This window comes from Pongo pygmaeus, chromosome 10 (assembly GCF_028885625.2).
Source record: "Pongo pygmaeus isolate AG05252 chromosome 10, NHGRI_mPonPyg2-v2.0_pri, whole genome shotgun sequence".
Taxonomy (NCBI): domain Eukaryota; kingdom Metazoa; phylum Chordata; class Mammalia; order Primates; family Hominidae; genus Pongo; species Pongo pygmaeus.
This window is the reverse complement of record NC_072383.2, coordinates 118715592-119282150: the sequence shown is the minus strand read 5'-3', so window position 1 is coordinate 119282150 and position 566559 is coordinate 118715592. Positions and strand designations below refer to the sequence as shown.

At 48.1% G+C, this 566559-nt stretch overlaps 15 protein-coding genes, 1 long non-coding RNA gene, 4 other non-coding genes and 3 pseudogenes across 43 annotated transcripts; 14 read left to right on the top strand and 9 right to left on the bottom strand.

Annotated features, from left to right (window-relative positions):
* The first annotated feature begins 1836 nt into the window (after positions 1-1836).
* On the top strand, positions 1837-29981 carry COQ5 (coenzyme Q5, methyltransferase). The gene is made up of 7 exons (XM_054444630.2): positions 1837-2873; positions 10863-11012; positions 16457-16678; positions 23113-23219; positions 28287-28375; positions 29177-29288; positions 29373-29981. Exons 1-7 carry the CDS (start codon positions 2672-2674, stop codon positions 29472-29474), a joined length of 984 nt encoding a protein of 327 aa, XP_054300605.1. The 5' UTR covers positions 1837-2671; the 3' UTR covers positions 29475-29981.
* On the top strand, positions 9321-10855 carry LOC129010429 (large ribosomal subunit protein eL29-like; annotated as a pseudogene).
* A 4792-nt stretch (positions 29982-34773) lies between the features above and the next one.
* Positions 34774-37205, bottom strand: DYNLL1 (dynein light chain LC8-type 1). Of its 2 annotated transcripts, none has more exons than XM_054444628.2 (3): positions 37045-37205; positions 36705-36842; positions 34774-35194 (listed from the first exon to the last, which is right to left on the bottom strand). In XM_054444628.2, exons 2-3 carry the CDS (start codon positions 36834-36836, stop codon positions 35057-35059), a joined length of 270 nt encoding a protein of 89 aa, XP_054300603.1. In that variant the 5' UTR covers positions 36837-36842; positions 37045-37205; the 3' UTR covers positions 34774-35056. The 2 variants fall into 2 exon arrangements, with proteins under 2 accessions (XP_054300603.1, XP_054300604.1); XM_054444629.2 differs by having other exon boundaries at positions 36705-36856; positions 37045-37197.
* Positions 37206-63733: 26528 nt separating this feature from the next.
* SRSF9 (serine and arginine rich splicing factor 9) lies at positions 63734-72728 on the top strand. Of its 2 annotated transcripts, none has more exons than XM_054444624.2 (4): positions 63734-63984; positions 68602-68762; positions 70273-70445; positions 72231-72728. In XM_054444624.2, exons 1-4 carry the CDS (start codon positions 63797-63799, stop codon positions 72372-72374), a joined length of 666 nt encoding a protein of 221 aa, XP_054300599.1. In that variant the 5' UTR covers positions 63734-63796; the 3' UTR covers positions 72375-72728. The 2 variants fall into 2 exon arrangements, with proteins under 2 accessions (XP_054300599.1, XP_063502853.1); XM_063646783.1 differs by having other exon boundaries at positions 63797-63984; positions 70288-70445.
* A 98-nt stretch (positions 72729-72826) lies between these two features.
* Positions 72827-87643, bottom strand: GATC (glutamyl-tRNA amidotransferase subunit C). Its single transcript, XM_054444626.2, has 4 exons — positions 87522-87643; positions 87254-87426; positions 76935-77038; positions 72827-74513 (listed from the first exon to the last, which is right to left on the bottom strand). Exons 1-4 carry the CDS (start codon positions 87600-87602, stop codon positions 74461-74463), a joined length of 411 nt encoding a protein of 136 aa, XP_054300601.1. The 5' UTR covers positions 87603-87643; the 3' UTR covers positions 72827-74460.
* TRIAP1 (TP53 regulated inhibitor of apoptosis 1) lies at positions 87616-90124 on the top strand. The gene is made up of 2 exons (XM_054444627.2): positions 87616-87857; positions 89127-90124. Exons 1-2 carry the CDS (start codon positions 87666-87668, stop codon positions 89208-89210), a joined length of 276 nt encoding a protein of 91 aa, XP_054300602.1. The 5' UTR covers positions 87616-87665; the 3' UTR covers positions 89211-90124.
* A 3459-nt stretch (positions 90125-93583) lies between these two features.
* Positions 93584-96269, bottom strand: LOC129010587 (cytochrome c oxidase subunit 6A1, mitochondrial). Its single transcript, XM_054445037.2, has 3 exons — positions 96118-96269; positions 95826-95968; positions 93584-93860 (listed from the first exon to the last, which is right to left on the bottom strand). Exons 1-3 carry the CDS (start codon positions 96218-96220, stop codon positions 93777-93779), a joined length of 330 nt encoding a protein of 109 aa, XP_054301012.1. The 5' UTR covers positions 96221-96269; the 3' UTR covers positions 93584-93776.
* A 76889-nt stretch (positions 96270-173158) lies between these two features.
* Positions 173159-176137, bottom strand: LOC129010072 (small ribosomal subunit protein eS27-like; annotated as a pseudogene).
* A 1887-nt stretch (positions 176138-178024) lies between these two features.
* On the top strand, positions 178025-207336 carry MSI1 (musashi RNA binding protein 1). Of its 9 annotated transcripts, none has more exons than XM_063646770.1 (15): positions 178025-178221; positions 178381-178421; positions 178982-179063; positions 179163-179247; positions 182497-182538; positions 184111-184203; positions 188204-188252; positions 189394-189476; positions 190269-190386; positions 193573-193653; positions 195595-195651; positions 199469-199537; positions 200661-200848; positions 201352-201414; positions 207318-207336. In XM_063646770.1, exons 1-14 carry the CDS (start codon positions 178163-178165, stop codon positions 201391-201393), a joined length of 1089 nt encoding a protein of 362 aa, XP_063502840.1. In that variant the 5' UTR covers positions 178025-178162; the 3' UTR covers positions 201394-201414; positions 207318-207336. The 9 variants fall into 9 exon arrangements, with proteins under 9 accessions (XP_063502840.1, XP_063502841.1, XP_063502839.1 ...); XM_063646771.1 differs by lacking the exon at positions 207318-207336 and adding an exon at positions 203881-205843 and having other exon boundaries at positions 200694-200848; XM_063646769.1 differs by lacking the exon at positions 207318-207336 and adding an exon at positions 203881-205843.
* Positions 207337-219183: 11847 nt separating this feature from the next.
* On the top strand, positions 219184-225076 carry PLA2G1B (phospholipase A2 group IB). Its single transcript, XM_054443800.1, has 4 exons — positions 219184-219316; positions 221146-221305; positions 222120-222247; positions 224874-225076. The coding sequence occupies exons 1-4, from the start codon at positions 219283-219285 to the stop codon at positions 224996-224998; spliced, it is 447 nt and encodes a 148-aa protein (XP_054299775.1). The 5' UTR covers positions 219184-219282; the 3' UTR covers positions 224999-225076.
* Positions 225077-241078: 16002 nt separating this feature from the next.
* On the bottom strand, positions 241079-265659 carry SIRT4 (sirtuin 4). Of its 8 annotated transcripts, none has more exons than XR_008492809.2 (5): positions 265029-265659; positions 255553-255777; positions 246642-246936; positions 246296-246508; positions 241079-241524 (listed from the first exon to the last, which is right to left on the bottom strand). XR_008492809.2 is itself a non-coding variant. In XM_063646781.1 (4 exons), exons 2-4 carry the CDS (start codon positions 255597-255599, stop codon positions 246356-246358), a joined length of 768 nt encoding a protein of 255 aa, XP_063502851.1. In that variant the 5' UTR covers positions 255600-255747; positions 256943-257014; the 3' UTR covers positions 245114-246355. The 8 variants fall into 8 exon arrangements, 5 of the variants coding, with proteins under 5 accessions (XP_063502851.1, XP_054298711.1, XP_054298713.1 ...); XR_008492807.2 differs by having other exon boundaries at positions 241085-241524; positions 255280-255777; positions 265029-265638; XR_010122717.1 differs by lacking the exon at positions 265029-265659 and adding an exon at positions 256943-257001 and having other exon boundaries at positions 241086-241524; positions 255280-255777.
* Positions 246052-246155, top strand: LOC129010997 (U6 spliceosomal RNA). Its single transcript, XR_008493144.1, has one exon. It is a non-coding gene; the product is annotated as a U6 spliceosomal RNA (small nuclear RNA).
* On the top strand, positions 264794-264934 carry LOC129011127 (U4 spliceosomal RNA). The gene has a single exon (XR_008493240.1). It is a non-coding gene; the product is annotated as a U4 spliceosomal RNA (small nuclear RNA).
* Positions 265660-265916: 257 nt separating the features above from the next.
* On the top strand, positions 265917-266057 carry LOC129011126 (U4 spliceosomal RNA). Its single transcript, XR_008493239.1, has one exon. It is a non-coding gene; the product is annotated as a U4 spliceosomal RNA (small nuclear RNA).
* An 8543-nt stretch (positions 266058-274600) lies between these two features.
* LOC129009573 (nucleoside diphosphate kinase B-like) lies at positions 274601-275248 on the bottom strand. Its single transcript, XM_054442732.2, has one exon. The coding sequence runs from the start codon at positions 275191-275193 to the stop codon at positions 274735-274737; it is 459 nt and encodes a 152-aa protein (XP_054298707.1). The 5' UTR covers positions 275194-275248; the 3' UTR covers positions 274601-274734.
* A 13966-nt stretch (positions 275249-289214) lies between these two features.
* On the top strand, positions 289215-345985 carry PXN (paxillin). 4 transcript variants are annotated; one of them, XM_054442730.2, is made up of 15 exons: positions 289235-289387; positions 332140-332366; positions 332683-332798; positions 333517-333653; positions 333766-333967; positions 334759-334894; positions 336429-337316; positions 339350-339625; positions 339885-340193; positions 340806-340907; positions 341196-341366; positions 341471-341644; positions 342204-342285; positions 342431-342579; positions 343839-345985. In XM_054442730.2, the coding sequence occupies exons 1-15, from the start codon at positions 289375-289377 to the stop codon at positions 344103-344105; spliced, it is 3249 nt and encodes a 1082-aa protein (XP_054298705.1). In that variant the 5' UTR covers positions 289235-289374; the 3' UTR covers positions 344106-345985. The 4 variants fall into 4 exon arrangements, with proteins under 4 accessions (XP_054298703.1, XP_054298702.1, XP_054298705.1 ...); XM_054442727.2 differs by lacking the exons at positions 336429-337316; positions 339350-339625; positions 339885-340193 and having other exon boundaries at positions 289216-289387; XM_063646780.1 differs by lacking the exons at positions 339350-339625; positions 339885-340193; positions 340806-340907.
* On the bottom strand, positions 340735-355363 carry LOC129009574 (uncharacterized). The gene is made up of 4 exons (XR_010122716.1): positions 354795-355363; positions 349625-349792; positions 346499-346594; positions 340735-342829 (listed from the first exon to the last, which is right to left on the bottom strand). It is a non-coding gene; the product is annotated as an uncharacterized LOC129009574 (long non-coding RNA).
* Positions 354826-359558, top strand: RPLP0 (ribosomal protein lateral stalk subunit P0). Its single transcript, XM_054442731.1, has 8 exons — positions 354826-355132; positions 355380-355481; positions 356763-356938; positions 357036-357123; positions 357241-357387; positions 357502-357687; positions 358802-358942; positions 359326-359558. Exons 2-8 carry the CDS (start codon positions 355428-355430, stop codon positions 359485-359487), a joined length of 954 nt encoding a protein of 317 aa, XP_054298706.1. The 5' UTR covers positions 354826-355132; positions 355380-355427; the 3' UTR covers positions 359488-359558.
* Positions 359559-361371: 1813 nt separating this feature from the next.
* GCN1 (GCN1 activator of EIF2AK4) lies at positions 361372-428508 on the top strand. Its single transcript, XM_054442452.2, has 58 exons — positions 361372-361496; positions 365326-365428; positions 370924-370987; positions 371567-371698; positions 372134-372242; positions 376808-376906; positions 376999-377133; positions 378007-378075; positions 378204-378312; positions 379539-379613; positions 379882-380010; positions 380540-380590; positions 381570-381668; positions 381915-382088; positions 385368-385520; positions 387360-387452; positions 391352-391427; positions 391578-391737; positions 392808-392997; positions 393096-393220; positions 394010-394188; positions 394486-394579; positions 395803-395916; positions 396035-396233; positions 397447-397602; positions 398032-398213; positions 399058-399138; positions 399446-399589; positions 400331-400458; positions 400621-400810; positions 401011-401081; positions 402151-402316; positions 402655-402849; positions 404404-404650; positions 405747-405868; positions 406070-406184; positions 407447-407626; positions 408520-408740; positions 410478-410546; positions 410747-410885; positions 410973-411169; positions 411360-411502; positions 412869-412986; positions 413100-413315; positions 414791-414955; positions 416961-417122; positions 417402-417494; positions 417772-417915; positions 418002-418271; positions 418497-418610; positions 419081-419311; positions 421074-421267; positions 421395-421509; positions 423769-423865; positions 424458-424606; positions 425018-425125; positions 426283-426501; positions 427806-428508. The coding sequence occupies exons 1-58, from the start codon at positions 361479-361481 to the stop codon at positions 427929-427931; spliced, it is 8016 nt and encodes a 2671-aa protein (XP_054298427.1). The 5' UTR covers positions 361372-361478; the 3' UTR covers positions 427932-428508.
* A 10226-nt stretch (positions 428509-438734) lies between these two features.
* Positions 438735-460116, top strand: RAB35 (RAB35, member RAS oncogene family). 2 transcript variants are annotated; one of them, XM_054442453.2, is made up of 6 exons: positions 438735-439047; positions 447202-447252; positions 451326-451449; positions 456058-456182; positions 456279-456403; positions 457839-460116. In XM_054442453.2, the coding sequence occupies exons 1-6, from the start codon at positions 438996-438998 to the stop codon at positions 457965-457967; spliced, it is 606 nt and encodes a 201-aa protein (XP_054298428.1). In that variant the 5' UTR covers positions 438735-438995; the 3' UTR covers positions 457968-460116. The 2 variants fall into 2 exon arrangements, with proteins under 2 accessions (XP_054298428.1, XP_054298430.1); XM_054442455.2 differs by lacking the exon at positions 456279-456403 and having other exon boundaries at positions 457839-457945.
* On the top strand, positions 457967-460116 carry LOC129009491 (uncharacterized; annotated as a pseudogene).
* A 598-nt stretch (positions 460117-460714) lies between these two features.
* Positions 460715-563771, bottom strand: BICDL1 (BICD family like cargo adaptor 1). 3 transcript variants are annotated; one of them, XM_054444069.1, is made up of 11 exons: positions 563130-563771; positions 554690-554905; positions 493032-493148; positions 489976-490122; positions 483059-483238; positions 482127-482345; positions 480276-480419; positions 473830-473960; positions 465110-465230; positions 464159-464216; positions 462113-462193 (listed from the first exon to the last, which is right to left on the bottom strand). In XM_054444069.1, exons 1-10 carry the CDS (start codon positions 563556-563558, stop codon positions 464160-464162), a joined length of 1761 nt encoding a protein of 586 aa, XP_054300044.1. In that variant the 5' UTR covers positions 563559-563771; the 3' UTR covers positions 462113-462193; position 464159. The 3 variants fall into 3 exon arrangements, with proteins under 3 accessions (XP_054300043.1, XP_054300045.1, XP_054300044.1); XM_054444068.2 differs by lacking the exon at positions 464159-464216 and having other exon boundaries at positions 460715-462193; XM_054444070.1 differs by lacking the exons at positions 464159-464216; positions 480276-480419 and having other exon boundaries at positions 460715-462193.
* Positions 506018-506116, bottom strand: LOC129011103 (small nucleolar RNA U13). Its single transcript, XR_008493226.1, has one exon. It is a non-coding gene; the product is annotated as a small nucleolar RNA U13 (small nucleolar RNA).
* Positions 563772-566559: the final 2788 nt, after the last annotated feature.

Below are 566559 nucleotides of genomic sequence, written 5' to 3'. Positions count from 1 at the left end.
GGCCACTGCACTCCAGCTTGGGTGACAGAGCGAGACTCTGTCTCAAACAAAAAAAAAAAAAGGAAAATCATGTATGTGGCCAGGCAAGGTGGCTCAATCCCAACATTCTGGGAGGCTGAGGCAGGAGGATCACTTGATGTTAGGAGTTTGAGACCAGCTTGAACAACATAGTGAAACCCATTCTCTACTAAAAATTAAAAAACAAAAAACAAAAACATATGGTTTACAGATACAGACACTAAGACTTTGGGAATCATACCACACCTATTTGTACTTTGGAAAATTACAAATGATTCCCTTCCAACCATAGTAGTTTGAGATTCAAAAGATCACACAGACATGCTATTAAGGAAATGACCAGGGCCAGGTGCGGTGGCTCACGCCTATAATCCCAGCACTTTTGGAGATTGAGGTAGGCAGATTGCCCAAGCCCAGGAGTTCAAGACTATTCAGGGCAACATGGCAAAACTCTGTCTCAACAAAAAATACAAAAATCAGCCCGGTGTGGTGGTGCACACCTGTAGTCCCAGCTATTCAGGAGGTTGGGGTGGGAGGATGGCTTGAGCCTGGGAGGGTGAGAAGTGAGCTATGATTGTGCCACTGCACTCCACCCTGGGTGACAAAGTGAGATCCTGTTTCAAAATAAAGAATGAATGAATAAATAAGTAAATAAGACCAGCCTGGCCAAAATGGTGAAACCCCATCTCTACTGAAAATACAAAAATTAGCGCCGGGCGTGGTGGCTCAGCACTTTGGGAGGCTAAGGCAGGTGGATTACCTGAAGTCAGGAGTTCATGACCAGCCTGGCCAATATAGCGAAACCCCGTCTCTACTAAAAATACAAAAATTAGCCTGGCATGGTGGCACATGCCTGTAATCCCAGCTACTAGGGAGGCTGAGGCAGGACGATCGCTTGAACCCAGGAGACAGAGGTTGCAGTGAGCAGAGGTCGTGCCACTGCACTCCAGTCTGGGCAACAGAGCAAGACGCCACCTCAAAAAAAAAAAAATGCCTTCCAACAGTCCTTGTCCTATTTCACTTTTTACAGGTTTTCCTCCACAAATCATATGAAATAAGAGAACAGTGAAATACTGTTGGTCTGGATACTTAATCTGATGTGCAGAAGGAACAGCCCTAAATCCTGAGATCCATTCTTTTATATAACTAAATATGGAAGATATAAGATTCTTTGATGAGACTTTATTAATTTATTTATTTATTTATTTTTGAGACGGAGTCTGGCTCTGTCACCCAGGCTTGAGTGCAGTGGTGCAATCTCAGCTCACTGCAACCTGTGACTCCTGGGTTGAAGTGATTATCCTTCTTCAACCTCCTGAATAGCTGGGACTACAGGTGTGCACCACCATGCCTGGCTGATTTTTGTATTTTAGTAGAGACAGGGTTTCTCCATGTTAGCCATGCTGGTCTCGAACTTCTGATCTCATGCAATCCGCCCGCCTCAGGCTCCCAAAGTGTTGGGATTACAGGCGTGAGCCACCGCACCCAGCCACTTAATTTCTTTTAACAAAGACATGAGAATTATGAATACATGGATGAATCATTTCGCCCTTGTATCATTCCTTTTTTTTTTTTCTCATCACTATACCAACAAGGACCTTCTACCATTCTTAAAATAAAAGAGAAAGAAACAGAAATCCCAGCGCAGTACTTCCCAAACGAAAGCGGTTAGGTGTCCATCTGTCAGGCTATATTAAACCAGGAAGAGAATTTTCATTTCAAAATAGTTTCTTCTATTGGCGCTTTCTCCTCGTGAAATATTTACAGGAAACATACATTTAAAATGGAATGAAAGCAGAAACATACAGTAATCCAAGCAAAACTCAACAACGTCCGTTCTTTATTTTGCACAAGACGGTCTACATTACCCTTGCCATTAAAAAAAGACTGAAAATCTGGGGCTGAAGTAAAACACCCATGACATGCCACCTGGAGCTAGGAATGTAGCTTTGGGTCAGCAGGAGACCAAGTGTTAGTGGTGGTTCTGGCTTGCTAAGTGGATACCAGAGCTTTCGTTCCCATTTATGAGCTTCCTAGGTTCATAAAACGGACAGAACAAAGAAGTCTGTCCTATGTTTATTTTTCAGAGTAGTCTAGAATGTTTCTCAAGAATGGTCTGCAAATCTTTTGCATGAGAATCGCCAGAGAAATTTGTTTAAATAGAGATTAAAGAGATATAGGTCAGATCAAAATCTCTGGTAGTTGGGGACCCAGGAATCTTCATTTTAAAACTTAAACCAAGTGATTCTTACACTCAACAAAGTGTGCAGGAATTGGCCCCGTGATTTTGGCTTTTTAACCACATCATGTCTCAATTTCCCTCTTCTGCACAAGACAACAAGAGTTCCTGGATATCTTGCGAGTTAGTACTCTTCTGCCTAGCCGGATTCAGAGACATGGCCGCTAAGAGGTGACCCGGGGCTCCCCTGAGGTCCCCTCATTCCTGGTGAATTGTAAATTCAATTTGAGAAGAGAGAGAGGAAGGGATTTCCGATACTTAAAGACCACCCTTTGGATACTAGAGATTATGCCCGCACAACTGTGTATCAGATTTCAGGGCGCGTTCGGCTAATAATGTTGCCGGCCAGCCGCCGTCGTTCGTCGAGTGACGCAACAAGGCGTACTCTCTGGCCCTTGTCACTCGACTACCAAGATGGCGGCCCCCAGGAGCTGCGCCCTATGGAGCTATTGCGGTCGTGGGTGGTCGTGGGCGATGCGGGGCTGCCAGCTCCTCGGGCTTCGTAGCTCTTGGCCCGGGGCCCCACTAAGTGCTCGGCTCTTGTCCCAAGAGAAGCGGGCAACGGAAACGCACTTCGGGTTTGAGACTGTGTCGGAAGAAGAGAAGGGAGGCAAAGGTGAAAGGGGCGAGAGGGCGGATGGGAGGGATCTGACCGTCCGTGGTCTGGTTTCTTCTGGCCAGTTAGGGTTGATTTAACATCCAGCTAGTTCCAGTGTTGTTGTCTGTGCAGTTATCTTTTTTTTTTTTTTTTTTTTTGAGACAGAATTTCGCTCTTGTTGCCCACGCTGGAGTGCAATGGTCCGATCTTGGCTCACTGCAACCTCCGCCTCCCGGATTCAAGCGATTCTCCTGCCTCAGCTTCCCGAGTAGCTGGGATTACAGGCCCCCGCCACCACGCCCGGCTAACTTTTTTGTATTCTTACTAGAGATGGGGTTTCACCAGGCTGGTCTCGAACTCCTGACCTCATGTGATTCGCCTGCCTCGGCCTCCCAAAGTGCTGGGATTACAGGTGTGAGCCACCGCGCCCAGCCAGACGCCCCCTTTTTAAAAGCACAATACTGATGACTAAATCCCATCAACTGAGCATTTGTGATGTGCCAGGCAACGTACAGATATTATTTTCAGTTCTCATTTTCAACATTCCAGTAGTGGGTATTGTTATTACCATATTACACGTGAGGAAATTGAGACTTAAAGGTTAAGCAAGAAGTTGCCCAGTTGAACATATCTAGTAAGTGGCGGAACCAGTATTCAAACCCAGTTTAATCTGAGTCTGAAGCCCCCGTTCTTTACCTCTAGAGAAAAATAGGGTTTTTTGTTTTGTTTTTATTTATTCATTTGTTTATTCTGAGACGGAGTTTCGCTCTTGTTGCCCAGGCTGGAGTGCAATGGCGCAATCTGGGCTCACTGCAACCTCAGCCTCCTGGGTTCAAGCGATCCTCCTGCCTCAGCCTCCGGAGTAGCTGGGATTAAGGCATGCGTCACCATGTCTGACTAATTTCGTATTTTTAGTAGAGACGGGGTTTCTCCACGTTGGTCAGGCTGGTCTCGAACTCCGGACCTCAGGTGATCCACCCGCCTTAGCCTTCCAAAGTGCCTGGATTACAGATGTGAGCCACCGCCCCAGCCTGAGAAAGAAAGAAAGAGAGAAAGAAAAGAGAGAGAGAGAGAAGAGAAAGAAAGAAAAGAGAAAAGAAAAGAGGGAAGGAAGGAGAGAAACTATCTTCTGTGTGCCTCAGCTTCCAAATTGGCCAAGTAGAACTAATAGTAACCCTTCTTCTCTTGGAGTTCTTGTGAGTATCAAAATACTTGATACATGAAAGCACTTTAAACAGTCTCTGGCATTTAGTAATTGTTCAATAATGTTAGATATTGTTGAGCAGTTTCTTTTTGTCAGCACTGTGCCACAGGCATAGGAAAGGAAAAGGAGTGTTTTAAAACTCTACTAGTACTATTTATAATGATGAAGGAATTGGCCCATTTTACAGATATGTAAGGTGAGGCTCTGAGATGTTTCTTTACTGAGTCACCCAGGAAATAAGAAAAAGTGCCCACAGTGGAATTTCCCATCCCCTTAAAGTCTACCCGCCTCAACCTTGCTAATACATAGCTCTATTTTAACACTTTGAATATCGAATTCAAATTATTATTTGTTTCACAGGATTGAATGCCCAGAAAGCCAGGACAGTGGCTCATTCGTTCCTATTTCCTCAGTGCTTGATACACATTAGGAACTTGATAATTGCTTATGGACTGAAATAAGTGGAGCCAAGTACGATAATACCAAGTATTTCATTTTATTTTATTTTTTACTTTTAAGACTAGTCAAGTGCAGTAGCAAGCACTTATTAAGGTTCTGAAACTTTCTAAAATACTTAACATTAATTCTTATAAATAAAACTGTAAGATAAGAACTATTAGCCCAGTTTTCTTTGAAATGGGAGTCTCTCTCTGTCGCCCAGCCTGGAGTCCAGTGGCTTGATCTCGGCTCACTGCAACCACCGCCTCCCAGGTTCAAGCGATTCTCCTATCTCAGCCTCCCGAGTAGCTGGGATTATAGGCGTCTGCCACTGTGCCCTGCTAATTTTTGTACTTTTAGTAGAGACGGGGTTTCTTTTTTTTTTTTTTCCTTTGAGACGGAGTCTCTCTCTGTCACCCAGGCTGGAAGGCAGTGGTGCAATCTCGGCTCACTGCAAGCTCCGCCTCCTGGCTTCACGCCATTCTCCTGCCTCAGCCTCCCGAGTAGCTGGGACTACAGGCGCCCGCCACCACGCCCGGCTAATTTTTTGTATTTTTTTTTTAGTACAGACAGGGTTTCACCATGTTAGCCAGGATGGTCTGGATCTCCTGACCTCGTGATCCACCCGCCTCGGCCTCCCAAAGTGCTGGGATTACAGGCGTGAGCCACCGCGCCTGCCATAGCCCAGTTTTATAAGTGAAGAAAATGTGAGGCCGGGCACGGTGGCTCACGCCTGTAATCCCAGCACTTTGGAAGGCTGAGGTGGGTGGATCACCTGAGGTCGAGAGTTCCAGACCAGCCTGACCAACATGGAGAAACTCCGTCTCTACTGAAAATACAAAATTAGCCCGGCATGGTGGTGCATGCCTGTATTCCCAGCTACTGAGGAGGCTGAAGCAGGAGAATCCCTTGAACCTGGGAGGTGGAGGTTTTGGTGAGCCCAGATTGCGCCATTGCACTCCAGCCTGGGCAACAAGAGTGAAACTCCTCTCAAAAAAAAGAAAATGTGAAACAAATACATTAAATCACTTGCCCAAGATTCTGCTAATAAGTGGCAGAACTGAGATTTGAATTCAGGTGGGTTACTTCCAAAGTGTGTGCTCTTACGCAGTAATTAGTATAATTATAATAATAGTGTAATAATAATAATGCCTAACTTCTGTTTTGTGTTTTACAATGTATAATCAACATTTCACACTGGCAAGCAAGGAAGAAGTTAACTACTAAACTAAATATGAATTCCAGATTGGGGACTGAGATTGCAGTACAGACAGTCCTTGCTGTGCACAGTAATGCAAGACTGTGAAAATGTGCAAGCTGAAGTCATACACAAAGACCTTAATCAATGGGAAAAATTATAATTGTTTTATGACCTTTAAAAATTATCAACCATCAAAAACCCTGTCAGTTATAAATGTATAATGAAATGGAAAAATATATACTAAAGTTGATATTTATTTACAGCCAGGCGCGATGGTTCACACCTGTAATCCCAGCACTTTGGGAGGCCGAGGTAGGCACTCGAAGTCAGGAGTTTGAGACCAGCCTGGCCAACATGGTGAAACCTCATCTCTACTAAAAATACAAAAAAAAATTAGCCAAGCATGGTGGTGCATGCCTGTAATCACAGCTAATCAGGAGGCTGAGGCAGGCGAATTGCTTGAAGCTGGGAGGTGGAGATTGCAGTGAGCTGAGATTGTGCCACTGCACACTAGCCTGGGCGACAGAGTGAGACTGTCTCAAAAAAAAAAAGAAAAAAAAACTTCTAATAAAAAATTAGAAACCTTGAGAATTAAATTCTTTTATTTCCTTGTAAAAAAATTGCCAAGAGTAGGCCAGGCGCAGTGGCTCACACCTGTAATCCCAGCACTTTGGGAGGCCAAGGCGGGCGGATCATGAGGAAGAGATTGAGACCATCCTGGCTAACACGGTGAAACCCCGTCTCTACTAAAAATACAAAAAAATTAGCCAGGCACTGTGGCGGGCGCCTGTAGTCCCAGCTACTCCGGAGGCTGAGGCAGGAGAATGGCGTGAACCCGAGAGGCGGAGCTTGCAGTGAGCCGAGATCCTGCCACTACACTCCAGCCTGGGCGACAGAGCAAGACTCCGTCTCAAAAAAAAAAAAAAAAAAAAAAAATTGCCAAGAGTAGTTTGAACACTATTTGCCACCTTCTTGTCATATGAAATATCTTTTCTATGCCTTGGCAAATTGCCATATTTCTAAGTTTTTATCTACTAGTATTTTATCCTTTGTGCTTTCAATGTTATGAAATACCTCCAAGAACTCCTTTAATGTGGAAGTTTTTGCTGGCATCACTTCTTCTGGGACACCTTCAACCTTTTTGTCACAGCTCCATTTCTTGTTCATGTTGGTAAGTTCATCTTCCTGCAGTTCCTCTGGCTGTATGTCTAGAGTCTCTCCAGTGGCAGCAGTGTCAATATTCCCCCAGTCATCTATTTCTCCTATAACTCCACTGATACTCAATTTGAATTTCACTTCCAGCATTATCAGCATTTTCATTTTTGTTGCTCAATTCCCTCTTTCATTTATCCAGTTAAATGCCACATGTGTTTTATCACTGAAAGATAAGGAGGCAATACAAGTACATGCTTTACTGTCCGTGAACTGAGTAACTGATGCAGTGACCAGTAACCTAAAGTCTGGGAAAGAAGTGCGTGATTGGTTGCTGATCATGCTGTGTATCTGTTATTTACATAGTGATTTGTAGACTAAAGAATCTATTTTATGTAATTACTCACATTTAATATACCATTGTACTTGAATTGTGGCGTTGGGGGACTGGTGTTGTTTAGATAAACCACAGTAACTGAAATTCATGTATATTGGAACATGCAAAGCCAGGACTATTTGCTTATTTATTTATTTATTTTTATGTATTTATTTTTTTTGAGACGGAGTCTCACTCTGTCGCCCAGGCTGGAGTGCGGTGGCACGATCTCGGCTCACTGTAAGCTCCACCTCCCAGGTTCACGCCATTCTCCTGCCTCAGCCTCCCGAGTAGCCGGGACTACAGGCACCCGCCACCACGCCCGGCTAGTTTTTTTGTATTTTTAGTAGAGACGGGGTTTCACCGTGTTAGCCAGGATGGTCTCGATCTCCTGACCTCATGATCCCCCTGCCTCAGCCTCCCAAAGTGCTGGGATTATAGGCGTGAGCCACCGCGCCCGGCCTTGTTTGTTTATTTTTGAGACAAGGTCTCACTATGCTGCCCAGGCTGGGGTACAATGGCTATTCAGAGGCACAATCATAGCACACTGCAGCCTTGAACTCCTGGGTTCAAGCAGTCCTCTCCCATTAGCCCCCCGAGTAGCTGGCACTCCAGGTGTGTGCCACCATGCCAGCAAGGACTATTTATACTGAGTGAGGTTAGCCTTAGTGTCCCCCAGACACCCCAAAAGATGCTCAAAAGAGCAGGCTGGGCGTGGTGGCTCACGCCTGTAATCCCAGTACTTTGGGAGGCTGAGGTGGGCAGATCATGAGGTCAGCAGTTTGAGACCAGCTGGCCAACATGGTGAAACCCCATCTCTACTAAAAATACAAAAATTAGCCAGGCATGGTGGCAAGTGCCTGTAATCGCAGCTATTCGGGAGGCTGAGGCAGGAGAATCACTTGAACCTAGGAGGAGGAGGTTGCAGTGAGCCGAAATTGCGCCACTGTACCCCAGCCTGGGCGACAGAGCTAGACTCCATCTCAAAATAAAAAGTCCGGGCACAGTGGTTCACACCTGTGATCCCAACACTTTGGGAAGCTAAGGCGGGCAGATCTGAGGTTCAGAGGTTACAGTGAGCCAAGATCATGCCACTGCACTGCAGCCTGGGTGACAGAGCAAGACTCCGTCCCAAAGAAAATTAAAAGAAAAAAAAAGGAAAGAGCGCACTTGGAAATCCGAAGGTTGAGAATAGGCATTGAAGTTTGAGTTAAAGGCGGGCTCTGTAGTCTGATTCAGCAGAAGAGAGTCATGTTTTCAATCTGTGCAGCACATTTCATCTGAGGAACTCAAAGCATCTCCTCTTCATTATCCAATTCAGCCTTCTGGCAGGGAGATAGGGAGCTGGCACTGATATAGCTGTCTTACGGGCAGAGAAAGTGAGGTGAAAAACAGTTAAATGTAACTTTAAGGCTGGGTGCGGTGGCTCACGCCTGTAATCCCAGCACTTTGGGAGGCCGAGGCGTGCGGATCACGAGCTCAGGAGATCGAGACTGTCCTGGCTAGCATGGTGAAACCCCGTCTCTACTAAAAATACAAAAAATTGGCTGGGCGTGGTGGCGGGCGCCTGTAGTCCCAGCTACTCGGGAGGCTGAGGCAGGGTGTGAACCCGGGAGGCGGAGCTTGCAGTGAGCCGAGATTGGGCCACTGCACTCCAGCCTGGGCGACAGAGCGAGACTCCATCTCAAAAAAAAAAAAAAAAAAATGTAACTTTAAAGGGAACACTTCTGAGAGTCTTGGATAGTAGACTGTTTCTCTCTTTAGCTATCCCAGATTCCACAGTCTGTGTTGATCCTATGGAGAAGACTCATGAGAGCCCTCTAAATTGTGACTTAGCCCTGATTCACAGCTTGGCATCTAGGTGCCCGCCAAATTGTACCTGAGGTTCTTCTCAGTGATACAGGCAGACATGAGCTGAGGTCTTTCCATCCGTTAATCATGCATCTTTCATCTTTATTTTGAAACAGAGTCTCTCTCCGTCGCCCAGGCTGGAATGCAGTGGTCCAATTTCAGCTCACTGCAACCTCTACCTTCCAGGTTCAAGTGATTCTCCTGCCCAAACCACCTGAGTAGCTGGGATTACAGGTGTGCGCAACCATGCCCAGCTAATTTTTGTGTTTTTACTAGAGACAGGGTTTTGCCATGTTGGCCAGGCTAGCCTTGAACTCCTGGCCTCAAGTGAACCACCCACCTCAGACTCCCAAAGTGCTGGGATTACAGGCAAGAGCCACTGTGCCCTGTATGCATACTTCTAATGGATCTTGTCTTTTATTATAATAACCATGAGAAAAATTCCAATTTCCCCCACCCTATCCTTTAAGAAACAGAAACATCTATTTAGTACCAGGTATATGGATGGCATTATTACAAAGTAGTAGTCCTAAGTAATAATAATTAAAACAGCAGAAAAGAGGTTGATTTCTTCCATGAAGTACATTTAAGCCTCTTATTAAAGAGGTAATGTGATGCCATCCACGACTTAGGAGCAGCAGCGGGGAGCAGGCTGCGGAGAGGACCAGTGCAGACATGGCCAAGTCTAAGAACCACACCACACACAGCCAGTCCCGAAATGGCACAGAAATGGTATCAAGAAACCCCGATCACAGAGATATGAATCTTTTTTTTTTTTTTTTTTCTTTGAGACGGAGTCTCGCTCTGTGGCCCAGGCTGGAGTGCAGTAGCGCGATCTCGGCTCACTGCAAGCTCCGCCTCCCGGGTTCACGCCATTCTCCTGCCTCAGCCTCTCGAGTAGCTGGGACCACAGGCGCCTGCCACCATGCCGGCTAATTTTTTGTATTTTTAGTAGAGACGGGGTTTCACCATGTTAGCCAGGATGGTCTCGATCTCCTCACCTCGTGATCTGCCTGTCTCAGCCTCCCAAAGTGCTGGGATTACAGGCATGAGCCACCGCGCCCGGCTGATAAGAATCTTTCTTTCTTTTTTTTTTTTTTTTTTGATAAGAATCTCTTAAGGGAGTGGACCCCAAGTTTCTGAGGAATATGCGCTTTGCCAAGAAGCACAACAAGAAGGGCCTAAAAAGATGCAGGCCAACAGTGCCAAGGCCATGAGTGCACGTGCTGAGGCTATCAAGGCCCTTGTAAAGCCCAAGGAGGTTAAGCCCAAGATCCCAAAGGGTGTCAGCCCCAAGCTCAATCCACTTGCCTACATTGCCCACCCCAGGCTTGGGAAGTGTGCTTGTGCCTGCATTGCCAAGGGGCTCAAGCTATGTCGGTCGAAGGCCAAGGCCAAAGATCAAACCAAGGCCCAGGCTGCAGCTCCAGCTTCAGTTCCAGCTTAGGCTCCCAAAGGTGCCCAGACACCTACGAAGGCTTCAGAGTAGATATCTCTGTCTGCCAACGTGAGGACGGAAGGACTGGTCCGACCCCCCTGGACTGCCATCTGCATGGGGCTGGGGTCCTCCTGTGCTATTTGTACAAATAAATCTGAGGCAGGAAAAAAAATAAATCAATAAAGAGGTAATGTTAAGGTGTAGATTTGAGCATCAAGCATTACGACTTAGTTTCACCTTGCAAAGACAGGCCATTTCAGGGGAAAAAAGCTTCCTCCTTTTTTGTTTAGGATTTTTCTAAGGGAATACTGTTAATAGCACTATTGTGTGTGTTTCTCCCATGTCAGTCTATCAGGTGTTTGAAAGTGTGGCTAAGAAGTATGATGTGATGAATGATATGATGAGTCTTGGTATCCATCGTGTTTGGAAGGATTTGCTGCTCTGGAAGATGCGCCCACTTCCTGGGACCCAGCTGCTTGATGTTGCCGGAGGCACAGGTAATGTCGAGTTTGGTATCCTTCACTACCATTGAGCATGTTTTACAGAAATTAGTCTCTCTTGTAATGAGCTAGCTCACCTAACACTAGGCGGAAGATGGTGATTGAAAATCAGCATACTTGTAACTTCTGAGAAGGGCATGCACTTATCTTTTTGACTGAATATCAATCAAAAGCATAGAATAACACTTTTGTGCCTGTCACTATTTTTTTTTTTGAGATGGAGTCTCACTCTGTCGCCCAGGCTGGCGTGCAGTGTCTCAATCTCAGCTCATTGCAACCTCTGCCTCCCAGGCTCAAGCAATTCTCCTGCCTCAGCCTCCTGAGTAGCTGGGACTACAGGCGCACTCCACCAAGCCCAGCTAATATTTTGTATTTTAGTAGAGACGGGGTTTCACTGTGTTTCCCAGGCTGGTCTTGAACTCGTGAGCTCAGGCAGTCTGCCTGCCTCGGCCTCCCAAAGTGCTAGGATTACAGGCGTGAGCCACCGCGCCTGGCCGGTGCCTGTCTGCCTGTCACATTTCCTTTTTTTTTTTTTTTTTTTTTGAGATAGAGTCTTGCTCTTCTCCCAGACTGCAGTGCAGCGGTGCAGTCTCGGCTCCACTGCAACCTCCACCTCCCGGGTTCAAGCAATTCTCTGCCTCAGCCTCCTGAGTAGCTGGGATTACAGGCATGCGCCACCGCGCCTGGCTAATTTTTGTATTGCTAGTAGAGACAGGGTTCCACCATCTTGGCCAGGCTGGTCTTGAACTCCTGACCTCATGATACACCCGCCTCGGCCTCCCAAGGTGCTGGGATTACAGGTGTGAGCCACTGTGCCCAGCTGCCTGTCACATTTCTAAAATACACAGATTGGCTGGCCGCAGTGGCTCACACCTGTACTCCCAGCATTTTGGGAGGCCAAGGTGGGTGCATTGCCTAAGGTCAGGAGTTCAAGACCAGCCTGGCCAACATGGTGAAAACCCATCTCTACTAAAAATACAAAAAAAACGCCAGTGTGGTGGCTGGTGCCTGTAATCCCAGCTACTTGGGAGGCTGAGGCAGGAGAATTTCTTGAACTGGGGAGGTGGAAGGTTGCAGTGAGCTGAGATCATACCATTACACTCCAGCCTGGGCAACAGAGCAAGATTCCGTCTCAAAAAAAAAAACAGGATTACGAAGGAAAATGTTGAATTTTTGACCAGTGACATTTCACCATCTAAATGACTGTTTTATCTTCTGCTTAACCTTTAACCCCCTTTTCCTCTTTTTTAGGGGATGGGAGAAGCCTTTTATCACTTTATGTAAGTTTTCTAGGCTGCCTTTTCTGCTTGATTTGCTATCACATCAAATATCAAAAGTTTGTGCACAGTCCTTTGTTACTTCTTGTACACTGAGCATTTGGAGAGAAAAATGTCATGATTTTACACAATGCATCTTGGTGATGTCATTGTACATGTTAAATTACATTAGAGGCTGGACGTGGTGGCTCACACCTGTAATCGTAGCACTTTGGGAGGATCACCTGAGGTTAGGAGTTCAAGACCAGTCTGGCTAACATGGTGAAACCCCGTCTCTACTAAAAATACAAAACTCAGCTGGGCGATGGTGGGGCGTGGTGGCTCATGCCTGTAATCCCAGCACTTTGGGAGCCCAAGGCGGTCGGATCATGAGGTCAAGAGATTGAGACCATCCTGGCCAACATGGTGAAACCCCGTCTCTACTAAAAATACGAAAATTGGCCGGTTGTGGTGGAACGCGCCTGTAATCCCAGATACTCAGGAGGCTGAGGCAGGAGAATTGCTTGAACCCAGGAGGCCGAGGTTGCAGTGAGCTGAGATCAAGCCACCACACTCCAGCCTGGGCGACAGAGTGAGACTCCATCTCAAAAAAAAAAAATTAAAAATAAAATAAAATAAAATAAAATAATAAATAGCCGGCGAGGTGGCGGGCGTCCGTAATTCCAGCTATTCAGGAGGCTGAGGCAGGAGAATCACTGGAACCCAGGAGGCAGAGGTTGCAGTGAGCCGAGATTGTGCCATTGCTCTCCAGCCTGGGCTACAGAGCAAGACTCTGTCTCAAACAATAATAATAAATAAATACATAAAATTACATTGGAATAATATAAAATATAATGTAATAATTTGATAGTAATGATAGAGTAATGTATAATAATAAATTACAATAGAATAACCTCTATACTTGAAACATATTTATCTGTAGCTATGTTGGTGTGATCCTCTCCCCAAATGGAAGCTCAGAGGGCAAGAAGACACCTTGCTCTGTAGAGGGTAATTTAGCAGAATCTACCAAAATCTAAAATGCATATAAGCCTAGGATCCCACTTTTTTTTTTTTTTTTTTTTGAGTCCGAGTCTCGTTTTTGTTGCCCAGGCTGAAGTACAGTGGCGCGATTTCGGCTCACCACAACCTCCGCCTCCTAGGTTCAAGCGATTTTCCTGCCTCAGCCTCCTAAGTAGCTGGGACTACAGGCATGTGCCACCACACCCAGCTGATTTTGTATTTTTAGTAGAGATGGGGTTTCTCCATGTTGGTCAGGCTGGTCTTGAACTCCCAACCTCAGGTGATACACCCACCTCAGCCTCCCAAAGTGCTGGGATTATAGGCATGAGCCATCATGCCTGGCGGATCCCACATTTTCAATTCTTTTTTTTTGAGATGGAGTCTTGCTCTGTTGCCCAGGCTGGAGTGCAATGGCATGATCTCGGCACACTGCAACCTCCGCCTCCTGGGTTAAAGTGATTCTCATGCCTTGGCCTCCCAAGTAGCTGGGATTACTAGGCACCCACAATCATGCCTGGCTGATTTTGTGTATTTTTAGTAGAGACAAGGTTTTACTATATTGGCCAGGCTGGCCTCAAATTCCTGACCTAAGGTGATCCACCCACCTTGGCCTCCCAAAGTGTTGAGATTACAGGCCTGACCCACTCTGCCTGGCCTCACATTTTCAATTCTATGTAGCCTAAAGAAAAACTTCCACAAAGATTTAGTCACAAATACGCTCATTGCATCACATTTAATAGTAATTAAAAATTGGAAATAACCTATTTCTTCCCAATAAGGACATGGCTTTAAATTAAGGTATATTCAGTCTATGAAATATTGTGTATCTATTTAAAACAATAAGGAAAACTTACAAGTATTGATGGAAAGGTTGCAAGGACATATTAAGTGGGAAGAATAAGAAAACACGTGGTATAACAATGTGTACAATATCCCTGTTTATGTTTTTAAATTTTGTTATATGCATACCTATAAATGTATTGAAATATCGTGCTCGCTTCAGTAGCGCATATACTAAATTTGAAATGATACAGAGAAGATGCGCAAAATAATTAATATATTGAAATATATGGCTGAGCACGTTGGCTCACGCCTGTAATCCCAGCATTTGGGAGGCCGAGGCATGTGGATCACGAGGTCAGGAGTTTCAGACTAGCCTGACTAATGTGGTGAAACCCTGTCTCTACTAAAAATACAAAAATTAGCTGGGCCTGGTGGCACACGCCTGTAATCCCAGCTACTCAGGAGGCTGAGGCAGGAGAATTGCTTTAATCTGGGAGGCGGAGGTTGCAGTGAGCTGAGATCGTGCTACTGCACTCTAGCCTGGGAACAGAGTGAGCCTCCGTCTCAGGAAAAAAAAAAAAGATATAAAAAATGACTGCAGAATGACTGGAGAATACCTAATTGGTTAGACATATGGGAGAAACAAGGATATATTTCTTGGAAATAGTGTAGGAAAAACAAAGACAAGGAAACAGCTTTTTTTTTTTTTTTGGAAACAGTCTTGCACTTTCGCCCAGGCTGGAGTGTAGAGACGTCGTCTCGGCTTACTGCAACCTCCACCCCCAGGGCTCAAGTAATCTTCCCATCTCAGCCTCCCAAATAGCTAGGAATACAGGCATGTGCCCCACACCTGGCTAATTTTTGTAATTTTTTTCGTAGAGACTGAGTTTCACCATGTTACCCAGGCTGGTCTCAAACCTCTGGGCTCAAGCAATCTGCCTACCTCAGCCTCCTGAAGCCTGAAGTGCTGGAATCACAGGCGTGAGCCACCGAGCCCAGCTGGAAACAGCATTATAAGAAAGGAAATATAGGGCCAGGCGCAATGGCTCATGCCTGTAATCCCAGCAATTTGGAAGGCCTAGGCGAGTGGATCACCTGAGGTCAAGAGTTTGAGACCAGCCTGACCAACATGATGAAACCCCATCTCTACTAAAAATACAAAATTAGCCAGGTTTGGTGGCACATGCCTGTGATCCCAGCTACTTGGGAGGCTGAGGCAGGAGAATCACTTGAACCTGGGAGGCAGAGGTTGCAGTGAGCTGTGATCACGCCATTGCACTCCAGCCTGGGCAACAAGAGCAGAAACTCCATCTCAAAAAAAAAAAAAAAGAAAGAAAGAAAAGGAAATATAGAAAAGAGAGGAAAAAAGAAAGGAAATAGGATTCCAGAAAGCACTGGATTTGTCCTGAACAATATTTACCAGGTCACAGATTATAAACACTTGATTTTCAGTTTTTTTTTTTTTTTTTTTTTTTTTAGAGATGGAGTCTCACTCTGTTGCCCAGGTTGGAGTGTAATGGCGCAATCTCAGCTCACTGCAAGCTCTGCCTCCTGGGTTCATGCCATTCTCCTGCCTCAGCCTCCCAAGTAGCTGGGACTACAGGTGCCCACCACCACGCCCTGCTAATTTTTTTTTTTTTTTTGTATTTTTTAGTAGAGACGGGGTTTCATTGTGTTAGCCGGGATGGTCTCGATCTCCTGACCTTGTGATCCACCTGCCTTGGCCTCCCAAAGTGCTGGGATTACAGGCGTGAGCCACCGCACCCGGCCTCAGTTTTTATTTTATTTATTTATTTATTTATTTATTTATTTATTTATTTTGAGACGGAATTTTGCTTTTGTCACCCAGGCTAGAGTGCAATGGCGCTATCTCAGCCCACTGCAACATCCGTTTCCCAGGTTCAAGCTATTCTCCTGCCCCAGCCTCCCGAGTAGCTGGGATTACAGGCGGCTGCCACCACACCTGGCTAATTTTTGTATTTTTAGTAGAGATGGGGTTTCACCATGTTGGCCAGGCTGGTCTCAGACTCCTGACCTCAGGTGATCCACCAGTCTCAGCCTTCCAAAGTACTGAGATTGCAAGCGTGAGCCCAGCCCAATTTCTTTAATTAAAAAAAAAGTTAGTGTTGAAATGAGTAGAAACTTCCACGTTCACACACTTAGCTATGATTGTGCCTCTGCACTCCAGCCAGGGTGGTGGAGTGAGACCCTGTCTCTAACAAAAAGAAGAAAGGACTTGGCTTTCAGCCACACTGTGTCCAGTTAGCTAACACAGGTACTCCTGTGCCTCTGTTACCCCTTTGGGTTTTAGGAAATGCTGTTTCTTCCTTTTTTATTTTTGTTTTAGTCTGCATCTTTCCTCATGTTGGCTTCCCACAGGTGACATTGCATTCCGGTTCCTTAATTATGTTCAGTCCCAGCATCAGAGAAAACAGAAGAGGCAGTTGAGGGCCCAACAAAATTTATCCTGGGAAGAAATTGCCAAAGAGTACCAGAATGAAGAAGATTCCTTGGGCGGGTCTCGTGTCGTGGTGTGTGACATCAACAAGGAGATGCTAAAGGTTGGAAAGCAGAAAGCCTTGGCTCAAGGATACAGAGCTGGTGAGTCCTGCAGAAGGCAGACACAGGGGAAGTGTTTGTGTCTTTATAGAATGAGGTAGAATATGTAAAATATTGAAATGCTTTATCTTTTGCTTTCAGAAACTTACAGGTGGGCAGGTTGAAGATGATTTGCATGGCTGAATCTAGTTTGTGTGCTGTTATATGCATTATTTATGCATAGCAGCCCATTGAATGAGCTTACCCAGCCCTATGTGACTGGGATCACTAGATCCCAAATAAGTCAAGAATCTTACCCAAGTCACAGAACTTCTCAGTGGCAGATCCCAAACTGGAGTTGAATCTTCAGCTCTCAGCTCTCAGACCCTGAGACAGAAGTTTTGCTGTCATTTCCCAGCAGCTTCAGGATGAACTCGGTGTATCATTCCCATTCTTGAACCATTCCATTCTCCTGTCCATACTAGGATAGTTTGATTGCTGTGCAACTGGACCTCTCATCTCCTGTAAAGAAAGAACTTCTGGCTGGGCCCATGGCTCACACCTATAATCTCAGAACTTTGGGAGGCCACGATGGGAGGATTACTTGAGCCCAAGAGTTCCAGGCTGCAATGAGCTATGATTGCATCTCTGCACTCCAGCCTGAGTGACAGAGCGAGACCCTGTCTCTAAAGAAATTTTAAAAATAAAAAAAGAAATAACTTGCCCTTCAGCCACAAGGAGTGCAGTTAGCTAGCGTACTCCACCTATTAGCACCATCAGCCTCTGCCTCAGCTTCCAAGGGAGGCCAGGCTCTTTTGTGGCAGCCCCTAGCCAATGGCTGAACACTGTGGGACTACTAGGGCCTGGATATTTTCCAAGCAAGACTCTTTAACAGCCAGCCTTTGTTCCAGAGGTCCCTATTGGGTAGGCTGAGCCTTTGTCAGATCTGCATTAAGGTCTAAAGGCTTTTCTTGCTCAGTCTTTCTTCCTCTCCCTTTGTCTTCTCTGTGTTTCCCCTGCCACACACACAAAAAATTATTATACTCCTTGGTCCATCTCAGCATGTTTCTCAGAGGACCCAACTGATATACTCAAAGAAACACTCGTGAACAGTACTCCTTACGCTTCCCCACTGTGGTAAATACGAACAGCAGATAGGCAGATGACTGCATGTGTATCTCTGTGAGATTACTGCAAGCTCAAAATGGGTGATTTGTGTGCTAGCTTAAAAATGTAGATTGTGGCAGCGAGGTGGCTCATGCCTGTAATCCCAGCACTTTGGAAGGCCAAGGGTGAAGGATCGCTTGAAGCCAGGAGTTCAAGACCAGCCTAGGCGACATAGTGAGACTCTGTCACTACAAAAAATTTAAGTTAGCCAAGTGTGGTGGTACACACCTGTAGTAACAGCTACTTGGGAGGCTGAAGCAGGAGGATCACTTGAGTCCAGAAGGTCCAGACTGCAGTGAGCCATGATCATGCCACTGCACTCCAGCCTGGGCAACAGAGTAAGACCTTGTCTCAAAAAAAAGCAAATGTGGCCAGGCGTGGTGGCTCACGCCTGTAATCCCAGCACTTTGGGAGGCCGATGGGGGTGGATCACCTGAGGTCTGGAGTTCAAGACCAGCCTGACCAATATGGAGAAACCCTGTCTCTACTAAAAACACAAAACCAGCTGGGTGTGGTGGCGCATGCCTGTAATCCCAGCTATCTGGGAGGCTGAGGCAGGAGAATTGCTTGAACCTGGAAGGTGGAGGTTGTGGTGAGCCAAGATCGTGCCATTGCACTCTGGCCTAGGCAACAAGAGATAAACTCCATCCTGGCAACTGCACCCTGTTGGCCCAGTTTTTATTGTTGTTGTTGTTGTTGTTTCTGAGACAGAGTCTTGCCCTGTTGCCCAGGATGGAGTACAGTGGCAGGATGGAGTACAGTGGCACGATCTCGGGTCACTACAACCTCTGCCTCCCAGGTTCAAGCAATTCTTGTGCCTCAGCCTCCCGAGTAGCTGGGATTACAGCTGCGCAGCACCATACCCAGCTAATTTTTTTGTATTTTTAGTAGAGACAGGGTTTCACTATGTTGGCCAGGCTGGTCTCGAACTCCTGGCCTCATGTGATCTGCCCACCCCTGCCCCCCAAAGTGTTGGGATTACAGGTGTGAGCCACTGCGCCCCGCCCAGCTTTGCAGAGCCGCTATTCTGCCCTCTTCCATGCTGGCCAGGGACCACAGATGGCCACTGTGAGGGGCAGTGGTATATAACAAAGAACGTCCCTCAGGTCAACATCAGCATTTCTCTCCTCCTCCCCCACCATGAGTGTCTATGGTCATTTTAGCTCAAATCTTCCTCCTCTTCCTCCTCCCACCGTCAGAAGGAGCTGCCTAGACGAACTGCAGCCCACTTGGCCCCCAAGCTGAAGGGCTCCTTTGTTAACCATCAATACTGGTCAGAAGGCAGACAGTCGCTAGTGTTTTTAGACAAAGGCACTATGTTTCCTTACTCCTACTGACAAACATGTTTCCCTTCTCTCTGGTACTTAGCCATAAAGAATGGAAAACAAAGATATTGAAATGATAGGCAGTGTTCCATTTCTGGAATCATCTCTTCCATTGCATAGCCTGCCCTTCGAGCTCTCCTAAGCACCAAGACAAATGCATCTGCGTAGGAATTAAGTGCCCCATAGTACAGTTTTATCTTTCCTCCTTGTTTTATCAATCTCCAATAATCATACCTTTGCAAAAACATCATGAAAAGTAGAAACTGAGTAGGAGGACCCTAGAAATTATTTAATAAATATAAAAGTTAATGTGTGGTCAGGCGCAGTGGCTTACGCCTGTAATCCCAACACTTTGGGAGGCTGAGGCAGGCAGATCACCTGAGGTCAAAAGTTTGAGAACAGCCTGGTCAACATGGTGAAACCTTGTCTCTACTAAAAATACAAAAATTAGCCAGGTGTGGTAGTGCACGCCTGTAATCCCAGCTACTCAGGAGGCTGAGGCATGAGAATCTCTTGAACCCACGAGGTGAACGTCACACCACTACACTCCAGATTGGGTGACAGAGCGAGGCTCTGTCTCAAAAAAAAAAAAGTTAATGTGTAACTTAACTACTTTTTTTTTTTTTTTTTTGAGATGGAGTCTCGCTCTGTCGCCCAGGCTGGAGTGCAGTGGTGCAATCTCGGCTCACTGCAAGCTCCGCCTCCCGGGTTCATGCCATTCTCTTGCCTCAGCCTCCCCAGCAGCTGGGACTACAGGCACATGCCACCACGCCCGGCTAATTTTTGTATTTTTAGTAGAGACGGGGTTTCTCTGTGTTAGCCAGGATGGTCTCGATCTCCTGACCTTGTGATCTGCCCGCCTCAGCCTCCCAAAGTGCTGGGATTACAGGTGTGAGTCACCGCACCAAGCCCTTAACTACTTTTTTTTAATGTATAGCATGGTTATGTGTTTTATTTATATTTTTTAAGTAGCACTTTCCTTCCCAAATGGAAGATCTTAGGGGCAGGAGCTTTAAAATGTATATATATTTGGCTGGGTGCCATGGCTCACACCTGTAATCCCAGCACTTTGGGAGGCCGAGGCAGGTGGATCACCTGAGGTCAGGAGTTCGAGAACAGCCTGGTCAACATGGTGAAACCCTATCTCTACTAAAAATACAAAAAAAATTAGCCAGGTAAGTAGCTAGGATTATAGGTGTATGCCACCATGTCTGGCTAATTTTTGTATTTTTAGTAGAGATAGGGTTTTGCCATGCTGGCCAGGCTACTCTCAAACTCTTGGCCTCAAGTGGTCTGCCCTCTTCGGCCTCCCAAAGTGCTGGGATTGCAGGTGTGGGCTATCGCGCCTGGCCTGGAAAAGTATTAAGAAGAAAGTAAATGTTAACCATAATTCCAACATTCAGAGTTGCCCGTCAATATGGTAATGTTTCCTTCCTTTTTCCTAATTATTCCCTTTTTAGAAAGTTGAGAACATCCTATATATACAATTTATTTATTTATTTGTTTATTTATTTATTTATTTATTTTTGAGACGGAGTCCTGCTTTGTCGCCCAGGCTAGAGTGCAGTGGCGCGATCTCGGCTCCCTGCAACCTCCGCCTCCCAGTTCAAGCGATTCCCCTGCCTCAGCCTCCCAAGTAGCTGAGATTGCAGGCACCCTGCACCAAGCCCAGCTAATTTTTGTATTTTTAGTAGAGAGGGGGTTTCACCATCTTGGTCAGGCTGGTCTCGAACTCCTGACCTCGTGATCCACCTGCCTTGGCCTCGCAAAGTGCTGGGATTACAGGCATGAGCTACCGCGCCCAGCCTACAATTTAGTAATCTGCTTTAATTTACTGTTGTATCAAAAGATTTTTCCATGTCATTAGAAATTCCTTGAAATCATTATTTTTATTTTATTTTATTTTATTTTTTTGAGACAGAGTCTTGCTCTGTTGCCCAGGCTGGAGTGCAGTGGCGCAATCTCGACTCTCTGCAGGCTCCACCTCCCAGGTTCACACCATTCTCCTGCCTCAGCCTCCCGATTATCTGGGACTACAGGCGCCCACCACCACGCCTGGCTAATTTTTTGTATTTTTAGTAGAGACAGGGTTTCACCGTGTTAGCCCAGATGGTCTTGATCTCCTGACCTCGTGGTCCGCCCACCTCGGTCTCCCAAAGTGCTGGGATTACAGGCGTGAGCCACCACACCTGGCCGAAATCATTATTTTTTATGCTATTCTTCCATATGGATGTTTCATGATTCATATAACCAATAAACAATTGATAATTCTTTTTTTCCCCAGTGTTTTGCATATAGCACAACTTTGTGACATTCTTATTTGTAATTTTTGCATGGATTCATTCGTTTACTGACTGTATAACCTTAGTCAAGTGTTTAAACTCTAATAACTACTTCAAACTAGGAGGTGATATGCCATAGCTATTGAAAACATAGGCTCTGAGTTCCAGTCCATCTGTGTGACCTTGGGCAAGCAACCTTTCTCTTTTTGCTTTTTATTTTTTCGAGATATGGTCTTGCTGTGTTACCCAGGCTGGTCTTGAACTCCTGGGCTCAAGCTCTCCTCCCGCCTCAGCCTCCTGAGTCTCTGGGATTACAGGTGCATGCCAACCTGCTCAGCTCAGACTTTAAACCTTTCTGATGTTCACTTTGCTGACCTGAAACATGAGGATAATGGTAGTAACTCTCTCACAGTTGGTATGAGGATATATTAAGATAATCTATCTAAAGATGTACATAAAATAACACAGACCCTGCCACTTGATAAGGGCCCTCTAAGCAGTAGCTGTAATGATGATGTCAATGTCCTTTCCCTAAAAATCAAATCACTGGGTCAAAAGGTATACTTTTTTTTTTTTTTTTTTTTTTTTTTGAGACGGAGTCTCGCTCTGTCACCCAGGCTGGAGTGCAGTGGCGCAATCTCAGCTCACTGCAACCTCCACCTCCCGAATTCAAGCAATTCTCCTGCCTCAGCCTCCCCAGTAGCTGGGACTACAGGTGCATGCCACCACGCCTGGCTAATTTTTTGTATTTTTAGTAGAGACAGGGTTTCACCATGTTTCGATCTCCTGACCTCGTGATCTGCCTCCCTCAGCTTCCCAAAATGCTGGGATTACAGGTGTGAGCCACCGCACCTGGCCAGGTATCCTTATTTTTAAGGCCTTTGTTAGATACTGCTAATTTGCTTTCCAGAAAGGTTATTTTCATTTACCTTCCTCTATACAGTCTTCTTTTTGTATTTTACATCTTATTCACTGTAGGTTGTATAATGTTAAAGTCCAATCAAGATTCTTGGAGGACACAGCCACCCTGATAGGGGCCTCTGGTGATCTCTGAATCTCAGACCTGGACACGCTGATGCTCTATGATTCCAATAAAACCAGTAAAACTCTGCTAAATTCTGTACTGAGAGTAACTCAGTTAATACTTGTAGTAACCCTATAAAGTAGGCACTAGTTTTTAACTCCATTTTACAGACGAGGAAACAGACAAAGTAGTTTATTCAAGAATACACAGGCCAGGCACAGTGGCTCACATCTGTAATTCCAGCACTTTGGGAGGCCGAGGCGGGAGGATTGCTTGAGCCCAGGAGTTTGAGACCAGCCTGGGCAAGATGATGAGACCTCGTCTCTACAGAAGAAATTTTAAAAAATTAGCTGGGCAGGGTGGTGTGTGCCTATAGTCCCAACTACTGGGGATGCTAAGGCAGGAGGATCCTTTGAGTCCAGGAGTTTGAGGATGCAGTGAGCTGTGTGCCACTGTACTCCAGCCTGGGTGAGAAAGCAAGACCTCCCCATGTCTAAAAAAAATAATAATGATTGATTAAAAATATAAAAGGAAAAATATGTATATATAAGGAATATGGTGAAGCTGGGATTAGAATCCAGGCAGCCTAACCACCCAGGACTTGGGCTCTCCAGCTCAATGCTCTACATGAAATGAATTCACTGGGGGCAGGAAAAACAGCTACCCAGACTGAGACCTGGAACTCACTTTCTCTTTCAGGACTTGCATGGGTATTAGGAGATGCTGAAGAACTGCCCTTTGATGATGACAAGTTTGATATTTACACCATTGCCTTTGGGATCCGGAATGTCACACACATTGATCAGGTATGAATGGCTGCATCCTCAGCTTGTATGACTCTCAGGAAATTACCTCTGTTGTAGAGCTACAGTGAGTGAGGAAAGAAGGAGAGTTTTATTTTTTGAGATGGGAACTTGCTATGTTGCCCAGGCTAGTCTCAAACTCCTGGGCTCAAGCAGTCCTTCCACATGTGCCTCCCAAGTAGCTGGGATTACGGGAACCCACCACCACACCCAGGGATGGGGAGGGGGGGAGGGAGGCGGGGGAGAGAGAGAGAGAGAGAGAGAGAGAGAGAGAAAGAGATGTATTAATCTTAAAAAAAATTTAAAAAATTATGTTTAAGGGCCTGGCGCTTGTGTGGAATGCCTGTTTGAAGTTTAGGGTCCTCGATCCTTTAAGTTGACAAATTTTCTAGTCACAAAATTGGGAAAGACTGAAACCACAGAGCTGATCTCCATAGAAGTCTGTCTTACTTGGATTGGTATTCACATATTTGGGATTTAGTCTTGCTCTGGCCTTTTGTGTATTTCCTCATACTTGTGAAGCTGCCTGACCCTGTGAATTTGCAGAAAATCAGAGACATGTCAGAGGCTGACAAAGACAAGGGCCCTCAAACACTGTTTTGACAAAAGATAGCTGGATTCATGGCTTTTCTACAGGAAAAGGGGAACATTCAGCTCTTAATCTGATGGAGCTCTTCTTTGTTCCTACTTTATTTTTTGTAGAGATGGAGTTTCGCCATGTTGCCCAGGTTGGTCTCGAACTCCTGAGCTCAAGTGATCCTCCCACCTCAGCCTCCCAAAATGCTGGGATTACAGGCTTGAGCCACCATGCCTGACCAATATTCCTACTTTAATATTCTGTTCAAAACACTTGAAGACCATGTGCAAAGCAAAGAGTTTCATTTCAGTAACATGGTTTCTGGTTGCCTGGGTCCTTTGGTTAAGTGGTAAGTTCTTTATGCTGTTCATCAGCTTGGTTTGCATCACCTTTCCTATGTCAGTAGCCAGTTTATTATTTCGTTGAATGAAAACTTTTTTTTTTTTTTGAGACAGAGTCTCGCTCTGTTGCCAGGCTGGAGTGCAATGGCACGATCTTGGCTCACTACAACCTCCGTCTCCTGGGTTCAAGCAATTCTCCTGCGTCAGCCTCCCAAGTAGCTGGGACTACATGTGTGTGCCACCACGCCCAGCTAATTTTTGTATTTATCAGTAGAGACAGTGTTTCACCATGTTGGCCAGGATGGTCTCTATCTCTTGACCTCATGATCCTCCCGCCTCAGCCTCCCAAAGTGCTGGGATTACAGGCGTAAGCCACCACGCCTGGGGAAAAAAATTTTTTTAATAGGTTCAAAGTTCAAAACATACAAAAGGTTATATGTGACAGTCTCCCTCCCATCCTTGCCTCCTCTCCCATTCAGTGCTTCTCCCTTCAGACTGTCACCAGCTTCTTGTGTATCTTTGTCAAGATGTTTTCTGAATTGGTTATGATTCACATAACTAATAACCAATTGATATTTCTTTTTTTCCCATGTTTTGCATGTAGCACAACTTTGTGACATCCTTATTTGTAATTTTTGCATGGATTCGATCATTTATTTACTGACTAACCTTAGACAAGTGTTTGTGATGTTTTGTGCCAAGGTGTATATACTATTTTCTTTCTTTTTTCTTTTTTTTGTTTGGAGATGGACTCTTACTGTGTCACCCAGGCTGGAGTACAGTAACGTGATCTTGGCTCACTGCAACCAGTTGAGAGTTCAACCTCAGCTGGTCTTGAACTCTTTGGAGGCCTCCAGGCTGGCCTCCCAACTCTTTGGGAGGCCGAGGTGGGCAGATCACGAGGTAAGGAGATCAAGACCATCCTGGCCAACATGGTGAGACCCCGTCTCTACTAAAAATACAAAAATTAGCTGGGCGTGGCGGCATGAACCTGTAGTCCCAGCTACTCGGGAGGCTGAGTTGGGAAAATCCCTTGAACCCAGGAGGCAGAGGCTGCAGTGAGCCAAGATCGCACCACTGCACTCCAGCCTGGGCGACAGAGTGAGACTCCACCTCAAAAATAAATAAATAGATAGATGGATAGAATAAAAGTAAACAAGTATTTCTTGGAGATTTTTCCTTGTAAGTACATAAACAGCACTGGCTCTTTTTATTTTTTTATTTTATTATTATTATTATTTTTTGAGACAGAGTCTCACTCTGTCACCCAGGCTGGAGTGCAGTGGAGAGATCTGGGCTCACTGAAACCTCCGCCTCCTGGGTTCAAGTGATTCTCCTGCCTCAGCCTCCCAAGTAGCTGGGGTTACAGGCATGTGCCACCATGCCCAACTAATTTTGTGTTTTTAGTAGAGACAGAGTTTCTCCATGTTGGTCAGGCTGGTCTCGAACTCCCGACCTCAGGTGATCCACCCGCCTCAGCCTACCAAAGTGCTGGGATTACAGGTGTGAGCCACCGCACCTGGCACTTTTTAAAATAGTTGAATAGAGGCCGGGCGTGGTGGCTCACACCTGTAATCCCAGCACTTTGGGAGGCCGAGGCGGGTGGATCATGAGGTCAGGAGTTCGAGACCAGTCTGACCAACATGGTGAAAACCCCGTCTCTACTAAAAATACAAAAATTAGCTGGGCGTGGTGGCGTGTGCCTATAGTCCCAGATACTTGGGAGGCTGAGAGAGGAGAATCACTTGAACCCGGGAGACAGAGGTTGCGGTGAGTTGAGATCGCACCACTGCACTTCAGCCTGGGCAACAGAATGAGACTCCGTCTCAAAAAAAAAAAAAAAAAAAAGTTGAATAGATTCCATTTATATTTATATTTCATAATTTAGTCTCTTATTAATCGTTAAAGATGCTTCTAATCTTGTGCTATTCAAACACTTGTCTTTTGACAAGTGTTTGAACAGCAAATTTTAAAATGACTTCATTTCATAAAATAGAACGTGTTGGGCATGGTAGCTCACGCCTTTAATCCCAGCACTTTGGGAGGCCGAGGCGGGCGGATCAGTTGAGGTCAGGAGTTTGAGACCAGCCTGGCCAACATGGTGAAACCCTGTCTATACTAAAAATACAAAAATTAGCCAGGCATGGTGGTGGGCATCTGTAATCCCAGCTACTTGGGAGGCTGAGACAGGAGAATTGCTCGAACCCGGGAGGTGGAGGTTGCAGTGAGCCGAGATTGTGCCACTGCACTCCAGCCTGGGCGACAGAGCAAGACTCTGTCTCAAAAAAATAAATAAATAAATAAAAATAGAATGCATCCCAATGAGTTGAGCAGAAGACATTGGCTTTATAGACACAGAAAGACTGAAGAAAGCAGAGAAGCAAAGAACAAAGAGTGTATTATTTATCCTTTCAAAACTACTTTTCTTGAAAGGCTGTGATAGGGAGGCAGAATAATAAAAAAAATAGGCTGGGCGTGGTGGCCCAAGTCTGTAATCCTAGCACTTTGGGAGGCCGAGGTGGAATGATCACCTGAAGTCTCTAGTTCAAGACCAGCCTGGCCAACATGGCGAAACTCCATCTCTACTAAAAATGCAAAAATTAGCCGGGTGTGGTGGCATGTGCCTGTAATCCCAGCAACATGGGAGGCTGAGGCAGGAGAATCACTTGAACCGAGGAGGCAGAGGTTGCAGTGAGCTGAGATCGTGCCAGTGCACTCCAGACTGGGTGACAGAGCGAGACTCCGTCTCAAAAAAAAAAAAAAAAATTTAAACAGGAGTGTTGGAGAAATTGACTGTATCTCTTTCTTCTGATCTCTCAGAAGGTCAGCTGGCAACTTAGTTTCGGTTTGGTGACGTGGAACTATGGAGTCACAAGTTGGGTGACTCCATTTTGATGCTTAGTCTGGTCTGTTGGAACCTAGTGCAGAAACAATCCAAAACAATGGCTTCCTATACTTTTTATTTAAAAGTGAATAACCGGCCAGGCATGGTGGCTCACACCTGTAATCCTAGCACCTTGTGAGGCCGAGGCGAGTGGATCACTTCAGGCCAGGAGTTCGAGACTGGCCTGGCCAACATGGTGAAACCCTGTCTCTACTAAAAATACAGAATTAGTTGGGCGTGGTGATGCATGCCTGTAATCCCAGCTTGAGAGTCTGCCTTGGGAGTCTGAGGCAAGAGAATCGTTTGAAGCCAGGAGGCGGAGGTTGCAGTGAGCCAAGATCATGCCATTGCACTCTAGCCTGGGCAACAAGAGCGAAACTCTGTCTCAAAAAAACAAACAAATAGGCTGGGTGCGGTGGCTCACGCCTGCAATCCCAGCACATTGGGAGGCCGAGGCTGGCAGACCACCTGATGCTGGGAGTTCGAGACCAGCCTGACCAACATGGAGAAACACTGTCTCTACTAAAAATACAAAATTAGCCGGGCGTGGTGGTACATGCCTGTAATCCTAGCTACTCGGGAGGCTGAGGCAGGAAAATCGCTTCAACCTGAGAGGTGGAGGTTGTGGTGAACCGAGATCGTGCCATTGCACTCCAGCCTGGGCAACAAGAGCGAAATTCCACCTCAAAAACAAACAAACAAAAAATTAGCAGGGCGTGGTGGCAGGCACCTATAGTTCAGCTACTCGGGAAGCTGAGGCAGGAGAATCACTTGAACCTGGGAGGCAGAGGTTGCAGTGAGCTGAGATCACACCACTGCACTCCAGTCTGGGCGACAGAGCAAGACTTCATTGCAAAAAATAAAAATAAAAAATAAAATAAATAAAAGTGAATAACCCACGTACATGTCATTCCCACAGTAGAATCATTTCTGTAAGATAGATTCCTTGAAGTAAAATTGAACAGAGAGGATATCCATTGTGATTTTGATAGGTAACTCTAAACTTACCCTTCATGCAATTGTACCAATCTGTAGTCAGTTTAGATTACCCCAACTAACTTTGTCTAGTCACTGGCAGCAGAATGCCTATAGCATTTGGGATACATAGGGTTACTGCTGCTGTTACAGCTTCCCAAGTGAGAACAAACAAGAGGTTTGTGGGCCATGACAACTTTTTTAATGCCTACAGAAGCTAAAGCTGTCTTGGCCTCATGGAATTGAGTGAGGTCTACTGAGGAGTGTGTCCTGTTGTTCATTGTCTTGCTCAGGCACTCCAGGAAGCTCATCGGGTGCTGAAACCAGGAGGACGGTTTCTCTGTCTGGAATTTAGCCAAGTGAACAATCCCCTCATATCCAGGTTGGCATTGTTAGTAGGGCTTTATCTTCATTGTATAGCCAAGGTTTCCCACCCCGAAATGGATTGAAAATAGCCGTAAGCTATAAGCATGAACTTTGTAGTTCAGAGTACCAGAGGTCAGCCAGTTCTGAATGACAATACCTAGGCCACAAGAGTCTCAAACCAGACCCAAGTTGGCTTACATATGTATATTAAGAAATTGACTTAGAAGCCCCTATTTAAAAATCAGGAAATGCCTGGTCCAATGGTAGTGGGTTATCAGAACTTATTAGTGGCACTAACGTTGCTACTCAACTCTCCATTGATAAATTTGACTGGCTTAAAAAAAAAATCAGGAAATTTGGGCCAAGTGCAGTGGCTCATGCTTGTAATCCCAGCACTTTGGGAGGCTGAGGCGGGAGGATCACTTGAGGCCAGGAGTTCAAGACCAGCCTGGGCAACACAGTGAGACCCTATCTCTAAAAAAAAAAAAAATTTAAATCAGGAAATTTTACATAAAAATCTGAATTTCCAGCTTCACTTGAGAAATCAGATACATGGAAGCCCTGGGTAGGCCCATCTCCCCACATGCCACAGGGAGGGCTGAGTAGTAACTGTCCCTTCTCCACTTCATAATATTTCCTAACTGTACCTGTCAGCACTTCTACTGGTCTTGTACCTGACCCACTTAATTCAGGTTCTTGCTTGATCCCTATAGGCATTTGAGTTTGTGACCCCAGGTTTAGTCCTTCTTTCTTCTTATCTAGGGAAGAAGTGAGGGGCATGTTCTAATCTTCGTCTTTTACCTTTTTGTTTGCTTAGGCTTTATGATCTATATAGCTTCCAGGTCATCCCTGTCCTGGGAGAGGTCATCGCTGGAGACTGGAAGTCCTATCAGTACCTTGTAGAGAGTATCCGAAGGTTTCCGTCTCAGGTATGAAATTTCTATAGCTTTAAACAAAGGCCCTACAGTGATATCCAGGCTACCCAGGCTGTATCATCTTTCCTTGTGTTTTAGGAAGAGTTCAAGGAGATGATAGAAGATGCAGGCTTCCACAAGGTGACTTACGAAAGTCTAACATCAGGCATTGTGGCCATTCATTCTGGCTTCAAACTTTAATTCCTTTCCTATCATGGAGCATGAACCAGTCACATCCTGTTGAAAGCCTGGAACTGAAGGAGAATCTGGCAAATGAGACAGCAGCAGAGCATCTCCTCTTAAGGATACGTGCCTTGGACTCATGTTTGAATCGAACAGTCTCAAAGTGGAAGAACAATTCTTGTCACTTTTTTACAGCTTTCCTTGGAGCTGCTTCAGTCCGTCTCCCAGAGAGGCATTTGGTCTGTTATCTTTGCTCAACTGCTAATTTCTCTTGGCTGTAGGGTGTGTGGTTAAGGTACAACCACCCCTAAAGCTCAGTTTTGAAGTGAGTGTATTTATAGCTTCTCTGCTGGTGCTGCCTTCTAGAGGGATAATAGATCATTTGAACCCAATGATGATTTTTAACCAGAAAATTTAATTGTACCTGAATCAACCTTTCAGCCTAGGACGAAGTCTAGGCCCAAGTCAGAGTACTAATGATCATGAGAATTGTGTGCTGAACCAGTAAACGAGTTTACCTTTTGATGGTACTTGTCATTTTTTCTTGAAGGGGTAAGGAAAATACATTTTTCTTTTACTTTTTTTTTTTCGAGACGGAGTTTTCCTCTGTCACCTAGGCTGGAGTGCAGTGGCGCAATCTCTGCTCACTGTAACCTCCACCTTGAACTCCACCTGGGTTCAAGCAGTTCTCCTGCCTCAGCCTCCCAAGTAGCTGGGATTACAGGTGTGTGCCACCACGCCCGGCTAATTTTTTTGTATTTTTAGTAGGTAAGAGATTTCACCATGTTGGCCGCGCCTGGCCAGAAAATATATTTTTCATCATTCTTTCAGTCCTCTTCCATAAAAAGCTACTATGTAGGTTGGGTGCAGTGGCTCATGCCTGTAATCCCAGCACTTGCGCAGGCCGAGGCAGGCGTATCACGAGGTCAGGAGTTTGAGACCAGCCTGGCCAGCATGGTGAAATCCTGTCTCCACTAAAAATACAAAAAATTAGCTGGGCATGATGGTGTGCACCTGTAATCCCAGCTACTCGGGAGGCTGAGGCAGGTGAATCACTTGAACCCAGGAGGCAGAGATTGCAGTGAGCCAAGATCGTGCCACTGCACTCCATCCTGGGTTATAGAGGGAGACTCTGTCTCAAAAAAAAAAAAAAAAAAAGAAAACTTTTCATTAAGTCCTTGTTGGAAAATAAATGTACCAGCAAAATCTTGCTTTCATGTCTTATATAGGGAGCTTTTTTGTAAGATTACACTTGTTTTATAGCAAAAAAAAAAAAAGTTTGAAAACGATGTAAGCTAACCTTCAGTACTCAGAGATGGAGCTGAGCAGACTTCTTGTCTCCTTGTTATAGTCTACTGTTGTCTTTCTTTTTTATTTTTTGTCATTTTCTTTTTTTTTTTTTTGAGACAGAGTCTCACTCTGTCGCCCAGGCTGGAGTGCAGTGGCGCGATCTCGGCTCACTGCAAGCTCCGCCTCCCGGGTTCATGCCACTCTCCTGCCTCAGCCTCCCGAGTAGCTGGGACTACAGGCGCCCACCACTGCGCCCAGCTAATTTTTTTGTATTTTTAGTAGAGACGGGGTTTCACCGTGGTCTCGATCTCCTGACCCCGTGACCTGCCCGCCTCGGCCTCCCAAAGTGCTGGGATTACAGGCGTGAGCCACCGCGCCCAGCCTTGTCATTTTCTAAACTTCTCCCTGAATACAGTCCACTGTTTGATCTTAAAATGAGGCCATAAATTTTTTTAAGAGACAGGGTCTCGCTCTGTCACTCGAGCTGGAGTGCAGTGACCTGATCATAGCCCACTACAGCCTAAACTCCTGGGCTCAAGCAGTCCTTCCACCTCAGCCTCTTAAATAGCTGGGTCTACAGGCATACGCCATAGTGCCTGGTTAATTTTTTAATTTGTAATTTTTTTTTTTTTTTTTTTTTGGAGACCGAGTCTCCCTCTGTCACCTAGGCTGGAGTGCAGTGGCGTGATCTCGGCTCACTGCAACCTCCGCCTCCCAGGTTCAAGCAATTCTCCTGCCTCAGCCTTCCAAGTAGCTGGGATTACAGGTATCTACCATCATGCCCGGCTAATTTTTGTATTTTTAGTAGAAACAAGGTTTCACCATGTTGGCCAGGCTGGTCTCGATATCCTGACATCAGGCGATCCGCCCACCTCAAGCCTCCCAATGTGTTGGGATTACAGGTGTGAGCCACCATACCTGGCTGCCATAATTTTTTTTTCTTAATAGAGGCAGGGTCTCCCTGTGTTGCCCAGGCTGCTCTCGTACTCCTGGGCTCCCACCTTGGCCTCCCAAGGTGCTGGGACATGAGGCACTGCACCCAGCCATAAATATTTTGAGTGTGGATGAATCTTAAGGTTTTAAAGAGGCCTTGCTAAGGAATTGCAGAAATTGGCCCGGCACAGTGGCCTATGCCTGTAATCCCAGCACTTTGGGAGGCCAAGGAGGGCAGATTGCTTGAATCCAGGAGTTCGAGACCAGCCTGGGCAACATGGCAAAATCCCATCTCTACAAAAAATAAAAAATTAGTCAGGTGGGGTGGTACATACCTGTGGTCCCAGCTATTTGGAAGGCTGAGGTGGGAGGATCATCTGAGCCCGGGAGGCGGAGGTTGCAGTGAGTTGAGATCACGCCACTGCACTCTAGCTTTGGTGACAGAGCTAGACCCTGTCTCAAAAATAAATTGCAGAAATCAGTCTGTGACTTGGCTAACAGTTTGTGGATAACATAGTTCAAAGGTATGTGAAAAGGTTTCAGATACGCTGCTTCCTGACCCAGCACAGTAAGGATCATTTACGTGCCTTCACTTACAAGATCTTGCCCTGTCACTGAAAAGCTTCCAGATAGAGCTAGCTATATACAACTCTCTCAAAGAACAGCAGCTAAGAACATTTGATAAATGCTTAGAAAAACTTAGCTTACATTTTCTTTTCAGCCAGCTGGAGCCTATTGGCTTTTGAAATTAACAGGAAGGAACAGGCACTAGAAGGAGCTTCATAAACCATCAACCCAGTCTTATCTCCATAGCAACATGGTTTTCTCACATCTGAATAAAAAAACAAAAAAGCTGCCAACTTGACAGTAAATATGGGACAGATCAAATTCAACTACAACTCCCAATGTCTAGCTATCAGTCTTGAATCAGCTTTTGGGTCTGTAGCTAGAGACAGATCATCCGTTTGGAGTAGGGCTTACTGGACAAGCTAAAGCTTTGGAGGCCAAATTCCTTGTGGGCTTCCAATAGAAATATAGCCAGGTCACTAAAGAGGGAAAAGGGATAGAAAAAATATGAATTAGGCCAGGTGCAGTGGCTCACGCCTGTAATCCCAGCACTTTGGGAGGCTGAGGTGGGCAGATCACGAGGTCAGGAGATCGAGACCATCCTAACACGGTGAAACCCTGTCTATACTAAAAGTACAAAAAAAATTAGCCTTGCGTGGTGGTGGGCACCTGTAGTCCCAGCTACTCGGGAGGCTGAGGAAGAAGAATGGCGTGAACCTGGGAGGCGGAGCTTTCAGTGAGCCGAGATCGCGCCACTGCACTCCAGCCTGGGCGACAGCGAGACTCTGTCTCAAAAAAAAAAAAAAAAAAAGAAAGAAAAAATATGAATTAAACCGGGTGTGGTGGCTCGTACCTGTAATCCCAACACCTTGGGAGGATTGCTTGAGCCCAGGAATTCAAGACCAGCCTGGGCAACACAGGAAGACTCCAGCTCTACAAAAAATTCAAAAGTTAGCTGGGCATGTTGGCATGTACTTGTGGTCCCAGTTACTTTGGAGGCTGAGGTGGCAGGATCACTTGGGCCCAGGAGGTCGAAGCTGCAGTGGGCTATGATCACACAACTGCACTCCAGCCTGGGCAACAGGAGACCTTGTCTCAAAAAAAAAGAAAGTTAGAAAAAAGGAACATTTTCAGTCTGTTTATGTAAATACAAACATAAAATTACCCCAATTGCAGTCTCCTGTTTATTCCACAGTACCTCATCCTTTTTTGCAGACAGCAGGGAAAAAACTGGCACAATAGTCAAAATTGCCAGGCTTGGTGGCTCACGCCTGTAATCCCAGCACTTTGGGAGGCAGAGGTGGGCAGATTACCTGAGGTCAGGAGTTCGAGACTAGCCTGATCAATATGGTGAAACCCCATCTCTACTAAGACTACAAAATTAGCTAGGCATGGTGGCACATGCCTGTAATCCCAGCTACTTGGGAAGCTGAGGCAGGAGACTTGCTTGAACCCGGGAGGCAGAGGTTGCAGTGAGCTGAGATCGCGCCATTGCACTCCAGCTTGGGCAACAAGAGCGAAACTCTGTCTCAAAAAAGTCAAAATCTTGCACCTCTACCCTGAAACACTTCCAATCCTAAAGTAGCACAACTTTGCTAGGATTCTTAAAACCACACATTCTGAAGAAAAATAAACTTCCAAATGTTACTGACCTAATTCTACTCTTACAATGGGAATTATCACCCATCAATTCCAATCTATCGCCCCCTTCTGTGTAGCAGTCGCCTAGCTGCTTAGAAATCCCAATGGCATCTTAGAGATCCATGGGAAAACATAGGCAAACTAGAAGTCAGGACCCTTCTTGCAGTTTCCCAAAATGGGTGTGGGTTGTTCCAGCCTATCTTATTTCCTTTCCACCTACAAGTCTGCCATATTTGCTTTTCTACGACTGCAGTCCTCTTAAAATTGATAGCAGGAAACCTTTGATAGCTACTTGTCCCCAGCTTTAATTGGGTCTTTTCAGGAAAAGGCATCAATTCACACTTGTTTCTGACCACAGCGAAGCGCAGCACAGCAGGCTGATGAAGTCTTTGCAGGAATTCACATTATTAGAAGAGCATGAAAACTGCTGCTCAGAAACATTTACTTTCCCCTAAGGCCACCTTCTTTCTAGGCAGGGGAGGGGGCTAGACAAGGGTCCTGGAATCCATTTCATTATCCCAACTTTGTTTTGAGCTTATTTCCATTTTATAGCCATAGAAAGCTTCAAGTACTACTACACATCCATCACCACCACCTGAGGCCAAAGGCCCAGAACATTCTATAGCACTGTCTTAACAAATATCCTTAAACACTGATTTTTTTCAGATTAGGACTAAAGATTTAATTTGAATGTTTCTTTACCATGCACTGCATTTCTCAACATGCACAACAGTTGCAGGATGGGTGAGAACATGACTAAAGAGTACTGAAATACCCCACAGAAACTTAACTTCTGTAAGGATGGACTCATCCCCACCAACCTGGACATCTAATCAAGTGACCGCCTTCAACGCTGTTATTTGAACAAATTGTATTCACACACATACACATCTGCAACAGATTTATTTTTTAAAGGAATGGATTTTGAGAGAAAACAACGTGGGCGGAAGTATGGAATAGAAAATAAATACAAATGTAGGCTATTCTGCTAATTGTTTTATAACCACAACAAACTAGTACAGAGAATGCCCTGTACAAAACACAACAAAGGTTCAAACATCGAGGTGTTCCCTTAGCAAGGCTGAAAATTTCAGTCTCTGGTATTTGGAATTTAGGCTGCAGTCCTTGTTTTTGGATGGATCACTGGGTGTGTGGCATAGTCCATGCTTTTAACCAGATTTGAACAGAAGAATGGCCACTTGGCCCAGGTAGAAGTAGATGAAGTGTTTGGTTTCATGTGTCACGTAACTACCGAAGTTCCTCCCCACGATGCAATGCCAGGTGGGATTGTACTTCTTGTCAAATTCCTGGGAAAGACAAAAGAACAGAACTAGAATTTTAATTACCAGAGGTCAGTGTTTGCCTCTTGGATAAGCCAGAGCCTGTAGGGGCAGAAAGGAAGAACGTCAGCATCTGCAAATTCTTAGAATGAAAGAATGTTCCCCAGCTCCAAGCCGCCTACATAGTACATTAATACAAACATACTTGCAGTCTGAGCGAAGATGGGAATGGAGGCTGAGGAGGTCAAAGGATGAAAGGTCAGCCTTAAAGACAGGGTGCTTTGTTATTATGGTAATTACACCTTCATACCTTCTATAATATTGACAGACGGTGACATCAACAGGTGTAGTTTATCATGTTCTGTGTAGAGAACTAAATTACCCTACTGTATTTGCCATGCCCCCAATTCCAAGAAAACAGCAAAAAATTAGCCCATCCCATTCCTCATCACAAAGATCTTAACTGCACCCCTGCAACACAAGACTTTTCCAATAGGACAAAACTTCAAACAGCATTGTATACCAAATGATTGCGGATCAAAATTAAATTTACAGGGACACAATACTGAAGCACTCCACTGTTGCTGTAAAAAATGCTGGAAACAGAATCTGTCAACTGGCCAAATTTTATCCTTTATTATTATCCAAACAGCCGTCCTCTTCACATCTATCCGGATGATGCTAATCTACTACCCTGTCCACTAGGTTAACAAGTTGTAGGAACAACTCTTCGCCATTTCTCCCACCCTAAGAGGTACTGGAGAGTAGAATGCCTGTGGGGGGCATTGGGTGGCAACGGTAATCTTTCTCTGCAAAATTCTTACTAGTATTTGTGGAGCGTCACACAAGATTTAGCTACTCTAATTGCACGCAGTGCGAAAACCTCTTCTAAAGCTATGAAGGGGAGTAACGCTCTTGCAAGCTAGACGCACGACTGCTGCGTTTGTCAAAAAAGGCATTTATTTCTGTTCCATCTGAAGTCTTTCATCTTCCCATTCTCGACTGGAACCCTCCCACGGCTTAGGCTGCCAGCTTTCTTCCCTTCCAGCAAACACTGCTCGAGAAGTTGGCAGTCCTGCCGGCTTTCTAGACTGCCATTTACCAAGCCCCCACCCCAGCCCCCAGCCCCGCCACCACCCACCTTCCCTCAACTCCCCACTGGAAGGCTGGCAAGATCTCCTCCCGGCCCGGCTTGGAAACACCCACGCAGCTCCCCCCTCCGGAACACCCAGATGGATCCTCGGCGCAGGAACCACACAGAAGGGGGAACCGCTGCTCCCTGATCTTAGATACCGTTGCTAGGTGGCGCTTTCCCCCCGCGGAGCTGGGTAATTAAAAAAAAAAAAAAACTTCGGACGCCGGGGGTCTGGTCTTCTCCACAGGAGTGCAAAATGCATCTGCGTCCTTTCTGGAAGCTTCTACGCCCCAAGCCGCCAGCGGTGTTCCCGGGACCTGTCAGGCGCCCTTGGGAAAGCAGGATCGGGGGGAAGGAACCCCCTGCTCCCGGCTGCGTATCAGCCCCCGCGCCCATCCTCACCTTCTTGATATGAGCCGCAATGTCCTTCTCTATGTTGTATTTCTCCAGCGCCTGAGTAGCGCACTCCACCGAGTCCTGTTGCATCTCTTCCGACATGTCCGCATTTTTGATCACGGCCTTTCGGTCGCACATGGTTACCTAGTGGGCAAGGCCTGGGGTAAGGGGTTGAGGAGTTGGGCCGCGCCCCCCAGGCACTAACTGCCCCCACCCCGACCGGCGCCACCACGGGACGACGCCCCCCACCCCACTTCTCAGGAAGCGCGGGCTACGCGGCGGGCTAAGTCCGGAGTGGGGCGAAATAAGGCAGCGAGGACACCCCCTGGTCCCCCGAGTTTCTCACCGTGGAGAAGGGGGCTGGCCGACTGCAACGGTCTCCTGGGGGAGGTGCTAGCACAGCTCAAACCCAGCTACAGCTACCGTCGCTACCGAAGCCGTGGCGCATCTAAGCAGCCCCACGCCAGCCGCCGCCGCCTAGTGCTCAGGCCCCGCCCTGCTCCCGCCGGCCCCGCCCCTCGCTGCGCAACCCTATTGGCTTGACGCAGCCCACGGCATTCTTCCATTGGTCCATGGACTCCATGGTTCCCTCAGGATCTTTCTCCTGCATTTTGTTGCAGACCACAATGCACCGCTCACGGCGTCGGTTGCCCGGGCAATGGGCCCCACGCGGCGAGGCCCACACACCCAGAAGGTGGAGCCCCGGCCCGGTTACGAGGACCACCCAGCTGTCTGGAGAGGTAGGAAGGGAGCTTATGCCGGGGCCAAGGGAAGTGATTCTAAATTCACGGAGGTTGTCCCAGGGTGTGTTCTCGAACAACAGTCTCTAGAAGTTGGTGGCCATCCCTGCCCCCACCCCCCCACCACGACAGGTCGCATGATCTCGCACCCCAGGTTAGCAGGATTACGACAGAGGTGGCCTCTCCCTTTACCGAAAGGGTATCTCTGAAGCAGGGCCGGCTTTGTGGGTAAACCAGCAGTGCAGTCTCACAGGAGGGACCCTTACGTTTTCATTTTGCACTGGGCCCCATTTGTAGTCGGTTCTGCTCTGAAATATTTAGGAGAGGGCATCCTCAGGATTGAGGGAAGGCTTCAAGGAGGGAGGGTGTTTCCTTATGAATTAAGGGATTATCCCCAAGAGTGGGGTCTCTGCCAAGCAATGCGGACATCCTTTAAGGGGGTGGGGATGGGGATCCGGGTGGATTTGGGAGTGTTGAGCCCCGGGGTTTTTGTCCAGGGTGAGGCTTCTTGCTGAGCAAGAAGTCTTTTCTGTGTGGGAGAGATTCTTGGTTGGGATTTATCTCTGAGGAGGAGGTATCCTAATGGACGAACAAGCGGCCGTTAGAGAGATGACGTCCCCTCTGGCTTAGGGAGGAGACACGAAGTGGTTAAAAAAGCAAGATCTATGGGGAGTTGAGGGACAAGTCAGATCTGGATTTAAATCCCAGCACTGTCATTTACTAGCTATTTGAATGTCTTCTTTAAGTAAAGGAGTACTAAGTGTAGAAGGAAACCAGTTCATATGCTTGTTAGCAGTATTAAACATTTGAAGTTCTCTCAGCACAATGTGAGGCACATAGTAAATGATCAATGAATCTTATCAATAATTGTCAGTTTATACAACTATCCCAAAGGCCACAGCAAGGTTTTGAACAACCAGCTCTGAAATGCCTATAATGTATTTTTTGAACCTCCATAAATAAGTTATCAGGTTAATCATGTATCTGGAAGCCGCCTATTTACATTTCTACATTTTCCTCTGACCACCTACTCTCATTACTCCTTAAAACAATTTGTGGCTGGGCATGGTGGCTCACACCTGTAATCCCAGCACTTTGAGAAGCCGAGTCGAGGGAATCGCTTGAGCTCAGTAGTTGGAGACCAGCCTGGGCAATATGGCCAAACCCCATCTCAAAAAATAAAAATAAAACAATTTGAGCAGAGGCACACAACTCCAGAAAGAAAAAGATGGGAATAGGCCGGGTGCGGTGGCTCACGCCTATAATCCCAGCACTTTGGGAGGCTGAGGCGGGTGGATGACCTGAGGTAAGGAGTTTGAGACCAGCCTGACCAACATGGAGAAACCCCATCTCTACTAAAAATACAAAATTAGCTGGGCATGGTGGCCCGTGCCTGTAATCCCACCTACTCAGGAGGCTGAGGCAGGAGAATCACTTGAACCCGGGAGGCAGAGTCTGTAGTGAGCCGAGATCGCGCCATTGCACTCCAGCCTGGGCAACTCCGTCTCAAAAAAAAAAGGAAAAAAATGGCAATAATTAGAACCTCTTCAGGTTCAACATATGCATATCAATTAAATCAACAGCTTTTTCCAGTTCCATGTTTCTAATGATGAGATTCAGGGTTTGAGGAGTTATAATATTACTATAGTACCTCTCTTGAGGAAGAAATAGGTTGACAACAAGTGAGGACCCTGGAAATGCAGATGACACTAAAGTAAAGCCACGGTGACTCCACTAAGTAGAGACCCCAGGGAAATTTCCTAAATCATCCTCATGATTTTTTTCCATATCTACACTACACTACCTCTATTATTATTTATTTAATTTTTACTATAATAATACTATCATTATAATATAATAATGTAATTGTTCATTAATAATACCATACATAGCCAGGCGTGGTGGCTCACGCCTGTAATCCCAGCACTTTGGGAGGCCGAGGCAGGCGGATCACGAGGTCAGGAGATCAAGACCATCCTGGCTAACATGGTGAAACCCCGTCTCTACTAAAAATACAAAAAAAAAAAAAAAAAAAAATTAGCTGGGCGTGGTGGTGGGCGCCTGTAGTCCCAGCTAGTCGGGAGGCTGAGGCAGGAGAATGGCGTGAACCCCAGAGGCTGAGCTTGCAGTGAGCCAAGATCGCACCACTACACTCCAGCCTGGGAGACAGAGCGAGACTCTCTCAAAAAAAAAAATAAATAAAAAATAATACTGTATATATTCTTTAATAATTTTCTTTGAACTCCCTTTATTTTTTAAATAAGTATAGTTTTTATTTTATTTTATTTTTTTGAGATGGAGTCTCACTCTGTTGCCCAGACTGGAGTGCAGTGGCGCGATCTGGGTTCAAGCGATTCTTCTGCCTTGGCTTCCTGAGTAGCTGGGATACAGGTGCACACCACCATGCCCGGCTAATTTTTCTATTTTTGTAGAGACAGGGTCTTGCCATGTTGGCCAGGCTGGTCTTGAACTCCTGAGCTCAAGTGATCCGCCTGCCTTGGCCTCCCTAAGTTTTGGGATTACAGGCGTGAGCCATCGCACCTGGCCTAATAAGTATGCTTTTAAAAGACAAATTTATATCAGTACCATAAATGGAAAGCCAGTCTCATTGGCCATAAATAGAAGGTAACTATAAAATATAAATATTAGAATATAAAACATTTGTTTTTGCATTGTTAAACTGATCTTGGACACTATGAGTGATATGTGTCCTGCACTTGGAAAATGCTACCCTCGAGGAGGGTTCTTAAATGGGGTCCATGGCCGGATTGCAAAGGTTTTCCAAGCCCTCTGGAATTGTGCACAAAAACGTATGTAGTGCTTACAGGCATTTTTCCAAAGAGAGGATCCTTAGCTTCCATCAGATTCACAAAGGGATTCAGAACCTAAGGAGGATTAAAAAAAAAAAAAAATGTTCTACAATAACCCAAACTCCTAGAATAAATGTGAGATTCCTTTGCCAGGTCCCCCTGAAGTGACCCATATGGGGTTCTGTAGCATCACACATTTTGGCAACTTACTATATCTACTCCTGCCTGATAAACTTGCTTAAAAATCCTTCTAAGCCTGAAAACCTGCATTTTTCATTCTTGCCACAGGAAATTATAACTAGGGGTTAACGTTTCTGAGAGCACGGGCTTTGGACTCAACCTAAGCTATGAGCTCCTTCAAGTTAGTTAACCTCTCCAAGGTACAGGTTCCTGATTGTTATTTTTTATTTTTATTTATTTATTTTTTTGAGACGGACTCTTGCTGTGTCACCCAGGCTGGAGTGCAGTAGTGCGATCTCAGCTCACTGCAACCTCCCCCTCCCAGGTTCAAGTGATTCTCCTGCCTCAGCCTCCCGAGTAGCTGGGATTACAGGCATTTGCCACTACACCTGGCTAATTTTTGTATTTTTAGTAGAGACAGGGTTTCACCATGTTGGCCAGGCTGGTCTCGAACTCCAGACTTCAGGTGATCCACCCACCTTGTAGGTTCCTGATTTTTAAATGGAGATCACATCTTCGTTATAGGTTGGTGGCAGGGATTATATTAAATAATGCATCTAGAGACCTAGCCACGGTATAATAAATAGTAGCTATTGCCACTGTATATTGAGACCTTACCATGTGCCAGACATTTAGACACATTATCTCATTGGCTTCTCATAACAATTCTATAAGGTAAGAACCGTTCGTCTCTTTATTATACAGATGAAGAAAATGAGGTTCATAGAGACGAAGTCCCTTGCCTAAAGTCAGTGACAGAAAGTGACAGAGCTGGGATGTGAATCCTGGTCTCACTCCACAGTCCCACATGGTAGATGGAACCTCTGAGCAACACCTAAACAAAGGAAGCTGATGCCTCCGAACAGAGTGATGTCCCTGGAAACACTAAGCATCCTCGGCCCCTGGCGGGAGCTCCCTAAATATGTGTTGGATAGATGGATGGATAGATGGATGGATGGATGGATGGATGGAAGAAAGGATGGATAGTTCAGAGTACTTCAGCCTTGATTCCTCCGCAACAGACACCTCAAACTTGACCCTACATTGGTCCTTGGCCATCATGATCTTCCTTGGACAGAATCACCTTTCAACTCCGGTCATCAGACTTTCCCAGGACCCTCAGAAAGCCCTTCAGAGTTTTACTCACAGGCAGGCTGAGGGATTCCTTGCGGGATCTGCAGCTCTCCTCACCTCAACCACAAGTAGGACTGTGGCCTGTGCCTCACTACTGCCCCAGGATCACTCTGTTCCCAGCCCAGTCCAGCAATCACTTGTCTAGCTTTCTGGGACCTTGAGTACTTTCTTGAACCATCAGTCCTGTGACCACCCTAGCAGCTCTAACTCTCCCTTATCTGAAAGGAAGTGTGAGGTGACCTTGCAGGTCCCAGAGTTGATTGAAGACCCCATCCAGAAAGAAGGCACCCTGTGGGAGAGAATGCAAGGCCTAGGTCTGAATCCGGAAGCTTCCACCCCATGGAGAAGGGCTGGCACCAGCCTGGGGCTGGCAGTGGAGCTGAGCTTTGGAGCCAAGGACTGTACTGCAGTGCAGGGAGAGTGAGGCCAGAAAGGCTGAGACAACGCAGGGAAAGAAAACCTCCCTTCTGGCTAATAGTCAAGCACCGCCTGAGTGGACCAACACTCTCCTGTCCACAGGGGCAGCAGATGAAGACACATCCAGAGAGGACTAACAGGCCCCCTCAGCTCCCAGTCAGAGGGCAGAGCAACACAGAACAGACATTAAAGGAACAGACTTTGAGGCCAGGCAGCCTTGGGTGTGCATCTGTCCCTACTAAGCCATGTGACATTAAGCAAGTGAGTCCACCTCTCTGAGCCTCAGGTTCCTCATCTGTAAAGTGAGGATTATAAGAGTTCTTGTTTCTCAGGGACAATGTGAGGATTAAGTGAGATGATACATATAGAGAATGTAGTGCAGTACTGGGCACATGGCAAAGATCATTGATGCTAGCTACCGCTTATCATTAGTGTTCCTGTAGACCAGGACTTCTCAACCTTGGCACTAGTCACCTTTTGGGCCAGAAAGTTTTTGTTGTTGTTGTTGTGGGGAGCTGTCCTATGCATTTGAGGATGTTTAACAGCACCCCTGGCCTCTACCCACTAGATGCCAATCATACCACACCCCCAGTTTCAACAACCAAAAATGTCTGCAGATGGTGCCGAATGTCTTCTGGAGGGTGAAATCACTCCCCAGCAGTTGAAAAGCACCACCCTAAACAATCTGGACTGAATTTGAATGTCACAGATCCCAAGCTCACAGCTCCATGTAAAGGCCACAAGGCAGGCAGGCCTACTTGCAGATGAAGGAACGGAAAGAGCAACAATTACAGATCAAGCAGCTAGCTCCAGTGTAGACTAAGAGGCGGGATCTGTAGTCTGCTCTAGGAGCTAACAAGGCCTCTGTGACTCAGTAGGTGACCTCAGTGTCACTCTTTAATTATACGCAAAGTGGTCTTGCGTTAACTCTTAATTATTCTAGGGCTCCAAACAAGAAAATAGGTAGTTGCTATCTGATTTCTGGCATCAAGATCCTGATTCATTGACTGGGAGAAAATCTGACTCTCCAAAACTCTTTCAGAGTTCATTTAGCCCTTCATTTATGACTCTGGGGAGATTTCTGAGCGAGAGCTAGGTGTCAGGCCCTGTTCCAGGTGCTGGAGATGCACAAGAGAAGAAAATAGGCAAAGTTCCCTCTTTATGGAACTTATAGCAGGAGAATAAAGATAAAAAGAAGCAAAAATATTTATCCCTGATAAGGGCAATGGATAAAAATAAAGTAGAATAGGCCAGGCACGGTGGCTTATGCCTGTAATCCTAGCACTTTGGGAGGCCAAGGCGGGCACATTGCCTGAGCTCAGGAGTTTGGGACCAGCCTGGGCAACACAGTGAAACCCCGTCTCTACTAAAATACAAAAAATTAGCTGGGCATGGCAGCGTGCACCTGTAGTCCCAGCTACTTGGGCGACTGAGGCAGGAGAATTGCTTGAACGTGGGAGGCAGAGGTTGCAGTGAGCTGAGATCGCGCCACTGCACTCCAGTCTGGGTGACAGAGTGAGACTCCACCTCAAAAAAATTTAAAAAAGTAGACTAAGAGAACCAAGCATCACTGGGTGAGGGGTCTTGTTTTAAAGAGTTTTCTAGGAAGACCTCTCTGAGAAGGTACCATTTGAGCCAAGACTTGATGACCCGGCTCCTGCATGAGGATGGAATGTGGGGAAGCTGATGGGAGCAGTGAGAGAGGTGGGAGCAGTTAGAGGCTATTGCAGCAGTCCAGGTAAGAAGGAATGGTGGCTTGGACAAGGAGGTGGTAGCAGAGATGGGGCAGAGATGGCCAGATTCCAGGTGTATTCTGAAGGTAGAGCTGACAGATTTGCTGAGGAACTGGATGCAGAATAGGAGGGAACCAGAGGCAGTCAAGGATGACTCCAGACTCGTGAGCTGAACAATGAGAAGAATAGATTGAGATGGGGAAGTCTGGCAGAGGAAACAAGAATTTCTGCTTTGGCCATGTTAAGTTTGAGATGCCTATTAGATATTCCAAGTGGAGATGTCAAATATGCAGTTGGATATATGAGTTCTGGGAAGAGGGCCAGCCTTGAGCTATAATTTGGAGAGTCATCAGCTTATAGGTGACATTTAAAGCAATGGGACTGGATGAGATCACCACTGAGGGCGGAGTACGTGTAGATGGAAGTAATGCTTATTCAGCTAGCAATATTCTCTGAGCATTTACTATGGGCCAGGCCCGGAGCTAGGTGCTAGGTACAGAGATGGACTTCCTTTGGCACCTGCCCCAGAGAAGCTCTATTACTTACTTAATTTTCCTGCCTAAGTGCTTTGGCCATGTAGAGGATGAGCCTTGAGTTCCTACCCTGCCTCTTAGTCACTTAGTCCTTTTTTTTCTCTTTTTTCTTTTTTTGAGACAGAGTTTCGTTCTTGTTGCCCAGGCTGGAGTGCAATGGCATGATCTTGGCTCACCACAGCCTCCGCCTCCTGGGTTCAAGCAATTCTCCTGTCTCAGCCTCCTGAGTAGGTGGGATTACCGGCATGCACCACCACACTGGGCTAATTTTTTCTGTTTTTAGTAGACATGGGGTTTCTCCATGTTGGTCAGGCTGGTCTTGAACTCCCAACCTCAGGTGATCCACCCGCCTCGGCCTCCCAAAGTGTTGGGATTACAGGCGTGAGCCACCGCACCCTGCATCATTTTTTCAGCAGACATTTGTTGAGCACCTGCTTGATACAAGGCCCCCATCTAGGCACAAGGGACATGAAAGGAAGCAAGTTAGACACAGTTCCTATCCTCTTGGAGTTTACATTTTATGTATGGAGACAGACATTGAACAGGATGCACACAGGATCACAGGATGTGACAGATGCAGTGGAGGAGAAAGATAGGCTGGTGTGAGAGCTGTTAATGGGGGCTCTGCTCTAGCCTGGGAGGCAAGGAAGGCTTTTCCAGGAGTCACATTAGACGAACAATCTATACAAGCAGGGAACTAGGCTGGGGGAAGTGCAGGGAGCTTTTTAGGTGGAAAGAACAGCATGTTCAAAGGCCTGAAGCTGGAAGGAGGCTGGCTGACTTGGCTCCAGAGAAGCAGTTGGGGGAGTGTGGGAGAGACAAGACAGGGAGTAGGGGTGGGGAGCAGCCAGACCTTTGGAGTCTTGTAAGCCTGGTTAAGACACGTGGACTGTATTCTGCGGCCACCAGTGGCTCTGTTGAGGTGGGAAATTAAAGAAAAATAAAATTAAAAAGAAAGAGAAATAAGTTTTTCTGTATTAGGCTGACTTGTCCCAGAAGCAGCAATAGGCACAGGCCAGACCCAGGAAAATTCTTGATAATATTATCTAATGTGCTCCGGAGATTCTCCCAGTACTCCCTCAACATAGGGAGAAGAAAAACAAAATTTCCTTTGTTTTATGGAATGAGTTTATAGGTTCCTATTCTCTGTAACTAGTAACTTCAAGTATTGTTTTATCTAAGCAGTAGAGTGAAGGTCATGAGCCTCTAAGCTGGCCTGAGTTACGGCCACCTGGCCGCCATAGTGAAGGTTATGGGATAAGCCTGTGCCTGGGCAAACCTAGATAACGGACATCTGGGTTGCTTGGCAACGGTCATGTGCAATCCTGAGTTTGTCCTGCCTCTATATCCCTGCTTTCATGCCACTGTAAGCTTGCTTCAAGCTAGCCCACCCCCTTTTGTGAAGTGTGTATAAAAGTCAAGTGCTGTCTTTCTTCTGGGCCCAGTCTTTTGGACGTTGAGTCAGCTGGGCCTGAGTGCACTCAATAAATGATTCTCCTGTTTTAGATTGAGACCATCCTGACTAACACAGTGAAACCCCGTCTCTTCTAAAAATACAAAAACAAAATTAGCCAGGCGTGGTGGCGGGCAACTGTAATCTCAGCACTTTGGGAGGCCAAGGTGGGCGGATCATGAGGTTAGGAGATCGAGACCATCCTGGCTAACATGGTGAAACCCCGTCTCTACTAAAAATACAAAAACAAAATTAGCCGGGCGTGGTGGTGGGCACCTGTAGTCCCAGCTACTCGGGAGGCTGAGGCAGGAGAATGGCGTGAACCCAGTAAATACTGCACATGTGTAGTGAGCCGAGATCATGCCACTGCACTCCAGCCTGGGCGACAGAGCAAGACTCCGTTTGAAAAAAAAAAAAAAAGGCCGGGCCGGTGGCTTATGCCTGTAATCTCAGCACTTTGGGAGGCTGAGGTGGGTGGATCACGAGGTCAGGAGATCGAGACCATCCTGGCTAACACAGTGAAACCCTGTCTCTACTAAAAATACAAAAAATTAGCCGGGTGTGGTGGCGGGCGCCTGTAGTCCCAGCTACTAGGGAGGCTGAAGCAGGACAATGGTGTGAACCCAGGAGGCGGAGCTTGCAGTGAGCCGAGATGGCGCCACTGCACTCCTGCCTGGGTGACAGAGCGAGACTGCGTCTCAAAAACAACAAAAAAAAAGATTCTCCTGTTTTAACCTGAGGTCTCTCATCCTCCTGAATCCCACAACACTGAAAGGTAGTGGGTTCATATGATCAGAGGGCCGCTGAGGTGGGCAGGTTAGTGGGGCAGCCAGGACGCCAGTGAGGAAGTTATTGATTGTTGCCTCTTTGCTTCAGGCTCTTGGTGTCTCCATTTTAAACATCTGTTTGCACTCCATGTGCAGTGGCTCATGCCTATAATCCTAGCGCTTTGGGAGGCTAAGGCAGGAGGATGGCTTACCCAGGAGATGGAGACCAGCCTGGGCAATATAGCAAGACCCTATCTCTACAAAAAAATAAAATAAAAAATTAGCTAGTATAGTGGGGTGTGCCGGTAGTTCCAGCTATTCAGGAGGCTACAGCGGGAGGATTGCTTGAGCCCAAGAGTTCAAGGCTGCAGTGAGCTATGATTGCACCACTGCACTCCAGCCTGGGCAACAGAGCGAGACCCTGACTCAAAAACAAAAACGGAAACATCTGTTTGCAAAGCCCTGGTTCTCTCGAGACAAAGAGGGGAATGCAAAGAAGTTGTTTTTCTCTCTCTGTAAGAGCAGAGCCCTTGGTACCCCCAAACTTATCATCTGAGGATCACAAAGCCAGAGCTTAAGGCTGTACATAAAAATCTGTTTCTTCCAGGAGCCACTTCCCCCAAGAAACTCCAAAGGTATTATTTCATTAGCAGGGTGCCAGGTGGTTTTGGCCAGGGCCTCTGCAACTCTTTTCTCTGTGACCATTTTCCATTTCGGCTCATATAAATCAACCTACCTGAATTTATGGGTCCTTTACTGCAAAGCTATAAAGTAAAATAATGTAATTAGTGCAGCCAGCTGCAGCTGTTCTCAAACTCAATGTCACAGCCATTACACATGTGAAATATTTACAGGGGTTTTAATCAGTTTTCTTTCCTGACACCCATTTTTTATTAAAAATTACAAAAATAATAAATGCACATGGTAGAAGATACGGAAGAACACAAGGAATAAATTATAAATGTTAACTGTACAGAGATAACCATTGTCAATATTTTGTCTTAAATACATCCAGTCTACGCATAAATACATATTCATATCATATAGTACCTATCACACTGTATGTATCTTTTTTTTTTTAATTTTGAGACAAGGTCTTACTCTGTCAAATAGGCTAGGGTGTAGTGGTGCGATCGTACCTCACTACAGCCTCAAACTCCCAGGCTCAAGGGATCCGACTGCCCCTCCCTCCCAAGTAGCTGGGATCACAGGTGCACACCACCACACCTGGCTAATTTTTTTGATTTTTAATAAAAATGAGGTATCACTATGTTGCCCAGACTGGTCTCGAACTCCTGGGCTCAAGCAGTCCTCCCACCTTGGCCTCCAAAAGTGCTGGTATTATAGGCATGAGCCACTGAACCTGGCCAATGTATCATTTTTGTTACCTGCTTTTCTTAATCCCAGCACTTTGGGAGGCCGAGGCAGGTGGATCACGAGGTCGGGATTTCAAGACCAGCCTGGCCAAGATGTTAAAACCCCGTCTCTACTAAAAATACAAAAATTGGCTGGGTGTGGTGGTGGGCGCCTGTAATCTCAGCTACTTGGGAGGGTGAGGCAGAGAATTGCTTGAACCCAGGAGGCGGAGGTTGCAGTGAGCCGAGATCGTGCCACTGCACTCCAGCCTGGGCAACAGAGCAAGACCCCCATCTCAAACAAACAAACAAAAAAAATCCTTCTACAACATAACTATTTACTTATGTATTTTTAAAGATGGAGTCCCACTCTCACCCAGGCTGGAGTACAGTGGTGCAATCCTAGCTCACTGCAGCCTCAAACTCCTGGGCTCAAGCAGGCATCCTGCCTTCACCTCCCAAAGTGCTGGGATTACAAGCGTGAGCTACTGCACCCAGCCCAATTTTAATAGCTTCTTAATAGTCTATGTGGCCAGGGGCAGTGGCTCACGCCTGTAATCCCAGCACTTTGGGAGGCTGAGGTGGTTGGATCACTTGCGGTCAGAAGTTTGAGACCAGCCTGGCCAATATGGTGAAACCCCATCTCTACTAAAAATATAAAAAATTAGCCAGGTGTAGTGTTGCGTGCCTGTAGTCCCAGCTACTTGGGAGGCTGAGGCAGGAGAATCGCTTGAACCCAGGAAGCAAAGCGGAGGTTGCAGTGATCTGAGATTGCGCTATTGCACTCCAGCCTGGGTGTCACAGTGAGACTCTGTCTCAAAAAAAAAAAAAAAAAAAGTCCGTGCATAACTTCTTGAAACAATCACTTATCAGTGGACACTTAAGTTGCTTTCAGTTTTTCAGTATTGTGACAGTGCTTTGTTCTGATGAATATCTTTCAAAGATAAAAATAATATTTTTAATTCTACTTTCAGAAGTAATAGGTACTCATTGTATAAAAGTGAAACACTAGAAATTTAGAATCTGAAAAAGAAAGTTCCTTTGTAAGATCTGTAATCTTACAACTCAAAGATAATGTTAAAATTTGATTTTCTCCCTGCATATAACAGGCTTTTATCCTTTTTACCAAAATGGGATGATTCTGAGTTCCCTGTCACAATATATAAATCTACTTTATTCCTTTCATAAACTTCCATACATTTCCACCACCTGTCCCCACCCGCCCACCCACATCTGTATACACACATTCTGCCTCCCTTGCCGTTACCCTGTGTGAACTGTTCATGCTCCTATCTAAGGCCATCTCCCTGGCACTGGGTCCATCTCCTCTCATTCCTGTGATTGTCTCTTCTCCCTCTCCTGCATTATTGGTTTCCCCTGTCTACTGGATTATTCCCACCAGCATGCAAACATGCTGTCATACTCTTTTAAAAATGCTTCCCTTGCCTACACATTCTCCTGTAGCTACCACCCCATCTCGGCTTTCCTCCAAGAGTTGTCTGTACTCCCTGTCCCTGATTCCTCACCTCCCATTCTCTCTTTAATCCACTGCACCGAGACAGCTCAAATGTGGTGGTCACCGGTGACCACCATGCTGCTAAACACAGTGGCCAATTCTCAGTGCCCTTCATGGCCATACTTGTCACAGTTGCTCTCTTCCTCTGGGTCCTCCCTTTGCTTCCAGGACCACACGCTCTCTTAGCTGTCCTCCCATCTCACTGGCTGCTCCACCTCGGGCTCCTCTGTTTGTTTCCCCTTTTCTCCATGACATCTGAAGGAAGAAGTGACCCAGGCATTCTCTATTGGGCTACTTCTCTATTTAAACTCCCCCCCATGGGAGTCTCCATTTTCATGGCTTTAAATTTCATGGCTCACAACTCTCAAATTTGTATTTTCACCCCAAACTTTGCCCCTGAATGCCCATCCCATATCTCTAAGTCCTATTCGAAATAGCTCTAGGATGTCTAACAGGCATCTGTCTCAAATGTAACACATCCACAACAGACCTGTTCTACTCCCAAACCTGCCTGCTTATCCTGCAGGCTTCCTCATCACTGTAAATAGCCACTGCATTCTTCCAGGTGCTCAGGAGAGAGATCTAGAAGTTTTCCTTGACTTGTGTATGTTCCTCACACCTCACATCTAATCCATCAACAAATTCTTTAAGCTCAATCTTGAAAATATATCTCACCACCTTCGCTCTTCTTCTGACCTTTTTTTTTTTTTGAAACAGAGCTTCTCTCTGTCATCCAGGCTGGAGTACAGTAGCACAATCTCAGCTCACTGCAGCCTCCACCTCCCGAGTTCAAGCAATTCTCCTGCCTCAGCCTCCCTTGTAGCTGGGGTTACAGGTGTGCAACACCACACCCAGATAATTTTTGTATTTTTAGTAGAGACGGGGTTTCACCACGTTGGTCAGGCTGGTCTCAAACTCCTGACCTCGTGATCCACCCGCCTCAGCCTCCCAAAGTGCTGGGATTACAGGCGTGAGCCACTGTGCCTGGCCTTTTTTTTTTCTTTAAGAGATGAGGTCTTGCTCTGTTTTCCAGGCTGGATCCTGGGCTTGAGGGATCCTCCTGCCTCAGCCTCTCGAGTAGCTGGGACCACAGGCACGAGCCACCATGCCTGGCTAAATTTTTACTTTTTTGTAGAGATGGAGGTCTCGCCATCTTGCCCAGGCTGGTCTTGAACTCATGGACTCAAGCAATCCTCCTGCCTCGGCCTCCCAAAGCCAATGTCTGGCCTGGGCTGTCTATTCTGTCTCACTGCTCTATGTGTTTATCTTTTTGCTGATACCACCCTACTTTGAATACTGTAACTTTATAGTGAGTCTTGAAGTTGGGTAATGTGAGTATGTGAGTCCTCTGACTATTTTTTTTTTCAGAATTGTTTTGGCTAATCTAGTACCTTTGCCTTTCTCTGTAAAAAAATTGTTTTGGCTAGGCCGGGCATGGTGGCTCACGCCTGTAATCCCAGCGCTTTGGGAGGCCGAGGCAGGCAGATCACAAGGTCAGGAGATTGAAACCATCTTGGCTAACACTGTGAAACCCCATCTCCACTAAAAATACAAAAAATTAGCCAGGCATGGTGGCGGGCACCTGTACTCCCAGCTACCTGGGAGGCTGAGGCAGGAGAATGGCGTGAACCTGGGAGGTGGAGCTTGCAGTGAGCCGAGATGGTGCCACTGCACTACAGCCTGGGTGATAGAGTGTGACTCCGTCTCAAAAAAAAAAAAAAAAAAAAAATTGTTTTGGCAAATCTAGTACCTTTGCCTTTCTATGTTGCCCAGGCTGGAGTGCATTGGCTACTCACAGGCATGATCATGGTGTATTATAACCTCAAACTCCTGGCCTCCAGCGATCTTCCTGTCTCAGCTCCCCAAGTAGCTCCCCAGTGTGCAACTGAGACTACAGGTGCAGAACACAGTGCCCTGGCTTCTTTGTAAATTTTAGAATCAGTTTGTAAACAGTGTCTGGGAGGAAAAACTTTTTATCTACCCTCAGGTTTAGTCTTTGGGGGCCTGTGAATTAAACAGACTAAAGATATATTAACAAGAGAAGGCCAAGCGTGGTGGCTTACACCCATAATCCCAACACTTTAGGAGGCTGAGGCAGGAGGATCACTTGAGTCCAGGAGGTCGAGGCTGCAGTGGGCTAGCATCATGCCACTGCACTGCCCCATGGGCAACAGAGCGAGACCCCTGTCTCTAAAATAAACAAAAAGAAGACAAAATTTAATCGTTTATTTTATTAACATACATATGGGAGTTCACCAGAAAGAGTTCCACATTATTAGAGATGGGAACTTTCAGCTCCTTCCCCCAACCTCCAGGGAGGGGAGTGGGGCTAGAGACTGGGTTCCAAACACTCTTGAACAGGAGGTTCCGAAAGTCTGGAATGATGAATACATTGATGTGCTGGGAGGGTGGTGCACCTAGAGAGGACATGGAAGCTCTGTTCCCACTTCCTCCTGCTGTGCCCCGCCCCATGCCTTGCCCTATGCATCGCTTCCATTTGGCTGATCCTAGTTGTATCCTTTATAATAAACTGGAAAATGTAAATAAGATGCTGTCCTGAGTTCTGTGAGTCACTCTAGTAAATTATTGAACCTGAAGGGGGAGAGTGGGAACCTCTGAATTTGTAGTAGGCCCAACAAAAATGTGGATAGCTGGGGCATCTCATTTGTGCAGGCATCTAAAGTGGGGGTGGTCTTGCGGGACTCAGTCCTTAACTTTTGTTCAGGGTCTGTGCTAACTCTGGGTAGTTAGTGTCAGAACTGAATAGAATTTTCAGAGGTCCAGTTGATCTCAGAGAATTGAACAATTGATGTGGAAAAATGACACGTATCTGGTGCCAGAGATAAAGACCACACCACACATTTGGTGTCAGAAATAGTGTCAAAGATAAGACATCACAGGAAGTCACTGGTATTAGCACAGTGTTATACATACAGACTTCAATAAATATAAGAATCATGAACTACAAATAGGAAAAAAGAAATTAAGAAATATGTGGGCCGGGCATGGTGGCTCATGCCTGTAATCCCAGTACTTTGGGAGGCCAAGGTGGGTGGATCACAACGTCAGGAGATCGAGACCATCCTGGCTAACACAGTGAAACCCCATCTCTACTAAAAATGCAAAAAATTAGCTGGGCGCAGTGGCAGGCGCCTGTAGTCCCAGCTACTCGGGAGGCTGAGGCAGGAGAATGACGTGAACCCGGGAAGCGGAGCTTGCAGTGAGCCGAGATCGAGCCACTGGACTCCAGCCTGGGCAACAGAGCGAGACTCCATCTCAAAACAAAAAAAAAAAAAGAAAAATGCTTTGAGGTGGAACAAAAGGCGTAATGGGAGACAACAAGGCCTTTCAGAGGTATAAACTCAAAGGAAAGTTCTAGATTGGGTCACACAGGTCTGGGCCCCTTACTAAGTCAAGGACCTGAAGGCGGAGGAGAGCTTGGCCAGGCAAAGACTCGGGAGGCAGAGGTGGAGGGAGCAAAACAGTGTCCAGGGAGAGGAGCTAGCCCATGCAAAGACCTGGAGGAAGGAAAGGGATACAGGCTTCCAGACAGCAGATCCCAGAGAAGCTGCCAGGAGTAGCAGGAGAGGAGGAAAAGCTGCTGCAGGCACATCCTGAAGGCCAAGGCGAGGGTGTGGAGATGGTGTTGTCTCTAGGGGGCAGACACTTTGTCCCCTCTGCTGTGTCCCTAGCGTCTAGCACAGTACACACTGTAGATGTCAGTATCTTAGAGATCTTTTCATATCCACACATATGAATGTGGTATTTTTAATGTTTGCATAGTATTCAGAACTAGAACTGTACATTTCCTGCTTAACCAGCCCCCTCTGGATGCAGATTGAGGTCCCCTCTAATTTTGGGGGACTCATAGGTTTTAATAAACATCCTCACATTTTGAATTCCGCTCCCTCTGAGCCCCATCTTCCTCACACGAGGAGGGATGATTGGATTTTTGCTTTGTCCCCTTCTGCTGTCCGTCTTCCAAACAAGCGTCCTTTTGCTATTCACAGCTCTCCTTTGGACACTGTGAGACCATACTCCCCTCAAGGCCCCTTCCCCCAGACTGATCATGCCACCCCTTTACAATCAACCTATTCAGGGATATACAATAAACATTTGTATGGTAAAGGCAACTCATACTGATTGCCAGTGAACATCTGAAATACTTAGGACTGACATGTGTAATCTAACCCAGCCAGGCTCTGATTTACATTAGGGCATCTCACTGTAAGTAGCTTGTGGCTCTAGTGCAAGGAAGAACAGCCCTCACCTCCACCCCATGCTCTAACTGTGCTGAACTATTAGCTTCCTGAAAGCCCCAAGCTTGCCTCTGTCCTCCCAGCTTTCTTTGCAGTGCTTTCTTTCTGTCTGGAATGCTCTTCTTCTCTCATTTCCCTGCCTAGCACCATCTGGTTCTTCAGGTCTCAGTTTAGAAGAGCCACTCCCTCCAGGAAGTCTTCTTCCTGAACACTCCCCTCCAGCCTGGGTTAAGCGCTGCAGGAGTGCCCTGAATTTCTTGTAGCACATATCTCATTTTGTTATAATTGCCTTTTTAAATTTTATTATTATTATTATTATTATTATTATTATTATTATTTTGGAGACGGAGTTTCACTCTTGTTGCCCAGGCTGGATGGTGTGTGATCTCAGCTCACCACAACCTCCGCCTCCTGGGTTCAAGTGATTCCTCTGTCTCAGCCTCCTGAGTAGCTGGGATTACAGGCATGTGCCACCATGCCCGTCTAATTTTTTGTATTTTTAGTAGAGACGGGGTTTCTCCATGTTGGTCTCGAACTCCTGACCTCAGGTGATCTGCCCGCCTCAGCCTCTCAAAGTGCTGGGATTACAGGCGTGAACCACCGTGCCCGGCCTATTACTATTATTTTTTAGATGGAGTCTTGTTGTGTCACCCAGGCTGCTGTGCAGTGGTGTGTTCTTGACTCACTGCAACCTCTGCTTCCCGGGTTCGAGCGATTCTCCTGCCTCAGCCTCCCGAGTAGCTGGGATTACAGGCGCCTGCCACCATGCCCAGCTAATTTTTGTATTTTTAGTAGAGACACAGTTTCACAGCCCGGTGCGGTGGCTCATGCCTGTAATCCCAGCACTTTGGGAGGCTGAGGCAGGTGGATCACCTGAGGTCAGGAGTTTGAGACCAGCCTAACCAACATGGAGAAACCCCATCTCTACTAAAAATACAAAATTAGCTGGGTGTGGTGGCGGGCGCCTGTAATCCCATCTACTCAGGAGGCTGGGGCAGGAGAATTGCTTGAACCCAGGAGGTAGAGGTTGCAGTGAGCAAGATCGTGCCATTGCACTCCGACCTGGGTGACAGATTGAGACTCCATCTCATAAAAAAGAAAAGAAAAGAAAACAGATATGGTTTCACCATGTTGGCCAGGCTGGTCTCGAACTCCTGACCTCAAGTGATCTGCCCACCTCAGCCTCCCTAAGTGCTAGGATTACAGGCATGAGCCACTGTGCCCAGCCTGTAATTGCCTTTTTATTTTTTAGGTCAGGCATGGTGGCTTAACGCCTGTAATACTAGCACTTTGGGAGGCTGAGGCAGGAGGATCACTTGAGCTCAGGAGTTTGAGACGAGCCTAGGCAATGTAGTGAGACCCTGTCTCTATTTAAAAAAAAAAAAAAAATTGGGGCCAGGCATGGTGGCTCATGCCTGTAATCCCAGCACTTTGGGAGGTCGAGGCGGGCGGATCACCTGCGGTAGGGAGTTCAAGACCAGCCTGACCAACATGGAGAAACCTCGTCTCTACTAAAAATACAAAATTATCCGGGTGTGGTGGCGCATGCCTGTAATCCCAGCTACTCAGGAAGCTGAGGCAGGAGAATCACTTGAACCTGGGGGTGGAGGTTGCGGTGAGCCAAGATCGTGCCATTGCACTCTAGCCTGGGCAACAAGAGTGAAACTCCTTCTCAAAAGAAAAAAAAAAAAACAACTTTTGGCCGGGTGCAGTGGCTCAAGCCTGTAATCCCAGCACTTTGGGAGGCCGACATGGGCAGATCACCTGAGGCTAGGAGTTCAAGACCAGCCTGGCCAACATGGCTTAACCCTGCCCCTACTAAAAATACAAAAAAAATTAGCCAGGCATGGTGGTGCATGCCTGTAATCTCAGCTACTGAGGCAAGAGAATCACTTGAACCCAGGAGGCAGAGGCTGCAGTGAGCTGACATCGCACCATTGCACTCCAGCCTGGGCAACAAGAGCGAAACTCTGTCTCAGAAAAAAAATATGTATTTTTTTTACTTTATTTTTCAGAGATGGGGTCTTGCTCTGTCACCCAGGCTGGAGTACAGTGGCGAGACCCTAGCTCAAAGCAGCCTCCAACTCCTGGCCTCAAGCCATCCTCCCACTTCTACCTCCAGAGTAGCTGGGACTGCAGGCGCACACCATCACACCCGGCTTTTTTTTTTATTTTTTTATTTTTATTTATTTATTTTTTTTGTAGAGACGGGGTCTGCTAGGTTTCCTAGGCTGGTCTGGAACTCCTGGGCTCAAGTGAGTTCCCAGAGTGCTGGGATTACAGGCATGAGCCACCACGCCTGGCTGTAATTGCCTTTTTAGTTGTCTGTGAATGGTGTGAGGGCAGGGTTGAGTCTTACTGTTGTATCCCGATCACCAGTGCCCAGCACAGAGCCAGGCTCAGTGTTCTATGGCTCAATAAATGTGGGTTGAATACATGAACAAATGTTGAGCAGACAAGGAGTGAAGGCACCACCAAAGTCCCAGATGCCATGTACATAACCCTGGGCTCTTAAAGCTGGGGTCCAAGCATAGCACCAGATAAAAATACCTGCTCTTGGCCGGGCGTGGTAACTCACACCTGTAATACCAGGACTTTGGGAAGCCAAGACAGGTGGATCACTTGAGGTCAGGAGTTCGAGACCAGCCTGGCCAACATGGTGAAACCCCATCTCTACTAAAAATACAAAATTATCCGAGTGTGGTGGCAGGCGCCTGTAATCCCAGTTAATTGGGAAGTTGAGGCAGGAGAATCGCTTGAACCTAGGAGGCAGAGGTTGCAGTGAGCCAAGATCGTGCCACTGCACTCCAGCCTGGGCAACAGAGCGAGACTCCGTCTCAAAAAAAAAAAAAAAAAAAAAAAAAGGCCGGGCGCGGTGGCTCATGCCTGTAATCCCAGCACTTTGGGAGGCCGAGGCGGGCGGACCACCTGAGGTTGGGAGTTCGAGACCAGCCTGACCAACATGGAGAAATCCCATCTCTACTAAAAAATACAGAATTAGCCAGGTGTGGTGGTGCATGCCTGTAATCCCAGCTACTTGGGAGGCTGAGGCAGGAAAATCGCTTGAACCTGGGAGGCGGAGGTTGCAGTGAGCCGAGATCGCACCACTGTACTCCAGCCTGGGTGACAAGAGCGAAACTCTGTCTCAAAAAACAAACAAACAAAAAACCCCAAAAACCTGCTGTCCTTCTAGCACCTTCAAGGAGTGTGTCACAACAAGACAGACTAGCAGCCCACGAGAAGGATGGAATTACAAAAGAAACTGGTCCCCAGCTGCCTAGCAAGGAATGTCTGTCAATGTGACATTCACAGAAGCCCTGCACATGTGCTGGCTGAGGGGGAGAGCCAGCCTCAGGCAGACAGAAGGAAGTTCAGCCACTGGGCATGTGTTAGCATGGGGGGATGTGTAGCCTAGAAGCTTCCTGGCTTTCAGTTATTTTTTTTTTTTAACTTAAAAAAAAAAAAAAAGAACTCCAGATAATTCCCATACTTGTTTTTTACCTTTAAGGAATGTATTTGCCTTGGAGGTGCCATTACTGAATTATATTGACACAGTTCATTAAAAATCTGCTTAGTATAAAACTGACTTGGGTCTAAAAAAATTAGGATTCTACTAAATAAATGCATCCTTTTTTGTTGCATTGAAAAACATTCTTAGCACTGTTATTAATCTTTTCACACCCCCCACCCTTTGCTTGTGTTTCTGATTTACTTTGCTGTGAAAAAAGTTTTCAAGGTTTGTTACAGTGGAAAACGTTTTGGAAAAAGTTCTGGGTTGAGGGTAAGGAATTTAGAGCTTAGGAAATGAAATTTGGTGACCGATGAGCTCATTTACCATTTTATACCTCAGTTCCACTTTTCTGGAGCTAGAGCAACTCTTCTTTATATACTAGTTAATAACATCAACAGGTGTTTACTAAGCACTTACTATGTGCCAGTACCGTAGGGCTGTAAAGGGAAGTGATTGGTCTCAGTGATTCTTGGCCTTTTTTGGGGGAAGGTGGGGGTACAACTTATAGACCTTTGAGAATGATAAACTCCTATGCTATCTTGTATGGTAGCCACTAGCCACATTTTGCTATTACAATTAAAATTAATTATCGTTAAATATAATTTAAAAAGTTGGTTTCTCAGTTGCAGTAGCCACATTTTAAGTGCTCAATAGCTACATGTAACCAATGGCTACCATATAGAACTCAAATATAGAATGTTTTCATCATCCTAGAAAGTTCTGTGGGACAGTGCTACATGGAGATTCTCCCCAGAATAAAAACACTTTTCTGCCCACATACAATATTTTGCATACAACTGTTACAACTTTGCAGGATCAGGGTCAGGAGGTGGAGGTTGAGGGGGCAGGGAGGCAGGAGTTCACTGATCCCAGAAGCCCATTAATCCAAGAAAAGGAAGCCCTGATATAAAAAGCTGTTTGAAGACTCCATCTCAGAATTTAACAAGTTAGTAAAAATAAAGCAACCAAGCTGCTACAAATACAGTATGTTCACTTGAAGTAACTTCATATAAAATCAAGCCCTGGTGTTCCCACCTGTTTGGGCATATTCAAAGAAAACACCAGTTCATTATCTAAAAGTTAGTGAAAAATAATGTTAAAGATTTTTTGCAATCTCTGAAAAAAACACCAGAGGGGAATTATATTCACAATATACTGCAAATCTTGAATTATCTTTCCCATTTTTCTCTTCTCATCCTCCCACACTTGACACTTGCTTTCCTAAAGCTCACCCCCAATTCCAAACTCTCTTCCAAACCTCCTAGTTCTGCTGCTGTTTCTCTCCTTCCTCCCCTGCATGGCTCAGTTCTTCATTACGTAGCTTTCCAGAATATGTTTTATTCTACTCCATCACACAAGTACAGTGGTAGAGAATGACAGAGAAGGCTCCCAGGGTGCTGTGACCAGGAACACGTTTCCCAGTGACTCATTCCATAGCTCTCCTGCCAGGAGGGACCAGTTCCTCATTTTCTCGGATGGTCTACTCCTCCATCACTTCCTCTCTGCCCACTGATACCTAGGGCCAAGGTCTGGGAGGAGCTCATGACTGAGCCTGACACAGAGGAAAATATTTTGCTGGGATGCCAGAGGGGACTGATGTCACAGAGAAAAGGAGAAAACCAGATGGGCAGGTTTGCAGCATGTTTTCTGCCTGGCATTGTTGGTTTTTTGTTTGTTTTAAATTTTTATTTCAATAGGTTTTTGGGGAACAGGTGGTATTTGGTTATACGGATAAGTTCTTTAAGTTCTTTAGTGGTGATTTCTGAGATTTTCATGCACTCATCACCCAAGCTGTTGTTGGTTTTGGGACTTTTTTTTTTTTTTTTGATGTTGTTTTTTTCAGTTGGGCACTGCCCTACACTCTGGTGGAGAATAAATGGCTTGCTGTGGGAACTGCATTAATTCTTAATAGTCTGCCAACATCAAAGGCTTCTTTTCAGTTTGGTGAAAAGAAGGACAAGCTCATTTCTGTAACAGGATCTCACTCTGTCGCCCAGGCTGGAGTGCAGTGGTGCAATATCGGCTCAGTGCAACCTCTGCCTCCTGGGCTTAAGTGATTCTCCCACCTCAGCCTCCCAAGTAGCTAGGACTATGGGTGTGTGCCACCATGCCCAGCTAATTTTTGTATTTTTTGTAGAGACGGGGTTTTGACGTGTTGCCCAGGCTGGTGGTGCCTCAACTCCATCTCTCTTCTTCCCTGCTTGAACTCCTTGCCCCAGTCACACTAGTAGGGATTTTCCCTGGTCTGCCACTCTCTCTCCTATTTGGGTGATTTCTCATGGTGTCCTTTTTTATGTTTTGAGACAGAGTCTCACTCTGTTGCCCAGGCTGGAGTGCAGTGGTGCAATCATGGCTAACTACAGCTTCAACCTCCCAGGCTCAAGCAATCCTCCCACCTCAGCCTCTTAAGTAGCTGGGACTGTCAGGCACCATGGCTAATGCCTATAATCCCAGCACTTTGGGAGGCCAAGATGGGCAGATCACTTGAGCTCAAGAGTTCGAGATCAAGTAGCTGAGACCACAGGTGCACATTACCATGCCTAGATAATTTTTTAATTTTTTTTTTTTTTTTGAGACAGAGTCTTGGTGTTGACCAGGCTGGAGTTCAGTGGCGCAATCTCGGCTCACTGCAACCTCTGCCTCCCAGGTTCAAGCAATTCTCCTGCCTCAGCCTCCCAAGTAGCTGGGATTACAGGTGTGCGTCACCACCCCCGACAAATTTTTGTGTTTTTAGTGAAGATGAGGTTTTGCCATGTTGACCAGGCTGGTCTCGAACTCCTGACTTCAAGTGATCCGCCCACCTTGACCTCCCTAAAGTGCTGGGATTACAGGCATGAGCCACTAGGCCTGGCAATTTTTAAATTTTTTGTAGAGATAGGGGTCTCACTACATTGCCTAGGCTGGTCTCAAACTCCTGGACTCAAGCCATCCTCCTGCCTCAGCCTCCCAAAGTGCTGGGATTACTGCCACTGCACCCAGCAGTCATGCCTTGCTTTTTGTCTGAAATGCCCTTCCCTCTTCCCCCTGGTTAACTCCTACTGGTTCTTCAAGACTCTATCTAAACATCTCCTCCCAGAAGCCTTCCTTAGAATCTCTAAGACTGTGGTAGGTGGCCCTCCATTGCAGTCTCAAGCAGCTTATCCTTATCACAACTGTACTCTACATGACCGAATAGCAACCTATATACACAACTCAAGGACAGAGCTGTATTATTACATGCCCTGGGCCTCATACAGGACCTAAATCATAAATAATGTTGAATATCTAGATGAACAAAAAGTTTAAAAGGTGTCCCTGCCTAGAGTCTCTGGCCTTAGCAGAGAATGGAACCTATGAACCCTTTGAGCATGTAGTCATAATTGTGGTCTCATTTGTGTTCTAACCTGCAAAGGTCAGTACAGGAATAAAGGGGGTTTCATGGATGATCATAAATGCCTCCTAATGATTTAGCTGTGCTCTGTCTAATCCAAGAAGCCTGTACTAACCACATCCCTATATTTTCTGCTGGGTAACTGAACTCCTTTGGAGATTGTATGCTGCAGGACTTTGCACAATTAAAGCTGAATTATTATTATTTGCAAGCAGTTTTCCACCTACAGTCCTATTGAGTCACTTAGCTGACTCTATTTCTCTCTCCCTAGGAGACTGCCCAATTGTCTCCAACAGCACTTTTTTTTCCTTTTTTGTCTTTCCAGGCAACACTCACATAGGAGTGGTAGGACTCAGAGAATGGTATTAATACACCTAAGCACACCACCCAAAATGAGGAGGCATCTGGACTTTTGGATGCCTATAGGATATGTAAGCTCCTATAAGGCTGCATACTTAGACTCGAGATCATATTTGGCCAGGGCTCTTTCCTGCTTGTCTAGAGAACAGCTAGATGCTTTACATAATCCAGAATACAACAGACAGTTATAATGGTTTTATTTTAGGAATCATTTATTGTGTTTTATTGCAATTATAAAAGTAGTGCATGCTAATTACAATTTGAGAAATACAGAAAAGCATAAATAAAAACATAGAAATCACTGCCATCAAGAGATATCTCCACAACATTTGGAAAGCTTTTTCTTTCTATTTTTTTTTGTTACAAGCAGCAAATACACTACATATGTGTATACATTAAACACCACTTTCAATTCACTTTAACTGTAAATTAGTGTGACTTTAATATCTCTGTCATATTAAAAACATGACTTAATAATTGTGTAACATTCAAAGTTGTTAATGTGTTGAGCCACTCCCTTATTATCAAGTTTAATTTTTTAATTGCACAGAATGCAATGATAAATATACGCATGTAATTTATTATGAGAATCTCTTGCTTATTTCCATCTGATAAAAATCCTACAAGCAGCTGGGCGCGGTGGCTCACGCCTGTAAATCCCAGCACTTTGGGAGGCTGAGGCGGGCGGATCATGAGGTCAGGAGATTGAGATCATCCTGGCTAACACAGTGAAACCCTGTCTCTACTAAAAATATTTAAAAATTAGCTGGGCGTGGTGGCAGGCACCTGTAGTCCTAGCTACTCGGGAGGCTGAGGCAGGAGAATGGCATGAACCTGGGAGGCGGAGCTTGCAGTGAGCCGAGATCACGCCACTGCACTCCAGCCTGGGTGACAGTGTGAGACTCTGTCTCAAAACAAACAAACAAATAAAAAATCCTACAAGCAGAATTACAAGATCGAAGGGTATGTGTATATTATGAAAGCCTGATGTATACTATCAACTTGTATTCCAAAAAAGATATACACTCAGTAGTATATGTGGGTGTCTAATTTTTGGTTTGTTTTGATTTTAAAACGCTCAGATGGTATAATGAGAAATCAACTACCTTCTGATTAAATGTTTGGTTTTAGTCCCTTTTTTTGTTTGTTTGTTTTTGTTTTGTCTTGTTTTTGAGACAGAGTCTCCCTCTGTCACCCAGGCTGGAGGAGTGCAGTGGCACAATCTCGGCTCACTGCAACCTCTGCCTCCCAGATTCAAGCGATTCTCGTGCCTCATCCTCCCAAGCAGCTGGGACTACAGGCGTGCCACCAAGCCTGGCTAATTTTTTTTTTTTTTTTTTGTATTTTTAGTAGAGATGGGGGGTTGGTCTTGCCATGTTGGCCAGGCTGGTCTTGAACCCCTGGCCTCAAGTGATCCACCCACCTCAGCCTCCTAAAGTGCTGGGATTAGAGGCATGAGCCACCACGCCCAGCCAGGTTTCATTTTTAATATGAAAAATCTTTATTTATTTTTGAGACAGTCTCACTCTGTCACCCAGGCTGAAGTGCAGTGGCATGATCTCGGCTCACTGCAACCTCCGCCTCCCGGGCTCAAGCAATTCTCCTGCCTCAGCCTCCCGCGTAACTGGGATTATAGGAACACGCCACCACGCCCAGCTAATTTTTGTATTTTCAGTAGAAACGGGGTTTCCCATGTTGCCCAGGCTAGTCTCGATCTCCTGACCTCAAGTGATCCGCCCGCCTTGGCCTCTCAAAGTATTGGGATTACAGGCGTGAGCCACCGCACCCAGCCTGAAAAATCTTTAGATTAGGAGTATTCCAGCCGGGCGCCGGGCTGAAGCCGGTAATCCAACACTTTGGGAGGCCAAGGCTGGAGGATCGCTTGGGCCCAGGAGTTCGAGACCAGCCTCTCTACAAAAAATAGAAAATAAACTAGCTGGACGCAGCGCAGACCCCTCACGGCGCCCCGAGGTGGGAGGATCACCTGAGTCCAGCGAGATCGAGACTGCAGTGAGCCGTGTTCGCGCCATTGCACTCCAGCCTGAGCAACAGAGTAAGACCCTGTATCAAAAACAAAAAGTCTTCTGGTGCAAGGCCTCACTGTAAGGTCCCTGGGTTCAATGCTCCGCGTTCTGGGATGTGAATGTGGAAAAGTAAGTGCCAAGGTGGGTGTCTACCTGAGCTCCGTCAGGACTCGGTACTTAGGATGCGAGCATGGCTCTGGGTTCCATTCCTGACCCCTCTGTGGCCTCAGTCTCCTCCCGGGAGAGGATGAAAAGCACAAGTCGGATGCACTCTATAGTGATCGCTGTGATAGTCATGAGTCTTACTCCCTCGACTCCGACAAACTCAAGGCCAAGCTATGGAGTCCATCTCATGCTGACATCGTCAGTTCTGAGCAACTGTAAAATGGGGACAGGGTGGCCCGGGGGCCTACTGACCTGAGGCTGGGGGCCGCGACAGCCCAGCCGCTGGGGGCTCCTTGCGGCCGCTGCGGGGTCAGCCTGCGGTCTCCGCCTGACTCCAGCTCTCCTGCGCCCCGCAGGCCCTGGGCGCTACCCACGTCAGTGAGTGCTCACAAGTCTGTGAGGTAGGCGGCGCCACAGAGAGAAACTGAGGCGCGGGAGCCCAAGTCACCTGTCCAGTGCCTCAGCCGAGCGCGAACCGCGCTCGGGGGTGACATCCACACGGCCCGGCCCCAGGCTCTCCCTGTCAGCGTCCGAACGCCCTTCGCACCTCCAGGGGGCGCCGGTCTGCGCGCACGCGCAATGGTCGCAGCCGCGTTCCCTTTAAGAGGACTCCTTTTGCCTCCGCCGACCCCTTCGCTTCCGCTCCGCGTTCCCACAATGCAGTGCGGCTGAGCGCCTCGGAGCCCGCGGGGACGCTGCGGGGGGACCCGTGCTGAGGCGGCGGCGGCGGCGACGTGGGCTGCGGCGGGCCCGCGGCGTCGGGCGGTGCGGATGTCGGGCTGGGCGGACGAGCGCGGCGGCGAGGGCGACGGGCGCATCTACGTGGGGAACCTTCCGACCGACGTGCGCGAGAAGGACTTGGAGGACCTGTTCTACAAGTACGGCCGCATCCGCGAGATCGAGCTCAAGAACCGGCACGGCCTCGTGCCCTTCGCCTTCGTGCGCTTCGAGGACCCCCGGTGAGGCCCCCGCGCCCCTGCCCTCTCCCCCTCGGTGCCTGAGGCCCCCGCCTTCCCTGCTGTCCCCTCCCCCAGGACTCCCCTCCCCCCGGCCTCCCCTCCCCCCGCCTCCGCGCAGACCCCTCACGGCGCCCCCTCACGGGTGGAGGATGAGGCAGCCTCTCCTCGCAGGCCCGGGCCGTCTTTCGCGCCGTCGTCACTTCCTTTATTTTTATTATTCCAATATTTTACTTAGAAACCCAAAAGCTGAGCCTTTGGAGGACCCAAGCCCGCCTGCACCGGCCTCGGGGGGTCCAAATGAGTGAGCCCTGTCCGCCTCCTGCCTGCGGCAGCACAGTGGGGGAAAGCGGCCCCGGGGCAGCGCGGGGGTCGCCGTTCGCCCTTCCCGCCCGCCTCTCCCCCGGCCGGTGCTCGCCGTGGCTGGAGAGCAAGCTGCAGGGTCGCGGATGCCGCTGGAGGTCGTGGAGGGGTCTCTGGTGGAACAGCTCGCCGTTCGCGCGCCCCGCCCCGCAGGCCAGGGCCCGGGCTTTGTAAAGGGATCACGGATTCGGGAAAACTTCTAAAACAGCCGGAGTGGGGCTCTGATTTCACTTCCCTCCTTTAATGAGGGAGGCTTGGCAAGATGCTAAAGGTTCCAGGGCTTTGGAAACTCTAGATTCCTAACCCGGCTCTAAGGAGTGCTTGTGATTTTGCAAACAGCATCGGCCCTCAGGCCGGAAAAAGCCCAGGAACTTTCAAAACTGTGGTTGGTGGTGGTTAGCAGCTGCGGCGCTGACCTGGTCACTCCACTCCGGCCAAATAAGAGCCCGCACCCTGTTTTCCTAGCATCATTTGCTCCCGGGGAACGCGGAATGTTCGTAGGGTGTCCGTCCTACCTGGGGTGGACGTACTGATAGGGCAAGGAGAGCATCTGAGGAAGGGCAGGCAGGAAGCACCGCGAGGCTTTGATGGCTGAAGAGTGGACTCTGACAGCTCATCCCTAGTATCTCCTCATTTGCCTCAAAACCGGAACTGGGCATTTTTACCCCTAAGCCGGAGAAGGCTATGCCTCGCTTATTTAGTAACCGTGCCATTGTGGTTTTTCAACAGTTGCTATCGGTCAGGTGCCATGGTGTGTATTTAGCTTTTTTGTTTCCTTCTTATTTTTTTAGATTGATAAAATAGGGGGTTTCACCATGTTGCCCAGGCTGGTCTCGAACTCCTGAGCTCAGGTGATTCTCCCGTCTCAGCGGATCAAATTGTTAGGATTACAGGCGTGAGCAACCCGCCCAGCCTGTATTGAGTATTTTTAACAATTTATGAGGTGTAGGTACTTTTTTTTTTTTTGAGACGGGTCTTCTCTCTTGTTGCCCAGGCTGGAGTGCACAGTTGCTATCGGTCAGGTGCCATGGTGTGTATTTAGCTTTTTTCTTTCCTTCTTATTTTTTTAGGTTGATAAAATAGGGGGTTTCACCATGTTGCCCAGGCTGGTCTCGAACTCCTGAGCTCAGGTGATTCTCCCGTCTCAGCGGATCAAATTGTTAGGATTACAGGCGTGAGCAACCCGCCCAGCCTGTATTGAGTATTTTTAACAATTTATGAGGTGTAGGTACTATTTTTTTTTTTTTTTTTTTTGAGACGGGTCTTCTCTCTTGTTGCCCAGGCTGCAGTGCAGTGGCGCAATCTCGGCCCACCGCAACCTCCGCCTCCTGGGTTCAAGCGATTCTCGTGCCTCAGCCTCCTGAGTAGCTGGGATTATAGGCATGCGCCACCATGCCTGGCTAATTTTTTTGTATTTTTAGTAGAGACGGAGTTTCTGCTTGTTGGTCAGGCTGGTCTCGAACTCCCGACCTGAGGTCATCCGCCCGCCTCAGCCTCCCAAAGTGCTGGGATTACAGGCGTGAGCCATCTCACCCGGCCTGTATGGTTAGCCAGATTTTACAGATCAGGATATTGATAATTTAGAGTTACTGATAAAAGAGAAAGCTAGTGGCAATCCCAGCACTTTAGGAGGCGAGGTGGGCGGATCACAAGGTCAAGAGATCGAGACCATCCTGGCCAACATGGTGAAACCCCGTCTCTACTAAAAATACAAAAATGAGCTGGGCGTGGTGGCGCGCGCCTGTAGTCCCAGTTACTCAGGAGGCTGAGGCAGGAGAATCGCTTGAACCCGGGAGGCGGAGGTTGCAGTGAGCCGAGATGGCACCACTACATTCCAGCCTGGTGACAGAGCAAGACTCCATCTCAAAAAAAAAAAAAAAAGAAAAAAAGCTCGTAAGGGATCGAGGGATTTGTTTTTTTTTTATTTTTCTTTATTTTTTTGAGACGGAGTTTTGCTCTTGTTGCCCAGGCTGGAGTGCGATGTCACTGTCTCCGCTCACTGCAACCTCGGCCTCCCAGGTTCGATCGATTCTTCTGCCTCAGCTTCCCAATAGCTGGGATTACAGGCGCCCGCCATCATGCCTGGCTGATTTTTCTATGTTCAGCAGAGACGGGGTTTCTCCATGTTGGCCAGGTTTGTCTTGAACTAACCTCAAGTGATCACCCACCTCAGCCTCCCAAAATGCTGAGATTACAGGCCTGAGCCACCACGCCAGGCCGGCATCAATGGATTTGAACTCCCTCTTCTGTTTTTTGAATGCAAACTTACTATATGATACACTACATTGTCATCTTCCCTCATTCCTTTCATAATAGAAAAACTATCTTTTGGTGTCACTAGATGTGAAGATTCAAGCAAAGCATTTCATGTAGTATTTTATTTAACCATTATAATAACCCTGTGAGATAGGCATACTATTCACATTGGAGATGTAAAAACTTGATTAAACACTTACCCAGAGATGACTACTAGTAATTTGCAGAATAATGATTTGAATGCAGGCTAATTTTATTTATTTATTGTATTTATTGAGATGGAGTCTTGCTCTGTCGTGCAGGCTGGAGTGTAGTGGCATAGTCTCAGCTCACTGCAACCTTCGCCTCCTGGGTTCAAGAGATTCCCGTGCCTCAGCCTCCTGAGTAGCTGCGATTACAGCTGCGCACTGCCATGCCCAGCTAATTTTTATCTTTTTAGTAGAGACGAGGGGTTTCACCATGTTGCCCAGACTGGTCTCAAGCTGCTAACCTCAAGTGATCCATCTGCCTCCGCCTCCCAAAGTGCTGGGATTACAGGCATGTACCACAGCGCCTGGCCTGAATGCTGGCCAGTTTTTATTCAGTCTGTTTTGACCTCCTAGCAGTTCTGCCTCTCCCAGTCTGCATTTTACGTAGTCAAGGTTGCACTGGATATGGTCCTTGTTGCTTTTAGTTGTAAAATCTTACAAATGATTATGTGCCTGTGACACTGAACAATGCCTTCATTAGCACATTCAGCTCCTGTTGTCCACCCATGCTCCAAGGTCACACTTTCTACCATCCAATACTGGAGAATCAACGTGGCATTCCTGACTCTCCTAGAGTCCTAGGAAAGACTTAAAGTAATTTTATTGAATATTTATCTCTTTTGGCAAAATTGTATCCAAAGAATGTTTTTCGACAAAAATAGTTCTCCAAACTATGCTGAAAAGGTACTTAGAGTTCCAAGGCCAGGCAGAGTGGCTTATGCCTGTAATCCTAGCACTTTGGGAGACTGAGGGGAAGGATCGCCTGAGCCCAGGAGTTCAAGACCAGGCTGGCCAACATAGGGAGACCTGTGTTCAAGACCAGCTAAATCCAAAAATTAGCTGGGTGCAGTGGTACATGCCTGTGGCCCTAGCTATTCAGGAGGCTGAGGTGGGAGGATTGCTTGAGCCCAAGAGTTAGAAGCTGCTGTGAGTTATGCTCCAGCCACTGCACTCAGCCTTGGTGACAGAGCAAGACCCCGTTTCAAAAAAAAAAAAAAGTTCGACATTCATCCCAAAACACTCATTTGTATTTTTCTTTTGTCCTTTGAGTCTTATTTATTTTTTTAAAAGACCGGGTCTCACTATATTACCCAGGCTAGCCTTGACCTGGGCTCAAACATCACGCCCAGCTACTTTATTTACCCTCAAATACTCTCCTATCCAACTGGCTACTTTTTTTTTTTTTTCTTTTTTTTGAGACAGGGTCTCTGTCACCCAGGCTGGAGTACAGTAGTGTGATCTCGACTCTGCACTCCCATCTCAGCCTCTCGAGTAGTTGGGACTACAGGCGTGCAACACCATGCCTGGCTAACCACCTACTTTTTATTTCCATAGACTTTATGGCACTAGGTAGGCCTTGTAGAAAATATTAAGGGGTTAGCATGTGGTGTGCTTTTTGAGAAAATGCTCACCAAGGTTAGAAAAACACTGGTGGTTTATTGGCAAAATCAATAATCTGTCAGCAGTTGATTCTTTTTTTTTTATCTGAATTAGCCCTCTTATAAGTAATCTGTTTGCTCATTCATTATAATTTCATACCTCTAAAACTGTGTATGACAGCTGTAAAGGTTAATTCCAGTATCATGAAACGTCTCCAAACCAAAGCAGTAGTGCTTCAGGATCCTGATTTGTGTGTTTTTTTCTTCACTCTAGGTTTCTCTTTTATGCTTATTACTCATGCCCCTCACTTGGAAAGTCACTTGGCCTCCTGAACAGCACTAACTCCAAATGTTTTTTTGTTTTTTTTTTTTAGAGATGCAGAGGATGCTATTTATGGAAGAAATGGTTATGATTATGGCCAGTGTCGGCTTCGTGTGGAGTTCCCCAGGACTTATGGAGGTCGGGGTGGGTGGCCCCGTGGTGGGAGGAATGGGCCTCCTACAAGAAGATCTGATTTCCGAGTTCTTGTTTCAGGTATGTTCCTTTCAAACAGAATGAGATGATACATGTAAAATACTTAACACAGAGTCTGTCTTCCAAGAAATGATAGTTGTTATTCTTCAGTGCATGGGACACGGGGGCTTTCTTTTCAATAGCCTGTGTGAAGCCTTGCCCTGGATTGCCAATGAGGCAAGTATCCTGCAAATGAAATTGTGTTGGGAGTGCAGCCTTGGAAGAACATAACCATATTTCTTGTAAAGGAGTTTTCTAGTGGTGAGAAGGAAAGATGATGGGAAAACTCCTTGAGCTACAATTCTAAAGATGCTTCTTTTGGAATATACTTGGCATCAGACATGGTAGAAAGGCATTCAAGGAGCCAGATTTGAACAACTTACCCAGACTTGGATCCTGAAGAAGATCAGATTTTGTGGTGGTTTTAGAATTAAAATATTTTTTAAAACCCCGTAACTTAAGAGTCTTAGAGATTTTATTGGAAAGTATAGACTATTTCTGTCTAGTGTTTATAAGCGATGAAATGCTAAACTGGGAGGTTTATCTATCTTCAAAATATTAACACACTGGAAAGACGTGGGGACTTCTGCATATTGCATGGGAGTTTTAGGGCCCTGGTGGAATGAAATAAATCGAGGAGCCTGGCACCTTTTTAAGATGTGAATGTCACACAATCACAGCATACTCCCATGTGCTTAAGAGTGATACTCTCAGTATCTGCCTATCTTGTGTCCCTTTGTAATTTTTTAACCCCAGAACTCTATTCCCTCCTTCAGGATGTCATACATTATCTTTTTTTCTCTCCATGCTGCTCTGAAATCCTGCTTAGAAAACTATTAGGAAATGGCTGCAGTCCTGAGCTGTGAGCGGTAAACACAGCCTTTGAGAGCAGGAGCACATTTCCCTTTCATGACATCAGGTAGGGTTGTATGACTCCCGACTAGTTTTAGCATCTGAGTCTTACCTTCCCCCCCACTGTATTGAAGAATGTTGGTGATCTTTTAAGAGGTACTCTGTATAGCTTGTCATTCACACCTACAAGAAAACAAACTTTAGATTTTTTGTTGTTGTGTTGTTATCTTCAGCTACTCTTTGGTTATTTCATTGTCTGGTTTCAAAATTCCCATGTCCTGTGAAACCCTGTCAAGCAATAAACAATTGGTACTGTTAAATTTCATAATGGAAAAAAATTGGAACTCAAAGTATTAGGAGTTTGGCATTGATTTTAAAGGACAAAGAAAGAAGCTATGAATTCTCAAAGATACTAAACCTGTAATGGGATGGACTTCTTGCTCTGTTGAAAAGGCCTGGTCTCTGGAAGATGAACTTAAAACCAGCTTCTCAAGGTGGTTTATTTACCACACATACTTCAGTGCTCTTTTCTGATTTCATGTCCCTTATCAAGGTTTATGATTTGGGGACCCTCAGGATTTAAGTGATCATGGAGAAGGGACCATAGGTATTGCTGGCTCTTAGCAGGGCAGTTAACATAGCTGAAGGATGTGGGCTTTCTTATGTTCTCCATGCCTAGGACTTCCTCCGTCAGGCAGCTGGCAGGACCTGAAGGATCACATGCGAGAAGCTGGGGATGTCTGTTATGCTGATGTGCAGAAGGATGGAGTGGGGATGGTTGAGTATCTCAGAAAAGAAGACATGGAATATGCCCTGCGTAAACTGGATGACACCAAATTCCGCTCTCATGAGGTGGGTCCTTGCCTTCTGGTGAGGAGCTTGTACTCAAATCATTCCATTTGAACCTGACCTAGCAGAGGTAGCAAGAGGCCATGCCATTTGGTAACCTCACAGTACCATAAAAGATCTATCTTAGGTGGACAAAGCCATGGAATTTGCTATGCCTAAGTCCTTCAGGGTCATAGCTGAAAGAAGTATGCATTCATGGTATGTTTGTTTTTTAATATGCTTTATTCTGCATATTAGTATCACATGACACAGTTTGGTCATGGTATTTGTAACCTGGAGAGAATACTAGTGCAGTCGGTCTTGATACCACCCCATTCACAACCAGGTTAAATGGCAGTATCCCTCTCTGAACTCAGCTACCCTTCCTGTGGGTCTAGGCTGAGCTCTACAGGCCAGCCTCTTCATCTCAGCCCTTCTAGGTCCTGCTGTCAGGGCTGAGCTGTCACTTCATTTTTTCCCAGAGTAGTGCAGCATCCTCTCTGAAACCTGAGCTATCATGACATTTTCTTTTTTAATTTTATAATTTTTATATTTCTCTAATTTTTGATTTTAGAGACAGAGTCTCATTACCCAGGCTGACCTTGATCTCCTGGGCCCAAGCAGTCCTCCCACCTCAGCCTCTCCAGTAGTTGGGACTGCAGGCATGCACCACTGTGCCAGGCTAAACCGTAACATTTTCTTGTGGTTGATTACCTCACCCTTGAGACTCAGTAGTTCTTGATGTCTTTCCTTGTAGGAAAGCAGCTGCTGTTTTGGATCTCAGTTTGATTGAAGTGGTGACTATCCCTTTGGTACCATTGAGACCAGAAACCAGACCACCAATTGGACATTGTTTTTTTCTGGTTATCCTGTCCTGCCTTACTATGAGATTTACGGATGTTTGGGGACACAGGTCTCTGGGCTCATTTCTTTTTCTGAGGATTCATATAATTCCCTAGTTTTTGGCTTAGAGGTTGGTCCTTCCCTGGTTTAATGATGCTTTTGTTCAGACTGTCCTCTAGGACTTGAATTTGGAGCAGAAACAGAACAGCACCTGATCCTCAGTTATACTGCAAAGCAGGGCCTCAGAAAGGGTAACTCCAATTACTGACTTTCACCTAAGGTGAAAAAGCATCCAGCTTCTTTCCCCTTGGCATCTTTGGATCTTCTGAGAATGGTGGCTGAAGGCAGAGGGCCTGGGGACAAGCCAGCCTGGACATGACTCCTCTGCTGCTTATTAATTCCTTACCTGAACTACTCTTGGAACCTCGATTCCTTCATGGGCAAAATGGTCACATAATAGCACCATCACAAGACTTGCCAGGAATCTAGAGCAAGAGGATAACATCTAAAGCATCTAGCTTAGGTCCTTACACCTGGAAGGTATTAAATACAGGCTAGCTCCTTCCATAGATGCCCATCCAAAGATGCATAAATGAGGTGGCAGGGGATTAAACTATATGACCTCTGAGATCCTTTCCAGTTCTTAGTTTTGAGGGGGGTCAATGGCAGTAATTCAGATATATTGTTTTATCATAGTTAATTGAGTATCAACATGTCAAATTGGCATTTATTGTGTTACCTTGGGCAAATGATATAACTTAAGTCTTCATTTTCTTTATTCTTGAAATGGGATAGTAAGAGTACCTACCTCATAATGTTATGAAGGTTTAATGAGATAGCCTCATGCCAGGCAGAGTACACAGTAAGTGCTCAATACTTAACTATTACTGTTAGATGTTGGTTTGCTTATTCTTCTGGCTCTGATTTTTTTCCCCTTTACTCTTTTTGTTTTTGTTTGCATTTCAGGGTGAAACTTCCTACATCCGAGTTTATCCTGAGAGAAGCACCAGCTATGGCTACTCACGGTCTCGGTCTGGGTCAAGGGGCCGTGACTCTCCATACCAAAGCAGGGGTTCCCCACACTACTTCTCTCCTTTCAGGCCCTACTGAGACAGGTGATGGGAATTTTTCCTTTATTTTTTAGGTTAACTGAGCTGCTTTGTGCTCAGAATCTACATTCCAGATTGAGGATTTAGTGTCTTAGGAAATTTTTTTAATTTTTTTTTTTTTAAAAGAAGAAAAAAAAACTACATAATTTCTACCAGGGCCATATTAGCAGTGAAACATTTTAAACTGCAGAAATTGTGGTTTTGGTTCAGAAACAAGTTGTATATTTTTCACCCCTGATTATGGGAAAAAAATCAGTTCTGTCTTTGTGGGTTGCTCTACTATGGAGATCAACAGTTACTGTGACTGAGTCGGCCCATTCTGTTTAGAAATATATTTTAAACGTTTAGTAATTGACATGTGTGGTTGTCCTTGATTAAGTTCACAGATTTCACCAAATGGGCACACTAATTTAAAAAATCACTGAATTGTAGTCATAACTTGTACCCAGTTAGTAAGGAGCAGGAGTAGATAACTTTATTTATATGGGGATAGACAGTCGCTCTGATGTTGGTTTGAGAACGTAAACTCCAAGAGCAGGTTCTGGGTTCTCTTTTAATTCAAGGCCAAGCTTGTAAATTAGGCTGCCTTAAAGAAAAAAGCATTGCAGGTAGAGGAAGGGAATGGGAAAAAATAAACACACGGTGGCTTTTGCCTGTGATCCCAGCCCTTTGGGAGGCCAAGGCATGCCAGAGGATCCCTTGAGGCCAGGAGTTCACGACCAGATAGGCAACATAGCAAGACCCCATCTCTACTTAAAAAAAAAAAATTAACTGGACGTGGTGATGCACATATATAGTCCCAGTTACTTAGGAGGCTGAGGTGGGAGGATCACTTGAGCCCAGGAGTTGGAGGCTGCAGTGATCTGTGATCACACCACTGCACTCCAGCCTGGGTGACAGAGCGAGACCCCTGTCTCAGAAAACTCAAAAAATGAGCAGCAGCGTAAATATTATTGGGAAATTCTTAGCCAAAACCAACTTTGGCAGTTTGGTTAGAGGAAAAACTCTCTCTGATTCTATCTTTTTTTTTTTTTTTTTTTTTTTTTTTGAGACTTGCTGTGTCGCCCAGGCTGGAGTGCAGTGGTGCGATCTCGGTTTACTGCAAGCCCCGCCTCCCGGGTTCACGCCATTCTCCTGCCTCAGCCTCCTGAGTAGCTGGGACCACAGGCGCCCGCCACTATGCCTGGCTAATTTTTTGTATTTTTAGTAGAGATGGGATTTCACCGCATTAGCCAGGATGGTCTCGATCTCCTGACCTCGTGATCTGCCCGTCTCAGCCTCTCAAAGTGCTGGGATTACAGGAGTGAGCCACCGCACCCGGCCCACTTTTATCCCTAAATAAGTTTCATTTATCCTTGGTATCTGAGCTTTATCTTGGACTCATCTCAATTTAATAATCATTTTGGGGGTGGAGAGGGCTCCTTTGGCCCAGGCCCAGGGCTAATTTTAGGATAAGTTATCTTTTCAGAAAGAGAAACACTAGGTATGACTAATATCCCTTTGGCATATAATCAATCACTTTGTGGGATGGCAGATAGTTCTAGGTTAGGACTTCCCAAGCTCTAGTCTACTTTCAGCACTCTTCAGACCTTAGTAGGAAGTTAGCCCTTTTCTAGGAAGAAAGTGGGAGCCCAGGAACAAATTCAGGTATGCTCGGTAAAGATAGGGCTGCTCAAATCAATGCAAATGGTAACTAAAAATGACAGCCAAGGTTGTCACATAGTGATCAAGATGCTCTGTCTACCAGTTACGTAGATAGAAAAGTTCACTTTCATGCAGTTGGTATGGTCCTTTGGGGGGAGTTAAAGGCAGATAAATAAAGTCTTCCATACTGAACAGGCCTGTTAAGTGAATTCCTTGGAAGCTGACTTTTGCTTTTCTTTCACCTCAGCATCAGGAATTCATTGCCTTGTTGGGGCCAGATCTTTCTCAATTCTGTCTTCAGAAGAATCTGTTATTAAGAAATGTTTAAGCATCCATTTTTTCAGGTGACTGAAAAAAGCAGGAACATTAGTGTTCACAGGAAGAAAATACTGTCATTATGCTTCCACATGTTCACAGAGTACCCCCTTTCCAGAATGAGCTACTCAGCTGTGTAGGAATGGCTCTTTTTCATCCAGCTTTGGCAAAGAGATATTACCTGTTTGAAAATAACAACAGAGAATGTTATAGCTGAGCCTGCCACCCAGCTGGCTCTACTGAGCTAACTGATCACTACTTTCTCATGGAAAATATGGAAGTAATGTAGCTACTGTCCTGTTTTCCTAACTGGGAGTATCTGAAAGAATCAGTTCTAAGTGTAGCCAAATTCACCTTTTTCAGTAAGGAGTATACAGGTTGATTAGCCACTGATATGCAGATAGGAGTAGAAGGAAAGACTGACCATGAACTCAGGTGGTCCCAAAAAGCAAAGTCTGAAGTAAGGTTCTGTGTGGGAGATAGCATGTCTGATCAAAAGATATGTCTGCTGGAGCCACAACTATCAGGCTCTGAGATGGAGAGTCTCCTTTCTCTCCACAGTTAACAGGTGGTTTAGTGGATTGGAGGCATGATTAAGAGTTTAGCTCACGGCTGGGTGCGGTGGCTCACACCTGTAACCCCAGCACTCTGGGAGGCCGAAGCGGGCGATCACGAGGTTGAGAGAGAGACCATCCTGGCTAACACAGTGAAACCCTGTCTCTATTAAAAATACAAAAAATTAGCCAGGCGTTGTGGTGGGTGCCTGTAGTCCTAGCTACTTGGGAGGCTGAGGCAGAAGAATGGCGTGAACCTGGGAGGCGGAGCTTGCAGTGAGCCGAGATCACGCCAGTGCACTCCAGCTTGGGCAACAGAGCAAGACTCCGTCTCAAAACAAACAAAAAAAAGTTTAGCTCACAAAATTTCTAGCTTTCTTTCCCATCCTTGCATCAACCAGAGCCTGCCTTTAACTGACACCTTGAGCTGACCAGGGCCAATGTCTTCTGTGGAGTCTGCTCAGAATGATTCTCCCTCAGGGGATATCCTGAACTGGAAGTTGGCACTTAGCAGGCTACCTGACTGCTTTTGGCTAGTCCCACTCCCAGATGCCCAGAGGGGTAGTACAACAGCTCCGAGTACTCACCTACCTGCAGAGGAGATAAAAACAGTCAACCTATCCAAGGTTCTGGATTTTACTGTCAGCCCAGAGTAATTTTAAAGGTTCTATTTAAAATATTTACAGTAGGTAGATGATGCAGATCTCTATACCAGCTCTTATAAACTGATGGCTCACAGACTGCACCTGGCTTGCAGATGTGTTTTATTTGGCTTGGATGGTATTTTGTTTTTTAAATTTTGAATTGGTTGCCAGCACTTAAAATTTAATATTGGCAGGGTGCAGTGGCTCACCCCTGTAATCCCAGCACTTTGGGAGGCTGAGGCGGGTAGATCACGAGTTCAAGACTAGCCTGGCCAAGATGGTGAAATCCTGTCTCTACTAAAAATACAAAAAAATTAGCCAGGCATGGTGGCAGGCACCTGTAATCCCAGCTACTCGGCAGGCTGAGGCAGAGAATTGCTTGAACCTGGGAGGCAGAGGTTGCAGTGAGTCAAGATTGCACTCCAGCCTGGGTGACCCAGCGAGACTCCGTCTCAAAAAAAAAAAAAAAAAAAAAAAATTTTAAGAAATATCACACAAAATGCCAGGTATCCAGGTTCTCTGGAGAAATGAGTTTACATTCCTGCCTGGCACCACTGATAGGGTAGCAGCCACGCTCCTCCTGCTTTGAATGGGCACAGACTGAGGGCAGACCCTAATGGCGTTTGAATCATGTCATAGAGAGGCAAAGATGTGACAGAAACATCTGGGCTAAGGCCACACATGATAACTAAGTTGTCACAATAAGATTCGTTTTGGGAGGCCGAGGTGGGTGGATCACCTGAGGTCGGGAGATCGAGACCATCCTGGCTAACACAGTGAAACCCTGTCTCTACTAAAAATACAAAAAATTAGCCAGGCGTAGTGGTGCATGCCAGTAATCCCAGCTACTGGGGAGCCTGAGGCAGGAGAATCGCTTGAACCCGGGAGGTGGAGGTTGCGGTGGGCCGAGATTGCACCATTGCACTCCAGCCTGGGCAACAAGAGCGAAACTCCGTCTCAAAAAAAAAAAAAAAAGGATTCTTTTAGGAAAGGACTGTTTTTTTGTGGTATCCAGCCCAAAGCTACACCTAACAAATATTTATTCATGGTATGAATACTAGAAAGTTGGAGTCGATTACAGGATCTGGCACAGTCTTAACTGTGGCTTTGAGAAACACTGAATGCCACCTCCCCCTTTAGGCAGATCTTGAGCTCCAGATTTCCACCTACTTTAAACCCCCCGCATGCCCCCAATCCTGTTTTGCTTATTCCTGTTACTAACTCCCCCTAGAGGTGAGTATGACCCTGGACCCTACTGCCACCTTAATGCCACCATCCCACCATCTGTATGCACTTTATCCTTTTCAAAGTGCCTTCACATAGCATCTTTGGTCCTCACACTTCCTGCTTCATTCCTAAGGTTACTGTGAGACTATCTGTTAAACCATTCTGGGCAGCACGTACCTGGGGGGGCCACAAAATACTCCTCCACAACGCGATGGGAATTTTGTAGTAATTCATCAGCGCAGTTGCCTTCTACCACATTGTCGGATCTCAGGTATAGACATCTACAAAACCCAGAAGCTCAAGGTTACCCTCTCAGAGAAGGGGGCTTTTAGGGGATGGTGGAGAGGGGCAAGAAGGAGAGAACAAGGAAGCGGTATATTCTTGAGTTAATGGGCACTGTTCAAAGATAGAGAAGCTGGGATCAACAGTATAGACCAAATAACAGCCTACAGTTTATAGATTGACCGAACAACCCTGAGAAGTAAGTGTTAATTACTTCTTTGGATTGATTTAACAAATAGTTTTTGATGATTATATGGGCAACTGTCTTTTGGTGGGGACAGGTAAAAGCAATTACAAAACAATATTTTAAATCTAACAGAAGCTAGTACAGCCTGCCAAAGGGTAGAAAGGGTACCTAGTCCAGCCTGGGTGAGTAGCACATCCTCAGAATAGCTGATGTCACTGTTCAAGGATGGGCAAGAAATAGCTGGATTGGGGGATGAAGGTATGAGAAATGGACTTCCTGGCAGGTATAGCAGCATGAGTCTCAAAGCAATAGAGCCGAGAGCTCAGAGATTCAGAGAAGGACAGGGAGTTTAGCAGGCTGGGGTGTGGTCTACTGGGGTGGAAGATGAAGCTGGAAAGCTAAGCAGAGATGGGGAAGCAAACTTGCCACAAGAGTAACTTAAGGATGTTGGCTGCTAAGTAACAACTGGGATCTCAGCCCAATCTGGTACACCTAAAATGAATGCTTTTTCCACCACAGCCACTTTGGTGGATGTGCCTGCCCTTGAGCAAGATGTGCCACAAATGGCTCAAGAATCTCCCAGTGTTCTGTGGGACCTAGTGACTTTACCAAAGCCTTCAGATGGCAAACCGGTAAAAAACACACAGGAGCTTGAACATACGCATGAGGCTTCACTGTTGTTTCAAGGTGTAAAAGTGTGTAAGCCTGCTTCCAGATACGTGGACTAAAAAAAAAAGCAGTCCGTTAAATCACTGATATGGTATTCGGTAGTAGCCACGCTCCTCCTTTGAGTGGGCACAGACTGAGGGCAGACTCTAATGGCATTTGAGTCATGTTAGAGAGGGACAAAGATGTGACAGGTACGTCTGGGCTAAGGCTGCACATAAGAACTAAGTTGTCAGCTGGGCGCAGTGGCTCACGCCTGTAATCCCAGCACTTTGGGAGGCCGAGGTGGGCGGATCACGAGGTCAGGAAATCGAGACCATCCTGGCTAACACAGTGAAACCCCATCTCTACTAAAAATACAAAAAAATTAGCTGGGCGTGGTGGTGGGCGCCTGTAGTCCCAGCTACTTGGGAGGCTGAGGCAGGAGAATGGCGTGAACCCGGAAGGCGGAGCTTGCAGTGAGCCGAGATCGTGCCACTGCACTCCAGCCTGGGAGACAGAGCAAGACTCCGCCTCAAAAAAAAGAACTAAGTTGTCACAATAAGATTATTTTAGGAAAGGACTAGTTGTTTTTTTATGGCACCCAGCCGAAAGCTAGACACAAGAAATATTTACTCATGGTATGAATATTAGAAAGTTGAAGTCTGTTATAGGACCTGGCACGTTCTTAACTGTGTGGCCTTGAACAAGTATAATCTTTTCAGACATTAAATTTCTTGGGGGGGTGGGGTGGGGGAGAAAGGCCAGGTGCAGTGGCTCCTGCATGTAATCCCAGCACTTCGGGAGGCTAAGGCGGGTGGATCACCTGAATTCAGGAGATCCATGGGCAACATGGGGAACATGGGGAAACCACATCTCTACTAAAAATACAAAAATTAGCCAAGCATGGTGGTACGCACGTGTAATTCCAGCTACTCAGGAGGCTGAGGCAGGAGAATCGCCTGAACCCAGGAGGTGGAGGTTGCAGTGAGCTGAGAAAGCACCACTGCACTCCAGCCTGGGCAACAGAGCAAGAAGAAAAAAAAAAAAAGGCCAGGCACAGTGGCTCAAGCCTGTAATCCCAGCACTTTGGGAGGCCAAAGCGGGTAGATCACCTAAGGTCAGGAGTTCGAGACCATCCAATATGGTGAAATCATGTCTACTAAAAATATAAAAGTTAGCTGGGCATGGTGGTGCATGCCTGTAATCCCAGCTACCTGGGAGGCTGAGACACAAGAATCAGTTGAATGTGGGAAGCAGAGTTTGTAGTGAGCGGAGGATCACACCATTGCACTCCAACCTGGGTGACAGAGTGAGACAGTGTCTCTCACACACACACACACAAGAGTTGTACTAGATTTTTTTTTTTTTTTTGGTAATAACACAAGGACTGTGTATTCATTTAAGAAAACTTGGGAGAACAAAAGTACAATAAAAATCATAATTATACCATTCAAAGGTAACCCTTGGACTTTCTGAAGTTTATAGTTTCTGTTGGACAGTATTAAAAAATGGCTAAGAGGCCGGGCGCGGTGGCTCATGCCTGTAATCCCAGCACTTTGGGAGACTGAAGCGGGCGGATCACGAGGTCAGGAGATCAAGACCATCCTGGCTGACAGGGTGAAACCCCGTCTCCACTAAAAATACAAAAAAAAGTTAGCTGGGCGTGGTGGCGGGGGCCTGTAGCAAGAGGCTGAGGCGGGGAATGGCGTGAACCCTGGAGGTGGAGCTTGCAGTGAGCGGAGATCATGTTACTGCACTCCAGCCTGGGCAACAGAGCGAGACTGTCTCAAAAAGGCTAAGAGCTTAGGCTCTCGAGTCACAGCTGAATTCAGATCCCATTGCTACACATTACTTATCCTCTCTATATTTTAGTTTCCTTGTTTGTTGAATGCTTCATAGGATTTCTGGGAAGATTAAATGAAATATTAAAAAACAAGATCTGATAATGCTGAGCCGGCATTCACGGCAGTAAGAGAGGGCTCTGAGTAGCACCTGCTCCTTTCAGAAAGCCTTAGTGCACCCCAGTACATCTCAGTCCCTACCACTCATTCAAAGTCTGTGCACTCCTGATGAGGCATAACCTGCTTAGCATTTAAAGGTTTGGGAAGACTCTGTACTACCGCCAACAGGTGGTTAAATGCTACTGCTTCCCCAAGAGTAGATCTAATAGCAACTAATTTATTTACTCATCAAGTAATCAAGTTTCGTAATTAAGTTTCCTGCGTAACTGAAATTTCCAGGAAAACAAAATTCACCCCTTTACATACCTTTCTATTTATGTATGTATGTACATACATACATTTCTATTTAGTTATTGGTTATGATGGAGTTGTTCCTAAAATAGACACATTTTCTGGGGTTGGTTTTTTGGTTTTTTTTTTTTTACTTTTTTTTTTTTTTGAGACAGGGTCTTGCTGTGTTGCCTAGGCTGGTCTCAAACTTCTGGGCTCAAGTGATCCTCCCACCTTAGCTTCCCAAGCAGCTGGGATTACAGGTGTGCACCACCATGCCTAGCTTTATTAATTACAGGCTCCTGAACCCATGGTCTCTGTGACAGTGGTACACAGCAAGCATACCTCTCACTTGGTGAGCTGCTTCACTTTGTTGGACCTCAGAATTGTATAAAACACCAAATAGGACCAGATGAGCTTTTCAGATCAATTACAGATTGACTAAACTTCTACCTCACCACCTGTCTTTCCCAATCAGGGTTCTGTAAGATAAGTTAGCCTACATACCCCAAGACACCCATTCTGATGATAAATTAACTTATCTCCTATGTGTTTGAGCTAACATTTGTCATATACTGTCCTTGGGAGAACTGAAAAAAAGTCACTTGAATCTTTCTGTGTTCTGGTTTGGCTGAGGAACCCTGGTTGAGAAAGACTTCAGTTGTAAACTAGAAGTCCCTGCTGGTTCAAACTCAGGAACAATAACTTAAGTAACTGTGGGAAATGCTGCTACGGTGGCATTGGAAAGTGCTGTGGCAACAGGGAGGACAAAGTGGCTCCATTTGTGATTCTGTCAGCCCTTGGACTCACTGATGGGACAGTTCTCCCACTGCTTTTCTTTCTTTGAGCTTCTTTCCTGCTATCTGGCTAGAAGGAATAGCTTCTTGTGGACCCCTCTACTTCCATCTAAAAGCCTTTTCCCTTCCTCCTACTTTATTTCTAGTTTGATGCAGACTGGAATGGGGGCTAATTAACTTGGTTAAAAGTTCTGAGCCAGGCAAGGTGGCTCACATCTATATTCCCAACACTTCAGGAGGCCAAAGGGGGTGAATTGCTTGAGCCCAGGAGTTCAAGACCAGCCTAGGAAACATGGTGAGACCTCATCTCCCCTAAAAAATACAAAAGTTAGCCAGGGGTGGTGGCGTGTGTCTACAGTCTCAGCTACTTCAGAGGCTGAGGTGGGAGGATCACTTGAGTTCAGGAGGTGGAGGCTGCAGTGAGCCAAGATTGCGCCACTGCACTGCAGCCTGGGCAACAGAATGAGAAAAAAAAAGTTCTGGATTCAGGTCAGGCATGATGGCTCACGCCTATAATCCCAACACTTTGGGAGGCCGAGGCAGGAGGATCACGAGCCCAGGAGTTCGAGACCAGCTTGGGCAACACAGCAAGATCCTGTCTCCACCAAAAAAAAAATAATAATAATAAAGAAAAAAATTAGCTGGCCATAGGGGTGCACACCTGTAGTCCCAGCTACTTGAGAGGCCGAGACAGGAGGATGGCTTGAGCCTAAGAGTTTGAAGTTTTTGGTTCATAAGACTATGAGGGACATTTAAGTATTTGGCTGCAGAGTTGCTGTCAACTCATTCTCTGGATTTCAGATGAAAGAGAATAAAGTTCCTAGGAATCGACTTCAGCTGGCATATCTTAGAACAGTATTTAGCAGCAGAAGCTCTGAGTTCCAAATCCTCTGCTTATTACCTGTGAAACTTTGGGCACATTATATAACCTTTCTGAACCTCAGTTTTTTCCATCTATAAAACAGATAACTTGTATTGACCTTCCAGGACTGCATGTGAAAATTGAAATAATTTAGGCCGGGCACAGTGGCTCATGCCTGCAATCCCAGCACTTTGGGAGGCCAAGGCGGGTGGATCACCTGAGGTCAGGAGTTCAAGAGCAGCCTGATCAATATGGTGAAGCCCCGTCTCTACTAAAAATACAAAAATTGGCTGGGCGTGGTGCCGGGCACCTGTAGTCCCAGCTACTTGGGAGGCAGAGACAGGAGAACTGCTTCGACCTGGGAGGCAGAAGTTGCAGTGAGCTGAGATCGTGCTACTGCATCCAGCCTGGATGACAGAGTGAGACTTTGGCTCAAAAAAAAAAAAAAGAATTTATATAATTTATTAGCCGCTGGCACGTAAGCACACTACTGTCTTTAGCTCAAACCAAATGACATGTTATTAGTGTGCAAAGAGGTTTCTATTAGCCAGCCAAGGCATTTTTGTTTGTTTGTTTGTTTTTTTGAGATGGAGTCTTGCTCTGTCGCCCAGACTGGAGTGCAGTGGCATGATCTCGGCTCACTGCAACCTCTGCTCCCCGGGTTCAAGCAGTTCTCCTGTCTCAGCCTCCCAAACAGCTGGGACTACAGGAGTGCGCCACCATGCCCGGCTAATTTTTGTATTTGTAGTAGAGAAGGAGTTTCACCATATTGGTCAGGCTGGTCTCGAACTCCTGACCTCAGGTGATCCACCTGCCTCAGCCTCCCAAAGTGCTGGGATTACAGGCATGAACCACCACGCCCGGCCTTGTTTTATATTTTTTAAGACAGAGTCTCACTCTGTCACCCAGGCTAGAGTGCAGTGGTTCCATCTCGGCTCACTGCAACTTCTGCCGCCCTGGTTCAACCGATTCTCCTGCCTTAGCCTCCCGAGTAGCTGGGATTACAGGCGCCTGCCCCCTTGCCTGGCTAATTTTGTATTTTTAGTACAGATGGGGTTTCACCATCTTGGCCAGGCTGGTCTTCAACTCCTGACCCCATGATCCAACCACCTCAGCCTCCCAAAGTGCTGGAATTACAGGTGTGAGCCACCGCGCCCAGTCTAACTTTTTTTTTTTTTTTTTGAGATGGAGTCTTGCTCTGTCGCCTAGGCTGGAGTGCAGTGCCGTGATCTCGGCTCACTGCACCCTCTGCCTCCTGAGTTCAAGCAATTCTCCTGCCTCAGCCTTCAGAGTAGCTGGGATTACAGGCATGCACCACCATGCCCGGCAAATTTTTGTATTTTTTAAGTAGAGACAGGGTTTTGCCATGTTGGCCAGGCTGGTCTCGAACTCCTGACCTAAAGTGATCTGCCTGCCTCGGCCTCCCAAAATGCTGGGATTACAGGAGTGAGCCATCATGCCCGGCCAAGTCAGGGCTTTTATAGCTAAGATGCCTACTACCTAAAACATTTAAGCAACTTGGGCTCCTGCAAAGAAGGATGGTGAGAATGGCCATTATGCCATCAACTAGGTGGTGACCCAAGAGTACACCATGAATATTCACAAGTGTATCCATGGAGTGGGCTTCCAGAAGTGTGCCCCTCAGGCTCTTAGAGACCGGAAATTTGCAATAAAGGAGATAGAAAACTCCAGATATGTGCATTGATACCAGGCTCAACAAAGCTGTCTGGGCCAAAGTAGTAAGGAATGTCCATACTGTGTCTGTGTGCAGTGGATGGTCCAGAAAACATAATGAGGTTAGAAATTCACCAAACAAGCTCTATACTTTGGTTATATACTTGTTTCCACTTTCACAAATCTACAGTCAGTGTGGATGGGAACTAACTGCTGATCATCAAATACATCAAATAAAGTTATAAAAACTACAAAAAATAAATAAAAGGTTTAATACTTGTCTTCACTTTACATTCTGTGTTCAAAGCACTAAAGTCCTACAAATGTCACGTTAAAATGATTAATGGGAATCGTTAACCCAAACTGGTTTCCAAATTTATGAAAAACAGTACAGATCACTGAATACCAGGTTGAGATGCTAGCTACTGGATCCAAATTCCTCGTCATCTTTTTTCACCTTTTCCCTTATTAATAATGGTTATATTTCTTTATATTTACCCTCTACCATTTACCCTCTAGATAACTTGGGAAATTCTAATGACTCTGTGCTTCTAGTCCCTCCTTTCCTAGAGATATTAATAAAGAACACTGGGACCGGGCACGGTGGGTCACGCCTGTAATCCCAGCACTTTGGGAGGCCAAGGTGGGCAGATCACCTGAGGTCGGGAGTTTGAGACCAGCCTGACCAACATGGAGAAACCCTGTCTCTACTAAAAATACAAAATTAGCCAGGCTTGGTGGCGCATGCCTGTAATCCCAGCTACTTGGGAGGCTGAGGCAGGAGAATCGCTTGAACCTGGGAGGCAGAGGCTGTGGTGAGCTGAGATCGCGCCACTGCACTCCAGCCTGGGCAACAAGAGCAAAACTCTGTCTCAAAAACAAAAAAAAACAAAAAAACATTCATTAAACATTTACTGTGGCCGGGCACGGCAGCTCACGCCTGTATTCCCAGCACTTTGGGAGGCCCAGGCAGGCAGATCACCTGAGGTCAGGAGTTCAAGACGAGCCTTGCCAACATGGTGAAACCCCTCTCTACTAAAAATACAAAAATTAACCAGGCATGGTGGTGCATGCCTGTAATCCCGGGTGCTCAGGAGGCTGAGGCAAGAGAATCTCAAACCCAGGAGGCAGAGGTTGCAGTGAGCCGAGATCACACCACTGCACTCCAGCGTGGGCAACAGAGTGAGACTCCATCTCAAAAACAAAACAAAACAAAACACATTTACTGAATACTCAGTGCCAACCACTGAGAACATGATAAGGAAAAACACAAGCTGTGGAAGGTGGGTGAGCAGGAGAGGGTCAGAGACTCAAGACATCCCTTAAATAGGTGTATAAACGCATGTATAAATCAGCCCTTTGGGATATCACGAGAGCCACAGGTAGAGAACCTAAGTATAGCCAGGTGCTATATATACAGGCTCACGCCTGTAATCCCAGCACTTTGGGAGGCTGAGGCGGGCGGATCACGAGATCAGGAGTTCGAGACCAGCCTGGGTACGGTGAAACCCCGTCTCTACTAAAAATACAAAAAATTAGCCAGGCATGGTAGTGGGCACCTGTAGGACCCAGCTACTCGGGAGGCTGAGGCAGGAGAATGGCATGAACCCAGGAGGTGGAGCTTGCAGTGAGCCGAGATCGCGCCACTGCACTCCAGCCTCAGCGACAGAGCGAGACTCTGTCTCAATTAAAAAAAAAAAAAAAAAAAAAAAGAACCTAAGTATAAAAGAATGAAGACTTGTGGATCACGCCTATAATCCCAGCACTTTGGGAGGCCGAGGCGGGTGGATTGCGAGGTCAAGAGTTCGAGACCAGCCTGGCCAACATGGTGAAACCCCATCTCTACTAAAAATACAAAAATCAGCTGGGCGTGGTGGCAGGCGCCTGTAGTCCTAGTTACTCGGGAGGCTGAGGCAAGAGAATCATTCGAAACTGGAAGGTGGAAGTTGCAGTGAGCTGAGAATGCACCACTGTACTCCAGCCTGGGTGGAAGAGTGAAACTCCGTCTCAAACAAACAAAAAAGGGAATGGACTTTTTTGGCCAGTGCAGTGGCTCATACCTGTAATCCCAGCACTTTGGGAGGCTAAAATGGGCGGATCACTTGAGGCCAGGGGTTCGAGACCAGCCTGGTCAACATGGTGAAACCTGTCTCTACTAAAAATACAAAAATTAGCTGAGTGTGGTGGCGGGTGCCTGTAATCCCAGCTACTCTGGAGGCTGAGGCACAAAAATCACTTGAACCTGGAGGGTGGAGGTTGCAGTGAGCCAAGATCATGCCACTGCACTCCAGCCTGGGTGATGGGGCAGGACTCCACCTCCAAAAAAAAAAAAAAAACTTTCTTGAAGTGGGAGGCTGAGGCAGGAGGATTGCTTGAGACCAGGAGTTTGAGACCAGACGGGGAAACATGGCAAGACCCTGTTTCTACAAAAATTTAAGTATTAGCCAGGTGTGGTGGTGCACACCTATAGTCCCAGCTATTTGGGAGGCTGAGGCAGGAGGATCTCCTGAGTCTAGAAGTTTGCAACCAGCCTGGGCAACATAGTGAGACCCCGTCCCAAAGGAAAAAGAAAATTGCAAAGTAGAGAAGACATTTGAAAGAATCAAACACGGCCAGGCACTGTGGCTCATGCCTGTAATCCCAGTACTTTAGGAGGCTGAGATGGGTGGATCACCTTTGCTCAGGAGTCGAGACAAGCCTGGGGAACATGGCAAAATCCTGTCTCTATCAAAAATACAAAAAATTAGCCAGGCCTGGTGGCACACGCCTGTGGTCCTATGCTTGGGAGGCTGAGGTGGGAGGCTCTCTTGAGCCTGGGAGGCGGAGGTTACAATGAGCTGAGATCATGCCACTGCACTCTAACCTGGGTGATAGAGTGAGACTCCATCTCAAAAACAAAATAAAAATTCGAGGAAGGAATACAACAGTAACCACATAATGAGCTCACATTTTAATAGAGATATAACAAATGAACAAAAATCCATTAAAATGTTAGGGAAAAAACCCAATAGGATGACTTACTAACTAGAAGGGGAGAAGGGATTTGGAGTGGTTAGGAGAGCCCTTTCTGAGAAGATAAGCTGAGACCTGTGCCAAGAGGGAGGCAGCCATGCAAATACTGAGAGGCAGGAAAAAAACGAAGGGCCAGTGCAAAGATCTAGAGAGGAAAAGAACTTGTCTTGCTGGAGAAGAAGTCAAGGTAGCCAAGGAAGGTACCGAGAAGAGTACGTTGGAGTGAGTAGGCAGGGACTCTATGGAGTAGGGCTTTAAAGGTGATGATTAGGCCAGGCGCGGTGGCTCACGCCTGTAATCCCAGCACTTTGGGAGGCCGAGGCGGGTGGATCATGGTCAGGAGTTCAAGACCAACCTGGCCAAGATGGTGAAACCTCGTCTCTACTAAAAATACAAAAAAAATTAGCCGGGCGTGGTGGCAGTCGCCTGTAATCCCAGCTACTTGGGAGGCTGAGGCAGAGAATTGTTTGAACACGGGAGGCAGAGGTTGCAGTGAGCCGAGATCGAGCCACTGCACTCCAGCCTGGGCAACACAGCGAGGCTCCGTCTCAAAAAAAAAAAAAAAAAAAGGCAATGATTAGCAGTTCGGGTTTTGTTTCCACTTACACTAGGAGGACACGAGCGAGAGCATCAGTAATGAACAAGGGGAAGAGTGAAGCCACTGACTCGCGAGGTGACGGTGGGCAAGTTCCTCAATCTCGCTAACACTCTTTAACCCCCTGGAAAACTGTTCGCTAATCGTCACATTAAACGGCTGCGAACGGGCCACGGTCAAGGCTTCGGGGCTGCAGCCGCGAGTTTACCTGTCCTCCAGGACCGACTCCATGGGCTCCACCCCGTCGGTGTCCACGGCGCGTAGCCGGTCGGCGAAGGCGATAGCTTTCTCCAGTCGCGCCACTGCCTCGCGGCTGCCGAAGTCCACAAGCGCTAGACGCTCCAGGTGCTCGATCACCTCGGCTGTGATCCGGCCACTGCCCTGGAGGAGGGATGAGGCGGGGAGTGTGGGTCACCGGCGCTCCGAAGTGCCTCTCGGCTTGCTCCGCCACCCGCCTAGGTGGCCCTGGCCTTTACCTGAGGATCGGCCTTGGAGGTGAAGCCCTGGCGCACGCCCAGAGGGGCCCGAAGACCGAGCCACACCAACCGCGACCACATTTCTTCCTTCCTTGGCCCCCAAAGTGCGCCCGCGCGTAACGCCGAGCGACGCGCCTAAGAGTGATGACATCAGAGTGCGCCGTCGTCGCCGCCGCCACCACTGTCGCCATGAACAGTGTGGGGGAGGCATGCACGGACATGAAGCGCGAGTACGACCAGTGCTTCAATCGCTGGTTCGCCGAGAAGTTTCTCAAGGGGGACAGCTCCGGGGACCCGTGCACCGACCTCTTCAAGCGCTACCAGCAGTGTGTTCAGGTGAGTCCTCCCGCCTCTGTTCCCAGGCCCCGCATTCTCCGCGCTGTGTCCCACCACACTCATCGTATTTTACGGGGATTGGCACTGGACTGGAAGGGTGGAGAAAAGTCGCAGTGAGGCCAGTGGCAGGAGCTCGCTCCCCTACCATCACCACCGAGGCCACTTGGGTGTCTCTCCGAATGACAAATATTGGGGCAGTGCTTTTCAAGAAGCACAGTCACATCCTTTGGTTCATTTGGTGTTCATCCTAAACTGGCAAGGTGGGCATAGTTACTCATATTTTATACATAAAAAACTAACACCCAGAAATAGGAAGTGATTAATCCAAGTTCACTAGCATCAGGTTGCCTTGATTCTTTCGCAGGTGGTGCACTTTTCCACTATTACTGCTGGGGTCTGGGCGGGGTTATACTTCAGACTTCAGACTGGAGAGTCACATTTTTTTGTTGTTATAAACCCTTCGTTAGCCTGTTTATCTCTCTTGACCAGTCCCCCCAGCTGCAGCCAGGAAATGTTTATTCTGGCCCAATGGATGTGGAACTGCTTTGAATTGTAAGAACAGCACTGGGCAAAGCACTTCCAATAAGTTAACCCAACACATCCTCACGGCAGTTCCCCGAGGTAGTTGCTGTCTTCATCCCATTTACAGTTGGTCACATAGCCAGTAAGTCCTGGAACCCAGATTTGAACCTAAGTCTTTCACTAACACAAAGTGATGATTATTTTTCAAATTTCACTTAATTTTAACGGTTCCCTCACAACTCCTTTTCCAGTTTCCCTCAGGTCTTACGCTTGATTTATTCATTATGGTACTTCTGGTTTTTATTTATTTTTGAGGCAGAATCTTACTCTGTCTCCCAGCCTGGAGTGCAATGGCACGATCTCAGCTCACTGCAACCTCTGCCTCCCAGGTTCAAGCTATTCTCATGCCTCAGCCACCAGAGTAGCTGGGATTACCGGCATGCGCCACCATGCTCAGCTAATTTTTGTATTTTTAGTATAAACAGGGTCTCGCCATGTTGGCCAGGTTGGTCTCTAACTTCTGGCCTCAAGTGATCCACCTGCCTTGGTCTCCCAAAATGCTGCAATTATAGGCGTGAGCCACCACACCCGACCGGTACTTGTTTTTTAAAAAGTATGTGGTTTGAATCATGGTTATAAGTCTTTATAATCAGCTTGATTTTAGTTTTGTACTGTCATATTTTATTTACAAAGCTTGCAACTTAAGCTTCATGTAGGTCTTTATAATGTGTTTTCTCCTCCTACCAGAAAGCAATAAAGGAGAAAGAGATTCCTATTGAAGGACTGGAGTTCATGGGCCATGGCAAAGAAAAGCCTGAAAATTCTTCTTGACCTTGACAGTCACCTTGAAGGATTTCGCAAGTCCAGAAATTGAGGACTCTGGATTTTTGTCAACTAACTCTGTGAACATAGCCATCAGATTTGATGAGGAACTTAGGAGAGAGGAGTTTTATTTCCTCCTTCGATGCTTTCCTCTCCGTTGTAAAAGATGAACTCTTTGAGATGATTTCTCACCTGTTGTGGCATCTTACAGGAACTCAGTGTGCTAAAATGGAACAATTTTTTGAGATTATGGTTGCAATACTTGGCGTGGAATCAGCTTTACATAAATATACCTTGTATGCAAACGATGAGAAACTAGTCAGGACGAGCAGAGCTGCCTGACCTCTTGATTTCTGCTGTGAAAGACATTATATACACTGTACTGGGGTCATTGTTCATGAAAGCAATTGGTTAGGACCTCTTTTTTTCCTCTCAGGGAACTAATGCTCTGAAAAGGGATCTGGGCACAACAGTTTCAGTGAGTGCTTTTGAGCACACTTTTATTTTTATGTAGTAACTAATGGTTAAGATTGCTGGTGGCCTAGATTAGCAAAGAGGAAGACAGCTTTTAACACAGTTCCCTGCCTTCACAAGAGGTGTCAGATTAAGATGTGAAAGCTGCAAGAATGTTGCAGTGAATACCATTTCAGAGCTCTCAGTGTGTAGTTCAGGAATTAAGATACTTGGAATAGCTGTGGAGGAAGAACCTAAATTGCAAAGATCTGCTATTGCCAGCTCTCAACCCAAGTCAGTGAATTGTCAACCTGCATATCCTAAAAATGTCAAAATGCTGCATCTGGTTAAATGTGGGGGTTGGGGGGGAAGCTGAAGGTGCTCGCTTCATTTGCCTTGTTTACTCATCCTGCCCTGTAATGTCTGTAATCCTGAACATGGAATAAATTGTAACATTTAGTTTCTATCATTATTTGCCTCTGGAACTCAGTGCATTTTATGGAACTATTACCCTGTTATCCTACAAACCTCATATATACAGTGGGGAGAGTTTTGTGTTTTGTAACTTAAAAGTGAAGAAAAAGTGACTTGTCTAAGCTAGATGGTACAGTATGGCAATCAGAAACCTCACATTTTTTTTTTTGAGATAGTCTGGCTCTGTCACCCAGGCTGGGGTGCAGTAGCGCAATCTCAGCTTACTGCAAACTCCACCTCCTGGGTTCCAATGATTCTCCTGCCTCAGTCTCCCCAGTAGCTGGGATTACAGGCATGCACTACAATGCCCAGCTAATTTTTGTATTTTTAGTAGAGATGGGGTTTCACCATGTTGGCTGGTCTTGAACTCTTGACCTCAGGTGATCTGCCAGTCTCGACCTCCCAAAGTGCTGAGATTACAGGCGTGAGCCACTGAACCCAGCCAAAACCTCACTGATTTCTAAAATTTCCACAATAGGCTATACAAATACACTATGGTACCAAAAAAGGATCAGGAGAGCACTTACATACCTCAGAATGTCACGTAATCCCCACAATTAATTGAGTAATTTGGTTTTATTATATGCCCAAAGAAGTATGAAACTTGAATTACAGGCCAGGTATGGTGGCTCATACTTTGGGAAACTGAGATGGGCGGATCACTTGAGCTCAGGAATTCGAGACCAGCCGGGGCAACATGGCGAAACCCCGTCTCTACAAAAAAATTAGCTGGGTATGGTGGTGTGTGCCTGTAGTCCCAGCTACTCTAAAGGCTGAGGTGGGAGAATCACCCGAGCCTGGGAGGTGGAGACTGCAGTGAGCTGCGATTGCACCACTGCACTCCAGGCTGGGTGACAGAGCAAGACCCTGTCTGAAAAATAAACCAAGAAACTTGATTTATAGAAGGCCCTAATTCTATTGTCTTTTCTCCACTTTACCAATTGCTACATCATATTTAATGTGACTTGTACTTAATGTCATTTCAAAACATTTTTCATTTATATTTTATGACTGGCTAGGGTCCATTATCCAAGGATTATAAAAGATGTTTGGAACCCAGCCAAGGGAAGCCAGGCAGCAAGCTGAAGTATAATGCATCTGTCCTAAACTCAGACTGGCCACAACCAAAACAGCTCTATAGGGACTCAGAAGTGCAGGCCATTATATCACAAAATGGCAAAGATAAAATGAGATTCTCTACTCCGTACTGTATATGCCTTACTTTTGCATTACCAGTTTAATGTAATATAATATGAAATACCTTGTTGCCTCTTGAACCTTACCACAAAAGTGTTCCTTTGAGCCTTAAGAATAAACCAGCTGGCTGGGCGCGGTGGCTCACGCCAGTAATCCCAGCACTTTGGGAGACTGAGGTGGGCAGATCACCTGAGGCTGGGAGTTTGAGACTAGCCTGACCAACATGGAGAAACCCCATCTTTACTTAAAATACAAAAAAATAGCCAGGTGTGGTGGCACATGCCTGTAATCCCAGCTACTCAGGAGGGTGAGGCAGGAGAATTGCTTGAACCTGGGAGGTGGAGGTTGTCGTGAGCCAAGATCAGGCCATTGCACTCCAGCCTGGGCAACAAAAGCGAAACTCTGTCTCAAAAAATAAAATAAAATAAACCAGCTCTGGCCAGGCACAGTGGCTCAGACCTGTAATCCTAGCACTTTGGGAGGCTGAGGTGGGCAGATCACCTGTGGTTAGGAGTTCAAGACCAGCCTGGCCAACATGTGAAACCTTGTCTCTACTAAAAACACAAAAAAATTAGCCAGGCGTGGTGGTGCGTGCCTGTAGTCCCAGCTATTCGGGAGGCTGAGGCAGGAGAATCGCTTCAACCTGGGAGAAGGTTGCAGTGAACTGAGATCATGCCACTGCACTATAGCCTGGGCAACAGAGTGAGACTCCGTCTCAAAAAAAATAAAAAAGGTTTTTTTTTTTTTTTTGAGACGGAGTCTCACTCTGTCTCCAGGCTGGAGTGCAGTGGAGCGATCTGAGCTCACTGCAACCTCCGCTTCCTGGGACGACAGGTGCGTGCCACCACGCCCAGCTAATTTCTGTATTTTCAGTAGAGACGAGGTTTCACCATGTTGTCCAGGATGGTCTTGATCTCTTGACCTCACGATCTGCCCGCCTTGGCCTCCCAAAGTGCTGGAATTACAGGTGTGAGTCACCGCACCCGGCCAAAATAAAGGTTTTAAATTTTGATTGCAATTAATTGCCCTCTCAGAGTGGTTTTGTAACTACTACTACTACTACCATTTACTATCCATTAAAACAGGATAGTTTTAATTCCAGAGAAAAGCCAGTAAGCAGAAATGAGTCACACTCCCTTTGTTTCTCTTAAGATTTCTGACCCTAACAGCCCTGAAGGAGATTACCTCAAAGTAAGAACTTGACACATTCGAGGCCAGGCGCGGTGGCTCACGCCTGTAATCCCAGCACTTTGGGAGGCCGAGGCGGGTGGATCACGAGGTCAGGAGATCGAGACCATCCTGGCTAACACAGTGAAACCCTGTCTCTACTGAAAATACAAAAAATTAGCCAGGCGTGGTGGCGGGTGCCTGTAGTCCCAGCTACTCGAGAGGCTGAGGCAGGAGAATGGCGTGAATCTGGGAGGCAGAGCTTGCAGTGAGTGGAGATCGCACCACTGCACTCCAGCCTGGGCGACAGAGAGAGACTCCGTCTCAAAAAAAAAACAAAAAAACAAAAAAAAAAAACTTGACACGTTCAAGAAAATTATGACTACAGGGAAGATTCTGCAGTAAATGCTAGTGGAATGGGACAGGAAAAAGATGAGACCCAGATCAAGCACTTCCTCTTGAGAAATACAGATACCTCTTTCAGGTGTAAATTGCAGCTGTTCTACTAGCCATTCAATGTCTTTGATATCTCAGGCCCGTCAAGGACCAATGTTTTGTTTTTTGAGACAGAGTCTCACTCTGTTGCCCAGGCTGGAGTGCAGTGGCACGATCTGGGCTCACTGCAACCTCCACCTCCCGGGTTCAAGCGTCCACACCCAGCTATAGGAGTGCGCCACCATACCCAACTAATTTTTGTATTTTTAGTAGAGACAGGATTTCATCATGTTGGCCCAGCTGGTCTCGAACTCCTGACCTCAGGTGATCCACCAGCCTAAGCCTCCCAAAGTGCTGGGATTACAGGCATGAGCCACCGCACCTGACCAAGGACTAATCTTGATGCTTAATTAGCACCACTCCACTTGGTCCCTTTACCCACATCAGGCACAATAAACCAAGAGGGGCTGTTATAAACACTTATTCAGCAGGCTGAATTGGACCTGTAACACTAAACAGCAGCCTACACCTTCACTGTGAAAACAGAAATAACTAATGCCAATTTCTTTTCAACTTGGACACTCACTTGAAGCTCAAATGCTAATTTCTGAGAAAAAACACAACCAAAGAAAGTAACTCTCAGCTCATGACCAATCTAAGTTTAAGTTATTTATTTAAGCCATCTCCCGCCACAAGCAAAGGGATGGGAGACCAGTATACCAGTCATCATTTGATACAAGTAAAGAATGTGAGCTTAAGGTCCCATATACTTTTTCTGGTCCATGTGCAGAGTAATGGTCCAAACCAGCGCTGTAGTCCCTGGTGCCCGGGTAGTGGTCCAGATTCTCTTTATTCATCTTCGTAGCCAGTTGGAAGTGGATTCACACGAGGGTTATGGAATAGAGTATGGTTACCATCTCCCCAGGGAAACGGCTGTGGAGTGAAGATGTCAGTTAGATAATTCCAGAAAATAATTCAGAAAGAACACTGTCATGAACTGCTTATAACAGGGTGACAGATCATATATAAAAACAAAATAGAAATTAGTCCTTTATCTACTGGTGTAGTTCAACCTTCCCATTATTTAAGGAGATCTTATAACTACCAGGGGAGCCCTTAAAGTTATCCTGGCTACAGGACAGTTTTAATTCCAGAAACAAATATGGATGGCAGAAAATGCAAGCTCAAGGTAGTTACTCATAATCCTCTCCCTAGTAACTAGTATATCCACTGCTGTGTTTATGAAAGTGTAATCCTCAAATCACCTGTATCAAAATGGTGGCAGTGAGTATTAGGGGAGGGAGATGCTTAATTAAATGCAGATTTCTGGCACCATCCCAGACTTCAAACAATATCTGGGCTGGGAAACTGCAGCCCACCCTCAATTATCTTGCCTATTACCTTTTAAAAGCATTACTTTAGGGCAACGGTCTCCAACCCAGGGTGATTTTGCCCCTCCAGGGGACACTGGGTAGTATCGGGAGACATTGTGATGGGGGCGGGGGAGGGGGAAGCGGGAGCGGGGTTGCGCAGGTACTACTGCCACCTAGTGGGTACAGGCCAAGGATATGGCTAAACATTTCACAATGCACAGGATAGCCCCCCAACAAGAATTACCCAGCCCCAAATATCAACAGTGCTGAGGTTGAGAAACCTCTACTGTTTGGCTTCTAATTCCACTGTACAAGGGTGGGAGTGCCGCTGAAAGACTCAAAAAATTCAAGAGTCTAGGTTAAGTTTCTACAAGGCCAGTCCTATATGGGCTAGGTTATGTAATAATAATAATAATAATAAAAAGGCCAGTCCTATATGGGCTAAGTTATGTAATAATAATAATAATAATAATAATTTTTTTCTCGACCTTTTGGCTAAGACCAAGTATATTATTACTATTTTTTTTTTTTTTTGAGACGGAGTTTCACTCCTGTTGCCCAGGCTGCAGTGCAATGGCTGGATCTTGGCTCACTGCAACCTCCTCCTCCTGGATTCTCCCAACGCAGCCTCCCGAGTAGCTGGGATTACAGGCGCCCGCCACCACGCCCGGCTATTTTTTGTACTTTTAGTAGAGACAGTGTTTCGCCATGTTGACCAGGCTGGTCTTGAACTCCTGACCTCAGGTGATCCACTCGCCTTGGCCTCCCAAAGTGCTGGGATTACAGGCGTGAGCCACTGCTCATGGCCAGTATCGAAGAATCAGAATAAGCCCTGGTTAAAGATACAGCAAACAGAGGCCACATCATTGTAATATATTTACATCAACAGCCAATGATAAAACAGTCGAGAAAATAAGGTATTGGTGGGGAATAGAGAAAGCTGTCAGTCTCTTCATTATGCAACTAGTAGCTGCCAGATGCCCATGTTTTGTTGTTGTTGTTTTGTTTTGAGACCAGAGTCTCGCTCTGTTGCCCAGGCTGGAGTGCAGTGGCACGATCTCAGCTCACTGCAAACTCCGCCTCCTAGGTTCAAGGGATTCTCCTGCTTCAGCCTCCCATGTAGCTGGGTTCGCTTATGCGAACCACCTTCAGACTTTGCCACTCTAATTGGATTTCCCAAACCTCCAGGCTTTACACAATGGACACCTGTTTCAGAACTGTCTCAGAAATTAAAAAAAAAAAAAAAAAAAAAAAAAAAAACCTGTCTCAGAAGGCAGGAGGTAGGATGAATCGGAGAAAAGGTAAACTAAAGGGCACTTATTGTATGACCTTGAAGAAGAAAATTGAAACGTAATCCCAAGTGTCAGTTGTCCTTCCACAAAATGGAAGAAAATACATTTTCTGTTTGTGAGGATAAACAAGCTGTACACGCCTGGCACCCATGCCTTCAGAGAATGAAGAACTTGCACTAAGGCACACATAACGAAAAGAGAACGGACGCTTGAAGAGATGTGCAAGGGCGTACCTTGGTCCTGATGCGGAGATGGGGGTAGGCGATGAACTCGGGTCTCTCGTGCTCTCCGTGGCGCGACTTCAAGTACACATTCAGCATGCTGACTGCCACCCCGGGGAGCGCGACTAAGAACGTGAGGGTCTTCCACATGCGAACTGCGGAGAAGCCACAAACGTTCAGCGCCGGTATGGGGCGGGCCCGGGTCTCACTTTCCCTCCCGCAAGGCCTCGGGCCAAGGTCACAGTCCCTCCCTGTCTCGCCCGAGTGGGGCTGAGGCCCGACCCGTCGACCCCGGCCCCAGTACCAGAGCCCTCTTCGCCATGGGCGCCACTCGACATAGGCCGCCCCAGCTGTGGGCGGGACCGACCCAGCAGCCGAGAAACCGAGGACACACCAACTGCCGCCATTTTTGATTTGGACTGCCGCAGCGCCGGAAGCGGAAGTGGAAAATTGGCTCTGGGGGCGGTACTACAACCTCCAAAGGAAGTTACTATTGGGTACCGCCCTCCCACTGGCATTAACCTGAGCACTATCATCCGGGACGACAGAGTCCTTGTCAAAATCCTCGGCATCTCGGGCAAGAGAGAGCATGCGCTCTGCACCTCCCTTCAGGCTTTACCGTTTCTTTCGTGCGCATGCGTATGCCCTCCGGTCTCCCTACCGTCCCCACCTGGGCGAGGCGGAAGCTCAAGAGAGGTTTGTGCAGGGTTCCCTGGTACCTGGAATCGTTCCCTTCATTGGAGTCCATGGACGGGCATCTGGAGGTTCTGATCCCAGACCGCCCTATCTAAAATTCCGTTCCCCTTCCTCGCCATCCTCTGACTGCGTTTTCTCATGGCACATAACACTGCACCTTCGTCGTTATATTATTATTTTGTCTGTCTCCCCCACTAGAATATAAAGTCTGTGATACCAAGAGTTTGGCACTGCAGCATTCTCAGAATAATCTGGGAATGGTGTAATTTGGAATCATACCTGGCACATACCAGATACTTGATATAAATTTGCTGAATGAATGGATGAATGAATGAATAGCAACAGAAAGTATAAAGAGCACTGAAATTGGTGCCAGCAGATCTGGATCCTAATCCTGACTCAACAATCTCATCTTTTTTTTTTTTTTTTTTTAGACGGAGTTTCACTCTTGTTGCTTAGGCTGGAGTGCAGTGGCGCAATCTCGGCTCACTGCAACCTCTGCATCCCAGGTTCAAGCAGTTCTCCTGCCTCAGCCTCCTGAGTAGCTGGGATTACAGGCGTGCATCACCACGCCCAGCCAATTTTTTTTGTATTTTTAGTAGAGACGGTGTTTCACCATGTTAGCCAGGCTGGTCTCAAACTCTTGACCTCAGGTGATCTGTCTGCTTCGGCCTCCCAAAATAGTGGGATGACAGGCATAAGCCACCGTGCCCGGCCAACATTCTCATCTTTTTACCTCTGGTCACACTGGCTTTCTCTTCCTTGAAATTGTGGAAACAAAAATTGACATCTGGCCGGGAGTGGTGGTTCACGCCTGTAATCCCAGCACTTTGGGATGCCGAGACTGGTGGATCACTTGACGTCAGAAGTTCAAGACCAGCCTGGCCAACATGGTGAAACCCCAACTCTACTAAAAATACAAAAATGCCCTGGGCATGGTGGTGCACACCTGTAATCCCAGCTACCCAGGTGGCTGAGGCACAAGAATCGCTTGAACCCGGGAGGGCAAGTTGCAGTGAGCTGAGATCATGCCACTGCACTCCAGCCTGGGAGACAAAAAAAAAAAAAAATTGACATCTGTTAAATTTTGTCTACAAAATTCTTTCCTCCTTACCCCCTTCTTTCTTCCTTCGACTTGTCTAAAAGCAGCTTTAAAAATAAAACTTAAAAAAAAAATATGACATAAAATGACAGTAAACTTTTTTTTTTTTTTTTTGAAACAGAATCTTGCGCTGTTGCCAGGCTGGAGTGCAGTGGCGCGATCTCAGCTCACTGCAACCTCCGCCTCCCGGGTTCAAGTGATTCCCCTGCCTCAGCCTCCTGAGTAGCTGGGATTACAGGCACACACGACCATGCCTGGCTAATTTTTTTTTTTTTGTACTTTGGTAGAGACTTTCACCATATTGGCCAGGATGGTCTCCATCTCCTGACCTTGTGATCTGTCTTCCTCGGCCTCCCAAAGTGCTGGGATTACAGGCATGAGCCACCATGCCGGCCTCTTTTTTTTTTTTCAATAGGCTCCTTTGAGAATGTAAATGAGGACCAATATGGTGGCTCATGGCTGTAATCCCAACACTTTGAGAGGCCGAGGCGGACAGATTGCTTGAGCTTGAGAGTTTGAGACCAGCCTGGGCAACAAAGCTTTTTCCTTTATTAGAAAAAAAAAGAATCTAATGAACGCTTTGAACACTTTCCTCTAAAAACACACCTATGTGTAAACACACAGTATAGCAGACATTGTTGGGAGAATAGGTGATCATAAAATATATTTGGAAACCCCCTAAGCATCTTTGTGTCTCAGATCAAGAGCTCCTGGGGGCTGCATGTAGTGGCTCATGCCTGTAATCCCAGCACTTTGGGAGTCCGAGGTGGGTGGATCACCTGAGGTCAGGAGTTCAAGACCAGCCTGACCAACATAGTGAAACCCCATCTCTACTAAAAATACAAAATTAGCCAGGCATGGTGGTACATGCCTGTAATCCCAGCTACTTGGGAGGCTGATGCAGGAGAATCGCTTGAACCCAGGAGGTGGAGGTTGCAGTGAGCTGAGATCACACCATTGCACTCCAATCTGGGCAACAAGAGTTGAACTCCCATCTCAAAACGAAAAAAAAAGGCCGGCGCTGTGGCTCATGCCTGTAATCCCAGCACTTTGGGAGGCGGAGACAGGTGGATCACTTGAGGTCAGGAGTTCGAGACCAGCCTGGCCAACATGGTGAAACCCCGTCTCCACTAAAAATACAAAAATTATTTGGCATCGTGGCGCAAGCCTGTAGTCCCAGCTACATGGGAGGCTGAAGCAAGAGAATCCCTTGAACCTAGGAGGCGGAGTTTGCAGTGAGCTGAGATCGTGCCATTGCACTCCAGCCTGGGCGACACAGCGAGACTCTGGTCTCAAAACAACAACAACAACAAAGTCCTGGGTAGGAGAACAAACAGGGACTCTAGTGTGAGAAGACTGGGCTCACATCTTGTTCCCTTACAGCCTGTGTGGCCTTGGGCAGGTTAGCTGAAACCGATGCCTTAAGGTTATGCAGTTTCATGAAGACAAAACCTTAGGATCATATTACTAGAGCTTTACAACCTGATTTAGCATGAAATCTTTCTCGAGTAGCCTAAGTTTTTATACTTCATGGTGCAATCAAGATAATCAAATCTGTCAAACAAGTCCTCAAACACAGCCAAAGGGTATATGAGGCCCCACACTGGGGCCATACAAAGGGTCTAAGCTAGCCGGGCTTGCTTGTAGTCCTAGCTACTTGAGAGGCTGAGGCCAGAGGATCCGTTAAGCCCAGGAGTTCAAGTCCAGCCTGGGCAACATAGCAAGACACCATCTATAAAAAAAAAAAGAAAAAGAAAGTGTTCAAGACAGGGATCAGGAACTCCTGGCTTCAAATCTCTGGTTTGCCACCAGCTATGCTTCCTCTTCTCTACAATAGGAATGTAATAATGTAATATGCATTTATTCATTCCTTTGTATAACAAATTTTTTTTTTTGAGATGGAGTCTTGCTCTGTCACCCAAGCTGGAGTGCGGTGGCACAATCTTGGCTCACTGCAACCTCCACCTCCTGGGTTCAAGCAATTCTCCTGCCTCAGCCTCCCGAGTAGCTGGGATTACAGGCATGCGCCACCATATGCGGCTAATTTTTGTATTTTTTAGTAGAGATGGGGCTTCACCACGTTGGCCAGGCTGGTCTCAAACTCCTGACCTCAAGTGATCCACCTGCCTCGGCCTCCCCAAGTGCTGGGATTACAAGCATGAGCCACTGCACCCAGCCTACAACAAATATTTATTAAAACCCAGCTCCACCTTGGGAAGTTACTCAGTCTCCATCTCTGTTAATGTAGGTTCATTTAATAAATAATAAGGTGGCTACTATGTGTTAAGTGTGTACACTAGTCGATAGAACTATAAGCTCCCTCTCTCTCATGCAGCGTACAGTCTAGTGGTGGAGACAGAATTAAATGAAAAATTCCCAATTCCTGGAATACGTTAAGAAATTAAAGAAATGTTCATTTTTTCATAGGGCTTTCATACACCTTGCAGGGTAGCCCTTCTTTTTTTTTTTGTTTTTTGTTTTTGGTTTTTGGTTTTTTTTTTTTAGACGGAGTCTCACTCTGTTGCCCAGGTTGGAGTGCAGTGGCATGATCTTGGCTCACTGCAACCTCTGCTTCCCAGGTTCAAGTGATTCTCCTGCCTCAGCCTCCCAAGTAGCTGGGACTACAGGCGCGTGTCACCACGGCTGGCTAATTTTTGTATTTTTAGTAGAGATGGGATTTCACCATGTTGCCCAGGTTGGTCTTGAACTCCTGACCTCAAGTGATCCGCCCACCTTTGGCCTCCCAAAGTGCTGGGATTACAGGCATAAGCCACCGCGTCCGGCCACAGTAGAACAGCCCTTCTACGTAAAGATTCTGTCTGCCATGTACTTGACATTATGTATATACGGCACATACAGAAGCATGATAGCTATGATTTTTTTTTTTGCTTTTGTTTTCTTTAGAGATGGGGTCTTGCTATGTTGCCCAGGCTGGAGTGCAGCAGCTATTCACAGGCAGGATCCCCCTACTGATCAGCAGAGGAGTTTGACGTGCTCTGTTTCTGACATGGGCCAGTTCACCCCTTCTTAGGCAACCAGGTGGCCCCTCACTCCCCAGAGGTCACCATATTGATGCCAAGCTTAGTGCAGACACCCAATCAGCATAGTGCACTATAGCTCAGGACTGCCAGACTTAAGTGATCCTCCTGCCTCAGCCTCCCAAGTAGCTGGGACCACAGGTGCACACCACCACACCCAGTGATAGCTACAATGTTATTGCCAGGTATGCTCAGCATTTGCAAAGCTTTGTGTGACTGAAGTTAGACAGCTCAGGAAACCAAAATCATTAATACAAAGAATATCTGAAGAATATCTAATATTTATTGAGCACTTATTTTGTGTCCATATCTGTGGTAAGCACTTTACATAAATTGTTTTCCCTACCTCTAAATGACCACTCCTTAAGTCAGGTCAAGCACTCTAGAATCATCTTTGACTTTCTCTCTCTCTCTCTCTCTGTCTCTATCTCTCTCTCACCTCCTCGCCCCCCCCCCCACACACACACTTCATATCCAATCCATCAACAACAAATCTTGCAGTTATTCCGACATATCTAGCATCTGACCACTTTACCACTTTTTTTTTAGACAGGGTCTTGCTCTGCCACCCAGGCTGGAGTGCAGTGGTGTGATCACAGCTCATTGCAGCCTCAGCTTCCTGGGCTCAAGCGATCCCACTCACCTCAGCTTCCCCTGTAGCTGGGACTACAGGTGTGCACCACAACGCCCAGCTAATATTTTAATTTTTTTGTAGAGACAGGGTCTTACTTTGTTGTCCAGGCTGGTCTCAAACTCCTTGGCTCAAGTGATCCTCTTACCTCAGCCTCCCAAAATGCTGGAATTACAGGAAGGGGCCACAAAGCCCAGCATCTGACCACTTCTTACCATTTACATTACCAATTGGTAGAGCTACCAATTTGGTCAAAGTTATTCTCATCTGTTACCTGGACAATTTCTTTTTTTTTTGAGACGGAGTCTTACTCTGTCATCCAGGCTGCAGTGCAGTGGTGCAATCTCAGCTCACTGCAACCTCCGCCTCCCGGGTTCAAGCGATTCTCATGCCTCAGCCTCCCAAGTAGCTGGGATTACAGACCTGCACTACCACACCGGCTAATTTTTGTATTTTTAGTAGAGATGGGGTTTCGCCATGTTGGCCAGGCTGTCTCGAACTCCTGAGCTCAAAGTGATCTGCCCGCCTCGGCCTCCCAAAGTGCTGGAATTACAGATGTGTCAACATCTTTAATTCATTCAGTTAGGGTCTCAACTGAGTCCTTGGGCTGGTGCCACAACAGTGGCCCCCATGGAACACCCAGTCCAGAGGGAAAGACTGACAGGTAACCAGGTTATAACAACCAGCGTGATGAGCTCTACAACGTGAAGGCAGGAAGTCATGGGCCTTGGTGTCAAGTTCAAGTCTCAGATCTGCTGCTTAGCTATGTAATCATGAAAAAGTGCAGTTACCTCTTAGAGCCTCATGTGGGAATTGCAATTATGACAAGGACGTTATAGGATACAGATATTAGCTAACATTAATTAAGCACTTACTATGTAATGGGCCCTTCACATGTATTAATTTAGTCATTACAAAACAACACTCCTATGAGGTGGATGCTATTCTTATCTCTACTTTATGGAGAAGGAAAGTGAGGCACAAAATGGTTAAGTCATTTGCCTGTTCCACAGCCCTTTAAGTGATAGAGTCAGAATTTTTTTTTCTTGCCTTGTCACCCAGGCTGGAGCACAGTGGTGCAGTTATGATTCACTGCAGCCTTGAACTCCAGGGCTCAGGTGATCCTCCCACCTCAGCATCCCGAGTAGTTAGGACTACAAGTGCACACCACCTCATCCAGCTAATTTTTTTTTTTTTAGAGATGGGGTCTTGCTATGTTGCTCAGGCTGATCTCAAACTCCTAAGTTTAAGCGATCCTCCCACCTCAGCCTCTCAAAGTTCTGGAATTACAGGTGTCGGCCACTGTTCCTGACCCAGAGCCAGAATTTAAATCTAGAAGTCTGGCCCCAAAGCCTCCATGTTTAACCACTCTGAGATACTGCACTCTTAGCACAGTGCCTGGCACAAAATGAGTGCTCAATAATTGTTAACTGTTAGAATTGTCTTGATCTAGTCCGGGTGCAGTGGCTCATGCCTGTAATCCCAGCACTTTGGGAGGCTGAGGCGGGTGGATCACCTGAGGTCAGGAGTCCGAGACCAGCCTGGCCAACGTGGTGAAACCCTGTCTCTACTAAAAATACAAAAATTAGCAGGGCGTGATGGCGGGCACCTGTAATCCCAGCTATTTGGAAGGCTGAGGCAGGAGAATCGCTTGAACCTGGGAGGCGGAGGTTGCAGTGGGCAGAGATCGCGCCATTGCACTCCAGCCTGGGTGACAAGAACGAAACTCTGTCTTAAAAAAAAAAAAAAAAAAAAAAAAAAGAATTATCTTGATCTGTTGAAACAAAACTACTTCAAGTTGGAACTAGTCTTAAATTTTTTGACCATTAAAAAAAAAAACAGAATTGTCTTGATCGAGGTGGTACAGGGTCAATGGAAGCAGATCAAAATGGCATTTGGCTTTGGAGGGGCAGTCAGTCCAGTCTATCTGCCCTCCTGTAGGATATGACATCTAAGTCACCTACCCTCAAATAAATGAGTGAGTCAGAGACAAGTTTGGGCTGGGATGGAAAGAGTTTTCCAGAAAGATATCTTTCCAAAAGATACCACCAGAGAGGCTGGGTGCAGTGGCTCGTGACTGTAATCCCAGCACTTTGGGAGGCCAAGGCAGGCGGATCACCTGAGGTTAGGAGTTCGAGACCAGCCTGGCCAACATGACAAAACCCCGTCTCTACTAAAAATACAAAAATTAGCTGGGCGTGGTGACACACACCTGTAATCCCAGCTACTTGGGAAGCTGAGGCATGAGAATAGCTTGAACCCAGGAGGTGGAGGTTGCAGTGAGACGTGATTGCACTACTGCACTCCAACCTGGGCAACAGAGAGAGACTCTGTCAAAAAAAAAAAAAAAAAAAAAAGGCCAGGTGCTGTGACTCACACCTGTAATCCCAGCACTTTGGGAGGCTGAGGCGGGTGGATCACCTGAGGTCAGGAGTTCTAGACCAGCCTGGCCAACATGGTAAAACCCCGTCTCTACTAAAAATACAAAAAAAAAAAAAAAAAAAATTAGCCAGGCGTGGTGGCAGACATCTGTAATCCCAACTACTTGGGAGGCTGAGGCAGGAGAATTGCTTGACCTGGGAGGCAGAGGTTGCAGTGAGCCAAGATCACGCCATTGCACTCCAGCCTGGACGACAAGAGTGAAACACCGTCTTAAAAAAAAATTAGCCAGGTGTGGTGGCAGGCACCTATAATCCCAGCTACCTGGGAGTCTGAAGCACAAGAATCACTTGAACCTGGGAGGCGGAGGTTGCAGTGAGCCAAGATCCAGCCTGGGCGACAGAGCCAGACTCCATCTCAAAAAAAAAAAATAGATTTCTGACTGAAGTGCACCTAGAGGTTTGCATATAAGGCTGGGTGTGAGAGTTGGTTTCCTTGCAGTGGGAGGGGGCAGTCCAGCTGGGGTAGGCTGAATAGTGTAGCTGTGCAGGTTAGAACACTGGGTTTAGACCTTGAGCCACCCAGGTTTGAGCCTTGGCCCTAGCCCTTCCTGCTAGGAAGACCTAGAGCAATCTGCTTTACTCTGAGCCTTTCTTTCTTCATTTATAAATGGGGCTAATAACTGGATCTTCCAGAGATGTTGTGAACTTAAATGTGTCCATGTAGATAGAAAGCCTGACACATGGGGGCAGGGGTGCACAGTGATAGCTATTACTTATTTCTGTGTTCCTACCCCCACCTCTCAACCTTCTGCCGAGCTAGATTGTCAGCTTTGGAGGGCAGACCCCCAGTATCATCTATCTCTGTGACCCCATAGAATTTGGTGCCCAGTTATTTTTCCTTACTGGGCCCTGTTGATGCTCATACACTCGTCTACACCTGAGGTTCTGTTTAGGCCAGCCCCACATGGTTCCCCACCTCTGTCTGCACACATCACAGTCGGTTCTCACCTCTTCCAGGAAGCCTTTCCTGGTTATATCCTGACCTTGGCCTCTGGTCCCCCAGTGATGTTCAGCTCACTGTACCTCGTATGATGACTACTCCACTTCCTCATTCCACTTCAGGCCCCAGGAGACCCCCTAACCTTTTTTTTTTTTTTTTTTAGGACAGAGTCTTGCTCTGTCACCCAGGCTATAGTGTAGTGACACAATCTAGACTCACTGCAACCTCCGCCTCCCGGGTTCAAGCAATTCTCCTGCCTCAGCCTTCTGAGTAGCTGGAATTACAGGCATCTGCCACCACGCCCGGCTAATTTTTGTATTTTTAGTAGAGATGGGGTTTCACCATGTTGGCCAGGCTGGTCTTGTACTCCTGACCTCAGGTGATCTGCCCACCTCGGCCTCCCAAAGTGCTGGGATTACAGGCGTGAGCCACCGCGCCCAGCCAGGAGACCCCTTTTTTTTCGGATTCCTCTAAATTCTCTCAAAGCCTGGCGCAGGCCAGGCATAACAAAATGGTTAATAACTCAGGTTCTCAGACAAAGCTGGATTTAAGTCCACCTCTGGCTGGGTGAGGTGGCTCACACCTATAATCCCAGCACTTTGGGAGGCTGAGATAGGAGGATCACTTGAGCCCTGGAGTTCAAGACCAACCTAGGCAACATGGCGAACCCCTATCTCTACAAAAAATACAGAAATTAGCTGGGCATGGTGGTGCCTGCCTGTAATCTCAGCTACTTGCGAGGCTGAGGTGGAGGATTGCTTGAGTCCAGGAAGTAGAGGTTGCAGTGAGCCAAGATCATGCCACTGCACTCCATCCTGGGCAACAGAGTGAGAACCTATCTTTTTTTTTTTTTTTTGAGATGGAGTCTCACTCTGTCACCCAGGCTGGGGTGCAGTGGCACAATCTCAGCTCACTGCAACCTCCGCCTCCCTGGTTCACACGATTCTCCTGCCTCAGCCTCCCGAGTGGCTGGGATTACAGGCACCCGCCAACTTGCCTCGCTAATTTTTGTATTTTTAGTAGAGATGAGGTTTCACCATCTTGGCCAGGCTGGTCTCGAACTCCTGACCTCGTGATCCACCTGCTTCAGCCTCCCAGAGTGCTGGGATTACAGGCGTGAGCCACCACACCTGGCCAAAACCCTATCTTAAAATATAAAAATAAATCCAGGTTCTGCTGCTATTGCTGGATAAGCAATTTTATGCTTCAGTTTCTTCATCTGCAGAATGAGGAAAATAATAGTACCTACTATTTTGGGAGAACTGAACATGATGATGTGTGTAAAGCACTTAGCACTTTCCTCAACCTATAGCAGTGATTTGTGTTATATTATTATTAATAATCCACTATTACATTAAGTTTAAAACAAAGCAGATATATTGTATGTGAAAAGGTGGTATATTGGAATGTATTGCTATTGGTCCCTCTTACATTATATCTCAATAAAGCTGCTAAAAACAAGAAAGCAGGCTACAAAATATTAAATGTATACTTCTATTTTTGTAAAACACACAGGACAATTCTGTAAGGGCTATACTCACATGTTGACAGAAGTTATGTCTGGGCTTTAAATTTTCTACCATGAACGTATAGTACTTGTATTATAAAAACAAAAGCTTTCATCAAAAAGCAGATTATAAAGTTGCTATAGGCTAGGCGTGGTGGCTCAAGCCTGTACTCAGAACATTTTGGGAGGCTGAGGCAGGAGGATTGCTTGATTCCAGGACTTTAAGACCAGCCTGGGCAACATACGGAGATCCCATCTCTATTTAAAAAAAAAAAAAAGTTTTTTCTTGCATTACTGTAAAGAAATTTTAAAAAGGTCAGGGGTGGTGACCCACGCCTGGAATCCCAGCACTTTAGGAGGCCGAGGTGGGTGGATCACCTGAGGTCAGGAGCTCGAGACCAGCCTGTGACCAATATGATGAAACCCTGTCTCTACTAAAAATACAAAAATTGGCCAGGCGCGGTGGCTCACGCCTGTAGTCCCAGCACTTTGGGAGGCCGAGGCAGGTGGATCATGAGGTCAGGAGATGAGACCATCCTGGCTAACACGGTGAAACCCCGTCTCTACTGAAAATACAAAAAAATTAGCCCGGCGTGGTGGCGGGCGCCTGTAGTCCCAGCTACTCGGTAGGCTGAGAAGAATCGCTTGAGCCCGGCAGGTGGAGGTTGCAGTGAGCCGAGATTGCGCCATTGCACTCCAGCCTGGGCAACAACAGCGAAACTCCGTCTCAAAAAAAAAAAGTTTTAATAGTCGCTAGCAGCACTTCCGTTGCTGGTATTAGTTCCATTAGATTGTAAGCCACATGAGGGCAGGGACCCCTTCTGCCTGGAGCAGAAAAGGCGCTCAGTGAACATTTACAGCAAAGCCACCGGGTGGGGCGACTCTGAAACCCGCGTCTGCAGTACCGCTATCGCCCAGTGGGTGGCAGGCTCCGCATGTGCGGGCGCCGCCCACGAGCCTGGCCAGAGGAGTCACGCCCGCCACCTTATACGTGGCTGTCTGGTCTCAGGATCCTTGAAGGAGGAGGGGAGGTGGAGCTTGTGTGAGCGCTGGAGAGGACCCGTCCTGGGCCTCAAGGACTCCTTTTTTTTTTTTTTTTTTAAATAATTTTTTTAGAGACAGGGTCTCTGTCGCCCAGGCTGGAGTTCAGTGGCGCCAGGTTAGTGCTCGCTTTGAGAGAAAGACCTCGGCCAGGCGCAGAGTGGCTCATGCCTGTAATCCAGCACTTTGGGAGGCCGAGGCGGGCGGATCACCTGACGTCAGGAGTTCAAGACCAGCCTGGCCAACATGGCGAAACCCTGTCTCTACTAAAAATACAAAAATTAAACGGGCTTGGTGGCACATGCCTGTAATCCCAGCTACTCGGGAGGTTGAGGCAGGAGAATCGTGTGAACCCGGGAGGCAGAGGTTGCAGTGAGCCAATATCACAACACTGCACTCCAACCTAGGCGACAGAAAGAGATTCCGTATCAAAAAATAAAAGAAAGGGACAGACCTCAGCTGTGACGAATTCCACATCCCTTCCTTTGACCCACTCCTGTGTGTCAAGCTGAGCCCATATTTTTTTCTTAGTAATTATTTCAGTTTTGAATAGCTAATACATCCACATGGTTCAAATAAAAAAAAATAAAGATAGGCCAGGCATGCTGGCTAACGCTTGTCATCCCAGCACATTGGCAGGCCAAGGCGGGAGGGTAGCTTGAGCTCAGGAGACCCCATCTCTACAAATAAAGTAAGTTAGCCAGACGTGGTGGTGCATGCCTGTAGTCCCAGCTACTAAAGAGGCTGAGACAGGAGGATTGCTTGAACCCAAGAGGTCGAGGCTGCCACGCATCCCTGTACTCCAGCCTGGGTGGACAGAGTGAGACCCTGTCTCTAAAATATATGCATACATACTTAAAAAAAAAAAAAAAAAAGATAAGGCCAGGTGAAGTGGCTCACGTCTATACTCCCAACACTTTGAGGGCCAAAGTGGACAGATCAGTTGAGCCAGGAGTTCAAGACCAGCCGGGGCAACATGGTGAAACCCCATCTCTATGAAAAATACAAAAATTAGCTGGGCATGGTGGTGTGTCGCTGTAGTGCCAGCTACTTCAGAGGCTGAGGTGGGAGGATTCCTTGAGCACAGGAGGTTGAGTCTTCAGTGAGCCATGATCACACCATGGCACTCCAGCCTGAGTGACAGAGCGAGACCTCATCTCAAAAAAATAGATAAAGAATGAAAAGGCTCCCCCCTCCTGTCCTCCAGCCACTCCAGTTTCATTCCCCAGAAGGTTACCACACTAGAGATTTCTGACATGGTCTGCTAGAGATATTCTATGCATAGATGAGCATCTATTTTACTGACTCTCACAAACTCACCACTAATTTTGATTTTTCTTTTGAGGCAGAGTCTCACTCTCGCCCAGGCTGGAGTGCAGTGGTGAGCCGTGATCGCATCACTTCACTCCAGCCTCAACCTCCTGAGCTCAAGCGATCCTCCCACTCTAACATCCCAAGTAGCTGGGACTACAGGTGCATGCCACCATGCCCAGCTAAGTTTTGTGTTTTTTTGAGGCGGAGTTTTGCTCTTTCGCCCAGGCTGGGGTGAAATGGCGTGATCTGGGCTCACTGCAACCTCTGCCTCCCGGGTTCAAGCGATTCTCCTGCCTCAGCCTCGTGAGTAGCTGGGATTACAGGCGCCCACCACCATGCCCAGCTAATTTTTGTATTTTTAGTAGAGACCGGGTTTCACCATGTTGCCCAGGCTGTTTTCAAACTCCTGAATTCAAGTGATCCTCCTGCCTCAGCTTCCCAAAGTGTTGGGATTACAAGTGTGAGCCAGGGTGCCTGGCCAGGAGATCTTTCTAAAGTATAATCTGCCTATCCCACCATCACTGTTTGAAACCCTGTTGCCCCCAGGACAGAACTCACACTACTTACTCTGACCTCCAAAGTGCTAATGGATATGATCGCTGCCTATCTCCACCATTATCCCTAGGGACACCACATCCATCCTCGGAGCTAGGCTTCCTTCTGTTTCTGAAATGTGCCAAGCCCCTTCCAACCTCAGGACCTTCGCTTAGGCGGTTCCCTGTTGCAGGACTGCTCTTCCCCCTCCCCCATTAACTTCTAAGTCACCTGGAAAAAGCTTCACGAGAGCAGGGACCTTGTCTGTCTTGCTGACTCCTATATCCCAACACCAAACACAGTACCTGACACAAACAAAGTGCTTAATTTTTTTTTTTTTTTCCTGAGATAGAGTCTCACTCTGTCACCCAGGCTGGAGTGCAGTGGCCCGATCTTGGCTCACTGCAATCTCTGTCTCCTGAGTTCAAGCAATTCTCCTGCCTCAGCCTCCCTAGTAGCTGGGATTACAGGCATGTGCCGCCACACCCAGCTTTATACATATATATATGTATCATCAAAAATATATATATACACACACACACACATGCATATACACACAAGTCAATTCTGCTTCTTTAAATTTTGACACAATGTCTGGACTCTCACAGTGCAATATGAATTATGAATTCTGTTTTTATCTAGCAGATTCATGTGCTCCACAGCTATTTTCTAAACTCCACCCAGGCAATCACCACAGTCCTGTCTGCATTTCCCACGACAGTCTGCACAGTAATAACAAACACTAATTGTTCTTAACTTTTTTTTTAAGCCAGGCGTGGTGGCTCACGCCTGTAATTCCAGCACTTTCAGAGGCTGAGGTGAAAGGATTGCTTGAACCCAGGTGTTCAAGACCAGCCTGGGCAACAAAGTGAGACTCCCATCTCTACAAAAAACAAAAAAATTAGCAGGGCGTGGTGGTGAGTGCCTATAAACCCAGCTACTCAGTGGGAGGTTGAGGTGGGAGGATAATTTGAGCCCAGGAGGTCAAAGCTGCAGTGAGCACCACTGCACTCCAACCTGGGGGACAGAGTGAGACCCTGTCTCAAAAAATAAATCATTTTGGCCGGGTGCAGTGGCTCATGCCTGTAATCCCAGCATGAGATTACCTGAGGCGGGTGGATCACCTGAGGTCAGGAGTTCGACCTCAGGTTCGACCAGCCTGACCAATGTGGAAAAACCCCGTCTCTACTAAAAATACAAAATTAGCAGGGCGTGGTGGCACATGCCTGTAATCCCAGCTACTAGGGAGGCTGAGGCAGGAGAATTGCTTGAACCTGGGAGGCGAAGGTTGAGATGAGCTGAGATCGTGCCATTGCACTCCAGCCTGGGCAACAAAAGCGAAACTCCATCTCAAATAATAATAACAATAATAATTTATTATTTTAAAAAATTCTTTTTATTTATTTTTTTTGAGATGGAGTCTCGCTCTGTCACCCAGGCTGGAGTGCAATGGTGTGATCTCTGCTAAAAATACAAAAATTAGCTGGGTGTGCGGGGCGCGGTGGCTCACGCCTGTAATCCCAGCACTTTGGGAGGCTGAGATGGGCGGATCACGAGGTCAGGAGATCGAGACCATCCTGGCTAACATGGTGAAACCTCGTCTCTACTAAAAATACAAAAAATTAGCCGGGCGTGGTGGCGGGCGCCTGTAGTCCCAGCTACTCGGCGGGCTGAGGCAGGAGAATGGCGTGAACCTGGGAGGCAGAGCTTGCAGTGAGCTGAGATGGCACCACTGCACTCTAGTCTGGGCGACAGAGCGAGACTCTGTCTCAAAAATAAAATAAAAATAAAAATAAAAATAAAAAATTAGCCCAGTGTGTTGGCACGTGCCTGTAGTCCCAGCTACTTGGGAGGCTGAGGCAGGAGAATTGCTTGAACCCGGGAGGTGGAGGTTGCAGTGAGCCGAGATCACGCCGTACCACTGCACTCCAGCCTGGGAGACAGAGTGAGACTCTGTTTCAAAAACAAACAAAAAATAGATTATAAATTCCACAAGAGCATTTAGCTTATTTAGCTTGTCTTTGTTGTTGTTGTATCCCCAACACTTTGCACAGTTTTGGGTACATAACTGATAAAATGACAACATTTAACATTTTCTGAGGTCTCACTGTGCATCGGGTGCTCTTCTAAAGATTTCATAAAAGGCTGGGGGCAGTGGCTCACACCTGTAATTCCAGCATTTTGGGAGGCTGAGGTGGGTGAATCACTTGAGCTTAGGAGTTCAAGATCAGCCTGGGCAATGTGGCAAAACCTCCTATCAAAAAAATTAGCACGGAATGGTGGTGTGAGCCTGTAGTTCCAGCTACTTGGGAGGTTGAGGTGGGCGGGAGGGTCACTTGAGCCCAGCAGGCAGAGGCTGCAGTGATCTTAGATCCTAAGAAGATTTCATAAGAAAATTCAAGGGTGGGAGTTGAGAGGAGGATAAGCAATTAGTTAATGGGTACAATGTATGTTACTTGGGCCATGGATACCCTAAATGCCCTGCCTTGAGCACTAGGTAACCTATGGAAGTAACAAAATTACACATGCACCCCATAAACTTCTACAAATAAAAAACATGGGCGAAGCCAGGTGGCTCACACCTGTAATCCCAACACTTTGAGAGGCCAAAGTGGGAGGATTGCTTGAGGCCAGGAGTTCGAGACCAGCCTGGGTGACACAGATCAAGCCCCTATCTCTACAAAAATAAAAGACATGGCCAAGCGCGGTGGCTCACACTTGTAATCCCAGCACTTTAGGAGACTGAAGCGGGTGGATCACTTTAGGTCAGGAGTTCGAGACCAGCCTGGCCAACGTGGTGAAATCCCGTTTCTACCAAAAATACAAAAATTAGCTGGGTGTGGTGGCGGACACCTGTAATCCGAGCTACTCAGGAGGCTGAGGCAAGAGAATCGCTTGAACCTGGGAGGTGGAGGTTGCAGTGAGCCAAGATCACGCCACTGCATTCCATCCTGGGCAACAGAGCGAGACTCCACCTCAAAAAAAAATTAAAAAATTAAAAAATTAAAAATAAAAAAATAAAAGACATGCTGGGCACAGTGGCTCACGCCCGTAATCCCAGCACTTTGGGAGGCTGAGGCGGGCAGATCATGAGGTCAGGAGATCAAGACCATCCTGGCTAACACAGTGAAACCCCGTCTCTACTAAAAATACAAAAAATTAGCCAGGTGTGGTGGCATGCACCTGTAGTCCCAGCTGCTCAGGAGGCTGAGGCAGGAGAATGGCATGAACTGGGGAAGCAGAGGTTGCAGTGAGCTGAGATCATGCCACTGCACTCAAGCCTAGGCAACAGAGTGAGACCCTGTCTCAAATAAATAAATAAATATAAATAAATTAATAAATAAAAGACATTAGCTAGGCATGGTGATACATGCCTGTGGTCCCAGCTACTCAGGAGGCTGAGGTGGGAGGATCGCTTGAGCCGAGTTCAAAGCTGCAGTGAGCTATGTTCATGCCACTGCACTCCAGCTGGGCAACAGAGCGAGACCCTGTTTCAAACACACACAGATACAGACACACACACACAGTACATATATATATATATAAATAAAAATTTAAAAATATATAATTATATATATTATATATAAATAAAAATATATATAATTATATATCATATATAAATAAATATATAATTATATATTATATATAAATAAAAAATATAATTATATTATATATTTCTTTTTTGTAAATGAAAATTTCTTTAACTCACACAAAAAAATTAATAAATAAGAAAATTAATTCTGTTTTCAAAATAACTCTCTGGCAGTAGTAAGTACTATTATTAGCCTCCTTCGCCAGAGTATGAGATCGCAGCATCAGAAAATTAAGTAACACGTATCCAAGGACAGATAATTAGAAAGCAGCCATGTCAGGACTGAATGAAGGCTGGCCAGGGCCAGGGCCAGGGTTCTACTACCCGCTCCTCAGCAATGGTGGCCATGAAGGTTATTTCGAGAGGGATGAGATCCTGAGATTCCTCTGAATTAGCAGGTGTTCTCTGGGTCCCATTACAAAGGAATCCTCCACTTACTTAAATGTCACCATTTACACCATTTACTGCCAGGTCACTAAGGACTCCAGATAGAAGGACTTAGTTCAAACAAACAAAGGCTTAGCATTGACAATGGAGGTGAAAACAGTATCCAGATCAGAGGTTGATTGGGACTTCTACCCATCACTAGTTGGCTGTTAAGAGGCCTTTAACACTTAGGAGACCCCTCCCTCGCTCCTGGCCAGCCCTGATTCTCTTGAACACCCATTCTCTTCACCCAAGTTGTGACACAGTCTTCACTTATATCTGGGTGTTGGAAAACATGGTCCTCCTCAGCAAAGTCACCTGGATTCCTCAGGCTGAGTCAGGGCTTCTTTCACCTTCCGCAAACTCCTGGGAGCGTCATCTGCTATGCTAGATTACTATATCCCCTCCACCCACCTGGCTGTCAGCTCCTTAGCGGCAAGGACTGTGGCCTCTACATTGCTGTGTCTCTTCCCCCTTCTCGTTGATTTGTTCACTCCTACTCACCCCTCAGGTCTCATCTCAAAAGGTCACCTCTGGTTGGGCCTGGTGGCTCATGCCCGTAATCCCAGCACTTTGGGAGGCTGAGGCAGGAGGATCACTTGAGCCCAGGCGTTCTAAACTAGCTTGGGCAACGTGGCGAGACCCTGTCTCAAAAAAAAAAAAAAAAAAAAAAAAAAAAGGGTTACCTCCTCCTGAAAGCCTTCCCTTCCCTGGCAACCCCCATAATCCCTATAGAAAATGTTCCTTGGCCAGACACGGTGGCTCACACCTGTAATCCCAGCACTTTGGGAGGTCAATCATTTGAGGTCAGGAGAGATCAAGACCAGCCTGACCAACATGGTGAAACCTGGGCTCTACTAAAAATACAAACATTAGCTGTGTGTGGTGGCGCCCGCCTGTAATCCTAGCTTACTGCGGGGGTGAGGCATGAGACTCATTTGAACCCAGGAGGTGGAGGTTGCAGTGAGCCAAGATTGTGCCACTGCACTCCAGCCTGGGTGACAGAGCGAGACTCTGTTTCAAAAAACAAACAAACAAAAAAAGAAAAAAGCAAACATTTCTTGCTGTGTGATGAATTTTTGCTTGTCGAGGTCGCCTCAGCCCCAACCCAGGGGTTCCCGCACTTCGTGTTTATAAGGCATCTGGGAAGCTTGTAAGATGCAGATTCCTGGGCTCCAACCACAGAGCATCCGACTCTGTGGGACTAGAACAGGGCCCAAGACTCTGCACTGCAATAGCTCACATCTGAATCTGGTGGAGAGGAACAATAAAATAAATGTGACTGGCCGGGTACGGTGGCTCACGCCTGTAATTTCAGCACTTTGGGAGGCAGAGGTGGGAGTATTGCTTGAGCCCAGAAGTTCGAGAGCAACCTGGGCCACATAGTAAGACCCCATCTCTACAAAAAAAAGAAAAAAAAAATTGAAAAAAATTATCCGGGCATGGTGATGTGTACCTGTAGTCCTAGCTACTCACGAGGCTGAGGTGGGAGGATCGCTTAAGCCCAGGAGTTCAAGGCTGCATTAAGCTATGATTACGCCATTGCACTCCAGCTTGGGCAACAGAGTAAGATTCTGTCTGTATAAATAAATAAATAATAAATAAGTGGGGCTGCTTGAGGGCAGGGACCATGATCCTCATGAGCCCGCATCAACCAGTCTGTGCCTGGCACATAGGAGGTGCTCATACATGATTTCTGAATGAATACTTAAATTAATGAATGGTTGTCAGTGTTATGATACACTCTTCAAATACAGCAACTTGGGCCGGGAGTGGTGGCTCACGCCTATAATCCCAGCACTTTGGGAGGCCAAGGCAGGAGGATCACTTGAGGTCAGCAGCTCAAGATCAGCCTGGCCAACGTGGTGAAACCCCGTCTCTACTAAAAACACAAAAATTAGCTGGGCATGGTGGCAGGTGCCCGTAATCCCAGCTACTCAGGGGACTGAAGCAAGAGAATCACTTGAACCTGGGAGGCGGAGGTTGCAGTGAGCTGAGATGGTGCTACTGCACTCCAGCCTGGGCGACAGCATGTAAGACTCCATCTCAAAAAAAAAAAGAAAAGAAAAGAAAAAACAACTTGAGTTTGCCCTTGAAAGAGCCCCATGGCCCCATGGGCCAGGCACGGTGGCTCACTCCTGTAATCCCAGCACTTTGGGTGGCTGACCTGAGGTCAGGAGCTCAAGACCAGCCTGGCCAACGTAGTGAAACCCCCGTCTCTACTAAAAATAGAAAAATTATCCAGACATGTGGTGCGCGCCTGTATTCTCAGCCACTTGGGAGGCTGAGGCAGAAGAATTGCTTGAATCCAGGGGGCAGAGGTTGCAGTGAGCCGAGATCGCGCCACTGCACTCCAGCCTGGGTGACAGAGGGAGACTCCGTCAAAAAAAAAAAAGAAAAAAGAAAGTAAGAAACGAAACGAAACGAAACATAACGAAATGAAAAGAAGGAAGGAAGGAAAGAGAAGGGAAGGAAGGTAGAAAGGAGAAGGAGAAGGAGAAGGAGAAGGGGAAGGGGAAGGGGAAAAGGAAGGGGAAGGGGAGGGGGAGGGGGGAGAGGGGAGGGAGAGAGGGAGGGAGGGAAGGAAGGAATGGCGGGCCCCATGGAGGTCCTACTCTTCTGTAAGGGAGGTGGGGTAGTGCTGGGGCTCTGGTGTCCGCAGTGCTAAATTGGAAACCGTGGACTTCACTTTTAGGCTGTGCAACATGAGCAAGTCATTTAGCCTCTCTAAGCCTCAGTTTTCTCATCTGCAAAATGGAGATGATAATAACCATGCCTGCGTCATAGGGCTGTAAAGAGATGACAAGAGATATAAAGAGATGACAAGGGCTGTAAAGAGATAAAGCTTTTAGCACAGTGCCTGACCCAGAGCCAATATCCCAAAACTTCTGGATCCTATTATTATTACTATTATCATTATTACAACTATTAACACCAGGGCTGGAAGGGATCTCAGATCCTCAAATTCAGGGGCTCCCTACATAGGGTTCAGTGGATCATCTCCTCCCAAGGGATCCACAGTAGGGGTTCAGGAGGGTGGTCTATGTGCATCTGGAAATAGAGTACAATACCGTGTCTGCTCATTTTCCTAAGGATGAGAAACTTAGCTGTCAACAAGTAAAAAATGGGGAAACTGAGTCCAGAGAGGGCAAAGGGGTCTTGCTCCAAGTTTCTCCCTTTATTCACTCATTTATTCATTCACTTTTTTTTTTTTTTGGTTGTTGTTGGTTTTTTGTTTTGTTTTGTTTTGTTTTGTTTTGTTTGAGACGGAGTCTCGCTGTGTCTCCCAGGCTGAAGTGCAGTGGTGTGATCTCGGCTCACTGCAAGCTCCACCTCCTGGGTTCATGCCATTCTCCTGCCTCAACCTCCCGAGTAGCTGGGACTACAGGCGCCCGCCACAACACCCGGCTAATTTTTTTTTTTTTTTTGTATTTTTAGTAGAGACGGGGTTTCACCATGTTAGCCAGGATGGTCTTGATCTCCTGAACTCACGATCCGCCCACCTCAGCCTCCTAAAGTGCTGGGATTACAGGCGTGAGCCACCGTGTTGTTGCTGAGATGGAGTTTCGCTCTTGTTGCCCAGGCTGGAGTGCAATGGTGACATCTTGGCTCACTGCAACCTCTGCCTCCCAGATTCAAGAAATTCTCCTGCCTTAGCCTCCCGAGTAGCTGGGATTAGAGGCATGCACCACCATGCCCTGCTAATTTTGTGTTTTTAGTAGAGACGGGGTTTCACTATCTTGGCCAGACTGGTCTTGAACTCCTGACTTCGTGACCCACCTGCCTTCGCCTCCCAAAGTGCTGAGATTACAGGTGTGAGCCACCGTGCCTGGCCTCCTTCACTTCTTATTTCTTCAACCCAGCACCAAATCTTTCCCCAGGGCCTACATTGGCCCAGGATCACAGATGAACCAGACATGGTCAACTTCTTAGTCTCTACTCCTTACCTCCTTCCCCCGCCCCAGGGGATCTTCCTCCACAAAGGGTAGAGTTTAGTGTTTTCATTATAGTTCCTTTGTCAACACCATGCCCTGGGGCTAATTAGGCACTTCATCAAGTAACTCTAAATTCTTGCCCCAGTTGAAAGTCTTACTTACCTCTACTTGGAACCTTCATTTCTCCTCTCTGGGCCTCAGTTTCCCAACCTATAGAAAAGGGGTAATCAAGCCTTCTGCCTGGAGTTGCGAGAATTAAATAAAATAGAATTGAAAGTGCTTTATAAGCTGCAAAGTGTGGTGCCAATATTAGTATTATGGTCTGGAGAGAGAGGAAATCAAAACTGATAAATAATTGAGAACTGCACAATCTCCTCTCTCTCTCTTTTTTTTTTTTTTCTGGACAGAGTCCTGCTCTGTTGCCCAGGCTGGAGTGCAGTGGCACGATCTCAGCTCACTGCTGCCTCCGCCTCCTGGGTTCAAGCAATTCTCCTGTCTTAGCCCCTCAAGTAGCTGGGATTACAGGTGCCCGCCACCGTGCCCAGCTAATTTTTGTATTTTTTAGTAAAGACAGAGTTTCGCCATGTTGGCCAGGCTGGTCTTGAACTCCTGACCTTAGGTGATCCGCCTGCCTCGGCCTCTCAAAGTGCTGGGATTACAGGCGTGAGCCACGGCTCCCGGTAGTTTATTTTTTGAGACAGAGTCTGGCTGTGTTGCCCAGGCTGGAGAGCAGTGGCAGATCTTGGTTCACTGCAACCTCCGCCTCCCAGGTTCAAGCAATTCTCCTGTCTCAGCATCCCGAGTAGCTGGGATTACAGGTGCCCGCCACCATGCCCGGCCAAGTTTTGTATTTTTAGTAGAGATGAGGTTTCACTATGTTGGTCAGGCTGGTCTCAAACTCCTGACCTCAGGTGATCCGCCTGCCTCGGCCTCCCAAAATGGTGGGATTACAGGTGTGAGCCACTGCACACATTCTCACCAAACTTTTGACATAGGGCCAAAGGCTTGCCTTTGAGCCTGATCCAGGTCTAGTGCTTCGTTTTTCCCCACGTCTTTTTTGCATGAACCACTCCCCTGAATTCTAGTTTGGTCTTCTTAGAAGTTGATGTAGGCTAGAAGTGGTGGCTTACATCTGTAATCCCAACAGTTTGGGAGACTGAGGCAAGAGGATGCTTCAGTCCAGGTCACTGCACTCCAGCCTGGGCGATAGAGTGAGACTCCGTCTCAAAAAAAAAAAAAAAGAAAGAAAAAATGTTGATGTAGAACTGTAGAACTGAAGGCCTTGGTTGCCCAGATTTTTAGAATTCCATCTCTGTCCCCACCCAATAGTCTTTTGTTGTCTAGGCCATACCTAACCCAACTACCTTTCTTTCACCCAGTTGTTTGTGACAAAAGTCTATTTTTGGCTTATACTATATGTATCATGGGTCAGCTGGGGCTTTGTCCACGTTTCTTTTCTTTTCTTTTCTTTTTTAGAGACAGGGTCTCACTCTGTTGCCCTGGCTGGTCTTAAGCTCCTCAGTTCAAGCTATCCTCCTGCCTCAGCCTTCCAAAGTGCTGGGATTACAGGCATGAGCCACCACACCCAGCCCCGTGTTTCTTTTCTTTTTTCTTTTTATTTATTTATGTTTTAAATCTTCCTTCCTTCCTTCCTTCCTCCCTCCCTCCCTCCCTTCCTCCCTCCCTCTCTCTCATTCTCTCTTTCTTTCTTTCGTCTTGCTCTGTTGCCCAGGCTGGAGTGCAGTGGTGCAATCTCAGTTCACTGCAACCTCTGCCTTCTGGGTTCAGGTGATTCTCGTGCCTCAGCCTCCCTAGTAGCTGCGATTACAAACATATGCCACCACGCCCAGCTATTTTTTTTGGATTTTTAGTAGAGATGGGGTTTCACCATGTTGGCCAGGTTGGTCTCAAACTCCTGACCTCAGGTGATGCACCCACCTCAGCCTCCCAAAGTGCTGGGATTGCAGGCATGAACCACCGCACCTGTCTTCTTTTCTTTTCAATTAAGCTTTATTGGCCAGGCATGGTGGCTCATGCCTGTAATCCTAGCACTTTGGGAGGCCGAGGCAGGAGGATTGCTTGAGCCTGAGAGGTCAAGATCAGCCTGGGAAACATAGTGAGACCCACGTCTCTACAAAAAATACAAAAATTAGCCAGGCATGGTGGTGCACCCCTGTAGTCTCAGCTACTCGGAAGGTGGAGGCAGGAGGATCGCAGGAGCTCAGGAGGTCAATGCTGAATAAGCCATGATTGCACCACTGCCTTCAGCCTGGACAACAGAGTGAGATCCTGTCTTTTTTTTTTTGAGAGGGAGTCTCGCTCTGTGGCTGAGGCTTGAGTGCAGTGGCGCGATCTTGGCTCACTGCAAGCTCCGCCTCCCGGGTTCACGCCATTCTCCTGCCTCATCCTCCCGAGTAGCTGGGACTACAGGCGCCCGCCACCACGCCTGACTAATTTTGTTTTTGTATTTTTAGTAGAGACGGGGTTTCACCGTGTTAGCCAGGATGGTCTCGATCTCCTTGGGATCCGCCCGCCTCGGCCTCCCAGAGTGCTGGGATTACAGGCGTGAGCCACCGTGCCTGGCCGAGACCCTGCCTTAATAAACAAACAAGCAAACAAAAACTATTTTTTGGAGCAGTGTTAGGTTCACAGCAATATTAAGCAGAAGGTACAGAGATTTCCCATATATCTCTCTCCTCTCCAGACACAGGCACAGCTTCCCCCATTATCAACGTACCCTACATGAGTGGTGTTTTGTTTGTTTTTGAGACAGAGTTCTGCTCCTGTTGCCCAGGCTGGAGTGCAGTGGCGTGATCTCGGCTCACCGCAACCTCCGACTCCCGGGTTTAAGCGATTCTCCTGCCTCAGCCTCACAAGTAGCTGGGACTACAGGCACGTGCCACCACACTCAGCTAATTTTTATATTTTTTCTTTTTTTGTTTTTTGAGACAGAGTTTCGCTCTTGTCTCCCAGGCTAGAGTGCAATGGCGCGATCTCAGCTCCCTGAAACCTCTGCCTCCCAGGTTCAAGCAATTCTCCTGCCTCAGCCTCCCGAGTATCTGGGGTTATAGGCGCTCGAACTTCTGACCTCAGGTGATCCACCTGCCTCAGCCTCCTAAAGTGCTGGGACTATAGGTATGAGCCACCGAGCCCAGCCTGTATTTTTAGTAGAGGCAGAGTTTCACCATTTTGGCCAGGATGGTCTCTATCTTCTGACCTCATGATCCGCCCTCATCGGCCTCTCAAAGTGTTGGGATTACAGGCGTGAGCCACCGCGCCTAGCTATGGCTCACTCTTGATGCTGCACATTCTATGGGTTTGGACAGATGTATAATTATATGTACCAACTAACTTTCTAGAGTCTTTCCAAAGCATTCAACTGCATTCATAGAAACATCCATCTTCTTTTCCCACTCGTATTTCATCAGTTTGTCCTATATAATTATAAGATTTAATTACAAGAGTAACCGATGGCCGGGTGCAGTGGCTCATGCCTGTAATCCCAGCGCTTTGGGAGGCCGAGGCAGGCAGATTACTTGAAGTCAGGAGTTCGAGACCAGCCTGGCCAACATGGTGAAACATTGTCTCTACTAAAAATACAAAAATTAGCCAGGCGTGGTGGTATGTGCCTGTAATCCCAGCTACTCCGGAGGCTGAGGCACAAGAATCGCTTGAAGCTGGGAGGTGAAGGTTGCAGCGAGCTGAGATTATGCCACTGTACTCCACCCTGGGCAACGGAGTGAGACTCCGTCTCAAAAAAAAGAGTAACAGATAGGAGAACCAACCCCCCTGACTCATGGTCACATCTTCACTCAACAGGAGTTAGTGGCTTGTCACACTAGAAATGAACCCACCAGCTGCTGTGGGCCTCACATTGTTCTAGATTTTATAGTAGGCAAAGCGAGCATTTGTTAATCTAGTGAGCCAATTCCAGGGATTTTTTTTTTTTTTTTTTGGTAGAGACGGGGTCTTGCCAAGTTGCCCAGGCTGCTTCTGAGTTCCTGGCCTCAAGCAGTCCTCCTGCCTTGGCCTCTCAAGTCGCTGGGATTACAGGAATGAGCCACCATGTCTGGCCTCCCATGAATTTTTAATCCAGTGAGTTGGTTAATCCAGAAAGCTTTCCCTATACAACCATAAACAAAAAGTATAACAAAAAGTGATCTCTCTGGAGTAATTGAAGTGACCAGGGTTGATTCTGTCCTTTTTACTCGTTTATATTTTCCAGCTTTTTGCACCTTTAATGTGGATGAAAGTTGGGATGTGTGTGTGTGTGTTTTTTTTTTTTTTTTTTTGAAGACTTAATTAAGACTATAGGGTCATATATGCCTAGGGCTAAATGAACTATACTAGACTTCAAATTCCTTGAATCGAGCGTATTGTAAAAGGCTGGACTTGACATAACATGCCTAATTGGGATAATGACAGTGGAAAAATCTTGGTATTAGGCAGTGTTTCTCAAAGTGTGCCCCAGGACCGGCAGCAGCAACATCGCCTGGGAACTTGCTAGAAATGCAAATTCTTGGGAGCCGCCCCAGAACTGCTGCATCAGATCCTTTGGGTGGGGCTCAGAGATCTGTGTTTGAACAAGCCCTCCAAAGGATTCTGGTGTTCCCTCAAATTAACAGATGGGTAACCTCACAGGCTTACCACTCAAAGGCTGTGTGATCTCAGACAAGTCACTGCACCTCTCTGAACCTATATCTTCTTTGATAAGAATAATAGCAGACCTACCTTACAGAATGATTGTGAAGGTTAAATTAAATGATATGTGTAGTCACAGTGCCTGACACACAGAAGACACTCGCTAAATGTTAGGAAAGCTAATATTATTTTTAAGAATTCATGAGTGGCAGCTCTAATTAGGATGAAAAACATTGGAGTGGGGTGTAGTAGCTCACACCTGTAATCCCAGCACTTTGAGAGACTGAGGTGGGAGGATCACTTGAGTCCAGGAGTTGAAGACCAGTCTGGGGAATATAGTGAAACTCCTGTCTCCACAAAAAATTTTAAATTAGCTGGATGTGGTAGTATGTGCCTGTAGTTCCAGCTACTCAGGAGGCTGAGCTGGGAGGATGGCTTGAGCTTAGGAGATTGAAGCTATAGTGAGCTGTGCCACTATACTCCAGCTTGGGTAACTGAGTGAGACTTTGTCTTAAAGGAAAAAAAAAAGGAAGAAAGAAAAACATTTGGGAGAAAAGAGGAAAAGATGTTAGGGAGTTTAAAATATTTCTGGCAGGGAACAGTGGCTCATGCCTGTAATCACAGCACTCTGGGAGGCCTGAGGCAGGAGGATTGCTTGAGTCCAGGAGTTCAAGACCAGCCTGGGCAACATAGTAGGACCCCATCTCTATAAAAATAAATAAATACCTATAATCCCAGTACTTTGGGAGGCTGAGGCGGGCGAATCACTTGAGGTCAGGAGTTCAAGTCCAGCCTGGCCAACATTGGGAAACCCCGTCTCTACTAAAAATATAAAAATTACCCGGGTGTGGTGGTGGGCACCTGTAATCCCAGCTACTCGGGAGGCTGAGACAGGAGAATCACTTGAACCCGGAAAGTGGAGGCTGCAGTGAGCCGAGATCGCACCACTGCACTCCAGCCTGGGCAACAGAGTGAGACTCAGTCTCTAAATAAATAAATAAATAAAACACAAATTATTTCTGACTAGGTACTTTGACCTCATTGTGTACCTTTACCCTCTGAATAAACATGTAAAAGTAGAAGCAGGTATTGTTATATTCCCTGCCCATTTCACAGATATGGAGACTGAGGGTTGGTGGGTCTGAATGATAGCGAAGAAGTAACAGAGCTGGAACCTAACCATATCCATGTGCTCCACCTCACAGCCTCAAACAGATGCAGGCAGATTGCCCACTCACCAGAGCCTCACCCCTTCCCCAAACCGTCTGCCCTCTGATTGTTTTCTTGGGGCTGTAGAAGTCAGGCCTTTCAGCTCATCTGTACTGCACAGGGATTTCTCCACTGGCCGGTTTCTGCTGCCTGAGACCCTTGCCCAGCCCCAGCCAACACCAGCATGATTCACTTTCTGTTTTTTTGAGATGGAGTTTCGCTCTTGTTGCCCAGGCTGGAGTGCAGTGACGTAATCTCGGCTCACTGCAACCTCTGCCTCCCAGGTTCAAGGAATTCTCCTACCTCAGCCTCCCAAATAGCTGGGACTACAGGCGTGCACCACCACACCTGGCTAATTTTGGTACTTTTAGTAGAGACAGGGTTTCGCCATGTTGTCCAGGCTGGTCTTGAACTCCTGACCTCAGGTGATCCACCCTCTTCGGCCTCCCAAAGTGCTGGGATTACAGGCGTGAGCCACCGCGCTCAGCCATGATTCACATTTGAACCTGAGACCAGAACTCATAAATGCATTAATTCATTAACTTCTCAAACATTCTACATGCTATGGGATAGGTACTGGGGGTACAGGGAGGAGCAAAATGGACATGGGCCCTACCGCAAAGAACCTGAATATTCACGTGGAGTATTTCCCATCGCTTTCTAGGCCTAGCCTTGATTTCTGCTGAACCCGGGCCAAGGCAGAGGCACAGGTGCCTCCACAGAGCAGAACCAGACAAATATTGTACACTATAGTCAGTGCAGGGATGGGAACACAACCTGTCTCTGTGAGAGGCCAGAAGAGGCCCTTGATCAGTCTGCAGGTGGAAGGGAATCCATGAAGACTTCCTGGAGGTGGTGACTTCTGAGGCTGATTGGGAGGTGTTTGCCATAGTGTTTCATCATTTTCTCATTTTATAGATGGCAAAATGAGTCCAGAGAGAAAGACTTAGCCCATGTATTCTATCAATTGAGCAAACATTTCCCTAATATCTACATTCCCCATTATTGAACCCTGAGTCTGGGGATACAAAGGTGAATAAGGTAACAGGCCTGCTAGAGGAAATGGTATAGAGAGGCCCCAAGTAACCAGGATACCTCACCAATCACTGCCCATTGGCCTCTGTTTTTTTGTATGTATTTTATTTTATTATTATTATTTTGTAAATTTTGAGACAGGGTCTCACTCCGTTGTCCAGGCTGGAGTGCAGTGGTGGAAACATAACTCACTGCAGCCTCAATTCCCTAGCCTCAAGCAATCCTCCCATCTCAGCCTCCCCACTAGCAAGGACTACAGGCACATGCCACTGTGCCCAGTTAATTTTTTTTTTTTTTTTTTTTTTTTAGAGATAGGATCTTGCCATGTTGCCCATGCTGGTCTTGAACTCCTGAGCTCAAGAGATCCTCCCACCTCGGCTTCCAAAGTGCTGGGATTACAGACATGAGCCACCACACCTGGCCTATTTTATTTTACCTTTTTAAAAGTCAGGATGGGCCGGGCACGGTGGCTCACACCTGTAATCCCAGTACCCTGGGAGGCCGAGGCAGGTGAATCACCTGAGGTCAGGAGATTGAGACCAGCCTGCCCAAGATGGCAAAACCCCATCTCTACTAAAAAATACAAAAATTAGCTGGGCATGGTGGCGCACACCTATAGTCCCAGCTACTCAGGAGGCTGAGGTAGGAGAATTGCTTGAACTTGGGAGGTGGAGGTTGTAGTGAGCTGAGACCGTGCCACTGTAGTCTAGCCTGGGCAACAGAGCGAGACTCTTTCTCAAAACTAACTAAATAAATAAAATTAAAAATGATAAAAGTCATGGTTATTGCAGTATACATACAGTAAAATTCTCCCTTTTTAGTACATATGTGGCAAATGCATAGTCCTGTAATCATCATCACAATCAAGACACAAAGACACAGGTCATCATTTGAATCTTTTTTTTTTTTTAGTCAGAACCTTGCTCTTTCACCAAGGCTGGAGTGCAGTGGCGTGATCTTGGCTCACTGCAACCTCTGCTTCCCAGGTTCAAGCAATTATCCTGCCTCAGCCTCCGGAGTAGCTGGGACCACAGGCACGCACCACCACGCTCAGCTAATTTTTGTATTTTTAGTGGAGACGGGGTTTCACCATGTTGGCCAGGCTGGTCTCAAACTACTGACCTCAGGTGATCTGCCCGCCTCAGCCTCCCAAAGTGCCGGGATTATAGGTGTAAGCCACCGCGCCCGGCCCATCATTTGAATCCTATGTTCATCCCACTTCCTGAGTCCAAGCCTTCCCCTTAATTCACTGTGTTATCTTGGGCAACTCTTGCCCTCTTTGAACCTCAGTTTCTTCATCTTTAAAATGGGAACCATAAAACCACCCTTACAGGATTGCTGTGAGGATGATTGCCTGGCACAAAGTAAGCGCTCAATTAACATCAGCTTTTATTCACACTCCTTCCCTTTTCTAGCCCTTTCAAACTCCCCCTCTCCCTCTGGTCTCTCTCCCTCTGGGTCTGTCTCTCTCTCTCACAGACACACACACACACACACACTCCCTCTGGGACACACACACACACTCTGGGACACACACACACACACTCCCTCTGGGGGACACACACACACACACTCCCTCTGGGGGACACACACACACACTCCCTCTGGGGGACACACACACACACACACACACACACATTTTGAAGCCTCTTGTTTCTCAGAGAGGTTTTATTTATAGGCTGCGCCTCATTGTGGATGTGAAAAGGAGAAAGCCCAGGCCCTCCGTAGACCTTTCATGTGTAAATCAGCCCGGGCCTGGAGCACGGGGTCACCAGGAGGAGGATTTCACTCTTAATTACTCCTAGAGAAAGCGGGCGGGAAGGAGGCCTCTTTGGGAGCCCAGGGCCTCGCCTGGCGCCAGGCCCCTCGCTCCCCAGGCTGGGGAGCGCTGGCTCTCCAGGGCCCGGATCAGGCTAGAGCTGGGGCCAACGCTTCCTGGGTCTGGCCTTGATTTCTGCTGAACCTGAGCCAAGGCAGAGGCGCAGGTGCCTCCAGGGAGCTGGGCCCCAAGTAGGTTTCTTTGAGGGCAAGTTGTTTGGACACAGAAAGAGGGCACACAGCTTGACAGGGTTGGAGGTAGCAAGGGCGATCTGCTGAAGTGCCAGGCAGGGGTAATTAAACAAAATTTTTAAGGTTTTAAAATTCATTTCTGATGTAAACATAGAACACTCTATTATAGAAAAATGTTTGAAAAGATTCCTATCCAGGCCTTTAACATTGTTTATTTCGAGGGGTAAGTTTGTTTGTTTATTTATTTTTTAGACGGAGTCTCACTCTGTCATCCAGGCTGGAGTGCAGTGGTGCAATTTTGGCTCCCTGCAACCTCCGCCTCCCGGGTTCAAGTGATTCTCGTGCCCTTCGCCTCCCGAATAGCTGGGATTACAGGTGCATGCCACCATGCCTGGCTAATTTTTGTATTTTTAGTAGAGAGGGGGTTTCACCCTGTTGGCCAGGCTGGTCTCACCTCAGGTGTTCCGCCCACCTCGGCCTCCCAAAGTGCTGGGATTAGAGGTGTGAGCTACCGTGCCTGGCCAGGGGGTAAGTTTAGAGGTAAGAAAGGGACATTATTAACATTTTTATACTTTTTTTTATTTTTTAACTTATTACAATGACTATGTATTGCTTTTTAATTAAAAAGCACAAGGTTATTTTTCATAGTATCCATGGTACTGTTTTCTGATTACAGAAAAGAAATTAATATTTGATATAAGACATGGAGAAAATAGAGTATAAAAACTATCTGTGGCTCCATGAAAGAATATCATTTTTTTCTTCCTTGATTCTGCATTAAAGGAAATCAAAGAAAAACACTTTTAATATTTAAGTATATGGCCATAGATGATATATTTCTTGGCTAAGTAGTTCATTTTTATTTTATGTTCATTTTGCATACTTACACCGCACAAACACTTTGGGTACAACTTAACACACTGACGTTTTCTTTTTTCTTTCTTTTATTCTTTTTATTTATTTATTTATTTTGAGTTGGAGTGCAGTGGTGTGACCTTGGCTCACTGCAACCTCTGCCTCCTGGGTTCAAGCAATTCTCCTGCCTCAACCTCCTGAGTAGCTGGGATTACAAGCACGCGCCACAACACCTGGCTAATTTTTGTATTTTTAGTAGAGACCGGGTTTCACCATGTTGGCCAGGCTGGTCTCAAACTCCTGACCTGGTGATCCACCCGCCTCGGCCTGCCAAAGTGCTGGGATCACAGGCATGAGCCACCACGTCCGGCCTCACACTGAGGTTTTCTTCTTCCATTCATCTTTTCTCTTCTTGTGCTTTATATACAGTCGTCATTCAGTGTCCCTAGGGGATTAGTTCTGGGACCTCCCTCAGATACCAAAATCCACAGATGTTCAAGTCTCTGATATAAAATGGCATAGTATTTGCATATTATCTATGCATACCCTCCTGTATACTCTAAGTCATTTCTAGATTACTTATGATCCCTAATACAATGTCAATGCCCGGTAAATCATTGTTATACTGTGTTTTTTAGGGAATAACGATATGGAAAAAAGTCTGTCTATGTTCAATACAGATGCAGAGTTCTTTTTCCAAATATTTTCCATCCGAGGTTGGTGGAGTCCAGGGATGTGGAATGAATAAATACAGAGGACCACCTATATATATTTATATTACTGGATGGCATTATTTTGAAATATGAAATACACAAGCCCTTGGGGTCCAGCAATTCCACATCTAAAATTCTATTCACGTGAGTAGGAGTAGGTAAATAGTAGAAACAAATTTGTTCATTTTGAAGGTGTTTATAAAAGCAAAGGCTAGCAACAACCTTGATGGTCATCAGTAGGAAATTAGGTAAGTAAATCATCACATAACTTTACAGTGAAATGTTTTGTAGTCATTATAAGAGTATATCAGCTGGGCGCGGTGGCTCAGGCCTGTAATCCCAGCACTTTGGGAAGCTGAGGCGGGTGGATCACGAGGTCAGGAGTTCGAGACCAGCCTAGCCAATATGGTGAAACCCTGCTTCTACTAAAAATACAAAAATTAGCCAGGCGTGGTGGTGTGCACCTGTAATCCCAGCTACTTGGGAGGCTGAGGCAGGAGAATCACTCGAACCCAGGAGGCAGAGGTTGCAGTGAGCCAAGATCATGCCACTGCATTCCAGCCTGGGTGACAGAGCAAGTCTCCATCTCAAAAAAAAAAAAAAAAAAAAAAGACAGAAAGAAAGAAAAAGAAAAAAAGAGTATATCAGGACAGGTGCAGTGACTCACGCCTGTAATCCCAGCCATTTGGGAGGCTGAGGCAGGTGTATCACTTGAGGCCAGGAGTTGGAGACCAGCCTGGCCAACATAGTGAAACCCTATCTCTACTAAAAATACAAAAATTAGCCGGGCATGGTGGCCCTGACCCATAATCCCCAGTTACTCGGAAGGCTGAGGCATGCGAATTGCTTGAATCTGGGAGGCAGAGGTTGCAGTGAGCCAAGATCATGTCACTGCATTCCAACCTGGGTGACAGTGAGACTCTGTCTCAAAAAAAAAAAAAAAAAAAGAGTATATCATACACGCAAAGATATCCAAAAATCTGTACTATAGTAAATAACTAAGCAAGTTCCAAAATCATTCGGATTGTGTGATTCTATATCTATTTTTGTTTTATTTTGTTTGAGACGGTCTCACTCTGTTGCCCAGGCTAGAGTGCAATGGCGTGATTATACCTCACTGCAGCCTCGACCTCTTGGGCTCAAGTGATCCTCCCGTCTCAGCCTCCCAAGTAGCCTATATCTATTTTTAAAAATATAATAGTCATATCTAGGTATAGAAGCATGGAACATTTTTGGAAGGATATACATGAAATTGGTAACAGTTACATTTAGGGAAGGAGTCTAAGGGGTAAATAACTTTTACTTTTTCATCTTATACCTTTGTGTACCGATGCATTTTTTCTTTTTTCTTTTAATGTGAGCATATGTTACATTTGTACTTTTTAAAAACTAGCTAATAGAAATGTTGTTTAGGGCTGGATGCAGTGGCTCACGCCTGTAATCCCTACACTTTGGGAGGCTGAGGCGGGTGGATCACTTGAGGTCAGGAGTTCGAGACAAGACTGGCCAACATGGTGAAACTCTATCTCTACTAAAAATGCAAAAATTAGCCGGAGGTGGTGGCAGGCACCTGTCATCCCAGCTGCTTGGGAGGCTGAGGCAGGAGAATCGTTTGAATCTGGGAGGCAGAGGTTGCAGTGAGCAGAGATCATGCCACTGCACACCAGCCTGGGTGACAGAGCAAGACTCTGTCTCAAAAACAAAACAAAACGAAAGAAATGTGGCTTTGCTATGTATAATTCTAATATATATTTATTAAAGAAAATACAGGCCGGGTGCGGTGGCTCACACCTGTAATCCCAGCACTTTGGGAGGCTGAAGTGGGTGGATCACAAGATCAAGAGATTGAGACCATCCTGGCCAACATGGTGAAACCCTGTCTCTACTAAAAATACAAAAATTAGCCGGGCGTGGTGGTGCGCACCTATAGTCCCAGCTACTCAGGAGGCTGAGGCAGGAGAATCACTTGAACTTTGGAGGTGGAGGTTGCAGTGAGCTGAGATCTCGCTACTGCACTCCAGCTTGGCAACAGAGCAAGACTCTGTCTCAAAAAAAAAAAAAAAAAAAAAAAAATACAATGTCCATTAAATAAACACAAAGTTTCTTAAAGAAATAGTGTTGATTAAATAAAATATAATCCCCCATATTATTCAACGCAACCATGTTAACATTTTAATTTATTTCCTTCTAGTTTTCTCTCTCTATATATATTTATACATTTTTAATATTTTACACATTTTTTTTTTGAGACGGAGTTTTGCTCTGTTGCCTAGGCTGGAGTGCAGCGGCGCAATCTCAGCTCACTGCAACCTCTGCCTCCTGGGTTCAAGCGATTCTCTTACCTCAACCTCCGGAGCAGCTGGGACTACAGGCACACGCCACCATGCCCAACTAAGTTTTGTGTTTTTAGTAGAGACGGAGTTTCACTATATTGGCTAGGCTGGTCTCGAACTCCTGACCTCGTGATCCACCCACCTTGGCCTCTCAAAGTGCTGAGATTACGAGAGTCAGCCACCGCACCAGGCCTTTTTTTTTTTTTTTTTTTTTTTGAGACAAAGTCTTGCTCTGTCACCCAGGCTGGAGTGCAGTGGCATGATCTTGGCTCACCACAACCTCTTCCTCCCGGGTTCAAGCAGTTCTCTTGCCTCAGCCTCCCAAGTAGCTGGGACTATAGGCACACACCACCATGCCCGGCTAATTTTTATATTTTTAGTAGAGACGGGGGTTTCACCATGTTGGCCAGGCTGGTCTCGAACTCCTGACCTCAAGTGATCCAGCTGCCTTGGCCTCCCAAAGTGCTGGGATTACAGGTATGAGCCACACCATGTCTGGCAATATTTTACAAAAAAAAAATTTTTTTTTAACAAATAGAGAGGGGGTCTCGCCCTGTTGACCAGGATGGTCTCAAACTCTGGGCCTCAAGCATGCCTCCCATCTTGGCCTCCCAAAGTTCTGGGATTATAGACATGAGCCAGCCACTGAGCCTGGCCTGAAAATATATATACATATATATATGTGTGTATATACATACATATATACACACATATAATACACACATATATGTGTATATATATACATATATATTTTTGTATTTTAGTAGAGTCGGGGTTTCACCATGTTGACCAGGCTGGTCACAAACTCCTGACCTAAGGTGATCTGCCTGCCTTGGCCTCCCAAAATGCTGGGATTACAGGCGTGAGCCACCGCGCCAGGCCTAAATATATTTTTTAACTTAAAAATATACAAATGAAAAAACATACACAAAGGACATATCTGTAAAAAAATTAAAATAAAAAATTAATACCACTCAAACCTTATTGTTCAGAAATAACCACTGTTGGCCGGGAGTGATGGCTCATGCCTGTAATCCCAGCACTTTGGGAGGCCGAGGCAGGAAGATGGCTTAAGCTTAGGAGTTTGGGACCAGCCTGGCCAACATGGTGAAACCCTGACTCTACAAAAAATACTAAAAATTAGTCGGGCGCGATGGTGCACACTTGTAGTCCCAGCTACTTGGGAGGCTGAGGCAGGAAAATCGCTTGAGCCCGGGGGCAGAGGTTACAGTGAGCCGAGTTCATCCCACTGCACTCCAGCGTGGGTGACAGAGCGAGACTCTGTCTCAAAAAAAAAAAAAAAAAGAAAAAGAAAAAGAAATAACTACTGTTTACATTTAAGAATATAAACTAAATCTTCTGCAGAGCTTTCTTTGTGAAGATGATTTTAGTCTTTTTTACACCATTCCTTCTATATGTGTAAATTTTTGTTTTGCTTATCTTCATTCGATATTTCTATATGCTTCTTCATGTTTTTATAAACAACTTATAAATATAATTTTAATAGTTATAAAATATCTCAGCAATAAACAATCCTTTCTTTAAACATTCTCCGTTAATGAACCACTAAGTTGTTTCCAAGTTTTTGTGATTATAAACAAATCAAATGAACATTTTATACTTAAATTTTTTTCTGTGTGTCAAATAACATCTTTATGTCTCAGCAGTGGAGTTACTGGGCTAAAGGATATACCCATTTTCAAGGGTCTTAAAAACTGCTGTCAGCCAGGCGCAGAGGCTCACACCTGTAATCCTAGCACTTTGGGAGGCTCAGGTGGCAGGATCACTTAAGGTCAGGAGTTCAAAACCATCCTGGCGAACATGGTGAAAACCCATGTCTACTAAAAATACAAAAAAAATTAGCCGGGCATGGTGGCAGGCGCCTGTAATCCCAGCTACTTGGAAGGCTGAGACAGGAGAATGGCTTGAACCTGGGAGGCGGAGTTTGCTGTGAGCCACTGCACTCCAGCCTGGGTGACAGAGCAAGACTCCATCTCAAAAAAAAAAAAAAAAAAAAGAAAAGAAAGAAAGAAAACAACAACAACAACAAAAACTACTGTCAAATTATTTCTCAAAAGTGTTACACTTCTGGCCGGGAGTGGTGGCTCATGCCTGTAATCCCAGCACTTTGGGAGGCTGAGGCGGACAGATCGCTTAAGCCCAGGAGTTCAAGACCAGCCTGGCTAACAAGATGAAACCCTGTTTCTAGAAAAAAATACAAAAATTAGCCGGGCACAATGGTACGCACCTGTAGTCCCAGCTACTCGGGAGGCTGAGGCAGGAGAATCTCTTAAACCTGGGAGGTGGAGATTGCAGTTAGCAGAGATTGTGTCACTGCACTGCAGCCTGGGCGACAGAGGGACTCTGTCTCAAAAATAAATAAATAAATAAATAAATAAATAAATAAAAATAAGTGTTACACTTTTTTACATCTCCATGCACAGTGCATGAAACATCCTGTACATTTAATTATGTATGAAGGGCCCATGCATTGTGGAGGGGGAGAAAAGATGGGAAGGGAAGGGGTTCTGCTTGGCAAAATTGGGTGGAAACACCTGGAATTTAAATATATATCTTTATAAATATACATCTTTAGGTCTGGCTCGCAAATGTAATCCCTTTGGGAGGCCAAGGAAGAAGAAATGCTTGAGGCCAGGAGTTCAAGACCAGCCTGGGCAACATAGCAAGACCCCCATCTCTACAACAAATTTTAAAATTAGCCGGGCGTGGTGGTGTGCACCTGTAGTCCCAGCTACTCAGGAGGCTGAGACTCGAGGATCGCTTGAACCCAGGAATTTGAGGCCACAGTGAGCTATGGTGATGCCACTGCACTCCATCTAGCCTGTGCAACAGGGCGATAACTGGTTTTCAAATAAATATCTACATAAACAAACACCTCTGCCTGTTTGCTGCTAGTTCTCCCTTTTCCTTCCTTTTCTCTTTTTTTTTTTTTTTTTTTTTTGAGACGGAGTCTCACTCTGTCACCAGGCTGGAGTGCAGTGGTACGATCTTGGCTCACTGCAACCTCCGCCTCCCGGGTTCAAGCAATTCTCCTGCCTCAGCCTTCTGAGTAGCTGGGACTACAGGCAAGCACCACCACGCCCAGCTAATTTTTGTATTTTTAGTAGAGACGGGTTTCACCATGTTGGCCAGAATGGTCTTGATCTCTTGACCTCGTTATCTGCCCACCTTGGCCTCCCAAAGTGCTGGGATTATAGGCATGAGCCACCGTGCCCGTCCTTCCTTCCTTTTCTCTAACATTGCAACAATGACCACCAATCATTGAGCATTTACTTCGTGCCTGGCACTGTGCTTTACACTTTACATGCACTATCTCATTTATTCCTCACAAAAACCCTATAAGGTTGGTGGTTTTATCACCCCCACTTTACAGATGAGGAAACTGAGGCTTAAAGTGGTAAGTGTCTTCATGCACACATATGTGTATTGCAACACTATTCACAATAGCAAAGACTTGGAGCCATCCCAAATGCCCATCAATAATAGACTGGATAAAGAAAATGTGGCATATGTACACCATGGAATACTATGCAGCCATAAAAAAGGATGAGTTTACGTCCTTTGCAGGGGCATGGATGAAGCTGGAAACCATCATTCTCAGCAAACCAACACAGGAACAGAAAACCAAACACCACATGTTCTCACTCATAAGTGGGAGTTGAACAATGAGAATACATGGACACAGGGAGGGGGACATCACAAACTGGGGCCTGTCGGGGCGTGGGGGGCTAGGGGAGGGATAGCATTAGAAGAAATACATAATTTAGATGACAGGTTGATGGGTGCAGCAAACCACCGTGGTACATGTGTACCTGTGTAACAAACCTGCACGTTCTGCACATGTATCCCAGAACTTAAAGTATAATAATAATAAGAAAAAAGTGGTATGTATCTTTTCCAAGGTTATGTAGCTGGTCAGTGGTGCAGCTGAGCTTAGAACCAGGCAATCCAATTCCCTTTGCCCGATTTTACATGATCAAACTCTCCTTTACAGGTAGAAAAATAAGGCCTGGAAAAGTGATGTGACTTGCCCAAAGTCAGGGAAAGAGGCCAGCCCAGATTGCTGGATTCTTTCCACTGTGTTCCATTGTCTGGTTGCAGGATGCTGATCTAAGGAGTTGGGACCTTAAGAACTTCAAAACACAGCCACAGAAAATCTTCCCATAGGGCTTTTGGGTTACAACAAGATTCAGAGCCTCTCAGAACCACAGCCCCAGCAGTGCATCTCCCCTTCATGGCTGGGTGCTGTCTGTCCATCTTAAAAAAAGGAAATAAGGGCAGGGAGCAGTGGCTCACGCCTGTAATCCCAGCACTTTGGGAGGCCGAGGCGGGCGGATCACAAGGTCAAGAGATCAAGACCATCCTGGCCAACATGATGAAACCCCGTCTCTACTAAAAATACAAAAATTAGCCGGGTGTGGTGGCACCCGCCTGTAGTCCCAGCTACTCGGGAGGCTGAAGCAGGAGAATCGCTTGAACCCAGGAGACAGAGGTTACAGTGAGCCAAGATCACGCCACTGCACTCCAACCTGGCGACAGAGCGAGACTCTGTCTCGGGAAAAAAAAAAAAAAAGGAAATAACAATTAAGCACTCACATGCCCAGACAGGGAGGAAGTCGGGCAACCCCAGTGCATGTTCAGCCACGGCCAGTCTATGGTGAAGACCATGAAGCATTGAAAGCAACAGAAAAGAGGTGAGAGAAGGGAAGGAAAATACCTGAAGAAGGAGAGAATACTGGGGAAAGGCTGTAAAAAACGCAGTGGAGAGAGAGGTGATGCCCCGAAGAAGGGAACTGGGAATTGGCTGGCCCCCAAACGTGAAAGAGGGCCAAATGCCCTGCCCTGAGTTCCCACTCTATTTTTATTTCTTTATTTATTTTTTGAGATGGAGTCTCACTCTGTTGCCCAGGTTGGAGTACAGTGGTGCGATCTCAGCTCACTGCAACCTCCACCTCCTGTACTCAAGCAATCCCCCCACCTCAGCCTCCTGAGTAACTGAGACTACTGGTGTACACCACCACACCTGGCTAATTTTTCTATTTTTTTTATAGATGGGGTTTTGCTATGTTGCCCAGGCTGGTCTCAAAATCCTGGGCTCAAGTGATCCACCTGCGTTGGCCTCCCAAAGTACTGGGATTACAGGCATGAGCCACCTTGCCTGACCACATCACTTATTGTTATTATTCAAAGAATGTGCTAAATGAAATACTGAGGTTTGAACAAGGTACCCCGAAATACAGAAGCAAGAGCAAACAACTTGGTGTCAGGCCCAAGTCAGGGAAAGTTCAGGTTCCTGTTCCTTGATTTGCTGTTTTCAGGGGTCTTTGTTTGGAGTTCAGAGATGAGAGGAGGAAAAACGCCCCCACCACCCACCAGCTGTGTAATTTAAGGGGTCCAGCCCTGATGCCACTTTAGAATCCATGCATTCCTCTAGCTGCTGGAGGTGCTGGTTGCTGATAGCTCACAGCTGAGTCCATCTGTGGCTTGGCCACACTGAAGGGAGTCATCACTCTGAGGTCATGTCCCCTTCCCAGTGCAGCTCATATCCTTGGCCTGTTCGGCACAGGTATAAATACTCAGCCTCCTTATCTCAACTCAGAACAACTCTGATGGGCCATCTCAGCTTCAGAACTCTCAATGGGGCTGGCCAAGGCCTCCACTGAGACTGCATTACAGCACAACTCTTCCCTCTGCCCAATCCAGCTTTCTTCCTTTTCTTTTTTGTTTTCTTTCTTTCTTTTTTGTTTTCTTTCTTTCTCTTTCTTTCTTTCTTTCTTTCTTTCTTTCTTTCTCTTTCTTTCTCTCTTTCTTTTTCTTTCTTTCCTTCTTTCCTTCTTTCTTTCTTCCTTTCTTTCTTTCTTTCTTCTTTTAGTAGAGACAGGGTTTCACTGTGTTAGCCAGGATGGTCTCGATCTCCTGACCTAGTGATCCGCCCGCCTCGGTCTCCGAAAGTGCTGGGATTACAGGCGTGAGCCACCGTGCCCAGCGACATCCTACAATTCTTTATACTCTCAACAACTCAAAGGAACAGATATTATTATTATTCCCATTTGCAGATGGGAAAGTTGAGGCACAGAAAGATGAGAGGATTTGCCCAAAGACTCAGCTGGTATTTGGCAGAACCAGGATTCAAACCCAACAGGCAAGAGCAGAGTTGTACACTTGACCTAGCTATTCTGCTATTCTGCCTAATGGGGTTCTTTTTCTTTTTCTTTTTTTTTTTTTCTTTTTTCTTTTTTGAGACAGAGTCTCGCTCTGTCGCCCAGGCTGGAATGCAGTGGTGGGATCTTGGCTCACTGCAACCTCCACTTCCTTAGTTCAAGCAATTCTCCTGCCTCAGCCTCCTGAGTAGCTGGGATTACAGGTGTGCGCCACCACGCCCGGCTAATTTTTGTATTTTTAGTAGAGATGGGGTTTCACCACGTTGGCCAGGCTGGTCTCAAACTCCTGACCGCAAGTGATCTGCCTGCCTTGGCCTCCCAAAGTGCTGGGATTACCAGGCGTGAGCCACCGCGCCTGGCCCTAATGGGGTTCTGACAAAATCCAGGAATTCAGTGCAGGGTGGGTGGACCTGTGAGTGTGTGAGTGAGGGATATGCGTACTTGTGGAGCCACAGATATGCACATGTGTACTCGTGTTCACTGTGAGTCTGACGGTGTGGGTGCATGCATGTGTTAACCAGTGCTCTGCTGACATCATGGTGCCCAAGCATGTAGAGATGTATGTGCCCATGGATTCCGCTGTCCAGGCTCCCACAGGACCTATCTCCTTGGTTTCTCCACCTTCCCCTTGGTACACAGGAGGTATGAGTGTCCAGGAGGGGCCAGGGTTTGGATTCCAAAGCCCAGCTGCCACTTCCTTATTCCCACCATGTCTCCCAAGAGTAGTTAAAACATCAAGCTGGGTGGGAGGCGGTGGCTCACACCTGTAATCCCAGCACTTTGGGAGGCTGAGGTGGGTGGATCACTTAAGGTCAGGAGTTCGGGACCAACCTGGCCAACAAGGCAAAACCCAGTCTCTACTAAAAATACAAAAATTAGCTGGGCATGGTGGCGCACGCCTGTAGTCCCACCTACTTGGGAGGCTGAGGCAGGAGAATCACTTGAACCCGGGAGGCAGAGTTTGCAGTGAGCTGAGATCACGCCATTGCACTCTAGTCTGGGCAACAGAGCCAGATTCTGTCTCAAAAAAACAAACAAACAAACAAAAAAACCTCATCAAGCTGGCCAGGCACAATGGCTTACACTTGTAATCCCAGCACTTTGAGAGGCTGAGGCAGGAGGATCACTTAAGCCCAAAAGTTTGAGGCTGCAGTGAGCTATGATCACACCACTACACTCTAGCCGGGGTGACAGAGCAAGACCTTGTCTCTATAAAAAATAACAAGATAAAACATTAGCTCTTGCAGGGCGCAGTGGCTCACGCCTGTAATCCCAGCACTTTGGGAGGCTGAGGCGGGCGGATCACAAGGTCAGGATTTGGAGACCAGCCTTGCCAGCATGGTGAAACCCCGTCTCTACTAAAATTACAAAAAATTAGCCGGGCATGGTGGTGCAAGCCTGTAGTCCCAGTTACTCAGGAGGCTGAGGCAGGAGAATTGCTTGAACCCAGCAGACAGAGGTTGCAGTGGGCCAAGATCACGCCATTGCACTTCAGTCTGGGTGACAGAACAAGACTCCATCTCAAAAAAAAAAAAAAAAAAAATCAGCTCTTTATGAAGTAGAGTTGGCATATGGGCTAGGGAAGTCGGAGAACAATGTGGTTTTCCCCAGGAGGCAGCACCCACAGCTTTTAGCCCTATCTGGACTCCAATGTGGGTGGTTGATATCTACTGCCACAGTGGAGGCCATATGGTCCTGGTTAAGAGTAAGCTGTAAAGTGAAACTGTTGGGTTCAAATCCCAGCTTTGCCACTTAGCTGTGTGATTTCAGCAACTTACTCTCAGATCCTCTACTTCCATCCCTGAGAAGTGGGAGTACTATAATAGCAACAACTTTGACGGGTTTGGTATTTTAAATTTATTTTTATTTTTTATTTTATTTATTTTTTTAATAGAGACAGGGTCTCTCTATGTTGCCCAGGCTGGTCTCGAGCCCCTGGGCTCAAGTGATCCTCCCACCTCGGCCTCCCAAAGTATTGGGATTACAGGTGTGAGCCACAGTGGCTGGCCCCCTGAAGGATTTGTCGTAAGGCTGAAATAATGCTGAGCTCATACTCAGTGCTCAATAAATGTTAGTTTTATTACTATTTTGAACCCATACTAGACAAGTAAAGGGCAGAGAAACATGCTTTTCCAGAAGAAAGTGCCTTTGTCATACGGGTAAATTATCCAACCTTGTGAAACAGGTACTATTTTCTTTTCTTTTCTTTTCTTTTTTTTTTTTTTTGAGACAGAGTTTCACTCTTGTCACCCAGGCTGGAGTGCAATGGCATGATCTTGGCTCACTGCAACCTACGCCTCCCAGGTTCAAGCGATCCTCCTGCCTCAGCCTCCCAAGTAGCTGGGATTACAAGTGTGTGCCACCATGCCCAGTTAATTTTTGTATTTTTAGTAGAGACAGAGTTACACCATGTTGGCCAGGCTGGTCTCGAACTCCTGACCTCAGGCAATCCACCCACCTCAGCCTCCCAAAGTGCTGGGATTACAGGCATAAGCCACCACGCTTGTCCCTATTTTATTTTATTTTTTGTTTTGTTTTAAAGAAATAGAGATGGGATCTCGCTATGTTGCCCAGGCTAGTCTCAAAGTCCTGGGCTCAAGTGATCCTCCTGCCTCAGCCTTCCAAAGTGCTGGAATTACAGGTGTGCACCACTGCACCCAGTCTGTGCCCATTTTATAGATGAGGAGACTGAGGCTCAGCAGTATGAAGTAACTTGTCTCAGGTCACAGAGCAAGTAAGTAACAAAACCAAATTTCACTTGCTGGTCTGCCTCCAATTCCAGTGCTCTTTCTGCCACCACACAGCTGCCTTGTTGTTTGGCCTAGAAGCTTCGTCCTGTAAGCTCTGATCTGCGCAGATTATTTGCCGCCTACATGTCTTTCTCTCATGTTGCCTACTCACAAGAGAATATGTAGGGATTTGCAGGTGGTCAGATTTTACGGGAAAAAAAAAATAGACATTTCCACACAGAAAAGAAATGCCAGAGAGACAGTTGAGACAGTTGGGCAGGGAGTTCTTGGAGGAAAATGGGAGGTTCAAAAGGCAATTAATGCTACTGTCTGAAACTGTAAACAGATAGTTACTGGCTCTGACACCACCAGCACACAGACAAAAGGCAGACAGAAACAGCGCACCACAAGGAAGCTGGGCATAGACTACGCCCAGGGTGGAAATTAAATGTTTTCCTGAAAGCAGAAAGGAAAACCATAGTTAAAGCCAAGCCATGATTCTAAGTCTATGACTCCATGACAGTGTAAGGCCAGTGAGTAAAGGCCCTTCATTTGCACCCAGGCGTTGTTATGAATCTTAAGGCCTTACTCCACATTCTTTCTTGACCTAAGTTTATAAAACAAAAGTAATCATTAGAAGTGACTCTTCAGCATATACTGTTATTTTAATCAAAGATAGATACACACACACACTATATATATGTGTGTGTATATATGTATATAGAGTATATATAGTATATATACTCTATTTACATATATAGATTATAAATATATATATTTATCTATATATACGTATATATGTATATAAATGTATATATGTATATAGAGTATATATATTTATACTGTATATACATATATACATATATACACTATATATATATATATATATATATATATATTACAGGCATGAGCCACCACACCTGGCCCCATTTTATTTTATTTCTTGTTTTATTTTAAAGAAATAGAGATGAGATCTCACCATGTTGCCCAAGCTGGCCTCAAACTCCTGGGCTCAAGTGATCCTCCTCCCTCAGCCTCCCAAAGTGCTGGAATTACAGCTGTGCACCACCATATATATGTGTGGAGAGAGAGAAAGTTGTGTGGCTGGGCACAGTGGCTCACATCTGTACTTTGGGAGGCCGAGGTGGGAGGATCGCTTGAGGCCAGGTGTTGAAGATCAGCCTGGGCAATATAGCAAGACCCTGTCTCTACAAAACTAAGCAAAACAAATATACATATATTGTTTTGTTTCGTTTCGTAGATACGGAGTCTCACTCTGTCACTCAGGCTGGAGTGCGGTGGCACAATCTTGGCTCACTGCAACCTCCACCTCCCAGGTTCAAGTGATTCTCTTGCCTCAGCCTCCTGAGTAGCTGGGACCACAGGCTCACGCCACCGCACCCAGCTAATTTTTGTATTTTTAGTAGAGTCAGGGTTTCACCATATTGGCGAGGCTGGTCTCGAACTACTGACCTCATGATCCACCTGCCTCAGCCTCCCAAAGTGCTGGGATTACAGATGTGAGCCACCACGTCTGGCCTATATATCTATATATCTATATATCTATATCTATCTATCTATATCTATCTATCTATCTATCTCTATATATCTATCTATCTATCTATCTATCTATCTATATAGAGAGAAGGCCAGGTGTGGTGGCTCATGCCTATAATCCTATAATCCCAGCACTTCGGGAGGCTGAGGCAGGTAGATCACCTGAGGTCAGGTGTTCGTGACCAGCCTGACCAATATGGTGAAACCCCATCTCTACTATAAATACAAAAATTAGCTGGGCGTGGTGCTGTGCCCTGTAGTCTCAGCTACTCAGGAGCCTGGACAGGAGAATTGCTTGAACCCAGGAGATGGAGGTTTCAGTGAGCTGAGATCGGCCACTGAACTCTGGCCTGGGCAACAGAGCAAGACTCTGTCTCAAAAAAAAAAATATATATATATATATATGTATATATATAGACAGAAAGAGAGAGAGAGCGCACATATTGGCACATTTGCACATTGTTGGCAAGTTTCCTTGGCATTCCTGGTTGTAAATGACAGAAAACTCACTGATGCAAACAAAGCAAAGAATCATAATAATTATTATTATTTACTGATTTACAACTGGATCAAGGAGTTCAAAGATTCCAATTCATGTCCTTGCCATGTCTTGACTCTGCTTTCTTCTGTGGCTTCAATCTCAGACAGACACGCTCCTCCCCAGGGTGACAAGAAGGCTCTCAGGAGCTCCACCCGTGCTTTTTCCTGTTGGTTAAAAAAGAGTGCCTCTCTCCAGCAAAAATCTCAAGTCTCCCACTGATTGGCTCCCATTGGGTCATATGCCTGTTCTTCAACCAATCCTGTGGCCAGGCTGGATCCCAGGACCAACCCTGGAGGCACAGGTGGGCAGAGCAAGTTCCATCCAAGATACAGGAACTGATATTGGGAGAGGGAGAGTTCCCCAGGGAAAACTGGGGGGCTGTTTCCAGAAGACACATGTTCACCATCTGGTAGTTGCTGCCTCTCTGTTAACCAAACTTAATGAGAGGCTGTCATCAGGAATAATTTTCTTGTATTTTTACTAGAGATGGGGCTTCACCATGTTGCCCAGGCTGGTCTCCAACTCCTAAGCTGGGGCAACTGCCCACCTCGGCCTCCTAAAGTGCTGGGATTACAGGCATGGCCACTGCGCCTGCCTATGTTTATTTCTTATCTTCATCTCACTTCATCAATGGGCAAATTGACAGAGAGGTTAAAGAATTGGCCCAAGTTTATACAGAGAGTAAGGAGTGGAGCCAGGGCATCCTTTCCAAATTCTGTGCTTTAGTTTCTCCAGGAACTACAGTTAGGGCTGATCTATCTCTCAGAATTGCCGGCTCCGTGCCAATGAGGAAGCCCTGAGCCTTCTAAAGGACCACCTTGCAAGGTTAACCAATGTGGGATGGCAGATATCACCCACATACTCATGAGGGTTTGTCCTGGAGCAGTGCCCGGACACTGAGAGGTGTGACAACAAGGCAAGTCTGATCCTAGGACCATTGTGGACTCAGGAGCTGAGATTCCTTGGTAGACCTGCTTCCCTACCCACAGGAGTGGAGGAGAAAGAGTGCAACGCACAGAGAAGTGCCAAGACTGAGCCCCTGACCTGCTGCTAACCAGCTGTTATGTGTCTTGAATAAACTCCTTTAAGATCTCTGTGGCCGGGCACGGTGGCTCACGCCTGTAATCCCAGCACTTTGGGAGGCCAAAGTGGGCAGATCACCTGAGGTCAGGAGTTTGAGACCAGCCTGGCCAACATGGCAAAACCTCGTCTCTACTAGAAATACAAAAATTAGCCGGGTGTGGTGGTGCTTGCCTGTAATCCCAGCTACTTGGGAGGCTGAGGCAAGAGAATCGCTTGAACCCAGGAGGTGGAGGTTGCAGTGAGCCAAGATCGCGCCATTGCACTCCAGCCTGGGCAACAAGAGCGAAACTCCATCTCAAAAAAACAAATAAGATCTTTGTCTGTTTCTGCCTCCATAAAATGGGCATACTAACACCTTCCTCAGAGGTTAGTGAGGATTCTATTAAATACTGCAGGCAAAATAATGCCTGCTTGGCTGGGTGCGGTGGCTAATGCCTGTAATCCCAGCACTTCGGGAGGCTGAGGCAGGAGGATCGCTTGAGCTCAGGAGTTCAAGACCAACCTGGGCAACATAGTGAGACCTCATCACTACAAAAAATATGAAAAATTAGCTGGGTGTGGTGGCGTGCACCTGTAGTCCCAGGTACTCAGGAGGCCGAGATGGGAGGATCTCTTGAGCCAGGAAAGTCAAGGCTGCATTGAGCTGAGATCACGCCAGCCCGGGCAACAGAGCAAGATCCTGTCTGTAATAGTAACAATAACAATAATAATTCTTGCTTGTCACCCGGCTGGTCTCCATGAGGTTAGTTGTCTCCTTTCCATATTATCCCCCTTCTCCATCCCCCAGACTTAGCAAGAGCAAGGCAAGCGGAGAAAGGAAAACATCTTTTATCTTTTCCCAGCCGGCCTGGTGGGGTCTCCTCCCCTCCTCCTCTGCCCAGCATCTGTAATAGCACAAAATGAGCACGGAACCTCGCATCGTGTTCCTGGGTTTGAGTCCCAGCTCAGCCGTCCTCTTCCTAGGCTTGTGACCTTGGATAAGTCCCTGTCACCCCCCTCAGCTGAAGAACATGCTCCCTCATCAAGTCTGATGAAAATGCCCTCCGTAAACGTGCCTGGCGTATGGTTTGTTTATTCTCTGGGTCTGAAACGGTGAAAGGGGCAGAGCTGGGTAGGTCGGGCTGCCTTGGGCAGGGCTTTGGTCAACAGAGGGGCCGGCTTCACGCCACTTCCCATCTCCTGAATAATTCATGACGAACAAAATGACTGGGCCAGACCTGGGCCCTCCCTCCTCCTGTCGTGAAGGCAGAAAAGTTTCTAATTACAGATCAGCCGGCCAGGCTCCCCGGGGCCCCTGGGTGCTGCACACAGGGGGCATTTATGGGAAGAGACCGTGGAGGGGAGGGGTTCGGTCCCAGCCCCTTTCCAGAAGAAACTCAACTCCTTTTGAAATTGTAACCTTGGCCTGCTAAGGCCCAGGAGGGGACTGGGGAAAGAAACTTAGAAGAGGAAGAGAAAACCCTGCTGAGGGGTCAGAGAGAAGCGCCCAGAAAAAAAAGTCAGGTCAAAGAAGGGGCTCTGGGGAAGTCCTGGCAAGAGGAATACACAAGCTGTCAGGGGAGGAGATTTGCTCAAGTCCCGTGGAAAGCATGACAAAGCTGGGCTTCAAAAGGAAGCTGTCCTTCGAAAATACATTGAGAAAGAATAAGATCTAGCCTTCTACCGTACAGTAGAGAGACTAGAGTTAATAATTTGTCATAGAGTTCAAAATTGCTTGGCTGGGAGCGGTGGCTCACGCCTGTAATCCCAACACTTTAGGAGGCTGAGGCGGGCAGATCACCTGAGGTCAGGAGTTCGAGACCAGCCTGTCTAACATGGCGAAAAAACCCGTCTCTACTAAAAAAATACAAAAATTAGCTGGGTGTGGTGGCGGGTGCCCGTAATCCCAGCTGCTTGGGAGGCTGAGGCAGGAGAATCACATGAACCTGGGAGGTGGAGGTTGCCGTAAGCCAAGATCACGCCACTGCACTCCGGCCTGGGCCACAGAATGAGATTCAGTCTCAAAAAAAAAAATAAATAAATAAATAAAATTGCTGGAGGAGAGGAACTGAGATGTTCCCAACATGAAAAAGGGATGAATATTTGGGTTGATGGACGTCCCATTTATCCTGATTTGATCATCACACATTGCATGTACATATCAAAATACCACATGTGCCCCCAAAATATGTACCATTGTTATGCATAACTTTTTTTTTGAGACGGAGTATCGCTCTGTCGCCCAGGCTGGAGTGCAGTGGCACCATCTCAGCTCACTGCAAGCTCCGCCTCCAGGGTTCACGCCATTCTCCTGCCTCAGCCTCCCTAGTGGCTGGGACTACAGGTGCCCACCATCACGCCTGGCTGATTTTTTGTATTTTTAGTAGAGACGGGGTTTCACCATGTTAGCCAGGATGGTCTCAATCTCCTGACCTCGTGATCCACCTGCCTCGGCCTCCCAAAGTGCTGGGATTGCAGGCATGAGCCACTGCGCCCGGCCCATGTGTCACTTTTTTAAAAAAGGAAGATGTCTTGACTCCAACACCACAGCCTCTCAGTTACACTACGATTTCCTCATTCATCTGTAAAATGGGAGATGCCCAATAACGCTACCTTACAGCATTATTGAGGAGTTACACGAGTTAATAAATGTAAAGTGCTTAGAATACTGCCTCGCACATAAACTAAAAATATATATTAGTGGTTGTAGAGTTTTTTTCAATATGCTTCCTCCATAGAGTGGTCAGTAAAGGGTGAAGGTGACAAGAAGAGAAGATTCGGGGAGATTGTTAGAACAATGATTGTGAGGTAGTTTAGTATAGTGATTAAGATAAGGACCCCATACATAATACCATAGTAATAATAATAAAAGAGGTCAGCTGCGGTGGCTCATGACTGAAATTCCAGCACTTTGGGAGGCTGAGGTGGGCAGATCGCTTGAGTTCAGGAGTTCAAGACCAGCCTGGGCAACATGGTGAAACCCCGTCTCTACTAAAACTACAAAAATTAGCCAGGCGTGGTGGAGGGTGCCTGTAGTCCCAGCTACTTGGGAGAGTGAGGCATGAGAATTGCTTGAACCCAGGAGGCAAAAGTTTCAGTGAGCCAAGATGGGCAACAGAGCGTGACTCTGTCCAAAAAAAATAAATAAATATAATAAAAAAGAGGCCAGGTGCGGTGTGGTGGCTCACACCTATAATCCAGCACTTTGGGAAGTTGAGGTGAATGGATTGCTTGAGTCCAGGAGTTCAAGACCAGCCTGGGCAACATAGTGAGACCCCGTCTCTACAAAAAGTACAAAGATTAGCTGGGCATGGTGGTGGGTACATGTAGTCCCAACTACTTGGGAGGCTGAGGTGGGAGGATCGCTTGAGCCTGGGAGGCAGAGGCTGCAGTGAGCCAAGATCGTGCTCTGCTCTCCAGTCTGGGCCACACAGTGAGACCCTGTTTCAAAAAAATTTAAAAAGTAAGGACTCCAGAACTAGGTTGCCTGGGTTCAAATCCCAGCTCTGCCTCTTACTAGCTGTGTGATCTTGGACAGGTTTGCTGCAGGTCTCCGAGCTCCTATTTACTGTCTATAATAAACGGTAGCCACTGCAGTTAGTGGAGAGTGGTGAACAAAATGGCCAAGGTCCCTGTCCTCATGGAGCTTACAGTCTAGCAGGAAGGTTATACTAATCAAGAGCGTTTATTGCATGCCAACTGTGTGCAGGTCCTGTGCACTCTGCAGACATTCTCTTAATGAAATTTCATAGAATCCACCCCTGTCTTACAGATGAAGAGGGTGAAACTCAAAGAGGTCACAAGCAGAGAGAGGATTTAGAACTGAAAGATCACTCCACAGTATGGATGGATCACCACATTAGCATGGTGAGCGAAAAAAAGCCAGATGCAAACGAGTACACATTGTATGATTTCATTTATATGAAACTCTACAAAATGCAAACTAACTTATAGTGACAGAAAGCAGATCAGGGGTTTCATGGGACAGGGGTGGGCGGGGCATTCACTGCAAAGAGCCTGAGGAACCTATTTGAGAGGATGGAAATGTTTCACATCTGACATTGATACTAGTTACATGGGTGTATGCATTTGTCAATGTTCATCGAACTGGACACTTAAAATGAGTGTATTTTCCTGCATGTAAATTACATCTCAATGAAGCTGATCTTTTCAAGGGGGTGGGGAAGGTATACCAGACTCCAGAGCTCTGCAACCCTTCTTATATTATTCAAGTGTCTGATTTCAAGCTCATTTGTGGGCAGAGACTGTAACAGATTCATCTTTAGGTCCTCCCCTCACTTCCCAGCCTGAGGGCCTAGCAAAATTCTTTTTTGTTGTTGTTGTTTTTTTTTTTTTTGAGATGGACTCTGACTATGTTGCTCAGGTTGGAGTGTGGCAGCACAATCTTGGTTCACTGCAACCTCCGCCTCCCGGGTTCAAGAGATTCTCTTGCCTTAGCCTCCCAAGTAGCTGGGATTACAGGCGACTGCCACCACATCTGGCTAATTTTTGTATTTTTAGTAAAGACGGGGTTTCACCATGTTGGCCAGGCTGGTCTCGAACTCCTGACCTCAGGTGATCTGCCCACCTCGGCCTCCCAAAGTGTTGGGATGACAGGTGTGAGCCATCGTGCCCAGCCAAAATTCTTAAACCCAATAGTTCAGATTAGCAAATATACCCTGGGCACCTTCTCTGTGCTGGGTGCTGCGGTCACAGACCAATCAGTCCAGTGGGGAACACAGACGGAAAAGACCAAATAGACACAGTACAGTGGGTAAATGTGCCGATGGAGTAAACAGTTCATTACTGGGCCACAGCAATGAATCCTGCATAGAGCCTGGAACTTGGGATGTGAAGATCTCAAACTACAATCCATCGCCTGCATTCGAATCTCCACTCTACCGCTTGCTGTATGACTTTGGGTGACCATTTTAGCATGCCAAACCTCAGTTTCCACCTCTGGAAAATGGAGATCATAGCAGCTCCAATCTAGAGGGGTGTTATGAGAATTAAAGGAGACAGCAATCAAATGTTTAGCATGGCAGGCATAGTAAGTACTCCGTAATTGTTAGCCATTTTTATCATGATTGAAGAGCAGGGAGGTGGGGAGAGGCACATGGGGTGTGTGTATGTGTAGTGGGGGTTCACTACCCAACCTGAGGTGGGAGAGGGCTGAGAGGTGCTTTCCCAGAGAGGTGATACTTGGAGGAGGAATTGGCTAGTTTAAGTGGCCATGGGGGCAGGAGGGAGTGGGAACAGCTTGGAACAAACGCTCAATAAATATTTGCTCAATAAATAAAAAAATAGAGACTGTGCAAAACCTGCCTGTAACCAAGGGGACAAAGAGGGCCTGCCAGAGGAGACTGGGGGGTCCTCAGGAGGCGGGGGCTGGGTGGCTGGCCCCCACAGGCAGGCTCCAGACCTTCCTAGCCTGGCCCGACCCCACCCTGTGCCCTGCCCAGTTCCTCTGATAGGTTTGGACAGCCCCAGACCTGAGGCCTGGAGCCCACGGGAGGAGGAACGGTGGGGAGGGCTGGCGGGACGGGGGTCCTCGCGGGCCTTCTCCCTCTAATGAGAATGGGCCAAGTCCCCGCAAGGCGCCTCCCGCGCCCCCGTTGTCCGAGCCACAAAGGACCAGGATCAATGGAAGGCGGGAGCGGCCGAGGGGCCTCCTCTTTGTGCGGCTGTCTCAGGCCTGTTTGCGCCGCCGTCTCCGCGCCCCCATTGATCAGGCATGTGGAAAGATTCCGCCTCCCGGGCTCCCTTTGTGGCCGCGTTGCCAGGCTGCGCCCGGAGTGACTACACCGCGCAGGGTGCACCCTCCTGCGGTGGGCATCGGGCTGCGAGACGGGGTGGGATCCCAGGAGGGCAGGGTGGCCAGATTTAGCAAATAAAAATACAGGACGTCCAGTTAAATGTGAATTTCTGATAAATAACAAACAAAAGCAAACAAAAAACAAAGTATAAGTATGTCCCAAATATTGCATGGGACATACTTCCACTCAAAAAGTATTTGTTGATTATCTGAAGTTTCAACTTAACTAGGCGTCCTGTATTTTATCTGGCACCGTTTGAGGGGGAAGCTGAATGCATCTCCATTGCCTAGCACTTATATTACCCCCAACTTCAGTGGTTGAAGTTTTGTTTGTTTGCTTGCTTTTTGTTTTTCATTTTTATGTTTTGGCCATATCTGCATACCCCGAACTGCTATTTAGATACAATTTTTCTTTAAATAAATTTATTTTAAAAAAAACTTAACCTGGCTGAGCTCAGTGGCTCAAGCCTGTAATCCCAGCACTTTGGGAAGCTGAGGGGGTAGGATCACTTGAAGCCAGGAGTTCCAGATCAGCTTGGGCAACAAAGTGAGATCCCATCTCTACAAAACAAAACAAAAAACTCCCTTAACCTATTAACAGTGATTTATTGATGCGTAGTGCAAATACATTAACTTGAACAAATATGAAATGTACCTGTTGATGTATTTTTGCCTACAAGAACACTCATGTGACCACACCCACATCAAGATATAGAATATTCCCGGCCAGGTGTGGTGGCTCACGCCTGTAATCCCAGCACTTTGGGAGGCCGAGGTGGGTGAATCACTTGAAGTCAGGAGTTCGAGACCAGCCTGGCCAACAAGGTGAAATCCCCTCTCTACTAAAGATACAAAAATTAGCCAGGTGTGGTGGTGCATGCCTGTAATTCCAGCTACTCAGGAGGCTGAGGCAGGAGAATTACTTGAACCCGAGAAGCGGAGGTTGCAGTGAACCGAAGTGGCGCCACTGCACTCCAGCCTGGGCGACAGAGCGAGACTCCATCTCAAAAAAAAAAAAAAAAGATATAGAATATTCCCATCACCCCAGAAGGTTCCCTGGGGTCCCTGAGCAGTTGAGCAGTATCCACCTCCCCATTGGCAACCATAGATATGCTTTAGCTATTCTTGAACTTCATATCGGTGGAATCGTATAGTATAATGTGCACACTCAAGTCTAGCTTCTTTCGCTCAATATTATGTTTGTGAGGATGGGCGAGGCTCACGCCTGTAATCCCAGCACCTTCGGAGGCCCAGGTGGGCGGATCAGTATCACTCGAGGTCAGGAGTTCGAGACCAGCCTGGCCAACACAGTGAAACCCCATCTCCACAAAAACGCAAAAATTAGCCGGGCATGGTGGCAGGTGCCTGTAATCCCAGCTACTTGGGAGGCTGAGATAGGAGAATCACTTGAATCCGGGAGGCGGAGGTTGCAGTGAGCCAAAATTGCGCCATTGCACTCCAGCCTGGGCTACAGAGTGAGATTTCATCTCAAAAAAACAAAAAACAAAAACAAAATAAAAAAAAGTCTGTGATATTTGTCCCCATTGTAGATTGACCAGTCGTGTGTTCCCTTTCGCTGCTGGCTGAGTATTCCATTATATGGCTGTTCCATGGTTTGTTCCTCTATTATCTTGTTGATGGGTGTCTTGATTGTTTCCAGTTTTTGCTATTATGAATAAAGCCGCTATGACCATACTTGCACTGGTCACTGTACGAACTTAAATATATTTAACCTAAGCAATATTATTTGTGAACTCACAGGCTTAAAATGCTACTTTAATTTTTTTTCTCCTGCACATTAAATATATAACGATGACACATGTTTCTGGGAACATCTTTGTATTGACCAAGCTCACCTTTTGCACTGTGAACAGTCACATATCAAACTGCAGAACAGACGTTAAGAGAACAGTGTGGCTTGGGGTAGGTCTCGAGCAAGTGCGTTAGTCCCTCTGGGCCTTGGTTTCTTCATCCGTGCAATGGGGGGTGATAATGTTAATTATCTTACAGAGTGGTTGAAAAGGCAAAATGGGCCAGGCGCAGTGTCTCACACCTGTAATCCCAGCACTTTGGGAGGCTGAGGCGGGTGGATCATGAGGTCAGGAGTTCAAGACTAGCCTGGCCAAGATGGTGAAACCCTGTCTCTGCTAAAACCACAAAAATTAGCTAGGCACGGTGGCAGGCGCCTTAATCCCAGCTACTTGGGAGGCTGAGGCAGGAGAATTGCTTGAACCTGGGCAGCAGAGGTTGCAGTGAGCCGAGATTGTGCCACTGCACTCCAGCCTGGGCGAGAAAGTGAGACTGTCTCAAAAAAGAAAGAAAGAAAGGAAAGAAGGAAGGAAGGAAGAAAGGAAGGCAGGCAGGCAGGCAGGCAAGGCAAAATAGAGTAACACCTTATAAAAGGACCAGCCATGGCGGCACACAGGAGAGTTGCTTGAGCCCAGGAGTTCGAGATCAGGCTGGGCAACATAGTGAGACCCCGTCTCAAAAAAAAAGGATACAGCATAGGGCTGACACATAGTGGGTGCTCTACACAGGGAGCTATTATCCAGTGCTGGATGGGCAGTAGCAATTGAACTGGCTATGTTAGATGCCTGTTCTCATTCTATTCTCATTTCAACCCTTTGAGGTAGCTACTGTTATTATCAACCTATCTTACAGATTAGGAAACTGAGGCTCTGAGAGGCAGTCACTTGCCCAAGATGGTATAGTTAGTAAGTGGCAAAGGCACCACCTAGTGTGTTTTCCAGAGCCCAAGGGGGCAGGAGGAACCAATGAGGCTCTCATGCCTGGAGATGAGAATGGGTTATACAGGAGGAGGAGCTGGGTACCTTCTCCTTCCTGCCTCTGCATCCCCAATTAGCGCCCAGCTTGAAGGCAAGCAGGTTTCTCTTTGGAGGGTGGGAGGAGCTGGCCTGGACATTTCTAGGAGACGCCAAGCCTTCCAGCCAACGGGCAGGTGGGAGGACAGGCAGGGCAAGTCTGACGGGGTAAGGAGGGGAACAGAGGAAGCCGGAAGCTGGAGGAAAAGCCTGGCCTCCTGTAGCCACAGCCGCTGGGCAGAGCCCGGCCTCGCTACCTGCCATCTGAAGGGCACGGGAACTGCTGATCTCAGGCGATTAGCATAACAATCCCCGATCCGGCGTCCTCGGGTCCCAGAGCTGGGTCTGCACAATCCCATTTCAAGCCAGCTCTTTCTTTAGCTGGTTAATTAGGGAGGGCACAGACTACTTAAAGGGCCCTGTACACAGGGCCTTGGCTGCAGCTGGGAGCGGGAGAGGGGCCCGACAATACCTACAGTCCTGGCAGGTGTGGGTGCTGCCATAGTGCTTCACCCCAGGCCACGGCGAAAAGGCTGCTCTCACTGGGGATTTCACCGGGCCTCCTGTTTCCACCCTCCAAAGTCCCATTAGTGCACAACTAGGATAGACATGGCCTGTTCACAGCTCATGCCAGGGCTTGGCACAGAATAGGTGCTCAAATATAACTTCTAAAATAAGTAACTGGGCCAGGCTCAGTGGCTCATGCCTGTAATCCCAGCATTTTGGGAGGCCGAGGCAGGAGGATCACTTGAGTTTCAGACCAGCCTGGCCAACATGGCAAAACCTTGTCTCTAATAACAATACAAAAATGAGCTGGGCGTGGTGGCACACGCCTGTAATCCCAGCAACTCAGGAGGCTGAGGCATGAGAATCGCTTGAACCCGGGAGGTGGAGGTTGCAGTGAGCCAAGATTGCCCCACTGCATTCCATCCCAGGCAACAGAGCAAGACTCTGTCTCAAAACATAAAAACAAAATAAAATAAATTATCCAGGTGTGGTGGTGCGTGCCTGTGGTCCCAGCTACTTGGGAGGTTGAGGTGGGAAGATTGCTTGAGCCTGGGAGGCTGAGGCTTCAGTAAGCTGTGATCCTGCCACTGCATTCCACCCTGGGTGACAGAGCAAAAACTTGTCACAAAAATAAATAAAATAAGATAACTCACTGAAGCATGGAGCCCATGGTCCAGAACTCAGGACTCTACCTACTCATATAATGAGGGCTCAGGCTGGGTGCTAATGGAGGGTACAGGGGCAGCCCCAGCCTTGCAGGTCCCTCAGGGTCCTAAGCCCTTCCTTCCCCTTCCCACAGCCTCCTTGCACTGGAAGTCCAAGAGGACACTTGGATCAGAGTAGGCAGAACACAGTCTTTGGGATGAGATAGAGGATAGAGTTGGGTTCGAATCCTGACTCTGCTGCTTACTAGCTGTGTGATCCGGAGGAAGTCTCTTAACCTCTCTGAGGCTGTTTTATCTTCTGTACATGGGGACGATCAAAACCTGCTTCAAAAGTTGTTTACAAGTATTTCTTAAAATACCATATGAGAGCGTCTGCCACAGAGTTGGGGCTCAGGGAATGGGAGTCCTTCCTCTTCTGTAGAAATACCCACTGCCTTTCTACCCGCGTAGCTAATGTTCTCCAGGTCCCCATCATGTGCCCGCTCAGTGCTTGTTCTCTCTGCCATCCTGTCAACGCCCTTGTGAGGTAGGTTCTGTGCTTTTTTTTTGTTTTTTGAGATGGAGTCTCGCTCTGTCACCCAGGCTGGAGTGCAGTGGTGCGATCTTGGCTCACTGCAAGCTCCACCTCCCGGGTTCACGCCATTCTCCTGCCTCAGCCTCCCGAGTAGCTGGGACTACAGGCACCTGCCATCACACCCAGCTAATTTTTTGTATTTTTTTAGTAGAGACGGGATTTCACTGTGTTAGCCAGGATGGTCTTGATCTCCTGACCTCGTGATCCGCCCGCCTCGACTTCCCAAAGTGCTGGGATTACCGGGTGAGCCACCGTGCCCTGCCGGTTTTGTGGTTTTTAAAGAAAAGGGGCCCGGTGGTGCAGTGGCTCATGCCTATAATCCCAGCACTTTTTTGTTTGTTTGTTTGTTTGAGGCAGAGTCTTGTTCTGTCGCCCAGGCTGGAGTGCAGTGGCACGATCTCGGCTCACTGCAACCTCTGCCTCCTGGGTTCAAGTGATTCTCCTATCTCAGCCTCCCAAGTAGCTGGGATTACAGGCACCTGCCACCATGCCCAGCTAATTTTTGTATTTTTGTAGAGATGGGGTTTCGCCACGTTGGCCAGACTGGTCTTGAACTCCTGACCTCAGGTCATCTGCCCACCTCGGCCTCCCAAAGTGCTGGGATTACAGGTGTGAGTCACTGCACCTGGCCAATAATCCTAGCACTTTGGAAGACCTAGGTGGGAGGATCACTTGAGGCCAGGAGTTTGAGATCAGCCTGAGCAATGTAGTAAGACCCTGTTTCTTCAACAAAATTATATATTAAAAATTTTAAGGCTGAGCGTGGGGGCTTGCGCCTCTAATACCAACACTTTGGGAGGCTGAGGTGGGAGGATGGCTTAAGCCCAGGAGTGCAAGATCAGCCTGGGCAACATGGTGAGACATCATCTCTACAAACAAAATTTTTTAAAATAAAAAATAATAATTTTTAGGCCAGATTTGGTGGCTCATGACTGTAATCACAGAACTTCGGGAGGGCAAGGCAAGCTGATCACTTGAGGTCAGGAGTTCAAGACCAGCCTGGCCAACATGGTGAAACCCCATCTTTACTAAAAATATAAAAAAATTAGGGCCAGGCACAGTGGCTCCCATCTGTAACCCCAGAACTTTGGGAGGCCGAGGCGGGCCGATCACAAGGTCAGGAGCTTGAGACCATCCTGGTCAACATGGTGAAACTCCGTCTCTACTAAAAATACAAAAATTAGCTGGGCGTGGTGGCACATGCCTGTAATCCTAGCCACTCTGGAGGCTGAGGCACGAGAATCGCTTGAACTGGGAAGTCGGAGGTTGCAGTGAGCCAAGATTGTGCCACTGCTCTCCAGCCTGGCGACAGAGTGAGACTCTGTTTAAAAAAAAAAAAAAGGCCGGGCGCAGTGACTCACACCTGCCTGTAATCCCAGCACTTTGGGAGGCTGAGGCAGGCAGATCACCTGAGGTAAGGAGTTCGAGACCAGCCTGACCAACATGGAGAAACCCCATCTCTACTAAACATACAGAAAAAAAAAAATTAGCCAAGCGTGGTGGCACATGCCTGTAATCCCAGCTGCTCAGGAGGCTGAGGCAGGAGCATCACTTGAACCCAGGAGGCAGAGGTTGCGGTGAGCTGAGATCACACCATTGCACTCTAGCCGGGGCAACAATAGCGAAACTCCATCTCAAAAAAAAAAAAAAAAAAAATTAGTTAGGTGTGATGACACACGCCTGTAATCCCAGCTAGTTGGGAGGCTGAGGCAGGAGACTCTCTTGAACCCGGGAAGCCCACTGCACTCAGAGCGAATGAGACTGGGCCACAGAGTGAATGAGACGCTGCCTCAAAATAAATAAATAAAATAATAATTTTTTAAAAAGGAAAATGAAGTCAGAGGCAAAGTGACTTGCCCAAGGCCACACAGCTAGGAAGTTTCAAAGGGAGGCTTGAGCTCAGCTGACCCTAAGAACAATGGCTCTGGAGCCAGGAAAGGATGGGCATTATTGCAGCCATTGCTCCCTTTCCACTCAGCCAGCCAGATAGTCTCAGGTATCTTTTGATCTTCTGCTGTGTGTTAAGCATTGTGCTGAGGGCAGGGGATAGAGCTGAGCACAATCGCCATTTTCCATCAATTTCTGTGAGTGGTAAGGGCTTGAGGACAGTAAAACAGGGTGATGGGCTAGAGGCCTGGGAGTCTAGGAAGACTTCTTCTGCATAGGTGATACTTGAACTGCAGGATTGCCATGGGAAGAGGGGGGCAGGTAAGTGGGAAGCATTCCAAGTAGGCGGGAGAGCAGGTGCAAAGGTCCTGAGGTAGGACTGAGTTTGGGGTATCTCAGAAACTGAAAGGCAGCCAGCGTGGCTGGAGCACTGGGAGGGAGAGTGAGAGTGGGATGGGCCAGGCTAGAGAGGGAGGAAGGGACTTAAGGGACATCCTAAGAACTCCTTCCTTCCCTTCCTCCCTCTTCCTTCCTTTCTTCTCTCCCTCCCTTTCTTCCTTCCCTTCCTCCTCCTCCTTCCTTTCTTCCCTTCCTCCCTTCCTGCCTTCCTTCCCTTTTTTCTTTCCTTCCTTCCTTTCCTTCTCCTTCCCTCCTGTCCTTTTTTTCTTACTTCCTCCCTCAATCTCTCTCTCTCTTCCTACTTTCCCTCCCTCCTTCCTTCCTTCTCTTGTTCCTTCCTCCCCCCTCTCCTTTCCTTCCTTCCCTCCTTCTTCCCTCTTCCCTCCCTTTCCTTCTCTCCTTCCTCTGTACTTCTTCTTTTTTTTTTTTTTTTTTTTTGAGACAGAGTCTCGGCCAGGCATAGTGGCTCACGCCTGTAATCCCATCACTTGGGGAGGCCGAGGCAAGTGGATCACCTGAGATGAGGTCAGGAGAGTTTGAGACCAACCTGGCCAACATGGTGAAACTCCGTCTCTAGTAAAAATACAAAAATTAGCTGGGTGTGGTGGCGGGCGCCTGTAATCCCACCTACTTGGGAGACTGAAGCAGGAGAATCACTTGAACCTGGGAGGCAGCAGTTGCAGTGAGCCAAGATCATGCCACTGCACTCCAGCCTGGGCGACAGAGCGAGACTCCGCCTCAAAAAAAAAAAGAGTCAGAGTCTTGCTCTGGCACCATCTCAGCTCACTGTAACCTCTGCCTCCCGGGTTCAAGCAATTCTCCTGCCTCAATCTCCTAAGTAGCTGGGATTACAAGCACCTGCCACCACATCCGGCTAATTTTTGTGTTTTTAGTAGAGATGGGGTTTCACCATGTTGGCCAGACTGGTCTCGAACTCCTGACCTCAAGTGATCTGCCCACCTCGGCCTCCCAAAGTGCTAGGATTACAGGCGTGAGCTACTGTGCCAGGCTCCTTCCTTCCTTCTTTCCTTCTTTCCTTCCTCTTTTTCCTCCTCCCTTCCCTCCCTCCGTTCCTCCCTTCCTTTTCTCTCTCTCCTTCCTTTCTTCCTTCCCCCCTTCCTCCCCTTTTTCCCTTCCTTTTCTCTCTCTCCTTCCTTTCTTCCTTCCCCCCTTCCTCCCCTTTTTCCCTCCTTTCCTACCTTCCTTCTTTCTCTCCTTCCTTCCTCCCCTCCTCCCTCTCTTCCGTCCTTCCTCCTCTCCTTCCCTCCCTCCCTTCCTTCCTCCTTTCCTTCCCTCCCTGCTTCCTCTCTCCCTTCCTTCCCTCCCTCCCTCCTTCCTCTCTCCCTTCCTACCTTCCTTCCTTCCCTCCCCTCCTTCCTTCCCCCCCTCCTTCCTCTCTTCCTTCCTTCCCTCCGTCCTTCCTTCTTTCCCTCCGTCCATGCCTACTGTTTCTCAAGCACTGGCCCAGGAGGCTGCAGGCCTCTGAGTCTCTGTGCTTCTCTCCCTCTTCCCTTCTCTCTTCTTCTCCCCTCCCCCTCCTCTTCTAACAGCTGCCCCACCCCCACTGGTCCAGCTCTTTCCCCTCCCCCCTACCCCATCTCCTCCCCTCCACGCCACCCCCTCCCACTGACAATGGGGAGGAACCCTGGGCTCAGCTCCCCACGGTATTGTCCCTTTAAGGAATCCCTAAATCCGGACACCCCTCTCCTCCCCCACCTGAGAACCAATTAGGGTTCCCGAATTCAAGTAGAGGCTTTTGTGTGTCACGTGTTTGGGGAACAAAGCCCTCTCCGGCAGGAATAAAAGCTTCTATTCAGGAGCCAGTTTGTTCTCATTCTAATCGTTTCCACTCCAGCCTCGCCTCCTTCCCGGGTTCCCAGGGCCGCCCAGCTCGGCCTCACCTTCCCGCCTCAGCACCCTGTATTAGTGCCCTACCCAAAAGCAGGTGGCCACCGACCCAGGGCTCTGCCCACCTTTTCTTCCCGAAAGATCACGTGATGCCGACCGGCTCCGAGCTGGGCCATGGGCTCAGCGCTGTGTGAGCATCATTGTATGGGACTGTGAATAGCCTCAATGCAACGGAGGAAACTGAGGCTCAGAGAGGTTAGGGCACTTGCCTGAGGTCATAGGGCTGGTAAGACAGGGAGTCTACACCCTCGGGCATTATTCTACGGTACCCCCAGCTGGCCCTAGCATAGCACAGGGTGCAGAAGAAGGGAGCTGCCATTTTTATAAAGCCCATGGGTCCAGGCACCTGCTGAATATTAGAGACTCCTGACAATGCCACGTAAAGGAGCAACGATTGAGGTCAAAGTCACTGTCAAGTCCGAGGCAGGATGGCGTTGGGACTCAGAACTTGGAGGGAAACAGTGGGGGCCTCAGGTCTGAAGATGAAGAGATGGGGAGTATGGGAAGCCCATATTATGAAGCCATTAAGAAAACTGTATTGATATGGAATGGTAATTGACACATTGCCAAGAGAAAAAGGCAGTACACTGAATGGAATATAATCCCATTTGCATAAGATGAAAAGGAAATATCTACACACAAACACGTATACACATATTGCATATTTCTATGTGTATGGAATAAATTTGGGGAAAAAACGTCATAAATTGTAGTATCCTTTATTTCCTTGAAGAATGGAAATAGAGCATGGAGAGAAGTCACTTAGTACCATTCTGTGCTGTTTAAAAAAAGATATTTTCTTACTATGATCATGTATTTATTTTATGATAATTATTTTTGTGTTATTGAAGTTAACTATTTTAAAGCGTGCATTTCAGTTGCATTTAGTATATTTACAACGTTTTCATCACCCTAAAGGCAAACTTCTAACCTCATATCCAGTAAGCAATTACTTCTCCTTCCTTATTCCCCCCGCCCCTGGCAATCACTAACCTGCTTTCTGTCTCTACAGATTTACCTATTTTAGATATTTCATAGAAATGGAATTATAGCATTTCATAGAAATGGAATCAGTATGTGACCTTTTGCATCTGGCTTTTTTCTTTTCTTTTCTTTGTTTTTCTTTTCCTTTTTTTTTTTTTTTTTTTTTAGATGAGCTCTCACTCTGTCACCCAGGTTGGAGTGCAGTGGTGCAATCTCGGCTCACTGCAACCTCCACCTCCTGGGTTCAAGCGATCCTCCTGCCTCAGCCTCCCAAGTAGCTGGGACCACAGGTGTCTGCCACCACACCCAACTAATTTTTTTGTATTTTTGGTAGAGATAGGGTTTCTCCATGTTGCCCAGGCTGGTCTCAAACTACTGGGTTCAAGAGATCTATCCACCTTGACCTCCCAAAGTGCTGGGATTAAGGCCGGCAAAATGCACCCCTGAGCTCAGCCTGGCTTTTTTCATTTAGGATGATGTTACTGAGGTTTATCCATGTTGTAGCATGTGTCCTATTTCATTTCTTTTAACGGCTAAATAGTATTCCCTTGTATGGGTATAGCACATCTTGTTTACCCATTCATCACTTGATGGACATTTGGGTTGTTTCAATCTTTTGGCAGTCGTGAATGGTGCTGCTATGATCATGCATGTTTTTGTCTGAATACCTGTTTTTAATTATTTTGGGTATATGCCTAGGATCTGGGTCATATGATAATTCTGTTTTACTTTTTGAGAAACCATCGAACTGTTTTCCACAGTGCCACACCATTTTACGCTCACACCAGCAATGTACAGAAAGCTCCAATTTCTCCACATTCTTGCCAACACTTGTCATTTTCCATTTATTTATTTATTCATAGCTGTGGTAGTAGGTGTGGAGTGATATCTCATTGTGGCTTTGCCCTGCGTTTCACTAATGGCTTAAGATGAATATCTTTTCACAAGCTTATTGGCTATTTGTGTAGTTTCTTTGAAGAAATGTCTATTCAAGTCCTTTGCCTGTTTGTACTTATTTATTAATTTATTTTTTGAGAAAGAGTCGCACTTTATTGCCCAGGCTGGAGTATAGTGGCTTGATCACAGCTCACTGTAGCCTCGACCTCCCTGGGCTCAAGTCCTCCTGCCTCAGCCTCCCAAGTAGCTGGGACTACAGGCACACGCCACCATGCCTGGCTAATTTTTGTATTTTTTTTTGTAGAGATAGGGTTTCACCATGTTGTCCAGGCTGTTCTCAAACTCCTGACCTCAAGTGATCCGCCCACCTCGGCCTCCCAAAGTGCTGAGATCACAGGTGTTACAGGTGTCAGCCACCGCACCCAGCCCTTTTCACTTTTCTTTTTTTTTTTTTTTTTTTGAGACAGAGTCTCACTCTGTTGCCCAGACTGGAGTGCAGTGATGCAATCTTAGCTCACCGCAACCTCCACTTCCCAGGTTCCAGTGATTCTCCCACCTCACCCTCCCGAGTAGCTGGGACTACAGGGGCCCACCACCACTCTCAGCTAATTTTTTGTATTTTTAATAGAGATGGGGTTTCACCAAGTTGGCCAGGCTGTTCTCGAACTCCTGACCTCAAGTGATTCGCCTGCCTTGGCCTCCCAAAATGTTGGGATTACAGGCTTCAGCCACCACACCTGGCCTCACTTTCTTGATAGTGCCTTTTGATGCACAAGTTTTTATTGTTATTTATTTATTTATTTATTTTGACACAGGGTCTTGCTCTGTCACCCATGCTGGAGTGCAGTGGCACAATCATAGCTCACTACAGCCTCGAACTCCTGAGTTCAAGCCATCCTCCAGCCTTAGCCTTCCAAGTACCTGGGACTCCAGGCTCGTGCCACAACCCAGCTAAATTTTGTTATTTTATGTAGAGACGAGGTCTTACTATGTTGCTCAGCCTGGTCTCAAACTCCCGAGTTTAAGCAATCCTCCTGCTTAGCCTCCCAAAATGCTGGGATTATAGGCATGAGCCACTGCACCCAGCCAAAAGTTTTAAATTTAAATGAAGTCCAATATATCTGTTGTTTTCTTGTGTTGTTTGTGCATTTGGTGACGTAACTAAGAATTGCCAAATTTAAGGTCATGAAGATTTACCCCTGTGTTTCTTTTATCCATTTTGAGTTCATTTTGTTTTTACATGGTGCCAGGTCCAACTTTATTCTTTCACATGTAAATATCCTATAATAATTGTTTTTAATCCTTGTCTTTGCTGTCTTAACCAATGATCTCCAAATTTTTGTGATGATACATCCCTAAGAGGAAACAATCTTTGAGCTCATATTTCTAGCATACATACATTTATATATTTACAAAATATATACATATACACTCTACTGTTATAGTATCTATGTTACAAACATCTATGCAAAAGAAATTTTTAAAAAGATGAAATAGGCTGGGCACAGTGTCTCATGCCTGTAATCCCAGTACTTTGGAAGGCTGAGACGGGTGGATCACTGGAGGCCAGGAGTTCAAGCCCAGCCTGGCCAATACGGTGAAGCCCAGTCTCTCCTAAAAATACAAAAATTAGGCCGGGAGCAGTGGCACGCACCTGCAATCCAAGCACTTTGGGAGGCTGAGGCAGGCGAATCACCTGAGGTCAGGGGTTCGAGACCAGCCTGGCCAACATGGCAAAACCCCGTCTCTACTAAAAATACACAAATTAGCTAGGCATGGTGGCGTGTGCCTGTAATCCCAGCTACTTGGGAGGCTGGGGCAGAAGAATCGCTTGAACCCAGGAGGCAGAGGTTGCAGTGAGCCGAGATTGCACCACTGCCCTCCAACCTGGGCCACAGAGTGAGACTCCATCTCAAAAAAAAAAAAAAGCTGGGCGTGGTGGCACACGCATATAATCCCAGATACTCAGTAGGCTGAGGCAAAAGAATCGCTTGAGCCTGGGAAAAAGAGGTTGCAGTGAGCTGAGATTGGGCCACTGCACTCTAGCCTGGGCGACAAAGTGAGATTCTATCTAAATAAATAAATAAAATAAGCAATTAGCCAGATATAGTGGCATGCACCTGTTGTCCTAGCTACTCAGGAGGCTAAAGGGCTAAAGTGGGAAGAAGGCTTGAACCCAGGAGTTCAAGGCTTCGGTGAGTTATGATTACATCACTGCTGCACTCCAGCCTGGGCGACAGAGGCAGACCCTGTCTTAAAAAAAAAAAAAAAAAAAGAGCAGGAGAAAGAGATGAAATAGAAAAAAATACTATAGAAGGCCTGATCTTTTCTTGGTGGATGATTTTGAGTGCTCCCAGGGACACTCACCCCTCTGGTGCTTGCTGGTGCTGCTGATGACAGAGTGAGGTCAGCCCACCCTCTAAAGGCACAGCTGGGACAGCTGCAGGCAGGCATGGGAGTGGGCTCTCCAGGTTGGGTCTGACTTCCCTCTTCTGAGTCACAAAATCTCACATCAGAAGGACGGGTGTTTGAATCCTGCTTCCATCTATTTCCTAGTTGTGTGTTACTATATTAAGCTATATTTGGCCACGTGCGGTGGCTCACGCCTATAATTGCAGCACTTTGGGAGGCCAAGGCAGGTGAATCACCTGAGGTTGGTAGTTCAAGACCAGCCCGGCCAACATGATGAAACCCCATCTCTACCAAAAATACAAAAATTAGCCAGATGTGGTGGTGGGCGCCTGCAATCTCAGATACTTGGGAGGCTGAGGCAGGAGAATCGCTTGAACCTGGAAGGTGGAGGTTGCAGTGAGCCAAGATCACACCACTGCACTCTAGCCTAGGCAACAAAGCGAGACACCGTCTCAAAATAAAAGCCATATAGCTATATTAAAAAGCAAAGTCCTAACAGACTATTTTTTTTTGGACAGGGTATTGTTCTGCCATCCAGGCTGGAATACAGTGGTACTATCATAGCTCACCGCACCCTTGATCTCCTGGGCCCAAGCGATCCTCCCACCTCACGTTTCCAGGTAGCTGGGCTTACAGGCAAGTGCTGCCATGCCTGGCTAATTTTTAAATTTTTGTAGAGACAGAGTCTCCCTTTGTTGCTCAGGCTGGTCTCGAACTCCTGGCCTCAAGCAGTCCTCCCACCTTGGCCTTCCAGAGTGTTGGGTTTATAGGTGTGAGCCTTACACTTAGCCTTTTTTTTTTTTTTTTTGAGACGGAGTTTCACTCTTGTCCCTCAGGCTGGAGTGCAATGGTGCAATCTCTGCTCACTGCAACCTCTGCCTCCCAGGGTCAAGCAATCCTCCTGCTTCAGCCTCCTGAATAGCTGAGATTACAAGCATCCGCCCCCATGCCAGGCTAATTTTTTTTTCCCACGACAGAATCTTGCTCTGTCGCCCAGAGCTGGAGTACAATGGCTCAATCTCGGCTCACTGCAACCTCCGCCTCCCAGGTTCAAGCAATTCTCCTGCCTCAGCCTCCTGAGTAGCTGGGATTACAGGCGCGTGCCACCTCGCCCAGCTAATTTTTGTATTTTTAGTAGAGACGGGATTTCACCATGTTGGCCAGGCTGGTCTCGAACTCCTGACCTCGTGATCTGCCCACCTCAGCCTCCCAAAGTGTTGGGATTACAGGCGTGAGCCACGGCGCCCAGCTGGTTATTATTTCTTAAGACTTAAAGGGGCCAATGTGTCTTCCCCACAATTCACCTATTTGTTCATTCAGCCAAGATGTAAAGAATGCCTACTATGTGCCAGCCATAATAGGGAACAAGAAGAAAGCAGTCCTTATTTATTTATTTATTTATTTTTAGAGGTGAGAGTCTTGTTATGTTGCCTAGGTGTTTGCAACGGTGCCTGGCTAACAGTCCTTTCTTTTGAGAAGCATATGACCTCGGGATACACAGACATTGCAATATACACACACAAATACACATTGTGTGTATTTATGCAGTGGAGCAATCATAACTCACTGCAGCCTCTACCTTCTGGACTCAAGAGATCCTCCCACTTCAGCCTCCCAAGTGGCTGGGGCCATATAAAGGCATGAGCCACCATACTCTGCTAATCTTTTATTCTTAGTAGAGGTGGGGGGTCTCAGTCTTTTGCTCAGGCTGGTCTGTCTTGAACTCCTGACCTCAAGTGGTCCTCCTATCTTGGGCTCCTGTCTAGCTAGGGTTACAGGGACATGCACACCACTCTCAGCTAACTTTATCTCTCCATTTCTGATGAATGAGTTCTTTTTTTTTTTTTTTTTTTTTTAGGTGGTGTTTCACTCTGTCGCCCAGACTGGAGTGCGGTGGTGCAATCTCAGCTCACTGCAACCTCTGCCTCCCAGTTTCAAGTGATTCTCGTGGCTCAGCCTCCCGAGCAGCTGAGCAGCTGGGATTACAGGCGTGTGCCACCATGCCCAGTAATTTTGTATCTCTAGTAGAGATGAGGTTAGCCAGGCTGGTCTCAAACTCCTGACCTCAGGTGATACGCCCACTTTGGCCTCCCGAAGTGCTGAGATTGCAGGCGTGAGCCACCTAGCCTGGCCAAATAAGTTCTTTTTTAATTTAATTTTTTTTCTGCCCCCGAAACCACCCTGAATGAGTTCTATTCTGCATCAGTCAACCAATAATTTAATGATGACTCAACACCATGGTGGACACTAGAGGCAATAGTTGGGCCAGTGGTAAATACACAGTTCCGCCAACACAAGTACCCACTGGCTCTCCTTTGAGGAGTGCCCACTTCTCCGTTTCTCCTTTTCCGACCCAGCTTAGATGCCAGCCTTCCCTTTCCTCTCCAACCCACTGTACTCCCTCCCTCCCTTGAGCTTCCAAAGCTCTCTTAAGGCTCTCATACTTTGCTTTGGGATATAATTTGTCCCTTTACTGGAGCGTAAATGCCTCAAGAACTGTCAGCAAGCCTTATTCAGGTGTGGATACCTCCCGAGTACCTGACACGGTGGAAAAGGCACATTTGATTCATTCACTGAGAAGAGAAGAGGCAAAGATGTAGCCGCTGAGTACTAGCTGTGTGACCTTGGGAAAAATAATCCTTTCTTTGGATCTCTAAGTTTATCCGTAAAGCAAGAGGGGGATATCAGAGGCTCTCCAAGGCAGCCTTTCTGAACCTTTTTAAAATTGGGACACTCCTGATGAATGGCATTCCCACGTGACTCATGCTTCTATGGTGTTCAGATAAGATAGTCTGAATTCTGCGCAACCCCAGCTCTTCCTCTCTCCCTCTGGAGAGCTTGTCCAAAGGCCAGGGAGCAAGAGTGATGTTATTTATAGACATAACCTTGACTCCACTTCTCCTCATTTGTTTATTTCTTTTTCTTCTTCATTTATTTATTTAAGGCAAAGAAAGCATTCTCAAGCTTCAGTAGAGGTAGTGGTTAAAAATGCCAGGCCAGAAACCAGAGACACTTGCCTTTGAATCCCCTCTTTGCCATTTCTGAGTGCAGTATCCTTGGGTAAGTTTACTGAGCCTCAGTTTCCCCATCTACAACATGGGAGGATCATCATAGAACTAACTTTAGAAGGCTGTAGAGGGGATTAAATGTGATCAGACAGGAAAGCTCTTAGCACCATGCTGTATACGGTAAGGGCTCAGTAAAGTTGTCAATATCTACTTTGTTGTTATTAGTTACATGTTACATGTGACACACTAAAAAATTGGGATATGATGCTGAGACCAAAAAGTAAACTCTTGATTAGCTTCTGCCAAATTTGATCTTTTGGGATTTTCTCACCCAGTCTTGGGGACGCTGAGCCCTGGTGAATTTCTCTGCCGGTGGAAATAGATTCACGGATGTAGCTCAATCCTTCCTTATTTTATTTTATTTTATTTTTGAGATAGAGTCTCACTCTGTTGCCCAGGCTTGAGTGCAGTGGCGTGGTCTCGGCTCACTGCAAGCTCCGCCTCCCGGGTTCACGCCATTCTCCTGCCTCAGCCTCCCGAGTAGCTGAGACTAAAAGCGCCCGCCACCATGCTAATTTCTTGTATTTTTAGTAGAGATGGGGTTTCACTGTATTAGCCAGGATGGTCTCGATCTCCTGACCTCGTGATCCACCTGCCTCAGCCTCCCAAAGTGCTGGGATTACAGGCATGAGCCACCGCACCCGGCCAGATGTAGCTCAATCCTTCTTTACCTTTGTTACTCTATCTCCACTCGCTCATCCTATTCCCCTTTTAATTTTTTCTGTGTGTGTGTGTGTGTGTGTGTGTGTGTGTGTGTGTGTGTGTGTGTGTGTGTGTGTGTGTTTGTAAAGTATCACTCTCACTTCTTTTTTTCTTTTTTGACAGGGTCTTGTTCTGTCACCCGGGCTGGAATGCAGTGGCACAATCATGGTTCACTGTTTCCTCAAACTCCCGGGCTAAAGAGATCCTCCTGCCTTAGCCTCTCAAGTAGCTGGGACTACAGGCTCATACCACCATATCTGGCTAATTTCCTTATATTTTTGTAGAGGGGGGATTTTGTTATGTTGCCCAGGCTGGTCTTGAACTCCTGGCCTCAAGTGATCCTCCCACCTTGGCCTCACAAAGTGCTGGGATTAGAGGTGTCAGCCACTATGCTCGGCTTGGATGAATTTCAAAAACTGTATGTTGAGGCACAGTGACTCATGCCTGTAATCCTAGCACTTTGGGAGGTGGTGGAGGGCAGATCACTTGAGCCTAGGAGTTCGAGACCAGCCTGGACAACATGGCAAAACCCCATCTCTATGAAAAATACAAAAATTAGCCGGGGGTAGTGGTGCATGCCTGTAGTCCCAGCTACTCAGGAGGCTGAGGCAGGAGGATCGCTTGAATTCGCTTGAGGTCAAGGCTGCTGTGAGCCGAGATCATGCCACTGCACTCCAGCCTGTGTAACAAAGTGAGACCTTGTTTCAAAACAACAACAACAACAACAACAAACTGTATGAGCAAAAGAAGCCAGATGCAAAAAAATACATACAAAAATTCCATTTATATGAAATTATGAAACAGGCAAAACTAATCTATGGGAATACAGGTCATAATCAAGTTTTTCTTTGGGAAGAGGGAAGCAGATATTGACATGGAAGCAGGAGATAACTTTCTGGAGGAAGGAAAGGTTCAATATCAGTGCTGCCCAATAGAAATAAAATGCCAGCTACACTCATGCCTGTAATCCCAGCACTTTGGGAGGCCGAGGCGGGCGGATCATGAGGTCAGGAGATTGAGACCATCCTAACACTGTGAAACCCCGTCTCTACTAAAAATGCAAAAAATTGGCCGGGCGTGGTGGCGGGCGCCTGTGGTCCCAGCTACTCGGGAGGCTGAGGCAGGAGAATGGCATGAACCCAGGAAGTGGAGCTTGCAGTGAGCCAAGATCGCGCCACTGCACTCCAGCCTAGGCGACAGAGCGAGACTCCATCTCAAAAAAAAAAAAAAAAAGCCAGCTACAGCTATAAACCATATATGTAATTTAAAAATTTTCTAGGAACCACATTAAAAAGACATAAAGGCCGGGCGCGGTGGCTCACTCCTGTAATCCCAGCACTTTGGGAGGCCGAGGCCAGTGGATCACCTGAGGTCAGGAGTTGGAGACCAGCCTGGCCAACAGGGTGAAACCATGTCTCTACTAAAAATACAAAAATTAGCTGGGTGTGGTGGTGGGTGCTTGTAATCCCAGCTACTCGGGAGGCTGAGGAAGGAGAATCGTTTGAATGAAGGAGGTGGAGGTTGCAATGAGCCAAGATTGCGCCACTGCACTCCAGCCTGGGTGAAAGAGTAAGACTCTGTCTCAAAAAAATAAATAAAAATAAATAAATAAATAAAAATATAAAGACATAAAATGAAACAGGTGAAATTTATTTTAATAATATATTCAAAAATTACATTTCAACATGTAATCAATGTAAAATTATTATCACTGTATTTTACATTCATTTTCTGCATTCTTTGATATCCAATGTATATTTTGCACTTACAGCACTGGTCAGTTTGGGCCAGCTGCATCTCAAGTGCTCAGTAGCCACACATGGTGAGTGGTCACTTTTATGGATCTGTATCTTAATCTGGGTTGTAGCTATATATAAAAATTTATATATAAAACTTGGGAGGCACTCCAGCCTGGGTGACAGAGCAAGACTTTGTTTCAAAAAAAAGAAAGAAAGAAATTCATTTGTATTGTTATATGTGTCTGTCATTTGTGCCTTTTTTTTTTTTTTGAGATGGAGTTTTGTTCTGTTGCCCAGGCTGGAGTGCAGTGGCACGATCTCAATCTCGGCTTACTCCAATCTCTGCTTCCTGGGTTCAGGCAATTCTCCTGCCTCAGCCTCCCCAGTAGCTGGGACCACAGGCTCACACCACCACACCCGGCTAATTTTTGTATTTTTAGTAGAGACGGTTTCACCATGTTGGCCAAGCTGGTCTTGAACTCCTGGCCTCAAGCAATCTGACCGCGTCAGCCTCTCAAAGTGCTGGGATTACAGGTGTGAGCCACCAAGCATGGTCTTTTTAAGCATGGTCTTTTTTTCTTTTCTTTGAGATGGAGTCTCTGTTACCCAGGCTGGAGTGCAGTGGCGTGATCTGGGAATGATCTTGGCACACTGCAACCTCCGCCTCCCGGGTTCAAGTGATTCTCAGCCTCCCAAGTAGCTGGGATTACAGGCCTGTGCCACCACACCCAGCTAATTTTTGTATTTTTAGTAGAGATGGGGTTTCACCATGTTGGCCAGGCTGGTCCTGAACTCCTGGCCTCAAGTGATCCACCCGCCTTGGCCTCCCAAAGTGTTGGGTGCCCGGCCCTTTTCATTTTACATAGTATTCCATTGTATGAATATATCATGGTTTATCCATTCTCCTGTTGATGGACGTTTGGATTACTTCCAGTTTCTGGTTATTATGAATAATGCTGCTATCGGTGTTCTTGAACAGTCTTTAAATAGACTCATTTAAATTATTTTTACTGTTTTCTGGTTGTTAAGATAAATCCATACTCACAGAAAAAATTCATACTCATACTAACACACATGCCTCCCCACAACGTTAAACAGTTTTTACTGTTTTCTGGTTGTTAAGATAAATCTATACTCACAGAAAAAATTCATACTCGTACTAACACACACGCCTCCCCACCACATTAATGGTTTGATGCAAATGGCTTACGGTTTGATGTAAATTCTTTTCCTCCACATATAGAATCATGTATTATCATTATTAATAAAATTGTCACTTTGATGGTTCCTCCCTTGGTTGTCTGACTCCTGGGGATGCTGCATAGCTCTTAATCCTTGCCCTTCTTGTTGTAAGGTCTCTAGAAGACCAAAACTGGAAAAGACGTAGTGATCATCTAGTCCAGAGAAGGCAACACTATAGCACACTTTCTACTGTTCCATGACTACCTGCACCAAGGCAGACATCACTAATCAATCACCCGATTTCTATCCTTGCCCAGCCTTAGCCACTATCATTCATTTTGGAGGTAATTTGGGAGGCCAAGTAGAAAAACTGAAACCAATTTTCCATCTCTGGAATAATATGCCACTTTCCATTTTGCACATGAATAAACTAGTGCTCAGAGAGGGGAAGAGCCTGCTTCAAGGTCAGAGGTGGAGCCCCAGGCTCCTAACTCCCTAATACTTTTTCCACTAAGTTCACAAACTCCAAAAACTATTTCCCTGGTCCCTGAAAACCTGGGCTCTAGGGAGGGCGCTTTGTTCTCCAGACGGGGCTCAGAGATGAGAACCTCCCCTCTAGCCAGCCCCTTACCTTTAGGTCTGGCCTAAGTGTAAGAGAGGCCCCTGCCTGCAGCCTGGCACCCCTTCCCCACCGTCAGCACTGACAGACCTGTGGTTTCACTTCTCCAGGTCCGCAGTTTCAGTTTCCCAAAATAAACATTTAAAAAAATAAAACATAAAGGAGGCATCCTCTTAACATCTTTGTCTTTGGCCCCTGAATTGTAGAATGATTAGTTGAGCAGATTAAATCACAGAGTTAATTACAGCAGAGAGGTGACTTCAGATGCTGAAACCATAGAACTCTGAAGCATCCCCCCTTTCACTGACACATCAAACCAGCCCTGGCTGTCATTGGAAGCGACAGTGAGAAAGTGAGAAAGTGGGAGAGTCAGCAGGTCTGGACAGACTGTGGGTGTTCTCAGCTGGGCAAGCAGAATAGTTTATTTAATTCCCTCCCTGCCAGGGCAGCGGGGGAAAGTTGGGGGGTGGGGAATGGAGACAGAGTGTAGCATAATGTTTGGGTCAGGTAGAGCTAGATTTTTAGACTGGCCAGCTGCATGGCCTTGGACACGTCACTTCAGATGTTTGAGTTTCAGCTTCGTCATCTGTAAGGCAAGCACATTAATAGAACCTACTACATTTAATTATTGCAGTGATTCAAATGAGTTGGTTAAAAAGATGTATATCAGCCAGGTGTGGTGGCACATGCATGTAATCCCAGCACTCTGGGAGGCTGAGGCGGGAATATCGCTTGAGCTCAGGAGTTCAAGACCAGCCTAGACAAAAAAGATGTATGTAAAACTACTGTGTCTCCAGATTGTCACATCTGTGAAAGTAGGAATCACTGTCTGTCTCCTTCACCATCTCATCCTCCAGCCCTAGCACAGTGATGGTTTCTAGGCAAGTACAACTAGTGAGGCCGGGCGTGGTGACTCATGCTTGTAATCCCAGCACTTGGGGAGGCTGAGGCGGGCAGATCACTTGAGCTCAGGAATTTGAGACCAGCCTGGGCAACATAGCAAAACTCTGTCTCTACAAAAAATACAAAAACTAGCTGAGTGTGGTGGCTTGAGCCTGTAGTCCCAGCTATTTAGGGGGCTGAGGTGGGAGGATCCTTTGAGCCCAGGAGGCAGAGGTTGCAGTGAGCCGAGCTCATGCCACTGCATTCCAGCCTGAGTGACAGAGTGAGACCGTGTCCCAAAAACAAACAAACAAACAAACAAAAACCACTATTGAGTACTTAGTGTAAGGTATGGTCCTGAGGATAAGGGGTGGTGGAGGAGAATGCAAAGAGGTTTAAGGGACTTTCCCTTAGAGAGCTCCCATTCCAGCCTAACAGACATTCCAGAACCATCTGTAATAATAGGTGCATTGTGTGTGCATTAAATAGGTAGATAACATAAAATTATGTTCATGATGAAGTGCATGATGGGAATTCTGGTATCAGACTTGAATTCAAATCTCAGCCCCCTCACTTACCACCCATCTTATCTTTATTAGCAAGTTGACCTCTCAATGTTTTCATTTCCTGATCTGTAAAATAGGGACCTGCCTCAGAGAGCTGTTGCAAGGATTGAATGAGTTTCCCAATGCAAAGTGCCTGATACACAATAATTGCTCAATACATCTTAGCTATTAGCTAAATGTTAGCTAAATGCTAACATTTAGTACAGATGATCCCTAATTTACAATGGTGCGACTTATGAGATTTTGACTTTATGGTACGTTTTTCTGGGTATGAAATGCATTATACACACACACACACACACACACACACACACACACACATATATAGAGAGAGAGAGAGACAGACAGACAGAGAGAGAGAGAGACAGGATTTCACTCTGTTGCCCAGACTGGAATACAGTGGCACAATCATGGCTCACTGCAGCTTCAACCTTCCAGGCTCACCTCACGCCTCAGCCTCCAGGGTAGCTGGGACTACAGGGCATGCCACCACACTTGGCTTTTTTCTTTTTTCTTTTTTTGAGACAGAGTCTTACTCCCTTCACCCAGGCTGGAATGCAGTGGTATAATCATGGCTCATTGCAGCCTTGACTTCCTGAGCTCAAGTGATCCTCCCACCTCAGCCTCCCAAGTAGCTGGGACTACAAGCATGTGCCACCACTCCTGGCTGATGTTTTGTATTTTTAATAGTGATGGGATTTCGCCATGTTGTCCAGGCTGGTCTCAAACTCCTAGACTCAAGCGATCCTCCTATCTCAGCCTCCCAAAGTGCTGGGATTACAGGTGTGAGCCACTGAGCCTAGCCTGAAAATATTTTTGGCTTATGATGGTTTTATTGGGATGTAGCCTCATTGTAAATAGAGGAGTATCTGTATGTGACTTTGGACAAATTACTTAACTTCTCTAAGGCTTGTTTTCTTGGTTAGTAAAATAAAAACTTAGTAGTTCCTACCTTGTAGAATTGCTGGGAGAATGAAATGGGAAAATCCCTGCAAAGTGCTTAGCACCATGTCTAGTATGTGGAAAGCGTTTAATAATTTCTAGATAATAATAATAACAATAAAAGTGAAAGCAAAGTGTTATGGGAGAAAAGAGGGGCAATTCATTTCCATGGATAGGCACTGAAATCAGGGAAAGGTTCAAACTAGGTAAATGGTTTTTGTTTTTTTTTTTTGGTAACAGCTTTATAGAGATATAATTCACATGCCATCCAATTTACCCACTTAAAGTATGTAATTCAACATTTTAAAATATATTCACAGAATTGTGTAACCATCACTATAACCAATTTTAGAACATTTTTATCACTCCAGAAAGAAACCTGGACCCATTGGCAGTCACTCCCCACTTCCCCATGTCTTCCCTCACACTCCAAGCTCTAGGCAGACACTATTTACTTCCTGTTTCTGTGGATTTGCCTATTGTGGACATCTCATGTAAATGGAATCATGAAATGTGTGGCCTTTTGTTTCTGGCTCCTTTCACTTAGTAAAATGTCTCCAAGGTTCATGTGTGTTGTAAAATGTACCAGTACCGTATTCTTTTTTATGGCCAAATAATATTCCATTGTATAGAGTTGATGGACAGCTCTATCCTTACCTTCCCATCGTGCTGCTTTTTGTCCTAACTTTTCTCTTTTTTTTTTTCCTTCTCTCAGAGTGCTGCTTTTTGTTCATTTGTTTTGAGATGGAGTCTCACTCTGTTGCCCAGGCGGGAGTGCAGTGGTAGGATCTCGGCTCGCTGCAGGCTCCGTCTCCTGGGTTCAAGCGATTCTCCCACCTCAGCCTCCCCAGTAGCTGGGATTATAGGCATGTACCACCACGCCTGGTCAATTTTTGTATTTTTGGTAGAGACAGGGTTTTGCCATGTTGGCCAGGCTGGTCTCAAACTCCTAACCTCAAGTGATCTGTCCACCTCAGCCTCCCAAAATGCTAGGATTACAGGCGTGAGTCAGCACACCCGGCACCCCCATAGTGCTTTTGATGGACTACCTTTACTTTCCCATAGTGCTTTAGAGTGTCTAAGGTGCTTTCAAATACATGATCTCACTTAAGTCTTGCAGCAGCTCCGAAAGTAAATGGAAGCTCAGAAGGCTAAGTGGCGTATCCTTAGAACCACCCAACCAGAAACAGTGGTAGTCCCAAGACCAGCATATGGATCTTTGGACTCTCAGTCAAGTGCTCTCATTACTCCAGCTCACAGCCTTCTGGTTGAGTCCAGAAATCTGAAAGAAGGAAAAAAAAAGAGAGAAAAATTAGGACAAAAAAGTGTGGGACTGAAGACCTATGTCCACACAAAAACCTGAGCTTTCATCATAGTTGCCAGAACCTGAAGGCAACCAAGACGTCTTTCAGGAGGTGAAGGGATGCATAAACTGTGGCACATCTAGAGCACAGACTATTATTCAGCACTAAAAACAGACGAGCTTTCAAGCTATGGAAAGACATAGAGGGGGTCAGGCGAGATGGCTCACACCTGTAATCCCAGCACTTTGAGAGGCTAAGGCAGGTGGATCACTTGAAGCTAGAAGTTCCAGACCAGCCTGGGCAACATGGTGCAACCCTGTCTCTACAAAAAATACAAAAATTAGCCAGGGGCGGTGGTGTGTGCCTGTAGTCCCAACTATTCTGTAGTCCCAGCTATTCGGGAGGCTGAGGTGGGAGGATCACTTGAGCCTGAGAGGTTGAGGCTGCAGTGAGCCTGATCATGCCACTTCACTCTAGCCTGGGCAACAGAGTGAAACTTTGTCTCAAACAAACAAACAAACAAAACAAACGAGCAAAAAAACCCAAGAAACAAAAAAATAAAACCCACACACAAAAAAAGCCACCATAGAGGAATCTTAACTGTGTGTTACTAAGTGAAAGAAGCCAATCTGAAACGGCTACTACTGTATGATTCAAACTATACGACGTTCTTTTTTTTTTTTTTTTTTGAGACGGAGTCTCGCTCTGTTGCCCAGGCTGGAGCGCAACGGGGTGATCTCGGCTCACTGCAAGCTCTGCCTCCTGGGTTCACGCCATTCTCCTGCCTCAGCCTCTCGAGTAGCTGGAACTAAAAGCGCCCACCACCACGCCCACGCCCAGCTAATTTTTGGTATTTTTAGTAGAGACGGGGTTTCACCATGTTAGCCAGGATGGGCTCGATCTCCTGACCTCGTGATCCGCCTGCCTCGGCCTCCCAAAGTGCTGGGATTACAGGCGTGAGCCACCGCGTCCGGCCTATATGACATTCTTGAAAAGAGAAAACTATGGAGAGTGAAAGATCAGGGGTTGTCAGGGGTTGGGGGAGGGGAGAACAAATAGGTGGAGCACAGAGAATGTTTAGGACAGTGAAACTACTCTGTATGACAGTATAATGGGAGATACATGTCCTTATACATTTGCCCAAACCCATAGAATGTATAAAACCAAGAGTGAACTCTAAACTATGGACTCTGGGTGATAACAATGTGTCAGTATAGGTTCACCATTTGTAACAAATGTAGCACTCTGGTGGGGGATGTTGACAGTGGGAAAGGTTAGTGGGAAAGGTTACATACATGTGGGGTCAGTGGGTATGGGGAAATCTCTGTACCTTCTCCTCAATAAAAATAAAGTCTACTTTTTAGGCTGGGCATAGTGGCTTATATTTGTAATCCCAGCACTTTGGGAGGCCGTGGTAGTGGAGGATTGCTTGAGTCCAGGAGCTTGAGACCAGCCTGGGCAACATAGTTAGACCCCGTTCTGCAAAATAAAATGAAACAAAAATTAGCTGGGCATGGTGGCATGCATGTGTAGTCCCAGCTATTTGGGAGGCTGCGTTGGGAAGACTGCTTGAGACCAGGAGGCTGAGGCTACAGTGAACCCTCATCGTGCCACCGCGCTCCAGCCTGGGCAACAGAGTGAGACCCTGCCTCAAAAAAAGAAAGAAAAAATATATATATAGGTATATATATATTTTTTTTTAAGTGGGGGAAGTTTGTAAAATGGACTGATTATAAATGCATGGCTCTTAATCAGCTTACAGTAAATTTTTCCTTGTCTTGCATGGACAAGAAATGGGAAGTTCCAGGTAATTCAGAGCTTTGTTTGGATATTGCATTTTCTTTTGTTCTTTTTTTTTTTCTGAGATGGAGTCTCACTCTGTCACCCAGGCTGGAGTGCAGTGGTGCAATCTTAGCTCACTTCAACCTCCGTCTCCCGAGTTCAAGCAATTCTCCTGTCTCAGTCTCCTAAGTAGCTGGGATTACAGGCGTGTACCACCACGCCAGGATAATTTTTGTATTTTTAGTAGAGACAGGGTTTCACCATGTTGGCCAGGTGGTCTCGAACTCCTGACCTCGTGATCCATCCACCTCAGCCTCCCAAAGTGCTGGGATTACAGGCGTGAGTCACTGCGCCCGGCCAATATTGCATTTTCAAAGAATGAGAACACTGTGAAATACTCCGCATGCTAAAACCACATGGACTATAATTTAATCTTTAATTTTGTTGTTGTCATTCTCAAAGGCTCTTCAATATATCTTAAAGCTGTGTTTCTCCGAGAGTGGCCAAGGAAAACCCTCAGCTCTCAGCCTTCTCATCTGATAGAGGTGTTTGTTCAAAAACTGCCATTTTCTGAGCCCCCATCCACCCCTAGTCCACTTGACCTACAGTTTTAGAGTAGTGCATATCAAAATATGAATGTTGGTTATCATTGCACTTAAGAGATGCAGACACTCTGCTTAAATGAGAGTTCTGTATCATAGAGTAGACTCATTTACCTCATCTCCTTCAAGTCTTTGCTAAAACATCACCCTCCCCATGAGAATGTTGTTGATTTAAAATTGCATCTCAGGCCAGGTGCGCTGGCTCACGCCTGTAATCCCAACACTTTCAAGGGCAGAGGTGGGCAGATCACCTGAGGTCAGGCGTTCAAGACCAGCCTGGCCAACACGGCGAAACCCCATCTCTACTAAAAATACAAAAAATTAGTCAGGAGTGATGGTGGACGCCTGTAATCCCAGCTACTGGGGAGGCTGAGGCAGGAGAATCACTTGAATCCAAGAGGCAGAGATTGCAGTGAGCCGAGATCACGCCACTGCACTCCAGCCTGGGTGACAGAGCAAGACTCCATCTCAAAAAAAAAAAAAAATATATATATATATATATATATATGTATATATATATATGTATATATATATATAAAATTTCATCTCACCTTCTTCCCCATAGTACCCACCCTCCCTATCACCCTTCCTTCTCTGTGGCACTTACAACATCTAACTGAACACACCATTTATTTATCTATTATTTATTCATTCACTCATTCGTTCATTCATTTACTTATATGACTCTCATCTCTAGAACGCAAGCTTTACAAAGGCAGCTGCTGGGACTACAGCACCTAGGACAGTGTCTAGTACGTAGAAGATGTTCAGTAAATACGTGTGCCAAGTTGCATATCATTTGCCCACTGTCTTTCTCAAGAGGATTTTTAAAAAACTATAAAGCAAATTCTTCTTTTATTCTCTGAGTGATGTTCTGTGTGTGTAGTACCAGAGAAAAAGAGCTGGAACCACATCCTCTAATCTCTTAATTCTGAAGTCTGGGCCTGTTGCTGTAAAGATCATTTTTCCTTAATACCACTGAGATCCTCAATTTACTATGAGGATCATGAGTTTACAACTGCATTGTTCTGTGAGGGCTACCTCTAGAAGGACTTGTTGCCCCTACTGTGAACAAAGTGGACTGAAGCTGCCGCGGCTGAGATAAACCTGCACTGAAAGAGGACTTGTCTAAGTCTAACCCATGTTACTGTGATACAAACAAGCTACTGACCAAAAGAGGTAGACGCTTCCTCCTCAGATTCTCAATGAATATGCTAATACATGGATCCTATCTCAAGCTACTTCTTACACAGCGTTGGCTGACTCTGAACAGATGCCCTTACCCATTTCCTTTTTTTTTTAATCCAAAATGTGTTTATTGAGATGGTTTCCCACTCATCTTGATTCAGAGTGCTTTGAGTGCTGCTTCCTCCTGAAGGAACATCCTTCTGTAGCCTTCCTTTTCCTCCTGTAGGCTGGCAGAGAACAGTGGAGCAGGCAACACACAAAACTACTGTTTGTGCATGGCTACAGACCATGGTGATTTTATAGCATCCTGGGCATGTCACATCCATGAAGTAGGAATTGGGACTCTGCACCAGGCGTTTCTTCTTCTGTTTCCTCTTCTCTTCTGGAGAGGGATGAAGGAGATCCCTTTCGAGAGGCATGTTCTCGTGGGTAGGTCGCCACTGCCGGAAAGGACCCATTTCCTATCCTTCAAGCTCATCTGCCCAGCAGCACCAGCATACAAACCAAAGTCCAGGAACACTGGAAGATCTCTACTCCCTGCACCTCTCCAATGACGCTTTTTAAGTTCAGACCTAAGAAGAGTCAGCTCCCTAATACCGCAGAGGCTGCCTGCTCACCCTCATCTGTGTCTCTGCTACGACACAAACTGGAATGCTTTTGTGTTGGAATGGTAAGAAATGCCTTGTGTGGCTGGCCCCCCAGTCCCCAGTCCAGGGGATGCTGAGAAACTGTGGGGCAGAGTAGGGGACACAAACAGGAAAGAGCAAGTTTGTTTCTAGTGTTATGCTCACAGGGTGGCAGGATATACCTGCTGAGCGTTCCCAGAAGGTCCCCAAGGAAACCATTACTGTAAGTCTCTCACTTTCTTCTCTGCCTAGTGGTTGGGGTGGGGGGAGGGAAGGAGGGCTAACAAGAGGGGGATGGGCACCCTTCCAGGGGTCAGAGTTATGATGCCCAGGAATAAAAGGTGTTGAATTCAGGATGGAATGTGAAGGTGAACAGCAAAGGGCTTGTCAACATGGGTTGTCACTGGATTACACTGGATGGATTAAGGTAGGGATGGGGGAAGGAGTAGAAGGTGAGTTGGGAGGAAGGGGCTTGGATGGCACTGAGACCCCCAGCAGGGATGGGAAGAAGGGGTGTTGGCCGCCTAAGCTTCCTGGTTTGACCCTTTTTTGGCTGGTTTCAGCTGGGGAAGTGAGGGGTCCTAAGGCTTGGATATGGAGAGGTGGGGATATGGAGAGGTGGGGATATGGAGAGGTGGGGACATGGAGAGGTGGGAATATAGAGAGGTGGGAATATGGAGAGGTGGGGATAAGGAGAGGTGGGAATATGGAGAGGTGGGGATAAGGAGAGGTGGGAATATGGAGAGGTGGGGATAAGGAGAGGTGGGGATATGGAGAGGTGGGGATGAGAGTGGCCCCGCAGCTCCCCTGGCGAACCAGAATACTTTCTCAGGGTTGTTCCCAGGCTGGAGGGAGGGAATTTTAGGGGTATGTGAGGTGACTCCCAGGAGCCTTGGGTGCAAGTGCTGGGGGATCCCAGAGACCCAGAAGATGGGGGTAGAAAGGAAGGTGTTTGCCTTCATGGGGAGTAGCCTCAAAATAAGAGGGACTGAGGGAAGTCATTCCAAATGCAGTGGGTAGGTAGTTTAGTCTCTTCCAATCGGATGGGGTGGAGCTTAGACCTCTGCAAAAGAAGGGGGTCATTCGGAGGGGACGGTGCACAGCTGAGGCGTTGGGCTCCTAAACTGGAAACAGGAGGCTCTAAGAGGCACTGCCTTTTCCTCCAGCCTCGGTGTGGTGGGGGTGGTGAGCGTCTGGAACCGGGTTTCCCGAATCAGGACAGGAGTCTGAATGGATCTCACAAAAACCGGCCAGGGAGGGAGAGAACCAGGGGAGGCTCCTCACACCGGGGGGTGGGGGTGGCGGCAAAATGGGAACCCGGGCTTGGGGCGCGGGATTTTCTCAACAGACTATAGGGTCCACTAACGTGGACGGCAGGGATTTGGGGAAACTAAGGGGGACTCTCACTTTGGACACCAAGGGCTGAGGACGGATTGGGGAAGAGGATACGGTTTCTACTGGGGTGCTGATGGAGCTTCCCCACTCGGGACGCGAGGCATTGAGTGGGTCCCCCAAACTGGATATAGGATCCTGGGAACGGAGCGAGGGCTCTAAATTAGAGCCCTGGGGTGGGGGTGGGGGGCTCTAAATTAGGTTGGGAGGAAACTGGGGCCTCTGAGGGCGGCTTCTCGCTCCGACTGGGGAAATGGAGCGTGTGGGGACTGGGGAGCACTGGGGCTATCTCCCGCCCGACCCGAGGAGATTGGGGTTCTCTTCAATTCTGGACAGCAGGGACCTGAGAGGGAAGACCGGGGGGGTTCCCGATCCGGAACCGAGCTACCTTGAAGGCACCGGGAAGCGCTTCATTCCGGGAGGGCGTTCCCGCGGCCGGGCCCCCGCGCCGGGGTGGGTGGGGGGTGCGGCCGCGCCCTGGTCCCGGCCCGCACCGGGATTCGGGGTCTCGCTCGGCCCCGGAGACCCGGGAGCCCCGCGGGAGGGGGGTCCCGGCGCCGCCGCCTCCGCGGGCGCCCGGGCGCGCGGGCGAGCGCGGGGCTTTATGCGCGCAGGGCGGCGGGGGGAGGAGCCGGCAGGTCGGCCCCCGGCGGGCCCTCCCCTCGGCCGTCCCCGCCCGCCCGCCCGAGCGGGGTCGGGGGAGGGGGCAGCATGGCCTGTCCGTCCGGCCCCCTTCGCCGCGCTCCTCATCTGCCCCGCGCCGAGCGCCGCCGCCGCCGCCGCCGCCGCCGCTCCGCTGCCCGCGCCGCCCGCGGCTCCCGATGGAGACTGACGCGCCCCAGCCCGGCCTCGCCTCCCCGGACTCGCCGCACGACCCCTGGTACGGCCCGGCCCGGCCTGCTTGGCCCGCGCCCGCCCCGGCCCCGCCAACATGGCCGATCCGGGTCGGGCCGGGCCTCCCCGGGGCCCGGGCCCGCGCCCCCTGCGCCCTGGCGCCCGGCGCTCACGCGGGCCCTTTGTGTCTCTCCTCCTCCCGCAGCAAGATGTTCATCGGGGGACTCAGTTGGCAGACTACGCAGGGTGAGCGAGCCCGGGAGCGCCCGCCGGTCCGGCAGGGCACCCCGGACCCCCCGGCGCCCCGGACCCGGACACCCCAGCCCGGCCCTGCGCCCTGCTGACCCCGGGCGCCCTCGCGCCCTCTTTCGCGCCCCGCCCGGAGACCCCGAAAGCGCAGGGCGATCCGCTAGCGCACCCGGCCCAGCGGGTGGAGGAGAGCAGATGAGGGGTTCAGGGGGTATCGGGGGGTGGGCTGGGCCCCCGGGACCCGCCGGCGGCAGCGCCAACTCTGCTCGCACCTGCGGCTCAAACTTTTGTGAGGCTGCTCCCGGAGCGGCGGGAACCCGGCCGGAGCTGTCCCCCCTCCAGCCCAGCTCGGCCCTCGGCTTCCCGGGGCCCCGGTGGGCGCCAGGAGGCTCAGCGGGAACGGGGCGAGGGCGGTGGGGGGCGGCGGCAGTGGAGAGCGCGCGGGCAGCTTGGCGCGGGGGCGGCCGGGCCGCTCCGGGGTCACCGGGGGCAAAGGACGGGGGAGGGGGGAAGGGCGCGGGGCCCGGGCTGGTCCGAAGGCGGGTGTGTGGTTACAGAAGGGCTGCGCGAATACTTCGGCCAGTTCGGGGAGGTGAAGGAGTGTCTGGTGATGCGGGACCCCCTGACCAAGAGATCCAGGTGAGCCCCTCACCCCCTCCTCCTGCTCCCGGCTCGCCCCCCTCCACCCGCCACTCACTGCCTTGTAACCATCTGCCTCTCCCTCACTACGGCGCGCAGGGGTTTCGGCTTCGTCACTTTCATGGACCAGGCGGGGGTGGATAAAGTGCTGGCGCAATCGCGGCACGAGCTCGACTCCAAAACAGTGAGTGGCCCTCGGGGCTTCGGGGGTCCTTTGGGAGAGGGAGGCTGCCGGAGGAGAGGGTCAGGACTCTCCCCAGGGGACAGCTGGACGGGGTCCGTGAGGAAGGAGGGAGTTTTTCTGAGTAAGAGGGCTGCCATGCTCTGAAACTTTGTCACTAGAGTTGGGGGGGAGAGGGAGGAGAAAAATCCCTGGCCTGCCATGAGATGCTACATCTCCCCTCCCCTAGTCCTAGTGAGGGAAGAGGCAGCCGCCACCCTCTCCCTAGAAGTACTAATCATGATGCCTCAGAGCAGAGCTTGGGGTGGGGCTAGGTCCCTCCCCCAGCCCAAATTGGGTGAGTCAGGGTAGCACTGACCCACTCGGTGGCTTCTGTGAACTCTAACTAGTATTTGGCTCTGCGACACCCCCTCTTCATCCAGACCAATGGCAAAGCATCCCTTGAAGCCCCCTCCCTCTCTCCTTCCCTCCTCCCCCGACTTTTGGTCAATGAGCTCCTTGCTTTGTGTGGAAGACAGGGACCTGCTTTGCCCACAGAGGGGATTTATGAGAAGGGCTCTAGCTTGCCTGGAAACGACCCTTCGGAAGACTAGATCTTAGGAGAAGCTGCTTGGTTGGCATTCAAACTCATGGAACATTTTGCTGTTGTCCCACAGCTCCTTCGTGTCTTAGACCCTGCAGGGGGCGCTGGCTCCAGGGCAGATGGAAAAGGAGAAAAGTCAGAGGAGGGGGTTACCCCCATGTGATGGGGGTGTCTGTCTGCCGGGGGCAGGGATAGTGTGGATCTCTTCTCTCCATGCTTCCCGGCTGTCCCCCAGCCTTGGGCCTCTCTGCTTGGGTCAGTCCCTGGCTCCTGTTTACCTGCAACAATAGCTGCTTGTGCCCAAGAATTTGTCAAATTACCGCCTGTCCCCAGCTCCTGTTATCTCTGCCCAGTGGCTCCCGCTCCCGCTCGCAGTAATGAGCAAATGAGGCCAGGCCTCAACTTTGCCGGCTCTGAAAGGATCTTCTTGGCGCAGCCTGAGTGACCCAAGCCTGGAAATGGAGAGACAGTGGCCTATTGTTTTTGGTGATTATCTGCCATCAAGCTGCCTGTTCTGCTACCATCCCCTGTCCTCAGAATGCACTGATGGCTTCTGCAGTGCTGAGGAAGCTGAGATTTAGGGGCTGGGGGATGGAGGAGTGGAAGATTGATAAAGGGGAAGAGAATGAGGGAGGAAGGAGGGTGAGATGAGTATCCTTAGGAGATGGGGCCGAAAAGGGCCAGGGCTTTGTCTGTGTTTGGCGTCCTCCAGCCTGGGAAAGGGGGTGGGAGGGAGGTTTACTGTGGGGAGTCTATTTTGAGTCCTGACTTTCACCTTTTATTTACTTGTTGGGTTTTATTTATGTTGCCAGCTGTGAGTCACAGTGGAGGTGGGGTGTGTCAGGGATGGGGTGTGCGTGGGTCTGTGAGAACGTGGCTTGGGTACCATCTCCCCATTGGGGTCTGTGTAGGGGGACTGTGTGGTGCGCTGGTGGCTGGGGAGGCTGCTTGTGGGAGAAATAGAAGGATGGACATGTCCGTGAAGGTGTGGAATTGAAACTTCAGGCGGGAGAAATGGGCAGTTGTGATTTTTCCCTGGAGCCCAGTGGGACTTGGCAGGAGAGGAGGCATTGCCCTAGTGTGGATTTTGGAGGTTCCATCTCTGTGGACAGATTCCAGTGGGGGAGCCTGTAGGAGGCTAGTTCCTGGTCTGTGCCATTCAGAGAGAAGCCAGAGCCAGCCGCCTAGAAAGAGGCTGAGTTTTGAACAGAAGGAACTTTGGGAAAAGATAGATCTTCCCTGCGATTGGCTGGTGAACTTATGAATGACGTCCATCCATGTGGGTGGCAAAAAGCTCTGGCCTGACCTGGCCCTGTAGGCCCTGCATGGATCACAGCGTCTCATGCCCTGTCTTTTGCTGTTCGTCGTACAGCTATAGTACCCAGGAGTACACCCAGATGCATCTTGATTTTTCCCTCTGGTTGTTCACAGCCGAGGGCAAAGGTGGCCTGCTGGTAATAGCACCTTTGTTTGTGCAATGAAGGGCAGCTCACAAAGGGCCGCTTTCACCCGCGTTATCTCATCTGATTCCCCGCAGCTGCCCCCGGGAAAAGCGGGTGTGATTGTCCCCACTTTGCAGATGAAGGAACTGAGGCTCAGAGAGTTCGAGTGCATTACCAAGATCACAGGCTTGGCAAGAGGCCCAGAGTTTCTAAGTCAAGTCGCATGCCCTTTCACGTCACCAAAGACTGCACTCTGCCTTGCCCCAAGCCTAGCTGTATTATCAGGGAGCTGTTTGCTCACAGCCTCAAGGAGAGCTGTTTGATGTTGATAGTGCTGGGAAAACAGAACTGAGCCTACTCCTGATGGTTATGAACTCTCAGCTTGTGGCCTTTTGCAGACAAAGAGTATTCCCATTTGCAGGGTTTCCAAAGCCTGAATCGCATACCTTACCTAGATGGGTCATCTGTGTGAAGTCAGTTACGCAAGGAAGGCCCTCGATTTACCTGATACTTGAAGGAATAAGACAGCTTACATTTTTTATGTTTTTGTTTTTGCTGTGAGCTAGACACCATGCCAAGTGCTTTGTGTGCATTATCTCCAATAATCTGCCGATGACCCTTTGAGGTGGGTGTTATTATTTGCCCATTTTGCAGGTGAACTTGACCCTGACGTTCAAAGAGGGGAAATAACTTGACCGTGGTCTCACAGCTGGGAAGCAGTGCAAATGGGATTTGAACCCAGCAGTGGGACGTTAGGGTCTAAATGCTTAACTGGCTGGGCGTGGTGGCTCATGCCTGTAATCCCAGCACTTTGGAAGGCCGAGGCGGGTAGCTCACCTGAGGTCAGGAGTTTGAAACCAGCCTGGCCAACATGGTGAAACCCCGTCTCTACTAAAAATACGAAAATTAGCTGGGTGTGGTGGCACGCACCTATAATCCCAGCTACTAGAGAGGCTGAGGCAGGAGAATCACTTGAACCCGAGAGGCAGAGGTTGCAGTGAGCTGAGAGCGTGCCACTGCACTCCAGCCTGGGTGATAGAGTGAGACTCTGTCTGAAAAAAAATGAAAATAAATGCTTAACCACTATTCTGTCCTCCTAGAGGCTTTTGTGATTTCCATCACCTTTGTGTCCTGGGAGGAGAGAGGTCCTGAGGGCTGAAGGCTGTGTGGTCACTATTCTAAAAATGCAATAACCAAGACCCCTTCTACCTCTCCCTTTTCTTGTAGATTGACCCCAAGGTGGCCTTCCCTCGACGAGCACAGCCCAAGGTAGGTGTGTCTATGTCTGGGAGGAGCTCTCTTACTATGGGCAATGCTGGGCAGTGATTTTCCCAGTATTTCCTGCTCTGGAAGATGCTTCTGGAACCTCTGCTTGGAGTGTTTGTGGAATGGGCTGGGCTGGGAGAGGGGATTCTTGACGTCCTTGCTCTGTGGCCTGAAGACACTACACGTCTTTCCACGTGAGCTCTGGGGTGGACTGGAGAGGGGCTTGTGTGTTTTGGGAGAAAGGGGAGCTACTCAGAGGATTCATCGTCCTGTATTTGAACCCAGTAGAGTTTGGAGCCTGAGTCTAATTCCAACATCATAGACCACAGCTTTGACGCCCAGGCCTCTGGAAGTGAAATACAGGCCAGACTTAGACCCTAAGGCCGCGCTACAGGCAGGCTAGGGAGCTACCCTTGGATCCCCCCAGTCACCCTTTGCAGAGGCAGAGGGGACCACAGACTGTGTTACCTGTTGACTTTCAGTTTAGATGTCTGTGGCTGCTTTCTCAATGCTCTCTTACCCTGCTGCTCTGGCGAGTTTTCCCGGTGAGAGGGGCAAGGTGCGCAGAAAACGGATTTCTGAGCAGTTGAGCAATACAACACTCAAAAAACTTTTGGTGCAGGGCAGGGGCCTAAGAGTCTATTCCAGGCCTCAGGGCAACTACCAGGTCTTCCTTTTGAAGCAATTGAATATAGAGGACAGAAGGAGAGACTGATTGCGGAACACGGGGTCAGGACCCCTGACTTTACTGACTTATCATGGGTCCTAGGACGAGGTCCCTCTCCAGGAGAGCTCGGTTTCCTCCTTTGCCAGGTGGAACTAGAGCTCTTTAAGATTCCGGGCCAGGGAATTCCATCAAGGCCCCCAACTCCTTCCAGGGCTGAAGGAGAAGAAGAGTTTTGGGAGACAGGAAAGGGGCATCTCTGGAAGGGTCCAGTAGAGGGCCTGAAAGCAATTATGAAGCAGGTATTCGAAGGAAGCCACACCAGGGAGCACATGGTCGGAATTGGGTTAATTCCATTAAGCAGTTTGGTGACAGAAGGTGCTTTAGTGTTAGGATGGGGCTGGGAATTGCCGCGGATTAGCCATGCGCTCCTAGGGTAATTAGGACCATGTGTTCTTCCTAAAACAGGGCTGGGGCCATGGGGCTGCCAGAGGTTGTGTTGGGAGGAGGCTGACAAGGAAAATGTCGGCATTGAGTTCAGGGAGACTCTGTGATGGAGCTTGGGGGGTCTACCAGGAGGGCCAGTGGGGTCTTAGAGTTAGGGCATGGGTCTGGGTCACTGGCCCGCCCCCTTCCCTGTGTTAGTCCTTAGGGAAGGCATTTTCTGGACATAGTCTCTAAGGAGGGAGGCAGGAAGGAGGCACACTCGAGCCAGCCAGGGTGTGGGTGCACAGCTGCCCATGACAGGCCTAGAGGCGGGGGTCCAAGAGGGAGCTTGGGGGAGGCCTTTCAAGAGGCTGGGGCCACAGAGAGCTTGTCAGCTGGCATCCTGGCAGGGGGGCTCGAGCCCCTGCTGGTGGCGGTAGGCCACAGGACTCAGATGCCCACTTTCTCATTCCCTCCCCTAACAGATGGTGACTCGAACGAAGAAGATCTTTGTTGGGGGGCTGTCGGTGAACACCACAGTGGAGGACGTGAAGCAATATTTTGAGCAGTTTGGGAAGGTGGGTTTAAACTGGGGGCACTCGCTGCTGGGGCTGTGAACACACTGTAGAATGGGGCACTAGCAAGCCGAATCCAGCCAGGTCATTCCATTCCTGCAAAAGATGAGAGTGGGGCTGGATCCTGCTGTGGGGGGAGACCAGGCCAATCCACCTTGCAGCCTCCTGGCTCATCTGTGAGCTTCAGACTCAGGATATCCCTAGGGACAGAGAAGCCACACAGTAGCTGGCCCTGTTGTTGCCCTTCTACTGTATTTTTCTCTTACTTATCTTCATTCTCACAAGGGAGGCAGTGCTCCCGCAGCCAGTTCAATCAAGTCACCCCGTGGCCTCCTGGGAGTTTGCACCTGTCCAGGCCACGGGCTATTGAACCTTTCCCCACTCCTTCCAGGTGAGGATGATAAGGAGGCAATAAATATGACTCCCAATTGCACTCGGCACCCTATTTGCACAGGTGGGGAGCTTGGAGCAGGAGCTGGGGGGCTGCTGGACCCCTGGGTATTGGGGGGAACTGATGAGAGCACCCCCCAATTCCTGATGAGGCCCAGAGGATTGGCTGTGAGCTGTAAGGGGCATGGAGCTTTAATTTCTGGGCCTCTGAAGAGGTAGATGTTGTGGCGACATCCGACAATAGGGTGTCCTCTGAAAGGTGGAGAATGTGAACTTTGGGGTCCCATGGGGAGATGGCAGAGAGGGGCCTAGGTTTGAAGTCTAGGAGGGAAAGAGGGTTGTTTTGCTTGGGGCCGGGGTCCCTGGTCTTTCTTCTTTTAGGTGAGACAGGCGAGAGGCTGGGTCTCTACTTTCCCATCAAGACACTTGGAGTCACCCCCAGGCAAGCGAAGGGGGACGTGGCCTGGGAAATGGGCCTGGGATTGTGTGTGGGGGGGAGGTGCCCCCTGGCCAGCTGAGGCTGGTGGTGTGGGGACCAGAGGCCTCGGCTTTCGTGCCTCGGTGGGCACCTGGGTCCAGGACGGAGGGCAGGTCGGGCGGGCCCGGGCCCCAGAGGGTAGGGCGCTCCTGGGAAGCAGCAGGCCCGGCTCGACTGCGGCGGGGTGTCTTTGTGTCTGAGCGCCGAGCATTAGAGCTCGCACTAATCTGATCCAGCAGCTGTGATTGGAGGCCGCCTGCCCCCGGGGCCGGCGTTGCCATGGCAACCGGGCCCCAGGAGAAGCCGTCAGCGGCCGCGTCTTTTGTTCGGGCCTAAATCGGCGTTGGCATGTGAAACCGGCCCGGGGAGGCCAGGGGGAGCCGGAGAATAGGCTGCCAGGGAGCGAGGGGGACAGCCGGGAATGCCAAGGGCCCCGCGGCGGGGGGCCCCCCGCCCGGATCGAGGGGCCGCCGCCGAGGGGGGAACAATGGTCAGCCGCCATGGCTGCCACTCAGGCTTAGCGGCCGCCGAACTTGGCGGCTCGGCTCCCACTGGTCAGCAGGCCTCGGCCGCCTCCCCTCCCCCCGCCCGATCCCCCCTGCCCTCGGGTTCCCATGGAGACCAAAGCCTATTAAGGACACTGGGCCGGGAGCCTCCCTCCCCTCAGCTGGCCCCAGGAGGGGACACCGGTGGGGGTAACCTGGACCCCCAGCCATCTTCCTTGCCGCCTGCCCTGGCCTCAACCCCACCGTCCCACTAGGGGCCTCTCCCGCCAAGGCCCAGGTTGAAGGGTGTAGTGGGGCCAGGGATGGTGGCTTTCCTTGCAGGGTTGGGTGGAGGAAGGTGGGAAAAGTTGTGGATTTGGGCTGAATCCATTTGTGGGTCAGGCAGGGACTCGGACCTGTAGGATTAGGGGGGAGGGTGTGGCTGGTTCGTTCATTCATTCATTCATTCATTCATTCAAAAAATGATTGAGCTCCAGTCAAGGTGCTCAATAGGATGGTGATCATGGCCCTAAATGACACAGACGCTGTCCTCACGCAACCTTCAAGCCAGTAGTATCTGGCTGCTCTCTCCCCATCTTTGCCACGTTCCCCCCGTGTAACTATGGGCAAGTCCCTCCCTTGTAAAGATAACAATAATAGCTATTATTTATTAGGCACTTACTGTATCCCGGGTGCTGTGAGTTAAGAGTGTTACATGCACTATCTCACTAAATCCTCTCATAGCCAGGCTCAGTGGTACACACCTGTAGTCCCAGCTACCAAGGAGGGTGAGATGGGAGGATTGCTTGAGCCTAGGAGTTCAAGACTAGCCTGGGCAATATAGCGAGAACCCTTTCCACAAAAAAAAAAAAAAGTGTCTTTCATTTAACTTCAACCTGTGAGATAGACACTGTTATGCCTGTTTCACAGATGAGGAACCAAAGCCAGAGAGACATCAAGTCACCTGCCCAAGGTTACCCAACCAGCAAATGCAGGATCCAGGATTCCAACTCAGGCCCGTCCTACTCAAAGCCTGTGCTTTGATCACAATCCTTCTTTCTGGGTTTCTGTTTTTCATTGGTTAAGCGAGGGGTAGGGAAGATGTGCTGAACCTGAAATGATTGTCCCATTCGGGTGGTCCAGCTGATTTGGGATTGGGACTCAGAGTGGGTCCATAGGATGGGAGTGAGAGTGCCACTCTGCTGCATGGGCCCCAGTACAGGCAGCTCTTTGAGAAGAGAGATGTCATGAGATTCTCCAGGGACCTTGTTGCCTCCTGGCTCAGTGGGGTCCTGGTTCTCCCAGTGGGAGTCAGAGGCCCACTGTAGCTTGATGCCTAAGGAGAGCTGGAGGATCACTGTAGTTCAGGGTCTTTAATGAGGCAGGGGAGGGCCTTTAGAAGGTGGATGATGAGGTCGGGCCTGGTGGCTCACGCCTGTAATCCGAGCACTTTGGGAGGCTGAGGCGGGTGGATCACTTGAGGCCAGGAGTTCAAGACCAGCCTGGCCAACATGGTGAAACCCCATGTCTACTCAAATACAAAAATTAGCCAGGAGTGGTGGCATGCACCTGTAATCCCAGCTACTTGGGAGGCTGAGGCAGGAGAATTGCTTAAACCTGGGAGGCAGGGGCTGCAGTTAGCCGAGATCACTCCACAGAACTCCAGCCTGGGTGACAGAGTAAGACTCTGTCTCCAAAAAAAAAGAAGGTGGTGGATGATGGGCCTGGAAGTAGAGGGAAGGAGAGTAGGGAAGAGGCTGGTTACCCATGGCTTGATGGCTTGAGAAAAGTTTCTTTTTTTTTTTAATCCTTTGGATGTCTGGTCATTTGGGGGAGGGTTGGGGCCTGGAGTAGGATTGGGTTCGCTATCAGAGGCAGCCCCTGATTTATACCAAAGGTGACTCAGACCTTAGCTAAGAAAGAGGGCAAGGAGGAGGCACCAGATGCAGGCAAAAGGAAGGTGGCACCAAGGCCTTTGGTGACCGGATATCCAAGGGGTACCTAGAGGAAGTAACAAGAGTGGACTGGGGTCCAAGAGAAGATGGATGATGTAGATCCTCCCCCTTCCCCAGTCTCCTTCCCCTCCCCCAGTCAGTGGGAGGCAAAGCAGCCCAGGCACTGAACTCTACTTGCTTTAATTACAGCCTCTAGCAAAAGGAAACCTCAATTAGAGGAAAAGATCTGTAGCCAGAGAGGGGAGTCCAGTCTGGTTGCTGTCCTCCTGGCCTTTTACAGAAAGGGATGAGGCTTTTGCTTCCCCATATTGTCATTTTCCTCCCTCCCATATTTCCTTCTCTAGCATCTTCTCTGTGCCTCCCCAGCTTGGTCAAGGTCTTGCTGTGTGATCTTGAGCAGGCAACTTCACCTCTCTGAGCCTATTTTCTTATCTACACCATGGGGATCTTACCATGCAGGGAATGTTGGGAGGACGATGGAGCTTAATAAATGCAGGCTGGTGCATTGAGATGGTGGTGATTGAAAAGGGTTTTCAGTGGGGTTGCAGAAGGAAAGTTGTCCCCTGTGCAGGGAGCAGGTTGAAGGTCAAGCCTGGAGTGGGCAAGAGGGCAGTGGGTTGCCAGAGCCCCTGTTCCTTGGTGGTGGTGGGTTCCGCTGGTATCTACTGGGTCCTCCATGGCAGGCTGTGTTTCAGGTGGACGACGCCATGCTGATGTTTGACAAAACCACCAACCGGCACCGAGGTGAGTGTGGCCCCCTCCCCCTTCCCAGGCTGGGCCCCGTGGTCAGCCAGGGGGCTGCAGGTCACAGCTGCCCTTTCATCTTGCCTCCTGACATCCTATCCCCCAGGATCTGCGTCCTCTCCCGGGCCTGGCCTTACAGAAGGCTTTTGTCCCACCATTTCCTGTGCTAGAAACTTGCCGAATTGCAGACACATGAGAGGAACAGAGGAGTACCCACCCCCCCACCCAGTCCCCGCAACCCACTGAGTCTCCTACCCCCACCCTAGTGGTGTCTGCCTCTGCCCGGGCTTACCTTGTCCCTGGTAACCAGAGCTTAGGCCAGGCCGCCCAGGGTCAGGCTGACTCCACAGCCCCAGGCAGTCACCTCCTGCCCAGCCCCCAGCCCCCAGCCCCGTTGCCTCTGAACCTGTGACCATCTGGGCCACACCGTGTGCGTGTGCGCCACCTGGCTGGTTTTCTCCCGAGGGCCTTACTTTCTGAGAAATCCCTTTCCAGCTGCTGGGGCACACCCAGGAGGAGATGGGGTTGTTTCTCCAGTTGTTTCAGGACTTTTAGTCCATTTTGGGAGTGGGGTATATGCTCTGTGTGTGTGTGTGTGTGTGTGTATTTGTATCTGTGCAAAAGGGGGTATCTGTGCCTAAATATCTGTTTATATCTGGTATGTCAGGGTAACTGCATGTGTAGAGCAGCCCTCAGAGTCTGTGTGATACACAGGTATCTAGGTGTGTGCATGCATGAATGTGTGTGTGTCTATGTACATTTGTATGTTTGGACATGTACACCTTTGTGTAAGTTTAAATGAGTGTGCATGTGTGTTCCTTCTTCCCTCTTTGGAAAACACCTGAGGACTAGAAAAAGCATGTTGAGTGTATTCTCATCACAGCTCTACCACTTTCTAACTTGCTGTGTGACCTTGGGCAAGTAACTTCACTTATCTGAGCCTTATTTTCCTCATCTGTAATCTGGGACTTGAAACCCTGTCTCAGTGGATAGTTGGGAGGATTCCAGGCTGTGAGCAGAGCCTTTCATTAACTCTCACTCGCCAGAGAAAGAGAAGCGGGGATATTGGTATGACCTGGGGTTGAGTTTTGACCCTGCACTCTGGTTCTGACCTTGCCTTTATCCTTTGTCCAACCTGTAGGGTTCGGGTTTGTCACGTTTGAGAGTGAGGACATCGTGGAGAAAGTGTGTGAAATTCATTTTCATGAAATCAACAACAAAATGGTGAGTTGGGGCTGGGCGCAGTGGATGACGCCCGTAAGCCCAGCACTTTGGGGAGGCTGAGGTGGGGAGATTACGTGAGGTTAGGAGTTCGAGACCAGACTGGCCAACACAGTGAAACCTTGTCTCTACTAAAAATACAAAAATTAGCCAGGCATGGTGGTGCATGCCTGTAATCCCAGCTACTCAGGAGGCTGAGGCAGGAGAATCGCTTGAACCCGGGAGGTGGAGGTTGCAGTGAGCTGAGATTGTGCCACTGCACTCCAGCCTGGGCAACAGAGTGAGTGAGACTCTGTCTCAAACAAAACAAAACAAAAACAAAAACAAAAACATGGTGAGTTGGGATTGGTTGGAGCACAGGCACAGAGAAGACTGAGCTCCTTGTGGGGCCTGCCAGGGAAGCTCTGAGATTCTAAAGGCAGGCAGAGGGGCTTCGAGTGAGTGGAGGCAGAGCCAGTTCTTCCAACCCCTGAAAACCTAGACAGAGAGGCAGTGTCACACAGTAGTTAATCGGGCAGATGACCTCCCTTCTCTGAGCCTCAGTTTCCACATCTGTCAAATGGGACTGGAAAAGCTCCTCCATCATAGTATTGGTGTAAGCATTCATTGAACGATTGCATGCAAAGCCGTTTACACACTCCCCAGCACATAGTGAGTGCTCCATCAGTGATAACCATGAAATTGTTTTCAGCTGGACAGTGAAATTAATAAAATTAATAAAGAGGCTTTTCAGGGAACAAGAGGGCTAATGACTGTAGCTCTGTGGGAAAGACTAACCGCCAGGTCTCATTGCAGGTGGAATGTAAGAAAGCTCAGCCAAAGGAGGTGATGTCGCCGACGGGCTCAGCCCGGGGGAGGTCTCGAGTCATGCCCTATGGAATGGACGCCTTCATGCTGGGCATCGGCATGCTGGGTATGCGCGAGCCTGCGCCTGCGGCTTCTTTCTGCCGGAACTGCTCCCAGGGCTAGCAGGGGCTGTGTGGGTGTTGCACCTCCTCTGTGGTCTGCCCTCCTCCTGTCTGAGTCATTGGGCAGGAGTGGGAACTAGGGATCTGTCGGGTCTGGCAGTCCTATCCAAGGTGGGGTGGTTTGGTTGGGGGGTGCTGCCCTCTGGTGGTAGCCAGCAGAAAGGTCCAACCATATTCATTGGTCCTGTCAATCCGTCCATTCTCTCGTCCATCCATCCCTCCATGTGTCCATTCCTCTATCCATTCATCCATCCAGTACAGTTATTGAGCAACTCTATATGCCAGACATTATGCCAGGAACTGCAACAATGACTTTCTTTGGAGCTTTACAATCTGGCAGGGAAAACAAGTAAGAAGATAAATAGATTTCAGATGCAGATGTGTAGGGTGCCAAGAGAGTGTGGTCACAGGGAACTTGACCATGACTTGGAGAAGTGGGAAAAGAAGTTACATTTAAGTTGAGTCTGCGGGTGGAGTAGGGAAGGCTGGAGAGACGGGAAGGGCAACAGTGTTCCAGGCAGAGGGAACAGCATTTGCAAAGGCCCAAAGGCCTTTGGAGGGGGCAAAAGGAAGGCTGCCTGGTCTTATTCATTCAAGTAATATTTATTGAGCAACTTCTGAGAAGCAGAGCCTGCTCTCATGGGGCTCTCCTTCAAGTTGGAGACAGGAGTAAATGGGCACTGCCACTACAGAGTGACTGGAGGCTGTGGGAGGCCCAAGGAGGCACCTAAACCCACCTGGAGGTTGGGGAGACTTCCTGGAGGAGGTGAAGGCTGCCATGAGCCTTGAAAGCTGAGCAGGAGTCAGCTGTGCTTTGGGTCCAAGACTGAGGGTGGTAAATCTGAGTTCGGCCCCCCAGGAAGCTCATAGGCTCCCTGGGGAGATGAGATGTGTACACACAGAAAGAGAAGCGTACAAGGGGGTCTTTATGCCAGGCATGGGGTAGTGGCACACAGAGAGGTACTCTGGGAATTCAGAGGAGGGGGCACAGCATGGGCTAGAGGGTCAGAAGTCAGGGAGGCGAGCAGCCTCCAAATAGGGCACAGTCTTCCTTGAAGCTTTTCTTTTTCTTTAACATGTTATTTGGAAATAATCCCAAACTCAGAGGAGCTGCAAAAATAAAACAGTACAAAGAACATCCATATACCCTGTTATCAGATTCACCTGTTCTTAACATTTTGCCCCCATTTTGCTTGATCAGTTTTACTCTATGTGTATATATGTGTGTGTATGTGTGTTTGCAAATATGTATGTACACATGTATACACACACACAGACTTGTGATTTTTCACTGAATCATTTGAGGGTTAGTTACATGCATCGTGGCCCTTTACCCTTTGATGCTTCCTAAGATTAGGGATATTCTTTCATGTAACCATAGTTTAGTTATCAACTTCCTAAGTTTATAATTGATACAATATTTTTATCTAATCTACTTTCTATTTGCCAATTTTATCAATTGACCCAATAATGCTCTTTTTTTTTTTGGTAGAGACGGGGTCTCACTATGTTGCCCAGCTGGTCTCGAACTCCTGGCCTCAAGCAATCTTCTCACCTCAGGTTCCCAAAGTGTTGTGGTGGTAGGCATGAGCCACCATGCCCGGCCAGACCCAGTAATGCTCTTTATAGAATATTTTTGTCCTTCAGAACAAGATCCAGGCTAGAATCAGGTATTGTAGTTAGTTGTCCTGTCTCTTTCACCTTGTTTTGTTTAGAACATTGAGAAAGTTTTATTCTAAGGTGATTCATGAGCTGTATTCACCCTTCATTTAAGAGGTGGAAAAAGAGGTTAGGCACCTTGGCTCACGCCTGTAATCCCAGCACTTTGGGAGGCTGAGGCAGGTGGATCACCTGATGTCGGGAGTTCAAGACCAGCCTGACCAACATGGAGAAACCCTGTCTCTACTAAAAATACAAAATTAGCTGGGAGTGGTGGCACATGCCTGTAATCCCAGCTCCTTGGGAGGCTTAGGCAGGAGAATCGCTTGAACCCAGGAGGCGGAGGTTGCGGTGAGCCGAGATCACGCCATTGCACTCCAGCCTGGGGAACAAGAGCGAAACTCCATCTCAAAAAAAAAAAAAAAAAAAGTGGAAAAAGAAATTATCTAACAAATAGTGAGATCGGTGGTTAAGAGGTTTGGAGCCAGTCAGATCTGAATTTTAATCTTAATTGCACCATTATTGCTAACTATTTGATTTTTCTTTGAGAAGACAGAAAATCAGCACTTAAAGAAATCATGAGTACTTTCTGGCCATGCTTGTAATTCCAGACCAAGGCAGGAGGATCACTTGAGGCTAGGAGTTCGAGACCAGCCTGGGCAACATAGCAAGACCACATCTCTACAAAACAATTTAAAAATTAGCCAGGCATAGTAGCACACACCTTGTAGTCACAGCTACTGGGGAGGCTGAGGCAGGAGAATCACTTGAGCCCAGAAGTTTGAGGCTGCAGTGACCTATGATTGTACCACTGTGCACTCCAGCCTGGGCAAAAGAGCAAGATCCTGTCTCTAAAAAAGAAAAAAGAAAAAAAATCGTGATATAAGTTCAGATAATGATCATCAGTACTAAGAAAAGCCAAGGTGACATGATAGAAATTGTAGCTGATGGGAAGGAGGGCAACTATGGGAAGATGTTTTGGAGTCTTGCACAATGAGAGGGACTCAGGCATGCAGTCATCTGGAAAGAGTGCTCCAGGCAATGGCACCAGCATGTGCAAAGGCCCTGAGGTGGGAATGAGCTTGGCAAAGCTGAAAAACAGCAAGGAAGCCAGTGTGGCTGGAGCAGAGGGAGGGAGGGGCAGCGTGCAGGAGATGAGGACAGGAGGGAAGCAGGAGCCAGAGCTCGAAGAGCATTGGATTATTCTCAGCCAAAAAGTGTCACCTTTCAGAGCCTCGGTTTCCTGTCTGTAAAATGGGGCGCCTAACAGTACCTACCTCTAAGGCGAGTTTAACGGGATAATAGTGTGCAGTGTGCTCGGCACAGGGCTTGGTATGAAGAAGGTATTTGGAGGGTATAGCTATTATTCATGATAAAGGAAGGTGAGGGGACATGAGTGGCTCAGGTCCTTCTCCATGATCAGGATCCGCCCTGTGGATGAGACATCTGACACTGCCCCCTTGCCCCATCAGGTTACCCAGGTTTCCAAGCCACAACCTACGCCAGCCGGAGTTATACAGGCCTCGCCCCTGGCTACACCTACCAGTTCCCCGGTAAGTCCTGCTCGGTATCCCTCTGCTGCCAGCATGCCCCTGGTTCCCCGGCAGTCTGACTTCTCAGGGTGGTGTCTAGGGGTGCATGGCTGGGGGTCTGCTTGCTGGAGGCTTGGAAGGAAGGGCATGTCTGAGGAAAGAGGGCCTCTCCCCACCCATCCCCCGCAAACCCCTCCCCAGAAGCTGGGGACAGGGGCTCCCAGCGTGGCCCTGCATGGCACTGTTTTCTCCCAGGCCATCCTCTGCCTGCCTCCTGCCTGTCTCTCCTCCACACCCGACTCCAGGGTTGCCACTTCCACCAGAGAGGGCATCGGGCTTGTAGTGGGGGCCTCTCCGAGGGCCATTGTTGGTTGCATCATCACAGACACCTATAATGGCCAGGCTCTAGGCTGAGCTCTTTCAAGTCCAGACAAGGTATTATGCTGAGACCCTAAATGCTGAAAACCAATTGAAAAGCATTATCATTACCACGCTTATTTGTAAGCCAACATAAAGATAACACTAGACCTGAAAGTAAATGTCAGGAAGCCCAGCAAAGTTCTGGACTTCCCATGATGACTACTCAATGCAGTTTTCTTTGAAATAAGAAATACCAAACTTTTGCAAGGCTATTTATTTATTTATTTACTTGGGGGTCTTATTTATTTGGAGGGCCCCTAAGCACTTACATCCTCTGCCTCAGGGCTGTTCAGCTTGGAGAACTTTGTGTACGGGACGTTGCCTAATTCTGTCAATAATCTCATGGGGGAAGGACGCTTATCCTCATTTTAGAGATGAGGACATAGGCTCAGAGAGGAAGAATGACAAGCTAAGAAGAGCCAACTAGGAAGTGGCAGAGCTGGGACTTGAACCCAAGCCTGAGCTGTTCTACCTACTCTAGGGCCGTCGCTTTTCATCAGGCTCCCCGCCCCCCCCACCAACACACACACACACACACACACACACACACACACACACACACGCACGAGAAGAGGATTCTGGGAGATGTTTTTGGTAATAATCAAATTGTAAGCCTTTTAGAGACACCCGAGGCTGGACATGGTGACTCACGCCTGTAATCCCAGCACTTTAAGAGCCTGAGACGGGAGGATGGCTTGAGCCCATGAGGTTGAGATCATCCTGGGCAACATAGTGAGGCCTTGTCTCTATGCCTATGTCTCTTGCCTTGTCAAGTTAGCCAGGCATGATGTTGTGCGCCTGTGGTCCCAGCTACTCAGGAGGCTGAGGTGGGAGGATTGCTTGAACCCAGGAGGTCGAGTGTATAGTGAGCTGTGTTCATGCCACTGCATTCCAGCCTGGGCAGCAGAGTGAGACCCTGTCTTTTTTTTTTTTTTTTAAATAAAAAGGGCCGGGTGCGGTGGCTCACGCCTGTAATCCCAGCACTTTGAGAGGCCAAGACGGGCGGATCACGAGGTCAGGAGATTGAGACCATCCTGGCTAATACAGTGAAACCCCGTCTCTACTAAAAATACAAAAAATTATCCGGGCGTGGTGGCGGGCGACTGTAGTCTCAGCTTCTTGGGAGGCTGAGGCAGGAGAATGGCATCAACCCGGAAGGTGGAGCTTGCAGTGAGCTGAGATCACACCACTGCACTCCAGACCGGGCGACAGAGTGAGACTCCGTCTCAAAAAAAAAAAAAGAGAAAGAAAAGAAAAGAAACGGAAAAGAAGGAAACAAACACCTGGAATCGTAGCTCCAGCCCTGCCCCGTGCCCAGGGTATAGGTGGCAACTCTGCTCTCTCTCTCTGTCTCTCCTCTGTGTCTGTCTCCTTTGCCCTCCCCTGCCTTCTGGGAACTGTGCTCTCCCCCTCCCCAACTCTTGGGTCCTGTGCATGGCCTGTCTCCTCACCCAGTGTCCCTGTGGGTGCATTTGTCCTCCCTGGGCCATGTCCAAGGGGCCTCCCCTGCTTCTTCCTAAGCTGTTTTACGTTTCATTTTAGAATTCCGTGTAGAGCGGACCCCTCTCCCGAGCGCCCCAGTCCTCCCCGAGCTTACAGGTCAGTCGCTCGGATTTTGTATACCTCTCAGGCCACATGGGGAGAAAGAGAAGGGGCCCAGGGAGTTTCCTGGGGAAAGCTAACGGGATCCTTTTCTCCTGCCCGCCAGCCCTCTGGCTGTGGGGACACAGCAGACTGTGCCTGGGCACTGGCCAGTCTGGGCGGCTACATGGCCCTTAAGGGTGGGGCATAGGGCCAAGCCAAGCAGATGGAGGCAAAGTCAGTCATTCATCCATTTGGCAAATATTTATCTAGCACCTCCTGTGTGCCAGGCTCCATGGAGGCTCTGGGATCCCGCAGTGAACAAGCCAGGGTCTCAAACTCATTGCAAAGTGGGCTGGGTGGGGACATCTGCACACCAGCGTGGGCATACCTGCCCTCGGTGCCAGCCGACTCTTGCTGGGAGGGGATACAGACTCACTATGCTCAGATCTCATGTTTTTCCAGAGATGCCAGAAACCTGGCTTTTGCTTTTGTATGAATTTTTCCATTATTTTTCAATGTTGGCAACAGATTCTAAATGTTTAAAACCCTGTGAGCCAAATGAAATATTGCCAAAGGCTGAATCCAGCCCTTTGGTGACTTCTAGACAAGTGGGGTGAAGGTGACAGAGGGCCGGTTTCCTGGCTGGCACCTTCACTTCGGCTAGCCAGCTCAGCTGCAGGGCCAGCCTTGAGCCAAGGACACTGCAAGCACGTGGGGTGGGCTGCACGGGGTTTCTCTATCCAACCTGCTTCTCCCCCACCCCACCCCCAGACTCCCCTCAACCTGGCCATGTGTGGAAGACGTGAGCATGGACCCTGCTTTAGATAAGACTTTCCTTCCAAGGGGTGCTCAGGGTTCCCCCAAAATGGGGGAGAGGAAGAGAAACCTGGAGTGAAGGAAGGGGTGGGGAGGAGAACCCTAGAGATGCAGGTGACAGAGGCTCTTCCCTGAAAAGAGGGAGAGTTTGGCCAGTAGTTGTCGGGGTGGAGGGCTGGAAGGAGGTCCTTGTTACTCATTTAAGAACTATGTGTGCTGGGCGTGGTGGTTCACGCCTGTAATCCCAGCACTCTGAGAGGCCAAAGCAGGAGTATCCCTTGAGGCCAGAAGTTCAAGACTAGCCTGGGCAACATGGTGAAACCCCATCTCTACTAAAAAACAAATAAAAAACTAGCCAGGTGTGGTGGTGGTACATACCTGTAGTCCCAGCTACTTGGGAGGCTGAGGTGGGAGGATCCTTTGAGCCCAAGAGGTGAAGGCTGCGGTGAGCCATGATTGCATCTTTGCACTCCAGCCTGGGCAACAGAGCACCATGTGTTACGGACCTACTGTGCACAGGACGCTCTCCCAGATCCTGGGGACAGAGCAGGGATAAAACAGAGGCAGGCCCTGATCTCACAGAACTTGCAATTTAGAGAGGGGAGCAAATACTTATTACATAAATAAGTCATTCTTTACAGTGTGGTAAGCACATGCTGGGGTTGGCTCCTCTGACTTTATGGAAATGCCTAAATGAGCCAAACAACAGACCTCAGAGCCCAGTCCCTGGCCTTAAAGAAATGACAGAAGAAATGTCCCTTTTAGAGATATCTTGGCAGGCAAAGGAGTAGGTACAAGATCAACAGTGCTTGGGCACCTAGGATCTGAACTTTCCTCTAGCCTTGGAGAAAAGGAGACTTGGGTGGTTTTTTCATGCATTCAATAAATATTCATTGTACCAGACACCACTCCAGGCACTGGGGACACAACAGTGAGTGAGACAGACAAGGTTCCTGTCTTCCTGGAACTGAAATTCCAGAGGAAGGAGACAGCAGTAAACAAGTAAACAGGCCGGGGGTGGTGGCTCATGCCTGTAATCCCAGCACTTTGGGAGGCCGCATCAGGTGGATCACTTGAAGTCAGGAGTTCGAGACCAGCCTGGCCAACATGGTGAACCCCCATCTCTATTAAAAATACAAAAATTAGCTGGATGTGGTGGTGCATACCTGTAATCCCAGCACTTTGAGAACCTGAGGCAGGCAGATCACCTGAGGTCAAGAGTTTGAGACCAGCCTGGCCAACATGGTGAAACCCCATCTCTACTAAAAATACAAAAAAAAAATTAGCCAGGCATGATGATGCGTGCCTGTAGTCCCAGCTACTTAGGAGGCTGAGCCAGGAGAATCACTTGAATCCAGGAGGCAGAGGTCACAGTGAGCCGAGATCATGCCACTGCACTCCAGACTGGGCAACAGAGCTAGACTCTGTCTCAAAAAAAAAAAAAAAAAAATCAAGTAAAACAAGAAAGGCTTACCTGAGTATCCCCAAAGCAAATAAGATATTTTTGGGCTGGGTGCTGTGGCTCATGCCTGTAATCCCAACACTTTGAGAGGCCAACACAGGAGGATAGCTTGAGGTCAGGAGTTCGAGACCAGCCTGGGCAACATACCAAGACCCTATCTTTTATTTTATTTTATTATTATTATTTTCTTTTGAGATGAAGTTGTGCTCTTGTTGCCCAGGCTGGAGTGCAATGGCACAGTCTTGGCTCACTGCAACCTCCGCCTCCTGGGTGCAAGCGATTCTCCTGTCTCAGCCTCCCATGTAGCTGGGATTACAGGCATGCACCACCACGCCTGGCTAATTTTTTTGTTTTGTTTTTTATTTAGTAGAGACGAGGTTTCTCCATGTTGGTCAGGCTGGACTTGAACTCCCAACTTCAGGTGATCCGCCCACCTCGGCCTCCCAAAGTGCTGGGATCACAGGCATAAGCCACCGCACCCGGCCTTTCCAAGACGCTATCTTACAAAAAAATTAATTAAAAAAAAAAAGATATCTTTGGAGGGTGAGAAGTTCCATGAGGAAATTAAAGCTAAGGCGTTATGGTTGGGGACAAGGGGCCGCCTGAGTGGGGGTATTCAGGGAAAGCTTCTTAGAGGAGGTGGCATCTGAGTGAGAAGGAGCCCACCGTATGAAGTTTTAGGAAAGATTCACAGGAGGAGGTGCTTACCTCTCAGCCCCAGGGAGCTCCAGGCTCAAGCCATTCAAGCCACTGGGTGTTTTAAGCAGAGGCCCTTTCTACTCCTTCAGCAGTTATTAAACACCTTCTGTGTACAAGGCAAGGTGCTAGGTGCTGCAGAGGTGACGATGATGGCAGACACCAAACAAGGGGATAGGTGCCTGTGTCTGAAGAGGAGATGGCAAACAAAGAGGCTGGGGGGATTTGGGGGAGGCAGTGGTCATTTCTGGGTGGTCAGGGAGGCCCTTGGGGTGCTCTCAGGAGACAGGGGCGAGGGGAGCAGGACAGGCAGCAGAGGGTGTGGTGCAAAGCTATGTCCTCAGTGGGAGCCCAGCCTCAGCTTGACCCCTGGGCGCTCTACCTGGGGGCAGCAGGCCTGGGGGGCTGTCCCGTGTCTGTCTATCACTAGCTGTCATGGGCTGCGAAGAAGGACGTGAGCTCCCAGGCACCTCTGGGCCAAGTGATCCCTGTTTTGCCAAGGGCATCCTGGAGAAGGGGGCAGCTGCGGGCAACCTTCGCAGCTTCTCAGGGTTGGGTGCCCTGCCTCCACCCTCCATGAGCTTTGGGTTGTTCAAGCATGTCCCCCCAGACCAGGGGAGAAATTGAGGCTCAGCTACTCACTGGGAAGCTGTCCTCTCTCCCACCTTTTTCCATCCATGCCACAGGTCAGGACACAGATGGTGGCCCAAGGTAGCCTTTTCTGCCTTGACCCTGGGGCTACATGGAACCCTCTGAGGTAGGGCCAGGCTGGACAGGCTCTGCCTAAAAGGTAGGGGCCTCCTTCACCCATCTCTGCCCCTCACCGCCATGCTGATGTGCCCATCCCTTTCCTTTCAGCCATTCCTCTCACTGCCTACGGACCAATGGCGGCAGCAGCGGCGGCAGCAGCTGTGGTTCGAGGGACAGGTGAGCTCTTCTGAGGTGCAGGAAGAAAGATGAGGGAGCGCAGGGAGCAGAGAAGTCCAGGGGAGGGGAGGAGGCCACTGCCACCCCTTTGCAGAGGGACACTTGTTCATTCACTCAAGTATCACCTGATTACCTGCTCTGTGCGGGGCATCGTGCCAGCATGGGCAAGCCAGCCCTCAGCAAGACTGACAGGGTCGGCTGGGTGCAGTGGCTCTTGCCTGTAATCCTGGCACTTTGGGAGGCCGAGGTGGGCAGATCACCTGAGGTCAGGTGTTCCAGAGCAGCCTGGCCAACATGGTGAGACCCCGTCTCTACTAAAAATACAAAAATTAGCTGGGCGTGGTGGTGCGCGCCTGTAATCCCAGCTACTCGGGAGGCCAAGGCAGGAGAATCGCTTGAACCCGGGAGGCAGAGGTTACAGTGAGCTGAGATCACGTCACTGCACTCCAGCCTGGGCAACAGAGTGAGACTCCGTCTGTCTCAAAAGAAAGAAAAAAAAGACTTACAGGGTCTCTGCCTTCCAGGGCTTGCAGCCTGGTGGTGGCATCAGGTATTAAAAAGGCAATAATGCTGATGGCTGATGCTGCTGCACTACGGGGAGTCCAGTACCAGAGGAGGTCCCAGCTGGGGCCTCTAGGAAAGGCGAGGGAAGGCTTCCAAGAGGAAGGGACTCTTAACTTTGCATTCAAAGGCAAAGAGGAGGAAAAGTGTTTCTGGTTGAGGGAATAGCATATGCAAAGGCTTGGAGGCCAGTGGGTGGGGAGAGTGCGGAAGTGGGAAGTGGAAAACGGAGGCAGGAGGAGCCCGGGTGTTGGGGAGACAGTGGAAATTGCAAGTAGCAGAGGGACGCAGGTCAGGGTTTAGAACATGCATTTAGCTGCTAGGTGGGGAGAGGTTGGGAAGGGGCTCAGGAGGTGAGGCTGCTGAGTGGTCAGACGAGATGATGGGGGTCAGGGCTAGGGGTGACTGGGTGGATAGGCGTGGGGAGATCTCCAGGAGGTGGGCCCACAGGACTTTCTGAAATGTGGGGCTCCAGGTTAGGGTGGGTGGGACAGGCTTGAGAGGGTGCCGTGGGGTGGCAGAGGGCACCGGGGCTATCACCGTCTTCTTTCTGGGTTGCCAGGCTCTCATCCCTGGACGATGGCTCCCCCTCCAGGTTCGACTCCCAGCCGCACAGGGGGCTTCCTGGGGACCACCAGCCCCGGCCCCATGGCCGAGCTCTACGGGGCGGCCAACCAGGACTCGGGGGTCAGCAGTTACATCAGCGCCGCCAGCCCCGCCCCCAGCACCGGCTTCGGCCACAGTCTTGGGGTGAGTGGCCAGGCCCAGCGCCCTCCATCTCACCCCCCACACCTTGAGAGACCCCCAAGTTGGGGAAGGGAGAGACCTTCTTTGTCTCTGGGGGCAAAAGGAGGGTGAGGGAGGATAAATGGGGAAAGATCACTAAGGAAGAACTGTGGGGGTTATCATTCATTCAGTGGGCACTTAGTTATCGCCTCTGAATGCCAGGCATAGTGGGCTGTAGGTGCAAATGAGACACATGGCATCTCTGCTCGCATGGAGGTTTGATTCCAGGGCTGCCCTGGTTTATTCCGGGGTACGGTTTGTGCAGATTCCCTGGCCCTCTGTTGGAGAATCTTTGAGCAGACCTGCAGTGGGGGGCGATCCGGCCAGGCAGACCTGCAGTGGGGGGGCAATCCGGACAGGTAGAGAGAGGTCTGCGCCTCACCTCAGATGTCCTGCAGAGAGAGAAGGAGCCCCTGATCTTCCTCTACTTTCCCAGGAATCTAAGAGTCAAATTATTTCCTTTTCAGGGCCCTTTGATTGCCACAGCCTTCACCAATGGGTACCACTGAAGCAGGGGACGGTGGCAGGAGGTGAGGATGTGGGGGTGGGCAGGTGGTGGGGTGGCACTGGGGAAGCCTGTCCTGGGCCATCAAATCTGGGACACAGACCCCATCCCTGCCCTCAAGAACCACAGTCCCAGGGGAGACAGATCTTTATACCAGCTGTGGTCAATAAAGATGAAAAGCTGCTCACCCTACTCCATTTAAACACAGAATCAAAGCAACCGTAAGGCTTCACATCCCACCTATCAGGTTGGCAAAGATGATGATGATTATTATTTTTGAGACAAGATCTCGTTCTGTCCCCCAGACCTCCTGGGCTCAAGGGATCCTCCCACCTCAGACTCCTCCCGAGTAGCTGGGACTGCAAGCACATGCCACCATGCCTGGCTAATTTTTTAACTTTTTTTGTAGAGACAAGGTTTCACTGTGTTGCCCAGGCTGGTCTCAAACTCCTGGGCTCAAGGGATCCTCCTGCCCTGGTCTCCCAAAGTGCTGGGATTACAGGTGTGAGCCACCAGCGCAGGCCACAAAGATTTTTTAAGATCTTTTATTATTATTACTATTATTTTATTTTATTTTTTTAGACGGAGTCTCGCTCTGTCGCCCAGGCTGGAGTGCAGTGGCTCAATCTTGGCTCACTGCAAACTCATCCCCTGGGTTCAAGCAATTCTCGTGTCTCAGCCTCCCGAGTAGCTGGGACTACAGGCATGTGCTACCACACCTGGCTAATTTTGGTATTTTTTTTGTTTTTAGTAGAGACGAGTTTTGCCATGTTGGCCAGGCTGGTCTCAAACTCCTGGCCTCAAGTGATCCATCTGCCTCGGCCTCCCAAAGTGCTGGGATTACAGGGGTGAGCCACCGTGCCCAGCCCTAATATTATTATTATTTTTAATAGAGATGGGGTCTCACTGCCACCCAGGCTGGAGTGCAGTGTGCAATCACAGCTCGCTGCAGCCTGGAACTCCTAGGCTCAAGCCATCGTCCACCTCAGCCTCCCAAGTAGCTGGGACCACAAGAGCATGCCACCATGCCTGGCTAAGTTTTTTAAAAAAAATTTTTGTAGAGATGGGGTCTCATTATGTGGCCCAGGTTGGTCTTGAGCTCCTGGCTCAAACGATCCTCCTCTGCCTTGGCCTCCCAAAGTGCTGGGATTTCAGGCATGAGCCACCGGGCCCGGCCACAAAGATTTTTTAAGATGAACACTGCCCAGCATTGATCAAGATATGGGAGAAGCAAGTAAGTACAGTGGCTCAGGGGTTCCCGGGGCAGTCTGGCAATGTTTGTCCCAGTTTCAAACATTCATGCCCTTGGACCCAACAATTCCACTTCTAGGCATTTATTTTTAAAATTGCAAATAACTGAAATATCCATCAAAAGGAGAGTGGTTAAACAAATTAGTGTGTGTACAGTGGTATAGTACACAGCTATCAAAACAGGATACCTTGGCCGGGCGCAGTGGCTCACGCCTATAATCCCAGCACTTTGTGGGGCCAAGGCAGGCGGATCACCTGAGGTCAGGAGTTCTAGACCAGCCTGGCCAACATGGTAAAACCTCATCTCTACTAAAAATACAAAACTTGGCTGGCGTGATGGTGCGCACTTGTAATCTCAGCTACTCGGGAGGCTGAGGGACAAGAATCACTTGAACCCAGAAAGCGAAGGCTGCAGTGAGCCAAGATCAGGCCACTGCACTCCAGCCTGGGCAACAGAGCAAGACTCCACCTCAACAAACAAACAAACAAAAAACAACAGGATACCTTGACTTATGGGACTGTGTACATGGCCATCACAGTGTCTATCCAGATGGTGGGAGACTGTGAGCCCATGACATTCTGTTCATTCACCCATTCATTTATGAGCCCCATTCCAGGAAAGAGGGATGAACAAGACGGACAAAGTCCTCTCTCATTTCTCAGGACAAAAATCAAGTGAACATATGAGATAATTCCAGACTGTGCATGACAGGGCTATTTTAGATGTGGGGTTCAGAGAAGGTATCTCTGAGAAGGGGACATTTGACCATTCAAAATCTGGGGAAAGAGCCATCCAACCAGGGACCAGAAAGTGCAAAGTCTGGCTGGGTGCGGTGGCTCACATTCGTAATCCCAGATCTTTGGGAGGCCAAGGCAGGAGGATGGCTTGAGGACAAGAGTTTGAGACCAGCCTGGGCAATATAGTGAATCCCCATCTCTGCTACAACAACAAAAATGAGCAGAGTGTGTTTGCCTTCACCTGTAGTCCCAGATACTACCTGTAATCCCAGATTCTCAGGAGGCTGAGGCAGGAGGATCACTTGAGCCTAGGGAGGTTGAGGCTGCAGTGAACTATGATCGCTGCCACTGCACTCCAGCCTGGGCAACAGAGCTGGACTCTGTCTCTAAAAAAAGAAGAAGAAGAAAGTGGGTAGTTTACGAACAAAGCTCTTCTGGGAGAGAACTGGGGAGGGCTGCGTGTGCCCCGGGAGCCCCCATAACCTCCTGGCTGTGTTCCCAGCGCCCCAGCCTGCAGCTGACTGAGGACCAAGAGTGAGCCAGCGAGGGGGCGGGAGACCTCAGCCGCAGCCGCTGCCCCCTCCCCTGCAGCGACTCGGACCCGCTACTGCCTGCCCCCCACTCCCCGGGCCCGGCCCCTGCCCTGCTGCCCCCGACAGCGTCTGGCTCCCCTACTAACGTCCCCCTCTTCGCCCTTGCCCCCGTCCTCACCCGCCCCTCTCCCGGCCCTGCTTTTATTTATTTTGGATTAGCCGGTTGCCCACCCCAGCCCTCTGGTCCATCCCTCCCTGCCGCGCCCCTCCCTCCGTGCCGCGCCCCCCTAGGACCGCCCCCTCCCCAAAACGCTTTTGGATTTGTGCATAGCTAGAGTGAAGGCGGAGGGAGCCTGCTACAGGCCGCAGCCCAACCCCTGTTTTTTATTCCGATTTCCCCTCCTTTACCCTTTCCCTTTTTTTTTTTTTTTAAAGAAACCGTTTTTAAACTATTTCTAGGTTTGCGAATGTGAAGCCCCAGGCCGCAGGGGGCAAGGGGCCAGGTGCCCCCCACCAGCTGAGAACAAAGTGTCTATCTGGGTGTGGGCCCCTGGCCGCCTCCCTCCAGCCCTGGAGAGGAGGGCAGGGCTGCGGGGAGGCCAGGCCGAGCCCCTGGAACCATCCCGTCCTGTATCATATGTAAATACTGTGAGGTGATGTGCCCACCCCTCTCTAAGACCCCTCGGGGGTGAGGGGCTCCCCCCTCCCCTGTTTCTGTCCCCTCAGACACCGTTACTGTAAGCTTGCAGGCCTCAGCTGTGGCCACGGCAGGCCTGCTCTCTCAGGCCCTCAGGGGTCAAGGCCTTGGTAGGACCTGCCCACTCCAAAAACCCAGTGTGGGGGCAAAGGGCGTGAGAAGAGCAGGGCTTGCCCAGAGACACTGCTGGACAGGAATTAACTCTCCAAAGGTCTCCCCTGCTCCCTACCTAGGTTGGGTCTTCATGGTTTCTGCTCAGTCTGTCCCCCTTCCCCCTCCACCCCCGCAATGAGTGGGCACCAGGGGACGCTCTGGTGAGGGCAGACCCCAGGGGAAAGCAAAGGGCGTCTCAGGGAACCCCCACATTCTCTCACTGAAGTTTCCCACCAGGATGACCCCACAGCCAGAGTCCCTTGGCAGCCCCTCACCCCAGAGCCCCCTTCTAAGGAAAAAAAGAGGTTCAGAGCGTTGGACCTTCATGAACAGTGGCCTGGCTGGCGTGGCAGGGCCAAGGCCCACCCACTGCCATCCCCCTTCTGTGTGTCCCTGTCCCCCAGTTATGAGGCCCAGGGCCTGAGCTCTCTTCCCCAGCATCGCCCCTACCCGGAAACCCTGCCTTTGGAGAGTTAATTGTCTGTGTGAGGTGCTTAACCTATCAGCCCTGAGAACACAAAGCAATAATCTTTGTTACTGAGATGCGCGGCTGTTCGTGTTTTGGGTTTTTTTTTTTTTTTTAATGTTTCCTAATAAAAGAGAAGCTGCATTTTATTGGTTTTTATTTTTAATTTTCTACACGTTTGAGCTGAGTCCTGAGACACTTAGCTTCCCTCTCCCTCATCCCCAGACCCTTCCACCCCACTGGACCCAACCATGGGCTCAGGACCCTGGAATTCCATTTTCTGATTTGTTTGGGGATTTTTTTTTTAAAGATGTTACATGGTGTTTCGAAGCCAGCAAGTTACCACCCTCCGGTGTCTCTTCTCTCCACATCTGTAACTTCTTTTTCCAGGTTTTATTTTCAGTTTTAAATTCCTAATAAATTATTTGAAAACGTTGCTGGGCTTGTGAATGTCTTGTGTCTCTGTGCATTCAGGGATACCTCATTTTCCTGTTTTAGGGATGACAGGACTCACCTCCATCCTCTTAGGGTCCTGGCAGGATCCAAGAATTAAATTGACACAAGATAGATGAACAGGGCCAGTCAGTCACGGTGGCTCATGCCTATAATCCCAGCACTGTGGGAGGCAGAGGTGGGCAGATCACTTGAGGTCAGGAGTTCGAGACCAGGCTGGCCAACATGGCGAAACCCCATCTCTACTAAAAATACAAAAATTAGCCGAGTGTGGTGGTGGGCGCCTGCGGTCCCAGCTACTCAGGAGGCTGAAGCAGGAAAGTCGCTCGAACCCTGGAGCTGGAGGCTGCGGTGAGCTGAGATCGTGCCACTGCACTCTAGCCTGGGTGAGAGTGAGACTCTGTCTCAAAAAAAAAAAAAAGAAAAAGAATAGGAGAAAAGCATACACATTTATTTATTAAAAGTTGTGCATGGCATGGGAGCCTCCATAAAGAAAAGAAATGAAGGCAGAGTGTGGTTGCTCACACCTGTAATCCCAGTACTTGGGGAGGCTGAGGCAAAAGCAGTGCTTGAGGCCAGAGGTTCAAGACCAGCCTGGGCAACATAGCGAGACCTTCATCTATATAAAATATTAAATTATTTAGGCATGGTGGCACAAGCCTGTGGTCCCAGCTACTCAGAGTACAGAGGTGGGAAGATTGCTTGAGCCCTGGGAATTGGAGGCTGCAGTGAGCTGTGTTCTTGACACTGCATTCCAGCCTGGAGGACAGAGCAAGATGCTCTCACTCTCAAAAAAAAAAAAAAAAAAAAAAAAAAAAAGAGGGAGAAATGAAGATCTAAAGAAGCAGTTAGAGTTACTGATACACTAGATTGGACAAAGAATAGTAAATTATGAAAAAGCCACTCAATTATGTGGAGAAGCTTAAAAGATAAGAGCTATTTTGGGCCAGGCATGGTGGCTCACGCCTATAATCCCAGCACTTTGGGAGGCCAAGGCGGGCGGATCGCCTGAGGTCAGGAGTTCGAAACCACCCTGGGCAACATGAAACCCCGTCTCTACTAAAATACAAAAAATTAGCTGCGTGTGGTAGCACGCACCTGTAGTCCCAGCTACTTGGGAGGCTGAGGCACAAGAATCATTTGAGCCCGGGAGGCAGAGGTTGCAGTGAGCCAAGGTCGCGCCACTGCACTCCAGCCTGGGTGACAGAGTGAGACTGTCTCAAAGAAAAAAAAGAAAGCTATATTGGCTGAGTACAGTGGCTCAAAACTGTAATCGAAGCACTTTGGGAGGCTGAGGCAGGCGGATCCCTTGAGTCCAGCAGTTCGAGACTTGCCTGGGTGATATGGTAAAACCCCATCTCTACAAAAAAATACAAAAATTAGCCGGTTGTGTGGTGGTGCAGGCCTGTAGTCTCAGCTACTTGGGAGGCTGAGATGCGAGGATTTCTTGAGCCAGGGAGACAGAGGCTGCAGTGAGCTGAGATTGCACCACTGTACTCCAGCCTGGGTGACAGAGCAAGACCCTGTCTCAAAAAAATAAAAAAATTAAAAAAAATTACTTTAACAAGCGTCTGCACAGAATTATCTTGGTGCCGACTTCTCGCCCTTGAAGATAAGGATGTTGCCTTTCCTTCCAGTACAGGTTGGGGGTCTTTCACTCAGGAATTTCATCATCTTCTGCTTTTAAGAAACAGCACAAAGGTGAGAGTGATCATCTTTTTCCTGCTGTTTTTCAAGTGTCTTTAACTTAAATAATCAGAGTGGATATTTTTAAATATTCTCTGCACTTTCTCCCTCCTGCTTTCCTCCTGGGAAGATCTTTACTTTCCATTTGACCCAGAGCTTAGTGTTGACAATGAGATGCCACTTCACACTCATTGCTGGGATTACAGGTGTGCACTACCGCACCCAGCCCTTCAAACAGATATTTGTACGCCAGTGTTCACAGCAGCAATATTCATGATAGGCAAAAGGTAGAAACAACCCAAAAGTCCATCAATGGATAAATGGATACATGAAATGTGGTCTATCCATACAATGGACTATTTATTCAGCCTTAAAAAGGAAGGAAATTGGGCTGGGTGCGGTGGCTCACGCCTGTAATCCCAGCACTTTGGGAGACCAAAGCAGGTGGATCACCTGAGGTCAGGAGTTTTGAGACCAGCCTGGCCAACATGGTGAAACCCTGTCTCTACTAAAAATACAAAAATTAGCCAGACGTGGTGGTGGGCACCTGTAATCCCAGCTACTTGGGAGGCTGAGGCAGAAGAATCGCTTGAACCCAGGAGGTGGAGGTTGCAGTGAGCCAAGATCATGCCACTGCACTCCAGCCTCCAGCCTGGGTGACAGAGCAAGACTCTGTCTCAAAAAAAAAAAAAAAAAAAAAAAAAAAAAGAAGGGAATACTGTCATATACTACAACATGCATGGATGAACCTTGAGGACATCATGTTACATTGTGTTATGTGAAATAAGACTGTGGATGAAATACTATGTGACTCCACTTATATGAGGTACTGAGATTAGTCAAATTCATAGAAACAAAAAGTAGAATAGTGGTTACCAGACCCTGGGGCAAGGGAGAAAGGAGAGTTGTTTAATGGGTGCAGTTTTGGATTTGCAAGATGAAAAAGGTTAGCAGTGTGAATATACTGAACACTACTGAACTGCCTATTCAAATACGGGTTAAGATGGTAAACTTTATGTGTTTTTTACCAGAATAAAAAAATCCTTAAAGTTTGAAATGCATACAGAAGTGCTTATGAATAAAATGACTTGAGAGCTATGATTTGCTTTAAAATAGCCAATAAAAAAGAAGTATGTGGGTGATATGGTTTGGCTCTGTGTCCCCGCCCAAATCTCATCTGGAATCGAAATCCCCAGGGAGGGACCTGGTAGGAGGTGATTGGATTATGGGGGTGGTTCCCCCCATGCTGTTCTCATGATAATGAGTTCTCACAAGATCCATTGGTGTAAAAGTAGCACTCCCCACTCTGCTCTCTCTCTCCTGCTGCCATGTAAGACGTGCTTTGCTTCCCCTTTGCCTTCTGCCATGATTGTAAGTTTCCTGAGGTTTCCCAGCCATGTGGAACTATTAAACCTCCTTTCTTTATAAATTACCCAGTCTCAGGTAGTATCTTTATAGCAGTGTGAGAACAGACTAATACAGAGAACTGGTACCAGCTCTCATGAGATCTGATGATTATATAAGGGAGAGTTTTCCTACACAAGGTCTCTTCTCTTGTCTTGCCACCATGTAAGACATGCCTTTCAACTTTTGCCGTGATTGTGAGGCGTCCCCAGCCAGGTGGAACTATAAATCCATTAAACTGTTTTTTCTTCCCAGTCTCAGGTATGTCTTTATCAGCAGCATGAAAACTGACTAATACATATGAAAATGCCTGGATGTCCAGGCAGAAGTCAGCTGCAGGGGCAGAGACCTCATAGGGAACCTCTGCTAGGGGTACTGCTATACAGATAACCTGAAACTTGTAGATGTGACTTTGGAATTGGATAACAGGCAGAGGTTGGAACAGTTTAGGGGGGCTCAGAAGAAGACAGGAAGATGTGGGAAAGCTTGGAACTTCTTAGAGACTTGTTGAACGGTTTTGACCAAAATGTTGATAGTGATATGGATAATGAAGTCCAGGCTGAGGTGGTCTCAGATGGAGATGAGGAACTTACTGGGTACTGGAGCAAAGGTCATTTTTGCTATGCTTTAGCAAAGGGACTGGTGGCATTTTGCCCCTGCCCTAGAGATCTGTGGAACTTTGAACTTGAGAGAGATTATTTAGGTTATCTGGCAGAAGAAAATTCTAAGCAGAAAAGCGTTTAAGAGGTGATGTGGCCTTTTCTGAAAGCATTCTATCATGTGCATTCACAAAGAGATGGTTTGAAATTGGGACTTATGTTTAAAAGGGAAGCAGAGCATAAAGGTTTGGAAAACTTGCAGTCTGACCATGTGGTAGAAAAGAAAAACCCATTTTCTGGGGATTCAAGCCAGCTGCAGAAATTTGCATAAGTAACAAAAAGCCAAATGTGTTAATGGCCAAGACCGTGGGGGAAAATGTCTCCAAGGCACATCAGAAATCTTCATGACAGCCCCTACCATCACAGGCACAGAGGCCTAGGACAGAAAAATGGTTTTGTGGGTCAGACCCAGGGCCCCATTGCTCTGTGTAGCCCCCAGACATGGTGCCCTGCATCCCAGCCACTCCAGTTCCAGCTGTGGCTAAAAGGAGGCAAGGTACAGCTCGGGCCATTGCTTCAGAGGGTGCGAGCCACAAGCATTGGCAGCTTCCATGTGGTGATAGGCCTGCAGGTGTGCAGAAGACAAGAGTTGAGGTTTGGGAACCTCTGTCTAGGTTTTAGAGGATGTATGGTGATATGGATTGGCCGTGTCCTCACCCAAATCTCATCTTGAATTCCCACGTGTTGTAGGAGGGACCTGGTATGAGGTAATTGAATCATGGGGGCAGCTCTTTCCTTTGCTGTTCTCATGATAGTGAATAAGTCTCATAAGATCTGATGATTCTATAAGAGGGAGTTTCCCTACACAAGGTCTCTTCTCTTATCTGCCACCATGTGAGACATGCCTTTCACCTTCTGCCATGATTGTGGGGCATCTCCAGCCATGTGGAACTGTAAGTCCGTTAAACCTTTTTTTCTTCCCAGCCTCAGGAGGGTCTTTATCAGCAGCATGAAAACGGACTAATACATATGAAAATGCCTGGATGTCCAGGCAGAAGTCTGCTGCAGGGGCAGAGCCCTCATGGAAAACCTCTGCTAGGGCAGTGCAGAAGGGAAACGTGGGGTTGGAGCCCCCAAACAAAATCCCCACTGGGGCATTGCCTAGTGGAGCTGAGAAGAGGGCCATCATCCTGCAGAACCCAGAAAGGTAGATCCACTGACAGCTCACACCATGTGCCTGGAAAAGCCACAGGTACATAGCCCCTGAAAGCAGCCATGGGGGCTGTACCCTGCAGAGCCACAGGATGGAGCTGCCTTAGGCCTTAGGAACCCACCCCTTACATCAGTGTGTAGGGTCCAGCCCCACAGGGTTGGTGGGTCTCTCCCCGTGTGCAGAGATGAGAGTATAGAAATAAAGACACAAGACAGAGATAAAAGTAAAGACAGCTGGGCCCAGGGGACCACTACCACCAAGTCGCGGAGACTGGTAGTGGCCCCGAATGTCTGGCTGCGCTATTATTTATTGGATACAAAGCAAAAGGGGCAGGGTAAAGAGTGTGAGTCATCTCCAATGATACCTAAGGTCACGTGGGTCACATGTCCACTGGACAGGGGGCCCTTCCCTGCCTGGCAACCGAGGCAGAGAGAGAGAGGGAGAGAGAGAGACAGCTTACGCCATTATTTCTGCTTATTAGAGACTTTTAGTACTTTCACTAATTTACTACTGCTATCTAGAAGGCAGAGCCAAGTGTACAGGATGGAACATGAAGGCAGACTAAGAGCGTGACCACTGAAGCACAGCATCACAGGGAGACGGTTAGGCCTCCAGATAACCACGGGCGAGCCTGACTAATGTCAGGCCCTCCACAAGAGGTGGAGGAGCAGAGTCTTCTCTAAACTCCCCCGGGGAAAGGGAGACTCCCTTTCCCAGTCTGCTAAGCAGCGGTTGTTTTCCCTTGACACTTATGCTACCGCTAGACCACGGTCCGCCTGGCAACGGGCGTCTTCCCACACGCTGGCATTACTGGTAGACCAAGGAGCCCTCTGGTGGCCCTGTCTGGGCATAACAGAAGGCTCGCACTCTTGTCTTCTGGTCACACCTCACTATGTCCCTTCAGCTCCTATCTCTGTATGGCCTGGTTTTTCCTAGGTTATGATTATAGAGCGAGGATTATTATAATATTGGAATAAAGAGTAATTGCTACCAACTAATGATTAATGATATTCATATATAATCATATCTAAGATCTGTATCTGGTATAACTATTCTTGTTTTATATTTTATTATACTGGAACAGCTCGTGTCCTCGGTCTCTTGCCTCGGCACCTGGGTGGCTTGCCACCCACAGTGTACCCTGGATGTGACATGCAGTCAAAGGAGATCATTTCAGAGCTTTAAGGTTTAATGACTGCACTGCTGGGTTTTGGACTTGCATGGGGCCTGTGACCCCTTTGTTTTGGCCAATTTCTCTCATTTGGAATGGGAACATTTACCCAATGCTTGTATCTGCATTGTTTCTTGGAAGTAACTAACTTGTTTCTTATTTTACAGACTCATAGGTGGAGGGACTTACCTTGTCTCAGATGAGACTTTAAACTTGGACTTTCGGGTTATTGCTGGAATGAATTAAGACTTTGGAGGACTGTGGGGAAGGCATGATTGATTTTGAAATGTGAAAAGGACATGAGATTTGGGAGGGGCTGAGGAGGAATGATATGGTTTGGCTCTGTGTTCCCACCGAAATCTCATCTCAAATTGTATTCCCCAAGTGTAGAGGGAAGGACCTGGTGGGAGGTGATTGGATTATGGGGGCGTTTTCCCCCAGGGTGTTCTCAAAAAAAAAAAAAAAAAACAAAGAAGAGAAAAAATATATAGCATATTTGAGTTTTAAAGCATAATAACACCCAGTAACCTCTACCCAACCCAATAGTCATTTCAAAAAACAAAACAAAACAAAAAACAATGGTTTAAAACTACGTATCAGAATCAGCTAGAAAAAAAATTTTTTTTTTCGAGATGGAGTTTCATTCTTGTTGCCCAGGGTAGAGTGCAATGACGCGATCTTGGTTCACGGCAACCTCCGCCTCCCGGGTTCAAGTGATTCTTCTGATTCAGCTTCCCGAGTAGCTGGAATTACAGGCATGCACCACCACACCCGGCTAATTTTGTATTTTTATTAGATATGGGGTTTCTCCATGTTGGTCAGGCTGGTTTTGAACTCCCAACCTCACGTGATCCACTGGCCTCGGCCTCCCAAAGTGCTGGGATTACAGGCGTGAGCCACCATGCCTGGCCTGCTGAAAAAAATTTTAAATAAAAAAGAGCGGCTGGGCATGGTGGCTCACGCCTGTAATCCCAGCACTTTGGGAGGCCAAGGCAGGCAGATCACCTGAGGTCAGATGTTTAAGACCAACCTGGCCAACATGGCGAAACCCCATCTCTACTAAAAATACAAAAAAATTAGCCCAGCGTGATGGCACATGCCTGTAATCCCAGCTAGTTGGGAGGCTGAGGCTGGAGAATCACTTGAACCTGGGAGGCAGGGGTTGCAGTGAGCTGAGATTGCACCACTGCACTCTAGCCTGGGTGACAGAACCAGACATCGTCTCAAAAAAAAAAAAAAAGAGAGAGAGACCACAGATTTCAGATCCTTATACCCAACCTGCACATCTTACGTTCCAACAATCTGTATTACTTTTTTTTTTTTTTTTGAAACAGGGTCTCCCTCTGTTGCCCAGGCTGGAGTAGAGTGGTGCAATCACAGCACAATGTGGCCTTGAATTCCTGACTCAAGCAATCCTCCTGCCTCAGCTTCCAGAATAGCGGGATTCTAAGCCTGAACCATCATGCCCGGACTATATCACTCTTTAAGTTTTCCAGGGGAGTCCAGGGATCAGTCAAGTTTGGGAACCACTGGCTACACTATTCCGTCTCTGGAGAGATGGAGGTAGACAATGCCATTATAGCAGTTAGGAGGCTGTCAGGAAGATCCTGACACTGAGGATGGTGGCTTTGGGAGTGGAAAAGGTTTAGTTACACTGGTATACTGCCTCCATTTGCTCATTGGCACCTGATGGTAGGCTAGCCTATACAAGGCTCTTAGTATCCTTCCTAGCACAGCCTCACAGCATGTTAATTGCTGCTGTTGTTATCACTGGAGAGAGCAGGAATCAGAGGCAGGTAGACACAGGTTCAAATTTTTTCTCCACCACTTTGTAGCCATGTGACTTTGAGCAAGTTACTTAAACTCTCTGAAACTGCTTCATCATCTATAAGATGGGGAAGATGCTGACAACCATCACAGCAATAATAACTATATCAGAAGAGTGTTGTTAGGCTGAAAGACAACATATGTAAAGCACAGTGCTAGCACGGTGCGAAGCGTATAGAAACACTCAGCAAATGGTAGCTGGTAGCTGCTGTTAAGCACTTCCTAGAAACAGGAGCCTTATCCTTTAGAAGCCAAGTAGACCTGGCCGGGCATGGTGGCTCACGCCTGTAATCCCAGCACTTTGGGAGGCCAAGGCGGGTGGATCACCTGAGGTCAGGAGTTTGAGACCAGCCTCAACATGGGGAAACCCCGTCTCTACTAAAAATACAAAATTAGCCGGGCATGGTGGTGCATGCCTGTAATCCCAGCTACTTGGGAGGTTGAGGCGGGAGAATTGCTTGAACCTGGGAGGCAGAGGTTGTGGTGAGCCAAGAGCATGTCATTGTACTCCAGCCTGGGCAACAAGAGCAAAACTCCATCTCAAACAAAAAAAAAAAAAAAAAAAAAAAAGAAGCCAAGTAGATGTGACCTTGCAAAAGTGTGGGTATGCCATCACCTGAAGGAGTCAAGAAGCTATGCTTAGCTGTTCTTTCCACTGAAGAGTGTGTTTTCCCAGGCTGGGAGAGGCTGTGCTTCGCACACCTGTGCAGGGATCTGGGGTGGTGGAAGGTCAAGGTACAAAGAGCGTAGGGGCTTGGGGAGCTACCTAGTGCCCTTCCAGGTCCCTTATACTGTCACCTCTGTGGCAGGGGCCACAGAGGTCTGGGCTGTCACAGTGAGCATGTCTCTTTCCAGGGGGAGAGGGTTGTGGCAGCAGCCGGACCCCCTCCCCACCAGATGCTTTGCCTAAACTCCAGCACGTGGAGTTTGTCTAGATTGTCCTTAGGAAGGCTTTCATGGGCTGGGGAAGGAGGGAAGTCGTAGGTTGGACTGAATCTCTTCCTTCCTCAAGGGACTTTCAGTACTCCCTAGCCTGAGATGGCAGCATGAGAACCAGATCGAACTCATATCTTGGTCCTGATGTGTGGCTCTGGGGCAGTCACTTAACCTCTCTCAGCCTCAGCTGTCTTCTCTGTAAAATGAAGTTTGTACTTGGACCCACCTCGACCTTTGTGCCAGGTTCTTAGCATATGGGACCTGGGATGGAGTTAGCGCTCAGTTAATAGTAACTCGTTAGCCAGGTGCGGTGGTTCACGCCTGTATTCCCAGCACTTTGGGAGACCGAGGCGGGTGGATCACTTGAGGCCAGGAGTTTGAGACCAGCCTGGCCAACATGGCAAAACACTATCTCTAATAAAAATACAAAAATTAGCCAGGTGTGGTGGCACTTGCCTATAGGCCCAGCTACACAGGAGGCTGGGGCAGGAGAATTACTTGAATCTGGGAGGTGGAGGTTGCAGTGAGCCAAGATTGCGCCACTGCACTCCAGCCTGGAAAAAAAGGGTAATTAATAACTTTATTTGCAACCACAGCTGTTTCTCCTTCTTTGAGCCACCCCCAATCACCCACTTAGGATCCTTCAGGCCTAAATCTAGGAGCAGTGCCTGATCCTCTGTCTTGTTATGACCCCAAGGAACCCACTTAAGAGGGACTGAACATTTTGCTGGGCAAGGCTTCCCTTTGCTTGGGCAGACTGCACTCATTCTGGGGCTGCAGAGTCAGGACCATTCAGTCAAGCTGATGTGGGATTCTGACCTAACCAAGTCCCCCTCCATTAGTCCTCATAGCCCCCACCTCCCATGGGGCAGCCCTGAGACAGGCTCTGTGACAATCCACAGCAGCCCTGTCCAACAGAAACTTCTGTGATCATGGAAACATTCTGTAGCTGACAATCTGGCAGCCACTGGCCACATGTGTCTATGAGCCTCGAAATGTGGCTATTGTGACCGAGAAACTGAATTTTTAATGGTATTTCATTTTTATTTTTATTTACTTATTTTGAGACAGAGTCTCACTCTGTCGCCCAGGCTGGAGTGCAGTGGCGTGATCTCGGCTCACTGCAAGCTCTGCCTCCCGGGTTCACGCCATTCTCCTGCCTCAGCCTCCCAAGTAGCTGGGACTACAGGCACCCGCCACCACGCCTGGCTAATTTTTTGTATTTTTAGTAGAGACGGGGTTTCACCATGGTCTTGATCTCCTGACCTCAGGTGATCCACCCGCCTCGTCCTCCCGAAGTGCTGGGATTGCAGGCATGAGCCACCGCGCCCGGCCCAGAAAAGAGGTGATTAAACACAAAGCAGCCATGTGATGAAATGGCATTTTGCCTCCGTGGTCTTCCTCCCCCAAACCCATAACTCTAATCCAATTATGAGAAAAACACAGGGCAATTCCAATAGAGAGCCAGGCGCGGTGGTTCACGCCTGTAATCCCAGTGCTTTGGGAGGCTGAGGCAGGCAGATCATGAGGTCAAGAAATCAAGACCATCCTGGCCAACATGGTGAAACCCCGTCTCTACTAAAAATACAAAAATTAGCAGGATGTGGTGGTGTGCACCTGTAGTCCCAGCTACTCGGGAGGCTGAGGCAGGAGAATCACTTGAACCTGGGAGGCAGAGGTTGCAGTGAGCTGAGATCGCGCCACTGCACTCCAGCCTGGTGACAGAAAAATAAATAAAAATAAATAAATAAAAATTAGCTGGGCATGGTGGCACATGCCTGTAATCCCAACTACTCAGAGGCTGAGGCACAAGAATCACTTGAACCTGGGAGACAGAGGTTGCAGTGAGCCGACATTGTGCCACTGCACTCCAGCCTGGGCGACAGAGTGAGACTCCAACAAACACACACACACACACACACACACACACACACACACACACACAAATTCCAAGAGAGGGTCATCCTGACCAATACTCCTCAAAACTATCAAGGTTGCTGGGCACAGTGGCTCACGCCTGTGATCCCAGTGCTTTGGGAGGCTTAGATGGGAGGATCACTTGAGGCCAGGAGTTCAAGACCAGCCTGGGCAACACAGGGAGACGCCATGTCTCCAAAAATTTTTTTGGAGACAAGAATCTCGCTCTGTCGCCCAGGCCAGAGTACAGTGGCGTGATCTCGGCTCACTGCAAACTCTGCCTCCTGGGTTCACGCCATTCTTCTGCCTCAGCCTCCCAAGTTGCTGGGACTATAGGCGCCCGCCACCATGCCCGGCTTATTTTTTGTATCTTTAGAAGAGACGGGTTTCACTGTGTTAGCCAGGATGGTCTCCATCACCTGACCTTGTGATCCGCCCGCCTCGGTCTCCCAAAGTGCTGGGATTACAGGTGTGAGCCACCGTGCCTGGCCCAAAAATTTTTTTTTAATTAGCCAGGTGTGGTGACACATGTCTGTAGTCCCCACTAATTGGGAGGCTGAGGTGGGAGGATTGCTTGAGCCCAGGATGTTGAGGCTGCAGTGAGCTATGACTGGGTCACTGCACATCAGCCTGGGGAACAGAGTGAGACTTTGTCTCAAAAAAAAAAAAAAAAAAAAAACAGATAAATAAATTAAATAACCAGGCCCCCCTTATCCCACAGGATTGTTGTAGAGGTGACATAGGAACAGAAGAGCACCAAGTTAACCAATTATAAATCTATAGACAGAGAAGCAGATCAGAGGCCAGGCACGGTGGCTCATGCCTGTAATCCCAGCATTTTGGGAGGCTGAGGCGTGTGGATCACCTGAGGTCAGGAGTTTGAGACCAGCCTGACCAACATGGTGAAACCTTGTCTCTACTAAAAATACAAAAATTATCCAGGCATGATGGCAGGTGCCTGTAATTCCCAGCTACATGGGAGGCTGAGGCAGGAGAATCGCTTGAACCTGGGAGGCAGAGGTTGCAGTAAGCTGAGATCGTGCCATTGCACTCCAGCCTGGGAGACAAGAGCGAAACTCTGTCTCAAAAAAAAAAAAAAAAAAAGAGAGAGAGAGAGAAGCAGATTAGCAGTTACCAGGGGCTGAGGGAGTGTGACTGCTAATGGGTACAGGGTTTCCTTCTGGAGTGATGAAAATGTTCTGGAACCCCATAGAGGTGACAGTTGCACAACACTGTGAAGGTACTAAATGCCACTGAATTGTTTACTTAAATGTGGTTAATGTTATGTGAATTTCACTTAAACAATGTTATATAGATATTTGGCCGGGCGCAGTGGCTCACGCCTGTAATCCCAGCACTTTGGGAGGCCGAGGCGGGTGGATCACAAGGTCAGGAGATCGAGACCATCCTGGCTAACGCGGTGAAACCCCATCTCTACTAAAAATACAAAAAAAAAAATCAACCGGGCGTGGTGGTGGGCGCCTGTAGTCCCAGCTACTTGGGAGGCTGAGGCAGGAGAATGGCGTGAACCTGGGAGGCGGAGCTTGCAGTGAGCCGAGATCGCGCCATTGTACTCCAGCCTAGGCAACAGAGCAAGACTCCATCTCAAAAAATATGTATAAATAAATAGATATGTGATGTGACAGGTTTTTTTTTTTGAGATGGAGTTTTGCTCTTGTCCCCCAGGCTGGAGTGCAATGGCGTGATCTCAGCTCACCGCAACCTCCGCCTCCAGGGTTCAAGCCATTCTCCTGCCTCAGCCTCCTGAGTAGCTGGGATTACAGGCATGCACCACCATGCCTGGCTAATTTTGTGTTTTCAGTAGAGACAGGGTTTCTCCATGTTGGTCAGGCTGGTCTCAAACTCTCCACCTCAGGTGATCTGCCAGCCTTGGCCTCCCAAAGTGCTGGGATTACAGGCATGAGCCACCGTGCCTGGCCTCTGATATGACAGTTCTAATGCCCTTTAGTATTCTATAATTCAGACTCAGGCCTTTGGAATCCAAAGCCCAGGTTTTTCTCACAAACCCACACTGCAGAGGGGAGTGGTGGAAAAAAATAAAACCTCTGCCTTGGAATCAGACAGATCTAAACTGGAGCCCTATTTTGTCATTTGCCAACTGTGTGACCTTGGGCAATTACCACAACTCTCTGAACCTGTCTCTTCATCTGCAAGGTGCGTGACTGATGGGACTATTCAACCAGACCCAGTGCACAGATTCAGGCACTTGATAAGACATGGAGGCTGCAGGCAGCAATCTTTTTTCTTTTCTTTTTTTTTTTTTTTGAAATAGGGTCTCGCTCTGCCGCAGAGGGTCAGTCATGGTTCATTGCAGCCTTGATCTCCCTGGCTCACGAGATCCTCCCATCTCAGCCTCCTGAGTTGCTGGGATCAAAGGTGCAATCCACCACCACACCTGGTTAACATTTTTTTTTTTTTTTTAGAGATGAGGTCTCTCTATGTTGCCCAGGCTGCACTTCCTTCTTGTCTCTCTTATCCCAGCATCCGACTGAACTGACGGCTTTGCTTTCCCCAACCAGCCCATGAAGCGGGGCTGAGTACAAAGTGGTGGGTATGAGGGTCACGATTGTAAGATCTGAAAACTCTAGAAACCATCCCTTTGGTTAACAGTTGCTAAGGACAAATGCATAACATATTTTCCAGTGATCCCATGCTGGCAAGTCGTCAGGGTCATTCCTGCAACAGACAGATTCAAGGCCAGCCCCAGACTCAGCCAAGAGCAGAGCAAACACTCTAGCCTTATCTGGGCGGGAGTGTGTGGAGACTGACTATAAGACTATACCTGAGACTGGTCATCTCAGTTATTTTCTCACCTCCTTGACTGCAAGATGAAACTCCTTGTGCTAGCTGTGCTGCTCTCAGGTAGGCAAGTCTCCCCGGCTCCACCCGCCTTTCTCTCCCAAGTGAGCTAAGATCTCACTCCTCTGGAATGGGGGCCACAGGCCACAGCAGACAGGGCTGGCCAGCCCCGCAGTCTCAATTCGAGGTTCCCAGTGGAGCTTAAGGGCTCCTCTATTGGGGTTCCCTCAAGGCTGGCACCTTTTCAACCTGCAAGTCTGAACTCAGATTGCCTGAGCTAAGAAAGCTTGCCTTTATTTTCTTTTTTCCAGACAGGGTCTTGCTCTATCACCCAGGCTGGAGTTCAGTGGCACAATCATAGCTCACCGCAGCTTCCGACTCGTGGGCTCAAGTGATCCTCCCACCTTAGTCAACTAAGTAGTTAGGCCAATCTCCCATTTATTTTATTTTATTTTTATTTTACTTTATTTTATTTTTGAGACAAGGGTTCACTCTCACCCAGGCTGGAGTGCGGTGGCGTGATCTCAGATCACTACAACCTCCGTCTCCTGGGTTCAAATAATTCTCTTGCCTCAGCCTCTCAAGTAGCTGGGACTTCTAGCTCTCAAGTAGCTGGCACACACCACCATGCCCGGCTAATTTTTTTGTATTTTTTTGGTAAAGACAGGTTTTCACCATGTTGGCCAGGCTGGGTGACCTCCCTTTTAGATTCTCCTCATCCTGCTCTATTTTTCCCCTTTCTAACGCAGAATCCAGTTTCCTTACTTATCACATTTATTATTATTATTATTTTTTTTTTTTTTGAGACAAGAGTCTTGCTTTGTCGCCAAGGCTGGAGTACAGTGGCGTGATCTCGGCTCGCTGCAAGCTCCACCTGCCGGGTTCACGCCATTCTCCTGCCTCAGCCTCCTCAGTAGCTGGGACTAAAGGCGCCCACCACCACGCCCGGCTAATTTTTTTGTATTTTTAATAAAGACGGGGTTTCATCGTGTTAGCCAGGATAGTCTCAATCTCCTGACCTCATGATCCACCTGCCTCGGCCTCCCAAAGTGCTGGGATTACAGGCATGAGCCACCGCGCCTGGCCTTATCACATTTATTATTTATTGTTTTTCTCTCCCACTAGGTTGTAAGCTCCATGAGGTTAGAGATTATTATTATTATTATTATATCTGTTCACTGCTATATCTCTAGCTCCTAGGACAGAGCCTGGCATGTAGTAAGTGCTCAATAAATATTCACTGGATAAACAACGCAGATAGTTTAAAACTATCTGGCCTAGGGAGGCTGAGGCAGGAGAATGGCGTGAACCCAGGAGGCGGAGTTTGCAGTGAGCCGAGATCCTATCACTGCACTCCAGACTGGGCGACAGAGCAAGACTCTGTCTCAAAAAAAAAAAACTATCAGGCCTAGCTGGGTGGCACAAGCCTGTAATCCTAGCTGAGGCGGTAGGGTCCCTCGAGCCCAGGAGCCCAGAGACCAGCCTGGGCAATATGGCAAAACCCCGTATCTACAAACAACACAAAAAATTACTAGGGTATGGTGGCCCATGGCTGTAGTCCCAGCTACTTAGGAGGCTGAGTTGCAGTGAGCCATGATTGCACCACTGCACTCCAGCCGAGGCAACAGAGTGAGATCCAAAAAGAAGAAGAAGAAAAAAAATATATATATATATACACACACACATATATATAAACTTTATATATATAAAGTTTTCATTAAAAAAAAAAACCTCTACCCACTTTCACTTTACCAGGTTCCTGGGTCCAACGGTCTTCAGAGGAGGCAGCTAGCAGGCGTCAGGGAGCAGCGTGGGGCCCGAGGGAGCAGGAAGGCACTGTGTCCCCGGGGTGCTGGCAGACCGATTTGAACTCTGGCTATGTTTTCTTGCAGTGGCCGCCGCCGACAGCGGCATCAGCCCTCGGGCCGTGTGGCAGTTCCGCAAAATGATCAAGTGCGTGATCCCGGGGAGTGACCCCTTCTTGGAATACAACAACTACGGCTGCTACTGTGGCTTGGGGGGCTCAGGCACCCCCGTGGATGAATTGGACAAGTAAGTGATCCGCCTGGAGGAAAATTGGAGTGCCTGCCGGGGGCGGGGTGGGGCACACGCCAAGGATCTCAAGAGGCATACAAAGGGGACTTGCATATCTGTTAAGGATAACATATTTTCACCTCTTGTCAAATAAAGAAATATGTTCCAAGAGGACCCTGTAGCAAACGCTCCCCATTAGAGATGGAAACAATGACCGACGTACAAAACAGTGGGCAATGCTACCCTCCAGTGGCAGAATGTGGCAACAATAAACATCACAGCAACTATCCACGTGTCATTTTCTAGCAGTGGTTAAGTGTCACTGCACCTTATGAATACAGGATTTTACTGTATTCTTGCAACCATGTTAAAAATCGCTTTCAGGCCAGGCGCAGTGGCTCATGCCTGTAATCCCAGCACTTTGGGAGGCCGAGGTGGGTGGATCACTTGAGGTCAGGAGTTCAAGACCAGCCTGGCCAACATGGTGAAACCCTGTCTCTACTAAAAAATACAAAAATTAGCCGGACGTGGCGGCGAGCTCCTGTAACCCCAGCTACTTGGGAGACTGAGTTGGAGGTTTCAGTGAGCCAAGGTCGTGCCACTGCAGTCCAGCCTGGGCAACAGAGCAACTCTGTCTCAAAAAAAAAAAAAAAAAAAAAAATGCTTCCAATAAATATACGATAAAAGGACTTATATTTTTTGAAGCCATAGGATCATTTCTCCTGAAGCATCTTGGCAAATTCATCCCCACCTCTTCCTGAGAGTGGGCAGGTGAGGGCTGACCTATTGCTCTGCCCTTACTCCTATGTCAGCTGTCCTTCCCACTTTCCAGGTGCTGCCAGACACATGACAACTGCTACGACCAGGCCAAGAAGCTGGACAGCTGTAAATTTCTGCTGGACAACCCGTACACCAACACCTACTCATACTCGTGCTCTGGCTCGGTGATCACCTGTAGCAGTAGGTTTACACCTTCCTTGACCTATGAATTCTAGCAGGTTCTCAGTAGGCCGGGGGGAAATAATAGTAACAACAGCCATGATTTAGTTATAATTTTCTTGGTTCTGGGCAGTGTCTCCTTTAATCCTCACAACAACACTATGGGATAGGTACAATTATCCTCACTTAACAGATAAGAAAACTGAGGCTCAGAAGGCTGAGCTATTTGCCCAAGATCACACAGCTTGTAAGTGGTGATGGTTTGGGTTTTTTTTGTTGTTTAGAGACAGGGTCTTACTCTGTCACCCAGGCATGAGCACAGTGGTGCGACCATAGCTCACTGCAGCCTCAACCTCCTGAGCTCAAGGGATCTGCTGACCTCGGCCTCCCAAGTAGCTGGGACTACAAGCGTGCACCACCATGCCTGGCTAATTAAAAAAATTTTTTTATAGAGACTGGGTCTCACTATGTTGGCCAGGCTTGTCTTGAACTCCTGGCTTCAAGCAATCCTCCTACCTTGGCATCCCAAAGTGCTGGGATTACAGGCGTGAGCCACCATGCCCACCCACTTATTTCTTTACATTCTATCTTTCCAATAGAATGTAAGATCCACAGAACAGGGATTACTGCCTATTTTCTTCCTTTCTTTTTTGAGACAGAGTCTCACTCCATCACCTCAACCTCCGCTTAGCTCACTGCAACCTCTGCCTCCTGGGTTCAAGCAATTCTCCTGCCTAAGCCTCCTGAGTAGCTGGAACTACAAGCGTGCACCACCATGTGCGGCTAATTTTTTGTATTTTTAGCAGAGATGGGGTTCTACCATGTTGCCCAGGCTGGTCTCAAACTCCTGACCTCAAGTGATCTGCCTGCCTCGGTCTCCCAAAGTGCTGGAATTATAGGCATGAGCCACTGTGCCTGGCCGATTACTGACTATTTTCTTTATTGCTATATCCCCAGATCTAGAGCAGTGCCTGACATATAGTAGGTGCTCAGTAAATAATTGATGAATGCATAGCCTAGATATAAACTTTCTTTTTCTTTTTTTAAAACAATCTTGACAACTTTGCAGAATAAATACAATCTTGCATTCTGCCTTTTCACTTATCACCTTGTCATGACTTTTTCATATTGCCTCAAACCTTTATTGTTACTGTTTTTTCCACTGTTACTATTTTAATCACTGAATAACATGGCTTAATTTGCTTATACATCCTCCTGCTCCACTTTAGAAGGCCAAATTTACAAATCTGATGAAAGCTATGAACCCTCTCCCCAGGGAAATACACACACACACACACAAACACACATACACACACACACACACACACACACAGAGTTTCTTTTTAATGTTTCCAACTAGAACAAGAAACCTGCATTAAAGGATGTTTGCTCATATTAATTAAAAATAACTCAGTTGGGCACAGTGACTCAAGCTTGTAATCACAGTACTTTGGAAGCCCAAGGTGGGTGGATCACTTGAGGTGAGAAGTTCGAGACCAGCCTGGTCAATATGGTGAAACCCTATCTCTACTAAAAATACAAAAATTAGTTGGGTGTAGTGATGCATGCTTGTAGTCCCAGCTACTTGGGAGGCTGAGGCAAGAGAATTGCTTGAACCTGGGAGGCAGAGGTTGCAGTGAGCCGAGATCCCACCACTGCACTCCAGCCTGGGTGACACAGCGAGACTCTATCTCAAAAAAATAAATAAATAAAATAAAGGATCGGAGAGAAACAAAACTAATAAGATTCCTGAAGGTAAGCAGAGATACATTATATGTAATAAAGTTTAAATGCATTTTGACTGTAATCTTATTGTTTATTTTGGTTACAAAATAAACAAGCCAAAAGTAATGCAGCTTCAAACTCTACATAAATATCTGTTATGGAAAGTGGAAGGCATCTATAACCCAAAGATAACCAGTTACATATTCCTCCAGATTTTTGGGGCATACACTAGCTTTTTTTATTTGGGAAAATTTCCATGTGCAGGCGTACCTAATTTTTCTAAATGTCTATATAGTATTCCATTTAAGGACGTTCCATAATTTTTAAAATACATGCTTTAAAGTAGAGAAACTAGGCTGGGCATGGTGGCTCACGCCTGTATCCCAGCACTTTGGGAGGCCAAGGCAGGTGGATCACTTGAGGTCCGGAGTTTGAGACCAGCCTGGCTAACATGATGAAACCCTCTCTCTACTAAAAATACAAAAATTACCTGGGCACGGTGGCGAGCACCTGTAGTCCCAGCTACTCAGGAGTCTGAGGCAGGAGTGTCACCTGAACCCAGGAGGCGGAAGTTGCAGTGAGCTGAGATCGCACCACTGCATTCCAGCCTAGACGACAAAAGGGAAACTCTGTCTTAAAAACAAAACAAAACAAAAAAACACAGGATGCCCAGATAAATATGACTTTCAGATAAGCAATGGATAATTTTTTGGGGGGTATATGTCCCAAATATTGCATTCATTGTTTATCTGAAAGTCAAATTTAACTGGGCATCCTGATGTATTTGTATTCACTTAATCTGTCAGCCCTAAATGTGCATCAGTGGAATGGCTGCCAGATTATTCCAGTTAATTCTTCTTGTCCCAGATTGTACAAAACAGGGTCCACCTTGGCTCACTCCTCTCCTTTCATCCCTCTCAAGGCAAAAACAAAGAGTGTGAGGCCTTCATTTGCAACTGCGACCGCAACGCTGCCATCTGCTTTTCAAAAGCTCCATATAACAAGGCACACAAGAACCTGGACAACAAGAAGTATTGTCAGAGTTGAATATCACCTCTCAAAAGCATCACCTCTATCTGCCTCATCTCACACTGTACCCTCCAATAAAGCACCTTGTTGAAAGACCTCATGTTTGGATATTGTTTTATTCTCTGTCTATAAACTAGGTCTCTGCCTACTCTTTTATTTTTATTTATTTATTTTTTCTAGGTGGAGTCTTGCTCTTTGGCCCAGGCTGGAGTGCAGTGATGTGACCGTGGCTCACTGCAACTTCCGCCTCCTGGGCTCAAGCAATCCTCCTGCCTCATCCTCCCGAGTAGCTGGGACCATAGGCATGCACCACCATGCCTGGCTAATTTTCGTATTTTTTGTAGAGACAGAGTTTCGCTCTGTTGCCCTGGCTGGTCTCAAACTCCTCAGCTCAAGTGATCTGCCTGGCTTGGCCTCGCAAAGTGTTGGGATTACATGCATGAGCCGCCATGCCTGGCTACTCTGCCTAGTCTTTTGTGAGTATCATTTCTTCCAGCCTTGGAAGCTAAGTTGAATTAGAAAGACACTTCCAGGAAGCAAGCAAGCACCTTGAGACCTGAGTAATGATTAACAATCACCATCTACTGATTATTTACTCTGTACCAGGACTGTGTGTCCATAAATCCTCTTGACAGCCCTATGAGGTATTGGCACTATTAGCAAATCTTATTTTCCTAAGCTGAGGCTCAGTAGGAGAGGTCACTTTTCCAATGCTATCATCTAGTAAGCAGCAGAGAGGGAATTTGAACCTGGCAAGTCTAACAACAGAAAACACATGCTGAACCACTGCCCTTCCCTGCCTGAAGTGGTAGGCTTTAGTTTGAGCCAGACCTTGCCCCCGTCTCATGATTCTGCCTCCATTTTCAACTGTATTAAACCATTTTTCTACAACGACTTTTTTTTTTTTTTTTTTTTTTTTGAGATGGAGTCTTGCTCTGCCGCCCAGGCTGGAGTGCAGTGGCGCGATCTCGGCTCACTGCCAGCTCCACCTCCCAGGTTCACACCATTCTCCTGCCTCAGCCTCCCTAGCAGCTGGGCCTACAGGTGCCCGCCACCACGCCCAGCTAATTTTTTGTATTTTTAGTAGAGACAGGGTTTCACCGTGTTAGCCAGGATGGTCTCAATCTCCTGACCTTGTGATCCGCCCGCCTCAGCCTCCCAAAGTGCTGGGATTACAGGCGTGAGCCACCGCACCCAGCCACAACTTTCTTTTCTAAATAGAAGACTTCCCACACTCTACAAGCTAATTTTGACACTGTAGTCATGAAATATAATAAACATTAACAAGCCTGGCATGGTGGCATGCACCTATGGTCCTAGCTACTCAAGAGGCTGAGGCAGGAGGATCTCAATCCCAGGAGTTTGAGGCTACAGTGAGCTATGATCACAGCACTGCACTCCAGCCTGGGTGAAAGAGTGAGACCCTGTTTCAAGCTACTAGGGAGACTGAAGTGGAAGGATCCCCTGAGCCCAGGAGTTGGAGGCTGCAGTGAGCTGTGATCATGCCACTGCACTCCAGCCTGGGTGACAGAGACGCTATCTCAAACAAACACACACACAAAACCCAAACAAAAAAACAAAACCAAACAAAAAACCAATAACAGCTTGCATTTCTTGAGCACTTACTGCATACTTCCTTGTTCTGAGTTTTCCACATCTCATCTCATTAAATGTTCAAACCAGCTCTGTGATATTGATATTTTTGCTCCCATTTCATAGATGTGGAACTAAAAATTCAGAGAAGTTAAGTCATTTGTCCAAGATCACACAAATGGCAAAATCAGGATTTGGCCAGGTCTGTCTGATGGCAGTGCCCGAGCTTTTAACCACTAAGTCACTTCAGCCCAATTCCTCTATGAGTATTTATGACTACATTTACATTGAAATTCACCAGAACTAAGCCAGGGACAGTGGCTCACGCCTGTAATCCCAGCACTTTGAGAAGTCTAGGTGGGCAGATCACTTGAGGCCAGGAGTTTGAGACCAGCCTGGCCAACATGTCAAAACCCTGTCTCTACTAAAAAATACAAAAATTAGCCGAGTATGGTGGCACAGGCCTGTAATCCCAACTACTCAGGAGGCTGAGGCAGGAGAATGTCTTAAACCGGGGAGGCTGAGGTTGTAGTGAGCTGAGATCACACCACTGCACTCCAGCATGGGTGACAGAGTGATACTCGGCCAAAGAAAGAAAGAAAAGAAAAAGAAATTCACCAGAGCAAGTGGGGAGAGGCAGAGAAGGGAACTGAAGCAGAAAAGCAAAATTGAGGCCAGGCATGGTGGCTCACGCCTGTAATCCCAGTACTTTGGGAAGTCGAGGAGGGCAGATCACTTCAGGTCAGGAGTTCGAAACCAGCCTGGCCAACATGGCGAAACCTCATCTCTACTAAAAAATACAAAATTTAGCTGGGCATGGTAGCGTGCATCTGTAATCCCAGCTACTCGGGAGGCTGAGACAGAAGAATCACTTGAACCTGGGAGGCAGAGGTTGCAGTGAGCCAAGATAACACCACTGCACTCCAGCCTGGGTGACACAGTGAGACTGTGTCCACTATCAAAAGGCACCATTAAGCAGTTTCAGACCACTGGAAACTGACAGAACAGCCACCACTTCTGGGTATGTGGTGGGCAGTAGAAGACCTTCCATTTGAAGAAGGGAGTGTGTGTGGACTTATCTTTTGGCATAATTTCTCTCTTATTTATTTATTTATTTTTATTTATTTTTTTTTTGAGGCAGATTCTCACTCTGTCCCAGGCTGGAGTGTAGTGGCGCAATCTCGGCTCACTATAACCTCTGCCTCCTGGGTTCAAGAGATTCCCCTGCCTCAGCCTCCTGAGTAGCTGGGACTACAGGCGCGCACCACCACGCCCAGCTAATTTTTTGTATTTTAGAGATGGGGTTTCACCACATTGGCCAGGATGTTCTCGATCTCCTGACCTCGTGATCTGCCCGACTTGGACTCCCAAAGTGCTGGGATTACAGGTGTGAGCCACTGCGCCCGGCCCCTCATTTTATTCATCCATTCAATGATGATTTATTGAACTCTTACTCTGGGCCAGGAACCATACAAAATTCTGAGGATACAATGTATTTGGGGCTGGCCACAAGACAATGATTTAGTGTTAGTATCTGTCTACAATTCAGTCTGCTCTGAGACTTTTTTTCCTACTCTTCAAACTGGCATCCTTATATATATTATGCTGTATGCTCCAGACCTTGTCATGTCTTTTGCACAATTATCTTGTCATCCTTGAAGTTCTATAGTTGTAGGTACTGTTATATCCACATCTGATGGATGAGGAAACTGGCTTAAAGATGCAATGGATTGCCAAAAGTCACTCATTCCTGGGTGGCATAGCTGACCTTGGAACCCAAATCCAGATAATTCAGAGAAGTGCTATCAGATTGTGAACGTGTTGAAGGCAGAGTGAGGTGTCTTAGCCACTTTTGTTTCTCTACTTGCCTATAGGAGACACTCAATAAATGATGGCTGAATGCTAAATGAAGTGTTGGTCATCAGTGCTCAGGGTCTTTTTAATTCTTTGGTAGGCAAGAATGGGACTATTCTCAAATTCAAATTCAACAAGCATAAACCGAAGAACGCTTCTTTGCATATTGTGCTATTGAGAATTTCAAGGGATGCAAAATCAAGTTAGACCTGGCCTTAATCTTCAACGAACTGTGAAGGCCATAAAAAATATTTCTTCAGTGGAAAGAGATTGCAAGTCCCTGTTGGATGGAAGAAAAGTGGGCTTTTAGGAAAATGGTGCTTACTTCTTCTTATTTATTTAGATGACAGAACAAACGAGAGAGAGAGAGCAGTCACAGGGCTACTAAAGGCTCTAAAGATATCCTCTGATGTAAAAATCTATCTCTTGGGCCGGGCGTGGTAGCTCAGGCCTGTAAATCCCAGCACTTTGAGAAGCTGAGGCTTGCTTGAGTCCAGCCTAGACAACACGGTGAAATCCCGTCTCTACAAAAAATCAACAAGGTGTTGCATGGCTGTAGTCCCAGCTACTCGGGAGGCTGAGATGGGAGTATCACCTGAGCCCAGAAGGTTGAGGCTGCAGTGAGACTGCACTCTGGCCTGGGTGATAGAATGAGACCCTGTCTCAAAAAAAAAGAAGAAAACAAACAAAAAACCAAGAACAAAATAACCTACCTCTTTTTCATTATCAAGGCTTGGGAAGAGAGAATAAATTCCCTTAATAATCTTTAAATGAGCATTTGTATGAAAGTAGGATACGGAAAACTAGATGAATGTCTAGGATGATTTGAATGAAGAAACAAGGAAATAAGCTGGACAGAGTAATTTGATGGAGAGATTACAAATTCTAGCAACCGCAGTGTCTTCACATTGTCTAGCGCATCACATAAGTTCATTAAATAATTGTTCAGAGACGGTAGTGTGACGTAATGTTTCGCCGAAGCCAAGGAGAAAAAGCCACGTGGCCGTATTTACCTTTTCATGTCACGTGATGCTGCGTGCCCAACCCGATCAACTTCTAGTCTACCGCCCTCCCAAGCCACCGACACAAGATGTGATTGTGATTGGATATCTTGTGAGCACGTGGCTCTCGATCTCTCTTTTCTATTGGTGAATAGCGGCCCAGCCCCCCGGTCTACTTCTGCCCCTCCCCGGCCCAGGCCCCGCCCCTCGGCGCGCACAGGAAATCCGAGTCGGCGCAGTGGCTGGTAATGGTCGCACTCGGTGGCGTCCGCGTGAGGTGGAGGCGGCGGCGGCTCCTGTGTGCAGCTTCCTGGGGTCCTGGCGGCGCTCTTCTCCTGAGCCAGAATCCAGCAGGAAGGACAGAATGGGCGCTAGAGTGTGAAAAGAGGGCGAACTCACGTGGATGTGACTCTCCGGGTCGCTCTTCCCTGTCCCCCAGCTCCCCCTGCCGGTTTCCTGTGGGCATCGCGTTCATTGCTTTTATCCCGGGGACGGATTAGGGGATAGGGAAAGTGGGCTGCAGGGAACAAAGGGGAGCTGAGAGGAGAGGTGGCCAAGCAGAGAGGCAAGGGGATGTTGGGCGAGCCACAGGCCTCTGAGGCGCCCCAAATCTACACTTAAATTTCCACCCCCACATTGAAGGGGAAAAAAAACGAAGAGATTTGGTCTAACCGCCATGCTTTTGCATGGGTGGTTTCCTCCCTTTTCCTTCCTGGTGAAGGCATGTTTATCTTTCAGAACCCAGCCTGGGTCACTTCTGGAAGTTTCTTGAGCTTTGTCCTTCTTCCCCAGGTACAGCTGCTGTTACCCCACCGGGTTTCTACAGCAGAAAGTCCGAGAGCGAACTCAGAACTGGACAGACTGGCCTTCATTCCTGGCCTAGTCACCCTCTTGGTGACCTTGGGCAGGTTACCCGAAATAACAGTGCTCTTATCGTAGGGTTGTGGGAATTAAGTGTGCAAATATGTTGTGTAAATGCTTCCTAAGTGCTTGTTGTATAGTAAATGTTCAATAAATACTATTTTCTTAAGGGGAAGGAGAGGAAAGGATAATGCACTTTAATTTTTCTTTAGAAGGTCTTTATTACATTAAGCAAGCCTTGATTTGTAATCTTTTTCTATTTTTTTACTTTTTATCACTATTATTTTTATTTTATTTTTTGAGACGGAGTTTAGCTCTTGTTGCCCAGGCTGGAGTGCAATGACGCTATCTCAGCTCATTGCAGCCTCCGCCTCCCAGGTTCAAGCGATTCTCCTGCCTCGGCCTCCCAAGTAGCTGGGATTACAGGCGCCGGCTACCATGCCCAGCTAATTTTGTATTTTTAGCAGAGGCGGGGTTTCACCATGTTGGTGAGGCTGGCTGGTTTCGAACTCCTGATGTCGGGTGATCCACCCGCCTCGGCCTTCCAGAGTGCTGGGATTACAGACTCGTGTGAGCCACCGCGCCGGGCCTATTATTATTATTTTATGTATATATATATATATATATATATATATATATATATACATACACATATATATATATATATATATTTTTTTTTTTTTTTTGAAACGGAGTCTTGCTCTATCGCCCGGGCCAGAGTGCAGTGGCATGATCTTGGCTCACTGCAGCCTCTGCCTCCTGTGCTCAAGCGATTCTTCAGCCTCAGCCTCCCGAGTAGCTGGGGTTACAGGCACTGGCCACCATGCCCGGCTAATTTTTGTATTTTTAGTAGAGACAGTTTTCACCATGTTGGCCACGCTAGTCTGGAACTCCTGACCTCAGGTGATCCGCCCACCTCGGCCTCCCACTGAGCCTTGTTTGCAATCTTTTTTAAAAAAGACAAACAGGTACACTTTGGGAGGCCGAGGCAGGTGGATCACGAGGTCAGGAGATCGAGACCATCCTGGCTAACATGGTGAAACCCCGTGTCTACTAAAAAAATACAAAAAAAAATTAGCTGGGCGTGGTGGCGGGCGCCTGTAGTCCCAGCTACTCGGGAGGCTGAGGCAGGAGAATGGTGTGAACCTGGGAGGCAGAGGTTGCAGTGAGCTGAGATCGCGCCCCTGCACTCCGTTCTCAAAAAGAGACCAACAGGTACCCAAAAAGGAAATGAGGCTCTGGGGGAAGATGATTGTGAAGGCTAGTTAAAGAGGCTGGGCGCAGTGGTTCACAATGTAATCCCAGCACTTCGGGAGGCCAAGGTGGGCAGATCACTTCAGGCCGGAAGTTCAACATGGCGAATCCCCGTCTCCATTAAAAATACTAAAATTAGCCAGGTGTGGTGACCCACGCGTGTAATCCCAGCTACTCGGTGGCTGAGGCACAAAAATCGCTTGAACCCGGTAGGCAAAAGTTGCAGTGAGCCAAGATCATGCCACTGCACTCCAGCCTGGGCAACAGAGTGAGATTGTCTCAAAAAAAAAGCACTCAATGTGGGCCAAAGGCAGATATGATGATTTCCTTTTCCACCGTCCTGTCCATCTCCTAATGATAGTGGCTGCATTTCCTTATTACGTGCCAGGTACTGTGCTACAAGCTTCACATGCATCATTGCCGTGCTTAATCTTGAAACCAACCCAATGAGGTAGCCACTATTCATCTACAAAGAGCCTGAAGTTAGATAAAAATAACTTGCCCAAGCTCTTCTAACTAGTAAGTAGAAAAACTGGGATTGAGACTGGGTAAGGTGGCTCACACCTGTAATCCCAGCACTTCGGGAGACGAAGGTGGGAGGATCGCTTGAGTCCAGGAGTTTGAGACCAGGCTGGGCAACATAGTGAGATCCCGTCTCTACAAAAAATTAGCCAGGCATGGTGGTGCGCACCTGTGGTCCCAGCTATGTGGGAGGATTCCTTGTGCCAAGGAGGTTGAGACTGCAGTGAGCCCTGTTCCTGCCACTGCATTCCAGCCTGGGTGACCGTGTCTCAAAAAAAAAAGGGGGGGGGCATTGAATTCCAAGTCAATCTGTAACCTACGAGTTTTTTTGTTTTGTTTTATTTTGTTTTTGAGACAGTCTCACTCCGTCACCCAGGCTGGAGTGCAGTGGCACGATCTTGGCTCACTGCAGCCTTTGCCTCCCACGTTCAAGCGATTCTCGTGCTTCAGCCTCCCGAGTATCTGGGACTACAGGTGTGCACCATCACACCTGGCTAATTTTTGTATTTTTAGTAGAGACAGAGTTTTGGCATGTTGGCCAGGCTGGTGTCAAACTCCTGGCCTCAAGTGATCCACTCACCTCGGCATCCCAAAGTGCTGAGATTACAGGCATGAGCCACCTCGCCTGGCTTCCTAAGAGTTTTAATTCCATGCTGTATTCCTTTTCTAATAAATTGAGAAAAAAACAAAAAAAGAAAAACCTAGGCTGGGCACAGTGGCTCCCACCTGTAATCCCAGCAATTTGCGAGGCCGAGGCGGGTGGATTGCTTGAGGTCAGGAGTTCAAGACCAATCTGGCCAACATAGTGAAGCCCTGTCTCTACTAAAAATACAAAAAATAGCCAGGTGTGGTGGCATGTGCCCGTGATCCCAGCTACTCGGAGGCTGAGGCAGGAGAATGGCGTGAACCCGAGAGGTGAAGCTTGCAGTGAGCCAAGATCGCACCACCTGCACTCCAGCCTGGGCAGCACAGCGAGACTCTGTCTCAAAAAAAAAAAAAAATTATTGTATCTGGGCAACTTCTGTTGGGTGAGTTGCATGATGGTCAGGGTGACCAACTCATCCTGGCTTTAGCACTGAAAGTCCTGCATCCTGTGAAACCCCTCAGTACTGGGCAATTTGCGACAGTTGGTCACGCTTCTTAGGAGTGTTGGGTTTCCTACTGGCCCTTCCGTTGATGTACTCAGAAAAACTTTAGTTCACTTTTGCGAAAGTTCACCTTTATGTATACCCAGACATCTCTTGGGGGGTAAACTTTCATTAAGTGGGTTAATGTAAAGCCGGGCGCAGTGGCTCACGCCTGTAATCCCAGGATTTAGGGAGGCTAAGGCGGGTGGATCATTTGAGGTCAGGAGTTCAAGACGAGCCTGGCCAACATGGTGAAACCCCATCTCTACTAAAAATACAAAAGTTACCCAGGCATGGTGGCACGTGCCTGTAGTCCCAGTTACTCGGGAGGCCAAGGCAGGAGAATTGCTTGAACCCGGGAGGTGGAGGTTGCAGTGAGCCGAAATCATGCCACTGCATTCCAGCCTGGGTGACAGAGCAAGACTCCATCTCAAAAAAAAAAAAAAAAAAAAGTGGGTTAATGTATTGTTAAATGCTTTGCACAGTGTTTGGTTTATGGTATGTGCTCAATAAATGCTTAGGGTTTTGTTTTTTTTTTTGAGACAGACTTTTGCTCTTGTCACCCAGGCTGGAGTGCAGTGGTGCGATCTCAGCTCACTGCAACCTCCGCCTCCTAGGTTCAAGCAGTTCTCCTGCCTCAGCCTCCCAAGTAAGCTGGGATTACAGGCACCTGCCATCACACCCAGCTAATTTTTTGTATTTTTGGTAGAGACGGGGTTTTGCCGTTTTGGCCAGGCTGGTCTCTAACTCCTGACCTCAGGAGATCCACCCTCCTCAGCCTCCCAAAGTGCTGGGATTACAGGCATGAACCACCGCGCCCAGCAAATAAATGCTTGTATTTCAGGGAGAGGTGAGAGAAGAATATCCATTTATGAGAGCACTAAAAGGAAGAGTATGAGTTAGTGGGGAGGAAGTTTCCAGTCTTATATACCTGTTGGCCTATGTGAATCCCACTTACTAAAACTGTGACAGCGGAGCAGAACTGCTGAGGCAACTGAGTGGGACACAACCCAGAGTCATGCTTAAGGCTGGTCTTCTGCAGCTGGGACCGCAGAACCAGGCCAGTGGCAAACTGATAGCACCCACTACTAGTGTGTCACTCTAATGAAGGATACATGGAAGTGGGTGAGGATCTGCCACGATGGTAGAAAGCAAAAGACTTAAAGCAAGGAGACAGACATGAGGAGTGTCAGCTTCAGGAAATACCACCTTCCTCTTGGGGTGCATTTTTTGGTGGAAAGAATTCCATCTGAGGAGGAAATATGAACAAAGCAAACATTCCAGAGGCTCTCCAGACTTGATTTCATCATTCGTGCCAGTTCTGAGGTGCTAAAAGAGCCTGCCTTCCCTCCCTGGCTGCCTAATCTGCTCTCCGTTGGTCATTACATTTTTTTTTTTAAGTGCAGAAATCTTGGGCAAGGTCACTACATTGTAACCATTCCTGGTCTCCTTGGCCAAGTGTACTACTGATTTTTACTTCAACTTTGGGCTGGCCACCTTTGCCACAATCTGATCATAATCTGCAGACAAATGAGATTGCTAAAAAAAGAAAAAAACTATGCCAGATGGCGGTAGCTCACGCCTGTAATCCCAACACTTTGGGAGGCCGAGGCAGGCAGATCACTTGAGGTTAGGAGTTCAAGACCAGCCTGGCTGACATAGTGAAACCCCGTCTCTACTAAAAACACAAAAATTGGTCGGACGTGGTTACACATGCCTGTAATCCCAGCTATTTGGGAGGCTGAGGCAGGAGAATCACTTGAACCTGGGAGTTGGGGGTTTCGGTGAGCCAAGATCGAGTCATTGCACTCCAGCCTGGGGGACAGAGCAAGACTCCATCTCAGAAAAAAATAAAAAAAGGCCGGGCGCGGTGGCTCACGCCTGTAATCCCAGCACTTTGGGAAGCCGAGGCGGGTGGAGCACCTGAGGTCAGGAGTTTGAGACCAGCTTGGCCAAGATGGTGAAACCCTGTCTTTACTAAAACTACAAAAATTAGCCGGGCGCGGTGGTGGGCGTCTGTAATCCCAGCTACTTGGGAGGCTGACGCAGGAGAATCGCTTGAACCTTGGAGGCGGAGGTTGCAGGGAGCTGACATCGCACCACTGCACTCTAGCCTGGGTGACAGAGTAAGACTCCATCTCAAAAAAAAAGAAAAAGAAAAAAAACTAGAAGGAAAGTCTACTTCGATTCTAGTTATGGCTCTGACATTATATAGTGTAGCCTTAGGTAAATCTGGCGCCCCGTCTGGGAGGTGAGGAGTGCCTCTGCCTGGCCGCCACCCCGTCTGGGAGGAAGTGAGGAGCGCCTCTGCCCGGCTGCCCCATCTGGGAAGGGAGGAGCGCCTCTGCCCAGCCGCCACACCGTCTGGGAAGTGAGGAGCGCTTCTGCCTGGCCACCCCGTCTGGGAGGTGAGGAGCGCCTCTGCCCGGCCGCCCAGTGTGGTAAGTGAGGAGCACCTCTGCCCGGCCGCCCTGTCTGGGAGGTGAGGAGCGCCTCTGCCTGGCCGCCACCCCGTCTGGGAGGAAGTGAGGAGCGTCTCTGCCCGGCCGCCCCATCTGGGAAGTGAGGAGCACCTCTGCCCGGCCGCCCGGTCTGGGAAGTGAGGAGCGCCTCTGCCCGGCCGCCCCCTCTGGGAAGTGAGGAGCGCCTCTGCCCGGCCGCCCCGTCTGGGAGGTGAGGAGCGCCTCTGCCTGGCTGCCACCCCGGCTGGGAGGAAGTGAGGAGCGCCTCTGCCCAGCCGCCCCGTCTGGGAGGTGAGGAGCGTCTCTGCCCGGCGGCCCCGTCTGGGAAGTGAGGAGCGCCTCTGCCCGGCCGCCCTGTCTGGGAGGTGAGGAGCGCCTCTGCCCGGCCGCCCCGTCTGGGAGGTGTACCCAACAGCTCCGAAGAGACAGCGACCATCGGGAGCGGGCCATGAGGACGATGGCGGTTTTGTTGAAAAGAAGGGGGGGAAGTGTGGGGAAAGGAAGGAGAGATCAGATTGTTGCTGTGTCTGTGTAGAAAGAGGTAGGCATAGGAGACTCCATTTTGTTCTGACTAGGAGAAGTTCTTCTGCCTTGGGATGCTGTTGATCTATGGCCTTTCCCCCAGCCCCGTGCTCTCTGAAACGTGCTGTGTCAACTCAGGGTTAAATGGATTAAGGGCGGTGCAAGATGTGCTTTGTTAAACAGATGCTTGAAGGCAGCATGCTCTTTAAGAGTCATCACCACTCCCTAATCTCAAGTACCCAGGGGCACAAACACTGCAGAAGGCCGCGGGGTCCTCTGCCTAGGAAAACCAGAGACCTTTGTTCATGTGTTTATCTGCTGACCTTCTCTCCACTATCATCCTATGACCCTGCCATATCCCCCTCTCCGAGAAACACCCAAGAATCATCAATAAATACTAGAAAAAAAGAAAGTTCAAATTCTTAAATATTGACAGTGACATTCTAGATTACCATTTTCTAGGTGATGTAGTTTGCATTTATTAGTACTACCTTTCAATTTTTCCTTTTGTGGTGTAAGGTTATAAAAATGCCTTCCAGTTGATTTCCTGGGTAATAGCAGAATCTGTTTTCTCAGTAGCCTAAGAATTCTTGATACACCACTCTTAGAGGTACTGAATACTTAGGCACTTGTCTGAGTTTGTTTATGACATCCCTTGCTTGGGGTAGCTGACATTACAGAAAAGAATATTGCTACTGTAGTAAGATTTGGAACAAATACTTATGTGCTTGTAAACCTTTGCCTTAATCCTTAGATAAACGTCATTCTGACTCAGTCCTTTTGGTACAACTGCTTATGATTCTAGAGTCTCCTTCCCACCAAAGTCAACCCATGGAGTTTTCAGCTTTTTATGTTTATTTTTACCCAGTAAGCTTCATAGTTGACGTCATTACATTGGCCTCCCCCAGGGAATTCCTGAGCCTTAGAGCTGACCATCCTACCTCTTCCTTCTTGTCTTACATTGTCTGTTGCTGGGTCCCTCTCACTCCATATTTGAGCCTTCATGAGGCCTCAGTTTGGAGGAACCAGAGGAAAGCATTGTCATATATGTTTGGTTGAGAATCAGGATCCTCTTGAAGATAAAGGCTTTACATTTATTATTCATAATACAAAACTGTATTTTTGAGATGTGGACATGTTTCACTCAAATTAAATAAAAATGATTTTATCAGTAAAAAAAAAAAAAAAAAAATCTGGATTTTAGTTTCTTAAGAAATAAAATGGGCCAGGCTCGGTGGCTCATGCCTGTAATCCCAGCACTTTGGGAGGCCGAGGTGGGCAGATCACGAGGTCAGGAGACTGAGACCATCCTGGCTAACACGGTGAAACCCCGTCTCTACTAAAAATACAAATTAGCTGGGCGTGGTGGCGGGCACCTGTAGTCCCAGCTACTCGGGAGGCTGAAGCAGGAGAATGGTGTGAACCCTGGAGGCGGAGCTTGCAGTGAGCCGAGATCACGCCACTGCACTCCAGCCTGGGCGACAGGGCGAGACTCTGTCTCAAAAAGATAAAAAATAAAAAAAATAAAATGAGGGGATAGAGTAAATTTTCTCTGACTCTCTTGTTCTGTGCACTACTCTGACGTTTTCTGTTAGAGAATAAGGAGGGATGGGGGTGGTGGTGGCGGTGGAGAAACAGTATATTCTCTGCCAGCCACTTGAGGACAAGACAAGTTGTATCTTTGTATCCTTAGTACCTTAATACTACTGTGTCTGTCAGTAACTTGATGAGGCTGGGCGTTGTGGCAGGTGCCTGTAATCCCAGCAATTTGGGAGCCTGAGCCAGGTGGATTGCTTGAGCCCAGGAGTTCAAGACCAACCTGAGCAACAGAGCAGGACCCTGACTCTACAAAAAAATAATAATTTTAAGCCAGGTGTGGTGGCTCACACCTGTAATCCCAGCACTTTGGGACGCCAAGGCAGGTGGATCACCTGAGGTCGGAGTTCGAGACCAGCCTGGCCAACATGGCAAAACCCCATCTCTACTAAAAATACAAAAATCAGCTGGGCATGGTGGCACACACCTGTAATCCCAGCTACTTGGGAGGCTGAGGCAGGAGAATCGCTTGAACCCGGGAGGTGGAGGTTGCAGTGAGCCGAGATCACACCATTGCACTCCAGCCTGGGCAACAAGAGTGAAACACCATCTCAAAATAATAATAATAATTTTTTAAAAACTTGATGAGATTTGTGGATGACAATGGCTTGAGATTCAAGACCCAGATTTTAATACAATTGTTGGTACTGACTTTGGGTAACTGAGGAAATCTGGTTGAAAGCAATTCAGGATCCTCATCCGCAAAAAAAGCTGGAAAGAGATTTACTTACAACAACCTTACACCTCTTCAGAGTAATGACCATGAGCAAACCCACAGTTGTTCAGGTGAAAAGAACTCTGTGTTTCCACGATCTTGGATTATCCTAGTTGACTGAAATTGCTTCCTGGGCAGGTACAGGATGGACATGATTGCCTGCCCTGATTTTAGACAAAAGGCTATCAGAAATGTGATTCTTTCATCTACCTCACTTTTTTTTTTTTTTTTTTTTAAGATGGGGTCTTGCTCTGTCACCCAGGCTGGAGTGCAGTGGTGCAATCACGGATCACTGCAGCCTCGACCTCCTAGGCGCAAATGATCCTCCCACCTCAGCCTCCCAAGTAACTGGAACTATAGCCACACACTGCCATGCCTGGCTCATTTTTAATTTTTTGTAGGGATGGGGTCTCACTATGTTACCGGGGCTGCCACTCACTTTTGATGAGATTATGCAGAAAGCTTTAGCCTGGTATACTGATTCTTTTTGGCTAACTCAGGCATCAAACAAGTCTTGCTTCTTTCCTCTGCAGAAACAAATCAACTTAAGTGCCCATTTAGGAATGAACTGTTTCCTCTCTACGGAATAGGGTCAAGCCAGGTGTCTATTCTGACAGCCGAAATGGAGTAGAAATCAATCCTTAGAAAACTGTCATAAAGCCCCATTCTTGCCAGATATGGTGGCTCATGCCTGTAATCCCAGCACTTTTGGAGACTAAGGGGGGGCAGATCACTTGAGGTCAGGAGTTCGACACTAGCCTGGCCAACATGGTAAAACCCTATCTCTATTTAAAAATACAAAAATTAGCTGGGCATGGTGTTGCATGCCTGTAGTCCCAGCTAACTGGGGGGGCTGAGGCAGGAGAATCGCTTGAACCCGGGAGGTGGAGGTTGCAGTGAGCCAAGATTGTGCGACTGCACTCCAGCCTGGACAACAGAGCTAGATTCCATCTCAAAAAAAAAAAAAAATCCTCATTCTCTTTTTAGCTGATTAAATATATGTATATATGTATATATGTAAATATGTGTGTGTGTGTGTGTGTGTGTGTGTGTGTATATATATAGCCGGGCATGGTGGCTCACAACTGTAATCCCAGCACTTTGGGAGGCCAAGGAAGGCAGATAATAAGATAAGGAGTTTGAGACCAGCCTGACCAACATGATGAAACCCCATCTCTACTAAAAATACAAAAATTAGCCGGGCGTGGTGGCGTGTGCCTATAATCCCAGCTACTCGGGAGGCTGAGGCAGGAGAATCCCTTGAACCCGGGAGGTGGAGGTTGCAGTGAGCCGAGATCTCGCCATTGCACTCCAGCCTAGGCAACAGAGTGAGGTTCCCTCTCAAAAAAAAAATAGGCCGGGCGCGGTGGTTCATGCCTATAATCCCAGCACTTTGGGAGGCCGAGGCGGGTGGATCACGAGGTTAGGATATCGAGACCATCCTGGCTAACACAGCGAAACCCTGTCTCTACTAAAAATACAAAAAAGTTAGCTGGGCGTGGTGGCTGGTGCCTATAGTTCCAGCTACTTGGGAGGCTGAGGCAGGAGAATGGCGTGAACCCAGGAGGCGGAGCTTGCAGTGAGCCGGGATCGCGCCACTGCACTCCAGCCTGGGCGAAAGAGAAAGAGCAAGATTCCGTCTCAAAAAAAGAAAAAAAATATATATATATATGTACATATATGTATATAAAAAAAAGTATATATAAATATATGTATGTATATATAAATATATAGGTTATATATATATAATTAAATATATAAACACGCAATCCACATACCTAGTGTGTGTGTGTGGTTTTTTTTTGTTTTTTTTTTTTTTTATGAGACAGAGTCTTGCTCTTTCACCCAGGCTGTTCAGTGGCACAATCTCGGCTCACTGCAACCTCCGCCTCCCGGGTTGAAGCGATTCTCCTGCCTCAGCCTCCTGAGTAGCTGGGACTACAGGCACGTCCCATCATGCCTGGCTAATTTTTGTATTTTTAGTAGAGACGGGGTTTCATCATGTTCGCCAGGATGGTCTCAATCTCCTGACCTTGTGATCCACCCTCCTATGCCTCCCAAAGTGCAGGGATTACAGGCGTGAGCCACTGCGCCTGGCCCTGGTGTGCTGTTTTTATTTTTATTTATTATTATTATTTTTTTGAGACGGAGTCTTGCTCTGTCGCCCAGGCTGAAGTGCAGTGGCGCGATATCAGTTCACTGCAAGCTCCGCCTCCCGGGTTCACGTCATTCTCCTGCCTCAGCCTCCCAAGTAGCTGGGACTATAGGCGCCCGCCACCCTGCCCGGCTAATTTTTTTTTTCTTTTTTTTTTTTTGAGTCTCGCTCTGTCGCCCAGGCTGGAGTGCTGTGGCAAGATCTCGGCTCACTGCAAGCTCCACCTCCCAGGTTCATGCCATTCTCCTGCCTCAGCCTCCCGAGTAGCTGGGACTACAGGGGCCCGCCACCACGCCCAGCTAATTTTTTTGTATTTTTAGTAGAGACGGGGTTTCATCGTGTTAGCCAGGATGGTCTCGATCTCCTGACCTCGTGATCCGCCCGTTTCGGCCTCCCAAGGTGCTGAGATTACAGGCTTGAGCCGCCGCGCCCGGCTGGTGTGCTATTTTTAAAAGATTCCTTTATCCCTTGGTTAATAAAAAATTCATTCATGGCCATTGCTTATTTTTTCAAAAATTATATCAAAATGGTTCAGTTAAAGACACTTAACCATTTGGATTATAAGTTTAGTCATTTCCTTCTACCCTTACCCCACAAAATTAGTGAGATCCTTGGGTTGGCACTCCAGAGACCACTCTGGCCTACATATGTCCCAGGCCATTTCTCCTGCCGGGTGAGATAAAAAGGAAATGTATGCAGCTGCTTCTTTGAAAAAGTCTTTGTTCAGGGGCAAATCTCGTCAGCCTAGACCTTAACTCGTTGGCTGGGAAAGCTGCCGGGTTGAGAAATGGGCTGGCAGAGAGATGTTGGTTTGTTGCCCCCTACAGGCTGCACTCAGCGAGCTTCGATTAGTTTGAGAAAAAAGGGATGCTCCTTAGGGCTCTGTAAAGAAATGAAACAAGTTAATGCAAAGATAAACCAAGAGCGGGGTCCAGGGAATGCTTGTGAACATCAGCCTATCAGTCACAATACCATAGCGCTTAGGACATGGAAAGATGACCACTGGCCGGGCGCGGTGGCTCACGCCTGTTATCGCAGCACTTCGGGAGGCCGAGGTGGGCGGATCACGAGGTCAGGAAATCGAGACCATCCTGGCTAACATGGTGAAACCTCGTCTCTACTAAAAATACGAAAAATTAGCCAGGCGTTGTGGCGGGCGCCTGTAGTCCCAGCTACTCGGGAGGCTGAGGCAGGAGAATGGCATGAACCAGGGGGGCGGAGCTTGCAGTGAGCAGAGATTGCGCCACTGCACTCCAGCCTGGGTGACAGAGCGAGACTCCGTCTCAAAAAAAAAAAAAAAAAGATGACCACTATGTATTATTAAGTGAAAACAGGATGTAATAAAACACGAAGCACAGCTTGAGTCAATTTTCAGAAAAACACATTTAGTTATCCCAGAATGTTAAGCTTCAGCTATCTCAGTGGTAAGATTATGGGTAATTTGTATTATCTTCTTCTATGTACCATTTAACTTTCTACAATAAATATGTATTATTCTAGTAGTAGGAAACTAGTTTTAAGGTGTATTTTATTTTATTTTTTTGAGATAGCCTTGCTCTGTTGCCCAGGCTGGAGTGCAGTGGCACAACCACCACTCACTGCAGCCTCCACCTCTTGGGCTTAAGTGATCCTGTCACCTCAGCCTTCTGAGTAGCTGGGACTACAGGTATGTGCCACCTTACCTAGCTAATTTTTTTTTTTTTGTAGAAACAGGAGTCTTGCTATGTTGCCAGGGTTGGTTTCAAATTCCTGGGCTCAAGCAATCCTCCTGCCTCAACCTCCCAAAGTGCTGAAATTACAGGCATGAGCCACCGGGCCCAGCCAGTATCTTTTATTTTATTTCAATATTTATTTATTTTATTTTTTGAGGCAAGGTCTCTCTCTGTTGTCCAGGCTAGAGTGCAGTGGCGAGACCACAGCTCACTGCAGCCTCGACCTCCTGGGCTCAAGCAGTCCTCCCGTCTCAGCCTCCCAAATAATTGGGACTATAGGTACACGCCACCATGCCCAGGTAATTTTTTATATTTCTTGTAGAGATGGGGGTGGCCCCATGTTGTCTAGGCTGGTCTTGAACTCCTGGGCTCAAGCAATTCTTCCACCTCAACCTTAAAAGTATCTTTTATTTTGGCCAGGCGCGGTGGCTCACGCCTGTAATCCCAGCACTTTGGGAGGCCGAGGTGGGCAGATCACAAGATCAGGAGATCGACACCATCCTGGCTAACATGGTGAAATCCCATCTCTACTAAAAATACAAAAAATTAGCCAGGCGTGGAGCCACGTGCCTGTAGTCCTAGCTACTTGGAGGATGAGGCAGGAGAATCACTTGAACTCAGGAGTCAGAGATTGCAGTAAGCTGAGATCACACCAGTGTACTCCAGCCTGGGCGACAGAGCGAGACTCCGTCTCAAAATAAAATAATTTTTAAAAATCTTTTATTTTTATTTTATTTAGTTTTTTGAGACAGGATCTGTGTCACCCAGGCTGGAGTGCAGTGGCACAATCATGGCTTACTGCAGCCTGGACCACCTGGGCTCAAGTGATCCTCCCACATCATTTCCCAAGTAGTTAGGAGCACAGGTTTGTGCTGCTATGGCCAGACAATTCAGACAATTGTTTTGTATTTATTTATTTATTTATTTATTTTTTGAGACAGTTTCACTCTGTCCCCCAGGCTGGAGTGCAATGGTGCCATCTCAGCTACTGCAACCTCCGCCTCCTGGGATCAAGTGATTCTGCTGCCTCAGCCTCCCGAGCAGCTGGGATTACAGGCGCCCACTACCACGCCCGGCTAATTTTTTTTAATTTTTAGTAGAGACAGGGTTTCACCATACTGGCCTGGCTGGTCTCGAACTCCTGGCCTGTCAAATAAGGAAACAAAGTCATAAGGCCGGCGCGGTGGCTCACGCCGGTAATCCCAGCACTTTAGGAAGCCAAGGCAGGTGGATCACCTGAGGCCGGGAGTTTGAGACCAGTCTGGCCAACATGGTGAAGCCCCATCTCTACCAAAAATACAAAACAATTAGCCAGACGTGGTGGCGGGCGCCTGTAATCCCAGCTGCTCAGGAGGCTGAGGCAGGACAATCGCTTGAACCCGGGAGGCAGAGGTTGCAGTGAGCCGAGACTCAACAAGAGCAAATCTCTGTCTTAATACATATATATGTGTGTGTGTGTGTGTGTGTGTGTGTGTATGTATTTTTTTTTTTTTAAGGTCAGGCCAGGTGCAGTGGCTCAGGCCTATAATCCTAGCACCTTGGGAGGCCAAGGCGGGCAGATCACTTGAGGTCAGGGAGTTCGAGACCAGCCTGGCCAACATGATGAAACCCCATCTCTACTAAAAATACAAATAATTAGCCAGGCATGATGGCTGGCACCTGTAATCCCAGCTATTCAGGAGGCTCAGGCAGGAGAATCTCTTGCACCCGGGAGGTGGAGGTTGCAGTGAGCTGAGATTATGTCACTGCCCTCCAGCCTGGGCGACAGAGCAAGACACCGTCTCAAAAGAAAAAGGCCAGGCGCAGTGGCTCATGCCTGTAATCCCAGCACACTGGGAGGCCGAGGTGGGCGGATCACCTGAGGTTGGGAGTTCGAGACCAGACTGACCAACATGGAGAAACCCCATCTCTACTAAAAATACAAAATTAGCTAGGCGTGGTGGCGCATGCCTGTGATGCCAGCTACTCGACAGGCTGAGGCAGGAGAATTGCTTGAGCCCAGGAGGTGGAGGATGTGGTGAGCTGAGATCATGCCATTGCACTCCAGCCTGGACAAGAGTGAAACTCCATCTCAAAAAAAAAAAGGCCATCCACTGACTGGGCACAGTGGCTCATGCCTGTAATCCCAGCACTTTGGGAGGCCAAGGTGGGTGGATCACTTGAGGTCAGGAGTTCGAGACCACCCTGGCCAACATGGGGAAACCCTGTCTCTACTAAAAATACAAAAATTAGCCAGGCGTGGTGGCACATGCCTGTAGTCCCAGCTACTTGGGAGGCTGAGGCAGGAGAATCGCTTGAACCCGGGAGGCAGAGGTTGCAGTGAGCCAAGATCACGCCATTGCACTCCAGCCTGGGCAACAAGAGTGAAACTCAGTCTCAAAAAAAACACAAACCAAACAAAAAAAATGTATGAAGTGTTCAGAATAGGCAGAAACAGAGTGATTAGTTGTTGCCAGGGGCCAACAGGTGATAATGGCAGTGGTGGGAAACAGGAAATGACTGCTAATGGGCCCAAAATGTCTTCTTGGGATGATAAAAATGTTCTGGAATTAGATAGGAGTGATCAAAGCACACCTTTGTGAGTGCACCAAAAAATAAGTCAATTGTACACTTTTAAAGAGTATACTTTATGTTGTATAAATTATTATTTCAAAATTATTATTTTTAAAAGTGGGAAAAAGCAATGGCAGATTTTGGAACATTTAGTGTCTTAAAGAGCTACACGTCTAGAATTTGAAAACCATAGTATTTCAAACACTACAGCTTAATGTACATTTAAAAATTAGCTTTGGGGCCGGGCTTGGTGTCATGCCTGTAATCCCAGCACTTTTGGAGGCTGAGGCAGGTGGATCACTTGAGGCCAGGAGTTCAAGACCAGCCTGGCCAACATGGTGAATTGAAAATACAAAAATTAGCCGGGCATGCTGGTGGGCACCTGTAGTCCCAGCTACTCGGGAGGCTGAGCCAGGAGAATCGCTTGAACCCAGGAGGCAGAGGTTGCAGTGAGCCAAGATCATGCCACTGCACTCCAGCCTGGGCTACAGAGCAAGACTCCATCTCAAAAACAAAACAAAACAAACAAACAAAAAAAACGCCCGGGCACGGTGGTTCACGCCTGTAATCCCAGCACTTTGGGAGGCCAAGGCAGGCAGATCACTTGAGGTCAGGAGTTTGAGACCAGCTTGGCCAATATGGTGAAACCTCGTCTCTACCAAAGCTATAAAACATTAGCCAGGTGTGGTGGTACGTGCCTGTAATCTCAGCTACTTGGGAGGCTGAGGCAGGAGAATCACTTGAATCCAGGAAGCAGAGGATGCAGTGAGCCAAGATCACACCACTGCACTCCAGCCTGGGCAACAGAGTGAGACTATCTCAAAAAAAAAAAAAGTTTTGGCCAGGTGTGGTAGTTCATGCCTGTAAAGTCAGCACTTTGGGAGGCTGAGGCGAGTGGATGGCTTGAGCTCAGGACTTCGAGACCAGCCTGGGTGACAAAGTGAGACCCTGTCTCTACAAAAAATACAATTAGTTGGGTATGGTGGTGCACACCTCTAGTCCTAGCTACTTGGGAGGCAGAGGTAAGAGGATGGCTTGAACCTGGGAGGCAGAAGTTGCAGTGAGCTGAGGTCAGGCCATTGCACTTCAGCCTGGGTTACAGAGCCAGATCCTGTCTCAAAAAAAAAAAAAAAAAATTGTTTTAGTGCCCTCTTCAGCAGCACATATACTAAAATTGGAATGATACAGAGGTTAGCATGACCCCTGTGCAAGGATGACACACAAATTCATGAAGCATTTCATATAAAGCTGAACAATTTTTTATTTTAAAAAATGAGTTTTAATTAAGAATATCCACACATTAAGTTACCTAGAACCTTCTATACTTTGTCAGTACACCCTACTCTGTCGAATGGGAACTGGAATCTGTCATCTGAGAAGGCATTTACCTTTAGCAGCAAGATTCAAGTGAAAGTCTCTGTTCCAGGTTCTGGAATATCAGGCTGTGGTCAGCGTGGGTCTATCAAAGGCAGCAACTCTCCACAACGAGAATTCAGTTTCAGACATGCCAAGTCATCTGACCGTGTGGGCCCAATGTTCAGTATTGCAATCGGGAGCTTCTTCTCCCAGGCAGTGAGGATAAACCTGTAACCGGAGTATACCTGCATGGGGAAAAGACATACATAAGAATGTCTAGGTTCTCTAGATCTAGAAAAAGTTAAACCAAACAGGGGGTCTCTCCAGGACTCCCAATCCCGCACAAGGGGCAGTTACCACTCTCGCCAAGTCAGATACCTGCAAGGATGATCCCACCACCAAGAGGGAGTCGGCTTCTTTTACACGCTTGTGCACAAAATCAACCTTGTCAGGGTTCACTGTGTCCCCGAAGAAAATGACATCTGGTTTCAGACGGCCTCCACATTGAACGCAGGTTGGGACCTGAAAGCTCCGGACTTGCTCCTCTGAGAGAAAGACGTCACCATCAGGAGCCAGGCCATGGGCCTCAGCACTCCAGGTGGGGTTCAGGACTTGGAAACGCTCTTGCAGCACCCCCCGGGGAGTCTGTTCCCCACAATCCAAGCACAGGACCCTGGAACCAAGGAAGACGCCGACTGAACAGTATGCCCTTGGGAAGCACAAAGCTGTCAGAGACGTTTCATCCCCAACCACTTTCAGCCCTTCCATCGCTGCTTTCTTTCCCTAACACACAATCCCCACCCCGTTTTAGCCATACTTTCTGTTTTTTTTTTTTTATTTTTGGAGACAGGGTCTGGCTGTTGCCCAGGCTGGAATGCAGTGGCACGATCTCAGCTCACTGCAGCCTCAACCTCCTGGGCTCAGGTTATCCTCCCACTTCAGCCTCCTGAGTAGCAGGGACTACACTACAAACACGCGCCACCTCACCCAGCTAATTTTTGTAGTTTTGGTAGAGACGGTGTTTCACTGTGTTGCCCAGGCTGGTCTCAAACTCCTGGCCTCAAGTGATCCTCCCTTCTTGGCCTCCCAAAGTGCTGGGATTACAGGTGTGAGCCACTGCACCCAGCCCATCTATTTCCTTCCTATACACTCCTTCCTAACCTTCTGCTATAGCTCACTTCTATCCTTAACATGACTGCAAATGCCTTGCCTGCCGATTTCCTTAATGCCCAAACCTGCATTTTTCCCTGTATACTTTCCCTTGCTCATGTGCTGCATTTGCCACTGTCTATTACCATTCCCTCTAAAATGCTTCTCCTTCTTGGTTTCCAGGACACAGTGTCTCCTGGTTCCCTTCTCACCTCTCTCTTTTTTTTTTTTTTTTTTTTTGAGAGCGAGTTTCACTCTTATTGCCCAGGCTGGAATGCAATGGCATGATCTTGGCTCACCACAACCTCCACCTCCTGGGCTCAAGCGATTCTCCTGCCTCAGCCTCCTGAGTAGCTGGGATTACAGGCAGGCGCTACCACACCCGACTAATTTTTTTTGTATTTTTAGTAGAGACGGGGTTTCTCCATGTTGGTAAGGCTGGTCTCAAACTCCCGACCTCAGGTGATCCGTCTGCCTTGGCCTCCCAAAGTGCTGGGATTACAGGTGTGAACCACTGCACCCGGCCCCCCTTCTCACCTCTCCAATCACCAGAGCTTAAGCCAGTGAGGGAGAGCACTTTGTGTCTGTTTTTATTTTTTTATTTTATTTTTATTTTTTTGAGACGGAGTTTCGCTCTTGTTGCCCAGGCTGGAGTGCAATGGCGCGATCTTGGCTCACCGCAACGTCCGCCTCCCATGTTCAAGCAATTCTCCTGCCTCAGCCTCCCAAGTAGCTGGGATTACAGGCATGCACCACCACGCCCGGCTAATTTTGTATTTTTAGTAGAGACGGGGTTTCTCCATGTTGAGGCTGGTCTCGAACTCTTGACCTCAGGTGATCTGCCCGCCTCAGCCTCCCAAAGTGCTGGGATTACAGACATGAGCCACCGCGCCCGGCCTATTTTTTAAATTTTTTTAAGAGACAGGGTCAGGCCAGGTGCAGTGGCTCATGCCTGTAATCCCAGCACTTTGGAAGGCTAAGGCGGGCGGATCACGAGGTCAGGAGATCAAGACCATCCTGGCTAACATGGTGAAACCCCATCTCTACTAAAAATACAAAAAATTAGCCAGGCGTGGTGGCAGATGCATGTAGTCCCAGCTACTCGGGAGGCTGAGGCAGGAGAATGGCGTGAACCCGGGAGGTGGAGCTTGCAGTGAGCCGAGATTGCGCCACTGCACTCCAGCCTGGGCGACGAGCGAGACTCCGTCTCAAAAAAAAAAAAAAAAAAAAAAGAGACAAGGTCTTGGCCAGGTGTGGTGGCTCTTACCTGGAGTGCAGTAGCATGATCATAGCTCACTGCAGCCTTGAACTCCTAGGCTCAAGCAATCCTCCTGCCTTAGCCTTCCAAAGTGCTGGGACTACAGGTGTGAGCCACCACACCCAGCTTCATTTTTCTCCTTTTAGTTCTAGTCAGCCATCAGATTATGTTGATTTTCTCCTCTTAAAAGGCCCCCTGTGGTCAGGTATGGTGGCTCACACCTTGTAATCCCAGCACTTTGGGAGAGTAAAGCGAGAGAATCGCTTGAGCCCAGGAGTTCCAGACCAGTCTGGGTAGACAGCAAGACCCTGTCTCTATAAAAAAATTTTTTTTGCTTGTCTTTTTGTTTTTTGAGACGGGGTCTCGCTCTGTCGCCCAGGCTGGAGTGCAATGGCGCGATCTCGGCTCACTGCAACCTCCGCCTCCTGGGCTTAAGCAATTCTCCTGCCCCAGCCTCCCGAGCAGCTGGGATTACAGGCGCCTGCCACCACGCCCAGCTAATTTTTGTGATCTGCCCACCTCGGCCTCCCAAAGTACTGAGACTACAGACATGAGCCACCACGCCTGGCCAAAAAAAATTTTTTTAATTAGCTGGAGTTCTAATTACCCAGGAGTTCTAGGTTACAGGTAGTTATGATGGCACCATTGCACTCTAGCCTGGGTGTCAGAGCCAGACCCTGTCTGAAAAAGAAAAAAAGGCCAGGCCAGGCGCAGTGGCTCACACCTGTAATCCCAGCAATTTGGGAGGCCAAGATGGGTGGATCACTTGAGGTCAGGAGTTTGACACCCGCCTGGCCAACATGGTGAAACCCCGTCTCTACAAAAATACAAAAAAATTAGCCGGGTGTGGTAGCGCACACCTGTAATTCCAGCTACTCAGGAGGCTGAGACAGGAGAATTGCTTGAACCCAGGAGGTAGAGGTTACAGTGAGTGGAGATCATGCCATTGCACTCCAGCCTGGGTGAGAGAGCAAGACTTCATCTCAAAAAAAAAAAAAAAAAAAAAGCCAGGCACAGTGGTTCATGCCTGTAATCCCAGCACTTTGGGAGGCCAAGGCAGGCAGATCACCTGAGGTCAGGAGTTTGAGACCAGCCTGGCCAACACGGTGAAACCCAAAAATACAAAAATTAGCCGGGCGTGGTGGTGGGAGCCTATAATCCCAGCTACTCAGGAGGCTGAGGCAGGAGAATCGGTTGAACCCGGGAGGTGGAGGTTGCAGTGAGCCAGGATTGCACCACCGCTATCCAGCCTGGGCGACAGAGTGAGACTCTGTCTCAAAAAAAAAAAAAAGAAAAGAAAAAAAGGCCCCTGTGAAATGTCAAGAAGTCCTGGATTGTTTTAAAATGCTTAAGAAGAGACAGAGAGAATGGATAAAGTAGACATGACAAAATCTTGATAAAACCTTGGAATCTGGGTGATGGTATATGAGAATTCATTATACTATTCTCTTTACTTTTGTGAATGTTTGAAATTTTCATTATTAAAAAAACAGATTTTCATTATGAAAAAAATTGGTAGTTTTTTTTGAGACAGAGTTTCACTCTTGTCGCCCAGGCTGGAGGGCAATGGTGCAGTCTTGGCTCACCGCAACCTCCACCTCCCAGGTTCAAGCGATTCTCCTGCCTCAGCCTCCCGAGTAGCTGGGATTACAGGCATGTGCCACCATGCCCGGCTAATTTTTTGTTGTTGTTGTACTTTTAGTAGAGACAGGGTTTCTCCATGTTTGTCAGGCTGGTCTTGACTCCCAACCTCAGGTTATCCGCCCGCTTCGGCATCCCAAAGCACTGAGATTACAAGCATGAGCCACCACGCCCGGCGAAAAAAATTGTTTTAATGAATCCATAAGCATCATTAACTCAAATTCCCTGGATACCACCTTAGTCTAGGTCCTTCAGGCTGACCTCCCTGACCTGCTCTTTTTAATCCTGTCTAGCCTTCCTCAAATGCTATTTTTATCATGTTGCTTTCTTGCTCAGAAACCACTAATAAACCCCTTTGGTGTCTCACAACAGACCTAACTGCACTGCCTGATTTTCAAATGTAACCATGATTTGGGCCTAACTTTCCCAGACAATCTGGTTTCTGCAAGTCCCAGGTCCAAACCTCTACAGAGGCCAGGCCAGACTCCTCTGGGATCTACAACTTCCCTTCATTTGGAAAGCCCTGTTTCCTGCTCTTGCCTAGACAAACCTGAGCCAGTCTCAAGCCCCCTGTACCCATAAAAGCTTTCTTGGGGCAGGCGCAGTGGCTCACACCTGTAATCCGAGCACTTCGGGAGGCCGAGGCAGGTGGATCACGAGGTCAGGAGTGAGTTTCAGACTAGCCTGGCCAATAAGGTGAAACCCTACCTCTACTAAAAATACAAAAAATTAGCTGGGGGTGGTGGCAGGCGTCTGTAATCCCAACGACTCGGGAGGCTGAGGCAGGAGAATCACTTGAACCCAGGAGGTGGAGGTTGCAGTGAGCCGAGACCACACCACTGCACTCCAGCCTGGGCAACAAGAGCAAGACTCTGTTTCAAAAAAAAAAAAAAGCTTTCTTGGGCCAGGCGTGGTGGCTCACACCTGTAATCCCAACACTTTGGAAGACCAAGGCAGGAGGAGGGCTTGAGCTCAGGAGTTCGAGACCAGACTAGGCAACACAGCAAGATCCTGTCTCTATTTTTTAAAAGTTTAAAAAAAAAAAAAAAAAAAAAAGCTTTCTCAACCGATTATTCCAATCTTTACTAAATCTGTTTATTTGAACATGCACAGCATATAAATCAAGAACCACACAATTTAACAATCATGCATTGTCATTTATCATTAATTATGTGTTTTTCTTTGTTTGTTTGCTTGTTTGTTTTTTGAGAAAGAGTTTCGTTCTTGTTGCCCAGGGTGGAGTGCAATGGTGCGATTTCGGCTCATTACAACCTCTGCCTCCAGGGTTCAAACGATTCTCCTGTCTCAGCCTCCTAAGTAGCTGGGATTATAGGCATGCACCACCATGCCTGGCTAATTTTGTATTTTTAGTAGAGACAGGGTTTCACCGTGTTGGTCAGGCTGGTCTTAAACTCCTGACCTCAGGTGATCCCCCCACCTTGGCCTCCCAAAGTGCTCGGATTACAGGCGTGAGCCACCGCGCCCGGCCAATTATATTATTTTTGTGTCTTCCCAAATATTACAAAGTTCTTGCATATAAAGTCAGCCATGTTTTATGCTTTGGTTTTTGTTTGTTTGTTTGAGACAATCTCCCTCTGTCGCCCAGGCTGGAGTGCAATGGCACGATCTTGGCTCACTGCAACCTCTGCCACCCATGTTCATGCAATTCTCCTGCCTCAGCCTCCCGAGTAGCTGGGACTACAGGCACCTGCCACTACGCCCGGCCAATCTTTTATGTTTAGTAGAGACTGGGTTTCGACATATTGGCCAGGCTGGTCTCAAACTCCTGAGCTCAAGTGATCCACCCCACTCAGCCTCTCAAAATGCTGGGATTACAGGTGTGAGCCACTGCGCCCAGCCTATACTTTGGTTTTGACCACTAAGAAGCACAGTATTAGTGTTATAATGTACTACATGGTGTAATGTATGTACACCATACATTCTAGGCACCCAGTAAATATTTCACCATTGGCAGACTGACTTCAGCCCTCAGAGGAGCCTCTCTAGGGCTTAAAGAAATAAGTCTCCAATTAGCTACAATTATTGCCAGACCCATAAGCATGATACCCTCCCATGTATCTGCTCCCTCATTATTGATTGAGTTCTGACTACTGCCCAGCTACGTTATGGTCTATGTATCTAGGCATCCTAGGCATTGGAAACCCAGCAGTTTATAGCACATGCTATTGGTGTTCAGCTCATATTTTCCTCAGAACATGCTAAAGGCCACATTCGAACAGTTTCCTTTCTTTTTGTTTTTTTATTGAGATAGAGTCTTACTCTGTTGTCCAGTCTGGAGTGCAGTGGTACAATCTTGGCTCACTGCAACCATTGCCTCCCAGGTTCAGGCGATTCTCGTGCCTCAGCCTCCCAAATAGCTGAGACTACAGGCGTGCACCACTATGCCCAGGTAATTTTTTGTATTTTTAGTAGAGACGGGGTTTCACCATGTGGGCCAGGATGGTCTCGAACTCCTGACCTCAAGTGATCTGCCTGCCTCTGCCTCCCAAAGTGCTGGGATTACAAGCATGAGCCACCGCACCCGTCCCAGTTTCCTTTCTCTGTTTTTTTGTTTGGCTTTTTTTTTGACGGAGTTTTGTTCTTGTTGCCCAGGCTGCAGGCTGGAGTGCAATAGCACAATCTCGGCTCACCGCAACCTCCGCCTCCCAGGTTCAAGCTATTCTCCTGTCTAAGCCTCCCGAGTAGCTAGGACTACAGGCATGCACCACCATGCCCAGCTAATTTTGTATTTTTAGTAGAGATGGGGTTTCTCCATGTTGGTCAGGCTGGTCTCGAACTCATGACCTCAGGTGATCCGCCCAACTCAGCCTCCCAAAGTGCTGGGATTACAGGCACAAGCCACCGCGCCCAGCCAATTTCCTTTCTTAAAAAAATTTTTTGTAGAGATGGAGTCTGGCTGTGTTACCCAGGCTGGTCTTGATCTCCTGGCCTCAAGCAATCCTCCTGCCTCGGCCTCCTGAGTTGCTGGGATGACAGATATGAACCACAGCACCCTGGTGCACACAATTTTCTTTTCTTTTTTTTTTTGAGACAGAGTCTCACTCTGTCACCCAGGCTGGAGTGCAGTGGCGCGATCTTGGCTCACTGCAAGCTCCACCTCCCGGGCTCTCGCCATTCTCCTGCCTCAGCCTCCCGAGTAGTTGGGACTACAGGCACCCGCCACTGCGCCTGGCTAATTTTTTGTATTTTTAGTAGAGATGGGGTTTCATCATGTTAGCCAGGATGGTCTCGATCTACTGACCTCAAGATCCGCCTGCCTCAGCTTCCCAAAGTGCTGGGATTACAGGCGTGAGCCACCGCGCCCGGCCTACACAATTTTCTTACAAGCAGTTTCCTGTGTCTCTCTTGCCTCGGATGTTCTCTGCCCATGGAAGCCTCCTTGGGAGGAGCAGAGTCAAAATGTTAGGGAATTAATTCCCCTAGAGTGATCCTGGACCCATGAGGGATGAGAGATGGTGAATAAATACCCTAGCTTCAAGGCCAAGCACAGTGGCTCACACTTGTCATCCCAGCACTTTGAGATGCCAAGGCAGGAGGATCACATGAGCCCAGGAGTTCGAGACCAGCCTGGGCAACATAGTAAGACTTCATCTCTACAGAAAATAAAAGTTAAATTAAAAATTAGCCGGGCATGGTGGCGTTTGCCTGTAGTCCCAGCTACTTAGGAGGCTGGGGTGAAAGGATCACTTGAGCCCAAGAGATGGAGGCTGTAGTGAGCTATAATCACACCACCGCATCCCAGTCTGTGTGACAGAGTGAGAGCCTGTCATACACACACACACACGTGCACACACAAACACAAAAGAAAATAAAAGAAAAAAGAAAAAAAAAATCACCCTAGCTTGCTCAACTTTCCTTTTTTTTTTTTTTTTTTGAGACAGAGTTTTGCTCTGTCACCCAGGCTGGGGTGTGGTGGCATGATCTCAGCTCACTGCAACCTCTACCTCCCAGGTTCAAGCGATTCTCCTGCCTCAGCCTACTGAGTAGCTGGAATTACAGGTGCGTGCCACCACGTCCAAGAGATTTTTGTATTTTTAATAGAGACGGGGTTTCACCATGTTGACCAGATTGGTCTTGAACTCCTGACCTCAGGTAATCTGCCTGCCTCGGCCTCCCAAAGTGCTGTGATTACAGGCGTGAGCCACCACACCCGGCCTCAATTTTCTTTAAAAAAAAAAAAAATATATATATATATATATAATATATATATATAATTTACTTTATTTATATAGAGACAGAGTCTCACTGTGTTGGCCAGGTTGGTCCTGAACTGTTAGCCTCAAGTAATCTTCCTGCCTCAGCCTTCCAAAGTGCTAGGATTACAGGTATGAGCCATTGTGCACCGTCCTCAACTTTTTTTTTTCTTTTTTTTGCGCTGTTGCCCAGGCTGGAGTGTAGTGGTGCAATCTCGGCTCACTGCAGCAACCTCTGCCTCCCAAGAGATTTTCCTGCCTCAGCCTCCCAAGTAGCTGGGATTACAGGCATGTGCCACCACGACCGGCTAATTTTTGTATTTTTAGTAGAAATGGGGTTTCACCATGTTGGCCAGGCTGGTCTCGAACTCCTGAGCTCACGTGATCTGCCCACCTCAGCCTCCCAAAATGTTGGGATTACAGGCGTGAGCCACTGCGCCTGGCCCCAGTCCTCAAGTTTCATTGAGACAATCCTCAGGCATGTCCTAGACAGTTGGAGGGTCCCTCACAGGACTGAACCCCAGTGCCCAAAGCAGTAACCCACTCATTAACACACCCTTTCTTGGCTTTCCTCTCTTTCCTGTTTTACATCCTTGCTCCGTCAATGAATTTACTGGAATCAACTGCAAAATAAACAACTTGCTCTGAAATCCTTTTCTCAAGGTCTAAGACTGTGGTGATCAAGACAGCCAAGGTCCCTACTCTCCCAAAACAACACACGGGTTTGCGTTCAAACCGTGTACACCTCCTGCACCTGTGCATGCATCCGTGAAGCTCTGTCAGGCGCCGACTGCCCGCCTTGGTGTGCAAGGCATCCACATTTTGCGTCACCAACCAGTACAGCTTTCCGAGTTTCTCCCAGGTGCTCAAAGCCCAGTGTGCAGGGTTAGGCTGGTGGGAGGAGAATTGAGGCCAGCCTACGAAGTTTCTTGCCCAGTACCGCTGGCGGATTGGGGCACTCCGGACAAAATCGCCATGCTGGATGGGCCTGCGGTCAGTGCGGGCATAAAGCCCCACTTTTTCTGACCTGTAGTCTGGTATCCCCGATTCGGTGGAGATTCCTGCCCCAGTCATCACAAGGAGTCTCTTGGAAAGGGTGATGAAACGCTGTAACTCTTTGACCTTCTCAGGGTCCAAAGGAGGACTTGCTGGCACAAATAACCCAATGGAGGCTTTGGAGCACGGCTGGCTGGGGTTTGCGATCCAACGGCCTTTTGCTGACCTGAAAGTCAACACAAAGCTCATCTTCATTCTAGAGAAAAAGAAGCCTCATGTGAGAAACTGGGGTGTTTTTTTTCTCATTTTTTGTTTGTTTGTTTTTGTTTTGTTTTTTGAGACAGAGTCTCCCTTTGTTGCCAGGCTAGAGTACAGTGGCATGATCTTGGCTCACTGTAACCTCCGCCTCCCGGGTTCAAGTGACTCTCCTGCCTCAGCCTCCAGAATAGCTGGGACTACATGGCCACCATGCCCGGCTAATTATTGTATTTTTAGTAGAGACAGGGTTTCACCATGTTGGCCAGGCTGGTCTCGAACTCCTGACCTCAGGTGATCTGCCCGCCTCGGCCTCCCAACGTGCTGGAATTACAGGTGTGAGCCTCTGAGTCCGGCCCTAATAAGTCAGGTTTTGTTTGATTTTGTTCATGTAATTAAGCACACACACGCATTCCTTTTATTTTTTCATTTCCCCCTTATTTTAGTTTACCCTCCACTGCAAGCTCTGCTATGTGGACACGTCAGAGAGACAAGACCCCTGCCCGTCAGCTTTTCTAGCTGTAACAATAGAGGGCCGGGTGCGGTGGCTCACGTCTGAAATCCCAGCACTTTGGGAGGCCGAGGCAGGCAGATCACTTGAGATCAGGAGTTCGAGACATGCCTGGCCAACATGGTGAAACCCCGACTCTACTAAAAATACAAAAAAAATTAGTCGGGCATGGTGGCACGTGCCCGTAATCCCAGCTACTAGGGAGGCTGAGGCAGGAGAATTGCTTGAACCCGGGAGGCGGAGGTTGCAGTGAGCCGAGATCGCGCCATTGCACTCCAGCCTGGGCGAAGAAGCAAGACTCCGTCTCAAAAAAAAAAAAAAAAAAAAAAAAAATTTGACATATTATTTGATATAATGCTTAAATCCTCTAGTGACATGCACCCCATATGTAAACATTATTTTATGCTTGGCTTTCCAGATCTGAGATCAGGACCCCGCTTTCTCCTTGACATTCCACAGCAACACGTGAACAGCTGAACAAACACACAGTCCGGTTTCCCGAGACCAAAGGGTCAGGGAAACCCCCGCTGAAAACGTGCATCAGTGGAACAACTACTCTCTTCCAGGTCCCACCAAGGGCAAAGAGGAGAAATAGAATCCCTCACAAGAAATCCACAACTTCTAGAAACCCGCAGCACACACAGAACACACTTACCTCTCACAGCTCTACGGACACTTCACAGCCCACAGTGGGACCGTCTGATTACATTTGCATTTTGGGACATGTAGTCCAGAAAGCTTAAATGATGCGAGAAAACTACAAGTCCCACAATCCTCCGCGTCTCGCAATTGACGGCCCCGGAACATCCAGGAACGCCCCCTGTCGGCTCTTTCTGGTCGGAGGTCCTCTGTTAATATTAAAGCTTTTAATCATGGATTTTTTTGTTTGTTTTCAATTTCTGTGGGCACTTAGTAGGTGTATATATTTATGATGTACATAAGATTTTTTTTCTTTTTTCTTTTTTTTTTGAGATGGAGTTTTGTGTTTTTTTTTTGAAAAAACTCCAGTCTGGAGTGCAGTGGCACGATCTCGGCTCACTGCAACCTCCCTCTCCCAGGTTCAACCGATTCTCCTGCCTCAGCCTCCCGAGTAGCTGGGATTATTTTTGTATTTTTAGTAGAGACGGGGGTTTCGTCATGTTGGCCAGGCTCGTCTTGAACTCCTAACCTCAGGTGATCCGCACGCCTTCACCTCCCAAAGTGCTGGGATTATAGGCGTGAGCCACCGCGCCCGGCCATCTTTTCTGTTATTTTTTGTCTTTTTTTCTTTTCTCTGTGCCTATCTATGCTTTACCCACATGAGATGTTTTGATACAAACACGCAATGTGAAATGAGCACGTCATTAATCATGGATCTAGATTTGACTTTTTTTTTTTAAGTTTTTGTATGTTTAGTAGAGACAGAGTTTCACCATGTTGGCCAGGCTGGTCTTGAACTCCTGAGCTCAAGTGATCCAGGCTGGTCTCGAACTCCCGACCTCAGGTGATCCACCAACCTCGGCCCCCCAAAGTGCTGGGATTACAGGCCTGAGCCACTGTTCCCGGCCTAGATTTGACTCATTCTAAACATCAGAGTTTGTGATCCTTTTCATTCACAGCGACAGTATCAAGTTATTTGCTATTGGTAAAATACCTTGAACTTGTGAAGAAATGTGTTTATACATATCTGAAAAAGTGATAGTTTTTTTTTTTGTTGTTGTTGTTGTTTGTTTTTGAGATGGAGTCTGGCTCTGTTGCCCAGGCTGGAGTGCAATGGTGCCATCTCGGCTCACCGCAACCTCCGCCTCGAGGGTTCAAGCAATTCTCCTGCCTCAGCCTCCTGAGTAGCGGGGATTATGGGCGCGTGCCACTACGCCCAGCTAATTTTTTTATTTTTAGTAGAGACAAGGTTTCACCATGTTAGCCAGGATGCCCTCGATCTCCTGACCTCATGATCTGCCCACCCTAGCCTCCCAAAGTGCTGGGATTACAGGCAGAAGCCATCGTGCCCAGCCAAAAGTGATGTTTTTACAGTTAATATGAAGCCAAATATATTATACGTGGACTAATGTACTTAACCTGCTTGGCTTCTCCAATTTATCATATTTTTTTTTATTAAGTTAATCAACACAAAGCCTGCATCTTACTCCCAGTGATTCTGATCTACAAATTTCCTAATTGTTCCTAATGTGTAGACAACCAGAACTGCTGTTCTACAGCATCACCTAAATCAATAAATTTATAAGTGTCTTTGGACATAAAGGTGGGCAGCTAGCAGGGACCTTGAAGACCACCTAAGGACTCCCTTCACCCGTTTTAAGATGAATTGGGCTGAGTGCAGTGGTTCCCTCCTGTAATACCAACACTTTGGGAGGCCAAGGCAGGAGGATCACTTGAGCCCAAAAGTTCAAGACCAGCTTGGGCAACATAGTGAGACCCACTCACTACAAAAAATAAACAAAATTAGCTAGGTGTGATGGTGTGTGCCTGTAGTCCCAGCTACTCAGGAGGCTCAGGTGGGAGGATCACTTTGAGCCCATGAGATCGAAGCTGCAGTGAGCCATAATTGTGCCACTGCACTTCAGCCTGGGTGACAAAGTGAGATCCCATCTCTTTAAAAAATAATAATAATAAATAAAGATGAACTGAAGTGCAGAGAAGTAATATGGAAGCTTGAGAAAGAGTTTTTAGGTTTTTGGTTCTATCATTGTATCTTTGGAGGTAATATTGGTAAAATGACCATTTAGTAGTTTGCCCATTTCTGCTTTTTTTTTTTTTGAGACAGGGTCTCGTTCTGTCACCCAGGCTGGAGTGCAGTTGTGACATCACAGCTCACTGCAGTTTCTACTTCCCAGGCCCAAGGGATCCTCCAACCTCATCCTCTCAAGTAGCTGAGATCACAGGCATCCACCACCGCGCCCAGCTAAATTTTGTTATTTTTTATTTTTGTTGAGACATGGTCTCACTATGTTGCTCAGGCTGGTCTCAAATTTCTGAACTCAAGGAAAGCTCTTGCCTTGGCCTCCCAAAGTGCTGGGATTACAGGTGTGAGCCACCATGCCGGGCCTGCTTATTTCGACTTGCCAGCATTGTTTCATGAAGCCTCTGACTCTGTGACAACATACAGCTCTCCAGAAAGACGCTTTGAAGACAAAACACAATAGAGCACAGAGCCCTCCATGTCTCTTCCAAGTCACTATATTCATTAAAAGATAAACGACTCCAGTCATTGCCTTTTCCTGCACAAGATAATGTCTGATGGGGTTAGTGATGATACCGCTGTAATCCATAACCAGATATACTCTTGCACCCAAACTTTGATATGATTGTACTTTAATGTAACTTTCAACAAGTTTAATGTGATTTTGCAGGCACCGAACACTCACCACTGGTATATGAGTGGCTGAAATTCTGTGTTGGACCAGTCTGATGGAACTGCTCCCACGCTATAGCCCTCGGTCTGTAATCCTCAGTAAGACTTGTAAGTAAAACTAACTTTAATTTTTTTTGAGAGAGAGAGTCTGGCTCTGTTGCCCAGGCTGGAGTGCAGTGGCACGATCTTCGCTCACTGAAGCCTCTGCCTTCCCGGCTGAAGTGATTCTGCTGCCTCGGCCTCCGGAGTAGCTGGGATTACAGGCGCCCACCACTGCGCCCGGCTAATTTTTGTATTTTTAGTAGAGATGGGGTTTCATCATGTTGGCCAGGCTGGTTTTGAACTCCTGACCTCAGGTGACCCACCTGCCTCAGTCTCCTAAAGTGCTAGGATTACAGGAGTGAGCCACTGCACCCCGCCACTTTTATTATTATTATTATTATTATTTTATTTATTTATTTATTTATTTTTGAGACGGAGTCTCGCTCTGTCGCCCAGGCTGGAGTGCAGTGGAGCAATCTCTGCTCACTGCAAGCTCCGCCTCCCAGGTTCACGCCATTCTCCTGCCTCAGCCTCCCGGCTACAGGCGCCCACCACCACGCCCGGCTAATTTTTTGTATTTTTTTTAGTAGAGACGGTTTCACCGTGTTAGGCAGGATGGTCTCTATCTGCTGACCTCATGATTCGCCCGCCTCAGCCTCCCAAAGTACTGGGATTAGAGGCCTGAGCCACCGCACCCGGCTATTTATTTATTTATTTATTTATTTATTTTTTGAGACGGAGTATTGCTCTGTCGCCCAGGCTGGAGTGCAGTGGCACGATCTCAGATCACTGCAACCTCCGCCTCCCCGGTTCAAGTGATTCTCCTGCCTCAGCCTCCCGAGTAGCTGGAATTACGGGTGCCCGCCACCATGCCCGGCTAATTTTTGTATTTTTAGTACAGACGGGGTTTCACCATGCTTGTCAGGATGGTCTTGAACTCCTGACCTCGCTATCCGCCCGCCTCAGCCTCCCAAAGTGCTGGAATTACAGGCATGAGCCACTGCGCCTGGCCACTTTAATTATTTAAAAGCTTATTTTTTTATTTTGGGGACATGGTCTCACTCACCCAGGCGGGAGTGCAGTGGCACGATCACTGCTCACTACAGCCTCAACCTCTTGGACTCAAACCATCCTCCCACCTCAGCCTCCTGAGTAGCTGGGACTACAGGTGGGCCACCACGCCCAGCTAATTTTTGTATTTTTTTGTAGAGAGGGAGTTTCACCATGTTGCCCAGGCTGGTCTCGAACTCCTGGGCTCTAGGCTTTCCAAAGTGTTGTGATTACTGGTGTGAGCTACTGCGCCTGGCCGATTCTTTTTTCCTTAGTGGACAGGGAGTAGTAGCTCCAGCAACAGCGAAAGTCAGTAGCTGTAGGATCTACTAGGCGGGGAAACTCATATGACAGCCCCCCTCCTTTTTTTTTTTTTTTTTGAGATGGAGTTTCACTCTTGTTGCCCAGGCTGGAGTGCAATGGCGCCATCTTGGCTCACTGCAACCTCCGCCTCCCGGGTTCAAGCGATTCTCCTGCCTCAGCCTCCCCAGTAGCTGGGATTACAGGTGTGAGCCACCGCGCCCGGCCACCCCCTTTTTTTTTCAAGGCTGCAGTGAGCCATGATCCTGTGACTGCACTTCAGCCACTGACAGCCCTTTCTGCATTAGTTAACCTGACCACATCTGCTGAAAGAAAGAACCAGAAGCTAGACTGAAATTTTCATTGTCAAAAAAATTATAATCCCCCCCAAAATTTAAAAATTATAATCCAGCACATTTTCTGCACACATTTTCTGAGTATTTGATCATAACTTTAAAAAATGTGAAAACAGTGACATTCTCCTTCCCCACCCACCAATTTTACTATGAAAAAGTTCAAACCTAGGTTATTTTTTCAGTTCTCCAAGTGGAATGATCATCACTAATAGAGATTGGTTGGGAATTCTATTGTGTTTCTAGACCCCCAAAAATCTCATGCTCTGAGGAAAAGTTAGCTGAGTTTTCAATTTTTCTCATGCTGCTGGAAAATCATCCCTGGAAGGTGAAGTCATCCAAGTCTTTTTTGTTTTGTTTTGTTTCTTCTTTCTTTCTTTTTTTAAAAAAATTTTTGTATGCTTTTTTAAATTTGTTTCTTTTTTTTTTTTTTTTGTCATCCAAGTCAGCTGGTTTGAAACACACAATTTCACTTGATAGCTACTGAGAGAACGTAATGGGCCACCCATTCTAGAATTCTCAAGGGCTAGGAAGTTCCTTTGATACCCTCATGGGATTAGGATTAGGGCTTTAGTCTTTTTCTCTCTCTGTTTTTTTTTTTTTTTTATTATTACAGGCGTGAGCCACCGCGCCCAGCCCCATTATTTATTTATTTTATTTTATGTATGTATGTATTTATTTATTTATTTTGAGATGGCGTCTCGCTCTGTCGCCCAGGCTGGAGTGCAGTGGCCCAATCTAGGCTCACTGCAACCTCCGCCTACCGGGTTCAAGCGATTCTCCTATGTCAGCCTCCCGAGTAGCTGGGATTATAGGCGCCTGCCACCATGCCCAGCTAATTTTTGTATTTTTAGTAGAGACGAGGTTTCACCATCTTGGCCAGGCTGGTCTTGAACTCCTGACCTTGTGATCCACCCGCCTCGGCCTCCCAAAGTGCTGGGATTACAGGCGTGAGCCACCGTGCCTGGCCTAGTGTTTTTCTCACAACTCCACCCCACCCAGAATTAATGACTAAATCCTTGACTGGATTATCAAAGTAAAAGAATCTAAATTCACCACATTGCTAGTCTTTTTTTTCTACTGATTGCTGGTGTAGGGAAAATCAGTATCCAGGCTGTGACTTAAATAAGTAGTCGGCTGCAGTGGCTCAGGCCTGTAATCCCACCCCTTGGGGAGGCCGAGGCGGGCGGATCACTTGAGCCCAGGAGTTGGAGACCAGCATGGACAACATGGTGAAACCCTGTATCTACAAAAAATACAGAAAAATTAGCTGGGCATGGTGGCGCGTACCTGTAATCTCAGCTACTTGGGAGGCTGAGGCAGGAGAATCACTTGAACCCAGGAGGCAGAGGTTGCGGTGAGCAGAGATCGCGCCATTGCAGTCCAGACTGGGCAACAAGAGCGAAACTCAGTCTCAAAAAAAAAAAAAAAGGAAAATAGGAACTTAAGCTGGTATTTTCACACCAATAGCAGCATTATTCCCATAGACAAAAGGTGGAAACCAGCAATGTCCATCTAAAAATAAATGGATAGGCTGGGCGCGGTGGCTCAGCACTTTGGGAGGCTGAGGCAGGCGGATCACTTGAGGTCAGGAGCTTGAGACCAGCCTGGCCAACATGGTGAAACCCTGTCTCTACTAAAAATACAAAAATTAGCCAGGATTGGTGGCACGCACCTGTAATCCCAGTTACTCGGGAGGCTGAGACAGGAGAATGGCTTGAACCCGGGAGGCGGAGGTTGCATGGGCTGAGATTGAGCCACCGTACTCCAGCTTGGGCAACAGAGCGAGACTCTCTCAAAAAAAAAAAAAAAAAAGGATAAACAGTTGGCCCGGGCGGCAGCTCATGCCTATAGTCCCAGCACTTTGGGAGGCCAAGATGGGAGGATCGCTTGAGCCCAGGAGTTCGAGACCAGCCTGGGCAACATGGTGAGATCCTGTCTGTATGAAAAATACAAAAATTATCCAGCTGAAGTGGGAGGAGGATCACTTGAGGCCTGGAAGCAGAGGTTGAAGTGAGCTGAGATTGCACCACTGCATTCCAGCCTGGGCGACAGAGCCAAAAGGTGTCTCAAAAAAGAATGAGTGGGACCGGGCGCGGTGACTCACGGCTGTAATCCCAGCACTTTGGGAAACCGAGGCGAGTGGATCACCTGAGGTCAGGAGTTCAAGACCAGCCTGACCATCATGGTGAAACCCCGTCTCTACTAAAAATAATCCCAGCTCCTCGGGAGGCTGAGGCAGGAGAATCGCTTGAACCTGGGAGGCAGAGGTTGATCTCGCCATTGCGCTCCAGCCTGGGCAACAAAAGCAAAACTTCGTCTTTAAAAAAAAAAAACAAGAATAAATGGGCTGGGTGAGGTGGCTCACACCTGTAATTCCAGCACTTTGGGAGGCCAAGGTGGGCAGATCACGTGAGGTCAGGAGTTTGAGACCAGCCTGGCCAACGTGGTGAAATCCTGTCTCTACTAAAAATACAAAGAATGATGGCATGCATCTGTAATCTCAGCTACTTGGGAGGCTGAGGCAGGAGAATCGCTTGAATCCGGGAGGCAGAGGTTGCAATGAGCCGAGATCATGCCACTGCACTCCAGTCTGGGCAACAAGAGCAAAAACTCCATCTCAAAAAAAAAAAAAAAAAAGGATAAACATCTCATACAATGAAATATTATTCAGCCATAAGATTAATGAATTGCTGATACATACTACAACATGGATTAACCTTAAAAACATTATTCTGAATGAAACAAGACTGACCCCAAGGACAAATATTGTATGATTCCATTTATATATATAAAGTACTCACAAAGTCGTAGAGATAGAAAGTAGAAAAGAGGTTGCCATGGGGGCTGGAGGAGAAGGGAACAGGGAGTAAGGGTTTAATGGGTACAGAGTCTCAGTTTCCACCATTAGGCATGAAAGATAAAGTTCTGGAGGTAAGTAGTGATGATGGTTGCACAACAATGTGAACATATTCTATGCCAGTGAATTTACACTTAAGGTTAAAATGGTAAATTTTATGTATACTTTGGCTCAATTTAAAAAAAAGTCTGAAAAAGAAAAAAGACAAAACAATAATCGTCTTTGGAGAAGTCAGTTACACTGAATCTGGAGCCAAGTGAACAGAACCCTGATTTAGATCCCTTTTCTCTCAAAAGCCCCTTGCAGTCTCTGAATTAAGTCTATTAGCATGTTCCTCCCACAGTGCTTTGCTTCATAGCAACAAAAACCTAGCTAAGTGAAATCAGCAACAATATGCAGAAACCACCTACGTAGCTCACAGACATCTTTCTATGATTGTATAATTTTCAAGCAAGCAATAAGTGAAGATTTTTCCATAGGCCCTAAACTCACCTTTGCGAAATAGGAAGCTGGCTTATAGGGAGTGATGAGCAGGAGGCGTAACTAGTTAGCTTTGCGCAGTGGCAGTATCGTAGCCAATGAGGTCTATCCGAGGCGCGATTATTGCTAATTGAAAACTTTTCCCAATACCCCGCCGTGACGACTTGCAATACAGTCGGCACCGGCAATTTTTGACAGTCTCTACGGAGACTGGGATTTCTTGGTGATTAAAAAGTAGATTCTTTTGTCTTACTGCTGGTGTGCTTCTGTTATGAGAAATGGAGTGGTAACTATCTACTATTACCTGACGCTCTAATTCGGGGATGGAAAGGATTTCCCGGCCGACTCTACAGAAAAGGTGCAGTTCTTAACGTGTTTGGTGTTTTGCGTTTGTGAAGGACGGAGTTGCTGTTTTCGTGATCTCTATTTTTAATCAGGGTGGTGTTGAATTTTCTTGCCAGCTGGCTGTTCTGTTTTCTTTCTCTCGCACTGTTTTTTGAGACGAAGTCTCACTGTCGCTCAGGCTGAAGTGCACTGGCTTGATCTCGGCTCGCTGCAACCTCTGCCGTCCGGGTTCAAGCGATTCTCGTGCCTCAGCCTCCCGACTAGCTGGGATTCTTGCGTCTGCCCACCGCACCCCGCTAATTTTTTTGTATTTTTAGTAGAGACCCCGTTTCACCATCTTGGCCAGGCTGGTCTTGAACTCCTGACCTCGTGATTCACTCGCCTTGGTCTCCCAGAGTGCTGGGATTACAGGCGTGAGCCACCACGCCCAGCCGTGTTCTCCATTCAGATTTTGTCACAGTGACGTCTTAAAATTATTCCCAACTCCCCCACCCTGCTGTTTCCGCACCCTCGAGCACAGCTAGTCGTCCCTCTGCGCCCTCCAGGCTCACTTTCCCACTGCTCACTCTCCTCGCTCAAAATTCGAGTCTCAACCGAGTCCTCTGTGACGTCACGTTGATTTGCATAAGATTCCCCAGCGTCCCAAGCGAATGTCCTTATCGTTTACAAAATCTGAATGTTTGACACAGGATGTTCCAAGAACAAGAAAACTCCCATGCAGATGGGTCTTAAATACGGCTAGTGGAGTGGGAACACGTTGTATATACGGACAGAGTGGCAAGCACTCACCCTCAATGTAATGGGAGTCATCATCCGTGGGGGAGCGGGGCGCGAAACGTGATTTTTCAGCTTTGCGCAGTGGCAGTATCGTAGCCAATGAGGTTTATCCGAGGCGCGATTATTGCTAATTGAAAACTTTTCCCAATACCCCGCCATGACGACTTGAAATATAGTCGGCATTGGCAATTTTTGACAGTCTCTACGGAGACTGAATTATTTTAAGTCTAAGAAAAGTTCATAGATATGTATGTTGTTGAAATTTGCTTATTGTGCATGAGAAGTTGTAAGCTGCTGGTATGAGTTTTTTTTTTGTTGGTATGGCGGTTTTTTTTTTTTTTTTTTTTTTGAGGAATACACAGTGATTGAATACTTGGTGTTTTGTGCGGATACTCTGAGTTATTTTCCAAAATATATGACAGACTATGTGGGGAATTGGGTTCTTAGACAGTTACTGTTGATCTTCCTCATCCAAATGCAGCTGGAGAGTGAGCTACTCTACTTGTTTTGTCACTGAAGGTCATAAGGGAATCTTAAAGGGAAGGGGAACTCTAAAACTAACACATTAATACATCCAAAGTCTTCCTTTTTTTTTTTTTTTTTTTTTTGAGACGGAGTTTTCGCTGTTGCCCAGGCTGGAGTGCAGTGGCGCAATCTCGGCTCACTGCAACCTCCACAGTCCGGGTTCAAACGATTCTCTGTCTCAGCCTCCGGAGTAGCTGGGATTACGGGAGCCCAACACCACGCCCGGCTCGTTTTTGTATTTTTAGTAGAGACGGGGTTTCGCCTTCTTGGCCAGGCTGGTCTCAAACTCCTGACCTCAGGTGATCCGCCCGCCTCGGCCTCCCAAAGTGCTGGGATTACAGGTGTGAACCACCGCACCCGGCCCAAAGTCTTCCTTTTAAAGCCACCAAGAGGGAAAAAGGCACAGAAGACTTGCTCAGGTCCTACTGTGGAGTCCTCGGCAGAGCTGGGGCTGATCAGGTTCTCTTGCCCCTAGTGTGGTACTTGTTCCCACTACACCAGCCTCTTCCAGTCTTATCTTTTTACGAAGACCTGGGCTGTCCATGGACAGAGGTCCTCAGGAGTCACAACCCTGGGCATGGCGGATCCAGCTGGACCTGCTTAGGACACCGCCCATAAAAGACTCCTCCAGCCTGTAGCAAAAAGAGGTGGCAAAAAGGGTGGCAACAATACCTACAAGGTCAAAGGCGGTGCTGGGAAAAACAGCTCCAGTGGCAAATTAAACTCAGTCCCCAGTTCAAGGACCTCCTCACAGACTGGAGACATGGAGGCGAAGGTAGCAGTGAGCTGAAATTGCGCCACTGCACTCCAGCCTGGGTGACAGTGAGACTCCGTCTCAAAAAAAAAAAAAAAAAAAAAGAAAGAAAGAAAGAAGAGGCCGGGCGCGCGGTGGCCCACGCCTGTCATCCCAGCACTTTGGGAGGCCAGGGCGGGCAGATCACGAGGTCAGGAGTTCAAGACCAGCCTGGCCAACATGGTGAAACCCCATCTCTACTAAAAATACAAAAAAAAAAAAAATTGGCCGGCCATGGTGGTGGGCGCCTGTAATCCCAGCTACTCGAGAGGCTGAGGCAGGAGAGTCGCTTGAACCCGGGAGGCGGAGATTGCAGTGAGCCAAGACTGCGCCATTGCCCTCCAGCCTGGGCGACAGAGTGAGACTCCGTCTCAAAAAAAAAAGTTATCCAAAACTTAGAAATAACGTAAAAAGAATAGTGCATGTCCTTTCAAAATCGAACTACAACAATTTCTTAAATTTTGGTGTGCATAAAAATAACCTTGAGAATTTGTTAAGACACAGATCGAATCCCCATTCCTAGAGATTCCAATTCAGGAGGTCTGGGATGGAGACTAAGATTCCGCATTTCTAAAAGTTCGCAGGTGCTGGTCCAGGGTCCACAGCTTGAACAGCAGGGGAAGAAATGTAGCATTGTATAATTAGCATCATCACACTCTAGAGGAAAACTCCACTTACTGTTTATTACAGATTTTTTATTAGAGATGTGTTCTTGGCCGGGCGTGGTGGCTCACGCCTGTAATCCCAGCACTTTGGGAGGCCAAGGCAGGAGGATCTCTTGAGTCCAAGAGTTCAAGACCAGCTTGGGCAACATCGTGAGACTCTTGTCTCTACCAAAAAATATGAGAATATTTTTGTTGTTGTTATTTTTGTTTTTGTTTTTTGGAGAGAGCAGGGTCTCACACTGTCACCCCAGCTGGAGTGCAGTCATGCAATATCAGCTCACTGCAGTCTCCACTTCCCAGGCTCCAGTGATCCTCTCACCTCAGCCTCCTGAGTAGATGGAACTACAGGCACGTGCCACCACACTCTGCTAATTTTATTTTATTTTTTATAGAGACGGAGGTTTTGCATATTTCTCAAGCTAGTCTCAAACTCCTGGGCTCAAGCCACCCACCTGCCTTGGCCTCCCAATGTGCTGAGATTACAGGCATGAGCCATCATGCCTGGAAAAATTAAAAAATTAGCCAGGCGTGCTAGTGTTTGACTGTAATCCTAGCTACTCAGGAGGCTGAGGCAGAGGGTTGCTTAAGCCTAGGAGGTCGAGGCTGCAGTGAACCGTGATATCGCCACTGCACTCCAGCCCAGGCGACAGAGTGAGACCCTATCTCAAAATCCCCCACAAGGAAAATCCAAACAAAAAAATTGAGGTAAAATTTACATAACATAAAATTAACCATATTAAAGTGGATCCTTTTTTTGTTATTATTCTGCAAGGCAAGGAGAGGAGAGAGGGCTCCATGTGATTTTTACGTATCATTGTTTTCTGTTTCAAACCTAAATTCTTTTTTCTGAATACAAAAATTACTGCATGTTTGTATATAAAATTCAAATATACACATGAAACAGTGACAAAGGCTCCCACAATAATCCCACCTTGACTCCAAGGAGATAGTCACAGGTAGGTGAGATTATTCCTCCAAAATGTTCTACTTATAGGTCAACATAATTATTAACAAAAATTGGATTATACTTGGCTGGGCAAGGTGGCTCACACCTGTAATCCCAGCACTTTGGGAGGCCAAGGCAGGTGGATCACGAGATCAGGAGATCGAGACCATCTTGGCTAACACGGTGAAACCCCGTCTCTACTAAAAATACAAAAAACATTAGCCAGGCGTGGTGGCGGGTGCCTGTAGTCCCAGCTACTCGGGAGGCTGAGGGAGGAGAATGGCGTGAACCTGGGTGGCGGAGCTTGCAGTGAGCCAAGATCGCGCCACTGCAGTCCAGCCTGGGCGACAGAGCGAGACTCCGTCTCAAAAAAAAAAAAAAAAAAATTGGATTATACTCTACATATAGTTCTATTACTTCCTTTTTCTTTCTGCTGTACGATACATTGTGGACACATTTTCCATGCCAGCACCTAATTCCCCTTTTCCCATATGGATGTGACCTACCAAGGTTAACCAATCCCCCATTATTGGACATGTGAGTTGTTTCCAGTTTTTCCCATAAGCAATGCTATAATGAATACGCTTGATGCTACGTCATCTTTCCTTACTCTTGGGGTATTTCTGGGGTGAAATCTCTTCCTTTCTTTCTTTTTTTTTTCTTGAGACAGGGTCTTGCTCTGTTACCCAGGCTGGAGTGCAGTGGTGTGATCTCGGTTCACTGCAGCCTCGACCTTCCAGGCTCAAGCAATTCTCCTGTCTCAGCCTCCCGAGTAGCTGGGATTACAGGCATGTGCCACCATGCCCAGCTAATTTTTGTATTTTTAGTAGAGACGGAGTTTTGCCATGTTTGCCAGGCTGATCTCGAACTCCTGACCTCGTGATCCACCTGCCTCGGCCTCCCAAAATGCTGGGATTACAGGTGTGAGCCACCGCGCCTGGCCTGATATATACATTTGTAAGTGTTCTGCAGCTTTCACGGGGCTGTCACGGGTCAGGGAGGGGAAGAAGCGGAAGGGTGAACGTGCATCCATTCTCCTGAGGCGCTGACTGTACAATCCAGCTTCAACCTAGGTTTGTCTTCCAGCTGTTTTCCAGGCAGAGAGAAGGGAGAAGGGGCTGAGTTGGGTGAGATAAAATGTCTCGGAGGGAGAAGAAATCTGGGCTCATCCAAAACTGACCTTCTCCCTATCCACCATGTAGGTAATATCCTTGGATACATTAGCCACCCCACCCGCCATGAGGCCAACCCCCACCCACCCTCCCACCCACTGGCTCCAGGGGATGGAAAAGTCCTACTACAAGGGCTATCTCGGCAGGGAAAGAGCCCACAGACCCCTAAACAATCTGCTCAGCGTTCAAGGCACTGCAGAATGTTAGCAAGAATCACCAGCTTCTAGGTTAAAAATACCCCGTGCCCAAGGGGCCCTCAGTGTCTGTCTCAAAACAGAGCTGGCTCTAAGCTCTACAGTTTCTCCATCGCTGGGAAATTAACTGAGGCCAACTGATTTTTTTTTTCCCCCATGAAACTTTGAAGCCAGACTTGGGTTCAAGACCTTGCTTCGTTATTCTCTACTTGCATGACGGTAAGCCACTCATCTACCCTCTCATGCTTCAGTGTCCCTGGCTGTAAAAACAAAGAGAGTCCTGATTCTATCTCAGAGTTCGGTAGGTCTCCACCCTGACTGTGTGTGCACAAAAACCACCTGAGGAGCTTTACAAAAATCCCTGTGCCCCGGCTGCATTCCAGACCCATTAAATCAGAATTTCTGAGGAATGGGTCAGGGCAAAAAAATGTGTGTTAAAGCTTCCAATGTTTCTCCAAGGATGAGACCCACTACCAGAGAGATTTGGTGAGTATTTTTTTTTTTTTTTTTTTGAGATGGAGTCTCGCTCTGCTGCCCAGGCTGGAGTGCAGTGGCGCGATCTCGGCTCACTGTAACCTCCACCTGCCGGGTTCAAGTGATTCTCGTGCCTCAGCCTCCTGAGTAGCTGGGACTACAGGCGCCCACCACCACACCTGGCTAATTTTTTTTATTTTTAGTAGAGACGAGGTTTCACCGTGTTAGCCAGGATGGTCTCGATCTGACCTCCTGATCCACCTGCCTCAGCCTCCCAAAGTGCTGGGATTACAGGCGTGAGCCACTGCGACCGGCCAGAGATTTGGTGAGTATTAAGTGAGATATGGGAAGAGTGCTTCCTTTGGTGCCTGTTTCAGAGTTAGTGGGGGTGGGGTGGTCATAGGACTGACTAGCTAAGCCTGGGTGGTTGTCAAGGAGGGCTTCCTGAAGAAGGGGATAGCTGAGCTGTGAACTGAAGGAGGAGAGGCATTAACCAGGACAAAGAGGACAGGATGGATTTTAGCAGCGGTAACAGCACTGGCAGGGGCCTGGAGTCAGGAATATGTGGCCTTTCTGTTGTGGTGGTTGTTGTTGAGATGGAGTCTTGCTGTGTTGCCCAGGCTGGAGTGCAGTGGCGAAATCTCGGCTCACTGCAACCTCCACCTCCCAGGTTCGGGCGATTCTCTGGCCTTAGCCTCCCGAGTAGCGGGGATCACAGGTGCTCGTCACCACACCCGGCTAATTTTTTGTATTTTTAGTAGAGACGGGTTTCCACCATGTTGACCAGGCTGGTCTCGGATTCCTGACCTCAGGTGATCCGCCTGCCTTGGCCGCCCAAAGTGCTGGGATTACAGGCGTGAGCCACTGTGCCCAGCCTTTTTTCCTTTCATTCTTTTTGTTTTTTTTTTTTTGAGCTGGAGTTTCAGTCTGTCACCTAGACTGGAGTCCAATGGCACGATCTCGGCTCACTACAACCTCCACCTCTCAGGTTCAAGCAATTCTCCTGCCTCAGCCTCCCAAGTAGCTGGGATTACAGATGTGGGCTACCACGCCCAGCTAATTTTGTAGTTTAGTAGAGATGGGGTTTCACCATGTTGGCCAGGCTGGTCTCGAACTCCTGACCTCAAGTGATCCACCCACCTCAACATCCCAAAGTGCTGGGATTAGAGGTGTGAGCCACTGTGCCCGGTGTTTTTGTTTGTTTGTTTGTGTCTTTTTTTTTGAGATAGAGTCTCTCTCTCTGTTGCCCAGGCTGGAGTACAGTGGTGTAATCTCGACTCACTGCAGCCTCCGCCTCCCAGGTTCAAGTGATTCCCGTGCCTTAGCCTCCCAAATACCTGAGACTACAGGCATGCATCACCATGCCCAGCTAATTTTTGTATTATTTATTATTATTACTTTTTGAGACAGAGTTTCACTCTTGTTGTCCAGGTGAAGTGCAATGGCACAATCTCGGCTCACCGCAACCTCTGCCTCCCGGGTTCAAGCGATTCTCCTGCCTCAGCTTCCTGAGCAGCTGGGATTACAGGCATGCGCCAGCACACCTGGCTAATTTTGTATTTTTTAGTAGAGATGGGGTTTCTCCATGTTCAGGCTGGTCTCGAACTCACGATCTCAGGTCATCCACCTGCCTCGGCCTCCCAAAGTGCTGGGATTACAGGCGGGAGCTACCATACCCGGCCATCGTGGCCAATTTTTTTTTTTTTTTTTTTTTTAAGATGGGGTCTTGCTCTGTCTCCCAGGCTGGAGTACAGTGGCACGATCTCAGCTTACTGCAAACTTTGCCTCCTGGGTTCAAGTGATTCTCCTGCCTCAGCCTCCTGAGTAGCTGGGATTATAGTCATGCACCACCACGCCCAGCTAATTTTTTTATTTTTAGTAGAGATGGGGTTTCGCCATGTTGGCCAGGCTGGTCTCGAACTCCGGTCCTCAAGTGGTCCACCCGCCTTGGCCTCCCAAAGTGCTGGGATTACAGGTGTGAGCCACCACACCTGGCCCAACAAAGCTTATTGAACAACCTGAAAATCATTCCCAGTGAGTGGAGCTGAGAAGGGAGGAAGTAGAGAGAGTTGGTGAGGAGGTACATACTGGGTCCTCTAATGAGATCATGAAAAACCACTGGGCTTTATTCTGGTGTCATGAAGGTTTTATGCAGGGCAGTAACCCAGACTATGTCCTTCTCCCAAATTCAGAGGCAGCCAGCGCCTTCCCAAGGCACTGTGTCCAAGTCAGCTGGCAATCCTGGACTTGCCCAAAGGCTGTGGCACAACCCTGACACTCCCCTTCATGAGTCAGACAGTCTTGGGTTTGAATCCTGACTCTTCCACTTTGTAGCTGTAGCTGGGAGCAGGTGACTTTACTTAATAAGCCTCAGTTTCCTGGCCTGTAAATAAGACATAAAACACCCGTTAGGTTTTAAAGACTTAACATGATGCTTTACACATGTTAAACAATGTGTTCTCAATAATAATAATATTTATTGTTAACTCACAACAACTCGATTCAGCACTTGGGTGGCTGGATAAATCCCCAAAACTGTCCTTTTCCCTCTTAGCCCTAAAGTCTCACTTCGGTTCTTCGATGATGCTAATAGCTACAATTTCTCAGCCCTTTTCATGCATTTTTGTTTTTTGTTGTTAAATCCACGTAACAGCCATGGAAGGCATATATATGTTTTATTATCCAGATTTACAAATAAGGCAACTGAGGCTCAGAGTGGTCAAGTCACTTGGCCTCAAACCACACAACTACTAAGTATTAAACCTGTAGAACCTCACTCCCATTTTACTGAAGAGAAAAGTGAGGCTCAGAAAGGTGAAAGGTGAGGTATCATGCCTAAGACTACACAGTTGGCAGATAGAACTGGGATTTCTTTTTTTCTTTAGATGGGGTCTCACTCTGTCACCCAGGCTGGAGTGCAGTGATGGAAGCTCAGCTGACTGCAACCTCCGCCTCCTGAGCTCAAGCGATCCTCCCACCTCAGCCTCCGGAGTAGCTGGGACCACAGGCACCCACCACCACGCCTGGCTAATTTTTTGTTTTTTTAGTACAGACAGGGTTTCGCCATGTTACCCACGCTGGTCTCGACCTGCTGAGCTCAAGTGATCCACCCGCCTCGGCCTGGGTAGTACTGGGATTATAGGCGTGAGCCACCGCACCCAGCCAGAACTGAGATTTAAACCCTTGCCTGTTTTGGGTTTCCTGGACATGAGGAGCTTCTCCTAGAGGGCCAAAATGCCTGGTAGGACCCACGCTCTGAGCCATGAGGCTCCTCCTTGAGATAAGCCAGGGGAGGCTGGAAACTTTCCGTCTTACTACCCCTATTCTGGAGCCCTCGGCATAGCTTTCCAAATACCAACCCCTCCTTCCAGAATGCTCTTCCCACAGCCTCCCTTTCGCAAAACATCAAGCTAGGGTTAGCTCTTTCCAGGAAACGTTTTCAAGTCTCAGTTGAATTACTCTTGAGCGGTTGAGGCCCCTCTTGTTAGTGTCTGTACTGCCTTTCTTTTCTTTCTTTTTTCTTTCTTTTCTTTCTTTCTTTTTTTTTTTTTTTTGAGACAGAGTCTCACTCTATCGCCCAGCCTGGAGTGCAGTGGCGTGATCTCAGCTCACTGCAACCTCCGCCTCCCGGATTCAAGTGATTCTCCTGCTTCAGCCTCCCGGGTGGCTGGGACTACAGGCACGTGCTACCATGCCCGGCTACTTTTCTGTATTTTTAGTAGAGATGGGGTTTCACTGTATTAGCCACGATGGTCTCGATGTCCTGACCTCGTGATCCACCCACCTCAGCCTCCCAAAGTGCTGGGATTACAGGCATGAGCCACCGCTCATGGCCCGTCTGTGTCTTTCTTTCTATTTATCTTTCCCCTCCCTCCCTCCCTCCCTCCCTTCCTTCCTTCCTTCCTCCCTCCTTCCCTCCCTTCCTCTCTTCCTCCCCTCCCTCCCCTTCTCTCTTTCTGTCTTTCTTTTTTTTTTTTTTTCCAGCTTCCAAAAGCTTTATTGGCAAATATACTCTATCAAAGAATGATCAATCCTGTTGCCTCTAAGTCAGTGGAATGAAGAGCTGTGTCCAGGGACACACCACGCCGTGCTGAAGGAGACTGCTGCTGTGTCCACCTCTTATTCATAGAGCCAGTCATGAGCAGGAGACTTGTAGTCAACCAATTCTTCAGGCTTAAACCATAGGCTGATTTCTTTTTCAGCACTTTTTACTGAATCACTGCCATACATGATGTTCCTGCCAACCTGAATGCAGAAGTCCCCACGAATGGTGCCTGGCTTAGAATCTGCTGGATTGGTCTCCCCAAGCATCACTCGGCCTGTCTTCACCACGTTCAGCCCCTCCCAGACCATGGCCACGACCGGCCCTGAGTTCATGTACTTCACCAGCCCAGGGAAGAATGGGCAGTCCTTCAGGTCAATGTAGTGCTGCTTCAGGTGTTCTTCAGAGGCCGGGAGGAACTTCATGGCCACGAGGCGGAACCCCTTCTGCTCGAAGCGCTTGATGATCTCGCCCACCAGGCCGCGCTGCACGCCGTCCGGCTTGATGGCGACGAAGGTGCGCTCGAGGTTGGCCATGGTCCGGGAAGCTGGAGGGGCCGGGTGGCGGCGCTGCGCTCCTCTCTTTCTTTTTTGAAACAAGGACTGGCTCTGTCACCCAGGCTGGAGTGTAATGGTGTGATCATGGCTCACTGCAGCCTCCAACTCCTGGGCTCAAGCAATCTTCCTTCCTCAACATCCCCAGTACCTAGGACTACAGGTTGGCACCTCTACAACTGGATAATTTTTTAATGTTTTGTAGAGATGGGCTGTTTTCCTGAACTCAAGCGATCCTCCCGCCTGGCTTCCCTAAGTGCTGAGATTATAGGTACTAGCCACCACACCCGGCCAGTAGTGACATTTTTTTAAATGTACTTTTTAAAAAATTTTTATTTATTTATTTATTTTATTTTTTTGAGACAGAGTCTCCCTCTTGTCGCCCAGGCTGGACTGCAGTGGTGCGATCTCAGCTCACTGCAACCTCCCACTCCTGGGTTCAAGTGATTCTCCTGCCTCAGCCTCCCCAGTAGCTGGGATTACAGACATGCACCACAATGCCCGGCTAATTTTTGTATTCTTAGTAGAGACGGAGTTTCACCATGTTGGCCAGGCTGGTCTAGAACTCTTGACCTCGTGATCCGCCCGCCTCAGCCTCCCAAAATGCTGGGATTACAGGTATGAGCAACTGCGCCTGGCCTATTTTTGTAAAATATTAATTTGTTTTAGCAATAGATTAAGTTACATATGTGGGCCAAGCTCGATGGCTCACACCTGTAATCCCAGCACTTTGGGAGGCTGAGGCAGGCAGATTACCTGAGGTCAGGAGTTCAAGACCAGCCTGGCCAACATGGTGAGACCCCATCTCTACTAAAGATACAAAAAAATTAGCCGGGCACGGTGGCACACATCTGTAATCCCAGTTACTCAGGAGGCTGAGGCAGGAGAATCGCTTGAACCCAGCAGGCGGAGGTTGCAGTGAGCCGAGATCGTGCCATTGGACTCCAGCCTGGAGATAGAGCAAGACTCTGCCCCTAAAAAAAAAAATTCAAACTATGCAAAAGAGTACTTAGTGAAATCTCCTTTCTACTCTTGATTCCCAGCCACCCCATTCCTCCAGCCCCACCCCTAGCCAGTTAACATTGGTAGTGTACATTCTTTCAGAGTTGTTCCAATTTGTATAAGTATCTTTTTTTTTAGACACGGCCTCACTCTGTCCTCCAGTCTGGAGTATAGTGGCACACTGCATCCTCCACCTCCTGGGCTCAAGTGATCCTCCTACTTCAGTCTCCTGAGCAGCTGGGACTACAGGCACCCACCACCATGCCTGACTAACTTTTTTTGTATTTTTTTTAGAGATGGGGTTTCACCATGTTGCCCAGGTTGGTCTGGAACTCCTGGGCTCAAGCAGTCCACCCTCCTTGACCTCCCAAAGTGTTGGGATTACAGGCGTGAGCCACTGCACCCAGCCTTGTATAAGTACCTTTTTTTTGAGACAGAGTTTCACTCTTGTTGCCCAGGCTAGAGTCACTCTTGTTGCCCAGGCTAGAGTGCAATGGCTCAATCTCTGCTCAACACAACCTCCCCCTCCGGGTTCAAGTGATTCTCCTGCCTCAGCCTCCCGAGTAGCTGGGATTACAGGCGTGAGCCATCATGCCCGGCTAATTTTTGTATTTTTAGCAGAGATGGGGTTTCACCACATTGGCCAGGCTGGTCTCGACCTCCTGACCTCGTGATCTGCCTGCCTTGGCCTCCCAAAGTGCTGGGATTATAGACGGGAGCCACCGCGCCGGCCTGTATAAGTATCTTATAAACATATTGTATCCCACTTTTTCCCACAGATGATACCCACGTTACCTACATCGTTCAGTGTTATGTTTTCAGATCTTGGAAGCTGTTTCGTATCAGTACATTTGAGCTTCCTGGGATCTTTTCTGTGGCTACATAATTTTCCGTTGTAGAACTGTATGTGATTTAATTAACCAGCCCCCTATTGATGGACATTTGAGTTGTTTCCAGTCTCTTGCCCTTAAAAACAGCACTGCGGCTGGCCATGGTGGCTCACGCCTGTAATCTCAACACTTTGGGAGGCTGAGGCAGGTGGATCACGAGGTCAGGAGTTTGATACCAGCCTGGCCAACTTGGTGAAACCCCATCTCTACTAAAAATACAAAAATTACCTGGGTGTGGTGGCTCACGCCTGTAATCCCAGCTACTCGGGAGGCTGAGGCAGGAGAATTGCTTGAACCTAGGAGGCGGAGGTTGCAGTGAGCCGAGATTGTGCCATTGCACTCCAGCTCTGGGCAACAGAGCAAGAGTCCATCTCGGGGAAAACAAACAAACAAAAAAACGGGCCGGGCATGGTGGCTCATGCCTGTAATCCCCAGCACTTTGGGAGGCCGAGACGGGCAGATCACAAGGTCAGAAGATTGAGACCATCCTGGCTAACACGGTGAAACCCCGTCTCTACTAAAAATAAAAAAATAAAAAAAATTAGCTGGGAATGGTGGTGGGCGCTTGTAGTCCCAGCTACTCGGGAGGCTGAGACAGGAGAATGGCGTGAACTCGAGGGGTGGAGCTTGCAGTGAGCTGAGATCGCGCCACTGCACTCCAGCCTGGGCGACAGAGGAGACTCCGTCTCAAAAAAAAAAAAAAAAAACCACTGCAATTAAGACCCCTGTACTGTCTTGTGTGTCAGTCCTGGGAAGATCTGTGAATGGCCTGTGAAGGAGGAGAGAGATTTGGGCTGGGGGCCAGGACATTGGGGTTTTCATCCTGATGCTACAACTAATTATGCAGCCCAGCTCACTCATCTCCTGGCATCTCCATGTCGCCAGTCTTTCATTCGTTCAAAAATAGTTACTCAAACCTACCATTCCAGATGCTGGTGAACAAGCAGCAGACAAGACAGACATAGTCCCTGTTCTCATAGCCCTGACATTTTATGGGGGAGGCAGAGACAAATAATAAACAAGTAGACAAATAAATGCAGAATATAATGGCAGAAGGTGAACCTCAACAAATACCAGGGTAAGGAGTCTGATTTGGTGGGGTACGGGGAGACTTTAGATAAAATATTCAGGACCCGCAGAGGTGGCATGTGAACAGCTATGCCAAGATCTGAGATCAGCTATGTCAAGATCCCAAAGTGCTAGGATTACAGGCATGAGCCACTGCAACTTTATTTATTGGGCATTAGCCCAATAAAGTTGATTTTTTTTTAAAAAAAATGTAACATTGCCGGGTACTCACGCCTGTAATCCCAGCACTTTGGGAGGCCGAGGGGGGCGGGTCTCCAGAGGTCAGGAGTTCGAGACCAGACTGGCCAACATGGTGAGACACTGTCTCTACTAAAAATACAAAAAATTATCCAGGTGTTGTGTCGTGTGACTGTAATCCCAGCTACCCAGTAGGCTGAGGCAGGAGAATCACTTGAACCTGGGAGGCGGAGGTTGCAGTGAGCCGAGATCACACCACTGCACTCCAGCCCGGACGACAGAGTGAGACTCCATCTCAAAATAAATAAATAAATAAAATAAAATAAAATAACATTAGGCTGGTGCCGTGGCTCACGCCTGTAATCCCAGCACTTTGGGAGGCCGAGGGGGGTGGATCACCCAAGGTTAGGAGTTCAGGACCAGCCTGGCCAACATGGCAAAACCCTGTCTCTACTAAAAATAAGAAAAATTAGCTGGGCGTGGTAGCGTGCCTGTAGTCCCAGCTACTTGGGAGGCTGAGGCAGGAGAATGGCTTGAACCTTGGAGGCGGCGGTTGCAGTGAGTCAAGATTGTGCCATTGCACTCCAGCCTGGGTGATACAGCAAGACTCCATCTCAAAAAAATTTTTTTAAAAAGATAACATTGGCTTATTGGCTTCTGGGTAGAAAATTGACAACAGAGGTCCAGTTTGGAGGTTCATGCAGTAATCCCAGACAAGAGAGGGCAGTGCGTGGCTGCACCTAGAGATATAATTGCAGAGGTGAAAATGAGGGGGTAGGGGTGGGAATTGGGTTACACTTTGCTGATGGACAGGCCGAACTGGGTATGGAAAGCGAGGACAGGGAGGAACAGAGGATGACTTCCAGGTGGACACCCGGGCAACATGTGGGGTCCTTAGGTGATAGAGAGGAGGATGAAGGTGGAAATCCAGCCCCCTTCACCTGAGAAAAGTTTGGAGAATCTCTTGAGATCCTTTTTGAACTTATAATTCTTTATTTTCTTTAACTTTTTCTTTTTTTTTTTTTGAGATGGGAGTCTCACTCTGTTGCCCAGGCTGGAGTGCAGTGGCCCAATCTCGGCTTACTGCAACCTGTGTTTCCTGAGTTCAAGTGATTCTACCTGCCTCAGCCTTCCAACTAGCTGGAATTACAGGTGCGTGCCACCACACCCAGTTAATTTTTGTGTTTTTAGTAGGGATGGGGTTTCACCATGTTGGCCAGGCTGGTCTCGAACTCCTGACCTCAAGTGATCTGCCCACCTCGGCTTCCCTCAGTACTGGGATTATAGGCATGAACCACCATTCCAGGCAGGCATGCCATACGGAGAAGAATTCTCAATATCCCCATCTCACAGATGAGAAAACTGAGGCTAAGAGAGACTCTCCCAGGATCACCAACTGGGAACTGAGGAAAACTGGAATTCTAGCTCAAATCTTCTTTTTGTTTTTCTTGAGATGAAGTCTTGCTGTGTCATCCAGGCTGGAGTGTGCAGTGGCACGATCTCGGTTCACTGCAACATCCGCCTCCCAGGCTCAAGTGATCCTCCCATGTCAGCCTCCCAAGTAGCTGGGACTACGGGGCCCGCACCACCACACTGGCTAATTTTTGTATTTTTAGTAGAGATGGCATTTTGCCATGTTGGCCAGGCTGGTGTTGAACTCCTGACTTCAGGTGATCCACCCTCCTCAGCCCTCAGACTCCGAAAATGCTGGGATTATGGGCGTGAGCCACTGTGCCCGTCCCTACATAGTTTTAAGTGGACTCACTTTAAAATAAACAAACAAACAAAAAAACCTTATCTTTATCCTAAACAATAATATTGGAGCCAGGCCAGGCGCGGTGGCTCACGCCTGTAACCCCAGCACATTGGGAGGCCGAGGCAGGTGGATCATGAGGTCAAGAAATCGAGACCATCCTGGCCAACATGGTGAAACCCCATCTCTACTAAAAATACAAAAGCTAGCCGGGCGTGGTGGTATGTGCCTGTAGTCCCAGCTACTCGGGAGGCTGAGGCAGGAGAATCACTTGAACCTGGGAGGCGGAGGTTGCAGTAAGCCAAGATTGTGCCACCGCACTCCAGCCTGGCGACAAAGCGAGACTCCGTCTCAAAAATTAAAAATAAATAAATAAATAAATAATATTATTGGAGCCATCACAGGTTTTATGTGCTAATTAGATAATTCTCTAACACATAAATATGTAACTATTAAAATAAGGAATCTGGCCGGGCACGGTGGCTCACGCCTGTAATCCCAGCACTTTGGAAGGCCAAGGCGGGCGGATCACGAGGTCAGGAGATTGAGACCGTCCTGGCTAACACGGTGAAACCCCGTCTCTACTAAAAATACAAAAAATCAGCCAGGCGTGGTGGCAGGTGCCTGTAGTCCCAGCTACTCGGGAGGCTGAGACAGGAGAATGGCGTGAACCCAGGGGATGGAGCTTGTGGTGAGCCGAGATCGTGCCACTGCATTCTACCCTGGGCGACAGAGCGAGACTCTGTCTCAGAAAGAAGAAAAAAAAAAAAAAAAAAAAAAAGCTGATCTGGGCATGGTGGCTCATGTCTGTAATCCCAGCACTTTGGGAGGTCGAGGTGGGAGGGTTCCTTGAGCCCAGGAGTTTGAGACCAGTTGGGCAACAAAGTGAGACGTCTCTGTCTCTGCAAAAAAAAATACAAATAAAATAATAAAATAAATCTTTGTACTAGCTACAACCTCTCATTCCACCAGTGGCAGTTAGTCACGCTATATTTGGGAGAATTATGCCTGGGACCGCCCTACAGTGTTGCGTGTCAACTCAGTACTCATTAAATATACATGATATATTTATCTAGATACAGCTGTTATAGACCACACTTTGTCAACACATAGTAAACGGACTAACGCGACACTTAACCTCACACTTCCACTCCTTAAGAACTGATCTGCAGGAAATCATTAAGAAAGTGCTCCGAGATTTAACTACAAGGATGTTCTCCTAGCATTGCTGATTATAGTGAAAATTTGTAACTAACTAAATTTTATCAGGAGATTGGCTAAGTAAATCCTGGTACAATTATACAATGCGATGCTGTTTTACCCAAGGAATTGATGTTTCAGAAGAATGTTAAATGCCATGAAAAGATGCTCACACTGGACTGGCCACAGTGGCTTATGCTTGTAATTCCACCTCTTTGGGAGGCCAAGACTGGAGGACTGGTTGAACCCAGGAGTTGAAGAACAGGCTGGACAACATAGGGAGACCCCCAGCTCTACAAAAAATTTAAAAAAATAACTAGATGTGGTGGTGCACACCTGTAGTCCCAGCTACTCAGGAGGCTGAGGTGGGAGGGTCACTTGAGCCTGGGAGGTCGAGGCTGCAGTAAGCCGTGTTTGCACCACTGTACTCCAGCCTGGGTGACAGAGGGAGACCCTGTCCCAAAAAAAAAAAAAAAACCCAAACAAAAAACAAAGTAGTGATAAATGGGTAAATGAGAAAACCAAGTTTCAAAACTGTGCAAAAATATTCAAATATATATTTAATGTTTTATATCTAAAAACATATGTGTATGTTCTTTGTGTGTAAAAGAACACTCTGGAAAATCTACAACTGGTCATTCTTTTAGTTTTGGATTATGGATAATTTTAATTTTCATCTTAGTTTATTCATTTTAAAATAAGTTTTTTACTTTAAAAGATATCTGTAGGTCTGAATCTGAAAGGAAATCCAATAAAAAATAAAATAAAAATAAAGAAGAAGTCTTACTATGTTGCCCAGGCTGGTCTCGAACTCCTGAGCTCAAGTGATCCTCCTGCCTCAGCCTCCCAAGTGCTAGGATTACAGGTGTGAGCCACTGTGCTTGGCCATTTATTCGAGTTTTTGAGACGTTTTCCCGCAATGACCAACTATTGCTTTTGTAAAGAAAATGTCCATATCTATATTATAAGCTGTGGAACTGACTCTTCTAGATCTGCTTTTATTCTCTCTCTTTCTTTTTTTTGAGACAGAGTCTCACTCTGTTGCCCAAGCTGTAGTGCAGTGGCACGATCTTGGCTCACTGCAAGCCTCCCAGTTTCAAACGATCCTCCTGCCTCAGCTCCCCTAGTAGCTGGGATGACAGGCACGTGCCATCATGCCCAGGTAATTTTTTTTTTTTTTTTTTTTTTTTTTGAGACAGAGTTTCACTCTTGTTGCCCAGGCTGGAGTGCAATGGCGCAATCTCGGCTCACAGCAACCTCCGCCTCCCAGGTTCAAGCCATTTTCCTGCCTCAGCCTCCCGAGTAGCTGGGATTACAGGCATGCGCCACCACGCCCGGCTAATTTTGTATTTTTAGTAGAGATGGGGTTTCTCCATGTTGGTCAGGCTGGTCTCAAACTCCGGACCTCAGGTGATCCACCTGCCTCAGCCTCCCAAAGTGCTGGGATTAAAGCATGAGCCACTGCGCCTGGCCAGTAATTTTTGTATTTTTAGTAGAGACGGGGTTTCGCCATGTTGCTCAGGCTGGTCTTGAACTCCTGACCTCAGGTGATCCACCCACCTTGGCCTCCCAAAGTGCTGGAATTACAGGTGTGAGCCAGCAGGCCTGGCTGCTTTTTTTCTCTTAACCTTTTTCTTCCCAACTTCAGTTAATGCAGTGCTAAGGCTAATTCATTAAGTGTGTGGTTAATAAATGTTATTCACCCAACAAATCTCTATTGAGCACCTGTTGTATGCCAGCACTGGGATAGAACAATGAGCAAATGGTCTCCACCTTTCTGAAGCCTAGAGTCTAGTAGGATACAAACACAAATAACAAGTTAATAGGAATGATGATGATTATTATTTTTGAGACAGAGTCTTGCTGTGTTGCCAGGCTGGAGTGCAGTGGCGCAATCTCAGCGGCTCACTGCAAGCTCCGCCTCCCAGGTTCACACCATTCTTCTGCCTCAGCCTCCCGAGTAGCTGGGACTACAGGCATGCGCCACCACGCCCAGCTAATTTTTGTATTTTTAGTAGAGACAGGGTTTCACCATTTTGGCCAGGATGGTCTCTAACTCTTGACCTCATGATCTGCCCACCTCAGCCTCCCAAAGTGCTGGGATTACAGGCATGAGCCACCGTGCCTGGCCGGAATTATTTAATTATAATCATGATAAGTGCTTCTAGAATGCTAAAAAAAAGATCTTATTTATTTTCATTTTTATTATTTTTATTTTTATTTTTTGAGAGGGAGTCTTGTTCTGTTGCCCAGGCTGGAGTGCAATGGTGCGATCTCAGCTCACTGCAACCTCCACCTCCTGGGTTTGAGTGATTCTCCTTCCTCAGCCTCCCGAGTAGCTGGGATTACAGGTGTGCGCCACCACACCTGGCTAATTTTTGTATTTTTAGTAGAGACGGGGCGGGGGGTGGTTTTTCACCATATTAGCCAGGCTGGTCTTGATCTCCTGACCTTGTGTGATTCATCTGCCTTGGTCTCCCAAAGTGCTGATTACAGGTGTGAGCCACCACGCCTGGCCCCAAAAAAGATTTTAATAACAGGGCTGACATAGTTCAGCAGGTCAGGGAACAGTTTTCTGAGGAAATGATTTTTAGGTTAAAACCCCCAAAATAGGCCAGGTGTAGTGGCTCATGCCTGTAATCCCAGCACTTTGGGAGGCCGAGGTGGGCGGATCACGAGGTCAGGCATTGGAGACCAGCCTGGCCAACATGGTGAAACCCCGTCTCTATCAAAAAAAATACAAAAATTAGCCGAGTGTAGTGGCATGCGCCTGTAATCCCAGCTACTCGGGAGGCTGAGGCAGGAGAATTGCTTGAACCCTGGAGGTGGAGGTTGCAGTGGGCCGAGATCGTGCCATTGCACTCCAGCCTGGGTGACAGAGCGAGACTCCATTTCAAAAAAAAAAAAAAAAAAAAAAAACCCAAAATAATGATGACAGCTGACATTTAAAACTGTACTGTTCAACGCAGTAGCTGCTAGCCACATGTGACTACTGAGTACTTAAAATGTGGCTAGCTGGCCCGGATGCAGTGACTCATGCCTGTAATCCCAACACTTTGGGAGGTAGAGGTGGGCGGATGGCTTGAGCCCAGGAGTTCAACACCAGCCTGGGCAACATGGCAAAATCTCATCTCTACTAAAAATAAAAAATATTAGCCAGGTGTGGTGACATGTGCCTGTAGTTCCAGTTACCCGGGAGACAGAGATGGGAGGATCACTTGAGCCTGGGAGATTGAGGCTGCAGTGAACCTCGATCTCACCACTCTACTCTGGCATGGACAACAGAGTGAGACCCTGTCTCAAAAGAAAAGAAAACAAATGTGGCTATTTGGATTGAGATGTGCTGTAAGTGTAAAATACACATTGGATTTTGAAGACTTCATACAAAAAAGAGTAAGATATCTCACTGATATTTTGTTATATTGATTACAAGTTGAAATGATAACATTTAGGATTTTTTTTTTTTTTGAGACAGAATCTTGCTCTGTCGCCAGGCTAGAGTGCAGTGGTGCGATCTCAGCTCACTGCAACCTCTGACTCCCTGGTTCAAGTGATTCTCCTGCCTCAGCCTCCCGAGTAGCTGGGATTACAGGCACATGCCACCAGCTAATTTTTGTATTTTTAGTAGAGATGGGGTTTCACCATGTTGGCCAGGATGGTCTTGATCTCCTGACCTTGTGATCCTCCCGCCTTGGCCTCCCAAAGTGCTGGGATTACAGGTGTGAGCCACCGTGCCCAGCCAACATTGAGGATATATTGAATTAAATAAAATATATTATTAACATTAATTTTATCTATTTTATTTATTTATTTATTTATTTTGAGATGGAGTCTCATTCTGTCCCCCAGGCTGGAGTGCAGTGGTGCGATCTTGGCTCACTGCAAACTCCACCTCCCAGGTTCAAGCGATTCTCCTGCCTCAGCCTCTGGAGTAGCTGAGATTATAGGTGCCCACCACCATGCCCAGCTAATTTTTGTGTTTTTAGTAGACCAGGCTGTTAGCCAGGCTGGTCTTGAACTCCTGACCTCAGGTTATTTGCTCACCTTGGCCTCCTAAAGTGCTGGGATTACAGGCATGAGCCGCCGTGCCCGGCAATATTTTTTTTATTTTTTATTTTTTGAGATGGAGTTCTGCTCTTGTAAGCCAGGCTGGAGTGCAGTGGCACGATCTTGGCCCACTGCAACTTCCACCTCCCGGGTTCAAGCGATTCTCCTGACTCAGCCTCCCAAGTAGCTGGGATTACAGGCATGTGCCACCACACCTAGCTAATTTTGTATATTTAGTAGAGATGGGGTTTCACCATGTTGGTCAGGCTGGTCTCGAACTCCTGACCTGAGGTAATCCACCCATCTTGGCCTCCCAAAGTGCTGGGATTACAGGCATGAGCCACCGTGCCTGGCCTGTTTCTTTTATTTTTTTTAAAGATTTTTTTTAGAGAGGAGGTCTTGCTAGTTTCCCAGTTTGGACTCAAACTCCTAAACTCAAGCAATCCTCCTGCCTCAGTATCCCATGTAGGGGGACTACAGGCATATGCCATTGCACTTGGCTAAAAAAGTTTTGATTGGGCCGGGCGTGTTGGCTCACACCTGCAATCCCAGCACTTTGGGAGGTGAGGCAGGTGGGATCACCTGAGGTCAGGAGTTCAAGACCAGCCTGGCCAACATGGTGAAACCCCATCTCTACTTAAAAAAATACAAAAATTAGCCAGGTGTGATAGCGGGTGCCTGTAATCCTAGCTACTCAGGAGGCTGAGGCAGGAGAATCACTTGAGCCTGGGAGGCGGAGGTTGCAGTGAGCTGAGATCATGCCACTGCACTCCAGCCTGGGCGACAGAGTGAGACTCTGTCTCAAAAAAAGGAAAGAAAAAAAAGAAAAGTTTTGATTGCATATCCGGCTTGCATTCTGTTTCTTTTCTCTCTCTCTCTTTCCTTCCTTCCTTCCTTCTTTCTTTTTTTTTTTTGACAGAGTCTCGATGGTGTTTCGCCATGTCGGCCAGGCTGGTCTCGAACTCCTGACCTGGAGTGATCCGCCCGCCTTGGCCTTCCAAAGTGCTGGGATTACAGGTATGAGCCTGGTCGAGTTCTGTTTCTACTGCTGAGTTAAGAGTGCTATTTTGTGGTGACAAGGACCATTCTAAGTACTAGGTGTGTAGTTTCTTATTTAGTCCTATGAGGACTCTGAGAGGTAGCTACTATTAACCTTTCTATAGGGGAAGAAACTGAGGCACAGAGTAAATTGCCCAAGATGAACCACTAGCAAGAAGTCAGCAGGGTTGTCCATCTTCTCTGTCAATGTCGTTTAATCTTTAGGAAGAATGAAAAAACCTGATTGATTTTATCAAATGCAAGGGACTGAATGTTCATATCCTTGAAAATTCATATGTTGAAATCTAATCTCAATTCAATAGTGTTAAGAGGTGAGGCCTCAAGAGGTGATTAGGTCATGAGGGCAGGGCCCTCATGAAAGAGATTAGTTAGTGCCTTTATTAAAGGGACCCTCTTTGTGCCATGTGAGGGTACAAAACGTCAACAGTCTGCAGCCCAGAAGAGGGCCCTCACCAGAACCTGACTGTGCTGGCACCCTGATCTTGAACTTTCAGCCTCCAAAATTGTGAAAAAGTAATTTCTGTTGTTTATAAGTCACTCGGTCTACAGGATTTTGTTGTAGCAGCCTGAACTAGACACCAAGTTTAACTGCTGTGGGGTGAGAGTCCGAGGGAAGAAGGAAGCCAGGGAGGAAATGGGGGTTTAGGAATGATTTACATGAGGAAATCCCTGGCAGGGACCTGAGTGTTCGAGTTCACCAGCACTCATCTCTGAAGCTTCAGTTCTCTTTAGAACTCCACATACCAATGAGAAACTTGCCCATTCAATGGGTGCCTTGCATTTCCAGACCACACAGCTTTGAAAAAGAAAGGTTTTAGACCTTTGGAGAAGTGGACAGGCGTATGCCCTGGGGTTGGTCTAAGTCATTAGCAGTTTCACTTAGCCGTTTCATAACCAGGCCTTGGCATAAGCCTCCCCAGGTTCAAATCTCAGTTTCCTTACTTATTAGCTGTATGACCTGGAGTAACTCAACCTCTGACTCTCAACTCTTCCAGCTGTAAAAGGGGCTAACAGTGCTCATCTCCTAGGCTTGTGGTCAGTATTAAATGTCTTGTCTACAGATCTTTGCACATGCTGTTCCACACAGCTGGGAGTGGGGCGAGGCTACTCATCCTTCATGCTAGCCGCTTTGCTCTTTTGCGTGCACCTTTAGATTCAAGAAGGTAAACATCATGTTAGTCTTATTCATCATCCCAGCCTACTCAACAAAGCAAGACTGTGTCTTAAAAACACAAAAACAAGCTGGGCGTGGTGGCTCACGCCTGTAATCCCAGCAATTTGGGAGGCTGAGGGGGAGCAGATCACCTGAAGTCAGGAGTTCAAGACCAGCCTGGCCAACATGGTGAAACCCCGTCTCTACTAAAAATACAAAAATTAGCCAGGCATGGTGGTACACACCTGTAATCCCACCAGGAGGCAGGAGATCACCTGAGATCAGGAGTTCAAGACCAGCCTGGCCAACATGGTGAAACTCCATCTCTACTAAAAATACAAAAATTAGCCAGGCATGGTGGTATGCGCCTGTAATCCCAGCAGGAGGCAGGAGAATCACTTGAACTTGGGAGGCGGAGGTTGCAGTGAGCTGAGATTGCACCACTGCACTCCAGCCTGGGCGACAGAGTGAGACTCCATCTCAAACAAAAACAAAAACACACAAAAACTAAGACAAAATAGAGGTATGTGCAAGATGTTGGAAAAGCATGCAATAGAGTGTTTGAGGAACAGTCTTGGGTCTTGAATTTATTATAGGAGAATGTGGCAGCCACAGAAGCTGCTTGGATCTGCCTTTACAAAATGACTGAACATGGTGGGAGCATTGGAACCCGGATACTTCTGCCCAAGGGGACTTCTCATTTTTTTTGTCCTGGAATTCCCTGATGGGTTGACCTGTCTGTCAGATCTGAGTCTCCTTGCCCAACCCTGATTATTCCCCCTTCTCTGTCACAGGCATTACCCCTAGCTTTATCTCAGCATCTCATCTGCTTTCTGGAGGACCTGACCTGACCCAGAAGGCCTGGATTCTTGAGGGACAAGGGGAACTTGAAGCTGTACTTGCAGAGCAGTTTTATATAAAATCCACAAACTGCCATCACCCATCCCAACGGGTAGGGAAGTACCTTTAGGAGGATTAATTTAGAGAACAGCTATATAGTGTCTGTCTATTCAGACACTCAATAAATGGTAGCTGTTATTATTACCCAATTTCCGAATGTGTGGGAGCACTGGGTGTGACTTTCCTGTAGTTTTCCCTTTAATGTCTAATCTGGGGTCCCCTCTGCCCCATGCAGTTTTGGAAAAGTGACTAGGGAGGGTGGATGTGTGGAAGTAATATTAAGAGAGATGGAACCACACAGATATTGGGTTTGGGCCAGAAAGGGTGAACTACGAGCTGCACTGCCATTGATCCAGAGGACAACCCCAGGAAAGGTCAGCCACGGGCTCCGGGCCTTGCCTGATACTGATTTATGGTCCTCCTGGGTGGTGACCTACAGGTGACAGACGGACAGGTGGGCAAAACTGACTGTCCAGTGGACAGGCATGTGATGACCGAGTGGCTGACGAATGCACAGACACATGGCTGTGGACGGATTTGTCATCCGCAGGGTCAGGCAAGTGACTTTGAGAGGGACAGAAAGATGGATGGGAGTGGCTGGAGGCCTGGGAGCCGCCCACCTGCCCGCTTAGCCGCGAGGGGGCGCCACCGGCCCGCCCAGCGACGCCCATTGCCCGGGCTCTTGGTGGGGGCGGGATCAGCGTGCGCAGGGGGCGGGGCCAGCAAGTTAGCGGGGGTGTCCGGGGGCGGGGCGCGCGGCGGGCGCGGGCGCGCGCGGCGGCGGCGCGTTCCGTTCCGGGCCGAGGCTCGCGGCGGAAAAGTTGCGGTGCATAGAGGAGCGGCCCCGGGACGGGCAGCTAGCGCGACCCTGAGCCGGCGCCCGTGGTCCGGCCATGGACGACCTCGGTGAGTGAGCGGGAGGCCGAGGGAGGAGGAGGCGAGAGGCGCGCAGCTTGGGGCCAGGCGGGCGCCAGCGAGCGGCTGGGGCCGCGGGATCCCACCCTCGGCGGCCCCGGCCTCAGCTCTCGTCCCTGCCGGCCGGGGCTCCGCGGGGCCGGGATCCCTAACCGGGCCTTAGTCCCGGGCCAGGCCGGCCCCGGCACCGACCGCACAGCAGCGACTCCCCGTCTGGGACGGCTTCACCTCTGGACACCCGACCTCGAGGACCCATCCACATCTCCCAGAAGGGCCCCAGGGACCAGTCCGCCCCTCAGGGACCCACCCCGTCCGCTGCAGGGACGAGACTTCCTGCGGCAGACCACCTCGTCAGCTACGGGACCCTCACCTCGCAGACCTTTCCCCACCCCCACCTCACAGATCGACCGCCCAACTCGGGGAGCAGCTGCCCGATCTCTTGGGCTGCTCCCTCATTTCCTCGACCTGCTCCCCGTCCCTCCAGGGCTGCCCCCTACTTCACAGACTGGCACCCCCCTTCAGGGATAACCCCTCGGAGCCCACCCCTTTCATTTCACAAGTCAGATGCAAAAGCTAGAGATGAGCGTGTGATGACCACACCCCCATTTCAAAGATAAGTTTCCCAGTCTGCCTGCTCTCCTGACCCCCCACTTCAAATCTGCTCACCCCGTTTCAAGGACCCATCACTCGTTTTCTCTCACTGACCTCCGCACTCTGTGGACCAGCCCCTCAATTCACAGACCAGTCCGTCTTCCATGGTATCTAAGTCTAGAACGGTAATTTGGGAGTCCTGATTCTCTCCCCACCCCCAGATTCTGGTGAAATGCCAGGGGAATGAGGTGGGAGGTGGGCCCCGAGCTATGACCATCCCTGAACGTGTCCTGGCTAGCAGGGTCCCCTCCACCCTCTCGGCGGGTCAGGCCCTGCTGGAAGCCACGCAGGTAAAAGAGGACAGGATGCCCAGAACAGAGTTTTACTGTTTTCCTGTTATTGGAGCCCCAAGGCTACTCTTTTCAGTCCAGTCTTGATCTGGTGTTAGGGGAAAGAAAGTATCTCCTGGAAGCCGACTCTAAACCCAAGGGGGTTGGTGCCAGGGTTCTAGGAATGCCTTGGGTGGCGTGAATGCAGGAGTGGGAGGATTCGCTGTTTCTCCCTTCCCTTCATGCCTGTAGCTGGAGGGCCCTGAGCTTGGGAGGTGAGGAGGGGGGCAGCGTTTCTTCTCTGTAGGAGCCTTGTCTTTCCTCTCTGGACTGTGGGTGACTTGTGTGACCACTGATGCTTCCTCTGTCCCAGGCTCTGAGGAGTAGATTCAGCAGACAGGACTGATGGACCTCTACCAAGCAGCGCCGGGCACTAAGTTAAGACTGGCTATTTGTAGGCGCTGGACTTGACTGCTTCCCTCCAGCTTCCTTTTGGGATCAGGGTGCCCCTGAGATCCTGGAGCTGGGGTTGGTGTAGGGTCCTGCCTGTTTTGCAGAGTGAGATGGCTGCCAAGCGTTGTTCTGCCTTTGGGTCAGGCTTGGCACCCATTTTTCCAGTGTGCTCAAGGTTGGCATGGCTTCCAGGCAGGTATTTTTTTTTTTTTTTTCACATAAAAATAGCTCAGCTGGAAGGAGGCTGGGGGATGTTCTTTGAACCAGGATCTAAGAGTCTCAGTGCTTTCCCAGTGGGAACTAGGAGCAAAGTTACAGTTTCTAAAATGCTGGTGCAGTTCTGTTGCTTCTCGGCAGTCCCTGTGCTGTTTCAAGGACTGAGAAAGTCTTTGTAGAGCTCGCCATCGAAATCCGGAATTCCTGTCTTCTGACAGTCTTCCATTTAGGGCCGGGAAACTGAGTTCTGAAAGCAAAGAGTACTGTATATGGGAGAGGGGATTGTAGGGATTTAAATTGCTGTTTGTGGAGTACTTCCCTATACCTCGATTTGTGATATCCGTACAACAACCCTTTTATCAGATTCCACCTTAAAGCCAATGCTGTCATGACCACCTGCCTTTTTACAGATTGAGAAAGCTGAGGCTAAGAGAGGCTGATTCTCTTGCCCAAGGCTGCACAGCCGTGAAATGACAAAACCGTAACTGGAAGCCCAATTCCTAGCTCCGAGATCTGTGGCTCTTGTATACCGAGAAGACTTTTCTTCCTGGGGAGGAGGCAAGGGCACTTGAAGGAGGGGTTGCCACTGGGTGATGGCGATCACCTGTGACTTCTGCTGCTTTCTACCATAGACTCCCAGTTGCTTACATCCGGGCTGCCCGACTTCCTTGGCCTGAGCTCCCAAGGGGCAAGCCACGCCTGACTGACCGGAGCCCGGGGTGGGAGGAATGGGGTATGCAGGAGGGGAGAGGAATTTGCCTCTGCACTGGGGCCCCGTCAGCTGTCTGGATGGTGGCTCAGCACACTGCCCGTCAGCTGTTTTCCTTAGTTAGGGTGGACACAAAGCCCAGACCTCTTGTTTTTATTTTTCTCCTGAGCGTGCTCTCAGCCGTGTGCCTCCTGGTCCCTAACACAGGGGAGAGTTTATGGTGTGTCCAGTAGCAAGGCCAGAGGGTGCATCACCTCCTCTGTGACTTTGTTTTTTGGTCTAATAAAAAATGGGGAACTCTTCTCCTTCCCGTAGTTGCCAATGACAGACTCGCCATGTGCTGCTTAATAAGTTACAAATTTATAGCTCTCTGAGCAGAAAAATATCAACACAGCGTGTTCTGCCCTTCCCTGTGTGTTCTCTCCACTTTGTTCTTTGGGGTGGCTGCCTGGTGGCTTTTCTTATTACTGTTCAGATGCTGGTTTGGCCCAGAGTTCACTCTGTTCAAGTTCTGGCCGGAGTTTCCTGGACAGAGTTCCCACAACACTGAGATGCACTCTGACTGTGTTTTCTAAGCTGATTGCTTGCTCTCCCTCTGTTCATGTTCTCAGTGTACTTGGTGGGGGCTTTGACCACAACTGAGGTCTAATCATGATCATGTGCGCTTCATGGAAGACAGGCGCTGTACTCAGCACTTTACGAGCTGTATCACAACCTTTCAGAAAGGGAGGTGTTTTCCCTCCACTTTATAGATGTGGAAACCTGAGCTCAGGGAAGTTTAGTGGTAGTGCTAGGATTTGAACTCAGGCTCATCCAATTCCAGATCCGGTTATCTTAATCATCATAAGATGGTAGGTGCTGGTGAATAACCAGGGGGATGAGCCTTGGGGCCTGCTGAGTAATTGATAGTTACCTTTAACAATCTCTGCCCTAGGGGCCCTTCCCAGGAAATGGCAAAGGGTGTGTGCAGTGCAAGACTCGGTAGCTTTGCCTTCCCATCCTCTAGCAGGGGGAACAGCCAGCTGTTGGCAGTGCCCAGTTGCTGCTGGAATCTGGACATGTCTTCTTTCAGCTTCTCAGCAGTCTTGACCCTTTGGAAAACAGTGCCTCATTGTCCTTGGGGGTAGTGCTAGGGGGGCAGAGGAGTTGCCTGGGGCATTGGGAGCTATGGAGCCTCCCTGTTTCCATGGAAAGTCTGGACTTTGGGCTTTCCTGTCTGTGGTCCCTCTGTGTGTTAGGGCAGAGTCAGGGCACCCAGCTGCTGGGCCTGTGGCAGAGGCGGCATTTACCCATGCAGCGATGGTGCCCTCCTGGTGGGCTCTGCATCAGTGCCAGACCTTCTCCTGGGCTTTGTGCTAGTAAGGGGCAGAGCTGGGATTCAAACCCTGGTGTGTTTGATTCTTCAGCGGGTACCCTTTCTGATATGTGAAGCCGTCTGCTGCCTGGGCAGACATAGCTTGATGGAGAAAGGCTCAGCCTACTGGAACCCAAAGCCCTGTCACTATGGATTCAAGGTCTTTTGAGGGAATATCTCAGTATTCCTTTTTTCCAGCTTCCCTAGTGATGGTCATGCATTGAAGAGACTGGGTGTACCCTTGGCTGGAGAGGCTGATGGAAGGCCAGAGTTATTGGTGGGCCACTGAGCAGCCCTCCTCTCCTATTTAGTCATCGTGCATGGAGTATCTGACTCTGAAGCTTCTCTTGGGTCTTTACCTCGCTCCAGAGATGTTGAATAAACTTCCAGCCTCATTGCAGCCTTTCCTGGGGTCGTCCTAGTCTCAGTGCCTTCATTAATAATAACAAAATCTGCCGGGCATGGTGGCTCACACCTGTAATCCCAGCACTTTGGGAGGCCGAAGTGGGTGCATCATTTGAGGTCAGGAGTTCAAGACCAGCCTGGCCAATGTGGTGAAACCCAGTCTCTACTAAAAATACAAAAATTAGCTGGGCGTGGTGGAGCGTGCCTGTAGTCTGAGCTACTCTACTCAGGAGGCTGAGGCAGGAGAATTGCTTGAACCCGGGAGGCAGAGATTGCAGTAAGCTGAGATCGCATCACTGCACTCTGGCCTTGGGGGTACTTTTCTTTTTTACAGTGTTTACAGAACTTTTTCTCATAATACTTATTGAGCACTTATTATGTGCAGGCACTGTGTTGGGCACCTTACATGCATTGTTTGTTTGAATCAAGCTGGCCATATGAGGCAGGTTTTATTAGTCATATTACCACTACCCGTTATTTATAAGTGAGGAAACTGAGACACAGAGAGGTGAGCTCACTTGCCCAAGTTCTACAACTAGTGAATGGCAGTGCTAGGATTTGAATCCAGGTGGTCTGGCTGCTGAGCGGTACTTGCAGCCAACTGTTTTGTACACTTTTTTTTTTTTTTGAGACAGGGTCTGCAGCCTCCGCCTCCCAGGCCCAAGTGTTCCTCTTCCCTCAGCCTCCCGAGTAGCTGGGACTACAGGCGCATGCTGCAATGCCCCGCTAATTTTTAAAATTTTTTGTGGAGACAGGGTTTCACCATATTGCCCAGGCTGTTCTTGAACACCTGGCCTCAAGCAATGTGCCCGCATCAACCTCTCAAAATGCTGGGATTACAGGCGTGAGCCATTGTGCCTGGTGCATTCTTTACACTTCTGTTCATAATACTGCATCTGATATGGGTTGCCCATTGGTTTGACTGTTCTCTGTTTCTAGGACACTAACATTTTTCTGCACCTACCCTATTCTCTGTTGTCTTCCACATCTGTCGTTTCCGTGTTCTCTGCAGCTTCTTCTCTTTCTTTTGTTCTTTCTTTTTTTTGGAGACGGAGTTTCACTCTTATTGCCCAGGCTGGAGGGCAATGGCATGATCTCGGCTCACCACAACCTCCACCTCCCAGGTTCAAGTGATTCTCCTGCCTCAGTCTCCCAAGTAGCTGGGATTACGGGCATGAGCCACCATGCCCAGCTGATTTTGTATTTTTAGTAGAGACGGGGTTTCTCCATGTTGGTCAGGCTGGTCTCGAGCTCCTGACTTTAGGTGATCCACCCGCCTTGGCCTCCCAAGGTGTTGGCATTACAGGCGTGAGCCACCGCACCTGGCCTTTTTGTTCTTTCTTGGGGACACACACTCAGGATGGGATGCAGGGTCCTGGGGGGAGTGTCTCCTGTTCCAGGGGAGGCCCCACTCCTCCCTCCCTGGTCACCTCTCCAGTCACCTGTTACTCTTGAGACAGAGCAGTGGGCTTACAGCACCACTGCCAAGGAGAACCTGGGGCACGTCCCCTGTGGTCCCTTGCCACCTCCTCTGCTCAGGAGTCAGAAGACTTCCTGTGCCCCCAGCCCCACTGCACCTGAAGATGCTCCTTGTCTTTCCCATATCCAGAGGAGGGAGTTGTTGAAAACTTTATGGTGGAGAATGAAGGATGTCCTATGGGAGGGGGAGAGGAAGAGAAAGAATCAGGAAGCTGAGTTTTCTCAGAAATGTTCACAAAGCAAGTCATGGAAATGCCTTCGGGGTGCCCTCCTCACCTGGGATGGGCCCTGAGACTCCATCGACAGCCTCACGGGGTCCACTGTGCCTTTTGCAGTCTGGGTCTTGTTGGGAGTCTCATATCTTGCCTTGAGTGTACATTCATATCCTGATAAGTCTTCCAACTAACTAACCGATTGCCTAACCAGTGGTGCTCAGGGCTGGCCTCTCCAGGGAGGCCTTGGATGCTGGGCCATTGGTAGACAGAACATGCGGTTGGCCAGGCCCAGTGGAACCCCAGTGGCCAAATCTTCCCTTAAAGACAGCCTTTTAATGCTTATTTCTTGTGTGATTGTGGTATTGTGGTTTTATGGGAGAATATTGTTATTGTTAGGTGCATGCTAAAGTATTTGGGAGTGAAGTGTCATGATGTCTTGCAACTTATTTTTTCATTTTTTATTTTTGAGGCGGAGTCTTGCCCTGTCACCCAGGCTGGAATGCAGCAGCGCGATCTTGGCTCACTGCAACCTCCGCCTCCTGGGCTTAAGCAATTCTCCTGTCTCAGCCTCCTGAGTAGCTGGGACTATGGGTGCATGCCACCACACCTGGCTAATTTTTGTATTTTTAGTAGAGGTGGGGTTTTACCATATTGTTTAGGCTGGTCTTCAACTCCTGATCTCAGGTGATCCACCCGCCTCAGCCTCCCAAAGTGCTGGAATTACAGGCGTGAGCTACCCCACCTGGCCTCAACTTAGTTTTATTTGTTTTTTGTTTGTTTGTTTTGAGACAGAGTTTTGCTCTTGTTGACCAGGCTGGAGTGCAGTGGCGCGATCTCAGCTCACTGCAACCTCTGCCTCCTGGGTTCAAGCGATTCTCCTGCCTCAGTCTGCCGAGTAGCTGGGATTACAGGCATGCACCACCACGCCCGGCTAGTTTTTGTATTTTTAGTAGAGACCAGGTTTCTTCATGTTGGTCAGGCTGGTCTCGAACTCCCGACCTCAGGTGATCCACCCACCTCGGCCTCCCAAAGTGTTGGGATTACAGGCGTGAGCCACTGCACCCCGCTCAACTTAGTTTTAAATGATATAATGAAAAAAAGGATACACACATAAAGGGCAGAGAGCACAAGGGCCATGCGTTTACACAAAGTGGTAAAACAATGACAGCCATTCAATCTAAGTAAGAGTACCGCAGCCTCTCAACTTCTCTGTGTGCTTAGACATTTTTATAATGAAAAGTTGGAGAAAAGTAAGGAAACCCTGCTTTTCCATGGTGGGCTTGGAGTTGTTGGGCCTAGGTGCTGGCCTGTGCCTGCCTATGTTTGGCCTGAATGACTGTTGGTCTCCTGTGATTGCGCAGGTGGTGGGAAGACTGGGTGAGCAGAGACAGAAGCTGGGGTGCCTCAGGTGACAGTGACTGCTATCAGCTGGGAAATGGGGAGCACAGTGCTGTGACCTGTGCAGAAAAAAGACAGGCCCAGAGACAATGTGTGTCCATAGGTGTGGAGGCAGCCTCATGAGTTATTTGAGCATGATGACATTAATCAGACCAGGGTTGAAGCATGTGAGATGCTGAACTCTGGTTGGAGTTTGAGATGGGTTGTCCAGACTGATGGGATGCAGAGCAAGACTTTTTTTTTTTTTTTTTGAGACGGAGTCTTACTCTGTCACCCAGGCTGGAGTGCAATGGTGTGATCTTGGCTCACTGCAACCTCTGCCTCCCAGATTCAAGTGATTCTCGTGCCTCAGCCTCTCCAGTAGCTAGGATTACGGGCGTGCGTCATCACGCCTGACTAATTTTTGTATTTTTAGTAGAGATGGGGTTTCACCATGTTGGCCAGCCTGGTCTCGAACTCCTGACCTCAGGTGATCCGCCTGCCTTGGCCTCCCAAAGTGCTGGGATTACAGGTGTGAGCCACGGCGCCCAGCCACAGCAAGGCTTTACACAATTCAGGGAATGGTCTCTGGGCAGCTCGAGGCCTGTGGGAGGGGAGGAGATTGTCTTTTGCCTCACATCATGAACCCCTTATCTGTGGCCAGTGGAACACCATTAACCTGTGGGCAGTGATGGCTGAGTGTCCCCGGGCTTTTGCTTGTAGCTCAAGTCTGACCATCCAGTTTTCCAGCCTTCAGGCTCCCCCTCCTGGAATCCCCACTCCCTTGGTCCCTCCTTTCTAGTTTGTGATGACTCAAAGCTGGCCCTCTTGGACCTCCAGTCTGTTTTGGGGAAATAGCTGGGTTCTGGCACCAGTGGCCCTCTTGGCTCTGAGGCAGAGGTGAGGGCCCTGGTGCCTACTAGAAACATTTCGGGCAGCCAGCAGGCTCTCATGAGGGGAGGGCTTCATGCCAAGGTCTTCTTTCAGCCTCATGTCATCTATGTCAGCATGCAGAGATGCCGAGGCTGGCCACTTGGCGAGGACTATGAGGTCTTCTAGCGAGGGCTCAGAGCTTCACTCTGCCTATTTGAAAGCAGCATGATGTGTGTTTTATGGGGGAGGGGGTGGTGCTGGGAGGAAGCTTTATGTAATTCTTGGCTGGAGCTCAGGTAATTGTTTTAATGAAATGGAATGCAGCTTATTCAGAATTCGCTTGGCAGAAACAGCCATGTTCTGTTCTGTTTTGTTGGGGAGAGCAGGGCACACATTTCCAGCTGTTTTGAATCGTAGAACTCTGGGTGAGCTGGAGCAAGGTGGGTGGAACCCTCCAGGGAGCTCCAAGGAGCTTCAGGCCGATTCTCTTCTGGATCCCGGTCTGTGTGTATCGTTTTGAATGAGCCTTGGAGACTTTGGCCTCTTGTAAAACATAAAAACCCTACTGAGGCCGGGCATGGTGGCTCATGCCTGTAATCCCAGCACTTTGGGAGGCTGAGGCGGGTGGAACATCTGAGGCCTGAGGTTGGGAGTTCGAGACCAGCTTGACCAACATGGAGAAACCCCATCTCTACTAAAATACAAAATTAGCTGGGCGTGGTGGCATATGCTTGTAATCCCAGCTACTCGGGAGGCTGAGGCAGGAGAATTGCTTGAACCTGGGAGGTGGAGGTTGCGGTGAGCCAAGATCAGGCCACTGCACTCCAGCCTGGGTGACAGAGTGAGACTCCATCTCAAACAAACAAACAAACAAAAAACCCTATTGAAAGCAGGCTATGAAATGGGCGCAATGCCTGCCTTCCACATTGTTGGGAGACTGAGTGAGGTGCTTAGCACATAGTAGACAGATCCTCAAGGATGGCCTCTATTTGCTCATGCTTTACTCCACCCGCCACGTCCCCATCTTTCCACCCCCTTTTATACCTCATGGCCATCATCTTCTGTCAGTGTAGATGGCTGTGGCCCCATGTGGCCCAGAGGTCCCCATCTGCAGATCCACCTGGCTCTCCTTTTTCTTCTGGTTCCCTTTTTCTCCTCTCCTTCTCTTCTTTTCTTTCTCTTTTCTCACAGGGTCTTGTTCTCTTGTCCAGGATGAAGTACAGTGATCTGATCACAGCTCACCGTAACCTCCAACTCAAGCGATCCTCCTGCCTCAGCCTCCTGAGCAGCTGGGACTACAGGCACGTGCCACCATGCCTGGCCAATTTTTTATTTTTTATACAGACGGAGACTCATTATGTTTCTCAGGCTGGTCTCGAACTCCTGGCCTCAAGCAATCCTTCTGCCTTGGCTTTCCAAAGTGCTGGTATTATAAGTGTGAGCCACCATGCGTCTTGCCTGTTTCCCTCTTTTTACTTTTCTGCTCTTACTAACTTCAGTTTTTTGTTTTGTTTTTTAGAGAGTCTTGCTCTGCTGCCCAGAATGGAGTATAGTGGCATGATCTTGGCTCACTGCAACCTCTGTCTCCCAGGGTCAAGCGATCCTCCTGCCTCATCCCCCGCCTCCCCACCCCACCGCAGTAGCTGAGATTACAGGCACACACCACAATACCTGGCTAATTTTGTATTTTTGGTAAGGATGGGGTTTCGTTTGCCATGTTGGCCAGGCTGGTCTCGAACTCCTGAGCTCAGGTGATCCGCCTACCTCGGCCTCCTAAAGTGTTGGAATTACAGATGTGAGCCATTGTGCCCAACCTCCTCTTACTAACTTTTTTACTTTGCTCCTTTTTATTTTATTTATTTTTAAATTTATTATTATCTTTTTTGAGATGGAGTCTCGCTCTGTCACCCAGGCTGAGTGCAGTGGCACGATCTTGGCTCACTGCAACCTCTGCCTTCCGGGTTCAAGTGATTCTTCTGCCTCAGCCTCCTGAGTAGCTGGGACTACAGGCACCTGCCACCACGCCTGGCTAATTTTTGTGGTTTTAGTAGAGACGGGGTTTCACCATAGTGGCCAGGCTGGTCTTGAACTCCTGACCTCGTAATCTGCCTGCCTTGGCCTCCCAGTGCTGGGATTATAGGTGTGAGCCACCGCGCCCGGCCTGCTCCTTTTTAAATTTTAACACAGCCTGACGCATTCTTCCACGTTTGCTCGTTTGCTGAGACAGCTGTCTCACGCTTTAGCTGCCATATTTTTTTCTCCCTTCCTTAAGCTCCGCTTGCTTCTCCAGAGACCCTCCCACCTTCTTGTCCCAGGTCTCCTCTGATCCCTGAGTGGAGGTGCACCTGGGTGTTTTCCCAAAGGATTTCTCTGAACTCCTTGTTTTTCTCCTATGCACCTCGGTCAGTTAATCCACTGCATGACCTCTTTTATAACCTGTGTGCTGGCGACTCCCAAATTTATATTTCCACCCCTGACGTGAATTCTATTGTCCAGATTCTTCCGGTCTGCGCGCCAGCAGAGACTCAACTCATTTCCTTTCCACTCTCCCTTCTCATCTACTCCCTTCTCATTTCCTTTTCACTCTCCCAGGCCCCATCTACTGCCTGTTCTCTGTTAGCGCCCCCTCTCTTCTCTGGGCCTGTATTAGATAATGGGCATTTGTGTAGCACGTTAAGCTTGAGGAAGTATTTTCATGTGCTTCTTTATTTTTTAAAAAACTAAACCTTAGGCCGGGCATTGTGGCTCATGCCTGTAATCCCAGCACTTTGGGAGGCCAAGGCAGGCGGATCTCGAGGTCGAGAGATCAAGACCAGCCTGGCCAACATGGTGAAACCCCGTCTCTACTGAAACTACAAAAATTAGCTGGGCATGGTGGCGCGTACCTGTAATCCTAGCTACTCGGGAGGCTGAGGCAGGAGAATCTCTTGAACCCAGGAGGCGGAGGTTGCAGTGAGTCAAGATCACGCCATTGCACTCCAGCCTGGGTGACAGAGCGAGACTCCATTTCAAAAAAAAACAAAAAACAAAAACAAAAGAACCACTAAACCTTATTGTGTATATTCGAGGTTTACAACATGTTGTTATAGGATACATATAGATAGTAAGGTGGTTACTAAAGTGAAGCAGATTAACCTATCAGTCATCTCACAGTTACTTTCCTGTGTGCCAAGAGCAACTAAATCTACTTATGTAACGAAAATCGGAAAATCCCTAGTACGATTTTCTTAACTTCAGCCTTCATGTCATACATTAGATTTCTAAACTTGTGCATCCTGTGTATCTGCTACTTAGTATACTTTGACCCACATCTCCCCATTCCCTACTTCCACCCATAGTAACCACTGTTTCATTCTCTATCTCTGTATTTGACCTCTTTTTATATATATAAATATATATATTGGACTGGGCATGGTGGCTCACACCTGTAATCCCAGCACTTTGGGAGGCTGAGGTGGGTGGATCATCTGAGGTCAGGAGTTCGAGACCAGCCTGGCCAACATAGCAAAACCCGGTGTCTACTAAAAATACAAAAATTATCTGAGCGTGGTGGCACGGGCCTGTAATCTCAGCCACTTGGGAGCCTGAGGCAGGAGAATTGCTTGAACCCAGGAGGTGGAGGCTGGAATGAGCCAAGATCACGCCACTGCACTCCAGCCTGGGTAACAGAGCAAGACTCCATCTCAAAAATAAATAATAAATAAATAAATATATGTATTATAGTACATGTAAGTGAGGTCACGCAATGTTTTTCTGGTTGTGTCTGGCTTATCTTACTTAGCGTGTCCTTCCCTGCTGTGGCAAATTGGCAGAATCTCCCTTTAAGGCTGAATAATTCACTGTATCTATATACAATGATATATAAACCACATTTTATGTATCTGTTTGTCCATTGACGATCATTTTTTATATGGTTCTGATAGCCACCCTTTGAGGTAGATAGTAGTTATTTTCATATTATTAATGAGGAAGCTAAAATGAAGCCCAGAGGAGTTAGGGGAAGGGAACACACCCAGTGTTACCACAGGCAATGATGCAAGAACCTGAACCTTGGGTGGGTCTTCCCACAACTAGCCCAGTCTCTTTCTGGTTTTTCTTTTTCTTTTTTTTTTTTTTTGAGATGGAGTCTCGCTCTGTCACCCAGGCTAGAGTGCCGTGGCTTGATCTCAGCTCACTGCAACCTCCGCCTCCGGGGTTCAAGCAATTCTCCTGTCTCAGCCTCCCAAGTAGCTGAGACTACAGGCGTGTGCCATCATGCCTGGCTACTTTTCATATTTTTAGTAGAGACGGGGTTTCACCATAATGGTCAGGCTGGTCTCAAACTCCTGACCTCCGGTGATCCACCTGCCTTGGCCTTCCAAAGAGCTGGGATTACAGGCCTGAGCCACTATGCCTGGCCTTCTTTCTGGTTTTTCATATGGGAAACCTCAAGGTAGAAATCAGAAATCTACGGGTCAGATTTGGTCTGCAGACCCTTGTTGCTTGGTCTCCATGGTATTTAAAATATTCCAAATTAGTTGCCAACATTTAAAACATCAGGAGTGCACCAAAAAGTCCGTGTCGTTCTTTTTTTTTTTTTTTTTTTTTTTTTCTTTTTTTTGAGACAGAATCTCACTGCGTCACCCAGGCTGGAGGGCTGTGGCATGATCTCGGCTCAACTGCAACCTCCGCCTCCTGGGTTCAAGCAATTCTCTTACCTCAACCTCCCGAGTAGTTGGGATTACAGGCGCCCGCCATCACGCCCGTCTAATTTTTGTATTTTTAGTAGAGACGGAGTTTCATTACATGTCGTTTCTTTTGAAAAATCAGATCAGGCTTCATGGGATGTGGGTACTCTGTGTCACCACTTGGTTAACCTCAATAGCTCCAGCCTTGTATTTGACCCTCTCTGTTGCCTACATTGGGTCTCACTTGCCTTATACATAGTCCTACTTGGCCCCTGCTTCGGGGGATTCTAAGAACTCTCTGTGCTCGATATTTAATGACAAATGCAGTTGCCAGATCTAGGGGGTATCTTGTACTGCAGTCTCTGAATTACATTTGACTTCTGACCATACCAACCACTCAGTTCTGCCTTGAGTCTAGATCTTGGTTCAAGTTGCAGAAAATAGCCTTCTCCTGACTCACCTTACCCTCTGCCTTTAAAATCTTAGCTGAATCCACCTTTTTGAGAAGGCTTTTTTTCCCGATAAAACTAACCAGCCTGTTGACCCTCCTACTAAGGTAAAACTTTACAAATCTGTGTAAATTAGGCTTTCTTCTGTCTCCCGCTCTGCCCAGTAAGCTCCTTGAAGACAGGGATTTTATCTGCCTTTCAAATATCTCTTGCCACCAAGCACTGCTCTGTTCTCTCTGTGGTCACTTAATAAATACTTGATGGTGGTTGGTGATTAAATGGGTATGAACTGCGACACCCACAGTGATGCTGAGCCTGCAGCAAACCACTTCCTCCTCTGGAGAACCTGAGTTCTCTCTGGGTTTGGGGTGGGGAGGTGGCATAGAACCCAGCCTCTGACATCAGCCACACTTGGTTCTGTATCAATGCTGTCGCCTACTAGTGTGACCTTGGCAGATCACTTTACACTCTGAGCCTTGGTCTCCTAATCCATGAAATAGGTGCATTTCCTGACATACTTTCCCGAAATACTTTCAAAGTGCTCAGTAACTGGTGACGGTTATCGTTCATTCTTGGAATAATCTTGACAACTCCTGGGGTGGAGGGTTTGGCTTTTGGTATCATTCTCTTGGCATTTATTTGTTTGTTTTATTTATTTATTTGTGAGACTAAGTCTCGCTCTGTTGCCCAGGCTGGAGTGCAGTGGTGTAATCTCGGCTCACTGCAGTCTCTGCCTCCCGGGTTCAAGCGATTCTCCTGCCTCAGCCTCTCAAATAGCTGGGATTACAGGTGCCCACGACCACGCCCAGCTAATTTTTGTGTTTTTAGTGGAGATGGGGTTTCACCATGTTGGCCAGGCTGGTCTTGAATTCCTGACCTCAAATGAGCTGCCCGCCTCACCTCCCAAAGTGCTGGGATTACAGGGGTGAGCCACCGCGCCGACCTGTTTGTTTATTTATTTATTGAGATGGAGTCTTTGTTGTCCAGGCTGGAGTGCAGGGGCGTGATCTCAGCTCACTGCAGCCTCTGCCTCCCATGTTGAAGTGATTCTCCTGCGTCAGCCTCCTGAGTAGCTGGGATTACAGGCATGCGCCACCATGCCGTCTATTTTTTGTAGTTTTGGTGGAGGTGGGGTTTCACCATGGTCGCCAGGCTGGTCTCAAACTCCTGACCTCAAGCGATCCACCCACCTTGGCCTCCCAAAGTGCTGGTATTACAGGCGTGAGCCACCATGCCAGGCCTTATTTATTTTTTAATTAATTGATTTTTTTTGAGACAGAGTCTCGTTCCGTTGCCCAGGCTGGAGTACAGTGGTGTGATCTCGGCTCACTGCAACCTCTGCCTCCTGGGTTCAAGTGATTCTCCTGCCTCAGCCTCCCGAGTAGCTGGGATCACAGGCGCCTGCCATCACGCCCAGCTAATTTTTTGTATTTTTAGTAGAGAGTGGGTTTCGCCACGTTGGCCAGGCTGGTCTTGAACTCCTGGCCTCAAGTGATCTGCTCACCTCGGCCTCCCAAAGTGTTGGGATTACAGACGTGAGCCATTGCACCTGGCCCACTCTTCGAATTTAAGCTTCCACTTCCTCTTTAGGTTGGCTGCATTTCCCGTGGCCTTGGTGGTGGGCACTTAGTGCAGTTGGCCCTGTTTGGTTGCTTAGTTTGGCCTGGGGGAAGAATCTGACTTCAGTTATTTTCTGGAAGAGTGTGATTTAAGACTCTTCATGGCGCCGTGGGTTAGAGAATGTTTGGAACTGTAATGTGGAGGTGAAATGGCCACACCCCTGGGCTGGTGGTGTTAAGTTGGGTTTTGGTTATATGACTTTTAATTTCCCCTGAGCCTCTTTGGTGGCTTTCATGAGGAAGTGGTGGGGGAGGAGGTGGCTTGGTGGCTTGGTTTATACTAATCGCTCATCTAACACTAATATTAGTGAGAGCTGCCACAGGGAGCTGCACTGAGATCCACTCCCAGATCAGCCCTGGGCTTGTCCTAGCACTCTAGGCATCCAGAAAGCCTAATGGGGTGGTCTGGCCCCTGAGGCTCCTAGTAGCAGTAGAAAAAAAGAGAGTCGGTTTTCTGGACTATAAACTTGGTGGTTGCATACTGAGTGGACACAGCTGTGTCATGAAGCAGGCCCAGTGACTGTACCCCTTTAGGGGCAGTTGATCTGTGGGACCCACCCTGGGCTCTGTTGGAGGTTTGAAGTGGCTCAGAGAGTCCTGGCCAAACTTTGCCCCCTCTGTTTCCAGGAACATTCCTCTTCCTTAGGTGGAAATGGGAGTGTCCGATGGCCTGCACTTGGTTTCCTCTGGATTTGCCATTTCCCCTGTGTGCTCCTGGCTTGGCTGGCCGGCTAAGGCAGTTTCTCATCACTGATGTGCTCTGGGACAGCCGAGTGGGACGGGCTCCTCTGGGGTGGGTGTGGAGGAGTGTTCGTGATGCCTGGAACACTGCAGTCACTCCTCAGAGACCCAACTTGGCAGCCCTCCTGAGCCTGCCTGGTTACATGCTGCCCGTCTTGGAAGGTCCTCTGTCCCAAGCAGTGGATGTGCAGTTTCTTTGCCCCTCCTTAGCATCATCAGGCACAATGCGTCTTTGAGGTGAGGTAGCTGTTGGGATAGCTGGGTGGTCTCATTTCTTCCCTGCCTTACCACCTCAAATGGCCTCTTCTGCTGTGTCCTGAACTTTCCAAGAACTTCTCCCCCTTCTCTCTTTGGAAGTTGGCACTTGAAGTCTTTTTGTCTGGTCTTTGGAGGCAGCCAAGCCGGAAAGAAGCTGGGGAAGAAGATCGTCACCTGGAGGCGGTTGTCATGGCTTCCTGTGGTCACTTGTGGTCATCTGCTTCTAAACATCCTGTTTGTGCCTCTAGAGCAGCAGGAACAGTGACCAGGAGACAGCTGTTATCTGCCTGACTTTGGCCAAAGCATGGGGGCTGGGGTGTCACTATCCTGGGGGATGCTTGATTGGCTGATCACTGGCAATTGAGGGCATTGCTGGTAGCAGCTCCTTTGGGCACCACTGGCTCTGTCCTTCCTCTTTTCCCGCTTCGACTGTCTGTGAGACTTTCCCTCCTGATGGCCTGTTGGGTATTATCAGTCTGCACTCCCCCTCTGCGCTTCTGGACTGATCCATTCTTTCTTAGAGTCCTCCTGTGCTTCCAGAGCTAGAAGGAACCTTAGGATGTCATTTCCTCCTATGGTTGGGAGTTTGTGGCCGTCACCTTCTTCAGTCAGAGCTGCTTACTTTTTCTCTGTTTATATATTGGGCTTCCATCTAAGACCACAATTACAAAAGGGGTTTTGTGGATTTTTATTTTATTATTTATTTATTTTGAGACAGAGTCTTGCTCTGTCGCCCAGGCTGGAGTGTAGTGGCGCAATCTCGGCTCACTGCAACCTCCGCCTCCCGGGTTCACGCCATTCTCCTGCCTCAGCCTCCTGAGTAGCTGGGACTACAGGCGCCTGTGGGCACGCCCGACTAATTTTTTTTGGGATTTTTTAGTAGAGACGGGTTTTCACCGTGTTAGCCAGGATGGTCTCGATCTCCTGACCTCGTGATCTGCCTGCCTTGGCCTCCGAAAGTGCTGGGATTACAGGCGTGAGCCATTGTGCCCAGCGAAAGTTGTTTTTTTCCTTAACTTCTTTTTTTTTTTTTTTTTTTTTTTTTTTTTTTGTGACGGGGTCTTGCTCTGTCGCCCAGGCTGGAGTGCAGTGGTGCGATCTTGGCCCACTGCAGCCCCAATCTCCCAGGCTTAGGTGATCCTCCCACCTCAGCCTCCTGAGTAGCTGGGACTACAGGCATGTGCCACCACGCCCAGCTGATTTTTGTATTATTTATAAAGACAGGGTTTCACCATGTTGCCCAAGCTGGTCTCAAACTCCTGGGTTCAAGTAATCCTCCTGCCTCGGCCTCCCAAAGTGCTGAGATTACAGGCATGAGCCACTACTCCTGGCCTACTTTTATGAAAGTTTTTAAGTTAAAGAAGATACATGTGGCTGGGCATGGTGGCTCATGCCTATAAGCCAGCACTTTGGGAGGCTGAGGCGGGTGGATCACCTGAGGTCGGCAGTTCAAGACCAGCCTGACCAACATGATGAAGCCCCGTCTCTACTAAAAATACAAGTTATCCGGGAGTAGTGGCAGGCACCTGTAATCCCAGCTATTCGGGAGACTGAGGCAGGAGAATCGCTTGAACCCAGGAGGCGGAGGTTGCAGTGAGCCGAGATGGCACCATTGCACTCCAGCCTGGGCGACAGGGCAAGACTCTGTCTCATTTAAAAAAAAAAAAAAAATGATACATGCTTATTGTAAAAAGAAAAAAAAAAAGCTACAGAAGCGAAAGTTCCTTCTTCCTTTCCTCCACCAGGTGTAAATATTGTTAATAGTTTGGTGTGCATCTTTCTCAACCATTTTCTATGCATTTATAAATATATAAGCATGGATATGATATGCATATCCTTCAATGTTATTTTTTTAAAACTAAGGTGAAATTCACGTAGTGTAAAATTAATGATTTTATTTAATTTTATATCTATCTATATATAGAGAGAGAGATAGATATTTTTTCAGACAGAGACTCACTCTGTCGACCAGGCCAGAGTGCAGTGGTGCAGTCTTGGCTCACTGCAACCTCTGCTTCCCATGTTCAAGCGATTCTTGTGCCTCAGCCTCCCACATATCTGGGATCACAGGTGCGCATCACCACACCTGACTAAGTTTTGTATTTTTAGTAGAGATGGGGTTTCACCATGTTGGCCAGGCTGATCTCAAACTCCTGACCTCAGGTGATCCACCCGCCTCAGCCTCCCAAAGTTTTGGGATTACAGACGTGAACCACTGCACCTGGCCATAACTGCCAACATTAATATAGTGTTACTCACTCTGTGGCAGCCACTGTTCTAAATACCTCCCTTGCATTCCCGTATCATTTCCTCACAACAGCCCTCTGAAGTAGGTATTCTAGATGACGACACTGAAGCACAGAGAGGTGAGCGACTTGCCCGAGGTTAGTTGCTGGCTAGTGGCGGAGCTGGGATTGGATTCAGTGACTGTCCCATACAGCCCTTTGCTCACATTGTAGACTCTGTTCTGATTCCTGCTTGCCAGTGAGGATGATGCCACGCGGTGCCACTGGGGAGGAGGGAAGAGAGGGGACAGTCTGGGGGGTGTGTGTGTGTGTGTGTGTGTGTGTGTGTGTGTGTGTGTGTGTGAAAGTCATCTGTGGATCGTATATGGTGTGCTTGGGGGTGCAGTAATTGAGGAAACATAGTCAACCAGGTGTCTGCTGAGGGCAGTGGGGGCTGTTGAACATTGACCCCTATCCAGGGTTATCAGGGACTGAAAATGACCCCAGGAGAAGTGTGGTGTGAGCTGGCGTGCTTCCCTCTGGAGAAGGTCTGTGGACTGTGCACAGAGGAGGGAGCATTTCCTGATCTGTGGCCATCCTCCAGCCCCCTCTTCTACCGTGAGCAAAGGCTGGGGTCCCTTGTGTTCCCCAGACCAGCAGTCTGGCAGCCCGCTGTCCTCCTGCTCTTCACCTCTCTTGGGTTGTTTGCTTATATCTTCCCCTGGCTTCCTTTGGAAGAGTTTGTTCTCAATTATTGAGCTTTCTCAACTGGAGAGTCAAAGTCTCCAGTTTCCAACTAGGATTGTGGATTTGTCACTTTTTCTTTTCAATTTTGTCCATTTTTGCTTTATCTACTTTAGAGCTCTGTCGTTGAGTGGGTGTACATTTAGGATGATTATGTCTTTGGGACGAGTTGACTCATCATTATGACATGTCCCTCTTTACCTCTGGTAATATTCCTGTCTGGAAGTCTGCCTTGTCTGATATTAACAGAAGCACTTCAACTTCCTTTTTTTCTTTTAAACAACTGCTATTCTGTTTAATAAAATAGTTGCTTGAACCATCTGCAGTGGTGACTTTAACCTTGAATCTCAGCTCAGTACAGATGGACGTAATCTGCTTAGCAATCTCGGGAGGACCATCCAGGTCAGTGAGTCACTTGTGGATTCTCATCTGGAAACGATCGCTTGTCCTAGAACCTTCACCACGAGGCGTTTTTCTTATAGTGATTCTCAGAGTCTTGGTAGGCATCCGAACTGATCCTTCACTTTGAGATTCTTTTCCTTTGCACCTCTGATCAAGTCAGCACACACCTTCTCCAGAGATTTGATGTTGTGGCAGGCTAGGGTAATTCTGATTTAATAAATTGCCACCTCTAGTTCCATGGATGGCTTTGAAAGCCATAGCTGTGGTGTGGCTTCCTAGCTGACTTGTTCTGGGGTGAGGGCAAACAGTGGCAACTCGGGAGCAGGCGAGGGCACACCAGAGCTCAGTGGCAGCTGCCAGCTGGCTCCCTCAAAGGGCCACTCTGCCTTCCTTGATATTAGTGTTTGCATGGTATATCTTTCTTCATTGCTTTACACTGAATCTATCTGTGTCTTTATATGTAAAGTATGTTTCTTGTAGATAGCATGTATTAAATACTGCATTTCTACCCAGGCTGACAATCTCTGCCTTTTAATTGGAGTATATAAACCTTTTAGATTTTAAAGTAATTATCAATGTGGTTAGATTGAAGTCTATCATGTTGCCATTCGTTTTCCATTTGTGCCATCTGTTTATTCTTTCTTCTTTTCTAGCCTTCTTTTTTTTTAAATTTTTTTTTGTAGAGACAGGGTCTTGCTGTCACCCAGGCTGAAGTGCAGTGGTACAGTCATGGCTTACTACAGTGTCAAACTCCTAGGCTCAAGTGATCCTCCTGCCTTAGCCTCTCGAGTAGCTGGGATTACAGGCATATGCTAACATGCCTGGCTCCATTTTTCTTTTTTTTTTTTTTTTTTTAAGACAGAGTCTCACTCTATTGCCCAGGCTGGAGTGCAGTGGCATAATCCTGGCTCACTGAAACCTCTGCTTCCAGGGTTCAAGTGATTCTCCTGCCTCAGCCTCCAGAGTAGCTGAGACTACAGGCACGCACCACCACGCCTAGCTAATTTTTTGTATTTTTAGTAGAGACGGGGTTTTACCATGTTAGCCAGGATGGTCTCGATCTCCTGATCTCATGATCTGCCTGCCTCAGCCTCCCAAAGGGCTGGGATTACAGGCGTGAGCCACCGCGCCTGGCCTGGCTAAATTTTTCTTTTTTCTTTTTTTTTTTTTTGAGACAGAGTCTTTCTCTGTCCCCCAGGCTGGAGTGCATGGCTCACTGCAACCTCTGCCTCCCAGGTTCAAGTGATTCTCATGCCTCAGCCTCTGGAGGAACTGGGATAACAGGCATGTGCTACCATGCCCAGCTAATTTTTGTATTTTTAGTAGAGATGGGGTTTCACCATGCTGGCCAGGCTGGACTCGAACTCCTGACCTCAAGTGATCTGCCCACCTCAGCCTCCCAAACTGCTGGGATTAAAGGCGTGAGCCACTGTGCCCAGCCTAATTTTTTATTTTTATTTTTGTAGAGACGGAATCTCACTGTGTTGCCCAGGCTGGTCTCTAACTCCTGGCCTCAAGCAATCCTCCTGCCTTGGCCTCCCAATGTGCTGGGATTATAGGTGTGAGCCATTGTGTCTGGCCTCTTGCCTTGTTTTAGATTCATTGAGTATTTTTTAGGGTTCCGTTTTATTTCCACTCTTTGCTTATTTAGCTATACTTCATTGATTTGATTATTTTAGTGGTCACTCTATGGTTTGCAGGTTTAAATTAATCACAATCTGCCTTCAAATCATACCATACCATTTCACGTATAATGTAAGAACAGTATATTTCCATTTCCCCCTCCTGTTTTTTGCGTTATTTCTACATATATTATGAAACCCGTACTATGTAGTCCACCTTTTATATTTATCCACAAATTTACTATAATATTTCTAGCATTCTTTTTTTTTTTTTTTTTTTTGAGACGGAGTCTCGCTCTGTCGCCCAGGCTGGAGTGCAGTGGCGCGATCTCAGCTCACTGCAAGCTCCGCCTCCCGGGTTCACGCCATTCTCCTGCCTCAGCCTCCTGAGTAGCTGGGACTACAGGCGCCCGCCACCACGCCCGGCTAATTTTTTGTATTTTTTTTAGCAGAGACGGGGTTTCACCGTGTTAGCCAGGATGGTCTCGATCTCCTGACCTCGTGATCCACCCACCTCAGCCTCCCAAAGTGCTGGGATTACAGGCGTGAGCCACTGCGTCCGGCCGCATTCTTTTTTTTTAAAGTCTAAAGAAGTTACCAAAAATGTCGGGAAACCATTGTGTTTTTTTTTTCTTCCCCTCCTTTTCCCATTCTCGTCTGAGAACGTGTTGTCTTCTTCCTCCCTGGCTGGTTTCCCTGCCTGTGAACTCCCTCAGCCTCACTAATCTGTGCGTGCTTTGTGGCTCATCCCATCTGGGGTTCAGGCATGATAATCGATGCTGTCAGTCTCTCTGGGCTACACAGCCGCACACTTAGTGTTGCTGACACGTTCCGGTGGTGCACGTTTGAGAAAATCCGCACATTCCAGCTCATGTCCCCTGCCTCCTCTGCTCCGTGGGGAGAGGTGTGACCAGATCTGCATGGCCTGGAGCTGCCACACTCCTGTTCCTTCTTGCTCTGTTGCTACGTAATGCCCCTCCTCCTCCTTCCCCAGCACCAAGCCAAAGAGTCACCCAGTCCCGGGCCCCAACTCCCTTCCAGCTGCCTCATTCCTATGCCCTGAGCCCACCTCTTGGAGCTCCCCTTCCCCACCCACAAAGGAAGCCAGATAGGCCACTCAGTGAGTTTAAACCTTAAGTACCCACAAGGGGCTATGCTCCAGCCACAAAGTCTTGTGGACTATTCCTTTTATTTTTTATTTTTTTATTATTTATTTTATTTTATTTATTTATTTGTTTTGAGACAGAGTCTCGCTCTGTCACCCGGGCTGGAGTGCAGTGGCACGATCTCAGCTCACTGCAACCTTTGCCTCCCGGGTTCAAACAATTCTCTGCCTCAGCCTCCTGAGTAGCTGGGATTACAAGCGTCCGCCACTGCGCCCAGCTAAGTTTTGTATATTTTTGTTTGTTTGTTTTGAGACGGAGTCTTACTCTGTCATCCAGGCTGGAGTGCAGTGGCGCGATCTCTGCTCACTGCAAGCTCCGCTTCCTGGGTTCACGCTATTCTCCTGCCTCAGCCTCCCGAGTAGCTGGGACTACAAGCGCCCGCCACCACGCCTGGCTAATTTTTTTTGTATTTTTAGTAGAGATGGGGTTTCACCGTGTTAGCCAGGATGGTCTCAATCTCCTGATCTCGTGATCCACCCGCCTCGGCCTCCCAAAGTGCTGGGGTTACAGGCGTGAGCCACCGCGCCCGACCAAGTTTTGTATTTTTAATAGAGACAGGGTTTCACCATCTTGGCCAGGCTGGTCTTGAACTCCTGACCTTGTGATCCACCCATCTCAGCCTCCCAAAGTGCTAGGATTACAGATGTGAGCCACCATGCCCAACTATTTTTTTTTGTTTGTTTATTTTAGGGTAGGAGTTTTGCTGGTTGGGGAGGGGTGGTGGCAACTAGATCACAGTAGATGGGACATTCTGGGATAGAAGAGTAGGAACAACTTGGGCCCTGTGCTCCTGTGTTGCTCTCCCTCACCGGGCTTTTCATATAGTGAGCTCTTAGGGAGGACCAGGAGGTGGCGTGAGCTGAAGTGGCAAGGCTGATCTCAGCAGCAGACTGGCTTGGCGCAGGTCATTTGTTGATTTGTTTGGTATCATCCATGGAGCCCCTATTATGTGCTAGGCTCTGCTCAATGCTCAGATGAAGATGAATATAGGCATACTCCCTACCCACAATGTGCTATTCCTACGCTGTGAGACATGGCCCCTTAGGCACACAGTTCCTACCAGCTTGAGATGTTCTCATAGGAGAAGTGCACAGTGCTTTGGGAACTCAAAGGCATGGAGCCTCAAACCCTTTGTAGGAGAGTAAGGTCAGGGAGGGCTTCCTGGAGGAAATGGTATCCTAAACTGACTCTGTTTTGTGTGTGTTTTAAGAGATAGGATTTCTCTGTTGCCCAGGCTGGAGTGTGGTGATGCCATCATAGCTCACTTGCAGCTTCAAACACCTGGGTTCAATCCATCTTCCAGCCTCAGCTTCCTAAGTAACTGGGATTACAGGCATGTGCTATAGCACCTGGCGAATTTTTTAAAATTTTTTGTAGAGACAGGGTCTTGCTGTGTTGCCCAGTCTGGTCTCAAATTCCTGCCCTCAAGCAATCGTCCCGCCTTGACCTCCCAAAATGCTTGGATTACAGGCATGAGCCACCATGCCCAGCCCTTTGTTGTGTCTTTAAATAGAACCTCAACATTTAGAAAAGGCCCCAACCTTTGTCCTTTACTTAAATGGTCATTCTATAATAAGATTTTGGAAAGAGGCCTTCCCAGCATAAAAGCAACATGTTGCTTTTTCTCTAGGTAGGCAGGATGGATCCTTTTTATCCTCTTGTTGAAGAAGATAAACTAAGCTATTATGAGTCTCAAGGGATTAGAAAGGATTTAGCCGGGTAAAGAAGACAGGAGAGAGGTCTAGGGAGAGGGAATAGCTCATGCAGAGGCCTGGAGGGCGGACGTGTGTGTGTGCAAGCATGTGTGTTTAGTTCATTGGTAGCGATTTGGTGCCCTGTGTCCAGTTGGATCTTTCAAGCTAATCAAACTTATCCTGAGCCACAAGGCCAAGGACAGTCATTAGGCTTTGCATCCTCATTGGAATGACCTTTTGGGGATGGCCTTGCTACGATAGCTGAGATGGGGCTGGCCTTTGGGGCATCTGTTATCCTACAGTGAGATGAGCCTTTTTTTTTTTTTTGAGCCAGAGTCTCGCTCTGTCGCTCAGGCTGGAGTGCAGTGGCGCAATCTTGGCTCACTGCAACCTCTGCCTCCCAGGTTCAAGCGATTTTCCTGCCTCAGCCTCCTGAATAGCTGGGATTACAGGCGTGTACCACCACGCCAATTTTTGTATTTTTAGTAGAGACAGGGTTTCTCCATGTTGGCCAGGCTGGACTCGAACTCCTGACCTAAAGTGATCTGCCTGCCTCTGCCTTGCAAAGTGCTGGGATTACAGGCATGAGCCACCACACTTGCCCATGAGATGAGCTTTATCTGTGCAAAGTCTCTCTGTGGTCAGCTGGGGCTGGAGCCATAGGTCAGTTCTGAAGGGCATTTCCACGAGGGTTTGGGACCTGAGATTGTGTCCTGGGCCCTCTGGCCCCAGTGGTGAGCCGCATGCTCATGTGGCAGGAAGGATCTGGTTCCTCTGATAACCTGCTTAGCCTGACCCCTCTTTTTCCTGGAGGACGGCTGTCAGAGATGGGGCTGGCTTTGTATTTGAATTTCAGAGGCAGACTTAGTGCAGATGGGTGCGGGCAGAGGAAGGGAGCCCATGGTCTTCCTGAGCAGTCTGAGAATTCCCAGAGCAGGCTGCATGCAACTTCCTGAGGTTCTCCCAAAGCCAGACAGGGAGAACAACTTGTGTTCAGGAGAAGGGTACCATATAATTTAACAAACTCTTACTTAGATAGGTGCCTTGGCCAGAGAAAAACGTCCTTGGGCCCTGGCTTAGGGGAACCCTGTGGCTCTGCCTGTCCTTGGTGTGACTCCTGATCCTTGTTACCGTCATTACCTGACCCCTGCCGCAGGCCTTCTTCCCTGTCTTATCTGGTGGCTGTTCCATCCCTCCTGCAGGAAACAAACATGGGAGGCATCCTGCACTCCTCAGTCCTTCTCCATATCCACTCAGTTTCCAGGTAACATTGATTTTACCTGGTTTCATGTAGAGTATTGCAACTCTCGCTCTTCCTCCAGTTGAGCCCTGCCTCCCTCTGATCTCCCCTGCCTGAGTGATGTAAAGTGCAAGCCTGGTCCTGCTGTTCTGCTGCTAACTGCCTTCCTTCCGTGGCTTGCCCTTGTAAGTCCAGACTCCCCAGTGGGCCCTCGGCCCTTGACTCCTCTTCCATCAAGCTGGGACTTGCACTCTGAGCTCCCATCCCCTCTGTCTGGGCACTTTCCCAGGCTGTTTTCCACCTCTGCCTGGAAAGCCCCTCCCCTTTCCTCCTGGCCCACTGCCGCTTTCAGGGCCTTCTGCCCCTCGTTTATGACAGTCTCCCACTAGTCAGTGCTCCCCGGGGACAGGCATTGTATCTTTGCCCCTCCCATGCCCAGCATAGTGCCCGTGCGCACTATGTGTTTGTGAACGTGATTGGAACCATCACTAGTAAAGGTGAGGCTGTCCCAGTGAGAGCGTCGGAGGGAGGGTCTTGGAGGCGGCATGTGAGACAGGTGCAGGTGGCTCTGCCTTGGATACCCAAGTGAGGCCACATCTGTTTTGTGCCTCCTGAACTGGGGTGGCTTCGCTGGAGTTTGCTGCCTGGGTCAGTGCCCAGGCAGGTCCCATTCCAGAAATTCCGATCACCTGGGATTGAGGTGAAGATGAGGCAGCTTCAGCTTCAGCCCCAAGTGATCAGACTTGTCTTCAAAGGACCAAGCCGTGATCTGACAGGGGCAGGGTGGTGCACTGTCAGACCTGCTCAGGGCAGTGGTTTCATTCAGATCCCCAACCCCTTTGGGCCATGACTATTGGGATCTCTCCCCAGAGTAGTGTGGTAGGGACATGGTAGCGAAATTTCCGGTGGTCCACAGATCCCCAGGAGGGTCAGCTCTAGATGCCACATTAAGACTTCTGATATGAAGTTTAGCTCCCTTGGGGGGCTCTCTTCCTCTCTTTCCCTTTGAAAGGGAAAAAAGGAGAATGTGGAATACTTTTGCTCCAGGGGTGGGGAGCTGAACTGAGCCAGCGGGAAGAGGGTGGATTGTGGGGCCAGGTGCAGGCCACCCTGAGTGGGTGGGCACTGTTATGCCTGACACTCAGGGCCTCTGGAGTCGGTCCTGGGTGGGTCAGTGTCGATGTTCCAATGGCTGAACGCTCTGGCAGAGTTAGGAGGCAGAGACTTCAGAAGGGCCATCCCTGGACTCCTTTCTTGGCACTTGCATTGTTGGGAGCGTTGTGGGGCTGCGATGCCAGCTTTTGGATTGGACTGGACTCCTGGGAGGATCAGCAGTGCCCTTCTTCCTGTTGGCTTATGCACTGAGCTTCCCACACCACGAGTGCAGGGGCCTCCAGATGCATCCGCTTGGTGACCCTTTGAACTTGGGAATGGCTTCAAAGCCAGGGAGAGAGATTGCTGTTTTGGTTGGGTCCTGCAAAGCCTCTCAGCTTTTTAGCCCAGATCTTGTTTACAGTCTGATGGTCTGGTCCTGGTGTCCTAACAAATGACTCTGGAGGTACTGTGGGAGAGTCAGACTACCTAACTGACACCTGTCAGAGCACCTTCTCTGCAGTTGCTTATGGCTTGCAGTGCTGGGCATGCACTTGCTCTGGTGGGGCAATCAGGGATGTCAGCTTTGTGGGTGGGGCAGCTCTTCATCCCCCATCTGTCACCTGTCACCTGGTGAGATAGGCACTAATGATATGCATGGCTGTGTGCTTGTGATGTACCAGGACTGCTTTATGATTGTTATCTTATTTGTTCCTCTACATGGCTTGAGTGAGGCTTGGGAACCCCACAATCCCCATTATATAAGGGGCAGTTATTATACCCATTCTATAGATGAGGGAACTGAGTTCAAAGAGGTGTCATGCTAGCAAGTGGCAGAGCTGGACTTTAAACCATGTAGTTCAGCTACAAAACCTGTGCTACATTTTTGTTGCATACTCACTTACCTGCAGAGGCCAGGCAGATCATGTGAATGGATGAGTGGGCAAAAGAAAAAAAAAAAGGGAGCTAGATTTCATGTTGTTCCAAAGAAGGCAGCCAAGCAGACCAGTGTTGCTAGCTAGCTCTTCTGACTGTTCCTAGGAAGCCAGAAATCCTGGCTTTCATGTGAAATCTCTCAGTTTATTCAGATTAGCTCAGATTTTTAATTAAATTAAATTAATTAATTAATTAATTTATTTATTTATTTGAGACAGAGTCTCGCTCTGTCACCCAGGCTGGAGTGCAGTGGTGTGATCTCAGGTCACTGCAACCTCCGCCTCCCAGGTTCAAGCAATTCTGTTGCCTCACTCAGCCTCCTGAGTAGCTGGGATTACAGGCATGCACCACCATGCCTGGCTAATTTTGTTTTTGTTTTTGTTTTTGAGACGGAGTCTCACTCTGTTGCCCAGGTTGGAGTGCAGTGGCACGATACTGGCTCACTGCAACCTCCGCCTCCGGGGTTCAAGCGATTCTTTTGCCTCAGCCTCCCGAGTAGCTGGGACTACAGGCATGCGCAACGATGCCTGGCTAATTTTTTGTATTTTTAGTAGAGGCGGGATTTCACCATGCTGGCCAGGCTGGTCTCGAACTCCTGACCTGTGATCCACCCACCTCAGCCTCCCAAAGTGCTGGGATTATAGACCTGTGAGCCACCCCGCCTGGCCTAAATTTTTGTATTTTTAGTAGAGACAGGGTCTCACCACGTTGGCCAGGCTGGTTTGGAACTCTTGACCTCAGGTGTTCCGCTGGCCTCGGGCTCCCAAAGTGTTGGGATTACAGGCGTGATCCACCACACCCGCCAGACACTTCCACCCTTTAAAAAGGAGAAACTAGTGGCACCAGGAAAGGGCAGTAGTGGGACAGGTGCTTGCTCAGCTCCCTGGCTTTTTTGGTGACCATTTCCTGTCTGAACATAAACATGGGCAGGAGGAGAAGGAGCAGCCCCACTTGACAGTTTGGTTCCCATCAGAGGTTCCCTAGCTGACCACGAAGCTCCCTGTGTTGCAATACAGTAGTTAGCGGGCAGAAGCACGGGATTTCCTGTCCTTGGGAAGTTTAGCTTAGGAGCGTCCGAGGACAGCTGTGCCCCCCATACATAGCTAGGCACAGAGCAGGTACTGCCTGAAGGAGGAATGATGGGGTTCACCCTGGCACCTCATGGCAAGACAGCAATCTCTGCAGACACTGCAGAACCTAGCATCCACTGGAGCTAGTGATGTAAATGGTCTACCTGAACAGTCACCCAGGTTTCCCCTCAGAGTATTGTTTCTATTAGAAGACATTCTCCACAGCTCAAAATCCAACTTCCAAACAACCTTCTGGAATGCTCCACGTGTGTACATGGGGACTTTCTGTGTGGTGTTTCTGGGCATTGCAGCCACGTACTGCTGTTGCCCTTTGGCTCTGCTGGGCTGGATTTGCGGAGCCCCAGAGTGTCTCCTGCAATAAAATCCAAACCAGTGGCGAGGTGTGTACCCCCTCCCCCATCAATCCCTGGCATAGCCAGCTAGGCATGGTGGAGGGAGGCCAGGCCAGCCAAGCCTGGTTGGAGCCCTGGAACCCTCTCTGCTGCATGAACCCCCGGGCACAGGCACCTCCGTTCCGTTTACCCATGAGGCTTGGCGTCTGCTTGGCCTGCTTCCTCAGCTTTGGGGTTAGTGGGCTTCTTGCAGGCTAACTACGACGTGGTCTCATTTGAGTTCTGTTCCCACCCTATCCCTCTCCCCTGCACCTTGATATCCCTACATGTGAACTCCACCAGCCAGACTGAAAGCCCAGAGGTCTCCCTGGGTGCTTTTTGTTTCAGGAAAATATCTTCTCTCCTTTTTTTCTATTGTGGTTTCCCAGCGTGACTCTGCAGCTCCATCTGCTTCCTCCCTGTCCAGGAAGAGGCAGATTTCCCCATGTGGAGAGTTGGCAAGGCTCCGGGCCTCCGGAGAAATTGGCCTTGCCCTCTTCAGGACAGTGGCCGGGGCATTCCTCCTTTGTAGCTCAGTGATGCCCTCCCACCAGCGCCCTGGGTTGGGTCAGGCCTGCTGCCTACGATTGTGCCTGGGGAGCCTACAAAGCTCAGTGGGGTGGGGGGACTGAGACGAGACTTGGAGCTTCTGTGCATGGGATGGGCCCTCCTGAGACCACTCCTTATTCAGGAGATGCCAACTCTCTGTGGGGATGCCAGCTGTCAAGGGGCCTCAGCATTTCCTAGAGCCCTGAAATCAGCAGATGGCTTCCAAAACTTGTGTGTCCAAGAAGACCCAGGGCTGGATGATGTAGACACTTCTAGGGAGGCAAAAGGGTCACTGAGGGTCAACTTGGGGAGCACTCTGGGGGCAGCTAGCCTGACTCCCCTCCCCCACTTCTTCTCAGCACTCGTGACCATCTATGATAGTGGTTTCAAATGGTGCGCTGCCAGGACATAGCCTTCAGATGACACCGAGGGTGTGTCTGGCATTCTGTGCACTCCTAGCTCTTTCTTTCACTCAAGTAAATGCACTGGAACACATGTGGGTGGGGCTGATGGCCATGGAGTCATCTTGAACCCACTTCAGTTTATTTTCTCCAAAATAAAAGCAATGGCCAGCAGGAGTTCGAGACCAGCCTGGCCAACATGGTGAAACCCCATCTCTACTAACAATATAAAAATTAGCAGGGTGTGTTGGCACATGCTTGTAATTCCAGCTACTTGGGAGGCTGAGGCACAAGAATTGCTTGAACCCAAGAGGCAGAGGTTGCAGTGAACCGTGATCATGCCACTGTACCCCAGCCTGGGCAATAGAAGTGAGATTCTGGGCCAGGTGCGGTGGCTCAAGCCTGTAATCCCAGCACTTTGGGAGGCCGAGGTGGGCGGATCACGAGGTCAGGAGATCGAGACCATCCTGGCTAACATGGTGAAACCCCGTCTCTACTAAAAATACAAAAATTAGCCGGGCGTAGTGGCAGGCGCCTGTAGTCCCAGCGCTGCTCGGGAGGCTGAAGCAGGAGAATGGTGTGAACCTGGGAGGCAGAGCTTGCAGTGAGCTGAGATTGCACCACTGCACTCCAGCCTGGGCGACAGAGCCAGACTCCGTCTCAAAAAAAAAAAAAAAAAAAGAAGTGAGATTCTGTGTGTGTGTCTGTATGTGTGTGTGTGTGTATATATGTACACACACACACACACATACACGTACATACATAAGCAAGCAAGCAATGACCAGGTGCAGTGGTTTATGCCCATAATCCTAGCACTGTGAGAGACTGAGGCAGGAGGATCGCTTGAGCCCAGGAGTTCCAGGCTAGCCCTGGAAACATCCTAAGACCCTGTCTCTACAAAAAATAGAAAAATTAGCCAAGTGTGGTGGCATGCACTGTAGCCCTCATGACTTGGGAGGCTGAGGTGGGAGGATCACTTGAGCCCAGAAGTTTGAGGTTGCAGTGAGCTATGATCACACCACTGCACTCCAGCCTGGGTGACAGAGTGAGACCTTGTCTCAAATAAATAAATAAATACATAAATAAAATTAAAACATCAGCTGGGGCCGGGCACAGTGGCTCACACCTGTAATGCCAGCACTTTGGGAGGCCAGGGTGGGTAGATCACGAGGTCAGGAGTTCAAGACCAGCCTGGCCAAGATGGTGAAACCTTGTCTCTACTAAAAATACAAAAATTAGCTGAGTGTGGTGGCAGGCACCTGTAATCCCAGCTACTCGGGAGGCTGAGGCAGGGAATTGCTTGAACCCGGGAGGCGGAGGTTGCAGTGAGCTGAGATGGCGCCACTGCACGCCAGCCTGGGCGGCAGAGTGAGACTCCGTCTCAAAAAAAAAAAAAAAGATCATCTGGGCATGGTGGCACACACCTATGGTTCCAGCTATTCAGGAGGCTGAGGTGGGAGCCCAGGAGGTGGAGATTACAGTGAGCTGTGATCGTGCCACTGTATTCCAGCCTCCAGCCTGGGTAACAGAGCGAGACCCTGTCTCAAAAAAAAAAAAATCAGTTGCTGATGTCCATACCTTACGATGATTAGCCAAGGACTGGTGGCACACCTCATGGCTGATTGCATGTCAGGGTCGAGAGCCAGTGGCTGAGGACAGCTCTATGCTCAGGCTTGTGTTTCCCCAGTGTGTTGTGCCCTCTGCAGCCCTCTTGTGCCCAGACACAGAGTAGGTAAAAACATTAGTACAGAGGGCAAGACATGGAACTGCCTACTTTTTTGCTCAGTGGGAAAAGTGCTTGGGTGAGACATGTGGCTGTCCATTGAAGGGAACAGCTATGCTGACTGTGGTTTGGAAAATCTAGGCTGGCTATCTTGCTGGCTGTCACCTGTTGGCTGGTTTGGTGCCTACAGTGGAGTCCCTTGTCTGCCTGTGTATCTCCTAATGATTCTGATGTCATCTCTGTGAGGTCAGAGGTTGGTTCCTGGGGCAGGCCCATCTTGCATCCTGGGGTTCAGATGGGACCACAAGCAGCGTAGCACAGGGGGAAAACACTTGTGCGCGTCAACCTTGCACATCAACAAGTTAGGCCAGAACATGGAGTGCACCAGCCTTCTCAGAATTCTTGAGCTCTCTGTACCACCACTAGGGGCTCCTCTGTGGCTCAAGACCCCTCCTGAGGCAGAGGGTGAGGAGGACAAGAGAACTGGAGACCTGGAGTGGGCAGCGGTAGAGCGGAACCCAGCAGACCCGCCTTTTTGGATTCCTCTGGGGTCTCTGGGGTTGTGTGTTGTGGGAGTGGAGAGTGGTGACGAGCAGAGGAGGGACAGCTGCCGAAAGCAATCATGCCTCTCCTTGTGGGGCGTCCTGGGAAGAACATGAGTGATCTCTGCAGTCAGGCAGCGCTGTCCTCGTGGGGCCTTATGGGGCAGCTCTGGGTGTCTGCATTCTAATCCCTGGCAACAAATGGGGCTGCAAGGCTGGGCTCCTGGTAGATGCTCAGGAAGGGCTGTTCCACTCCTCACCCCCTCCTGAGCTGCTTTCTGGCCTCGCAGCCCTGTCTTTGGATCCCTTTTTGGCACTCTGCTGGGCTCAGAGCTTCCGTGGCAGGAGCAGAGGCTGCTCTCTCCTGGGTTCCTCTGGGAGCTACTGTGGAGCTTGGGCAGTTCCTTCTACTGTCGCGATTCTGGGTTCAAAGCCACAGGCCTCTCAGACAGCTGTGACTTCCCGGCAGGCAGTAGGGATGGGGTGGGGGTGGAGGCGTTGGGGCCCTGCAGCTTCCCTCACTTGCCTCTGTCCTTGCTAGGCAGTGAGTCGGAGGCGCCTGGGCTCAGCTGATGTTCTCCAAGGAGGACTTGGAATGAACCCGAGACACAGAGGGTGAGGTCAGTGGTTTGCTCAGCAAGAAGGCTGAGTTAGTGACAACCTGTCACAGCTCCCAGGATCCCTGGCTACAGTCCCTGGCTCCGACTCCTCCCCCTGCTGGCCTTAAGGGAGATGAAAGTCAGTGGTGTGGATCTACTGACTGTGTGTCTCCTGTGTGTCAGAGCGGGAGGCTTACGCTTATTTTATCCCAGCCACCAGGATGGCTTTCACATTCTTTCTCATCCGTTACTCACTGTGCGCTATGAGGTGCCTGAGTAAACTAAAGCCCAGAATGATCTAGTCACTGGTCACCCAGGCTAGTGAGTGGCGGATTTAAACCCATCCTCCTCACTGTTATACGGCCCATTCCTTCCACTCTACCACACTGCCATGCAGGTGGGATGCCCGGAGGGTGTCCAAAGAACTGTGTGACCATCCCAGCTCCCAACGACAACAGACCAGCCAAATCTGTGATATGGGCAGGGGTGGTTTTATGTGTGGACAGTGGGGGCTTTGTGGTGCTGCTTAAAATTGTTTGCCAAAGTCCCCAAGAGCATGTGCAAAACGTCCTCTTACCTGTTTTTGTTTTTGTTTTTTTGAGACAGAGTCTTGCTCTGTCGCCCAGGCTGGAGTGCAGTGGTGCAATCTCTGTTCACTGCAACCTCTGCCTCCTGGGTTTAAGCCGTTCTCCTGCCTCAGCCTCCCAAGAGGCTGGGATTACAGGCATGCACCACCATGTTCAACTAAATTTTGTATTTTTAGTAGAGTAGAGATGAGGTTTCACCATGCTGGCCAGGCCAACATGGTTTCGAACTCCCGGCCTCAAGCAATCTCCCTGTCTCGGCCTCCCAAAGTGCTGGGATTACAAGCATAAGGCACCATGCAGGGCTTGAAGCCTCTCTTTTTATCTTATGATTTCACTTGCATTTTGCATTTGACTCCATAATGTAGCCTTGTTTGTTTTAAGACAATGATTTACATTTCTTGCCCCTGAGTACATTTGATCCTCAAAGTGTTCTGGGTTTATCCTGAGGTGGCTTCCTGTACCCCTGGCTTCCATCTGTCCCCTGGGGGTATGGGTATCCTTGTGCGAGAGGCTCAAACCAGGTGAACGATGATAGAGGTAGTGGTGGGACACAATCGGTATTGTGAAGAAAGGCACACTGGCGAAAAGGGAAGCGGGGAGCCCAGTTTGGCTGGAGACGTGGGTTGCAGTGAGGGGGACCAAGGAGGCAGTGAAGGTTAGTTTGGGGCCATATTCTGAGAGGGTCAGGAACAGAATGCCATCCCCAGGGTTTCTGACCTTGTTTTATAGCCAGAGAGGGCAACAGTGGGTGAGTATTATAACTCCGCCCCTTGCTCTGCACACATTCATTCAAGCCCCTCTAAGAGGCCTGTGAGGGCCGGGCACAGTGGCTCATGCTTGTAATCCCAGCACCTCGGAATGCCAAGGTGGGTGGATCACTTGAAGTCAGGAGTTCGAGACAAGCCTGTCCAACAATGTGAAACTTCGACTCTACTAAGAAAATACAAAAATTAGCCGGGTATGGTGTGTACCTGTTGTCCCAGCTACTTGGGAGACTGAGGCGGGAGGATCGTTTGAACCCAGGAGGTGGAGGCTGCAGTGAGCCGAGATCATGCCACTGCACTCCAGCCTGGTTGACAGAGCAAGACTCCATTTCAAAAAAAAAGGAGGCCTACGAGGGTATCCATGCTGTGGGGATTCAGGAGCAGGAGGACGTTCTTGCCCACAGAGGACCTGCAGTCTAGGGGGAGAAGCCAGAGTGAAGTATGAGGCATGCCCCAAAAAGGCTGGGTGCCAAGAAGTTCGGGCCGATGGTGCCTGCAGGAAGGGTTAGGTTGGGAGAACCCAGGGCAGGGGGCTGCAGTCAAGTTCAGGTAGGCACTGAGCATGGATTCGAATGCTAGTCCAAGTGCTTGGCTGTGGTGATGAAAGGAAAGGGAGGCAAGTGATGACAGGGAGAGGCCCCGCGAAGGAAGAATCGATGTGACTTGGTGACCAGCTAAATGTGGGAGCTATTAAAGGGACTTAGAAAAGAGAACTGGGGAAGACAGGCAAGCGAGAGCTGACTTCAGGGAAATGACCTTGCTGCCTGAGAAAAGGGGAAGGTGCTGGTTGGTTAGTGAGAACCTGACCAGCAAAGAGTAGGTAACTAATGCTATGAAATCCACAAACATCGCAAAAAAACTGCAGCTCATCTCAGGAACAGGCAAACTTTTGAACTTTTTGTTCGGGTCTCTGTGGGACGATGACTCACTTTGAGCCCCTCCTAACCTCTGTTGGTGATTAGCAGGGGTGAGAGGCCCAAGGAGCCGCCCTGCTCTGCAACAGATCAACTTGCCTGGAAGAGCCCAGATTGCAGGAATGGGCTGGGGTCGATTTGGAACAGCTAAGAACCTTTCCAGCCCATGAGTCTCCTGAGTTTGAGGCTGTCTTTTTGTATGTGAATCTGGGTTTTACCCATTGAAGGAGCTGTGAGTCGGGCCTGGAATGGGGCCCTAGGCTTGACCTTAAAAGGTCTAGCATCTCTGGGTGACCTAAAGAGGGGGATGACATCTGACCAATGAAATGTGTCCACAATGTTCTGGGACCTCTGGAGGAGGGAGGGGCCCACTGATTCTGGACAGGAGAGATGAGTTATTTACAATATGAAAGAGACTCTGGGGCCGGGCATGGTGGCTCATGTCTGTAATCTCAGCACTTTGGGAAGGCCCAGGCAGGAAGATGGCTTGAGGCCAGGAGTTCAAGACCAGCCTGGGCAACATAGCGAGACCCTGTCTCTACAAAAAAGTTTTTAAAAGCCTAGTGTGGTGGCGTGTGCTTTTAGTCCTAGCTACTCGGGAGGCTGAGGCAGGAAGATCCCTTGAGCCCAAGAATTCTAGGCTGCAATGAGCTGTGATCAGGCCTCCAGCCTGAGTGACAGAACAAGACTTGTCTCAAAAAAAGAAGAGAAAGACTGGTGTTTGGCCAGCCTGGCCTGAACTCCTGTGCCTGTAGCCTAAGGCAGACGCATAGAAGTGCTCAGAGTCAACCTGGGCGGCCTTCGCCTTGTCTCACCTGCTGTTGCTTAAGCTCCTGGAGCCCAATTTGATGGGGAAGTGGCCAGGAGCCTGATGGGTGGGCCCTGTGTGGATGCCTGGTGCAGATGGGCCTGGCACAGTTGGTATTCTGCCTGGAGCTCAGGGTGACTGCTGGAGTTGCCTTGCAGCCGTTATTCTCTCGGGTCTCTGGTTACCTGTGCCCTGTGACCTTGGGCACAAGCCAGGCAGCCAATAAAGCCAGCCTGTCTGCACACTCATATTTTGTCACCCTCTGCAAGGAAGAGCTCGTCAGCATACAGGAAGCCACCCTCCTAAGCTAGGCCTGTAGGAAGCCTGGGGAAGAACCACTTCATCCAAATGACCACCCCCTCCTCCCTTGGCGGCTGACTGGAAGACTCTCAGGCCTTCTCCCCTGGCTTCCTGTGTGTCACCCCCCAGCCCACACTTCCTTCAGGGCTGTGAGGGTAAAATGCAGTTCCTGTTGAGTGAGGCATGAGTCAGCGGAGGAGAATTGGTGGCTGAGTCTTTGTAACCTCCAGGCATGGCTATTAAATATTTAAATGACACTATGGTATTGATCGTTTCTCATCCATCCTCTTAGGAGAGCAGTTCCTGTCTGGGATTCAGATAATAGCAGAATCTTGGATTTAGACTAACTCGGAAGAGCTCAAAGGTGCTATATAAATCTCATCCATAATCGTATTATCTCCTCCTCAGAGCGTGCTACTGGGAATGGGGACAAATTGGGTTCTGCCCATTTTCTTGATAGAGAAGACATCCAGAGAGGTTAGAGGATCCACTGAGGGGCCCCCACTGATCCGCTGGGCCTGGGATCAGGGCATCCTGGCTCCCCTCCTCCGCACTAGCTGTTTGCTCTGCTCACTGCTGCTTCTCCATCCTCCTCCTCTTCACAGCTCCTCTGTCATTCAGCCATTCATTCTAGCTGCTGGGGATATGGCATTGAACAAGACCAACAAGGCCCCTGCTCTCTGGAGCTTAATTCTTGGAGAGGAGACGGTTGACAAGAACCCAAATTGGCAGGGAAGGCCCCTCAAGGAGACAGTGTTACTAGTCAGTGTCCAGGCCCTAGGTCCCTGGGCTGGGGGTGGGTGGGGCAGAGTGGATCTGGCCTAATTGTGGATTGGCCCTTACTGAGGACGGACGGTTATCAGGATAAATATACCCAGCTCACCATTCCTGGGGACTTACTCACCGAGTGAAAGCACCCCGCTGCGGATTAGATTACCTCTGCTCTAACTGCTCATGTGCTCTGGGCTGGGGGAGGGGAGGGGAGCTTGGAGCCAGGGGGAGGGGGGAGACCCGCCTTCCCGTTCTGTTTTCCTTCCTAATCTGGAAGAGTCTCACCAAAGGGGCTGAGATGAGACCATCCCTGAGCTGGTCCTGCTGTTTACATAGCTCCTTCCTTAGGAAGCACCAAGCCCCGCTCACTGCTTATATCCCTGAGCTTGGGCAACTGTAAGGAGGCCGCAGCTTCTCTGATACTCAGAGCTACCAAGGCTGCCCAGGTGGTCATCAGGGGGTTGGGAACCTCCCTTGTCCAGAGTTCTGGACCCAACAGGATAGACAGGCCATGAGGCTGGGCGTCCCTAGACCCCCTAGGACAGGGACTTGTCTCTCTGGGAGTCTGGGTTTCCTATCAGATGGCAGGGATGGACAGCTGGCCCAGGGCTGCGGGGAAGGCCCCTGTGCTATGGCAGCCCGTTGCTGCTGGTGCTGGAGCTTTCAGGGCGGTGTTTGCTGCTCCTTCCTTCGGCTTGTCAGCTCCTAAGGAAGCTGCACTGGCCGCCCCCTGCCTGGGGCAATGAAAGCTGAGTGAAATTGGCCTGCAGAAGAAGGTGGGTGAGGTGGCTGGAAATACCTTGTTCTTACGTGGGCCTCTCAGGCCTCGAGAATGCAAGGCGTGCTAAGGTGGGGCCGCCTGAGGGCCACAGGACTATACCTCTTCTAGTTCTGCCTGGGGCTGCTGGTGGAGGAATCCAGAATGGCAAAGGTGGGCAGGGACCACGGGGCCCTGGCGCTGGGGCTGGTGTGGCAGGGCAGCCTGTAAACTCCAAGAAGGGATGGAAAAGCTGGCTCCATGCCCCACATTTACCTGCTTCCTGCTGATCTGGGACTGGGCAAAGCACCCTTTGCCCTCAGGGATTGGATAGGACGGGGAGGTGATTTCTTTCCCCTCCTAGGGCTCAACACCTCTCTGGGAAGAAGCTTGTAATCTACTTAGCAACTCCCATTTCCTGTGTGCTCTATTCCAGGCACTGTGCTAAGTCAGCACTTTATATCTATTTTTCTCATGTAGTCCCAATCCTGTGAGTAAAATGGTGGAATTCCTATTGGGCAGACAAGGAAACTGAGGCACAAAAGCAGTTAAGCAGCCTATCCGAGCAATTCAGCCATTGAGCAGAGCCCAGGTGACTGAGGATTCACCGTACAAGTTGTAACATTGAAAGTCCTCAGAGCCTGGGAGGAGAGAATGGAATCGCTCTGGGTCCTCCCTCCCCCTCAGAGAGATGGACCTTTATCTCCTCTCTCTTGGCACCTGTCCAGCTCCAGGCCTCTGGTCTTGATAGTCTTTATCACACACTAAGAAGTGGCAGGGGCTTAGGCAGGAGGAAGAAGCCTGGCTTGTTTCTATGCTACAGTTGGGGGTGGGGGCGGAAGGGTTTAATTGATTCTCTTTAATCTGGTATTGAGTGCCATGTGTCAGTGGATCAACCGGGGTCCCCAGAGCCACAGTCTGGGGGACATCCCCTTATTGTAGGTACAGGGGGACCCAGGTTTCCTTCCACCCTGAGCCCCTAGGTGGGTACAGGAATGTGAGGGGCATAGCTGCAGCACTTGCCCTGGAATGCAGGCGAACCGGTCCCCTCCTCCTCGGAGCAGTGGGCTGAGGGTGTCTGCACCTTAACCCTCCAGCGGCTCCCACCGGTTGTAAGGATTACGCTCAGTTGGTTGCTGAGGCCCAGGGAAGGGCTTCTTCCTCTCAGCCTGGCCGTGGTGCGCTGTTTCTGCCCAGCCACCTGCCCCAGGGCGGCCTCCCGACCCAAAGCTGCAGCTGTTCCGTGCTGTTGCTCTGACCAGGTGCAGCCATGGGGTGCAGATGGGGGCGCACATGGTGCTGCATTTGCACAGGGCCCTGGAAGTGAGGGCGTGCCCCCCTCTGGTTCTCCAGAGCCCTGCATGTCACCCTTGGGTTGTGCCTTCAAGTGATACCAGGCTACCTGCGTTACTCCTAGGAGCTTGCTGTATTCCTCCAGCTCAGCCTTGTTGTCTCAGGATTGAAACTTCCCCACTGCGCCCATGGCCGGGGCTCCCCAGTCTTCTCCGGCTAGAAAATTCCAAGATTGCACGAGGTTACCCAGTGGCAGGAAGCTGACGGGCCAATGGTGCCCTCTGGTGGGGAGCAGCAGACAGTCTGCACCCCTTCCTCGCCAGGGTGGAGCCAGGACATAGCTCCATGGCCTTTGCCCATGGCTCGCTGGGGACTTTGCACCTAGCCCGCCCTCAGCCTCGAGACAGCCTCCTCATGTTGCATACTTCCGCTGGCCCGGAGAGACAGAAAACCTGCAGAATTCAGGGTGGGTTTCCTCCAGAAAGTGGTTGGGAAGCCCCAGAGAGAGAGCTTCCTCCTTCAGGGTGACTTGGGTCTGGAGGGCCCCAGGCCTGGACCTGGAAACTTAGTAGAGTAATGCGAAGGAAATTTGAGGCCTTCCTTAGCTTGAATGAGGGCTCCCGACTACTTCCGAGCAGCATGTCTGGAATCTGTCCTCCTAGCATGTGGGAAGGGAGGGTGCATTCCTGGTCTTGAATGGTTTCAGTGGGTACCATTTTCTTTGAAGAGTGGATAGCCTGACACCTTCCTTGGGGTATGAGTAGAAGGAATATTTAGAGCGGAGGGAAAGGCTGGAGCTGGACACTGGGGGACCCCGCTGGGATGGGGCTCTGCCTTCAACTGGACTCCTGTGTGCAGTGTCTGCCGGCTCTGTTTGCTCAAGCCAGGGGGGACGTTTGCTGAGCTCGCAAGGGGACTCTGACCCTTAACCATTTTGCAGCCTATGGGGAAGTCTCAGGTATTTGCACCCACTGGAAATCAAAGTAAAGCTAGGAGTCTACTGTTGGCTTGCCTCCTATATTTCTGGTTTTCTTTCTTGAGGAGTTTGTGGGGGGTTTGGAGGCACCAACCCCTACCCCTCTTGCCTAGTCCTTGCCTGTCCAAATCACTAGGTGAGGATGAAGGGTGGAGAGAGAGGAGGAAGCCATACCAGAGACCCTGTGGCTGGTGGATGGACTTGCTGGGGTTTTTCTCTGTCCCTCAAATAGACAAAACTTTGGAGAAAACTGAATAATGATGTGCCTTCTCCCTGACATCTACACTCTATGGTTGGTTGGTTGGTTGGTTTTTAAGACAGGGTCTCGCTCTGTCACCCCGCCTAGAGTGCAGTGGTGCAATTGTAGCTCACTGTGTAGCCTTGACCTCCTGGGCTCAAGCAATCCTCCTGCCTCAGCCTCCTGAGTAATTGGGACTACAGGCGCATATCACCACACCCAGCTAATTTTTAAATTTTTTGTAGAGATGGGGTTTCACTGTGTTGCCCAAGCTGATCTCCAACTCCTGTTCTCAAGTGATCCTCCCACCTCAGCCTCCTGAGTAGCTGGGACTATAGGCATGCGCCATCACACCCAGCTAATTTTTAAATTTTTTGTAGAGACAGGCTCTCACTGTTTTGCCCAGGCTGGGACATGCTACACTTTGAATGTTACTTTATTACTTTGCTTTTCTTTTCAAGGTTGCCCTTTTCATGGTTTGTTCATATTCTACCCAGAAAAGACTTAGGAGACTTAGGAGAAGTCAGTACTTTGCATCCTACCTACACTGCTCTCCTTGGAGAAGGACCTTATTCTGGATTTTACAGAGCAAATCAGATTTGATGTTTGTAGCTTCCAATGTGCTATGGAGCTTCCTCCTGCAGAGTGACTTGGGTCTGGAGACCCTGATATTTGCAGCTGATGTTTGCAGCTTCCAGTGTACCTGCTAGCCCTTATAAACCTCACACCAGTACTTTGAGGTCAGAGTTATTCAAGAACTTACTGAGAAAACAGGCCCTGAGAAGCTAAGCGATTTGCCCTGTGGCATGGATAGTAGAGAGGGGAGCTGGCGCTTGAACTCAGGTCTGGCTCGACCTCAGAATGAGTGATCTTGTGTCTCTGTGCCCCAGAACTGCATCCTTTCACCGGTACTTCACCAACCTAGGATCTGTGCTCCCAAGAGCCTGTTGACATTGTAAACCCGAATCCAATCCATAAACCAAAAGCCCAGGCTTAGAATCACATTGTGGTGGAGCCGGCGTTTGGTGGAGTCCCTGATTCAAAATGTTTGACAAGGAAGCCTGACCATTTGTCTTCTGTTGGGTGTTTGGAGTCCAAGAGACCTGAGTTCAGAGTCCAGCATTGTCACTTCATCCAGTCTTGGCAGTGTGGGATGTGACTGCCTCTGAACCGCAGTTATACCATCTGTGCTAGTGGCGTTGTGAGGATGGCGGGTAACAAAGGTGAAGCTCCTGGCCCCAGTGGGCCTTCAAGGATGGCAGCTGCTCCTGCCCCCTTGCTGGGGTTGCATTCATTCATTGCCTGCTCTGGGGAGTCCTATGGGGTTTCTTAGCTGGCCCTGCCCATGGTGGAGAAAGAGGGATCCGCCCATTGCTGATTGGGCCCAGAGGAAATGAGGACACTGCGTGAAGCCAAGACAGCAGGTGTGGCCCTGGAGAGGCCGTGGGGATTGGCCTGGACGCTGGTTCCTTTTCTGCTGTTACCTAGATACCTACCAACTCCCTCTAGTTCCGGTTTGCTAGAGACAGGAAGCCAGGCCTCCTCCATGGGACCCAGAGGGCAGGGCGGGCTGTAGGACCTGAACTTCTTCGGAGGTCAGGAGACCAGACCCGGGGTCCCGGGCCTTGGAACAGACATCCCCTCTGTCCATCTGGGCAGGAGCCTGGGGTAGGTGTGGCCAGCCTTGAGGGTAGGAGATCAGGACAGGCAGCTGGGAGAAGGTGTGGCCCCATAGACTGAGGCCCTGGGTGAGGGCCTTGCTTCTCTATTCCCTCCTCTGAACACAGGTTGGGGGACTGGGAGCAAGGCCACAAGGAAGGATCACACTGGCAGGCTTCACAGCTTGGGCCTCCAACATTCAGGAAGTTGAACCCTTTAAGTATGGCGTCATCTGGTAGTCACAGTGGGCTCTTACAGGCCAGGTTTTTGGGGTTTGGGGCTTCTGAGGAGTCAGACAATTGTGCCACTCACTGGCTTTGTTATTTGGAGCAAACACCTCTGACCTCTGCCTCTCCAAGCCCGGCTTTCCTCATCCCTGCGGGGAGAATCAATTCCAGCTACAGGGGGTATTAGGGGGATTAACGGAGACCTTGTACACGCTGCTAGAATGCCTAGCAGTGTGCCTGTTACTGATAAGTGGCAATAAACGCAGCCATTGCTTTTTAGATGTTTATTATCCTGAGGGCTAGGGATCAAGCTGTCGGCTCCCTGGACCCAGCAGGTTACCAGGGAGCTGAGAGCAAGCAAGTTGTGAACGGGGCAGGAATGAGGGTGTGGCATCCAGGGCCGGGCTGTCTGAGCCGTGAGGCTGTTGAGGGTCCCAGGAGGGGAAGGAGGAGGTGGGGGTCAGCAGGTCCTACTCTTGCCCCTCTATCTATACCCTTCTTTTCTGGAGACTGGGGAGACCTAGTGCCCCCCTGTTGGCTGCCAGGTGCCAGGGTAATGGAAGCTTAAACTAGAGGGCTGATTTGGCTCCCTTGCCGCTGTTAAAAGCAGAACAGTGGGGGCCTGGAGCCTCTGGGGCCGGGCTGCTTGCCAGACTTCCGCAGAAACAGCCAATGGAGCAGCCTTGCCCCCTGCTCACTGAGGGGGTGGGGACCGCTGCACCAGCCTCACTCCAGCCCCCACCTCCCCATACACCTTACCCCGTAAGGCTGGAGCCTCAGGAGGAACCTGGAGCCCGGGCTTCTGCCTCTACCTGGTTAGGAGGGCGGGGGCCATCCTGAGTGCCCCTTCCAGTCGGGGGCTGAGAAAGCCTAAGCTCTTAGAAATCAAGTGAGGGCCTGGCACTGCCAGGGCCCCTCCCTGTGACGTGGGGCCCCTCCCGCCCATTCTCTCTGCGTTGCCCTGCAGATTCAGAGTTCCAGACAGGCACTTCACTTGCGGCTGCGCGGCCCTGTCAGGAGGGAACGCAGTGCCAGGTGCCTGACTCCCAGAGGTAGGAGATCCCACAGGGCAGCCCCAGAGCCCGCCTCTAGAGCACTTTCAGTCCTGGGTTGCCAGAAGAAGTCAGCTTTGGGAGCCGGCTCTTGGTTAGGCTGGTCGGGGCTGGTGGCTTCCTGTCCCAAGGCTGGTCATTACTCCCATGGGTGGGGCAGGTGCTAGAAGGCATTAACTCTTGAGGTGCAGGCAGGGAGGGCCCTGCCACGGGAGAGTCCCCAGGATTCCAGTTCTCACCTGCTCCCCGTGCCTTCTCTTTGCAGACGCCCTGCTGGCGGACTTGGAGTCTACCACCTCCCACATCTCCAAACGGCCTGTGTTCTTGTCGGAGGAGACCCCCTACTCATACCCAACTGGAAACCACACATACCAGGAGATTGCCGTGCCACCCCCCGTCCCCCCACCCCCGTCCAGCGAGGCCCTCAATGGCACAATCCTTGACCCCTTAGACCAGTGGCAGCCCAGTGGCTCCCGATTCATCCACCAGCAGGTGAGGCGGGGACAGTGGCTGGAAGACCGAGGAGGCTGGGGGACAGAGGGAACTTACCTGGCAGGGGCTTAGGGAGCCAGGGGATGGAATGGAATTGGGGCAGTCGACCCTTCCCAACCAGACACTGCTCCTACCACTCACCACGTGAGTGGAGCAGTGACCAAGTGGTTAATCACAGGTCTCCTGGCCCGACTGTGGAAATTCCCTGGTGAGACTGGCTGTGGGCAGGAGCCTCCTGGGGGTGACTGGAGCTGCTCCTGGCCCCTGTTCCTTTTTCTCTCCTCGGGGTAGCCTCTGAGCATTCTCCTTCTCGCAGCCTCAGTCCTCATCACCTGTGTACGGCTCCAGTGCCAAAACTTCCAGTGTCTCCAACCCTCAGGACAGTGTTGGCTCTCCGTGCTCCCGAGTGGGTGAGGAGGAGCACGTCTACAGGTACTGCCCCAGTCTTCCCAGGGCACCTTCCCTCCTGCTTAGAAATCTCAGGGACCTGGCCAGGTGGGAGGCAGCGGAGGCCCGGGAGCAGGTATGGCGAATGGGCCTTGTGGGGTTACTCTGGTTTAAGCTGCAGAAGGCCTGTCGGTGGGCCCGTCTACCTCATCAGTGCCATCTCCATGCAGTGGACATTCTGGGCTATCACAGCATCTCCGTGTAGCTGAGGAACTGAAGCAAGACTTCCTTCCTCCCCTCTTCTTTTTTTCCTTTTCTTTTTTTTTTTTGAGATGGAGTCTCGCTCTGTCGCCCAGGCTGGAGTGCAGTGGCGCGATCTCGGCTCACTGCAAGTTCCGCCTCCTGGGTTCACGCCATTCTCCTGCCTCAGCCTCCCAAGTAGCTGGGACTATGGGCACCTGCCACCACGCCCGGCTAATTTTTAGTAGAGACGGGGTTTCACCATGTTAGCCAGGATGGTCTCGATCTCCTGACCTCATGATCTGCCCGCCTCGGCCTCCTAAAGTGCTGGGATTACAGGCGTGAGCCACCGTGCCCGGCCTCCTCCCCTCTTCTTACCACATCCCTTCCCTACCCTCTGTCCTCTTGCGGGGGAAGACTTCGCATCTCCTCTGCCTTGTTCTCCCTGGGAATCTGGGAACTGCCAAGCCAGTACAAGGCCAGAGAGCATCTCTCACTGTCTTCTTTCCTTTGCCTCTCAAAGCTTCCCCAACAAGCAGAAATCAGCCGAGTCTTCACCCACCGTAATGAGCACGTCCCTGGGCAGCAACCTTTCTGAACTCGACCGCCTGCTGCTGGAACTGAACGCCGTGCAGCATAACCCGCCAGGCTTCCCTGCAGGTAGGACCGGGTCCCTGGGGCAGGGTCTACCAGGGCCCAGGGCCCATCTGCTGACCTCTAGATCCCAGGAGGGCTCAAGGGCTGAGCAGCCTTTTTCTCTCCTCTCTGCAAGATGAGGCCAACTCAAGTCCCCCGCTTCCTGGGGCCCTGAGCCCCCACTATGGTGTCCCAGAGACTAACAGCCCCTTGGGAGGCAAAGCTGGGCCCCTGACGAAAGAGAAGCCTAAGCGGAATGGGGGCCGGGGCCTGGAGGACGTGCGGCCCAGTGTGGAGAGTCTCTTGGATGAACTGGAGAGCTCCGTGCCCAGCCCCGTGTGAGTACCCACTGGGCTCTCCCCAGGTGGGGAAGGGCTGGCCCAGCCTGCCCCGGGTCCAGTGTCTGTCCCCTTAGCCCTGGTATCACCCACTCCCTCCCGTGTCTGCCATTTGCCAGGCACTGGGGGGATAGTGGTGAGTCACATGGACACCATCCCTGCCTTCAGCCAGTCACTGCCAGTCAGAAAGGACAGACATTGTGCACGCCGAGGGCGCCTGGAGCTTAGCAGCTCTTGGCACAGGCTTTGGGGCCACACAGTAGAGTTCACATCTTGGCTCTGACAGTTAACTGTCAGCTCTCAAGCCTTAGTTTTCCCATCTGTAAAATGGGACAAGAACTTATGAGATCACTGGAATAAGACCACCTACCTCAATAAGGGCGAGAACCAGTAATCCATGTAAAGCGCTTGGAATGGTTTCTGGTGTGTAGTGCGTGGCACACATGGTGAGTGTCCAACACGTGAGCTCTTACCAGTGCCGTTGTGTTACTGCAGTAGCCTCACCTCCATGTCCAGTGTTGTGGAGGAAACGTAGGGCGCTTGGGCTTGTTTCACAGGCCAGCTTTCACTTGGGCTGGGGGCTAGAGGAGTCTTCCTGGCACTTCCTGCTGCCATTGAACTGCCCTTTCTTCTGACCCAATGATGGGTACCCAGGAGAGACTGGGAGCTGGTGGGCCGCCCTGGGGTTGGGGATGGTGAGACCCCAGTGTCCGAGGTGAGAGGTCGATTTGATCCCCGTGAAGTGTGGGGCTGACTGTGGGCTCCCCACTGATGCCGTGCCCACCCTGCAGCCCTGCCATCACTGTGAACCAGGGCGAGATGAGCAGCCTGCAGCGTGTCACCTCCACCCAACAGCAGACGCGCATCTCAGCCTCCTCTGCCACCAGGGAGCTGGACGAGCTGATGGCTTCACTGTCGGATTTCAAGGTGCCCTGTGAACCCTCCATCTTCCCTGCCCTGCCGCCCCTCCCTCATCCTTCTCCTCCCTTACCTCTGTGTGGGTAGCTGGACCTTGGCATCTCAGTGTTTGGGTGCCTTGCCCTTGAGCCAGGGACACTGTCATGCCCTGGCCTTGCTATGATGCCAGGAGACGGGGAGGGAGGGCCAGGTGAGCCTGCCTGAGGATTGCAGTAGCCAGTGAAGGCAGACAAGCTGGAGAAGTGCTCAGCTGAGACATTCCTTCCTCCCGGGGTGCTCCCAGCCACTCAGGTCGAGGGGATCAGGAGGCTGGGACGCTGGGACAAAGAACCTTGTGTTGATGGCTGCTCTGGGTGGGGGAGGGCATTCTCTGCTGGGCCATGTGGGACTTGGGAGCCTGTGCCTGGGAGGTCATTTGCCCTGGAGCCCCATCTCCCACGCTAGCTGTCCTCAACACATCCTCTTTCTTTCTGCCTCTGATCCTGAATCCACAAGCCTCCCTTGCTACCCTTCTCCCATCCTTCCCTCTCGCCCTCCAGGGCCTCTCAGTTCCCACGAGCGTGTCTGTGGGAAACCATGGGGCCAGCCTTGCACGAGGTACCTGCCCTTCCCCTGCCCTGCCGGGCCTCCCCAGTCCTGCCAGGCCTGAGATGTTTAATTTAGAGGATTCAGTGTTTCCATGGGGATTGATATTGACAGAACTCACCAGCAGCTGCTGACTTCACACTTCCATGTGGGTCAGCTGGAGACCTTTGGGGCATGACCTAGGGAATATGAGAGGGGAGTGAATGGTCCCTGCACCCTTGGCCCTGATGGTGTCTCCTAGCCTCCCTTCAGCTGAGGTTTCATGGTGGGAGATGGGAGTGTGGCTGGGGTGGAGGGTTGAACCTGGCCCTGTGACCCTCGCATGCTATAGTTCCAGCTCCAGGCCAGTGGTTCTGAGCAGCCACGGTTAGAAGCAAGTAAGTTGGATTCAGGGCCTGGCCTGAGGGAGCTGTGCCCCGGTGCTTTTAAGGCTGCCGTTTTCTCAGACGGCCTGTGTCCTGATGCCAGGAGAAGCAGCAGTGGTTTTAGTCAGATCCCTGGAGCCAGGACTTGGAAGACGTAGAGGACTTGGGATGTAGGAAGGCTGGGATTGTCCAGAGGGACATGGCCGAGTTGGGCCAGTGTCCGAGGCGGGCTCAGCAGCCCCCTGGGGCTGGCTCTCCCTCCATTTGTGTCTGGGGCTGTCTTCCGTAGCCACCTGGCTCCCCATTTGTCCACCTCACCATGGTCTTTTCTTTCTCATACCCTCCCTGGGTGGCTCCACAGGCACGGCTTGGCGGCTGCTTTCTCTTGCTTGGGTTTGGTGAGGGCTAAGCACGCGAAGCCCAGGGAAGCCTTTTTGGGGTCTGGGTCTCCTTCAAGGGTCAGTCCTGTGCGTCAGCTTTGCAGCCACCTTGGTCAGCCCTAAGGCCGAGCCCACTGCTTGCAGGGTGCAGCCGTCCTCACTCCCCTCATCTCTCTTTCTCCTCTCCCCTCTGCCTTTCTCTCTCTCCTCCAGACCAGCTCCTCCACTGTGGCTCTGAGTGCCCTGGGGCTGCTGTCCAGCTCCGCTCCGTCCTCATACTGCTCCCTTCCTCCTTCTCCTCCTCCCATGCCATCTGTATTTCTGCCACCCACCACTACACCCTCCCCTCGAGGCCAGGGCCACACTCCGGAGTTCCCTTGTACTGAGCAGAGTGGACGAGGCCTTCTACCTCCTGTAGCCCCCAGCTGGCTTGATTTGGCTGGTCTTGGGGTGATGCCTGACACCCTCAACTCAAGGTCTCCCTCTGTGGAGGGTTCTCTGTGGGCAGTGGGCACAGAGAGCCAGGGTCGAGATTGGAGGCCCCTGCCGACCATCACAAGTGAGCTCTCTGGGGCTCCGCGCTGCCACACTGTACCCTGTGCTGGTAGCATAGCTCTCCAGGAGCCTGGGGAGCCCCAGGGGCCACCAGCCAGCCCTTCGTGCCCAGAGGAGGCCTTGGCTGCCACATGGGAGCGGACATGGGCTGCGGAGGTATTCAGGCCTGAGAGAATGCCCCCCTCTGGAGCTGCTCAAAGCTTCCAAGAAGTAACAGAGCCAGCTGTAGTGGCAGTGGACCGGCAGGCCATCTTCCCAGATACCTGGACTCTCGCGGAGGAACACGGCCTACAGCAGGAGAGGCCAAGGCCAGAGCCAGGGAGGCTGGGAAGCAGCTCCCCCGCCTCAGTTACCATGGAGCAGCTAGGTGCAAAGATGACCGAGAGGGGAAGTGTGGCCAGGCCAACCCAGGGACCTGAAACCCCAAGGATCCCAGAGGGCACCACCGAAGCTGCCACCCAGGCCGGGAAGGAACAGCCAGAGCTTCCATGTGCCATGGCCACGGGCACACCCAGCACCACGGAGAGGATTTCCACCTCTGGCCAGGCAGGCGCCAGCTCGCATGGCTGCTGGGCATGGCCCTTGGCGGGTCTGAGTGTGGGCCGCTCCTTGCTAACTGCATGCAGCCTCCCACTCTGCGCATGTCTGCTTGGGCAGAAAATGCTGAGACACTGTGGCCGGACCTGACAGTCAGCACTTGGCAGTGGGCTCTGTGGACCGGCATTTCTCATAGCGTCAACCCACCTCTTGCTTTGTTAAGGCTTTTTCCTTTCAGATGAGCTGGCCTTGACATTCTGATGTGGTGAAATGATTAGAAGCATGGACTTTGGAACCAGATAGACCTAGATACAAACCACATCTCTAACACTTGCTACCTCTGTGACCTTGGGCAACCCCCTCCCTCAGCCTCAGTTTTCTCATCTGTAAAGTGGGGAGAATTTCCATCAAGATTGTCCGGAGACCTAAATGAGATAATTCCTGGAAAGTGTTTAGAACACAGCATGTGGTCTCTCAATAGGCCGTGGCTGACAGTACTTTTATTACTTGCTTTTTGCTTAATTAAAACTTTATGCCGGGCCAGGTGTTCTGGCTCACGCCTGTAATCCCAGTACTTTGGGATGCCGAGGCGGGCGGATCACCTGAGGTCGGGAGTTCGAGACCAGCCTGACCAACATGGAGAAACCCCGTCTCTACTAAAAATACAAAAAGATTAGCTGGGCATGGTGGCGCATGCCTGTAATCCCAGCTACTCGGGAGGCTGAGGCAGGAGAATCACTTGAACCCGGGACACAGAGGTTGCGGTGAGCCAAGATCATGCCATTGCACTCCAGCCTGGGCAACAAGAGCGAAACTCAGTCTCAAAAAACAAACAAACAAAAAAACAAAAAAACTTTATGCCTCACCTTGGCACAGTGGCTTATGCCTGTAATCCCAGCACTTTGGGAGGCTGAGACAAGAGGATTGCTTGAGCCCAGGAGTTTGAGACCAGCCTAGGCAACACAGCAAAACCCTGTCTCTACAAAAAATTAAAAATTAGCTGGGCGTGGTTGCGCATGCCTATAGTCCCAGCTGCTGGGGAGGCTACAGCAGGATCGCTTGAGCCCAGGAGTTTGAGGCTGCAGTGAGTTGTGATGGCACCACTGCACTCAGCCTGAGCAACAGAGCAAGACACTGTCTCAAAAAAAAAAAAAAAAAAATCCCCCAAGCTTTATGCCTCTTTGGAAAACAAAACGAAACAACCAAAAACCCCCAAAACACTACCAACAAGTATAATAGCATAATATAATATTAGCATAATAATATAAATAAGAAAAAAAAACTAGTTAAAGAAGTTTCTGGCTAGCTGAGCACGGTGGCTCACGCCTGTAATCCCAGCACTTTGGGAGGCCGAGGCGGGCAGATCACGAGGTTAGGAGTTTGAGACCAACCTAACCAACATGGTGAAACCCCGTCTCTACTAAAAAAAAAAAAAAAAAAAATTAGCCAGGCGTGGTGGTGCATGCCTTTAATCCCAGCTACTCAGGAGGCTGAGGCAGGAGAATCTCTTGAACCCAGGAGGCGGAGGTTGCAGTGAGACCAGATCGCGCCACTGCACTCCATCCAGCCTGGGCGACAGAGCGAGACTCCGTCCCACCCAAAAAAAAGCTCCTGGAAGGAAAGACTTCTTCTATTATAAATAAATAAAAAAAAAAGAAAAAAGAAAGAAAAAGCCGTATGCCTTGTCAAGGGCATGCACTTACATCCTGTGGAATAATTCTTGTGCAAACCCAGTGCGGTAAGCCAAGAAAATCTTGTGGTTCCATTTTAAGGAAGGGGAAGCTGAGGCCCGTGGCAATTAAGTGTCTTGCCCAAGGTCAGTGGCCAGCTTGGAGGTGAATGCTGGGTCAGAGGTCTCGCTCGCAGCCTGTGCTTCTGGAGCCAGTCTGATCTTCCCCCTCCCCTTGCCTCCACCCACCTCCGCTTGGCTCTTTGGTGGTTTTCTTTTGTGCTCCCTCTCCTGAGGCATCTGAGTGTGGCCTGAGCAGCGTCGTGCAAGCTGGGAGTGGGACAGTGACAGCCTACCCTCCCCCTCCCCCTAGATCCGATCTGTGATCAGGAGGAGCCGGGAGACTGGCCACGCACACCCCATGTCCCGGGAGCCCTCCCCTCGCCGCCGGCTGGACCCTGCCACCTTGAGCAGGACCCCATCCCAGGAACAGCTCATCGCGGAGCTGCAGGGGCGGCTGGGCATCCAGCCTGAGGCAGAGGAGCTGGCGGAGGCAGCGGGGCCCTCTGCCCAGGACTGGCTGACCGAGGGCGTCATCATCACTGTGCAGCCACGTGGGAAACGGGCCGGGGGGCAGCTCATAGAGAAGGTGGCGAGGAGATGCCCATGGCTGGAGCTGGGCCAGAGCCAAGCACCTGGGGTCCAGGTTCTTCCCTGGCCCCAGTGCTGGCCGGAGGGGAGATCTGGGGAGAGGGTGGGGGTTTCTTGCCTCCTGTGACCTTGGAAGACTGGCCCCATTATTGGTGCAGAGTAGGAAGGCCCAGGGGGAGCCTGGGGAGGTCCCCCCACCCCTGTGGGCTGAGCTGGCGATTTCTTCCTCATCGCTCTCCCTCCTTTCTTCTCCCCAGGTTGTCTTCCCTCCTGGCTCTCCCATTCCCCTGAGAAGAACCATCTCTGTCCTGGCTTCTCCTTCTGTCCCTTTGCTCCAGCATCGCACAGACGCCGCGGCCAGCAGCTCTTCTCCCCTGCCCAGCCTGCTCGCCTCCTCCCCCCTGGGGCCCTCAGCTTATACCTGTGGTTCTTCTGGGGTCCAGAGTGCAGGGGAAGAGCCCCATGATGAGGGGGTGCAGGGCCCTGCCCTTCCCACTCCTGCACCCCAAACCATGAGGTCCGTGGGCTGCCAGACCGATGAGGACCCGCTCTTCCCCCCGATGCAGGCAGGCCTTAAAGGAGCCCCCCCCTCCCTTTCTGTCCCGTCCTAATGCCTGAGCCATCCCCCACTCTGTACACACACACACGTGCACACACACATACACAGATACCCTCCATCCCTCCATCCACAAGCCCCAGCACAGTAATCACAGTCCTGCCGTAAACCTTGACCCCGGTCTTCCCCCACTCAGAAGGTCCGCTGCCCTCTTGCTTTTCTGTGGGTCCACCCATGTCTGCTCCTTCCTTGACTGGTCCTCGGTACTGCCCTGGGCTCCCATCGAGGAAGGAAGCCACTCCAGAAGGGAGACCAGAAACCTGTCTCCTCCCTTCCAGCCCCCAGGCCCAGCGCCTGGTGAGGCCTCATCACTGAGCCCAGCCACCTCCCCTTGCCATGTCCTCTGCCTTTGGTCGACTCCCCTCCCTGTCCTTCTTCCTTTCTCCCTGGGCCTCTCTCTCAGGGCTCTTTTTCTCCAGATTTTTTCCCCCAATTTTGGTCCTGCCAGTGGGGGAGAAACCCTCAGATCTCATCCTAGATTCCCTTTTAGTCCAGTGACAAGGTCTCGTATTCTTTAATTTTTAAAAAAGATTTCTTATCCTCATCTCTTCCCCTATCTAAGATCCAGGGCCTGGAGCAAAGAGCAGATGGGGAGCGGTGCTGGGCGGCCGACTGGCCTCGGGACGGCGGGCGGAGCAGCCCTGGAGGGCAGGACGAGGGAGGGGTCAGTGCCAAGGCTGGGCTGGGTGTCCTGCGTGTCGTGCTCTCCCTGGGCTTGGCCATGCCTGCTGGGTGCCCTGAGCCTTTCCGACCCTGGTGGGCCCCTCCAACCACCAGGAGTCCTGCTGACGTCACTCCCACTTTAGGGCTTCTGGCCCCTGGAGGAGGTTGTACTTCTTGTCTCCATCAGCTCATCTGTCCAGGAGGGAGAAAAGTACCCCCATCCCTGTGCTGCCAGACACTGTACCCCGAGCCTCAGGAGTCCTGACCAGCCCCCTCCCTGTTTCCACAGTTCATGGCCCAGGGGAAGACAGGGAGCAGCTCACCCCCTGGGGGGCCCCCGAAGCCCGGGAGCCAGCTAGACAGCATGCTGGGGAGCCTGCAGTCCGACCTGAACAAGCTGGGGGTTGCCACGGTCGCCAAAGGAGTCTGTGGGGCCTGCAAGAAACCCATCGCCGGGCAGGTGATGAGGGGGAGTGGGCCGGGGTGTGGCCAGTGGACTCCTGCAGGGGTGGGGGTGCTCTGGGGCTGGCCTCGGCCCTGGACCGCATTCCATCTCCTCCTCAGGTTGTGACCGCCATGGGGAAGACGTGGCACCCCGAGCACTTCGTCTGCACCCACTGCCAGGAGGAGATCGGATCCCGGAACTTCTTCGAGCGGGATGGACAGCCCTACTGTGAAAAGGACTACCACAACCTCTTCTCCCCGCGCTGCTACTACTGCAACGGCCCCATCCTGGATGTGAGTTCCTCATCTGGCACTGCGCCCGCTTCCGCTCATTCCAGCTTCACCGCAGCCCTCTGAGGGTGCAGGGGGTGCCTTGGGAGGCTCACAGGGCTAGGGAACAGTGGGGCCGGATTCACAGCCACACCTGAACCACAGCCTGTCCCGATGTGCATCGGGCAGCCCCACCTCCCTTCACCTCCCATCTCAATTCCTTTCTGTGGAGACTCCCAGGACTCAGGAGCCAGCGGCCTCACTCTCCCGCTCTGTGAACTTAGGAAATGCCTGGCCTCTCTGAGTCTATGTTTCTTCACTTATAAAATGGGAGTCACAGTAGAACTTGTGCCCTCTACTGGGGGTGAGGATTAGAGGAGAGGGTGTGTGTCTGGCTTGTCCCATCCTGAGTAACTCTGAATTCTCAGAGGCATTCACAGCACAATTAGGAGAGACCCCTATCTTGGGAGTGTTTTGCTCTGTCTATGGCTATGAGCTGCGGGTGGAAGGACGGCCTCGCTGGGCGTCTCAGTTGTGAGATCTGCCCAGAGCTCAGCCTTGATCCGACACTTTGCTTTCACAGAAAGTGGTGACAGCCCTTGACCGGACGTGGCACCCTGAACACTTCTTCTGTGCCCAGTGTGGAGCCTTCTTTGGTCCCGAAGGTACGGGCTGGACCGGCGGACTGACCCACCGCCTCTTAGGAGGGCCGGGGAGGTGGGGGTGGGAGACGCTGCTGAGGTTGGAGTCAGAATGGCTCCACTTCTGGAAGCTGGAATGAACTGTGCCTCCAAAACCCCCGCTCCCCAGGGTTCCACGAGAAGGACGGCAAGGCCTACTGCCGCAAGGACTACTTCGACATGTTCGCACCCAAGTGTGGCGGCTGCGCCCGGGCCATCCTGGAGAACTATATCTCAGCCCTCAACACGCTGTGGCATCCTGAGTGCTTCGTGTGCCGGGTAAGGAGCCCCTGACCACATCTGGAGGGGCGAGGAGCAGGCAGTGGGGAGAGAGGGGTCTTGCTCGTTGTGCTGTCTGGATCCAACTCAGAGGCCTCATTTGGGGTTATTAATTGGGGGAGCAGGCAGGGGATCTCCTTCCTCCAGTTCAGTAGGTCCTGGGCCAGGGTTTGTACTGAGGCTGGGACAAACCAGGAGCAAGGTAGACATGTCCCCCAGTCCAGCCCTGTGCAGTGGCCCTGGGCCATTCCTATTTGGGAGGAGAATGTGTGAGAATTAAATGAGATAATGCAAGTATTTAGCAGACTCAACAGAAATGGGCAGTGGTTTCCAAAACCACTGCATTCTGGGGGCCCCACAGGGGTTATTAATGATTCAACAAGGGCTCTCTGACCAAACGAGTTTGGGAAACACTGTTCCCTGCAGGACTTCTCAGAGCCTTTTCTTTTCTTTTTTTTTTTTTTTGAGACAGAGTCTCACTCTGTTGCCCAGACTGGTGTGCAGTGGCACGATCTTGGCTGACTGCAACCTCTGCCTGCTGGATTCCAGTGATTCTCCCGCCTCAGCCTCCCAAGTAGCTGAGATTACAGGCACACGCCCCCATGCCTGGCTAATTTTTTGTATTTTTAGTAGAGACGGGGTTTCACCATGTTGGCCAGGCTGGTCTTGAACTCCCGACCTCAGGTGATCCGCCTCCCTTGGCCTCCCAAAGTGCTGGGATTACAGGTGTGAGCCACTCACCCGGCCCCTCTCAGAGCCTGTTCTACCTATATGTGATGTGAATCTCCAATGAGAATCTAGGAGGCAGAGTTTGACTACAGACCAGTGTCACATCTGTGTTTCTGGGAACACTGTTACAGCCACCTGGCTAAGTGCTCAGGAGTCAGACCTGTATATGAGTCCCGGCTGTGAACTCAGTAGCCGCATGACCCTGGGCAAGTTACTTCACCTGTGTGCCTCAGTTGCCTCCCCTGTTGGGAGAACTAAATAATTCCAGCACTGTGGGAGGCCGAGGCGGGAGGATTGCCGGAGCCCACATTTGACCAGCATGGGCAATATAGTGAGACCCCCATCTCTACAAAAAAAATTTATTTAATAAAATAAAAATGAAAAGCGTTTAGGACAACATGGCACATAGGAAATGCCTAGCAAGTAGGAGTCACTCCGAGTGTGCCGACTATGCCCATCTCGGCCCCATCACACTGGGTGCGGCTCTAGCCCGAGGGACAGCTCCCTGAGCCCCTCTCTCTGCCTGGCAGGAATGCTTCACGCCATTTGTCAACGGCAGCTTCTTTGAGCATGACGGGCAGCCCTACTGTGAGGTGCACTACCATGAGCGGCGCGGCTCGCTGTGCTCTGGCTGCCAGAAGCCCATCACCGGCCGCTGCATCACCGCCATGGCCAAGAAGTTCCACCCCGAGCACTTCGTCTGTGCCTTCTGCCTCAAGCAGCTCAACAAGGGCACCTTCAAGGAGCAGAACGACAAGCCTTACTGTCAGAACTGCTTCCTCAAGCTCTTCTGCTAGGCGCCCCGCCCGTCTCTGTCCCCCTTCCCCAGCCAGCATCCCCAACTGCTACTGTGACCCAGAGACTTCGCCCGGGGGTGAAGGGGTAAACCTGACTGAAACTGGAACCCTTGTCCTCCACTGGTGCGGGATGGACAGAGGGCCGTGAGGGGTCCCCCTGCTTGTCTTCACCCCTGCCAGAGCCTCTGGGCCCCCTCCTCCCTCCTGCAGCTCTCCCTAGGCTGCCCACTTTCCATCCTCCCCAGGGGTAGAGGCTGGGGGCTCCACCCCAGCCCACGTACGTCCCCATGAACTGGCCTGGCCAGCACCCCACACTGGAGCCATCTCTTCCTCATATTTCAGCAGTGCAGCCGGGGGGCAGGGAAGGGCAGGCAGGGTCTGTTGGGGTCTCTTTTTATCCTTATTCCTCCCCCGACCTAATTGTCTTTGTTCTGTGATTTTTGGGGGACACCCGGCTCCCTCCAGACAATGCCAGCATAAATCCATCCATCCAAAGGCAGAGAACCCAAGGGGCCATGGAAGGTTCTCTGTGCTCCTCCTACCCTTCCAGTACCCTAGGTCTGGCAACTGCCCCTGCCTTTTAGACCCACCCTCCCCTTTTATACCTGCTCTGGTTCTACTGAGAAAAGCCTCTCCAGCAATAATGTTTTCTAGTCACTTCCTCCGTCTCCGGGACGGCGTGCCTGGACACTGTACCGACTTTGATAGATTTCTACACTGAGGTTTGAATTCATATCGCCTGAGTTGCTTTTACTTCTCTATACAAAATGATTTTGAAGAGATTTTAAAGATGTTCCCTTTTGTATTCTCTTCCTCGTCCACTGCCACTGGGCCTGTCGCTGATGGTGGCTCTGGTGTGAAGTTTGCTTTGTACTGAGGGTTGGGGTGGGGAAGCAATTTGTATTTTATTTTTTCTTAGCACAAGCAGGTGAACTGGGAGCAGCTCTGTGACTCCCCCTCTTTCACTTCATAGCTCACCAGGACTGTTTTATAAACTGCTGTATTTGGGAACCCCTTCTTTACTTCCCAGGCCAGCAAGCTCTTCACTGAAACTGGTTGAAGGGTGTTGCACCCTTTTGGGCCTAGAATTCTGAACTTCATCTGTTCTGTTTCTGTGGGAGGAGAAGGGGAAGTATGTTTTGGGGGGCTGCTTCCTGTCTGAGTAAGCCCTCAGGAGCCTCTGCTCCCCTGTGAACCCACTGAACCTTTCGAGCCCCCACCGCTTCTGTGGGGCTCTCTCTTCTGCCTTCTCAGGAAAGCTGGTGTCTGATTTTGGCCATCAGGACTCTGATGTCTCTTTGGTCTTGTTGATTTCCTCTGGGCATATCCCTTCCCCAGATCTGCTCTCCCCAAATCTGCTCCTCCCCTTTCACAGGTGGGATCGGCACTCAGGGGGTCTGGAAAGAAGGTCATAAGGGAGCATGATAGGATTTGGGGCAGAGGGACAGGATCCTCTGGGGAAACCCCCCAGAGCTCTTTACCAAGGATGAAAGAGGAGCCAGGCCTTGGGCTCCTGATCAAGAGAAAGGGGCCCCACCGGGGTCTAACGGTGAGAGTCCAAACCACTCCACTGGCCTCCTGGCAGAAGCCGAGTGTGCTGGGGTCTCCGAAGAGGGTCCCTCCTTTGTGGGGGAAGGTCAGCCTGGCCCCTCCAAAGGTCTGATGTCTCCACTTTCACCCACAGGCCTTACCACTCTGTTTATAGTGACCCACCCTAGACCCTCCCCAAGAGGGGCTGGGGTTTCTGGGGTCCATTCTCTGAGTCAATGGTTATTTGAAAATTTGATTTTGATTTTATTTTTTCTCTGTAAACTTCTAACCTGGCTTATCCCATTTCAATTCCTGTGATTTATGCCAATAAAGTTTGCCCATGATTCTCACCTGTGCTAGTGCTGTTTCTTGGTGGTCTGAACCTCATGGTCCCAGCAGAGACCAAACCCACCCCGGATGCAGCTGGGTCACCAGATGGAGGGTAAATGTGGATGTTTCCTTTCTTGAGGTCAAAATCCCTGGGGCTGGGGTCCGTGGTCCTTGCCTGTGGTCACAGGTCCTCCCCGTGGGCTTTGCTCTTGCCTGGGCAGTTGGTGAGGACAGGCTGGGGAGTAGTGGGATGGGGCCCTGTGGGGCAGGGCCTGCCCAGGGTGTGATCACCTGGGTTTACCAAGGGCATCCTCACTCACAGGGGCTTGTGGGTGGCTTTCCACTCATTTAGAAGTAAGGAAAGAGGCTCCAAGACAAGAACCTACATGTACAAGGCAATCTGAGTGAGGGCAGAGCCATGATGCGGACCCAGGGCTTGCCTCTGCCTGTGTTCCTGCACTGAACCAGACACGGCCGTGCCTGAGCCCACACAACGTGGGTTAGTCCCTTCCCTGCCGAAGGCAGCTACTTACAGTTGAGGATGGGTCTCTACTGCCTCCTCGTCGTCATGTCCGGATTTGCGTGCTTCCTCTTTGCTCCGGTCAGATCCAGAGCTCCAGTCCTAGGCCCTAGAGCAGGGATGTCCTTTTTTTTTTTTTTTTTTCTTGAGATACAGTCTCACTCTGCCCAGGCTGGAGTACAGTGGCATGATCTCGGTTCACTGCAACCTCCGCCTCCCGGGTTCAAGTGATCCTCCTGCCTCAGCCTCCCGAGTAGCTAGGATTACAGGCAGCCACCACCATACCTGGCTAATTTTTGTATTTTTAGTAGAGCCAGGGTTTCACCATGTTGGCAAGGCTGGTCTTGAACTCCTGATCTCAAGTGATCTGCCTTGGCCTCCCAAAGTGCCGCGATTACAGGCGTAAGCCACCACTCCTGGCTTTTTTTTTTTTTTTTTTTTTGAGATGGAGTCTCACTCTGTCATCCAAGCTAGAGTGTAGTGGCACAATCTCGGTTCACTGCAGCCTCTACCTCCTGGGTTCAAGCAATTATCATGCCTCAGCCTCCCAAGTAGCTGGGATTACAGGTGCCCGCCACCACACCCGGGTAATTTTTGTATTTTTAGTACAGCCAGGGTTTCACCATGTTGGCCAGGCTGGTCTCGAACTGCTGATCTCAAGTGATCTGCCTGCCTCGACCTCCCAAAGTGCTGGGATTACAGGCATGGGCCACTGTGCCCAGCTGGGTGTCCAATCTTTTGGCTTCCTGGGGCCATGTTGGAAAAAGAAGAATTGTCTTGGGCCACACATAAAATACACTAATGATAGCTGATGAGCTAAAAAAATAAATAAATAAAATCACAAATCTCATAATGTTTTAAGAAAGTTTACAAATTTGCCCTGTAATCCCAGCACTTTGGGAGGCTGAGACGGGCGGATCATGAGGTCAGGAGATTGAGACCATCCTGGCTAACACGGTGAAACCCCGTCTCTACTAAAAATACAAAAAAATTAGCTGGGCATGGTGGCAGGCACCTGTAATCCCAGCTACTCGGGAGGCTGAGGCAGGAGGATGGCATGAACCTGGGAGGCAGAGCTTCTAGTGAGCCGAGATTGCGCCACTGCACTCCAGCCTGGGTGAGAGAGCGAGACTCTGTCTCAAAAAAAAGAGAAAGTTTACAAATTTGCATTAGGCCAAATTCAAAGCTGTCCTGGGCCGCATTTGGCCCACAGGCCATGGATTGGACAAGCTTGTCCTAGAGCTTCCCTGGGCAGCTTTGTTTAACCTTGAGCTGTGTCTTCACAGCTTCCCTGTTGTTTGGAACGGTTCTCCAAAAGCAGCATGTTGAATTATAGTTTAAACCCTTCCCATGCTATAGTGAGCTCAGAAGTGAAAATTACCTTCAACGCTCACCCAAAGAGAATGATGGGGCCAGGCTCTGTGGCTCATGCCTGTAATCCTAGCATCGTGGGAGGCCAAGGTGGGAGGGTCATTTGAGCCCAGGAGTTCAAGAGAATAACTTGGTTTATTCTTCCAGCCCATGTTGGATTTATTTTATTTCTAGAAATGGGTATGGTATATTTCTTTTTTTTTTTCTGAGATGGCATCTCACTCTGTCACCCAGGTTGGAGTGCAGTGGCGCAATCTTGGCTCACTGCAACCTCCGCCCCCCAGGTTCAAGCAATTCTCCTGCCTCAGCCTCCTGAGTAGCTGGGATTACAGGCACCCGCCACCACGCCAGGCTAATTTTTATACTTTTAGTAGAGATGGGGTTTCTCCATGTTGGCCAGGCTGGTCTCGAACTCCTGACCTCAAGTGATCCACCCTCCTTGACCTCCCAAAGTGCTGGGATTACAGGCGTGAGCCACCATGCCTGGCCGGGTATGGTATATTTCATTGTAATTTGCTATTCGCTTTGCTTTGTGGATATTTTCCCATGTCAATAAATATAGATCCGTACCATTTTCTAATGGCGTCATGGTATTCTGTTATATTGATGTACTACAATTAGAGATTATATTTATATCATCAGAGCCAGGAGGTCCTTAGAAATGTACCTTGTGCATATGTATATACTTGGAAAAGTGCGTTCAGAGGGAGGCCGACTCAGGGTTTGGAAGGGACTGTATAGCACAGTGAGGCCCAGGGGCTTTGAACTTCCTCCTAGCTTTCAGTTCTAAAGCCATCACTTACTGGCTGAGAGACTTGGGCAAATTATTTAACCTTCCTGTGAGTATTCTCATCGATAAAATGGGAGTACTGACAGTACTGTATCTCCTCAGAGGATTGTTGCAAAGATTAGCTTCAGTAATGTGCACAGAATACTTAGGACAATACGAAGTGTGCAGTAATACATTGCCATTAAAAAGAGATCTTGGGTGTCCGCGGGTTGCCGAATGGAGCTGAGCATCTTGATGGAACCAGGGATCTCAGGGTGAAGACTGAAGCCCTAGGCTATGGCGGAAGTTGGGCGCCTGAAGTACAAGTGGAAATATGCCAACTGAACATTGGACCACCACAGCCTGCCCCTGGCTCAGCGCCCAGTGCCAATAGAACACCTTTCAGGATCCACAGCAATGCAGACAACGGAACCCACACAGGCTTCCATTCTCAAAAGGCCATCAAAACATAACTGCTGGCTGGGCACAGTGGCTCATGCCTGTAACCCCAGAACTTTGGGAGGCCAAGGCCAACAGATCACTTTAGGTCAGGAGTCCAAGACTAGCCCGGCAAACATGGTGAAACCCTGTCTCTACTAAAAATACAAAAAATTAGCTGGGTGTGGTGGTGGGTGCCTGTAATCCTAGCTACTCTGGAGACTGAGGCAGAAGAATTGCTTGAACCCAGGAGGCGGAGGTTGCAGTGAACTGAGATTGCACCATTGCACTCCAGCCTGGGCGACAGAGCGAGGCTCCGTCTCAAAAAAAATAAAATACAATAAAATAAAATAAAAATTAACTGCTGACGAGACAATTTATATTTCCTTCCCCTCACTACACTCCCTGAATGTTCTGGATCAATGTGTCTCACACCTTTGGATCTTACAAGCTAGTTGGGAAAGTTCTATGGAGAAGGCAAAGATTTTGAAAGCACAGGAGACTATCATAGATACTCCCAATGATCACAGATAGTAGTAGCATAGTATCATAGATACTCACAATGGCATCTCCCTAAAGGATTCAAAAGCTTTGCATCAACCAAAGGAAAAGCACCAGTGAGAGTCAAGATACAGTTCCAGACAGGTGCTACTTCTTATTGTAAAGGTGTCCAGGTCTTGTGCTTATGATGTGTTCAGATCAGTGCCGGAAACGATGAAGACAAAGAGACTGGAAGGAAGAACACGAAAGTTTAGTGAGTACTAAGTATCGTCAGTTAGATTGGGGTCCCTAACTCTCAGGCCAAGGACCAGTACTGGTCCGTGGCCTGTTAGGAACTGGGCCGCACACCAGGAGGCAAGCAGCAGGTGAGTGAGTGAGCTTGTCGTCCTGTCAGATCAGCAGCAGCATTAGATTCTCACAGGAGCGCGAACCCTATTGCAAACTGCATACGAGGGATCTAGGTTGTGCGCTCCTTATGAGAATCTAATGCCTGAAGATCTGAGGTAGAAGTTTCATCCCCAAATCACACTCCCCTCTGACCCCTGGTGTCTGTGGAAAAATTGTCTTCCATAAAACTGGTCCCTGGTGCCAAAAAGGTTGGGGACTGCTGAGTTAGATCGTAACACTTAACCCTGATAACTCTGTAGGCAAGGTTTGTTTGGCCCAATAAACAGCAGAAATATGGGTCAAATCTAGGTTCAAAGTTGATGCTCATTCTACGATACATACTGCCTCTTATAACAGGTATCCTAATAAGTACCTTCCTGGAGAGTTTTGTTGCTATATGACTTTCTGTAGTTACTTTCTTTTCTTTTTTTTTTTTTTTGTGACGGAGTCTCACTCTAAATAGTCGATATTTTAAGCTTTGGGGATCACACACTCTGTGTTGCAACCACTCACTTGTGACAGCCATAGACAATGTATAAATGAATAGGTGAGCAAGGCTATGTCCCAATACAACTTTATTTATTTATTTATTTATTTATTTATTTATTTATTGAGATGGCGTCTTGCTCTGTCGCCCAGGCTGGAGTGCAGTGGCACAATCTCAGTGCACTGCAAGCTCAGCCTCCTGGGTTCATGCCATTCTCCTGCCTCAGCCTCCTGAGTAGCTGGGACTACAGGCGCCTGCCACCATGCCTGGCTAATTTTTTGTATTTTTAGTGGAGACGGGGTTTCACCGTGTTAGCCAGGATGGTCTCGATCTCCTGACCTTGTGATCCACCCACCTTGGCCTCCCAAAGTGCTGGGATTACAGGCGTGAGCCACTGTGCCTGGCCTATTTACTTATTTTTATTTTATTATTATTTTTTTGAGACAGAGTCTCACTCTGCCGCCCAGGCTAGAGTGCAGTGGCACAATCTTGGCTCACTGCAACCTCCATCCCCTGGGTTCAAGAGATTCTCCAGCCTCAACCTCTGGAGTAGCTGGGATTACAGTCGCCTGCCACCGAGCCTGGCTAATTTTTGTATTTTTAGTAGAGACAGGGTTTCACCATCTTGACCAGGCTGGTCTTGAACTCCTGACCTCATGATCCACCCGCCTTGGCCTCCCAAAGTGCTGGGATTACAAGCGTGAGCCACTGCGCCCGGCCACAACTTTATCTACAGAAACAGACAGTAGCCATATTTGGCCCATGAGCTATAGTTTGGCAAACCCTTGTGATATACCAAAGATAGTCATTTTTGACATATATCAGTCTACATAGTTTCAGAGTGCTCTGACTCCTGTAATTCTTGCAACTCCCTAGTTCTGTATCCTGCAGTGATTCCCCAGTGTCCCTCACCATAGAAGCTTCCATGTTCTATTATAACAAAGCCTTGGAAACAAGGGTGTGAGCCAAGGACTCGAGCTTGTGCCCATCATGGTGAAATTTGCGTCATTAGAAGAATATTTACAGCTGGGCGCAGTGGCTCACACCTGTAATCCCAGCGCTTTGGAAGGCTGAGGCGGGCAGATCACCTGAGGTCAGGAGTTCGAGATCAGCCTGACCAACATGGAGAAACCCCGTCTCTACTAAAAATACAAAAAATTAGCCTGGTGTGGTGGCGCACGCCTGTAATCCCAGCTACTCGGGAGGCTGAAGCAGGAGAATCGCTTGAACCTGGGAGGCGGAGGTTGCGGTGAGCTGAGATCACGCCATTGCACTCCAGCCTGGGCAACAAGAGTGAAACTCCATCTCAAAAAAAAAAAAATTTACAAAGGACTTTAGAGAAATCAGAGTCAGTACCCCACTGCTTGCAACAGAGCTACCCCTGTGGTAGGAAATCTCATACAGTGGGTAGGCTCTAATTTCAGAGGATAAGAACCTGGCCTCCCACAGAGGTCTCAGCTGGAGCTATTGATTTATGGTAGAACAAGATGAGATTGACAGCACTTGAGCTACCCGTATCTAAATTCTGTTCAGGGAATTTTATGCCAGTCAGCTGCACCAATATACCCTGCCATGCTAGCAAGTGTCTTGGTTTTAAACCTGCTACCGCCACCACCCCCCGCCCTGCCCACCACTTTACCAAATTATTCATGTTGGCCTGATTTTCTTACTCTTCCATCTTTTCTGGCATTTTTGGCGTGTGTGTGTGTGTGTGTGTGTGTGTGTGTGTGTGTGTGTGTATGTGTGTGTGTAGCTGCTTTAGAGACATTCTGCCACCTTTCTGAACTTAGCTAGATCAGGGAGAGTAGGCAGGTTGTGATTGGAATCTTTTTTTTTTTTTTTTTTTTTTGAGACAGAGTCTCATTCTGTCACCCAGGCTGGAGTGCAGGGGCACAATCTCGGCTCACTGCAAGCTCCGCCTCCTGGGTTCACACCATTCTCCTGCCTCAGCCTCCCAAGTAGCTGGGACTACAGGCACATGCCACCACACCCGGCTAGTTTTTTATACTTTTAGTAGAGATGGGGTTTCACTGTGTTAGACAGGATGGTCTCGATCTCCTGACCTCGTGATCCGCCCACCTCGGCCTCCTGAAGTGCTGGGATTACAGGCGTGAGCCACCGCAACCGGAGTGATTGGAATCTTAATAACCTGTCAAAAGAGAGCATTTAAATCTCATTCTGTTATTTTCCATCCTTCTCATGGAACACAGATAGCCAAGAAGACAAATAAAAGAGGCCCCAGGCCAGGCACAGTGGCTCAAGCCTGTAATCCCAGCACTTTGGGAGGCTGAGCTGGGCAGATCACCTAAGGTCAGGAGTTCGAGACCAGCATGACCAAAATGGAAAAACCCCATATCTACTAAAAATACAAAATTAGCCGGCGTGGTGGCACATGCCTATAATCCCAGCTACTCGGGAGGCTGTGGCAGGAGAATCACTTGAACCCGGGAGGTGGAGGTTGCGGTGAGCCGAGATTACACCATTGCACTCTACCCTGGACAACAAGAGTGAAATTCCGTCTCAAAAAAAAAAAAAAAAAAGAAAAAAGAAAAGAAATACAGTAATGTGAAATCGAGCTACTTCTAACTTTTTTTTTTTTTTTTTTTTTTTTTTTTGAGACAGAATCTTGCTCTGTTGCCCAGGCTGGAGCACAGTGGCGTGATCTCAACTCACTGCAACCTCCGCCTTCTGGGCTCAAGCAATTCTCCTGCCTCAGCCTCCCAAGTAGCTGGAATTACAGGCACCCGCCACCACTCCTGGCTAATTTTTTGTATTTTTTAGTAGAGATGAGGTTTCACCATGTTAGCCAGGATGATCTGGATCTCCTGACCTTGTGATCTGCCCGCCTCAGCCTCCCAAAGTGCTGGGATTACAGGCATGAGCCACTGCACCTGGCCTACTTCTGACAGTTTTATGGTGTGTGATATAGGATGTAACATGATGTATGAAGCTCTTTGTAATAATTTTTAATTTTGAAATAGCTGATTCTTTGGGGATCATTTAATACATAATTCCATAGGTTTTAGTGGGAAAAAAAAAACAAAACAGATCTCAGGGTTGGGCAAGGTGCCTCATTCTTGTAATCCCAGCAATTTAGGAGGCCAGGGGGGAGGATCGCTTGAGCCCAGGAGTTTGACATCAGCCTGGGCAACATGGCGAGACCCCGTCTATACAAAAAGTACAAAAAATTAGCTTGGTGTGGTGTGCACCTGTAGTCCTAGCTACTTGGGAGGCTGAGGTGGAAGGATCGCTTCAGCCTGGGAGATCAAGTCTGCAATGAACTGAGATTGCTCCACTACACTCTAGCCTGGGCAACGGAGGGAGACTCCTTCTCAAAAAAAAAAAAAAAAAAAAAAAGATTTGACGGAGGTGAATTATTCTATGGATGTTTGTTGGTTAGTTTTCTAGGAAGAGGGAATGGCCAATGTAAAAGCCCCCAAGTAAAGCTTGCTCTGGAAAAGCAGCAGAGCATCATCTGGGTGGAAAGCAAATAAGTCAGGAGGAAAACATCTGAGATGATCAGAGTGGGCGTGAGGGACAGATAGGTAGGGCCTTGTAGGTAGTTTAGGTTTTAGATTTTTACTCTGTAGGAAACGGAAACTTTTAAACAGATAAGGAGATGAGCTGACTTAGGTTTTTCTTTTTTTTTTTTTTGAGATGGAGTTTCTTTCTGTCACCCAGGCTGGAGTGCAATGGTGTGATCTCAGCTCACTGCAGAGCTTACAGCTCCCAGGTTCAAGCGATTCTCCTGCCTCAGCCTCCTGAGTAGCTGGGATTACAGGCGTGCGCCACCCTACCCAGCTAATTTTTGTATTTTTAGTAGAGACGGGGTTTTGCCATGTTGGCCAGGCTAGTCTCGAACTCCTGACCTCAGGTGATCCACCCGCCTCGTCCTCCCAAAGTGCTGGGAGGATAGGCGTGAGCCACCGCACCCGGCCAGGTTTTAAAAGATCCCTCTGTTTTGGTAGGAGGAAAAACTAGAGAAGACAAGAGACCATTCTGAGGCCGGGCGCGGTGGCTCAGGCCTGTAATCCCAGCACTTTGGGACGCCGAGGCGGGCGGATCACGAGGTCAGGAGATCGAGACCATCCTGGCTAACACAGTGAAACCCCGTCTCTACTAAAAATACAAAAAAAAAAATTAGCTGAGCACGGTGGCGGGCGCCTGTAGTCCCAGCTACTCGGGAGTCTGAGGCAGGAGAATGGCGTGAACCCGGGAGGCGGAGCTTGCAGTGAGCCGAGATGGCGCCACTGCGCTCCAGCCTGGGCGACAGAGCAACACTCCGTCTCAAAAAAAAAAAAGAGAGACCATTCTGTTTCTAAGCGTGTGCAATTATGTCTCAGCTCCACGTCATACCTTTTAGTTTGCTGAGCTCACCAGGTGGCAGACGGAACCGGGAGTCCGATTTCGCAGCTCCAGCTCCAGCCCAGCAGGTGGCAGCAGCTCAGAGCAAGCTCCTCCAACGTGAGGCAGCGCCTTCCTTCGCGACCCTACTTAAAAGCGGCTTTCCGTTGGCTGGAGTGGCAGCGATATTATCCAATGGTTGCCTGTGTTCGTTCAGCTTTGTCGGACGGGCGATGGCGCCAGCCAATAGATAGGCGCGCTATACGCGGTTTCTGATTGGCTACTTTGTTTGCATATAAAATGCACGCGCGGGCGCGAGTCCTTTCTCTCGCCAGGCGTCCTCGTGGAAGGTTCGTGTGTTAAATGGGCGCTAGGGGCCGGCAGTGGGAAGCAGGGAGGGGTTTTTGGAGGCCTTTGGGAACATGGAGTCCTATCCTGTTCCGCCTGGGGCCTCGGTAGCGGCTTGCACGCCCCAAGATGACGGCCGCTGCCCTAGGCTGGGCCGGCGGGCGCTTGCGCGTGTCCTGCTCCTCGTAGGCCCGGGACCGGCGGATGGGTGTCGGGGTGACCAGGCCTGAGCTCCCTATTTCTCCTCAGTGACATCGTCTTTAAACCCTGCGTGGCAATCCCTGACGCACCGCCGTGATGCCCAGGGAAGACAGGGCGACCTGGAAGTCCAACTACTTCCTTAAGATCATCGTAAGTGCAGGGTGGGTCGTCTCTGCCCTTCATGTTGCCCCAGCGCAAATAGGGACAGTCAGCTGCTATGTGCTGAGGGTCTGCTCAGTACCGGCTACTGAATTAGGCCATTTTTGGGAAAATCCTGTTTAGTTAACAATTTCCTGAGATAGGTCCTTTCCGTTGCACATAAACAGGCTCAGGGAAGTTAAGTGGCTTCTAAGATGACAGCATTCATATCCAGGTCTGTCTGGCTTCCAAAAGAGCGCGCTTTATACTTTTTTCTTTTTTTTTTTTAACGGAGTCTTGCTCTGTTGTCCAGGCTGGAGTGCAGTGGCTTGATCTTGGCTCACTGCAACCTCCGCTTCCCAGGTTCAAGCGATTCTCTTGCTTCAGCCTCCCGAGTAGCTGGGACTACAGGGGCGCGACACCACACCCAGCTAATTTTTGTATTTTTAGTAGAGACAGGGATTAATTTTTGTATTTTCAGTAGAGACAGGGATTCACCATGTTGGCCAGTATGGTCTTGATCTCTTGACTTCATGATCCACCTGCCTCGGCCTCCCTAAGTGCTAGGATTACAGGCGTGAGCCACCGCCCGGCCGCACATTACAGTTTTACTCCATTTTTGAGAAGGTCTAAGGCCAGGAATGACTCATTGTAAGGAAGCAAGTTGTTGCATATTTAGGACCTGTCAGCCAAGAAACTTAAGTGTCCAGTGACTTTTGGATGGCCTTTGAGGTGGGTCTCCCTTGCCCAGAAATGCTGACTGTACTGCGCTTAAGCAATTAGGCAGCATTGTAGAGCATAGCTTGTAATACATTTTTCCACACTTAGAAGGTTTTCAGACACAAAACCCAAAATAATTGTGTAACAGTCCAGATAAACACACCTAGATTGTTTTTACAAATAATAATATTGCTATATTTGCTTAATGTTGTGCTTTTAATGCTGTGAATCTAGCCCTCCTCTTGACCAACTTACTTGGAACATTACTTTTTTATCCTGTTAACCATTTTAGTGAATCAGAAACATGCCTGGTAATTGGGAAAAATTAAAAACTAAGTAAAAACTTAAAGAAAAAACTTGATTGAATGTAGAAACCTAATTTTCAGCATTCATACCCAGCTAGCCAATCATTCAGTTTGGCAGTGTTACAACGCAGCTCCCAATCTCCCTCTGACTTCAAAAGCTTAGAAGAAAGGGAGTGGGATGGAAAGAAATTGTGGGGTTCAGTTTCTTCTGGCATTTTTTTCCCTCTTTCTTCCTGTTAAACTTGGCTCCTCTGGCTTGTTTTTGTAGCAACTATTGGATGATTATCCGAAATGTTTCATCGTGGGAGCAGACAATGTGGGCTCCAAGCAGATGCAGCAGATCCGCATGTCCCTTCGCGGGAAGGCCGTGGTGCTGATGGGCAAGAACACCATGATGCGCAAGGCCATCCGAGGGCACCTGGAAAACAACCCAGCTCTGGAGAAGTCAGTTCCCCTGGCAGTCCTTTCTCCCCAGTGCCCGTCTCCCTCTTCCTGGAGAATGGTGCTGAAAGGTGATTGTCTCCCATAAACTTGTTTGCAGACTGCTGCCTCATATCCGGGGGAATGTGGGCTTTGTGTTCACCAAGGAGGACCTCACTGAGATCAGGGACATGTTGCTGGCCAATAAGGTAAGGGGACAATTGGGTTGGCTAAAGAGACTTTGTAGTTGCTCCTTAAAGCAAAATGGACCATTCTCAGGTTGTATGAGTGGAGAGGCTTTTCTCACTGGTTGTTGTCTTTGTCAGGTGCCAGCTGCTGCCCGTGCTGGTGCCATTGCCCCATGTGAAGTCACTGTGCCAGCCCAGAACACTGGTCTCGGGCCCGAGAAGACCTCCTTTTTCCAGGCTTTAGGTATCACCACTAAAATCTCCAGGGGCACCATTGAAATCCTGGTGAGTGGACCTGGTTTGCCTGTGCTAGACAGGCAAATGGGGAGCTGCTTTTAGTGGCCATGGATCTGCTGGTTGTCCAACAGGTGTTTACTGCCCCACTATTATCTTGTTCAGAGTGATGTGCAGCTGATCAAGACTGGAGACAAAGTGGGAGCCAGCGAAGCCACGCTGCTGAACATGCTCAACATCTCCCCCTTCTCCTTTGGGCTGGTCATCCAGCAGGTGTTCGACAATGGCAGCATCTACAACCCTGAAGTGCTTGATATCACAGAGGAAACTCTGCATTCTCGCTTCCTGGAGGTACATGCTCTCAGCCTTGCCCCCTCTTACACTGATGGTTGAGAGCATGACAAGGTTCAGACTGAGTCCCTGTAACCAAGGACTGTGTTTTCATCTGTCTACCTACCTCATCTGTAAAATGTCAATAACAACATAAGATTGTTGAAGGAATTTTTTTTTTTTTTTTTTTTTTTTTGAGACACTTTTGCTCTGTCGCCCAGGCTGGAGTGCAGTTTCGCAATCTCCCGGCTCACTGCAAGCTCCACCTCCCAGGTTAACGCCATTGTGCCTCAGCCTCCTGAGTAGCTGGGACTACAGGCGCCCGCCACTACGCCCAGCTAATTTTTTGTATTTTTAGTAGAGACGGGGTTTCACCGTGTTAACCAGGATGGTCTCTATCTCGTGACCTCGTGATCCGCCCGCCTCGGCCTCCCAAAGTGCTGGGATTACAGGCATGAGCCACCGCGCTTGGCCAAAGGATTTAATGAATGAATGGATGTACAGTGCTGGGCCTGTAGGAGGGGCTGTTATTCTAGGGCCTGCATTGAGAGTCAAATTTTGCCATTAAAATGCCTTTTAAGAGGCGGAGGTTGCGGTGAGCCGACATGGTGCCACTGCACTCCAGCCTGAGTGACAGAGTGAGACTCTGTCTCACACAAAAAAATGCCCTTTAAATAATGAATAATAGTGATAGAAAATGTCATTTCTTGGACAAACGAAAAATAGAAATTAATGTATATAATTAGATATTATTAGCTACTCTTAGGTAGCTTCGTTTACTTGTTGAAAGTTTTGACTAGTGAATGAAATTCACATCTGGAAATCGTTGAACATTTTTCGTTCATGGAACTCAATGGCTATGTCAGTCGTTTATGCTCTTCACTGGTAGTGGCTTTGGAAGTAAATGCCATCAATAATGGATACAGAACACCTGGGTTTGGAATAAGGGCACAATTTATTTGACGGGTCTGAATTGCTCTGCCAGGAGCATTTGGTATGAGATGAAATGGCCTCTTTTGAGACTGAGCTGCCAACCTGGCAATTATTGTCTGCCAAGGGTTCTCTTTATTCAGCTTTACTTGGACTTCCTTTCCTGTAGGGAATCTCACGTAAAATGAAATTTTCCCTCCCCCAGGGTGTCCGCAATGTTGCCAGTGTCTGTCTGCAGATTGGCTACCCAACTGTTGCATCAGTACCCCATTCTATCATCAACGGGTACAAACGAGTCCTGGCCTTGTCTGTGGAGACGGATTACACCTTCCCACTTGCTGAAAAGGTAAAAGGATTCCACCAGGACCACAGTGGGCCTGACTGTGACAAATTAGCAGGGTGACGTGGCCTTCTACCTTAGTGCTTTTATAGTTGTATTTTATATAGCAGATGATGTGAGAGGATATTTGAGAGGTTGGGAGGCAGGGAAGGCGTTTCTTACTTGAGAAATGACAAGAGACCCAAAGAGGGGGTTAGTGGGCAAGAGCTGGGCCTCAGGAACCCCGCCTCACTAGGCCATACCCAAGCTGTCCTGCTTGGGCTGCTTCTGACAGGAAAGGCTTCACACGGACTTTGATATTGTTGGTCCTTAAACTCTACCAAGGCAGGAGGGTGGTGGGTAATAGAGGAGCGCGGATGACCATTTTGACCACTTCTCCGTCCCTTCAGGTCAAGGCCTTCTTGGCTGATCCATCTGCCTTTGTGGCTGCTGCCCCTGTGGCTGCTGCCACCACAGCTGCTCCTGCTGCTGCTGCAGCCCCAGCTAAGGTTGAAGCCAAGGAAGAGTCGGAGGAGTCGGACGAGGATATGGGATTTGGTCTCTTTGACTAATCACCAAAAAGCAACCAACTTAGCCAGCTTTATTTGCAAAACAAGGAAATAAAGGCTTACTTCTTTAAAAAGTCTCTGGACTCTTAATTTTGTAATTTTTTTTCCTTTTTGACACAGGGTCTGGCTGTTGCCCAGGCTGGAGTGTGGTGGTGTAATCATAACTCACTGCACCCTCGAACTCCTGGGATCAAGGGATCCTCCTATCTCAGCCTCCCAAGTAGCTGGGACTACAGGCACACACCATGACACTCAGCTACTAATTTTTAAATTTTTTTTTGTAGAGATGTTGCACAAGCTGGTCTCAAATTCCTGGCCTCAAGGAATCCTCCTGCCTCAGCCTCCCAAAGTGCTAGGATTACAGGCTTGAGCCCCCGTGTGCCTGGCCCTTAATTTTGAGATTTATAGTGCCATATGCCAGAAACCAAAGCCATGGTAAAACCAGAGCCTTGTATTTAGGTGTTGATGTTGGGGTATCTAAATGAAGCTACCGATCAAACATCCTATACAGTTTTCTAGACACAGTTGTAACTATTACGCTAGAATTACTGTTTCTATGGCCACTGCATACTTGGAGTAGGTATAGTGTAAGCTGAGAGGCACCTGGTAGATGCTGGGGCCGGTCCCCTAGAGCAAAGATTTTCAAACTGGGTGGTGCTCCAACTCAGTAGGTGGTAACCAATTTGTATTTTTGAGACTGGGGTGCAGCGGCTTGGTCTTGGCTCACTGCAACCTCCGCCTCCTGGGTTCAAGCGATTTTCCTGCCTCAGCCCAATACTGGTGGCCGCCACCACACCGGGCTAATTTTTTTGTTGTTGAGACAGTCTCACCCTGTCACCCAGACGAGTGCAATGGCATGGTCTCAGCTCACTGCAACCTCTGCCTCCCGGGTTCAAGCAGTTCTCCCACCTCAGCCTCCCGAGTAGCTGGGACTATGGGCATGTGCCACCACTCGGCTAATTTTTGTATTTTTAGTATAGACGGGGTTTCACTATGTTGGCCAGGCTCCTGACCTTGTGATCCGCCCGCCCTGCCCTCCCAAAGTGCTGGGATTACAAGGGTGAGCCACCGTGCCCGGCCTTCTTTGGTATTTTTAGTAGAGACGAGGTTTCGTCATGTTGACCAGGCTGGTCTGGAAATGCTGACATCAGGTTGATCTACCCACCTCAGCCTCCCAAAGTGCTGGGATTACAGGCGTGAGCCACCATGCTTGGCCCCAGTATTTAAAGAGAAAGCAGCATCTGCTGAGAATAGGTGTTTTGTTGATTCCTGTAATTCACTTAAGAGATCTGTCTGCTGGAACATGATATGTTCCTTCTAACTAGGTCTGTGTCAAAGGTTTGAAAGCCACTGCTAACAGGGCCGACAACTAAGCTGTGGAGACCCTATTCCCTAAATTGCAGCCACCTGTGCACGTAGCCTCTTGCCCTGTGGCCTTCAAAACTCCCAGCCTGGGGCATCCAGCATTTCCCCAGGGCAGGGGCCTCCTTCAGTTCTGAACCTTCCCTGACCTCCGTATCCACCCACGTTTGCTAACCCAACTGAACTACAAACTAAGTCATCCGCCAACTGAACTACAAACTGAGAACAAAAGACTAGTTCACTTTTTAGTTCCTGCTATCTAGGAAGCAACACTTGTTTTTCTGAAGAACTTAGTCATCACTCAGGAAAGGCCCACGTGGGGCTGGAAGTGGGTCAGGGGCTGCAAGGCGGGCCCATAGCGTTACACCGCGGGCTCACCACGTTACAAGCGCTAGTCTCCCACGAGGCGCCAGGGGCTGAAGAGTGGGCCCTGGGGAGGAGGCCTTGTGGCTCGGGCGCGGGCCAACTTTAAGCCCGTGATCCGGCTGCCCCGGCTGCAGCGGCCGCCGTCCCGCCCGGGGGCGCCAAGCCCGGGGCCCTGCCCCAGCTGGCTCCCGGCCTCGCCCTGCCGCGTGGGCCACGCTGTGACCCGGAAGCGCTCCGGAAGCGGTTCCGGAGTCAGCCCCGGCAGGATGGCGGCGGACACGCAGGTGAGGCGGGCGGCTGCGGGGCCAACGCGGCGAGGGAATGGGTGCAGACGGTGGCCGTCGGGCGGGGCCCCTCTCGCTCCTCGGCTTAGGGGCGCTGGGGGTGGTGGCTGTGGAGGGCGTAGTCTCGGGGCCGTCTCAGGCTGGACTCTCACGGCTGCGGGCTTGGCCCGGCCCGGGCGGCGCAGGCAGACCGCGGGCTCGAGGAGTCCGGGGCTCCCGCCTCGACTTCGGCAGCTGGAGCTCGGCGGGGCCTTTGCCCGACCCCAGAGTTGCAAAAGTTCACTTTACCGAGCCTCTACTTCTTTCCTCCAAAGCCCTCCGGCTGTGAGCCCTGGGGCAACGCCAAGTCTTCCTTAAACTTTGTATTCAGCAAATGTTCTTTGAGCAGCTACTATGAGCAGGGACTTTTGAGTGTAGTCTTTGGATTCACACAGATCTGGGCTTGAGTTCCTGCTAGTCGATTTCTGTGACATGCCAAACAAGTGACTTAACCCCGCCAAGTCTGCCTTTTCATCTATAAAATGAGGTTAAAACAATACTTACCATAAAAGGTTGTTGTGAAGGTTCAGTGAGATAAAATACGGCTTGATATATGTTGGTTGTTATCAGATCCAGGGTTAGTGAAACGAACTGTCCTGTCCAGGAAGAGTCTTGTCACCCTTGAGTGTTACCTGTGGGTACCTTGTAGTTCAGGAAGGACCTGGGAAAACCTTTTCCTCCACCCAGTTGTTAATGTTTTAAGGTGAAAAGACATTGTCATGAGGCAGGGGAAAAACAGGTGTCTAAAGGACAGCTGGGCTGATTTAGGGTCTCCAGGGTGATGGGATTGATTTTTATGTGTATGCCCAGAAAATGACCACTTAAGCATTCAAAAAGACATTTATTGAGACTCCTATGCAGGTGGCTGATGTTCAAGTTATGTTGTACTGAATCCTAGAAAGAAAAGCTTAGTATGAGAGGGTTAGGGGAATACATACTGAATGTTTAACATTGATACTCGAGGGAAAAATCTTCTCTAGAGCTGCAATGTCCGGTATGGCAGCCACATGGCTACTTAAGTTTGTTAAATTAAATAAAAAAATTCGTTGTTTGGCTGGGCGTGGTGGCTCACCCTGTGATCCCAGCACTTTGGGAGGCCAAGGCAGGTGGATCACTTGAGGTGTCAGGAGTTTGAGACTAGCCTGACCAACATGGCAAAACCCCGTCTCTACTGAAAATGCAAAAAATTAACCGGGTATGGTGGCATGTCTGTAATTTCAGCTACTCAGGAGGCTGAGGCATGAGAATCGCTTGAACCTGGGAGGCAGAGGTTGCAGTGAGCCGAGATCGCGCCACTGCGCTCCAGCCTGAGCAACAAGAGTGGGACTCTGTCTCAAAAAAAAAAAATGTAGTTCTTCACTTGTACCAGCCACATTTCAGTGCACAGTTAGCCACATGTAGCCAGTGGCTACTGTATTGGGTGGTGCAGGAGAATATTTCTGTATTTTATAATTTTTGTATTTTCAGTAGAGGTGGGGTTTCTCCATGTTGGCCAGGCTGGTCTCGAACTCCTGACCTCAGGTGATCCTTCTGCCTTGGCCTCCCAAAGTGCTGGGATTACAGGCATCCGCCACCATGCCCAGCTAATTTTTTTTGTATTTTTAGTAGAGATGGGGTTTCACCATGTTGGCCAGGATGGTCTCTATCTCCTGACCTTGTGATCCGCCCGCCTTGGCCTCCCAAAGTGCTGGGATTACAGGCGTGAGCCACCGCGCCCCGCCTTGTCTTCAGTATTCTAAAGGAAAATGATTTCAACCTAGAATTCTGTATTTGGCCAGAACATTTTCATACTTGCAAGGAGTTTACAAAATGGAGGATGTGCTTCACCCAAACACAAGAAAGTACATGTTCAGTGTGATAAACTGTGCCCCAGCTGTAGAGGATCACATGCCTAATTGGGGCAGGTCAGAAAACTCTGGGAGAGATTTCCTTAGGAAAGTGGAATTTGATGGAATACCTGATCTCCCCAAATGTACTGAGATTTAGACAAATGGCAAAAAGTTTGGGGTTTAATTATTTATAAGAACAGATAAAACAAGTCAAACTGAAGTGAGGTGGGAAAGGGTAATTATTAACACCAGGGGCATAAAAAAGCTGGGAAGAATCAGAGTTTATTAAATGGATGTTGAATGCCCTTTACATATAATGTAATCACTGACTACTGACCTAGCCTGTATATGAAACTGGGGACTTCCACTGGGGAAATGGGGAGGGTGTGTGATGGGGTCAGAGCAGGAAAGGGAGCTGTGGTGGAAAGGTAGCAAAACTGAAAAATCAAGAAGCACATGCAAGTTACCTCCATATTTAGAGATACTTAGATATATGGAGGTAACTACCCAAATATCCACCAGATCAACCTAAGGGTTGCCCATGGAGAGTGAGGGCAAGGGACTGGTTTTTATGGCAGACTTCTCAGAACTCTTTGGTTTTGACACTGTATGCATTTATGACTATAAAAACAAAAGACATTTTAAAGTTAAAACTACATCATTTATGTAGAAGACAGTTTTGGAAATCAGTTTGTTTTATTCATTGCCAATAGAATTATGGCAGGGATTTAAGCACGAAAAACTCAGCATTATTTTATTTCTGTGTGTACGCTTGACTCTTATGCTACTGATAAAGCCTGCCTGTGAAATACCCTCAAAAGAAAAAGATGATGACCCCACTGTGTTAAGTTACATGAGCCTTATCATGCCCTGCTCTACGGCTTATGAATCCACAACCTGTCCACTTGGTAGCTTGTAGAATATTGCTCAAGAGCAGGTTTTCAGGGATGTTTGCAAACTGCCCCCCCTCACTGGGTCTTATGCTTATGTCCCTATGCAGGGGACTGCAGCTGTGGTAACTCGATAGCTGTTGAAAGCTAAAAATTTGTTAGCATCAGTTTATAGACCTGTTTGGTTTCAAAGTTAGTTTCAAAAACGCAGGTGCTGTGGCTCTCGACTCCACTCTGAGCAGTGACTTCCTCTTTTGGAGATGGTTTCTTTCTCATTTGGAGATGGTTTCTTCATCGCCTATAAAACGGGGATACTGATGCCTCCCTTGCAGGTTTATTGGTAGTAGTAGCCAACTTTTTGCTTGGGATGAGAGTAGACGCCCCTTATACGCAATCTCATTTAAACCCCATAACAGTCATATGAGGTAGCTGCTATTGTCCGCATCTTGTAGATGAAAAAACTGAAGATTGGGCGAGTGACATTATTTGACTAAGTTTCCACAGCTAGTAAAAGGCAGAGCTGGGATCCAATCTCCTAACCTTTCCCCTTTTAGCCAGTGTGCTTATCCTCTGCCAGTGAGTTGCCAGGATGCTGACATTCCCTTTATGGGGAGGTTAAAGTGAGATAATGTAAAGGGAACATACTTGGCACGTACTAGGCCCTTGCTAGATTTTGGGTAGTTCTGAAGGGATATTTTCTTTTCAGAGGTCTTTGCCTTTCTTCTTATTGCCCGAGTTGAAATAAGGTATATTGATTTGTCGACTAGTTGAATTAAAGCAGTACATCTCAAGTGGGAGTGATTTTGCCTCCCAGGAGACATTTGACAATGTCACAACTGGGGCGGGTGGGGGAGGTGGGCTGCTACTGACATCGAGTGGGTAGAGACCTGGAATGCTGCTAAAAACACGGCCCCCACAACCAGAATTACCCGGCCCAAATTGTCACCAGTGGGGAGGTTGAGAAACCCCAGGTTAGAGACATCCCCAAATTCTACACCCACCCCTCAACACACACACTCATTGTTTTATAGTCTGACTAGTGAATTTTTCTCTGTTGTTTGGCATTCACAGGTTTCCGAGACACTAAAGCGTTTTGCAGGGAAGGTGACAACAGCCAGTGTAAAGGAACGGAGAGAAATCCTCAGTGAACTTGGGAAGTGTGTTGCTGGAAAAGGTATTTATTTTTCAGCCACATACCCTGGACAATATTCATTGTTTTTCTTTCTTTTTTTTTTTTTTGAGACAGAGTCTCTCACTGTTGCCCTGGCTGAAGTGCAATGGCATGATCTCAGCTCACTGCAACCTCCACCTCCTGGGTTCAAGCGATTTTCCTGCCCTCAGCCTCCCGAGTAGCTGGGATTACAGGTGCCCACACCATGCCTGGCTAATTTGTGTATTTTTAGTAGAGATGGGGTTTCTCGAATGACAGTGTTCCATATCAGGAACATTGATATGGCTGGCCTCAAATGACAATGTTCCATATCAAAAATAAATTGTGGTTTTTTTTTTTTTCTTCTTTTTGAGACAGAGTCTCACGATGTTGCCCAGGCTGGAGTGCAGTGGCATGCTCTCGGCTCACTACAACCTCTGCCTCACTGGTTCAGGCGATTCTCATGCCTCAGCCTCCCCAGTAGCTGGGATTACAGGTGTGCGCCACCACACCCAGCTAATTTTCGTTTTTTTTGTAGAGATGGGGTTTCACCATGTTGGCCAGGCTGGTCCTGAACTCCTGACCTCAAGTGATCCGCCTGCCTTGGCCTCTCAAAATGCCAGGGTTACAGGCACGAGCCACTGGGCCCAGCTGAAATTGCCTTTCTTTAGAACCATGGCCTTGGCCAGGCGCGGTGGCTCACGCCTGTAATCCCAGCACTTTGGGAGGCTGAGGCCGGCAGATCACAAGGTCAGGAGTTTGAGACCATCCTGGCCAACATGGTGAAACCCCGTCTCTATTAAAAAAAAAGTACAAAAATTAGCCAGTTGTGGTGGTGTGCACCTGTAATCCCAGCTAATTGGGAGGCTGAGGCAGGAGAATTGCTTGAACCTGGGAGGTGGAGGTTGCAGTGAGCCGAGATCATGCCACTGCACTCCAGCCTGGGCAACAGAGCGAGACTCCGTCTCAAAAAAAAAGCCCGGGTGTGGTGGCTCACGCCTGTAATCCCAACAGTTTGGGAGGCTGAGGCAGGTGGATCACGAGGTCAGGAGTTCGAGACCAGCCTGACCAACATGGTGAAACCCTGTCTGTACTGAAAACACAAAAATTAGCTGGGCGTGGTGATGCGCGCCTGTAATCCTAGCTACTCAGGAGGCTGAGGCAGGAGAATCGCTTCAACCTGGGAGGCAGTGGAGGTTGCAGTGAGCTGAGATCATGCTATTGCACTCCAGCCTGGGCGACAGAGCAAGACTCCGTCTCAAATAAAAAAGGAACCATGGCCTTCATCCCCCCTCCCTGCACAGCTTCTGCCTTTACTTTATTTCCTTGCTATAGTGTGAGTTGCAACAGTTAAAACTTTTGGGTTAGTGGAGAGTTTATTCATTCAGGTGTGAAAGCTATTTACACTTTTAACCATTTTGATTGGAAATAGTTAAAAAAGATAGCTAAAACCTTTCTCAAGTAGTATACGGAGTACAAAAACTTTTTTTTTTTTTTTTTTTTTGAGACAGAGTCTCGGGGTGTTGCCCAGGCTGGAGTGCAGTGGTGTGATCTCAGCTCACTGCAAGCTCCGCCTCCTGGGTTCATACCATTCTTCTGCCTCAGCCACCGGAGTAGCTGGGACTGCAGGTGCCTGCCACCATGTCTGTCTAATTTTTTGTATTTTTAGTAGAGACAGGGTTTCACCGTGTTAGCCAGGATGGTCTTGATCTCCTGACCTTGTGATCTGCCCAAAGTGCTGGGATTACAGGTGTGAGCCACCGCTCCCGGCCAAAACATTTTTTTTATGACTTGGGATATCATTTTTCCCAATCTGCGTTCCATGGAAGTCAGCAACATGGTAGTAGGTGATTGGCCAATAAAGGATTCCAAGATCAAATAAGTTGGGAGAGGTTTTTTTTTTTTGTTTTTTTTTTTTGTGAGACAGAGTCTCCCTCTGTCACCCAGGCTGGAGTGCTGTGGTGCGACCTCGGCTCACTGCAACCTCCGCCTCCCAGGTTCAAGTGATTCTCCTGCCTCAGCCTCCCAAGTAGCTGGGGTTACAGGCACCTGCCAGCACGCCCAGCTAATATTTGTATTTTTAGTAGAGATGGGGTTTCACCATGTTGGCCAGTCTGGTCTTGAACACCTAATCTCAGGTTATCCGCCCGTCTTGGCCTCCCAAAGTGCTGGGATTACAGGTGTCAGCCACCACGCCCAGCCTAGAGGTCATGTTTTTGATGTCCTCTTGGAATATTCGCAACAAGGTGTTTTCACTTTATTAAGCTTCCTTGGATTCAGTGTTTTCTTTGAACCTCTTTTTTGCTGAAAATCTGTTCAGGGTCTGGGGAACACATTTTGGGAAATGCTGAGCGTATCTCATTATCCTGATCTGCACCATAACCAAGGGATAGCTCTATGACTTATTAGAGTAAGACCATTTTGCCTTCACTCAATAAATTCTAGGGTTTTTTTTTTGTTTTTTTTTTTTTTCATTTCTTTTGGTATGTTTGTTTTTACTGTATAGCACTGGCTCTCAAAGTGTGGTCCCTGGACAGGCAGCATCAGCATCATCTTGGAACTTGTTAGAGATAAAAATTCTCAGCTCCATTGGAGCAACTCAAATCAGAAATCCTGGAGGTGCTGTAGCCCCAGCTACTTGGGAGGTTGAGAGGTGGGAGGATCACTTGAGCCCGGGAGGTTGAGGCTGCAGTGGTCCATGATTGTGCTACTGCTTTCCAGCCTGGGTGACAGAGTGAGACCCTGTGTCAAAAAAAAAAAAAAAAAAAAAAAAGATTGGGCACAGAACCCAGCATTTGTGTTTTAACAAGTCCTTTAGGTGATTCCTATGTTTACTAAAGTTTGAAAACCATGGCCATAGCTGGGCTCGGTGGCTCACACCTGTAATCCCAGCACTTTAGGAGGCCAAGGAGGTTGGATCACCTGAGGTCAGGAGTTCAAGACCAGTCTGGCCAACATGGTGAAACCCTGTCTCAACTAAAAATACAAAAAAATTAGCTGGGCGTTGTGGTGGGCACCTGTAATCCCAGCTACTTTGGGAGGCTGAGGCAGGAGAATCGCTTGAACCTGGGAGGCGGAGGTTGCAGTGAGCTGAGATTAAGCCATTGCACTCCAGCCTGGGCGACAAGAACGAAACTCTGTCTCAAAAAAAAGAGAAAATCCTGGCCATATAGATTGGGTCTCCCTTTCTGTCCACTTTCACTTCCTATTTCTGCCACTTCACCCAGCTTCTCATTTGCTGCTTCTGACCTACTTATGCCTAGTAAGATACCCAAGCTTGTAAACTTGCTGTTTGTGAGCGTCTCAGAGATTCTCTTGTGTGTTAATGCTTCAATGTATGAGTTTTATGGCATCCTCAAAGGTTTTTCTGGTCACTTTCCCAGCAGAGCCCTCTGGTTAGAAAAGGCAGCCATGTGATACCAATCTTTCCAGTCACAGGCCTCTAGTGCAGCAGTCAGTGATGAAGGGCTCAGATGGGCTGTGCCACTTCCAGGCTGTGTGACCTGCTTCAAGTTACTTCACCTCTCTGAGCCTGTTTCTTTGCTTTGAACATGGAGATAGCAGTAGTACTTCCCTGATAGGTTGGAGTAAATGTAATGCATTGTCTGGCTATGGTAAGCTCACAGTGTATGTTAGCTGTTATTGTCATTGTCTTAGCCACAACCTGTTTCTAGCGCCAGTCATTCTTTTCCCCAGTTACTGAAATAGCCCCAAATCACATGGACCAATGCGGTGGTGAGGGCCCTGGGGAAACGGCGTCCCTGTACCTCATTCATTTCTCTTCCATCATTCAGGTGCCTGAAGTGTGAGGAATGGTATGGGCCTCCTGCTCTCAGGTTCTTCCTACACCCAGTATAAGTCTGTCTTACACTGCAGGTTAAATTTCCTCCTCCTCAGACGCTCCTCCCTTTTGTTTACATGCTTCACTGTGTCATGCAGCACTTGTCACAGGCTGGCTTTCCAACATTATTGAGCACTCTTTTTTTTTTGAGATGGAGTCTCGCTCTGTCTCCTGGGCTGGAGTGCAGTGGCGCCATCTCTGCTCACTGCACCCTCCACTTTCTGGGTTCAAGCGATTCTCCTTGCAGCCTCAATCTCCCAGGCTTAGGTGATCCTCCCACCTCAGCCTCCTGAGTAACTGGGATTACAGACATGTGTCACCATGCCCAGGTAATTTTTGTATTTTTAGGAGAGACGGGGTTTCGCCGTGTTGGCCAGGCTGGTCTCAAGTTATCCTCCCACCTCAGGGTGACCCCAGGTCACCTCCTGACCTCAAGTGATCCGCCCACCTTGGCCTCCCAAAGTGCTGGGATTACAGATGTGAGCCCTGCGCCCAGCCATATTGAGCACTCTTGTTCAACCAGGAGTTGAACTCTTTCTGCCCAGAGTTAGAGTGTATCTGTTTCACTCCAGAGTTAGTTAGGGTGTATCTGTTTCACTCTGACTGGCTGGCTTGGTTTCCCATTACTTGGTTTCTTCATTTAAAAATGGGCTTAATCCGGGTGCGGTGGCTCACGCCTGTAATCCTAGCACTTTGGGAGGCTGAGGTAGGTGTATCACAAGGTCACAAGTTTGAGACCAGCATGGCCAACAGGGTAAAACCCCGTCTCTACTAAAAATACAAAAATTAACTGGGCGTGGTGGCGCGCACCTTTAGTCCCAGCTACTCGGGTGGCTAAAGCAGGAGAATCACTTGAACCTGGGAGGCGGAGGTTGCAGTAAGCCGAGATCACACTACTGCACTCCAGCCGGGGCGATAGAGTGAGACTCCGTCTGAAAAATCAAAGCGGGGGGGGTGGGGGCCCTTAATAACAGTGCCCACCTTATATGGATTAAGTGAGTGAATGTGTATGAATGATCCAGAGCACGGTCTGGCGTCTTGTAAGCACTAAGAGCTAGGGTGTTATTAGTCTCCTCTTTTCTTCCTCATGTGGTCTGAATAGGTATTATGCCTTCTTAACCCTGCCGTCCACATGTATCTCCCTCTCTTTCCATTTTTCCAGAGCCTACTAATCTGTCAGGCCAAGCTTATGTGTCCTTCGGACTTTCAGAAACACTCCAGTTATAGGTGTTCTTCCCTTTTCTGGTCCCTCATAGTACTTCAATGTTGTACTGTTTTTTAAACTGTTTATTAGAATGAATGTATGTAAAGAAAGGTACGCCTCCTAATGGAACAGCTCACTGAATCATCACATGTTAAACACCAGTATAACCAGCACCCAGATCAAGAAGTAGAATAATTCCAGCACTCCTGAACCTCCTCTTGATGGCATGTGAGGTTTCGAGGCCACTTTTATTTTCTTAGTTTCGTTCATTTAGCAAATGTCTACCCAAAGCTTTTCTGTACCAGACGTTTTCCTAGAGTCCTGTTTTGTTGTTTCTTTTTCTTCTTGGGTAGGAAAGTCTTAAATATATGGGGAGTGTCCAGTGGGCTGAGATCATGTCTGGCAGAATACCTGACTCCAGCAGCTTACCAAGTCATTTTTATTGACTGCTGTCTGTGTAATCTCTGGTTTCAGATCTGCCAGAGGGAGCAGTGAAGGGGCTCTGCAAATTGTTCTGCCTGACTCTGCATCGATATAGGTGAGTCCCAGCCAAAGGCCCCATATCTGGAGCACTTTGTACATAGAGGGGATTTAGGGTAGTGGTTAGAGCCCAGGTTAGAGCCAGATTGCCTGGTGCCAAATCTGGACTATGTCACATCCTAGCCGTTAGATCCTGGGCAAGTTACTTAACCTCTCTGTGCCTCAGTTTCCTTGTCTGCAGAATGGGGATGGTGCCATTCTCTGTCTCATGGGTGGTTGTTAGTAAGCGTGAGGTGCCTGGAACAGTTGCCTGCTGTGCCATAGTGGTCAGTGTGTTTATGCTGCCATTAGTCATGTGTGTTAAATCTTCTGGCCTACTTTGAGACCGTTATAACCGCTCCATAAATGTAGGTGCTGCCCTTACACACTCAATGGCTTATTTGCCCTTATGAGATACTTTTAGAACTCTAGGAGGAGGTGAGTTTATCTAGTTATTTCCTAATCCCTCCTCTGTGATCTACTGGAATATGGTGTGATCAGTTTCTCCTGAGAAAGACCAGTGTGTGGCCTGAGCAGCCTTGGCCCTGCCTCTGCCTGAGGTCTGCATGTTCACCTTTCCCTTTGCCTCTTCCCCTAGAGATGCAGCCTCCCGCAGGGCCCTGCAGGCAGCCATCCAGCAGTTGGCTGAGGCCCAACCAGAAGCCACTGCTAAGAACCTTCTACACTCTCTGCAGTCTTCCGGTATAGGCTCCAAAGCAGGTGTTCCCAGGTAAGAGGTAAAAGTTGTGGCCCCCTGAGGATGGGTACAGTCCTGCTCAGGAGAAGCTGATGCAGTTGACTGTGCACCAGAGGGAGGAGCCAGGATAGCAAGCTTAGTGGAGAAAACCACTTTCCCGAGGAGCAGGGTTGGGAAACAGTGGAAGCAAGGCTATTTTGAGGGGAACCAGTTGCCCACCAGGCCCCTAATGGTGGAAGCCGTCTGTTTGTTTTTATAGTTGTCAGTGCCAGGAGATGGGAGTTTGGCCACTGAAGCCTGGACTTTTTGTCCTGAATTGCCACAGATGGTTTGTGGGGAACTGGTTTCAAAGTTCTGTTCCACGAGGTCAAGGGAGGGTCCTGCATTACCAGGCGGGGCCTTAGGGACAGTGTTTGTCCTCAAGGTGGAGGCTGCTGCTCTGAACTCACCCCCAACTCTGCTCTACAGTAAGAGCAGTGGCTCTGCCGCCTTGCTGGCCTTGACCTGGACCTGCCTCCTGGTGCGCATTGTCTTTCCATCGAGAGCCAAGCGACAAGGGGACATCTGGAACAAACTGGTAGGTTCCCTGTGTCTCTGAAGTAGCAAGGGTCAGCTTTCTGCCAGGAGTTAGAGCATGTTTCAGCACCTTCTTGGTGCCAAGTGCTTTTCTGGGTGCTGGGTGACCAGACACTCTGAGTTGTCCCGAGGTGTGTGGCTTTGGTGGATGGCCATGGGTGCAGCATAATCACATTGTTTGGTGTATTAGACATTTTGGAGCTTCTCTGTCAGTCATGGTGCTAGGCACTAGAAATGCAGTGATGGACAACAGAAATGAGGCCCCTGATTTCATGGCATGTGTGGAAGCCGTGACAGGCCGGAGTTGGGAAGACAGCCAAAAAGCAAGTAGACTAGAAAATATCATAGTGTAAATCCTCTTGGTTTTTTCTGGCTAATCATTCCATTCCCTGTGTTTGATTTCAGTGCTGAACTGGTGAATGGAATGGATTTCTTGTCTTGGTTTTGGTTCTTAAATTCCCTCTTTCCATTCTCTACCTGCCCTTTCCACATTCTCTTCTTTTTCTTTCCACATGTCTGCTCACCAGGTTGGGAGGTGAGCAGAGCAGAAATGTACCTGGGTAGGCTTAGTGTAGGTCATGAGGAGTGGTTTTTTTTTTTTGAGACGGAGTCTTGCTCTGTTGCCCAGGCTGGAGTGCAGTGGTGTGGTGTCGGCTCACTGCAACCTCTGCCTCCTGGGTTCAAGCGATTCTCCTGCCTCAGCCTCCTGAGTAGCTGGGATTACAGGTGCCTGCCACCATGCCTGGCTAATTTTTTTGTGTTTTTAGTGGAGACGGTTTTTCCATGGTGGCCAGGCTGGCCTTGAACTCCTGACCTCAGATGATCCGCCTGCCTTGGCCTCCCAAAGTGTTGGGATTACAGGCGTGAGCCACTTTGCCTGGCCTTGGATCTGATTCTTGTCCATGAGACTTGGCTGAATCACTTAACTTCTGAGCCCATTTCCTCATTTGCAAAGTGGGAAAGAAAATACTACTCACCCTGTCCGCCTCAAAGAGTTGTCGTAAAGCCAGGTTTAGTTGAGGGTTGAGATGACTGTGGAAACTGGAGAGTCCCAGGCAGGTAGGTGCCAGTGATGACTGGCCTTAGGAAACACAAGTACCGCTCCATGAAGCAGCCTGCTAGTTAGATAGAGGGCTGCATCCCCGGGAGCTTATCCAGCACACCTCTGGGGACAAACATGGAATGGTTCTCAGTATAATTGATTGATGATGGATTAGAATGCTGAAACCTTGAGGGTCAAGGATTATGTATTGTTGTGAGCTGGGACTCTCTTGGATCCCCTTCAGGGAATGGGTGTCATTGTTACCAAAAGCCTCCTTGTAAGAAGGGGCAAGCTCATTGGCTTATCTGCACTGAGTGGTTTTTTTTGTTTTGTTTTGTTTCTTTTTTTTTGAGAGACAGAGTATAATTCTGTCACTCAGGTTGGAATGCAGTGGCGCAATCTCAGCTCACTGCAACCTCTGCCTCCCAGGCTCAAGCAGTTCTCAACCCTCAGCTTCCTGAGTGTAACTGGGACTATATGTGCATGCCACCACACCTGGCTAATTTTTGTATTTTTAGTAGAGATGGGATTTCACCATGTTGGCCAGGCTAGTCTCAAATTCCTGACCTCAGGTGATCCCGTCTATCTCAGCCTCCCAAAGTGCAGAGATTACAGGTATGAGGCATTGTGCCCAGCCTACTTTTTTTTTTTTTTTTTTTTTTTTTTTTGAGATGGAGTTTCACTCTTGTTGCGTAGGCTGAGAGTGCAATGGTGCGATCTTGGCTCACTGCAACCTCTGCCTCCCGGATTCAAGTGATTCTCCTGCCTCAGCCTCCCAAGTGGCTGGGATTACAGGCATGTGCCACCATGCCCGGCTAGTTTTGTATTTTTAATAGAGATGGGGTTTCTCTATGTTGGTCAGGCTGGTCTCGAACTCCCGACCGCAGGTGATCCACCCGCCTCGGCCTCCCAAAGTGCTAGGATCACAGGCATGAGCCACCGCACCTGGTCATGCCCAGCCTACTTTTAAAAAAATATATTTAAAATTTTTTTTTTACACACCGTGATTCTGCAGGCTTTTTTTTTTTTTTTTGAGACAAAGATCTTGCTCTGTCACCCAGGCTGGAGCACAGTGGCATGATCTCAGCTCACTGCAGCCTTGACCTCCTGGGCTCAAGTGATCCTTCTGTCACAGCCTCCTGAGTAGCTGGGACTACAGGCATGCTGGTGTATGCCTGGCTAATTTTTGTATTTTTTTAGAGATGGGGTTTTCTTTCATTGCCCAGGTTGGTCTCGAACTCCTGGGCTCAAGGGAACCACCTGCTTCGGTCTTCTGAAGTGCTGGGTTTATAGGCGTGAGTCACCATGCCCAGCCAGTAATCCTTTCTATACCACGCTATATATAGGGAGTCCTCTGTTGTTTACGGTTTTTTATTGTTACTAACAGTGCTGCAAAGAATAACCTTGTACATATGCCATTTTGTATACATGCAAATGGAATTTATCAGCATTGCTTTCCACAAGCGTATCTGCTTTCTTTCTTTTTTTTTTTTTTTTTGAGACGGAGTCTCGCTCTGTTGCCCAGGCTGGAGTGCAGTGGCGCAATCTTGCAATCTTGGCTCAGTGCAAGCTCCACCTCCCGGGTTCACGCCATTCTCCTGCCTCAGCCTCCCGAGTAGCTGGGACTACAGGCGCCTGCCACCGTGCCCAGCTAATTTTTTTTGTATTTTTAGTAGAGACAGGGTTTCACCGTGTTAGCCAGGATGGTCTCGATCTCCTGACCTCGTGATCTGCCCGCCTTGGCCTCCCAAAGTGCTGGGATTACAGGCGTGAGCCACCGCGCCCGGCCACAAGTGTATCTGTTTTCTGAGGGTGGCAGTTCACACGACTCACTAGTGACCTTGGGCATTTATGGCACATAAAGCCTCTGAGATTTTTGTTTGTTTTTTTTTGAGACAGAGTCTTTGTCGCCAGGCTGGAGTGCAGTGGCGCTATCTCGGCTCACTGCAAACTCCACCTCCTGGGTTCAAGCAATTTTCCTCCTGAGTAGCTGGGACTACAGGCGCCTGCCACCACGCCCGGCTAATTTTTGTATTTTTAGTAGCGACAGGGTTTCACCATGTTGGCCAGGATGGTCTCGATCTCTTGACCTTGTGATCTGCCTGCCTCAGCCTCCCAAAGTGTTGGGATTACAGGCGTGAACCATCGCACCTGGCCTTTTTTTTTGAGATGGAGTTTCGCTCTTGTTGCCCAGGCTGGAGTGCAAAGGCGTGATCTCGGCTCACCGCAACCTCTGCCTCCTGGGTTCAAGCGATTCTCCTGCCTCAGCCTCCTGAGTAGCTTGGATTACAGGCATGCGCCACCATGCCCAGCTAATTTTGTATTTTTAGTAGAGACGAGGTTTCTCCATGTTGGTCTCGAACTCTCGACCTCAGGTGATCTGCCTGCCTCGGCCTCCCAGAGTGCTGGGATTACAGGTGTGAGCCACTAGGCCTGGCAGCCTGTGAGATTTTTTTAGTCAAGGACCTATTATGTATGTCAATTTGGGTTGGACGGTGTGAGCTCCATGCAGTTCGAATCCCCATATCACGATGCACCTCTGTATTCACAGTGCTCAGCATAGAGCCTGCCATGTAGTCAGTGGTCAGTAAGTATTTGTGGAATTAATGAAGAACAGGTCAAGGCAGATAAGTAAATGAAACAGGACCCTTATTCTTTTCCTGCATGGCACTTAAACCTCACTGAAATTGTATGTTCATTTGTGTATTTATTTGTTTAATATCTCTTTTTTCCTCTGAATTCTAAGGTACATGAAAGCAGGGACCGGCTGGGCGCAGTGGCTCACGCCTGTAATCCCAGCACTTTGGGAGGCCGAGGCGGGCGGATCACAAGGTCAGGAGATCGAGACCATCCTGGCTAACACGGTGAAACCCCGTCTCTACTAAAAATACAAAAAATTAGACAGGCGTGGTGGTGGACACCTGTAGTCCCAGCTACTCGGGAGGCTGAGGCAGGAGAATGGCGTGAACCCGTGAGGTGGAGCTTGCAGTGAGCTGAGATCGCACCACTGCACTCCAGCCTGGGTGACAGAGCGAGACTCTGTCTCAAAAAAAAAAAGAAAAAAAATTAGCTGGGCATGGTGGCACGCACCTGTAGTCCCAGCTACTTGGGAGGCTGAGGCGGGAGAATCACTTGAACCCGGGAGGCGGAGGTTGCAGTGAGCTGAGATCGTGCCACTGCACTCCAGCCTGGCGACAGAGCGAGACTCCGTCTTAAAAAAAAAAAAAAAAAAAAAGCAGGGACCATGTCTATCTTCCTCCCCCTTGTGCCTTCATTGTCTGACTCATAATAGGTGATCACCAAATATTTACTAAACGAACACTAGAGGGAACAGTGTCGTTAAAGGACAGAACTAAATGTGTGGGGTGGAGGGAAGAGGATCTGGCTGGAGTTGAGTGGGAGAAGCTGAGTGGAGATGAAGCCAGGATTTGGAGGGGCTGATGGAGGTCTTTGCAGGCTGTGAGGGCCATGGGACCCTCAATCTCGTGTCCCACCTTGACCTGAGTCTTTCCTGGTCCTGGCAGGTGGAAGTGCAGTGCCTGCTCTTGCTGGAGGTGCTGGGTGGCTCCCACAAGCACGCCGTGGATGGTGCTGTGAAGAAACTCACGAAGCTGTGGAAAGAGGTGACAGGACTGCAGGGGTTGGTGGGCATTGCTTCTTCCATGCCACTCCCCCACTGCCATCTTAAACACCTGCCTGGCACTTTCCTCTTCAGAACCCCGGGCTGGTGGAACAGTACTTCTCAGCCATTCTCAGCCTAGAGCCCAACCAGAACTATGCCGGCATGCTGGGGCTGCTGGTGCAGTTCTGCACGAGCCACAAGGAGATGGACGTGGTCAGTCAGCACAAGGCAAGTGCCAAGGCGGAGTGACTGTGGGTTTGCTACGTTGGGGATGTTGGGAGCTCGCTGGAGGGAAGGAATGGGAACCTGCTTTGCCCTGGTGACCCTAGCTGTTGACCTCATCTGAAACTTGTTGGTTTTCTCCTGTGAGACTCTGGCCTTTTGCCATGATACATGAACTTCTAGGAGTTGGAAAGTTTCCCTTCTGTTTCTGGCTTGGGTGATAGTTTGCTTGTTCATGCAGTCACTTATTCATCCCAGTTGAGCGGCTGCCATGTTCTAGGCACTGTGCCCAGTGTTGGGGGTACACCAGCGAATAAGGGAGCTATGACCCCTGCCCCCATGGAACTGAGTCTGAGAAACTGACATTAAACAGATAGTCTAGCTAATTATAACTAGTATGTGCTGCAAAGGGAAAGTGTGAGAAGTCGTGAGACTCCACAACGGAAGGACCTGATTTAGGCTGTGGATCAGAGAACACATCTCTCTAAAGAAGGAACTTTGAGAGTGAAGAGGAATTAGCAAGGTCAAGATGTGAGGCAGAGCATTTTGGGCAGAAGAAGCAGCCTGCGGGCAGGAAGAGAGAGGAGGCGAGCGGGGTTGGAGTGGCAGGAATGGGTTAGAGTGAGACGCAGCCAGCTGAGTGGTGGGCAGGGCCTTATAAGCCATACAGAGGACTTTGGACTTTATCCCAGGGGGCCATGGAAAGCTGTGGAAGGGTTTTAAGTGGGGTTGCATGATCAGTGGGACCTCTATGCTTAACACTGAAATTTGGGGCATTGATTTGTATTTTTTGGAGGCACTCTCACAAGAGGGACCCCTTAGGCCAGTGATGAGATATTTGAGAATGTCAGGATCTAACCAGAGCTTTGTGTTCTCTAGAGCGCCCTACTGGACTTTTACATGAAGAACATCCTGATGAGCAAAGTCAAGCCTCCGAAGTACCTGTTGGTGAGCGAGAGGTGGACGTTACTCACCTGGACAACTGATCCCATTTTCAATTCTGGGATGCTGAACTATTTTTTGCTTCTTGGTCTGTTCCCATGAGGGCTAGGTGCCTTATTCCTTTTTCTTTGTAGGATAGCTGTGCCCCTCTGCTCCGATACCTATCCCACTCTGAATTTAAGGATCTGATACTGCCCACCATACAGAAGTCCTTACTGAGGAGTCCCGAGAATGTTATTGAAAGTAGGTTGCTGTCAACCAGGATGGTGGGAGGGAGATGAGTTGCCTCTATCTCTGTTCCCGATATTTGGCAACAAGAAGTGTGTGTGGTAGCAGGGAGGGAAGGGCGATGTATTTACTGTTTATCTTGTTGGGACCTTGGGAGAGAGATTGGGGACCTTTTGCGATTATGTTGAAAGCCAGATGCATTGGCTCACACCTGTAATCCCAGCACTTTGGGAGGCGGCGGTGGGCAGATCACTTGAGCGCAGGAGCTCAACTCGGGAGGCTGATGTGGGAGGATAGCTTGAACCCAGGAAGTGGAAGTTGCAGTGAGCCAAGATGGCAACACTGCATTCCATCCAGCCTGGGTGACAGAGTGAGGCCCCATCTCAAAAAACAAGAGGCTGGGCGCAGTGGCTCATGCCTGTAATCCCAGCAGTTTGGGAGGCTGAGGCAGGTGGATCACCTGAGGTCAGGAGTTTGAAACCAGCCTGACCAACATGGTTAAACCCCGTCTCTAATAAAAATTCAAAAAAAATTAGGCGTGGTGGCACATGCCTGTAGTCCTAGCTACTTGGGAAACTGAGGCAGGAAAATCACTTGAAACCGGGAGGTGGAGGTTGCAGTGAGGCAAGATCATGCCATTATACTCCAGCCTGGGCGACAGAGCCAGACCCTGTCCAAAAAAAAAAAGGAGAAAATGTCATGGGCTCTCTTGTTAGAAGAATGCACAAAAGTATATCCACTAAGAATACTGCATATAATTTTAGGGGTTCAAGAACCCACTGGATCAGTTCATAGCTTTATATAGATGCTAGCCATTGTTCTGATTCCCAGAAAATATCAAGTGTTCACTTTCAGAGTTGAGTGGAAGAAAACAAAATATCCTCTTACCCCTCCACCTCCCCTAAAGAACTTTCTGGAGACCATTCAGGTTAAGAACCTCCTCTCTAGACATTCTGGAGTTAGTATGGATGTGGCACTTGAGATCATGGGATCTGAGGGTTGAGTCTCTGTCCTTGTGTATCTTAGTAAAATGTGTTGGTGGGATGTTGGAAAGGCAATTTTTGCTGATCGGGATGGGGAGGTATACAGCTTTTCAGCAGAGCTTTGGGACTACTCATGTAGCCTGTAGAGATGAAGGGCCAGACAGCAGGCCTAGTGGCATTTGCTGGGGAGTAAGGGAACAATTATCTGTTGAATTTATTGCTTAGACTGACATGGTCAGTGCTTTCTGTCTCCCTTAGCTATTTCTAGTCTGCTGGCATCAGTGACGCTTGACCTCAGCCAGTATGCCATGGACATCGTGAAAGGACTGGCTGGTGAGTATCCCAGCCCCTCTCTAGCCTATAAGTGTCACCTTGGGTTTGGTTGTACTTGTCCTAATTGTTGTAGCAGGGGTAGGGGACAGCTCAGGATAGTAATAAGGCCCTAACCTAAACTACATTGACATTGGCAGTTTCTTTCTTGAGATGATTTGAATGAGAGCAAACAGCTAGTACTGAAGAGATGGGGGCATGGAAAAGACAAAGACGGAAGTCTGGATGCTCAGTTGTTGGCTGCTTCTGAGTAGTGGCTTTGTGTGTCCAGGTCACCTGAAATCCAACAGTCCCCGCCTGATGGATGAAGCTGTGCTGGCACTGCGGAACCTGGCACGCCAGTGCAGTGACTCTTCGGCCATGGAATCCCTGACCAAGCACCTATTTGCTATCCTCGGAGGTGAGCAAGCCCTCTTGGCCATGCGAGTGGTTGAGGCGTGGCCCCTGGTATTTCCCTCAACTGGGATCTGAAGGGGACTTGATGCTCCAAGTCTGCTTGTGGCAAGGCTGTGTGGCCAGGAGGACATCACACTGGAATGTGAATGTGTGTGAATGAACAAAACCCTGCACGGGGTGGTGTGGATGGGGTGATCTCAGGTTTTTCGTTTTTAAGATACACATTTTTGTAGGCATAGCAGAAAAAACTAAAGGAAATACACCAGAAAAGAAATGTCTTTGAGTAGTGGAGACATGATTGCCTTTTAAATGTTTTTCTTTATATTTTTTCTGTTTCTCAAGTTTTTTGTAGGAACATTCCTTTTTGAGTCAGAAAGCAAAAGGCTAGTAAAAGTTATTTTAAACCCAGCTTCACAACACAAAGGCTACTTCTGGAATCAGAAACCATATCGTGGCATCACACACGTGACTGCATTGTTCACTCTCTTGGAAATATGAATGTGAATGTGAATGTTTGCTGTCTCTCCTCTCAGGCTCGGAAGGAAAACTAACTGTTGTAGCCCAGAAGATGAGCGTCCTCTCAGGTATAGGATTTCTTTTTTTTTTTTTTTGAGAGAAAGTCTTGCTGTGTCATCTAGGATAGAGTGCAGTGGCGCCATCTCAGCTCACTGCAATCTCTGCCTCCCAGGTTCAGGTGATCCTCATGCCTCAGCCTCCTTAGTAGCTGGGATTACTGGTGCGCACCACCACGCCAGCTAATTTTAGTAGAGATGGGGTTTCACCATATTGGCCAGGCTGGTCGTGAACTCCTGGCATCAAGTGATCTGCCCGCCTCAGCCTCCCAAAGTGCTGGGATTACAGGCAGGTACAGGATTTCTCTGCCAGGAGTAGAGCTGTGATCTAGTAGTAGATAAGCTTTTTTTTTTTTTTTTTTTTTTTTCGAGATGGAGTTTCTCTCTGTCGTCAGGCTGGAGTGCAGTGACACAATCTTGGCTCACTGCAACCTCCGCCTCCTGGGTTCAAGCAATCCTCCTGCCTCAGCCTCTTGAGTAGCTGGGACTACAGGTGCGCACCACCACATCCAGCTAATTTTTTTGTATTTTTAGTAGAGACGGGGTTTCACCACATTGGCCAGGATGGTCTCGATCTCGACCTCATGATCCGCCTGCCTCAGCCTCCCGAAGTGCTGGGATTACAGGCGTGAGCCACCGCGCCTGGCCTAGTAGTAGATAAGCTTTAACATAACTCTTAGGTAAGGCGAAGCCTTCTTTGCATCTTGACTCCTGTGACCATCTTGGGTCCAGCCTGCCTCCCAGGACCCTGCTGCTTGCATGCTTGACGAGAGGGACTTGTTCAGGTCTAGCAAGAGGCTTGGCTTCTATAGAAGGCAGGAGGTGTAGAGGGGGCATTGAAGGAAGATCAATAATGGCCAAAGGAGAGGTATGCCTGCTGGAGACACAGAAGAGGTCTGTGACCCAGAGTGCAGAGGTGGCAGCAATAGGAAGACTTGCCTCTTTGTGGTTCTGTGCTGATAAGGGACTGAACAGGGAATCTGCCTTTTAGGGATTGGGAGCGTCAGTCATCATGTGGTGTCCGGACCTTCCAGTCAGGTCCTGAATGGGATCGTGGCTGAGCTGTTCATCCCGTTCCTTCAGCAGGAAGGTAATTCTGTGCAACATGGTGAGCATGCGTTCTGTACTCATCCTTGACTGTGGTTTTTCACAGTTGGAGCTTTCCTTCCATAAACCTCTCCTAAAGACACACCTCCCTCAGAGAGCAAGGCTCGGAGCTGTCTGAAATATCACTGCTTCCTCCCGCTTGTACTCTGGCTTGTTTTTTGCACTGCTTGCAATGATTTGACATGGTTATAAGACACTGGACTGACTGGACTTCTGCTTTTTGCCCTAGTTCATGAAGGGACCTTGGTACACGCTGTCTCAGTCCTGGCTCTCTGGTGTAACCGATTCACTACGGAAGTGCCCAAGAAGCTCACTGAATGGTTCAAAAAAGCTTTCAGCCTTAAAACCTCCACATCTGCGGTGAGGCACGCCTATCTGCAGTGCATGTTGGCCTCTTACCGGGGTAAGACAACTCCTAGGGCTAGTGTCCAGGCCTTCCTGCAGAGGTTACCGAGTCTTTAGGGTATTAATAGTGTTCCCGCTTTCCCTGTTAGTTCAGCTTATTTTGCACCATTTATTTCTTCCTGAAATAAATGAGAGCATTGGGCTTAGCCCAAAATCCGAATTCAGTCTTCACAACAAATTCTGGCTTCTCCCCTTTGTCAGACTTTCAAAGTACAAAGCTTTATTCAGAGAGGACCAGAACCAGAACTTGTCACTACAGTATCTGAAATCATGGAGAAATGACTCAGATAAGACTGGTTTAAGGGCTGGGTGCGGTGGCTCACACCTGTAATCCCAGCACTTTGGGAGGCCGAGGCGGGCAGATCACCTGAGGGCAGGAGTTCAAGACCAACATGGCGAGAACTCGTCTCTACTAAAAATACAAAAATTAGCTGGGCATGGTGGCGGGCAACTGTAATCCCAGCTATGTGGGAGGCTGAGGCAGGGAGAATTGAACCCGGTAGATGGAGGCTGCAGTGAGCCGAGATTGCGCCATTGTACTCCAGCCTGGGCAACACAGCAAGACTCTGTCTCAAAAAAAAAAAAAAAAAAAAAGACTGGTTTAAAAAATCCAACTTCATGTAAACTTTACTCTGGACTTATTAAAAATGACCACCACCCTTCCTTCAGTGTTGAGGAACCTACTGTCATTTGGGCAAGCAGAGCTGGGGGAAAATTTCAAATCTGTATAGGAGCTTGGTCTCCAAGCTATAAACCTCTAATACTGATTTCCATCTCAGAGATATGCTTGTATTTCTTTTTAAAAAGATTTAAACTTATGAGCTGTATTTAAAGAAGCATCTAGGAGAGGCTCACGCCTACCAGCGCTTTGAGAGGCCGAGGCGGGTGGATCACCTGAGGTCAGGAGTTCGAGACCAGCCTGGCCAACATGGTATAACCTTGTCTCTACAAAAATACAAAAATTAGCCAGGCATGATGACAGGTGCTTGTAATCCCAGCTACTCGGGAGACTGAGGCAGGAGAATCGCTTGAGTCCAGGAGGCAGAGGTTGCAGTGAGCCGAGATCAAGCCATTGCACTCCTGCCTGGGTGACAGAGTGATACTCTGTCTCAAAAAAGAAAAAGAAACATCTAGGAGATTCCAGGGCCTCCTCTTGAGAGGGGACCCCCTTCTGTGTGAAATGTCTTGTCTGAAGAACTTTGTACTCACATATTTCTTTTAATGATAAGGGAAGAAGAATCTGACCATAAGAGATTTTTGCAGTGAGTTGAAAGCAATAAATCTTTTTCTGAAATATGTCTCCCAGCTCAGAATCATAGATCATCTTTGTGCAGTGGTTTGTGAGGTTTATTCAAACCACAGGTAGTGCTGATTGAAGTCACAGATTTTCCGTGGGTAGAAATGTACACTCAATACATTTTCAGCTGCTTTAGGGATATAGTGAACTCACATCCATGACTTAAAAACAGTCTATGAGGCCAGGCGAGCTGGCTCACGCCTGTAGTCCTGGCACTTTGGGAGGCTGAGGTGGGAGGATTGCTTGAGCCCAGGAGTTTGAGACCAGCCTGGGCAACAAAGTGAGACCCCCATCTCTACAAAAAAATTAAAAAAATAGCTGGGCATGGTGGTACATGCCTGTGGTCCCAGCTACACAGGAGGCTGAGGCAGCGGGATTGCTTGAGCCCAGGAGTTCAAGATCAGCCAGGGAAACATAGCAAGATTCTGTTCTCTAAAGTACTGTATATATCAGTTTGCGTTATTGCTGCATTGAATGACCATCAATTGTAGGTGGGACCTTGAATTGTAGATGGCAAAAACTTGGTTTTACCTAGTTTCTTCAGCTTGAGCTAGTTCTGCTCGTTGCATTTATTTTTAATTTATTTTTTAAAAAAGGAATGCAGAGTGCCAGAACTCAATGCTCATTGCTTTTAAAATAAGCATAATATAAAATAAACCTTTTAAAAACAAAACAAAAATAAACCTTTGTAATAAAGATTTCTTGGATTCAAGTCTAAAACATTATCTGGAAAACTGCTTTCATTGTGAAATGTTCTGATGTACCCATTTAGTAGCTATGGAAACATGGAACAACAAACCCGGGTGTTGGGGTGGGAAGGAAGAAAACATGTGCTTTTTTTTTGAGATGGAGTTTCTCTATGTCACCCAGGCTGGAGTGTAGTGGCGCGATCTCAGCTCACTGAAACCTCCGCCTCCTGGGTTTAAGCGATTCTCCAACCTCAGCCTCCTGAGTAGCTGGGATTACAGATGCCTGGCTAATTTTTGTATTTTTTAATAGAGACAGGGTTTTGCCATGTTGGCCAGGCTGGTCTTGAACTCCTGAGCTTGGGTGATCTGCTTGCCTCGGCCTCCCAAAGTGTTGGGATTATAGGCATGAGCCACCGCACCCAGCCAAACTAGTTTTAACTGGTTTCTCTTTTTTTTTTTCTTGGAGATGGGGTCTCGTTCTATCGCCCAGGCTGGAGTGCAATGGCACAATCTCGGCTCACTGCAACCTCTGCCTCCTGGGTTCAAGCGATTCTCTTGCTGCGGCCTCCTGAGTAGCTGGGATTACAGGCGCGCGCCACCCCACCCGGCTAAGACAGGGTTTCACCATATTGGTCAGGCTGGTCTGGAATTCCTGACTTCATGATCCCTCCTGCCTCAGCCTGCCAAAGTGCTGGGCTTACAGGCGTGAGCCACCGTGCTTGGCTTCCTTTTTTTTTTTTTTTTTAAATGAGTTTAGTTCAGAGGTCAGCGGATTTGGACTCAAAAATTTAGAATTTGGGTCCAAAGGTCATCTGTATGGGGGAAGAGTACCAGATGGGAATTGATAGGATTGAGGGTGGCTCTGACTTGCCTCAACTAGCCGTGTGACCTTGAGCAACACACCTAATGTCTCTGCTTATCCATCAGTTGAATAACTGGACCACGCCCAGCTAATTTTGTATTTTTAATAGAGACGGGGTTTCTCCATGTTGGTCAGGCTGGTCTCGAACTCCCAAACTCAGGTGATCCACCCGCCTCGGCCTCCCAAAGTGCTGGGATTACAGAAGTGAGCTGCCACACCTGGCCGTAAGGATTATCTTTCTGCCTCTAATTTTGTGGCTGTAGAATTTGATTTAAGTTTTGATTTCACTTCACTTCTTTTTGAGATATTTGAAAAATCAACTGAAGGGTTTTAGTCGTCTGGTTAACAGCTGGTTAGATAAATCCTTTCTCAGTCCTGTCATTTCCAAGGATCAGGATGTCCTTTAAGGTGCGTGTCCTCTCTCCACAGGTGACACACTGTTGCAGGCCCTGGACTTACTGCCCTTGCTCGTCCAGACAGTGGAGAAGGCAGCCTCCCAAAGCACTCAGGTTCCCACCGTCACTGAAGGGGTTGCCGCAGCCTTGTTGCTCTTGAAGCTGTCGGTGGCTGACTCACAGGCTGGTATGAGTCCAGAGGTGTCCAGGATGGTAGAGACAGGGGCCTCTGACAAGAGTCCTTGGGAGGTGTGTCTTGATATTCAGGGTTAGCTTGGTCCTGACCACACTGGATCAGCCACAGGTTTGCTCGTCATCTGCAGGATGAACCTCAGGGTTGCATGGGCAGTGGGAATGTAGTCTCGGGACTGTGTCACTGTCCTCCTTCATTCTGTTGCTCCAGTGCTACACGGGCTTGTAGATGATACCAAGATGGACCAGGGTTTAGTATTGGGACTGTTTGTTTCAGTTGGTTATACATTCATACAGTACAAAATTCAAAAGGATATAACATGAGAAGCTTCCCCTTAGCCCTGTCTTTTCCTGTAGCCGTTAAGTTTCCCTCTGTAAACAGTGTTACCAATTTTGCACTTTGGGAGGCCAAGGCGGGTGGATCACGAAGTCAGGATTTCGAGACCATCCTGGCCAACATGGTGAAACGCCGTCTTTACTAAAAATACAAAAATTAGCTGGATGTGGTGGCGCATGCCTGTAATCTCAGCTACTCGGGAGGCTGAGGCAGGAGAATCGCTTGAACCCAGGAGGCGTAGGTTGCAGTGAGCTGGGATTGTGCCACTGTACTCCAGCCTGGGTAGCACAGTGAGACTTTGTCTAAGAAAGAAGAAACAGTATTACCAATTTTATGTCCAGAGATAGTGTGTTATGTAATTGAACATGCTGGGGAACATACTCTATATACCATATTATTTATAATATATAATATATATACTATATATATCTTCGAAATGATTCCAAATCAGTACGTCAGAAAGAGCTTTCTCATTATTTTTTGTGGCTGCATCATATTTCAGGCTTTCTTTTTTTTTTTTCTGAGACAGAGTCTCGCTCTGTCGCCCAGGTTGGAGTGCAGTGGCACGATCTCATCTCACTGCAAGCTCTGCCTCCTGCCTCAGCCTCCCGAGTAGCTGGGACTACAGGCGCTATGCCGCCACGCGCAGCTAATTTTTTGTATTTTTAGTAGAGACAGGGTTTCATTGTGTTAGCCAGGATGGTCTCGATCTCCTGACCTTGTGATCCGCCCACCTCGGCCTCCCAACGTGCTGGGATTACAGGCGTGAGCCACCGTGCCCAGCCAGGCTTTCTTTATTTCATCTCCCAATCTCTGCACTGGGACACACCTGAACTTACTCCTTTGGTTAGGAATGGAGCTCAGCTCTCCTCATGTAATATCGTGTTCCCACTGTGGCCACGCAAGGCACTGGGCTACCTGGGGGAATGCTAAGATGAACATGACCTTCTTCAGCAAATTTCAGGGTGCTTACTTCACAGTGGGAGTGAGGAAATACAGAAATATATCCGTAGCTTAAGACAAAATGTGGCATTAGAGCAGTTTTGAAAGAGAGATTGCTTTTAGTTGGGGGGATGGGTATTGGGAAGGGCTTCATGGAGGAAGCATTTGAACTGGTACCCTGAAGCCTGGGAGGGATTTCATTATCCTGAAGGGATGGCCCAGTGTGAGTCCAAACAGCCCCAGTCAGGGAAGGGCAGGGAAAGCCAGAGTCTGTAAACCTCAGATATTCCAGCTTGGCGCCTGGGGTGGATGGGAATTCCGGATGAGAAGCAGTTCACCTAGGCTCCTGTAGGCAGCAGAGAACCACCGAAGAGTTTCATACAGGAGGTGATACCAGAAGGACTGAGGTCAGTTCCCCAAATGGAAGAGCACTGAGCCTCCTGCTGCAGAGGAGGGTTTGTCAGCAAAGCCCACCCCAGCAGCTTCAGGATGGAGTGGATCAGCTCTGGGGGATGTGGTGAGCTGCGTCGTGGGGTAACCTTTTGTTTCTTGCAGAGGCTAAACTGAGCAGTTTCTGGCAGCTGATTGTGGATGAGAAAAAGCAGGTTTTCACTTCTGAGAAATTCCTGGTCATGGCTTCAGAGGATGGTAAGTTATTCCACGCTTAGTTGAACTCGGGATTGAGGCAAAGTCTCTTTGGAAAATCTTCAGAGAGGACCCTTTCTTGACCAACCAGTCAGGTCTGCAAAAACCTGGACCAGAGTGATCTGGCCAACAGCTTAGCTGTTGTAGGAATAAATTCATTCCTGTAGGGAATGTAAGGTTAGGGAAATGGGACTTGGGAGATGTATGGAGACAGAGCAGTAATGGCTGTGGAGCTACGATATGAGCTGTAATTATAGCTGATTGGGTAATTGGTGCTGTCTTGGAGGTTTTCTTGTGTTAAGGCAGCTGAGAAGCTCTTGTGGAGTCTGGCAGGCTCTACTCCCCCACCAAGAGACACAAAAACTACTGGTTTCTATCCTGGCAGAAAAGGAACAGTTGAATTTTAAATGTCTGTTTAATATTCTACGTTGCCTTAGGAGTGTCTGCCACTAATTGGTGATTTGAAGAGTCTTTTGACTCATAAATCGCAGCATTCCATTAATGAGCTACAACTGTTAGTCATTTCCTGGTTTTAGAAAAATTTTTAGCTAAATTTTGAAAAGGAAATAGACTAATGTAATTCAAAAATAGATACAAGAGGGTCTACATTGAAAATTATACCCCTGCTTTGATATCTGGCTACCCAGTTCCTCGGCTATAGATAACCAATTTTATTAGCTTCTTCTGTAGCCTTGATATTTTATATATATGCAAGTAAATACCTGTATATGTTTGTTCTCTACCTTTTTTACACAAATGGTAGTGTGTCTGCCGTATGTACTGTGCTTTCTAGACCTGGAAATGAGTCCATGTCAGTACATAATGAACTTCATCATTCTTTTTTTTTTTTGAGATGGAGTTTCGCTCTTGTTGCTCAGGCTGGAGTGCGGTAGCGCGATCTCAGCCCACCGCAACCTCTCCCCCTGGGTTCAAGCAGTTGTCTTGCCTCAGCCTCCCGAATAGCTGGGATTACAGGCATGTGCCACTACCACCAGGCTAATTTTGTATTTTTTTTTTTTCTTAGTAGAGATGGGGTTTCTCCATGTTGGTCAGGCTGGTCTCGAACTCCCGACCTCAGGTGATCTGCCTGCCTCGGCCTCCCAAAGTGCTGGGATTACAGGCATGAGCCACCATGCCTGGCCTCTTTTTAGAACTTCATAGTAATTTGTTGTTGTTGAGACAGGATCTCACTCTGTTGCCCAGGCTGGAGTGCAGCGGCACAGTCGTGGCTCACTGCAGCCTCGACCTCCCTGGTCTCAGGTGTTCCTCCCACCTCAGCTTCCTGAGTAGCTGGGACTACAGGTGCACACCACCACATCCGCCTAATTTTTTTTTTTTTTTTTTTTTTTAAGAGACGGGGGTTTTACCATGTTGCCCGGGCTGACCGTGAACTCATGGGCTTAAGCAATTCTCCTGCCTCAGCCACCCAAAGTGTTGGTATTACAGACATGAGCCATCGTGCCTGGCCTTAGTAATTTTTTTTTTTTTTTTTTTTGAGACAGAGTCTCACTCTGTCGCCCAGGCTGGAGTGCAGGGGCGCGATCTCGGCTCACTGCAAGCTCCGCCTCCCGGGTTCACGCCATTCTCCTGACTCAGCCTCCCGAGTAGCTGGGACTACAGGCGCATGCCGCTACGCCTGGCTGATTTTTTGTATTTTTAGAAGAGATGGGGTTTCACAGTGTTAGCCAGGCTGGTCTTGGTCTCCTGGCCTCGTGATCCGCCTGCCTCGGCCTCCCAAAGTGCTGGGATTACAGGCGTGAGCCACTGGGTCAGGCATTTTTTTTTTTTTTTTTTTTTTTTTTTGAGACAGTCTCACTATGTTGCCCAGGCTGGAGTGCAGTGGCACAATCTCTGCTCACTGCAACCTCCACCTCCCAGGTTCAAGTGATTCTCCTGCCTCAGCCTCCTTGAGTAGCTGGGATTACAGGTGCACACCACCATGCCTGGCTAATTTTTATATTTTCAGTAGAGACGGGGTTTTACTATGTTGGCCAGGTTGGTCTCGAACTCCTGACCTCAGGTGACCTGCCTGCTTTGGCCTCCCAGAGTGCTGGGATTACAGGCGTGAGCCACTGTGCCTGGCCAGTAATTTTTAATTATTAAAAAAAAATAGGCTGGGGCCGGACGTGGTGGCTCAGCCTGTAATCCCAGCACTTTGGGAGGCCGAGGCGGGCAGATCATGAGGTCAAGATCGAGACTATCCTGGCCAACATGGTGAAACCCTGTCTCTACTAAAAATACAAAATAAGCTGGGCGTGGTGGCAGGTGCCTGTAATCCCAGCTACTCGGGAGGCTGAGGCAGGAGAATCTCTTGAACCCAGGAGGCGGAGGTTGCAGTGATCCGAGATTGCACCACTACACTCCAGCCTGGGAGACAGAGCAAGATTCCGTCTCAACAACAACAACAACAACAAAAACAACAAAATACATAGGCCTCGCATGGTGGCTCATGCCTGTAATCCTAGCACCTTGAGAGGCCGAAGTGGACTGATCACTTGAGGTCAGGAGTTCAAAACCATCCGGCCAACACGGTGAAACCTCGTCTCTACTAAAAATAGAAAAAAAAAAATTAGCCAGGCTTGCTGGTGGGCTTCTGTAATCCCAGCTACTCAGGAGGCTGAGGCAGGAGAATTAGTTGAACCTGGGAGGCGGAGGGTGTAGTGAGCCAAGACTGCACCACTGCACTGTAGCCTGGGCAACAGAGCGAGACTCTGTCTCAGAAAAAGTAAAAATAGGCTAGGTGCGGTGGCTCACACCTGTAATCCTAGCACTTTGGGAGACCAAGGCAGGTGGATCACTGTGGTCAGGAGTTCAAGACCAACCTGGCCACCCTGGTGAAACCCCGTCTCTACTAAAAATACAAAACTTGGCCAGGTGCAGTGGCTCACACCTGTAATCCCAGCACTTTGGGAGGCTGAGGCGGGTGGATCACGAGGTCAGGAGATCGAGACCATCCTGGCTAACATGGGGTAAACCCTGTCTCTACTAAAAAATACTAAAAAATTAGCAGGCGCCTGTAGTCCCAGCTACTTGGGAGGCTGAGGCAGGAGAATGGTGTGAACCCGGGAGGCGGAGCTTGCAGTGAGCCCTGAGATCACGCCACTGCGCTCCAGCCTGGGCGACAGAGCGAGACTCTCTCTCAAAAAAAAAAAAAAAAAAGAATTTATATATATATTATTTATATATATTTATATAAATATTTATATATAAATATAAATTTTATATAAATATTATAAATTATGTATAAATATATAAATATATAAAAATATATAAATATATATAAATATATTTATATATTTATATATATTTATATATATATTTTATATATAAATATATTTTTATATATATTTATATATAAATATATTTTTATGTATATTTATATATAAGTATATTTCTATATATATAAATATATTTTTATGTATATTTATATATAAATATATTTTTATGTATATTTATATATAAATATATTTTTATGTATATATAAATATATCTTAATGTATATTTATATATAAATATATTTATATATAAATATATTTTTATATAAATATATAAATATATTTTTATATAAATATATAAATATATTTATATATAAATATATAAATATATTATATATAGATATATATTTATATTATATAAATATATTTTTATATATATTTATATTATATAAATATATTTATATAATATAATATATATAATAAAAATAGTGTATACTTTACTGATTCCAAAATACATGTGTGCATAATAAGCAAAAAAGAAAAAAAGCTGTAATTTCACTTCGAGTGATAATCACATTTATATTTTGGTGTTAATTTTCAGTTCATTCCAGTTATTTCTGGATATTGGTATGTATGTGTACACTTAACTATTTTAAAAACACTTCCACTCCTTTTCTTCCCTCCCAGCCCTGTGTACTGTGTTGCATCTGACAGAGAGACTTTTCCTTGACCACCCGCATAGACTCACTGGCAACAAAGTTCAGTACGTGAGGCTGACTTACCTTTTCTTTTGGGCCAAATGAGGCGAAGGCTGGCAGGAACCCGAGAAAGGGTGTGTGGCAGGTGGAAGGGTTGGCTGTGGAAAGCCCTGCTCTTGGCCTTCCCCCAGACCTGTCTGTCCCTGTGCTTGCAGGCAGTACCACCGGGCTCTGGTGGCGGTGCTCCTGAGCCGCACCTGGCACGTCCGCAGGCAGGCTCAGCAGACAGTTCGGAAGCTGCTGTCCTCTCTTGGGGGCTTTAAGCTGGCGCACGGACTCCTGGAGGAGCTGAAGACTGTCCTCAGTTCTCACAAGGTGAGGGCATCTGGGCTCTAGAACTGGGGCTCTTGGATCCACTTAGCTGCCCCTGCTTATGCTGTGTGGTTTTGGCTGGGCCACCCCCTGGGTGTTCTTTCTTAATCTGTGTGATGCCAGCATCTTCTGCTCTGCTGTCGAGCTCCAGTAACATCTTTCATAGGATTCCTTTTCCTTTTCAGAGACTTTTTTTCACATGTAGCTTAATCTTTTTTCCAGGGTTTTTGGGGTTTTTGTTTTGTTTTGTTTTTCTCACTGCAAACTCTACTTCCCAAGCTCGAGTGATCCTTCCACCTCAGCCTCTCAAGTTGCTGGGACTGTAGGTGCACACCACCTACAGTGACCGCTAATTTTTTGATTATTGATTTTTTGTAGAGATGGGGTCTCGCCATGTTGCCCAGGCTGATCTCGAACTTCTAGGCTGAAGTGATCCTCCTACCTTGGCTTCCCAAAGTGTTGGGATTACAGGCACGAGCCACTGTGCCCTCCCCCTTTATCCTTGATTAATTGAATAACACTTTATGTTTTTAAAGCACTTCGTACTTTTTAAAGCATTTTCTACCCATTTTTTCCTTATGATTTTTTTTTAACAATGCCTTTCAAAGGCAAATAGGTCTTGTTATTCTTGTGTCATATGAATTGACCAGGGTTCTAGGAGCTCAAATGACTTGCACAGGGTCTCCCCCGACGGAGGGAGACCCTCAAAGATCTGGCTCTTATTTCTGTGCTCTTTGTGCGGTGTTCCACTGCTTCCCTCCCTCCCTAAGCCTGTTGAGGAATGTGAGCCAGTGACAGACTTGCCATCACAGGCTGGGTCTCCTGGACCGGTTCCTGTTGCCTTCTTTACCCCCGTAGGCTTTTTAGATGCAAAGTCACAGGTGCTTCCTTCTTCCAGGCACATCTCACAGCTTGTGGGTCCCATTGCAGGAAGCTGGGCATCCATTTCCACTCCAGCAAGGACCCCAGGGAAGAACTGAGTGAGGGGCCACTGTGTCCATAGCATATTTGGTTCCTGTGTTCCAAGCCTGCACAGGGCTCTTAGCAGTATTATCTCACATGTCTCCACACAGGTGCTGCCCTTAGAGGCTTTGGTGACTGATGCTGGAGAGATGACTGAGGCGAGCAAGGCCTATGTGCCTCCACGGGTCCTGCAGGAGGCTCTGTGTGTCATCTCCGGTGTGCCAGGGCTCAAGGGTGATGTCACTGACACCGAACAACTGGCCCAGGAAATGCTGATCATCTCTCACCACCCATCCTTAGGTCCGTGGCTGCAGTGGGTGTGGGAGAGCCCAGGGCTTTAGGGGATGGGGTAAGAGCAGGCCAGGCAGAAGGCCTCAAGGAGCTCCCTTCCCCTTCAGTTGCCGTGCAGTCTGGACTTTGGCCAGCACTTCTTGCCAGGATGAAGATCGATCCTGAAGCCTTTATCACCAGGCACCTGGATCAGATCATTCCCAGGATCACCACACAGAGTCCCCTAAACCAGGTGATGGGAACATGAGCTGGTCTGGCCTCAGGTTGGGGAGGGGGCCCTCTCATCACAGGGTACAGGAAGAGAGGATTCAAAGAAGCAGGTGAAGATGGATGAAATGTAGGCTTGGACCTTTGGTTGCACGTGACAGAAATGTAAACTGGTTTAAGCCCAAAAGGGAACTTAACTGCCTCATTTACTTGCAAAGTCCAAGGATATGACTGGCTACAGGGGTTCAGATGTTGTCCTTGGAACATTGTAGGTGATGTCTCTCTTACTCTGTCCCATCCATCTTTGTCTCTTGTCTCTGTTTTCCACGATGTGGGCTCCATTCTCAGGCTTTCCCTTTCTGGTAGCATAAGAGCTGCTAGAGTTCCAGGCTTTGTCTCCCCATCAGCTCCTGGAGGAATAGCTTGTGTATTTCAATACTGTCTACTGGCTTGGGCTCGCTTTGACCCTGATTAATCTGACTTGGGTGCCATGCTCATCTCTGCGCTCATCCTTCTGTTCTGGGTCACACGCCCACCTCTGGAAAAAGTGAGGGCAGCTCCACCTGAACCACGGAGACTGAGAACTGGGAAGGAGTGTATCACCTCACGTCAGGGGCTGTGTCAGACAGAGGAGCACTGCTTGGTGAGGAAAGCAGACACAGACTCCAGCCAGCCACTGTGATGGGCAGTGCCCAGGAGTAACAAGGCAGTGGCATAAAGAAGGGGAGCCAGTGCCAGGGGCATTCAGGTGTGGTGGACCTCTTGCCAGTGCCAGCCTTGGCACACACTGACCATGTCTGCGTTTGTTTGGCAGTCCTCCATGAATGCCATGGGCTCCCTTTCCATCCTGTCGCCGGACCGGGTCCTCCCACAGCTCATCAGCACCATCACTGCCTCCGTGCAGAACCCTGCACTGCGCCTGGTGACGCGGGAGGAGTTTGCCATTATGCAGACCCCTGCTGGGGAGCTGTATGACAAATCCATCATCCAGAGGTGAGACCTCACTTGTGGGCTCAGTTTCCTTTGCTCCCCAGGGCATAGTTTTCTTGCGTGTAGAATGGAGCCAGCGCCTCCTGTGAGTTGAATGCAACAGCCTGTCCATTCATTGACTAAGTGCCTGTTGTGTCCCCGGCATGGTGCTTAGGTCCTGGGTACTTAAGTGTGTCCTGGGTACTTAAGTTAAGCACCAGCACAGTGCTTAACAGCTAGTTGGAATTTCATGGCTGGCGGGAGGCTGACAGGACTTGCGGTGCTTTTCAAGCTGGCTGATGACCCACTCTGGTGTTTCAGTGCCCAGCAGGACAGCATAAAAAAGGCCAACATGAAGCGAGAGAACAAAGCTTATTCCTTCAAAGAGCAGATCATCGAGCTGGAGCTGAAGGAGGTGAGTACACGGAGGCACTCACGGAAGGTGGCTGCTGAGCTTGGTGGCCCCAGGCTGGTGGCTTTTCCCACTGCACATATGCTGTTCACTTGGATCATCCTGAGGCCCATGGCACACTCCTGCGATGCCCCTGACCAGTGTCTGGTGCACTGGCACACTTTCCCTTCACCCTTGCTTCATAGCTTCTTCCACCCACAACTCAAAACCTGTTTCTTTCTCTGCTGGGTGCTGGCGACAGTGCACATGTCTCCTCTGCTAAGTGGTGTTGCTGGATTCCATGTCTGTTCCTCCACTTCCTTGAAGACTGGGACCCATCTAGACTCCTGATAGCAGGCACAGCGCCTGGTACAGTGGGACTTCTGGGGAATCATGACTTGATTGCTGAATTCAGCGGGTTCTGACAGGAGCAGAGCACACAGGACTCTTTCCTGTCTCAGCGTTTGCTCTTCTCTCTGTCTTTACAAGGCAGGATTCTTGTCTTTCACATCTCAGTCCACATGTGCGCTTCTCAGAGAGGTGGCCAGCCTGTCCACCCTATCCAAAGTAGACCCCACCCTTCCTCCCTGTTACTAAGCATCATATTCGTTTCTTTACTAACATTTGTCGTAACCCAAAAGCATCTTGTTTATGTGCTTGTTGACTTGTTTATTATCTATCTTCGCCTGCTAGATTGTGAGCTCCGTGAGGGCAGGGACTTTATCTTGTTCCTACGATATTCCTGCCATCTGGAACAGTGCCTGGCACAATCCAGGTGCTCACTGAATGTTTGCTGAATGAGTGAGTGAGTTCTGTGGCTTGTTGTCTCAGGCCACTATAGCAGGCCTTTTCTAAGCTTCAGCTTATCCTGTGAGAGAGCTTCTATAGGAAGGGGTTGGAGAGGAGGAGGCTAAAGTTTTGATTCTGAATCCATTTGGCTGTCAGAATACCCTTTTGAGTACCTTGAGGAACCTTTATTTCTCTTAACATAAAAAGCCCTCTTAGCCTTTGTCAATAGAGAATCCAGTAAAACGACTACTTCTCTATTGCTGTCTCCATTCTATAGAAACCAGGTGGCTGTGGACTTTGTGGGAGGTTGGGGGTGCACATGGTGGGTTCAGGGGCCCAACTCACAGACTTAGAGCTGGTATGGTGCTGTTTGTGTGGAAGCAAGCTCACCTTCCTCTGTTGGGGAGGGAGATCTGTTCCCTGGAGATGGGATTGGTTGGTTTGCCCATCCTCTTTAGGAGATAAAGAAGAAGAAAGGCATCAAAGAGGAGGTGCAGCTGACCAGCAAGCAGAAGGAGATGCTTCAGGCCCAGCTAGACAGGGAGGCGCAGGTCCGGAGGCGGCTGCAGGAGGTGAGTGTCCACCTCCGCCACACGCTCAAGCCGGAAGAGTGCTGGGCAGCTTGGTCCCGCTCCTTGCTGTCACAAGCAGGGCCCTGCTGACCTGCCTTCTGGACAACTCTGCTTGCAGCTGGATGGGGAGCTGGAGGCGGCACTTGGACTGCTGGACATCATCCTGGCCAAGAACCCGTCCGGCCTGACCCAGTACATCCCTGTTTTGGTCGACTCTTTCCTGCCCTTGCTGAAGTCTCCCCTGGCTGCTCCCAGGATCAAGAACCCCTTCTTGTCCTTGGCTGCCTGTGTCATGCCCTCTAGGCTCAAGGCTTTGGGTTAGTCCTGTTTGCTGGCTGCAGGGATGGCCCAGGGGTGCCCCTGAGTGCTTGGACAGGGTGTGCCCCTGAGTGCTTGTGGGGAGGTGGGTGGTGACCTCAGCTGCTGAGTTTTGTTTTCTTGTGGAAGCAGCCTTGGAGACTCAAGCTGGATGTGCTTAGGAGAGACGTAGTGCCTCCTCTTCTCTCCCACTTCACATCTGTGCCCTCCCTCTGAGGAGTAGGTTTTAGATGCTAGTCAGTGTTCGATCTTTGTGTACCAGTTTTAAAACTAAGAAGTCAGAAGTTCAGTGGCAGTGAGGATGGTTTGGTGGTTCAGCCCAGCCCAGGTCTCCTGAAAAGCCACATGACAGCAGTGAGCAGAGGCCCCTGTGACCTTTAGCTTCCTGTTAGCTCTGGAGAAACAAACACCAGGTAGGGTGGCTGGCAGTTCTGGTGGCCTTGCTTTTGTGGGTTGTTTAGTGGCCTTCAGCAGACTTCTATCCTGGCCTAATGGTGATGTTCCCACGGGTGAGGCTAGAATCTGGGAACTGTTCTGAGTGGAAAAGTCAGCTGGTGCATATGGAACCTGCCAGAAGTGTCACCTGGCTGTCTGGGCTTGTTGCGTAGAGGTGGAGATGCTGCACAGATAGAGCTGTACTCTTGGCTGAATGACTCTTTGGTGGCCCTTGTCTCCTGTCAGTGTACTCATTTCTTGAATGTCCAAAGGGCAACTCCCTGCCTACCTGCCCTCTGAGGCTGTCACAAAGATCAAGTGAGAAATTGTTGGGGACATTTTGGCGAAGCAGAAAGTTTTTTTTTTTTTTTTTTTTTTTTTGAGACGGAGTCTTACTTTGTTGCCCAGGCTGGAGTGCAGTGGCGCCATCTTGGCTCACTGCCAGCTCCGCTTCCCGGGTTCATGCCATTCTACTGCCTGAGCCTCCTGAGTAGCTGGGACTACAGGCACCCGCCACCATGCCCAGCTAATTTTTTGTATTTTTAGTAGAGACGGGGTTTCACTGTGTTAGCCAGGATGATCTCAATCTCCTGACCTTGTGATCCGCCCGCCTCGGCCTCCCAAAGTGCTGGGATTACAGGCGTCAGCCACCGTGCCCAGCCACAGACAGATTTTTTTAAGTCAGAAGGATGAGGCACTGGGTCCCCTGTTTCATCCTGAGCTGGATTCTGCATCTCTGTGTGTCATCCCCTGCCGGGTCTCTCCTCTTCAACACAGGCACTTTAGTGAGCCATGTGACCCTGCGCCTACTGAAGCCAGAGTGTGCCCTGGATAAGTCCTGGTGCCAGGAAGAGCTGTCGGTAGCCGTGAAGAGGGCGGTGACGCTGCTCCACACCCACACCATCAGCAGCAGAGTGGGCAAGGGGGAGCCAGGTAAGGGCTGGGACGCGATCAGGGGCACCAGGCGGTGTGAGCTGGTGCCAGGAATGCTGTTCAAGGCACAGCGTCACCCAGGGCCTCCTGAGCCTGGGGGATTGGACCAGATGGAGGATTTCTGAATTGAACCTTCGTAGTCTGTGAATTGCAGTGAGCCCAGTTGAGGGTTTACTTTTCGTCACTGGTGTCCCCTTCTCTGTTTTAACTCTCACATCCTGGAACTGGGCAGTGTTTGGCAGTAGAAGCAGAATTGGTTTTAGAACTGGACTACCAGCTGCTGTCTCTGTCCTCATGCCATGTGCTTCCAGGTGTCAGAACGGGCCTCTGGTCCATCCCTTCCCTACTTTCCCTGAGGATAGAAATAGGCAGCAGTGACCTGGGTCCCTGCCCTGCCTGCAGGATCTTATCTGCTTCTCGCTCTCACAGGTGCTGCGCCGTTGTCCGCGCCAGCCTTCTCCTTAGTCTTCCCGTTTCTGAAGATGGTGCTGACCGAGATGCCCCACCACAGTGAGGAGGAGGAGGAGCGGATGGCCCAGATTCTTCAGATCCTCACTGTCCAAGCCCAGCTGAGGGCCTCCCCCAGCACCCCCCCCGGGCGGGTGGACGAGGTTGGCAGGGAAGCTCTGCTCTCCCCTTGGTTTAAAGGGGATCAGGGAGGCAGGGCCTGTGGACACATTCTGTCTCATGAACAGTTCTGGTGTGGAAATAGTGTATGTTTATACCAACAGCAGCCTCACACAGTGTTGTGGGTTTTTTAAGGCAAAAACGGGTCAGACTGCTTCTTTCACGTGATTGTAGACTCTGGCTCTCCTGCCATGCCAGTGCATATCAGTTCACCTGATTGACTTTGTTGGCTGCATGAGATTCTGTGCTATGGATGTACCATGTTTTACTTAACTCTTTACCTGTTGATGAGTTCTTAAGGTTATTTCTAACTTTTCCCTCTTTTGAGCAGCAGTGTGATGTGCTCTCTTGTATGTATATGCTCCCTACTTACCCAGTGTGAGCATTTCTTAAGGACAGGTTCATTGGACATGGAATTACTAGATTATATGGCATATTCTGAGCTATACTCTCACCAAGAGTTTTCTTTTTTCAAAGCCTAATGCAGCCTCAGATAATATCGTCAGTGATGAGTGAAAGAATGATAATCTCATTTTATTTTGCATTTCGTGTAAAGTTGAGTGTGTCTTCATATATTTACGGTCTTTCTGGATTTCATAGTGTGAATTTCAAGCAAGTTTCAGAATTTGGTTTTTAGTTCCTGAGGATCATGGTTGACTGGGGTTAGCACGTATGGACCTAATTGTAAACCTAATGAGGTTTCTATGGTGGGGCCAGTTGTATGATCCAGAATGTTCCCCTGTGGGTGAGAGGATGCCCTGTCATTGGCCGCCTGGGTTACAGACCTCCCCACAGCCTCATCTCGACTTACCTGCCGTTCTCTCCTAGAATGGCCCAGAGTTGCTGCCTCGCGTGGCCATGCTGCGTCTTCTGACTTGGGTGATCGGGACGGGCTCGCCTCGCTTACAGGTGACGTGGTTTTCAGTTGGTTGTTGCTGTGACTCAGTTCGTGACCCAGACCTCAGGTCCCAGTATAAAGGGTGGAGTCCTAGTTTCCTTTCAGCCCTTACTTTTGGACTTTGGTAGAAAGACTGCTTTAGAGAGCCAGCCTGACTGTTGTTAGCTAGTGAGGGGTTTTGCTTGGGTCCTGCCACTGGAGCTGGGGTCTTAGCCCTTGCAGTGCTGTAGGGGTGGGCGTTCTCAGTGCATATCCTTCTCTGGCCCCCTAGTAGTAAATGATTTGCTGACTGAACCAGTGGATTGATGTTCTTCTTAGGTTCTGGCTTCAGACACCCTGACCACCCTGTGTGCCAGCAGCAGTGGTGATGATGGCTGTGCCTTTGCGGAGCAGGAGGAGGTGGATGTGCTGCTCTGTGCCTTGCAGTCCCCGTGTGCCAGCGTGCGGGAAACCGTGCTCCGGGTGTGTGCTCAGTCTCTCACAGAGCCACTGCAGTGTCCCTTGTCACTCTATGGAAGTGCAAATTGCATGATGGGCATTTGAGAGAATGTCCCTCACCCTGGTGTGAGGCCTAGAGGCAAAGAGAAGAAGTCACACGGTTGGGGTCTCTCTGAGAATCAGAACACTAAGCAGTCATGATGTATCACTGTACTTTTTCCTTTACCTTGGAACACTTCACTTAATTTTTAAACTGGAATGTGGACCTTGGTACTTCCACAGAGCTAACTTGCAGGAGGAGTTCATTTCTTTAGCCCACTGCCATGTACTTGGCTTTTCTTCATGGCTTTTAGACCAAAAACTAAAGCATCCCCTTGTAGTGGTAAGACAGTGGTTCCTACCTGCTGATCCACAGCCTCCTGCTATTGATATGTGACAGAGTTTTCACTGGCTTTTGGTAAAATGTGAAAATGATGACAATATAGTAAATTTTTCCTTAAAAATTATTTGAACAAAAGGAATACGCTTTTTCTGAGGTTTTATCTGTCTGGTTTATTTAACGTTTTAATTTTCACATTAAAAAAAACATTTTACCACCTCACACTCTAAGGAACTTACTTAGAGTTAATTTTAATTGATTTAACTTTAGCCACATGCGGTTAGTGGCTACATCTTGGACAGTACAGCCTAGAGAGAGGTGAGGAGGCAGGTCAGAGGCTCTTCTGAAAGACGGTGCCTCACACGGTCCAATCCCACCCCTTCCAGGGGCTGATGGAACTCCACATGGTATTGCCAGCACCTGATACCGATGAGAAGAATGGCCTGAACCTTCTGCGGAGACTCTGGGTGGTCAAGTTTGACAAGGAGGAGGAGATCCGGAAGCTGGCTGAGAGGTGAGAGAGCCAGCATGTCGCTTTCTTCTTGCTGCATCCTCTCTTCCTTTAGGAAATAACTGAGCCCAGTGTGCTCAGCCTCCAGTGGGAAGAAGGGCTGGGCTGGCAGGGCAGGTGCTGCAGATCTTTGTCTAAGCAGCCCCCGCCTTGGATCTCCCACAGGCTCTGGTCAATGATGGGCCTAGACCTGCAGCCAGACCTATGCTCCTTGCTGATCGACGACGTGATCTATCATGAGGCGGCTGTAAGGCAGGCGGGGGCAGAAGCCCTCTCCCAAGCAGTGGCACGTTACCAGCGGCAGGCGGCGGAGGTTATGGGCAGGCTCATGGAGATTTACCAGGAGAAGCTCTACGTGAGTGACCTCTGCAGCCCTGATGCAGTCTGGGTGTGTGCGGTTGGGTGGGTCTCTGCTCAGCCCCCTACTGCTCCAGACAGGAATCTCGGGGCTCACGGTGGCTCAGGGTAGCTGCGGCTAGTTTCCCACCTCACAATCCTGGTGCCCAGGTCATCGATCTGCCCGTTGCAAAGCATTTACCAACTTGTCTGTTGCAGCGGCCGCCCCCAGTGCTGGATGCTTTGGGACGAGTTATTTCAGAATCTCCTCCAGATCAGTGGGAAGCCAGGTATAACAATTGTTCAGCCTCGTTCTACTCCAAGCTTTGTGAGATGTGGCAGGTTGGTTGGGTGGGTGCTGTGAGGAGGCAGCATGGGATAATGAAAGAGCAGGACCTCCCTCAGAGTCAGGGAGGCCTGAGTTCCATCAGCCCCTGGAAGGGGTGGGATTGGACTGTGTTAGGCACTGTCTTTCAGAAGAGCCTCTGACCTGCCTCCTCACCTCTCTCTAGGCTGTACTGTCCAAGATGTAGCCACTAACCACATGTGGCTAAAGTTAAATCTATTAAAATTAACTCTGAGTTCCTTAGAGTGTTCCTTAGAGTGTCCCCTCCTGCGCTAGCTGCGTGACCGTGAGCGTGTTTCTCCTTTTCCCCAGGCCTCTGTTTCCTCATCTGTATGCAGGGCACAATAACAGAAGCTACCAGCCTTTCTCCACAGAGCCCACGAGTAGCAGTTGGAGGATTAGACAGATGTCTGGGAGCAACTGGGACCTTGAAAGACGCTTGCCTCCCACAGAGCAGGCGCAAAACATGCAAGGGTGTTAGTTTTCTGAATGGCTCATCCTGGCCATGTCCACTCCCATGAGGCCTTGTGTGTCAGTGTAGGGTGGTGTATGGGCTCATCCTGGCTTATTTTTCATTCCAGACCATCAGCCAGGGATAGGACACAGATTCTTTGCTCCATGACTGGAAAGAGTAATACCACTTTGCCCTTGGAGAATGTGTTCACTTCCACGGGCCTCTACATCTGGTTCTTTTACCTCTGTCTTCTCTTACAACCTGCTTTGCAGGTAGAGGGGTGAGCATTGCACTCACATTCCTCTCTGGGGAAACCAACGCAGGGCTGGTCACCCAGTAGGAGGTAAAATCAGGGCAGATGGCAAGTCTCCATATGACAAGTGGGTTGTTCCAGAACATTGGGTGAGCACTGGGTGGTGGGCTTCAGGCTGTTCTCTGCCCCCAAAACGGTGTTTGCCTCAGGCAAGCTCCCTCTCGGATGCTGTGCACCAGCAGAGGTTCCACTGGCAGAGGAGGCCCCCTGGCTGCTCCTCCTTATGTGCTCCCACTTCTTTCCCAGGTGTGGCTTGGCCTTGGCCCTCAACAAGCTCTCCCAGTATTTGGACAGCTCTCAGGTGAAGCCACTCTTTCAATTTTTTGTCCCTGATGCCCTCAACGACCGACACCCAGATGTCCGGAAGTGCATGTTGGATGCAGCCCTCGCAACGCTCAACACTCATGGGAAGGTAAGGGGGTCCCAGCCAGGGAACACCCATGGGAAGGTAAGGGGGCCCCAGCCTGCTGAGGAGACACAGGGGAGGCAGGCGCTAGGGCTGAGCAGGGGCCAGAAATGCTGAGTGCCAAGAGTCCTGGCAGAGCACTTTGAGCCAAAAAGACCACGATAGTATGTTAAATTCTTTTAAGTCTGTGGCAGTCCTGCCAGAAAACTGGAAGAGCCACTGGCTGGCATGTCAGGATGCCTGTCCCAGAGCTAGACTTGGTCTTGGTCCTCAGGGCGGGGACTGTTGTCCCCAGATGCAGCCTATAGGGTTGACCTGAGGCTCTGAGGGGTTTGGCTTTCCAGGAGAACGTCAACTCGCTGTTGCCAGTATTTGAGGAGTTCCTGAAGAACGCGCCCAATGATGCCAGCTACGATGCTGTGCGACAGAGTGTGGTGGTCCTGATGGGCTCTCTGGCCAAGCACCTGGACAAGAGTGACCCCAAAGTGAAGCCCATTGTTGCCAAGCTCATCGCTGCCCTCTCCACCCCCTCCCAGCAGGTACCTGCCATCTGGCCTGGGACCCACATGCCGGTTAGAGAATTAGGACCCGGCTGTGGTTAGGCAGTGGGATACTAGGGGCAGAGTTCGACAGTCAGGGCCCAGAAAGCCCAGTTCTTGGTAAGGATTCACCCCCTCTCCCAGGGGAGAGCCTGGTTTATAGTCAGGAACACTCCTGGAGTGGGAGTTTCTTTGTTGCTTTGTTCTAGTAGACCTCCCAGATAGTTTCATTTTTTTCTACTCACCTGGTTTATAGTGAAGAACGCCCCTGGAGAGGGAGTTTCTTTGTTACTTTGTTCTAATAGACCTCCTAGATAGTTCCATTTTTTCTATTCACTAATGTGCACTGGGAATCCAAAGGGAAAAAAAAAAAAGGTCAGGCTTTCTCTTATGTCAAGCATTTTCCTGGCCCTCTACATGTGTTGGTTGTGTGTTACAGGTGCATTTTAATGGAACCTCTAAGCTACAGTGCAAAGAAATTTCTTTTTCTTTGTTTTGAAAAACATGCATATATATATATATAAATTTATATATATAGTGTGTGTGTGTGTGTGTGTGTGTGTGTGTGTGGTTTGCATTTTGGATCACTTAGAGTGTCTTCATAAAATGAACAATTGGGCTGGGCGTGGTGGCTCATGCCTGTAATCTCAGTGCTTTAGGAGGGTGAGGTGGGAGGATTGCTTGAGGCCAGTAGTTCGAGACCAGCCTGGGCAACATAGTGAGATCCTGTCTCTACAAAAACTTTAAAAATTAGCCAGAGGTGGAGGCCATGCCTGTGCTCCTAGCTACTCAGGAGACCGAGGCAATAGGATTGCTTGAGTCCAGGAATTCAAGGTTATAGTGAATTATGATTGTGCCACTGCACTGTAGCCTGGGTGACAGAGTAAGACCCTATTTCTAAAAACAAAACAAAAAACAACAAAAAACTATACCAAAAAAATGCACAGTTGAAAACCAGTGTCCAAAATTGTGGTCAAATATGGTGTCAGAAAGCCCAAACAGCAAAAGAGTCCCACCTGGGCACCTGTCAGCATGGCCTCGGGGTTGTTGCTCCCAAGCTGGGCTTAGTGAGCTGCGGCTGGGAGGCAGGATTGAGTGTCTTTTGGTTCCACTCAATTTGTGCCTGGTCCTATAAGGTCCTGCCCAATTTCTCTGTGATTTTGACAGGTTTGGAAACAGAGACACGGGCTGTTTTTATGGTGGCAAAGCAGCACACTTCTCTGGAAGCTTTCTTTCTGAGTGGATTTAGTCTTTCGAGTCCCTTCCTTGGCCCCCTGCCCCACTGCCCAGGCCTAGGTTTTCCATTTAGACCAGAAATGGCACCATATAGGCCGAAGCTTTTGTTGTCAGCAGATTGTAGTGTGCACCCTGAGAGGTATACAACACTGTGTATGCCTGTTTGCTTCTCTGGTGCCCTGTGACACCCGCAGGCAGTGGCTGAGATGGGGCTTGGGACATCTAGTGGTGGGTGCTGTGTAGAATGGTCAGACCCCCCCACCAACCATGAAACGGCTGCAGCGGAGCCACAGCATTGACAGGTGGGCCCTTCCCCAGGTCCAGGAGTCCGTAGCCAGCTGCTTGCCACCCCTCGTGCCAGCCATCAAGGAGGATGCTGGAGGGATGATCCAGAGGCTTATGCAGCAGCTGCTAGAGTCAGACAAGTACGCAGAGCGCAAAGGGGCCGCGTATGGCCTGGCGGGCCTGGTGAAGGGCCTGGGCATCCTCTCGCTGAAGCAACAGGAGATGATGGCAGCACTGACTGATGCCATCCAGGATAAGAAGAACTTCCGCCGGCGAGAGGGTGAGCATCTCTGAGCTTGGGGCTGCCCAGCATGGGAAGTCAGTCCCTGGGTTGCCGGAGGAAGGAATCTGACCCTGGCGCCCCAGGTGGAGGCCGCTGCTTGTGCGTGTACTACAGAGGGCCCCACTGTATGCGACCCAGTCCAGCCGCATCCTTGCTGCTTTCCTTGGACTTGCAAATTTTTTTTTATTTTCTGTTTTTTTTTTTTTTGAGATGGAGTCTCGCTCTGTCGCCCAGGCTGGAATGCAGTGGCACAATCTCGGCTCACTGCAAGCTCAACTTCCTGGGTTCATGCCATTCTCCTGCCTTAGCCTCCGAAGTAGCCGGGACTACAGGTGCCCGCCACCTCACCCGGCTAATTTTTTGTATTTTTAGTAGAGACGGGGTTTCACCATGTTAGCCAGGATGGTCTCAATCTCCTGACCTCGTGATCTGCCCGTCTCGGCCTCCCAAAGTGCTGGGATTACAGGCATGAACCACTGCGCCTGGCCACAGATTTCTAACTCAGCAACACCCTTAGCTGAGAGAGGTTTGGCTTTTCTTTCTTTTTTTTTTTTTGAGATGGAGTCCCACTCTGTCTCCAGGCGCAATCTCGGCTCACTGGAATCTTCACCTCCTGGGTTCAAGCGATTCTACTACCTCAGCCTCCCTAGTAGCTGGGATTACAGGTGCCCACCACCATACCCAGCTAATTTTTGTATTTTAAGTAGAGACAGGGTTTCACCATGTTGGCCAGGATGGTCTCTATTTCCTGACCTCGTGATCTGCCCGCCTCAGCCTCCCAAAGTGTTGGGATTACGGGTGTGAGCCACTGCGCCCGGCCAAGGTTTAGCTTTTCTAACTGTTAGTGCCAAGAAATGAAGGCGGCTCCCCTGCGCTGTCCTCCCTTCCGCTCAGCCACATTCCTTCTCTGGGGCTTCTTAAGCTGAGGCAGAGGGTGCTGCTTCCTCATGGGGCATCCACTAGTTCCACCACTGTTCTGAGTGTTTCCAGAGGGGTGGGAGGTGGCAGGGAGGTTGCTGTCCCTTCTTCTGTTCTCTGTGGCTACCCCCAGGGGACATTCTCTTCCCAGCTGTCCCACCTTCTTTTCCCCTAGGAGCCCTCTTTGCCTTCGAGATGCTCTGCACCATGCTGGGGAAGCTCTTTGAGCCGTATGTGGTTCACGTGCTGCCCCATCTGCTCCTGTGCTTTGGGGATGGAAACCAGTATGTGCGTGAGGTAAGTCCCCGGACTGCTTGGGAGAACAGCATCGAAACTTTATGAGATGTGTTCCCAGCTGTGTCTACAGGCCTTGGCACAGGGTCTGACATAACAGAACCCCAGTAAGCGTTGGTCACAGGAGGAACGCTACGACTGGTGTCAGGCCTTGCCCCTTGCTTGGGCGAGGAGGCCTCTGAACGTCTTTTCTCCTCCCTTGAGGCTGCAGATGACTGTGCCAAGGCTGTGATGAGCAACTTGAGTGCTCACGGGGTGAAGCTGGTGCTCCCCTCCTTACTGGCTGCCCTGGAGGAGGAATCGTGGCGGACCAAAGCTGGTAAGACCACTCGCTGTGTCTCTCTTCCCAGCTTCCCGTTGTGAAAACCAGCCTCAGCAAGGATCCTGGGTAGCCACAGCTCTTGTCCTGTGAGCTCCCCAGACCAGGGATAGGGTTAAGACTCTGCTTTTTTAAAAATTTGAGATGGAGTCTTGCTCTATCACCCAGGCTGGTCTTTACCTTTGGGTCTCAAACCATTCTCACAGGAGCATGCCACTACACCTGGCTAATTTTAGTATTTTTTTTTTTGTAATGATGGAGTCTCGCTATGTTGCCCAGACTGGCCTTGAATTCCTGGGTTCAAGTGACCCTCCTGCCTTGGCCTCCCAAAGCACTGGGATTGCAGGTATGAGTCACCACGCCTGGCCAGCTCTCCGTCTGGCAGTTGGATCTTTCTATAGTTTGTGTACTTTCATGCCAAGAAACAGGTCTCTGACAAGAGCTGCAACCCTAAGTCAGGAAATCCTAGAGCTGTAAAGCTCTTCTGTGGCTTTAAAGTTTTCCCCCCCAGGACAGCTCTTTTTGAAAATAACCTTAGGCAGGAGAATCTCTTGAGGGCAGGAATTTAGACCAGCCTGGGCAATATAGCAAGACCCTACCTCTACAAAAAAAAAAAAAAAAAAAAGCCAAGTGTGGTGGTGCATGCCTGTAGTCCCAGCTGCTCAGGAGGCTGAAGTGGGAGGATCACTTGAGCTCTGGAGTTTGAGGCTGCAGCGAGCTATGATCATGCCACCACACTCCAACCTGGGCAGCAGTGTGAGACCCTGTCTCAAAAATAAATAAATAAAATGTCTGGCACCCTAATAAGCAAACAGATAAAAGTAGAGCTGCTCTAGTTGGGGGAGGATCACCATCTAAGGCCCTCCCACTCAACCTCCTTCTCAGTCCTTCAGACTTCACCCTGTAGTTTGAAACAACACAAATCTAAATCGGTTTCCTCATTTGTGGATGAAGAAACACTTCAGAGAAATTCAGTGAATTGGCCTTGGATATCACTGTAAGGATTAAACCAGGTCTTACCTATCCTGGTCTCTTTCTCCCATACTGCCCTGCCTCTCACCTGGGATCCCATTGTTCAGCAGGCCGCAAGAGCTTTTTCAACCCCTCTGCTAGAGCCAGCCCCCTCTCCCCTCCTCCCAGTGACTGCTTGAGCACAGTCTGCAGGGGCCAGGGTAGATGTCCCTTGCTCATGTAGCCAGCACAGGTGAGTTGCTGGCCTGTGCTCAGTGATTCAGTACTGGGCTTGTGTCTGCTATCCACAGGGTCAGTGGAACTTCTTGGGGCAATGGCGTACTGTGCACCTAAGCAGCTGTCGTCCTGTCTACCCAACATTGTGCCCAAGCTTACGGAGGTGCTGACCGACTCCCATGTCAAAGTCCAGAAGGCTGGACAGCAGGCGCTCAGGCAGATCGGCTCCGTCATCAGGAACCCGGAGATCCTGGGTAGGCCTTTCCCGTGAGGGTGCTTGCCCTGACCTCCCACCAACCCTGCAGCCTTTGGACACTGCAGGGAACTTGCACCCATTCAGCTAAGATCTTTGCCTCCGAGGACAAATATGTTCACAGTGAAATAGGGACACTGAGTCATTGGCTCAGGAGCAGTTTGACTCCAAGAGATCCCTGGGCACTAAGCCGAGCATGAGGTCAACAGAACTGAATGACATTCTCTGGACCACATCAGCACCATTCAAAATGTTAGGACCTGTGAAAACTTTCTATTCCGTCTCATTCCAGGAGGCCTTTGATAGAGGGGAGGGTTAAGGAAGGGTTAGGATTAACCTAACCACTCTGGATGTGGTTCTTTCTCGAGTACTGGGAAGAGGTCGATCGCTAGGAACAAAACCCAGCCAGCCACCTTGACCAGCATGTCACTTGTTAAATTCTAAGCTTCAGCTGCCAGTGCCCAGTCAGTACTTCAGTCTGGAAAGTGGAATAACCTCAAAATATATAAAACAAAATTTATAAAGCTACAGGGAAAAGTTAACAAATACATTATATCATAGTGGGAGATTTCAACACACTTCTCCATTACCGATTGGGCAAACCAGACATTTACTAAGGATACGCGCTTTTCAAAAATTTTATTTCTGTGGCTCATGCCTGTAATCCAGCGCTTTGGGAGGCCGAGGCGGGCGGATCACCTGAGGTCAGGAGTTGGAGTGAAGTAAGGATTGCTCTTTGTGGGTTGCCTGTCTTCTCCAGCTGGTGACTTGTGGGGCTTCAGGGAGGAGGTGTGCCAGACTCCCTTCTCTTCTGATCCATTCTAGTTCTGGGGGCCCAGGGGCCTTGCAGCTGCATAGATGTATATCATCCAGCTCTCTTCTCTTTGGATGCAGCCATTGCTCCAGTCCTCCTGGATGCCCTGACGGATCCCTCCAGGAAGACCCAGAAGTGCTTGCAGACCCTGCTGGACACCAAGTTTGTCCACTTCATTGATGCCCCATCCCTGGCCCTCATCATGCCCATTGTCCAGAGAGCCTTCCAGGACCGTTCCACAGACACACGGAAGATGGCAGCCCAGATTATTGGCAACATGTACTCCCTGACAGACCAGAAGGTAGCAGCCCAGCTGAGGCTAGTGTGGGATAGACCAGAAGATGGCTGAGTGCAGAGTCAGAGGTGCAGAGTCCCCACATTAGACATGGAAAGTTATGGGCGTTAGTCCCTAATTATTTTTATGGGGAGAAATGAGCCATTTTGGGGTGGAAATCTGGGCTCTCTGGGCATCTTAGTGCAGTGGTTCAAGTGCTTCTTAGTTCTCAGCTGAGGCCCAGAAATGCCTGTCTTTTCTTTTGACCTCTCAAGAGTGTTGAAGTGCTTGCCACTTTGACTACTTGCTCTTGACAAGAATACTCCTGTATTCTTGTCAGGAGAGCCTGGTTTGGGAGATTTTGTTTGTTTCTTTGTTTGCTCCCAAGAGTTTGCATGTGTGGTCTCACTGTCTGCCGTAGGAGCTTGCACGTGTGGTCTCACTGTCTGCTGTAGGAGCCCGCATGTGTGGTCTCACTGCTGCCATAGGAGCCCGCATGTGTGGTCTCACTGTCTGCCATAGCTCTGCTTTGCTTACTGAGGCTATGGGCAAAAATATATAAAAGTTATATTAATCCTAGAAAATTTGGGAAATTAAAAAACCAGAAAAACAGACCAGGCTTGGTGGCTAATGCTTGTAATCCCAGGACTTTGGGAGGCTGAAATGGGAGGATTGCTTGAGCCCAAGAGGTTGAGGATACAATGAGCCATGATAATACCACCGCACTCCAGCCTGGGGCGACAGAGCACGACCCTATCTTAAAAAGTAAATTAATTTAAAAAATTAGAAAACCAAAATATTTTATCTACAGTTCCCCACTACGAAAATAATTACTGTTAAAAATTTTTTTTTTTTTTTTTTGAGATGGAGTCTCGCTCTGTTGCCAGGCTGGAATGCACTGGCACAATCTCGGCTCACTGCAACCTCTGCCGCCTGGGTAGCTGGGATTACAGGCACCCACCACCACGCCTGGCTAATTTTTGTATTTTTAGTAGAGACAGGGTGAAACCATGTTGGCCAGGCTGGTCTCGAACTCCTGACCTCAGGTGATCCACCCGCTTCGACCTCCCAAAGTGCTGGAATTATAGTCGTGAGCCACCGTGCCCGGCCAATTACTGTTAATTTTTAAAATTACATTTAAACATGGCATTCCTAAACTTAAAACTTATTCCCAAGTTATAACAAGTTATTCACAAAACTGATTTTTAATAGTTACATAATATCTCAACAAGTTTATATACCATAACTTATATAATTCTATCATTGGTCATATAGTGTCCAAGGTTTTTGGCTATTTTAAGTGATGCTGCAGTGAACATAAGGCATTTTCTGTATTTAAAATTATTCCCTAAAGCTGAATGCTCTATCAAAAGACATAAACATTTTGAGATGAAGAAAGGGAAGATGTTAATAAAATTCTGAAAGGAAATTACCAGAAGTAATTTGCTAAAGATTCCAGAGTCTGGACAGGCCTTGGTCCTAAGAGAAGAGTGGGAGGTGCAAGAGCATTGAACTCCTGTTTGTTGAGGATGGACCTGGGGTACCTTGTAGGAGTCCCCGAGCAATTGCAGAGGGCCTTCAAGGAACCAGTCGGAGAGGGGACTTACTTGCCCTCCCTGTTCCGTGGGCAGTGAGGTTTGCATGCTAGGTGCTCCTGCCGAGCACTCCTTGCCAGCAGAATGGGGAGGTCAGGGTCCACAGTGGAACAGGCCTGGAGAAAGCAGGAGTCGGGCCTCACCTGAGCCGCCTCCTGTGTTGTTGCAGGACTTGGCTCCGTACCTGCCCAGCGTGACGCCTGGCCTGAAAGCATCGCTTTTGGACCCTGTGCCTGAGGTGAGTCTGAGGTAGGCTGGGGGATGGGCCAGGCCCCTCATCCAGTCCCCATAAATGGATTCCTGAGAATTCCCCAAAGCTGCTTTTGTGTCTGTTGGGTAAAGGGAAAGAGGCCCTCGGTGCCCCTCCCTGCTCCCATGTAGCTACCTTGTTTTGAGCCTCATCTTCTCACACCATCTCTGCTTTCGGTTACCTGACAGGTGCGGACCGTATCTGCAAAGGCCCTCGGGGCCATGGTGAAGGGCATGGGGGAGTCGTGCTTTGAGGACTTGCTGCCGTGGCTGATGGAGACACTGACCTATGAGCAGAGCTCTGTGGATCGCTCAGGCGCTGCACAGGGTAAGGCCAGAGCAGGTCCAGTGGCCAGCCTGGGAATGCTCTAAGGGGCCCTCAGATCCAGTGGACTCATTCTGTCCTTTGTTGCAGGGTTGGCTGAGGTCATGGCCGGTTTGGGGGTGGAGAAGTTGGAGAAGTTGATGCCAGAAATCGTGGCTACAGCCAGCAAAGTGGACATTGCCCCCCATGTCCGAGATGGCTACATTATGATGTTTAACTACCTGCCCATCACCTTTGGAGACAAGTTTACTCCTTATGTGGGGCCCATCATCCCCTGTATCCTCAAAGTAGGTACCATGACCTTGGCAAGGGTAGAGTCCATGAGGAGAGCAGGAGGCAAGTGCTCTCCTGGAGAGCTAGAGATCTCTGCTGGGTGGGGTTGGTTGGCACAGCCCTCAGCCTTCAGTGAGCCCCATGTGTTTTGGGCTGAGGGCCTGGGGGTGGCAGCTCTGGCCGACCCACCCTCTGTGTGCCCAGGCTCTTGCTGATGAGAATGAGTTTGTGCGTGACACCGCCCTCCGCGCGGGCCAGCGGGTTATCTCCATGTATGCTGAGACAGCCATCGCCCTGCTGCTGCCCCAGCTAGAGCAAGGCCTCTTTGATGACCTTTGGAGAATCAGGTGAGAACTTGGGCAGAAAGACCCAGTGGGGTGATGCGTGGTGGCTCATGCCTATAATCTGAGCACTCTGGAAAGCCAAGGCAGGAGGATTGCTTAAACCCAGGAGTGTACGATGAGCCCTGGCAACATAGTGAGACCCTGTCTCTATAAAAAATAAAAAATTAGCTGTGAATGGTGGTGCATACCTGTAATCCCAGCTACACAGGAGGCTGAGGCAGAAGGATCACTTGAGCCCCAGAGGTGGAGGTTGCAGTGAGCTGAGACTGTGCCACTGCACTCCAACCTGGGCAACAGAGCAAGATGCTGTCTTAAAAAGGAGAAAAAAAAGATCCAAAGGGCTGAACTTTGCATTTTGATAACTCCAGTTGAGAAATGAAGAGCAGAATGTTGCCAAGAACTCTCTCAACTTTTTCCAGACCCTTGCTTTTAACCATTTTGTAACTTTTTCAGTTTCCTGTAGCAATGTCTTTATTCTGATTCTTTTAAAAAAAGTCCTCTCTATACAGGCCTCCAATTTGTATTCAGATTTTAAGTGTCAAGTACTCTTTAATCTAAAAATTTTACTTATGGGAATATATTTCAAGGATGTATGGAATGGTCAAGTGCTTAAAGCTGTTAGACATAAGGATGTTTGTTGCAGTATTGCTTACCATTTGAAAAATTGGAGGTTGATTTAAAAATATAGCACACTCATACAGTGGTCTTTTTTTTTTTTTCTTTTTGAGACAGACTCTCGCTCTGTCACCCAGGCTGGAGTGCTATGGCATGATCTCGGCTCACTGCAACCTCTGCCTCCTGGGTTCAAGCGATTCTCCTGCCTCAGCCTTCTGAGTAGCTGGGATTACAGGCACCCGCCACCACGCCTGGCTAATTTTGTATTTTTAGTAGAGGCGTGGTTTCTCCATGTTGGTCAGGCTGATCTCGAACCCCCGACCTCAGGTGATCCGTCTGCCTTGGCCTCCCAAAGTGCTGGGATTACAGGCGTGAGCCACCACACCTGGCCTGAAATAGTTTATCATTCTAAGGCCTCTCCTGGTTCCTCCACTTCTGATGATCAGTCTTCCTACTTGCCTGTTAATGCTTCCCCGTTTGTACTCACTTTATTTTTTATAACTTTTGTTATAGAAATTTTTACATGTTTTTAAAAAAAGGTTTTTTTCCCTCAACATTAATGTATGTTCATTAGTAGAAAACTTGGAAAATATGTGGGCGAGTGTAAAGAAATGTAAACCACTTGACTGTTCCCATTCCAAGATGACCGTCATGAGTATTTTGGGTGCACTTCTTTCCATCTTCTGTGCAGTGCTCAGTTGTGCCGAGCCCACTGCTTGCAGCTGTGTGACTGTGTTGTTGGCCTCCTTCTCAGGTTCAGCTCTGTTCAGCTCCTTGGGGATCTCCTGTTTCACATCTCAGGAGTCACTGGGAAGATGACCACAGAAACTGCCTCTGAGGATGATAACTTTGGAACTGCCCAGTCCAACAAGGTGCCTGCCCCGCAATGGCTTTCCTGCCCCTGCTGATGGTGGGGTGTGCCCTGATGCCCGTGCCATAGAGGCTTCACTACTCTGTGTTCTCTGTCCCCTTCTACTGGCTGCAGGCGATCATCACTGCCCTGGGGGTAGAGCGGCGGAACCGGGTGTTGGCAGGGCTGTACATGGGCCGCTCAGACACCCAGCTGGTGGTGCGGCAGGCGTCCCTGCATGTCTGGAAGATTGTTGTCTCCAATACCCCCCGCACCTTGCGTGAGATCCTGCCCACTCTCTTTGGGCTCCTGCTGGGTTTCCTGGCCAGCACGTGTGCAGATAAGAGAACGGTGAGTTTCCTGGGCCTTGTTTTGGACCAGTAGCCCCAGTGCCTCCTTTCAGAGCCTAGAAAGCTGGGTCTGCAGAGCCTGGGAAAATACCCATCCACCCTGCTTAACAGAGGAACATTGTGTTCTTTACTTAGTCATTCTGCAAATATTTTTAAATTATTTTTATTTTATTTTATTTATTTTTTTGAGATGGAGTCTTGCTCTGTTGCCCAGGCTGGAGTGCAGTGGCGCGATCTCAGCTCACTGCAAGCTCCGCCTCCTAGGTTCATGCCATTCTCCTGCCTCAGCCTCTCGAGTAGCTGGGACTACAGGCATCCACCATCACACCCGGCTATTTTTTTGTATTTTTAGTAGAGACGGGGTTTCACCATGTTAGCCAGGATGGTCTCGATCTCCTGACCTCGTGATCCGCCCGCCTCGGTCTCCCAAAGTGCTGGGATTACAGGCGTGAGCCACCGCGCCGGCCTCTGCAAATATTTATTAGCATCTCCTGTGCACTAAGCAGGGGCCTAGCACCTGGGGACACAATGGAGAAGAAAGGCAGCTTCATTCCTTATCCTCATGAGAGGTAGTCTGGTCGAGGAGATGGATATTAATCAAATAACCACACAAAGAGATGTAAAATGCGACTGTGGCCAGTGCTGCATGGCACTGCAAATGCTTATGATACCTGCATTGGACCTGCTGGGGAGGGATGGGCCTGTGTTAGTGAACACTTCTCAGAAGAAATGATGCTGGAAGATGAAAGATAAGCACTAACCAGGTGAGGAGGTGGCGAAAGACCATTCCAGACAGGGAATAAATAATGTTTTAGATACAAAGACAGGATATGCAGAGGTCCTGTGGTGGGCAGGAACCACCAGTAGAGGCTGGGCAAGGCCAGTGTGGCTGGAGTGAGGAGGTAGGGAGGAACAGTGCGGCATGAGATCAGGCTGGTGCGCTGGCAGGGGCAGACAGATCAGTGGTCCCGGAGCAGGTGCCCACATGGGCTGGTGATCATTTCTGCCCGTCTCCTTTGGTCTACTTCCAACCCCCATCTTTGGCAAGCAAATTGTGTATTTGGCTCTAAAGAAGGGTTTGCATGAGGTCTCGGAAAGTAAATGTTTTTTTTCCTTAAAGCTTTGTTCTAGATTCGGCTCCCGCTCAGCCATAGCACAGTGTTAAGGCTTCAGTCATCCAGGGAAATTGGCCCTTGACTGTGCAGCAGATGATGAATTTTTTGTTCATATGTAAGGTGCTGCTGGCTCTTAATGTTAGGTTGTGTAGATGTGTGTGAAACAGATAATTTTTTGGTAGTGTTTTGCAAGCACTACAAAGAGTACTTGGGGGCTCTTTAGGGGTAAGAGCATTTGGGGAAGTTAAGTCAGTGATTCAGATAAAGCCTGGGAGGTTTCAGGGCCCTCATTCTGGAGTCCTCCTCTGGATGCCCTGGGCTTTGCAGGGACTTTACTTCCTGGATTGGTCTCTGTTGACAGATTGCAGCGAGAACATTGGGAGATCTTGTGCGGAAGTTAGGGGAGAAAATCCTCCCCGAGATCATCCCCATCCTTGAGGAAGGCCTGAGGTCTCAGAAGAGCGACGAGAGGCAGGGTGTGTGCATTGGCCTAAGTGAGATCATGAAGTCCACCAGCCGGGACGCCGTGAGTATCTTCCAAGGATCCCGCCAGCTGTGCACTGCAGACGACCTGACCCAGAGGGCGGGGGAGGGCTACTGAAGGAGGTTCACCTCTAGGGGGTTTGCGCTGCCCTCAGGGATGAGCCAGTCTCACTCTGGGGAGGTGCTGGCTGGGTCACATGGACTTGAGGCTCCGTCTTCTCAGCTTTCCTATCAGTTTTGCAGGCTAAGAGCTAAGTGATTTGTATGCCTCCTTGAGTGGCCTTTGGAAACTGGAGATGATCGCTCTCTTACAACTGTGGAGGTTGCTTGGGATCAGTCTCTTTTGTGATGCTATATAAGTCCAGTTAAAATGTGTGCACCTCCTTCTGGGAAAGGGGGTGGACAGCTGTGTGAGTGAATAGGGCAGGAGGGAGCGGGAGGGGGTGTGCACTCACCCTTAGCAGGAGGGGAGCAGGTAAGAGTTGTGCCCAGTGGGGGGAAGCGTATTGCGTCTGGCAACAATACTGTTTCCATAGCAGCAACGTTCAAGGGGTGTGAAGGCCATTACTCTTACTTGGTTCCTGAGGTAAATGATCCTGGAGACTCCCCTGGGGAGTAGGTTAGGAATGCTTATAGGCACTGCCTTCGTGTTTGGATAAAAACGCCAAAGGAATTGAGTGGATGGCCCGCTAGAAATGTAAGCAAGTAGCCAGTTGCTTGGCTTGGGCATCCTTGTCTGAATACCTAGGATACCGGATCCCTCTTCTCCTATATTGATGTTTGTCTTACGTTTGGTTTTTAAAATTTACATTTGGCAAGGAATCAAAAGAAATTCTGTCATCAAAAAGAGTTGTGATTCATTGGAGAGGTAGAGTTCCACAGAGGCTGAGTTCTTGTCTGCAAAGTCCCCACAGTCCAATGGCGAGGCCCACATGCCAACCAGTCATTAGAATGCAGAGTGGGCTTTGCTGTGCTGGGATTGCTACTGAGGGAGCAGAGCCATTATTGGCTCCATTGTAGACCCAAAGACTTCATAGAGCACAAAGTCTGGATTGAGACTTGAAGAAGGACTTGGAGTTTTCCAAGAGAATAAGCAAAAGAAAGAGTCCAGGGAGAGAGGGGGCCAGATGCCATGGGAAGGAGTTTGCAGTTCTTAGAGAAGATGGGAGGTATATTGAGAATTCACCTAAAAGAGTCAAGCTGTTGATTATAAAGTCTCAGTGAAGGATACATGGGGGTGCATCACATCCTCTCTGCTTTTTTTTTTTTTTTTTTTTAATTGAGACAGGGTCTTACTCTGTCACCCAGGCTGGAGTGCAGTGGTGCGACCATAGCTCATTGTAACCTTGACCTTCTGGGCTCAAGTGATCTTCTCGCTATGGCCTCCTGAGTAGCTGGGGACTATAGGTATGCACCACCACACCTGGCTAATTTTTGCATTTTTAGTAGAGATGAGGTCTCACTATGTTGCCCAGGCTGGTCTTAAACTCCTGGCCTCAAGTGATTCTCTTGCCTCCACCTCTCAAAGTGTTGGGACTACAGGCGTAAGCCACTGTGCGCGGCCCCTCTCTACTTTTTAATTTTTTAAAAATTTTTAGTTTAAGACAATCTCACTCTGCCGCCCAGGCAGGAGTACAGGGGCACCATCTATGTTGGCTACAGCCTCTGCTTCCTGGGTTCAAGCGATTCTTGTGCCTCAGCCTCCTGAGTAGCTGGGATTACAGGTGCGCATCACCACACCCAGCTAATTTTTGTATTTTTAGTAGAGATAGGGTTTTGCCATGTTGACCAGGATGATCTCGAACTCTTGGCCTCAAGTCATCCACCCACCTTGGCCTCCCAAAGTGCTGGGATTACAGGCGTGAGCCACCGTGCCCGGCCCCTTTTCTCCTTTTTTTAATTTCACAGTAAAGAGTTAAGTTAAAAGACAAGTCAGGCAAAGACAGGGTGGCCTAGCTGGGTCAGAGTCCCCTGCCTGTGCTTCTTGTCTGCTTCTGCTCCTTCTTTGCCTTTCCTACATCTGGTACAGTTGTAGCTTGCCATTGCAGGTGCTGTATTTCTCTGAATCTCTCGTGCCTACGGCAAGGAAGGCTTTGTGTGACCCACTGGAGGAGGTCAGAGAGGCGGCAGCCAAGACTTTCGAGCAGCTGCATTCCACCATCGGCCACCAGGCTCTGGAGGACATTCTCCCATTTTTACTAAAGCAGCTGGTGAGTGGATCTACCACACACCTACCTACCAGTTTGGCTTTTGCCATCTTTGTAGATGCAAAATACAGGGCGATTATTCTGTCAAGGCAGTTGCAATGTGGGCCCTCCAGAAGGAGTGGGTATAGCAAGATCAGACTTGGCTTTGTGCTTCGCCTTTGACAGTGAGGAAATGTGGGTGCAACAGGAGGGAGGGAAACAAGTGGAGAAGGAAGTTGGCGGTGGCTGGTTGAGACAGCAGAGATGCAGATTCCTCAGGGTTGTCCCCAACACCCTCTTCAGGATGACGAGGAGGTGTCAGAGTTTGCCTTGGATGGTCTGAAGCAAGTCATGGCTATTAAGAGTCGTGTGGTGCTGCCCTACCTCGTGCCCAAGGTAAATCCCAACATGTGGTCAACACCCTCTGGCTCCAGGGCATTGGCATTCCAGGGCCTGCAGTGAAGACCAGTTCTGAACGTAGATGTTGGGGGGCTCGGGGAGGAGGGTGCAGTGCAAGCATTACATCCTTCCCCTGTTGTCTTCCAAGATATGCTGGAGTAGATGCTTGGCTCTGAGCAGTGGGCTTGGGCTCTCTTGCCCACCCGTCTGTTCCCAGAGCCTAGCGCAGCACCTGGCACAGTATTCACTGAGTTAATGTTTGTCATTCCACCAGCTGACAACGCCACCTGTCAATACCCGGGTGCTGGCTTTCCTTTCGTCAGTGGCTGGTGATGCCCTCACCCGTCATCTTGGCGTGATCCTCCCAGCGGTCATGCTGGCCCTGAAGGAAAAGCTTGGGACCCCAGATGAGCAGCTGGTAAGGGGCGCGCCTGCTCCTGCTTTCTCATGTCCTGTCTGCCCGGAGGATCCCTGCTCAGCACACATGTCCCTTGTGGTTTGCAGGAGATGGCCAATTGTCAGGCTGTGATCCTCTCCGTAGAGGATGACACAGGGCACCGGATCATCATCGAGGATCTGCTGGAGGCCACCCGCAGCCCTGAGGTGGGCATGAGGCAAGCTGCTGCCATCATCCTCAACATCTACTGTTCCCGCTCGAAGGCTGACTACACCAGCCACCTGCGGAGCCTGGTCTCGGGCCTGATCCGCCTCTTCAATGACTCCAGCCCTGTGGTTCTGGAGGAGAGCTGGGATGCCCTAAATGCCATCACTAAGGTGAGGGGACTGCTGACCCCACAGCCAACTTTTGCTTTTAGAAAATTCCAGACATTTACAGGAATAGACTTATAAGAATTCCCCACATACCTGTCACTCAGCTTCAGCGTTTACCCACTCGTGGCAAGTCTTGTTTATACTCCCACCCACGCTTTCCCCATATATTCTTTGGAAGCAGTCTTGAGAGGGCTGTACATCCTCTTGCTTTTTCCTGGATTCCTGCAGAAGCTGGATGCTGGCAACCAGTTGGCACTCATTGAAGAGCTGCACAAGGAAATCCGGCTCATAGGGAATGAGAGCAAAGGCGAGCATGTGCCAGGATTCTGCCTCCCGAAGAAGGTAAGCCAGGGCCTTGTGCAGGGGGCTGTGGGCATGCAGTCTGCTGTGCCCTTCTGGCCCTTACCCCTGTCCCAGGTCTGCGGTAGGGGCTGCTGGAGCAGCAGCCGTGGTGGTTGGTGTTCAGCACCTTCACAGACAGCATGTTTTCTTCCATGGCAGTCAGATGGGGACAGGGTTCATGCTGCCTTTGGTTTAAGCTCTGCAGGTCACCTTGGCCAGAGTGAGTGGGCCACAGGGTAACAGCAGTGCACGTTCTCTCATGTGATAGGCCTGTTGGGGCCCTTGTCGTCTTTTCTCTGCCAAGACTGTTCCATAGCCAGCCCTCTCAGGCTGTGATCCTGAGATTCAGCACGAATCAATATCTCCCATGGAGTTGAGGGGAGGACAGCTGTCAGGACCACTTTGCTTGCATGGGAGACACCGGGGCCCAGGGTGTTTGAGATTTGACTCAGTTGTGGTTCTCTTGTCAGGGAGTGACCTCCATCCTTCCAGTGTTGCGGGAAGGAGTCCTGACTGGCAGCCCTGAGCAGAAAGAGGAGGCAGCCAAAGCCTTAGGCCTGGTGATCCGCCTGACCTCGGCTGACGCCCTGAGGCCCTCCGTGGTCAGCATCACTGGCCCTCTGATCCGCATCCTGGGGGACAGGTTCAGCTGGAATGTGAAGGCGGCTCTGCTCGAGACACTCAGCCTCTTGTTGGCTAAGGTGAGTGGCTGATGAGTTTGTTCAGATCTTAGAGAACAGGTCTGTCTGCAGGAGCCTGATATAAGGTGTCATGTAGCAGCAGGGCAACAGGTTTATTGTGGAGAGCAGCATAGCAGAGGGAGGTAAGACCTTGGACTTCAGACATGCTACACCATGGGTCAGTTCCAGGTCGTCCTTCCTAGCTCTGTGACCAGGATGACCTTGGGAAAGCCATATAACCTAAGCCTGTTTCCTCACCTACAGTGTGAGACTAATAATACCAGCTGCCTCCTGAAGGGCTGCTAGATACGGGGATTAGATGAGGTTATGTCCAGCATGATGCCTGCTACATACTAAGCACTCAGTACATGTGAAAGGCTATTATTTTGAAAAACTGCTTTTTCAAAGGAAAAAATTCAGGACCACACGTAAATACAAGGAAAACATTGTTTAAAGATACTGCAGTTCTTTTTATTTTTTCTTTTTTGTTTTTGAGACAGAGTCTAACTCTGTTGCACCCAGAGCTGGAGTGCAGTGGCGCGATCTCGGCTCACTGCAACCGCCGCCTCTTGGGTTCAAGCAATTCTTCTGCCTCAGCCTCCCAAGTAGCTGGGATTACAGGTGTCTGCTACCATACCCGGCTAATTTTTTTGTATTTTTAGTAGAGATGGTTTCACCAGGCTGGTCTCGAACTCCTGACCTCGCCCAGCTCAGATTTACCAGCTCCCCCTATCCGCTTTGGGTGCCTGCCACAGGCTGCACACCCACCCAACTCCAGTATTTCCAGACCTTCATTGGCACTGAACCTCCGAACAGTCACTCTGGTTTTCCTAATTAACAATAAGTAAGCCGGGAGTGGTGGCTCAAGCCTGTAATCCCAGCACTTTGGGAGGCCGAGGTGGGCGGATCACCTGAGGTCGGGAGTTCCAGACCAGCCTGACCAACATGGAGAAACCCTGTCTCTACTGAAAATACAAAATTAGCTGGGCGTGGTGGCGGGTGCCTGTAATCCCAGCTACTCAGGAGGCTGAGGCAGGAGAATTGCTTAAACCCGGGAGGCGGAGGTTGCAGTGAGCTGAGATCGCGCCTTGCACTTCAGCCTGGGCAACAAGAGCGAAACTCCATCTCAAAAAAAAAAAAACAAAACAAAACAGTAAGTAAATCTTTACTCTTGGACCCACCTGTATTTTATCAAAAGTGTGCCTGTGTTTCTGTATAGTCAGGGGTTGAACTGGATTTTTAGTTAGGTGGGTACATATTTGTGCAGGGAGGATTCTCCAAGGTCATTTGTTTCATAGGCTTGTTCTGAGGGCTGAATGTGGAGTGCGTATCCTGCTGTCAGTTGCTCAGTAGGTGGGCTCTGCAATTATACATTGAGTCCCTTTCCCTGTCTTGGCATTAGAACTGTGCGTCAGCACTGCCAACAGTCTGCCCTGCTCGTTAATGTATTCAGAGGAGGTTTTGAGTCACTTATCGATATGGACAGGTCTCCACTAAGCCAAACCCCAATGCAGCCAAGGCTGCGAGACAGCTCCCTCAGTTAGCGGCTGCCGCCTCTTCGGCCTCCTGCTCCTCCAGTGTATCAAAGCATATGGATATGACCAGGAGGCCAAGCGAAACCTGTCTGTGCTTGGCCTCTCTGATGGGCTATCTGTCCCCAGCCCTGTGTGAGAGCTGGACTCGCTGTGGTGGCTTGGGATTGTCATTTGTTCTCATGCCTGTGGTACACTGTGGCTTTAGGTCCACCACAACTGTCTTTCACGGATGTGGGTTCCTCCCACAGGTTGGGATTGCCCTGAAGCCCTTCCTGCCCCAGCTGCAGACCACTTTCACCAAAGCCCTGCAGGACTCCAACCGGGGGGTGCGCCTGAAGGCGGCAGATGCTCTGGGAAAGCTCATTTCCATCCACATTAAGGTGGATCCCCTCTTCACAGAGCTGCTCAATGGCATCCGCGCCATGGAGGACCCAGGTGTCAGGTACGGCGCTGGCCAGGGAGCACTGTGGCCTCCAGGAGGCCAGTGGTTGCTGTGGGCCGAGCCTGCGCTGGCAGGAGGGGTGGTGGTGGAGGCACCCAGGGCTTAAGGCAGTGTATCGCTTCTGCAGGGACACCATGCTGCAGGCCCTGAGGTTTGTGATTCAGGGAGCAGGGGCCAAAGTGGATGCCATCATCCGGAAAAACATCGTCTCACTCCTGCTGAGCATGCTGGGACACGATGAGGTATGGCTGCAGGCAGGACTAGTGGCAGCACTGGACCACTGGTTTCCCTCCTCCTCCTTAGGTTGAGTTCTTCACTTTGTGTTAGAACCAGTACAGCTCAGTAGTAATAAGCATTCCTGACATTTCTATCACCCTGTATGCTTCACCAATATTTCCTCAGGTTTCAAGGGAAACGGGGCAGGTATTGTGGATATATTGGTTATTTCTGTTTGTTTGTTTGTTTTTGACTGAGTCTTGCTGTGTCACCCAGGCCGGAGGCAGTGGCACAATCTTGGCTCACTGCAACCTCCACCTCCTATCAAGCGATTCTCCTGCCTCAGTCTCCTGAGTAGCTGGGATTACAGGTGTCCGCCACCATACCCAGCTAATACTTGTACTTTTAGTAGAGATAGGGTTTCACCATGTTGGTCAGTCTGGTCTCAAACTCCTGACCTCAGGTGATCCACCCGCCTCGGCCTCCCAAAGTGCTGGGATTTACAGGCATGAGCCACCGCGCCCCGCCGGTTATTTCTGTTTTATAGATGAGGCAAGTAAGCTTTGTAGAGACCCAGACCTCTCACCTATTTGCTCTCTGATCTTAAAGAAGTCACTTTCTCTGTCTGCCTCTCATTTCTACTTTTGTAAAATGAAGAGGTTTATTTATTGTTTTGTGAAACATTTGCCGAGCTAAAGGGCCTATCCCAGAGGTGCATAGACCTCGTGGTCACAGACCTCAAGAAACTTAGTGTGTAGTGGGATAAATGGTCTCCAGGGTGTGTCCCGGTGGGAAGTCTTAGAGGTCTATTTTCGAGGGTGAGACTTGGCCATACCCAGCAAGTAGTAGATTCCAAACCAGAAGCCCTGAACTCCTGGTTCTGTCCAAGTTCCATCAGCCTCACCTAGTCTGGAAGCATCTGTCAAATATTTGGCTGTGAGCACTGTGGGGCCAGTAGGGAGTTGAGTCTGTGGAGAAGAGTTTTCTGTTCCCTTTTCAGACAGCCCTCTGTTGTGGCCTAATTTACTTTGTAGGGCCAATCTAGGAGGAGAGGGCCTTTGGGCTCACATGGTTTTACACTTCATTGACACACACACACCCACACACACTCCTCCTGCCCACACCCCCGACACACACACTTGCTGCTGCACTTCCCACGTCTCCAAAGGCCTAGTTCTGGTCCCCAGGCGCAGCTGTCGGGCTCCAGCCCCAGCCTTCTCTGTGGGGACAGACGGGAAAGTCTGCTGTCTTGGTCACAGTCTGTCAGGGCTTCTGCAGAGTTATGTGTACAGTGCAAGCAAAAGTTAGTATTGAAACATATTTGCATTTTACCACAGTGCAGCTTAAAATAGGTGAAGTTGGAGAGAGTGGGTGTCAGAGCCAGCTTTAGCTTGGCACCTGGGCTTCTGCTTCGAGCTCAGAGGCCCAAACTGCTGGCAGTCCATTCTCTTACCCTCTGAACCTCCACTCAGATTGAAGGTGGCAGTTCAGGGTGCCAGCCTGGCATTAGCTTTTTGGGTTATTGAGTCCCTGGTTGGTGGTTTGTTTTGGGGACATGTTGAGTTGGCACCTATAATAAGGAACATAACTTAAAATCCTCTCTTGGTATTCCATAGTTAGCTGGCCAGGGAGGAGCACGGAGCCACTCACGTACCTGGCTCTGATTTGAACAGGAAGTGCTTGCCTTTCCTTATCTTCCTTGGCTCGATGAGTGGCTTTAGTTTGACTTCCTAGGATGAACCCAAGTAATTTCGGTGGCAGTGGGGCACTCATGCAGTAGGGAGATAGCAGGAGTCATTCTGGCCGCAAGATGACACGAGCTCTGTGGGAGAAAGGGGCTCACAGTGGCCGTCTCTAGCCGATTTCCCTGGTGGCTGGGGGCAGGTGCCTCCCCTCCTGCCCCTCCCGCCCTTCCCTGCTTCACAGGGCTGTTGATAGTAATCGAGATAATAAATATGAAACATTCAGCCTTCCTAAGAAGAAAGGTGCTATGTAAATACAGTTATTAGTGCTATTACGAGGATGATTACCATATGCATACACACTGGGGTTTTCTATAATTAAGTGAAGTGCTGGGTGTGTAATGTTTAACTCCATACCAGTGGCAGCCCAGTCTGGCAGGGGAGCACGAGTGCGTACAGGAAGGACTGGATCTTGAGTCTCTGAGTTGGCTTGTTCCACCTTCTTTCTTGCTGTCCGTCCTGGGCTCTAGAGCTGCCTGCCCTGGTTCCCACACAGCTGGTGTTGTTCCCTGCACCCCCTCACTCCCTTCTCTTCCCTGTCAGGACAACACTCGCATCTCCTCAGCCGGGTGCCTAGGGGAACTGTGTGCCTTTTTGACTGAAGAGGAGCTTAGCGCCGTTCTACAGCAGTGCTTGCTGGGTAAGTACACTGGAGAGTTCCCCTTCAGGGACCTGGGCCTCTCAGCCCTAGCGAAGAGTCGACGGGCATCTCCCTCCCTCCCTCCCTCAGAGGATCTTTTAGCCACTGGACTGTCCTTTCCTTGGGAATCCAGCAGTTAAAGCAAAATCCAGGCCAGGGGTGGTGGCACTCACCTGTAGTCCCAGCTACTCAGGAGGCTGAGGTGGGAGGATCAATTGAGCCCAAGAGTTGAAGGTTGCAGTGAGCCTTGATCACGCCCCTGCACTCCAGCCTGGGCGACAGAGCGAGGCCCTGTCTCTAAAACAAACAAACAATACTGAATTTGCAGTGGTCCCGTAGCCCTGAGTGTCTCTGCTCAAAGAACACAGCTGTAAGCCTGGAGTGGTTCATGAGCTTTCCTTACTTTCCTTAATGTGCCGCTTTGGGGAGCTTCTGCCAAGATAGCAGGGAGGTCCATGTGAATGTGGCCTGGAGTTTTCCCTGTGCTCCGGGTCAGCACACTGGTCTCCAGCGGGGTGGGCCCACAGGCCTCATGGGTGCTGAGGACATGCTATAAAATACCAGTTGATCCCAGTCGTGTCCTTCCACCCAGCGGACGTGTCCGGCATTGACTGGATGGTTCGGCACGGGCGGAGCCTGGCACTTTCCGTGGCTGTGAATGTGGCTCCTGGCAGACTTTGTGCCGGCAGATACAGCAGTGATGTTCAGGAAATGATCCTGAGCAGTGCCACGGCGGACAGGGTAAGGCATTTGGGCCATATCCCATAGGCAGCACCTTGTGGACACAGCACAGGTGGAGCCCAGACTGGGGCTTAAGAAGCTTGGGTCTAATTTTACCTTTGTCAGTAACTTGCTGTGCCCTTGGACCAGCAGTTGATCCCTTTGGGCCCCAGTTTCATCATCTAAACAAGGAATTTGGGTTGAAGAATCTAGATGCCCCTTCTGGGTCAGGTCTTGGATCCCCGTTCCTGGGAACCAGTGACTGTGCTCATCTGCCTCAGCCGGGGCAGCCTGCCTGAGAGCTGTCATGGTGTAAGGGGTGATGTGGTGGTGACGTGGTGAAGGGTCCCCGAGATTACTAGGAACTGGGGTTTTCCTGGCTCTGGGGAAGGGGTGGGGGGCCTCCCATCTAGTGCTGGCTGTTCTCCACAGATCCCCATTGCGGTGAGCGGGGTCCGGGGTATGGGCTTTCTCATGAGATACCACATCGAGACAGGCGGAGGGCAGTTGCCGGCCAAACTTTCCAGCCTGTTCGTTAAGGTGAGTGGGGGCCAAGCACGTGTTTAATCCCTAACACCTGGCTTGTGAGGAGGTCCTAGGATCAGAGACCACCAGCAGTGCGCCCTCAACTAGTTGTGTACTCGTTCTCCGTGGACAGCCTCCAGGAGATCGCTGAACACTTAGGGATGGAATGTAGGGGGTTTCTGTGTGTGCTTTACACTGCAATAAAGCCTAACTTTTTGTCAGATTCTCAAATTGACCTGTGACTCTGAATCAAGTTAGGAATCGTTATTTTAGGCATTCTTTCTAGGCACCCTAGTTTTGTAAAATTAGATACAGACCTGGGTTCCCATCTTAATACCTCTCTTTTCCCTCCTTCCTCTTTTAGCTGGCCCAGCACTTCTTGGTGTGGTTACCGTGCTGTGTGCCAGGCCCTAGTTAGGAAAGCCAAGGAATGTGCCAGCAGGGCTCCCGTGGCCCGTGTGGTATGGTGTGCTTCTGAGGTGTTACTGTGCACAGAAATCAGAGCCAGGGTGCATTTTAGTGAGATAGGGCCATGCCTGCTACTCTAACCAGCTCTCAGCACCAGTGTCAGTGGTGCTGCGCATGAACCTTGCCTTGAGTAATGAGGTTCCCAAGGGTGACTGCCTCCCCCCGCAACACCGGGAACCCACGGAGTTTCTGAGGGGCCTGATTCGATTGAGCCTCATCTGTGATGACATCAGCCTGCACCCGCTTGTTCACTTGGCATTATCCTGAAGGTGTAGAGATGAACAAGGCAGACAGGATCCCTGGAGCCCATGGGGAGGACCCTGATATAGATAAGATTGGCAGGGGGCACCTCTAAAGGATGACATGGGAGCTGAGACCTGCAGGATGGGAAGGAACTAACCTAGAGAGGATCCGGGGCAAGCACGGCCCAAGCGGTGGGACCAGCCAGGGCAGAGGCCCGAGGCCCGAGGACCTGGGATGTTTGAGGAAGTAAAAACGCATGTGGGCTGAGAGTAGTGAGCAAGGGGAGAGTGGCATGAGATGAGGGTGCAGGGAGCCAGGGCCAAGTCATGCTGGGACCCTCCCACAGGAGCAGGGGGGTCAGTGTCCACGCTGTAGGGAGAGTGTTGAGGCTGGGCATTTGGGCTGCTTCAAGGAACAGATGATGTGCCTGTCCAAAAGCCTGTTTGTGGTTCTTTTTACAGTGTCTGCAGAACCCATCCAGCGACATCAGGCTGGTGGCTGAGAAGATGATCTGGTGGGCAAATAAGGACCCGCTGCCTCCCCTGGACCCCCAGGCCATCAAGCCCATCCTGAAGGCTCTTCTTGACAACACCAAGGATAAGAACACCGTGGTCAGGGCCTACAGCGACCAGGCAATTGTCAACCTCCTCAAGATGCGGCAGGGCGAAGAGGTGTTTCAGGTGGGAGTCTGGGGGCCTCACCGGGGCGTGCTGTGAGCATTTGTCTTTCAGCTCTTCTTCAGCATGGAAATATTTAAACCACAGGCTCTTCTCTGCCACCACGGATGTGCTAGCTTTCAGGAGCAGATTAAGATTTGGGTGACTGGGGCTGGGCGCGGTGGCTCACGCCTGTAATCCCAGCACTTTGGGAGGCTGAGGCGGGCAGATCACCAAGTCAGGAGATCGAGGCTAACACGGTGAAACCCGTCTCTACTGAAAATACAAAAAAATTAGCCAGGCATGGTGGTGGGCGCCTGTAGTCCCAGCTGCTCGGGAGGCTGAGGCAGGAGAATGGCGTGAACCCGGGAGACAGAGGTTGCAGTGAGCTGAGATCATGCCACTGCACTCCAGCCTGGGTGACAGAGCGAGACTCCGTCTCAAAAAAAAAAAAAAACAACATTTGGGTGACTGGCCCAGTACCTGAAAACACGTTTCCATGGTTTTCAGATTTCTTTCCGAGCAGGGCCCTTTCTTCAAATAAAATCTCACATGACACCTAAACAGACATAGCAGATCCCAGGAGAGCTGCCCAGAGAAAACCCAGAGTTGTGTTCACTCAGTCCCCAGCCCCCAGCAGCCTTGAAAGCCCAAAACCTGGCCGGCCGCGGTGGCTCACACCTGTAATCTCAGCACTTTTGGGAGGCCAAGGCAGGCAGGTCACCTGAGGTCAGGAGTTCGAGACCAGCCTGACCAACATGGAGAAACCCCCTCTCTACTAAAAATACAAAATTAGCCAGGTGTGGTGGCACATGTCTGTAATCTCAGCTACTTGAGAAGCTGAGGCAGGAGAATCGCTTGAACCTGGGAGGCGGAGGTTGTGTTGAGCTGAGATCATGCCATTGCACTCCAGCCTGGGCGACAAGAACGAAACTCCATCTCCAAAAAAAAAAAAAAAAAAAAAGCCCAAAAGCTGCAACTCCCACTGCCTCATCTCATGAAAAGCATGATGGGGCCAGGTGCAGTGGCTCATGCCTGTAACCCCAATACTTCGGGAAGCCAAGGTGGGAGGATCACTGGAGCCCAGGAATTCAAGATCAGCCAGGCAACATAGGGAGACTCTGTTTCTACAAAAAAGGGAAAAATAGAAAAGCATGATGAGTGTTTTCATTGGCTTTCCCTGGATCCATCTGATTCCCTTATTTTGCCAAATTCCACCTCAGTGTCTCTAGTTCTGGGGTTAACATTCATTTTTGTCTTTCTCCGATTGGAGAACGTGGCAGCTGTATGTTTTGACTATGTTTCCTCCCGCTCATCCTTCCCCACAGTCCCTCTCCAAGATCCTGGATGTGGCCAGTTTGGAGGTGCTGAACGAGGTTAACCGAAGGTCCCTGAAGAAGCTGGCCAGCCAGGCCGACTCCACGGAGCAGGTGGACGACACCATCCTGACATGAGAGGCCTGGGCCTGCAGCAGCATTGCCGCTCCACATCTTTGCTCAATGTTTTCATTTTTGAAAATACATTTGTTCCGATGGGGAGCTTGGAAGATGGCGTTCCCAGAAAGTATTTTAATATATCAATAGACCACAGCCAAAGCCTTAAATCAAGCCCACACACAACTGAAAATTGCCTCCTCCATCTCTCACCTTTTCCTGTGGAGAAGAGAAGGAAAAGCGCACGCATGCGCCTCAGCAAATGGCATTCCAGGAGCTGTTTGTCCAGTTTAGCATGGCTAGGTCTGGAACTATAATAGCAGGGTCAGACTGTGGGTTCCTCTTCTCCTGTGCTTGAGCTCTGGTTTGAGGGCTGGCGCTACCAACCGTTTGCCTAGATCCCGAGTGGGGCACAGACGGTGGACCTCTGCCCAGTGTGGTGTGTCTGGCTTGGCTTTTCAATATTGTGAGGTCTGATTGGATCTGACCCCTGTCAGATGACAATGATCCACAGCTCTGGCAGTTCCCAAGTCTGGGGAGGGGTATAGGTTTGAAAGACTGTTTGAAAGAGGAATGTTTAATAAAGGCTTTGATTTAATCTTGATATAAACAGATTTTTAAAAATCTCCACCCATTAAACATGAAGCTTCCTGCATCAGGAATAAGGAAAGGTTTGCAACTGTTTTTGTAAGTATTTACAGTTCTCTGATTTCTGGACATATCTATCTCTCCCCTGCTTTCGAAAGTCTTAGCAATCCCTGTAGACTTCTGTCCTGAGGTTGGGTTTTGAGAGATGTGCAGCCCGGCCTGTGATCTCCCCCAGTGTGGAGAATGCAAAGGTGGAATTAGCCACTTTCCTGTTCTGTTCAGACTTGGAAAGGTAGGGAGCTTCTGGTTCTCCGGTTGTAAAGAGAAATCCAGCCCCTCTGAATAAGAAAGGGCCACATTCCTATAGTTGAAGGACTTGCAAGAGGAAGCCAAAGTTGCATTTCAGCATCTGCCTCCTTTATGAATGACTTCCTTCCTCCTGATTCTTAGAAGGCTCGTGACACACACATTCTGTCTGATGGAGCACACCCCACTGGGCCTAGTGACGCAAGTTTTTCTGGGCTGTTCCCTGGCCACAATACAGGACAAACCTCTGTCAAAATTACTGGCCTGAGCTGTAAAAGGAAGAGAAATAAAAAGTGGTAGTGGCAAACTCACTTTATGAAAGGTATAAAAATGCTATGCCAAAAAAAGCAAGACTTTGGTTATTAATAATGCAGCTAAGGTAGAAAGTAGGCCCTGTGACTCAACACTTCCGATGAATAAGGCAAGGTGACCTCTAAGGCATTTCTCATGAGCCATGTTTTCTTGCAGCAGACATGGTGTCAGCTGGCTCGAGGTAACTGTAGAATCCCAGGGCTGGAAGGGACCTTGAGAGGTCAGCTGAGTCCTTGTAGCCAAAACAGCCAATGGCTACAACTTTTGGTAGCCATGGTAACCGTTCTCTGCCTCTGGGGTTCGGATGGTCATCAGCATCCTCCCAGCTGCCAAGGGCATGTGTCCATCAGGCTGTCTGCAAATGTGTTCTCCTCCACCAGTCAGCTGTGGGGAGATAGGGGAAAAGTTTCTGTTGAGGGGCATGAGCTGGGAAACCTGTTAAGCTGTGAGACCATCTTCACTGTTTCCTCCAGGGTCTTGATCAGATGCTGATATCCACCTGTGGCTTTTAGCCCCCCTTCTGCAACTGGGAGGGGAACCTGACATACTTAGAGGTATCAGACACTCATTAAGCAAAATCCAAAGGAAAAACACCAGATACCAGTTCCAGAAACCAGAGGAGGATGAGCTCTCTGTTCGGAATGGATGGAGCTTGACTGACAGACGGGGATGACTCAAAGGCTCCCAGAGCATATTAAGTTGCATTCTCTGAGTCTGGAAGGAGGGTGTGAGCTCCCAGGAAGTGAGCCATGAAGGGCTGTCATGGACATGCCAGGGGAGCCCGCAGAAAGGACCTTGTCACCCCAAAGTCCTAGCAATCCTGAGAACAGCAGCCCAGACCAAGCACCCTGGGGACATTGAGGTTAGCAGCAGAGAAGCAAAAGCTATTTGTCCTGGAGGCTGGTAGAGCTGTTTCGCCTTGGACAAGTCATCTGACCTCCCTGGGCCGGTTTCCTCTTATGTACAATGAGGAATTTGGAAGAGAAGCTCTAAAAATTTATTCTCAAAAGTTTTTCTGTAGGTGGTGGTACTTACAACACGTGACATTTGCTATCATTTCATTTAGTCCTCTTAACAGTTCTATGAAGCGGTTTCTCAATACTATTTTCTAGAGGAGGAAACTGAGGCACAGAGAGTCCACTCCCCCAGGGTCATATGGCTAGTAAATGGCAGTCTGTCCCCAGACCTCTATTTTTAGCCTTTCTCTTAACTTCTATGCCGGCTAGTTAGCCATCAGCATTTTTCATTCTTTAGAGTAGAGCCTCCAGAACTTTTCCATCCAGGTATATACAGGAAATTAGTACGTGTATAGCACCCTAACTGAACGGCTCCAGCCACCTTGCCCAGGGATGCCATCCCCTCCAGACCCTACCCAACTGCTCTGCAGGCTGTGGGGAGGAGGATCTCACTCCACTTAACAGGACACTGGCTGGGAAAGTCTTCAGAGAAAGCAGATTATTCTCAAAGACTCGCAGTGATCCTCCAGAGGAGACTGTCCCTCTTTCTCTTCTTGTGTCTGAAAGTCAGTGACAAAGTCATATTCCCTTATCCAGAGAAAACTGAAAAAGTTCTAAACTGAGCATTCCCAAACCTTCACCTAACTCTGGGAGCCTCAGGAATCATGGGCAGCAAGATGATTTTTAAAACGGGGGGTATTAGGCCGAGGTGGGCGGATCACCTCAGGTCCAGAAGCAAGACCAGCCTGGCCAACATGGTGAAACCCCGTCTCTACTAAAAATACAAAAATTAGCCGGGCTTGGTGATGAGCGACTGTAGTCCCAGCTACTCAGGAGGTTGAGGCAGGAGGCGGAGGTTGCAGTGAGCCAAGATTGCGCTACTGCACTCCAGCCTGGTGACAGAGCGAGACTCCATCTCAAAAAAAAAAAAAAGCGGGGGTGGATATTGTTAAAACATGGTTCACACAACCCCTCAAGGAACCAGACCTTCAGGTGCATTCTCTTTGTCCAACACTGTGATGCTGGAGGACTTGGGAGAGTGGCAGGGAGGCTGCAGAGTTGACAGTTTTGGGTGCAGGGATTGGAGACATTATTTGACAGATTTTGAAACACAACTGGCAGTTAGGAATGTTTTTCCTCAATGTATGGCTCTGTAGATGTGTCTCAGATTGCTTCAATGAGGAAAAAGAGGAACCAATCTTAACTTATAAGGTCTAAGTTCTAAAATATTGTGAAGGAAGTGTAGATACCGCTTTAAAGTTCTAGTACAGGATAGTGGAGCCACAGGGACTTTCAGGACAGGTTGGAACCTTAATTTCACTGCTTAATACTAAGCTGTGTGACCTAGACCATGTTCCTTAACCTCTCTGAGCGCATCCCCTCACCTTGACAGCGCAGTCTCACCGTGTTGTCATCTGCGTTGAATGACATAATGCACTTTGCACAGAGCCAGGCACACATAGGAGGTTCTGGATACATGGATAGTGACAGTGAAACAAGGATGATGGGGAATGAGATTCATTTTGAGAAATTATGATGATGACTATGTTTGATTCTCCAGAATGCTGAGTGTACATACACCAGCACACAGATGGTCTCCACTGTGCACGAGCAGGAAGGCACATTACCACCACTGTTAGATCGGTGCTTCCCACCGTCGTGAGAGAGGCCGGCAGGACGTGGTCTTTATTTTATGAAGAGTAAAGTTGAGATACAGATGGAAAGGAGCATCTCAGAGGTCAGGTTGGCAGAACTGGGAAAAACCCATATTTCTTGATTCTCTGCTCACCAAGCCCCAGGGGCATTCTACAAAAATACTTTGGAAGGTGAATGTAACAAAAGTGAAACCCACGTTCTTGGCCTGTGACTGGGTTTCACTTTTTAAAGAGATGGTGCCCAGTTATTTCACAGGGTGGCTCTGAGTTGCCCCTAGGCTCTCTTAGGAAGGGTCCCTGCTGCCTGCCCCAGGGGAAGGGGAGTGTTGATGTCAACACAGCTCAAGAAACTGGAAAAACTGGTCCGAGGGATGATTGCCTCAGTGGGATTTCTAGGTGAGACCTTCCTGATTGTGCCTGAATGGATACCCCAGTCCCTGTCAGGTTCCCTCCTGTGAGCTATTTCTCTAGTGAGATGGTGGCCTGGTCACAGGGACAGTTAGTGCATGATAATTCCTCAGGGCTGTGCCCCACAGTCCCACAAGAGAAAGCTGTGGGTTTTGAATGTATTTACATTAGATCCTTCTTACCACTTAGGTTCCCACCAAAAAAGGGAGCTAGGAAGCTGGGGTGCAGGATTCAATCTAGCATTTCGCAAATATTTTGCCCTCAAGTATCCTTATTTATTTACATGCAGGGTACTGCTGTGTCGCCCAGGCTGGAGTGCAATGGTGTGATCATGGCTCACTGCAGCCTTGAACTCTTGAGCTCAAGTGATCCTCCTGCCTCAGCCTCCTGAGCAGCTAGGACTACAGCCACGCACCACCACACCTGCCTGATTTTGTTTTTGAGATGGAATCTCACTCTGTCGCCCAGGCTGGAGTGCAGTGGTGTGATCTTGGCTCACCGCAGCCTCTGCCTCCCAGGTTCAGGTGATTCTTGTGCCTCAGCCTCCAGAGTAGCTAAGATTACAGGTGCCTGCCACCATGCCCAGCTATTTTTTTTTTTTTTTTTTTTTGTATTTTTAGTAGAGATGGGGTTTCACCATATCGGTCAGGCTGGTCTTGAACCCCTGACCTCAGGTAATCCACCCGCCTCGGCCTCCCAAAGTGCTGGGATTACAGGTGTGAGCCACCGTTCCCAGCCTGGCTAATTTTTTTAATTTTTTTGTAGAGATGAGGGTTTCACTATGTTGCCCAGGCTGGTCTTGAACTCCTGGCCTTGAGCCATCTTCCCTCCTCAGCCTTCCAAAGTGCTGGGATTACAGGTGTTTGTCACTGTGAACAGCCGGGATCCTTTTATATTTTGAAATTTTTTTGAGGACACCGAAGAGTTCTTGTGTATACCTATCTTACCTATTGATATTTAGCATCTTAGGAGTCAAAACCAGGCTAGGCACGGTGGCTCACGCCTGTAATCCCAACAATTTGGGAGGCTGAGGTGGGAGGATGGCTTGAGGCCAGGAGTTCAAGACCAGCTTGGACAACATAGTGAGACTGTTGTCTCTACAAATAATTTAAAAATTAAAAAAAAAAAAATAGCCAGACACAGTGGCTCACACCTGTAATCCCAGCACTTTTGGAGGCTGAGGTGGGCAGATCACCTGAGGTCAGGAGTTTGAGACCAGCCTGACCAACATGGCGAAACCCTGTCTCTACTAAAAACATAAAAATTAGCTGGGCATGGTGGCATATACCTGTAATCCCAGCTACTCGGGAGGCTGAGGCAGGAGAATTACTTGAACCCAGGAGGCGGAGGATGCAGTGAGCCGAGATCATGCCACAGCACTCCAGCTCCCACCTGAGCAACAGAGCAAGACACTGTCTCAAAAAAAAAAAAAAAAAAGCCAGGCATGGTGGTACGTGCACCTGCAGTCCCAGCTACTCAGAGGTGGGAGGTTCACTTCAGTCCAGGAGGTCAAGGCTGCAGTGAGCCATGATCGTACCACTGCACTCCCAGCTTGGGCAAGAGAGAGACCCAGTCTCAAAAACAAACAACAAAAAATCAAAACTGTTCAAGTGACATTTTTTTAGGTTTCTAATGTCTGGATTCGCGTGTCGGCTCTGCATTTGGTCTGTTGTATCACACGTCATGTAGGCTCTGGCAAACACTGTACACTCATAAGCAAATGAAAGTGAAAAAGGCAAATCACATCTTAGTATTGTGAACATGTTTTGACTCTGAAGATCCTTTGAAAAGGTCTTAGGGAGCCCTGCGGTCCTCAGACTACACTTGCAAAACCACTGATTTAATAATATAAAAGTTGAGTGAGAAAATTCCTGCTAAACGGTTTGGAGTCAGGGGAAGAAGATGACCCTGAGTTAGACCCCAAGTTTGGCCCAAACCCCAAAAAGTGAACTCAAGAGAGGGTTCAACTAATTGTATCTGACATTCTTTCCAACTCTCACATTGTGTGTATGGCTTCACTTTAATTGAACAGGTATCAAGCACCTACCAGGCACTGGGTCTCCAGAGGATACAGATAAAGAGATGGTCCCTGGAATCATGGAACTTACATTCACTTGATTTCTGGGGGCTACATGAGGGCAGGGCAAGGCCCACTGCCAAGTCTCTTGGTGTGGCATCAGGCTTGCAGGTGTGGGAGAAAGGGCCCGTTTCCACTTCCATCAGAGGGAGAGACCAGGCATCATATCATATCCTCTCTTCCTTCCCTCTTGGACCAGTATGCTGAGTGGTCCCCATCTTGCTCCTAACTTAAAGTCCCTGTTGGTCAGTTTACCTGCCTTCTCTGAGTTCTGATTCACCACCCACTGCTTCCTTCCTGGATGATCACAGCACACGTTCCCTCCCTTGCTACCTAGCACTTAGCAGCTTTGAGTCCATGTTGCTGTCTAAAATAATGGATTTCACAGGTCTCTCCAACCTCCACTGCACTGACCTTCATCCCTGACACTGCTACCCTTGAGGACCTGAGGTCCCCCTCTCCTTTACCCACTTAGCCTTCTGGTTGGTGACACCTTACTTCCCAAAGCTCTTTGAAGTGCCCTTAGCTCATCTTCCCTCCAAATATTCACTCCTTATTATTCCCTGGCTGCTAATCCTCTGCTTCCACTATCCTGAAAAATACTTCATGAGCCCCACTGCTCTCACCACCAAGCAGTTTCTCTTTTCATCCACTGCCAAACTTCCTGCCACCTGCGTGGCTCCACTGCCTGCTTCTGCAAACCTCAGCGTGCTCCCTGCTTTACTTTTCTCCTTGGACATACTTGGTGCCTGTATTCTCTATCAGAATATAAGCTCTATGAAAGCTGGGATTTTAAAATTTTACTTACTGCTGAATCCTCAGCTCCTAGATCAATGTCTGGCATAGTAGGCCCTCAAGTATTTGTTGAATGAGTGAATGACTTGTTCCCCACTAAACTGTAAACTCTGTGAGGACAGGAGCTTTGTTTTGTTCATATTCTAGCCTCTGTGCCCACTACAGTGCCTAACACCTAGTAACTGTGCAAATCTTTTTTTTTTTTTTGAGATGGAGTCTCGCTTTGTCACCCAGGCTGGAGTGCAATGATGCGATCTTGGCTCACTGCAACCTCTGCCTCCCAGGTTCAGGTGATTCTCCTGCCTCAGCCTCCCGAGTAGCTGGGACTACAGGCGTGTGCCACCACGCCCAGCTAATTCTTTTGTATTTTTAGTAGAGATGGGGTTTCACCATGTTAGCCAGGATGGTCTTGATCTTCTGACCTCATGATCCACCTGCCTCGGCCTCCCAAAGTGTTGGGATTACAGGCGTGAGCCACTGCACCCGGCCACTTAATATTTACTGAATTAAGGATGAATCCAGTTACCAGGTAAATTACGTGATTTTTTGTTTTTTTGGAAGCTGCTTTGTCTAGTTTATAAGTTTGCTTATTGTCTTTTGCATCTGTCCCTGCTATTACCTTACACCCAAGCTTCAGCAATAACTTTTAAAGCTCTGCAGCTGAAATCCGTCCTGCATACTCCTGCCAGATTACTTAACTAAAATATTTTGAGATTGCTTCTTTGCTCAAAAACTTTCAATGCCTCCTCATCGTATTAATAGTTTCTAACGTGCAAACAGGTGGTGTTGCAAAAGTTCATCTGTAAGTTAGCTGTTCAGAGCAGTGGAACAAAGTTTCCCATTACGGGACACACTGATCCTTTAGGTCACACAAGTTTACATATGTATACAGTGAGAAGGAGAAAGACAACTTAACATAACTCATCATTGAACTGTAGTTTAAATGTCTAACAATGTTTCCAGAAGAAAATGTGCTGAGATTCATTTTGAGATGCCAGGCACATACCCTGGCCTGCAGGGAATTCCCCTCCAAGCCAAATGATGATTCTCATAGGCTGTGACAGGGACTGTCTAAATAGACACTCAAAGCTCTCCTATTCCGGTGCCATCATGACATCTTTATGATAAAATCTTCTCCCCATCATTCTAACTAAAAGCTATAGCTTTCCTCCTCTGAAGTCTAGACTGCATATCTGACAGCTTTTCTATCTACTGTATTGTCTTATACTTTCAATTTCCTCATGAGTATGTCTTTGATGAGGCTGTAAACTGGTGAGAAAAGGCTCTGTTCCTCTTTTTTTTTTTTTTTTTTAAGACGGAGTCTTGCTCTGTCGCCTAGGCTGGAGTGCAGTGGTGCAATCTCGGCAACCTCTGCCACCCAGGTTCAAGCAATTCTCCTGCCTTAGCCTCCCGAGTAGCTGGGATTACCGGCGCCTGCCACCGTGCCCGGCTATTTTTTTAATTTTTAGTAGAGATGGGGTTTTACCATCTTGGCCAGGCCGGTCTTGAACTCCTGACCTCGTGATCCTCCCGCCTCAGCCTCCCAAAGTGCTGGGATTAGGGCGTGAGCCACAGCGCCCGGCCTAAGGCTCTGTTCTTATACCTTCTGCAATCTGTGGCACATAAACACTCATTAAATAGTTACCAAAGAAATGAAGGAATTTATGCTGATTGCTTTCCAGATGACATATCCAGGCAAAGTCAGGAATCTGGTTTTAATGGCCAATTTGGATTTATTTCCCAAAAATATCCTACAGCCTTATTATCAGGAAGCTGCCTTGAAAATGTGTGCTAGAGTCTACAGTAGGAAATGGCTCAAAGTATGAATCAGTGCAAAATGACCTTGAGTAACATTGGTTACAGTCTGTCACATGCCTACATGTGCCAGGTAATTTACAAACATAACTCTAAAACAATCATTCTGTGAGGAAACGGGGGCTTTGAGATAGTGTGATGTGACTTACCTAAGATCACAAAGCTTTTAAGGGATGGAGGCCAGGATTCCAAAGCTAGCACTGGAACCAAAGTCTTCCCCACACCAGCCCAGGTTGTGAAGATGAGCTGGGAGGACTTACTGCCTTGCTGGCTGGTTAGGGCTGGGCGTGCCTCCCTGGTGGAAGGAAGGTACATACCTTCCTTCTCCCCCTCTATTTCCTAAAACTGCTGAGTCAGAGGATGGCCCTAACCTTCCCGACCAAGGGGGACTTTCTATCGGGAGCACATGATCAGCTCTTCTGCCTAGCCAGTACCTTCAGATTCCAAGCTCATGTTCTTTCGATATCACCACACTGATTCTCAGCTCCCGGAAAAACTCAAGGCTTGAGTCAGACACTCCATGTGTTGTTCAATGATCCCGCCTGCAAGAATGTTTATTATAACCAAAAACATAAACAACATGAATGTTTATTAATAGCGGAGTGGTTAAATAATAGTACAACCATCGGATGGAGTACCATACCACGCAGATGTTAAATGATAAAAGTGTACTGTTAAATAGAAAAAGCAAGGTGTGTACATATATGTTTGTACAGGCAAAGGAAATTCACTGGGGGGCACTTATTCATTCAACAAATATGTGTTAAGCACTCTAAGGTTACCTGTGAGGAGTGCTTCAGAAGGAAAAATAGTAACTTGTACTTTTCAGTAAACTTCTGCACATAATTTTAAGGACGAGCATTGTTATTTTTTTGAGACGGAGTTTCGCTCTTGTTGCCCAGAATGGAGTGCAATGGCGAGATCTCAGCTCACTGCAACCTCCGCCTCCCGGGTTCAAGCGATTCTCCTGCCTCAGCCTCCCGGCATTGCTTTTTATAAAGTCAAAAGAAAAGGAAGTTTGATAAAACAAGTAGAAATATCCAATAAATACTCGCCTGGAAAGGGACAGGATTATAAGAAACAGGTAATAAGGAGCTTAAAACCCTCTGCAGTTCTGCAGTGAGGATGGCCGTGGGGGCATACAACTTTCCGTTTCAGGTCAGTTTAGGTAGGGCAGGTGGGAACTCACTCTAAAACGAGAAACCGGGGGCTGATGATAAAATGCACACGTTTAGCTTCTGGCAGCCCAGATCTTCCTAGCCGCAGATTCTGAGACGTGTATCTGCTGGTAGTGTGAAATTGATGCCGGGGGAGCGGTTGCTTTCGGTCTCCGAGGTGCGCCTTGCACACTGGGTCATTCAGCTCCCAGGCTCGGCTCCGAGCTGCAAGGGACTCTGAACCTGGACCACTCCCTTCCCTCCACCAAAGAGGCAATGTGGGCTCCAATTTCGAGCCCGCACTGCCCTCAAACGCCACCTTCTCGCAGCTGTGCTCCCGCCAGCAGCTCCCGTTCCCGTCCAACTGCGAGAGAGGGGTCGGTGCGGAAAGGGCGGGGTACCGGGCCTTCCCCGCGCGACTCTGTCTTCTACGGCTCCGGCCCCGGCCCCGGCCCCGGACTCTGAAAACCCGGAGCTCGCGCGAGCCCCGCCCCACGGTCGCGGCGTGCCTGTCATTTCCTCTCCGCAGGGCGTGCGGGTCTCGAAGATGAGGGAGCGAGAACGTCCACGACCGGGCTTCTCCGGCACCTTGGGCTTCTTTCCGCCGGGACTCGACAGCGGCTCGGCTCCGCAAGCTCTCAGCGCTCAGGGTAGCGGCGGCGACGCTCCCCGAGGAGACGCGAGGAAGATGGGCCCACGCTTGCTGGGACTCCGTCAGGGCGCGTGCGCGGGGCGCGTGCGCGGCTCGGGCGCGGCCGCCTCAGGCTGCGGCTGCGCAAGGCGGTGCCAGACGCTGCGCCTGCGCAGTGGTGGGGCGGGGCGGGAAGGAGAGAGGCGGTGGTAGCGGCGGCGACTGCTGAGGAGGAGGAGGAGGGGGAGCGGAGGGAGGTGTTTCTGTCAGTTCCGGCTGTTTGTTCGGGAAGTGGATCCGCCGCTGCCGGAGCAGCCCAGAGGGAGCTGCGGATCGCGAGGCCAGTACCGACCCCGCCCGCCCGCGCGCACCGCCCCCGCCCGCCATGGCCCGGGACTACGACCACCTCTTCAAGCTGCTCATCATCGGCGACAGCGGTGAGGGCCGCAGCGGCCGGAGGCGGCGCGGGCCCTGCCGGGCGCGGCCCGCGGGGGCCTTGGGGCGGCAGGCGGGCGGGGAGGTGCCGGCCCGTGCGGGGCGGGCGGGCGGGGCAGCCCGGCGGTCTGGGCCCCAGGGGTGCGCCGAGGGGCTCCGGGCCGCGCCGAGGGGAGGTTGGGGCGCGGGGCGGAGGGGCCGAGCGCGCTGGGTCCAGTCATCGCGCCTGTTCTGCCTCACGTGTGACCTTGGTCAAGTTGCGCGGTCTCTGGAGTTCGAGAGACCTGGGTTCGAGTCTCAGGGCTACCACCTGCCTCGCGCTGACCTTGGGCAAGTTGCTTCGTCGTCCTGAGCCTCAGTTTCCTCATCTGAGAAGTGGGGATGTGCCTTGCTGGGTGGTGTGAGGATTCGATGGGATAAAGTAGGAAAAGTGCTTAGCGCCCAACCCGGCAAAGTAAGCTCGAAGTAAATGTTCACTATTGTCATTATCATCAGTATCCTTTGTAAGCGTTAGTTTCTTCCCATCTAAAATGAGGACGTTCTCAGAACCTGCCTCATGGGATTGCTGTGAGGTTTAAATGAGGTAAGTCGGATAAAGGGCTTTGCACAGGGTCTGGCACATTCCCGCTGAATTATTATATCTCTCCGTTGTTCAGTTTCTTCATCTGTAAAATGGAATGATAGTTGGATCTGCCTTATGGGGTTGATGTGAGTATTAAGTGAGATTCTGCAGTGTTGCTCACAGCTCCTGGCACATAGTGAGTTGTCACTGTTTGCTGTTACGCTACTATATACAGAGGGGTCCTGGGGATGGGACAGCCAAAATTATAAAAATGCTGTGGCCACACACACACACTGATTGAGGGCTCCTAGCTCTGAGCACTGCTCTAGCTCCAGTGCCTAGAACAGTGCCTGGCACCCAGTACGTGCTTAAGACATACTTGCAGAATGAATGAATGAATATTAAGTGTCCTTCGAAAAGGTAGACTGGTTTCTGGGAAAAGGTGGAGGGTTTTAGAGCTGTTTGGAGTGTGGCAGGTGAGCAGGTTTATGGAGTGACCAAGAGGTCAGGAAGGCAGGCCCCAGAAGGTTTATGGGAGCGAAACTGAGATGCTGGGGTTATACGATGTTCATGAAAGAGTCTTGGGAGCATGCTCAGTTTGTAGACCAGACCTGAGCTGAGTGTGGGGAGGGATGTCTTGTGATTGGAGGCAGAGGCCAGGCTGGTGGTAGAGCCTATGGACTGTTAAGGAAAGGGGATCAAATCAAGTAAGCGGTGAGACTTGGGATGTACGAGTGTTGGGTAGTGATGTCAGAGCTAGGTCAGGGAAGTGGGTGGTTTTGGGCTCCCTTGTAAAGCTGGATGGAGATGTGTTTGGTGGTTTGGATCAGGTGAAGGATGGCTGAGGTTTCCGTGGTTGCTGGAGGAGGGGAGAGGTAAGGGGGAAAGCTGGGAGCTAACCAGGGAGATGGAAGAGTAACTGAGGTTGGGGAAGGAGGTAGAAAGGTGGAGGACTGACTGGTTATGGTTTGAATGAAGGGAAACCAGGCAAGCTGTGGAGTGTTCTCTTGGAGATGGCCTTTGGTATTCTTCAGAGTCTTGAGGCTTCTTCCTTTACATGATTTCCTTGCAGCCCTGGCCTGGGTTCTGAGGGACTGGCACTGGGGCCATTTCTCTCTTTTTGGAGTGACAGCCCGCCGTGGTCAGGAGCCTTTGTTCCTCTGCAAGACATCTGGACCTCTGCGTTGATATCCAACAGTGAAAAGCCTAAACTCAGCAGGAAGATGCAGCTTGTTGGCTCTTCTCCTCTGTAAAGCCCAGGGGATGGGTTTGGCCCGCTTTCTCACAGTACAGTTTGTGTGATGAATTGATTTTTCTCTCCGAAGTCAGGTGTGGGAGAAGACTTATTGGGTCGAGATTTATGTGGTCTAGCTCCTAGGTCAGCCACGTAGGCGTAGGCTGTGCAGAGGAGATAGATGCTGTGCTCTTTGATTTCTCCCGACTGAGATACTCAAAGCTGAGAGATGGTAGCCATGGAAGTCCAGACTAAGCTTTGGCAGCTGAGCCCAGAGACTGACATCACACACTCCCCTGAACTGGGCTCCTTGTGTGAATGCCTCCTTAAGATATATCGAACGATTTCACAGACGCTTATTCTCACCTGCGGCCTGTGTGATTTGTCAAATAAGGAAACTAAGGCTTAAGGCCGGGCGCGGTGGCTCATGCCTGTAATCCCATCACTTTGGGAGGCCCAGGTGGGCAGATCACCTGAAGTCAGGAGTTTGAGACCAACTTGGGCAACATGATGAAACCTCGTCTCTACAAAAAATACAGAAGTAGCCGGGCATGGTGGAATGTGCCTGTAGTCCCAGCTATTTGGGAGACTGAGGCAGGAGAATCGCTTGAACCTGGTAGGCAGAAGTCGCAGTGAACGAAGATCGCACCATTGCATTCCAGCCTGGGCGACAAGAATGAAACTCCGTCTTAAAAAAAGGAAACTGAGGCTCAGAGGTGGTGACTTACTTGCCCCAAATCACACAGCTCAGCAGGGGCAAAGCCGGGAGCTACTGCACCTCAGTGCTAATACGTGTGCGAGCAGCTCATGTCAGGGCTGGCAAACAATAGGCCCTCCATGAATGCTGGTTTCTTTCTTCATAAATCTAGAGCTCTGCCCACTCTGCACATTGTGGATGCTTCTGCAATGGATTCCCTCGACCTCTGCATCCCTTCGTTATGCCGGAGGTTCTATATTTCCTTTTCTTTTCTTTTCTTTTTTCTTTTTTTTTTTTTGAGACGGAGTCTTGCTCTGTCACCCAGGCTGGAGTGCATGGCGTGATCTCGGCTCACTGCCGGCTCCGCCTCCCTGGTTCACGCCATTCTCCTGCCTCAGCCTCCCGAGTAGCTGGGACTACAGGCGCCCACCACCATGCCCGGCTAATCTTTTGTATTTTTAGTAGAGACAGGGTTTCACCATTTTAGCCAGTATAGTCTCTATCTCCTGACCTCGTGATCTGCCCGCCTCCGCCTCCCAAAGTGCTGGGATTACAGGCGTGAGCCACCACGCCCGGCCAGTTCTGTATTTTCTATACTTTCCCTTACACTCTCTGACACTGGCTTTGATTTGTAACAGCATTTTGTCTGCATCCCTCAGGCCAGCCATCCTCATTTGGAGATGGAGTTAGCCCTTCACTTGACAGATGAGTAAATTGAGGCTCAGAGAGGGGGCGTGACTTGTGTGAGGTTATACAGTGAGGTGGTGGCTGAGGCAGGATTAAAATTGAGAACATGGCTGGGGGCAGTAGTTCATCCTAGTGCTTTGGGAGGATGAGGCGGGAGGAACACTTGAACTCGAGACCATAGTGAGAGCAACATAGTGATAGTGAGACCCCCATCTCTGAAAAAAAAAAAAAAAAGGGCCGGGCACAGTGGCTCATGCCTGTAATCCCAGCACTTTGGGAGGCCGAGGTGGGCAGATCACCTGAGGTCAGGAATTCGAGACCAGCCTGGCCAACATGGTGAAACCCTGTCTCTACTTAAAACACAAAAAATTAGTTGGGTGTGGTGGTACGCACCTGTAATCCCAGCTACTCCCGAGGCTGAGGCAGGAGAATCACTTGAACCTGGGAGGTGGATGTTGCAGTGAGCCAAGATCGTGCCACTGTACTCCAGCCTGGGGGACAAGAGCGAGACTTCATCTCAAAAAAAAAAAAAAAAAAAAAAAAATCAGTTGGGTGTGGTGGTGCACATCTATAGTCCCAGCTACGTGGGAGGCTGAGACATGAAGATTGTTTTAACCCAGGAGTTCAAAGTTACAGGGAGTTAGGATCACACAACTGCACTCCAGCCTGGGTGACAGAATGAGACACTGTCTCAAAAAAAAAAAGGTCCAGGCACGGTAACTCACACCTGTAATCCCAGCACTTTGGGAGGCCAAGGTGGAGGATCGCTTGAGCCAGGAGTTTGAGACCAGCCTGGGCAACACAGGGAGGCCCTGTCTCAACAAAAAATAAGAAAATTAGCAGGGCATGGTGGTGCATGCCTGTGGTCTCAGCTACTTCGGAGGCTGAGGTGGGAGGATCTCTTGAGTCTGGGAGGTTGAGACTGCAATGAGCTATGATCACGCTGCTGCACTTTAGCCTGAGCAACAGAGCAAGATCCTGTTTCAAAAAAAAAAAAATATCGAGAACAGTTCACTGAAAGGTCAGGGCTCTTCAAGAGGTGGAACTGAAGCAGAGAGGAGTGAGGGGGCCATAGCCCAGGCAGGAGCAGGGGAAAGGGAAGAGGTGTGTGTGGCTTGCGTGATGAGGACCAGATACAGCAGCCAGGGGTAAAAGGCCGGGAGCAGTAGCTCACTGCTATAATCCCAGCACTTTGGGAGGCCGAGGCAGGTGGATCACTTGAGGTCAGGAGCTTGAGACCAGCTTGGCCAACGTGGTGAAACCTTGTCCCTACTAACAATACAAAAAATTAGCTGTGTGTGATGGCGGGCACCTGTAATCCCAGCTACTCGGGAGGCTGAGGCAAGAGAATCACTTGAATCTGGGAAGTGGAGGTTGCAGCCAAGATCGCGTAACTGTACTCCAGCCTGGGTGACAGAGTGAGACTCCATTTCAAAAAAAAAAAAAAAAAAAAAAGAATGACAGGCTGGACTGGTTGGGGTCACGCTGATGTGGCCCTTGGGCAGCCTCGGCTGTGGCTGTGGTGAAGGTTGGTGGGTGCCCTCTGCTCCTGCCCTGACACTGATGGTGTGGGCTAATGGCTGCAGCTTGTGTTTCCGAGGAAGCCTCTTCCAGGAATATTTAGGAGGTAGCGTTTCTTGGGGTGGGTTTCTGTACCTCTCAAAGGGAGAGCAGTGTCAGAGGTTGGTGTCAGGTCCAAAGCAGCAGATAATGTGGTGATGGTTGTGGTCTTTCTGCAGTCTAGTGGCTTTTTTTTTTGAGATGGAGTCTTGCTCTGTCGCCCAGGCTGGAGTGCAGTGGCACGATCTCAGTTCACTGCAACCTCCGCCTCCTGGGTTCAGGCGATTCTCCTGCCTCAGCCTCCCGAGTAGCTGGGATTACAGGCGCGTGCCACCATGCCCAGCTAATTTTTGTATTTTTACTAGAGATGGGGTGTTCACCATGTTGGCCAGGATGGTCTCGATATCTTGACCTCGTGATCTGGCCACCTCGGCCTCCCAAAGTGCTAGGATTACGGGTGTGAGCCACTGCGCCTGGCCAGCCTAGTGGCTTTTAACTGCTCTGCCGAGACGCCTGGGGACAGTATGGGGACCTGGAGAGGCCAAGCTGGAGGGGATACTGCTGTGTCATTGCAGAGACAGCTGTTTTACACATGGGATTTGGGTAAAGCTTGAATGAAGAAAAGGATTCTGCTGCCCTGCAGAAGTTTGGAAACCCCTGCTTAGGCACCTGCTATGCTGCAGTGGGAGCGCTGGATAGCAGAGCTGTCAGTGTGGCGGGCGTTTGTTTAGGCAGAAATTCATTAAGCAGTGTTTGGTTGGCACCTACTAAGTGCTGGGCCTGGCCTACAGCACTGTGAATGCACAGAGCGGGTGAGGCGAGGGCTGTGTCCTAGAGGAACTCCCAGACTCAAGCTTTTAGCTGAGTAAGCTGGACCCAGAAGGCTCCAGGAGGAAGCAGAGGAGGCGGCAAGGCCAGTGGGGTGCTGGTGTTGGGCACAGCGCCGTGAAGGACCCAGCCCGGGACTCAGGCTCTCCTTGAGCTCAGCAGGAAGCCTCACAGCGGAGCAAGGAGGAAGTGGCCCTGAGCATGAGCCCTGCAGGCCCGGGCTGAGCAGCATCTGCCTGCCCAGGAGAGCCTCACCCTGGCCTGTCTTTAGGAAAGTAGGACCCAGCCTTACTCAGTGAAACAAGTTCTTCTGGGCATCCTGGGGCAGCTCACTCACCAGGAGAAGCTCCCAGAAGAGATCTTTAGAGGATTGCCCAGAGAGGATGCTGGGGTTAGGCTTAGGGAAATACAACTGCGACAGTGGTTTTCCGCTTTGGTTACTTGGTAGAGTGCAGGTGGAGGCAGTGCCCTTCTTGAGAATCTAATGAAAGTCGTGGGGCCGAATGCAGTGGCTCAGGCCTGTTAGCCCAGCACCTTGGGAGGCGGAAGCGGGCAGATTGCTTGAGCCCAGCAGTTTGAGACCAGCCTGGGCAACATAGTGAGAGGCCATCTCTACAAAAAATTTTTAAAAAGTTTGCTGGGTGTGGTGGCGAATACCTGTAGTACTTGGGGATTTCAAGGTTAGAGTGAGCTATGATCGCACCACTGCACTCCAGCCTGAGAGACAGAGTAAGGCCCTGTCTCTCCAAAAAAAAAAAAAAAAAAAAAAAAAAAATGCTGTGGGCTTCTCCCATGAACAGACAACTAGGCTCAAATCTGCACTTTGTTTCAGGGGGTTTCATAGCTTTCATGGCATTTTCATTAAAAATCTAACAGGAGTGAGCTGTCGGAGCCCCCACAGGTCATTTTTTCCAAACTTCCTGAACCAGATGCAAGACTCCCAGCAATGTGTATTGGGAGGAGTGTTAGCACTCTGGAGGAGTCCAGCCTGGATGCAGATCTCAGCTTTACTGCTGCTCGCAGAGGCACTTAGGCCGGCCACTCTGGGCCCGAGCTTCCTCATCTCAAGAGATGTGGCCAGAATTATAATCAAAGAGGCATCCAAGGGCTCACCACACACACAGCCCGGTGCATGTGAATTCTTTGTGGTCAATTAACTTGTCTGGCCTCAGGGATGTTGGAGATTGGGGACAGGATAGGAGGACATGGAACAGGTGCACTTGGCAGGCTGAAAGCACTGTGAGTTGAAGTCAAGGGGAGAGGTCCTGGCGCAGTGGCTCATGCCTGTAATCCCAGTGCTTTGGGAGGCCCAGGCGGGAGGGTTGCTTGAGGCCAGAAGTTTGAGACCAACTTGGGCAACATAGCAAGACCTCGTCTCTACGAAAGATAAAAAAATAAGCCTGGGCAACATAGCAAGACTCAATCCCTACTAAAAATAAAAAAATTAGCCGGGCATGATGGTGTGCACATGTGGTCCCAGCAACTCAGGAGGCTGAGGCCGGAGGATCACTTGAGCCTAGGAGTTGGAGGCTGCAGTGAGACATGATTGCACCATTGTACTCTAGGCTGAGTGACTGAATGAAACCCCTTTTTTTTTTTTTTTGAGACAGAGTTTCGCTCTTGTTGCCCAGGCTGGAGTGCAATGGCACGATCTTGGCTCACTGCAACCTCCGCCTCCCAGGTTCAAGTGATTCTCCTGCCTCAGCCTCCTAAGTAGCTGGGATTACAGGCATGTGCCACCACGCCTGGCTAATTTTGTATTTTTAGTAGAGACGGGGTTTCTCCATATTGGTCAGGCTGGTCTTGAACTCCCGACCTCAGGTGATCCGCCCACCTTGGCCTCCCAAATGCTGGGATTACAGGCATGAGCCACCGCGCTCAGCCTGAAACCCCATTTTTTTACAAAAAAAGTGGGAGAGGCCAGATGTGTACCTGTTTGTGCTCTAAGCAGCCAGGAGCTGCTGTGGCTGGTGCATGGTCTGAGCACATGTGGGCTTCTGCCCTGATGGGTGTAAGGCAGACCCTCCACTCCACCAGCCCACCCGGCGGGGACATCAGCCGGAAAGATGGTAGCCATTGAGTTCTAGCAGTGTGGGCTTCGGGTTCCTCACCTGCAAAATAGCCCTGATGATCTCAAGGGTCCTTTCCCGTTCTACAGCTCTTCATTTTGGGTGGCTCCCTAATTGATGTGCTATAACGTGCTGTGCACTTTTCTAGGGACCGTGTTGTAGACGCACTTGGGGGCCGTTTCGTGTGGTTGACCTTCATTCTGCTTTGTCGTCTGGCATCTCCCTTTGGGCCAGCCCTCAGCCCAGGGCCTGGGCACCAGTCCCTTTCTCATCTCTTCCCCAGGGGATTTGGGAGCAGCTTGTCTTACACAAGGACGAAGGAAAAGGTCAGGGATCGAGTGGAAGAGATGTTCTTGGTGTGTGGCCGCTCAGGGAGGTGGAAAGAGCATTGAGAAGTGAGCTGGGTTCCACTGAGCCTCTTAAGAGCTGGGACTGAGGCATCCTCTCCCGGAAGAAGGGCCGGGGCTGGGGGAAGGGGAGCCACCTGCCCCCCTCATCGCAGTGCTTTCTCTCTTGCAGGTGTGGGCAAGAGCAGTTTACTGTTGCGTTTCGCAGACAACACTTTCTCAGGTGAGTCCTCCTCTGCAGTGCTGCTGGGGTGTCGTTTTTGTTTGTTTGTTGACATCCCCTCCCTGGCACCGGAACACAGTTGCCTCTGCCTAATGTTGGGAACTGTCTCATTCTGGTTGCCAGAGGAGGGAAGAAGATGGAGTGGGGCTTAGGACCTTGTGGTGCTTCTGTCAGAAGCCTCTGTGGTCTGTCTAATGCACCTGCTCACCAAAACCCTTTGGCTGACCCATCATTTTCCCACCCATGGTCCAAACAGGAAGGTTCCCATAACAGCGTCTGTGGTGCCACCCGGGACACAGTCCCTGCTTCTGCCCCCTGTGCCTCCCTGGCAGCCTGTGGTCAGCATGTGTCTTTCCGATTTCTCTCTGTGCTCCACATGCCGGCCTTTGTGGTTCATCTGAGTGCGGTGGGGCTTTCTGTGCTTGGAGGCACCACATGGTGCACTGACGCTGCTGTTGCTTCGTGCCTGACTTCTGGTTGTGTTTTCAGCGATGCTTAGCTACTTGGGATATAGGCGATATTTATTCTTTTTTTTTTTTTTTTTTTTTGAGATGGAGTCATGCTCTGTCACCCAGGCTGGAGTGCAGTGGTACGATTTCGGCTCACTGCAACCTCTGCCTCCTGGGTTCAAGCAATTATCCTGTCTCAGCCTCCCGAGTAGCTGGGACTACAGGCACCTGCCACCACACCCGACTAATTTTTGTATTTTTAATAGAGATGGGGTTTCACCATGTTGGTCAGGCTGGTCTCGAACATCTGACCTCAGGTGATCCACCCACCTTGGCCTTCCAAAGTGCTGGGATTACAGGCGTGAGCCACCGCGCCCAGCTGATACTTATTCTTGTGCACGTGTTTCTGTGGAAGTGGGGTTACTGGCTTAAAATACAAAAATTAGCTGGGCGTGGTGGTGCACACCTATAATCCTAGCGACTCGGGAGGCTGAGGCAGGAGAGTTGTTTGAATCCAGGAGGGGGAGGTTGCAGTGAGCTGAGATTGCGCCACTGCACTCCAGCCTGAGCGACAGAGCGAGACTCCATCTCAAAAAGCAAACAAACAAAAAAATCAGGTTCATTACAGATGCTTTGGGTGGGGTTGATATCTCTGATTATCTTGTGGAGAATTCCCTCTGACGTGGCTGGGCTGCCTTTAGAAAGTGATTCCGTTGGCTGGGCGCGGTGGCTCACGCCTGTAATCCCAGAACTTTGGGAGGCTGAGGCGCGTGGATCATGAGGTCAGGAGATTGAGACCATCCTGGCCAATATGGTGAAACTCTGTCTCTACTAAAAATTAAAAAAAAAAATTAGCTGGATGTGGTGGCGCATGCCTGTAATCCCAGCTACTCAGGAGGCTGAGGCAGGAGAATTGCTTGAACCAGGGAGTTGGTTGCAGTGAGCCGAGATCTTGCCACAGCACTCCAGCCTGGCGACAGAGTGAGACTCCGTCTCAAAAACAAAGAAAAAAAAGAAAAGAAAAAGAAAGTGATTCCATAGCTGATGTCTCTTGGTGGAGAAGTGGGTTTTGCCCCCTTTGTTTCCTTGACACTGGCCCTGCAGTCTCACTGGTGGTGTGGTGTTGGAAAGAGATGGCTTCTCTGTGTGACCTTAGCCAGTTCATGTGTAAAATAGAAGCCTCAGTTCATGTGTAAAGTAGAAATCATAATGGTCCTTTCCCCATGGGGTTGTTATAGGATGACCTGAGATAGTGCAGGTTGCAGTGCCTGGGACTAAGTAATTGCTCAATAAATACCAGCTATTTGTTGCGACTGGCTGTTAACCTTCTGTTTAAGAATGATAGCTGATTAACAGCCTCTAATTATGCTAAAAAATGTTCCTCTTCCTCCTTAATGGCCTTCTCCCTCCCCATCCCAATCGGTGTTCAGTGCTTGGAGGGCACGTTGCAATCTCTTCCCACCTTTCCATTTCTACGACCAGCATCTCAGTTACTGTTGGTTCTACCTGGAAGCATTACGGCAACCCCTACCCACCCTGAACTGCTCATGTGTGTGTCTGGCAGGGTCTTTTCTCTGTTTAAAAACCTCAGTGGCCCCTCTCACCTGCACACAGTTTACAGTAAGATTTCTTCACTTGGACACTGTTGACTCTTTGGGCCCTGTGATTTTTTTTTTTTTTTATTTGAGACGGAGTGCAGTGGTGTGATCTTGGCTCACTGCAAGCTCTGCCTCCCGGGTTCACGCCATTCTCCTGCCTCCCGAGTACCTGGGACCACAGGCGCCCGCCACCACGCCCGGCTAATTTTTTGTATTTTTAGTAGAGACAGGGTTTCACCATGTGAGCCAGGATGGTCTCGATCTCCTGACCTCGTGATCCGCCCGCCTTGGCCTCCCAGAGTGCTGGAATTACAGGCGTGAGCCAGCGCGCCGGGTCTGGGCCCTGTGATTTTTGTTGTGGGGCTATCCTGCGTGTTGAAGGATGTTGAGCAGCATCCCTGGTCTCCACCCACTAAATGCCAGCAACACTTCCCCTCCCCCTGCTGTGACAACCAAAAATGCCTCCAGACATTGCTGAGTGTCCTTTGGAGGGACAGTCATCCCCGCTGAGAACCACTGTGCTTGTAGTCTGTTTTCAGTTCGCCTTTCTGGCTTCCTCCTACCCCTGGTCATTCTTTTGTTCTTTGGCTTGCTGGTTCATTAGCCACCAGCTGTTTCTGGGGAGCCTAACTGTGCTAGGCAGTGGCCGCACTCCTTGGCGTTCCCCTGGCTGGAAGAGGCCGGGTGCTGGCCGCTTTTCTGGATGTGTTCTGGTTGCTTGTCATCCTCAGCTATTTGCTTTTGAGTGGGATGTCGTTCGCCTACCTAATCTCAACCTTTGAAGTCTTACCTGTTCTTTCAAGCTAGGCCCAGATGTGACGTCCTCCCTGAAGCCTGCCTTGTTCCCCACCCCACCTTGGAATTTGACCTTTCCTACGCCCTTGCCACATTTCACATAATTGTGTGTGTGTGGTGTGTCTCCTGCACTGTTACAGCATAAGCCCCAAATGGAGTGAGAAGCTGTGCTCTTCCTAGTGTCAGGCTTTGGAAAGCTGGACTGGGCAATTACACCGGCTAGAAATTCTCCTCAAATCCATCTTTCAGGCCGGGCATGGTGGCTTGTGCCTGTAATCTCAGCACTTTGGGAGGCTGAGGCAGGCGGATCACTTGATGTCAGGAGTTCGAGACCAGCCTGGGCAACATGGCGAAACCCTGTCTCTACTAAAAACACAAAAATTAGCCGGGCGTGGTGGCGCGTGCCTCTAGTCCCAGCTACTCAGGAGGCTGAGGTGGGAGGATTATCAGACCCTGGGGGAAGGTCAAGGGTGCAATCCTACTTCACTCCAGCCTGGGCAACAGAATGAGACACTGTCCCCTCAACCAAAAAAAAATCCATTTTTCCCACAGATGCTGCAAGAGAGCTATTTAAAATGCAGCAGCTCATGCCCCTGATTAAAACCCTTTGGTACCTCCCCAGCACACACGAGAGAAAGTCCACGTTCTTGGAAGTGGCACACAGGTCCAAGATCTGGCCTCGCCACATTCTGCCTGCCTTGGGCAGCGGGCTTGACCTCACGTGACCGCCCCCGCCCACAGCTGTTTTTGCTGCTGTCTCCCCTGCCTGGAGCAGTGGCTTTCAGACTGCAGCTCATGACCTATTTGTGTGTTTGGAGGTGGATTTTGAGGGCCCTAAATTTTTTTTGAATTGAATAGAAAAGAAAAACTCAGAGTGCCCGTAGGTCTACCATTCTCAGACACAGCTGGTGTGTCCCCACCTAGCCACTCTAAAGGAGCCTGTCCCGCTCCCGCCAGTCCCATCCCGTGTTATTTCCTGTGTGTCACTTTTCACTCTCGGAAATTGTCCTCTTTGTTTGTTTGCTTGCATCCTGTCTCCCTCCTTCACTTGTGTGTGGAGGGGCCTTGTGAACAAGGATGTTCAGGGCTGTGTCCCTGGGACCTAGAATGTACCAGGCACATGTAATGAGCCGGGAGGGTGGGGGAGCCTGGGGGTGTGTTGTGTGCAGTGTGGGGCTCGGGGCCTGGGAGGATACCGCGCTGGGCCTCGTTAACTGCCCTGTGTGTGCAGGCAGCTACATCACCACGATCGGAGTGGATTTCAAGATCCGGACCGTGGAGATCAACGGGGAGAAGGTGAAGCTGCAGATCTGGGACACAGCGGGGCAGGAGCGCTTCCGCACCATCACCTCCACGTGAGTCCACCCGCCCACTCCCACCCAACCCGCGCCACTGACCTGTGGACACGGTTGAGCGACTGGTGCCTGGTCATGGTGGAAATGTCACTGGTGGGTCCCTGAGGCTGTCGGGAAGTGAGCCTGTTGTTGGCTGTAGTAGGTGGCGTTTGGCTGCACCCTTCCCGGTCCTGAAGATGTGAGGGGAGTGCTGTGGGGGAGTCGCTGAGCACCCTGGCTAGAGTCCGGCTGGACAGTGGCCACGTTCTGTCTCCTTGGAGAGTCAGCCGACCCTCCGGCCCACTGTGCCGTCACCTTACAGACAGAGCAGAATAGCATTTGCCTCGCTAGGGGGTTACAAAGTGCCTTGCCCACCCAGGACTTAGTCACTGACAATTCCTCTTGGTAGGTGTCAGTTATGGCAGCTGGAGTTGGTCTGTGCAGGCTCCTGTCACCTGCACTGATGCCTTGGAGGTGACGCTGTCTAGAGACAAACACCGGTGCATGTCAGCAGGCCCTCCCCTACCCTTAAAGCTGTTCCTGGGAAATCTGGCCGCCCACTGGTTGCCCGCCTTTGTGGCTGAGCTGCAGGCCGGGGGCAAGCTGGGCTCCTGCGCAGATGGGCAGTGTCCTTCGGAGCGGCTCCTGGTTATTGGGTTGTTAATGGAGCAGGTTTTAGGAAAGAGTGGGGTCTGAAGGGACTGATTTGGAGCTGTTGGGCTGTGTGTCCTTAGGCAAGTTGCCGAAGCTCTCTGCGCTCGTTTCCTGGAGGGCCTGCCTCTGGGATTGGCTTCCATGTGGAGGGTGCCGAGTGCTCTGCCACAGGCGTCAACGTGCGTGCCAGGGTGTGGTGTCTGGCAGCTCCGTGTGCTTGGTGCTGCTGTCATCCCATTAGACAGAGGGCGCCCTGGAGGGGTCCCTCCCAGCAGCCAAGCCTGTGCTCCACACAGTGGAGTGAGGGGCGGCTGTCTGGCTCCAGGGGCACCTCCTCGGCTCTCTCGAGCAGCTCCTCTGGAAGTGACCTCAGGAAGGCAAATGAGGAAGTCCCAGCCAGCAGCCCCCTTCCTTCCGGGCACTCCCCAGGCTGGCTGCCCACCCCGGGCCCCTCGGCATCTCCTGAGGGAAGTGTGGGGTGCAGCGCCCCCATGGGTGGCTGGGAGTATGGGGGAGAGCAGGGCTGCTGGAGAGGGACAGGTGCACTGGGCGAGCAGCTCCTGGGGCTGGAGCTGAGGCGGAGGGCTTGTCACTGGGTTCACCCTGTGCTGAGCAGATTTGTGCTGTGGCCCGTGAAGCCCCGAATCCCTGGGAGCTCCCAGTCCCAGGGTCGCCTGGGTGTGGTGCTGTGTGGTGACTGTTGATGAGCCCTGTGAGCGAGGGCTCTGTGGCCTGCATGTCTTGGCAGCTGCCAGTGAGAACCTGCGGAGGACACTGGGGCAGGGCTGCAGGCCCAGGCGAGACAAGCCCTCATGCCGTTGGCTGGTCTGGGCGCTGACCTCATGAATCCTTGCTCTGGGTTGGGCCTGTCGCTAGGATTTCAGCTGTTTTATTTTAATCCTGGTAGAGAGACCTGTGACTATCTCCATTTTATGGACAGGAAAACAGGCCCAGGAAGGATGAAGCCTTCTAACTCAGTGGGGCGGAGGTTGGGGGCACTCAGGGTTGGCCCTGAGTCTGCTGAGGCCCTGCATCGGCTGGGCAGGTGGCACCCCTGCCTTCCTGCCCCGTCCTGTGCCTTAAAACCAGGCGGAGGTTCAGGGCGGCAGAGATTCAGAGGCCCGTGGCCATGAGGAATGAACCCCTGGGCAGGGCAGTGGGGCCTGGGGGGTCCAAGGCTCTTTCAGCAGGAGGAGCCACAGCCCCTCCCTGCCACCATGCAGTCAGCTGCTTTCTGGGCTGGGCAGGGCGGGAAGAGGGTGAACTGGTTCCTCCATTCCGTGGGGAGGCAGGGAGGAGTCACTCGGCTTCCTGGGAGCACCATGGGTTTTTCCCGGGGCGCTTGGGAAGGGGCGGCCTGTGGGCAGCGGCTGGACCCCTGCTGCCGTCCCACCTGTCTGGGGAAGCAGACAGGCGGCTCCATCTTAGAGTCCCGCTCTGGCCCTCATGAGGCAGGAGGCCCAGCAAGGCGCCCTGAGGGGCCACTGGAAGTCTCGACGCCCTTTGATGGTCACTGGCAAAGAAGGAAGGAGTTTTGGCGAGGTGAGGAGTTTTCAGGAATGGGGCAGTCAGGATGCAGTAGCGTGACTATTTCCGATGGAGGGCATTCAGAGAGAAACTGAAACTGCATCCTGTTAGCCTGGCAAGAAAGAGCCTTGTGGTCACCCCCTCTCGGGTTCTTGCTCTCAGAAGCTGAGGTTTGCCGGCCCTGAGAGGTGCGGGTGGGGTGGAGGTGAGGGGAGAAGTGACAAGGAAGGTAAGGCCCTGGCGTTGGGCCTGGGAGTCAGCCCTGGGCGCCAGGACTTCCAGCTGGCCACCGCACTCAGCCTCACGTCCTCGCTGGTCACATGGCCATCCTGAGGTCTGCTGGATCAGGTGGCTGCAGACATTAATAAGGTAATGGATACCAAGCCCCCAGCTCTGTGCGTGGCCTAGAGCAGAGTCCCTGTGAGTGAAGGTGATTCCTGGTAGCCATGGGAAGCGTCGGTGCTCCGGTTCCTCCTAGCCAGAGCTCTGAGCCCCTGACTTCATCCCCAGACAAATTCTCTGCTCTCAGATAAAACCCCTTTCCTGGGCCCCAGATGAGGCGGAGGCACCCAGGGAGCCGTGGGGGCTGTGCGCCGGGGCCATGGCTGCAGGCGTTTCTTGGCATCTCTGATCATCTTCAGCAAAGGAGAGTCTGCAGAGCCATCCACTCCTTGGGCTTCCTCTGCTGGCAGGGGACAGTCGCCTGTTCCTGTGGCTCCGGCGCGCCCTCGCTCTGGAAGGCGTCTAACACGCCGCGCCATGTGCTGACCCGGCGCTCTCAGCAGCAGCTGCCAAGGCCAGAGCTAGTTCTTGGGCCCAGTGCCAAGACAGCTTGATCGTCACAGCTACCCCGAAGCCAAGGAGCGATGCTGCCCTGGAAGCAAAGCTGTGGGCAGAATGAAGCCCTGGGAAGAGATCCCAGCGGTCATGTTGAGGATGGAGCAAGGATGGGGCAGGGGCAGTGGCAGGGGCAGGTTGGGCTTTGTCCCAGGGCTGGGTAGGAGCTCCTCTGGCTCCACAGCATCAGGGAAGATGCTCAGGGCTGCCCCTAAGCTGCCTGTTGGTTTCCTTCCACCACCTATGTCTGGGACCACAGATTGTCCTTGAAGGCACATTGATGATGCTGAAGAACTGATACCGACTGTTTACTGCTCCCCCCTTGGGGTAATGCTTAGCTCCTTTCTTCCTCATGAGCACCTCAGTTAAGGACTAGCCACCTGTGTGCTATCATTGTTGAAGCTGCAAGGCGTGGCAGGGTGACTGCAGGCACCCTCCCAAGGGCCAGCCTTTCAGAGATGGAGCCGGGGTTGGTCTTTGTCCTTAGATCGGGCCTCAGATGTGAAGCACTGGCCAGAGAGCTGATGGGCAGGTGGACAGGAATGGAGCCGCAGCCACAAGTCAGCCTGGCTACCCCATTCTTGCTCAGCCTGCACTGACTTGGGCTGTTCCTGAACTGGGGCTTGGGCTGTCCCCAGGAACCTCACTGGGGTGGAGGTAATTAGGGCTGGGGCAGGTGGCAGCCAGAAAGCTGGGAGGAAGCAGCCTGTCCACTCATGGTTTGTCTGTGTGGTGTCCTGAGGAGCCCTGGGGTGGAGGTCCCTGCGGCTTTGGGGAGTGGGGACAGAGGGACAGCTCTGGCTGATTGCACAGTGTGGGGCGGGGCTGCTGCCTGGCCTCTGGCTCTTCGACAGCTCTTGGGGAATCGGAGGCTGTGGTCCCCCTCCTTCTCCGGGGATCGATGTCCTCCTGCGCCACTGGGATGAATGGGGACATGGGGTCTGGAGAGGAGAGTTGGGCCTCCCCTTCCTTCCGGCCTTCCTGGCTGGCCCTGGGCTCTGCATGTTTGGGTGATGGCTTTGCTGGGCGCCCTCTCCGCAGCCATCCCTGGATGCTTGTGTGGCTTCCATGCTTTTCCTGCCACCTGCACAGATGAGCCAAGAGTAGCAGGAAGGGAGGTGCCTACCTGCCCCAGGGGAGGGGCCCAGACTTTGCCAGGGCGTCATGATGGTGTGGCTTCTTGGAAAGGTTCTCTAAAACAGGTTTGAGGAGAAAATATTTTTTTGAATGTTCAAAGACAGTGATAACATGATGTCAAATACAAAAAGAGCCTGATTTCCCAAAATAAAGCAAGAACTTCAAAGATGTTTCAAGCCTGCAGCAGACTCTGAACAGCAGGAGGTGACTCCTCAGACCTGCTCTGCTGCCCCGGGGGCTGGCCCTCCCGCCCTGTTGGTGCCCGGGGCAGGCAGGGGGAGCCAGTGCTGCCGCAGTAGCCTCTCCTGCTGGCCTGTTGTGGCTCGGGGGCGTCTGCTGAGGCTGAGTGAGAGCCCAGGCTCCAGGGCCACCCTCACCTTTTCCGGGTCACTGTCCCGACGTGGGCAGGCGGGTCCCGGCAAGGGGGTGACTCCGGTCGGGGTTGACATGCTGCCGCACACTCTGGCCCTGCAGGTATTATCGGGGGACCCACGGGGTCATTGTGGTTTACGACGTCACCAGTGCCGAGTCCTTTGTCAACGTCAAGCGGTGGCTTCACGAAATCAACCAGAACTGTGATGATGTGTGCCGAATATTAGGTGAGGCTGCACTCAGGGCCGGGTGGGGGTGGGGTGGGAGAGAGAGGCAGCCGGCTGCACCCCTCAGGGCTGCACTGACTCTGCCTTCGTTTGAAGTGGGTAATAAGAATGACGACCCTGAGCGGAAGGTGGTGGAGACAGAAGATGCCTACAAATTCGCCGCGCAGATGGGCATCCAGTTGTTCGAGACCAGCGCCAAGGAGAATGTCAACGTGGAAGAGGTGAGGCCCCGGGACACTGGCTCTGCCACACACCCGTGGCCGCCTTCTCCCTGCTGCTGGCCTGCTTGAGGCATCTAAATGACCGACAGAAAATGTCATAGTAACTGCCATTTATTGAGTGCCTACTATGTGCCAGGCCCTTTAAAGATCTTAGTTCATAGTTCAGCAGTCCTCTGAGGTAGGTACAATTATTCCCACATTTCAAATAGGGAAACTGAGGCTCCAAGTGTTGAAGTAACTCAAGGACCACCACCCGGCTAGTAAGAGACTGAGTAAACCTCTGTCCCACACCAAAGCCAAGCACAGTTTCCACTCCAGTCCTCTGCCTCATTGGCTGCCTTGTGGTGTGTGGAGCCCAGAGGCCTATGGAAGTCGAGGCTCCCACTGCGTCAGGGCACATGGCCACACAGCGGCGGGGAGCACAGGCTCCTTTGTAAGTCAGGCTGGTGTCCTGATGCTGGCCTAGCCACCTGGGCCTGTGGGCAAGGCTGGTATGACCTTGGGTGGTGACTTCACCTCTCTGGGCCCCACATGCCGTGAGGTGGCATGGAGCAGGCAGACCCCGGGTCACCTATGTCCGTGAACAGCAGGGGCACTTTCATTTGTCATGTCATAAGATTCCAGGTGGGCCGGGCGTGGTGGCTGACTCCTGTAATCTCAGTGCTTTGGGAGGCCGAGGCAGGCGGATCATGAGGTCAGGAGATCGAGACCATCCTGGCTAACATGGTGAAACCCCGTCTCTACTAAAAATACAAAAAAATTAGCCGGGTGTGGTGGCGGACACCTGTAATCCCAGCTACTCGGGAGGCTGAGGCAGGAGAATGGTGTGAACCAGGGAGGTGGAGCTTGCAGTGAGCCGAGATCACGCCACTGCACTCCAGCCTGGGCCACAGAGCGAGACTCCGTCTCACAACAACAACAACAACAAAAAGATTCCAGCTGAAGGAAAGGGGTTGGTCTCTCTAAAAGAAGGACTGGAAAACCCCTGTCAGGTTGACTTCCCCAAGTCCACACAGCTCATGGGCCTCTGATGGTGTTCCTTTTTTCAAACTTATGTATTTGTTGAGTCAGGGTCTAACTGTCATCCAGGCTGGAGTGCAGTGGTGTGTTCACAGCCCACTGTAGTCTAGATCTCCTGGGCTCAAGTGATCCTCCCACCTTAGCTTCTCAAGTAGCTGGGACTACAGGTGTGCACCACCACTCCCGGCTAATTTTTGTATTTTTTGTAGAGGTGGGGTTTTAGCAATGTTGTTCCTTCTTGACCTTTAAATAAAATAATTCACCATCTCCTTCTAGAATAGGCTTTGAAGACATACATACCAAAAATGCACAGGTAGAAAGAGCTGGGCCCCGGAAGGCGGGGAGGCGGCCGTGCAGGCCAGCAGGGGCCTCCTGGCCAGGTCTGAGGCGGGCCCTTCCTCTTTCTTCTCCACAGATGTTCAACTGCATCACGGAGCTGGTCCTCCGAGCAAAGAAAGACAACCTGGCAAAACAGCAGCAGCAACAACAGAACGATGTGGTGAAGCTCACGAAGAACAGTAAACGAAAGAAACGCTGCTGCTAATGGCGCCCAGACCACTGCAGAGACTGCACTGCGGTCCCTCCCCCAGCCCGAGGCCCGCGGAGGTTCCTCGGGGGACAGTCTCAGTTTCGTGCCGTTATTTAAAGAATTCTCTCCATGTTTTTGTATTGGGAGGTGCCATTGGCACTTCCTCCCCCGCCCTCCTCGAGTGCCAAGAAGGTGTTGGACCAGCCCGCCCTTCCCTACTGGTGCCCCCTCCTCCCCGGCCAAGGCGCCTGGACCTGGCGAGGACGCTGCCCGCCGAGCGGACTGATTCGCAGAGTCTGTACATAGTGTATATTGCTCTACCCGGCCGCACACCACGTCCTGCTCTGGCTTTTGCCTTCTTGATGCAGCCTGCTGCAACGGACCCTCCCCGCGCCCCTCCCCAGCCAATCTTACTGCAAGCAGCGTCCTGAGGAGACAGCGGCACGTTCTAGCTGCGTCTTCGGCCAGCCCGTGCCAGTGGAGTGGGCTCCGCGTTGCTCATTCTCTCCGACAGGCTGTCAGCCTCTGTCCCCGGCGCGCAGGGTCTTGCCCCTTCTCCGGGGCCTGTGCCAGCTCCCTTCGCTCCCCGTCTCCTGTCCCCACAGCCATTCAGGGAGCTGGGGAACCCGGTCTGGAGGCAGGCCCTGCAGTTCCACAGAGGTGGCCGGTCTTGCCCTTTGGCCAACAGATTTCTTGTCCTGCCTTCTAGATGCCTCTGAGCTCCAAACCCAGGGGAGCCATGGCTTCTCATTTACACCAACAGGTTTCAGTTCCAACAGAAAGGTCGGGGTAGGTTCGTGCAGAGGTGGGGCTGGCAGGGGGGCTATGGGAGCATTATTTTAACAGATCAAGAAAATGAAGCCAAATCAAGTGAATTAAATTCCTCACAATTATTTTCTTTACCTGAGGTTTGATTGGCACAGCAGCAAAAGTTGAGGCCACCCCACTTTGTGTCCACTGTTTTTAGAAAAAAATGAATGGCTTCTTGCCATTGTGGGGCTGGGCTCTTGGGCTTTTCTTGGTGGGAGCAGAGAAGGGGCCTCCCACCCTTGTCCGAGTTGCCTCCCACTGGAGGTCAGGAGTCTACACTGCAGCCTCAGGCACGGTGGGGAGTGCATGCCTGGGGTCTCTGGGTTGGGACCGTGGACAGGCCCTGGTCACTGTCCTAACCTTTGTCAGGACAAAGGTAGCAAGAGGATTTCCTGGTGGGTGGGAAGGAATGGCTGGGGCGGCCAGTTTTGACACGCCCCAGTGCCCTGGAGAAAAACCAGGGTCATCTGCACTTGATGACTGCTCCCCCGCCCCCAGCCCGGACACCTCATTCCCCTCCCCCTACAGGGATCAAGTGACCTGGGAAGAACTGAGTTCAACACCAGGATGTGTTTCCTTAGATTTCCTTTCCTAGGCGATTTCCAGGGAGAGCCCTGATTGGACAATCACATCACAGATCACACTGCAGTTTCCATGTTAGCACTGTGGATGGGTTTTTAATCAATAAAAACTGGGGGTTTCTTCTCACCGACTCTCCACTTGCCCAAACTGCCAAAAGCCGGTGATTCTGGGACAGGCCTTCACTTTGGAGCCACGGGATGGGGTGGGGGAGCTCCGTGGGCCTGGCAAAGAGGGTGCTGTGGAGGGGGCTGCAGGGCTGACCAGCAGGCAGCCTCATCTGGTCGGGGGCAGGGGCGGCAGGAGCAGAAGCGGGGTCTCCGTCCTTGGGACTGTCCTGGTTGGCCATGGGCCCTGAGGATGCACAGTGCTTGGGGTTCCTGTGCCGGTGGGTGGGGGGCATGCTGGCCTCTGAGCGATCAGGCGAGGCCAGCGAGGGTGTGCTTGCAAATTCAAGCAATAAGAGAGGGGGGGTTCCTGGGAGCTTCCAGGCCGGGCTAGAAGCCCCCATGGCTTCTGGCAGCTGGACATCAGCCCCAGGTATTGGGGTGATTTTGGTCATGACAGTGTGCCTGTCCCACTGTTACACGCATGAATGGGGGTTATGGGGTGGGGGTGGGGACTCAGGGCTGGACCGATGTCCTAGTGGACCTGATGTGAAATTCCTGTCAAACAAACACCACTTTTAAATGGTTTGCTAGGAGTATTTCTGTATTGAAAGTTTCTAATTATGCTTTTTAAAAAAATACTAAAAATAAAGGTTCAAGCTGCCAAATTTTCTTCCAGGGTCTGTTTGCTCTCCCTCCAGAGATGTGCTGAGTGGGCGTGGCTTCTTCCCACCCACCGTGTCCTGCTCTTCCCTGTTCTTGGCCTAAGTCTTGCACAGGAGGCTGTCGAGGCCCTGGACACTTCCAGAAGCCAGGTCCATTTTCTCCATGAACAGGTGGTCCAGGGTTGAGCTTCCCCCTAGTTGGACTGGGAGCACATGTGGTAAGATGCCAGGGGAAGCTCTGTGTTTATCTTCCACATGCCTGGAAGGATGCAGTGGAAGCCTTTGCCTGGCGTGGTTTCTTTCTGGCTTGAAGTTTCTGCCAAGCTTTAGGGCCCTGCTGGCCTGGGAAGCAGCGTTGGCAGGCCTGCCTTGCGGATGGCACGCTGCAGCACTGGCAGGGGGCAGTGCCAGGCGGGAGGGGCAGGGCAGGATGCCCTTCCCGGCCAAATCCCTTGGTTAAGTAGCAGCATCTGCGGTGGCCCGGGTGCAGGGGAACCACTATTGCTACCTCTCCAGCAGTCAGCCAGTGGTGAGTCTGACATGTCAGCTGCATTCAGACCAAACCCGCCCCCTGCAAATACCCAGAGACTGAGGCAGGAAGCTCTGTAGAAATTCATTTTATTCTTATTCAGACTATTTTCAAAAGAAGCAGTGGTGTGCTGTTTTTCTAAAAATATGCCTTTATATATTTTTATATATGTATATTATAAAATCCATACATGTATTTACATGATTGCTACATACAAAATTACAGCACTGTGGTATGTACACATCTACAGGTACATTCTTGCCGCGAATCCCTGCTGTGCTTTCCCCACGTGAGGGAGGGAGACTGAATCAGTTGTGAGCAGCTGAGGGCTGGCCGGGCCGTGGAGCCTCTGAGTTGGGGCCTGGGTGGAGGAGGTGGGGTGGCTGCAGAGGCAGGAGCAGCAGCCGCTGCAGGCTTCTGCAGGCAGGCAGGCAGCATCTGGAGGCTTCCGGCAGCCTCCCCCTCCCCTCCACCCCATGGTGCCTGTGCTGCCCTCAAGGTGGGGTGGCTGACCACGGACCCCTCTGGTGCCATTCTGTGGCCTGGACCTGTTTGGCTGGGCCAAGAAATTATGTATGTGAGGGTGGAGGAGGGAGCTGTGGGAGGAGGAGACCAACCCCAGCCCTGAGCAGGGGTAAGGGCTGGATGGCTAAAGCCTGCAGATGACTGGTGACAACACTGCCTGGCCCGGCCCTGCTAAGGGGCAGAGACTGAAGGCTGGGAGGGAGAGCAGTGGTGATAGGGGGACAGGGCCTTCTTCCTCCCTGGGGCTCGGGTGGCCTCAGCTGAGCTTGGGTAAGCCCCGGCTCTTAGGCCCTGCGGCCAGAGGCTTGGCCTCCTGCCAGCTGAGGTGCATGCACGTGGGGGAGGGGCTGCCATCTCCCCTTCAACCCTGGGCCAGGGGCTGGGGAATAAATAGAGGCTTAGGCCTGGCCCGCTGCCCCCACAGGTCTGGGCCCCTGGGGCTCAGGCCTCCTGAGGCATGCAGAGAAGGGCCTCTCTTCCTTCTGTTCCCCATTTGCTAAAATCGAGGAGGCAGCAGTGCCTGGGGGTGGGCTGCGATCTGTTGGGCATGAGCTGCAAAGCCCAACACCAAGGGGCCCCTCTGGGAGGTGGCCTAACCCTGCTCAAGCACGGGGTTCTGGAGAAGCCCAGGCGTGGGCTTGGCCAGGCGGTGGGCCGAGGGAAGGCTTCAGTGGCCAAGGCAGGCCCCCACCTCTAGGTCTCCATCCCCACCGATGAGAGGGAGCAGGCCCTCCCGGACCCATGGGGCCCTAGCATGAGGGGCAGGGCAGCTGCTGAGGTGCAAGCTGCAGGGGAGGCTTCGCCTGCACCGCCTTTCCAGCTGCCTCCAGTCCACCCATCTTTGGTGGCCTGACTCCTCCCAACTTAAATTTTCCTGAAGAATGAGAAGAGTCTTTTGCCTTCAGCGGTGCTGGGCTCATCCCCTCTCCCAGCGCTGTGGCCCCTGCAGAGGGCAGCAGCCGGCTGGCTCCGTTCTTTCAGGTGCGTGTCCATCAGCTGCCGGTCAATGACCCTGTGCATGTCATCCTGCAGAGGGGAGGGGACAGTGGCCAGGACTGAGTAGCTGCTCTCACCTAGGCCTGGGGGTGGACAGGGAGGTGGCAACGTCAGACAGATGAGAGATGAGGATGTGATGAGTGAGAGGCTGCAGCTGGGACTGCCCTGACCAAGAAAGCGGTGAGCGTGGGCAAGACACCAGGCGCACGCAGGAGCCGTATGGCACCTCCAGCCTCCTCAGGCTTGGGCTGGGTTCTCCTCAACAGTGTTACCCCTGCTGGACCGCCACGGTCCTCAGCTGATAGCTCGGGTGGTCTGTCCCTGCAGTCTCCACACTAGCACTCCACCTGCTCTGACCAGGCCTCACGGCTCTGCCTCCTGTGTCCTGTGGGCCTGGCTGGTGCCTCCGGTTTGGCTTGCCACCCCCAGCCCTGGCAGGCCCTAGGGCCACCTCAGCTTAACAGCTCCCCAGCCCAATGGCCTGGCTTCGGGGGCTCCTCCTGCCCCTTTTTCCTTTCCAATTATTCCAGCCTGAGCTGCTAATGCCCAGGCACCAACGGCAGCCTCACGTGGCAAGGATGCCCTGGGTGCTGCCCTAGACCCCACTGCTGAGGGTCCCATCTGCGGCAGAGGCCAGGGGCCTCATGGTCTTCAGGGGCGCCTCATGGTCTTCAGGGGCCTCACGGTCTTTAGGGGCTGTCCTGCACCAAATCAGGCCCATTTCTTTCAGCTTCCTCACTGGGGTAGGACCGTCCCCCAACTCGAATTCGTTCATGTGGTCCAGAAAATGCCTTCCTCCCCACAGCCCGCCCCACCATGTTTTACAGAACAGCAGCCTCTCCCATAGAGAAGCCTGTGGACAGGGCAGCTCCACTCCCTTCCCATTTTGGTGGCTAGATTCTGACTCTGGGTAAGACTCCATTTGACAAAAGTTCTGCCACTAACAAAGTTTGAAAACTCCTGCTTTACAAATATGAGCAGCCTGTGTGATTAGCATCATCAAGTAAATGTAACATGCATCTGCTCGATTCCTTCATGACTTGAACCTGGCAGGCTCTGCGGCATCCTGGTAAGACCCCAGGCTTTTCTGGCTAAACCCCTGAATGAGTCAGCCTGTGGTGTCTGAGCACAGGACAGGTGAGGCCTGTGTTCAGGGCAGGCTCCCTGTGGCCAGGGCAGATGACCTCTTTGGTTCCGAGCAGCCACTGACGAGATGAGGGCATGAAGTTGGGCTGGCTGGGCCCCTCTACCTGAGCAGCTTGTCCACTCCTCCTCCCTCCCACCCATGGGTGTCATTCTAATATTTCTGCAGGTTCTCCTCATGAGCTCTGGCTCAGGGCCTGCTCTCCAGCCTCCCCATCCTCTCAACCCTGTCTTTCAGACTCAGCTCATTCCTGGTCTTCTCCTTGCCCTTGTCTTCTTCCCTTCTCTTCCATCCCCTTTTCTGCTTGCCCCTCAGAGCTGACACTGTGCCAGGTATTTGCCAACACACGGTCCCTCCTTATAAGGTTCCAGTGTATGATCCTTGGCACAGTGCCCTGCACTTACGATGTGCTCAGTAAAATCTATGCTAAATCCAATGTAGGAATGCTAAAGGGCCTTTCAAAAACCAACCTTTCAAAGCTGCCAATGTTTTGTTTGGCACACTGAAAACTGCATTTTTTAACTTTAAGCAATCAGGTCTGTCCAGGTCGCCCTTTAGAGTTTCCCAGACACACGCTGCTCATCATTCCAGGCCTGCTGGTCCCTCAGTGGACGGAACAGCCATCTATGAGAAGATGGCACCAGCCGTTAGCACTGGGCCACACACTGCCGAAGAGCTCACTGGACGCGACTGTGATGGAGGAGGGAGCTGGGACTCGAGGGCATGTCACACTGCACAGAGATGGCGCCAGGCTCCAGCACACAGAACACAGCGGGCCGTGAGGGGAGGTGGCGGGGCAGCACAGCAATGGCAGGGCGAGAGGGTGGATGGGATGTAGGGCTCAGGCTCACCTCAAAGGCAGGAGGGGTGTACAACTAAAGCTGTTGATACGGGAACTGAGAAAGGCCACTAGATCAGAAACCAAAGGAGCCAGATAGTAAAAAGCCCTGAGGAAGCAAACTGTAGCCGGGAGAGAAGAGAGAGAGCTGTGGTCAGCCAGGGCGCGGCCAGCTGGCTGCCATGCAGGAGCCGAGGAGCCAGGGACGGGCACCCTGCGGTGGGGCCAGTGCTCTGGCTGCCAGCCCCATGGGGCCCTGGGAGGAATGGTCACCAACAACCTGCCCTCCACGGGGGGCTTACCTTGTAAAGCCACAGACGGCTTTTCATCTGTCTGGATGAGAATTCTTGGGGAGAAATATTAATGTTTATACCCATATCCTAAAACCGTGCTACCTCAACCTCACCAACAAAACCCAGCCAGCCACAGCCCGGTCCAGTGGGGAGCCATGCTGGACCCTGAAAACAGTGGGCCTAGAGAGAGACCCACTGACTCCTCTTCCCCAGGGCCTGCGCCAGCACAGTGCTCTTTGGAAAATGGAGGCTGGCCCTTGAGAAGAGGAAGGGCAGCAGCTGCTGGCTGCAGGAGGGTTGCTGAGCCGCATCCAGCTGTGAATTTTCATGCAATTATACTGAGCTTCCTGGGCCTCCATGTTAACCAGTTGTTTCTTTCCAGCTTAAAGCCCAGACAACCAGCTGAAAGGGGGCCCCATTCCAAGTCTGGAGATCACTACATCTCCAGGCAGCAGCAGCCTGGGCACTGTCGCTCAAAAGCATCCTTAAGCATTCTTCCCCAAGGACTGGGGGACATGAGCTCTGGATCTTGCCAGGTGGAGACTGGGATGTGCTGTTCACCCAGTCACATGGGTGGCAAACTCCAGTGGCAAACTCTCCTTACACTCTGCCTGGGTTCAGAGATTCCTCCTGGAGTCTCCTCTCACCCTGGATCTCAGGCTCCGGTTTACCTGCCAAGCTTCCAGCTGCTGCGAGAGGTTCAGTTTCTGCTGAATGGCGTCCAGCAACTGGCTGTTCAGAGACATCATATCCATCCTGCACTTGGCAAGTTCCAGCTCCACAGCGTTCTTCCTGAGAACAGACAAGCCAGGGTGAACATGGACACCTTGTGCCAGAGGCGTCTTGGTCTTTACTTGGGGCACCTGGAGTCCCAGGATGAGGAAACAGGCTCTGACCCTGAACTCACAACAAATAGCAGCTCCAACAATAACTATGATGTTGCCTGCAGAGGGTTAGTTTGCAACATGTTTTCACATGTATTCTCTCAGTTTTCATAACCAACCTGTAGGTGAAAGGAATATTTGTCATCCCCACCTCACAGATAAAGAAACAGAAGTTGAGGCCGGGCGTGGTGGCTCATGCCTGTAATCCCAGCACTTTGGGAGGCCGAGGCAGGTGGATCACCTGAGATCGAGGGTTCGAGACCAGCCTGACCAACATGGAGAAACCCCGTCTCTAGTAAAAATACAAAATTAGCCAGGCGTGGTGGCACATGCCTGTAATCCCAGTTACTCGGGCTGAGGCAGGAGAATTGCTTGAACTCGGGAGAAGGAGGTTGCAGTGAGCCGAGATCGCGCCATTGTACTCCCCTGGGCAAAAAGAGCAGAACTCCGTCACACACCACACCACACACACACACACGTTGAAGGAGGTTGCAGTGAGCCGAGATCGCACCATTGTACTCCAGCCTGGGCAAAAAGAGCAGAACTCCCTCACACACCACATAACACACACACACACACACACACACACACACACACACCACACACACACACGTTGAAAAAGGACAATACTAAAATAAGGACTGGAACCCAGAGGGGATCAAAAGCCTCACACAGCATAAAAGAGCTACTCATCCTTCCCCAAAATGGCCCATTCCCCACTGGAAGGCAGGAACCTTGTCCTGCTGGTATAGAAGAGATTCCTTGTAGTTAGCAACCCCCCTTAGGGGAACTGTCCTGAAGATACAGAGGTGTGCGAAGGTAGCCACACAGTGGTGATCATTACAGCTTAGCTAATCAGAGTAGCCAAGTGGTCATGAATGATAGGATGGAAAACAGTCACCAGTAAAAACCATAAAGTAGGCCGGGCGCGGTGGCTCACCCCTGTAATTCCAGCACTTTGGGAGGCCGAGGCGGGCGGATCACAAGGTCAGGAGATCGAGACCATCCTGGCTAACACGGTGAAACCCCGTCTCTACTAAAAATACAAAAAATTAGCCGGGCATGGTGGCAGGTGCCTGTAGTCCCAGCTACTGGGGAGGCTGAGGCAGGAGAATGGCGTGAACCCAGGAGGCGGAGCTTGCAGTGAGCCCAGATCGCGCCACTGCACTCCAGCCTGGGCAATAGAGCAAGACTCCGTCTCAAAAAAATAAAAACAACAAAACTCCACAAAAAACCATGAGGTAGAATATTTATTGACAGTTCATAACATACTGCTGAGTGGAAAAAGCACCAGAGAACAAGGTCTAGTATAATACTAGTTTTGTAAAACAAAAACTGCCTGTGTCTGCAGGGTGCGGTGGCTCACGCCTCTAATCCCCAGCACTTTGGGAGGCCAAGGTGGGCGGATCACCTGAGGTCGGGAGTTCGAGACCAGCCTGACCAACATGGAGAAACCCCGCCTCTACTAAAAATACAAACATTTGCCGGGCGTGGTGGCGCATGCCTGTAATCCCAGCTACTCAGGAGGCTGAGGCAGGAGAATCACTTGAATCCAGGAGGCGGAGGTTACAGTGAGCCGAGATCGCGCCACTGCACTCCAGCCTGGGCAACAAGAGTGAAACTCTGTCTCAAAACAAAACAAAAAACTGCCTGTGTGTTCAAGGATATGCATAAAAATGTCTAGTTGGTTATCTCTGGGTGATGATTACCGATGGGTAACAGTTCCTCCGACATTATTTTGCATTTTTTATTTTCACATTTGTGTTTCACGTATTACTTTGTTCACCTTTCCCAACATTCCTAAATCACGGCTGTTCAATGCAAAAGAAAATTAATTTTTTTCGAGGGCAGGGGAACGGGAATAAAGGTGGAAGGACCTCTGCAGAGGCAGCCCTGGTTGCCCAACTGCAGAAACGTGTTTTAGCCCTTGCCTTCATTAATCGCTCCCTTAAGCACTCGAAACAGCAAAGCTAACAAAAGCGTGCTCCTTGTACAGGGCCAGCGACTAATGTGCAGGGCTTAAGGGCAGCTTAGAGAATCCGCCTGCAGAGGCCGCCTAGCTCGAGCTTCACAACACCGACCGCACTAACCGAAGTGCGGCCAGAAAAAGGAACAGGTGGATCCCACTTGCAAAGTGCTCAGGCCACTGCTGCGACCAGCACTTCTTTGGCTTCAGGTCTACCGAGCAATTAGTCACCTGTGCCGACACCGCAAGTGCGCCCCGCCCGCCGGCCCACCTGCCTTCCCTAGAGAAACCGCTCCAGACAGCTCAGCCACCGCGTCAGCCCCGCCCACTGAGGCAGCGACAGGACCCGAGCCCGTCCAATGGATGCTGAGGGCTCAGATGCCGAAGGCCGCCTCCGTCACACCCACTGCTATTGGCTGGCAGCAAACAGCGGAAATCCTCACGCGGCATCGGTTGCCATGGTCACCACTCCAGTAGCGTCGGAACCCGTGGTGCCCCACGACAGCCACAGCCTCCTGAGCTTCCAGCGTCCCCCGGCAGGTGGCGCCGAGAGCAGCGGGAGCCCCAGGAATGTGCTGACTAACGTTGCCGCCGAGGGACAGATGGGCCCAGGGCTACAGAGGCGGCGCAGCGCCGGGCATGGTGGGGCTCCCTTCCTTCCCAAAAACGCCCTGAGGCAGGGGCTGCCTGGACGACCTCCAATCCTGGCCACGCGCTGCACCCTTGGGACATTTGCTCACCAAGGAATAAGTGCTCGTCATTCATGGGAAACCCCAGACCAGGATCAACACATTAATCACATTTTAAAAATAGGAATATTCCAAGGGCTCGAATAATTCCTTTTTACAAATGAAACCACTAGTAACTGACTTGTTTTTGTAAGGCAGATTGCTAGCCCAAGATTTATTTTTGGTTTTAGTGAAGGCCTTTCACCTGCAAGGAGATAAAAAATTGCTACTTAATTTTCCTGAAACTCATTTATTGTATAGGAGAAGGTGCACCTTAAGGTTTCTGCAGCCCAGTGACGGGAAGGAAGTTATATTTCTTAGGGATTCTCACCCCTGACTACACATTAAAATCAAGGGGGAAAGAAGTGGGCCCCAACTGACCCCACCCAGTGATTTCAACTGTATTGTTCTGGTGAGGTTCCTGGTGTCTGAGAGCTCCCCAGATGATTGTAATGTGCGGCCAGGATGGAGAATCAGAGATAACGTATATGGAAGAAGTATCTGGTAAAATTAAGTTCCTATACAAATGGCGGGTGTGGTTTCCTCTTTAAATGATTCCTTAGGCTTGTCATCTCAATTTTTGTGTAACAAAAATTCATTTCTAAGGTATGGGAAAAGAACTATCCTCCCAGAGTAACCTAACTGCCCAGCCAGCCCTGTTCTATAGGAGTCCAGGAAGGACAGGACCCTTGCTCCAGAGTTCTCCCTACTGGGGGCATCCTTCCAGAGGGGGAGAATTTGCAAGTCTAATCAGACTCCTGGATAGTAACTGGGCCTCCTTTGAAAGCAGGCAAGAGCATGCATTACAAGGTTTCATGTAGATTTGCCCACCCAGGTGGCAGAGCTAGGTTTTACTTTTTTTTTTTTTTTTTTTTTAAGGGAGAAAGACTGGACAACTTGCTTCTTCTCTCCTGCACCCTGACACTTTCTCTGTTTGTATCCCCCACCTTCCATCCCACCTTCCATGCTGATGACAGAATATGATCTTAATGTTCAGCTTCTTGTCTGAGACAAGGTAACCAACCCATGTGTACTTCTATCTTCATTCTGCCTTTTTTTTTTTTTTTTTTTGAGGCAGGATCTTGCTCTGTCATCCAGGCTGGAGTGCAGTGGCATGATCACAGCTCACTGCAGCCTCAACCTTCTGGGCTCAGGTGGTCCTCCCACCTGTGCGACTCCACACTCAGCAAATTTTTTATTTGTATTTTTAGTAGAGACAGGGTCTCACTATGTTGCCCAGGCTGGTCTTGAACCCCTAGGCTCAAGCAATCCTCCCATCTTGGCCTCCCAAAGTGCTAGGATTACAGGCGCCCTTGCCTGGCCTCCTTCTGCTTTTGATTTCTAATGGACTTCCACGATAAGCATCTTCATTTTACCATTTTATTCCATCACACAATTTCACTGTTATTCATAAAGGTATGCTGCCTCCTCTATCACACTGTTACTTTTTTTTGAGACAGGGCCTCACTCTGTCACCCAAGCTGGAGGGCAGTGGTGCAATCTTGGCTCACTGCAACCTCCACCTCCTGAATTTGTGATCCTCCAACCTGGCTACTTCTTTTTTTTTTTTGGGGGGTAGAGATGGGGTTTCACCATGTTGGCCAGGTTGGTCTTGAACACCTGACCTCAAGTGATCCACCTGCCTCAGCCTCCCAAAGTGCTGGGATTGCAGGCCTGAGCCGCTGCACCCCAGCCTTATCACACTGTTACTTAAGTATCCATTAACTAAAGTGGAAATCCAAGCCTCAAAGATACATCGTTACGTGGGATTCACCAAGAATAATTTCTAAAATGAACTAGAAACTGACAGACACCATGACATGAAGTTCTGACCAGAAAGAAAAGGGGACCCAAAGGTAAAACGGAAATAGAGATAATGAAAATGATGAAAGAGAACAGAAGGGAGGGGGAAAGTGTGTGTGGAAGTGAGGTTAGAGTATGAGTAATTTTTTTGTTTTTTTGAGACAGAGTCCCTGTTCTGTTGCCCAGGCTGGAGTGCAATGGGGCGATCTCAGCTCACTACAACTTCTGCCTCCCGGGTTCAAGTGATTCTCCTGCCTCAGCCTCCTGAGTAGCTGGGATTACAGGCGCCTGCCACCATGCTCGGCTAATTGTTGTATTTTTAGTAGAGACGGGGTTTCACCATGTTGGCCAGGCTGGCCTTAAACTCCTGACCTCAGGTGATCCACCCGCCTCGGCCTGTCATAGTGCTGGGATTACAGGTGTGAGCCACCGCAACTGGCCTGAGTATGAGGAATTTTAAAGTCAGAAGTTAAAATGCATGTCATATTATTTTTTTTTACAAAGGCATACAGTATCTTATTTACACATTGTTTCCAAGTAGCTCATTTTAGCTTCCCAACAAGTAGCAGTGTAGCAGAGGGAAAAGGGTGTCAGGAAGACGGGAATCAGAAGACTTGAGGTGGAGGCTCATGAGTCACTGCTGGCTGTGGCCCTGGCAAAGTATTTCTTAGTTTCCTCATCTGTCAAATTGGGATTAAAAATTTTTACTTCTTACTGTGGCTGGGAGGATTAAAGAATAAAAGTGTTGGCCGGGTGTGGTGGCTCATGCCTGTAATCCCAGCACTTTGGGAGGCCAGGGAGGGTGGTTCATAAGCTCAGGAGATCGAGACCATCCTGACTAACACGGTGAAATCCCATCTCTACTAAAAATACAAAAAATTAGCAGGGCGTGGTGGTGCATGCCTGTAGTCCCAGCTACTCGGGAGGCTGAGGCATGAGAATTGCTTGAACCTGGGAGGCGCAGTTTGCAGCGAGCCGAGATCACGCCACTGCACTCCACCTGGGTGACTGAGACTCCGTCTCAAAGAAAAGAAAAGAAAAAAAAAGAATAAAAGTGCTTTGTAAACTATAAAGTGATGTATAAATATTACTATTGGCTGGGCACAGTGGCTCACGCCTGTAATCCCAGCACTTTGGGGGGCCGAGGCAGGTGGATCACTTGAGGTCAGGAGTTCGAGACCAGCCTGACCAATGTGGTGAAACCCCATCTCTACTAATACAAAAATTAGCCAAGCGTGGGGGTGCATGCCTGTAATTCCAGCTACTTGGCTGAGGCAGGAGAATCGCTCGAACCTGGGAGGTGGAGGTTGCAGTGAGACGAGGTCGTGCCACTGCTCTCCAGCCTAGGCGACAGAGCAAGACTCCATCTCAATAAATAAATAAATAAATAAATATTACTATTAATATTTTGTAAATGACCCCAAAGTAGACACATTTTTGGTAACTATCTCCTCACACTCCTTGAACAGGGTGGGGCTGGGCACGGTGGCTCATGCTTATAATCTCAGCACTTTGGGCAGATCCCTGGAGCCCAGGAGTTTAAGACCAGCCTGAGCAACAGGGCAAAACCTCGTCTCTACAAAAAACAAAAACTAGCCAGGTGTGGTGGCATGCACCTGTAGTCCCAGCTACTCAGGAGGCTGAGAGGTGAGAGGATAGCTCCAGCCCAGGAGGTCAAAGATGCAGTTAGCTGTGACTGGGCCACTATACTCCAGCCTGGGTGACAGAGTAAGACCCTGTCTCAAAAAAATAAATACATAAAAAGTAATTCACAGGGGAATAGGGGATATGTAAATATGTTTGTTTCCAAAGTTTCTGAATGTAAGACAATGTGTTTATGAAGAAAATGTGGCCAGGCTGGGTGTGTTGGCTCATGCCTGTAATCCTAACACTTTGGGAGGCCGAGGTGGGCAGATCACTTGAGGCCAGGAGTTCGAGAGTAGCCTGGCCAACATGGTGAAACCCCATCTCTACTAAAAATACAAAAATTGGCCAGGCATGGTGGTGCACACCTGTAATCCCAGCTATTCGGGAGGCTGAGGCACGAGAATAGCTTGAACCCAAGAGGCGGAGGTTGCAGTGAGCTGTGAGCATGGGTGACAGAGTGAGAATTTCTCTAAAAAAAAATAAAGTAAAATAAAAGAAACACGGCTGGGCGCAGTAGCTCACGCCTATAATCTCAGCACTTTGGGAGGCTAAGGTGGGTGGATCACTTGAGCCCAGGAGTTCAAGACCAGCCTGGGTAACATGGTGAAAACCCATATCTACAAAAATACAAAAATCTGCCTGGCATGGTGGCACAGCTACTTGGGAGGCTGAGGAGGGAAGATCACTTGAGCCCAGGAGGTGGAAGCTGCAGTGAGCTATGATTGTGTCACTGCACTCTAGCCTGGGTGACAAAGAGAGACCCTGTCTTAAACAAACAAACAAAAAAACACGAAACATTTTTTAAAAGACCTAGTTGGCTGGGCACAGTGGCTAACGCCTGTAATCCCAGGACTTTGGGAGGCTGAGGTAGGAGGATCGCTTGAGCCCAGGGGTTTAAGACCAGCCTTAGCAACATAACAAAACCCGGTCTCTAACAAAAATACAAAAAATTAGCCAGGCGTGGTAGTGTGTACCTGAGGTCCCAGCTACTCGGGAGGCTGAGGTGGGAGGATCGCTCAAGACCATGATGGGGAGGTTGCAGTGAGTCAAGATCATGCCACTGCACTCCAGCCTGGGTGACAGTGAGACTTTGTCTCCAAAAAAAAAAGACCTAGTTTATTGGAAATGTAAGGGACAGAGGAAAATGCTAAATGACGCTATGGGATGCAATCAAACCCAGCATGCAGCAAATCTATGAGACAAATCATCCACTTTCTTCAACAAATAAATATAATATGAAAAAGAAGAAAGAGGAGATGTTACAGACTTTTGGGACACATCAGTTAAATGGAATATGTAGGCTTTGGAGTCTGATTCTAAATCAGTTATAAAAAGATATTTATGGGCCAATTGGGGAAATTCTAACATCAACTGGATTCTGATATTATTAAGAAATTATTTTTTTCAAGTGTGATCATTGTATTGTGTTTTTTTTTTTTTTTTAAATTCTTTCTGGTAGAGATGTACACTGAAGTGTTTATGGAGATGACACTATGTCTTGTGATGTGTTTTAACATAATCCAACAGAGAGGTAGAGGAAGTGGGTGAGGATATAGATGAAATAACACTGACCATATGCTGATTAGTATTGAGGCTGACAGATGAAGTCATCTTATATCTTCTATTTTTGTGTTTGCTTGAAAATGTCCATAATAAAAAAATAGAAACAAAAAACAAAAAAACTAAAAAAAAAAAGGTGAGGTAGATATATACATACGATAAAACTGGAGGCCAGGCGTGGTGGCTCACGCCTGTAATCCCAGCACTTTGGGAGGCCAAGGCGGGTGGATCACCTGAGGTCAGGAGTTGGAGACGAGCCTGGCCAATATGGTGAAACCCTGTCTCTACTAAAAATACAAAAATTAGCTGGGCATGGTGACAGGCACCTGTAATCCCAGCTACTTGGGAGCTGACAGGAGAATCGCTTGAACCCGGAGGCAGAGGTTGCAGGGAGCTGAGATCGCACCATTGCACTCCAGCCTGGACAAGAAGGGCAAAACTCCGTCTCAAAAAAAAAAAAAAAAAAAAAAAAAAAAAGAAAGCTCTTTAAGATACAAGTGCAAAAGGGCAAGACATGTAGAGTATCATCCTATTGATGTCTAAAAACACGTAATAACTACATTGCCTACACACCTACATATGCATAAGAAAAAGAGCTGCAAAAAATGCACAGCTAACTTTCAATACCAGCATGTGTCTGGGGAGGAGAATGGGAATGGGGGTGGGGGTGGGGGTGGGTAGGGGGGGACACTAACTTTTACCTTTGTAGTCTTTTGTATGATTTAATTTAGAAAATTGAGCATATGCTCAATTCTATATACTCAACTTTATCTTAAGAATAAAGTGAAGCCATCCCTACTCACTTTGCAATGGCCTCGTCGCGGTCCCTGATGGCCTTCTGAAGCTGCTCCTTTGGCTCCTTGTCCTCAGATGTGACTCTGAGTCGGTCTCTCTCCTCTTTTAGGGCAGTCATCTCCACACTCAGCAGTGTCACCTAACAGGAGAATGAATATGGTATCACTGCTGCTGTCCTGGGTGGTTTTCCCTCCAAGAGGGAAAAAGGAACAAAGAGACTCCAGGCAGGCCCAGGGTACATGTGTGGGGGTGCAGGCTGGTAGCATTCCACTGCCATCCTGCTTCAAGGGAGGGCGTGTCTCTCTTGAAGAAAGGGTACCACATCACATGCTAGGCTTGAGCTCGGCAGCAAGGGAGCTGGGGGGAATTTAGCTCTGGACCTGCAGCCATAGGCCAGATCCCCTTTGCACTCAGCACAGCATACTACCTCCTCCATCTCCAGGCACTCCAGGTAACAAGTGAATGAAGACCATAAGTCATCATGACACACAGTTTTTAGGGTAGGGAATCCCATTCCCCTTCCCACCATCTCCCACTCAACATGGATGCTGTTATCAACAGAGCCCTGGATGGTTCCAAAGCTGGAGACCCTGCTCCCCCGTGACAGCCTTTGGCACAGCCCAGCTCGCTTTAGCTCCTCATTCAGCTCCCCAGGTGAAAGCCACAGGGAACTTAGACACCTAAGTGACATTATCGTCTTCCACCTCAAACCTGTTACCTTTTCTGTGGCCCATGCTTCAGCAAAGGGCACCACCGCCTTCTCAGGTCCTTGTGCCCCAGCTGGGAGTCAACCTTTGGCAGTGAGGCACCCCTCCAGTGGTTCCGTCAGGGACCACAGCTCACCCTGCCCCACAGTGCGGTAGCCCTGTGTACACCATGATCTGTGTGATGGCAGGAAGCAGGTCACATCCATCCGTGCAGCCCAGAGCCTGGCTGTGTAGGGTGCTTAATCCCAAAGCAATAGACAATTGTCATTTTTTGGCTAGTCATCATCCGAAATCTCTTCCCATTTTGTGGGCATTCCTGGTTGTGTGAGACTTGGTGTGACACAAGGCTCGACGTCCAACTAAAGAAGCCAACAGGGAATAGACATTTCCTTTCCCAGGCAGTCTGGGCACGGGCCTGTGACCAAACTTGCCAGTTACAACCCCTTCCAGGGACTGCAGCTCTGAGCACAGCAAATCCCCAGGCGAGGGAGGAATTAGTGACAAGGGCGGCAGTTTGTTTCTGTTGTCCCTTTTCCCATGGCCCTTTCTTGTTTTGGAGCCAAGTTCTCCCACTTTCCTGTTGATTCTGTAAGCTTTCAGGCCTAATACATTCTCTTTCTGCTTACGTTAAGCAGAGTACATGTTTTGCTGTTTGCAACCAGAAACCCTGCCTGGTAGAGCTTTCAATAAATATTTATTGAATAATGAAAGGGTGGGAGCCCCTTCTTCTCGGTTGATAAGATCAGACATGAGTCAGGATGCCTAGCCCTGCCTTCATGTTAAATATTACACATACTTTGACATTTTTCCAAGGGAGGATCCATCCATACAGGTCTGCCTCCCTCCCACAAGGGGACAGATGCCACCTTTCAGCATACTCCTCTGTTCTTCAAGTCCCAGGTCTAATCCTCTTCAGCTAGAATGAAACTGAGCAAAGGCCCCAGGTGTAAGGCTGAAGATCAAGCTTCCCTTGATCTTGAAGTATCTGAAAATCAATACACTTCAGACCTTCCCCAGAATGAGACGGCAGAGCTGCCAGCCCCTGGGGTAGCAGCCACCCTGGAGGAATTCAGAGGACACCCAACAGTGAAGAGGGACAGAAGGACAATCTGTTGCCACCATAAGCAATGGGTTTTACACTCTGCAGAGTCTGGCAGGAAACATCAGGGCCGGGTGCTCTGTACTGAGAACAGCCCAAAGCAGCAGCTTTCCTGGTAGGGACAGCCGGGGGAGGAGGGCGGAAGCCTCGGGGAAGAACAGGCTGGAGCACCTGCAGCTACCCAGCACACACATGCATCTAGCCCCGAGGCAGACAAGGCACCAGGGCAGAGCCCAGCCTCCCCCTATTTAGCAGCAGACTCTGCAGCCTGGTAGGCCAGGACTCAAGACCCACAAAGCACCTGGAAGAGACAGCCAGACCTCCTCTTAGGCCAAATGAGCTCTGCCATGGCCTTGGGCCAGCTGTGGGCCAGTCAGACGTTCTGCCAGCAGAGTAAGGGACAGGTAAAACTACATGCTAGGCAGGAAAAGCTAACATTTAATATACTCCAGATAAAACTTCAGAAGAACTTTTTACTTTGGCCTAAAAAATCTGGTTGAGTTACAGCCTACCAGACATGTGCCTTAGGAGAGGTGACAAGGCACTTGCCCTCTTTGAGCTATACATACTTTTCATAAAAAGCAGGAATAAAAATAACTATTTCTCACCACTAAGTTGTCGTTGAGGATTACGAGATAAATGATATCAAGGGCTCGATGCAGTGCCTGGCATATGGTTGTAAGCTCTATTCTCTCCTCCCTCCTGCAAGGTGGGACTGAATCACTGCTGTCATGATAACTGATCTAGCTTGTTTATACAAAGACTTAGGTTACATCCACCCCCAAATCCACTTTTCCCAAATAAGGTGGGTGTCCCCGCAATTATATAGCAAAGAAAACTTCAAAAGTCAGATATTGAAGGCTTAATTTGCTCTTTTGTTCAACAACATTTGAGTGCTTATTCTCAGCAAGGCACTGTGCTAGATGCTTTAGTAGAGGACACAGCTAGATCAGACCTTGAGCTCATCCTCATGGGGTCTAGGGTTTGACTGAGAAGATGAGATGTGAGCAGGGTAACTGCAACAAGACAGAGCCAGGGGTGCTCCATGAGGAAGGGAATCAAGAGGGTTTCAGGAGGAAGTGACGCTAGATTGGGAACTTGAAGGCTGAATAGCATGGAGATATGAGCAGGTGGGAGGGAAGGCTTTCTGGGCACAGAGAAAGCTGGGGAGAAGGCCCAGATGTGGGTAGCATGGGGTGTGTGTGCCACTGCCCTTTATATCCTATGTTCAGTTCTGCTAAAGCAAAGGGGGCAAGAGGGAAACCAGAGGGACGCAGGCTGTGCGGCTGGAATGCAGCCAGACTGCACAGCCACAAGGGCTCGAGGCTTCCTGCCATTTGATAATGGGAACCCACCCAGAACTTGTAAGGGGCGTCCCACTTTCAAGTCACGCTTCAGGAAGATCAATCCAAAGCATGTGAGGGTGGGCGGGCTGGGGGAAGGCAGATAAATTGGGAAGTGGTGACCATAGCCAGGGTGTGAAAGGATGCAGGTCTTGAAATAGGGCAGGAGCTAGGAGGATGGAGGATGGAGGATGGAGGGTGGAGGAGAGGGCCATGCTGAGATTTCAGAGGAGAGGCACCCAGATTTGGCGAGTGAAGTCCACAGGCTCCCAGCACTCTCTGCATGTTCATGCCCCTTCTGGAGTAACAAGTGTGCACTCGAGCCAAGCATGAAGGATCCAAACAACAGAAATGGGATGCTTCTAACTGAGCCTCCTGCCACCTGGGTGACAGGCCTGAGAACTGGCTGAGGGCCTCACTGATAACGTGTTCATATTCTACAGACTAATCACAGAAGACACCCCTGCATCCTAGCAGCTGCTCCACACACACCAAAGGTGAGGGGTGGGCCACTTGGGGAACAGAGGAGGAGGCAGTTCCTTGCCACTGATGGGAGTGAGGTAGGAGGCGGCACACCACATGAAGGACTTTGTTCCTTAAGCACAATAACGGGTGCCGGCAAGTCTTCAGGTCTGGCTATGGATTTTGCTTCTAAAAAATAATTACCAGTCAAATTAAACCTACGCTTTCCTTTATTTAAAAGTTTGGGTAGGCTTCCAGCCCCCAAACCTTTGACCTCTGGCCTAGTTTTCAAGAGAGAAAAGAACACTCTCAGATAACAGGCTCAGAGGCTGGGTCAGCCATCGGATGAGGTTTGAGCCCAGTCCAGGAGCTGTGTGCTAGAACCTCAGTCCCACCTAACCATATCTGGGCCTTGCCCCCAAAAGGGCTCAGAGATGGCTCTGACTGTCCTCTTGGCACTGTGGGGTCCTAGAAAGCAGGGCCCTACACATCCATCTGGTGCCCCTCAGGGCCTAGTGCAGCACTAGGCACGCAGTGGGTGTCAGTGGATGCTGAACCAACCTTGCATGCAGAACGCCATGCCTGCTGTGATGGCTGCAATTTCTGCAGTCATTCTGGGACTCAATCTGCACCCTACCCCTGCCTTGGGAGGCCAGTGTTACCCCTCACGAGGTGGCTTTGCTACATGCAGTGTGGCTGAGAGGTTTTCTGCTTTGACTGAGCATGTGGGAAGAGATGGCCTACAGAAGTCCAGTTCTATACCCCGTGTGAGACATGAGTACAACCTTCCACTTGGTGAACCATTTGAAAGACAATCCACAGGAATTGGCCTAAACCATTATCAGCTGAACTGCTAAGAAAAATTTCCAGGTGGAAATGGGTTCCTAAATATTCTACAATAGAATCTTGGCAACCTACAATTTGCTTATGTTTCTGAATAAAACAATGCCCCCCGCATCCACTGTGGAGTTCTAGTTTTATAATTCTGAGAAACAAAACAACAAAACCAGTTAATATTAAAGAACTCATAAACAGAAGCACCCTATGGAAATTTAAATAGGCTTTAAAATAAACAAAACTTTTATTAATCCAAAGACCTTACAGATTCAACTTTCTCCTGCATTTTATTTTTCCAGTTTAGAAGATCTGTCTCTGAGTCTGAATATCTCTCTGGCCAAATTACCCACTGAAGAACTTAGGTTTCAGGCGGGTGAAAGTCTGTGGCTGCCTAACCCAAGTCTCTACCGTTTGGCTGTGAGCAAGCTACAGCTTTTTGAGACAGAGTCTCACTCTGTCACCCAGGCTCAAGTGTAGTGGCACGATCTCAGCTCATTGCAACCTCTGCCTCCTGGTTTCAAGCAATTCTCCTGCCTCAGCCTCCCGAGTAGCTGGGATTATAGGCATGTGCCATCACACTGGGCTAATTTTTCTATTTTTAGTAGAGATGGGGTTTCGCCATGTTGGCCAAGCTGGTCTCGAACTGTCGATCTCAAGTGATCCACCTGCCTTGGCCTCCCAAAGTGCTGAGATTACAGGCGTGAGCCACCATGCCCGGCCAAGCCACAGATTGAAATGGCATCTTTGTGTCCTTGTTATCTGGTCACTCACAGAAGGAAGAGGACAGTAGATGGCTGGAGGTGGGTCTCCCGATATTTTCCAAGAAAATATCAGGAAGACTAACGGGATGACCCCCCCAAAAAGGGGAGTTTCTTTCTATAAAGATATTTCAAATGTAGGAAATACTGACTGGGGCCGCATGTGGTGGGTCACACCTGTAATCCCAGCACTTTGAGAGTCTGAGGTGAGTGGTTCTCTTGAGCCCAGGAGTTCGAGACCAGCCTAGGCAACATGGCGAACCCTCATCTCTACCAAAAATTAGTTGGGCATGGTGGCGTACGCCTGTAGTCCCAGCTACTTGGGCAGCTGAGGTGGAAGGATTGCTTGAGCCTAGAAGTCAAGGCTGCAATGAGCTGTGATGCGCCACTGTACTCCAGCCTGGGCAAGAGTGAAACCCTGTCTCAAAAAGAAATAAAAAAAAAAAAAGAGGAACTACTGACTGAAGTGAAAGGCAGGCTTAAATTCCATCTCAAAGAAACCTCATGCAGCAGCAAGGATGAACAGCTTTGAGCCAGGAAAGGACAGGGGCAGGAGCAAGGTTTAGATGCTACTTGCTTGGTGCTACCCCAGCCCCTACTCCCAAGCAGCACAGAACCTCTACACATGACCACAGTCAACAGGAAGAGCCTTTATCTATCTCCTAGGACAGGTTTTAGAAGCTCCTTGTTGGGTGGGTCTGCCTAGAAGTCCTTTAAAGTTTCTCAGATCAGAATATAAATGTCTTTCTTCAGCATTCTCTAGAGAGATGAAATCATGATCAAACGAGAAAGGAATAGCAAGGGTAGCAGTAAGTTCTTCTAAAGCAGAAGAACAGGCTGAGAGAAGTGATGGCACTTACAAAAGGGAACTGTGCTGTAAAGATCAATTGTTCCTTGATTTGCAAACTTCCCTGCCCAGCAGCTGCTGGAAAAGCACCCATAAGTAGCCCGAGGGCTGTCAGCATCTACCAGTCAGATTAACTTTGGCTCTGTATAAGGCAGAGTGTCACTGGAGGAAGTGGAGGACCAGCCATTCTCATCCCTGCCAATTTTACTTTGGGCTAAAGGACTGGGTTCTTGTCTTGAAGACATTCAGTTTACCTCAACTTCGGGTCACCATTCCTTGATGATTTGATGAAGGAGAGCCACTTCTCACACAGAAATGGGATAGAGAAACTCAAAAGGGTCCCAAGACAGCCAGGGGCAGGTGCACATGCCCTGCACTGGACTGAAGGTCAGGGTGCTCACCTGACTGTGGAGTCGCTGCAGCTCTTCTAGGCTTTGCCTCAGTTTACCCCTCTCTCCCTCCATGAGCTCCCTTAGGGCTCTCGAGTCCTCACTGGTCTGCCTTATCTGTTCTTCTAAGGAGTCATCATCAAGTCTCCGGGAGCTCTGACAGTAAAAGAAAGACAGCCAGACAGATATGGTAAGGGTACAGGAGAGATAGGGAAGTGGGAGAGAGATGGTTAGTCGGGGGAGAGAAGGAGAGGAGAAATGGGGGAGAGTGGAGGAATGACGTGGGGAAAGATAGTAGGGAAGATGAAGGGAAGGAGAAAAGGAGGGGAGAGACAAAAGGTGGAAGGAAGAAGGGGTCAAAAAGAGAGATTGCGGCCGGGCGCAGTGGCTCACGCCTGTAATCCCAGCACTTTGGGAGGCCGAGGCCGAGGCAGCGGATCACGAGATCAGGAGATCGAGACCATCCTGGCTAACACGGTGAAACCCTGTCTCTACTAAAAATACAAAAAATTAGCCGGGCATGGTGGCAGGCGCCTGTAGTCCCAGCTACTTGGGAGGCAGGAGAATGGCGTGAACCTGGGAGGCAGAGGTTGCAGTGAGCAAAGATGGCGCCACTGCGCTCCAGCCTGGGCAACAGAGCGAGACTCCGTCTCAGAAAAAAAAAAAAAAAAAAAAAAAAAAAGATTGCTCAATTTCAACCTGCAAACAGATGTTCACTTTTGTTTCAGGCTTGGGGGAAAGGAAGCCGTGTGGTGGGAATAGCATACCACATTCTGCCAGCTCTCTTCTCCCACAGTGACCTGGCCTCATAGTACAATACCTCCCACAAATCAATACGGCATGGTCAGACAGAACAGCTGCCCTTCATATTACTTTACCCAATACAGGCAGAAAGACACAAGTTTTCTGTAAGAGGATGAAACATGAGGAGAAATAATAGCCAAAAAGCTGGGAGCGTGAGTGGAGGGTAAGTCAGGGAGAAATGTGTCATGAAGCTGGAAGAAATGCCAGACTGCCCAGGATGCTCATGGGAACAGTCCTCTCCTCCACAGGTGGCCACATCTAGGATTCTAAAAGGCCCTTAGAGCTGATAGCTGATCTTCCCAACTTCCTGTGCTCACTTACATTCTTTTGGCGGAAGCTTCGGATCTTTTACTTTTGCCAATTCACAGCTAACCCTACCACTAGGACCAAAGGGCTATAGAATAGCAACTTACAGTTTTTACTTGGATACAAACTTCTATATGCAAAGTTTCCAAGGAAAGTCCTTAAATTGGAAGCCGCCATTGTCTGTACATCACTACCTGGAGAAAAAGGCTCTATGTGTACCTGGTGTGTGCAGGAAGCTGCCTTTGGAGCCCTGACACTTGGCCCCTCTGCCTCATCACAGCAGTAGTTGGTGTTCTCAAATAAGGGCTCACGGCCTGGCGCAGTGGCTCACGCCTGCAATCCCAACACTTTAGGAGGCTGAGATGGGTGTATCACTTGAGGTCAAGAGTCAAAACTAGCCTGGTCAACATGGTAAAACCCTGTCTCTACTAAAAATGCAAAAACTAGCTGGGTGTGGTTGGTGGTGCACGCCTGTAACCCCAGCTACTCAGGAAGCTGAGGCACGACAATCACTTGAACCTGAGAGGCAGAGGTTGCAGTGAGCCGAGATTGTGCCACCTCACTCCAGCCGGGGTAACAGAGCGAGACTGTCTCAAAAACAAAATCCAAAACAACCAATAAGGGATCAGAAGAATTCTTGCAGATATTTTATAGGGTTCCAGTTCCAGGGCTGACCTCACCCTATGCACTGGGTTCTAACCTCCCACCAGCCAGCTCCTGTGGGGTAAGGACCATCTCAGACTGGCCTCTTACCGTGGGCTCCATGCCATCCACAATGCTCTGTATCAGTCTCTTGAGCTCATTGAGGGCAGTGCGCAAGCTGCCGGCTGGCACATCCTTGGCGGACGAGGTTTCTGAAGACTCGTCCATGGAGGAGTCCGTGGAGACGGCTGAGTCAGCACTGTCATTGCCTCGAAGGTGTGAGCACAGATAGCGAACCTGGCAGTAGGCTTCCCAGAGCTGCAGTCTCAGCTGTTTCACAGAGAATTACCATTCATTACAGACTCTAGAGAAGACTGCTACCTGGCCATCTTTTTCTAGCATCTGAACCCAAAATACTGATACCCAAGACACCAGTTCTAGAAGAAAGGGTTTTTTGTTCTGTGTTTTTTTTTAAACCCATTGGTCCCAAGAAATAATACTTATTCTGAACCAAGTACATTTATACAGACTCCAAATTCTTATTCCCCCTGTTCTCTAGATCCTTCCATTTGCAATATAAAGCACTTCTTTATGTAAATCAGTTACTTTGGTGGGAGTCAGAAAACAATCAGGGGAATTAATGGTTCTGGGTATTATGAAAAGTGTGAAAAGAAACCAGTTAGATGGAGAAGATGGATCATGACTGCTCTGGAACTCTGTCAATATAACAGGTATGGAGCTGATGGCACAAGCATTTCCTAAGAGGAACTGGGGTGACAATGAGTGGGAATTGGCTGTGCCTATGATACTCTGTCCTCTAGCAATTCTGCTCAATGCCTTAATGGATAAGGTGGGTGGAAAATGGAGGGCCAGGGACATGCTCCATCAGGGCCTGCTTCACGACACTCTAGCCAGCAGGCCAAGGGGCTGACACAGGCACAGGGGCACAGCCTTGCCAGGATGACAGCTGAGCGCTAGGGAGGAGGACGAGCCCTAAGCAACCCCAGGTAGCCTCGCCTGTGGGGTGACAGGCAGGTCAGCACCTGCTCTCGCTCTTGCTCCAGCTCCTCAGCCTCCATGCTCTGCTCTATCTCTGACAGGAGGGATGTGCTGGTGGCGGCAGAGCTCTGCAGACTCCTCTCCTCAGTGAGTTCTTCCACCTTCACCTGCAGCTGTCGGCAGGAGAGACGCACCTCCTGAAGCTCCAGCTGGCTTTGGTGCAGCTTTCAAAGAAAGAGCAAATGGTTTGAGGTTTACCAAACACAAAAACCAAGACAAACTGACCCTCAACCTGATCATGCTTCTGGATCCAACCACCAATTTACAGAAAAATAAATAGGAAAGAGGAACACGTTAAACTACATCAGGAGATGCACTCAGCAAAATCCAGATCTAGAAAATTCTGACTGGGCACGGTGGCTCATGCCTGTAATCCCAGCACTTTGGGAGGCCGAGGCGGGCAGATCACCTAAGGTCAGGAGTATGAGACCAGCCTGGCCAACATGATGAAACCCTGCCTCTATTAAAAATACAAAAATTAGCTGGGCGTGGTGGCAGGCGCCTGAAATCCCAGCTACTTGGGGAATGAGGCAGGAGAATCGCTTGAACCCAGGAGGCGGAGGTTGCAATGAGCTGAGATCATGCCATTGCACTCCAGCCTGGGTGACAGTGTAAGACTCCATCTCAAAAAAAAAAAAGAAAAAAGAAAATTCTATAAGACAAACAACTCCATTTCCTTAACAAAAACATTGCAAGGGAAAAAACAGATAAAGGAGGAACACAGAAATAAAAAAAAAGACTTGAGTTATACCAACCAGGCCGGGCGTGGTGGCTCACGCCTGTAACACCAGCATTTTGGAAGGCCAAAGGGGGCGGATCATCTGAAATCAGGAGTTCAAGACCAGCCTGGCCAACATGGTGAAATCTGTCTCTACTAAAATACAAAAATTAGCTGGGCATGGTGGCGGGCGCCTGTAATCCCAGCTACTCGGGAGGCTGAGGCAGGAGAATCGCTTGAACCCAGGAGGCGGAGGTTACAGTGAGCCGAGATTGCGCCATTGCACTCCAGCCTGGGCGACAAGAATGAAACTCCATCTCAAAAAAAAAAAAAAAAGAGTTATACCAACCAATCGCACTATGTAGGCCCATTTTAATCTGTACCTTGATTCAAACGAAAATGTGAAAAAATTATGACGTTTATAAGACAAGTGAAAATCTGAGCACTCACTGGGCATTTTATGATATTAAAATATGCTAATTTTTTTGGTATAATAGTACTGTAGTTACATTTTTTAAAGTTCTTATCTTTTAGAGTTAGTACTTTTTATTTACAGATGAACTTATTAAAATCTGAGATTTACTTCAAAATAATGTGAGAGAAAAGGAAATGGACGTTATGAAGATGGGGCAGCACTGGGCAGGGATTGGTGGTTTTCAGAGCTGGGCTTCATTACACTGTGCCACTGTGGAATGTTTGAAACCCTTTGCAATAAAAAATCAAACACACACAGGCACACAAAGTGAGACACCATTAGAGTCTCACCCAAGATGGCTAACATAAATAATACAAATAATATCAAGTGTTGATGAAGATGCGGGGCAATGCTGGTGGGAGTAGAAAATGTACGAATACTTTGGAAAATTGGCAGTTTCTAATAAAGTTAAATATAATCTATATTCTATGATCCAGCAATTCCACTTCTAGCTGTAGACCCAACAAAAATGAAATGTGTACAACAGACATACACAAGATGTTCAAATAACCACAAATGGGAAACAATCCAAATGCTAATAAAAATAAAATAAGTAAATTGTGGCATGTTCACATGTTGGAGTACTATAGAGCAATGAAAGAATATACTGCTACTATATGCCACAACATGGTTGAATTTCATAGACACAATGTTGAACAAAAGCCAGACATAGAAAGTATACATGAGTCTATAAAACGTTCCCAAACTTCACTGAGGTAGAAAAACGTTGGAGTAGAGGTTTGCTTTTGAGGAAGTGGCAAGTATTCTTTTTAGGGTGCTGATCGTGGTCTGTATCTTGATCTCCATGGTGATTACACACATATGTATTTGTAAAAATTAATTGGGCTATCCCCTTAAGATTTGTATGCTTTACTATATATACATTTTCATGAAAAAAAAAATGAAGGGGAGAAAGAGTAGCTTGGAAAGGAGCCGGGGGTGGAAACGGGAGTAGCATCTGGATAGTAATACCAAGAGTTTCTACCCCCACCCAACCATTAGAGGCAAGGCCCTAGGCTGGCCCCTCGCTTCCACATCAGGTAGTTGAGTCACAGGTGAAAAGTGACTTTCCTAAAACCCTTGTGAAGCAGAACTGGACTCATGACTCCCAGTCCAGGGTTCTTTCCAGTTTCCACATACCTCATTTGTCCCAGAGAGATATTAACAGATGAGATAGTAACTTATTTTGAAGATCTTTGAGGGAGGAAGTCCCACAGCTTCAGTTCTAACTCTCATGGGCAGAAATGTCCACAGTTTTGCCATGTCTAACATCAGTCCTTCATCCTGCACGTTCACCTGTTTGTTCTCTCTCAGTCCTTTTCTGAAGACTTGAAAAGAGCCAATTACTTGGAGACATTCCTTTTCAATAGCTTTCCAAATTGCTCTATTCTGCAAGCCAAATATATATATTATATGCCCTTTAGACTTTTCCCAGCCTCTCTCTCTTGATTTTTAAATGATCTCAGAGATTTTCACATAAGCCTACATTTTTAGAGCTAGCAGAACCACAGAGATCAATGAGTCCAACTATGTCAGGATAAAACTGAAGCTTAGAAAAGGGGAATGACGCCAGTGGTAGAGAGGAAACAGCAGTGCAAGGGTCAGGAATTGTGGGCAGTGCTCTTTCCTTCTCTCTCCATGCTGCTACTTCACCCCCTCCACCCCACTACATTCTCCATGGCCCCTTCTGTGTGCAGTTCACAATAGGGTACAACTCTCTGGGGAGGTTACTACTGCTGAATATAAGGGGACGACCCAACCACAACTGCTAAATGCTATTTTTTTTGAGTCTCCGTCACCCAGGCTGGAGTGCAGTGGTGCGATCTTGGCTCACTGCAACCTCTGCCCCCTGGGTTCAAGCAATTTTCCTGCCTCAGCTTCCCTAGTAGCTGGGACCACAGGCATGCGCCACCCTGCCCAGCTAAATTTTGTATTTTTAGTAGAGACGGGGTTTCACCATATTGGCCAGGCTGGTCTCGAACTCCTGACCTCAAGTTATCTGCCCATCTCGGCTTCCCAAAGTGCTGGGATTACAGGCGTAAGCCACCACGCCCAGCCTAAATGCTATCTTCTTATCTGTGCGCTCCATCACTAACTTGCTTTTAATACAGCAGACCTTAGTTGCAGAATTGTCGTCAGTTTGCTAGCAGCTAGACACATGACCACATGCCACATCTGCCCAGAAGCAATGTTTCCCACTCTTCCTATCTGTGGACTGCAACTCCTCACTCCAGGTCCTTAGAAGACTTTCAGGAAGTGGTGGTCGTGGGGAGAACTTCCTGGGATTTAAATTAAGCTAATTTATTCTTTTATAAAACAGCATTTCTGGGGTCACCTCTGTTCCATTAAAAAGAAAGCAGACACTACACTGGTCTTTTTCAGACCTGTGGCCGAGTTGGCCTGTGGCTCCTGCAGAAATGCAGACTGGGGTGGCTGGCAGCCACTTAGAGCTCTATAGTTCTCATGAAGGGAGAAAGCTGTCTTGCAGAGCCTTTGGCCAATCACTTAGGGGCCCTGGGAGCCTCACCTTCACCGTCAGTACTTGGAAATGATTGGTTAACAGCACCAGTGATCTGGAATAGCCTTAACGAGGAAAGGTTTGGAGCCTGGCTGCCCAGAGAATGAAGAAAGGATTGGCAAGCCTGCTCTGCGTAGTTCTGGTGGATCAGCAATACCTGCTGGACCAGTGGGAACTTCTCCAACCCCAGTTTTGAGGAGACTCAGAAAGAAAAACATCAGGGTTACAGGAAAAAAGGAGACATTCCTAGGAAGCATTTGGCACAATTACAAATGGCATATTAAACTGGCAAAATGCTTCACAATTATTTTTTAGACAACTCCACACATATCTCAGCAGGAGGAAGTTCAGCACAGACAAGTACAAGTTCTTATGTACTGGACAAAATTAGTTCAATTACTCATGCACACTCAAAGGTGCTTAATTAATGATAACAGCAAGGGAACAAAAGACCAGGAGAGGTCTGCACTCTCCAGTCAACAACTGATTCACCAACTGGACAGACACAGGCAGAAAAACCAAACCAAACAAGAGAAGAGTCTATTACATTTAAGAGCCCTTTAAAATAAGAAACATCATCCTTTATATGACAAAGATGACACTAAGTATACTTATATGTATGAATAAGAATGACACCAAGTGCTTTATGTTTGTACAGTACACTACATTTACGCTCATCTGAGGGAACTGGGATGGTGTGATGTTATGTGATTTGCCTAATGGTACACAATCAGCATTAGAGCAAGGTCTAGGCTCCAGGTCACCTGCTTCCTGGGTTGCCCCACAGTGAGCAGGGCCTGTGCTCTGCTGATGGAATCCACCCAGTCGCTGGGACTAGGCCCTGCACACATCTGTAAGATGCCCAGCTGAGTATGAGACAGGGCAGTTAAGTGGCCCTTAGAGGGACAAACAGATTTCCTTTACTGGATAGTAAGAGTTTGGCAAAATACTTGATATATACTGGGTGCTCAATGAATAATAATTTTTATGCTTATTCTCAGGTCTGAAAAAATTCAGAGTTGGATTTGGTCAGTTGTTTGAAAATCTGTTTTTGATAGCAGGACCCCAATTATATAGTGACAGAGATCAAAAGGGGGCTCCCCTGGTTGTGACAGGCCTGTTACCTTGCCTGCTCAGCCATCTCTCACCCTTGTCTGAGGATTTAAAATCAAGGGATTAAGTACATTCCAAGGCCACTAGCTTTACATTTTACAAGTATGGTTTAGGATCATTCAGCTGCTACCTGAGTAAGCTGGATTTTTTATTTCTGTATCAGTACAGGCCATTTTAGCAACAGAAAGGACTTTCTGGAGGACACTGGTAATTAGTGGCAACTTGAGAGTTTCACATGAACTGAAGGACTATAATAAATTGTTAGAGAAGATGAAAATTCAGCCTATAAATGCAGATTTTCCAAATCAGCTGAGTCCTGCCTGACTTGCTGCAGGTGAATGACACCTTCTCAGTCTTGAAGTTCAACAGGAAGACAGTGGATGTCACATGGTGAGCTAGTGCATGTGGCATGATGGGATTTTCGCTGCTAAAGAATGTACAGCCCACAGTGCTGGTCAGGCCCCTGAAGGCATACTAGTCCTGCCTCTTTCCCCCCAACCCAGGTCCCCAATTCTTGATTTGAAATAAGGACTTTTCACTGTAAATTCATGCTGAACTGAAAGTTTCTTTTAGGCAAGAGCCATTTTTCTCTTTCTCCATACTTATTTTCCTTCTCCTCCCGTACTGTACGTCAGCAACCCTCAGGAGAGCAGCTTGATAGGGTAATAAATGCTGGTCAGGAACTGACTTTCGGAGTCAAGTGATACCCAGAAGTTATCACTGAGCTACAGGTAAAGCAGGTGAGAGGGTTCCAGTCTCGAGTCTACCAAAGACTCACTACATGACTTTGGATAAACGGTTCAGTTTTTCTCAATTTCAGCTTTATGATGTATGCTAAAAGCACCCTGTATGCCAAACAAGCACACAAATGTTCACTGCTATTATTATCATCAACCTTGAAAAATGAGCAAATTCTTTTCCATCTTGAAAACTGCTGTAAGGCTTTAGCCAGCACCATTTTCTACTCAACATTTACTGAGGCACTACTATTAATATATGGAAAGTTACTAGCTGAAGGTACTAAAAACATGGAGAGATAAAAGCCATTCATTTTCCCTCAAAGAGGCTCATCACTCAGGTGTCAGCTTAGCTGATGGTGCCAGGGACAAGTAATCTTAGTCCAAGACATTATATTTCCTTATCCCATACCCCAGGGCTTTCAAACAGCCTACCTATGAGCCCAGTGGGGGCTTCTGTGGCCTAGCCTTTGGGCAGAGACCCACCTGGTGCTTGAGTACACCTGGCTGACCACCTCTGCACAAACATCACTGTTGCAATCTAGTGCACTCCCTGGCATGCACGGAGAATGCCAAAGGGAAGCAATGCACTCCTAGTTTCTGACCCCAGGTCCTCCTAGGCCAGCCCAGCAAAGCATCTTGGTAGCAGATGCTGTATTCTATTTCTGGGAAGACTGGAGTGAAGATATCTTTTTGTTTTGGGAGTTGTTTCCTGTCAAGTGTGAGCTTGGGGATTCAGCTGAGGCCCGGTAGCAGTTCCCAAATAAGAACAAATATGGCCATGAAGCAATCTCCTTCAGGAAGAAAAAAAGAGACTGATTAGGCTCACAAAGGGGTCAGTCTATGCCTTTTCTGGCAACTGTCAGAAGCAGCATATAAATCTTGCTGTGTTCAGTGGGCAGCTTCAGGTTGCTGCTCCATGCCAGCCAACTAAATCCGTGAGCTTGGGAAGACAGCAGCAGAGAGCATTATGAGCTGAGTTAGAGAGTCACAGGCTCCCTCTGAAACCTTCTAGCAGATTTTGCAAATGCTAGGAGGCCAGAATAGCACTCCTGGTGTTCCAGCCATGTTAAGAACCCAGAGAGAACTCTGTGAAACTGCTCCATGGGCCAGTGGCTCAGAACACATTGGAGGAATGATCTGTGGGTAGCGGTGCACTTCCTTTAGGCAGAGTCGGAAGAGCCAAGTTAGTGAATGCCCCAGGCCCCACAGTGAGACCTCAGCATCATCCACTTCCAGCTTACCCCAGAAGTGATGCTGGCCTCCCAGCCTTTTCTTTTTGGCTAAGTGCTCCTTTTATCTGGCTCTAGTCCTGCAAGACAGCTTCTCTACCCCAGTACCTGTAGGTCCTTGTCATGGCCCTGTCTCTCCAGGATTAGCACCCGGTCCTGTAGCTCCTCCACGGTCCCTTGGAGCAGGTCATTTTCCTCTAAAGTAGCGCTGAGACGATGCTCCAGCTCCCGTTTCCGATCTGACAGCATCTTGATCTGAAAGGGTGGAGAGTCACAGGGTGGTGTGGAGTTACACCCGGGCTGACAAGTAGGAACTAGGGACTAGCCCCAAAACATGAAGGCAAGTATCTTTCAGTATTCTGCCCAATGTCACGGTACCCCCATCTCTGAGAGAATAGCTATGAAACCCTAAGCTGAAGAGAAAACCCCTCCCCTCTAGAAACCTGTCTGGGAAGAAGTAGGAGTTGAGCTCTGGGGAAGCTGGAATGTGGGATGCCAGGCAGAGGAAGGGAAGGCTAGTGCTCTGGAAATTCCAGAGATAAGATAAAAAAAAAAAAGGGCTCCACCTTACCCGCCCTCAACTTTACCCCATCCTTACAATTGGCAGGAGGAGTGGAACCTAACCTGCTGCACTACTTCTCCTCCTCAAGTCATGAGCACAAGAAAATGCCCAGGAAATCCTCTGGAGTGCCATGTTTTCACACCCCGGGATTCCCCTCCATCTTCCTTTCCCCGCTCCTGGCCCCTCTGACACTAGAGGTCACAGCTCAGATCCAGTGCCTTGAGTTAAGGGAAGAGCTCCCAGGGTACAGAAAGCAAAGTAGTGCCTGCATCAGCCTGTGTCCTGGAATGGAGCAGGACACAGATACAAGTGAATGCTGACTTTACTCAGAGTAACTTTTACCTGAGCGAGTCATCTGTGAAGAGGCGCAAATTCTTTTTATGAAACAGGTTGATATGTTCGTATACACTGAATACCTAGTCAGTCTCCACATAAGTAAATCTTCTTTTAGGAAGGTCTGTCTGATCTCTTCAGTGTCAGTGAGAAAACAGAGGCAAAGAGGAAAGAGATGCCAAGTCTCCTCTGGCCTCAAGGTTTGCAGGGTGAGAAGCTGAGCCAGTGCTCCCCAAGGCTGGGGATGCTTCACTCAAAAGATCACCACCCTGGCTCGGGGCTCCAGAAAGCCCTGCCAATTGGATCTGACTCCTAGGGGACCTTCTGGAATCCTGAAGGTCCTCGTGGATCCTCCCATTTATTTAGCAGTGCCCCACTGGACTGATTCTTAACCAGTTTCTTGCTTATAAATATTTTCTTGACATGGTTAAAATATTCTCCAGGTTCTCTAGTCCAGCTTTGATAACAATTCCTTAAGGCTTTTACTTGGGCAAGTTTTGGGGACCAACCTTAGAACTTTTCCAGGGGAAATCCTGAAATGAATGTCTAGCTTGTTTCAAGTCCTATGAGATACACTTTTCCCTTTACATTTTAGCTGTTCTCACTCTCTGAACTAGAATTCTGCTCACAGGGCACAGATCTTCTCTGGTCACCAATTCAATCAGATAGGATGTTGTCCTGGGGAAACAAAGTATGTGGCCTTTGTCCAGAGAGATCAGGTATCTGGCCAAACAAAGAAATATTGTCTCTCAAGTGTGCACCTCGGTAGGAGACCAAAAGGAGCAAGCCCCTTTTGTGAATGGGTCCACTATTTCCTACACTGAAGCAAAGTTACTCATGTGAAGATAATTCTTACTCTAGTTGATTTTCATTTAAATACCCTCTGACCTTTAAATTTTCCTTCTCATGAATCATCTTTGTTTCCCAAGTTTCAGTCAGTGAAGTGATGGGGTAATAAGATTCTGATACACAACTGACCCTAAAAAAACTTAGTTCGGAGCTACACAAAGTAACTTCATTGAAACAAACAATTTCATAGCTTGCCTTTTAAGGTAGCAGTGTTCATGGACAAAGCAGGGAATCAGTGTTAGGCCGCCAACTCCCTCACCCAGCCCTGTACACCCTGAAACTTGTGAAAAAATCTGGCAATAAACATTCCTGGGAATGACCCGGTTCATGAGGGTCTAGAAAAAGTGAATGGGTGAGGAAAGAGGAAGACAGGAAACTTGAAGGAGTCAGAGGCTGGCAGAGGCAGGTGAACGGCAAGTCATGCACACAAATGGTCACACACAGGCATGCCAAACCCCACTGGAACAAACTCTACTTACTTCAAGGACCTGCTGCTCAATACCAGTAGGCATTCCAAGGGAAAGGGGGAAGGAAGGGAATAGGAGGCAGGAGAGAAGATAAGATATTGACAGACTTTAGGAAAAACATCCTCAGGTCATTTACCGAGCAGGGGAACAGGCTATCTGGGTTTCTCTGGCCTGACCATGACGGCAGATCGCTTTGTCACAGTGGAAGGTTACTTGTTCAACCTGGCTCTAGACTGTCCTTCAAACTCTGACTTAGCAAAGGGGCTGCTACTTGGCCTCTTTAGCCAGATACTTGGCTGAAGGGTCCTCAAAAGCAGACCAGGTGGAAGCCTCTCCCGGGGGGAGGCCTGGTTTGGGCTGGTGATAAGATCCTTACCCTCTCTTCACCTTCCACAACCAAATTCTCACAGTATCGTTCCCCTGCCGATACTTCCTTTTTCCCCTCATCCTGGCCCTCACATTCTGGCCTCTCCTATGGTTCCAATAACATCACTGTGTTCCAGGTATCATATAAAGTGCCTTGTATGCATTAACCCATAATATCCTTGCAAAAACCTGTGAAGTAGAAAGAAACTTCTATTTCTCTCATTTTGCAGATGAGAATAACAGTAGACCTTACTAAGATGGAGTGAACTGGGCCTAAATGGAATAGAGAAAGGCGAGATGCCCTTTCCCACCTCCTATTTGGGATTGGCAAGGATATTTTTGGAGAGATCAACATATTCAGTAAAATGTAGGTCACTCGTGATTTCAACACACCCGGCAGTAACTCTGAGCAACTTCATTTTTCCAGACAACAGGCTACCCAGAGAAACAGATCAAATGTTCCCCATTTAGTTTCGCACAGAAATGTCTTTCTGTAGAGATTTTAGGCCCTTTTACATAGAGCAGTTTTTTGTCTCCCAGTGAGAAAAGCACTCCATCTTCCAGCACTGCTGTGTCAGGAGGCTCACCTCGGCCTGAAGGCTCTCCAGCCGGATGATATGCTGGTTGGTTGATGAGTTTTTCTCCCGAAAGTCTTCTCTGAGGGCGTGGACCTGCATGGAGAGTTGTCTCTCAACTTCTGATGCCTGAAACAGAGGAGACCTGCAGAGCTGATTCAGAGGTTATGCAAATGAAGTCTGTTAAGATTTCTGCCTTTCATTTATCAAGCATCTCTTTGCACTTTCTATTCTTTAAGGAGCACTAGATGAGATGCTGGTTTCCCATGTACCATCCATTTGTTCTCTAGTCCAAAACAGGACAAACTCCCACCCCCACCTCTACCATTAATGACCCTGTCTAGGTCCAAGACCACTTTACTGATCAAAGGAAACAGCCCTAGGAAATAGTATGCTTTCAAATGTTAGTTATCATTATTACTCTACATATAGCAGAAACTCAGCAAATATCTAACAAATTGAAAGTCTGAATATTTTACATAAAAGAATAAGATGGTTATACCTACTGCCTTAGAAATTCCTTTATTTCTCCCATCAATTTCCTCAAGTGGGCTCAGTCAAATCACGTGCATCTGCATTTCTCTCCTCTACTTAACATGGACACTATTTGAAATTTCTTGTCATACCTGTTAAGATTTTTGCCATCATTCCTCAAGGACATTTTTGCAACTTTTAATTCTTTGGGGAGTGCCAGCAGAGGTGCCTGTTTCCCACCTCAATCCATTTATGATCTAATGCTAAAATACAGCAAACACCAAATACCATTTGGTGTTGTAGGAGGCTCACTTGGTAACACAAACTCCAGCCCTCCTCCTGAGGGTCCCAGCCCAGACCCTACTGAGGGAGCCCTGCTCACTGTCCTGTGGAGAGGAGAGCCACGGGACAAATTAAGTAACTGCCTCAATGCTTTTTTGAGGCCAAATGGGGTCAGTAAGCTTTATGGGTTCTCGGGAGAGATCACTGTGTGCTGGAACGGCCAGGAAAGGCTTTCCGAGGAGGTGGGATGGTGATAATGTTGAAGTGGTAGGCTAGTTGTTCAATGAGGCTCTCACAATAAATGGTTACATGTTCAGTAGTTCTTTCTATCTTCAAGTACTATATAATCAATTGTCCATCTTTTTTATTTTTGGTTCCACATATTCAACAAATGTTACCTCACTCGACTACAGAGCCACAGAAGATTCTTAACCTACAGTGCTATTTTAAAAACAATTACAAAACACAAAACAAAATAAAATCAAACCATACTCTAGTTGATTTTCATTTAAATACCCTCTAACCTTTAAATTTTCCTTCCTATGAATCATCTTTGTTTCCCAAGTTTCAGTCAGTGAAGTAATGAGCTAATAAGATTCTGATATACAACTGACTCCATAAAAAACTTAGAAGTTCAGAGCTACATGAAGTAACTTATTTGAAATGAACAATTTCATAGCTTGGCTTTATGATGCAAGGAATCAGCATTAGGCCGCCAACTCCCTCACCCCACCCTGCACACCCGGAAACCTGTGAACAATTCTGGCAATAAACATTCCTGGGAATATTTCCCCTATATTATTTCTCCTTCGTATTCTAAATTTAATTTCAGATACCCACTAGGCTGTTTTAGACTTCTCAATCACTTAAAAACACATTAGTCATTCACTTTTGCCTAAGAATCACATTAGTAATATTTACTGAGTACATACTATGTGTCAAGAACTGTGCTAAATGCTTTCAATGCATTATCTTGATTGTTACCCCCAATTAAGGAAATCGGCTCAGGAAAGTGAAGGAACTTGCCCAACATCTCAGTGACAGAAACAGGATGGTAAAAACTTTGGGCTGGGTTGGGTACGCTGGCTCATGCCTGTAATCCCAGCACTTTGGGAGGCTGAGGTGGGTGGACTGCTTAAGCCCAGGAGCTTGAGACCAGCCCAACCAACATGGTGAAACCCAGTCTCTAGAAAAAATACAAAAATTAGCTAGGCATGGTGGTATGTGCCTGCAGTCCCAGCTACTCAGGAGGCTGAGGTGGGAGGATCATCTGAGCCTGGGGAGGTCAAGGCTACAGTGAGTCATGATCGTGCTGTCACTGCACTACAGCCTGGGCAACAGAGTGTGAAAGCCTATCTCAAAAATAAATAAATAGGCTGGACAGGGTAGTTTACATCTGTACTCCCAGCACTTTGGGAGCCTGAGGTGGCTGGATCACCTGAGGTCAGGAGTTCAAGACCAGCCTGGCCAACATGATGAAACCCCATCTCTACTAAAAATACAAAAATTAGGCCGGGCATGGTGGCTCACACCTGTAATCCCAACACTTTGGGAGGCCTAGGTGGGCGGATCACGATGTCAGGAGTTCAAGACCAGCTTGGCCAACATGGTGAAACCCTGTGTCTACTAAAAATACAAAAATTAGCTGAGCATGGTGGCATGTGCCTGTAATCCCAGCTACTCGGGAGGCTGAGGCAGGAGAATTGCTTTAACTGGGACACGGGAGGTGGAGGTTGCAGTGAGTTGAGATTGAGCCACTGCACTCCAGCCTGGGCTACAGAGCGAGACTCAGTCTCAAAAAACAAACAAACAAACAAATAAATTAACCGGGCATGGTGGTGCGTGCCTATAGTACCAGCTACTGGGAGGTTGAGGCAGAAGAATCACTTGAACCTGGGAGGCAGAAGTTGCAGTGAGCCAAGATCATGCCACTGCACTCCAGCCTGGGCAACAGAGCGCGACTACGTCTCAAAAAGAAAAAATTATTTAAAAAAATTAATAAAAAACCAACTTTGGCTGTCTTACCCTCAAATTAGTACTGTAATACTATCTTCTTGTATTTCGAAATAGTTTTTCATATTTCTATTGCTCACTACTAAAACCAAACTTTACACAAGTCCAATTTAGCAAGGCTTTTCTTCTTTCTTTTTTTTAATGCTAGGCATTTCACTTGTGACTCTTAAAATTTCTTCTAAGGCCAGCTGCAGTGGCTCACGCCTCTAATCCCAGCACTTTGGGAGACCGAGGTGGGTGGATCACCTGAGGTAAGGAGTTTGACACCAGCCTGGCCAACATGGTGAAACCCAATCTCTACTAAAAATACAAAAATTAGGCGGGCGTGGTGGCGGGTGCCTGTAGTCCCAGCTACTCGGGAGGCTGAGGCAGGAGAATCACTTAAACCCAGGAGAGGGAGGTTGCAGTGAGCTGAGATTGTGCCACTGCACTCTAGCCTGGGCCACAGGGCAAGACTCTGCCTCAAAAAAAAAAAAAAAAAAAAAAAATCTTCTAACAGAAGGTAGGGCCGGCCCATCAGGAAATCATATGCTGTAGTTTGAGTGCATATACTGAATTCAGTTGACTGTTGAGATTTCAAACATACTTAGATTTGCAGAGCACTGGGTAATTCAGGTAGCTGATCTTATTCATACCATTACCACTTTGACATGAATCACTCAACAACGAAGCCGCAGAGATGCACCGAGGGCTGCAAATCTAGTCCAGCTGGTATGAAATGCTCCTGCAGACTACCTCCTCTCAAAGCGATCTTCTTAGAAATAGAAATTTGTCTCTTCCTACCAGAAAGTTAAACTCTAGAGCCTAAGCTGTTAAGCACTAAGCTATAATGCTCCCTTTAAATGTCTGACTCCTCAACTACGCCCAGGAATACGCACAGCAAAAGCTTTTAACCTCCATTTCTCATCTCAATTTACAATAGCCTTAAGAAGCAGGAATCGCTGGCCTCCTTTTGCAGGCAGGGAGATAGAGGCTCCAAGGGTGTACTGCACTGGCCTTTGGCCACCACATCACAGCCACCTTCCAGCCAGGGGGGCCAATCAATTGCCCGTGATGGTGATGGAGGGAATAGATCAATCTGAGTTATAAACCTACCCTTTGTAAGGAGCTAATGCACCTTCCAAAATAAATTATTTTCTTCTTTTTCACAGACAGAATCTGGTTCACACCTTGGACTTGACTAACACAATGAATATCAGCTATTTCTGCACATAAATTAAATAATAACCTCTTAAGTTTATATATAACTCTTATGTTCTAAATGCTTTCTGGAAGTTAAATGCTAAATAAGGAAGCCTTAGCTCTGGAATGAATTTCAGAGGTTCTTTGAAGAACCTTTGAAGAAGTGGGAGAGTTAGCCAGGGTAACAGCAGTCTCTCTGAAGGGATACACTGTGCTCCTGAGAGGAGGGATATCGTGGAAAGACAAAACATTGAGTCAAATGGGCCAGGCGCAGTGTAATCCCAGCACGCTGGGAGGCCAAGGTGGGAGGATCGCTTGAGCTCAGGAGTTCGAGACCAGCCTGGACAATATGGTGAAACCCTGTCTCTACAAACTTACAAATCCTAGTAGTACTTGTCCATGAAATTTCTCTGTAATAATTGGGAACCTGTCATCCATGATAATGTCCTCTAAATATACAACCACAGCATCAAATTCTGCATCAGAGGTGGAGGAGGACAGCCTGAAGCTCTCTTCCTCTAAGGCATCCATTGCTGTTACCGTTCCCACCTGCGTGGGTGAGAGGACCACTGGGCTCCTATCCAACCCAGGGCTTGGCGCAGGGCCCAGCCTCCCCTCTGCTCTGTAGCGCCCTAACCTGCATCAAGGGCAGGCGGTCGGCTGGGAGGAGGCATTGCTGCCCAGGCCACAGACTGCTCACTCACTGCCCCAGCATGGTCAGTGCTTATGCTCGAGGCCTGGCCTCAGGCTCCCCAGCTGCAGCCACTCTCCTGCCAGGTCTCCACATCCATCTAGGACACTCTGCCCAAATCTTTCTTTCACTCTTTCTCTTTCTTTCATTTTTTTTTTTTTTTTGAGACGGAGTCTGGCTCTGTCACCCAGGCTGGAGTGCAGTAGCGTGACCTCGGCTAACTGCAACCTCTGCCTCCCAGGTTCAAGCAATTCTCCTGCCTCAGCCTCCTGAGTAGCTGGGATTACAGGCGCACTACCACGCCCAGCTAATTTTTGTATTTTAGTAGAGACGGGGCTTCACCATGTTGGTCAGGCTGGTCTCAAACTTCTGACCTCGTGATCCGCCCACCCTGGCCTCCCAAAGTGCTAGGATTACAGGCGTGAGCCACTGTGCCCGGCCTCAATTCATTCTTATAGCAGAAAATGGCAGACACAAGTCTTATAGTTTACTCATCAAAATGATGAGTTTTGGCTACCACGCTTAACTAAGCTGCCAGTAATTACTTGTGGCAAAAAACATTTGAAATCATAGGTGAATATAAAATAGATGGCAAGACTTCAGTTAAAGCATTTTTCTTTCCATTTTAAACTCAGGTTTTTTTCTATGAGAAAAGTTACAAAAGGTTCAGAGTAAAAAAAAAAAAAGTAAAGAAAACTGAAGAATTAAAATGAAAGTTAAAATCTTTACTTACTCCCAGTATTAGTGCCACCCACCACAGGTAATCACTATTAGATCTTTCTTGGGAGTCCTTCTAGAAATTTTCTATTCATATACATGTATCTATGTAGATCTACCTTATTCTTGTTAATGGTTATCTAGTATTTATATCATAACTTAACTAGTCCCTACTGATGAGCATTTAGAGTGTTCGAATTTTTTTTGCTATTATAAACATTGCTCCAAAAAATATCTTTGTTCACCCATCTTTGTGCTTGTGGGTAATTTTCCATAAGTGGAATCACTGGGTAAAAGAGTACGCACATTCACTCTGAACAAGGTACTGCAAAACAGTCCTCTAAAAGAGTTGCATCAATTTATATCCCCATCAACAGTACAAATACACCTGATGCCTGTTTCTCAATACTCTGCCACCATTGGGTATTATGAAATGTTTTAATCTTTAGTACTTATTTTTTGTTTGTTTGTAGATACTTATTTCTAATACCTTCAAAACTTAAGTCTCTTTTACTTTCACTGAATACAGATTGCATGACGAAGCAAAAAACATTTGAAAAATATCTGTAGTTCTGTTACAGAATGCTAAAAATTTTAACGCACACTCCCAAAACTATCTGAAATAAACTCTTTTTATAATTTGCTTGGGCTACTATTATTTAATGAATCCTCAAGTTGGCAAAACAAAGTAACAGTGTGTTCCTTTTCCTGTTGGTCAGAGTACCATCTAGGACAGATTACTTCCTCCCCACTGAACAAAGCTGTTTCATCATTACTTTGCTTGTGGACATGATTAATAACATATGAACATTTCCCCAAACTAGAACCTTTAGATTAAGCTTGTTTAAACTTGCCAAAGTGGAACTGTTCACTACACACTTTCTTTTTAAATGGAGGGAAGGAAACTGCATTAGTTACACATGAGTATCCATTTTACTTAGTTGTTGAAACAAAACAAATGAACTAATAAACTTAGAAATTATCATAGGAAAGATCTACTATTTTAATATTCTGCCTGAATAATTGAGTTTTACCTTAAGAGAGAAATTCTCAAACTTTCTTTTGCCAGGGCATGATGGATAATGGGCACCTTTTGGGGTGGCAGTGACAGTGACAATGAGGATGACGACATTTATTTTAAAATTTAAATGTAACAAAATCCCACTGCAGAATATGGGTATTTTAAAAATGTTGCTAGCATATTATTTTTTCCCCAATCTTTCTACATATATGTGTATGTACAATTACTTCAATCCTACCGTTATAATTTTTTACTTAGCATGATATCAATAGCATTTCCACATTATTATTATTATTTGAGATGAAGTCTTGCTCTGCTGCCAAGACTGGAGTGCGGTCGTGCGATCTTGGCTCACTGCAACCTCCGCCTCCCGGGTTCAAGTGATTCTCCTGCCTCAGCCTTCTGAGTAGCTGGGACCACAGGTGTGTGCCACCATGCCCGGCTAATTTTTTTGCATTTTTAGTAGAGATGGAGTTTTGTCATGTTGGCCAGGCTGGTCTCAAACTCCTGATCTCAAGTGATCCGCCCGCCTCAGCCTCCTAAAGTGCTGGGATTAGGTGTGAGCCACCACACCCGGCCTATTATTAATCCTCATTTTATATGACTGTAATATTCCATCAAGTATTTCCTTTACCATTCCCTTATTATTAGGCATGTGGGATTTCCCCATATTTTGCAATTATAATGCATTGATGAAGACATCTCACTGGCGTAGTGGTAGAAAAACTTACCTGAGTAGAAGTAGACTGGACAAGCTTACTGTGTCAGCAAGGTAGATTAATACTCTTCAGAAAAGAAAACCTGGCCAGGTGGCTCATGCCTGTAATCTCAGCACCAATTTGGGAGGCTGAGGCAGGCGGATGACTTCAGTTCAGGAGTTCCAGACCACCCTGGCCAACATGGAGAAACTCTATCTCTACTAAAAATGCAATAAAATTAGCTGGGGGTGGTGGTGCACACCTGTGGTCCCAGCTACTTGGGAGGCTGAGGCAGGAGAATCGCTTGAACCTGGGAGGTGGAGGTTGCAGTGAGCTGAGATCACAAAACTGCACTCCAGCCTCGGCAACAGAGCGAGACTCTGTCTCAAAAAAAAAAAAAAAAAAAAGTTACAATTTTTTTGGGATTATAGGTGCCCACCACCACGCCTGGCTAATTTTTTTGTATTTTTAGCAGAGACAGGGTTCCACCATGTTGGTAAGGCTGGTTTCAAACTCCTGACCTCAGGTGATCTGCCCATCTCAGCCCCCTAAAGTGCTGGGATTACAGGGGTGAGCCACCGCGCCTGGCCTTACAATTTTTTATATACACAAATGAGGAGTCTGATAAACATACATGTGTTTATGAGCATACATATACTTATTCCCTAGCTCTGTCCTCTGAGAGGACCTACATACAATGACACTCTAGTAGCAATACACACATAGCGCTCAAATCTTGCTTTCCAAATACCATTCTCTAATAAACGAATGAAGGCTCCTTGGAGAAAAGGCTAGTTTCAGGGTTGGGGCAGGAAAAATACAGGATGAACCTGGAATATCTCATGGTACTGGAAAGTAAGAAGTGCTCAAAAAATGATGGTGGCACATGAAAAAATGATGGTTGACACAGGAGTCAATTTGAAGGAGCTCCTAATAGCTAAGGCAAGGACCATTTAATCAATAAACAAATAATGACAGTAATGGATTATAACACATAGGATAAATATTCATGAGTCTACACTGATAAACAATTCAATCAACAAACGGAGAAAAGGGCTCTTCTCCCTTACAGAATAAATGTAGAAGAAATGATGAAAACAGAAGGCACAGTAGCTCATGCTCTAATCCCAGCACTTTGGAAGGCCAAGGCGGGTGGATCACCTGAGGTCAGGAGTTTGAGACCAGCCTGACCAATATGGAGAAACCCTGTCTCCACTAAAAATACAAAATTAGCCAGGAGTGGTGGCACATGCCTGTAATCCCAGCTACTTGGGAGGCTGACGCAGGAGAATCGCTTCGCTTGAACCCAGGAGGCAGAGGTTGTGGTGAGCCGAGATTGCGCCATTGTACTCTAGCCTGGGCAACAAGAGCAAAACTCCACCTCAAATAAAAGAATGAAAATCAGGCTGGCTGCGGTAGCTCATGCCTGTAATCCCAACACTTTGGGAGGCCAAGGTGGGTGGATCATTTGAGGTCAGGAGTTTGAGACCAGCCTGGCCAACATGGTGAAACCCCACCTCTACTAAAAATACAAAAATTAGCCAGGTGTGGTGGCGGGTGCCTGTAGTCTGTAGTGCCCAGCTACTCAGGAGGCTGAGGCAGGAGAATCGCTTGAACCTAGGAGGCAGAGGTTGCACTGAGCCGAGATTGTGCCCTGCACTCCAGCCTGGGTGACAGAGCGAGACTCTGTCTCAAAAAGAAAAAAAAAGAAAATCATCATTAGGCAAGCATCACAGTAACTGCTGCAGCCAAGACTAGAGAATGAATGCTAAAATTTGTGGGCAAAAGTTTCATGAGAAACACGATATTTTCATGTCCTCAAAGTATCTCTTCATAAGATTTACTGATTTATTAATTACAAAGGGAAAAATCATTTATAGTGGGGAGCCTGGCAAACACTACCTTAACCAAGCAGTCAACATCACATGTCCTCCATATGATGTACTGAGAAGGGCCCAACTGTACTTTTGTGCTTTTCTCGGCAAGACTGAATAACCTCAATCTAATTATGACAAAACATTAGACAAACCCAAATGAATGACTTTGTACCAAATAATTGATCAATAGTCTTCAAAAGTATCAAGTTCAAGAGAAACAAAGACTATTCAGAATGAACTGTCATCAATTAAAATGAAAGAAAAAGAGAAAGAAAGAGAGAAAGAGAAAGAGAGAAAGAGAGAGAGGAAGGAAGGAGAAAGAAAAAGTGAGAAAGAGAGAGAGAAGGGGAGGGGAGGGGATGAGAGGAGAGGGGAGGGGAAAGAAAAACAAGGCATGCCTGTAATCCCAGCATTTTGGGAGGCCAAGGTGGGCAGATCACGAGGTCAGGAGTTCAAGACCAGCCTGGCCAACATAGTGAAACTCCGTCTCTACTAAAAATACAAAAAAAATAAGCTGGGTGTGGTGGCAGGCAACTGTAGTCCCAGCTACTTGGGAGGCTGAGGCAGGAGAATCACATGAACCGGGGAGGTAGAGGTTGCAGTGAGCTGAGATCATGCCACTGCACTCCAGCCTGGGAAACACAGCGAGACTCTGTCTCAAAACAACAACAACAAAGACTGAGAAAGTGGCAGAGATTGGAGAAGAGAAAAGAAACATGACAACTAAGTGCAACATGGAAGCCTGAACTGGATTCTGGAGCAGAAAAAGAACATTAGTGGGAAAACTGACAAAATTCCAATAAGTATGTAGATTAGTTAATAGTAGTGTCTCAATATTAATTTCCTGGTTTTGATAACTGCACTATGATTACAAAAGATGTTAACATTAGGGGGAGCTAGATGAAGGGTATTTGATAATCCATATTGCTTTTGTAGCTTCTTTTTTAAGTCTAACTTTTTAAAATCTTAGACTAGTTGTGCCCCCAAGACACTTAACAGAAGAAAACGCAAATCCTCTTTGGAGGATGGTACCTTCAATCCAAAGATCAAATAATCTCCATAAATAGTTTTCTAATAAAAACAATATTATAGTAAAAAAAATTAAAAACAAACATGTACCCATGGAAACAAGGACTCATTAGGAAGTACTGGTAGAAACAGATTCATAAAAACTTCACATTCTGATATTATCAGATATAGATTATAAGACAACTCTGCTATGTTTAGAGAAATGAAAGATTAAAAATATCTCCAGGGGGCTGGGCTCAGTGGCTCATGCCTGTAATCCTAGCACTTTGGGAAGCTGAGGCAGGCAGATCACGAAGTCAGGATTTTGAGACCAGCCTGGCCAACATGGTGAAATCCCGTCTCTACTAAAAATACAAAAATTAGCCAGGTGCGGTGGTGCATGCCTGTAATCCCAACTACTTGGGAGGCTGAGGCAGGAGAATTGCTTGAACCCGGGTGGTGGAGGTTGCAGTGAGCCGAGATCGCGCCATTGCACTCCAGCTCTGGGCGACAGAGCAAGACTCTGTCTCGGGGGAAAATAAAAAAAATCTCCAGGGAAGAGGAAAATGTAAAGTACAACCTTCTCAGATTTGGAAAAGATCCAAGATATCTAGAAATACAAAATAATAACTTAAAATTAAAAACCCAGGCCAGGTGCAGTGGCTCACGCCTGTAATTCCAGCACTTTGGGAGGCCAAGGTGGGAGGATCACTTGAGGCCAGGAGTTCAAGACTAGCCTAGGCAACACTGAAAAACTCTGTCTCTAATAAAAATTAGCTGTGCGTGGTAGCACACAACTGTTAATCCCAGCTACTTGGGAGGCTGAGGCATGAGAATTGCTTGAACCTGGGAGGCACAGTTGCAGTGAGCCAAGATCGTGCCACTGCATTCCAGCTTGGGCAACAGAGTAAGACTCTGTCTCAAGCAAAAACAAAAAATGTCACAAAACCCAATGGGTAGTATCAAAATTAAAGACTTCTAAGCATTAGAAGACATCATTAAGAAAATAGATCTAGGCCAGGCGCAGTGGCTCACGCCTGTAATCCCAGCACTTTGGGAGGCTGAGGCAGGTGGATCATGAGGTCAGGAGATCGAGACCATCCTGGCTAACACAGTGAAACCCTGTCTCTACTAAAAACACAAAAAAATTAGCCGGGCGTGGTGGCAGGCACCTGTAGTCCCAACTACTTGGGAGGCTGAGGCAGGAGAATGGCATGAACCCAGGAGGTGGAGCTTGCAGTGAGTCGAGATCACACCACTGCACTCCAGCCTGGGCGACAGAGCGAGACTCCATCTCAAAAAAAAGAGAATAGATCTATAAAGCTCAGACTGGGAGAAAATGTTTATAACACATATATCTGCCTTGTATTCAGAATATATAAAAACCTCTAACTCAATAAAAAGATACGTAATTTTTTAACTGAGCAAAACATTCGAACAGATACTTCAAAGACAAAAATAAATGAATGGCCAATAGGCACATGAAGAAGTGCTCCACATCATTAGTGACCAGGGAAATGTAAATTAAAACCACAATGAGATACCACTACATACTCATAAGAAGGCTACAATTAAAAGGAACAACAACACAAAATACTGGGAATGTCAACAACTGGATTCCCACACGCTGTTGGAGGGAGTGTAAAATGGCATAACCTACTTTGGAGGAATAAAAAGCTTTCCAGTTTCTTCTTAACCTAATGGACAGAGTTTAAGAACACATGTGACAACTGAAGAGAAAATTACCAAATTGGAAGACTAGTCAGAAGGAATTATCTACACTACAATACAGAGATAAAGATGGAAAATAGAAGTGCTACATTAGTATAGTCCCCATAAATTTAAACTGCAGTTCCAGAAAGGACAGAGTGAATGGGACCGAGGCAATACTTGATGAGATAATGGCTGATAATCTCCTAACACTGAAAGACACCAATTCACAAATTCAAGATGCCCAATGAAAACAAAGCAGCAGAAATAAAACAAAATCCACACCTAGATATATCATAAAGAAACTGCAGAATGCCAAAGACTAAGTAAGATAATCTTAAAAAGAAGATAAAAGACGACCTTTCCAGAGAAAACATTGGTTCCCCTAACGACCACAAATAGGGCCCATGTTAGCAGATCTCTTTAAAATAAAAAGACACACATAAAAATGTAATATGAAAAGACATTTTCTTGCTGAAATCTTTTAGTAGTTCCCTATTACAAACAGGCACAAAAAGCCTTCCAAGGCCAGTCCCCTGCCAACCTTCTATCTCCTATAACTCTGTCCCCTTTATCCTTGTTCTTTCCCTAGGCATGCTTCTTCCCTATTTTTCACAGGACTAACTCTGTCTTTCTAGACTTAGCTATAGCATCATCTCTTCCCAGAAGCTTTCTGTGCTCCTTGGCATTCCAGAGGGACCCTCCTTTGCGTTCTCATAGCACCCTAGGCACAAACTCTAGCAGAGGACATATTACATTTTATGAGTTATCTTCTTATGAGTCCTTCACCTCATTTGAAACTTTTTAAGGACAGTGACAGCGTCTAATTCATTTTTGCATTCCCAGTAGCTAGTCCAGTGCCTGGCCAAGAAATGCCTGAATTGAACTGAATGAAGGATCTTTCAAGGCTGAAACAAACTGTCCTTGAGAAATAAAAGTTTAAATGTACAGTAGGTAACTACAGAATGAAAATAAGAAAAAAATCTCCAAGAAACTGGAATAGACACACAGACCCCAAATTTAAAATAAATGTCAACAAAAGTTTAATAAGCCTTTCTGTGTGGCTAGATTTATCCTAGGTGCTGGGGATGAAACAGAGAAGACAGATCTGGTACCATCTTAGATTTCAAGGATGTCAGAGCTGGACCTTACCTAAATAAAAGAAAATCAGTTATGTGAACTCCTTCATTACACAGATGAGGAAACTGAGGCCCAGAGGAAATGCTTTGGTCACAGAGTGAGTGAAGGATAGGTAACCAAATGAGATAGGGAAAAAATGGAAAAGCAAATCACAGGAAACAAGAACCTGCAATTTTTTTTTCCCACATCACACAGGTAATGTGCTGACATTGTAAGGTTTGAGGAAGACACACCTCAAACAAGTGTGAAAGCCCAATCATCATGTTTATGAACTACAAAAAGATCAAGGACCTGTAATTTTAACAGCAATGCACTTGACAGTGAAAGGCTAAAGGAGAAGAAACTAAAACAAAACTTAGGCCTAGCAGAATCCAGATGTTTGCAAATATGGAGGTTGTATTATCTTAATAATCAGGAGAAATAAAGCCTAAGAGTTCAAGGCTATGGCAAGCTATGATCATGCCTGCAAATAGCTACTGTACTCCAGCCTGGGCGACACAGTGAGACCTCTCCCCCTTAAAAAAAAAAAAGGTAAATTCATAAGACATCAACATCTAGGGAGAAAGGTGAAAGAAAAAAAATTGTGTTGGTAACATCAAACAAAGATCAGGAATTTCAGTAATAATGAGGCTGGGGAGAGTGATAAAATAATCATAACAAATTTCAGGAAGTGTAAGCTTAGAAAGATTGAGGGAGGAAAGGAGTCATTTGCTTGTTTTTTTTTATTTTTAAAAGACCTTCCATTTTGGAAATATACAAAGTTTCATGTCCCTGTGAGAGACATAAAGTATAAGACACAATCTTCATTCTTAAGTAGCTGAAAATGAGATGAACCCTTATGAAGCAGCCAATATAAAGCACAGAATAAATATTTGTATAAACTGGCAGGTGATTTGAGAAGTACACAAACAAGGCAAAAATATAGTAATTATCTTAAGGGAAGAATAAACAAAGTACATAGCTGTATGACCTTCAAAAATTATCTAACCACTCTATACCTCAGTTTCCTCATCTGAAAGATGGTGATTAAAAAAAAACTACCTTTCAAGTTATGCTAGCATTAAAATGCAATAATATATATGAAATGTTTAACACAGGTTAAATATGTAATATACTATAGCTATAATTATTTATGATAAAGTGAAAATTCCAAATAGAATATTGGCTTTAGCTCAAAGGAAAACATGCAGTTTGAGAGTTGAAACTTCAGAGATAATCTGGTTCAAAACCCTAATTTTGCAGGTGATGCAACTGAGGCATGGGTCAACAAAGTTAGGCCCGTAAAAATACAATTTGCATGAAGGTTCCTGCCCAAGATCACAGAACTTGTTAGCTTCTGACTCCCATTTCAGTTTCTTTCCATTTCATTACCCCTTTTTAAGTCCAAAACAAATAGTCAGATATTGGATGATTTCCAGGGATGACAAAAACTCATCCCCTGGAATGAGGAAGGTCTGATGCCCCTAACAATTGTGAGGGAATGCCTGATAGTCAATGCTTTCCTGGTCATACTGTTTATAGGAGGCATGTATAAAAGCCACTACGTGCCATTTAGAAGGTATACATCCACTAGATAGGGGCATGTTTAATTTTGTTTCATTTGAACTAATGTCTAAATTAGAGCACAATAAAAGTTTTGTTATTATCCTTTCGGTCACTATCAGAAACGTAATCCCTCAGCATCAAAGACCAGCAACTCCAGCAACACCAGCTTTAATTGAAAAAGAAAAAAGGACAAATGTTAATACTGCTTTTGTTTCTGGAAGAAGACTATTATTCAATGTCAGATCCCTACTGCTGGTTAATAAAAACATTTCCGAAGTCAGAATAGATCTTTTAATTTTATTTTTAAATGTTCTATGAGGACTCATAATAAAACAGGCCCCAGATACTCCCAATACACTACACACTGTACTCGCAATTGGAGCTTTTGATTCAGTCTTTTTTTCTTAACCAAAATGACACTATCCCCTATGTTAACTTGATGGCCTGGCACTTTGCACTAATTCCAACATGGATGGAACACTACTATGCTTTGAACTGGGGATACAGAGATAAATAAAACATAGTTCTTGTGGAAAACTCAAGGTCTAAAAATAACATAGTTTCTTCTCTATCAGTTACTGTACTGTGTGACCACAGGCAAACTGCTTAATTCTCTGTCTCAGGTTCTTCCCTTACATTTAGGAGAAAGTAGTACCTACCTCAGAAGGTTGTATGACTGAAATAAATACATGTAAAGTGTTTGGAACCGTGTCTGGTACACAGTAGGCAGTACGTGTGTTAGCTGTTTCTGTTACTATATCCACCTTCATCATTATTATAAGCCAGCTCTAATAACCTGAAAGATCAACTCTGACTTTAGAGCTGATGTTTAAGTCACTGGCACAGAAAAGTCTAACAGATTAAATGTAAGTAAGAGCAGACCTTAAAGAGCCTGAAGACAGAGCTTAAGAAAATCTGGCACAGGGACTGATGGAGGATGGAGAGAAGGACACCCCTAATAGAGGCAGAGTTGTAGGGAATTTAGGCACTTGCTTTCATCCATGAATGGTAGTTAGTAATAACAGAGAGGACTTGAAAGGTCTTGCAGCTAAACGGGGAGAGTGAATATGAAAATGCAGCCAAGCTAAAATAATTACCACCCAGCTAAACTGAGGCACTGCATAGTTCCTAAGAACATGTCCACCTTGGAACAGGCTTCTGTTTCTTCAATGGTGGAAATACTATGACTATCTTGGGCTTCCTGGAATGTGAAATGTTTATACTTTCAAAACGAGATTGCATGAAAATGCTTGGAAAAGAAATTGAGAAACTTTTCATAATAAACAAGGCTAGGGGAAGACGGGCAGTTGGAATGACATTCTACTCAGCAAACTTTAACTTAGAACAGGGATGGAAATGGGCTGGGGTGTACCCTGAGGAGCCCTTCACTGGAGACAAGTGGTGACACAGGGACACATTCAGGATTCTCTCAGGAAAGAGCAGTCATGTCTAATCCTAATAAAGAAAGAAAACTCTAGTGTTTTCATACTTCCCCACCTCACCCCGCCACCACCTGTTTTGGTCATATGGTTCACCAGGAGACTTCTTAGACCTAAAAAGAAGGTTACAAAGTTAAAATGTTCTTGTTTGGAATTGGAGAAGGGTTAGGGAAAAAATGCTTTCCAAACTGGTGGTCACTTTCTTCTTCCCACCACCATAAAAACAAGACTATTAATCACAGTATGGCTTTTTCTTCCCTGAACATGCCTCTTTGACTTCGTTCACGATAAACCCCCTTTTGGAATGTCTTTCCTCAAATTTTCACCTGATAAATTCTTAACCTTAACATCCCAGTTCAGACATAACTTCCATATTGCCATTATAAGATCCCCGGTTAAAATGACTACATTATTTGCAGTGCTGCAATACTATTATTAGAGAACTTATCAGACACTCTGTTTACATATCTGTTTTCTCTTAGACTGGAAAAGACTTAAGGGCAGAAATTGTATCTCCTATTTATCTTTGCTTCCCTAATAAAGTACATGGCACATGGCAGGTATTCAAATGCATACTGTATGAGATAAAATCTGAACATCTTAAGTGAGGGCTTCTTGCAAAAGTCAAGCTATGACTGTAGAAAATAGAAGCGGGATTAACTTTAAGCCCACAAGTGCCCCTTTAGCAAGGTTCCACCAGGATCACCAGAGAATTGAGATAATTCCCTTTGATTTACATAGCCCATCCCCAGGAAAGGGCACTATTTCCTCCTATAGGTCATCTCCATGGCTCAAGTAGATTTACTTAGCCTTTGATGTAAATTACGCATGACTGACCCATGGATTTGCTGCTCAGTGTTTCTACCTATACCCTCACTCTGCTTTTGCATGTGCAATCTTTTAATACTCAGAACCCATGACTATTTTCCCTGTTCCCTTTATAAACCTCACTAAAGTCATTTCTTTTATAAAGTCATTCTCATTTGATAACAGATGGATTTGAAATTCTTTTTTTTTGGAGCTTGTCATTAAATAGGCACGCCCCAAAATATGTGTACTTGGGAATAGGCTGTAAATTCAGACTTCCTTCATCCTGGAAGAGAAGCTCTTCTTCTGTTAGTCTGGGTTGAATTCAACAAACTAAATCCAAGGAAAAGGAAGATGAATATTATTTAGCATCTTCTAGGTCCGAGCACTGCTCTAGGTAACATAACTAGGCTACTTCATTTTATCTTAACAATGCTACAGGATGAGTATTGTTAACCCCATTTCATCGATGAAGAAACTGAAGCTAGGTGAGATTAGGTCACATAATTAAGGTCACTTAGCTAGTAAATGATGGAGCTAGGATTCAAATGCAGGTCTGATCCCAAAGCCAATGAGAGTGCTACTACACCACCACACCCAAGGGAAAACACACCCCTTGTGTCCACCTCTGGTTTAGCAGAAAAACAGACACCAGGCTGGCACTTCTTCCTGAATACTTTGAGATCTCGTTTGTAATTTATCTCCAGCCCTCAGCCCTGACTTCTCCTCTGACTTAGGTTCTTCGTCTTTTTTTTTTTTTTTTTTTTTTTTTGAGGTGGAGTCTCGCTCTGTCGCCCAGGCTGGAGCACAGTGGCACAATCTCGGCTCACTGCAACCTTCGCCTCCCAGGTTCAAATGATTCTCCCTGCCTCAGTCTCCTGAGTAGCTGGGATTATAGGCACCTGCCACCAAACGCAGCTAATTTTTGTATTTTTAGTAGAGACAGGGTTTCATTATGTTGGCCAGGCTGGTCTTAAACTCCTGACCTCAGGTGACCCGCCCGCCTTGGCCTCCCAAAGTCCTGGGATTACAGACGTGAGCCACCGCACCTGGCCTGACTTAGGTTCTTATATCCAACTGCCTACTTACCACATCCACTTGGAACACTAATGTGCGTCACATTCAACATGTCCAAATCTGAACTCCTGATTTGAGGGCCTCCACCCAAACATGCTCCTCCTTGACTCTTCCCTTCTCAGGAGATGGCAACTTCATTCTTAGGAGTTTTGGGCCCCAAACAGGAATCATCTTTGATTTTCCTCACACCCCACATCCAACCCATCCACACATTCTGTGGACTCTCCTGCTGAAATATACCTCAGAGGACTATTATGAGTATGAGATGAGCTGATATTTATAAAGCCATTGGAACAGTGCCTGGCATATAATAGGTGCTATATGAGATTTATTGAGTAAAATTAATATCCAGGATGCTACCACTTCTTCCCGCCTCCACTCTCCCATCCTAGTCCCAGCCAGCATCGCCACCCACCAAGACTACTGACTGCAGAGCCACCTACTTGGTCTCCCTGCTCCTACCCTTGCCTCCTACAGCCTACTCTCTGCAGCAGAGCAATTCTCATAAACCCAAGTCAGACTATGTCACTGCTCAAAACCCTCTAGAAGCTTTCTTACTCAGAATAAAATATAATAAAGTCCTTACCATGACTTCTAAGATTCAACAGGATTCCTCCCTGCATCCCAATCTTATCTCAGATCTCCTCTTTTCTCCGCTGCATTCTCTTTGTTCCACTCATACTGGCCTACTTGCTGCCCTCAGACCTGCTGAGCAGACTCTTATTTCAAAATCTGTGCATATGATTCCCCTCTGCCTGGAACATGCTTTCCTCAGACATTCACGAGGCCTGTTCCTGCACTCCACTCGGGTCTCTTCTCAAATGTCATCTTATCAGAGAGGCCTCCTTTGCTCACCCTAACCCTATCTGTGCCGACCTCCATTCCTTTCTTCTGTTTAATTTTTCTCTGTAGCGCTTATTACACCTGACAGATAGTTCTTTGTTAATCGAGCTATTGCCCCCGCCCCCTGCCCTTGATGTAAGTTTCAAAAGGTCTGGGCCTTTGTTTGTTGCCATAACCCCAGTACTTGGAAGTGGGCCAGGCACATAGCAGACAAATTTGAATGCAGGGAAAACATGTCTATATTAACTCATTTTTGGCTTAAGGTTGTCTGTAACAGGGAACAAAACAGTCTGTAAAACCCCCATATTACATAATGAGTTCAGGTTTCAGCGGTAAAATTTAAATATTAAGAATTTTATCTTTCAATCTTCCCTTTAGAGTAAAACTGATAGAAGACGAATCATGTTGATTTTTGGCCCTTGCCCCTAACTATTATCAATAGTCACAAATTCTACATAATTAGATATAAAATCTTTCTCCTCCCTCTTAGTTTTACCTTATTTGTTATATCCACTTTATACAAACTATTCAACAAGAATTCAAACATAATGCTATTTCCTTACAGAAAAAATTCATGGCAAGATTTTTTCTTAAAAGTATTTCCTGCTGACTGGGAGCGGTGGCTCACACCTGTAATCTCAGCACTTTGAGAGGGTGAGACAGGTGGATGACTTGAGGTCAGGAGTTTGAGACCATCCTGGTCAACATGGCGAAACCCCTCCTCTACTAAAAATACAAAAATTAGTCAACTGTGGTGCACATGCCTGTAATCCAAGCTACTCGTGAGGCTGAGGCACAAGAATTGCTTGAAACTGGGAGACAGAGGTTGCAATGAGCTGGGATCATGCCATTACACTCCAGTATGAGCGACAGAGTGAGACTGTCTACAAAAAAAAAAAAAAAAAGTATTTCCTATTAAATGTTCCAACATGGAAATATAGGGCCAGGTGTGGTGGCTCACACCTGTAATCCCAGCACTTTGGGAGGCTGAGGCAGGCAGATGGCTTGAGCTCAGGAGTTCAAGACCAACCTGGGCAACATGGTAAAACTGTCTCTACAAGAAATACAAAAAAATTAGCCAGGTGTGGTAGTGTATGCCTATAGTCTCAGCTACTCAGGAGGCTGAAGTAGGAGGATGGCTTGAGCCTGGGAGGTGAAGGTTGCAGTGAGTCAAGATGGCGCAGCCTGGGTGATAGAGCCAGACCTTGTCTCAAAAAAAAAAAAAAGAAAAGAAAAGAAAAGAAAGAAAAGAAAAAGAAGGCTGGGCTCGGTGGCTCACGCTTGTTAATCCCAGCACTTTGGGAGGCCAAGATGGGCGGATCACCTGAGGTCAGGAGTTCAAGACCAGCCTGACCAACAGTGATTCTCTACTAAAAATACAAAAATTAGCCAGGCATGGTGGTGCCTGTGATCCTAGCTACTCAATAGGCTGAGGCAGGAGAATGGCTTGAACCCAGGAGGCGGAGGCTGCAGTGAGCAGAAATTGCACCACTGAACTCCAGTGTGGGTGACAGAATGAGACTCTACCTCAGAAGAAAAAAAAAGAAAAGAAAAAGAAATACGGAATAACAGAGTTTAGATTTTGGATATAGCAGCTAGGTAGTCTGGTAACATCCCAGTGGGACATTCTACCAGTAAAATTGGGTATTTGTTGATGAAAATGCTTCTTACATTTTACTTTACTATAAGGTTCTGGATTGGCTGATGGCTGCCATGGAAAGAGTAGTAATGCTAATATGGATTAGCCCCATAGGGTTTTACCATACTGGTTACAGAATTATTTTCTGTGAAGTCACTGAAAAGGTAATACAGTACGTGGGGCTAAAAAATTGGTGACACTCCCTGAAAGTGGGGGAGGGTGGAAGAGCCCAAACTCCTCCTCCAGGCCAGAATCTGTCCATTCCTTATCGTTATAATACCTACAGTTTGATAATCTAAGTTCTAGAGCCTCTTTAAATCCTACATCCTCCATGAAGCCTTTTCTTTCTTTTTTTTTTTTTTTGAGATGGAGTCTCACTCTGTCACCCAGGCTGGAGTGCAGTGGCGCAATCTTGGCTCACTGCAACCTCCGCCTCCCGGGTTCAAGCAATTCCCCTGCCTCAGCCTCCCGAGTAGCTGGGACTACAGGCGCATGCCACCACGCCTGGATAATTTTTGTATTTTTAGTAGAGATGGGGTTTCACCATGTTGGTCAGGCTGGACTCGAACTCCTGACCTCATCATCCGCCCACCTTGGCCTCCCAAAGTGCTGAGATTACAGGTGTGAATCACCACGCTCGGCCCATGAAGCACCGCGCTCAGCCCATGAAGCCTTTTCTAATAAACTCCAGCTCTCAGTTCTTGTTTTCTTTTCTTTTTTTTTTTTGGAGACAGAGTCTCACTCTGTTGCCCAGGCTGAAGTGCAGTGGCACTATCTTGGCTCACTGCAACCTCCGCCTCCCAGGTTCAAGCAATTCTCCTGCCTTAGCCTTATGAGTAGCTGGGACTATAGGCGTGTGCCACCATGCCTGGCTAATTTTTATATTTTTAGTAGAGGTGGGGTTCCACCGTGTTGGCCAGGCTGGTCTCAAACTCCTGACCTCAAGTGATCCGCCCACCTCTGCCTCCCAGAGTGCTGGGTTTACAGGCGTGATTCACTGCGCCCGGCCTTGTTTTTGACTTCTAATTCATATTTTTAAAAGTAGCCTTCATATATTTTAAGAATCTAACGACAGTCTCTTGCATGGTTCTCTAGATGCAAGTAGAATTAACAACTGTACTGAACACCCACCCTGAACCAGGCACCAGTGCCAATTGGTGTCACATGAACTATTTCATTAAATCCTCAAAATAATCCCTGTTAGACAGGTATTATTAACCTACTCTTTAGATGAGGAAACTGAACTTCAAAGAGGTTGTGACTTTCCCAATACAGTAAGTTATCGCCCTAAAATAGGCCTTATTACTAGCTTAAACTATAGACTCCTCAAAGGAAGCGTCGCTCAACTTCTGCAACCTCTCCAGCATTCAGCAAAGTCTTGGCTCACAACAGTCAATCGATCAAAACATGATTTAAAGAAAAAAATCAACATAATGATTTAAAGAAAACCAACAATGAAAAAAAATCACTACATTTAATGTGAGCAGGTGGGATGAGAGACTTTTTAAAAAAGAAATCAAATCTATTAAAAGACTTCTAACAATGTCCACATACTATTTTGAAAAAAAAAATACAAACATATAAAGCTCTAACTATGAACGCACGGATGTTTGGTCATAACCAACTGTAAGATGTGTTATAAGTCATTTCTTATTACTGATAAAGTAATAAAATAAATCCTTTACTTCAAAAAATATCACTAAGAGCAAATTCAAAATGCTCACTATGTTTTCTCAGGCGGAAGGGAAAAGGTGTACTTACGGCTAGCCCTTTGGGCAAACTGAAGGTAACAGAAGCATTTGAACATGTGTCTTGATGGAAAACAGGTTAGGAACCACTGCTTTAGGAATAAGTATTGGGACAGGGATCACCTATTTTTGGACTCCATTCCCAACTGCTGCTGGCTCACTGGATGGACATGAGCAATGCATGAAGAATCTGGCCTCTGTCTACCCAGGGCTTCAAAAGCATGGGACAAACTACCCACTTCCAGGTCACCCTTCAGGGGCAATTAGACACTGCTTAATGTTCTAAGCAGGCATCTGTTTTCTTGTTTCTCTAGGATAGTGAGGGAGCAAGAGTAGTTTGCTCCCTGCCAAGTGAATTGGCTTGTAGAAATGAAACCAGTAGACTCTGAAGTTGATTAACTCAGTTGCCTACTTCTGAGAAGGATGGAAGGTCAAAGGACGAGTCTGTTAAAACAAACTCATATTTTAAAAAAGTAGGAATGTATTATGTAGACCAGGCTACAAAGAATGTCTTTATGATTTTAAACAAATATAGTTGCTTCTAAGTGAACATCACCATCTCAGGAAGAGTTAGGAGATTAAAAGCATATCTCATTTGCTCAGCTATTAAATACATAATAAAAATCAATTTCCTACTTCTCCAAGGTGTTGGAAATTGATTAATGTCTGTGGAAGCTTTCAGGTATAAAGTTCTCTCTCACTTCTGAGCACTATTCTATTTAAACTCCTCTCTGCTTCCTTACTGTCAGTCAACTTCTTATGTCTATCTGGGATGCCAGGATGGAGAATATTAATGAACTGCACGCAGTCTTACAAGCCTGAAAATTCTTGGGAGCAGGGAAGCTTAAAAAGACAGAAATGAATATGTGAAACCTCCAGACCAAGGCTTATTTAAATGTCAGAAAAAATTATTTCAAGCAAAAAAGAACCAGTTCCAAATAACCTGTCTCCTCAGATCTCTAGGTGAGAGAGAAGGTGCTTTAGAAATAAAAATGAACATTTATTAATAAAACTAACATACCAGAGAAGAGCACAAATACAACAAAGGCAATAATTCCAAATAATGCTGTACCCATTTCATTCAACATACGATTACTGAACACCTACCACAGGCAAGACAACATGTTAGGCACTGAGTAACTTGTAGTACTGCATTCAAGCAGGACATGAAACCCAAGTGAAACAAATTAGGCGTCACACTTGCTAATGTAAAAGCAATAACACAGAAACACATATATTAAAACACTCAACTGACAGAACTTAAGTTCTGGAAAGTGAATCCTCAAAGCATACTGAATTAATTCCTTCATTATAGATATGATTTTGGTAAACTTTCATATATGTCTGTGCAATAAGATTCACCAATAGTTGTTTGTTTGTTTTGTTTTTTGAGACAAAGTCTCGCTCTGTCTCCCAGGCTGGAGCACAGTGGCAAGATCTTGGCTCATTGCAACCTCCACCTTCCGGGTTCAAGTGATTCTTCTGTCTCAGCCTCCCGAGTGGCTGGGACTACAGGTGCATGCCACCACGCCCGGCTAATTTTTGTATTTTTAGTAGAGATGGGGTTTCACCATGTTGGCCAGGCTGGTCTTGAACTCCTGACCTCAGGTGATCCTCCCACCTCAGCCTTCCAGAGTGCTGGGATTACACGCATGAGCCACTGTGCCTGGCCTAAGATTCACCAATAGTTCTAAGCTTTCCAGCCAATCAGCCATAATCACTACCTAAACCCAAAAGAACAGGCTTTAGACCAGATGAAAGAAATACAATTCCAGATAAAATTTAGAGAAGTCTAAACAAGTCTTAACGCTCCCAGTACAAGGAAATGGCTTACTGATTCTATAGCTTGTTTCCACCACAGACTGAACAAAGTATAGCTGGTTTACATTGCAGCAGAAAGAATTAAACTAGAATAAAGGCTATCCCATGGATAACTGAGTAAATTCATAGAAGTCTTGAAATCACCTTCCATGGTTACACCTTCTGATCCATTAATTTTACTGCTAGGAATCTATCCTTAGAAAATAATTGGAGAAGCTGTCACAGATATATGTACCCAGCAATTCCCTAGGTATATATCCCATAGTAATGTGTGCTTATGTGCACCAGACTGTATGTCCAAGACTGTTTATAGCAGCATTAGTTAATAGCTAAAACCTATAAACCATCACCAGTGAAACAGATCTGTTAACATTCATACAATGAAATATAATACACCAAAGCAAAGTAATTTACTAAGCTACATGCATAAACATAAATTGTAAAAACTAAACATTAAGTGAAAGAAGACAGAAAATAATTCACAATGTATGATTCCATTTATATAAAATTCCAGAAAGGCAAAACAAAACGGTATTATTTATGAACATATACTTAGCAGGTAAAACTCACTATAAAGCAAAGGAAAGGAATGATTATTATAAAAGTCAGGTTTGTGGTTCCTCTTGGGGGAAGAAGAGGTCGTGCTTATGGAGGGGAAATAGAGTTGTGCTGGCAACACTATTTCTTAACCTGTGTGGTGGTTACATAGGTTTTTCTTTTATTATAACATTTCATTAATATGTATGTTTATGTTTTATACTCTGTATAGAACATGGTTTTTTGAAAAAAATTTCTTAAAGATTTTGACACAAGGGCATTTCTCAGAGCTCCATTTACAGTAAGTAGTTTAGCAGGGGTTTAAGAGCAGGGTTTTAGAGTCAGGGGCCTTTGATGTGAATCCTAGTTCAGCCACTTGTTCACTATACGTGGTGACCTTAGGTGATAAATTTAGCATCTCCGAGCTTCATTTTTCTCATTTCAAAGAAATAAGATAAGGCTACGTATCACATAGGGTTAACATGGGATCAAATGAGAGAAAGTGGTATCTTACATAATGCTTGGTACACAACAAGCAGTCAATACTTTTTCTCTATTTATTTATTTATTGAGATGGAGTCTCACTCTGTTACCTAGGCTGGAATGTGGTGGCGTGATCTCGGCTCACTGCCACCTTCCACCTCCTGGGTTCCAGCAATTCTCCTGCCTCAGCCTCCCGAGTAGCTGGAATTACAGGCGCGCACCACCACACCCGGCTAATTTTTGTATTTTTAGTAGAGATGGGGTTTTGCCATGTTGGCCAGGCTGGTCTTGAACTCCTGACTTCAAGTGATCCACCCACCTTGGCCTCCCAAAGTGCTGGGATTAGAGGCCTGAGCCACCATGCCCAGCCTCTCCTTTTATTCTTACTCTGGAGCAACAATTACAGAAACAACCTAACTCTAAGTATCTTCTTTGTGCATAACACAATTATACTAAGAGCTATGGGGGAAAAACACACAGCAAGTGGAGCTAAGACAGACAATCATAAAAAATAAAAATTTAAAGGTTACATAAAACAGAGACTGGAAGTGGCAGGGCTGCACTGCTGCTGGCCTTGAGGAGGCAATCAGCTGCGTTGTGAACTGCCTATGAACAGGGTCAACGTCTAGGAGCCACAGGCCTCAGTCCTATAGCAACAAGAAATGGGATTTGGCCAACACCCTGAATGAGCTTAGAAGAGGACACGGAGCTCCAGATGAGAACCTGGCCTGGCCAACACCTTGAATGCAGAATTGTGAGACCCTGAGCAGAGAACCCAGTTAAGCCATGCTAACTCCTGATCCTTGGCAATGGTGAGATAATAGTTAGCTGACCCCTGCATCCCTCGAAAGAAACTGGCATGTGAAGCCAAATCCCAATAAGGGAATTTCTGGGATGATCTTACATCCCAAACCGGGTCATAAAGTCACATGTCCTGCCCTCTCCAGGGATTAACTGCCCAAGACCAGATGCCTCTGTTCAAGCTCAGTGCCCCACTCCAAGAAAGGAGACCCATTTGCTAGACAGCCGCTCCAAAACCCCTGTGTTAATTTTAGTATCATAATTTTAGTTATAAAAGTAGTCCAGTCACGCCTTCTTGAGTTACATTCAAGTAACCTTGATTGTATTTTGCATGTTCCTAAATCTGTACTCATTAAAAGACAATTCTTAGTTTGTTATTTCTACAGATGGCAGATCTCATCCATATTTGCAGCCTTCCTAATTTCATTCGTAGGGATAAAGTATCATTTCTATTAGTCTATAATTAATACTAGTTCATTTTCCAAAATGAGAACAGCAAGTTTATGAACCAAAAACCATGTAGTAAAGTTACTTGTGAAAACTTTCACCAAAATGCTCGAGTACAAAAGATGAGAAAGTATGCCTGTATCTGGCTGTGTTGAAATAAGTATCTTTCAAAAGCCAATGCCTGAACACTCCATAGATTACTTTTCTTGTCAATGGGGAGAAAAAACTGAATAAGGAGGATCTCATATCACCACCACAGTCCAAGGGTCTCAGCACTGGTGACAGAGGGATGCTAGCTATGTGTCATCTGATGTAATACATCAGAAGTGCACATCTTCTAGCCAAAAATGTTTGACCTAAATCTATCAAGCTTATATATATATACTGTCTCCAGTTAATACAAAATATCAGGGAATAGAAGGAGCTAAACGTCATTATGAGGAAACAACCAGGTAAATTTAAAAGCAAGAACTCTCGGCCGGCCGCAGTGGCTCATGCCTGTAATCCCAGCACTTTGGGAGGCCGAGGGGGCGGATCACAAGGTCAGGAGCAGGAGATGGAGACCATCCTGGCTAACACGGTGAAACCCCGTCTCTACTAAAAATACAAAAAACAAAATTAGCCAGGTGTGGAGGCGGGCACCTGTAGCCCCAGCTACTCGGGAGGCTGAGGTGGGACAATGGCGTGAACCTGGGAGGTGGAGTTTGCAGTGAGCCGAGATCATGCCAGTGCACTCCAGCCTGGACGACAGAGTGAGACTCCATCTCCCCCACAAAAAAAAAAAAAAAAAAGAAAAAAAGCAAGAACTCTCCACAGGAAAACTGGCCCAGTTTCTTCAACATGTCATTGACATAAAAAAGGAAAAGGACTATAATAAAATAAATAACACTTAAAAGACCAGGCATAATGCACCAGACATAGAACAGTTCTGGTTTGGGTCTTGATATGTGAACCAGCTGTAAAGGACATCTTCTGAGGTCCACTGGGGAAATTTCAATTTGACTTGGAATTACAATAATGAAAAATTACTGAAGCAGAAAGGTGGAGATCACTTATCTAAAAAGCAGGTTACAAAGTAATACATGCAGCATATTATATGATTTTGGCTTAAAAAAATTATAGGCCGGGCATGGTGGCTCACGCCTGTAATCCCAGCACTTTGGGAGGCCGAGGCCAGCAAATCATGAGGTCAAGAGATAGAGATCGTCCTGGCTAACATGGTGAAACCCTATCTCTACTAAAAATACAAAAAATTAGCCAGCATGGTGGTGCCTGCCTATAGTCCCAGCTACTTGGGAGGCTGAGGCAGAATCACTTGAACCTGGGAGGCGGAGGTTGCAATGAGCCAAGATCACACCACTGACTCCAGCCTAGGCGACAGAGCAAGACTCCATCTCAAAAAAAAAAAAAAAAAAAAAATTATAGATGTATTTAGGTATACCTAGAAGAAGGTCCCTAAAGATTTGTACTAAGCTGTTTTCAGTAGTGATCTCTGGAAGGTGGAAATAGGATGTTTTTAAATTATTTGGCTTGCCTCTATTTTTAATTTTTCTTCAGTGCACATGTACTGCTTTTGTAATAAAAGGTTAAAAATAAGTTAAATAAAACAAAATTTCCCAAGGCAGTGCCATATAAATGACATATAAATGATAGTGACTTCAGAAAGTGAAAGAATCACTGTGGGCTACAATGGTGAGGAAAGCCTTCATGGAATTAATCATCTGGTCTTAGAAAATGGGACAGGCAGAAACTGTCAATTCTTTAACCCACCAGTCAGCCTAAAAGTGACAGGGCTGTGACAACTTGACTAGGCCGTAAGACACTTAGGCCAAAAAATAAAAATTTTTAAAAAATCTCCCTTTAAATCCTAGCTAGCTGCTCCTTGTTTCTGTCATTCTTCAGGACCCCAAAGCTACCCAATTCATCACCACCAGGAAAAGGAGCACCAACTTATTCTGGACTCATTTTCTCAAAAAGATTCTTTCTTCCTGACTTCTGAGAATGGAATGTTCTAACACAGGTAGGTGTGAGGTCCTGTATACACATAATGGGGTGAAGGGAAGATACAGTGGGAAGTATTTTCTTTCTGAAATAGGGTCTCACTCTATTGCCCAGGCTGGAGTGCAGTAGTGTGATCATAGCTCACTGCAGCCTCAAACTCCTGGGCTCAAGCAATCCTCCCACACCTAAGCCTCCCAAGTAGCTGGGACTACAGGTGCACACCACCATGCCCGGCTAATTTTTTTTATTTGTAGAGACAGGGTCTCATCATATTGCCCAAGCTGGTCTCAAACTCCTGGGCTCAAGTGATCCTCCTGCCTCGACCTTCTGAAGGCTGGGTTTACAGGTGTGAGCCAATGCACCCAGCCAGGAATTTTCTTTTGAGACTGTCAAGACAGCAGACATAAAATGGCCTTTTCGAATTACACAGGGATCTACCACTTTCATGAATGTTCAAACTCTAGTCTTGAGTTTGTTTTTTGATCTGATTAAGCCATTTATGCATTCAACAGACATTTGATAAGTACCCATCAAGTGCTTGGTGCACAAAGAGCTACACACACAAAAAGGAAACTGAAGTATGCAGGAATAAAGTATACTGATATCTTCAACTTACTCTGAAATAGATTAAAAAAAAAAAAAGATGAAGTGATTGATGGATACAGATGGATAGATGTGTGATAAAAAATAATAAAGTAGCCTGTAATCCCAGCACTTTGGGAGGTTGAGGCGGGCGGATCACGAGGTCAGCAGATGGAGACCATCCTGGTTAACACGGTGAAACCCCATCTCTACTAAAAAATACAAAAAAATTAGCCAGGCGTGGTGGTGGGCACCTGTCATCCCAGCTACTGAGGAGGCTGAGGCAGGAGAATGGCGTGAACCCAGGAGGTGGAGCTTGCAGTGAGCTGAGATTGTGCCACTGCACTCCAGCCTGGGCGACAGAGCAAGACTCTGTCTCAAAAAAAAAAAAAAAAGGAACATGTTAATTATAAAATACAGGTGATAGGTATATAGTGCTCACTGAATGATTCTTTCAACTTTTCCATATGCTTGAAAAATTTTTTAATAAAGTGTTGGGGAAAAATACGTATACCTTGGTGCCTTGCCTGTAGCTGGTGGTCAGTTCTCAATAGATGTTGACTGAATTTATGAAAACCAAAACAGGTTAAACACAGTAGGTTCTAAAGTCATATCTAGAAACATGTTCTATAAGAGAAATTTGAAATTTGGTCAAGTCCAAGGTTTTTGATCCTCTGAGGCCAAAACCCATGCCTTGAGGCAAACTGGTTATTTGTCACGCCCAGGCTGTGCTCTTCACTCAGTTACTGTTGAAAGTAGCAAAGACAAAAAACAGCCCAGGGGTACAAAAGCAACTTGAAGTATTGTAAGAAGAAAAATAAAGTGAATACGAGATGTGTATATTTCTATAAAAGAAACACTCATTAGCATATAGTTCTAGGCAACTACTTTAGTGATGTGGGTCATCCTGCACTTGCAACCTGAAGCCCAGGGTTCCAGACAACATCAGTCTTGCTACCTATCAATCACGTCATGTGACCTCGGGCAAGTCATTTAGTTTGAGGTTCCTCTTTTGTAAAACAGGAGACAATATAAGCCTTTCTACCTCCTGGGGTTCTGATCACGGAAATGCACACTTTTTGTAAATCTTAAAGCACAATACAAATGTGAGGTATCTTCATCAACCTGTTAGCTCCAAGTGACGCAAGCCTGTCTCATTTTCCAAAATACACCCATCTCTTCAGGAAAATAGCACAGATAGTCATTATTAGGCTCTTTCTTGGGTTTAATGAAGGGTTGACCTTTCCTCTAAATCATGGGGCTACATTAATAATCTACATCTCGCCTCATTTCCAGATCAATCCACTTGTCATACAGCTATTATTTCCAGAGTATGTTCTGCCCCAACAGTTGTTTACTAAATATAGTTACTAATACGTATTGTTTACTTGAAATTTGCTTAGAGACAATTTTAAGTGTCCTCACCACTCACACAAATGGTAACTAAGCGTGGTGATAGATGTGTTAATTAGGTTGTGGTAATTATTTTGCAATGTATACATCTATCAACTCATCATGTTGTACACTGAATATATACAATTTTTGCCAGTTATCCTTCAATAAAACTGGAAGAAAAAATACTATTTTAAAAGAAGGTTGATGGGTATTAGCAACAAAAAACAAAATTCTGGGCCTGGCATGGTGGCTCACTCCTATAATCCCAGCACTTTGGGAGGCCAAGGTGGGCAGATCACCTGAGGTCAGGAGTTTGAGGCCTGCCTGGCCAATGTGGCGAAACCCCATCTGTACTAAAAATACAAAGATTACAGGTGACGGGTGCCTGTACTCCCAGCTGCTTGGGAGGCTGAGGCAGGATAATTACTTGAACCGGCGGGTGGAGGCTGCAGTGAGATCGTGACACTGCACTCCAGCCTGGGCAACAAAGCAAGACTCTGTCTCAAAAATAATAATAATAATAATTCTGGGGTCAAAAAAATTTGGGAAACACTGGATTAAACAGATTTCTTTACTGCTAAGCTTACAAAAGCTTTTAGTGTACTAACATATACTGCAAATCTTTAAGAGATCGATTTATTTGACCATAAGACATTTTTAATTCTGAGATACACTGCTTGACATTGATGCTATTAAAGAAAGCTGCTGTAAATACCTTTGAAAATTCTAAATAGATCTATGTTTCAATTCAGGGTCCATGAATGGCAACCAAGTTAAAAATAAAAAAAGAACACTAAGTTATAATAATCAAGAAGTCATAGACTGTGTTCTATAGAACGAAGCTGAAGGGTCTTTGTCCTATTGAGGGGGAAAAATGGTGCTAACCTTTAGGTAAAATTATAGCCCTACAATTCAGGGCACAGAGCAGAATACCGCTCTGGGGTTGCATAGTACATTCTGTTCATACCTGTGGAGATCTCAACACGTCTTCCCTTGTATGACTTAGAACAGGGTACACTTTGGGCCTCTAACCACATGCATTAGAAGCCATGGGTCTAAAGGCCCTGCACCCTCAGCTCAGGGCCTGCTTTTGCTCAGCAGGCAACGTTAGAGGCTCCTCACTGACTTCTTGGATCACCACCACCTCAATGATCATTGTTACCTGCCTGGTTTTTCCTAAGTTAGTTGCTCTCCAATTTGACTCCTTGCTTACCTATAACTTAAGGGATCTGTAGATTCTGCCTAAATAGCTAGGTTTCTGGCCAGTCTTAACTCTTTGTGGCCTATTTCATAAAATAATACATTTTCTTGTTTTTTTCTTTTTTGTTTAGAGACAGGGTCTCACTACGTTGTCCAGGCTAGACTTGAACTCCTGGGCTCAAGCAAGCCAGAAGCTCCTCTAGCCTAAGCCTTCCAAGAAGCTGGGACTACAAGTGTACAACACCACACTCAGCTATTTTCTCGCTAATTTTCAATATCTTTTATTATTATTATTTTTGAGTCTGAGTCTTACTCTGTTGCCCAGGCTGGAGTGTGCAGTGGGCGATCTTGTCTCACTGCAACCTCCACCTTCTGGGTTCAAGTGATTCTCCTGTCTCAGCCTTCAGAGTGGCTAGGATTACAGGCGCCTGCCACCACGCCCGGCTAATGTTTTGTATTTTTAGTAGATAAAAGGTTTCAGCATGTTGGCCAGGCTGGTCTCACACTCCTGACCTCAACTGATGTGCCTGCCTCGGCCTCCCAAGGTGCTGAGATTACAGGCGTGAGCCACCATGCCCAGCCAATATCTATTTTTTTTTTGGAAACCAGTTCTTGGATATGTGATTGACAATGGGCCTTTGTAAAGGCCAATGAAACAGAAGAGCCTAAGAAGTAGAGAACAAAACAAAATTAGATATATTTCTTATTAATTAAAACTCGAGTGAAAATGAAACTTGGAGAAGATCTACCAAACCAGTATTTCTAATAAAGTGTGTAGTCCCAGATAATGACAGAGCTACATTCTAATTCTAGACCTTGATTAAATCGATAGTCATGACCCTGATGATCAGACATTGAGAGAAAAACAAAGCCATTTAATAGCTAGCCTTCAAAACAGCCAATTTCCCAATGAATTCTGAATCATTAACAGCATAACGGTATGGTAATGCAGAGTGAGATTAATACCCACCATTACCTCAATTAAAACTCTGCCTTAAAAACACCCATTTAGGAACACAACAATCAACATTGTGGTGCCTCTGGACTGAATTTTCTTGCTGTTGGCCTTTCTTGTACTGCACTATAACTGCAAATTAAGAGTAAACAGATCTGTTAATTAGGAATGATGGTGTTAAGTGATGTTAGCCTCTGTCTTAAGATGAAAATAGCTAACCTAGTTCTGTGGGAACCAAACATATTTTGGATGCTTACTACACTATACTCAAGAGAAAATTCTAGGACATAAATTGTTCTACAAGAAAAGTCATATTTTCATCATTACCTGCAGAGTGCAAATTGGATTTTTAAAGATCTCAAAGAAATCTGAGGAAAAACAGCCATAATAGAACACAAGAAAGTAACAACAGTATGAGTTTGCGCAGGACCCGGATGATCAACTTTGGGAAAATCACAGCCTCTCTGGGTCTTGGTTTCCTAACCTGTAAAACCGGGATAACAACACCTAATTCAATCTCCTTACCTGTAGAAAAGGGTAATATCTAATACCACCATTTTCAATCTCAAATGAGATTTAATATATGAAAACAAAAATGTTATTGCTAAGCATTTTCAAGGTAAAGCGGTGCCTCAAGAGGAATAGGGCGAGATTCAACTTTATTTCACAAAAGGATGTGAAATTACACCATTATTCCCAGCTGGGCGTGGTGGCTCATATCTGTAATCCCAGCACTTTGGGAGGCCAACGCAGGCAGATCACGAGGTCAGGAGTTCGAGACCAGCTTGGCCAATATGGTGAAACCCCATCTCTACTAAAAATACAAAAAATTAGCTGGGTGTGGTGGTGTAATCCCAGCTACTCCGGAGGCTGAGGCACGAGAATCACATGAACTCAGGAGGTGGAGGTTACAGTGAGCCGAGATTGCGCCATTGCACTCCATCCAGCCCAGGCAACAGTGCAAGAACCCATCTCAAAAAAAAAAAAAAAAAAAAAAAAAAAAATTACATCATTATTCTCGTTCTCATTTCAGGTACTGGAATAGCCAATAATTCATATTCTTTCTATGATCCCAGTTTTCCCATGGAATTCCCACCTCAGTTTAATACCAACTCCAATTCAGTTGGATGTGGTGGTAGGGTGAACCAGCTTCCTATACTGCCAAGTCTTTGTCATGCCACAGCACCGAGACCTCACAGTAATGCTGGGCAGGTTAGTGGAACACATCCACAGAGGCAGTAAAGAGAGCAAAAAAGATGGCTGACAAGCTAGAGCCTATGACACTGCAGCAGAAAACTCCTGCTCACAATCCATACCAACAAGTGCTGGGAAGCTGCATCAGGCAATGGTCCTTCCTGCCACAGAAACCCATAGAACCCTCTGAGCTGAAGCAGCCCTTTGCCTCCGTCATTAGTGTATTTCCTTGTTATAGGTACTTTAAATCTTGTGTAGTTTTTGTCCTTTTCCCTCAAGAGTGATTACTTCCTGTCGGTCTAGACTTCGCAAAGCCTTCTGTTCCATTTTATCTTCCATGTTCTTATCTACCTAGCTTCTCATCCACTGCTCTAAATGACAATATTATTTTTTTTTAGAACTTCACTTAAAAACTTTTGTTAGGAAGAAAACTTAAGCCTACAGGAAAGTAAATATTATACTATACAAAGGACCCTATGTCCCTCACCTAAAATTGTTAATGTTAACATTTTCCTCCATTTGCTTTGTAAATTTTTTCTGAAGTATTTAAAGCCGGGCGCGGTGGCTCACGCCTGTAATCCCAGCACTTCGGGAGGCGGAGGCGGGAGGATCACGAAGTCAGGAGATCGAGACCATCCTGGCTAACACGGTGAAACCCCGTCTCTACTAAAAATACAAAAAATTAGCTGGGTGTGGTGGCGGGCGCCTGTAGTCCCAGCTACTCGGGAGGCTGAGGCAGGAGAATGGCATGAACTCGGGAGACGGAGCTTGCAGTGAGCCGAGATTGCGCCACTGCACTCCAGCCTGGGCGACAGAGCGAGACTCCGTCTCAAAAAAAGAAAAAAAAGTATTTAAAAATAAATCACAGACATTAGGATAATCTTCTCTATAAATGCATATTTATATGCATTTCCATGTAAATTTCAGAACAAATTGATGAACTGCACTTGTCGATTTCTACAAAAAATACTTCAATATGAAACTCTAAATAAATAAATGTGGGCCGGGCACAGTGGTTCATGCCTGTAATCCCAGCACTTTGGGAAGCCGAGGTGGGTGGATTGCTTGAGGCCAGGAGTTCGAGACCAGCCTGGCCAACATGGCGAAACCCTATCTCTAATAAAAATACAAAAATTAGCTGGGCGTACTGGTGCACACCTGTAATCCCAGCTACTCAGGAGGCTGAGGCAGGAGAATCGCTTGAACCCTGGAGGTGGAGGTTGCAGTGAGCCGAGGCTGAGCCACTGCACTCCAGCCTAGGTGACAGAGCGAAACTCTGTCTCAAAAAAAAAAAAAAAAAGTGGTAAAAGGGATGTGATATATATAGAAATATATACCACAATACTATTAATATTTCACATACAAAAATAAAAAATAATTCCTTAATACCTGATACCCAGTGAAGATTAAAATTTCAACTATACTACACCTTATTTTGAAAACAGCTTTACTAATGTATAATTGATATATGGTAACCTGTACATATTTAAAGCATACAGTCTGAAGTGAAGGTGATCAGCAGTCAGTGCTATGCAGTAGGGAGACCGAGTGCCAGTGGGAAAAGGAAGCCTTCAGAGTGTAGGGTCATGTGGAAGCCGCACAGGACAGGTTGAGCGAGCTGAAGAGAGAACACGGGTGCAAACACCACATAGGGACCATGTTCTGGGGCAGGCTCCACGGGATGTCCTCATACCCACCACTCCGACCCCTGGCTACACCAGAAACAAGAGCTTCTGTCTCCTACACTGTCCCTCCAGTTCCCTATACTAAGAAAGTATAATATCGGCCGGGCGTGGTGGCTCACGCCTGTAATCCCAGCACTTTGGGAGGCCGAGGCGGGCGGATCACGAGGTCAGGAGATTGAGACCATCCTGGCTAACACAGTGAAACCCCTTCTCTACTAAAAATACAAAAAATTAGCCAGGCAAGGTGGCGGGCGCCTGTAATCCCAGCTACGCAGGAGGCTGAGGCAGGAGAATGGCGTGAACCCCGGGGGGCGGAGCCTGCAGTGAGCTGAGATCGCGCCACTGCACTCCAGCCTGGGCGACAGCGAGACTCTGTCTCAAAAAAAAAAAAAAAGAAAGTAGAATATCACACACACTTTAAAGAAGAAGGACTTGGCTGGGTGCGGTGGCTCATGCCTGTAATCCCAGTATTTTGGGAGGCCGAGGCGGGAAGATCATTTGAGGTCAGGAGTTCCAGACCAGTCTGGCCGACGTGGTGAAAACCCGTCTTTACTAAAAAACAACAACAACAACAAAAATGCCAGGTGTGGTGGCACACGCCTGTCAATAGCTTGAACCTGGGAGGCAGAGGTTGCAGTGAGCCGAGATCGTGCTACTGCATTCCACCCTGGCCAATGGAGTGAGACTCTGTTAAAAAAAAAAAAAAGAAAAAAAGAAAGAAAGAGGACTTAAAGAAATTATTATATTTCAGAGTACATACTGAAGGGTACACTGGATGGTGAGAAGCAATAAACTTAGATAAATGACACAGTGTAGTTTTCTTCATGTTTCTTGCGTTTGGCATTCAATGAACTTCTTGGATCTGTGGGTTTATACTTATCTTTGGATAATTTTCAGCCATTATTTGTTCAAAAGTTGTTCCATAGCTCACTGCCAGATGTTTTTTTTCTTTTCTGTGTTTCATTGTGGATAATTTCTATCACTATGTCCTCAAATTCATGAAATCTTTTCTCTTGTAATGTCTAATCTGCTATTAATGACATTTAGTGCATTTTTCATCTCAGACACTGTCATTTTCATTTCTAGAAGTTCGATTTAGGTCTGTGTTTTTTGTTTTGTTTTGTTTTGAGATGGAGTCCTGCTCTGTTGCCCCAGCTAGAGCACAGTGGTGTGATCTCAGCTCACTGCAACCTCTCCATCCCAGGTTCAAGTGATTCTCCTGTCTCAGTCTCCTGAGTAGCTGGGATTACAAGCCTGCACCACCATGCCCAGCTAATTTTTGTATTTTTAAGCAGAGACAGGGTTTCACCATGTTGTCCAGGCTAGTCTCGAACATCTCACCTCAGGTGACATGCTCGCCTTGGCCTCCCAAAGTGCTGGGATTACAGGTGTGAGCCACCGTGCCCGGCCTTAGGTTTGTGTTTTATATCTTCCATGTTTCTACTTAAGTTTTAAACATACAAAGTACAGTTATAAGAACTCTCCTAATGTTCTTCTATGCTAAGTCTAACGTGTGTCAGCTCTGCATCAATTTCAACAGATTGATTATTCTCTTTATTACAGACCATATTTTCCTGCCTCTTTGCATACCTGGGAATCTTTTTTTTTTCGAGATGGAATTTTACTCTGTCACCCAGGCTGGAGTGCAGTGGTACGATCTCAGCTCACTGCAACCTCTGCCTCCCAGGCTCAAGCGACTCTTCTACCTCAGCCTCCCGAGTAGCTGGGATTACAGGTGCCTGCCAGCACGCTCAGCTAATTTTTTGTATTTTTAGTAAAGACGGGGTTCACCATTGTTGGCCAGGCTGGTCTTGAATTCCTGACCTCAAGTTATCCACCCAGGTCGGCCTCCCAAAGTGCTGGGATTACAGGCATGAGCCACTGTGTTGGGCCCATACTTGAGAATCTTTGATTGGATGTCAGACATTGTGAATTTTACCTCGTTAGGTGTTCAACATTTTTGTGTTCCCATAGCCTTTTTTGATCTTTATTATGGGATAGAGTTAAATTACTTGGATATAGTTTGATCCTTTTGAATCTCGCTTTTAAGATTTGTGAGGTAGGCCCAGAGAAGTACTGTTTAGGTGCAAGCTTGTCCAACCTGTGGCCCACAGGCTGTGTGCAGCCCAGTATGGCTTTGAAAGTGGCCCAACACAAATTCATAAACTTTCTTAAAACATTGAGATTTTTTTGCAACTTTTTTATTTTTTATTTTTAGCTCACTAGCTATTGTTAGTGTATTTCATACGTGGTCCTAGACAATTCTTCTTTTGATGTGGCCCAGGGATGTCAAAAGATTGGATACCCCTGATCCTGAGCTAATTATTCACTACTACTAAGGCAACACCTTCCCAAGTACTGGCCGGTAGTAACAAGCACTGTTGCAACTACTGTCTGAGCATGGGACCCATTCCTTCAAATCCCCAGTCCTGAATAGTTTGCTCACATGTTTATGTTGATTGGTCTCTGATGAATACTGAAGAGACCTGCAGATCTCTGGGGTTCTCTCTGTATATCTCTCTTCTTTCTGCTACTCCCTCCTATGAATGGTAGCTGCACTGGTCTCACTGGATTCACAGTACCATGTCAACTTAAGAGAGTTCACTGGGCTCTGCTTCATTTTCTGCTTCTGGTGCTACGGCTTTGAAAGTCAAGGCAGTCTGGGGGCAATTGTAGGCCTCACCTCTTTTGTTTCCCCATTTCTCGGGGATCACTGTCCTGCATTACCTGATATCTAGTGTCTTGAAAACATTGTTTCATATAGTTTGTGTATGTTTTTATAAGTGGGAAAGTAAACCTGGTCTCTGTTATGCCAGCTTCACTGGAAGCAGAAGTCTCCAATATACCTTATAAAGCTAATTTGTTCAAACTAAGATCCAAACATTGCATTTGTTTTTCATGCATCTTAAGTCTCCTTTAATATATATATACACAAAAATACATAAAATATATATAAATATATATAACATATAAAATACATATATTATATATAATATATAAAAATATATATATAAAAAATATATATTTTTAAGAGACAGGGTCTCACTCTGTTGCCTAGGGTGATCTCGAACTCCTGAGCTCAAGCAATGCTCCTGCTTCAGCATCCCAAAGTGCAGAGATTACAGGCATGAGCCACTGTGCCCAGGCTCTTTTAATTTTTAACAAATTTCCATCCCATATATTTCTGCTTTTCTGTGAAGCTGAATAGACCTAGTTTTCCTACAGGTTGTCCACTTTCTGGATTTATCTGATATGGCTTCCTTATTAAGTCAGTTAACTTGTTCCTCCAACCCAGAGGCTGACAAACTTTCTGTAAAGAGCCAGAAAGCAAAACTGTGGTTTTTGTGAGCCACATACTACCTCTGTCATATACTCTTCTTTGGTTTTTGGTTGTCTTTTTGTTTTTTTTTTTGTAAAAGTCTTTATTTTATTTTATTTTAATTTAATTTAATTTTATTTGAAACACAGCCTTGCTGTCGCCCAGGCTGGAGTGCAGTGGTGCAATCTCAGTTCACTGCAACATCCACCTCCCAGGTTCAAGCAAATCTCCTGCCTCACCCTCCCGAGTAGCTGGGATTACAGGCATGCGCCACCACGCCCAGCTAATTTTAGTATTTTTAGTGGGGACAGGGTTTTACCATGTTAGCCAGGTTGATCTCCAACTGGAGACCTGACCTCAGGTGATCTGTCCACTTCGGCCTCCCAAAGTGCTGGGATTACAGGCATGAGCCACCACACCTGGCTGATTCTCTTTTTTTTTTTTTGGACGGAGTCTCGTTCTGTCGCACAGGCTGGAGTGCAGTGGCGCAATCTTGGCTCACTGCAACCTCTGCCTTCTGGGTTCAAGCGATTCTCCTGCCTCAGCCTCCCTAGCAGCTGGGACTACAGGCGCGTGCCACCACGCCTGGCTAATTTTTGTATTTTTAGTAGAGATGGGGTTTCACCATGTTAGCCAGGCTGGTCTCCAACTCCTGACCTCAGGTGATCCGCCCACCTTGGCCTCCCAAAGTGCTGGGATTACAGATGTTAGCCACCATGCCCTGCCTATTCTCTTCCTTTTTTTTTTTTTTTGAGATGGAGTCTTGCTCTGTCGCCCAGGCTGGAGTGCTCTGGTACCATCTCTGCTCACTGCAACCTCTGCCTTCTGGGTTCAAGCAATTCTTATGCTTCACCCTCCCAAGTAGCTGGGACTACAGGCACGTGCCACCACACCTGGCTAATTTTTTGTATTTTTAGTAGAGACAGGGTTTTGCCATGCCATGTTGGCCTGGCTGGTTTCAAACTCCTGGCCTCAGGTGATCTGGCTGCCTTGGCCTCCCGAAGTGTTGGGATTACAGGTGTGAGACACCACGAGACCAGTGTTTTTTTTGTAAAAGTCCTTTAGAAATGCAAAAACCATTCTTGGCTCAAGGGCCATAAAAAGATGGCCAAATCCAGCACAAGGCCTATCTAAAGCCTTGAATAGATTCAGGTGAAATAATTTTCACAAGAACACAGCATAGGTGAGCTGTTTACTTCATACTGCCTGGTTGTCCCCACCATTCGTGATGCCAAGATGGAGCACTATGTTAAGGTAAACCCCTCCCATTGTAAAGCTGTGTCTTTCTCCTTGTAATCATCAAATAACCTGTGGGATGGTATGTCCAGTTCTCCATCTACTGTTCACCTAATAGTTTTATCATCTGTAGATGATTTTTGCCTGAATCAGTTATTTTATTAGGAGTTGGAATGGTTATTCCCCAATTATATCATTACTTATATAAATATGAGCAGGCATTCTTATGTAAAGATCATACCCTCATCACCTAGAGTTATCTGGCTACCTTAAAAAAAAAGGTTGCTCCTGGAAAAATGCTTAATTTTTTCTTTTTGTCAATATTTAGAGTAAGGAGTTAATGTTTCAGTAATTTCTAGTTCTGACAACTGTTGGGGAAGCTTTCTCTTTTCTGAGTATTATTACAATAAAACAGACTCTGGAGTTTTATATATTCATGTGTTTAAATCAGTTGCAGCCAACTCTCCAGCTGTCCCGCCTTTGGCCAAGTAAGAGTCCCTTCCAACTGGCTTCTCTGTCCTTTTGACACAACTCCATTAGTTCATCTGTTTTAAACTGTGGTATAATTATTCCATTAGATTTTAATAGTGTTCTTATTTCTGGCACAAGATAATGTGTCAGGCTCGCCCTATCAAGTTCCTGTTTCAGACCCGGAATTAGTCATTTCTCCAGAGAGCCCTGGTTATTCAGAAATTAAAATATGGGCACTAGGGGTGCTCAATACTACTAGTATTTCATTGCTTCTAAGCCCTTTGAGGACAGAACTAAGAAAAAAAGATATATGAACAGCACTTCTATATTCTGATTCTGGTTTGCCTATACATCCTAACCTCTTTTGACCTCTCTCTCATTGCTTGCCTGGTTCTTCATCACAGCTGCTCCTCAAACCTATTCCCTTGCTTACATCATACTTGCTATAATTACTGAAGCCTCTCTTGCTAAATACTAAGGTGCTACTATTTTTGTTCTTGGGTTGTATGATATTGCATGACTTTGACCATGAATCTCAGTAGACAAAAATGAAGGGATATCGCCATCAAAATAATGTGTCTACCAGTTGCAGTGGTGGACACCTGTAGTCCCAGCTACTTGGGAGGCTGAGGCAGGGGGATCTGTTGAGCCCAGGAGTTCCAAGCCAGCCTGGGCAACACAGAGAGACTCCCAGACTCCGTCTCAAAAAAACAAACTAACAAAAAACGATGTGTGGCAAGATTTACTTGCTGAGCACTAATGACATTACCTATGAAATCAGCAAAATTTTAAAAAAATATTGTTTTCCGTTTTCTGAATCATCAAACTTTATAACCTTCTGCACACAGGGCACTAGTATAGGCATTGGAAATATAAATGACTCTAAAATACAATCTCTAACTTCATAGTCCTTTCAGCTTTAATGCCCAGGTGATGAGACACAATATGAGTTACAGTAGAGTCAGAGGATAAAAAGAAATATAAAGATAAATAAATGAGTAACAGTACAAATGCAGTTACAATTCACTAAGCCAGACAGACCTTTTTTTTTAATAGACAGAGTCTCACTATGTTGCCCAGGTTGGAGTGCAGTGGCTTTTCATAGGCACAATCACACTACTAATCAGCACGCAAGTTTTGACCTGCTCTGTTTCTAACCTGGGCTGGTTCACTTCACCTTAAGCAAGCTGGCGGTCCCCCACTCCCGAGAGGTCACCATATTAAGGCCATGGACACAAGACACAGACCTTTTTTTTTTTTTGAGATGAAGTCTTGCTCTGTCGCCAGGCTGGAGTGCAGAGGTGCGATCTCAGCTCACCGCAACCTCCGCCTCCCGGGTTCAAGTGATTCCCCTGCTTCAGCCTCCCAGGTAGCTGGGATTACAGGCACGTGCCACCATGCCCAGCTAATTTTTTGTATTTTAGTAGAGATGGGGTTTCACCATGTTGGCCAAAAAGGTCTCCATCTCCTGACCTCGTGATCCACCCGCCTCAGCCTCCCAAAGTGCTGGGATTACATGTGTGAGCCACCGCGCCCAGCCAACACAAGACTTTATATGTAGTCTACAACCCTAACAACCCCGTAAGGTATATAGTATGATTTTTTTTTTTTTAACAATTCCTATTTTCCAGATGAGGAAAATGTGCAACTGCAAACTTTCTGAACCTCAACCAACACAACCGGTAATCAACAGAGCCAAAATAAACCCAGGTTCATCTAGTGCCAAAACCTGCATTCATTTCACTATAGCATACAGCCTCCTAGAAAGAGTGATGGATGAAATATACCCTGACTTCAAGATTTAAGGTTTTGCTTTCATTCCACACAATCTTTCTCAGACACTGACTGTGCTACTTAGGTGGAAGAAAGGCTTACCTGAAAGGTTCCTCCAGTGCCTTGGAACTCTCAGATTCTAACAGGGAATCTGAGAGAGTCCATTTTGTTCAATTTCCTTACCGATAAAGGAATTAAGTTGTAACATTGGCTGCTGATACTGAATTAGGCAAGAACAGCTGTCTCCAATCCTGGTTTCACATTAGAATGGTAATTCTCATCTTTGCCTACACATTATAATCACCTGCCTTTAAAAATCTAGATGCCCAGATCACATCCCAGAGCAGTTAAGTCAAATCTCAGGGTGGGACCAAGACATCAGTATCCAGCGCAAAAGCTGCCCAGGTGATTCTAATATGCAATCAGGGATGAGAATTACAGCTTCAGAATACAGGAATAGCATTTACTAAATGACTTTGACAGATTGCTGGTGGGGAGGAGAAGGTTCCTATCCAAAAAGATGAAACCAAAGGAAACGGGTATATATAAACAGCAATCTGAAGTCAGCAAGAATCAAGCACGGAAACAGGTGTTTGCAAGTATCCATACAGTCCCCATTTCAAAAAAGTTTGTGAAAAGCGGACTACTATTAATCTCACCTAATTCAGGTTAAGTTAGAATTCTCAGCTGTTGGCTCCACAGCCTATACTCTATTAAATCATACTGCTTTCTACTAATACTAGCTGCCACTAATTGAGCAACTATTACGGGGCCAAATCTTGACACATTTTCTTTTTTTTTTTTCAGGCAGTGTCTTACTCTGTCACCCAGGCTGGAGTACAGTGGTGTAATCATAACCTACTGCAACCTTGAACTCCTGGGCTCAAGTGATCCTCTTGCCTTAGTCATCCAAGTAGCTACAACTATAGGCCTGTGCCACCATGCCCAGCTTATTTTTAAAAAAATTTTTGTAGAGACGGGTCTTGCTATGTTGCCCACGCTATTCTCAAACTCCTGGGCTCAAGCAATCTTCCTGCCTTGGGATATATTTTCATTTAGTCTTCAAACAACTTTATGAGGCGGGTCTCCATTTTACAGATGATGCATAAAAAGACACAAAATAACTTACATTTATTTCTAAACAAGTCATCTGGACCAGTGGCTCCCAACTTATAAACCATGAATCCTTTGGGGACATTGAGTTGCTTTAAGAGCACTGCCTGTATACTGAACACATCATGTTAATACATGCTGTTTTGATTCTAGAATATAAATCCTTTTAAAAGTATTACTCAATCACTGTGTTGTTTTATCAATCTGCTGATATAAAACAACATCTAGGCTGGGCGCGGTGTCTCACGCCTGTAATCCCAGCACTTTGGGAGGCCAGGGCAGGCAGATCACAAGGTCAGGAGATCTAGACCATCCTGGCTAATACAGTGAAACCCCGTCTCTACTAAAAATACAAAAATTAGCCTGGTGTGGTGGTGGGTGCCTATAGTCCCAGCTACTCAGGAGGCTGAGCTCAGCAGGAGAATGGCATGAACCCGGGAGGCAGAGCTTGCAGTGAGCAGAGATCGTGCCACTGCACTCCAGACTGGGAGAGAGAAAGCGAGACTCTGTCTCAAAAAATAAAATAAAATAAAGTAAAATAAATCTATTACCATGTGAAGGTCTACAATTTTTTTTTTTTTTTTTTTAACATACTAAAAAGCAGTCCTCTTGTGGAGAAACTGGAACTCTCATGCATTGTTGGTAGGAATATAAACTGGTACAAGCTTCTTTGAAAATCAGTTTGGCAGTTTCTTAAAAAGTTACAGACAGGACAGGTGTGGTGGTTCATACCTGTAATCCCAGCACTTTGCAAGGCTAAGATGGACAAACTGCTTGAGCCCAAGAGTTCAAGACCAGCCTGGGCAACATGGCAAAACTGTCTCTACAGAAAATACAAAAATTAGCTGGGCATGGTGGTGCATGCCTGTAGTCCCAGCTACTTGGGAGGCTGAAGTGGGAGAATCACCAGAGCAGTGAGCCATGATCACACCACTGCACTCCAGCATGGGCGACAGAGTGAGGCCCTGTCTCAAAAAAAAAAAAAAAAAAAAAAAGTTACAGACATACCATATAGCAATTCCACTCCTAAATAGCTACCCAAAATCTACGCAAAAGAAATGAAAGTGTAAGGCCAAAGACTTGTACATGAATGTTCCTAACAGCACTATTCATAATAGTTGAAAATTGGAAACAATCCAAATCTCCATTAACTGGTTATGGACAAACAAAATGCAGTATATTCACACAATGGAATATTAAAAAAGGAACTATTATATGCTATAACATGAGTGAACCTCACAAACGTGATGCTAAGTGAAAGAAGCCAGACACAAAAACTATATATTGCCTGATTCCATTTATATGAAATATCCAGAAAAGGAAAATCAATACGGACAGAAAACAGATCAGTGTTTTCCTGGGGCTGCGGGTGGGGACAGGAGTGAAGACTGAATGCAGAAAGATACGAGGGAACTTTTTGGGGTAGCAGAAATGTTCTAAAATTGGATTATGGTGATGGCTGCACAACTCTATACATATGCTAAAACTTGAATTATACATTTACAATGGGTGAATTTATAAACTGTAAATTATACTTCAATAAGGCTGTTTCAAAATATTATAGAAGGTCATTGGATTAGGTTTTAAAAAGGGGGTTCCTTACACTGAAAGACTGGGAACCAGTGATCTGGACAATGGAAAAGGAATTCAGCAAGAGTGAGTATATATTAAGAGAAGTGAAATAATTCTCTGGGTGGGTTAAACCTTTTAGTAAATGGTCAAGTTTGCTACACATTTGAACCACAGAACTAAGTAACATATGCTTAGCTGGCTTGTGAATCTAGTTCTAACACATATGAAGTTTCCAGGTAAGGTGCTCAGCCCTGTGGGGGAGGTGCCCTGACTGCAGTCCTTGACTCAACGGAGGCAAATAAATGAATTAACTGTAAGAGATGACAGAATGTAAATGACAAAAGAAAGGTACTAAAGCACTCTAGTTGGTAAGTAGGAGAGATCAAAGCTGGTGGGAGAAGAACAGCAAAGTTCTCATGAAGGAAGTGGCAACTGAGCCTGGCCTTGAGGACTGGGGGAAATTCCAACGGTGGTACAAATAGAAAGCAAGAGGCAGGGCTGGAAATGTGTGCTAGGTCCAGAAGGTACAGGGCTTTGAATGCCATGCCCTTTCTTAACTATTTGTTATGCTAAGGGGGTCCCCTAAAGGCAGTAAGAGTTGTTTAGAGCTTCCAAGGAGGAAGGTATCTGACAATGGGAAAAAATGGAGGAGCAGAGCTTAAAGGCAAGATGTTTCAGGTTATTGCATAAAGTTAAGAAAGCTTCAACAAGCTTTCCCTTCCCACTTGCAGTGGGAAGGGGCAGACTCTTCAATTCTCTGGTCTTGAGGCAAGGGAGGGAAGATGCATCTTGAATTATGTGTCCTCTCTTGAGGGCTTCAGCTTTGTCACTTTCCCTGACTCTCACGAGATTTGTCTCTCTCTCCCACTGACAGTTAAAAGTCCATAACCTATAACTTCAGCAGGCTGTATTTTCAGAAGACATGTTTTCACTCATTTTTTTTTTTTCAAACAAACGATTCTATTTGGTAAATAAATTCCTTTCATTTTAGGGAAGTAACATGACATACAAAGAATTTTTTTTATTTTTTAATTAATTTTTAGAGATGGGGGTCTCACCATGTTGCCCAGGGTGGTCTCGAACTTCTGGGATCAATCCTCCCACCTTGGCCTCCCGAGTGTTGAGATTACAGGTGTAAGCCACCGCACCCAGCCAAGAATGGTTTGCTTTTTTTTTTTTTTGAGATGGAGTCTCGCTCTGTCGCAGGCTGTAGTGCAGTGATGTGATCTCGGCTCACTGCAACCTCTGCCTCCTGGGTTCAAGCGATTCTCTTGCCTCAGCCTCCCGACTAGCTGGGATGAAAGGCACATGCCACCACTCTTGGCTAATTTTTGTATTTTTAGTAGAGACGGGGTTTCACCATGTTCGCCAGGATGGTCTCGATCTCTGGACTTTGTGATCTGCCCGGCTCAGCCTTCCAAAGTGCTGGGATTACAGGCGTGAGCCACTGCGCCGGTGCAAGAATGGTTTTTTAATTCAAATTCTGCTGGTTTTCAAAATAGATGTTACTTTTGAAAGATGCCTCAATCCGATGCTACATTAAATTTTATTTTGGTTTTTGAGAAATAATTCAAATACTAAGCAGAATGCAAGGCTTCGAGTTGACTTGAAGTAATTGGTAGGTAGGTTCTATGTAGGGCTCCTTTTAAATATTGAAGTTCTTATTTAATAATAGCTTTCTGTCTGCTAGGTTTTTAAGTAAACAGACTGCATAAAACAAAACACTATCGTTTAAGTAAACAGAATTACTTTGCAAAGATTTTTACACCTTGTTTTTCAAAGATTTTTTATAACACACATTTACCTAAACCACAGGTTTACTGGCTGTGACCTTAGATGAGTCACATCCTCCTATGGCCTTAGTGCTTTCTTCAACTGTGACATCAAAGGGTCAGACTAGACAAGAGCTAAATAACATGGGTTAACCTTGCCCTTCAACAACTGTAATATGTGCGGGTTTGCACCATCTTAAAACACTATGCTAGAAATCTAAAGTCAAATTAGTTATTACTTACATTTCAGTCTTCAGAACAAATCAATGAGACTTTTCTGGATCCCTGCCATAATATGCATGGCACTAAGTGTTGTTGGGGATAAAAACTGGTTAAAGGCCGGACACGGTGGCTCACGCCTGTAATCCCAGCACTTTGGGAGGCCGAGGCAGGCAGATCACTTGAGGCCAGGAGTTCAAGACCAGCCTAATCAACACAGCAAAACCCTGTCTCTACTAAAAATACAAAAATTAGCCGGGCGTGGTGGCGGGCACCTGTAATCCCAGCTACTCAGGAGGCTGAGGCAGGAGAATCACTTGAACCCAGGAGGCAGAGGTTGCAGTGAGCCGAGATCGTGCCACTGCACTCCAGCCTGGGTGACAGAGTGAGACTCTGTCTCAAAAACACACACACACACATACACACATACACACACACAAAAACTGGTTAAAGACATAGTCCCTGCAATTCATGGTGTCTAAAACCTAGCAGAAGAAATATAATCATGTGACATTAAATAACAATAAAATTTGGACCACAGGCTTTATAATTTTTTTATTTTTATTTTTTTGAGATGGAGTCTTGCTGTATCCCCCAGGCTGGAGTGCAGTGGTGTGATCTTGGCTCACCGCAACCTCCGCCTCCCAAGTTCAAACGATTCTCCTGCCTCAGCCTCCTGAGTAGCTGGGACTACAGGCATATACCACCAGACCTGGCTAATTTTTTTTGTATTTTTAGTAGATACGGGGTTTCGCCATGTTGGCCAGGCTGGTCTTGAACTCTTGACCTTAGGTGATCCACCCGCCTTGGCCTCCCAAAGTGCTGGGATTACAGGTGTGAGCCACCGTTACCGGCCCACAGGCTTTATAATTTAGATAAATTAAGAGTTTGACAAAAAGCATTCCCAAATGTCCCTACCATTGAAGGCAATGTAAAGGATAATGATATTCCATGTATAGCCCACCCTATAGGAGGTGGGGTGCTGGTCTGTGTAGGGAATCAGCTGGACACAGTATAGCAGGTCTTATATTCATATTTTATAATCTGTTAGTTCCATTTCTGCAGAATTATAATGGAATAAAGGCTTTCCCCTTCCTTTCCCTTCCCTTTATAAAAGAAAAAAAATACATAATGGAATAAAGGTTCTAAGTGGTGGACTGTTTGAGGGATTCAGCTAATACCTCATGTCCTTAATTCATATATGAGAACACATAAAATTGGTATCTATTACTTAGATCTTATCATTAATGTAAAGGGAAAGACATATGCTAAAACATCTCTGACATCATAGTTACGTCTTGCCCGCCCTCTGGGCCTGACCAGGACAGTGTCATAGGAGGAGGTATAAGTGGTATCCATGGCAACATCACCAGACTGGGACAATGTGAAAAGCCGTAACCTAGCAACCGATGATGAGAGGTGTGTATAGGGGGAATTCTTACAGTTCTGCAAATGACAAACATGCAGGATTGAATGCAACTAATCATACCAGGGCAATGAGGAAAATCTGACTTATTTGTGGAGAATTACAGAATGTCAACCTCATAAAACCTTAGTACTATGATGCATAATTTTAAACAGGAAAAGCACATAAACACCTCCTCATTCCCCACACCGTCAGTCGTGTGCAGGGAAAGTACCTTATGTGTCATGACTGGAATGGAAAATAAATTTGTTGTGGCACCAATCATCTCAACCTCTCTCTATTTCTCATTACACAAAGGAGTAAATTTGGGTGAGAGGAGAAGCCGCCCCCAGTCCCAGAGAAGGATGAATATGTTCTGCATGCAAAGAAGGCAGCATTACAAAGTCACCAGACATGATATACCACATCATGTGAGAACATCTCTCTACTAATTTTCTTTCCAACAGAGATCGCATATGTACATGTGGACACTTAGAGAGCGAAGGAATCATCTCATTCAATCTCCGTGTTTTACTGACAGAAATTGAAACCCAGAGTGAGGATTTATTCAAAGTCAGAAAGTTAGTGACAGAACATGGGCTAGAACCTAGGTCTTCTGTTTTCCAGGTCAATTCGTTCCATTAAAGCACAATGCTATTTTTCCTCATGTTTAAACAGAAATGCTGTTGGACTTTATGGGAATGAGAAAAAAACCTCTATTATGTAAAGCCATTGAGAGCTTAGGGTTTATGTATTATAACAGTTAATGTTATTCTACCTAATATAACCATGAAAGGGTCTATCCCACCCTAAGGCAATCCCTGAAAAAGATACCAACTTTTTTTTATTTTGGGGATTCTGGATCAAGTTATAACTTCAAAGGAATTTACCCAACTCTGTGATTATCAAAGATATTACTTGAGTACAAAAAGACCAAACAGCTTCTCTATCTGGGATAGAATGGTGAATGTGTACCAAAAAAGGTGATACTGTTACAACTATATCTGCCTTGGAATCCTACCTAGTTAGAATTGGAAGGATCTTAGCAATCAGCCACTCTAATCTCTTCAGAAAATAGAAACCCAGAAAAGGAGAGTCCAGGACTCTTTCTACTGACTCCATTATGGCTGACACTGGCTAGTTGTTCACCAACCCATTTCTTCTCTTCCCTGGGCACAAAGCTGGTCTACATTTCCCAGGTTTTCTTGTAACTGAGTATGGCCATGTGACTGAGCTCTGACCAGCAAATGAGCGGAAGCAACAGGCACCATTTCCAGGCATGGCCCACAGAAATCTTCCAGGTTCTTTTCCTTCTGCTACGACCTCAGAAGTCACCTGTTGAAAACAGCCGAGTCACAAGATGGAAGATGGCTGGAGGAGAACTGAATTACTGCCTGAATTGAGAGCCACCGATCACTCAGGAATACCAGCTTTTAATTCCTGTTAGGCTACTAAAATTTGGTGACTGATCCGTCACAACAACTTCAGTATCAATGAATAAAACTGTAACTAGGGTTACTCTTCTACAAATAATGAATATCACCCCTTTTTTTCTTAATCAGTATAACGTCATTTATTACCAAAGAGATGGCTTGTTTTACTTGTTGAGCCAGTAAGAGCCCCACTGGAAGCAGCAGAGGACTGGGACTGCAGACTTGGGCAAATCACTTAACTTCCCCGGGGCTCAGCTTCCTTAACTAGTCATAGATTAGTGACTGCAAATAATTTGTCTTTAAACTCAGATAAAAAAAACATTTTCCCTCAAATAAAATATTAAACAGAACTTCAATACATGAAACATTAAAATGCTCAGGTTGAAGTGAAAATGGGGAAGTGGACAGGAATCCACCAGATTAACAATCCCTTCAGCTCTTCCTTGCAGCTATTCCCTGAGGCACCTCTTAGAGACCTATGGCTCCTCAGAATAGTTTGAGAACTGCTGATTTAAACCAATGGTTTTCCAAATTATATGGGATTTTTTTGTTGGCACCCACAGCCCTTTTCCGTATGAAATCTTATGTGAAGCCTCAATAAACAGAACAGATAAACAGAACAGATAAAGTAATCTTTTATTAAGTATTTTATAATGTAAATGTATAAAATTTATAAACTCAATTAAGAACAATTAGACCTTTTCAAAATAATTTGAAATTGGAGGATAAGGATGATGGTGGCAATCTTACTCAATATTCATGTATTTGTGAATGTAGTTGATTTTAAATATTGAAAACAAATTGTTTTATTCACCCAGTGAAGCAGTTACAAATGCAACCAGTTTTACTCAGTCCACCTTACAACTGCATAATACTCTTTAGTTAATAGAAGTGGCATGGAGGCTGCAGGCTGGCATCTCCACACATTCAGGCAAAGCTGGCAGCACAGGCTGAGGCACTGGTATTCTTGGGTGTGTTCTATATGACATCTATCTCAAGAGGGTTCATGATGACTATTTTGGTAACGGTTCTTTGGAGTGTTACAAATTTTAAAAACACACTCAAGTTTGCAGAATCCCTGAGGAGCAAACATTTCACAAACCACTGGTCCAGACAGACCAGAAGTTCTCTTTTAGCTCTAAAACACTTATAATAGCACTGGACTATTGGCCCAGACGCCATTGAAGAGAAATGGAGAAGATGCTATCAGTGTCAAAACATTACTTGCTTTTCTGTTGATGGTTCATTCACTGGATACAGATATTTTGTTTTTCAAAGCAACAATACTTAGGAACCAGAACTATGGGCTAACCAGCATAAGTAACAAAAGAGTATATAGTATGCTGCCAACTTTTTGTCTGCCTGTCAACTCCAACCTTCCTACCATCTGCAACCTTCCTACCATTTGCCAAATACAAAATTTGGGGGCCCCACCTCACATCAGGCAAGGGCAGCTCATTTAAACTCTATTTTTATCTCTCCTGCACAATATACCAAGCTGTCTACAGGGATTGAATGAATCCAGATTTCAAGGTAAAAAGCAAGCCTGACTGCCACATTAAGCCAAATCTAGAAGCATTAAAAAGATCTACCCCTACAGTAATTAATCTGAATCTTAAGCCTTAAAACCTCCAAAATTTAGGCCCAATATACTAGAACTTTAGGCGTTCCTCTTTTGAAAAAGAAAACCAGAACTGGATACTTGTAGCCCACACAATCAACCTGAAGACTCTTGAATCAGGCATGGCTCTCTCAGTAAATAATTAAGAACAGGCTCAGCTGGGCGTGGTGGCTCATGCCTGTAATCCCAGCACTTTGGGAGGCCGAGGTGGGTGGATCACGAAGTCAGAAGATCGAGACCATCCTGGCCAACATGGTGAAACCCCATTTCTACTAAAAATACAAAAATTAGCTGGGTGTGGTGGTGTGTGCCTATAATCCCAGCTACTCGGGAGGCTGCGGCATGAGAATCACTTGAACCCAGGAGGTGGAGGTTGCAGTGAGCCGAGACTGTGCCACTGCACTCCAGCCTGGTGACAGAGCAAGACTTCATCTCAAAAAAAAAAAAAAAAGAACAGGCTCAACTAATCAATACAAGAATCTACCAAAAAAAAAAAAAAAAACAAAAAAACAAAAACACCCCTATGCCAGAAGAATAAGCAATTACCACACTAATGTGTTTAACCTACTAATTAGCAACAGTACAATCTGGAAATGCTAGAAAATCTGTCTTCACAGAAGACAGCTCCAATGTAAAAGGCCCTTTTCTGTTTTAGCTGAAGTGGTCCTCTCAACATACCGTTTTTAATCCTTCTAGTACATCCTTAATATAACAAACATTGCTAAGAATGAATTCCAAACCTTTGGATTCATTTTACCTAGTGATGTAAAAGGCATCCAAAACAATACCACCCAGCAAATATCAACCAAAAAATCAACCAAATCAATGAGATAGAAATACATATGAAGTGGTTTTTATTTCCGACTGACTACCCATCCTGGAAAATTTACAAAAAGCCAATCCTCAAGCCACAGTGGTTAACATGTAACCTTCGCAAGGCCTTGAGCAAGTGTCACCAAACTTCTGTCTGACCCTCAGTTTCCTTATCTGCCAAATAAAGAGTAATTATTGGCTGGGCACAGTGGCTCACGCCTGTAATCCCAGCATTTTGGGAGGCCGAGGCAGGCAGATCGCTTGAACCCAGGAGTTCAAGACCAGCCCGGGCAGCATGGTGAAACTCATCTCTATAAAAAGTATAAAAAATTAGCCAAGCATGGTGGTGCACAGCTGTAGTTCCAGCCACCTGGGAGGCTGAGGTAGAAGGATCACCTGAGCGCAGGAGGTCAAGGCTATAGTAAGCCATGATGGTGCTGCTGCACTCTAGCCTGGGCAACAGAGTGAGATCCTGTCTCAAAAAAAAAAAAAAAAAAAAAGAAAGAAAAAAGAGTAATTATCATGACTTCCATCACAGGCGGGAATGGGATCAGAAGAGGTCACATATGAGAATGTCCTTTGGAAATTTAAATTGCTGTTACTTGGTTGAGAAATTATCTTGTTTTCATAACTTCTTTCAAGAATAGGATGACTAAAAATTGCCAGCCTCTGTAAACGAAGCAGACTTTTAAGAAAAAAATAGCCCCCACCTCAAAAGGAACAAAATCCCATTCAGCAATTAAAACTACTTCTGATGAGCAGCTGTTGCTCACTGTAAAGTGTTCTACAAACAAAAGTGGTTCTGCATCACTCAACAGAGGCAGAGTGGTGGTGACACTTATGGACACTGTATTAATGTCTTTAACTCCAAGAAAGGAACCTGGGAGAAATTTGCTTCAAGAAGTGTACCAGACGCAGAGTTGCTAATCCAAAATGAGCTGTTTAAAGAACAAGGATCTGTTTACCCTTCAGAGGAAAATTAGTCTTTTCAGAGAAGATTAGTTTCAGCTAGTATGCAAACTGTATTCTTTGTGTGTGGATAAGGCATTAGAGGCTGACTGAGGAAAATAGCTCCAAACAGGCAGGCAACAGACAAAGCACCTGTTTGCATTAACTTCCTCCTACACATCTCACCTCACAGGCATGAACTCAGAAGGTGGTTCTTCTAGGAGCTGAGAGTGTGTACATGGTGGGGTGGGGGACACTCTTGTCTGAATTCAGCTTCCGTCACTGTGAATGAGGAAATTCTTGGTGACAACCTCATGAAAGGTACTAGAACAGAGTCTCAAGTCCTGAGAGAGCTCAGATGGCTGCGGAAATTTAACTCAGTATTTCACCTCAATACAACAGAATTCTCATTTGTTCTACTATGTGAAACTAACATGGATATGTAAAGGGCATCTCAACCTTAATTATCCACACAGTCTAAGATGAATTATTTGACTTTATATTCCAACCTATCCCTCTTTCCTTCCTCTAGCCTTTGGTCTCTCACGTTAATGATGGCACTATTCCTTCAGTAGCTCAAGACAAAAACCTAGGAGTCATTTCTGATTATTTTTTTCTTTAACCTTCCTTCCCACAACCATTTATTCCATTAGTAAGTCTTGTCAGTTCTACTTTCAAAACATATATCCAACCTAACCCGTTTCAACACTTCCATAATCAAAGCTACCATCAACTCTACCTGGGGAGTCGCTTCTTCATCCATCTCTATCCCTCCACCCTCAGCCCAATAATCCATCCTCCTAGAGTAACTAGAGTAATCTTTTAAAAGTTGTTATCAATCAGGTCATGATGCTCCCCTGCCAAAAACATATCACTGGCTTCCCAGCACACTGAATAAAACCCCTGGTAGCTGGCAAGGCCCTATGAGATCTGGCTGCTGATTACCTCTCTGATCTCATCTCCTAACCCTTCCCAAGCTAACCACACCCCAGTCATAGCAGCCTTCTTTCCACTGTTCTTAGGCTTTTACATGTTGTTTTCTTTGCCAGGAATACTCTTTTGCTCCTTTTTATCCTGCTGAAACTTCACCTCCCCAAAGGTTCCTTCCTAAGAATCCTATCAAAAATTGAGTTGTCTCTACAGCTACCACTTTCTCCTCCTTACCTGGTTTTATTTTATTCATAGTACTATCACTAGCTGATTTGTCTGTTTATGTATTTCCTTCTTTACTGTCAACTTCCTGCATTATTTTCAGACAGGGAATTCACCTTGTTCACTGCAGCATCACTGTTACTCAGAACAGTGACTTCATACATAGTAGGTGCACATTATAAGTATCTGAATGAATGAATAAATGAATGATTTTTTCAAATTGTGAAATATAACATATATAAAGATAAATACATAAAACAAATACGTCTTGCTTAACAAATAATTATAAAGCAAACACCCACATAATTCCCACCAAGGTCAAGAAACAGAACACTGCCAGCTTTCCAGAAGCCTTCTCTCCAGGCACCATTCCATGATGACAGGGATCCTCCCCACCAATCACACACATTCCCCAGGTAACCATTATTTTGACTTTTGTGATGATAATTACCTCAGTTTTCTTTATAGTTGTACTATGTATGGATACAGAATGATAGGTTTTGCACTCTTGATGAAGGTAGATATGAGGAGAGTATAGACTATTAAAACATTCTCGGAGCAATATGATAGTATCCTATTAAAAATTTAAATGTACCTACCTTTTGACCTAGCTACCCTGTTTGTAGGAATCTATCCTAGAAAAATGTGAAGAGTGCAAAAACATATGAACAAGGATGTTCACTGCAGCAGTGTTTGTAACACTAAATCACTATAAGCAACACATATGCCCTTCAATGGCATAACTGTTACATTAGCCGTGGTACCTCCATATGTGCTATATAGAATACTATATACAACGATTTAAAATACTTTAAAAAAAAGTCCAAGATATAGTAAGTGAAAAAAATTTTAAAAAACCATTTTGTTTAAAATGAAAGCAAAAATGGCTGGGCATGGTGGCTCACACCTGTAATCCCAGTACTTTGGGAGGCCGAGGCAGATCACCTGAAGCCAAGAGTTTGAGATCAGCCTGCCAACATGGCAAAACCGCATCTGTACTAAAAATACAGAAATTAGCTAGGCATGGTGGCACTCGCCTGTAATCCCAGCTACTTGGGAGGCTGAGACACAAGAATCATTTAAATCCAGGAGGTGGAGGTTGCAGTGTGCCGAGATTGTGCCACTACACTCCAGCCACCGCACTCTGGGAGACACAGCAAGACTCTGTCTCAAAAACAAACAAAAAGAAAGCAAAATAAGTAGAAAAGTTATGTACAACATGTGTGCGTGTGTGTATCACATATGAAAAAAACACACACAAAAAATTAACACCAAACCGTGGCTGGTATTTCCTTTGGGAGAGGACCATGGGAGATTTTCACTGTTTGCACTGAACATTTCTCTATTGTCTCAATATTATTTCACAGTGAACATGAATTCTTTTTGCCATCAGGAAACACAATAAACATTTTTAAAATTTAAAAATCTATAGGCCAGCTACGGTGGCTCATGCCTGTAATCCCAGCACTTTTCGAGGCCGAGGTGGGCGGATCACCTGAGGTCAGGAGTTTGAGACTAGCCTGGCCAACATGGTGAAAGCTCGCTTCTACTAAAAATACCAAAAATTAGCCGGGTATAGTGGCGGGCGCCTGTAATCCCAGCTACTCAGGAGGCTGAGATAGGAGAATCCCTTGAACCTGGGAGGCAGAGGCTGCAGTGAGCTGAGATCGTGCCATTGCACTCCAGCCTGGGCAACAAGAGCGAAACTCCGTCTCAGAAACAAACAAACAAACAAATTTATAAAACTTAAACTTAGGATAGAGGCAAAACTAGAATTTCTGAATATCTACTAAGGAATATTCAGTAAAGCTAAGTTCCTTAAGAAGCCGACCCTATCCTAGCCAGATAAATCAAAGTTCATAAAAATAACACCCCATTGGGAGCCAATCTTTCGTAGACATAGATTTCAAACTTCCTGGCTTCACCTGAACTATAATAGATCTTTGTTTATTTCAATCTCTCCTTCACCAATCTTTAGACCATTCCTCCAGGTATCTCTTGGCCTAATCCCTTCTAGTTTAAAGTACAGGCTTTGGATTCTCCTGGCCTTGGACCTAGGCCTAACTTCCTGTTGAATGCTCTTTATCACCCTCCCCATCTCAGTGATTCTATAGTAAAAACCCATCTTGGCTTCATTCAGCCTTTGAAACAGCCCTTTTTATACAATGCTCCCAAAACAGCTTCTCCCTTTGGGTATTAGGGAATAATACCCAAAGCCATAGTGATAAGGCACATGACCCCAATTCTGGATGTGAGAAATTGGGGAGAGGTTTGTTAGAGACACTTGTAGCACTGTGATGAGGGGAAAGGGATAAATGGAGGGGCTCTGGGAAAACAAATGCAAAAAGAATATAGCATGATATCTAAATAAATAATGAAAGAAAAAATAATTATTTTAAGGTGAATTCTCGAGAATTTTACTCTTGAAGAAGCCATCAGGGCTGCACAGTGAGCAATTATATATCCTACGTGAGGCTCTGCTCAGAAGCAATCACCATTCAGCTTTCCAAATGAGAACCTCTGGCTGCCTCCTTCTCCATACTACAGACCATTTGGAGCATGAGAACAGATGAGATGACACAGAGTTGCAGACAGGGAGTTCTTTTGTCCAGTGTATGCTCCCAAGAAGGACAGGAAAGCCATAATGATACCTAAACCCAAATAATGGCCAATTGTCCCATGAGATGAGAATTTTTTGTAAAAGCTAAAAGGCTCATTTCCATACCCATCAGTAGAGTCGGAGAACTACAGAACCAGTCGCTCTGTAACTGACCAACCTGCAGACCATGGAGAAGCACAGTGCAATGCAAAAGATCCTGCAGACTTTAAATCAATGCACAAAAGCTCTGTCCATTCTCATATGTAGTCACTCTTCTCAATTCATTGAAGACTGGCTTTTTATGCAATTCCAGGAGTATCTATGATGATAATATTAGCTGTCTAGGCAAGTGAGTCACCATTAGCTGTAGGCTGCCTGTCAAAGCATTGACATTCATGGCACCTTTGACAACTGGTTTTCAAACAGCATGCACGCAGTGTAAGAGTGAGTGTGAAAGTCAGGAGTGCACTTCTAAAGAAGAGTACATGAAGGGGTAGTGTATTCTTGACAGTTATAGTTCTAATAATCTCCTTATTGGGTATTTTAGATAATCATTTAACAACAACAACAAAACTCAACCATCTTTTATTGAATGCCCACGCTGCTAGATACCTGTTTACAACAATAAACAAGACAGATGGAGTCCCTGCTCTCATAGAGTTTACAGTCTAACAGTATTAATCAAAGAATGCTGTTCCCTTGGCTCTTCCACAGCTGGCTCCTCACCCTTGGGGTCTCATCTCAAATGTTGTCTCCCCACAGAAGCCTTCCCTACCAACTTTTTTTTTTTTTAAAAGATGGGGTCTTGCTCTGTTGCCCAGGCTGGGGTGCAGTGGTGCAATTTCGGCTCACTGCAGCCTTTGCCTCCCAGGTTCCAGCGATTCTCCTGCGTCAGACTCCCAGGTAGCTGGGGATTACAGGCTCATGATACCATGCCCAGATAATTTATGTATTTTTAGTAGAGACGGAGTTTCACCATGTTGGCCAGGCTGGTCTCGAATGCCTGACCTCAGGTGATCTGCCCGCCTTGGCCTCTCAAATTGCTGGGATTACAGGCGTGAGCCACCATGACCCGGCCCCCTACCGAGTCTTTCTAAGGTAGAAAAAGCTCCCTGTTTTCTAGTCAGTCTCTATCAAATCACTCTTCATAGTACCTACTGCAATCTGTATCTTGTGGATTGTTCAGTTATTTATACATCTTCTCCTACTAGCTTCATAAAACAGACGACTTGTGTTCTCCACTGTATTCCCAGTGCCTTGATCAATAAATATTTGCTGAATGTTGAATTAAAGAAGATCTAAAAAAATAATAAAGGCTTTCATATTTTACTCCAAGGAATAGAATGCAGGTTAGTCATTAGAGGAGATTAATGAGAGAGGTGGATTGGGACTTTTTCAAAGAATAAAATTAAGGGTTCTAAGTATCTTCCCACGAACCACGGCAGTTCTTAGTCATATGGCCAAAGGCTTATGTATCTTTGGTATGTAAATATGTTATTAAGTATATGGAACCCCCCAGAAAAGTGACACTACTGTGAACACCTCCCACAGACAGCACTGATTAAGATCCAAGAGTTGTATCTGTTGGTAAGAAAACCCCAACACGTTTCTTATGGGTTGAATTATGTTCCCCTTCCCCTATCCATATATTGAAGTTCAAAACCCAGTACCTCAGAATGTGTTCTTATTTAGAGACAGGGTCTTTACATAGGTAATCAAATTAAAATGAGGTCATTAGGGTGGGTCTAATCCAATATGGCTGGCGTCCTTATAAGGTTAGGAGAAATGAGTGACTGCTATGGGTACAGGGTTTCTTTTGGGGAGGGTGACATGTTCTCTAATTAGATAATGGTGATGGTGGCACAGCTCTGTAAATAACTAAAAACTACCCAATTATACCTTACAAAAAATTTTTTTTTAAGAGACAAAATCTCACTCTGTCACTCAGGCTGCAGTGCAGTGGTGTGATCATAGCTCACTGCAGCTTCAAATTCCTGGGCTCAAGCCATCAGCCAGGACTACAGGCATGCATCACTACACATGGAGAATTAAAAAACATCTTTTTTGTAAAGACAGGGTCTTACTGTATAGTTCAGGCTAGTCTCAAGCTCTTGGCCTCAAGTGATCCTCCTGCCTCAACCTCCTAAAGTGCTGGGATTACAGACATAAGCCACTGTGCTAAGCCCCAAATTGTACCCTTTTAAAGGGTAAACTTTATGGTATGTGAATTATATCTCAATAAAGCTGTTATTAATAAAAAGAAGAGCAGCCCTGGGGGCCAAGGAAGCCAATGAGATGTATGTAAACTCTGGACGAAGGTATCAAAGAAATATTGTACATTTAAGATATTATACATTTCATACTTATAAAAACACATTATAAACACTATAAGAAAAGCACGGCCTTTGGCCAGTCGCAGTGGCTCATGCCTGTAATCCCAGCACTTTGGGAGGCGGAGGCAGGCGGATCACAAGGTCAGGAGATCAAGACCATCCTGGCTAACACGGTGAAACCCTGTCTCTACTAAAAATACAAAAAATTAGCCAGGCGTGGTGGCAGGCGCCTGTAGTCCCAGCTACTCAGGAGGCTGAGGCAGGAGAATGTCGTGAACCCGGGAGGCGAAGCTTGCAGTGAGCTGAGATTGCGCCACTGCACTCCAGCCTGGGCGACAAAGCAAGACTCCGTCTCAAAAAAAAAAAAAGAAAAAGAAAAAGAAAAGTATGGCCTTCTACTACCTCTGTTGATTATCTTGTCCTAGGAGAATCTTAATTCACTTCAAAATATTTAACTCCTCTAGTTCCTGGATACTCAGTTAATAAAACGCTATCTAAACTTGCTGCTGATGGAAACCCCAGGGGCTGGTCCTGCTTGAAAAAACGGAAAAAGCTATAAAACTCACCAAGGGCCTATATTCAAGGCCAGAGAGGATAACAAAAATCTGGATCTAGTAGAAATGTTATCTTCCTACATTCTTTTAGGAGCAGCTTATCAGGATTTTCTATACGAAATTAGGCAAAGTGAACAAATTATAAAGACACTGCTTTAGTAAAATAACCATCAACACTGAAACAAATCCTTATCTTCATACGCTGTTTAACATAAACACACTATCTCATTTTTAATTTCAATAGTACTTGTTTTACACCCATTTTAAAGAAAAGGAAACCGAGGCACAAACAAGGTCCCCCAGTTAATGAGTAACAGAGTCAGATTCCAAGCTCCATGAGGTTTTGCTATGTCACGTTGAGATCTGCTTTTTCCCTGAATCTCTCTTGGTCACCTATCTTTCACGGGGCAGAGTCTGCTTTAGCTCATGTTATTTTGTAACATGAACTTAGCCCCCAAGAAATCTTAATTTCCCCTTTAATTTTTCTGGTTTGTTGCATTCATTCTATAAGTCTCCGTAAGAAACACTTGCTCAAAGTATGTATTAAATGTTTTTGAACAAATAAATCAATCTAGCCAGGCCTCTCTGGTTGAATCTTTCATGAATAATGAATGAAAAGTCAAAAACATAAAAATTTTTACAAGGATAGAGATTCCATTCCCAGTTGCTGAAAAAAGGTTTTAGAACTGCATCAGAAATCCTGTTATTGAGCTGGCTCTGTGAAGTGACTTCCTGAACTGTCCAACTCCTACTTCCCAGACAATCAAACGGTGACTGGATTCTCCAGATAGGAAACCTGCAGGCAAGATCTTTAGCTCTACCTATTGCCTGAATCCTCACCTCTCATAAACATTCTGGTATTTCCCTGCAACTATTTTACAAGTTACTAAGCATCATTTTCCTTCTTTCTTTCTCCCTCTCCTCTACCTTTCCTTCTTCTCCTCCCTTCCCCACTGGTGGCATTTACTTCCCATATTCTTGTGAGACGCGTTTTTACACTGGTCTCAGAATAACCACAGGAAGCAACTACAACAGAAACTAGTGAAATAACTTCACATAGCATCACCCATCAAATTAGTGGAAGATCCAGGAATTTATGAAATGCTGCCCTATTTACACTTTTCCCTAAGACCAAAGCACCAAACACTAACCATGCAGACACGGCACTGCTCCCATGAGAACATCAGTGCTGAGGGATGATATCAGAGAAGTTCTTTTTCCTCCGGTAACTGAAGAGTTGGTAGTTTTATTTTCAATATACAAGAAGAGCTGAGGTACAATAGTAAATCCAAGTCTTAATTTTCTAAAATAGGGGGATTTATAGACCAGGGCATTAATAACATTCCTGCATTTGTTTAAAAGGTATGTTCTGTATTTAAATTAGATTTCCATCTATTTAGCCTCAACCTCCTTCCTTGAAATGATTTTACAGCCTTGCCTTTGGTTCATACTTCCATGACACCACCTTAGAAAGGTACAAATAAAGAATGTTTACTAAATGTGGAAATAAAACAAATTTTCAATACAGATACACATTTCTTTTCATATTTAAACAATACAAAAAAAGTACATTCACAAATGCAACATCAATAAAAATCAATTGCTCTAGAAATTTTCCCTAAGCTTAAAAAGTTTAAAGATAGTACCTTTTAATATTTGAACTAAATGAATTAACATAATTTTGCCAGTGATAGACTTTCTGTAGGTAAAGCAATCACGGACTTTTAGAGCTATAAAAACGTCAGAAGTCATTAAGCACAACCCCTTCATTTTAAAAATGAGAAAACTCCCAAGTTAAGTGATTGTCAAAATCTGTGGCTTGTTAATCACAAGCATGCATCTTGGCTCCTGACCCCTAGTTCAGTAATATCAAAGTTCTTGTAGACAGAAATGCTGAACTTTGTTAAAAACGAAGGCATACAAAATCAGAATTGCTCTTGTCATCTATATGACTGACATTACACAGAAGCTCTATTTCAACATTTTTTTTTTTTTTTTTCCGAGACAGGCTCTCACTCTGTCGCCTGGACTGGAGTGCAGTGGCATGACTGATCACAGCTCACTGCAGCCTTGACCTCCTGGGCTCAAGCGATCCCCCAACCTCAGCCTCCCAAGTAGCTGGGACCACAGGCAGGTGCCACCATGCCTGGCTAATTTTTAAAAAACTTTTGTAGAGATGAGGTCTCCCTATGTTACCCGGATTGGTCTGAAGTGCTTCTCCCGCCTCGGCCTTCCAAAGTGCTGGGGTCACAGGCATGAGCCTCCATGCCCAGCCTATTTCAACTTTTAGTATTTTACATCTTAAATTCTTAATTTGTGACTCACCCTGCTGAGCTGATCCAATAGCCTTTGGTTCTGTTCCGACAGTTCCTGGACAGCCCGTGTTTTTTCTCGATCTGCTTCCCGCAGATGAACCTGCTGCCTCTCCAACTCATCCTGTAGCTGCTTCACATCACTCTCCAGCTCTGACACTCGGCCTTCCCACTCCCCTTCTCGGTTCTCAAATCGTCTTCTCAATTCATGTTTCTCTTGCTCTAAGTGCTGGGTGAAAAGTGAAAAGGATTTAAACACTGATAAAAATTCCACAGCCTTTTATTTTTTCTCTCCGCGCTCTCCTTTCTTTTTCCTAGTCAGTAGACACAATAAAACACCCTACCACATAGGACAAGTTGCCCAATTCACAGCTACAAAAATATTCCTTCTTCCAGAGCAGGGAAGAAGTTGGTTTCACAAAGAGAACGCCATTCTTACTGAAAATACTTAAAGTTATTATGTTTATTCTTACCCTTAGGCATGAGGTTCTAGACTAGGGAGTTCACTTGAAATTTGCCAATCATCTAATCAGTTGGTGAACTATACATTTAAACAACTAAAAATGAGTCCCATAACTAAAATCCTTTTTGATTTTTTTGAGATGGAGTCTTGCTCTGTCGCCCAGGCTGGAGCGCAGTGGTGCGATCTTGGCTCACCGCAACCTCCGCCTCTCATGTTCAAGCAATTCTCATGCCTCAGCCTCTCAAGCAGCTGGAATTACAGGAATGCACCATGACACTGGGCTAATTTTTGTATTTTTAGTAGAGATGGGGTTTTACAATGTTGCCCAGGTTGGTCTCGATTTCTTGACCTCATGATCCCCCCCGGCCCGGCCTCCCAAAGTGCTGGGATTACAGGTGTGAGCCACCATGCCCCGCCCCCTCCTTACTTTTTTTAAGGAGGCTTCCTTTGGAGTCACCTATTATCCATGGCATAATACCAGATTCTTACTATCACAGAATTTTTCAGAGATGAAAAGAACTCCAGAGATCTTTTCAATTAACCATCTCTTCTTACAAATGAAGCAACAGAAGAGGTTAAGTGACAATCTCAAGGTCACTACTAGTAAACGGCAAAGCGGGGATTGTCTAAGTCAGTTGACTCTGGTTCTCTAAGTCACAGCTCAATAAATATTTGTTGCTATATATAGCAATGTAATTCAAAATCATTAGGGCAAGTTCAGGTTCAGGGCCACTTTAAATCATGGCCCATTAAGCCCTGCATATTTATTTGATACATTCATTCATTCTTGAGCACCTACTATGAGCCAAGCACGGTCCTAGAGACATTCTAATGAGCAAAACAGACATGGTCCTTGCCTGTATGGAGTTTTCATTCTAGTGGGAGAGACTGGTAAAACAAATTGCATATGAAAGATGGTATGCAGGAAAAGTACATATGGTTTAATGTAGCAGCTCAATAAAACAAGATTCCTTTGGATTGAGGGAAATAAAAATATCTTTTTGTGGCCAGGCGCGGTGGCTCACGCCTGTAATCCCAGCACTTTGGGAGGCTGAGGAGGGCAGGTCATGAGGTCAGGAGATGAGACCATCCTGGTTAACACGGTGAAACCTCATCTCTACTAAAAATAAAAAATTAGCCGGGTGAGGTGGCGAGGGCCTGTAGTCCCAGCTACCCAGGAGGCTGAGGCAGGAGAATGGCATGAACTCAGGAGGCGGAGCTTGCAGTGAGCCGAGATCACGCCACTGCACTCTAGCCCGGGCGACAGAGCGAGACTGCGTCCCAAAAAAAAAAAAACTTTTTGTTTCTGAGATAAATATGCATGCCTCTGAAAAGAGTATGTTCTCCTATTTAAAAAGCACAGTATGTACGACAGCCAAATCTATACTTCAAGGACTCTAGGAAATCTAAGTGAAAGTAATAGTCCTGAACTTTTGGTGCTCTCAGAAACATTCTGGTGTAACCATTCAAAATACACCCTGGACCCCAATTCCTGAGATTGTGATTCAGTTACGAATAGACTGAAGTCTAAGGCATCTATGCGTGTGTGTGTGTGTATATCTGTATATGTATATATACTGGGTTCTACAGGAAATTCCGACACACTGAAGGTTGACATCAAGCACTGAGACTGTTTGAATGAGCTAAAAATGCACATATGAATCTTCTCTTTCAGACTACTCAGTCATCTCCTTATCTTGAGGCTATACTCTTACCCTCCTGAAGTTCTCACCATTCAAAATATCTTTCAGAATGCTTCTTTTGGAAAGCCTTAAGGGACAGCTTACAGTCATGCAAGAAAATAAGTTCCATTACTTCACATCTGGGGTGTGTCTAAAAAATGAGATTAGCCTCCTGCATCCTGCCATCTTATTCTCCTTACTTTGTTGAGTGACTTTTGAATGTTTCTGAAAGTCATTAACCCCAAAAAGATGAAAATTTACCATGATTGAGAGCAGTCAAAAGAATGCGCCAAAAGATAAAAACAGCAATAGAAAATTAACATTCTGAGCACACTGGCAAAGGCAGTTTTCACCGAAAACTCCCAAGTTGACAACTTTAAGGAGACAACTCATTTGGAGATAGCCACTTGAGTGTATCTGTTGAAAAAGACACATTATATTTTATACAGTCTGTTTGGGGCAATGTGGGAAAAGAAATGACAAGGGAAGTCCTTCTCATCAGTATGAGAATTTTTTGCTCTATGCATCCCTTGTATTGCTTAACTTCCAAAAATGATAATTTTTTTTTTTTTTTTTTTTTGAGATGGAGTCTTGCTCTGTCGCCCAGGCTGGAGTGCAGTGGCATGATCTCGGCTCGCTGCAACCTCTGCCTCCGGGGTTCACACCATTCTCCTGCCTCAGCCTCCCGAGTAGCTGGGACTACATGCGCCCACCACCACGCCCGGCTAATTTTTTGTATTTTTAGTAGAGACAGGGTTTCAACCGTGTTAGCCAGGACGGTCTCGATCTCCTGACCTCGCGATCCGCCTGCCTTGGCCTCCCAAAGTGCTAGGATTACAGGCGTGAGCCACCGTGCCTGGCCAGAGAATGTTTTAGTCACTGTAGAAACTTCAGCAAGATGGAATGCAGAAACAAATGCTAATTGCAATCCTAAAATTGTGATACTTGCTTTTATTCAATTTTTTCAAAATGAAAAAGATTGAGCAGAAGGCAATGGCAAGAACTCAGTAATCACAGTGTTACTGAGAGGCCAGATAAATTAGGCTTGTGTTCTAAAAGAACAGAGTGACTTAAAAATATTCAGCAAACAGCTGTTAGTGAAGAGCCCAACCAAGCAACTGAAACAATCCAATCCACTTGGGGGCAGGGCTGAGGACACGTGGTGCTGATCAGTCTATTCAGTCCTTGTATTTCTTTGGACATGAGACAAACTTCCTATTTCATGTTTCCCAATCCTTTGACAAATTCCAGGCTTTCCTATTAATAAACATACAGAATTTACCATTTTGTACAGAATTTAGCATCTGCTCTGAGAAAAGTTTCTCCTAGAATTACATTTTCAATTAAGTGCTAAATTAACCAGAAAACTCTAGGGAGACTGTCAGGAAGTGTGAAGGTCAAGTTCTGCTTATGCTGTCCTTCGTTTCTCAGGGTTATATAGTATTTCAGAAAGTTAATATCAAAATTGTCAAGGTCATCAAAAATAAGGTTAAGAAAGTGCCAGTCACAGCTAAGAGGAGCCTAAAGTGACACAAAAACTAAATGTAATATGGTATCCTGGAACAGAAAAAGGTATTAGATAAATGCTAAGATAATCTGAATAAACTGAAGACTTTAGTTAGTAATCACATATGAGTACTGGTTCAATAATTATGGCAGATGTACCATACTATTGTAAGATGTTAATATAAGGAAGCTGGGTGCAGGGTATATGCAAACTCTCTGTACTATCTTTCCAGCTTTTCTGGAAATCTAAAACCATTTTAAAAAATAGAGCCTATGGCTAGGCGCAGTGGCTCATGCCTGTAATCCCAGCACTTTGGGAGGCCCAGGTGGGCAGATCACGAGGTCAGGAGTTTAAGACCAGCCTGACCAAGATGGTGAAACCCCGTCTCTACTAAAAATACAAAAATTAGCTGGGGCATGGTGGTGTACACCTGTAGTCCCAGCTACTCAAGAGGCTGAGGCAGGAGAATTGCTTGTTGCTTGAAGCCGAGAGGCGGCAGTTGCAGTGCGCCAAGATGGCGCCACTGCACTCCAGCCTGGGTAACAGAGTGAGACTCTGTCTCAAAAAAAAAAAGTCTATTTAAAACTAAAAAAACCCCACCACTCAAAATTCAGATCATTAGCTTACATAAAACAAGTCTTTACAGAAATGGATTTCTGCCAAAAAAAAGAATCAAAAAACTGACAATATGCTCAGAAGTCCAGTGCATGGGTCTGAAAAAGTACTGTTCTCCAAAGGGCCAAGAACTAATGCAGATCAGAACCCCTGGGTTTTCTTCCCTAAATCTACTAGTGACTCCCATTATGTATTCATTTTCATCTTTTATTCTTCCTCTTAAAAAAATTGTACTGGACTAATGAGAATTGGCCTGGCCTGGGGAAGGAGGAGGAAAATATAACTGAGGGAAGAGAACAATCTCTGCAATAAAGAGATAATCCACTCAGCCATAATGGAAAAAAGGGAGATCCTGTACCTTAACAACAAATATTAAATTCCTGAAGAAAAAAAGTGTATAAATACAAGTTACTGTCTTATTTCATATTCTGGGGAAAAAGCTAAGGACATGACTGGATATAAGTTTTAAAGCAAAAGAGCTAATTGTAGACGAAAAGAAATTTTTAAAAATGCCTTCACAACTTTAAGCATCTGGGCGCAGTGGCTCATGCCTGTAATCCCAGCACTTTGGGAGGCTGAGACAGGAGGATTACCTGAGGTCAGGAGTTCAAGACCAACCTGGCCACCATGGTGAAACCCCATCTCTAAAAAATACAAAAATTAGCCAGGCATGATGGTGGGTGTGTGTAATCCCAGCTACTTGGAAGGCTGAGGCAGGAGAATCGCTTGAATCCAGGAGGCAGAGGTTGCAGTGAGCTGATATCACGCCATTGCACCCCAGCTTGGGCAACAGAGCAAGACTCTGTCTCAAAAAAAAAAAAAAAAAAGAACTTTAAGCATCTGATTCAGTGAATGAGTAACAAAATACAGTCAATTCAAGAGCGGAAAAAATGGCCCAAACCTTACAGTTTTTCCAATTAACCTGAATTTTCATTTTAACTCCAAGAGACATATAACTAAAAAACTTCTATGTTAACCTTTAAACCACTGAAGACTTTAAATATTAATAGTATGCCTTTAATGACACAATAGTGTAGCATCAAGTACTTTAATGTTTGAAATGAATAAAACAAAATCTTGGGCTTGGCACACAGAACCAGAGAGGTATTTAGTATTAACTAATGAATAGGTAGAAAAGATCTTGAAAACGCCTTGTTTGTCCCGAAATTAGAAAGGTGCTGGCTGGGCATGGTGGCTCACGCCTGTAATCCCAGCACTTTGGGAGGCCGAGGCAGGCGGATCACGAGGTCAGGAGATCGAGACCATCTTGGCTAACACGGTGAAACCCCGTCTCTACTAAAAATACAAAAAAAAAAAAATTAGCTGGGTGTGGTGGCGGACGCCTGTAGTCCCAGCTGCTCAGGAGGCTGAGGCAGGAGAATGTCATGAACCTGGGAGGCGGAGCTTGCAGTGAGCTGAGATTGCGCCACTGCACTCCAGCCTGGGTGACAGAGCGAGACTCCGTCTCGGGGGCGGGGGTGGGGGGAAAGAAAGGTGCCAATTTTGAAATAGTAGAGGAGAAGATGGGATTAAAATAAAACCAATCTCATTATTCAATAGTGAAAGTGGCATTCTCTCAGTCCACTCACATGTTTCTCTTTCAAACCACCCTGTAAGAAAATGTGTTTGACTCCAAATGTCTGACAGTTTGTGTAAGATTATAAATTTTTTTTTTCTGGTCAAGTTCTCTCATGAATAAATCCGTCTTAAAGTATTGGTTTTATACTCCCAAGTGTTTGATTTAATTGAAAATACAGGCCAGGCTCAATGGTTCACTCCTGTAATCCCACCATTTTGGAAGGCCAGGGCAGGAGGACTGCTTGAGCCCTGTAGTTTCAGACCAGCCTGGGCAACATAGTGAGACCCCACCTCTAGAAAACATTTTTACAAAATTAGCCAGGTGCGTAGTAGGCGCCTGTAGTCCCAGCTACTCAGGAGGCTGAGTGGGAGGGTCACTTGAGGGTGCAGTAAGCCATGATCAGCCACTCCACTGCAGCCTGGGGGATAGAGTAAGATCTTGTCTAAAAACAAAAAAAAAAAAAAAAAGAAAGAAAGAAGAAAGAAAAAAGTACAAAGTACAGTAGTTTGTACTGAACATTAGAAAGTACTTTGTCTAAACAGACATTCTAAAACCTAGGTTGTTCAAAAAATGTACTGTGGGGAAAACTAAACTGGAGGAGTCAAATAAAACAGTACTCTGTAAACCAGGTTTGTCACTCTCACATTAACACTAGAAGGATTAACAAGCAACTAATGGTACTCTCTTAGTATCTTTAATGTACATTTTTAAAACTTTAAAATATTTTATAATTTTCAAACCTACCTAGAAGAAATAATATAACTGACTCCCCTCATCATTGAGTTTCAACAATGATCAATATTTGGCCTGTAAGTATATGTTAAGTATATGTTAGTTATATTCACATTGTTGTGCGACTATCTCCAGAACTTAAAATTGGAACTTTTAAAACTAGAGTTCATATGCTGACCTGCAGAGGAATGAAGGTTTTAAAAAATAGTTTAAATTTAGAGTTTTAAACTATTGTTGTCCATTAAATAAATAACAAAATGTCAAAGATAATTTATTCTTTTACAAGACAACCTTTTTTTGTTACAATTCTGAAATCTTTGCCCTTTGTTTAAGACATGTATAAAGGCTCCACATGGAACCCAGAATGTATGTAATTGCACACTCAGGATTACTATGAAATCTGGCACTAATCAAACTGATACGGTGCTCCTTTCAAGTTAGCTGTCTCTTCAATCAAGTCCTTCACTGAAGAAATTTCAAATCACAAGTATAAATCTCTGTAGTTGTACTTCTTTACAAAGTCGTATAATTGAATCTCTTTATAAAAAAAAAAAAGGCTTTTTATTTCTAGACCTCTACTTCAAGTGAAAATTAAACAATTCAATTCATTAGGCTGCTTTCTGGCAGTCTACCTATAGGTTTCACAAACGACTTTTCAGAGAGGTATCTCAGGAGTTCATCGACTGGCAGACCTAGTTAACAGGCCAACCGAACTACAGGGCACTCACAGGTTTCCTTTTTTTCTCCCGGATTTACTTTTATGTCGCTGGACTACAGGCATACTTAAATCTTATTACAGAGTATTTCTGAATTTCCATTCTGACTGTTCAACCAGTAGCAGTGATAAAGAACCTGATTAGGGTCAATTTCAAACCTCATTCAGGTCTGTACTATTCTCTTGCTGTAACTAAGAATGAAAAGAGCTGGTTGAAACCAAACTAGGTAACAATAGTAGTAAATGCACAGGCAGGAAAGGTAAGTCACAGGGGACTCCCTCTCCCCACCCCCTGCCCCTTTTTTTGCAATCTAATTTTTAGAAATGCTGGCATTCTGTACTGCATTCAAGGCCCTTTTCTAGTTAAGGGCAAGAAAACAAACAACTCTGAAAGGCTGCCTAGAGAATTGACAGAAATATTACAGATACCTTAAGAGATATTTTATAACAGAAGTTAAAGTAATATGGTTCTCATAGGTTGCATTTGGTCATTCAATTGCAAGCCTGAGACCCAGAACACAGAAAAGTACCGTTTAAATACACATAAATACTTAGGCCCAAATTAAATCCACTACCAGCGGTCACATGTTGAGCCCTGACTCGCCTGATTTCTGCAATGGAACCACACTTCCTAATCCCTGAGCATTTGAAGGCTATATAAAGCTCCTTTAGGGGCACTTGTTTCCCACAACTCTGAGCTGCCAGGAAGTTAAGACAAGGGCATCTAAAGGCCTTAACGCCCAAACTGGAAGGCTTTAGGCTAACACCCTGATTAGAGATTAACTACTCTGAAAACCTGGAACATATTTTAAATGCTTCCCGACTTTCTCATTTCTCTGTATGCAGACATCACCTCAGTGCTGTATAGTCATACTGTAAGCTCTATTTTAGATGCTGGGTACAGTACGTATATAGAACGGCCCACAGCGGCTGGAGCCACGCATGGACCCATTTGCTGTGAGCGGGGTGGGGAAGTCAAGTGGGTTCAACGAAATCTGATAATCCTCCATCCTCCATCCTACCTCCCCCATTCATTCCAGATTTTCTGCGAGGTAGGGTGAGCAACGAAGTGGGGAAGAGTGGTTCCCCAAACTGCCCAGGGCCGGGCGCGTGCCTGGGCGGCCCCTGCTCCCCACCCATCCCTGGCGGGAGGTCCTCACCTCGAGCTTGTCTGTCAGCTCCTTATGCATTTGCTCGTACTGCCGGCTCATATCCTGGTTCCTCTCGAGCAGCGCCTTGCCCAGCCGGGCCGCCAACACCAGATCCTTCTCCTTCTGCCGGATCACCGACAGCAGCTCGGGGTCCTGGGAGGGCGGCGGCTGCGGTCCGGCCCCCTCGGCCAGAGACCCAGGCTCGGCCTGAGGGTGTTCCCCGGGGTCGGACGGCCGCTCCCCGGCCGCCAGCAGCGCCAGCTCCTCCTCTAACGCCAGTTCTAGCTCCGCGGAGCCCCCGGGGAAGGAGATGAGGGCGGCGGCGGCGGGACTCCGGACTGCGTCCCCGGCCGCGGCGGGCAGCTCCATGCAGCAGGCGCTGTCCGGCTCGGCGGGTGCTGAAGCGCGGCCGGCCAAGCCCAGGCAAAAAGCGGACATGGCCCGCGCGCGCGGAGCCCGCAGCGGTGCGGCCCGGCCCGCGCGCGCCAGGCTGCAGGGGGGAGGGGCCCCGCCGCGCCACCCCGCGCCCCGCGCCTCGCCTCGCGCCGCGGCACGCGCCCCCGGGTCCCCGCGAGCCCTGGGCGCGGCGCGCGCCGGCCCGCCCCTCCCCCGCGCCGGCGGCACGCGCCCCCTCCCCCGCCCCCGGGCTCAGCTGCTCACGCGCGCGCGGGAGGAGGGAATGGGGGTAGTGGCGGAGGAGGTGGTGGGAACGGGAAGTCTGGGGAAGGGAGGACTCAGGAACGGAGACTGAGGGGCGGCGAAGCGGCAGGAGAGGAAGCGAGGAGGAACGCCGCCGCCGGGTTCTCAGCCGCCCTGTTGCCGCTGCCGCTGCTGCTGCTGCCGCCGCCGGCCGGGCAGCGCCTCACGGGGCGGGCTGCGCTCTGCTGTCGCCGCGACGCTCGCTGCTGCTGCTGCTGCCGGCGGCCTCTCTCTGCAGCCGCACTCCATGACCCCCGGCTCGGCGGCAGCCCCAGCAGCAGCGGCGGCGACGGCGGCTGCTGCTGCTGCAGGGACCGAGGCGGCGGCTCCACATCGCGCGCCGCGCAACCCGGTGAGCTCCTTCCTGCCTTCCCCAGCTCCTCCCGGCTCACCGGGCCGGCAGCGCCCCGCCCCGGGCTTCCGGCCGCGTCCCCCTCGCCCCGCCCCTTGCCGGCGCCTGACGCGCGCGGGCACCTGTTCGCCCCGCCCGCGCGGGATTCGCCAGCTCGCGGGTCTCCTCAGCAACGCCCAGGTGGCGCCGGCGGCCTTAACCCCTGCGCTGCCTCACGCCCTGCGGGCTGCTGCGCGCGCCGCCTGCGGAGGCGGCTGGCGCATCCCTAACGGTCCTGGCTGCCTCACCGCGCGGCCACGCCCCCAGCCTTGCACCCACTTCGGGGTGCGGTTCCGCCCTCAGCCTACCTCACAGCTCGGGTGTGGCCACGCCCCCAGCTCTCGTACCTCGGGGTGTGGCCTCGCATCCGGCCTCGCTCTCACCTCGGACGGAGCGCGGCCCCGCCCACCGCCTGAAGCTCACCTCCGGGCGCGGCCCCGCCCCCAGCTACTTGGAAGCCGGGGCGCGCCTCAGAGTTCTGTTTCCGCAAGTCTCTCTGGTGGTCTCTGCGGCAAAGGGGACTGAGGACATTCCTCCAAAACTGGTGGCCCGGCCCCGAGAAAGACATACCGTGACGAAATTTAGGTCTGGGCCCCCAAGAGAACTAAGCAGTCAGGAGAGGGAGCCCTAGAGAGCAGTAGGAGGAGGGAGGACTTCGGAAACCAGGCATCTTCATGCTGATGAGTCAGGGATATGAAGGACCAGATGCTTCGCAGATCAGCAGCCCGGAGAGAAAGGGTTTCTGCAGAGAAATAACGGAAAAAAACTGCTCACAGATGGGAATACGAAGCAAAGAACCTCCCTAATAATAACTACCGTTTATTCGGCACTCAGAGTGTGCCATGTCCTATATTAAGTGCTTGATAGTCATTATTTTAGATAATCCTCACAAGAACCTTATAAAATCAGTACTGCCGCTTGTCATTTTAACAGAGAAGGAAATTAAAGCCTGAGATGGCGTCGTCTGCCCAGGTCATTACAACTGGTAGAGTCAGGATTGAGATCTAGCCAGGCCGACGCCAGGGATCACGTGAACCATTATTCTTTATTTTCTTCACATAAAGCAGTCTTGAGGAAGATAAATGGTACTTTGTGACCAAGATGGATTGGGTGGATATGGAAGGAACACTTCCTCAATGATTAAAGGAAGGTTTGGAGAGCCTACTGGGTGACTTCCAGTCATTCCTTGGCGTTGACCTCGTTGGTGGTGCTACTTGTCTCCTATTTCCAGAAACAATCCCATCTAAAGCTAGAATTCGTCCCTATTGCTTCCTTTTCCTCTTGGACAGACAACCCATTTTTTACTTGGATCATGCCTTTCTTCTTTTCGTCCCAGTGAGATGGAAATTTCAGAACATCAAGAGGCTGAAATGGGTCAAATAGTTTCTCATGGTTTTTATCGCTTATTAAATTCAGAGCCTAAACAATATTCAAGTTTTAACATCGTTACCCTTAGACTGAAGGCCAGAATCTGAAAAGCTCCTGGGCCTCAGGGCTGGCATTGTTCACTTGTTGACTGGAAAGGAGACAGACAGTTGAGGGATTCCCACATCAATCTTAGAGCTAAATTTCTGCAGTTGACCATGTTACCATTCCAGCAAGGAAATGTTCTAACACTTTTTATTATGACCTCTCACCTTGAGCTGGAATTGTGGGCCAGAGGTGAGATCCAATCGCCACTTCCTTTTGTCTTATTTGAATCACAGAAGGACAAATTTCTCCCTAATCTGTCTGGAGACACATCAAGAACAAACAGGGCCAGGCTCTGTGGCTCCTGCCTATAATCTCAGCACTTTGGGAGGCTGAGGCAGGAGGATTGCTTGAGCCCAGGAGTTCAAGAGCAGCTTGGGCAATGTAGAAAGTAAAAAGTTTCCTCTTCAAAGCTTCCCTTCTTGTTAAAGAATGAATAATAAGTGTTAGAAATAATGGTTTCTTTTAAAGACTAACTTCCTTCAAGCCACCTTACTTTATGCTAATAACTCTCTGTTAAGCCCTTTCCTATGTAGCTGTTAGATCTAAGGGAATGAGTACATTCTATGTCCATGTACTTTAACCAAGATATCTGTGCTGGACGTGCTCACTGGCATGTCCCAGCTCGCAGCCTATGCCCCTTCCTTATTTGGGAATGTTACTGCTTTTCTAAGTCTTTTCATAAATAACTTCCTCTTTTCCTTTGTTCTCCATTGCTTTTACCTATTTAGAAAAGTTTTAAGTTGTTAGCCTATCAGGTTCAGTTTAAACTGTAAGGTCTGGCTCCAGCCAATGGAGACAAGACACAGTAACAGGGACAAACTGCGTAAGGGATAAAAATTGCTTCTTTCCTTTATTCAGGTGTGCTCTCGCCATTGT

What these genes read in the sequence shown, in the direction of transcription:
- COQ5 (XM_054444630.2), top strand. Translation starts at nt 2,672, where the DNA reads ATGGCGGCCCCCAGGAGCTGCGCCCTATGGAGCTATTGCGGTCGTGGG. An exon ending in ATGTCACACACATTGATCAG is followed by an intron (nt 23,220 to 28,286) that starts GTATGAATGGCT and finishes TGTCTTGCTCAG; the next exon opens with GCACTCCAGGAAGCTCATCG. An exon ending in AACAATCCCCTCATATCCAG is followed by an intron (nt 28,376 to 29,176) that starts GTTGGCATTGTT and finishes TTGTTTGCTTAG; the next exon opens with GCTTTATGATCTATATAGCT.
- DYNLL1 (XM_054444628.2), bottom strand. Translation starts at nt 36,836, where the DNA reads ATGTGCGACCGAAAGGCCGTGATCAAAAATGCGGACATGTCGGAAGAG. An exon ending in TTGCGGCTCATATCAAGAAG is followed by an intron (nt 35,195 to 36,704) that starts GTGAGGATGGGC and finishes TGTCTTTCCCAG; the next exon opens with GAATTTGACAAGAAGTACAA.
- SRSF9 (XM_054444624.2), top strand. Translation starts at nt 63,797, where the DNA reads ATGTCGGGCTGGGCGGACGAGCGCGGCGGCGAGGGCGACGGGCGCATC. An exon ending in GTGCGCTTCGAGGACCCCCG is followed by an intron (nt 63,985 to 68,601) that starts GTGAGGCCCCCG and finishes TTTTTTTTTTAG; the next exon opens with AGATGCAGAGGATGCTATTT. An exon ending in CCAAATTCCGCTCTCATGAG is followed by an intron (nt 70,446 to 72,230) that starts GTGGGTCCTTGC and finishes TTTGCATTTCAG; the next exon opens with GGTGAAACTTCCTACATCCG.
- GATC (XM_054444626.2), bottom strand. Translation starts at nt 87,602, where the DNA reads ATGTGGTCGCGGTTGGTGTGGCTCGGTCTTCGGGCCCCTCTGGGCGTG. An exon ending in GAGTCGGTCCTGGAGGACAG is followed by an intron (nt 77,039 to 87,253) that starts GTAAACTCGCGG and finishes TGGGTTTTGTAG; the next exon opens with ATGTCTATACCTGAGATCCG. An exon ending in GTATTTTGTGGCCCCCCCAG is followed by an intron (nt 74,514 to 76,934) that starts GTACGTGCTGCC and finishes ATTTTCAAACAG; the next exon opens with GTAATATCTCTTTGCCAAAG.
- TRIAP1 (XM_054444627.2), top strand. Translation starts at nt 87,666, where the DNA reads ATGACATCAGAGTGCGCCGTCGTCGCCGCCGCCACCACTGTCGCCATG. An exon ending in GCTACCAGCAGTGTGTTCAG is followed by an intron (nt 87,858 to 89,126) that starts GTGAGTCCTCCC and finishes TCCTCCTACCAG; the next exon opens with AAAGCAATAAAGGAGAAAGA.
- LOC129010587 (XM_054445037.2), bottom strand. Translation starts at nt 96,220, where the DNA reads ATGGCGGCAGTTGGTGTGTCCTCGGTTTCTCGGCTGCTGGGTCGGTCC. An exon ending in CCATGGCGAAGAGGGCTCTG is followed by an intron (nt 95,969 to 96,117) that starts GTACTGGGGCCG and finishes GCTTCTCCGCAG; the next exon opens with TTCGCATGTGGAAGACCCTC. An exon ending in ATCTCCGCATCAGGACCAAG is followed by an intron (nt 93,861 to 95,825) that starts GTACGCCCTTGC and finishes TTCACTCCACAG; the next exon opens with CCGTTTCCCTGGGGAGATGG.
- MSI1 (XM_063646770.1), top strand. Translation starts at nt 178,163, where the DNA reads ATGGAGACTGACGCGCCCCAGCCCGGCCTCGCCTCCCCGGACTCGCCG. An exon ending in AACCACCAACCGGCACCGAG is followed by an intron (nt 188,253 to 189,393) that starts GTGAGTGTGGCC and finishes TCCAACCTGTAG; the next exon opens with GGTTCGGGTTTGTCACGTTT. An exon ending in ATGAAATCAACAACAAAATG is followed by an intron (nt 189,477 to 190,268) that starts GTGAGTTGGGGC and finishes GTCTCATTGCAG; the next exon opens with GTGGAATGTAAGAAAGCTCA.
- PLA2G1B (XM_054443800.1), top strand. Translation starts at nt 219,283, where the DNA reads ATGAAACTCCTTGTGCTAGCTGTGCTGCTCTCAG. An exon ending in CCCGTGGATGAATTGGACAA is followed by an intron (nt 221,306 to 222,119) that starts GTAAGTGATCCG and finishes CCCACTTTCCAG; the next exon opens with GTGCTGCCAGACACATGACA. An exon ending in CTCGGTGATCACCTGTAGCA is followed by an intron (nt 222,248 to 224,873) that starts GTAGGTTTACAC and finishes ATCCCTCTCAAG; the next exon opens with GCAAAAACAAAGAGTGTGAG.
- SIRT4 (XM_054442734.1), bottom strand. Translation starts at nt 255,776, where the DNA reads ATGAAGATGAGCTTTGTGTTGACTTTCAGGTCAGCAAAAGGCCGTTGG. An exon ending in CTTCACGGATGCATGCACAG is followed by an intron (nt 246,937 to 255,279) that starts GTGCAGGAGGTG and finishes CCTTGGTTCCAG; the next exon opens with GGTCCTGTGCTTGGATTGTG. An exon ending in TGGTGGGATCATCCTTGCAG is followed by an intron (nt 246,509 to 246,641) that starts GTATCTGACTTG and finishes TTCCCCATGCAG; the next exon opens with GTATACTCCGGTTACAGGTT.
- LOC129009573 (XM_054442732.2), bottom strand. Translation starts at nt 275,193, where the DNA reads ATGGCCAACCTCGAGCGCACCTTCGTCGCCATCAAGCCGGACGGCGTG.
- PXN (XM_054442730.2), top strand. An exon ending in GGATTTCCACCTCTGGCCAG is followed by an intron (nt 337,317 to 339,349) that starts GCAGGCGCCAGC and finishes CCCTCCCCCTAG; the next exon opens with ATCCGATCTGTGATCAGGAG. An exon ending in GAGGGCAGGACGAGGGAGGG is followed by an intron (nt 340,908 to 341,195) that starts GTCAGTGCCAAG and finishes CTGTTTCCACAG; the next exon opens with TTCATGGCCCAGGGGAAGAC.
- RPLP0 (XM_054442731.1), top strand. Translation starts at nt 355,428, where the DNA reads ATGCCCAGGGAAGACAGGGCGACCTGGAAGTCCAACTACTTCCTTAAG. An exon ending in ACTACTTCCTTAAGATCATC is followed by an intron (nt 355,482 to 356,762) that starts GTAAGTGCAGGG and finishes TTGTTTTTGTAG; the next exon opens with CAACTATTGGATGATTATCC. An exon ending in AACAACCCAGCTCTGGAGAA is followed by an intron (nt 356,939 to 357,035) that starts GTCAGTTCCCCT and finishes ACTTGTTTGCAG; the next exon opens with ACTGCTGCCTCATATCCGGG.
- GCN1 (XM_054442452.2), top strand. An exon ending in CCTATTTGCTATCCTCGGAG is followed by an intron (nt 380,011 to 380,539) that starts GTGAGCAAGCCC and finishes CTCTCCTCTCAG; the next exon opens with GCTCGGAAGGAAAACTAACT. An exon ending in GGACCCCAGATGAGCAGCTG is followed by an intron (nt 417,916 to 418,001) that starts GTAAGGGGCGCG and finishes TGTGGTTTGCAG; the next exon opens with GAGATGGCCAATTGTCAGGC.
- RAB35 (XM_054442453.2), top strand. Translation starts at nt 438,996, where the DNA reads ATGGCCCGGGACTACGACCACCTCTTCAAGCTGCTCATCATCGGCGAC. An exon ending in GCTCATCATCGGCGACAGCG is followed by an intron (nt 439,048 to 447,201) that starts GTGAGGGCCGCA and finishes TCTCTCTTGCAG; the next exon opens with GTGTGGGCAAGAGCAGTTTA. An exon ending in TGATGTGTGCCGAATATTAG is followed by an intron (nt 456,183 to 456,278) that starts GTGAGGCTGCAC and finishes CTTCGTTTGAAG; the next exon opens with TGGGTAATAAGAATGACGAC.
- BICDL1 (XM_054444068.2), bottom strand. Translation starts at nt 563,558, where the DNA reads ATGTCCGCTTTTTGCCTGGGCTTGGCCGGCCGCGCTTCAGCACCCGCC. An exon ending in GCCATGACAAGGACCTACAG is followed by an intron (nt 483,239 to 489,975) that starts GTACTGGGGTAG and finishes TTTCTTTGAAAG; the next exon opens with CTGCACCAAAGCCAGCTGGA. An exon ending in AGCAGCTGGAAGCTTGGCAG is followed by an intron (nt 462,194 to 465,109) that starts GTAAACCGGAGC and finishes TCCCCTCTGCAG; the next exon opens with GATGACATGCACAGGGTCAT.